We start from the raw sequence: 549003 nt of genomic DNA on the forward strand, positions 1-549003 counted from the left end.
GTCACGGGCCGTGCTGACGCCTATCCCAGCTGTCAGGACGTGTAGTACACCCTGAAATGGTTGCCAGCCAATCGCACGGCACATGGAGGCAGACAACAGTCACACTCACAATCACACATAGGGATAATTTAGAGTGTCCAATTAATGTTGCATGTTTTTGGGATGTGGGAAGAAACTGGAGTCCCCGGAGAAAACCCACGCAGGCACGGTTAGAACATGATAACTCCACACAAGTGGGGCTGGGATTGAACCCGTACCCTCAGAACTGTGAGGTCAAAGCTTTCCAGCTGCTCCACCGTGCCGCCAAGCAACACTGTATTATTTTAAAGGTGAAGTGTCATCCCTATAAACATTATAAAATAGATAGTGAAATGAAAAATACATATAACATTATTCACTTCAATGTCTACAGAAAAAAATAAATATGAGCGAAGAACACGTCATCCATGCGCAAAGTTGCGGAACTCTCATTCGACATCCAACTGGTCGACATATTGGCTGCATTTTCTGTCCGTGACGTCGACCCGTAGATTCGCTATTGAAAACACGATGTGGCGCCTACTGTGGGAGACAAACACCCCCTTTTGACACGGAAGCTCTATTCGAAGAAGAACGTCAAATGTCAAAATGGCAATATTATCCTATTGTTTCGAGCCACATTTAGATTATATGCAGATCACTTCTAACTAACAACAGACTCTCCAACAATGTGACAGTATGTAGCGTACTCAGCTGCGAGCGATCACAACGCTGCGGCCCGCGTGCGACGAGCCGATCACGGCGTGGGCCGGGGTGGCACCAACGTGGCTCATTGCGACGCCAAACAGGGGTGGTTCATCGCGGCGCTGAGCCGGGTTGTTGTCGCTTGCGGCTGAGTGCGCCATAAACAATTGTTTATCGCAACCGCCATCGGCAGTGTTGTTGATCTCGGACGACAGCGGCAGCTATGAACTACCATGCTGGTGATGGCGCACTCAGCCGCGTGGGATAACAACACCATAAAGCGGTCTGGCTCGGCACCGTGATAAGCCACCTCGGTGCCGAAGATGAGCCACGCCAGCCGAACCCGTGACCAGCAGACGCGGCGCTCATGCATACTGCCGCAGCGGCAACAGACTCCCAGAGAGTATGTATGAGCCAGCCTGGCTGAAGCCGTGCTTGTCCACGAGCCTTTGCTGGCGAGACGTCATGGGAACCTTCGCGGGTGAGCCCAACGTGGAAGCCATCCGACGCGCACATCGACACATTTAGCACCCATCATACGTACGTGGATCTTTTGCTACATTATGAGAGATGGATTACGTGGTCCGATCCAAACTATTATTTTTTTTTTTTTTAGTAGCTGTATACGGACCTACCTGTCATTTGGAACCCACGAAGCTCTCGTCCTTTGGACCCGTGCAATCAATTTTTCACGACGAACCGGGTTATGAAGGGTAAATCCATCCTCTCGAGTGTTCAAGCAATGTCCAGCAATGCAACGAGCCGGCATTTTGGCTAACACGAAGGAACAACGAGCTACCTTCCCGGAGTTAAAACTAATGGAAACAATCAAGTCCACTTGAGGGTCGCCCCGCCCTGTACGTCACTTCCTGCTTCTTCTCGAAAAAAATCCCTCGAGAGGATTTTCATGGCGGAAGTTACAAAAAGCTGTATACGTCAAAATCATGTGTTGTGGTGAAAAAAAAAACTGCATGGGTCCATGTCAGCTGCCGTTTTTTTCCATTAATAACATACTAAAAATCATACATTTCATGACAGTGGCACTTTAAATAAACCACCCATTTTGATTTCACTTATTTAATCAAAGTAAAAGCTCTCATTGCATGTGTTTTATCTGCTTCTTTGTTTTGATGTGCAACACAAAAAAGTAAACGGTGTGAACCGAATTCCTTCTTGAGGGATTCAAATGTGTACAACAGAAAATACAAAATAGAAGTACACACTTGCTTGTGTGTTGCATGGTCCCCTTTTTGTTGAAGAAACTTTGGGATACATGCAGCTGTTTGAGGGATGCTAAAACGCGAATACCGTGAATTCAGGGTGGGCTACTTTCCATAATTTTGTTAAACAAACATGGCAAAGACACAGAAATAGGGTAGCGTGTTTATTAGAATTTGGAATTTAGTCATGTAAGATTAATTTACACATGTCAACATGAGTCATAAATGATCATATGTAAATGTGTGCACCTTTCGTGGGCAAGTTGACGATATTCAAAGTTTAACTACACAACATGTCGAGTTTTAACGGATCAATATGGAACATGGTAGCCTGTCACTCTAGTGACATTAAATGAAAGTAGAAAAAAACACTTCCTCTCAAATGTTTGATACAAATTAAAAGAGATTACAAAATAGTGTTTTCAGAGGATGAAACAAAGAACAAGAAACAAAGAAAATGCATTGGACCTGAATTGTTTTTCCTCTTTCACTCAGCTACAGTTGTCAAAAAAAAAAAAATAAAAAATAAAAATAACAGTGCATGGCTTATCTATTCAAATCAATTAATTCGACAATGTACGAACAATGAAAAGAATAAATGAAAACAGAGGAATGAAATGCAGAAACCCCGTGTTATTGATGGTGTGGTCATTTGTAGTGTTTCATGCTCCAGTGGTGAAGTCCTTTCAAAGATGGCTCTGGCTGTGTCCCACTTTGAATATTTCAGTGGCTGGCTGAAGCGTGGTAAAGTGGAACGGGGGACAGGAGAAGTTCAGCAAAAGGCAATCGGCATCGTGGAGGCGAATACAATGATGTTGATGCTTGTTGGATCCACGGCTGAGAATAGTGAACGAGGAGAAGGCTCATGCTGCTTGGGCCACCGGGAAAAGGAGAAGTACCTCCTCCCCTCCCCCAACGGATCACGGCCCCAAGCTGGTACATCACTTTAGGTAGGACACAAGACTGGAGCAAGAAACCAGTGGAGAGCTGATTTAGTCACCAAAGAATGAGATTACAGTAGTACAGTGGTGCCTTGGTTCTCAAACACAATCCGTTCCAGAAGGCTGGTCGAAAACCAAAATGTTCGAAAACCAAAGCACGTTTTCCCATTACGATGAATGGAAAATGAAATAATGCGTTCCAAGCCTAAAAAACTGTTTTTTATGCGATTTTTTGTGCTTTTCCTGATAATAAACTGCATAGTAGAAATACGTGTATAGTTAAAATACTTTTTTAAAACATATTTATTTGATTTTTCATATATAATTTTACAAAAACACAATAACAGTAAAACAAAAAAAAAAACAGTATGCACAGGCATAATAGTCTAAAAAAAAAAAAAAGAAAGCACACAAATCACAAATAATTCCATTTTTTTTCAATAACTCTTCTAAGGATCTCCATATGTCCTCAAATTTCTGAGCTCTTCCTCTCGTAATATACGTGAGTCTTTCCAGTGCAACACAGGATGCCATTTCCAACATCCATACTTTTATTGAAGGAACGTCCACATTTGTCCAAAATATTGCAATTGTTCTCCTGGCTTGCAGGAGACCAAAATCTATAAGCGTGGCTTTCTTTTTATGAACAGCAAAATTCTTGGGATGTATACCTAAGATACACAGTGTTGCGCAATGAGGAACCGGAATTCCAACTATTATAGAAATTGTCTGAACAATAGATTTCCAATAATCTTTGACTTTCAAACAATCCCATAAACAATGATATAAAGTACCATTGTCATTAGAGCACTTACTACACGTGTCTGGAACGTCAGGGGTCCACTGATGAAGTTTAACAGGAGTCACATAAGTCCTCATCAGCCATTTATACTGTAATAGCCTCATTCGAGTATTTATTGCTTGTTTTTGTGCTTTAAGGCATGCATGTTCCCAATCAATTACTTCAATATTTTCTTTAATATCTAGTTTCCATGCCTCCAATCTATTTTTACTTGATTCTGTATCATGTGACCCAAGAGATTTATAGAGCATAGATATCTGCTTACATCCATGCAAACCTGACTGGACAATATCTTCTAAACTGGACAAAGGGGGTTCATACATTATGTTTTTGATTTGTGCTGACATAAAGTGTTTTAACTGCAGATATTTAAAAAAATGCTTATTGGGAATAGGACATTTTTGACATATTTGAATGAATGCAAGCATTTCACCATTTACATAAAGTTCACCTATTGATTTTATACCATTATTTGCCCATAATTTAAAACCCCCATCTGCTCCTCTAGCTTTAAAAGTCGCATTACCCCATATGGGAGAAAAGCGTGAAAGTAAAGGAGTGTCGCCCATATGTTTGTGTGATTTAAACCAGATATCTATAGTGTTTTTCAAAAATGTATTCTTGGTCTGTCGTTTTAATACTCTATTCTCAGCAGAATATAAATAATACTTTAATAGAAGGTGTGGTGTAGTTGCTTGCTCTATTTTTACCCAAGAGGGTGATGGTGATGTTGAAAAATAATACATAGCTGAGCGTAGTTGAGCAGACCAGTAAAACCATTTAAAGTTTGGAAATTGCAACGCTCCAGTTTCATAAGGCATACAAAGCAACCGTTGTGTTAATCTGGCTTTCTTATTATTGTAGTGAAAAATATATGGTGAAAAAGATGTCAGGTAATGGAAGAGTTATGGTTTGAAAAAAATGTAAAAATTTCGGCAAAACGCCCATTTTAATGATGTTTATAGGTCCCAACATTGAAATTGGCATAATCATCCACCTGTTTAGTAACTGTTGCACCGCCAAGATTAAAGGGTCATAATTAACCTGAACGATATTGTTAACGTCAGGGGAAATTTTGACCCCCAAATAAGTAAATCCATCTCTCGCGTTCAAAAAAAGGAGTGTTAACCACAGGATGAACTCTCTCTTCAGTCTTAAAAATAAAATGGATGACTTTGTATCATTAATCACATAACCTGAGAAACTGTGAAACTTTTTAATTTGCTCCAATACATTTGGAAGGCTCGTGGATAACTTAGTCAAAAAGAGAATGACGTCATCAGCATAAAGAGAGATTCTGTGATCTTGATCACCAATTTGGATGCCCGTCAAGCCTCTATCCATACGAATCGACATGGCCAGGGGTTCTCAGGCTAAAATGAACAACATTGGGGAAAGAGGAGAGCCCTGGTGTGTGGATCTTTCCAAAACAATTGGTTTAGAAGAAATACTGTTAGTGATAATACTAGCAGTAGGTTTCGTATATAAAACCATTTAAGAAAATTATTGCCAAATCCAAACCGCGGTAGAACATGGGATAAAAATTACCATTCAATTCTGTCAAAGGCGTGACGTGCATCCAACAACGGCATTGCTGTTTCTTTACACTCTGCCTTTTCATGTAATATATTCAAAACTCTTCGAAAATTATGAAATCCTTGACGTTTTTTTAACAAAACCGTTTTGATCATTACGTATTAAACTAGGTATATACTGATCCAATCGTATTCCCAGGGCTTTGCAAAGTATTTTTGTATCGCATTCCATCAAGCTTATTGGTCTATACGAGGAACATTCTGAGGAAGGCTTATTAGGTTTGAGGATCAGGGTAATCAATGCAGGTCTCGATGTAGGAGGAAGAGTCTCCTTATTATATGATTCTATATAAATGTCCATCAATGGAATCAATAATTGTTTTTGAAATGCTTTATAAAATTCTATAGTCAGTCCATCGGGCCCAGGAGCACGATCAGTGTTAATACTTTGAATGGCAGCAGAAATTTCTTCTTCTGTGAGATGGTTATCTAAGTTTTGCTTTGCCTCCTCTGATAGCACTGGAAATACAAGTGAATCATCCCCCTCAAACGAAGACTGTTGTATCTCGGATTTATACAATTGCTCACAGACATCCCTGAAAGTACTCTGAATTTCTTGAGGGTCAACAGTCAAATCTCCATTGGATGTCCTTCTGCTATTAATTGCCCGTTCTGTTTGTAATTTCCTAATCCCCCAAGCCAAAAGTTTACCCGCTTTTTCACCTTGATCGTAATAACGCTGCTTAAGCCATAATGAACTTTTTGCCGCTTTATCTGTAGATAATTTCTTATATTTACTTCTTAAAAATAGCAATTATTTATGTTTAAGTGGATCATCTACCTGATCTAAATCATTTTTTAACTCCTCCTCATTTGCTTCTCTAAATCACACATCTCTGCTTTTTGTTGTTTAGATTTAGAACTTGTATCGCTAATAATTTCTCCTCGAATGTAAGCTTTGAATGCTTCCCATCTTGTACAAGCTCCCGTTTGATCTGTATTAATTTAAAAAAAATTAATCAATTTTACTTTTTATGAAGGAACCAAAGTTCTCATTCTGCAGCCATATAGATTTAAATCGCCAATTGCAGGGGCAGTGACAAAGTTTGTCTATTTGAATATTCATAGATATTGGTGCATGGTCGCTAATCATTATACTATCATACCAGCAGTTTTTAACCTTTGACAGAAGCGCAATCGAGATTTCTGGGAGCCTGAATGACATGAAAATTCCATTTTAGAAGGATTAAAATATCTCCAAATTTCAACAAAATTTAAATAAACACTATATTGTTTTAAAATTTTCATTGTTTTTGCTTTACTTGGATCTAAACCTGTATTACGATCCAATACAGGATTTAATGTGCAATTAAAGTCACCACCAATTAGAACTGACCCATGTAAAGCAGAACTTGTGAGAAAAAGGTCTTCAAAAAATTTAGGATTGTCCTCATTTGGACCATATACACATACCAAATTTAATACGAGAGAGAAAATAGTACCCTGGATTATCACATATCGCCCTGTTAGATCCTGAATTGTATTAGTGATTTGTAATGGTATAGTTTTGTGAACAAGAATGAAAACACCCCGTGCATAATTATTGTATAATGCATATAGTACATTTCCAGGCCACCTATGTCTAACCTTTTTGATTTCAAATGACTCTCCCGAAGGAGTGCTATTTTAGCATTCAATAATTTAATTCTATTAATAACCTGTTTCAATTCATTAAGATTTTTAAGACCCCTGACATTCCAACTTGTAATCTTTAAATCAACAATTTTATGACTTGTACTTTTCATAAGTATACAAAATACAATATTATCAAAACAATGACTTGGATTAACACAATGTCTGTGCAACTTAAACTAAACACAACATGAACCTTAATAAACAAAAATCTATAATGCATCCCCATCCCTTACTCTAAATAAAACAGACACGGGGACTAACACCAATCCACCTTAAGGAGGAGTGGTAAAACTATTCAAGCAAATGAAAAACGGCAAGAAACATAAATGGTGGCATCCGCCCAACCCGCCCCAAAAATAAATTAATACAATAGCAAATCCAGCATACCCGAAACTTACTACTCTTTTTTCCCCCCTTCAAAAGAATTCTTCTTCTTCTTTTCCTTTCAGCTTAGGGGTCGCCACAGCGTGTCATCGTTTTCCATCTTAGCCTATCTTCTGCATCTTCCTCTCTAACCCCAACTGCCCTCATGTCTTCCCTCACCACATCCATAAACCTTCTCTTTGGTCTTCCTCTCGCCCTTTTGCCTGGGAGCTCCATCCTCAGCACCCTCTCACCAATATAGTCACTCTCTCACCTCTAAACATGTCCAAACCATCGAAGTCTGCTATCTCGAACCTTGTCAGCAAAACATCCAACTTTGGCTGTCCCTCTAATGAGCTCATTTCTAATCCTATCCAACCTGCTCACTCCAAACGAGAACCTCAACATCTTCATTTCTGCCACCTCCAGTTCTGCTTCCTGTTGTTTCTTCAGTGCCACCGTCTCTAATCCGTACATCATGGCCGGCCTCACCACTGTTTTGTAAACTTTGCCCTTCATCCGAGCAGAGACTCTTCTGTCACATAACACACCAGACACCTTTCGCCAGCTGTTCCAACCTGCTTGGACCCGTTTCTTCACTTCCTGACCACACTCTCCATTGCTCTGTATTGTTGACCCTAAATATTTGAAGTCCTCCACCGTCGCTATCTCTTCCCCCTCCACCTTTCTCATTCACACACATATATTGTGTTTTACATCGGCTAATCTTCGTTCCTCTCCTTTCCACTGCATGTCTCCATCTTTCTAATTGTTCCTCTGCATGCTCCCTGCTTTCACTGCATATCACAATATCATCTGCGAACATCATGGTCCAAGGGGATTCCAGTCTAAACTCATCTGTCAGCCTATCCATTACCACTGCAAACAGGAAGGGGCTCAGAGCTGATCCCTGATGCAGTCCCACCTCCACCTTAAATTCTTCTGTCACACCTAAGGCACACCTCCCCATTGTTCTGCTGCCATCATACATGTCCTGTACTATTTTAACATACTTCTCTGCCACACCAGACTTACGCATGCAGTACCACAGTTCCTCTCTTGGTACTCTGTCATAGGCTTTCTCTAGATCCACAAAGACACAATGTAGCTCCTTCTTATTTTCTCTGTACTTTTCCACTAGCATCCTCAAGGCAAATAATGCATCAGTGGTACTCTTTCTAGGCATGAAACCATACTGTTGCTCGCAGATACTTACTTCTATCTTGAGTCTAGCCTCCACTACTCTTTCCCATAACTTCATTGTTTGGCTCATCAACTTTATTCCCACAGCTCTGAACATCCCCTTTGTTCTTAAAAATGGGAACGAGAACACTTTTCCTCCATTCTTCAGGCATCTTTTCACCCGCTAGTATTCTGTTGAATAAGTTGGTCAAAAACTCCACAGCCATCTCTCCAAACTGCTTCCATACCTCTACCGGTATGTCATCAGGACCAACTGCCTTTCCATTTTTCATCCTTTGTAGTGCCTTTCTGACTTCCCCCTTAGTAATCATTTCCACTTCCTGGTCCTTCACACTTGCCTCTTCAACTCTTCCTTCTCTCTCATTTTCTTCATTCATCAACTTCTCAAAGTATTCTTTCCATCTATTTAGCACACTACCGGCACCAGTCAACACATTTCCAACTCTATCTTTAATCACCCTTACCTGCTGCACATCCTTCCCATCTCTATCCCTCTGTCTGGCCAACCTGTAGAGATCCTTTTCTCCTTCATTCGTGTCCAACCTGATGTAGATGTCTTCATATGCATCTTGTTTAGCCTTTGCCACCTCTACCTTTGCCCTACGTCGCATCTCGATGTACTCCTTTCGCCTCTACTCAGTCCTCTCAGTGTCCCACTTCTTCTTCGCTTATCTCTTTCCTTGTATGATTCCCTGTATTTTGGGCTTCCACCACCAAGTCTCCTTCTCCCCTTTCCTACAAAAAGACACACCAAGTACTCTCCTGCCTGTCTCTCTGATTACCTTGTCCAGTCTTCCGGGAGCTTCTGCTGTCCATCGAGAGCCTGTCTCACCTCTTTCCGAAAGGCCGCACAACATTCTTCCTTTCTCAGCTTCCACCACATGGTTCTCTGCTCTACCTTTGTCTTCTTAATCTTCCTACACACCACCATCCTATGCTGTCGAGCTACACTCTCCCCTACCACTACTTTACAGTCAGTAACCTCCTTCAGATTACATCGTCTGCACAAAATATAATCCACCTGCGTGCTTCTACCTCCGCTCTTGTAGGTCACTATATGTTCCTCCCTCTTCTGGAAATAAGTGTTCACTACACCCATCTCCATCCTTTTTGCAAAGTCCACCACCATCTGTCCCTCAAAGTTCCTTTCCTGGATGCCGTACTTACCCATCACTTCTTCATCGCCCCTGTTTCCTTTACCAATATGTCCATTACAATCTGCACCAATCACAACTCTCTCCCTGTCTGGGATGCTCAGAACTACTTCATCTAGTTCCTTCCAGAATATCTCTTTCAACTCTAGGTCACATCCTAGCTGTGGGGCATAGCCGCTAACCACATTATACATAACACCCTCAATTTCAAATTTTAGTCTCATCCCTCGATCTGATACTCTTTTCACCTCCAAGACATTCTTAGCCAGCTCTTCCTTTAAAGTAACCCTTACTCCATTTCTCTTCCAATCTACTCCGTGGTCGAATAATTTAAACCCTGCTCCTAAACTTCTAGCCTTACTACCTTTCCACCTGCTCTCTTGGATGCACAGATAACATATCAACCTTTCTCCTAATCATCATGTCAACCAACTCCTGAGCTTTTCCTGTCATAGTCCCAACATTCAAAGTCTCTTCGACCCACAGTAGCTGAATTTCCACCGACGCCCTGCAGGTTAGCAGTGCCGGGGGCGGGCGTTGTTAACCCGGGCCACAACCGATCCGGTACGGGATTCTTTAGATGAACACTCATATTTGTTTGGCACACTTTTTACGCCGGATGCCCTTCCTGACGCAACCCTCTGCATTTATCCGGGCTTGGGACCGGCCTACAGATTGCACTGGTTTGTGCCCCCATAGGGCTGCATTCTCCTCCCGAAGAATAAATAAATGAATAAAATCAAAAGAAAAAGTAATAGGTAAAACTAACTAAAAATGACCAATGTTGACCAGGCACACACTGAGCAGTAACTATATAAGCTAAACCAAAAACCAGTAGAGGGGCACAACTTATAAAGGTCTGACATAAGAGTGTATCATGAATCTCACCATAACGTTCAAGTGATTGTCTGATAAAAGTTCTCAGCTTCTCTAGGCGAGGCAAACAGCTGTATTCTTCCTTCATGTAGGATTCTCAACTTGCAGGGGTAAATCTGGAATCCACGGAAAAGCCCTTTCTCCACAAACTTCTTTCTCACCACGTTGAACTCGTTGCGTTGGCGCATGGTTTCGACCGACAAATCTGGTGCAAATGTGAGCTTCTTTTCTTCATGGGTAATGTTGAGCTGCCTAGCGGTGCGTAGAACAAATTCTCTGTCTTGAAACTTCAGAAATCGAATGATCACAGCTCTACTTTGCCCTGGTTTTGGCCGGGCCAGTGTACTCGCTCAAGAATGAATCTCCTGTCACTGCCTAGTTTCAACCATGTTGGTAACTCGTGTGCCACAAACTCCAATAAGGACTGATTCATTTCAGCATTTTCACGTAGGCCAAACAGATGAAGATTTTTGCAGCGCTCCAGATTCTCTAAATCATCCGCCTTGATTTCCAAAAGAGCAATGCGTTTGGCAGCAGTAGCTAGTTCCGCTTTACCCACCTCCAAATCATCTTCCAGACATGATATACGCTCCTCGCCTTCAGTTATACGCTTTGTGTTGGAGGCTGGGTTCTTCCTGACCTCAACCATGCTTTGCTCCAAAACGCTGATAGAGTTGTTCATGTCTTTCAAATGGCAGTTTATGGTGTCGAACCTGGAAGCAAAATCCGAGCGGAGCCACCATGTCTGCCAGGCTTTCGCAGGCCTCCTCGTGGTCTTCTTCGTGCTGCTGGTTAGATTTTGGCTTTTGCGTGCCACGGGTGCGGCTATAGCTTTTACCGCTGGTTGTTGATGTGGTCTCAGACATTTTTCAAAGTCACTCTTACACTTGCATTCGGGTAGTTAAATGTAATGCAATCCAAAACAAAAGTTTCTTCGGTGGGAGTGACTCGTCCCTTTCTCACAAAGAAGTAATCTAATGTTCGTTTCTGCCATCTTTTAAGCACTTTTCTGAAGTGGCTCCTAAGATTGTTAAAATTTTGCAGTGCTCTGCAACATTCAGCTTTATTCAGGTAATGAAGTTGTAAAAAATTATGGATGTCGTTCCATTTAGCGCAGATAGTTTAATATCGGCACTTGAGACATCCTTCCTGCCTTCAGCCTCATCAGACGACATCTCCTCCCTTCCTCACCAACACTATCCCCAGCTAACTGCTGCTCGTTCACGAAAATAAGAACTTTTCGACTTCCTCTGACATTTGTGGCCTCTGCTTGGTCAACACGGTTGCTCCTTGAGCAACATCACTTGCTTTGAGGGCATCCTTGTTTTCAGGATGGTGCTGATCGTTGATTTCACCATGCCATACTTCTTCGATAACTCAGAAACACGCACACCAGATTCCCGCTCGGCTATCAAATGCTTCTTGAAGTCGGCAGTTTTACGCACCACTTTCCTTTTTTCAGCACCAACAGTTCCACTTGCCTTCTTTGGAGCCATGATCAGGAGTTAATGTTGCTCAATTTGAAGAAAAAAAGTTACTACAGTATTGGGAAACGTCCGCGAGCAAAGGAGTGTGTGACTCAACTGGTTGCACCGCTAATGCGCGGGGTCGCGCACGTTACGTCTTTTCCGTTTTTTTCGGGGGTGTGTTCGAATTCACAATAACAAATCATCATGGGTCAGCTGGTCGGGGCGTTCGAATACCAATTTTCGGTCAAAAACCAACGCAAAGCTCACATATCCTAATCCATAGGGTTTGAATGTGGCGTTGGTCAAAAATTTGCTGCTACAACAGCTTCAACTCATGTGGCAAGGCTGTTCACGATATTTCGAAGTGCGTTTATGGCAAGTTTGAACCTTCCTTTCAAAAGTGCATTTGGGAGGTCAGACACTGATGTCGGATGAGAAGGTCTCTGCTCTAACTCATGCCAAAGATATTATGTCAAGTTGAGGTCAGGCCTTGGTGTAGACCAGTCAAATTCATCTACACCAGACTCTGTCATCCATGTAATTATGGACTTTGCTTTGTGCGCTGGTGAACGGTCATGTTGGAAGAGGAAGGGGCTAGTTCTAAAGTGGGCCGACAAAGTTGGGAGCATGGATTTGTTTAGAATCTCTTGGTATGCATTCAGAGTTCCTTTCACTAATACTAAGGGACCAAGGCCAGGTCTTGAAAAAAAATTACTCCACACCATAATCCGCCCTCCATTAAACTTTGTACGTCCTGAAAGTATCATCCGACAAATAGCTGTCTGTTGTCGTACAAGAGTGGCTCCAACTACAGCAGAAATTCTCTGTCTGATGCACATCCTGATCTAGTCGGACAAGTCCTGTTCAGAATCAGCTTTAATGGCCAAGGAATTTTTCTCCAGCAGTCGCTGTGGTCCTGGTACGACATTCAGAACAAAGGAAGAAGGAACAAGGAACAACAAACTGTCAACCAACAAACCCAGACTCCTCCATCAGCTTGGAAGATGGAGAAGTGGGATTTGTCACTCCAGAGTTGGGTTTCCACCGCACAAGAGTCCAGTGGGCCGTGCATTACAGTTACGCAACTGCATCTGACACTTTGCGTTGCACTTGGTGATGTACAGTGAAGAAAATAAGTATTTGAACACCCTGCTATATTGCAAGTTCTCCCACTTAAAAATCATGGAGGGGTCTGAAATTTTCATCATAGGTACATGTCCACTGTGAGAGAGATAATCTAAAAAGAAAAATCCAGAAATCACAATGTATGTTTTTTTTAAATGATTTTTTTTTTTTGTGATACAGCTGCAAATAAGTATTGGGGTGATTCTTCACCTCTCTAAGGATCATTGAGACCCCATGAGGTGATATCTTGCATGGGGCTCCATGGGGTGCATCTGATTTAGATAACACATAGAGTGGAGGTGGACTTTTAATGGCGGACTCACAGGTCTTTGAGGGTCAGAATTCTAGGAGTTCAAATACTTATTTGCAGCTGTATCACACAAATAAATCGTTTTAAAAAAAATCATATATTGTGATTTCTGGATTTTTCTTTTTAGAACTTCAAGTTGACTCTGGAAGAGAAAACAGACCTGTGCCAATTGGGCACTTGCGGGCTGCCCCCACCCCTTATTGTTTGTGTGCCGTTACAAAAATCATACATTGTGATTCCAGGATTTTTCTTTTTAGATTATCTCTCTCACAATGTACATATATCTATAATGAAAAGTTCAGACCCCTCCGTGATTTCTAAGTGGGAGAACTTGCAGTATCGCAGGGTGTTCAAATACTTATTTTCTTCACTGTATGGCTTGGATGCAGCGGCTCGTCAATGAAAACTCATTCTATGACACTGTTGAGCTAATCTGAAGGCCACATGAAGTCTGGATATCTGGCACGATTGACTCGGCGGAATGTTGGAGTACTTTTCACACTACGTATCGGCATCCGCTGACCCAGCTCCGTCAGGTTATGAGGCCGACCACTTCATGGCTGCGTTGGGGCTGTTCCCCAACGCTTTCATATTCTTATAACAGTTTACATTGGAGCAAGGAAATTTCACAACTAGAATTATTGCACAGGTGCCATCTTATGACAGTTACACCCTGGAATTCACTGAACCCCTGAGAGAGATCCATTCTTTCCCAAATGTTTGTAAAAATGATCTGCATGCCTAGGTACTTGATTTTATAAACCTGTGCCCAGGTAAGTGATTGGAAAATCTGATTCCGAATATTCGGATGACTGAGCAAATACTTTTGGCAATTTATTGTTTTTTTATGTATTTTAAAGCTGTACGAACCTCCCCAACCTCGTATGAATGTCACGAATTTTGCATGTTGCTTTAGGAACAGTACTGTATTTGTGGAACCTCACAAAAGCAAAACCGGAAAACAGGTTAGCAGACTCCCTGTGTACAGTATGCTGCGGTAACTAGCAATACTACAAGTTGATGATGTGATACTTTGAACCCGAACTTGCTATAATTTTACTCAAAGAATCATGTCGTCAAGCTGTCGTTATGCGAGAGTCCAAGTGAATTTGTGATGTTAATTTTGCCCAAAATAGTGACCCACCGGCATTGGTAAAGATGGATTCTGTTAAATTCAATTTTCACCTACGTAATATAACTCAGAATAGCATATACTGACTAGTGTTGACAGATATTTTTGACTCAAAAGTCTTGGTTTAGTTGAACAAATCTGCAAACAGTAAAAGGACCACACTAAGTCCACATACACAGTCAGGACTTATATGAACAAAATGTCACAAGGAAACAACGCTTATTTTAACCACTATTAATGTGATACGATAATCCATTTTCGATGCCGCTTATCCATTTTAGGATTGCAGGTTATGCTGGAGCCTCTCCTAGCTGACTTTGGTCCATCGGTGCATGATCTCTCTGACTAAATTGCCTGTTCAGGCGCTCTTAACGATTTTGCCCAGCGTTTGCAGCACCCTACGTAACACTGAGTTCAAAACTTGTGGCAGTACACTTGAAAAACTGGTCTGGGAGAACCCAGTGATACGGCATGACTCCTCCTTGTGACCATCGATCATTCAGAGGCTCCAAAATAACATTAAAGTCTGCATACTGTAGTTTGGTTATGTTATTACAGTATTGTTTAATTTTGCTTACTTATGACATGAGCATTAACCTATTTCTAAATGCATAGTATTTCATACAGCTCTTGGTTTGCAGTTCTTTTCTGGACTGTCCAGAGATAAACGGTTGTGGTCAGTAAAGGCACAGCAGGAAAACAACCTTAGATCACTTTAGCATGGTTTTATCAAGTTGGCCATCTTTACCTTTTAATATGTAGTCAGTTAGCAGTGCAGGGACTTTCTCACTGTCCTCTTTCATGGCAAAAAGAACTACGTGGAGAAAAAAAAAGTTTGTAAGCATTCGGAATAAGTACAAATATTGCGATTTAGAATGTAGACAGGTTCTGTCACATTATCGCTTGACTTCAAACGTACTTTTTGTGAGCAACTGGAGGTCATCAACAGATGGAGGGCTGCCTTTCTTCTCATAAGGGATAACTGTATTCAAATACTAGAAACAGTTTGAAAATGAAGTAGAATTGAAACAACTGTATGGTGAAGGCAGTCACAAGAAGATTAGGGACAAATATGCAGATGAAAAAAACATTTACCACCTCTGATCTACAGTAGTGATTTGGTGAAAGGGGTGTGTTTAAAAAAAATTGCAGTCTCCCGTTGACTTTACAAACTCAAAACTACTTTGTACAAACATTTTTTTGCTTCCGCGATTTACCAATCCTTTGAATCATCCAGCCACCCATCCATTTTCTGTGCCGCTTACCCTCACAAGGCTCGCGGTGAGTCGTTGACCCAACCCAGCTGCCAACGGGCAGGATGCGGGGTACATCCTGAACTGGTTGCCAGCCAATCGCTAGCGCACATGGAGACAGACAACAGTCGCGCTCACAATCACACCGAGGGACAATTTAGAGTGTCCAATTAATGTTGCATGTTTTTGGGGATGTGGGAGGAAACCGGAGTGCCGGGAGAAAACCCACGCAGGCACGGGGGTAACATGCAAACTCCAGATAGGTGGTCCCAGGATTGAACCCGGGACCTCAGAACTGTGAGGCCAACGCTTTACCAGCTGACCTACCGTGCTGCCAATGCAAATAATTTTGTATAAATAAATACATACATACATAAATAAATAAATATAAACTCTCATCAGTCCACAATACGTACGTCCATTTCTGTTTAGGCCAGTTGATGTCTTCTTTGCCAAACTGTAGCCTCTTCTGCACATGCCTGCTTTTTTTTTTTTTTTTTTTTTTTAAATAACAGAGGGTCTTTATGGGGGATTTTGTAAATAGATTAGCTTCACACAGGCGCCTTCTCACTGTCACACTACTCACAGGTAACACCAAACTTTTTTTGGCTTTGTATTTTTTCCGCGATCCATTTTGATGGTTGTCTTCCATTTTCCGCCACGTGTTTCTGGATTTGCTCTCCATTATAAGGCATGAGAGATCATTTTAGCTGAGCAGCCAGGAACTTTTTGCACCCCTTTATCAAGATTCCCCTCTCCAATGAAATTTTTAATCAGAGTAGATGTGTTGAACGACCCATTTTTATCATAACTTTCAATCAGAAATGCATGTTCAACAGGTGCTACCTTCATCCTTAATTGGGGCGCACCTGATTCACACCAGTTTTAAATGACCTCACTGACTGAATGCCACACTGCTTTTTTTTTTTTTTTTTTTTAACACACCCCTTTGAACAAATTGCCCAATTGCACAGCCTCAAAAGTGTGTATATCATAAATGCTGGGTCTTGTTGGTTTTCTGAGACTCTACTGTGCCTACTGGTAACTTGTTTAACATGTGTCAATAAAAAAATATACTGAAAACATGGATAAATCGGGTTAGTCACATTGGATTGCTATTATTTTAAACACTACTGTATGGCTAAAAGAGTTAATTTGACAAAACAACAGAAGAGTAACTTTCAAATGTATTTTCTTTTTAATGTTCTTGTCTTAAATTGTCAAATACTCCACATTAACTGGCAGGAAATGGCAACCTTTTGTATTGATTGTCATTGGAAGAACTTTGTTTGTGGGGAATGACATCAGACAGTGAGCACTGAGAATTGACCACAGTTTTTACTTGTTTACGAAGGAAAGTACACTGGGGACATTAACAGATAACAAGTGTTATTAAAACGAGAATTAAGACCAATCTTTTTGGTAACGCTTTCAGATGGGATATCATTCAGCCAATACAGTAGTTTGACATGCATCTGGGTATGCGAAGTTTAGTTTCGTTATATCAAGGCTGTGATTTTCAAAGACATTTAATAATTGAGCAATAAAGGACACACTACCTGTTTCTCATTCCCTGTGCTTCCAAATGTCTGTCTGATGCCCGTCTGCAGGATGTTGGAAAGTCCCTCCATACTGAAACGCTTTAGTTCAAAACCAAGGCATACAAATTACAGATTGCAATATCACTGAAATCTCTAGAAAATATTGTCATGATTTATTTTCATGAAGAATCTGGGGGATAATCAACTATACAATCAGATGCATGTGAAATCACCTTCAGGTATAGAGCATTTTTGTTTTGTGCAATACTAAGGCATCAGTATTTTAAATAATTCAGTCATGGTTGTCATATACAACGCCCAGTCAATGTAGTCATGTTTTGCTTTGCACTGCAGGAAAATCCATTAAGTTGTTTTCCTCTTAGTGTACAAGCATACACTGGACTGACTCGTTCATGTCTCTAGAAATGTCTCTGACAATTTAGGATCATTCCAGGAAGTTCCTATAGGAAGCTAATGGACTTGAGATCCAATATCAGTCAGGAGAGTCAAGAGAATTCAGAGGCACTCTGGTTTGACCTTTCAAGCTCACATCACCACACTCGCAGCTGAAGGAAATGCCATATATTATATTATCGCAAAATTTAGACTAATGACAGTAATAAGTGGGCAACGGTTTTAAAAATACTGAAGTTGTGGCATACATATGCATGTAACACATTCAAGCTGACTCATCCATATTACCTTGACAGGCATACTTCCTGTCTTCTCTGCACGACCGGTGGTGCCAGTGTTTCCTGCGGTTACCGACACCACGCCCATTCCTCCCTGCAGGCTCAAAGCCTTTTCCCGGCGTCGGCGTTTACTACTGTCTCGCTGCTCCTTCTGCCTGTTCTGCACTTCTATCAGAGCAGTGATGAACGTGTTCTTCACTTCTTTTTCAAATTCCAGCTCTTCACGCCGTGCCAGCTGACTGACCAGTTCTTCTGAGTACTCTCGGATTGCAGCCTCCACGTGGTGCAGCAGTTCAACCAGTGCGGAACTGGGCATCAGACTCAGGCCTATATAGTTGAACAGGTGATGTGAGAGGAAAGCAGGATTTTTTTGTTCTACATACAATTTCTCAACAGAAAGAGTCTAGGGCAGGTTCTCAAGGAATGGTATGTTGTCTCCGCTAGTGGACAGGTGTCAAACTCAAGGCCCAGGGGCCAGATTTGGCCTGCCACATGACTTTATGTGGCACGGGAACGCAAATCATGTGTTAACTTCCAAGATTTTTGTTAAAATATGTACCCAAATTTCAAATTGTCACATCATAAATAATGATGAGATACTCCAAGCATTTTTGTGTGACCAAACATTAAAAATAGTTGAAAAACCCATTTCTGAATCCAAAACTAGTCCATAAATTTCACATGTGAATACAGTGAAGAAAATGAGTATTAGAACACCCTACTATATTGCAAGTTCTCCCACTTAGAAATCATGGAAGCATCTGAAATTTTCATCATAGGTGCATGTCCACTGTGAGTGTTTATGATTTTTTTAACGATTTATTTGTGTGATACAGCTGCAAATAAGTATTTCAACACCTGTCTATCAGCTAGAATTCTGACTCTCAAAGAACCGAAGAAAGAAGTGACTTTTACCAGGATGTTTTGTTTTTTTTTTTAACCGGCCCTGTTAGCGCTGCACTAGTGTTAGCGCTGTGCAGCATGTTGCTGCTGTGTTACTGCCGTGTCTCGGTGATTTTTTACCAGTACATTTTTTTTTCAGTGAGCACTGTGCTAGCGTGTTGCTGCTGTGTTACTGCCGCGTCGCAGTGATTTACGTATGTTTTTTTTTTAATAATAATCATCTAAAAGGAAAAATCCAGAAATCACAATGTATGATTTATTTAACGATTAATTTGTGTGATACAGCTCCAAATTCCCCTGCTTAAACCAGCACATGTCAAGGCCCGTCTTAAGACCATTTGGATGGTACAGAGGAGTCATGGGAGAAGGATTTGTGGTCAGATGAGACCAAAATTGATTTTTTTGGTCATAATTCCACTAACCGTGTTTGGAAGAAGATGAATGATGAGTTCCATCCCAAGAACACCATCCCTACTGTGAAGCATGGGGGTGGCAGCATCATGCTTTGGGGGTGTTTTTCTGCATATGGAACAGGACGACTGCACTGTATTAAGGAGAGGATGACCGCGGTCATGTATTGTGAGATTTTGGGGAACAACCTCTTTCCCTCAGTTAGAGCATTGAAGATGAGTCGTGGCTGGGTCTTTCAACATGACAATGACCCGAAGCACACAGCCAGGAAAACCAAGAAGTGGCTCCATAAGAAGCATGTCATGGTTTTGGCGTGGCCTAGCCGGTCTCCAGACCTAAACTCAATAGAAAATCTTTGGAGGGAGCTGAAACTCCGCGTTTTTCAGCAGCAGCCCAGAAACCTGTCTGATCGAGAGAAAATCTGTGTGGAGGAGTGGGCCAAAATCCCTCCTGCAGTGTGTGCAAACCTGGTGAACAACTACAGGAATATTTTTATATTATTAATATTTTGATATTATACCTGTTACCTTTATTTGCCTTTTTTGTAATGTAAACCCACTCCTACCTTGTGTTGCATGTTTCTCTGTGCTTTTGTCCACTTGCCTGTTGCTTCCACTCCCACCTTAAAAAAAGCCCATATGTGCTACTGTACGTGTACTGGTGAGGAGCTTATGTTCAAGGGAGAAAGTCTCCAGAATACAGAGGCAATTTGAAGGTTGACTAGTAGTCTTCCAGTAATACAAAAGTGATAAAAGCTACACATGAAACAAACAAGCTTGTGGAAAAGGAGGCGAATATTTGCTTTTCTCTTACTTTATAGTGTCAGAGAATGTAAGTACAAGTAAGATTACTACTGGAACTAAAGTACCTTCATAAGAAGAGTTGTTGTTGGAGGCCTGGGACAATTGTCGGATCTCCTCCAGCAGTGAAGGGTGAGTCCTGGAGGAGCAATGGCTGCTCTCCTCTTCGTCCTCTTCCTCAGTTTCACCGGGGTCTGGGGAGTTCTCCATCATCTCTGCTATCTCCTCAATGACCTTGGAGGAAAAAAAGAAGAAAGGAAAGGCTGGATGCAAAGAGGGCCGAGGAGCTATTTATCTGTGGTGCAAAGCTACTCAGAGGCCAACAAATAAACACAGAACCGGGGTCATGAATCATACACTTTCGTCTAGACCGTTGGCTTCCAAACTTTTTTTTGCAGTGCCCCGCTTTTGGAAATGAAATTATTTTCAGCCTCCCTCTCTGCACACATTTTTTTCTATCCACACAGCCTTAGCTTGCAATAATCACTGCAGTGGTCACTTTTACATTTCAAACCATGGACAAAAAATACATATCTAAAAACAAAATTCTGATTAAATTTAACACCTTTTATTCCTGCAGCTATTTCATTGGCTGCTGTGAGCTTGTGTGCTCAGTAGTACAACTCGCGCCATCTGATGAGTGTAACTTAATAATGAAAAGTGGTCATGGTAGCCCTGCCACTCCCATATAAATCGACCCCCCTGTTTTGTTTCAGGTTTTCCTTTGTTGCATATTTTTCTTGTGTCCTCTGTTGATTGTGTCTCTTCCTGAATCACTTATTTTTTCTCCTCTTTCCACACCTTGTTGCATGCCTAATTCATGTCCATCCAAACCAGCCCCTGACTTACTTCTTTCCGCACCATTTTTGTCACCTCGTTCCAAACCTCTTGTTTTCTCTGGCCCTCTCATACCCACTACTCCCAAACCTGAATGTCGCCAGGCTCAGGAAGTGACTAGAGGCTTCCCTTCTGAACCCTGGCAGCAGCAGCAGGGTCTCGTTCCTGCTCCTCGGCAGCTGTGGCAGGCTCCCATCCCATCTTCCCAGCAGCTGTGCCTTGTTCCAGCAGTGACCGACCAGTGGACAAAATCCATCCCTTTCTGCCAGCACTTGACCAGCAGCTGGCACCCATCTCTATTCTACGGTGCTCAATCAGCAGCCGCCCCCTGTCCTTGCTCCAGTGGTGCTTGACCAGTGGCCGCCCCGTCTTTGCTCCGGGGCACTCGATAAGTGGCCGCCACCTGTGCTCTCTCCAGCAGTGCTCGTCCAGCAAATTCGACCCACCTTGGTCCGGCGGTTGGTCAGACTAATTACAACAGACTGCTTTTAATATGTTGTGGGACTTTAACTCGTCGCGTGAGTATCAATGCACCTCGTCACTTTCGTAGCCTAGCCATCATATCTTCTTGACTCCCTTGAGACATTTTCTCAGGCTCACTCTGACTTCCTTTGTCTTCAGTTTGACATCTGCTCTGGATCCCTGCAAACCTGTGCTCATCTCCTCAGGCCCACTGACAACCTGCCCTCCCACTCCGCCAGCCTGCTGCAGGCTGGAATACGGAATCCCAAGTTTTGCAGTCCAAGTTCCTTGATTCGGTTTGTCAAAATAAAAATCCATTCAGAACCTCATTTCCCTGTCCTTGCCGCATCTGGGTCCTACCTCTTGCCTGAACCCTGAAAGCTTTACAATGAAATACAATTCAATTAATTTTTCCACAGTTAATTTTGACATCTCTTTGATTCAGTTGTGCACTGAAATCCATTAATATTTTTTAAATGCTTTTGGGCATGAATATTAAAATGTGATTAATTTATTACAACACCTGAAATCCATAAGATTTTTTTTTTCAACTGTGTCCCACCACATTTTTCACCTTTTTTGTTGATGAACAGAATAGAACAAAAGTATACACACTTGATCTGCTGTGATGAGAGGCTCTTCATTAAGACAGTTGGCATTCTCATTCTTTTCATTCATTTCCTCCTCCTCCTTTTCGTGGATCTGCAGAATATGAGAGGAAATAGAAGAGAATGCTGTAAGAAGACTGAAACTGGAATTGGTTTGACATTGGCATTAGCCTGCTTTCCCATGGTGCAACTTTGGCCTGGTACACACATCCATAGATTCATTCATTTTCTTAGCCGCTTATCCTTACGAGGGTCACGAGAGTGCTGGAGCCTATCCCAGCTGTCAACGGGCAGGAGGCGGGGTACATCCTGAACTGGTTGCCGACCAATCACATTGCACATGGAGACAGACAACAGTCGCATTTAATGTTGCATATTTTTGGGATGTGGGAGGTAACCGGAGTGCCCGGAGAAAACCCACGCAGGCACGGGGAGACCATGGAAACTCTACACAGGCAGGTCTGGGATCAAACCCGGGACCTCAGGCCAATGCTTTCCAGCTGCTCCACCGTGCCGACCTGGTACACACAATGATTAATTTTTATTTTTTTTTTAATGCTTATATAAATATTTTTGTCTGTTACAGACCCAGTCACTGATTGTATATTGGTACATTTGCCTGTCTAACTCTTAGTTAAATAATACTGTGTGGCGCTATGGAGGTCAATTTGGAGTTAATTTTTCGCCACTTACGTTATATTTTCCTACAGTTTAATTGAGAGGTCTTTACCATGCCTGTGCCCCTCCACTGTGTTCTAGGTCAGCTCAAGTCAGCATTCATGACATTTTAAATTTTGTAGGTGAAACTATACAAAAGTTACATTGTATTAAATGATATTGTCAACATGAATATTAAAGTCTCCCGTTATGACAAGATAGTTGTAGTCAGTACAAACAATGACAGCTCTGGAAAATCATTTATACATTTTCGATTGCATCTTGGAGATCTAAAAATTTATAAAACAATAACCTTTGGTTTACCGTGAATTAAAAAAAACACACAAACATTAAACAATAAATAAAATCAGCCAATGTAATTTCTTTGTATTAAATAGTAACATATAACACTTAAAAATAACAGCACTAACACTGCCTTTTTTCCCTATTTGACACTCATTACTAAATTAATAAATGGCATCACAGATACATTCTGTCAACCAAGTTTTGTTTAGTCGCAAAAAGACTCAATAATAGGTTGTAATTATTGTGATTGTGATAATAATTCATCAACATTGATTAAATAGCCAGTTACCTGATCTTCAATACTAGTCTTGCAGAGGTAACCGTACACAATGGTTTGATAGTTTCACATTCTATCCTCACTAAATGTGTAGTTCTACGTTTTTTTGTGGCATATTTCTTGGACCAACTTTCTGTCCCTTTTATTTACAGGTTTTGAAAAATGCATGTTCTCCAAACTTAACTTGAAGTTATGTTGGAAAAGACCCTGCAGATATCAGTCAGATTCGCAGGGGAGGGGCTCTTTGCAACTTGATGGACATTTGTGTCAGGTGAGGAGGGGAGGGAGGAAGATCTTGAGACAGTGTGCGGTGGATTCCAATATTGAAATAGTCTTCATCCTGTCTATAAACCATAAACAGTTAAGTTACTATAGAGCAGGTTTTGCACCAATGGGGCAGGGAGGGTGTGGGAGATTTCAAATGCTGCTTCATCTCATTCCTCCGGTTGTTTTGGTGTCGCAGTCCTCATGTCACTTTATCTCTTGCTCCTCTGATTGTTTGGGAACAACTACATACATCTTCTGCGCTTTTTGTCCTTCAGCCATTTCAACAAGGCCAAAGTTTCCCTTTTGGCCCGCTGAATGACGTACACAGTAAAAAATGTTGCAGGCAAATAACTTAACCTCTTGTGTACTTAGACAGAAACCATCTGCCTTGTAAATGTGTCTGCGTGCTCAAAAAACACAGAAATTGTCAATGAAACTCTTTTTTTCTTGTATGATTTATTTTTAGGCGGCACAATGGCGGAGCTGCAAAGCATGGCTTCACAGTTGTGAGGACTGGGGTTCAATCACGGCCCTGCCTGTGTGGAGTTTGCAGGTTTTCCTCGTGCCTGTGAGGCTTTTCTCTCGGGACTCCGGTTACCTCCCACATCCCAAAAACAAGCATTTATTGGACACTCTAAATTGCCCCGAGCTGAGATTGTGACTGTTGTTTGTCTTCATGTCAGAATCAGAATCTGAATTAGTTTTAATGGCCAAGTATGTAATAACACACAAGGAATTTGTCTCCAGCAGTCGGTGTAGCCCTGGTACGACATTCATGTTGAGTATGGAGAAGAACAACAAGCGAACTAGCAAGAACGAAGAACAATAGATATTCAATTAATAAGGAATTATTCCTGAAAAGAGTTACATTTGTGCAAAGTTGCAGAGTCTTGTTGCATTTAGAGCAGGTCAACGCCCCACATGTGCCTTGCGATTGGCTGGCAACCAGTTCAGGCTGTACCCCACCTCTTGACCAAAGACCGCTGGGATTTGTTTCAGCACTCCCGTGAGCCTTGTGAATATGAATGAATGGATTTAGTTTTATACCTTTCACTAGAGTTTGAGGATTAGCATTCTTGGCCAAGGTCATGTTGAAGTGCCTCAAATGTATTTGTCAGGCTGGTGTAGCGAACATAGCATTGCTGAGGTGACACAGACTTCACATGACACTAATAACTGCATTCTTTGACACTGCCCCAAGGTAAAACTAATTAACAGCTACTCTCAAAGTCTGGACTTCCCAAATATGCCACCAGTCCTGACCAAGCAAAAGGCTGAGGAGACATGGACCTTAAAGGGCCACTGTCATGAAATGCATTATTTTTAGTATGTTGTTAATGGACAAACGGCAGCTGACATGGACCCATGCGTTTTTGGACCACAAAACATGATTTTGACGTATACAGCTTTTTGTAACTCCAGCCGTGAAAATCCTCTTGAGGGTTAGGCTGTTTTCAAGAAGAAGCACGAAGTGACGTAAATGGCAGGACCGCTCTCAAGTGGACTCGTTTGTTTCTATTAGTTTTACCTCCGGGAAGGTACCTCCTTGTTCCTTTGTGTTAGCCAAAATGCCAGCTCGTTGCATTACTGGACATTGCTTGAACACTCGGGAGGATGGATTTACCCTTCATGGTTTGCAAGAGACCTGGTTTGTCGTGAAAAATGGATTGCACGGGTGCAGAATACAAGAGCTTCATGGGTTCCAAATGACATGTAGGTGTGGATACAGCTACTTAAAAAAAACAATAGTTTGGGGTGGACCAGGTAATCAGTCTCTCATAACGTAACAAAAGATCCGTGTATGTATGACAGGGGTGATAATGTGTCGATGTGGGCGTCGGACGGCGTCAGGCTTGCCGGCGAAGGCTGCTGCGTCGCTTTGCCAGCGAAGGCTGCGCGTCGGGCTCGCGGACGGCGGCGGCTCTGAGGAACGCTGCCGACAATGCCGCACTCAGCTGCGTGCGACGACAACACTGTAAAGCGCCTCGGCTCGAAGGTGTTGTTCACCGCGGACGGCGCCGGCTATGAATAATGCCTTAAAGCAGCCCAGCTCAGCTCCGTGATAATCTACCTCGGCGCCGAAAATGAGGCACACAGGCCGGCTGCGATGAGTCATACCGGCTGAGGCGCCGCGTCCACCGGTCACGGCTGAGGTGAAGGCTGCGCGTCAGGCTTGCAGACGGCGGCGGCTCTGAAGAACGTTGGCGACAATGCCTCACTCAGCCGCGTGCGACGACAACACAGTAAAGCGCCCCGGCTCGACGGTGTTGTTCATTGCGTACTGCGGCGGCCATGAACAACACCCTAAAACAGCCCGGCTTGGCTCCGTGATAATCCATATCGGCGCTGAAAATGAGCCACACCGGCCAGCTGCGATGAGTCGCGATGGTTCATCTCCGCCGTGGAAGTGGATCGGACGGGGAGGCGGTTTGGCCATGATCGCATATCATCTGAATATGGCTCGAAAAAATAGGGTAATATTGCCCTGGTAACTTCCCTCGGTTGTGTGATGTTCTCTTCTTTGAAAAGAGCTTAGTGTCAGAAGGGGCGTGTTCGTCTCCTATAGTCAGGGCCACAGTGTGTTTTCAATGGCGAATGTCCCAGTGTGACATCACGGACAGGATCCAGCCAATGTGGCAACCACTTGGATGTCATAGAATGACACTTCTGCAACTTTGCGCATGGATGACGCGCTCTCTGCTCATATTTATTTTTACGTATAGACATTGAAGTGAATAATGTTATATGTATTTTTCATTACAATATCTATTTTAGAATGTTTATAGGGATGACACTTGGGCTTTAAGATAATTAGCAGCTTCTCGTCAAATATTGATTCCTGGATGCAAGGTGCCACCCACGAGCATTGAGCATATTACAGATATATAGAATATATATATTATAGAATTACAGTTCCACAAGTTGAAAAATATCCAGGGGTCACTTCTTCTAATTTCTTTGAAAGAAGAAAAACAAGCTTATCAGCAAGAAAAATGTAAAGGGAGGCGAAGCAAGGAGAGCAAGCAGCAAGTCGTCTAAGACTATGAGTTGAAACTCTCAACAAACCAATAAATTGCACCACAAAGTGGTTATGGTTGAGACAATAGCAAAACGCCACATGATGAGAGACAGCCAATCACAAGGCTTGGCTTTAGAAGGAGGAACTGATATCAAAGAAAAAAACTTTTGCGGCTATTTTTCAAAGTGAAATTCTAGTAATGGAAATTTTGTCAACAACTGCATTCTGATTAGATAGTTTTTTGCTGTAATGTAATCACAATTACGTACATCAGTGTAGGAAGTTAATCAGTGACATATACTGTACCTCTTTATCAGAAAGATTTCCGTTGAATCCTTCAGCGTCCAGGCCGTCCCACGAAGCTCTGTAGTTGTCGGTTAGGGCATCCCACACACTGCAATATAATAAATACTGGACTTGAAAATGATCCTTTCAGGGATTAGAAAACCATTAGACCAATCTCAAAAATATTTTACTCAACAGCAGATATTCAAGATGCTTTGTCAGCACATACAAGACCGTCACATAACAGGATTAGACAAGGTGTATTTTACTTGGTTAAAGTTAATCTATGAATTTTTTTTCTTTGGTACGGCACCCACTCAATTTTCAAAATAACATTTATGTTTCCTATGTGACACGCAAAAGAACAAAGACAAAGATGAAGAGATTGCAAAATTGCTTGACCTTAAACATTGAGGAGGAATGGACCAAATGTCGTTCTCATAAACAGTGCCAGTCGTTTGTGCAGCCCAGTGGAAGCGTCAGTTTGACGAGCAAAGACATAAACTGGGAGAGAAATGGCCTTTGTTTTGTTTCAGAGCCGTCCGTTTTCTCCCCTCTCCACTGAGAGGCTGTCTCAGGACCCGCTTGGCACTGCCCACACTCAGCCACAAAGTGCACATTATCCAACTCACAGAGGAGTGCATACATGGTGGCATGCAGCATTTCATATAAAGCATCAGAATTTTAGTACATGTTGCTATGTATAAGGCGAAGAACCATTTGATGATCACTTAAACCTGTTTTTGATGTGGATGCCATAAAGCCAGGTACAATAATTTCATAAACGAAAATGTTCCTGGTAATGTTTTGGTTTTGTTTTGTTTTAAAGCATTTCAAGGACTGCTGAAATAGAGTGTACACATTTTTATGTTTATAGTCATCAGTTTGAGTGCCAGCACCTTGTACTTTTCAGTCATGTTTGTGTAAAATGAGTCATTTTGTACTGTGCAAAAATGAAGAAGCAATAATTGGCAATGCCCGGTTGCAGCAACTAAAGTGTCAGATCCTTGCGTTTAATTCCCCATCATCCCATTTACACCCCAAATCTGATCAAAAGTGATCTGGAGCACTAAATAAATAAAAGAAGTGGGGCAGTGCTCACTGGTGTTAATCCCCTCTAATGATGCCTCAAATCAGCCAGCATGATTGTAAACTGACAATTCAGCATTCGCTTAACGTGAAAGGGATGGACGTGATACAACCCTCAACAGAATACAGTTCAAGCGATTATCAGAGTTTTTAATGTCAAATAAAAGGATAAAAACAAACTCCGTCGAAATTGCGTCGGCCACGTCGCTGACCAATCAGAGGCCAGAGATGTGCCTAAACCACGCCCTTTGTTGTCGTCCGCCATAACCTCAGACAAAGTCGCATGGTTCAGGAGAGCTTTTGTTTGCGTTTTATCACGTCTTAGGGATCCTTAACAATCGATATGGTTAAGAGGTGTAGTCACGGCCTTTGTAAAAGTGACGACAGGTATCCTGATAGGCTAGTTGGTGGAGTTCAATTTGTACCCTTTCCAAAACCGAAGACCGAGTACGAAAAATATCTTCGATCGATCAAACTTTGTGGAAGACCGCATGATCAACTGAATCCATCTAAAATCAACCGGAACAGATATGTTTGCACGAAGGTAAGCCCTATTTTTGATTTTCAATACATGTCTCATATAAATGAATTAGCAGTTCTTCGCTTGCATAACATAGCTACGTGTGAATGATTGACACACTTGATCTGTGTTGAGAGATACTTTGCGAGGAGCTGACAGCACAAACGTGTCTCTTTGTTGGCGGCTAGCGAGCTAAGCTAAACTGGACCAGCGAGTCCTAAAGGCCTTCGACGTGCACCAAGATACCAAGACTGAAGGAAGGATGTTTGAGGATACTAAAGTAGTGATTGTCGTACTCGGTCGGGACTTACGTAGGTTCGGCACTAATTCAAGAATAATTATTGAGGGGAGCTCGTGACGTTACACAAAGAAAACGAGAGAAACAACTTGTAAATCAAGCCTCGCCTTCTTCTTTTCCTTCATACGGCGGTTCACAAACGGCTATACAGATACACATACAGATTCTGCACACAAGTGTGATAGGTAACACGAAAATAGGAAACTGTCAATGACGAATTCGTCTTTGTGTTATAATATATTATATTATGTGGCTTCTCGGTCTTCCTCTGACTCCGGAAAGATCTCGCGCTATCAATGGTTTCTCCGTCGATATGCATGGAAATACCATTGAAATACCCCTCGCTGAAATACTTGAAGCCCTGCTGTCTGCTCTTCAACGATATTTCGCTATTCGGTAAGAATGCGAGTGAAAAATCAGATGGTAAATCGGACAATTTCGCTCTCAACTTTTCTTCCTGCGACGCCATTTTGTCTAATGTTTGTCTGAGGTTAGCTACAGTGGGGTGACGTGACTTCAGGAGGCGTGGTTAAGTGCCCTGTACGGAGGGGTCAATTGGCTGGCAACCAGTTCAGGGTGTGCCTCGCCTCCTGCTTGATGACGGCTGGGATTGGCTCCAGCACTCCCATCGCCCTCATGAGGATAACCAGCTCAGAAAATTGATGGATGGATGGATGTATATGAGTCATGTACAGTTGTTTTGTATGTTTTGACTATAACTTGAATGAGACTGCTCAGCTCTCACATGAATCATTCTTGATGATCAAATAAGTCATTTTGATTGAAAAATATCACCAGATTTCTTTTTTCCATTTGCCCACAACAGGACTATTTCTAACCTGAACTGTCCACAGGGAGTGGCGACACATTTTTGAGAGAGAGGAAGGATGTGAACAGAACGGGGCAAAAGACAGGGAACGCTTATAATACTTCGCAGTTCATAATTCAGCATGTAATCTTACAGTGAAGAGGAGGGAGTTGGGGGTTAATACTTTTGCCTGCCTTACTAACAGAGTAACTGAACGGAATTTTAGGAAATGTGCATCGGAAGCTTGTGATGACAGTAATGAATCATAACATCATATATTATCTGTTTCTAACAATTATTTACAATACTTTTCATTGTTACTGCCAATAAGATAAAAACTAAAGGGAGTAACTAAGAGGTGCATTTCAAGATCAAAAGTCCAAAGATTTTGCACTGTACCAGAAAATCAAATGATCCATTCCATTCCATTTGCATGTTTATGGGGTTCTGTGCTTTGGTGTATAGGATGTATATTTACAGTAGGGATATGTGGTCAGGGGAAGCAGATGTCTCCCCTGGGTCATGATAAAATATAAACAAATAATAATTAAAGATCTCATTACTCTCTACCATGGAATTAGAATGAACGTGTCAATTTCATCTTGAAAAAGGCTGTGGTTTTGTCTTAAGAGTGTCCAGAAAAGGCACCTTTGCCAAAAAGTTCTCTTGGAGTGAGTTTTGTCTCCGCTTTGTCCAAATTTGGCTAAGACGGTCCCCTTTCCTCTGATTGGTTGTTGTAGACGACCCAATTGTGAGACCACAAGTGTCATGTTGACAGTTCTGACTCGGTGGCAGGGAGGTAGGCGGACATCTTCGCTAGTGATGTAAAATAGCTTGAAAAATTCGAGTGACCTTAGTGCAAGCATCTCGGCTGAAAAAAATGTCTGGAACTCTGAAACGCATGGACAATTATAATTCGTTTTTCATGTTTATTGAGGCACCATTGAGACAATATTACATCCCGAATAATATAAAAAGTCTGTTTGGTAAAATGTGGGGCCATCGCTCAATGTCCATAATGATATGTGTCCAGATGTATATTACGCAGATTGAGGGCTGATGTCAACACATCCTGCCATTTTAATGAATTCATTTCATGCAAATGCTGCAAACAGCATTTTGGTTTTAAACATGTTGCATAGCACCTTGGAAGCTTGTCTAGAAGCCTCACAACAACTAGTCATTTTCATGGCGCGATCGTGTGTTAGATATGATGTATGGTCCAAGTGACAGCCAAACGTGTTCACTCATTAGAAGAGATTAGAGAAAATCCAAACATATGGCCTTGTTAGACCGATTAGATGAGCTGTGCTTGCATCTCACAGGCGACCCATTCACTTCCATTTCCTCTACGAGGGTTAATTCCACATTGACAGTGAAATATAATCCTCGAGTGGACGTTGAAGGCTTATCACAATCCGCATTTCTCAAGTTCCACCTAGCCGCAGACTTCAATGAGTCATACCTCTCATACCGTTACACACGAGGCATGTCATATATCATCATGGAAGAATCGGCGTAACATGAAAACGAAAACAGAATTAGCACAGAGCAAAAGGCTGTTCATTCAATGACTGCACTACAAAAAAAGAGGCTGTTAAGAATTTTGTATTTCTCTTCACATCTCCAATGCTTTCTGGCACCTTTCCATAGATAGTCTCATTCATCTCATATTTTTATTACATATTCAGTTTAGCTGATTGCATAAAATGGCAAAAACACAAGGTGAGGCTGACAGAATTCTATCTCTCACACACACGATCATTAGGAAAACAGGTAGAAGGGCTGCAGGATTTCCAGGGATACTCAAAAGTCTCATAAAAACAGAATAGTAGTGTTTGTTTCGATTTAAAGCCATTATTGTAGTTTTACTCTTAATTCACATGCTTCCAAACACATCAAAAATGCTTCATCTATCATGAGCATTTCAACAACACCCCGCCCTTACACCTCAATGGAGAAATCCATTCTCTTATTACCCATGAACACACTTGATATAGGAATATAAAACAAACTTAGCTATATCTAATCTATTGAAGATATTTCTAACCTTTAAATAGTTTTCAAAACTGGACTACCAATTGAAATAAAGGAATAAAGAAAGAAATACCCTGGAAATTAATCTGAGCTAGCTTGGATGGGAGGCAAAACATTTGCCAAGATCTTGGACAAGTGAATGTTTCACTCTAAGAATGTAATGACTGACTACAATGAATGTGATTATTCGCAGGTGAGTGATCTGCTTGGAACATCAGTTTAGAAAAACAGCAGATTATTGATTTTGGTCAGTTCCTCACCTGCAATGAAATTTGAAATGTGAAATGTGTTAAAAAAAAAAAAATAGCAGTGTGGCATTTAATCAGTTAGGTCATCATTTTTTTGAAAAGCAGGTGTGAATCAGGTGGCCCGTATTTAAGGATTGAGCCAGGACATGTTGAACATGCATTTCTCCTTGGAAGCCTGAGGAAAATGGGTCTTTCAACACATTGTTCAGAAATATGACATACTTGAATTAAAAGTTTAATTGGAAAGTAGAAAACTTATAAAGATGTACAAAAAATTTGAGGCTGTTTGACTAAAATAATATCTAATGCCTTAAAATGGAGAGCAAAACCGGAGACACGTGGCAGAAAATGGAAGACAACCATCAAAATGGATAGCAGAGTAACCAGAATGGCAAAGGCTCAGCCAATGATCAGCTCCAGGATGATCAAAGACAGTCTGGAGTCACCTGTAAGTACTGTGACTGTGAGAAGAGGTTTGTGTGAAGCTAATATATTTACATGAATCTCTTGCAAAGTCCCTTTGTTTAAAAAAAAAAAAGGCATGTGCAGGAGTGGCTACAATTTGCCAAAGAACACAACAACTGGGCTAAAGAGAAATGGAGGAGGATTTTTTTGGACTGATGTGAGTAACATTTTTCTTTTTGGGTCCTGGGGCCGCAGGCAGTTTGTGAGACGACCCCCAAACTCGGAACATAAGGCATAGTACACAGTGAAGACAGTGAAGCCTGGTGGTGCAAGGATCATGACATGGGCATGTTTCTCCTACTATGGTTTTTGGGCTATTTATCGCATACCAGGGATCATGGATGGGTTTGCCTATTTCAGAATACTGGAAGAGGTCTTGTGGCCTTAAGGTCAAGAGAACATCCCCTTGAAACAAACACACTAGTAAACATGCAAAGTCTTGGTTCCAAACCAACAAAGTTAATGTCATGGAGTGGCCACCCCTAATTCCCTGACCTGAATCCAATCAGGAACTCGTGGAGTGACATCAAAATGCAGTTTCTGAAGGAAAACCAAGAAATGTTAATACATTGTGGAATGTCATAAAGCAATCTTGGAGTGGAATAACAGCTGAAAAGTGCCCCAAGTTGGTTGACTGCATGCCAGAGATATGAACTGGTTATAAAAAAAAAAAAAAACTGTGATCATACAACTCAATATTAGTTTGGTGATTCAAAGGATTGGTAAATCCTAGAAACAAAATAGTGCGTACAAATTAGTTTTAAATTTGTATAGTCAACAGCAGACAATTTTTTTAACACACCCCTTTCTACAAAATGGCCCAATTGCACAGCCTTAAGTGTGTGTAGACCATGAATAGTGTTGGTTTTCTGAGAATCAATAAGCAATAAGCAATAAAAAATGGATTGAAAACATGGATTAATCTGATTAGTCACATTGGACTGCAAATAGTTTGAACACAACTATATAACAACATACAATACATATCGGATTTTCAAACTTGTAGGATAAGCAAATATGTACAAATTTGTTGACTCGTACTTATTGTACTGTATGCAGTGAAGTTGCTGTATAACAACAAATTCAATAATCCATTTTTTTTTTTTTAATCGTTCATCTTATTATGATGAGCATGTTGGTGTAACGGTGAGTAGATCCACTTCACAGTCAAGCGGTCCTAGTATTGAATTTTGGCTTACATGTTCTCTCCCACATTCTAAAGTTTCAATTTACGACAATTTCCTAATCATCTGGGATCGTCTCCAGCACTTCCGTGACCCTTGTGGCTCTGGTTATTTTATTTCTTTTATTTTTTTTAACTGAAAGATGAACGTTCCCTGTTTATAGACCAACCTTCAACTTTGCAAATTCACCGTACATTTTGCCAACATACTGTGTGCATTTTAGAAATTTGAACGGTTGTCAATACACTGGGACAGAAACTCAGAACTCTGAAAAATGCTGGTCAAAGCTCTTGAAATACCCCAAACTCGACATAATTTGACATCTTTTGTGAAAATCAACCACATTATACACAGCAATCACTCACTCTTCATCTTGCAGCTGCTCCTCATCCTCCTGGTTTTGTGACGGGTTGCGTATCGGTGCCAGGCCCTCGGTCTTAGTATTGTAATTGTGGAAGCACACGTTGAGTTTCTCATCAAACTCGTTGACCAGGTCCTCCATCGACTTGAAACTCATCATCTCGGAAAAGTTCTCCAACTCAGAGAAGTCCTCTCGGGTGATGGAGACCAGCGGAATGGTGGTGGAGGTGTAAGAGGAGTGGGTGAGTGCGGGGTGGTCAAACTCATCTATACGGCAAGGCCGGAGGTCGTCAAATTCCTCATCCAAACACACAAGAGGGGCTTCCATGGTATCCCCGAGTGGGTCAGTCTCTGAGCCCTGTAAAAGAAAAGCTGTTGAGATACAGTCCTTTTCAGATGGCTTGGACTATGACTAGCTTTGTGTTTTTTGTTACCCTTTTGTATTGTAAAATAGTAACTAGCAGGACTGAGGGTCTGTGACTGGCTGGTGACTAGACCAGGGTGTACGCCACCTCTCACTCAAAGTCAGCTGGGATAGGCACTAGCTCACTGCGACCCAAATACTGATCAGGGGTATAGAAAATTAATAGATGGAAGGACTGAAAGGTTGCACTGTGGCCAAAGAGTTGCGAGATACTTGACAGACTGATAGTGTTAAAAGAACTTGTACCTTTTAATATACAGTGAAGAAAATAAGTATTTGAACACCCTGCTATATTGCAAGTTCTCCTACTTAGAAATCATGGAAGGGTCTGAAATCGTTTCATCGTAGGTGCATGTCCACTGTGAAAGAGATAATCTAAAAAGAAAAATCCTGAAATCACAATGTATGATTTTTTTGCGGCACACAAACAATAAGGGGTGGGGGCAGCCCGCAAGTGCCCAATTGGCACAGGTCTGTTATCTCTTCCAGAGTCAACTTCAAGTCATCTTGCTTGAGTTATGCTTGTATTTTGAGGCAAACTTCAACCTCCCGGAGTCAAACAATCCAGTTTCTTCTTCTGCCATATTAAAGGGTGTCTCTGCATGCCTAAAGAGCTGCATTTAAAGAGAATGAGTTGAGACGCTTTGATTGGACAGGATTGAAGTCAGCTGATTTCATGCCTACGATGGTGCTGGATTCCTTGTACCTGATGCAACCGGGTGCTCAGGTCCTTTAAATTTCCAACTCCAGATCTAACGATTTATGCCACACGGTATGCCAGATTTACACAGTTTACGAAAATACAGCTCGTAGTAAGATTACTCTAGCATTGTCATTATTGTCAAGAAATATAAAATAGCACTCACTGTACTGCATGTTTAGAGCGACCATTCAATGTTCTCTATTTCAACTAACCGTCTAAATTTGCATACAGAATCAAAATTGATTGAGCAGAATTTCAAATGCAAAACAACATTTAGCTGTTTACATTTTTGTTTTTACGTTCATGTGTCACAACAACAACAAAAAACAATATTGTGTCAGCTGTCCCCATCTGCTCAATTTACCAATATGTTTCACGGACGAGACTCGGGGGTGGACCCAAATGCACGACTCAGGTGAGAGGTAAGCAGTGCGGAATAAGCCTTTATTCGTTCCAATGTCGGTTACCAGGGAGCCAGTCCAAACAAGCAGCAAGATCAGTAACGGCAGGCTTACGGGGTAGGTCGGGAGACAGGCGTTGGTCGGTACACGGGAGGTAGACGTCAGGAGTACGGTAGTGCGGGAACGAGGCATGAGAGGCAACGATCTAGCAGAGTAATAGTCGTCCCCCGGGTCCTATATGTACTGGGTCTTAATCAAAGGTCATGAGGCGCAGGTGTGACCCTTCCGATTAGACGGCCACGCCCAGCCCTGGCTGGAATCCAGGATCATGACAGTACCCCCCCCCCCAACGGCCGGCTCTGGACGGCCCAGGCGCATCAGGGTGAGCCGCGTGAAAGTCCCTGATGAGGGAGCGGTCCACGACGAAGCGGGAGGGGATCCAAGAGCGCTCCTCCGGGCCATATCCCTCCCAGTCCACCAGGTACTGGACCCCCCTCCCTCCGCGGCGGGAAGACAGCAACCGGCGCACGGTGTACACCAACCCACCGTCGACCATGTGGGGGGGGGCGGGGGGGACTTGAGCAGAGGAGCCAGCGACGACGTGCGATTCGGGCGAAGTCTCCTGACGTGGAATGTAGGGTGCACCCTCATCGACCTGGGCAGTTTCAACGAGACGGCGACCGGGTTAATAACCTTGGAAACAGGGAACGGGCCAACGAACCTGGGAGCAAGTTTGCGGGATTCCGTCCGCAGCGGGAGATCTTTGGTGGAGAGCCACACTCGCTGTCCCACTCTGAGCTCTGGTGCGGCCCTCCTCTTGCGGTCTGCTGCGGCCTTGTAGGCGCTGCTCATGCGCAGCAGTGTCCTCCGAGCTGCTTCCCAGGTCCGTTTGCAGCGTCGCACCACGTCCAGGGCCGACGGAACTGTGGATTCTGTGACCAGCGGAGGAAACAGGGACGGAGGATACCCATGCACGACATGGAGTGGAGCCATACCTGTTGAAGCGGAGGGTAGGGAATTGTGGGCATACTCCACCCACTTGATGTGCTGGCTCCACATGCTCTGGTCCCTGGATACCAGACATCGAAGATCGGTCTCTAATTCCTGGTTAATCCTCTCAGTCTGGCCATTAGACTCTGGGTGATGACCCGATGTCCGACTTGCTAAAGCGCCGATGAGGTTGCAGAACTCCTTCCAGAAACGGGCGCTGAATTGCGGACCCCTGTCCGAAACGATGTCCTGGGGTAGACCGTGGTAACGGACGACCTCGTCTAATACCAACTGGGCTGTCTGCTTGGCCGACGGGATCTTCGGGAGCGGCACCAAGTGGACCATCTTGGAGAAACGGTCCACTATGGACAGGACCACTGTGTTCCCTTGTGAAGGCGGCAGGCCGGTAACGAAGTCCATCGCGATGTGTGACCACAGACGAAAGGGGATGGACAGGGGTTGCAACTCACCAACGGGCCGTAGGCGGGAAGTTTTATTGGCAGCACACACCGGGCAGGCGTTGACGAACTCCCTTACATCCTTGCTGAGGTTAGGCCACCAGAACCTTTGTTCGACCACTGACCGTGTCTTCGCCATACCCGGGTGGCAGACCGTCTTGTTGGTATGGGCCCAGTTGATGACGTCTCCCCGCAGAGATGGAATGACGAAAAGACGGCCCGACGGACAATCCGCAGGTGGCGGTGTCTCTTCCAGAGCCTCCTTCACCCGCGACTCGATCGACCAGGTGAACCCGGACACGAAGCACCCCGCTGGCAGGATAGTAGCGGCGTCTGAATCAGTGCGCCCTCCCTCGTGGAGCCGCGAGAGTGCATCCGGCTTGCCGTTTTTGGAGCCTGGGCGGTAAAACACCTTAAAGTGGAAGCGGGTGAAAAATAGAGCCCACCTGGCCTGACGGGCGTTCAACCTCTTCGCGGACTTCAGGTATTCAAGGTTCTTATGGTCCGTGAAGACAACGAACGGTACTTGCGAGCCCTCCAGCCAGTGCCGCCACTCCTCCAACGCACACTTGACCGCCAGCAGTTCCTTATCTCCCACGTCGTAGTTCCTCTCTGCCGGGGTCAACTTTCTAGACAGGAACGCGCACGGGTGAGTCCTTCCATCCCTGGTACTCCTCTGCGACAAGACTGCTCCGATTCCTGAATTCGATGCATCCACCTCCACCACAAACTGGTTATCGGGATCCGGAATAATGAGAACGAGCGCAGTAGTGAAACTTGCCTTGAGCCTGCCGAAGGCCTCCTGGCAGGTCCCGGACCAGTCGAAGGTGGTATTTGGCGAAGTGAGCGAATGCAGAGGAGCGGCCACGGAACTGAAGTTCCTTATGAATTTCCTATAGAAATTGGCAAATCCCAAGAACCTCTGCACGTCCCTCCTGTTGGTGGGGGTAGGCCACCGCAGCACCGCGTCGACCTTCCCGGGATCCATACGTATCTCTCCCTCAGCCAGGACGAAGCCCAGGAAGGACACGGATGCCTGATGGAACTCACACTTATCCATATTCACGTATAATTGGTGCTGCTGCAGACGCCGGAGCACCTCTCGGACTTGTTGAATGTGAGAGGCTAGGTCTGCTGAAAAGATGAGAATGTCATCCAGGTAAACAAAGACAGATCTGTTCAGGAACTCCCGGAGCACGTCGTTAATGAAGTTCTGAAAGACGGCCGGAGCGTTTGTCAGTCCAAAGGGCATCACAAGATACTCATAGTGCCCTGTGGGGGTGTTGAACGCCGTCTTCCACTCATCCCCTTCCCGAATTCGCACCAGATGGTAAGCACTGCGCAAGTCGAGCTTGGTGAAGATCCGGGCTCCCTGGAGGAGTTCGAATGCTGTAGAGATAAGCGGCAAAGGGTACCTGTTCTTGACTGTGATGTCGTTCAGTCCTCGGTAGTCGATGCAGGGTCGCAGCGTGGAGTCCTTCTTCTTGACAAAAAAAAACCCCGCACCGGCTGGTGAAGATGAGGGGCGAATGAGTCCGGCTGCCAGCGAGTCCTCGATGTAGTCCCTCATGACTTGATGCTCTGGTCCCGTTAAAGAGTACAGTTTCCCTCTGGTAGGAAAGGTGCCTGGCAGGAGTTCAATCGCGCAGTCGTATGACCGATGTGGCGGTAGAGACTTTGCCTTAGATTCAGAGAAGACCTCCCGTAGGTCATGATAGCAGGAGGGAACTGCGGTCAGGTCCAGGACGGTACCAGGTTCTGTTAGCCGAACCGGCGCGACTTGAATACCCCTGTCTCTCCGGACAGCGAAACAACGACTGAGACAGTCCTCACCCCAAGTCTTGATCTGACCCGTGGTCCAATCTATGTGCGGATTATGTTCTTTGAGCCACGGACTGCCCAAGATGATGTCGCTACTACGTGCGTCGAAGACATGAAAGCTAATTCGCTCCGAGTGAGCGTCCAGAAAGCTCATACGTAGCGTCTGAGTACGATGTGTAACCCGACAAAGGAACTTGCCGTTGGCGGCATAGGCGTGACGAAACCGTTGCGTGGGGAAGGTTGCCGCCCCCAGCTCCTCGACCACGCGGAAATTTATCAGGTTTGCTTCCGACCCAGAATCTATGAAAGCCGTCACAGAGCATGAACGGGAGTCCGTTCCCAAGGTGAGGTGAAGAAGGGACCTCCCTGACCCTGTCGCGGTGTACCGCACACTCACCGGAGTAGCGATCCTGATGTCAGAATGCCCTGGTCGAGTCGGGCAATGGGCGATCAAGTGTCCCAAACGCCCGCAGTAAAAACAGCGTCCCTCTCGTCGCCGACGTAAGCGCTCCTCCGCTGAGCTGCCAAGCCCCTCCACTTGCATGGCTTCCGGTGAAGCTGACAACACGGGTGGCCGGAAAGCGGAAACAACCGGAATGCGACTCTCCCTCTCCTCCTCCCTCAGGCCCTCCATCTGTCTCTGCACGGTGAGGCGCTGGTCCACCTTGAGGGCCAATGCGATGAGGGAGTTAAGCGAAGGCGGAAGATCCATGGCCACGAGGTGACCACGGATCTGTGGGGACAGTCCCTCGTAAAATGCGTCATGGAGGGCTTCCTCATTCCAGCGGCTCTCGGCAGCCCGAATCCGGAACTCAATGGCGTAGTCGGACACGCGGCGACGCCCCTGGCGAATTGTCATGAGTGACGACGCCGCCTGGCGTTCCGGAGCCGCATACTGGAACACCTGGGTGAGCGCGCAGACGAAGCTCGCCCATGAGCGGCAGGTCTCCGAGTTACGGCTCCACTCAGCGGTGGCCCATGCCTCCGCCCTCCCTGTCATGTGGGAAATGACGAAGGCGATCCGGGAGCGGTCCGTGGGAAAAGCGGAAGCTTGCAGCTCAAAGTGGAGATCGCACTGCGCCAGGAAGGGCTTGACGTTACTGGAGTCGCCTGAGAACCGCTCTGGTTGAGAGAGCGGAGTGATGGTGGCACGGGGAGGCACAGGAGCGGCCGCGCTAGCTTGGGAGGCTAGCCACGGTTGCAGCTGGGTGCAGAGCTCCTGGATCTGGTGAGTCATCCCCTGGAGAGCAGCCTCTTGCTCACCCAGGCGTTTGCCCTGCACTTGCAGCGCACGGCGAATGGCTTCAGAGTCGGCTGGGTCCATGTTCTTGGCTAGATCGTTCTGTCACGGACGAGACTCGGGGGTGGACCCAAATGCACGAATCAGGTGAGAGGTAAGCAGTGCGGAATAAGCCTTTATTCGTTCCAATGTCGGTTACCAGGGAGTCAGTCCAAACAAGCAGCAAGATCAGTAACGGCAGGCTTACGGGGAAGGTCGGGAGACAGGCGTTGGTCGGTACACGGGAGGTAGACGTCAGGAGTACGGTAGTGCGGGAACGAGGCATGAGAGGCACGATCTAGCAGAGTCTCTGTCGTCCCCCGGGTCCTATATGTACTGGGTCTAATCGGAGGTCATGAGGCGCAGGTGTGACCCTTCCGATTAGACGGCCACGCCCAGCCCTGGCTGGAATCCAGGATCATGACAATATGCTACAAAGATTTAAGTTATGTCTCCTAAATCATGTCTTTTCAAATCTAATGAGGAATGGCACAGTGTTGTCTAGACAAAGAGGTAATGGAAGTGGATGTACCAGAAAGTGACCATGTCCCAAAGGGAGTCCAATTAATTGGCTTTACTGCTAAACCACAGACGATGAAGTACATTGACTTGGCTTTAAATAGATGAGCTTCTGGAACATGAATGTATTATTTGTCAAAATAGATATGCGATAAAAGGATCAACTTTATCACATACCGTAATATCCGCCCCATAAGTCGTGACTTTTTTCACACGGTTACAACCCTGCGGTTCATGCGGTGATGTGGCTAATTTGTGCATTTTTCTAACGGCCGCAAGGGGGCACTCGTGCGGAAAAGGTAAGGGTGAGACCGGTGGAATATACGAGTATGTGCCGAGGAAATGACTTTTACCGGTCCGGCCCTGTTAGCGCTGCGCTAGCGTGTTACTGACGTGTCTCATTGAGTTTTACCAATATGTTTTGTTTTAACCAGCCCTGTTAGCGTGGTGCTAGCGTTAGCGTTAGCACACAGGCACGAGCGTTAGCACACAGGCGCTAGCGTTAGCATGGCGGTGCTAGCATTAAACTCTGTGTACCATCTTTCTTTGTAAATATTTCGTATTTCAATGTGGGTTTCAATGTGGGCACTTACGGCTTTTACACAGCTGCGGCCTATGTATGTACCAAATGGTATTTCCTTTATAAATGTACTAGGTGAAGCTTATAACCAGGTCCGCTCTGTAGGCCGGGAATTACGGTTTCTTGATCTAGAACCGTAAATGGCACACTGCTATTGTACATGTAAAAATTAATATCCATTTCTTAAATCCTCATCACAGTTATATTTCCAGGACAAATCAAACTATAACTTAAATGCTAAACTTCCCACATTTTAAATTCATAACTTTGTTGGCCCCGCCATGTATAGATTCATTCCTGTGCCCCAAGCCTCTGACGGCTGGTGCAGCCCAGTAGATGACTCGTTCTTACAGTGCGGGAGACACCTCGCCTGTATACAGTATAATCACCAACCACCCAAGGGCCGTAAATGCCTCCCAACCAAATTAAACCTATTAATGGCCAAATGTCAACATATTATGTCATATTAATTGATGAAGACAAATTCAGTGTCAGCAGACATTTTCTCTTCAAACAAGCTGCAAGCCTGCTTGGAGTATGTCTGAAAGCGCCATTTGCACCAACTGCAATCATGTTAATGGCACAAGACTGAATAATTTGTTCCTCCTGTGGGGCGGCACAGTAGCGTGACTTAGAGCATTAGCTTCACAGTTCTGAGGACCGGGTTTCAAAACCCCGCCCCACCTGTGTGGAGTTTTCATGTTCTTTCCGTCCCTGCATTGGTTTTCTCCAGGCACTCCGGTTTTCTCCCGCATCCTATAAACATGCATTAATTAGTGACCCTTAATTGCCCCTAGGTGTGATTGTAAATGCAGATAAGATCCAGCACTCCTGTCACCCTTGTGAAGAATAGCAGCTCACAAAATTGATCAACGGATGTTCCATTTTTCTTCTTTCATCTTTCCCCACATCTTCACCTGGCGCTGTCCAACTGTCTTATGTCAACTGTCGAGAACGTCAACTTCCTGGGAATTACAGTCTCTAGGAGTCTGAAGTGGGAGACCAACATCACCCTCATGATCAAAGAATCCCAGCAGAGGATGTACTTCCTCCAGCTTCTAAGGAAGCACAGACTGCCACGAAAGCTGCTGGACAGTTCATCGAATTACTCCTTTGTACCTCCATCACATCTGGTTTGGCGCTGCCACAAAAAGGACAAAACCCCAACTGCAGCGGAAAATCGAAACTGCTGAATGGATTGTTGGTTAACCCTCCCCACCCACCCATGAGGACTTGCACGCTACCTGAACTAATTCAAGAGCTGACAAAATTCTCTCAAACCCTCTACATCCTGGTCGCCAGCTCTTCCAACTCCTTCCCCTGGGTAGGCGCTAACAAACAATGCAAACTAAAACGGACAGATATAGAAACAGCTTCTTTCCTTTTGCAATTAACTTCTAAAACACCAAACTTTTGCCATTTTTTTCATCTAGAGTTTATCAGATTTCTGATGGCCCAATTATTATATTATACATTACTCGTGCACTCACTGCAGCAGTCTCACCATCCTGCACCTGAGGAGTATCTGCAACATTTGCACAATCGACATCCGAGATTATCGCACTATAATGCTCTCTTTATCAAATGCGGTGTCATTTTTACACCAGATGTAACAGGCTGCACACCTTCCAAAAAGTTCAATTTTTGACTCATCAGTCCACAGAATGTTTCTCAAAAAATCTTGAGGATCATCAAGATTTTTTTGGGCAAATGTGAGATGAGTCTTTGTATTCTTTGCTGAGAGCTGTTTTTTTCGCCTGGGACTTCTCCCATGGATAGCATTTTTCTCCAGTGGCTTTCTAATGGTAGACTCATAAACACTGAACTTAACTGAGGCCAGCGAGGCCTGCAGGTCTCTAGATGTTGTTTGAGGTACTATTGTGACCACCTGGCTGAGTCGTCGTCGCACTCGGAATAATCACTCCCCCCTCCCCAATTTCCTATTGAATTTCTTTGGATCATGGCAAGATGCATTGGTTCTTAAAATCTTATAATCTATTTAAAGTTCTCTGACATATTATATTTAAGCGATTTCTTGATTCAATAATGTCATGACCCATCGGAACGGAGGGTGGACCCAAATGCAGGAGTACACGGGAGACGCAGATGTAATTCGGGAAAAACGTTTATTAATCCTAGGTCGGGGATCGGGCAGGCAGTCAGGTATAGCAGCGGTAATCAGCGGGCAGGCACGAGTCGGTACACATGAGATCGATCAAGGAAGGCAGAAGTGTCAAAGGAGTCAGGCTTATGGGGTCAGTCGGAGAACAGGCGGAGGTCGGTACACACAGGAATACGATCAGAGATACGGGGGAACTGGAACGGGACATGAACCTCAATGATCTGGCGGAGCACCAGTCGTCATCGGGGTCCTATATATATATATATATATACACGGGATAATCAGCCCGCATGAGGCGCAGGTGTGTGCCTCCCAATTAGCGCGACCGCGCGGGCACCCGCACAGCCCGGGCTGGAGCGGGAGGATCATGACAAATAAGTATGGTGGCAATCAGGTTTGGGTGCGGCTTGTGAAATTTAAATCACCTTTCCCAAATTTGTGGTTAGTAAAAGGTGTGTGTGTGTGTGTGTGGTGTGTGTGTGTGTGTGTGTCAGTGTGGGGAGGGGCAATTACTTTTTTACAGAGGGTTGAAAAGGTTTGGATTTTTTTGTGCCTTAATAAATTGAATTGTCATTTGAAAACTGCATTTTGTATTTCCTTGGGTCATCTCTCATATTAAAATAGGTTTAATGATTTGAAACATTGGTGTGTGATTGATGTGCCCAAAAAAAAAAAAAAATAACAGAAATCAGGATGGAGCAAATACATTTTCACGGCACTGTAGCTCCTTCTTTACCATAACGAACAAATACAAAGCCTGGGTCACTGCAAATGCTGCAACGATCTTCCTGATGATGTCCCACATCATTTTTCCCTCATTCGTGAACAAGATAATTAAACTCCTCCACTTTGGGAAACATCTCATTTGCAACCTGGTGAGGCCACGCCACCCTTTTCCAATCTCGGAACTTGGTTTCAGATTTGGAGGTGCTGATTCTCATCCCAGCCGCTTCACACTCAGCTGCAAATCGCTCCAGTGAGAGTTGAAGATCACGACCCGATGAAGTCAACAGAACCACATCATCTGCAGAAAGCATTGATGCAATACTGAGGCCACCAAACTGGAGCCCCTGTACGCTTTGGCTGCGCCAAGAGATTCTGTCCATAAAATTTCTGAACAGAATCGGTGACAAACGCCAGCCTTGGCTGAGTCCAACTCTCACAGGAAATGAGTTTGACTGTTGACAATGTGGACCAAACTACCGACAATGGGGACCAAACTGACATCGGTCGTACAGGGACCAAGCAGCCTATATCAAAGATTCAGTACACCATACTCCTGAAGGACAACCCCCAGGACTCCCTGAGGGAAACGATCAAACATCTTCTCCAAGTCCACAAAACACATGCAGACTGGTTGGGCTAAATCCCATGACCAGCCAAAGTACAATTCTAAAAACCCCTATGGGAAATAAAATTATTGGATCTGGGTTTCTTTTGCCCGGATTTGGGTCACCGAGGCCCCCCTCTGGAGCGAGCCTGGAGGTGGGGCTTGAAGCTGAGCGCCTAGAGAGCGGGACTGCACCTATTGGGCTTCGGCAGGAACAGCCCAAAAGGGTTACATAGGTCCCCCTTCCAATGGTTCACCACCTATTGGAGGGGGCACAGTGGTCGTGTGCAGTGTGAGCTGGCCAGTGGCCAAAAGGCAGACATTTGTTTTAGGATTTTAAAAATTGAAGTGGAGAAACTTCCCCCCAAAAAAGGAATTTGAGAAGTGTGTCGATACTTTTTCATGTACATTTCTGTACGTGTGTGGAAATTTATGAGAATTCATAGGTTTACTTCATAGATGAGGATGACTGAGTTTCATTCAATGAATGAAGACAAACTTGTTGCATATGTTGTATTATTGTGGTTCTTAATTCTTTGTATAATAGATCAAATAAAGTGGATGTAGTTCCTGAAATCTAATTGTGTGACATGAATGCTATTTATTGCTGTCGCAGATTAGTAAGAAATTATCTGTGATGGAGGAATGCACAGTGCATCCAGGAGGTGTAGCCTTAATAGCACTACAGTAGCACAGTATATTAGCTGTAAGTGTTTGTGTGAAACTGAGAGATCCAAAGTCCAACGTAGAAAATCAAAAGAGGTTGAATAAGTTAGGGTTGTTTTAACCAAGATGATGATGCATTTTTTCCCCCCGAAAAATTCAATTCTCAATGGGACTAACAGAAAATAAAATCAATCCTCAGGTAATTTAAGATACTATAAAACTAAAAGGAGTCCAAATAATTGCAGTTTCCATATTTACAGTCATATTGTTGTCATTCTGTCCCCTACCAGGTCAATTTTATAATGCTAAGACAAACCCACAACCAATGTGTTCATAAAAGAGGATATGATCCACGTGTGTCTGAAATTCATACCTTCGGCGTTTGCCAAGAATGTGTGTCAGCAGATTTTTATCACGCTTTTCCAAAGAGAGCCTCTGATTTGATCCACAGTGATGGAAGTCACCAATCATGGTTCAGGTTACATTGAGAGGGATCTAGACACCACTTTTACAGATTGTGGTTCAACTGAAATGACAACTCCAGTTTTGCTTTACTCATCACTACATATACATTTAATGATTAGCTGTTCTAACTCAAAACACATATTAAGGACCTTTTTAAATATATTGAAAATACCGGTCAAGTGATTCAGATGTATTTTCACACAATATACATACCTACTTATTATACAAAAATGCTTTGAATTGGATTCCACTTTGAATCAGTGTTCAGATGGGGGTGTAACTTAGAGCTAGTAATGGCTAGCAAGCGAGAGTATGTCATTAGCTCATCGGCGAGAGAAACCATGGATTGTGGCGAGGGTGAAAAGAGAAGCTACAATAGAGGAATGAAAGATGGAGGGAACCTTCCATACAAAGCCCAGATAGATGGATGGATGGTGAAGCAGAATGGGAACCACAATCAGGGCACGGGCACGGTGAAATGAGTAACGGACTGAGGATTACCTGCAGTGGATGTGATCCTTCTGTTTGTTGGCAGTACCTTCTCAGGCAGGAATAGGCGGTGTCTCAGGCTCACTGGATTGCAAATCTCACCGATGAAAGGATGCTACATTCAATCCAGTGACTAGAGGCTAAATAGTAAAAAGTGAGAGGACTCTAGATGTGGCTTTAAGCTCAGATGTGGCTTTAAGCTCTGTCCGTCACCCTTCCCTCACCCGTTTGCTCACAGACACCCTTGTTTTGCCATCAATAGGCAGCCAGCCCAGCTCACACAGCGCCTACGCAACAAGCATCCTGTGACGACATCAGCTCAGCCCCTCCCTCCGCTCTTTCCTTACCGCCATCCCTCTCTCCCTTTGTCATCTTCTCAATGCAAGCTTTCATGCCCAAATATTCATGGAGTGGGAGGCTTGGGGGAAGGGGATGTTTCTGCATGTGAAGGTAACACTCCGTCCAGCTGCCAATCTTAGATACAAAGATACTGGATGGATAGTATCACTCCATCTGTTCTCTTCTGTTACTTAACCATTTTCATTCTGAAAAATATTCAGCTCCAAGAAATAAAAAAAATGGTCCAAAATATGGCTGAAAAGGCACGGTGAGGGATCATTGTTGAGGATTGATATTATATTAAATATTTTAAGAGTGAACATGATCATTTCAAAGAGGTTAAGATAAAGATGTAAAATGTGAATAAGCAAATAATTTTTAACTTGAAAGTTCAAAACCAAATGAATAAGAAATTAACATGTTGGAAAAGTACACAATTTCCTTGTGGCAATATGTTCAGACTCAATTTGAAATCTGCTTCATCTGTTTTCAATCTGTGGTTGGGGTTAAATCCTCTGTTGACGAATCCTCTGCTAAATGGCAATATGCATATACACACACACACACAATTAGCACTAAAAAGGATATCCAGCACTCCGATAGGAGCAGATTTTATGGATTACACCAGTGATTTCCAACCTTTATAGATCCAAGGCACATATTTTAAAATTGAAAAATCCCACGGCACACCAACAAAAGTAAATGTCACCAAAAATGGATTGATTAATTACTGTATGTACTTCCTGCCATCTAATAGAAGAGGATTTTTTGTTCTGTCATTGTGCCTCACTGGCATCAATAAATGAATAAAGATACATTATTTCTTGGAATAAATGTTTCTTTTAGCAATTCCATAAAATTGGATAACTTCCCACAGCACACCTGAAGAGCGCTCACGGCACACTAATGTACCCCGGCACACTGTTTGGGAATCACTGGATTACGCTTTTGACAGCCAAATAATTTTGAAAATATCATAATGTGCTTGCAATGTCGGACTTCATATCCATCCATTCATTTTCCATACCGCTTATTCTCATAGGTGTGCTGGCACCCATACCAGCTGACTCTGACTAAGAGGCAGGGCACTCCCTCAACTGGTCGCCAGCCAATTGAAGGGCATATTTGGAGAATTACTGAGGCTCGCACCTATGAAAAATTCAGGTCTTCAATTACCCCAGCATGCATCTATTTGAAATATAGGAGAAAACCGCATTTTAACCAGAGTCCTCAGAATTGTGAGGCAGATCTGCTGACCAGTCGGCCACCCAATGTCAGACTACTGCTATAAAATCATGCCGTGTCTTATTCAGAACACTGGCAACTGGTGATATCAACCTATCCTGCCTTCTAATATAATTGGGCTAATCGTCTTAAATCAAGCTGCTGGAAAGGGGGGGGGCGGGAAAATGTGTCAATGCTAGTGGATATTAAAGATCAAGTCTGATCCCTATAAACATTCTAAAATAGATATTGTGATGAAAAATACATATAACATTATTCACTTCAATGTCTATACGAAAAAATAAATATGAGCGGAGAGCGCGTCATCCATGCGCAAAGTTGCCGAAGTGTCATTCTATGACATCCAAGTGGTCGCCATATTGTCTGCATCCCCTGCCCGTGCCGTCACCCCGGACATTCGTCAATGAAAACACGCGGTGGACCCTACTACGGCAGACGAACACGCCCCTTGTGACACGGAAGCTCTTTTCGAAGAAGAGAACATCACAAAACCGAGTGAAGTCACTGGGGCAATATTGCCCCATTGTTTCGAGCCATAATCAGATGATATGGGATCACGGCCAAACCGCCTGCCCATTCGATCCACTTCTGCGGTGGAGATGAGCCATCATTTTGGGAGCTGAGTTGGCTGATCACGGAGCCGAGCCAGGCTGCTTTAGGGCGTTGTTTATAGCCGCCGCCGTCCGCGATGAACAATACGATCGAGCTGGGGCGCTTTACGGCATTGTCGTCGCACGCGGCTGAGTGTGGCATTGTCGGCAGCCTTCATCCTGCGCTGAGGAGGCGACGCAGCAGCCTTCGCCCGTGAGCCCGACGGGGTCCAACGTGCACATCGACACATTTAGCACGCCTGTCATACGTACGCGGATGTTTTGTTACGTTATGAGAGACAGATTACGTGGTCCACCCCAAACTATTATTTTTTTTTAGTAGCTGTATACACACCTGTCATTTGGAACCCACGAAGCTCTCGTCCTCTGCACCCGTGCAATCCATTTTTCACGACGAACCGGCTCTCTTGCAAATTTATGAAGGGCAAATCTATCCTCCTGTTGCAGGAAGTGACGTACAGGACAGAGGCGCCCCCTAGTGGACTCATTTGTTTCCATTAGTTTTACCTCCTGGAAGGTAGCGTGTTAGCCAAAATGCCGGCTCATTGCATTGCTGAACATTGCTTGAACACTCGGGAGGATGGATTTGCCCTTCATAATTTTGCAAGCAACCCAGTTCGTCGCGAAAAATGGATTGCACGGGTGCAAAGGACGAGAGCTTCGTGGGTTCCAAATGACAGGTAGGCGTGTATACAGCCACTAAAAAAAAATAGTTTGGGGCGTACCACGTAATCGGTTTCTCTCATAACGTAGCAAAAGATCCGCATATGAAATGCGTTGATGTGCGCATACAGCTACTAAAAAAAATAATAGTTTGGGGCGGACCATGTAATCGGTCTCTTTCATAACGTAACAAAAGATCCGCGTATGAAATCTGTCGATGTGCGCGTCGCCCAACCAACAATGTCTCGATAGTGTTCATCGCGTACTGCGGCGACTTTGAACATACCCCTAAAAGCAACATAGCTAGGCTCAACCTCCTCCTTATATGCCACCACGCCCCGAAACCCAGCCACACCGGCTGAGGCGCCGCGTTCGGCGGTCAGAGCTTCTGCGAAAGCTGCGCGTCGGGCTTTGCGACGGGGGCGGCTCTGAAGAACCCAGCCGAGAATGCGCTACTCAGTCGCGTGCGCGCATAAAGCGCCCGGGCTCGACTGTGACTAAAGCAGCACCGCTCGGCTCTGTCATAAGCCACACCGGCCAGCTGCGATGAGCCGCGATGGCTCATCTCCGCCGCGGGAGTGGATCGGACGGGATGCGGTTTGGCCGTGATCGGATATCATCTGAATATGGCTCGAAACAATAGTGTAATATTGCCCTGAGGGCTCGAAACAATAGTGTAATATTGCCCCGGTATCTTCACTCGGTTGTGTGGTGTTGTCCTTTTTGAAAAGAGCTTCGGTGTCAGAAGGAGCGTCGGAAAAATCCGAATATCTCTGTTGTTTGGCTTCCATAATAGCAGGCACTGATCGTTTTCAACGGCGGAAGTGACGATGACGTCAAGGACAGAGGACGCCACTAATATGGCGACCACTTGGATGTCGAGGGACACTCAATTGCGCAACTTTGTGCATGGATGACGCGCTCTCCGCTCACTTTTTTTACTGGTATAGACATTGAAGTGAATACTGTTATGTGTATTTTTCACAACAATATCTATTTTAGAATGTTTATAGGGATGACATCCAGGCTTTAAAGGAGAGCTTTAGGGAATGTTCACATACTTTCAATTCTGCTAGAAAGCAGGCAACGTAGCACTATGTACTGTAGCTAGCCAGTATTAGCAATAATGTTTGCATGTAGACATTATGCCAGTGTTGCTTTGCATCCACTCGCTCTTCGCCATGCTGCCTGAATAAATGTTAACAACGGCAACTAAAGGAAGTGAGGCACCATTGCAAGATAAAATCCTATTGGTTGATGCCAAGGTGCTGTTTCGCAGGGTTTTCAATTATATGCTAGACTACACAGAAGCTAACTAAAATATCAAACATGCTCGACTTCATTTTGCCATTGTGGGGCTTTCGCAACGCCATATGGAAGTTACGAGATGTTTCACCTTCAATTCAAAAGACTTTTTCAGTTATTTTGCGTTATGTTGAGTATACCAGGTGAACTTTTGTAAAGATTGGTCGTTCCCGTTTTCCGACATGGGGACTAACCATGTGTAAAAGTTACCAACATTATCTTCCCTGCGTTTGTCTCCTAAACTAACAAAACTTACAAAAGGCTCACAAAAAGACATGAAAAGACTGAATGTGTACTTTTAATCAAATATTAGCACATAATAACACAAATCCTTAGAATTTTGTAAAATTGCATGTTTGAATACACACACATAAACGTGAAGTCATTCATGCTAAAAATAGAATACAATCAAATTTAAAATAGTCTTATGACAATGTGTTAAAGATTATCTTCAACTGTATCTACGACATATTTGTCAACCATAATCGGGATACATAATTTGTCCTTGGATTTTCACACATTCAAGGGCTTAAGTTTCAAGATTGTGTTTGAAGGCATTTGAGGATAGTGTCGTGTGGACTTCCTGAGGCAAATTTGATTAACGATAGTCACCTCCATTAAAAAATGACCCTGTGTTTTGAAATATGTTCATATGTCATCTGAAAAGTTCATCCAACTTGAAGCCTCCGCCAGCAAAATGTGGCTTACTGATGAGTTGAGGCAGCACCAACTGTTCCCCCTTGGTTTTGGACTTGTCACTGAGATGAGACAGAGCAAATATATTACATTGCAGGTAACTTCAGTTATCCATGTGGAAAAAGCTTATTTGGATGACAGAATCCTTTCATTTTATGAGCTGCTTATCCTCACCAGGGTCCCAGGAATGCTGGAGCCAATGCCATCCGCATTCGCAATCACACTTGAGGGCGATTTAGAGTCTCCAATAAATGCATGTTCTTTTTTAGATTCTAGTTCTTTCTTCTTTTTCTTCTTAGGTAATTAAGGGGGGACTGCCAATGATTCCCAGAATAAGAAACCAAACAGATGAACATTTGTTGTTTTGTTTAGAGATGGTAATGTGAGTTCGTTGAACTGTTCCATCGTGCAGAAATAATTTATCATTTTTTATATCTAAATCCCAAGTGATGATATCTGGTCCAATATAAGTTTGCATTCAATCAAACAACTGTCGTGACTACTAATCATCGGGACTGCACACAGATACAAAAGTATAAATACAGTACCCGTAAAAATTGCATTTGAATTACTGCAGGGTTTTCTACGTGGGCGTCCGCGGTTCACGACAGAGGTCTGGTATTAAAGCCCCAACATACATCCAGCTCGTATGGAAGTCAGAATTTACCGTAGTCCATCACAAACTTACACTAAAGGTCATAATCGTCAGTACATTTTTACCTAAAACACCTCCCGGCAGTAACTCAGCGTGCTTTCTTGTGCCTTGTGACGACGTCGTTTAATACCGCTGTGCAGTCATTCTGTTTTTAACCTCGAACTGATGTCTGTTGGGACCGTAAGCCGAGGACCCATAGCGCTGGCACGCGAGCCACTTTTGTTTTTCTTCCCATGAGATCAAACGGAATGCAGGATACTTAATGGATCTTACCTTTGTAACTTTTTCTGATTGAAGTACTTCTTTTTAAGGTCTGCAAGCTCATTGATCAACTTTTGATTCTCGCTTTTGTACTCATTCATCTTTAAGTCGAGCACTCTCACCTCTGCAGTCAGTGCCTGTGGAATGGAAAGAGTGATTTGTAAAACCTACTGCTGCATTTTATCTGAAAAGAATTGAAGGAATCGTGGCATCAGTGATAAACTACATTGCCAAATGTATTTGCTCACCTGCTTTCGACTCAGGTTTGAATTTGAAAGACATGTCTTAATCCAAGGGATTTAATAAAACATGGTCCCTCTTCTACAGTCATCGTGTAAACTCTTTTCGTGAGATTTTACACGAGGTTTAAGAATGTATCTATGGGAATTCGTGACCATTTCTCCAGAAGTGCATTTGTGAGGTAACACACACGAAAAGACTTGGTTCTTAGTCTCCACTCTAATTCATCAAATGTTCTATAGGATTGAGGTCAAGATCATGCTAGCTAGTCGTGTTCATTTAACATAAAACTTTCTCATCTGTTTCGAAGGGGCCATCTCCAAACGACAAAGTTAGAACAGTCCAAAACATTAGCCCCTGAGTGCCAATGAAAGGAACTTTGAATACTTCATTACACCACAAGATTTTGAACAGTAGAACATTTTGGTGATTGCCCCTTCCTCTTCCAAAATGTCTGTGCACCAATGCCAAAAGCAAGGTCTATAAAGACATGAATTAGAGAATTTGGTATGGATGAAATTGACTGTCCTCAACATCGTTCTGCCTTCAACCCCCGAGTTGAGTGGACCCAGATGTTCTCGTCCGATATCAGTGTTTGACCTCACAAAGAATGGGCACCAATTCCGATAAAGTCAGTTGTCAATCTTATTGGATGCCTTCCCACAAGAGTTGAAGCTTTTACAGCTGCAAAAGGGAGACCAAAATTGTATTAAATCATATAGATTCATAACAGTGAGTGAAAATAAATGCATATAGGAATATAGTGTACACAGCAATGCTAGTAATGAGTTACTTAAAGCCCAGGTGTCATCCCCATAAACATTCGAAAATAGATATTGTAATGAAAAATACATATAACAGTATTCACTTCAATGTCTATACGAAAAAAAATAAAGTGAGCGGAGAGCGCGTCATCCATGCACAAAGTTGCGCAAATGAGTGTCCCTCAACATCCAAGTGGTCGCCATATTACTGGCGTCCTCTGTTGAAAATGCGCAGTGCCTGCTACTATGGAAGCCGAACAACAGAGATAATCGCATTTTTCCTACACCCCTTCTGACACCGAAGCTCTTTTCGGAAAGGACAACACCACACAACCGAGTGAAGTTACCAGAGCAATATTACACTATTGTTTCGAGCCCTCAGGCAATATTACACGATTGTTTCGAGCCATATTCAGATGATATCCGATCACAGCCAAACCGCATCCCACCCGACGCGCAGCCTTCGCAGAAGCTCTGACCGCCGAACGCGGCGCCTCAGCCGGTGTGGCTGAGTTTCGGAGCCCATGGTGGAATATAAGGAGGAGGTGGAGCCTAGCTATGTTGCTTTTAGGGGTATGTTCAAAGTCGCTGCAGTACGCGATGAACACTATCGAGACATTGTTGGCTGGGCGATGCGCACATCGACACATTTCATACGTGGATCTTTTGTTACCTTATGAGAGAGACCGATTACGTGGTCCGCCCCAAACTATTTTTTTGAAGCCACATTAAATGAGCTATTTAGTGCAGACGAGACATGCTACATCCATCCATTTCGCATACTGCTTATCCTCACTAGGGTCACGAGGATGTTGGCACCCTTCCCAGGTGACTCTGGGCGCGAGGTAGAGTAGCTATAAACTGATCCCCAGCCAATCAGAGGCCACATATAAACATTCACAGTCCCATCCACACCTCCGGGCAATTTAGAGTCTTCTATTAATGCAAACATGTTTTGAGGATTTGGGAGGCATATTCTCTTCCAAGCATTCCAAGCCTCTTCTATCCAAGTATTCTCTTCAGGTTCTTCTATCCAAGTATTCTCTTCTTCAAGCACTTCAAAACATTCATTGCTGTTCAAGTCCAAGTCGAGTTTCAAGTCTTTTACATTATTGTCAAATTGAGTACAAAGTCATCAAATTTATGAGTCGAATCCAAGTCATGGACTTCTGTCCACACCTCTGTGATCTCAGTGAAGTCTAACAACAATCAAATACACTTTTTAGGAAGGAAAATAACAAATAGTGTGGCAACAGCGAAGCCATGGAGTCCTTTGTTTGATAAACTGTTTGAAGAAAGCACTCTGTGTAATTGTCAAAATGCCATTGGACAAATGGGCTGCTGCTTGTTGAAGTCATCAAACTAATAACTATTAGAATCACTGGTAACTAGTAATGCTTTACTATCTCAAGGAAAGTAATCAGATTAAGTCACAGTGCATTACTGTTGTGTCCATGAGTCACACAACGCTAACAAAGCTCTTTTGGCTATTTTTTTACAGCAATTTTTACAGATGACAAGCCCCAAAGTAACTTGCCCTGTGGAAAAAGTAACTGAGAAGGTATTGTAGATAAAACAACACAAGGTTATGGTTTCATGAAATAAAAATGCATGGAAGTGCATAGCTTCACAGTCACAACATTGTTTTTTGTAATTTTCCTTTGTAAAAGGTGTTTGAAAGGTTATACCTGTGCACAGTGAATGATTTTTGTTGCTTGTTTATTTCCACAACAAGATGTTATTAACTTGCTATGTGAAGCTCTTTTGGTTTTTACTCGAGTAAGATTACTTTGATTAAGATACATTACAGCTGTTGAATGTAACTAATAAAAGAGCTTGTAATCAACTACAACTTCGTTTGAATTAAATAATCAATAAAGTAGCAGTTATTTTTTTTTTCAAGGTAACTGGCAAAACTGATGATACATGTCATTGATGACAGGGAAGTACTGTACAAGAAAAACGCATTGGTACCATGAGCTTTTTGGTCCTTTCTCTTAATGTCCATTGGCAATGCTGAAGCTGCTCAAGTGCCTCTGGACCTGGCTGCCGAGCCAAAATTTGTTGCAGCTCTACATAGAGCTTCTCCTTTTCCTGTTTTGACAGAGAGGATGAAATTTTATGTGAATAAAACATTTAGCAAAAATAATGATCATTAAAAAAAAAAAAAAAACACAAAAACAGGCTGAGCTACAGTTCGTCATAATCATCACCCGAAGATCCAGTCAGTGATCTGAAATCCGAATCGCTCCAATTGCTATTCTTAAAGTGATGAGCAGTAGGACCTCTGAAGTCCTTGCATCCCAACCTAAATGATCTTATTACCTGTGGAGTGAGCCCAATAACACTTTGCATGTTTATAAAGAAAGGCAGAGGCCAATGTGTCAATTTTAGAGATGAATGTATGCAGTAATCCAGACTGATTTTGTCAAGACAGACATGAGAATAAACTGGTGTGTACAAAAGACAAGATAATTCAACCACTTCAGGGAGACAAACCAATAATGTCACCTGTAATAAGAATTCCTGTTCTTCGAAGTCTTCAGTCTTGTTGATGAGTCGTCGCTGTAACGTGTGTACCTTCTGGATCAGTTCATACTTGCAGGGGTCACTGCCCTGAAATTTAAAAATAATAATTAAAACAAACGAATGGTTTATACAAACTTTTGGGGATCAAACATTGAAATCCACTACATTTCATACCGCAAATGTACAATGTACTGTGTACATTGTCATAAAGAAAATAAAGGGAAACCTCTGAAGTTCAAAACAATTTGAAAGAAAGGCTACAATTTTGAGGAAAATGTCTCCGTAAAGTCACAACAAAATTCAAATTGCCGTCATGCTTGATATCAAGATATTCTGTGAAAGATCAGCAGACATCACAAGAACCAAACATCAATGGAATGATTGTCTTTTCTTTCAGGAGTGTCGATATATCATCACAATCCAATGAAAATCCATTTTATAGTTGTGTATATATAGTGGCCCTTCTTTGCTGCCAGCCTTGGGCTCCAAAATACCTACTTCCATACATAAACCAACACCCTCCTCACCTTGTTGGAGACAAGTGATGACACAAAATGCTGAAAATGAAAGTCAATTGCAGTCCTTTTGTTTTATCAAAGGAAATATCAATAACCATGATTACGAACATAATTCCTTCAAAATAGCCAATAGAGGTATTACTGCTCTTACCTCTAGTCGCCTCCATCGATGAATATTTATGGGGTTTAACTGTTCCTCGAGGACACCATTCCTTGTCCTTTCTCTTGCCAGTTCTCTTTGCAGGGAAAATAGCTCTCGTCTACAACATGTCAATATCAGATAGTCTTTATTAGTCCCACAATGGTCAACAGTAACTTTCTTTAATCTAATCTAATCCAATCTAATCTAATATTTCCTTCCTCTAATATGTACAGCGAAGAAAATAAGTATTTGAACCCCCTGCTATATTGCAAGTTCTCCCACTTAGAAATCATGTAAGGGTCTGAAATTTTCATTGTAGCTGCATCTCCACTGTGAGAGAGATCTAAAAAGAAAAAATCAAAAATCACAATGTATGATTTTTTTAACGATTTATTTGGGTGATACAGCTGCCAATAAGTATTTGAACACCCGTCTATCAGGTAGAATTCTGCCCCTTAAAGACCTGTTAGTCCACCTTTAAAAGTCCACCTCTGCTCCATGTATTATCCGGAATCAGATGCCCCTATGTGAGGTAGACAGCTGCATAAAGAAACCTGTCCACCCCATACAATCAGTAAGACTCTGACTTGTAACATGGCCAAGACCAAAGAGCTGTCCAAAGACACCAGAGACAAAATTGTACAACTCCACACGGCTGGAAAGGGCTACAGATAAATTGCCAAGGAGCTTGGTGAAAAACGGTCCACTGTTGGAAAAATAATTAGACAATGGAAGAAGCTAAACATGATGGTCAAACTCAATCGGAGCGGAGCCCCATGCAAGATATCACCTTGTGGGGTTGCAATGATCCTTAGAAAGGTAAGGAATCAGTCCAGGACTACATGACAGGACTTGTCAATGACCTGAAAAGAGCTGGGACCACCGTTTCCAAGGTGACTGTTGGTAATACACTAAGACGTCATGATTTGAAATCATGCATGGCACGGAAGGTTCCCCTGCTTGAACCAGCACATGTCAAGCCACGTCTTAAGTTTGCCAATGACCATTTGGATGATACAGAGGATTCATGGGAGAAAGTTTAGTGGAAATGGAACTTTTTGGTCATAATTCCATTAACCGTGTTTGGAGGAAGACGAATGATGAGTTCCATCCCAAGAACACCACCTCGACCGTGAAGCATGGCGGCGGTAGCATAATGCTTTGGGAGTGTTTTTCTGCACATGGGACAGAACGACTGCACTGTATTAAGGAGAGGATGACCACGGGTATGAATTGTGAGATTTTAGGGAACAACCTCGTTCCTTAAGTCAGAGCATTGAAGATGGGTCGTGGCTGGGTGTTTCAACATGACAATGATCCGAAGCACACTGCCAGGAAAACCAAGGAGTGGCTCCGTAAGAAGCATATCAAGGTTCTGGTGTGGCCTAGCAAGTCTCCAGACCTAAACCCAATAGAAAATCTTTGGAGGGAGCTGAAACTCTGTGTTTCTCAGCAACAGCCCAAAAACCTGTCTGATCTAGAGAAGATCTGTGTGGAGGAGTGGGCAAAAATCCCTCCTGCACTGTGTGCAAACCTGGTGAACAACTACAGAAATTTTGACCTCTGTAATTGCAAACAAAGGCTACTGTACCAAGAGGTGTTCAAATACTTATTTGCAGCTGTATCACACAAATAAATCGTTAAAAGATCATACATTGTGATTTCTGGATTTTTCTTTTTAGATTATCTCTCTCACAGTGGACATACACCTACGATGAAAATTTCTAACCCTTCCATGATTTCTAAGTGGGAGAACTTGCAATATAGCAGGGTGTTCAAATACTTATTTTCTTCACTGTAGTTTGCATGTCATATAGAGCAGTAATGATCGTGCGAAAAAATGAGTCCATGGTTTGAAATGATCTGCTGGGCATATCTGCGATAAATTGTATGATTAAGGTTTGAGGGCTGATGGAGCTGTTGCCCCGGGTATCCAAATAAGGTGGGCATCTCAATTAGATGGAGGCCATTCAATCATAGTGTGAATGAAGACAGTGATTGTTTAATTTCAACAACTCCAACTGTCAGTACCTCCGTACACTGTCGGCGAATGGTTTACAATCATGAAGCGTCATCAGAAACACCCACCCTCCTAGCCCCTGTTGACAAATGGTTTACGATTGGGAAACGCAACCCACCAATCCCCCCCAACCATTGTTTTCCGATTGTGAAATTCCGTTATAACCCCCTGTTGACAAATAGTTTCCAAAAGGGAAACATTGGCCATGGGGGCACCACCACACCTTTGCACGGCACTGCCTATGGAAGTTTTGCAGCTACGTCACAAAACCACGTGATTTTTTGTTTATGACGCCATATTAGTAGCCAAGCTTTGGGAGGCAGATACTTGTTGTTTTATCACAGTGAAGAATTTTTTAACTCCTGTTTTTTCCGTATATTACAGAATGTAATATAATCATGCTTGCGTGTCCTAATAGACAGGATAAAACAACCAAAAAGTGGCAGCCTTCCAGTACCAGCCGTGTTTGCAGTGATCTCTTTATAGAAAGTAAGTACATCTAGGCAAGAGCTAGTAGAGTTGACATTTTATGATATGATGATTTTATATTACAGTACATGTTGGCGACTTTCAAAAATAAAAATTGTATTACATGTGGCTCTATCCTTAATCTGGAATCAAGACAGCGTATACAGAAATGTGTAAAACAATTGACAGTGGCAGTGACAAAGGATCCAGTGTCTTGTATAAAGGTGACCATTATGTAGAAAAAAAGAAAGGAACATGTACAAAAACAACCAAAACCTACGCTATCGCATCAGGATTCTTCTGCAGCTTGCCTACCAATATGGTTGCATAAACAAAGTCACGTGGTCCCATGACATCACATGCATATCCTCCATAGGAGAGTTCTGCTTCTGCTTGATGAATTTCTCATAGTACCAAGCAGCTGAACAACTATTTGAAGAAACTACAAAGAATTATTTAAAGATAATTGTCGTTGGATTTTTCTGCATCAGTCATTCGTTCAATTTTCTACTGCTGGAGCTGATTCCTGCTGACGTAGGGTGAGAATGCCAGTCTAACAGAGATTGCTGAGTGACAGCACAAAAAAGGACATCAAGAGAGACTGCTGTAGACCATTAAAAAACATGTATAATTATAAACAGTGTGTTATTTTGGGATTGTAGGCATTAAAGACAATCAGCGTGGCTAAAACATTCACTATTGCTCTTTCACAGATTCTCTCAACAATTACTTTTTTTCTTACTTTAGCTCATCTGTGTTGGGTACAGTCTTGTCCAAGATATTCTTTTCGCGCATGAGCCTCTTGATTTCCAACTTGAGGAGGCGGATGTCTTCCATCCGCTGATTGTGATGAAAGTCCCTCTTGCTGATGATTGATTGCTGGATCTTAACCTTCTCATACAACAGAGCTCGTTCTTCATTGCGTTGTAGCAGTTGCTTACCCAAGTTGTCCCGCTCTCTGATCACCTAGAAATTTCAGAAACAAAATTTAGTGGAGGAGGGGTTTGTGTGTCCCGATCCTAGGAGCTAAGTTGTCTGGGGCTTCACACCATTGGTAGGGACACTCATGGCAAAGAGGTTCTCGGTGAGGAACCAGACAAAGCATGGCCAAAAGAACCCCCTGATAGTATACAGAAATGGATTCCGGTTTCCCTCACCCAGACACGGGTCAATGGGGCTCCACTCTGGAGGCCTGGAGGTGGGGTTCGTTGGGGAGATTCTGGAGGCGCGGCCTGCACCCATGTGGCTTGGCTGGGCAAAGCCTAAAAGCGTAATATGGGTCCCTCTTCCCATGGGCTCACCACTTGTGAGAGGGGCCATAGAGGTCAGGTGCAATGTGATCTGGGCAGGAGCCGAAGGCGGGGACCTTGGCGCTCTGATCATCGGCTACGGAAAATGGCTTTAGGGACATCGAATGTCACTTCTCGGGCAGGGAAGGAGTCTGAGCCAGTGTGTGAGGTGAAGAAGTTCTGACTAGATATAGTTGGACTCGCATCTACCCACTGCTTGGGCTCTGGTACCGGTCCTCTTGAGAGGAGTTTGATTCTGTTCACTCCGGAGTTGCCCACGTTGAGAGGGGCGGAGCAGGTGTGGGTATATTTATTGTCCCCTGGCTCGGCGCCTGTATGCTGGGGTTCACCCCGGTGGATGAGAAAGTAGCTTCCCGCCGCCTTCAGGTTGGGGGATGGGTCCTGACTGTTGTTTGTGCCGATGCACTAAACAACATTACAGAGTCTCCACCCTTTTTGGAGTCCTTATAGTGAGTGTGGGAGAGCGCTCCCTCTGGGGACTCCATCATTCTGCTGGGGGACTTAAGTGCCCAAATCGCAAAAGCGGTGGAAGATGGTAGATGGATAAAAAATTTAGTAGACGTTAAGTTGTCTTTCTGCATCTTAATTTATGTTTGATGTTTTATGGAATCACAGTTCCAGAAAACTCTTGCAATAGATTAAATCTGCAAAGCAATGGCTAATTATGAGTTTTATTATTTATCTACTGGACATTTAAAAGTTTCAAAGATCCCGCTGGGTACCATAATTCTTTGCAGTGTTCTTTTTAAATACAGGTTTTAGAAAATTGAGCTAACCATTGCTCTTTACTTCCATTTATTACTATACAATGTCCATATTGTTATTTATGTGTATTGCAAAAGGGCTAAGATACAGTCCATGTGAAGTTCTGGGTTGTGACTGGGTTGTGTGTCATTGCAACAGTGATATTCAAGTCATGTTCTTTGTATCCTAAAGCAATTAGGTGACTCACCCCACAACATAATGCTGCCACCTGCATGCTTCCCAGCTGGTATGGTCTTCTCAGGTCTACAAGCTAACCCCCGTTTCATCCAGATGTAATGTTGGTCATTATGGCCAAACCCCTCCACTTTAGTTTAATCAGACCTCAGGACACGTCTCCAGAAGTTATCATCTTTGTCTTGGTGTCTTTTTGGAAACTGTAATCTGGGTTTTCATGTTTCTTTTGCAGCAATGGCTTCATTCTTGGTGAGTGGCCTTTCAGCCCATTTCGGTGCAGGACACGTTTCACTGTGGTTAATGGCACTTTCTTACCAGCTTCATTCAGCATCTTTACAAGGTAAAGGCAAATTTCAGACCAAAAAACGTTCATCTCTGGAATACAGATCCCGTCTACTTCTTGAGTGGTGTGATGGCTAGACATTCCCGTGATCTTTTTACTTGTGTATAAGGCACCTGGAAATTGCACCCAGGGAGTAGCAAGACTTTTGGAGCTCCACGCTTCTCTCTGATTTCCTGGGGATTTATTTTGATTTTTCCATCATTTCAAACAAGGAAGCAGAGTGTGGGCTTAAATACATCCCCAGGTGTGCCTACTAACTCGCAGTTAGCCTATCAGGAACTTCCAAAGCCATGACCTTATCATCTGGGCTTCCCCATGTTTTTGTAAAGATGTAGTACTTTTTTGTGTATGTCAACTTTTGACCTCAAAGAAAAGAATATAAACCTCTCAAAGAAAAATTTCCATCTCATTATTGTGGGATTTAACAATATTAAGTAATTTTGGTGATCTGACTGACCTGACACGGGAGACATTTAGTATGATTCGATTTCAGACAGAGTGACAAAAATGAAATATGTGTATTTACAGTGTATGTAAACTTGTGGCTTCAACTGTATATTATGCAGACACAGTGTGCAACCCCATGAAAACTCCCCAGAAAATGTTCACTCTTGGCTATTTTGCAGTAATTTTTTAAAATCATTCAAAATATAATTTTCCCTCTCATTTATGTACACACAACACCCCATATTGACAGGAAAAAAAACTGAATTGTTGAAATTTTTGCACATTCATTAAAAAGGAGTGAATTGAGAACAACTGTGACTGTTCTTGAATGGCCATGCCAAAGCCCTTACTTCAACCCAACTTAACATCTCCGGAGGGACCAGAAAATGGCTGGTCACCAATGTTCACCATCAAACCTGAGAGAACTGGAGAGGATCTGGAAATAGGAATAGCAGAGAATCCCCAAATCCAGGTGTGAAAAACTCATGGCTGTATTAGCTCAAAAGGGTGCTTCTAATAAATACTGAGCAAAGGGTCAGAATACTTATGGCTGTGAAATTTTAGTTTTTCCTGTTTTAATAAATGTGGAAAAAAAAATAATCAACAATTCCTTTCTTTTTCGATCAATATGGAGTGCTGTTTGCACATTAATGAGGGACAATAAAAGTGAACCATTTGCTCAAACCATTTAAATCATTTTTTTTCTTCAATAATACTGTATTTACCTAGAACCCCATATTGACAGTAAAAAAAAAATCTGAATTGTTGAATTTTTTGCTGATTAATTTAAAAAGAACAAAAAGAAAATAAAGAAACGAAAGAAAAAAATTAAAAAATGTCCAAAAAGAGTAGGTATTCAAGACCCGTTTCTCAGGATTTAGTAGAAACACCATTTTGAGGTTTGAGCTTCTTTTTGGGAATGATGCAACAAGTTTTTCACACCTGGATTCGGGGATCCTCTGCCATTCCTCCTTGCAGAACCTCTCCAGTTCCGTCAGGTTGGACAGTGAACATGAGTGGGCAGCCATTTTAAGGGTTTCTCCAGAAATGTTCAGTTTAAGTTAGGGCTCTGTCTCGCCATTCAAGAACAGTCACAAAGATGTCCTGAAGCCACTAATTAATTATTTTTGCTGTGTGCTTGAGGTCACTGTCTTGTTGGTAAGTGAAACCTCCTGAGCACTCAGGAGAAGGTTTTCATCCAGGATTTCCCTGCAATTAGCCGCACTCATCTTTCCTTTGATTGCAACCAGTCTTCCTGTCCCTGCGCCTGAAAAAAAAAAGCCCCACATGCTGCCACCAGCATACTTCAGTATTGGGACTGTATTGGACTGGTGATGAGCAGTGCTTGGGTTTCTCTTTTTATCTTGGGCTCAAACTGACGAGAGAATCTTTTCTCCATCATCTTAAAGTCTTTCAGGTGTTTTTTTTTTAACCTTGGCCAGCTCTGTGCCTTGCCACAATTCTGTCTCTGAGCTATTCAGTCAGTTCCTTTGACCTCATGATTTTCCTTTGCTTTGACATCCACTGTGAGCTGTAAGGTGTTATACAGACACGTGTGTGGATTTCCTAATCAAGTGAAATCAGTATAATCAAACACAACTGGACTCCAGTGAAGGTGAGGAACCATCTCAAGGATGATAAGTAGAAAAGGACAGCACCCAAGTAAAGAGCGTGAATACTGGCTGTGTGGTATTTCATTTTTTTTTTTCAATAAATCTGCCAAAAATTAAACAATTACATTTTTCTGTCAATTTGAGATGCTTTGTATACATTGAGGGAAAAAAGTGAAAAAGGATTCAGCAAATGGCTACAATATAACAAAGACTGACAATGTTCAGGGGGTCTGAATACTTTCTGTGCCCACGGTATGTTTATTTCTCGTCTCTCATTAATCATTACAATTAACATCCATCCATCCATCCATCCATTTTCTGAGTCTCTTATCCTCACTAGGGTCGCTGGAGTGGTGGAGCCAATCCCAGCTGTCGACGGGCAGGAGGCACGGTACACCCTGAACTGGTTTCCAGTCAATTCCAGGGCACAGACAGATAACAGCCCCACTCACAATCACACCTATGGGCAATTTAGAGTCTCCAAGTAATGCATGTTTTTGGGATGTGGGAGGAAACTCGAGTGCCCAGAGAAAACCCGCACAGTCACGGGGAGAACATGCAAACTCCACACAGATGGGGCTGGGATTTGAACCCTCGTCCTTAGGACTGTGAAGCCAACGCTCTAACTAGTTGCCCCACCGTGCCAGCAAAGATGAACATGAATTGATAATTGCTTTGTTAGTTTTGTGACTGAAAATCAGAATCCAAAATTTGAATATCACAATTGTGAAATTAATGTAAGCATAGTGTCATGTGAATCCAGCTGGAATGTATTTTTTTTTTTTCAGATTTGCCAATTGTCATGCGACGCCCTGTCGTACTAGGGTTGGAGCCTGTGTGGCATTTTGCACCCTCTCTCACCCCTCCTGTCTCTCTTTCCAGCACCTTCCTTGGCTACACAACTTTCAGAAAGCAGCCCTCACATCCCCCTGCATTTTGAGCCTGCCTGATGCCAGAAATCCTCTCCAGAGTACTGATGTTTCCCCAGTGGTGCAATGGCTACCTAGTCTGCACGTAAGCTACACAAATCACTGTCATCGTTCTGACCTCCGTGTTTATCCTTGTCGTCAGTGTTTCCTCCGTGTCAGTCACCAAGCTGATTTCTGCCACCCCGCCGGCAGGCCACCCGACTTTCCTCGTCACTGCCTGGGGCGCATTTTCAGCCTCAATAACCCGCCATTTTTTTCTCAAGGACTATATCCACTTCCCTTTTCATTAAACGGTTCATCACAAGCTCTCGGCCTGCGCCTGCTCTTGGGTCCAGTATCCATCCTTTCGTGACACCAATGGTGTTTTCATTATCTTTTGTTTAACTGTTAACTATTCTGAATCAAATAAATTCTTTGTATTTGCATTATTTAAGTATCTGATTGACATAATCAATGTATTGGGAACGAAGCAACAAGCTTTTCGCACCTGGATTTGGGGATCCTCTGCCATTCAGGCATGTGATTTGACTGAATGAAAAAAGACTGAAAAATAGCCAGGCTTCTGCGGGCTGCAAGCATGATCAAAGGATGATCACCAACTTTAACGTGCAAGTTTTATAAATCGTCTAAGTACAACTATAAATAAATGCTATTCTGTTTTCAAAATATACACAATATGATCGTTTATTATTTAGGTGCATACCTTTACACCCCAAAATTACAAATTCAAATACAAATTCAACTAAGTAAACTACTAGAAAATTGAATTCAGATTTGCATTATAGCATGCAAGCGTGGTTTCATAACGTGTATATCGTATCCATTCAAAAACGTTTTCATTTCTTGTTTTTGTAAATGATTGAAATGTATGAATTTGACAACAATTATTAATGTCATGTTTTGTAAATAAATATTAATACAGACATTTTATAAGTAATTGTTTCTGAAATGTCACCTCGTTATTGATGACCCTGTCTGCAACTGGGGTTGGTTGTTTCGGTAGATCTTGCCTCTCAGTACCAGGAGTAATGGAAGTAAGCATGGGATGAAGTCCATAAGGTTTGTTGGCCTTGGGTTGACATCCGAATGTACCAGCAATGGAAAAGTTTGTCTTCCTTACTTCCAATTGTTTGACGTGTTTTTGTCGTTTCGCGCGAACTTCCAATGCCTTGAAACCTCTTGATCCATAGTCAATAGGATTGTGACACCACATGCACAATGCTTTACCAGGTCGATCGATTTTGCGAATGAAGTCTCTTAACAGAGTGGTAACTTCCTTCTTTCCAACGGTATCGCTGATTTCTCATTCCATCCAATCCCATCAAAACTTATTTTGGACATTTCTATCAATTCCTTTCACTCGCAAAGTGTCTTTCCTCTCTAGCACCGCCATTGCGTTCACTTGCAAATGGGCACATTACCTGCCTGTTCCACATTAGACCAAACAACAGACGCGTATCACATTTTCCGCCTTGCTTGCAAAAATCAGATCGGAAAATGAACGAGTGTGGATTTTTGCACGGGTTACGGTCGGAATATTGCAGAAAAATGGAAACTTTTTTTTTTACCTATGGAATTTAAAAAGACAGAATTCCGTCTATAAACGGAAAAATCTCATCTGGCCATTCCTCCTTATAGAACCTCTCCAGTTCTGCATATTATTTGTTTCTTTCCAAAGCATGGCAGGGCAGTATTTGTTGACATTATCCTAAAGAAAATGATTCCTTTTCCAAAATACTTGCATATCTCAATGTGGTAAATGATCTTTTAACATTTTCACATTCAAGTTACTGTTGTTTATTTTTGCAGTATATTTTTTTAATGTGGATTTAGAATCCTCGTTATGTTTTGTGTTACTTACTTGATCCAATTGTTTTTTCTGTTGCGTATTTTCAATTTCTTTGTCAGCAATAATTTTCTGAAGTTTTTCTTGTTCTGTTTTCTGTAACTCAACACGTCGCAATTCTTCATCCAGTTGCTGAGTTTTCGCCTTCAGTTCTGTCTGGAATTCAACATAATGGGAGCACAGCACAGCATGAACAAACGCTAATACAAGCAGTAATAAAATTCAGCTGAAAAAAATGGTCTAATGCAAAGAAATGAGCTTCCAAAATTGGCATTGTTGAAACTCCAATTTATAAAAAAAAAAAAAAAAAAACTGCGAACAGGTGGCGTGACGGTACCTTGAGATTATCGTTATCGCGCACTAAGCGCTTGTGGTGCTGCTGATCTTTGTGAATGGTCAACTCCTTTGCTTCGATCTCATCCTTCAACTGAGTATTCTGGTTGTTCAATGCCCTCATCTTTATCTTCAACTGTGCGATGGTGTCCTGGGGTAGAGACACATATGAAACAATTGCAGAAACAAGTACATGTAAAGAAAGAAAGGCAGTAATGGACAGCTGAGCAAATAGAGCAACGTGAACTACATTCATACCATATCCATCCATTTTCCTAGCCGCTTATCCCCACAAGGGTCGTGGGAGTGCTGGAGCCTATCCCAGCCGTCAACAGGCAGGGGGCAGGGTACACCCTGAACTGGTTGCCAGCCAATCGCAGGGCACATAAAAACGAACAACTATCCACATGGAGACAGACAACAGTCGCACTCACAATCACACCTCAGGGCAATTTAGAGTGTCCAATTAATGTTGCATGTTTTTGGAATGTGGGAGGAAACCGGAGTGCCCAGAGAAAACCCGCGCAGGCACGGGGAGAACATGCAAACTCCACACAGGCCGGGATTGAACCCTGGACCTGAGAACTGTGAGGGCAACGCATTACAGCTGCGCCACCATGCCGCCTAAGTAAATACAATAGAATAAAAAGTTGAGAAAAATGCTGGAGAAACATATTTATTAGAGTGTACATTATTCCAACTGTTTAAGGAATTAATTAACTTTCATGAAGCTAGATTTTAAAAAACTTCTCTGGCTTCTGAGTAAACCGTGCCGCCACACCACACCAACACCTTTGAACTCAAACTTACACCACTGTTCATACCTGAGCATCAACAATGCATTTGCTGTATTTGTTCCTTTCGGTTATCATAGAATCCAGTAGGTCCTCCTTCCTTTTGAGCTTGCACTCTTCTTCTGTGACTCTCTTCTTCCAGTTATGGATCGCCATCTCGCTTGTTTCAATCTCATTTATTTTTTGTTGCACCTTTTAAAACAAGAAAATGATTCAGAACATTACAGATCTTATAATATGTATACAGAAGAGTGTTGTTGGAAACCGTGTGGTCCCGACCATGGAATTACGTGGCAGCACTGTGTGTATGTATCAATGTAAATAACAGACTCTTAGGTATGTTTTGGTCCAAGAAAAGGATTTGTATAAAATGCTGAAAGACATCATTGTTGTCGTGTTCACGGTATCGTATCACTGTTTGTCGTGCCTCCCCACGTCACGTGACAGTAGCGTCCTATGAAGTAGTGTCAAGTGTGGATGTGCAGTCAGTCCGGAATAAAGCAGCTCAACTGAGTGGTTGTGTCCAAGGATAAAAGAGAGGCATTTCTTAAATATTATGCATGTAATCAATGTTGTTAATTTAATATTCAAGACTCTACAAATATACCACTCTACTATTATTCATGATTACCATCCATCAATCTGTCAATCATTCATCAGTTACCGGCTATTTAAATAAATAGCCTCTCAGCTAGCGTCAAGCTTCACCTTGAGAAGAGACATGGATTATGACCTCATAGCTGGAGACTCCACCCCTAGACTCAAGGTATTACCCAAACTGAAGAGATTTTCAAAAGGAGAATGCTGTCCTGGGGGAGACACGTGAGGCACTACAGGCCATCTTAAAAGAGGTGAACATATCTTGCATTGACCTCAAAGAGCTAACAGATGTGACTCACTCCAGTCACTCACTTTTGAAAAATGTACAGGTGTGGTCAGTCATGCTCGCAGATATAAAGTTACAGGTGTGGTCCACCAGTCATGGCCGCAGATATAAAATTGTGTGTGTTCTGTTTGTAATTATGAGTGTACCCCTTTAAGAGCGGAGGGCGGCGGTGTCATGTAAACTAAGAAGTAGAAGTAAGCTGAGCAGCAGCTGTTGTTAAAGACCGTGTGCTTCCGTGTTAAAAAAAAAAAAATTGAAAAAAAAAAAAAGATGTCGGGCTCTGGTTCACTTAGAGGGCTCATCTTAGAGGGAACATTGGTCAAGACTACACGAAATAACCAATGTCTTTCACTATCTATGTATTTCTAACACGTAACAAATTTCCTGGTCCAGGTTCCCATTCATATCCTACTGGGGTCGCGAACCAAACGAGCAGCTCTTGTGTCACTGAACCTGAGGAAGAGAAAATTTGGCCCAATCCACCACCATGGCCTAAACCTGAGGAAGACCTACCTACAAAACTGAGTGAGACCTAAAGCCTCAGTCCGCCACTTTTGTCCCCCATCATGATCTCCTTTTACTCTCTCTCTAGCTCTCTCTGTCTGTGAGCCCCACACCTGACCACAAGGTGGCTGAGGCTGAGAGCCACCAAAACCTCCCCGCCATACTGCCAAGCATGGACCGCACGAAGCACCTGCCATCTCCCAGAAGCTACCCTATTGCAGTTTACAAACAAGTCTCTGTTGAGAAGGAATTGCGTCAGGGGGTTTCCCCTGACACCATGGCGAACAATTCCACTGCACTTGAAGTGCACCTTTTTCTGTTCTATTCCCTTTTTTTCCCCACCATCCCTTGCGAGCACGTTTGTCAACCACCCAGAAGGTCGAACCGCCTGCCTGTGTTGGTCTACACAATGAGTCCAACAAGTCCAACATGACCAACATGCTCAAAATAAATATGAAGGATGGCACACTTGGATCAAAGAAATCGTCACAGAGATTCACAACTCTCACACTGTCACGGCACATGCTCATTCCACCCTAACATCACAAGTTCAGCACCCCTTACCAAAGACTGGCTGTCCTTTGTTTTGCTTTTTTTTGCATTGTTCTCCTGTAGATTCCCCAGTTAGATTTCATTTAATTAAGAATCCCACCCCATCACCCGTCAGTAATACTGCCGAGCTCATTTCCCCACATCCTATCTTGCCTTTTTTCTGTCTTTGTTTAGTTATTGGCTGTTCTAACCCAGAGTGTCTCCCCTTCCCAATAAATGACTGTAATAATGTTATTTATGTTCAACTATCTAAACTGTGTCATTATTGCTCTCCTGTGTTTTTCACTCCTAGTCCCCTTCTCCAGTCTATCCCTCTGTCTCTCCGACCCAAACCCTTTTCTGTCTGGCTGCATTTTCAGTAAACATCATTATAATAATAAATATAAACATAGGCAGAGGGTGTGTAACTCTCAGAGCCACCATTCTACAAGGCGATGCATCTGAATAAGTCAGGTTTAAAAAAAAAAACAAAAAAAGAAATGCTTGGAAATGTTTCCCTTAACAAATACAATCATAGCTTAGAAACTACATTTAATGTTTATTTGGGTGCGTTTGTGAGATATTAAAATAGGTGTAATAATCTCAAACATTAAAGTGTGATAAATATACTCAAAACAAAATCAGAAATAAGGAAGAGGCAAATGTATTTTTTACAGCATTGACCAAATATATTTTTGGGAAGCTGAGCTCGAGTGTCAAACAGTCAAGAGTCACACATGACCTGCCTTTTGCAAAAGGTTGTTGTTTTCGTTGATGTAGCGGTCACGATCCTTTTCAAGTTCCTGGATGATCTTACGCTGCTTTTGGGCCTCCAGACAGTAACAAGTAATCTCGTGCTGTAAAACACTTTTGTCGTTCTCAAGTTCCATCACAAGGCACTCCTGTATCTCAGTTTCCTCAGTAGCTTTGGCCACACTCTTTGAACGGGATCACCGAAACATGTAAAAGGGCATGATTAAATGTAGACATGGTGTAAAAGGTTGAGAAGTAAGACGTACGTGTAATTAAAAAATGAGGTCGATACCTTAGTCAACATGTCTCGTTCTCTGGTGAGGTCAGAAATTGCTTTCTTGTCAGCTTCAATTTGTTTTTTTGCACCATCAAACTCTGCAGAAGGATCAGTTGGATAAGCAGAGTTCAGTTACAGCTGTAGTTTGTCAATTTGAACACACATCTTATGCAGTGAATTAACTTACCACCGATTTGCAAACAAAAAAAAAAAAAAAAAAAAAAAAAAGAGGGGGAAAACATGAACAGCTCTTTTATTGGGTTGAAAACAATTTCTGATTGTCCCGAAACTCATACATCAAGTTCCATAAGGGACTTCACCGGAAACACTTTATGATGGAAAGCCTGCACCACAGTGATTTATCCGCTATGAGACTTTAAGAGCTAAAGGTCTCATGTGCCGTGCCCCATTTGGAGGAATCAAAAGATGTTTGTGATTTCAGGAAACCTTTGACAGTCGTAACATATGAGACCAATTTGTCAGTGTCGAAATGTTCAGGTAACCATTTTGACATGAAGTATGTCTTATGCCCATATTTAGTCATGACCCCATAATTTCCTCACGTCCTCAGTGGAGCTTTGTTCTGTAGCCAGATGTGTCCTTGATCGCTTCTCTGCACGTATGCTAACATTGATGAACTGCATACTGGACACTTTGTAATAATCCATTGCCAGCTAGAACCAGTTGAGACATAAACCCTTTGTCTAAGTGGAAAGCCCCGATCGCACGCCACAGGTTTGATACCACTCATATTTCACCCTTCTGATAAGCTAAAGGATGTGTAGTTTCTCTGTATCTTCGCACTTCTGATCTGCTCTCTACAGCTATTGTCTGTAACTCGTAAGTGCCCGGAATATTCTGTAAGTAAATTCTTCAAAGAAACTCTTCATCGTCTCCAGCCTTTATTTGTATAACCAACATTCTCACTACCCGAAATTAAATGAACACGCGGAGGAAAAAAAGCGTCCTCCAACAATTGGGGACCCCGACGTGATTTCGGACTGAGGTGTTGGTTCACAGACAGAACATCGGCTGGCCAACAAATGATAAGGTAAGAGGACATTTATCCTTCAAAAATGATCTTCTGTCTGTTAACTGGGGTTGAGGCCCGTGTCACGTTTGAATTTGTCAAAAGCATTACTTTTTTTCCAGATTCGAGTTACTTATTTATGCCAAATATTACTTTTTATCTATGATATCCTAACCTTACTATGCTTTTGATTTGATTTTTGGGTTTTGATTCAAGTTGATTTTTGGTTAGATTTTTTTAGTCAGTTTATGAGATCAGAGCTCAATAGGTTTTTCATTCTAAAAACACTTTTACCTCCTACACAAATACAGATAATCATCATGAACAAACTAATTCTTAGGAACATGAGGCAAGTTGATAACCAAGACACGTGATACAGTCATGTGCATGTCATGTCGATAAATTTTCAGCCGCTGTTTTAGTAATAACTAAGAATACAAATGCACCATGTTGCTAACTATCCCTTACTCAAATGCACACGTCTAACTAGCCATCCATTTTCAGAGCCATTTATCCTCACAAGGGTCACAGGAGTGCCGGAGGCTATCCCAGCTATCTTCGGGCAGGAAGCAGGGTACACCCTGAACTGGTTGCCAGCCAATCGGAAGTTACATAGAAAGGACAACCATTCACACTCACACCTATGGGGCAATTTGGAGTCTCCAATGAATGCATGTTTTTGGGATGTGGGAAACCGGAAAGCCCGGAGAAAACCCACACAGGCACGGGTAGAACATGCAAACTCTACGCAGGCAAGCCCAGATTTGAACCTAAAAACTGTGATGCCAACGCTCCAACCAGTTGCTCCACCATGCCGCAAAGGGAAAATATATCATTGTATAAAAAAACATGCTGCCAGGGGAAAATGTATGATCCATCGATCCACCCATTCATTTTCTTAGCCGCGTATCCTCACAAGGGTCGCGGGAAAATATAGCATTTTAAAAAAAATCCATCAGGCACCCTGGAACACGATTTATTGAAAGGGAACAAGATCAATCGATAACCAAAATTTTGTTCAAATTATACAACAAAAAAACCTGCCTTAAAGCTTATCTTCCGATGTACCACCATCGTTCAAGACTCGTGTTATTGTTCATCTTGTGATTTTATGTTGCACCAGGAGTTCCTGTTTGGAAGGAAGGCTTTATCTTGATTGTGTTCAATATAGAGCAGCTTCGTGCTCACGTCATATGAATTGAATAGCTGAAGAATCACTTTTGTCAGATGGTTTTTGAAACTGTGTTACACACATCGTTCGGGTAAATACCAATGAGCATCAAGGAGATTTGAATACAATGCCTGTGGCTGGGAGGGAACACATGCTATGTCCACCAGCCTATCAGTCTGTGATTGGGTTTAGATGGACAAAGTCAGCTTGCATACCTTTCTCTAGACCGGTGATCCGAGTTTTTAGAATCCCTCTCTGCACTTCCACATCAGCTTTCTGATCCTCCATTAAACGGAACTTCTTTTGGGTGGCCTCTTTCATCTTTCTTTCCTTGGAAATCTCATGGCGCATCTGATTCACCATGTCTTCTTTCAACTGGCAGTAAGGAAAAACATTTCCGGGCTACTGTATGACCAAAATCATCAAACCCTATTGTTTTGTGTCATTTGTGAGATAATTAGTTAAAGTCTTGTTGTTAGACATCAGGCTAGTTCTATTTTATTCTGTCTTTGTATTACTTGTTTTGTTCAATTTAAGTAGTTGTCATTATAATTCACAGAGTCATAGACATCAGGTACTGTAAAGAGCATAATTATTTGTGTGATTCATGTATAGCTGTGTTCTATTCACCTTAATCTCATTTAAATTCTTCTGATTCTCCAGAAAGAGGCGTTCTTTGAGGGATACCAGTTGATCTCGTTCACGTTGCAGCTTGTTGGTTTTAATCTGCAACTGTTCCAGATCCTTGGCAATTTTCTCCATGGTAATCTGTTCGAAAACAAAACTGGATTCATTTATGCAAGCCACTTGAACTGTGGATTTTCTTTCAGCCATTGGGAAATTCCATGTCATGCCAGTCATGTCTTTTTTAATAAGTGTTTTAATTATATGAATGGGATGTTGATAACCACATTCCACCAGTACATGGCCTTTTTATTTTTAACCAATGAAAAAGACACAACCATACATGTGCAAACCGGCAACATGAAAAAAACTACAATTCAGCCCCAAACGTATTGTGAGGGTCTACTTGGAACATCAGGCAAAATCCCTTGTCAGAAAGAGTGTCAACTCCACCTCCCCCTCCAGAACATCGCCTACATTTCACAGGAGGCGCGGGATATTGAGTGTGAGTTGACCATGTTCTGGACCTTCACTGATGAGGCAGACGACCGGAACTATGGCTGTAAAGTGGTCGGTGGCTGTCATTGCAGCAACCACCAATCCTGTTGCTGGACTCCAGCGATGTGGGAGGGCGTCAAGCTAAAGAAGGATTTCGCCAATTTCGTCTTTATGACCTATGGGACTCCTGAGGGAGCTAATGGAAACTGACTGGCCAAGCAGCTGGTCACTGGGGCAAGAACTGGTATTTTTGAAAAATACATTCTCTTGATTGTTCTCATTGGATATTAAAGTGGGTTGTGAATTAAACTCCGGGTCTCGGTGTGACAACAGCTGAGAACAAATGCTCCGGAGGGATCTCTGAGATAAAGTCCCAGGACAAGACAGCCATTTTGCATTCACAGAAAAGCAGACAGCAAAATTAATTAGTTAATTAATTAATTACTGCCGTTTTTTTCCGAGCTATGAAAGAACATGCATGAAATTGTGAAAGTGTCCGAATTATTGCATGCCTTGATTATTAGGAGGCACAGTGGATAAGCTGGAAAGTGTTGGCCTTACAGTTCTGAGGTCCCGGGTTCAATCCCAGACCCGCCTGTGTAGAGTTTGCAATGTTCTCCCCGTGTCTGCGTGGGTTTTCTCCTGGCAGTCCGGTTTCCTCCCACATCCCCAAAACACGCAACATTAATGGCACACTTTAAATTGCCCCAAGGTGTGATTGTGAGTGTGACTGTTCTCTGTCTCCATGTGCCCTGCGATTGGCTGGCAACTAGTTTACCGTGTCCAGTACTGAGTGAGGCTTATAATCAGGTGCGCTCTGTCGGCCAGAAATTACGTTAGTTAGTTAGTTAGTTAGTTAGTTAACTAGAAACCCAGAAAAAAAAAAAACATGGATGAGAATGTCAACATTCTGTACTGAAAGGACACCAAACTCAAGTGAGTCTAAGTGGGATATTTGTTTTGAGAGAAGTCCGCCATACTGCCAGTCCACTGGTGGCTTTTGCGGTGACTGAAGTGGAAAGCATACAACAACCCAGGTGGGGGGAAAGAGTCTCCTGTCTGTAAGGTGTAAAGTGGTGATGGACACCTGAAAACCAGACCTCGGAAATGGAAGGCATACTTTGGTCAAACCAATGATCTCAGTCCCACTCACCTTTGTAGTGTAAGAGCAGAGTTAGGGAACACAAACGGGGACAAAGCATGTCACCTCTAGGTGAGAGGGAGACAAGACCATTTCTCAGTGTCAGTGTAGCAGGTCTCTCAAGGCTCTCAATGTTTTCAACGTCATGGTTTGCATTGCACTTCAAAACTTTAAATGGAGGTAAGGGACAGTACCTCAGCATTGGTTGACTTCAAGAACGGGGACAACGGGGAAACTATGGAACACTTGACTCCAACCACGCACTGGACGGTCCAGTGAAAGTCATACGTTTAATTGGGAATCTGTGATAATTACCTTCATCGATTTCAGTTGTTGCGCTAATCTTTGCTGCTCATCTTTGGAGTTTTGTAAATCCTTTTTTTGAGTTTGGATTTCTCGAACCTTAGTTTCCATGTCAATGCTCAGCTCATTCAACTCCTTCTCCATTTTTTCTTTTAACCTCTGCTCACGGGAAATTGCATTTTGTTGAAGCTGAATCTCATGCTGGAGCTGGAAAGAGGATTTAATTCAGCCCATATACAATGTCGGATGATAAAGATGCATGGTTTAGTACATTTCATGAAATTTCACACCCACATACCTGAGAAATATTGTTCAAGGCATCCTCCCTTTGAGTTTCTGCCTTATGCTTGCTCGCACTGGCGATGCTCAACTGTTCTCGGAGACTCTCCACCGTTGTCAGCAGGCGGTCACGCTCATTTGTCAAATCTTCAATCATTTTCAGTAAATCACTGAAAATACATTTGTTGCACTCAGCCACATTCCTATCTTACACAGTAAAATCACAATGCTCCGGCACACCATCGAATTTTTATTTTTAAACATACTAGCATTTACAACCATAAGAGTTTGTTGGCTGGTCTCACCTCTGATCTTGGTTAGCGGAGGCCATACTTTGTTGTTCTGCTAACTGCGTTAAATTGGCAACCTCTTCTTGTAAATTTTTGATAATCTCCATATTGGCTTGCTCTTTACTGTATGCAGCATCCACCATTTTCCAAGCTTTTTCTAATTCCTGAGTATATTAATGAACGTTTTAGGTGAGTGGATTGATTAAATCCACGTATGTAGATATACTGAACCCCTGTATAATCTGTACCGTTTTTAATGAAGCCATTGTTGCCTCATCATCTTGAGACACCTTGCGAGCAGCTTCAAATTTGGTGGAGGCTGAGGCCATCTCTGCACTGAGTTCCTTACACTTGGACATGAGTCTTTTCTCGTTGTTGTAGGACTTGGTCAGTGCATTGAGAAGTTTTTCATATTCTTCACGGATCTTGCTCATGTTTGGTTCCTCTTGGTCTTCAGTGAGCTCACTGAGGACCAGCTGGAACTCCTCCAATGACTCAGCCATTTCTTACAGAGTTGGACCTGAATTTACATCAGACAACACACAGATATTCAGAAATATAGTTTATAAGCCCCTGTGAATAATGGTAAATGACAACTATGTAATCAAATCCTTCAACTCAATAATACTCACCACAATATTTGATTCAAATTGAGAAAATAAAGTAAGTGTACGGAACGGGGTCGTTCACTGCGGTTGATGTTAGTTGCCGTGCAACGAGTAATCTCGCGAGAACAATTTGACAGGCGGACTCCCAGGGCTTGATTCTGATGTCACGTCGGAACAAGGAAGTTACGTTCCTCCGTTGCGTGCCGGCAAAGTTGCGGCGTTGTTGTTTTGCTGGATCGTGACATCAAACGAGCCGTGAATATGATGCATATAAAAAAGACGAGAACTGATGGACGCGGAGTGGAGTGGAATATTCCCAACTGGCAGCCTTGTTGGTTGATGCGAAAATGGAAGTATTGAAGACAACTGAGGTCGTCAACATGAAATGGGTGTCTGTATGATCTGATCCGTGCGCTCCACACTTGTCATCATGGATAAGAGTCATGACGTGATGTGAGACATTTTTTGGCCTTGCTGCTAAAGGTAAAGAGCGTTTTGTTTAGTCCTCCCCCAGTAGTTTTATTTTTTTATAAGCTTCTCTCTTTCTTCTCCGCGTTGAACTCGTGACTTTTTAATGAAAGTGTCTTCACCACATTTTTTCCAGGCCAAAATCTAGCAATTGTAAATATTTCTGCCTCCAGTTGATTTTGATGCAGGAGCCTTTAATTCCTATCTTTATTTTTGTTTGAACAAATTTCGGGTTGATTTAGAACAATTTTTGCTGGTGTTATTTTTCTCACTGACATCAAAATAGAGGATACTCTGAGATTTCGACATGCTTGCTTTACTTGGGAGTGGAAAGAATGGGAAGATGAACTCAATAAATTGGAACATGTTATTTCATTATTTATGCATTACATAAGTGGGTATGCGATGTTTTCAGAGCACTTTAAAATTTCCTCTCCTTGTTATATTGCAACTATTTGTAAGTGTATTTGTCCTAATCTACACACAGAACCCCATATTGACAGAAAATTTGCAGTTGAAAATTTTTCTGATTTATTAAAAATCAAAAGCTAAAACATCACACAGGCATAACTATTCAGAACCCTTCCAGGAGTGGCTTCAGAACAATTCAGTGACTGTTTTTGATTGGCCCAGCCATATTTATTGAGAAAAATGATATTTCAGCTGCTTTATTTATAAAGTCTGAAATATTTCACATCTCTATAATGAGCTTCACTTTTTTAATTGAACTACTTCACCAAATTAACCTTTTGAGACTTTTCTTTCTTCATTTAGATGTACCTGGATGTCAGGTTTCAAGTTACTTAGACCAAAGTCATTAAAGACCCATTTGTTTAATAACAAAGACATATTGTCTTGGAAAATTGAAACTTTTTTAATGAATAAAAACTGATGTAATATACACCATTTATGAATTTCCTACTACAAGACTTTTGGGAATGCAAATAAAAACTGTTAAGTTGCTTTTGAAATCAATACATTTTTCAGTGATTGTGGTGAGCAGGAATTATAATAATCCTAACTGTGTGTGTCGAAAAAAATAGACATTAAATAAAAATTGTCACAGAAAGCAGCCAGACCCAAATAGATACATTTCTATCTGGAAAAAAAAATGCATGGAGAGACAGTTTGAGGTACTGAGTTGTGTAATGTACTGTTAGCATACTCAAAACATTTGACTGACAAAATTCAAACAGGAAGAATATAATAATATTGCATTTGTTTTATGGAATAAATAAATTAGCTTTAGGAAACAAGAACAAAAAAATCAGGGCCCAGTTGTTCAAAAGATGATAATTGATGGACTCATCCATGAATGATAAAATGTGATTTAAATTCAATTTCCACAGATCAAATGAATTTACCATGCGGTAGATATCCCTTTTCATTGACTTTTTAAATCATAATCATGAATTATATATATATGATCTCATATTCATTTGGCTTCATTTGTTCAGGTGCATCAATATGAGCTCATCACATTCTGCTGTGGCAAAATATTGTGGAGGACATTACAAGATATGCAAATGTCACGCGGCACACTCCTTTTTTTTTTTTTTTTTTTAATGTTCCAGCTTTGAATTGCAAGCACTCGGACTCGACTGCACAAGCTATTATTGAAAACCAGTTACTGTATTTGTTTTTTTCTGTGCTTTTTGTGTCTTCAAATAAATACAATACAGTGATACGGTGCTGGCTATTCTAGCAGTTGTTTTTTTTTAATTTTTACTATTTACACACCAAGAAGCCTCTAGTAGGTAGGACTCATCTGGATTTGCTCATCTTGAAACTTTGGATATGGATCCCATTGAGCCAATTGTTTTGAGTAATTTTGTAAGATTATGTAATCCTGGATACCAAAAAAAAAGGCATTTTGAAACAGGGGCTCCACAATTGTTGGTCTAAATTTTCAAATCTAATTTTTTTTTCCAGTTTTACGGTGACTTTTCAACCTTTCGCCACATTTCAGGCTTCAAACATAAAAATATAAAATTATTATTTTTTTGACAAGAATCAACAAGTGGCACACAATCGTGAAGTGGAATTAAATGTATTTGATATTTTAAACTTTTTTAACAAATGAAAACCTGAAAAGTGGGGCTTGCAATATTATTCGGCCCCTTGCATTAATACTTTGTAGCGCTACCTTTTGCTGTAATTACAGCTGGAAGTCGCTTGGGGTATGTCTTTTATCAGTTTTGGACAGAGAGAGACTGAAATTCTTGCCCATTCTTCCTTGCAAAACAGATCGCGCTTAGTGAGGTTGCATGGAAAGCGTTTGTGAACAGGAGTCTTCAGCTCTGCCCCCCCCCCCCCCAGATTCTCGATTGGATTCAGGTCTGGAGTTTGACTTGGCCAGTCCATCACCTGGATACGTTTATTTGAAACATTCCATTGTAGATCTGGCTTTATGTTTTGAATCATTGTCCTGTTAGAAAATAAATCTCCGTCCCAGTCTCAGGTTTTTTGCAGACTCACTCAGGTTTTCTTCCAGAATGGTCCTGTATTTGACTCCATTCATCTTGCCATCAATTTGAACCATCTCAGGCCCAAACCATGACGCTTCCACCACCATGTTTAACAGTGTGGATGGTGTGTTCAGGGTGATGATGTGTGTTGCTTCTACGCCAAACATATCGTTTTGCATTGTGGGCAAAAAGTTCGATTTTGCTTTCATCTGACCAGAGCACCTTCTTCCACATGTTTGGTGTGTCTCCCAGGTGGCCTGTGGCAAACTTTAAACGAGACTTTTTATGGATATCTTTGAGAAATAGCTTTCTCCTTGCCAGTCTTCAATAAAGGACAGATTTGTGCAGTGTACGACTAATTGTTGTCCTATGGACAGACTCTCCCACCTCAGCTGTCGAGCTCTCCAGTTCATCCAGAGTGATCATGGGCATTCGGCCGGGTTTTGGTAGATTTGCAGTTGTCTGATACTTCTTCCATTTCAACATGATTGCTTGCACAGTACTCCTTTTTTTTTTATCCTACTTTTTTCTTATCCAAATCCAGCTTTAAACTTCACAACAGTATCTCGGACCTCCATGGTGTGTTGCTTGGTTTTTGTGATGCTCTCTACACTTTAAACTGAACACTGAGACTATAACAAAGCAGGTGGATTCTATTTATCATCATCAGTCCACATTGGATCATTCAGAGATCCTCACTGACCTTCTGGAGTGAGTTTGCAGTACTGAAAGTAAAGGGGCCGAATAATATTGCATGCCCCACTCTTCAGTTTTTTCTTTGTTAAAAAAGTAAATAAATTGCATTCCACTTCATGACTGCGTCCCACTTGTTGATTCTTGACAATTTTTTTCATTTTTTATCTTTATGTTTGACACCTGAAATGTGGCGAAAGGTTGAAAAGTTCAAGGGGGCCGAAAACTTTTACAAGGCATTGTAACCGACAAAAAGTAAAAGTTGAATTATCCAACAAGTGTTTACAGCAGATGCCTTTATGTAAGCTTCATACTTCTATACAATATCAAATTGTATTGTTACAATCACAGTAGTAGAGATGGACTGAAAAGAAAACCATGACTTTTCACTCAAAAATAAGTCTGAACTGAATGAAGTTTTACATTTTTTTACTGTAATTTACTGTAAAGTGTTTTTTTAAATTTGAACTATTTCATGAACAATTGTGTTTTCCCTTGTAACTGTGGCTTTAACACTGTAATTTTAATAATTTATCATATTTTCACGGGATTAAGCAACGTACAGGCATTGCAGAATATGTCAGTAGTGAAAAGACAATTCATTTCAGTGTATCAATTGACAAAATGCCATTGAAACTGACTTGACACTACAAAATATTTGATTTAATTCATTTTTTTACATCTAATTTTGATCATCACCACCCAGTATTTGCCATCGCACGAAATTAGAATACAAAAGAAATGATCTAAACTAAAACGGAAAGTATGTGGAAATTGGTCTCCTGTAAACTGCTCTCCTGTTTTTAACGAGTCTTGCCTATCATGCAGAAAGAAGTTTTCACTTTTGGAATCGAACTACCGCAATAAAGTAATTAATGGAGGCAAGAGATAGATTCACCCCCGCCCACCAGGGATGGGTCTCCATCTAGTGGTAAATTTTGCAGCCACAACGCTTCCAATTTCCAAAGTCTTTCATTGAGCATTTCAAACCGCAGGTGATTCAAATTAGTGTCATCAACATACCGAAAGGTTATTTGGCGGACACATCGGAATTGTTTTGCGTTTAAAGGGCGGTGTTGAGAAAAAAAAATGAACACAAATATAAATTCCAACGGCAAATGGTCCCGTGGAATGCATACAAATTCAAATCTTCCTGTAGTTTTTGCCAGTTTGTAACTCTGCCACGTCCCTGAAACAACAGCAAGGACCACACAGGGCAAAGTCCTACAGCACAACACACAAGTGTGGAGCTACATTTTGTCTGGAGCAAGGAAATACAATGAATTTTGGAGAAAAAAATAATAAAAAAAGCACCACAGCTGTTTGGAAATAGCACCAGTTTTCAGAAATGTACATTTATATGATTTGTTTTTTTTTTTCTTCTTTTTTTTGGCAATGTAGAGCACTGATTTGAACGATCTCAAGTGTGTTGGGTTAAGAAGCTGCTGAAACACTTGACCAACCAAGTTAAAAAAAAAAAATGAAAATAAAATCACATGACCGCAACACAAGCACGTGCTTCAACGCAATGCAGAATAAAACATTTGGAAGTCCTCAAGTCAGTCGAAATAAGCATAATGAATCACTCTCTTACATATCGTGAGTACATGCATGTCAAAACATTCCAGCAGTGCAGATAGTGAATTCAACAAATCAACGGAGCACCATAGTATGGGAAAGAGTGCCATTTTTTTCTCGTCAGCCCCAAAAGTGGATATCATTAACTAATACCTGTCAAAAAAAAAAAAAAAAAAGAACTATCGCCACACCATTACATGAAGACGATGGCCCACAATCAAACTGATATTTACTATTCATAGCAAGCAGACATCGCTATAAAAATATTTTGCTGTGTTTGTATATAGTATAGTGAAATTCATTGGAGTGCACCGTTCTCCTTTGTCACATTTTTCTACTGCATCGCTACCATAGAAAGCACAGATGGATATAAAAATAAACATAGACTCCTACATTCTTTTCAAACATGAACTGTCATCAAATATATGTATATAGACTGTAGCGCCGTTGGGGGCCCACACATACATTATATTTATATACGTATTATAGCAAACTAATTTCTATATTTGGAGGATGTCATAACTCACATTTTGACATTGGCCTGTTACCATAATCGTAATATGTCACTGAACTCAATCTAGTCTCCAACATGTGCATTATATACACTCTACCCTCTTCTACAAAAAAAAAAAAAAAATAGGACAAGTTATCCTTCTTTAAGACAATATATATACAAATTGTAAAGAACGTATGTATTTTCTTCTCTGGACACAGAAACCAAAATTGATACCTATTCTGTCAATACTTTTCATCTGTTGCTTTGATCAAAGCACGGATGTAAAGTGAGTCACTATTTTGTCTGCAAGTGGAAGATTATGACAACTGTGCCAATTTAAGTATGGTGCACATTGTGACATATCTGCTATTCATTTTTGACATTGGGTAGCCATAATGTTTTCACCCTTTGGCTAAAAAAAAGCTTGATACACGACCAGTGAGATAGTGATGAGGGACAATCAAAAAGTAATGAGTCCAATTTAATGTAACCCATTGGTCATACTTCATAGTTTCCAAAATGACTGACAGGAAACGGACTGACTAAATCAAAACCTTTAAACTACAAAACATAAACATTGCTGAAAAGTATTAGGTTAAATTGGGCTCATTACTTTTTGACTGCTCTCATATTTTTTAGGTAGTGTACTTCGATTAAAGAGAAAATGCATTTTCCAACAATCATAAATTGGCATTTTATATGTAAGAGACATTTGTTTTACTTGTGCAGCACGGATTAGCACCAGGTTGTCAACTTGTTGTGCACATGGCTGAAATCTGTCAAACATACATATGACACATACAGTATAACAAGTGGGCCTAAATGCATGTGAAAAGCCCCACAGTAGGATTGAACTGAACGCTCTTTACGTCTCCTCAGGTACAGTACTGAGATGTATTTTTAAGTCCTGCGGTTGAATGTCCATAGATAGAAGTAGAACAGACAGACATAGAAATCACAACTTTTCAACAATACGGCCGACTACGATGCTTTTTCAAGCTATTTTTGTTTTCCACTTGTCTTGACATTTATGTGATTTCTACGCAAAGCAGCTCTCATTATGGTATTGAAATCAGTAATATGTTCACAGCAATTCAACTATTCCCTAGGCTTAATAACACAAGCTAAATAGCAGTAGACAGCACTGTATTAACTTGTACTGGACTATTTTTCAAGGGAATATCTATCTATGTCTACAGTATGTCTATATGTGCTCCGCGATTGGCGAACGGTTCATGGTGTGGTCCGCCTTTGCCCAAAGTCACCTGGGACAGGCTATAGCGCTCCGTGACCCTGAGCAGGTCAAGCGGGATTGAAAATGTGTGGATGGATGTTCGTCATGATTTTATAAATCACCCCCCCCCTCCCCTGCAAAATATAAGGGTTAGTAAATATAGGGGTGAGTAAATATGAAATTTTTGGGGGGGAACAAATAGGATACATTTCAGTTAACTCCTGTGGTCTATTCCTTTTTGTTTTGTGATGTAAATATTGCTAAAAATATAGTATACACAAATTGCATTTCCAGTTACTGTTCTGTTGGGAACTAGATTCATCATCAGGTCTTAGATCTCAATGATCCGGATACAAATAAATCATTGAGTTAATTACCAAAGTGAAATTCCAAAAATATGTATTTTAGTTGATATTGTCTTTTACATAGTAAGCTATGATAACGTGGGCTACGGTTTGTTGTGCAGTTCAAACTAACTTAGAGAACCGCAACACAACCTATTCAAGAATCTTGCAATATAATTATTTCATTCCAAATCATATAAAATGGGGTTTTCTCCCCCTCTTGTATGTCAAGCAGTATTTGCTTATTTTCATATCAATTGACATGCAGTATGCATGTCAATTATGTCGTTAACTTGTTCGTTTATTGTGTTTGTCCTGCCTATTTATCCAGGATTATCCTGTCATCTGCAGACCACAATAAGGCCGCTAACACAATCTTTCACTCAAATCTCTTTCATCCCTTAAAGGACATATTGGAACTTTTCTTGAATTAAATCCACTGCTATGTCCCAGTGACATACCGTAATGTCCGGCCTATAAGACGTGACTTTTTTTTCCACACGCTTTCAACTCTGCGGCTATGTTTTTTTTTTTTTTTTTTAACCAGCCCTGTTCGTGTTACTGTGTTGTTGCTATGTTAAGATAAACTAGGGTATTAAAACTTTGAAAACTATTTCTGTATACAGTCTTTCTTGGTAAATATCTTGTTTCAATGTGGGCACTTGCGGCTTTTACACAGGTGCGGCTTATGTATACCAAATGGTTTTTCCTTTGACAATGTACTGTGAGAGGCATATAATCAGGGGCGCTCTGTAGGCCGGAAATTACGGTATTTAACTTGTTCAGTAAGCAGCACAAGAGTTAAATTTAGTTTTGCTAACGTGATTGCAAAGGAAGAGACCCTTCTTTAGTGTGATTCAAAAATCAAGCAACAACACCAACAAAGGACTTCGAAACTGGCATTTGGATGAGCACAATCTTGCTCAAGGACTGTTGAGAGGCACTGATGCTAAAATACATACGGTCGCGTTAGTCCAAATTCTGGTATTTTGAGATGTTCAATTGAGGGTTCATGTTTCCATTTTCCTCCAATAGTATTTTTGGCAATTCACTAATAAATTCTGTTTGGCATAATGGACAAACGTATACTGTCGGATCAAACGATGAGGAAATATTAATCTCAAATAGAGGCACTCAACTTTTGAAATCGGAAAATAATTAACTTCAAATGTATATTTTAGTTTTGCCTTTGACTCTTTGAATATTACTTGTTTTGTGAGTAAAGGGACAATATCGATGATATAGTCATTTGCAAACCATTTCAACAGTAACGAAGCAAAAAGCTTGAAAGAACCCTCCCAAAATATAATTAATGTACGTAGTTGTGTATTTCAGAAGACTTTCTTGGCCTTGAAGCTGGGATAAAATCTTCCCACAAAATGATTTACAAAACAAAAAGGAAGTCAATGAATGATAAAATAGAACTTAAAAGCGCAGCATTTTATTTACACACACACACACACACACACACACACACACACAATTATCTATATAAAATATAGACCTTTCCAAAAAAAATTTAACTTGGAATTTCATGGGAAAGTTCATTTCTTTACAGAATTTAATTCAAAGAGTTAAACGTTCTTATATTATAGATTCAGGGCCTACAATTAGAACAAATTCAAGTATTATTAATGGGTTTTTTTTTCTTTAAAGAATTAGGACTTCCATCTGATAAAATGCACAATTATGAATTCAGAAAAAGAGAATTCATTAAATCAATCAAAATATGGTATTTTCAAAACAACACGTTAATTTTCAATACTTTGTTGGTAATCCCTTTGCTTTAATCATTGCCTCGGTGTGGCAATGAGTCCATCAGCCTGTAGCATTGCCTGGGCGTTATGGAAGCCCAGATTTCCTCGATGCTCGCTGTCAGTTCGGAGTTTTTGGGTCTGGTGGCCCCTCATTTTCCTCTTGATAATACCCTATTGATTCTCAATGGGGTTTAGGTCCAGTGAGTTGGCTGGCCAGTCAAGCACTGTAATGTCGTGGGCCTCAAACAAGGTTCTGCTGCTTCTGGCAGTACGGACAAGGGCCAGGTCCTACTGCAAAATTCAATGTGTATCTCTATACAGAAGTCCTCTAAAACATTTTGTTAGATAGTTGCAGTGATATTGGATTTAAGAAAGCAGAGTTTACCTAAACCTGCAAAGGACATTGCACCTCAAATCATAAACTGTGGAAATTTTGCACTGGACCTCAACAAACTTGGGTTTTGTTCTTCACCTTTTTGTTCTCCAAACCCTTGGATTTTGATTCCCGAATGAAACACTTTAATTGGAAAAAAAAAGACCTTCAACCACTGGGCAACAGTCTAGTTCTTCCTCTCCTTGGTCCAGTTGAGACACTACCAACTTTGGCTCAGGCTCAGAAGTGGCTTGACCCCAAGGACCCCGACAGTTGAAGCGCGTCACCCGGGTGTGTAAATGTGGTGGTTTTTGAAGCTGTGACTCCCACCACAGTTTACTCTTTCTAGAGTCTTGAACTATTTAATTTTCTCAGTTTGATACTACCCTGAAGCCTACGGTCATCTCTTTTGCAGGTCCATCTTCTCCTGTCACTCTTTGTCCTTCCATTCGACTTTCTATTGATATGATTGGACACAGCACTCTGTGAAAATCCAGCCTCTTTAGCTATCAACTTTTGTGGCTTATGCATCCTATGGAGAGTATCAATGATGGTCTTCTGGCCAGTTGTCAAGTCTGTAGTCTTCCCCATACAGTATAGAACCAAACTAAAGCGATTTAATGACACCTGAGGAAACCTGTGCAGGTGCTTTGAGTTTAGTCGTTGACTCGTGTCTAGCACTCTGTTTAAAACATTGATGGACACAGAATTTTTTTTTAAATATAGAAATTTATCCTTTAAATAGTCAACATAGTGGCTGCTGAAACTATAATCTCTGAAAGTTTATCTTTTTGAATGGAATTATCAAAATAAATGGGTTTTTTTCAAGATATTCTATTTTTTTGGAAAGGGTCTGTATATATGTATAAACACACTTACACACACACACACACACACACACACACACACACACACACACACCACACACACACATTTTATTGCCAAATGTATTCACTCACCTGCCTTGACTCACACATGAACTGACATTCCATTCTTAACAAATAGGGTTCAATATGACGTCAGCCCACCCTTTGCAGCTTTGACATCTTAAACTCTTCTGAAAATCTTGTCCACAAGAATTAGACATGTTTATGGGAAATTGTTGCCCATTTTTCTCAAAGTGCATTTATCAGGTCAAACTCTGATGTTGGATAAAAAGGCTTAGCTCTCAAGTATGCGCTCTAATTCCTCCACAAAATTGTGTTCTCATCTTGAGATCAGGACTCTGTGCAGGCCAAACAAGTTCATCCACACCAGACTCTGTCATCCATGTCTTTATGGATGTTGCTTTGTGCATTTATGCAGCCATGTTGCAAGAGGAAGGGGGCAGCTCCAAACAGTTCCCACTAAATTGGGACCATGAAAATGATCCAAAACCTCTTGGTATCCTAAACCATTCAGAGTTACTTTCACTGGAACTAAAGAGCTGAGCCCAGCTCCTGAAAAACAACCCTGCACCATAATCTCCCTCCACCAAACTCTACATTTGGCAAAATGCAGTTAGAAAAGTACACTCCTGGTGCCAACCCATAAACCCAGACTAGTCCATTTGATTCTCAGATTGAGAGGCGTGATTCGTTACTACAGAGAACTACTACTCTACTAGTCCAGTGATGGTCTGTTAAACACCAATGCATCTCATGATCATTTAGTGATGTGTAACTTGAATGACACTGCTCAGTCATGGAAACCCATTCCGTGAAGCTCGCTGCACACTGTTGTTGAGCAATATAATCTGAAAGTCACTTGAAATCTAGAGGTCTATAGCGACTGACTTGGCAGAAAGTTGGTAACCTCTTCACACGATACGCCTAAGCATCGCTGATCCGGCCTTCCCCTTTGTGGCTGAATTTCTGTCATACCGAAACGCTTTAATTTTGTTATAATACAGCTGACAGTCGACTGTAGAATATTTAGGAGCGAGTACATTTTAAAACTAGGCTTGTTACACAGGTGACATGCTGGAACTCTTGAGGGAGATCAATTTTTTCCCAAGTCAATTTCCTTCAACTAAACCACAACAAAATTGAGATACAGTGGTACCTATGCTTATGAAATTAAATCCGTTCCGGAAGTCGTTTCGTCATGTGATTTTTTTTTGGGGGTTTTTTTTTGTAAATAGAAGCGCATTTTACATGTAAATAGTGTAATCCATTGATGTCCCTCCTAGCCAATGGGATGCCAGGAAATGCTGCGGCGATAGCCAATGGGAGACGAGCTCTATCGCGTCACACAAAACAAGATACAGGAAGTGCATCATGTGTAAAAAATGACATCCCTCCGAGCCAATGGGATGCCAGGAAGATGCTACACGACAACCATTGGGAGAGCAGCTCTATCGCGCCACACAAACCAAGATATAGGAAGTGTATCATGGGTAAATATTAATGTCCTCCTAGCAATTGGGATGGGATGCCAGGAAGATGCTATACAATAGCCAATGCGAGAACAGCTCTCTCGCGGCACACACACAAGTTGTTTAGGTCCAGCGAAATTTGGAGAAATTCAGCATCTAATTTTTTCCTTTTGTATCCTGAATTTTCTTCGTAACTAGAGACAACATTTTTCATTACTGGAGACGTTCGAAAGAAGAGGTACCACTGTAATTGTTTTTGGCAATAAAGATAAAAGGATTAATGTTCGTAAATACATAGACTCACTATCTTTAAAAAGCAAAGTCCGAAACCTTGGTCTTCTGATAGATTCAAATCAATTACTAAAACTTCCTTTTACAATCGGAAGAACATACCAAGACTGAAGGCTTGCATGTGTCAAGCAGACCAGGAGAAGCTCATCCATGATTTTACCTCAAGTAGACTTGACTATTGTAATGGTCTTCTAACTGGGCTCCCCAAAAAGAGCATTAAACAGCTCCAGCTCATTCAGATACTGCAGCTCAGGTTAGGACCAGAACAAAGCAGTCAGCGCATATAACTCAAATTCTAAATTGTATGTTCCTGTGGCCATGAAACATCTGATTCAGATTGTTTGGATATTTAAGCAAATAATTTAGCACTAAACTGTAAGTGTGTAAACAATATATAGTATTAGGTGTGGAACAGTTCATAAAATCCACAGTTCAGTTTGTTACAATTTTGTTGGCATGGTTTTTGGTTTAGTACACGGTGACTGAGAAAAATCAATTGGCTCGTATAGTTAAGTTAAAAGTGAAAGTATTTTCACATTATTATTATTAGTATTATGTAAAATATTGTTTATTAATGAGAAATGCATATTTGTTGTTCTGGCTCTGGTAGCAGCATAAAGTGACAGGCATAAAAATTAAATGCTCTTTGATTGGATCGCAAATGGTACAAGAAACCTGTGACTCCACCTGTTGCCATTCATACAACAGAACAAGTCGTGGCTTCTTGCAAATATATCAACTTTGTGCTCAACTAAATATTTCACTCTGAGTAAATACATTTGTGACTAAATTGAGACAAGATATTTATTTCAGCACTCATTTTTGTTTGGTGGTTTACCGTGAGTTTTTGTGAATGTAAAATAGGTGCTTTGGTTCAACAAAGGTTTACTGATGATAATCTTAAGCCAAGGAGTTCAGCTCATGCATAAAGTTCACTCTATAAAGTGCAGCTTTATGTTTCTAGCATCATTGTTATTTGCTTTCAGTCAGCTCCATAAATATTGAGACATAGACACACCTGTTTGGCTTTAAAAGTCATCATGGTGGATTTGAAAGGAAACAAACAAAATGTCCTTTTAACTGCAGACTTCTCTAGCTTTAACCTGAGGGTTTACACTGTATTACCAAATGAGGTCAACGCTGTACGAATTATAACTGTTTGGGTGTATGCCTCCCACTTTATAGGGGCTAGCATGCTATCCTCGGGTGAAGCAAAATTCTGAGTGATGGGCAGTACTGTCACTCACATGTTATGCTCTTCACACAATCAGCTTTCTGGTACTTTTTAGAGAAACTTATTGCTGGACGGATAGCACGCCACGGAAATTTCGAATACTGTAACAGAGTTCCCTCAGTCGCCAAGCCACAGTCAGGGCACAGACAGGGCACCGACGAGGTGTGGTCGGTGGGCTCCATGGTAGCATGACTGAGTCGGCCCGGGTTATAGAAAGGCTAAGCCTAGGAACCATAGATCTTACTTTGCAGAGCTAAAATTAAGTACTGGAAGCATGTGCTTCTACATAGCCTGTATTACTTTTTTCCAATTTAAATTATCTGCTGGCATGCCCTGCTGCAATATGATTGACTGCTGCATCACTGGAGGGCATGACACATACGTCGGTCGGGGCATCTTGGCTAACTAGCTACTTTGCTTTGGAGTGTACACACTGTTTCGCCTCATTGATGAGGTGGAGTCGCACATTATGAACTCAACAGAACACATGCGGACCGAACTGCAACAGTCGAACTGAACTTTTTAGTTTTCAAAAACAGTTCCACACACCCGGCTATGGTTTAAAAAAAAAAAAAAATATATATATATATATATATATATATATAAACACAGTGGATATAGAAAGGACCCAGACCTCCTTAATTTTTTTTTGTTGCACCAATTTGCTAGAATCATGTAAGTTGATTATTTCCACATATTAATGTACACCCAGCATTGTATATTGACAGAAAAAAATGGAATAGTTAAACATTTTGCAGCTTTATTTATTTTTTTTTTAAATGCGCATTATCTTAAGTTGGAGCTTAAAATATTTGGACCCTTTGCTCAGTATTTAGTTGAAGCACCTTAACCTTGAGCTAATACACTTCCGAGTTGTTTTTGGGAATGAGGCAACAAATTAGTCACACCTGGATTTGGGGATCCTCTGCCATTCCTTCTTGAAGATTGACACCAATACTGTCAGGTTGGGCGTTGAACGTCGGTGGAAAGCCATTTTCAGGTCTCTCCATAGATGCTCATTGGGTTTAAGTCGTGGCTCTTGCTGGGCCATTTCATGAACCGCCACAGTTTTTCTGAAGCCTCTCCATTATTTTACCCGTGCTTAGCATTGTCTTGTTGCAAGGTGAACCTTTGGCCCTGTCTGAGGTTCTGAGCACCCTGGAGAAGGTTTACGTCCAGGATATACCTGTACTTGGCTGCATTCATCTTTCATTCGATTGCAACCAGTCTCCCTGTCCCTGCATCTGAATATAATAAAAAAAAAAAAAACATGGCATGATGCTGCCACCACCATGCGTCATTTTTGGAAATGTATTTGGTATACGCCACACATACTGATTTTTCTTTGACACGGCCAAAAAGTTCCATTTTGGTCTCATTAGACCAGCGAATCTCATTTCTAATCATCTTGGAGTCGTTCAGGTGTTTTTAGCAAACTCCTTGGGGGCTTCCATGTGTCTTGAACTTGAGAGAGGCTTTCATCGTGACACTCTGCCATAAAGCCCCAACTGGTAGAGTGCTGCAGTGATGGTTGACTTTCTAGAAGTTTCTTACATCTCCTGACTGGATCTCTGGACTCAGCCATGGTGATCTTTGTGTTCTTCTTTAACTCTATCACCAAGGCTCTTCTCCGCCGATTGCTCAGTTTGGCCGGATGGTAGCTCGAAGGAAGGGTTCTGGTTGTACCAAACGTCTTTCATTTAAGGATTATGGAGGCCACTGTGGTTTTAGGAACCTTAAGTGCAGCAGGGATTATTTGTGACCTTGGCCAGACCTGCGCCTTGCCACAGTTCTTTCTCTGAGCTCTTCAGACAGTTCCTATGACCACATGATTCTTGTTTCCTGTGACATGCACTGTGAGCTGGAAGGTCTTATACAGGTAGGTGTGTGGCTTTCCTAATCAAGTCCAGTCAGTTTTATCAAACACACCCGGGGTCCAACATAGGTGCAGAATCCTCTCGACGATGATCAGAAGAAATGGACAGCACCTGAGTTAAATGAGTGCCATAGCCTGAGTACTTATGGCTATGTGATGTTTCAGTTTTTAGTTTTTTAAAAATCTGTAAAAATGTCGATGATTCCATTTTTTTGCATCAATATGTGGTGCTGTGTATACATTAATGAGGAAGAAATGATCTTAAATGATTGTAGCAAATGGCTGCAACAATACAACAGTGAAAAATTTAAGGGCGACTTAATACTTTCCATACCCACTCCATACTGTATATTATAGACGTACACACAGACTATCTATATCCACAAATATCGATATAGATAAACTAAAAATGTATCTATCAACTGTGCGTGTATACATTTTCTTAAATGGGAAGCTTTTGAATAATAATAAAAACGATATGCTGGAGCTGTCTTTCTGACTGTAACTCAAGAACAAGAAACATAAAAATCTAAACCTGATATTTTGACACAAAATAGTATAATTCTCTCCATTTTATCCATATAGTGTCCACTCTTTTGTCTGTCAAACAAGTCGATTTGAAGGTGTTAAAGGCTTCCAAAATGAATATGTAAACAAAAGATAGAAAACAAAAACTCTTGTTGTAAAAATGTAGCTGCCTCTAATTCGCATCATGTTTCCAAATAGGTGTCTGTTCTTTGTCTCATTTACAGCATGAGACGGCATACAAAGACTAACAAATGTAAAATTACATTCATACTGTGTGATGCAAAATGGCTCAGTAGTAAATACATTAGAATTTGAAGTGAAGCAGGCAGCACAGTTCAGTGATGGTTTCGTGCAGGGAGTCGGTTAGGGTTCCCACACAGTGACGGTGTGAATGCAAGTGTTTAGGGCTGCCTGTCTCTTTATGTGTCCTGTGATTGAATGACATCCAGTTCGAGCTATTGCTTGCCTTTCACCCAAAGCTCAATTCAGCTGGGATAGGCTCCAACTCTCCATGACCTCAACCAGGTTAAGCGGTACTGTAATTGGATGGATGGATGACGTAGGCAACCAAACACAAACATTTATCTCAGTTATATCTGCCATGTTAGCAAATCCAGTCCTAAGGCACGAAATGCTGTATAGTTTTACAAATTTGTTTTTTGGCTTGATAATTTATTCTGATTAGTATTTTGCGCCCTGTTTACTCCCTACAGAAGTGTTCAAAATAATAGCAGTTCAATGTGACTGGATTAATCCACCAATTCAATCTGTTTTATTGTTACTTGTCAGTTTGCCAACACGTGCAATAGATTGTCAGAAAACTAAGACCCAGCATTCATGATATACACACTCTTATGCTGTGCAATTGAGCAATTTGTTGAAAGGGGTGTCTTTCCCAAAAATAGGTGTGGTATTCAATCAGTGAGGTTATCAATTATGTGAAATATAGGTGAATCAGGTGGGACAATTTAAATTTAAAGATGAAGCCAGCACTTGTTGAATATGCATTTCTCCTTGAAAGCCTGAGGAAAATGGGCCATTGAGCACGGTGTTCAGAAGTACAGCGTACTTTGATTAAAAGTTTGATTGGATAAGGCGACACCTGATAAAGAGATGCAAAACACTGTAGGCTGTTCAGCTAAAATGATCTCTAATGCCTTAAAATGGAGAGCACAACCAGAGATGTGGCAGATAATCGAAGACATCCATCAAAATGGATCGCAGAACAACCAGAATGCCAGACGCTGAGCCAATGATGAGCTCCAGGACGATCAAAGACAGTTTGCTGTTATGTATAAGGATTGTGACAGTGAGAAGAAGTCTGTGTGAAGCTAAACTATTCACAAGAACACCCCGTAGAGTCCCTCTGTTTAAAAAAAAAAAAAAAAAAAGCATGTACAGAAGAGGCTCCAAACTTGCCAAAGAACGCATCAATTGAGAAGAGAAGAGAAATGGAGGAACATTTTGTGGACTGATGAGAGTAAAATTGTTCTTTTTGGGTCCCGGGGCAGTTTGTGAGACGACCCCCAAACTCTGAATACAAGCCACAGTACACAGTGAAGACAGTGAAGCATGATGGTGCAAGGATCATGATTGGAGCATGTTTCTTCTACGATGATGTTGGGCCCATTTATTGCATACCAGGGATCATGGATGGGTTTGCAAATGTCAAACTATTTGAAGAGATCATGTTGCCTTATGCTGAAGAGGACATGGCCTTGAAATGGGTGTTTAAACAAGACAATGACCGCAAACACACAAGTAAATACGCAAAGTCTTGGTTCCAAACCACCAAAGTTAATGTTGTGGAGGTGACCAGCTCAATACCCTGGACCTTAATCCAATCGAGAACTTGTGGGGTGACATCAAAAATTACGTTTTCGAAGCAAAACCAAGAAATGTAAATGAATTTGCGAATGTTGTCAAGGAATCTCGGAGTGGAATAACAGCTGAAAGGTGCCACAAGTTGGTTGACTCCATGCCACAGAGATGTGAAGCAGTTATTTAAAAAAGAAAAACTGATCATACAACTAAATATTAGTCTAGTGATTCAAAGGGATGTAAATTACTAGAAACAACAAAGTTTGTACAAAATAGTTTTGATCTTGTAAAGTCAACGACAGACGTTTTTTTTTTTTTTTTTTAACACACCCCTTTCAACAAATTTCCCAATTGCACAGCGTTAAGAGCGTGTAGACCATACATTTTGTTAGTTTTCTGAGAATCTAGTGCACCTACTGGTAACTTGTTTGACATGTATCAATAAAAAATGGATTGAAAACGTGGATTAATCTTGTCACATTGGACCGCTATTATTTTGAACACTACTGTACAGCAGAAGAACTGGAAATGTGGTGAGAAAACACAAATGGACCGACACGGAACTGTTTTGCTCCAGTGCAAATTCTTCTCAGATGTGAGAATTGAAAGATGTTTGGAGCTTGATTGAATAAGGTACTGTCATTACTTCCTCTTGTCCTTGTCGCACCAAGGCCACAGCCTGATTGTTTCTGATAAGTATAGCATGGCTAAATAAAACATGGTGAGGAAAGCCATTGGTCAAGTCATTTCTGTAAAGAGTTGACTTGTACTCTATGTTTGTCTTGTGTGGTCACGTGTCCTGTGCTCTGAGGTATACATTAAAAGTAAAAAGACCCCCCCCCCCTTTTTTTTTTCAATCAGTTTCAGCTGAATTAAAGAGGTCCTTAGCAGGGAGGATCTGGTGCAAGGTGTAGCTGTAAACGGAGACCTGTAGTACTTTCTAGGGTGCTATACTCAGCACAGGAAACATGACACAAGCCTGAAGTGTCTTTGACTTGGGTAAATGTATACTTTGGAGGAAAATTGCGATTTCAAAGAAAATGTTGATCAAGTATTGCCTATTTGAAATAAATTTTTGCACTGGAGAAAAAACTTGAAAACTCTGGCAATTATTATTATTCTGATTTGATTGGCAAGAAATATAAAGATGTTGAGAATACTAAATGTGACCATAGAGAGAACATGCAGAATGGCACATTGATTCCAGTGGCCAGCATTTAGACCTACATAATAACCCAACTTTTCAGATTTTGGAGGGACTGTCGTCTGGTTTAAACTAATCTTGAGCTAATTGAAGTATCTAAACTTCATTCATTGTCATAGTTCATGTATAAAACATAAATGTCTGAATTGACCGGTGGTTGAAAAACAAGGTGCACCAACTCTAAATGCCAAAATGCGGGGCTCCTCCCCTTAGCAGTTAATACATTACAAAGGGGAAGTGGTTATTTTAAAATGTGTCAGCATACATTTGACCTTATTTTGTGTGGGTTTTCAGAGGAAGGTGGCATGGTCAAGTTCTGCATTATCCATACAAGCTAAAATAGCCTTCTGGTCTTCTTGAAGGGGGCGGCGGTACAGCAGAGCGGAGAAGCGATTGTATGGGTCATGAAGGAGGAGCTGTTTCTTCTTCCTGTGGAGGTAGAGCGCTTCTTCGGGCTGAAGTACCTGAGTGATGTAGGCCTGCTGGGTCTGAGAGGTGGAGACACCTGGATGAAGAAATAGAAAGGATTGCTTAGAGTCACAGGGGCGGTTGCGAAAAAAAGAAAAAAAAAAGAAAGTTCGATACTTTATGTTGTGATATTATATTCTGTCATTCATTCATTAAGGTGGAAAGGTTAAGTCTCACAGTTCTGAGGACCGGGGTTAGAATCCTGCACCTGCCTGTGTGGAGTTTGCATGTTTTCCCCGTGCCTACGTGGGTTTCCTCCCACATCCTAAAAACATGCATTCACTGGAGACTCTAAATTGCCCTGAGGTGTGATTGTGTTGTATGTCTCTATGTGCCCTGCGATTGGCTGGCAATCAGTTCAGGGTGTATTTTCAGTCCTGCCTGATGACAGGTGGGATTGGCTCCAGCACTCCTGCGACCCTTGTGAGGATAAGCAACTCAGAAAATGGATGGATGGATTCATTCATTTTCCATACTGCTTATCCTATGGATGGGTCCGTGAGAATGATTGACAGCTCCCTTTTGACCAATTAGTGAGCGTCATTTTCTGAACTCCGCCCACGCTATCCACATATTGTACCCAGAAACAAAGAGAGCACGTGCTTACTTTTAGCTTCTGAATTGAGAGTGTATAGTCCTGCTTATATCCGATTCGGAAATATCGTACTTCGATGTGGCTGGGGAACATGTAATGGAGATGAGGGCTCTCCTGAGAGATTACTGGGAGGATATCTGGTGTGCTTTCCCACCCCAAAGCGTAATTTAGATAAATGCAAACGGTGGATTAAGGCTTGTGGCAGACCTCACGACCAGTTGAATGTATCGAAGATAAATCAGCACAAAGCCGTCTGTTCCAAGGTAAGTTACTCAATTAGTCGGTGTAACAGCTATAAAGTACAATGATGATGAATATTTCCTGGAATGTGACAAGGGGCTTTCACTACAAATTGACAAAGACCATCCAATTATTTTCACCATTATTCATTTCATTATTTTAACCTGGAGTTCATATCTGTCTGACAAAGAATCGGTTGTCTTCTCCCCCTTTCTTTTGGTCAAGCTACAACTACTTCACTCATCTGGACTGGTTTGATTTTGGACCCTCTGGGTTTATTCCACTGCTGTGGCAGAGACATGCAGCTTTGCTCACACAGCACGGGAGAAAAGTTATGTAGTTTGAGCCCTTATAGAGTTTTAATCAAACCAATAATATGGGAGCACACCAACCGGCCAACACGTTGCAGAAACTTTAACAGACGTTCCCGTTTGGGAAACCTTGACATTATGAATATATCCCTGTTGAAAGTAATTCAGGCCTTTCTGTACACTCTTTGTCGATATTTCTGATACCATGGGCACAAACAGGAAACAGAAATACTATCGTGAATTTGCTCTAATGAATTGCTCATAGCATGCTCTGGCCGCACTGCGTCTGCCATTTTGATCGGTAGCTTGGGGTGCCTAACAACAGTATCTAAGTAGGCGTGGCTTGGGCGCCGTGCGTGGATCCATCCATTACTAGGTTAGCGGGTGTGCTGGAGCCCATCACAGCATCTACAGGCGAGAGGCGTGGTACAACGTGAACTGGTCACCAGCCCATACTGTTTTTAAACATATAACCATTCACCCTCACAATAGTAACAATTTATTTATTGTGATATCACAAAAGCTATTTAAGGAAACGTTTACAGGGAGACGGGCAGCTGATGTTAGTCTATGTTTTCAGTACCCCCCAAAATGTGTTTACATTATTAACTGTGTAAGGTTGATACAAGTGCTGTATGTGAACAAGTTCATTACCAACTTTCAAGTAAATACAGGTGTTGTTATTCACTGTTATTTTCGATAACTTCTCCTGGCAGGCTTTGACTAGGGTTTGTATCAAGATGACCGAAAACCTCATAGCAGGGAAGAAACCATTCATAGCATTGTAGTACTTTCCTGCTGCTCTAGTCATGATAATATTGCTTCCTATTTATATTCAAGACTTTATCACATCCTATTCATGGAAAGTCGAAGAATGGAGTCTGAGAAGGATTTTAGAAACTGACTTGACTGGAGGCTACAGGAGAAGCTCTTAATTTATGGGTTGAGCAATTACCATTGATTGTGCACTGTGGGTCATGACCCAAAGCTTGAGGAAAGTAAAAGATTAATAGTCGTACAGATGATCAACATTAAAGAAAGATTCAGGTTATTGTTATTTTTCAAATTAATATTTTACTCTTGATGTTGAAGGGTATCAATCAAAGTTCAAAATGTTACCAACATACCTGCTTTCCTCCTAGTCTTGGAATTATTATTATTCATTGTCATCTTCTTTGCCTTTCTAATCCGTTGGTACCTCAGAGCATCAATCCTCTCCGACCCCAAAAGGACACTCGGCATGCCTCGACATTTTCTAAATAAGAACAAAGAGGGAAAAAGGGGTAACTCCATGCCAAATATCGACAGTGGATTTTTTTTTTTCCTAGGACATAATACCAAGGTATTAATAATGCTATGTCGGTCCTGCTTGACCCACAGAAGAGGTGCAACACATTGTTAAAGGATAAACACGAGATATATGCGCTGTCTTCCCAAAATTTGTATGATTTCATGATCTACATTATGTGATAAAGTTTTAATGGTTTGACAGCCTTAAACGTTGTTAAGAATACATACTGGATCATTTGGGAATAAGACATTCTGAAGAGGTTGTCCAGTGAATCTCCATTTAAGAGATAACAATTAATATGAAATTTAAAGGTCCCGTGTTTTGCGTAACCAACTTTTTCTAGTATTTAGGATGTAATATCGGCTCTATGGTTCCTCAGTAAACACGAAATATAAATCCACGCATTCCTCATTTCCCGATATTTTTCTGCAGAGAACCCTGAAATCAGGTCATTCAAATTTCTCAAACTTATCTACATCACTGGTGTAAATCTTAGCCTACCTCTCTTTTCCTGAGTCAGCACTGTCAAAATCACAAACGTGCGCTCTTACAAGTGGGTCTTCTACACCAAGGCAACCGATCAGAGGAAGGGGTCGGTCTTAACCAAATATGGACAAAGTGGTTACAAAAGTGGGTCAAACTGTCATAGGGGGATTTTCTGGACATCTGTACTGCAAAACCAAGGTGAAATGAAATTGACACTTTTATACAAAGTCCATGTTATAGTCACTTTATAGAGGTCTAAATTGTACATATATGGGACCTTTAAGATGAAATTTTGATGAGAGGTTAAATCACAAACTTGATATTTATATCTTTTAAATCAGTCTTTCCTTTTCTGAAAATAACATACAAATTGCTTTCTTTGTGTGGCTTGGCAGTGGCTGCAGGTTTCATCAAAAATTTCTCTATTTCTTTGTGAAGGCACTTATGACTTAGTAGCCCATAGGTCTGCCACTCCTACACCAACATACTTTTTATATTTCTTGAAGCACATAAAACAATTTGCATTATAGTGTGGCAATCTTTCCACAGTCACTGCAGAGAAACCAATGATCATTAGAACAGGAAGAAAAAAAAAATCACAGCTGAGCAACAAAGCATTGTCAATATGTATTCATAGACATGGAAACTGTCTACAATGGGCTTCACCATGCTGACAGGGGGAGAGATGGCTGGAGGGGAAATGACTACGCAGGAACAGTCACATAATGAAAAATAAGCCAAAGAAAAGCGAAGCAGTAGGACAAGAAATGTAACAAGAATTAATCAATAGAATTGTTTGTTTTTTGAAACGGAGGAGGATTTAGCAATGGCATGCATGGCAGTTTGCACATGGAACAGAACTTTAAAGGGGAATACTTTCAAAAGCTTTTCATCGAGCAGGTCATTTGAACTCAAGAGTAAGCAATCCTGCGTTCCTAAATCTTTGCTTTTTCAGAAGAAGTTAAAAGGTGGTATAGGATGAGACCTGCTTGAAAGGACTGAGAGGAAAGTCCTGCAACATCTAACTGAAACAAATGTATTATTTGTATGAAATTATTTTTATCATTCGCCATACAAACATGATTTCAAAACACAAAAATAAACAGGTTCAATGTTGTTACTGCATCTGTTCTGTGTTGTCAATCTTTTTACATTTCAATTAAGGAGAGCCGTTCTAAAAACTGTCACTTTTAACTAGACACTTGTTTTAAGATCACAAAACTACAGTGTGGCTCCCAGTGGAGACAGAGCTAAGTTTTAATTACAAAATAAGGAATGGGTTAAAAGCCTTTCTTAAAATAAATAAATAAATAAATAAATAATGATAAAAGTAAACCCTATTGCTGCAAAAGCTCACCTTTATTTAGCAATTAGCAGGAAGCACACACACTAGCATCTTCTGCCTCACATAAGTCATTAGGTCTCTTGGCAATGGAGTGAATGTGACCAGAAGGTCATTCTTCATTACACAACACACAGTCAGACACAGTTTCATGAAATGATAACGCCCACGTACCAGCTTGCCCAACATATCACTAAGACACACACTTATAAGAATGAGGGCAGAAAGAAAGGCAAGTAAAGAGCAATATTTAGCTTGCATAATTACCATTATTTAATAAAGGTATTCTGCGAAGTATCACAATCGCACATTTTAAACATCTTCCTTTGAAGCCGACACTTGTTATTGGCCCTCTCTGGTCATGTACCAGCTATGCGACATGCCGACGTTTCAGCCATATTAGTGAGAGCAGGCATCATTGTGATTTTGGTTTTGACAACAAAAAAGTCAATATTGAACATGATTGAACTTGATCTCACATTTACAGATATGAATCTTTCTGTTGCCCAGTTTCATTTTTGAATCATAGACTACAGACAAAGTACTTTTTAGTCCTGCTTGACTGTTAAAGTTTACATATTTAAGAACATAAAAACTTTACAATAAATGTACTGTATACAGCTGATCTAACTTTTTCCCCCCTTTAAGTTACTAAAGTTCAATTTTTTTTTTTTTTGAGTCTTATTATATTGTTCTTGTGGAGTCCTATAGCTGAAAGGTTATAACTATCAGGTCTTAAAATGTTAAATGTGATGCTTGCACAGTTGTGAACATTGATTCAAAGTGAAAAAAATGTCATCAAATATAAATATTGATACTTCATACTTTGAGAAAGTAATTTGCAATTACACTACTATTAAATTTTCAACAAGGTCACTTTTAATTCTAACCAACTACATTTTGACAGTAACCAACACTGAGGGCAACGCAACATGTTCAATACAGAAGCTTTTTTTTTTTTTTAAAAAAAACAGAACAAATTGTTAAATAAATGTAACTGATATTGTATGAAATGGAGATACAGCACTTGACTATCTTGCCAAAGTTATTGAGAAATAATGCCAAGTGAATACTGTATTTGTTTATCCAGCAAGCGATTTAAGTACGAGGAGTCAGTCAGTCATGGTGTCCTGGAGCATAAATGTGTCTCAAAATGCAAATCCAATGTCAGTCAAGAGTAAATGATGCATTCTAAGTATTTCCGAATTCTGTTTAATTATTCATGTGTATCCCTTCATTTATTATTTAATTTGTTTCTCTGAGACTTAACTTCCACACAATAATGAAGTCAGTCAGCCAAACCATCTAACCATTTAATATGGATGCATTTATCACTTAATAATCGAACCTTTTCAACTGCAGAACTGAGTATGAACAAATACTTGTTTTGGAAAAAAAAAAAAGAACAAATTAAATACGTGAAATTACCCATTTTGTCTAAGGGAAGCAAAAATTGAGCAAAGACTCAACATCTTGTATTCCCCTTTAAAGGACGAGGTGATCAAAAAGCCCCACCTGCTAAGCCCCCCCCCCCCTTTCAGACATGGATCCAACCCTTACCTATTGTGGTGTAGATGACCTGGTCACAACAACGCTGCCCAGATAGCTGAGATCAATCAAAAACAAAGCACGTAAGACTCCAAGAGCTATTAAAACCAACTTACCATACTGCCCCTAGTTCATAATGATGAAAACATTGCAGAATATGAGAAGCGGACAGGCCCTGTGACACACTTTCCCCAACAACCTTCCCTTGAGAGTCAGACATGAGGTTGTCATGAGGCAATTAAAAAGATTGTTGAGAAAAAGGTTGTAGAAACAGAAGGTAAAGTAGATTCGGATAGGATCTGAAAAGGTGGGGGACAAGAATTGGTAATGAAGTCAGGTTACTCAGGCCGAGGATGAGCCGCAGGGCCTGCCAAGATGTACTCTTCTTAAAGCATCCTTCTGCATGAAACAGGCATCCTCAAACAATTGGATCTAGACGTAACAATGGATATTTATCTTGGGATTCAATTACAAGAATTTTTCCTGTTAGGTGGGAGCAAGGTTATTGCTAAATAAAAAAAAATAAATAAAAAATCCTGAGCAGTTGTCTGCAAATCCAGTGGTTCCCAACATTTTTTCCATCATGGCCTGGTTCGAATTTGCCCATGTTTCTTGAACTGGCAACCATTTGTCGACGAGGGGTGTGCACCATTGTGCTAATCAATAGATTAAAGGGACTGTGCTGAATAAATAATGCATACCACTGACAATAATATCTTTTGTTCGTAATCATAGTTGGAAGTTCATTACAGTTTGGAACAAACTGTGGAGCAAATGCATAGTAGTTATTTGTTAAATTGAGTAAACCTTTGGCTATTCCTTAATACTGCTTTGAAAAAATATTTTGATATAATTCAAAAACTTTACTTGTGCCCCACAAAATAGTTAGAGGAGACTATTTACTTCCGGGAATGCTGTGCCTCGTGTTTGTGCATATGTGCATCATGAAGTTCAGTTTTGTGTGCATACGAATGACATCACAGACTCGTTACGTCCACATTAGTTGAGTTACACGTTTTGAACTGAACAGGACACACATAGACGGAACCGAAACAGTTGAACGGAACCATTAGGATGGTTTTCTAAAACTGTTCCACCCCCATCATGTATGCATGTGATGTTCTAAGATGTTTGTTTTAATTGATGGACGTTACACACTATATTTGTCAGCAAAGTATTAAAGTGAAGTCACATTAAAGCATTAGGGGTAGGGCGGATGACTCAGTCCCTATGTACATGGCTGATGCACCTACCCTGAAGCTGACAACTGTGATGGAGATGGTTCAGATGGAAGGATCTCCTCCTCAGTTCTCCTGTGAGACGGCATCTCCCCGAACATGTTGCTGCTTTCCATGGATGGTGACAGTGACTGGGAAGCTGGATAGCTGGTTGCAGATGCAGCAAAGGCCATGTGGGAATGATAGCTAGGACTGGCTCTTCTGCTACCCTGGCCTAGTGCAGGTGAGGAAGAAGGGGAAGATCTCCTTGAGAATGTGGCTGTGGAAGGAGGTAGCAGGGTAATCTCAGAAATCTCTTGGGGTATGGGAGTTTGAATGTTCGGACGTGGCCGGGGACGTACAACACTCTCGGGAGATCCTTCATGAGAACTAAAGGGGCTTTGGGTGAGAGGGGAAAGTCGAGAGGGCTGAAGAACCACCTGATGCGCACCAGAATCCATCCTATGAGCCTGTCTTGGACTAAAATGGGGACTAGATTCAAACCATCTTGTATCCAGACTACTGAGGGTCCTAGGGCCAATATGGGCCATTGGATTGATGTAAGGCAAAACTGGAACACCTATATTGTGGCTTGTACGTCTTAGCTGCCCTAAATGAGCCTCTTGCATAGCTAGATGCCTGGCTGGAGAGCCATGAGGCCTGGCCTTGCTGGGTGATTTGCTTGAGTAGCTCTGTGGCGCTTCTAGTGGCAACACAGATGGATACGTAGGCATTGGGAGGGAGGTGGTCTGAAAAGCACTAAGGGGAACAACGGGGGGTGGGGGTGGATAGGGAGAATCATGGCAGAGATGCAAGGATTGGTGTGGTGGAAAAATGAATTGGGGTCCCTCTACAGTTGAAAATGTAAAATCCATTCCCCGCCAAAATTCTGGTGAATGGGAAGAAGAAGCCAGTGTCAGAGGATAAGGGAAGCCAGAGACCGCATATTGTGTGAAATCACCCTCTCCCATTTCTTCTGGAATCATAGGGTAACCAAAGGGACCTTCAGTCAGGTATGGAGGGGAGGACATGACAGAGCTAAGCGGACTGGTATCTGTCATGTAAAAAGGAGGAGGAGGATCATGATCCCCATGGGAGCCCAGGTAGCCATAGAAAGCTCTGTGATGGAGAGAACCTCGAATCTGCCCTGTGGCCTGGAGTCGACTGCTCTCCATAATAGTCATACCTTCAAAGGGCTTCTGGAAACGAGGACTGTAGGCTGGTGGCTGGAGGAAGGATTCATGACCGGACATTGGTGAAGTCTGGTGAGGCCGAAGGGGGGCCATAACTGGTGGAAGAGGCCTAAGATCGTCGTTCTCTTCATCTGACTGCCGAAATTCAGGATAGAGGTCAGATTCTTCCACAAAGGGAAAACCCTCTATTCGTCGGGACTTGACAGAAAACTCTGTATCGGTGGGATCAATGACAAACCGTCCATCCGGCCCACGGCTGATGAGTTCAATAGGTGTTGTTGCTTCAGCGTCATGCTTAGAGATGGTGTATCTCTTGCTCGTTATTGCTCTTTTGGTCTTCTTGTACAGCGACATCTCCTCCTTCTTCCCTGGACTTGGGGGTAGTTTCTTCCCATGTTGGTCATGACTATCCTCAGATGATTCTGATAGGGATGTCTTTGAGTGAATGCTTTCTGGGCTTGCCTTTCCTGAAGACTCCCTATGGGGAAGAGTGTGAAAAATGTAATGCATTCATCTGTCCAATCAGAGTGGGAAATTCATAATCCGACAAAAATATACCAATTTCAAAAATGGGGTCACTGGTACAGTAAAGAAAAATAAATACAAACAATGAATAGGAATTTTATAATTATCAGCCAGAGAAATTTTACATCTGATAATCAGTTTATTGCCTGAAAACCGCTGCATATTGTGCAGCTATAGCACAAGTGTCTTTTTTTTCTGTGATGAAATCCTGAAGGGGTACACAAAGAAGGGAACTGCTCACGCATGTTCAATCATGCATCAAAATGACAAGAACTAACTTGTTTGTTAGTAGTCATGGAGTTTTTTTTTTTTTTTTTATTAAGAGATTACCGCAGACCGAAATTCCATTAGAAATGAACTAACATGATTCCAGTTATGGAAAAAATGTTTACTGACCAAAAGATATTTTAACATATCATTGCTGTCTTGATATTTTGTATCTCCAGTTTATGAGGACTGCCTTTTTTTTTTTTTTTTTTTTTTTACATAACTAGAATATCTGTGCAACCCTACATGTTCTGAAATTAATATGAAGCTAAATAAACATTTTTCCTTTGTTTATAATGCAGTGTTTGTAACATGTTTCTGCAAAACCTATATGTACCTCTCAGCATTAACGATGCCTTCACAGAGGTGTAAATTACCCATGCCATTGGCACTGACACAGCCCCATTCCGTCACAGATGTTGGCTTTTGAATTTTGCATCCACAACAGACCGGATGGTTCATTTGCTCTTTGGTTCGGAAGTCACGACTTCCACAATTTGAAAAAGCAATTTGAAATGTGAACATGTCACATCAGATCATTTTAGATGGGCTTGGGCCAATAGAAGCCAGCGGCGTTTCTGGGTGTTGATGATAAATGACTTTTGCTTTGCATGGTAGAGCTTTAAGTTGCACTTATGGATGTTGCGCCAAACTGTATTTATTAACATTGATTTTCTGAAATGTTCCTGAGGCCATGTGGCGATATCCTTTACACATTGATGTCAGTTTTTGATGGACTGCCACCTGAGAGATCGAAGGTCATGGGCACTCAATACTGGTTTTCAGCTTTGCCGCTTACATGCTTTAATAATTTCTCCTGATTCTCTGAACCTTTTGATGATATTATGGACCACATATTATGAAAACCCTAAATTCTTTGCAATTGTATGTCGAGAAACATTGTCCTTTATCTACTCGACTATTTTCTCACGCACTTGTTCACAAAGACGGAAACTCACCCCATCTTTGCATGTGAATGTCTGAGCAATTCAGGCAACTGCCTTTTATACCCACTCATCACACCCACCAGTTCCCAATTAGCCTCTTCACCTGTGGGGTGTTCCAAACAGGTTTTTGATAAGGATTCCTTTTTTGACACTTATAAAAGATTTTTGGGAACATGTTGCAGCCATAAAATTCAAAGTTAATGATTTTTCTTGCTAAAAACAATAAAGTTTATCAGTTTCAACATTAAATAGATTGTCTTTGTGGTGTACAGTATTCAATTAAATATAGGCTGAAAATGATTGTATTCTATTTTTATTTATGTACAACGTACCAACTGGACTGGAATTGGTTTTGTAATAATTGAATAACAACACCTGATTCCCATCTACACCCAATATCTATAGTAACGGTATGGCCTGGTACACACAAGATCTGTGACATAACCCATGCATAAAGACAATCTGCCATTTAACAGTTTTGGTCATATTGTGTGTGATGTGTGTGTGACAATCTCAACACAACATCATACATTATTCTTCATCTGGCACTTCCGGAATGATCCCGAGGTGTTCCCAGGCCAGTTGAGAGACATAGTCTCTCAACCGTGTCCTGGGTCATCCACGGGGTCTCTTTCCGATAGGACGTGATCAGATGCCCCAGCCACCTCATCTGGCTCCTCTCAATGCGAAGCAGCAGCGGCTAAACACTGAGCCCTTCTCGGCTGACCGAGCTTCTCACCCTATCTCTAAGGGAGAGCCCGGACACCCTGGGGAGGAAACTCAATTCGGCCTCTTGTATCCAGGATCTTTTTCTTTCGGTCACGACCCACAGCATGTGACCATAGGTGAGGGTAGGAACGTAGATCAACTGGTAAATTGAGAACTTCGCCTCTTGACTTAGCTCCCTTTTTACCACAACAGACTGATACAAAGTCTGCATCACTGTTGGTGTCCACCAATGTGTTCGGGGTTTGCCGCCATGACAGCCAGCGACCATCTTACAGCCTCAGCTCGTGTTGGCCGCCTCAGCAATGGAGGCACAGAACATCATCCACTCGGTCCTCACAAGGGATGGGCAGGAGTGCCAGAGCCAATCCCAAGTATGAACTTGCCTGAGGCAGAGTACACACTGAACTAGTTTCCAGGCACATAAAATCAAACGACCAATTGGACTCACAATCACACCTGGGGGCAATTTAAAGTCTCCAATTAATGCATGTTTCTGGGATGTGGAAGGAAACCCAAGTGGCCGGAAAAAACCCATGCAGGCAAGGGGAGGACTTGCAAACTCCACACAAGGGCTGGCAACAAGTTTAGGGTGTACCCCGCTTCCTGCCCGATGATAGGTGGCATAGGCTCCAGCCCTCCGGTGACCCTTGTGTGGATAAGTGCTTCAGAAAATGTATGAATGGTTGTATATACCTGTATATACAGTATGTTGGATTTGTGAAAATACCAAAATAACATTTTTCGGGGAACACATACAAAAAATACTATTCTATTGTGTTTTGGTAGTTACAATCAGGGGCTGGCCTAAAGCAAAAATACCAGGGCAAGTTTATATTGTCCCAGTTCAACCTAAGGTACGATCTTCTAGGTTGCATGTCCAAACTAGATGTCAATAGAAGATCTCAAACCCAAATTTAAATTTTCAGTAAAAAAAAAATAAATAAATGAGAGAAACTGACTTCATGTTCTGATAGTAGTGGAGGGGAGTGCATATGATCAAATTCAGAGCAACATAGTAGTTACTTGATGCCACTTTAGTTCATGTTAATTATTAAAGATTAAGAAAATGTTTTATCTTCCCTACCTGTTTGTATTCCTCTTCATTTTAACTATCCAGACTTCCGTTTTAAGAATGGTAAGACTAAAAATAGGATTAGTTTAATTCCCATTGGATGGTGAAGCAACTGCTTGGAGTGTTGGCCTCAGATTTCTGAGGACCAGGGTTCAAATCCCGGCCCCACCTGTGTGGCGTTTACATTCCTCCCAGTGCCTGAGTGGGTTCTCTCTGGGCACCCCAGTTTCTTCCCACATCCCAAAAAACATGCATTAATTGGAGACTCCAAATTGCCATTAAGTGTGATTGTGCCTGACAGTTGCTGTTTTTCAGAAAAATGTAAATTGTGCATGTACAAGGGAGTCTTTGGGTCTCGACCGAAACTGTTTTGACTTTACGACGATCGTGTCTTGTGCGCCATTTTGTCCCCAGCACCATAGTGTTTCAGCCTAATGGTCATTAAGGGAAAAGGAATGGCGTATTTTCCTAACTTTGAAAGAGCAGAAAGGCAAGGAAGCTGAGGAGGAATTTACCCCTCACAAGGTCTACTTGCACATGCGCAATAGCTAAGCACAGCCTCCCTTCATTCTTCGCCATCCACCTCTTGCAGTAATGGTAAGTTAAGCATCTTATTTCCTTTTTGAATGTATTTATTTAATTTTTTTAGATGAAGTACCAACAACCATCCATTTTCTGAGCCGCTTATCTCCACGAGGGTCACAGGAATTCTTAAGTCAATCCAGGGAGTCATCGCAAATTTGGACTTTAAAGGTGAAGTCCGATTTATGCCGAAATTAGAGTTATGTTGCCAGTCTAGGAACGGATCTTTGTCATAGACTCAGGAAACCCCTGGACAATATGTGTTTTCTACACCCCCCCAAAAAATAAAAAAGTTCAACAGTTATCGTATGATTAGGGTATTGACGATATTTTTCAACTCAGTTGTCTGTACTTACGGTGTTGCCACACTTTTTCTCAAGTGGGTAATGGAAAGAGGGGGATCTGGAACAGAAAAGAAAATCTCAGTGGTTCATATGTCACTTTTTCTCAATAGCATATCAAATACAGTAGAAAAAAAATTATGGAAAGAAAATACATTCTCTACACTACACAAGTTACTTTCAGGTAGATACTTTGTATACTGCTCTGTCCTTTTAGATGATGCAAAAATCACTCAAATCTTTTTTTTGGCACTCATTTATTCATCAGATATCCTGTGAAATTAAGTGGTCGGAGAGACGTACTGCCTCTCTAACTTTCGATCGGTTCATCTTCAATTTCAGTTTTTATTGGATTTCTTTCTTTTTGGCTTGTCATCATTGGTACCTTTCTGTGGTGGTATGTAAAATAAGTAAGAGAGGCCAAAGTAAATGCAAAGTTAGTTGAATTCACCCTACCCTTGAGATGACCACTGAAATTAATTCTCAATATGCTGAAGTCTAGTGTAAAGGGATGCAAAATGGATGCTGGCGTTCAGGATTTTTGTGCAACTTTATGGATTTTTTTTTTCTTAATATGTTGGTTACAATCAAGCTGTTTGTTCTGCAAATGTTTAGACCAAAAAGCAGAGATCACTAGCATAGTTTAGCCCCAATGATAACATTAGCCTGTGGGTCTGTACTAAAAAGCTTACAAGTGACGGGACATGGTGATTTCCAAGGAATGATCATTTGAAAATGTAAGCATAAATGTAGATTTATAGGAAAAAAAAGTTTACCAATTTAATATTTGTTTCCTACAAGAACCTCTCTGTGAGACATAAAGGTTCCACAATATTAGGTATAGTATATTCAATATTTCGCTCACCTTTTTTCTTTTTTAGCTTCCGCCTCCGCTGCTTATTCACAAAGCAGGCTGCCATTGTACTGAAAAGGATGGCTGCAGCCAAGAAGCAGATGGTGGCCACGATGCCAGCCACAAGTGGCTTCGCCAACCCTGATTCTTCAACGATCTCAGGAGGTGGAAAGAAGTCTGCAGAATAAGGAGAAAAGTCATGTCATGATATATAAGGAAATCGAGCAACGGCAAAAACAATTATTTCGTCATTGTTGCCTACAACGATTCTGCTTGTCATTATGTGAAGGAAGAATTTGCACAAGACATTGACAACAATGTGGGATGAGCTGTCGAGTTTAGTGGGGTTATGTCCTTGAACAGGGGAATTTTGAAGCAGAAGAAAAAACAGACATCTGTCAGGTACCAGCGGTACAGAGGCAGACCCACATGCAGGACTTCCAGACAACGGCGTAGTGTTCCGAGTGGTTTTATTCCAGAAACAGGGTCATACACGGTGTAGCACAAGGCTTAGGCACAAAATCACTAAATATAGGCAGGATCCAAAAACGTAAAACGAGGTCCGATGACTATGACAAAACTAAGACTTGACAAGACGTGGATAAACAAAAGGGCACAGACTCGCTGTGACAAGGAAAGCTCAACACTAAACTTGCAACTTACAGTATGCACAGTAGCGGAGAATCCAACATGCAATAAATGCAACGCAGCAAACTGGCAAATGCCAGTGACAAAACTCCACCTTAAAGGTCAAGTGTCGTCAAACGGATGATTTTTGGTATATTATTAATGAAAAACCCACAGCCAATATGGTCCCATGGGTTTTTTCCACCACAAAACATGATTTTGACGTATACAGCTTTTTGTAACTCCCGCCATGAAAATCCTCTCAGGGATTTGTTTTCGAGAAGAAGCAGGAAGTGACGTAAAGGACAGCGGCACCCCCTCGTGGACTCATTTGTTTCCATTAGTTTTACCTCCGGGAAGGTAGCTCGTTGTTCCTTCGTGTTAGCCAAAATGCTGGGTCGGGAGAATGGAATTACCCTTCATAAGTTTTAAAGAGACCTCATTCGTTGTGAAAAATGGATTGCACGGGTGCAGAGGACGAGGGTTTTGTGGGTTCCAAATAACAGGCAGGTGTGTATACAGCTACTAAAAAAAATGATAGTTTGGGGTGGACCACGTAATCAGTCTCTCTCATAATGTAACAAAAGATCCGCGTATGAAACGCCGACTTTTATTACTACTCTTTCCCATACCTACATCTGCCGTACGTGTCGCCCAGCCAACAATGTCTCCCTCAGCCTCGTCTCGATAGTGTTCATCGTGTACTACTGTTGAACATACACCTAAAAGCAGCAGAGCTCGGCTCCACCTCCTCATACATCACAGCGCCAAAACTCAGCCACACTGGCTGAGGCGCCGTGTTTGGCGGTCACAGCTTCTGCGAAGGCTGCACGTCGGGCTTTGCGACGGGGGTGGCTCTGTAAAACCCAGCCAAGAATGCGTTACTCAGTCGCGTGCGCGCATAAAGCGCCCCGGCTCGACTGTGAGCACCCCCCTAAAGCAGCACTGCTCGGCTCTGTCATAAGTCACACCGACGGCTGCGAAGAGCCGCGATGGCTCATCTCTGCCGCAGAAGTGGATCGGACGGAATGCGATTTGGCCGTGATCATCTGAATATGGCTCGAAACAATAGTGTAATATTGCCCTGGTAACTTCACTCGGTTGTGTGGTGTTGTCCTTTTGGAAAAGAGCTTCGGTGTCAGAAGGGGCGTCGGAAAAATGCGAATATCTCTGTTGTTCAGCTTTCATAGTAGCAGGCACTGCGCGTTTTCAACGGCGGAAGTGACGATGACGTTAAGGTCAGAGGACGCGACTAATATGGCGACCACTTGGATGTCGAGGGACACTCAATTGCGCAACTTTGTGCATGGATGACGCGCTCTCCGCTCACTTTTTTTTTTTTCGTATAGACATTTAAGTGAATACTGTTATATGTATTTTTTATTACAATATCTATTTTAGAATGTTTATAGGGATGACAGTCCCACTTTAAATACTACACTGTCTAATCACAGTGCCTCATGTGACAGCTGTGACCGGCGACAGGTATCAGAGATGAAACCGCTCGGACAATATTGCCAGGCCACGCCCCTATTGGCCGTGGTCCAGCCTTGCTCATGACAACAACTCCGCATCACCACGTTTTTCGCAAAGATAAAACCCTCAGTTACACCATAAGGACCTCCAGCAGAAGATTCTCAGAGTGAGGAATGTTAATTATGTATGTACTGCAATAAAAATGTTACAGTGCAGCACAATGTTTTAGAAATAAAGATTTAAGTAGACACTTTTACTGTAGTAAATTTTTGTCTCAATATGCAAAGTACGTACTCAACTGTTGACATATCTTAAACATTTCGGTACCGACATACACACACACAAACTCCTCATCTCAAAGGTAAAAAAAAAAAAAAAAAACTCAGCTACAACTACAAAAAACTCTTCTCGAACATCGCCAGTGCCTCCAGCATAAGATTCTCCGACTGATGAATGTTAATTACCTACTGCAATAAAAATGTTATTATGCAGCATAAGGTTTTCTAATTAGAGATTTAACTAGACACCTGTTCTGCTGTAATTTTTGACACAAGTATGCAACGTTTAAATACTGTACTGTTGATATTTTAAACATTCTGCTACCCACACAAACACACAACTTCTTTTTAAATATGCAAAGTACAAACACTTTTTACATATTTTAAATGTTCTGGTACCCAGATAACCATACATGTCCCCCTGCTTCGTAGCTTTTCACTTTTCGCACGTGGTTCTGGTTCCAATTAACCACGAAAAATAAGGGTTTACTGTATTTTATTATTTTGCTGATTTGTGCTGATATTTAACCTGACAAATTGTATTTTTTCACAAAAAAAACCCTGCAAATTCAATACATTTAATAGGTGTTGGGAGTTCTGATAGAGGTGGGTTATGCGCTTGTCAACCACAGCAAACAGAGTGCACGTATGTATTGATGAAGTTTCTTACTGAGGATTTCATAAAGGTAATTCTGTCTAGCCCTAACAAACTCTCGGTTTAAACTACAAAGACTTTGTCTGTGGAGATCAGAGTCAAATTGGAGTTTAGTTTTTCCCCACTTATGTTCTGCTTTCAATGCACTTTAACTTAAAGCTCTTTATGATCATTGTGCTCCTCCACAGAACTGTAGATCACTTCAAGATTGTCTTATTTTTAATAGGAACAACAGCAATCATGACATTTGCACTTTTCCACGTAAAATTGTCTAAATGTTCAACAACTGTATCAGCATTAACAGTCTGTTTGCACAAGCGATAACCTCAGCATCTTCATTTCTGCCACCTCCAGTTCTGCTTCCTGTTGTTTCTTCAGTGCCACCGTCTCTAATCCGTACATCATGGCCGGCCTCACCACTGTTTTGTAAACTTTGCCCTTCATCCTAGCGGAGAATCTTCTGTCACATAGAACACCAGACACCTTTCGCCAGCTGTTCCAACCTGCTTGGACCCGTTTCTTCACTTCTTTACCACACTCACCATTGCTCTGGATTGTTGACCCTAAATATTTGAAGTCGTCCACCCTCGCTACCTCTTCTGCCAGTAGCCTCGCACTTCCCCCTCCGGCCCTCTCATCCACGCACATGTATTCCGTTTTACTTCGGCTAAACTTCATCCCTCTTCTTTCCAGTGCATGTCTCCATCTTTCTAATTGTTCCTCCGCCTGCTCCCTGCTTTCACTGCACATCACAATATCGTCTGCGAACATCACGGTCCAAGGGGATTCCAGTCTAACCTCATCTGTCAGCCTATCTATTACCACTGCAAACAGGAAGGGGCTCAGAGCTGATCCCTGGTGCAGTCCCACCTCCACCTTAAATTCCACTGGTACACCTCGCGACACACCTCGCCATTGTTCTGCTGCCATCATACGTGTCCTGTACTATTTTAACATACTTCTCTGCCACACCAGACTTACGCATGCAGTACCACAGTTCCTCTCTTGGTACTCTGTCATAGGCTTTCTCTCCGTCTACAAAGACACAATGTAGCTCCTTCTGTCCTTCTCAGCACTTTTCCATGAGCATCCTCAAGGCAAATATTGCATCTGTGGTACTCTTTCTCGGCATGAAACCATACTGTTGCTCGCAGATTCTTATTTCTGTCCTGAGTCTAGCCTCCACTACTCTTTCCCATAACTTCATCTGCCAATGACGTTGCAGGCAATATGGCTGCCACTAGGATGTCAAGTGAGACTTCAGGAACTTTGCGCAATAATGACATGCTCTCCGCTAATTTTTTTTTCTTGTATAGACATTGAAGTGAATAATATTACATGTAGTTTTCAAAACAATACCTGATCCACACTGATCTTGTGCTAGTTGGAGAGAGAACAATTTTAACTCCCTTCTTCTTTGAATTACCAATTTCTACTGTGTACATTTTTTTCCATAATGCCATTCAAAAAGTTCAACTTACATAGATTATAGATTCAGGGCCCACAATTTAAACAATTTCAAATATTTGTTTATTTTTACAAAATTGGGGCTTCAAGCTCATAAAACCCACAAAAGTGAAAAAAACTTGGAAATTTTATGAAGAAACCACCATTTACTTGTCAGTTTTTCTGGAAAAAAAAAGAAAGAAATTAGGGCCACATTAAATATATTTTAATCAATATTTGGTTGTGAATCTGTTTCCTTGAATGACACCTGGATTTCAGAATCGGTTCATTGGCCAAGTACACAAGGAATTTGTCTCCGGTGGTTGGAACCACCCAAGTACGACATACATGTTGAATACAACAGACAGACAAGCAATTGACAGAGAACATTTTATTTTTCTGTAACACGGTTGTCCAGAGAATGCAGAATCTTCTCGAATTTAGAGCAGTTACAATGCCCATTAAAGCGATAGTCCGTCAAGTGCAATGACCATTGTGCAAAGGATGTCAAAAGTTCAAGGAATATCTGCTGTTTTTAAAATGACTAGTCATGCGGTGGTCTGGGACTATGTCGACTGTTCACATCTTGCAGATACTCCTCAGTTGATTGTGCAAGTGGTGCAGATGCTACTCAGATACCAGAGGTTAGTATTGGTCAACAACCGATGTGCAGATGGCACAGAGTGGTCAGACTACCTCAGTGAGTGGAGGCAGAATCTATAGTATATACTACGAATTGGCCCAGAAAAATGTGACAACGAACTCAAGGCAGAAAATTAGCAGCATGTTCCAGTGGAATTTTTAGTTAGCTGTTTATTAATTTAATTGCAAGAGGGAGGAAGCTGTTGGAATGTCTGCAGGTTTTGGTTTGCATTGTTTGGTAGCTCCTCCCTGAGGAAAGAACCTGGACGAGCCGGTGGCCAAGATGTGGAGGGTCCAATTGGATCCTGCCTACTTTTGCCCTAGTTTGGGTAGCGTTTAAGTTCTCAAGGGTGTGTAGGCTGGTGCCAACAATCAGTTTCGCAGTTTCCGTTGTCCGTTGCAGTCAGATGTTTTTCCTTTTTTGTGGCAACCCTAAACCAGACTCTGGAGGTACACAGTACTGATTCGATGACCGCTATGTAGAACTGTCTCAGCAGCTCTCATGGCAGGCCATGCTTTCTCAGAAACTGTAGGAAGTGCATCCTTTGCTGGGATTTTTGATGATGGACTTCTTGTTTGTCTCCAACTTCAGGTCCTCAAAGACTGTAATTCCTAGGAACTTGAAGGTCTCAACGGTTGACACAAGACAGTTAGACAGCGTCAGGGGCAGCTGTGGTGATTAATGCCTCCTGAAGTCCACAATCATAACTACATCATTTTGTGCGTTCAGCTCCAGGTTGAGTCAGCCAAATCAAAGCTCCTGCCTCTCCACTTCCTGTTGATACGCAGCAGCGAGAGGACACAACTTTGAGGTGCCTCAGAGCTGATTGTGCATGTGGATGAGGTGTTGTCCCCCAGCCTCACCTGCTGTGTCCTGGCCATCAGGAAGTTTTAGATGTACTGGCAGATGAGCTTGAGAAACTTGGATTAAAGAAGTTCGGGGATGATGGTGTTGAACGCAGAGCTGAAGTACATGAACAGGATCTTCATGTAGGTCCCCACGTTGTCGAGATGTTCAAGGATGAAGTGCTGACCCATTTTGACTACATCATGCGCAGACCTGTTTGTATGGTGGGCAAACTGCAGAGGGTCTACCCGGTTACCACAGACGCTCATGAGGTGGGACAGTACAAGGCGTTCAAAGACCTGCTGGAGATCTTTTTGAAGACTGAGACAGGATCTCAATGGAGAGATGGAGCTCCCAGAAGACAGGATTACTACAGGCAGGGTGATCCGAGATACAGGCAGGAGAGTATTTGGTGTGTCTTCTGGAAAGGGGAGAAGGAGACTTGGTGGTGGAACCCCAAAATAGAAGCAGTCATACAAAGAAAGAAGCTAGCGAAGAAGTGGGCCACTGAGAGGACTGAGAAAAGGCGAAATACATACCTGTGTAGGTATGGAAGCAATTTGGAGAGGTGGCTGTGGAATTTTTTACCAACTTATTCAGCAGAATACTAGCAGGTGAGAAGATGCCTGACGAATGGAGGAAAAGTGTGCTAGTTCCAATTTTTAACTACAAAGACGATTTGCAGAGCTTGGGGGCCATAGAGGAATAAAGTTGATGAGCCACACATTGCAGTTATGGAAAAGAGTAGCGGAGGCTAGACTTAGGACAGAAATAAGGATCTGCGAGTAATAGTATGATTTCATGTGTGGAAAGACCACCACAGATACATCATTTTCCTTGGGGATGTGAGTGGAAAAGTACAGAGAAGGTCAGAAGGAGCGACATTGTGTCTTTGTGGAACTACAGAAAGCCAATGACAGCGTACCAAGAGAGGAACTGCATGCGTAGGTCCAGCGTGGTGGAGAAATATGTTAAAATAGTTCAGGACATGTATGAGGGCAGCAGAACAGTGGTGAGGTGTGATGTTCCCGTTTGTTGTGGTAATGGATTAGGCTGACAGATGAGGTGAGACTGGAATCCCCTTGGACCACTATGTTTGCAGATGATATTGTGATATGCAGTGAAAGCAGGGAGCAGGTGGAGGTGTGCATGAATGTGAGGGGGGGAGGAGGAGGAGGAGGAGTGAAGCTCCAGGGAGAAGAGATAGCGATGGTGGATGACTTCAAATACTTGGGGTCAACAATCCAGAGCAATGCTGAGTCTGGTGAGGAAGTCAAGAAACAGATCCAAGCAGCTTGGAACAGCTGGCGGAATGTGTCTGGTGTGCTCTGGAGTTGGTTTTCATCCAGGATGTCTCTGTACATTGCTGCATTCATATTTCCCTCAATCTGATTAGTTTCTCAGTTCTTGCCACTGAAAAATATTCCATCAGCATGATGCCACCAACACTGTAGGGGTAGAGTTGGCTAGGTTTTTGAATGGTACTAGATTTTCCCCAAATATAAATACTGGCAGGGAGTACGATAGTTCAGCTGGTAAAGGAAATAATATAGCAGAACTGAATTTATCCCGGCCGGCGCAGTGGAGCAGCCGGAAAGCGTTGGCCTCACAGTTCCGAGGTCCTGGGTTCAATCCTGGCCCTGCCTGTGTGGAGTTTGCATGTTCTCCCTGTGCCTGTGTGGGTTTTCTCCTTGCACTCCGGTTTCCTCCCAGATCCCCAAAAACATTAATTAATTGGAGACTCTAAGTTGCCCTTAGGTGTGATTGTGAGTGCGGCTGTTTGTCTCCATGTACCCTGCGATTGCCTGGCAACCAGTTCAGGGTGTACTCTTCCTCATGCCCGATGACAGCTGGGATAGGCTCCAGCACTCCCCGTGACCCTCGTGAGGATAAGCGGCAAAAGAAAATGAATGGATGGATATAACATCTGGCATCCAGCTCAATCTTTGCCTCATCAGATCAGAGATGTCTTGGTCTGACAGTTCTTCAGGTGCCTTTTAGCAAATTATGGGCATGCTGCCGCGTACCCTGCCGTTTTCCCATCTGGCCACTCACGTTTCTGACTTTCCAAATCACGTACAATCAACTGAATTTGCAATTTAATTTAAGATGTAGAAATATTTCAAGGATGATCACTGGAAACTGAAACTGAAAAAACACTGAGCAAATCTTGATTTTAATGGCAAATAGTATGAATATTATCTGCATGGTTTCTTTTCTTTCTAACCCCAACCCCCAATTTTCATACAAAAACATTAAGGGGTAAGGTAAGGTGTACAATTTTGAGCAAATAAATCAATTTGATTTTCAGTCAAGACTGTTTTGTCTTTTCTTTATTTTTCGGAACCAGCATTACATTGCAAAATGGCTTACCTGTACTGGACACACCGACTATGTTGCTAGGCTCACTGATTGTGTCATCCATGACGGCCATTACACGGAACTCATACCAGGCTTCCTAAGAGAAGGATAGGAATGTCAAGGTTAAAAGATCCTTAGGATTGAACTCGACAATTTAAACAAAAATGTGGAAAATATTGAAAACATTCCTCATGTCTTGGACATATCTTGATTCAGGCCTCCATTGTGAGAACTTCTATGATTATTTGTTGGCAATGGACAGGAAAAGTAAGTAAAAACAAAGCCATCTCTTCAAGCCTTCTTCAATCTCATAAAAAAACATTTTCACAATCATCAGATTGCTCTATCAAATGAACAAAATTGATAATACTCCAAAAAACAGCTAATTTGTGGAATTCTTAGATCCCCATTCCAAGATGAAAAATTAAGTATTGAGTTATTAATATTTCAGCAAAACTCACAGAGCTAACCAGTCTTAATTTGATAATAATTGCAGAAAAAGAAATCTCGTCTGACTTAAAACGCTGGAATAATTTACTTTCATCAGTCCTGCGAAGAATAGCTACAATAAAAATGAAAACCTAACCTCAAACTATTTATTCTCAATGATTGTATTTAAACCAACACTAAAATGGTTCCAAACTATTTATTCTCAATGATTCCTTTTAAACCCAAATTAAAATGATTCCAAACCTTAGATACAGCCATCGTGAATTTTTACTCAAAAAGTAAGAAAAATAGAATTTATCTACTCTTCAGAAAAGTACACAGGAGGGACGCCTAAAAGCCCTCAACTTTAAAGTGCCACTGATACCTAAAACTTATATTTTTTTATGTTTTTAACCAAAAATAATCATCCAGAATGGACCCATCCGTTTTTTCAGAATTTTGCCTGGCAGGGAAAGTCTCTCTCAGATTGTTGTGGAAGAACCAGGATGTAACATTTTTTACAGTAGCAGGGACAAGTGTTTATATAGGTTTATATCTATTGTACTGGCGAAAAATTATCTGGAGTTTGCTCAAACACTCAGGAGAATGGATTTACTCTTCACACGTTTCCAAAACACCCGGTTCGTCATGAAAAATGAATTGCACAGGTACAAAGGACATGAGCTTTGTGGGTTCTAAATGACAGGTAGGTGTGTATAGAGCTATTAAATCATAATAGTTTGGGGCGACTAATTTGTGTCACAGTTTATAGCATATGTTATGTGATAATTTTGAATAAAGCCCCTTGGTCAAACCAGCAAAATATAACAAAGCACTTGTATTGCCTTTTAAGACAATTTAATCACACACAATACAGCAAAAACAATGACAAAATAGAAGTACAAAGACAGTTAAGTAGTGTGTAACACGAGCTAACGAGCCCCACGACGTATAGTCACCACTCGAACTCGAACTACATGTCCAAAATATACCAATAAAAAAACCTCCGTCCGCGTTCGACGACGTAATCCTTCTCTCAGAACGTAACAAAAGATGCGCGTCGTATCGCCGTTAGCTGCTGTTAGCCCCGACGCGGAGGCTAGGCTGGGTGGCATCCGGTTCAGATTCCCAAGCCACCTCATCTGGCTCCTCTCAATGCGGAGGAGCAGTGGCTTAGCACTGAGCCCCTACCAGATGACCGAGATTTTCACTCTCTCTCTAAGGGACAAGGGAGGTGGAAGCAGTGCACCATCAACACTGTGTATAGGGAGGAAGAGGCGCTGCTGACCTTGACTCAGGATGTTGTTAGTCTATGGGGGGACTACTCAAAGACCTCCTCAATTCAACTAAGGTGGTTAATAAGATCCTTGGTGGCAAGGCCCTCAGGGGTGAATGAGATTCACCTGGAGTTCCTAAAGGCTCTTGATGTTGTGGCGCTGTTCTGGTGAACACGTCTGCGACATCGCATGGACATCTGTGAAAGTAACTCTGGAATGGCAGACTGGGGTTGTGGTCCCACTTTTTAAGAGGGGCAACCGGAGGGTATTTTCTAATTTCAATCAAACTTCTCGGTAAGGTCTATTCAGGTTTGCTGGGAGGAGGGTCCATCGGGAAGTTGAATCCCATATTCAGTAGGCGTTGCATTGTTTTTGTCCTGGCCATGGAACAGTGCATAGGTTCCATACCCTCGGCGGGTTCCTCAAGGGTGCATGGGTGTTCACCGAACCAGTCTACATGTGTTTTGTGGTCTTGGAGAAGCGTTTGACCTTGTCCCTTAGGGATTCCTGTGACGGATGTTTCGAGAGTATGGAGTGCTAAACTCCGATACTAGCTGTCCAGCTTCTACCCCAACCACCCTTGCTCTACCACGTGGTTGCTTCTCCATTAAACTTCCAAGGCCGGGAGGTGATGGTACCGCTTTTCAGAGCCTTCTCCGACCTGGTTCTAAAACGCAGGCCGAGGAGGGCCACAACGCAACTGTCATCGGATTGGCCAACAGAAGCGTAGAAGCGCAGTGAGTTGTCACTTTTACAGTAATGGCGTTTAAAGCTTGCCACACACCAAGCAACTCCACCGAACCTGACTGAACTGTCATGCTGTGTGTGTGCCAAGGCAACTGTTTTCATGAGTGGCCAATCAGTCTGCCACTGGTTTTGTCTCCATGTACCCTGCGATTGCCTGGCAACCAGTTCAGGGTGTACCCACAAATCAAACTTTGAATCATTGTCTTAACGTCATCTCAAATAAGCTTTCCCTCACAGGAAAAACACATTTCTGGGTTTGGCGAGCCGCGGGGGATCAAACCATGTAAGTCAACAGCATCAAATATTGTGATTTACATCAATACACTCTTCCCTCGTTATGCGCAGGAGTTACATTACTCGCCCCCTCCAAGGAATGATGAAAATCAGTGAATAATGGATGCAGTATTACAATACCTATGTATGATATGTACCATATTTTCGCAACCATGAGGCGCACTTAAAAGTCTTGGGTTTTTGTTTTTTTTTTTTTTAAGATAGAGAGCACACCTTAAGATCACAGCAACTTCACAAATCTTGTTGTGTGACGAGACCAATGAAATACACCGGCTTAGTACTAAGTACTGAACATGTTCATACTCATAGTGCCATGTCGAAACTAAAATTATCACACCATAGCATGGTCCCAGCATGCTGGGAGGATGTAAATAGTATTTAAAGTGCATGCCTTTTGTCAATTATTTCTTCAGTCAATGTTTTATTTATTTTATTATTTGCTAGTTATACTATTCTGTTTGCTGTGGTGTGGTAATTTTAGACGTAACACAGAGAATTTTGAGTAATAACTTGCCAACACTGTTAGTGGGTGAGATAAAGTAAGCTTCTTCTGGTTGCAAATTTAACGTTCCAATTATTCCTCACTGCCTTGTGAGAGCCATCATATGATAGGTTACATACACTGAAACACATGCATGTTGTACAGTGAAGAAACTAAGTATTTGAACACCCTACTATATTGTAAGTTCTCCCACTTAAAAATAATGGAGGAGTCTGAAATTTTTATTATAGGTGCATGTCCACTGTGAGAGAGATAATCTAAAAAGAAAAATCAAGAAATCCCAATGTATGATTTTTTTTTTTTTAATGATTTGTGCGATGCAGCTGCAAAAAAGTATTTGAACACCTGTCTATCAGGTCGAATTCTGACCCTCAAAGACCCGTTAGTCCACCTCCACTCCATGTATTATCCTGAAGCATAAAGACACCTGTCCACCCCATACAATCAGTAAGACTCAAACTTGTAACAAGACCAAAGAGCTGTCCAAAGTCACCAGAGACATAATTGTACAACTCCACACGGCTGGAAAGGGCTACAGAGAGATTGCCAAGCAGCTTGGTGAAAAAAGTCCACTGTTGGAGCAATCATTGGAAAATGGAAGAAGCGAAACATGACGGTCAATCTCAATCGGAGTGGATCCCCATGCAAGATATTGCCTCGTGGGGTCTCAATGATCCTTAGAATGGTGAGGAATCAGCCCAGGACTAAATGACACGACTTGGTTAATGAATTGAAAAGAACTGGGACCACCGTTTCCAAGGTAACTGTTGGTAATACACAAAAACGTCATGGTTTGAAATCATGCATGGCATGGAAGGTTCCCCTGTTTAAAACAGCACATGTCAAGGCCCATCTTAAGTTTGCCAATGACCATTTTTGTGATACAGGAGTCATGGGAGAAAGTTTTGTGGTCAGATGAGACCAAAGTGGAACTTTTTGGTCATAATTCCACTAAGTGTTTGGAGGAAGATGAATGACGAGTTCCATCCCAAGAACACAATCCCTACTGTGAAGCATGGGGGTGGTAGCATCATGCTTTTGGGGTGTTTGTCTGCACATGGGACAGGACAACTGTATTGTACTAAGCAGAGGATGACCGCGGCCATGTATTGTGAGATTTTGGGGAACAACCTCTTTCCCTCAGTCAAAGCAGTGAAGATGGGTCGTGGCTGGGTCTTTCAACAGGACAATGACCCAAAGCACACAGCCAGGAAAACCAAGGCTCTATAAGAAGTATATCAAGGTTCTGGCATTGCCTAGCCAGTCTCCAGACCTAAACCTAATAGAAAATCTTTGGAGGGAGCCGAAACTCCGTGTTTCTCAGCAACAGCGTAGAAACCTGTCTGATCTAGAGAAGATCTGTGTGGAGGAGTGGGCCAAAATCCCTCCTGCAGTGTGTGCAAACCAGGTGAACAACTACAGGAAACGTTTGACCTCTGTAATTGAAAATAAAGGCTCCTGTATCAAATATTAACATTGGTTTTCTCAGGTGTTCAAATACTTATTTGCTGCTGCATCACATGAATAAATTGTTAAGAAATCATACATTGTGATTTTTCTTTTTAGATTCTCTCTCACACTGGACTTGCACCTACGATGAAAATTTCAGACCCCTCCATGACTTATAGCAGTTTTTGTTCTTTGCTCGATTGAGGTGGTGTGGGAATTTTTGTCTAAACTGCCAGGATATGAAATACAGTGAGATGGAAAGCACAACAACAAACAAGTGTGTCACCTTGTTCATGATCCCGCTACAATCCCTCACACTTTTGACTCGTTGCCTGTTCTAAACGAAAATCAACAAAGACCGGACCAAGGGAGAGCAAGGCAGATCGACACCAGGCATTACTGGAACTTGTAATGCAAAAGCGGCATATGGGAAGAAATAGGAGCACTTGCACAAAACCCATACAAGCACAGCGAGAACATTCAACCTCCACCAAGTGTCATGACCAGAACACGTGTTTGAAACCAAAATGCACGACTCACGAGACCAGGTACAGTTCGGTAAGCATCTTTATTCAGTCCAAGGTCGAAACACAGGCAGGCAGTCCAAAGAAGCAGCAGTACCAAAATCGGCAGGCTTGAAGGCAGGGTCGTTAACGAGGCAGGGTTCGGTACACAGAGTAGCAAGGACATAGGCAAAGGATTGCGGGAACGTGACATTGGAGTACAACGACCTGGCAAGGACCAGACCACACGCGTGACAATATATACATGGACCGTAATCACCAAAACAAGACGCAGGTGACCGCATCTGCTCACCGGAGCAGGTGCGCGCCGCGTTGGGAACAGACACACCCATGACACTCAAAAAGTACCAACCCAAGATTCAAACCCAGGATCTTGTTGATGGGAGGACGCTCGCATACTAAACAATGTATTAGTTTCATGTAGTCTCACAGCTAAAATGCTCCAATGTAGACTGAATTTACATAACATTGAAAAAGCCTAACAAAACGGGTTGAAAATTTTTCATTGTCGTGTATATGATGTTTCAAGATTAAAACCATCCAGGTGGTCCTAATTGTTGAACCAGAGAGAGAGAGAGCCAAGTGAAAATAAGCTGTTCTGAATCTGATCTATCCTCAGTCCCCTGTCCTTACCTGGATGAGGTCGCGAGCAAGCATCTCTGTCTCGCCTGAGGGGATGCTGTTGTCCAGGACCTCCCATGGTTCCCCCAAGCGAAACTCCATGACATAATGCTGGATCGGTGCTGTGTGATTAGCGGGCGGGATCCAAGTAAGCAGGACTCCCTGCTGCGTGCGATTGGCTGTGAGGCACCGTGGTGGGGTAAGCAGCACCAGTGGTTCAGGGGTACTTATAGGAAATACTGGGAGAGCAGATTTGGATTGAAATACTTTGGCTAAGACATGACATCATTCTGTGTAGGACATTGTAGAATCATGACAACAGTGAATCACTACTGAGCTATTCTTTAGTTCTAACAGATAACTTTGAGAGTGATAAAATAAAAGTTTTGAATCATCGCCATTATCTGACTTCAGGCATGTAGTACTTAAATATAATACATACACTCCCTTCTCGACTATTGTTCCATAAGTTTTCTCCAAGGGTTTCGAGAAGCGTGTCTTACGTTTTTTTTTTTTTTTATTGGCTGTCTGACAATTGGAAGATAGCTGTTCTGAGTCCCAGGTCTTCCACACACAATTTTACCGTATCTCATAATTGTGTAAATATCTGTCAAAGAATTAGTTGTATGATAGCTACATTTTGTTTGTGTGGGATGGAATAAGATGGTGAATGAATATACAGATATGAAATCAAAATAAAAAAGGAAATTGAGTCTTTTCTACTCCAGGGTGAACCCTTAATTTGCATACTAAGGTTTGCACTCAGTTTAGCAGTTTTTATTAGCTGATAAAACCCAAAGAATATTACTGCCAAACAAAAAGAGGCTCTGGGCTAAAAAGCTTTGTCTTCTTTGTGACTAAGTCTTTTCTGCAATAAAGGGATATATTGTTAGTAATTGTCAATGTACAATTGAAACATGACACATATTCTCAAGAAATAAATGACAACCAATAGCATCACAAGCAATCCTGATCACTGAGCTAACTAAATCATCCAAAGGCAAATGTCATTGCCAAAGTTGCTTGATGTATTTTAATTAGATTTCTTTTCATCTAATTTCACCGATGCAAGTTTTAATGGTACACCAGATTTTCAAAGATATGTAACTTTGACAACTTCCAAAAAGTTATCGTACAGTGTTATATCCTAAGATAACAAACCTTGAATCTCACTATTACAGCTTTGATAATAAGTAATAAAAACGTTTTGGGCATTTGAAAGTCACATCAAGTGTTTAATTCTGAAGGTTCATTTGACTTCCGTTTTACTTCTTGGGATTTCATGCACTTTTTGATCTGAGAATTTAATACATAGTTTCCAATTAGTAGATAAAATTCTTGAAACAATGACGTAGTCATACCTCTGAGGTGTTTGATTAAAAAAGTTCTATATAATTTATGAATTTACATACAATGTAGATTCTTGGATTTATTCAAATTTATTGTGGTTATTATAATTCTCAAGGAAATGTTAACTCAAATTATACAGTGTATCTTGTGTTGCACACCGCATGGAAAACCAGATAACACACATGTGTCACAGTTATGCAAGGGGGGATGTAAGTGTGAAAAGCTGCCCAAACTTTGAGCACTAAGTACTATGTGCTCACCTAATGTGTTCACAGTGACAACCTCGCTAAAGGGTCCTGTGCCAAGCTTGTTTTGGGCGAGGATGCTGAACTGGTATGTCGTCTCAGGCTCCAAGCCAGGCACCACCATCCACTCCTGGCCTCCTGGCACAGGTATCGAGAGCCAGTCATGGGGACCTAAATGCTCCCTTTTTACCCTGCACATAAGTCAGGGTGAGAGGAGAGTGTAACAGGCAGAGACACTTATGAATATGAGTCTCGTTCATCTGACTTAGTGGGATGTAATGCAATATATTATTTATTGTGTTGTATGCCGTACACTTGTCAATACTACACTCAGTCAGCAATCATCCAAAATGACTCCATTTCCCTTCACACTATTCACGTCACACAGTGATGACATTATAAAATTGAACTTTCACTTGATGGTGAGCCCATGCTGCAGTTCGCTTTGCATTTTGACATTTGTCCATGCTAGACATCCAGGAGTTGGTATGATTGATGCACATGCAGCAACAGTCTTGAAAAAAATAGTGCTGTAGTTACAAACCTGTGTTCAATGTATTGAAATATAATGAAAAAGGTTCAGTATATCTTTGAGTTAATCCATTCATCCATCATTTTCTACACCGCTTATCTTCGTTAGGGTCCCAGGTATGCTGGAACTTGTCCCAGCTAACTCTGGACAGGAGGCGGGGCACACGCCCAGAACTGGTCGCCAGACGATTGCAGGGCACATAGAAACAAAAGACCATCTGCATTCACATTCACACCTACGGGTATTTGGCGTCTTCAATTGACCTACCATGAATGTTCTTGGAATGTGGGAGGAAACCAAAGACCCAGAGAAACCCACACAGGCTCGGGGAGAATATGCAAACGGCATACAGGCGGGGCCAGGATTTGAACCCCAGTCCTCGGAACTGTGAAGCCAATGCTCTACAGCTGCACCACTGTTCCACCCATATATATTGATGTTGAAATTTGTTGTTACTATCATCATCCATCCATCATTTTCTGAGCCACCTATCCTCAACTGGGATCGCTGGAGTGCTGGAGCCTATTCCACCTATCTTTGGGCACCCTGAGCTGGTTGCCAGCCAATCACACGGCACATAGAAACAAGCAACCATTCACAGTCACAATCACACCAATTAATGCATGTTTTTGGTGATGTGGGAGGAAACCAGTGTGCCTGGAGAAAACACAGGGATGCACGGGGAGAACATACGAACGCCACACAGGCAGGGCTGGGATTTGAACTCCCATTCTTAGAAGTGTGAAGGAGATGCTTTAACCAGTCGCTGCACCATATTCAAAATACTGTACATGAGTCCTGGAAATAATATGTCAGCACAGTAAAATAATGGCATGAGAAATAGATGTTCCTGTTGCTGTTCTAAAGAAGCTCCTGTACGATGTGCAGATGTTGCATAAGTGCATATTGTTGCATAAGTTGTGTGGACTAACACAGTTTAATGCTGAAGTTTAGTGTTGAAATATTTTGTGTGTGCAAATGTGTGTGTGTCGGGGGGTGGGGGACAATACAGTACGACAGAGGTTATAATGGACTAAATTGTGCATATTGTCAAAATACATGGCGGAGAAAATATGATCTACAGTCAAGCAGAGCAAAGCACCAGCAACAGCAGCCGCAGCAGCAGGAGAAGCAAGAGCAGTAAGACAAAGGGAAAAGTACATTCATGGAGCAAGTTAAAGAAATTACAGACAGAGCAGCTCTTAATCTGTATTTCAAGTCTATCTGAAAAAAAAAAAAAAAAAGATCTGAAGTCTTCAGAACGCGATCCCGAAGAACAAATTTCTAGACATAAATACAACCAGGTGAAAAAGCAAGAAGCGAAGCAGGCTGGGATGACTCACACATGGCCGTACCAGACTGATAATGTCTGCTGGAAACCCCCGTCGTAGCCCACCTCCCACGACGCATTGGCCCAGGTGGAGGATGCTACCACATGGACGCTGGTAGGGGCATGGGGGCTTGTGCCTGTGGGAAGGGCAAAGCAGTGGGGCATATGTTGTTAAAAGGACATGTGAGTCACTGAAACAGTTTTTAAGTTTAGGACATTGATTTGGAACAAGTATGTTTCATATATATTTCAAGTTTTAGTTTTATATAACCTTAACATGGGTTATTGTTCCATAGCTCTTAGATACGATACTGTTTGTGTGTCCTTGATTGTTTTGACTACTCACTCGATTTCTCTTCCGTTCTCATCCTCTGCACGCAACCATTCGCATAGAGATAAATTTGAGTGCAGCTGGGCAAAGCTAATTTGTGACAAGGTTGTGGGAATTTTTTTTCCTTTTTCTCTCTCTCACGTCTATATTATGTCGGTACGGTGGTGCAGCTGGAATGCCTTGGACTCACAGTTCTGAGGTCCCAGGTTCAATTCAAGAGCAGCCTGTGTGGAGTTGTGTGTTCTCCCCAGTTTTCTCCAGGCACTCCGGTTTCCTCCCACATCACAAAAACTTGCTACATTAATTGGACACTCTAAACTGCCCCTAGGTGTGGGATAGGCTCCAGCACTCCCGCGACCCTCGTGAGGATGAGCGGCGAAGAAAATGGATGGATGGGTGGATGGATGGATGGATGGATGGATGGATGGATGGACTTCTATATTACAAGGTAAAGTTTTGCTAGGACCTTAGTAAAGGTTAACAAGTTGTGACGATTTTTACCTTATCCTCACTTTGCAAAGATTTCTTTCGCTCTTGTAATAAAACTCATAAAGACGAGATTGCTTCATTGCTTATTTCGTCAGAAAAAGACTTGCCAAACAGTTGGTGTCAGAAGTGGGATTCTAGGATGATCGCCGATCCATGGGACCCCGGGAGTGATTGATCATCCAGGACCAACACACGAGTCCTCACTCCACCCAAAGAATTAGGACAGGGGCCTGTCAGGGCTCTGGATGTCGGCTATCACCTGAAGATCCAAACTGATCTGTTGTCCTCCAAACAAAGAATGACGGTAGAGAAAATGTTGATTCCTTGAAACTAGGACCATATCATATGTTGTACTGTATTTGAAACAATCTTGTCTCTGTATTATGTGGTATTGGTAATTGGTCTCCCCACATTCCATTGATAAGGTTCTAGCCCTTAAAATCCTGGATAAAATCCTGGTTTTAAGTTCCCCATTGCAAGTCAAACAGTCAGTGGGTTTGGGTTTTGGACCTCCAGGATCAAGTCTGACAATTGGGGGTTTGTGCCCCCAGGTTGGAGTCAAACAATCAGGGGTTTGGGTCCCAGTTGATTTTGAAAGTGTTTGAATATTGTTAAAAATAAAAAAAAGAGAAGTGCTTCTTATGAGTACAAGAAATGGGAAGTGGGAAGAGATTTAAATTAAAAAAAAAAATATATATATATAAACTCAAACTCAAGATCAGCAGGAAAATGATCAGAAACACACCATGAAGTCCACCTATGAATGGCCAAATAAATCAATAAAAACATAAATAAATAATGTTTTGGGGTGGTCAAGTCAAAGTCTGTATTTAAATCCTATTGGCATACGTTGTTGTGACCTTAAACAGGTAGTTCATGCAAGAAAACCTTCCAATGTGGTGGAGTTGAAAAACATTTCTGCAATGAAGAATGGGGGAAAATGGAGTGATGTGAAAGACTCGTCACCAGTTACTGCAAACGCTTGATTTCAGTTGTTGCTGCCAAGGGTGGCACAACCCGTTATTAGGTTCAGGGGGCAATTACCTTTACAGAGAGGTTCAGAAAGCTTTGGAAATTTTTTTTTTTGCGCCTTAATCAATTGAATTGTAATTAGAAAAGAGCATTTTTGTATTTCTTTGAGTTGTCTCTGAGTGATATTAAAATTTAAAAAAAAATTTTCTTTAATGATTTGAAACCTTTGTGTGTGATGGCTTTGCCTCCCCCCCCAAAAAAAAAAAAAAAAACTGACATCAGGAGGGAAGCAAATACTTTTTTATGGCACTGTATAATTTGGATCAAAGACAAAGGGAAAAAAAGGACTTTTGCACTCATGATGGCCATCGATGGTGGTGGACCGAGTTCCTTCCACCATTGGCTGACTCCTGGGAGTCCCAAAGGCAGACTGACATTTAAGTGGTGATATAAAACACACACTGTCGCAGTTTCTTTTTTTTATCCTTATGTTTTTGTAGTAAAGACACACTGGGGGCGGCACGGTGGCGCAGTTGTTGAGTGTCAGCCTCACAGTTCTGAGTACTGGGGTGCAAATCCCGGTATCCACCTTTGTGGAGTTTGCATGTTCTCCCCATGCCTGCGTGGGTTTTCTCCGGGCAATCCGATTTTCTCTCACATCCCAAAAACATGCATTCATTGGAGACTCCAAATTGCCCCAAGGTGTGATTGTGAGTGCGACTGTTGTCGGTCTCCATGTGCCCTGCGATTGGCTGGAAACCGGTCCGGGGTGTACCCTGCCTCCTGCCCGATGACAGCTGGGAGAGGCTCCAGCACTCCTGTGATCCTTGTGAGGATACGCAGCTCAGAAAATGGATGGATGGATACACTTGGCACTGAAAACACTTCTTTGGTTAAACTAATTTACAGTCATCACCAGAAATTCATTTACACACTTATGGAGTTAATGTATTCAATTTTGAAGTATAATTGATGGTAGATGTCCTTCAGATGGTAGAAGGCAATTTTAGCTATTAATTTGATATGACTGTTGAAAGTCAAGTCAGAATCTATCAGTAGACCAAAGCAAAATGTTAACTCCTGACTGCGAAGGTTGAGAATATTATTATTATTAATTATCGATCGATTTTAACCAAAGCTGAGCTGATTATGTCATTTTAAAATTTTAACAACAAAGTCAAGGTTTGGGATTGGCAGGCTATTAATTACACTTTTGTTTTGAGGCAGGTTCCATTCCATTATTGACCACTTTTTCCTGATTGAGAGTTTTTGTTTTATGCTGAATTGAACATGGGTGGCGTGTGCCCTTTGAAACTCTTGTTTCGTTGGTCTTGTTTTCAATCTTGTTTTGTATTGTACAAAGCTGGTTTTATTTATGTGCTCAGCAGCATCAGTCACATCACACCTTGCATTATTTTTATGTTTAACACATCATTAATTGGCTGTCACGAAATCTGAATTCATAGATTCACTAAGAGCCATTTCGACAGGCTGCAAACACGGCACCAATATGAGCATTATCATAATAATAATGTATATAGTGTGTATGATGTTTGTTCCACAAACAATGTATTTAATTTTGATGGAACAACTTTTTCTGAACATTCACATGTTTGGGTTAACATTTTATTCTCTTATTTTACCATTTAATTGCCAACACCGCTTAACCTGGTTAGGGTCGCGGGGACACTGGAGCCTATTTCAGCTGACTTCAGGCGAAAGGCGGGCTACCATTTTTAGGCAAATGACGAGATCAACAAATTTAGCCATAGTCAGGCTCTCACATTAGGGGATTTGGAGACAAAATTTAGAGTGGACACTTGGATGGTTTGGACACAAATGGAGGAGTGGAAATGAGTATATCGGTAGAAGAACAATGAGAAGGGAGCTGCCGGGCAATAAAAGTAGGTTTGAAAGATGTGGTGAGGGAAGACAGGGAAGACTTCAGCTTCTGATCAAGACCTGCAAAGACTTTGGACGTTCTGCCACCCTGTGCTTCAAGGATAGCTGGCTGTGTGGACACATCCTCCACGTTGCCGTTACGCGACACGGCGTTCATCTTTATTGGGCAGACTGCATCGCAGAGCTAGCATGGAAATCGAAAGCCAGTGGACTATGGACATTACACAGCTCAGCACATACTGCTGCAGCCCGCTTTTGGAGTTGTTGTTCTTAAACTGTAAATCATTTTAGTCACTGCGTGAATATGCCTCTTTCATTTTCGTAGGTGTTTACATTCCACCCCAAGCTAGCATGAATGCAGCACTGCTAACGCTCGCCGAGTAGACAAACAATATTGACAAAAAACTTTGAGATTCACCACTCATTAGCCGAAGAGACTTAACACAGCTAAACTTAAAATATTAGCATTGCTGTGCATTGCTGTGCTAAACTCCCTAAATACAGTGAAGAAACTATGTATTTGAACACCCTGCTATATTGCAAATTCTCCCACTTGGAAATCATGGAGGGGTCTGAAATTTTCATCGTAGGTGCATGCCCACTGTGAGAGAAATAATCTAAAAAGAAAAATCCAGAAATCACAATGTATGATTTTTTTTAACGATTTATTCATGTGATACAGCTACAAATAACGATTTGAACACCTGAGAAAACCAACATTTGGTACAGTGGCCTTTTTTTGCAATTACAAAGGTCAAACGTTTCCTGTAGTTCTTCACCAGGTTTGCCCACACTGCAGGACGGATTTTGGTCCACTCCTCTACACAGATGTTCTCTAGATCAGACAGGTTTCTGGGCTGTCGCTGACAAACACGGAGTTTCAGCTTCCTCCATAGATTTTCTGTTGGGTTTAGGTCTGGAGACTGGCTCATCTATGCCAGAACCTTGATATGCTTCTTACGGAGCAACTCCTTGGTTTTCCTGGCTGTGTGCTTTGGGTGATTGTCATGTTGAAAGACCCAGCCACGACCTATCTTCAATGCTCTGACTGAGGGAAAGAGGTTGTTCCCCAAAATCTCACAATACATGGCCGCATTCATCCTCTCCTTAATACAGTGCAGTCGTCCTGTTCCGTGTGCAGAAAAACACCCCCAAAGCATGATTCTACCACCCCCATGCTTCACAGTAGGGATTGTGTTCTTGTGATGGAACTCATCATTCGTCTTCCTCCAAACACGGTTAGTGGAATTATGACCAAAAAGTTCCACTTTGGTCTCATCTGACCACAAAACTTTCTCCCATGACTCCTCTATATCATCTAAATGGTCATTGGCAAACTTAAGATGGGCCTTGACATGTGCTGGTTTAAGCAGGGGAACCTTCCGTGCCGTGCATGATTTTAAACCATGACGTTTTTGTGTATTATCAACAGTCACCTTGGAAACGGTGGTCCCAGCTCTTTTCAGGTCATTGACCAAGTCATGTCGTGTAGTCCTGGGCTGATTCCTCACCTTTCTAAAGATCATTGAGACCCCACGAGGCAATATCTTGCATGGGGATCCACTCCGATTGAGATTGACCGTCATGTTTCGCTTCTTGCATTTTCCAATGATTGCTCCAACAGTGGACCTTTTTTCACCAAGCTGCTTGGCAATCTCTCTGTAGCCCTTTCCAGCCGTGTGGAGTTGTACAATTATGTCTCTGGTGACTTTGGACAGCTCTTTGGTCTTGGCCATGTTTCAAGTTTGAGTCTGACTGAGTGTGTGGGGTGGACAGGTGTTTTTATACAGCTCACGACCTCACACAGGGTCAGAATTCTAGCTGATAGACAGGTGTTCAAATATTTATTTGCAGCTGTACCACACAAATAAATCGTACAAAAAAATCATACATTGTGATTTCTGGATTTTTCTTTTTAGATTATCTCTCTCACAGAGGACATGCACCTCTGATGAAAATTTCAGACCCCTGCATGATTTCTAAAAGGGAGAACTTGCAATATCGCAGTTTATTCGATTACTTATTTTCTTCACTGTATAAGCAGCACATAAATGTTCGACGAGGGAAAATAACACTCTCGACCACTGCTATACTTCCATTAAACACGCATATCACGGAATTCCCCGCACATCCTTAGGCTCCTCTGATCACTGCTTACTCTACTTAATACCTACATGCAGGCAAGCATTTAAGTGCACGAAGCCTTTGGTAAAATCAGTTACAAAGTGGATCAACGAGGCAAAATTAGAACTTCAAAGCTGCTTTGACTGGAGCGTCTTTAGAAAAATTTATCAAGCAGCCTCGATGATTTCCTGGATATTGTCACCGCGTATGTCAATTTCTGTGAGGAGGTCTGTGTACCAACAAAAACTTTTCGCACATTCAATAACAACGAACTGTGGTTTACAGCCAGACTTGGGCAACTCCGCCAGGCTAAAGAGGTTGCATATCGTAGTGTAGCCCTCTACAATCGCACTAGAAACCACCTGACCAATGAAATGAACATTGCAAAGAGGGATTATGCTGCAAAACTGGGAAAACATCTTGGGGCTAATGACTCCAAATCAGTCTGGCGCAGATTACAAACGGTCAGTAATTACAAGTGACATGTCCCCCCCCCTCCCACAGGAGACAACAATAGTTTCTGACGACCTCAATAGCTTTGATTGCAGATTTGGAAAGTACACTTTCACTCCAAACACCCACAAAGTCGCACCACCGTCCGCTTCAACAACTTCAACAACTTCTCCAACTGCACCGTTTTAACAGGCATGAAAGGGATGTGAGGCAGCACTTCAAACAACAAAAGATCACCAAAGCGCCATTCCCAGATCTTGTGTCCCCATCCTGCCTCAAAGTCTGTGCAGACCAACTTGCTACTGTCTTCACAAAAATCTTCAACAGGTCTCTAGAACTGTGTGAAGTACCAACCTGCTCCGAAAGCTCCACCACCATACTGGTTCCAAAAAAAGCAGCAGTCTCAGGTCTTCAAGATGACAGGCCTGTTGCCTTGACATCTGTGGTCATGAAGTAGTTTGAATGCCTTGTGCTAGACCACCTCAAGAGCGTCACAGGTCCCCAGATGGACCCTCTGCAGTCTGACTATTGAGCTAACAGGTCTGCGGACATCCTGGAACATCTTGACAGCGAGAGAACCGATGTGTGGATCCTGTCCGTGGACTTCAGCTCTGTGTTAAACACCATCATCCCTGAACTCCTCTCCTCCAAGCTCCTCCAGCTTAGTGTCTCGCCTGCCATCTCCCAGTGGATCTACAACTTCCTGACGGGCAGGACACAGCATGTCAAGCTGGGGGATACCACCTCATCCACGTGCACTATCAGCACCGAGTACCCCATGGTTGTCTCCTCTCCCCTCTGCTCTTCTCACTCTACACAAACGACTGCACCTCAAGCAGACAAGCAAACAAGCAGAGGGGGTGTTTCAAAACTCTGTGCACAGAGGCATTCCACGAGTCTGCAAGACCATGCAGCTGAACAGGTTACAAAAATGAATAAAATGAAATCTTATCCATCCATCCATTTTCTGAGCTGGTTATCCTCGCAAGGGTCATGGGAGTGCTGGAGCCTATCCTTGCTATTTTCGGGCAGGAGGCTGAGTACACACTGAACTGGTTGGCCAGCCAATCACAGAGCACATAGAAAAAAACATTCACACCTATGGGCAATTTAGAGTCTCCAATTAATGCATGTTTTTGGAATGATGGAGGAAACCGGGGTGGCCTGTGAGGTTCACGCTCTAATCAGTCGCACCGCTGTGCCGTAATCTTCTTCTTATTATTATTATTATTATTGTTATTATTATCTATCCATCAAATCATCCATCCAATTTCTATACTGCTTGTTCTAACACAGGTCACAAAGTGCTGGCGCCTATCCCAGCTAACTTCAGGCAAGACGCAGGGTACACCCTGAACTGGTCACCAGCCAATCACAGGGCACTTAAATATACAAACAACCATTCACACTCACATTCACACCTGTGGCCAATTCTTCAATTAACCTACCAACTCTATCCTCAAGAAAGCCTAGCAAAGGATGTACTTATTGCTTATGAGGAAGCGTGTCCTGTCACAAGAGCTGCTGAGACAGTTTTACACAGCAGTCATTGAATCAGTACTGTGTGCCTCCGTCATATGGTTTGGGGCTGCCACAAAAAAGGACAAACTCCAACTGCAACGGACAATCAAAACCACTGAACGGATTGTCGGCACCATTCTACCCACTATTGAAGACTTGGACGTCACTCGCACTCGGTCCAGAGCAGGCAGGATACTCTTGGACACTCCACATCCTGGCAACCAGCTCTTCCAGCTCCTTCCATCGGGTAGGAGCTACCGATCAATGAAAGTCAAAACTCGCAGGCATTCAAATGGTTTTTCCCCTTTGGCAATTAAGTCATTAAATTATTTATCAGCGAACTACGACACACCCTCATATCCTGCTGGTGAATCAGTATTTGTATTATATTTTGTAGACTATTGTACGACTCATCACTTTAAACTGCTCCCTTTGGACAATTGTCATTGCACTGGTCTATAACAGGAACTGCAAATGGGTAAGGACACTCTGTGTAAGCTAAACATAATGTGGGGCGTTGACGCACTCTTAACTGTTCCAAATGGAGAAGACTGCATTTTACACATCTGTGACTCTTATAAGGAATAGTTCCTATTAACTGAATGTCTCTTGTCTTTGTTCTTGTTAGTTTGTTTGCTCTTTGTTCTGAATGTCGTACCAGGGCACCACCGACTCCCGGAGACAAATTCCTTTTGTGTTGTTACACACTTGGCCAATAAAGCTGATTCTGATTCTGATGCATGTTTTTTGGGATGTGGGAGGAAACGGGGAGTATCCAGACAAAACCCACGCAGGCACAAGGACACCATGCAAACTCCACACAGACAGGGCTGTTTTTGAACCCCGATCCTTAGGATGTGAAAGATCGCTTCACCTCGCGTGCTTTGCTTGAGTTTGACCACATGACACATTTGGACACATTGAAAGTGCATGCGCTTCATCAGCGCTGTAAACTTCGCAAGCAGCGGGGCTTCCCCTTTGCGGAAAAAGGCAGTGAATTTGCGTCATTCGCAGTGCTCTGCACGGATTTGCATCTATCTGTGTGAAGCCCATTGACTTTCTATGTAATCACACCGCATGAAACGCCCAAAACACAGCCATTGGGTACGTAGCGTTAAAACTGTGAGGCAGATGTGCTAAACGGTCATCCATTGTGCCGCCCATTCATATTCTCTTATTATTACTGAGAAATTCTATTAATGTAAAAATGGGAATGCTGTTAGAGGTTAGGCTCAGATGAATTAAAACATGATATTTGCATTATGTAATTAATTATTATAAATGTGAGAGAAATTGTAGTCTTTGATGTACTCTATCCTCAGAGAGCACAATGAAATTGAGCAATCATTTTTTGAATTGTTATGTCATTCAAAGCACAAACAGTATGAGAAAAAAAATAAACTGCATATGTGTACCGGTATAAAAACAAACCATCCATTGACTGGAAAATCATTCTGTGTATGACCAAAGGCAGACATAGACATATGGTAAATTGATAGTTTGAGAATTTTTATTATGTGATTTTTTTTCTAGTCTAGTGATTCTGTGTTGCTATAAAACCTGAATTTCCTTATTATTGGACTAAGTAGTCCCCCCCCTTTCATCCATCCATCTATTTTCAGGTACACTTGTCATCTTTATCATCTACAACCGGGGTGCCCAGACTTTTTTCCCCTCAAGATCTACTTTTCAAGCAACCAGCCTCTTGCGATCTACCAACGGGTGTGGGGGGTAATGATGATGCTCTCAAAACGTTTTAAGGTTAATGTTATATTGCCTCCTATATTTAAAATACAGAATTAGCTTTTTGTGCACTGTATTGTCTGCTTTAGTCCTGGATCAGGCTGTGCCAATGTGGAATTTTAAAATTACACACCATCTCATCCTGCACTTTGTACTTTGGCTTCAGACCAGACCTTTCTCACTTGGAAAAGAGAAAATCTAGTCCAGTTTAACCACTTTTTCTTTGATTATTCACATACTCCGACAGTCATTGCATCTTAAAACAACAGCATTTCTTTTTTAACTTTCTCCATTATTATCGAAAGTAAACATAAGCAGCATGTCTAGCTCGTCTTTGCTCTACATTGCCCAGACTGTGTTGCTAACTAAAGCAGCAGTGGTGGACCCTGTCATTATAGAACACATTAATGGGCTGCGTAAGTACTGTAACATTTGTAATTATGAGTATAAGTCTTTAAGAGGGGTGGGGGTTTACTAGGAAAAGAGAGTGTGGCAGAGCAGCGGTCGGTGTGAGAGAAAGTTCCGTGTGCTGCCTAAAGATACCAGTGGCTTCCTCTTTTCATTTTTGACAGTACGTATGTGAATTGTGCCATTGGATGTAACAACCAGTCATCCCTCACTCATTGAATCACATTGCAAAATGCCACAAACTGATTAGCTGTATATTATACTTTCAATTTGCAATTGATTATTATTTTTTTTGCGCGCAATGCAGAATATCTGCGAAGAGACTGCATCAGCGGTGCACAATTGCGCACGTGCGCTGTTTAGAGGGAACATTGGCTGTCGACTTTTTTTTTTTTTTTTTTTTTTTTATTGGTACGCCGTCCCGTGATCAACCAAGACTGCCTCGATCGCAATCGACGCATTGAGCACCCCTGATCTACAACATCTCCTAATTGAGTAATCACAAGCAAATCTATTCTCTTCTTATTCCCTCAATCCCTTTACTGTTACTAGACATGGCACACATCTTCCTTTGTTGATGTCCATCAGGGTGGAATCTGTGTGATACTGTATATAAGTTTTCGATTGGTCTTTGTCCTCCTGTAGCCTAGTTTGTACCACAGATATACAGTATCAGGAAAAAGCAGAATGTGTGTTGAACTGCATGTTAAATGTATTTAACTGTATCATTCCCGAGTTAATGCCCAATTTTCTGTTTACATTTGTGCATTGTATATGTATTACCTATGACTTGGACATGAGTGCTGGCAGTGATGCTTGTAGCAACGTTGGTAGCAACACACTCCCATTCCCCATGGTCCTCCTTTGTAAGTGACTTAAACTGTAAGCTGCCTCGAGGCAGAACGTTGTGCTTGCTTTTACTGGGCTTTCCCACCTGCAGATCACACAAATATAAGACAAATGAAGTCCATTAAAAAGAAAGACAATGCAAACGTCTGTTATCTCGCTCACGGTTGTAAGCTACAAGCAAAAATAGTGAAGACTTCATTGTGTTGCCTTGCAACCTTTATAGCTTTATCCATAGACAAACATTAACATTCAGTTCTCGCCTACAGATAGCATAAGTCTTCAATTAACCAAGAATTATAACAAAAAAATATTGTTTTTATAGATGGCATTCATCCACATCATATCTTCCTTTATCATAAACACTATAAGCCATTTGGCATCGATTCAGAGTGGCCGCTGCTGCCGTTTACATTGAAGCTGGTGACTGTGAGTGGATGAGGTGTGTTCAGAGACATTACGTAAATAGGAATTAATATGTTCCTTGTAATACAGTATATAATTGTAAAAATTTATACAAAATCAAGATTGAAAGTGTCATTTTCTGTTTTTAATCAATGAACTTAATAGATAATGGAAAACCGTTGAATCTTGCTTGTCCAATGTGTCATCCATCCATTTTCAGAGCGGCTTATCCTCACAAGGGTCGCGGGAGTGCTGGACCCTATCCCAGTTGTCATCGGGTAGAAGGCAGGGTACACCCTGAACTGGTTGCCAGCTGATCGCAGGGCACATAAAGACAAACAGCCGCACTCACAATTTGGTCTCCAATTAATGTATGTTTTGGGGATGTGGGAGGAAACCGAAGTGGCTGGAGAAAAACCCACGCAGGCACGCGGGGTACATGCAAACTCCTCACAGGCGGCCTGGGATTTGAACCCTGGACTTCAGAACTGTGAGGCCACTGGTCTAACCAGTTGCTTCACAGTCCCGCCCCAATGTGCCATATTTTTTAGTATTAAAAGCCCCAGTATTGGTTTATTGTATTTATATTGTGTGCAGCTTGACAGAACGGCATTTTTACAGGGGGGGCAACGTGCACTGCCCCCAGCTCCGACCCCCAAAAATGCTGGATGAAACCTAACTGTCACGAACCATCGGAACGGAGGTAGGACCCAAATGTAGGACTCAGGAGACGCAGGTGTAAATCGAGAAAAACGTTTATTATTCCAAGGTTGAGGATCGGGCAGGCAATCAGGTGCAGCAGCGGTAGTTGCGACATCGGGCGTAGAGAGCAGGTCAGCGGGCAGGCAGGAGTCGCTACACGGGAGAATGATCAAAGCAGGCAGGAGAATCAAGGGAGTCAGGCTTACGGGTTCGGTCGGAGAACGGGCAGTGGTCGGTACACATGGGTTGTCGATCAGAGTTACGGGAGTGCAGGCACGCGGCATGAGTTGCGACAATCTGGCGCCGGACCAATCGTCCCCATGATCCTATATACACCTGGGCCAATCAGCCAGCATGAGGCGCAGGTGTGCGCCTCCCAATCAGCGCGAACGCACGGGCACCCACACAGCCAGGGCTGGACCGGCAGGACCAAGACACTAACTGCATCACTGATAACTACAAACACAAACAGAATGTCAAATCCTCTTCAAACAAACAAAAAAAGTGACAGGCCCAAACAGTGTGTCCCCCCCCTGCTTGAAAGTACCTTTGGACCATTTAGCTCCAGTTTTCACACAGATTTTCAACAGATCTTTGGATCTGTGTGAATCCCACTCCAAACACTCCAAAATCATCCCAGCGCCCAAGAAACCTCCAATTTGTAAGAGTGTATGATGGCGTCGACCCATGTGGACAATTCAGTTACATTATATGTGTTTGCTTTTCCTTCATCTTTGGAGACACTACGTGACTCACTTATATGAAGGAAGATTCACGAACCATCAGGGAGCCTACCCCAGACTATCTTTCACAAAGTTTCACAAATCAGCCCAGTGTCCTCCCGAGCTACTGACCAGAGCAGCGACTGCAGTCTTAGCCACATGAAAAGCAGAGGTGACCCCACAGAGGCAAGTGAGCCGGTATCCAAGTGAAGTTCTATAAGAGGGAATCTAGACTGAGGTTCCATTCGATGCACCTCGCAAATCTATGCTCCTTACCCAACAAAATGGACAAGATTCATCTTCTGATAAAGACCCAGTGCTTTAAGGAGACTTGGCTTTGGGAACTTGTCCTGAAGGGCGCCATAATACTTTTAGCTCTTGACATTCTTTCTTCCTGCCGCCTCCGCAGGATATTTTGATGCAAACATAGTTTCGTGCATGGCGTTTTAGATTTGAATATTTCATCGTTGCAATTTTGTCATGAGAATTTAGACACAGCAGAACTTTCTCTCTCCACCAAGGCAAATTCCTCTCTCCATTCTTGCTGAAAACTGCGGTACTCATCTTTTTTCCGTGAGCAATCCATGTCAAAAATGTTTCCACAATTAGTTCTTCCAACACGATTTGCAGCTTTATATCATAAATAAATGATAATTAAAAAAAATCATACATTGTGATTTCTGGATTTTTCTTTTTACATTATCTCTCTCACAGTGGACATGTACCTACGATGTAATTTTCAGACCCCTCCATGATTTTTAAGTGGGAGAACTTGCAATATAGCAGGGTGTTCAAATACTTATTTTTTTCACTGTAGATAATTGTTTTGTTTTTCTCTGTCTCTCTCACTTTAATATAACAAAGGGACTTTTAGTCTGAACTTCAGTAAGGGGTGACAACTTGAAAGACTTGTACCTTTTTCTCTCTTTGCAAAGACCTTTGTTTCATTTTGTGGTAAAAATCCACAAAGATAAGATTGATTCCTTACTTGTGGTGTCAGAAAAAGATTTTCCAAAACAGTTGGAGTCAAGTGGAATTCTAGGATTTATACCCGTTCCAGAGGACCCCAAGTGTGATGGATCATCCAAGACCAATGCACGTGTCTTGCCTCCACCCAAAGAATTAAGAATCGGGGTGGGGCTGCAGGGACTCTAGCTGTTAGTGGCCACCTCAGGATCCAACTGGACCTGTTGTCCTCCAAACAAAGAGTTATGGTAAAGAAAATCTTAATTCCTTTAAAATCAGAACATTTCATATGGTGTATTGTATTTGAAACATTGCATGAAGTGGTCTTGGTATTGTTGCTCCCCCCACATTCCAATGGTAAGCTTCAAGTCCTTACTATAAAGTACCCGGTTCGAGTCTGGCAATCAGAGGTTTGAGTCCCCAAGTTCAAGTTCGACAGTTAGAGGTTCGGGTCCCCGATAACCGACAAGTAAGGGGCTAGGTCCTAGGTTAGAGGTTTGAATCCCCAATCACCGACAATTAGGGGTTCAATTGCCCAATGACGCCCCATACTGTTTTTTCCTGTCCTAAATGTATATTTTGTCATAGTATCTGTTTGCCATCATACTTGTGTTGGTCCAACTGCCTGATAGAAATTCCTCGTGTCTTATGTCATCAATGATGACACATGATGGTGATGTGACTCATGGGAGTCTATGATCTTCTTTGATCTCTATTCCCAGGATTAATGACTGACAATAGTCTGCATTTTCTTTGCTTCCAGTGGACGTCAATGAAAACAGGCTTTTGATCTTATTTTTTTTTCCCTGTACAACCACTTTTTGACTTTGGACATTTGCTTCCCTTTGAAAATTTTTAGTGGTGATTCCCCTTCGTGAACAAAATAAGAAATCACAGCTCTCTGCTTCAGTGCAGCAAACTCACTCCAGAAGTTCAGTGAGGATCTCTGAATGATCCAATGTTGACTGATGACCAGGCAGGTCCGATGTACTGTTGTGGAGAAGTTTAAAGCCGGATTTGGATACAAAAGGATTTCATAAGCTTTAAACATTTCAAGGAGAACTGTGCTAGCAATCATATTGAAATGGAAGGAGTATCAGACCACTGCAAATCTACTAAGACTGACCCATCCCTCTAAACTTTCACCTCGAACAAGGAGAAGATCAGAGATGCAGCCATGAGGCCCATCACTCTGGATGAACTGGAGAGCTCGACAGCTGAGGTGGGAGAGTCTGGCCATAGGACAACAATCAGTCATACACTGCACAAATATGGCCTTTATGGAAGAGTGGCAAGAAAAAAGCCATTTCTCAAAGATATCGATAAAAATTCTCGTTTAAAGTTTACCACAACCCACCTGGGAGACACACCAAACATGTGGAAGAAGGTGCTCTGGTCAGATGAACATTTTGGCCACAATGAAAAACAACATGTTTGTCATAAAAGCAACACAGCTCATCACTCTGAACACGCCATCGCCACTGTCAAACATGGTGGTGGCAGCCTCTTGGTTTGGGACTGCTTTTCTTTAGCAGGGAAGATGGTGAAAATTGATGGGGAGGGGAGGGGGGTGAATGGAGCCAAATACGGGACCATTCTGGAAGAAACCTGTTGGAGTCTGCAAAAGACCTGAGACTGGGACGGACATTTATCTTCCAACAGGTCAATGATCCAAAACATAAAGCCAAATCTACAATGGAATGGTTCACAAATAAACATATCCTGGTGTTAGAATGGCCAAGTCAAAGGCCAGACCTGAATCTAAATTGAGAATCTGTGGGCAGAGCTGAAGACTGCGGTTCACAAACGCTCTCCATCCAACCTCACTGAGCTCAAGCTGTTTTGCAAGGAAGAATGGGCAAGAATTTCAATCTCTCGATGTGCAAAACTGATAGAAACATAGCCCAAGCGACTTGCAGCGGTAATTGCAGCAAAAGGTGGCGCGACAAAGTATTAATACAAGGGGACCGAATAACATCGCACGCCCCACTTTTCAGGTTTTCATTTGTTAAAAAAGTTTAAAATATCTAATAAATGTCGTTCCACTTCACGATTGTGTCCCACTTGTTGTTTATCCTTGACAAAAAAAATAATTTTATAACTTTGTGCTTGAAGCCTGAAATGTGGCGAAAGGTTGTAAAGTTCATGGGGGGCAAATACTTTCACAAGGCACTGATTATTGACATTACTGAATAAACTTTTTTTAAGAAACTGTTAAACGAGTATTTGAACTAAAAACTATTAACAATCCAGGAAAAAAAGTTCAATATTTTAAACAAAATGAGAAAACATTGACTTTGCTAAGTATTTGTATGTCAGTCATCCGATTTCACATAACTGCATTGTGACACACTGTATAAGGAAAACAAAATAAAGAATTATTATCATGAATGACTGAATGAAAGTCGGTCAATATATGATCACCACATATGATAGTGAGGGTATGATAGGTAGTTTTGACATGATATGAAGATAGGAGATTTTTACCTTCCTCCATGTTATATTGGGAAAAGGGTCACCGTCTGCCTCGCATGGGATAACAAGCTCTCTCCCAGCCTCCTGTCTGTACTCGCCTCCAGGTACCACTGAGAATTTGGGAGGGTCCTGCCCAGGTTGGAAGTCAGAATAGGTGACCGGAGCAATGATGCAATGTTGTTTTGATACCCTTTCACATTGCAGAGACTCAAGAAAAAAAAAAAAAAACCTCGAAGCTTGGCACTTGAATGAAGCAAATAGAAATTAAAATGTCATCTCACGACAGTGCTTACCATGTTCATGAGATTTTATTCAAAGAAATGTGATCTTTTACAAACATTTGTGTCCAGAGTAAAGAACGTAATTGCTGATCTACACACATCACAACTGTTAATAGAATTTTTCAGAACTGTCATATAGCTTAACCATAAACTACTGAATAATATGTAACACACTGGGTACATTTAATCAATTTATTATCTATACCAGTGATTCCCAACCAGTATGCAGTGTGCCTTGAGAGCTCTTCTGGTGTGCCGCGGAAAAGTATGAATTTTCACTTCATTGGTCATAGTATTATTTTCAACAAATAATGTATCTTTGTTCATCTATCTATGGAAGCAGCGTATAAAATGAGACAGAACAAATAAATGCTCTTCTATTAAGACAGCAGAAAGTGTATAGTTGACTTGTATATTCACTTTTCTTTGTTTGTTGGTGTTCCGTGAGACTTTTCAAATTTAAAATGTGTGCCTTGGCTCAATAAAGGTTGAGAATCACTGATCTATACGACTTATTCTCTATTGAACAGCATTCCAGCTCACAATGGCAGTGCCGGACCCATGCGTTTTTTCACCGCAAAACATGATTTTGATGTATTCAGCTTTTTGTAACTCTAGCCATGAAAATCCTCTCGAGGGATTTGTTTTCGAGAAGAAGCAGGACATGACGTACATGGCAGGACCGCCCTCAAGTGGACTCGTTTATTTCTATTAGTTTTACCTCCGGGAAGGTAGCTCGTTGTCCCTTCATGTTAGCCAAATTGCTGGCTCGTTGCATTGCTGGACATTGCTTGAACACTCGGGAGGATGGATTAACCCTTCATAAGTCTGCAAGAGACCCGGTTCGTCGTGAAAAATTGATTGCACGGGTCCAAAGGACGAGAGCTTCGTGGGTTCCAAATGACAGGTAGGTGTGTATACAGCTACTAAAAAAAAAATAGTTTGGGGCGGACCACGTAAGCCATCTCTCATAATAAAAGATCTGCGTACGTATGAGAGGGGTGCTAAATGTGTCGTGTGCGTCAGATGGCTTCCGTGTCGGTTCGCCCGCGAAGGCCGCCTTGTCGGCTCGCCCGCGAAGGCCGCCTTGTCGGCTCGCCCGCGAAGGCCTCCTTGTCGGCTCGCCCGCGAAGGCCTCCTTGTCGGCTCGCCTGCGAAGGCCTCCTTGTCGGCTCGCCCACAAAGACTGCCGCATCGTGCCTAGCGGACGAGCACGGCTTCGGCCAGTCTGGCTCATACGTACTCTCTGGGCTGCTGCAGCAATATGAATGAGCCGGCCTGGCCGAAGCCATGCTGATCCGCAAGACACGACGCGGCAGCCTTCGTCGGCTTCGGCACCGCGTACGGCAGTCACGGCTTCGGTGCTGTGTCTGCCGGTCACGGCTTCAGCGCCGCGTCTGCAGGTCACAGCTTCGGCTGGGGTGGCTCATCTTTGGCCCCGAGTTGGCTTATCACGGTGCCGAGCCGGGCCGCTTTACAGTGTTGTCATTGCTTGTGGCTGAGTACACAACATACTATCATACTGTCGGGGAGTCTGTTGTTAGTTAGAAGTGATCTGCATATAATCTAAATATGGCTCGAAACGACAGGATAATATTTCCCCGGACACTTGATTACGAGAAGTTCTCTTCTTCGAAAAGAGCTTCTGTGTCTGAAGGGGCGTGTCCCACACTAGGGGCCACAGCGTGTTTTCAATGGTGAATGTCCGGGGTGATGTCAGAGACAGTAAATGCAGCCAATATGGCGACCACTTGGATGTCGAATGAGACTGCCGCTACTTTGCGCATGGATGACGTGCTCACCGCTCATTAGTATTTTTTCATGCAGACAATGTTTATAAGGATCACACTTGACCTTTAAATATAACGATGCTAAATAGGCATAATCTGACCATTTTTTAAACTTTGAATTCAGATTATTTTAAATGTGACATTATTAAGAATCAGCAACGGTAGCAAATGTACCTTTAGCACCAGGGGAGCGGGAGGGGACCATCCCATGGAACCCAAGACATTGTAAGGCATGCAGGTGTAGGTGCCGAGAGAGTCCTCAGTCACCTCTGCCACACGGATGCTCCCATCGTCCATTTGGCTCCAACCAGGGTACTGAAGATGTAATTATTTCTTGGTCAAAATGAATACAAACACATACTTTACCAGAGTGTAAATGAAGAAAACTAAAAGACCAATGCTTCATGGGTGTTTCCGCTTACCTTTTCTATTCGGAGAGGGAGACCATCTTTCTTCCACTTAACCAAAGTTACAGGCGGGTTGGCATCAACAGGACATCGGATAAAGCCCGGTAGACCAATGGCCACGAAGAGTATAGATGGCATGTTTACAACACGGGCAGGATCTAACTCAAACAAATCAGAAGACAGGAAGAAAACAGACAAGGGTGAGAGGATTCCTGGACCTCATTATTGAGTAACAAGTGCCATTTTAAGTTATTTTTGTTGGGATGAATTCATCAATCCATCCATTTTCTTAGCCGTTTCTCCTCACAAGGATCGCGGGAAGTGCTGGAGCCTATCCCAGCTGTCAACGGACAGGAAGCAGGGTACACCCTGAACTGGTTGCCAGCCAATCACAGGGCACATCGGGACAAACAGCCGCACTCACAATCACACCTCAGGTCAATTTAGAGTCTACAATTAATGAATGTTTTTGGGGATCTGGGAGGAAACCGGAGTGCAAGGAGAAAACCCACGCAGGCACAGGGAGAACATGCAAACTCCACACAGGCAGGGCCAGGATTGAACCCAGGACCTCAGAACTGTGAGGCCAACGCTTTTCGGCTGCTCCACTGCGCCGGCCAGGATAAATTCAGTTCTGCTATATTATTTCCTCAATGCATAAATGCATGATGTCTGTCAGTGTTTTAGTCAATTATAATACAGTACACTCCATTTAGACAGTCTATTAATGGAAAATCAAACTATTTTGAAGGTAACAGATGATGGAAAATAATACAGAGCTATGTCAAAATGATTGGCCATCCTCAGTACATCTACACCTGACGAAGAAAGAAAAAAACAGGTGGCTCAAGTAACAGATGTTGTTGGCCAGGTACAATACAACAATTTAAGAGCTGTAATGAAAGATCCTGACACAACTTAATGTGATCGGCAGCAACCTCCAGAGCAATGGTGAGAAGGTGTCAGGAAGGAGAGTCCATGAACAAAAGTACAGTAAGTTACGCCATAAAGCGCAAACAACTCATTAGCTAGAGTAGGAGAGCAAGGCAAGCATTTGCCAACAAGTACAGAAATAACTCTCAGTGATGAAAAATCCAATGTTTCAAAAAAAATGATCTGCTCACAATTCCAAAGATAAATATTATCTGTGAAACACAGTACTCAATGATAATATATTGATTTTATGGAGCCCTTTTTACAGGTACTCAAACATGCTTAACTGATCTGTGACTGCTTGGGTTTGCATCGCCTTTTTTTATGACTGGCTAATCTTTTATTTGATTATGTAACACATGATGGCAGCAGCAAAATTAGGTCTCGAGAAATATTTTGTGTGCCAGTTTAAAGAAAGATGCAACCAAAGAGGGTGGGAGCGCTTTCATCACATTGGAAAACCAACAAAGGAGATTATCAGGGACAATAAGTGGAAGGGTTTATTTTGGCTATGTCAATCTCTCGACTCAAACCCTACACAGCATGCATTTTTACTTGCTGAAGGCGTAAACCCCATTAAAAACAAAAGAATCAGAATCAGCTCTCTTTGTTAAGAAACCCACAAGGAATGTCTCGTTCTTGAATGTGACAACAAACAGGCGCTATAACAAAATCTAAATTTAAGAAATAAAAAACAAGTGTGGAGAGTCATTCAGCAATCAAAGTGTACCATTATATGATGATGCAAATGATGCAGTCTTTCTACATTACAATCATAATCAACAACAGTTTGCAAATCGTAGTGCACTCTGATTAAACAGCGCATGCAAGAATAATCTAGAACTAGAGATCTGCAAAATTGGCAGTGTTAAGATATTGATGCCGAGAAGGAAGAAGTTGTTGCAATGTCTGCTGGTTTTAGTTTGTATTGTTCGCCTACTTAATGGTGGTGACTAGGATCTGATGGGTCCAAGAGGATCTTGTATACCATTGTCTTAGTTCTGGCAGCATGCAAGTCCTCAAGAGTGGATAGGTTGGGACTGCCAAGATATTTTGGGCTGTCTCAATGATCTGTTATAATCTGATTTTGTCCTTTGTGGCAGCAGCAAAACAGACTTTGATGGATGAACACAGAACTGATCAATCACTGTTGTGTAGAACTGCCCCAACATCTTATGTGGCAAGCTGTGCTTCTTCAGAAGCTGCAGAAAGTACAACCTCTACTGTTTTGTTTTTTTTTTTTTGTCAAACTTTGCAAAAAGGACGACACTGTTCCCAACCTTGATGTGACGGTTCCCTATGAAGTAGGCGAGGATACTCTGAGTCGAACTGCATTGGAGAAAGTGGCCCATTACCAACCAGTTGCAGCTGAGATTGCAGAGAAGGTCGGAGGGAGTTACACTAAGGTCATGGGTTTCCCTGTGGGGGGATGGGGGAAGTAGCCTATCTCCAACAACATGGTCTTGGTTGCTTTATGGTTGCCAGCCAGTAGACAGAGGACTTTTGCTTGACTGGTGAACCGGAGAACTCTGCTTTATTCTCTGGACATATTGCGGGACTTTCTCTGTGATCCACGAGAGTGAGCTTGCGCACATTCCCTTGTGTAGGCAGTGGTGGCTGATAATGATTTTACAATATCATATGTAGCATTGGTGATGGCACCTGACACGGTAAACCGGAAAGTGGATTGTGTCTGCCAAAAATAGCCAAATAATTCATCATCTAGTGATGTGCATGAATGGATGAATGAAATTCCCACTGTCCCTACCCAACGTCTCGCAAAACCACTGTCAATGGAACAGGTTTGGCGGAATCAGTGGGGAAAGAAGACACTGTTGAGCTTGACTTTAGTCTGGTACTGTGCAGAGACAAGAGGGGTGTAGGATAAGCGGGAGGCCGGGCTCACGCCCGTGGGATGCTGGTGAAATACCACTACTCCTTATTGTTTCCTGACTTACTCGGTGAGGTGGGAGGCCAAGCAAAATTTGGGATCGGTTCTGGCGCAAAGCGTTCGCGGGCCTCCCCGACCTGACCACCCCCCCAGACACTTGAATCTAATGTGTCATTGTACTAGGCATATAATGATTTACTGTCTTCATCTTTGTCTTTTGTTGTCGTCTCTTCCTATGTTGTTTATTTAATTTTGTTTTCACTGTCGCTGTCCTTTGTTTTGTTTTTTTGTCACTCCCCTTTTAAACTTGATGTCTGAAAATATTCAATAATAATTCAATAATCCACCAGAAAATGAACAACCACAGTGGTATTTAAAAACTCCACTGTGCAGGAGTAAAGTGCATAAAATTGGAACAGATCCTTCTTACTCTTTGACCTAACAGCCAAACAGGACAACAGGGAGGAAAAAAGGACACAAAAAATAAGAGGCTGCAGTGAAAGATGTAGTAAAAGCATCACAAAAGAAAAATGCAGTTTGGTGGGTCTTGTCAATGGGTCACAAGTATGATGTTGTGAATTTCCCACTCAATATTATTTTTATTCACTTTAAAGTAGTCTGTTTGAATAGTGACGCAAACATTTGTTGAAACATGGTACTGTATATCAGACCCATATGTAAATACCTGGAAATAAAGATTGGCCGACGGGATCTTCGGAAGCGGCACGAAGTGGACCATCTTGGAGAAACGGTCCACTACAGACAGCACAACTGTGTTCCCTTGGGAGGGCGGCAGGCCGGTAACGAAGTCTAGAACAATGTGTGACCACGGGCGGAAAGGGATGGGCAGCAGACCCAACTCGCCGACAGGTCGTAAGCGAGACGACTTATTGGCCGCACATTCCGGGCAGGCATTGACGAAGTCCTTCACGTCCTTGCTCAGGTTGGGCCACCAGAACCTCTCTTCGACCACTGAACGAGTCTTTGCCATACCCAGATGGCAGACCGTCTTGTTGGTATGAGCCCAGTTGACGACGTCTCCCCGCAGAGACTGAACGACGAAAAGGCGGTCCGACGGACAATCCGCGGGCGGCGGAGCCTCTCCCAGGGCCTCCTTCACCCGCGACTCGACCGCCCAAGTGAAGCCGGACACGAAGCACGCTTCTGGCAGGATAGTAGCGGCCTCTGAGTCCGTGCGCCCTCCCTCTTGGATCCGTGAGAGTGCGTCCGGCTTGCCGTTCTTGGAGCCCGGGCGGAAAGACAGAGTAAAGCGGAAGCGGGTGAAGAACAGGGCCCACCTGGCCTGGCGGGCGTTCAACCGCTTCGCGGACTTCAGGTATTCTAGGTTCTTATGATCTGTGAAGACCAGGATTGGTTCTTGCGAGCCCTCCAGCCAGTGCCGCCACTCCTCCAACGCGGTCTTGACCGCCAGCAGTTCCCGATTTCCCACGTCGTAGTTCCTCTCTGCTGGGGTCAGCTTCCTAGACAGGAACGCGCACGGGTGGATCCGTCCATCCCTGGGACTCCTCTGAGACAAGGCGGCTCCGATTCCCGAATTAGATGCGTCAACCTCCACCATAAACTGGTTATCTGGGTTTGGAACAATGAGAACGGGCGCGGCAGTGAAACTTGCCTTAAGCCTGCTGAAGGCCTCCTGGCAGGTCCCGGACCACGCGAAGGCGGTGTGTGGTGAGGTGAGCGCATGCAGAGGAGTGGCCACGGAGCTGAAGTTCCTTATGAACTTCCTATAGAAATTGGCGAATCCTAAGAACCTCTGTACGTCCTTCCTGCTGGCAGGGGTAGGCCACCGCAGCACCACGTCGACCTTCCCGGGGTCCATGGGTATCTCTCCCTCCGCCAGAACGAAGCCCAGGAAGGACACGGATGCTCGGTGGAACTCACACTTGTCCATATTTACGAACAATTGGTGCTGCAAAAGACGCCGGAGCACTTCTCTGACCTGTTGAATCTGAGAGGTTAGGTCTGCCGAAAAGATAAGAATGTCATCCAGGTATACAAAGACAGATTTATTCAGGAAGTCCCTAAGCACGTCGTTAATGAAGTTCTGAAAGACGGCCGGGGCGTTGGTCAGTCCGAAGGGCATCACGAGATACTCGTAATGCCCCGTGGGAGTGTTGAAAGCCGTCTTCCATTCGTCGCACTCCCGGATCCACACCAGATGATACGCGCTGCGCAAGTCCAGTTTTGTGAAGATCCGGGCTCCTTAGAGGAGTTCAAAGGCTGTAGCTATCAGGGGCAAGAGGTACCTGTTCTTGACCGTGATGTCATTCAATCCTCTGTAGTCGATGCAGGGTCGCAAGGTGGAATCCTTCTTCTTAATGAAAAAAAACCCTGCACCGGCTGGTGAAGATGACGGGCAAATGACTCCGGTTGCCAGGGACTTCTCGATGTATTCCCTCATTGCCTGGTGCTCCGGTCCTGTCAAAGAGAACAGTTTCCCTTTGGGGGGTGAGGTACCCGGGAGGAGTTCGATAGCACAGTCATAAGGCCGATGCGGCGGCACAGATCTTGCTTTTGACTCCGAAAAAACCTCATTTAAATCATGGTAGCAAGAGGGTACCGTGGCTAATTCGGGGGCGGTGCTCAGCTCATCAACTTGGATCCCTCCGTCCTCCCCGGCGGCGCAACACTGCTTGCGACAGCCCTCACTCCATGCCATAATCCGACCCGTGACCCAGTCAATGTGGGGGTTGTGTCTCTTGAGCCACGGGCCAGGATTATATCACTGCTGCTAGAATTGAAAACGTGGAAACTGATGCGCTCCGTGTGCGAGTCCGGAAAGTCCATACGTATAGTTTGCGGAACTTGCCATTGGTGGCGTAAGCAATACGAGGACGCTGTGTGGGGAAGGTTGCCGCCCGCAACGCTTCGACCACCCGAGGATGTATGAGGTCCGCCTCCGAACCGCAGTCAATGAACGCGGTCACTAAGCACAAGTGAGAGTCTGTCCCGACTGTGAGGTGCAAAAGCGATCGCCCCAACTTAGCGCCAGTATACCGCACACTCACCGGCGTCGAGATCCCAAGGTCGGGGCGCTTCGGCCGAGCCGGACAGCGGGCGATTAGGTGTCCCAGACGACCACAATAGAAACAGCGCCCTTCGCCGACGTAAGCGCTCCTTCGCTGGGCTGCCGAGACCCCCCACTTGCATGGGTTCCGACGTAGAAGGCAACGTGGGTGGCCGGGAAGCGACCGGGGTGGGCCTCTCCGTCTCCTCCTCCCTCAGGCCGTCTATCTGCCCCCGCACGGTCAGGCGCTGATCCACCTTGAGGGCCAGTGCGATGAGGGCGTCCAGCGAAGACGGAAGATCCATGGCAACGAAGTGCCCACGGATCTGTGGGGAAAGTCCCTGGTAGAATGCGTCATGGAGGGCCTCCTCGTTCCACCGGCTCTCGGCACCCCGGATCCGTAATTCAATGGCGCGGCGACGGCCTTGACCAATTGTCATGAGAGAGGACGCCGCCTTGCGTTCCGGAGCCGCGTACTGGAATACCTGGGTAAGCGCGCAGACGAACCTCGTCCATGAACGGCAGATCTCCGAGTTGCGACTCCACTCTGCAGTGGCCCACGCCTCCGCCCTTCCTGTCATGTGGGAAATGACGAAGGCGATACGGGAGCGATCTGTGGGAAAATCGGACGCTTGCAGTTCAAAATGGAGGTCGCACAGCGCCAGGAAGGGCTTGACGTTGCCGGAGTCGCCTGAGAACCGTTCTGGTCGGGAGAGCGGAGTATTGCCGGCACAGGAGGGCTCCGTAACAGGCGGAACGGCCATCGGCGGCATAACCGCCACGCTAGCTTGAGAAGCTAGCCACGGTTCCAGCCGGGCACAGAGCTCATGGATACGTTGATTAGTAACCTGGAGAGCAGCCTCTTGCTCGACCAGGCGTTTGCCCTGGACTTGCAGCGAATGGCGGATGGCTTCAGAGTCGGCTGGGTCCATGTTTTGGCCAGATCGTTCTGTCACGGACGGGGCTCGAAGGTGGACCCAAATGCACGACTCCAGAGACAGGCAGACAGTATAGAGGAAACCTTTATTCGGTCCAAGGTCAGGGATCAGGCAGGCAGTCAAAGCAAGGCAGACGGATCCGCTGCCAAGCCAAGCGCACGTTGCAGTTTCGACGGACTCGTTAATGACTAATGCCCACACCGCGGTTTCAACGGACTTGTTTCTGACTCATGCTCACGCGGCAGTTGGACCTGCTCCCGAGACACGCTCACGTGTCAGTTTCGACTGACTCTCTGCCTACTCTCATTCACGTAGCCGTGGAAACGGACCCGCCACCGCGCCATGCCCAGATTGCTGTATCAACGAATGCACTGCAAGCACACGTGACAGTGGGAACGGATCCGCCTCCTCGCCATTCCCACATCGAAGTTTTGGCTGTTCCGAGCAGAGCTCAAGTGGCAGTGGAGACCAATCCGCTGCCGCCTCACGTTGCTGTCGAGGAGGTGGCGACGTCTCTGCAGCCGCTTCTCGTCCGTGCCCAGGAGTACCAGTGGCGACCGGCCCGGGACCGCTCCACGCTCCTGCTTTGTTGGCGACCGGTCTGCAGTCGCCCCCAGTTCCTGCTCTAACGGCGACGGGCACGCCTATACGTTCCCGTCCAGCAGGTGGCGATGGTGCCGCCGCCTTCTCATGTTGCTGTCCAGGAGGAGGTGGCAATGGTGGCGCTGCTGCCGCCTTCTCACGTTGCTGTCCAGGAGGAGGTGGCGCTGACGCCGCCACCTTCTCACGTTCCCGTCCTGGAGGAGGTGGAGATGGTGCCGCTGCCTTCTCACGTTCCCGTCCAGGAGGAGGTGGTGAGGACGCTGCCGCCTTCTCACGTTGCTGTCCAGGAGGAGGTGGCGAGGACGCTTCCGCCTTCTCAAGTTGCTGTCCAGGAGGAGGTGGCGATGCCGCTGCCGCCGCCTTCTCACGTTCCCCTCCAGGAGGACCGGCCTCATTGGTGACCAATCCACGGCTGCCTCCTGACCAAGCCTCGGTGGCGACCAATCCCTCGTCGTCTCGCAACCACAGCGTGGGAGGTCCTCATCAGGGCCAGTTGCCTCCCTCGGTCTGGTTCCTGCTTTGCCGTTTGGTTCCTCACTGCGGTCATCCACCCGAATCACCCCGTAGAGATCCTGGTGCTTGGCGTCCGGGTCGTCCTCCTGGGCTGTCAGGGTTTAGGTGGGGGGGGGGGCATCCTGATCTGATCTACAACCTTATCAAAACATTATTGTTTCCCAATACTGAATAATTTCTGAGTTTTTGAGAAACTACCATAACTAAAAAAAAGATGTATATCTGAAGAACAAGAGGGACTAGAACAGAATAATCACATGGCGGTAAAATGATGAAAACCAAATTTAATCCAGTACAAGTATGGGGGGTAAAAATGTAACCTAAATCAGGTCAAATTTTGTAATAAGAAAGTGGTGGGAGAGAGAGGAGAGTGACGAGAATGAGAATACAATTGGCGTGACGGAGAAAGGACAAGCGAGGTGTGAGAGAGAGAGATGTTACAGATGACGTAAGGTAGAGGAAGATGCCAGCAGAAGAGGTAGGAGTGGAGGAGGCGGTGTGAGTTTAATCCTGATAACGACATCTGGTATTGCGAAGGAGTTGAGATGGTGAAATTATTTTATAAGTGACGTCAGGGTGAAACAGAGAGAACGAAAGCGTTATTGTGATTTGCCAGGTTCATTTTGTAACATTCAGACTCCAGACCGCATGTTTGGCAGCACTCTGGCAGAAAGAGCCCAGAGGAGTGCTGTTAACAGTGCCAAAGACAAGAATATCAACCATGTTTCTAAAAATAGCTTGCAGTCACAGCTATTGCTCGCAGACACCGACTGCTATTGCTCACAGCACAACACACCCACTGGTTACCGCTGCAAGATGTGGTTATTCACTGGAAAGGACCTTCAGGAGAGATGCGGCCAGATCAGTGGTGTGAAAATTTGAAAGATTTCAACACAGTATGTATTTTGAAAAAAAATATTTCAGAGTTAATGTGAAATTAAGGAATAGTATTAGAGTACAGGTGAACCAACTGGTTACAGCATTGGCCTTACAGTTCTGAGGGCTAGGGTTCGAATCCCGGCCCCACCTGTGTGGAGTGTGCATGTTCTCACCGTCCGAAAATGGATGGATGGATATTAGAGTACAGGCCACAAAATAGATGAAATGGGCAACATAACTCTGTTTGTGGAGAGTGAGAGCCCTCTGCAGTCTAAGAGAAACATATACCTGCTCTAACAGCAATGATGTAATCCCATCTCTCCCTCCCTCTTCCCCAAGACTGGTGTTGCCTGCCTCTGTTTGTCAAACACAGCACACGCTAATGTATAACAATCTGAAGAGGCAGGCGGGTGATAGAATGCAAAACATTTGTTGCCTTGACTACAGCCGGTGTTGGTACTGTACTGATATTGGCATTCTACTCCACAGAGGAGCCACTTTCCTTCTGTCAAAACCCTGTGAATGTTCTCTGTAGTTACTTGCAATGAGTGATGGCTGACTAAAGGAGTGTTTTAAATAAGGAGAACACGAGGAGGCATATTGTTAGGCATAGACGTTTTCAAATCGAGAATGTTGTTGTTTACATGTACATACAGTATTTTAAATAATGGCATAGTTATTCTTTGTAGTTTCCTTCAATTAGCCATTTCCATTTACTACACCACAAAAATGCCTAAAGAAATGGGTTGTTAAGCAATAAATTGCAGTGATAGTCATATGGCGCAGCTGTAGCGCGCTGGCCCCACAGTTCTGAGGACCGGGGTTCAAATCCTGGCCCTGCCTGTTTGCATTTTCTCCCCGTGCCTGCGTGGGTCTTCTCCGGGCACTCCGGTTTCCTCCCACGTCCCAAAAACATGCATTAATTGGAGACTCTAAATTGCCTCGAGGTGTGATTGTGAGTGCGACTGTTATCTGTCTTCATGTGCCCTGCAATTGGCTGGCAACCAGTTCAGGGTGCACCCGGCCTCCAACCCGTTCATAGCTGGGATAGGCTCCAGCACTCCCGCAAACCTCGTGAGGATAAGCAGCTCAGAAAATGGATGGATGTATGGATATTAAAAGCCCCTCCAGTCACGTTTTCTTATTTTAAATACTGTATTACAATGCAAATGTACAAAACAGCAACTCTGCAATCTTTACAATGGTTGCCAAAGTTACTGAGATTCAATGTGGCAGCAAACCCCTATACTATTGTCCTGTTGGTCTCAAACTTTTGGCACCAAGCACCACCCAAAAATTCATAACTCTGTACCATCACAACCAACATCAAACTAAAGTGATGTAGTATGCTTTGTCAAAAACAGAGCAGAAACTTTAGAAAAATACATATTTTTTCTAGCCTTAGTACCATTATGCAAAGTTTTAGAATAAATAGCTCTTGATGATTCATTGTAAATATATTGTACTAAAAAGTTAAATATAACTAAAATGTATTTAGCCAGCAATTCTTTTGGGTATCAATAGAGAGAGCCCATATACACTCGAGGTACTCAAACCTCCACTTTGAGAATTATTTTCATAGTGTAAGTGCTTTAATATACACTGCGCAACAGGTTATTGAACGCCTCTCAATCCCTGATTTCAATGGAATAATGTATATTTATGCCACCTAGCATCATGTATTGGAAGTTAGATTGTAGAATTAGAATTCTATGTGTGAATGTTGAGTCAATTGTTGTTTGACTATATGTGCCATGTGATGAACTCGTGACCAGTTTAGGATGTGCCCCCCACATCTTGAATTGGCTCCAGCTCACCTGTGAGGACAAAGACTATAGAAAGTATAGCAAGCAGGTCACTCACATTGCACAGTCAGGTAGGCAGAGGCATTCGGTGGTAGGCCAAGGCTGTTGCTAGGAACACAAGTATATTTCCCAGCATCCTCTGGCTTGACTTGGGCAATGATGAGGGAGCCGTCGATCAGAACACTGACCCTGCGCTTTAGATCGCTGTGAAAAGGGGGGAAAAAAAAGGTCAAATGTGGAACCTCTCAATCAAGTCTATCTATCAAGTGTGCTCTTTTCCTGCTAACGCACAAAGGAATAATTGTAAAATTTGCTCTGAAGTGCTATGAATGTTTTTTTTTTCCCCCTTTCGGGGTTGCGGATATTGGTAGTTATTGATTAACCTCTTTTTAACGAGTTCATCATTCACTGAAAGCCGTGTCCTGTCACTTAAATGATTAGGGAACTTAACTATGACACATTAATTTGTGCTAGTCATTCAGTTTCCCTGAATGTTGAAGTTGTTCAATTCAAGATATCAAGGGAGAACAGATGGCAATTTTGAATGTCAGGTCTTGCCGCTGCTTGACTGGAACAAACAAAAGCGTTCATATCCAAAAGTACAAATTACCAGTCATCTGCTGCCTATAAGAAAACATGCTGGACTTTGGATTTTAAATTTTACTGACTACCTCTGTTGGAACGGAAAGAGTGATTAACAGAATACAGTAACCTATGTAGCCCACAGGTAAATTTTGTCTTGTTCATTTTGAAATTTAGTGGAAGGAATATTATTTGAAATGTTTGCACTTTCTTTTAAACAGAAAACCATTTTTATCTGGAGAAAAAAAAATATCTGTATGTAGACTACGCAATGATTAAGAGTTAACCAAAATATAAAATGCAACAAAACCTGAGTATGTTCTGAAGATGACTGATAACGATATTTTACTTCCTGACTTAATTCACTTTTTCCTTATTTGATGAATGCTGCTTTGTTTTCTTTTGTATTTTGTTTATTTTTCATTCAGTCTTTGACTATTTCCTCTATGTTTCTGGGGTAATGTAAGTGCGCTTGTTGTGCAAGACTTTGCCAAGAACCTGGTTACGATAATCACATCCATAAAACCCTTCGTATGCTGGGAAAGGCTCCAGCACTCCCACCACCCTTGTGAGGATAAGCGGCTTGGAGAATGGAAAGGAATAGAATATTTTCTGGAGTGACTTGCAATGGGTAATGGCTCACTGAAGGAGTGTTTTAAATGAGGAGAACACACTCTTGTGTCACGTTGCAGTGTTTTGGTCATAGTATTTAAATGATTGGAAAATATCGCTGCCATTCGCAATTTTTATACAATGACACAACCGCGAGGAGCTTCGACCCAACGTGGAGCCAGCCAATGATCATTTCGGCAAAGAATGTATCCCAGAGGAGCTCTGGACAGGGGTAAGAGTCAGCACTAAAATGCAGTTATGAGAAGCAAGAGGGAGAAGGGCTAAATGCAACAGAAGAAAAATGACCATTTCTTCTTTATGTGTGTTACTCAACAACGATCATCATTCAAATGATTGTCTTTACTAGTTTATGTACAGTGAAGCCACGCTACAATGGGCTTAGTTATCATGGTCCCATTGTTTAACGGATTTTTTTAAAATGTTATTACCGGTAGATTTGTTACTAGTAGCGCAACCATTCATTCATCACATCAATTTGTGTATTTATTTCCCTATGACAGGGTTGTAATCCCTTTAACATTGCTTTATTTTTCAGTTAGCACACAAAGTTCGCAAACAACTACCTTTTGCTTTGTACATTTTATTCCTCATATCCCATCTATGAAGCCCATCAAGCCACTGATTTCTGGAATGCCCCTAGTGGCTGGTACAAGACATCACAATAAGGGTATGTGTGCGTGTGTGTGCGTGTGTGTGTTGAGCATTATTATTGATCAAGATGTTGGCCACTGACACCGAAGATATAAAATTTAGTATGTTGTTAACCCAAAAAAATCCGCCGGAATGGACTCATCTGATTGTTCACAGCACATCAGAATGTTGCCGTATATTGATTTTTTTCATCTCCCGCCATGAAAATTCTGTCGACTGGTTTGAGTTGATGAAGAACCAGGAAGTAACGTTTTTTGCAGTAGCAGGTTGAGTGTTTATATTGGTTTATACCTATTGTACCCATGAGAAATTACCTGTTTTTTCTGCGTGTTAGCCAAAATGCCGTCTCGTTGTATTGCTGGATTTGACTTGAACACTCGGGAGGATGGATTCACTCTTCGCACATTTCCAAAAGACCTGGTTTATCATGAAAAATGGATTGCACGGGTGGAAAAGACAAGAGTTTTTTGGGTTCTAAATGACAGGTATGTGTGTATGGAGCTATTAAAAAAATAATAGTTGGGGGGGACTAATTTGTCTCACAGTTTATGGCGTATGTTATGTGATAATTTCGAATAAATCCCCTTGGTCAAACCAGCAAAAATACACAAAGCACTTGTATTGCGTTTAAGACAATTTAATAACACACAATACAATACAAGACAAAACAATAACAAAACAGAAGTACAGACAGTTTAGTAGCATGTAACAAGAGCGAACTAGCCAAATGACGTACAGTCACCAAACTCAAACAAATGTTATTTCCAGCGAATGTTCCAGGAAGGCCGTGTGGTGTCAGCGTACTAAAGCAGCAGTATTAATAAAAAACTCCGTCCATGTCCGACGACCTAATCCTTCTCTCAGAACGTAACAAAGGATCCATGTCATATCGCCGGTGGCCACCGTTTGCCCCGTCGCGGAGGTGGGCGGCTGCGTGCGGGGAGGGGAAAGAAGCTACCCCCCACCCCCCTACCCCACCGCCCAACGGTGTCTGGGCACCCCTGAAGTAGTTACTTCGCCCTGTATGGGTCTTCCTGAGTATGCTACATAGGGTTATTTTGAATATAGGTATATATTTTGAATATTTGATCGGGTTCTTCGTCCTCCTCGTCCGTCTGTCAGGGGTGGGGGTCTGCTGTCAATTAGAAGTGACCCGCCTATTGTCTGATGCGGTTCAAAACGATAAAGTACAATGGCCCGTCACTTCACTTGCTTCTGAGATGTTCTTCTTCAAAAAGAGCTTCAGTATCAGAAAGGGCATCAGAAAAATCTGAAAATCCCTCTTGTTCATCTGCCATAGCAGGTGGCACAGCATGTTTTCTATGGCGACTGTCCCACTGTGACATCTGCAAATGACGTTGAAGGCAATATGGCAGCCACTGGGATGTCGGGTGAGACTTCCGCAACTTTGCGCATTAATAAAACGCTCTCTGCTCACTTTTTTCAAACTCGTATTAAAATCAAAGTGAATAATATTATATGTAGTTTTCAAAACATTATCTATTTAAAAATTTATATTTTGGTTTTAGTTATGCTTTAATGTGTGCAGTCAATGAAGAAATATTTGTAGGTTTTGAAAGCAGGATAGCAGTATGTGAGGAGGAACTGTCAGATAAAAGAGAAATAGCAAGAAAGTCAACTACAGGATGCTTTTTCCAAGCTTTCACGTTGTGTCAGAAAGTAGGTACAGCGTGCCCTTGTCCATTTGCGGTTCACTGTTCACAACCGCCCATATTTGCGAATTTGCTTTTTTTTTTCACATAATGTACCGTATTTTCACAACCTCAAGGTGTGCTTAGAAGTCTCAAATTCTCTCCTAAATTGGGATTCTCAAACTTTGTGTCCAGTCAGGGACTTACAATGGAGACATTTTTCCAAGGACACTTTCATAATTCTAATAACAATTAAACATCTCTTTTCAAAGAAAAAAAAATGAATGAAACATTAAAATCGTAGTTGAAATAATAATAAAAAGCTATTATCATCAGGCAAATCTTTATATTTACTGACCTTGAGTCAGTTTACCAGATTCCCTTACAAGAAACAACAGAAATCTCGGAAATTTCAACTGCACTGTCCATCCATCCAGCCATCCATCCCTTTTCTGAGCCGTTTATCCTAACAAGGGTCACTGGAGTGCTGGAGCCTATCCCAGCTATCAGCAGGCAGGAAAGAATCGGAATTGGTTGCCAGCCAATTGCAGGGCACATCGAGACAAACAGCCACACTCACAATCACACCAGGGGGCAATTGAGAGTCTCCAATTAATGCATGTTTTTGGGATGTGGGAGGAAACCAGAGTGCCCGGAGAAAACCCACGCACGCACAGGGAGAACATGCAAACTTCACACAGGGTGCATCCATCCATCCATCCATCTATCTATCTATCTATCCATCCATCCATCCATCGTACTCTTTTAATGCAACTGATGACTGAACAACAACCATCATTAATTTCTTAATGGTTATGCTTCATTTCAAGATAATGCTTTTCTGAAATGAAATGAAATTGAGTACCATTGAAATACAATAAATGGGTTTCATCTGGTCATTCAAGTTTTCTTGAGAGAATTGCACACGCTACAAATTCTGCCTAGATAATCAAACATATGTGCACAACTGCACGTTTTTTCATTTTATATATAAATGTAGGGCTAAGAATTTCAAATTAAGAGCAATTCATTAAAAAGAAATTATTCCATGTTCAAATAAAGTGCTTAACTTCAGAATAATTATTTATATATTATTTATTATAATTATAGTTATTTCTTCATGTTTTGACCATGTGAGTAGAACTAAAATCATGCATTTTAAAAATGCATTATACATAAGTAGAAGCCTTTCTCAGAATATCGAGCTCAACTTTTGGGGACGTATTACACAAATCCAATTCTAATGAAGTTGGGATGTTGTGTGAAACATAAATAAAAACAAAATACAATGATTTGCAAATCATGTTCAGCCTATAGTTAACTGAATACATTACAAAAGACATGATATTTAATGTTTAACCAGATAAACTGTTTTTAGAAAATAATCATTGACTTTTATGGCTGCAACACATTCCATAAAGCTTGTACAGGGGTCCAAAAAACTCATCAAACACCTGTTTAGAACATCCCACGGGTGTACAGGCTAATTGGGAACAGGCGGGTGCTATGAGTGGGGGAAAAGAAAGGAGAGTTTTGACAAAATCTTTTTCTGACACCCGAAGTAGGGAGACAATCTTGTCTTTGTGGATTTTTATTAAAAAAAGAAAGGAAAGTCTTTGCAAAGAGAGGAAACGGTATATCTTGTGAGTTGTCACCCATTACTAGAGATCAGATTAATAGGCCTTGCATTATTTAAAAGTGACACAGGCAGAGACAGACAAAACAACACAGTTATCTATGTTCAGCTGTATACACATTGGGCGGGAGGAACATCACATGAGGAACACCCTGACTGGGAACTAGAAGCCACAACAGTTAATATAACAGAAAAATCTGCCAACGCGGGAGCTTCCCAAAATGATTTGTCATTTGCAAGCAAAGATGGGGAGAGGTTCACAGATTTGTGAACAAGTACGTGAGAAAATAGTTGAATAATGTAAGTACGTTTCTCAATGTACATTTGCAAGATTCTTTGTGATTTCATCATTTGTGGTCCATACAATCATCAATTGGTTCAGAGCATCTGGAAAAATCACAACATGTAAGCCACATGGCCGGAAACCAACAGTGAGTGGACCTTCAATCTCTCAGGCATCAAGGCATCAAACATTGATATTATTGTGTAAAGGATATCGCCACTTAGGCTCAGGAACACCTCAGAAAACAAATGTCAGTTCAAATAAGACAAATACAGTTCAATGCAACATTTGTAAGTGTAACGTAAAACTATGCAAAGCAAAAGCCGTTTTTCATAAACACGCAGAAATCCTGCCGACTTCTCTGGGCCTGAGCTCATCTAAAATGCACTGCAAAGCAGAACAGTGTTCTGTGAGCCAATGAGTCCATACTTCAAATTGTTTTGGGACATTTTGGATGTTGTGTCCTCTGAGCTAAAGAGGGAACCACCCATTCCTTCTGTTATAGACATAAAATTCAAAAGCCAGCCTCTGTGATAATGTGGGGCTATGTTAGTGTCAATGGCATGGGTAACTTACACATCTGTGATAGAGCATTAATGTTGAAAAGCACGTTCTTGTTTTGGAGCAATGTGCTGCCATCCAAGCAATGTCTTTTTCGTGAATGCCGCTACCTATTTCAGCAAAACAATGCCAAACCAGATTCTGCATGTGTTACAACAATGTGGCTTCTAGACTGACCTGCCTCCAGCCCAGATCTGTCCCCTATTGAAATATTTTGGTGCATTATGAAGCATAAAATATGAAAACCTGCCAAGGACTGTTGAACAGCTCAAACTATAGATCAAGCAAGAATGGGAAGGAATTCCACCAAAAAAAAAAGCTCCAGGAATTAGTGTCCTAATTCCCAAACGTTGATTGAATCTTGTAAAAAAATAAATAAATAAATGGGAGATTTAACACAGTGGTAAATATGACCCTGTCGCAGGTTTTTTGGAACATGTTGCAGCAATGAAATTCTAAGTTCATGATTATTTGCAAAAAAAACAAAACAAAACAATGGTTTATGAGTTTGAACATTAAATATCTTGTCTCCGAAGTGTATTCAATTAAATATAGGTTGAACATGATTTTCAAATCATTGTATTCTGTTTTTACTCATGTTAAACACATCATAGCTTCATTGGAATTGAGTTTGTACATGGGTGCGCATTCCACATAAGAAATTGTGGTCAATAGGGTATTACTGTATCACAGATTTTCACTGACCACAAGGGGGGCAGGAACCTAACCCTTGCTATTGAGGGGGGAATTACTGTACGACACTTTGTCACACTGGTGATGGTTTTTAAAATGCCAAAGAAATGAAGATGAGTTGAGTAATAGGTGCTTTCAAGGGAGTCAGCAGCAACAAAAACAAGATGCAGTTTTGGCAAGGTGAAACTGTTGCCAAAACAATCACAGTTCTGGAAAGATGTGCTTCACGTTGAAACGTTTCCTTTCATAAGCAACCATAAACCAGACAAAAGGATGTGAATTACATTTTAGGTGGACATAAAAATTAAGAATCCGATTAGATCTGAAGTGATTTGGTCAGACTTACAGTAAGATGAACTGAATCACCCTCTGTACTGTACTGTAAGTTTTTCTTGCAAGTTTGTTGTCTTCAACTTCTGAGGCCAAGAAAAAGTCTGTTTACGCTCCTCACTGCAGTATATATTATCTGACAGAAACAGTCTTTCCCGAGAATGTTTTTCATGCTCAGCAAATCAATTTACAGCCGCGAGATTATGTATTCGTCTTTGTACTCCGCTCAAATAACCCTTGATGTGGAAGGAGGGCTGCTTTGATTTGTACTGAGGTTGTACTAAAGGTCTTTCGTGAAAATGAATACTCTCAAAAGTAATTCTACAGATGGATAAACATTAAGGGGAACCTCCACAAGCACTATAATATTGACACCCATGTTAGCTTTTAAACAAGGAATGGCTTGAATACAGAAAAGGCACATATGAGTGTGTGATTAACAATAATGATTCCATCATAACTTTACTTCTTGAAAAAGACATTGTCTTCCTCCCAGAACCAGGTGTAGGTCAAGTTCCGGGGGTAGGCTTCCGCCTGGCAAGTGAAGAAGGCGTCCTGTGAATTGTTCACTGTAATGTTGTCTGGTGGTGAGACAATGAACGGAGGGCCTGGTGGAGAACACACATGAGAAACAATAAAGGAATATACAGTGATGTATCACTCAAACTAAATTGTCCAGTCTCACTCTACACCTAATATTTGATTGAAATTTGTCACAGCGTTTGGTAAAACATTCAGCAATCATCAATGATACAGCAGCTGCATAGAGAATGGTATTCATGGAGACAAAAGAGATGAAAACACCAGCATGTGCACTGTTTTTCCTTCAGTGTCATCACAATTATTGTGCCTTCCGAAAAGGATTAGAACAATTTGTCGAGTGATCCTTGCTATGCCAGACGGACGATCCTCCTTTCACACCTTTTACGTACTATGGAAAACATATGTTGATGTTTTGATTTTAACAATACGTTTTACCTTTATACCATATCAGATCACAGAATTCATCTCTGGTATATAATATACAATTAATATTCCTGTACAAGAATAGGCACACACGCAGGCAGATTGCTAGTCCCATATGTTAGTTTTGATCTGTGGTCCACATCCTGATCTGATAACAGGCAGAGTATTTCCATCTGCCACCTCTTAGCCAGACAACCAGTATGTGTGTGTGTGTGGGGGGGGGGGGGGTGCGTGTGTGTTTGACTGTGAGCATATTTGTGTACCAACCTGCCCTATTTGGAACCGGCTGAGGACTGGAGATTTGCTGGCTCTGTAGTCTCTTAGTTGATCTCTAAGGTCAGTGGCTTTCCAGGAGGACCTCTATTAATGCATCTTTACTGTAAACTATACACAGCCGGATCAACTGACCATAGTGGCTTATCTTTGGGTTTGTATTAATAGTCTCTCTCGCTCTCTCTCACATAAAGTGAAGAAAATAAGTATTTGAACACCCTACTATATTGCAAGTTCTCCCACTTGGAAATCATGGAGTGGTCTGAAATTTTCATCATAGGTGCATGTCCACTGTGAGAGAGATAATCTAAAAAGAAAAATCCAGAAATCACAATGTATAATTGTTTAACGATTTATTTGTGTGATTCAGCTGGAAATAAGTATTCGAACACCTGTCAATCAGCTAGAATTCTGACCCTCAAAGACCTGTTAGTCCTCCTTTAAAAGTCCACCTCCACTCCATGTATTATCCTGAATCATGTGCCCCTGTGTGGACCGGTTATCTCCATAAAGACACCTCTCCACCCCATACAATCAGTAAGACTTAAACTTGTAACATGGCCAAGACCAAAGAGCTGTCCAAAGACACCAGAGACAAAATTGTACAACTCCACACAGCTATAAAGAGCTACGAGAAATTACCAAGCAGTTTGGTGAAAAAAGGTCCACTGTTGGAGCAATCATTTGAAAATGGAAGAAGCTAAACATGATTGTCAATCTCAATCGGAGTGGAGTTCCATGCAAGATATCACCTCGTCATTGGTTTTCTCAGGTGTTCAAATCCTTATTTGCAGATGTATCACACAAATAAATCATTAAAAAAAATCATACATTGTGATTTCTGGATCTTTTTAGATTATCTCTCTCACAGTGGACATGTACCTATGATGAAAATTTCAGAGCCCCTCCATGATTTCTAAGTGGGAGAACTTGATATATAGCAGAAAGTTCAAATACTCATTATTCGTCTCATTATTGTGTATATATATATATATATATATATATATATATATATATATATATATATATATATGTGTGTGTGTGTGTACTCTGAACGGGTCCTCTAAACTGTGAGGCCAACATTTTCCAGCGGCAACACCGTGCCGCCAGATATATATCCATCCATCCATTTTCTTAGCCACTTATTTTCACATGGGTCGTGGGGAAGGCTGGAGCCTTTCCCAGCTGTCAACGGGCAGGAGGCAGGGTACGCCTCTCACCCTGGTTGCCAGCCAATCGCAGGGCACATAGAGACAAACAGCCGCACTCACAATCACACCTAGGAGGAAACTGGCTTGCCTGGAGAAAACCCACGCAGGCAGAGGGAGAACATCCGAACTCCACACAGCCGGGTCCGGGATAGAACCTGGGACCTCAGAACTGTGAAGCACCATGCCGCCTATACTCCAGCTTGTTGGCACATTCCAAAAACATGTAGGATGTTTGGTGATGTGACAAATCGACATTCCCCACAGGTGTGCCTATGTGTTTAACTACCAGTATATGTGTGCTGCGAGAGCAACCTAGTAAAGTCTTGGTTTTGAGTATATAAATATAATAAATATACTCTGTTTTTTTTGTGTTTTTTTTGGGGGGGACTATACCTGCTATTATTCAAAACCCCTTCCTTTTAGTGTTTTTTTTAACCCAATCCAACACCTATTCACTGAAGCCCCCTCTAATTTAAGTCTTTTTTTAACCTGATGCCAAACCTCTTCGCATTTTTACATTTTTTTTCCCCTGGGTGTTATAGAAGGAGCTTAAATTTTGCATGGATTTTTGCTCTTCATAGTTGGGTTCCAACCTTAAGCCCTGGGAATAGCGGAGGAGGTCATTTATTAGAACTTTTACGGGTAAATTTGTAGATACATTTTAATGTTACCTCAATCAATTTGTGATTGTTATTGTTTTTAAATATTTGTATTACTTGCATTTGTTGCATTCCTTGAAAACTGGTGGAACTACCAGATATTTTCAGTGGTGTTCATTTGGCCACTGGATAGTTCTGTCTTGTTTTAGTTTATTCATCCATCTATTTTCTGAGCTGCTTATCCTCACAAGGGTCGCACAGCCTATCCCAACTATCTTCAGGCAAAAGGAAGGGTACACCCTGAACTGGTTGCCATCCAATCGGAGTGTTTGAGTTTATCTTTTATTTATTTATGTGCCTGTGTGCGTGTTATTTCTTTCCTATGTAAGTTGTTTTTTTTAAATAAAAAGAAATGGAGAAAGCTAATAGAAAATTGCCACTCTTTTAATGTAATTTTAAGGAAAAATACTACAGGGTTCCCTCGCCACGTTGCACTTCACGTTATGCGGCTTCAGTGCTTCGTGGGTTTTGATTGCCCCCCCCAAAAAAAAATCATCAAAAAATAAAAGAAAAATTACAGCCATATCGGCAACCATGATACAAAGCATACAAAGCATATGATTGGGTCTCAGTGTGACATTGACCAATGAGAGCACGAGTGGGTTTATCCCGTGAGCTGATTGCCTGGGCATTTTCGAAGTTTCACCCAGCAACTTCCCTTGTTCCCTTGTCCCACCCTTCCTTCGTCTCGCAAGTTTCATTCACACTGTTGACCGTCTTGCATACGTACTGTATCCTAGTGTTGTGTTCGCTTTCACTTTTTTTGTTGAAACGATAACCTTTTTAGGTATAATTATTTTTTAATTACATAGTTACAATACCACCTAAGCGTTGTGCCCCTGCGAAAGCTTTCTCCGCGGGGCCCAAGAGGAAGAAGATGATGACGATCAGCGAAAAAGTGGGTATGATCAAAGATGGCAGAAGTTATACATCTGTGGCATACCATTATGGTGTGAATGAATCCAACGCATCAAGAAAGACTGCTGGAATAACCTTCAAGAGAGAAGTGAAAGGTGGTAACTCCATTAAAAAGTGGATCGCGAAAATGGAGGGTCCATTTAGGATTGCTGTTTGCAGGGAAAAGAATGAGCTTGGACACTCACGATCAGGAGAAAAGCTAAAGCGCTCTATGACCAAATCTTGGTCTTATTCTGAAGATTGTGCTGATAAACCCCAAGGCAGTACATGTGCAGCCAGAGAGTGATTCGCCCTGTCGAGGACGAGGCTTTTCGGCCAGAAAAGGCTGGTTCGAAAAAAAAAAAAAAAGCCGGAGGAACCAGCGACGAAGTGTGATTCGGGCGAAGTCTGCTGACGTGGAACGTAGGGTGCACCCTCATCGACCTGGGCAGTTTCAGCGAGACGGCGACCGGGTTAATGATCTTGGAAATCGGGAACGGGCCAACGAACCTGGGAGCAAGTTTGCGGGATTCCGTCCGCAACGGGAGATCTTTGGTGGAGAGCCACACTCACTGTCCCACCCTGAGCTCTGGTGCGGCCCTTCTCTTGCGATCCGCTGTGGACTTTTAGGCGCTGCTCATGCGCAGCAGTGTCCTCCGAGCTGCTTCCCAGGTCCGTTTGCAGCGTCGCACCATGGCCAGGCCCGACGGGACCACGGAGTCTGTGACCAGTGAAGGAAACAGGGACGGAGGATAGCCATGCACAACATGGAGTGGAGCCATACCTGTTGAGGCGGAGGGTAGAGAATTGTGGGCATACTCCACCCACTTGATGTGCTGGCTCCACGTGCTCTGGTCCGTGGATGCCAGACATCGAAGACCGGTCTCCAACTCCTGATTTATCCTCTCCGTCTGGCCATTAGACTCCGGGTGATGACCCGATGTCAGACTAGCTGAAGCGCCGATGAGGTTGCAGAATTCCTTCCAGAAGCCGGCGTTGAATTGCGGACCCCTGTCTGACACGATGTCCTGGGGTAGCCCGTGGTAACGAAGACCTCGTCCAACACCATCTGGGCTGTCTGCTTGGCCGACGGGATCTTCGGAAGCGGCACGAAGTGGACCATCTTGGGGAAACTGTCCACTACAGACAGCACAACTGTGTTCCCTTGGGAGGGCGGCAGCCCGGTAACGAAGTCCAGCGCAATGTGTGACCACGGGCGGAAAGGGATGGGCAGCGGACGCAACTCGCCGACAGGTCGTAACCGAGACGACTTATTGGCCGCACATACCGGGCAGGCATTGACGAAGTCCTTCACGTCCTTGCTCAGGTTGGGCCACCAGAACCTCTGTTCGACCACTGAACGAGTCTTTGCCATACCCGGATGGCAGACCGTCTTGTTGGTATGGGCCCAGTTGACGACGTCTCCTCGCAGAGACTGAACGACGAAAAGGCGGTCCGACGGACAATCCGCAGGCAGCGGAGCATCTCCCAGGGCCTCCTTCACCCGCGACTCGACCACCCAAGTGAAGCCGGACACGAAGCACGCCTCTGGCAGGATAGTAGCGGCCTCTGAGTCCGTGCGCCCTCCCTCGTGGATCCGTGAGAGTGCGTCCGGCTTGCCGTTCTTGGAGCCGGGCGGAAGGACAGAGTAAAGCGGAAGCGGGTGAAGAACAGGGCCCACCTGGCCTGGCGGGCGTTCAACCGCTTCGCGGACTTCAGGTATTCTAGGTTCTTATGATCTGTGAAGACCAGGATTGGTTCTTGCGAGCCCTCCAGCCAGTGCCGCCACTCCTCCAACGCGGTCTTGACCGCCAGCAGTTCCCGATTTCCCACGTCGTAGTTCCTCTCTGCTGGGGTCAGCTTCCTAGACAGGAACGCGCACGGGTGGATCCGTCCATCCCTGGGACTCCTCTGAGACAAGGCGGCTCCGATTCCCGAATTAGATGCGTCAACCTCCACCATAAACTGGTTGTCTGGGTTTGGAACAATGAGAACGGGCGCGGCAGTGAAACTTGCCTTAAGCCTGCTGAAGGCCTCCTGGCAGGTCCCGGACCACGCGAAGGCGGTGTGTGGTGAGGTGAGCGCATGCAGAGGAGTGGCCACGGAGATGAAGTTCCTTATGAACTTCCTATAGAAATTGGCGAATCCTAAGAACCTCTGTACGTCCTTCCTGCTGGCAGGGGTAGGCCACCGCAGCACCACGTCGACCTTCCCGGGGTCCATGGGTATCTCTCCCTCCGCCAGAACGAAGCCCAGGAAGGACACGGATGCTCGGTGGAACTCACACTTGTCCATATTTACGAACAATTGGTGCTGCAAAAGACGCCGGAGCACTTCTCTGACCTGTTGAATCTGAGAGGTTAGGTCTGCCGAAAAGATAAGAATGTCATCCAGGTATACAAAGACAGATTTATTCAGGAAGTCCCTAAGCACGTCGTTAATGAAGTTCTGAAAGACGGCCGGGGCGTTGGTCAGTCCGAAGGGCATCACGAGATACTCGTAATGCCCCGTGGGAGTGTTGAAAGCCGTCTTCCATTCGTCGCCCTCCCGGATCCGCACCAGATGATACGCGCTGCGCAAGTCCAGTTTGGTGAAGATCCAGGCTCCTTGGAGGAGTTCAAAGGCTGTAGCTATCAGGGGCAAGGGTTACCTGTTCTTGACCGTGATGTCATTCAATCCTCTGTAGTCGATGCAGGGTCGCAAGGTGGAATCCTTCTTCTTAATGAAAAAAAACCCTGCACTGGCTGGTGAAGATGACGGGCGAATGACTCCGGTTGCCAGGGACTTCTCGATGTATTCCCTCATTGCCTGGTGCTCCGGTCCTGTCCCTTTGGGGGGTGAGGTACCCGGGAGGAGTTCGATAGCACAGTCATAAGGCCGATGCGGCGGCAGAGATCTTGCTTTTGACTCCGAAAAAACCTCCTTTAAATCATGGTAGCAAGAGGGTACCGTGGCTAATTCGGGGGCGTTGCTAAGCTCAGCAACTTGGATCCCTCCATCCTCCCCGGCGGCGCAACACTGCTTGCGACAGCCCTCACTCCATGCCATAATCCGACCCGTGACCCAGTCAATGTGGGGGTTGTATCTCTTGAGCCACGGGCCAGGATTATATCACTGCTGCTAGAATTGAAAACGTGGAAACTGATGCGCTCCGTGTGCGAGTCCAGAAAGTCCATACATATGGTTTGCGTGCGGTGCGTAACGCGGCAGAGGAACTTGCCGTTGGCGGAGTAAGCAATACAAGGACGCTGTGTGGGGAAGGTTGCTGCCCGCAATGCTTCGACCACCCGAGGATGTATGAGGTCCGCCTCCGAACCGGAGTCAATGAAGTCAGAGTCTGTCCCGACTATGAGGTGCAAAAGCGATCGCCCCGACTTAGCGCCAGTATACCGCACTCACCGGCGTGGAGATCCCAAGGTCGGGGCGCTTCGGCCGAGCCGGACAGCGGGCGATTAGGTGTCCCAGACGACCACAATAGAAACAGCGTCCTTCTTGTCGCCGATGTAAGCGCTCCTCCGCTGGGCTGCCGAGCCCCCCCACTTGCATGGGTTCCGACGTAGAAGGCAACTTGGGTGGCCGGGAAGCGACCGGGCTGACCCTCTCCGTCTCCTCCTCCCTCAGGCCGTCTATTTGCCCCTGCACGGTCAGGCACTGATCCACCTTGAGGGCCAGTGCGATGAGGGCGTCCAGCGAAGACGGAAGGTCCATGGCAACGAAGTGGCCACGGATCTGTGGGGAAAGTCCCTGGTAGAATGCGTCATGGAGGGCCTCCACTCTGCAGTGGCCCACGCCTCCGCCCTCCCCGTCATGTGGGAAATGACAAAGGCGATACGGGAGCGATCTGTGGGAAAAGTGGATGCTTGCAGTTCAAAATGGAGGTCGCACTGCGCCAGCAAGGGCTTGACAATGCCGGAGTCACCTGAGAACCGTTCTGGTCGGGAGAGCGGAGTTATGCCGGCACGGGAGGGCTCCGTAACAGGCGGAACGGCCTTCGGCGGCGTAGCAGCCGCGCTAGCTTGAGAAGCTAGCCACGGTTCCAGCCGGGCACAGAGCTCATGGATACGTTGATTAGTAACCTGGAGAGCAGCCTCTTGCTCGACCAGGCGTTTGCCCTGGACTTGCAGCGAATGGCGGATGGCTTCAGAGTCGGCTGGGTCCATGTTATGGCAAGATCGTTCTGTCACGGACGGGGCTCGAAGGTGGACCCAAATGCACGACTCCAGAGACAGGCAGACAGTATAGAGGAAACCTTTATTCGGTCCAAGGTCAGGGATCAGGCAGGCAGTCCAAACAAGGCAGAAGTAATCGTGCGGCAGGCTCAAGACTGGGGTCAAGGGACAGTCGTAGGTCGGTACACGGAGAGCAGAAGTCAGGCGACCGAGAGTGCGGGAACGAAGCATCAAGGATGTCGATCTGGCGAAGGACAAGTCTTCCCCCAAGTCCTATATATGCTGGGAGGCATCAGCTGGAACAAGGTGCAGGTGTGCTCTGACTAATTGGCAGGCCACGCCCAGCCTGGGCAGGAAGCCAGGAGCATGACACAAAGGCAAGGACGGCATTTGAACCCTGGTCATCAGAACTGTGAGGCCAACGCTCTAACCAGTTGTTCCACCGTACCGCCGCATTTAAAATGACAAATATTTACATATACAGTGAAGAAAAAAAGGATTTGAACACCCTGCTATATTGCAAGTTTTCCAATTTAGAAATCACGGCGGGGTCTGAAATTTCATCATCGGTGCAAGTCCACTGTGAGAGAGATAATCTAAAAACAAAAATCCAGAAATCATAATGTATGATATTTTCACGATTTATTTGTGTGAAACAGCTGCAAATAAGTATTTGAACACCTGTCTATCAGCTACAATTCTGACCCTCAAAAACCTGTTAGTCCGCCTTTAAAACTCCACCTCCACTCCATGTATTCTCCTGTATCTCACAAATAAATTGTTGAAAAAAAAATCATACAGTGTGATTTCTGGATTTTTCTTTTTAGATTATCTCTTTCACAATGGACATGCACCTACGTTGAAAATTTCAGACCCCTCCATGATTTCTAAGTGGGAGAACTTGTAAGATAGCAGGGTGTTCAAATACTTATTTTCTTCACTTTACATACTTTCTGTCTATAATCAGACTTAAAATGACGTAGATATTGACATACTTTTTCTCTTACAATTGGTACTGTTTAGCATTCTTACTGTAATACTGAGTTGCAACTAAATTAAACTTTTATATCAAAACTTGAGTGTCATTTTCTTGTCGTTTGCAGTTTAGTCCAACAAAACTCATTTAACAACTTGGCATTTATACACAGTATTTGTTGATTTGACATAATGTACTAGTGTGTTCGAGTCGGATCAGGCCTGCAATGGAAAATACATCATATTATATTAATTAAATATAATTGTACATCCATATACAATATATAAACAGGAAAGTGATTCACAACTATGGGATTTTTCTTTTCCAGTTGAGCTCTGATGCACCAAAAGAGAACTGCAGCATTACTATGACTCGTTCTGAATTCACAGCAAATGACCAATGAGCAACCAGCTTTAGGCAGCTCCGCGCAGGCAGGCGAGGGACTGAAGTGTACTCAATGTACTGATGAACAGAAAGTGATTTGAATGTACTGTTTTCCACGAATGATTGGTTTGTTGAAAGTCTTCATTTGCAATCTGTCTAGAAGAGACGTACTGTACTAATACGTGTGGTCTGAACTGTCTTGCCAAGAGTGACTCATGTGGAAGTTCAGTGCACATACACCTACTCCACATATTTGCAGTAGATGTACTCATGAGCAATATTCCCTCCAAACTGCACGCGTGCACAATTGTGCACTGCTGATGTGGTCTCTGCACATAGACAATCTGAGTTGCACACCAAAAAAAAAAAAAAAAAAAAAAAAAAAAAAAAAAATCAAACCCAAATTTTAATTATAACATAACTACCCACTTTGTACCATTTTGCAATGTGATTCAATGACAGTTGGAGTATGTAGAAATACAAGATTTTCTCTTTTTTGAGCGAGAAAGGGTCTGGTCTGAAAAACGTGTTGCGAAGCCTAAGCTGGAATCAAGTTTTTGGAGGGAAATGTGTGGATAGAGTGGAAGCTGGACTACTTCAACAGTTATATTAGGCGCAAGTCATTTGAACGCATATCGAACAGTACGCAGATTTAAGACAAAAATCCAGAAATCTAGAAATCACAATGCATGATTTTTTACAATTTATTTGTGTGATACAGTTTCAAATAAGTATTTGAAGACCTGAGAAAACCAATGTTAATATTTGGTACAGTAGCCTTTGTTTGCAATCACAGAGGTCAAACGTTGCCTGTACTTGTTCACCAGTTTTGTACACACTGCAGGAGTGATTTTGGCCCATTCCTCCTCCTTAATACATGGAGTGGAGGTGGACTTCTAAAGGCGGACTGACAGGTCTTTGAGGGTCAGAATTCTAGCTGATTGACAGGTGTTCACATACTTATTTGCAGTTGAATCACACAAATAAATCGTTATACATTATGATTTCTGGATTTTTCTTTTTAGATTATCTCTCTCACATTGGACATGCACCTACGAAGAAAATTTCAGACCCCTCCATGATTTCTAAGTGGGAGAACCTGCAATATAGCAGGGTGTTCAAATACTTATTTTCTTCACTGTAAATATCTCACCATAGAAGTTCAATATTCACAGAAATTTTAAAAAAATGAGTAAAAAAGTAATAGTCATATCAACAAGTGCAGTGTTCATTTGAAATATGACATAGTACCGTAATTTCCAGCCAACAGAGGGCACCGGATTATAAACCTCACCCAGTACATTTGTGAAGGAAATACCCTTTGGTACATACATAAGCCGCACCTGTGTAAAAGCCGCAAGTGCCCACATTGAAACCCACATTGAAACACGAGATATTTACAAAGAAAGACGGTACACAGAAAGAGTTTTCAAAGTTTTAATACCTTATCTTATCTTAACATAGCACCAACACGGTAGCACAAACAGGGCTGGTAACAAAAAAAAAAAAAAAACAGCCACGGCAGCTACACAATATTAACGGTTGCACAGGACAAACAGAGCCGGTTTAAAAGAATCATTGATGCGGCAGTAACAGCAGCAACACGCGCTAACAGGGCCGGTTAAAAAAAAAAAAAAATCACTGTAACACGGCAGTAACACAGCAGCAACATGCTAGCACAGTGCTAACAGGGCCAGTAACACAGCAGCAACATGCTAGCACAGTGCTAACAGGGCCGGTTAAAAAAAAAAAACATACCAGTAAAAGTTACTTCCTTTGCACATATATTCCACTGCTTACCTTTTCCGCTAGAGTGCCCCCTTGCGGCCGTTAGGAAAAAAAATGTACAAATTAGCCGCATCATCACATAAGCCGCAGGGTTGAAAGCGTGTGGAAAAAGTCGTGGTTTATAGGCCGGAAATTACGGTAACTATGAATGTTGATTTGATTTTTAAAAGTTTATTCTGGAGTGAAAACTAATAACTTGTCTGAATCCGACTGATTTTGATCTGAAAAAAAAAAAGTTATTCAGAGACTTTTTGTAAATGACAAATGACTTGTCTGCATTAATGTGGTGGGTGATACTGAGATCTGGACTGCAGCACATAGGCCAAGTCAGACTCACAGGCAGTGGTAGTGATGCGGAAGATGTCTCGTAAGTGAGAGTCCGTTAGCTGTGTCCTCACACACCTCTTACTTAAGTTTATAACCGAAAATGTCTTCTCACAGAAATACGTTGACCCAAACAACCTTAACATTTTGATACCAAGAGCTTGAATCTTTCAAAACCTGTCCTTTTGCAGCTGTCGGTAAAAGTTGGTGAGAGAAAGCTGCTGGTGCCGACCGCGGCTCTCTGCGTCACACTGCAACTCATTGAGGTCCAGGTGCAAATGGTCTGGAACATCATCTGGGTCGACGGACACAGGTCAGGAAAAAAAGAGCGACCTCGTTCTCGATAGCTGCAAAATCCCGAAAGGGTTGTTTAAATTCCCCAGCCAGAGATGAAATATCTGATCCGTACCACCTCGTTTGTGCACTGACATTCCTCTGTGGGAATATGGTCATGATTTCTTGCAGTGCTAAAAAGTTTGTAGTGTTGGGATGGGTTGACGACGGGTGTCAGAAGAGAGAAGAAGAGAATAAGTCTGTTCCTCTCGTTTGGTTTTTCATGCTCTTAAGGTCAAGTAGTTCATTTGGTCGTCCACTCCTCTCGAAAAAATAAGTAACTGAGCAGTGTCAGAGGCATCTGTGCTTTCGTCGTAAGATAGCGAAAAAAAATGTCAAACTCGTTTCCTCTCACTCCCAATTGTCTTTTGATGTCTGACACTTGAAACCTGCGTGCCACAGTGTTACGTGCCAGGTCGACTTTGTCAAACTCTTGGTGCTTCCCAGGACAGATTTTATACACCATAGTCATCACACAGTCTTTGATAAATTCACCCTCAGTGAAAGGTTTGCAATGCTTTGCGATCAGCCCGGCTACCTCATAACTAGCCTTTGTAGTGTTCTCATTTGACTCTATAAAATATTGCTGCTGTGAGATTAAACTGGCTTCAAGTTGCTTCAGTTTCTCGCTGCGTTCCTTCCCTGTGATCTTGTCGTACATGTCACCATGTCTCGTTTGGTTTTGTCGGTTGACATTGAACTATTTAAAAACAGCCGTCGTCTCTTTGCAAATGAGGCAAATACAGTTGTTGCGTATTTCAATGACGAAATAGTCCAATTTCCATCCATTCTTGAAGCATTGGCTCTCGCAGTAAACTTTGCTTTTGTTGTTGATTGTTGCCATTTTAGAAAATTGTAGGCAAAAAGTCACACGGGCTGAGGAACAGCATTTAGTGTGTAAGCTACACCATACGTAGCTAACAGTACTGCTGCCTAATGTATTAAGTCGACGTGCAGACCAGACGTTATTGATTTTATGACAGACACTGCGGGCAGGATGAAATTTGACCACGGGCCACATTTGTTCCCCAAGCCGGATTTTGGACATGACTGCTCTAAACTAACAGCTAATATTGAGTCAGTCAAGCAAATGAAAACAAATATTTAAAATGAATGTAAATTAAAAATAAATGAATATGTACAGTGTGGCAAGGGCTCACAGTTCTGAGGACCGGGGTTCAAATCCGGGCCCCACCTGTGTGGAGCTCACGTGTTCTCCCTATGACTGCGTGGGTTTTCTCCAGGCACTCCGGTTTCTTCCCACATCCTAAAAACATGCATTAATTGGACACTCTAAATTGATGACTATATACACATAGTTACGTAGTGGTTCTCAAGATACTCAAAAGATGCTTTACACCAATCAGATGAAAATGACAGGAAGGTGGGTGAGCGGGAAGCATGGGTCCTGGTCTCAAGAACTGTCCAATGCGGTGGAATGCAGACGAGTCTCACTGGCTGTCTATGAGTCACAACCAAAGCCCGGTGCTCGAAAGCTGAGAGATTTTTTTTTTTAAGTCTACTTGCCTTTCTAGTTTACAACCTGTGAAAACAACAATGAATAGTTCTTCGGTGAATGTGTACCATTAAGGTGAATGTTATGAACTGAATAGGGAAGCACTGGAATGGTTCTGTAAAACAGAACAGCAATTGACCCCTCCGTAGAAATTGCGTCATCCGCGTCGCTGATCAATCAGAGGCCAGAGATCTGATAAACCACGCCCCTTTTTGGACCCGCAGTTTCCTCAGACAACGTTGTATGGTCCAGTATAGCCTTTGTTAGCGTTTTATCTCTTATTTGGGTTCTTTAACAATAGATATGGTTAAGAGGTGTAGTCACGGACTTTATAATAGTGACGACAGGTATCCTGAAAGGCTAGTTGGTGGAGTTCAATTCATACCCTTTCCAAAACCGAAGACCCAGTACGAAAAATGTCTTTGATGGATCAAACTTTGTGGAAGACCGCATGATCAACTGAATCCATCAACCGGAACAGATATGTTTGCACGAAGGTAAGCCCTATATTTGATTTTCAATACATGTCTCATATAAATGAATTAGCAGTTCTTCGCTTGCATAACATAGCTAAGTGTGAATGATTGACACACATGATCTGTGTTGAGCGATATTTTGCGATGATCTGACTGCACAAACGTGTTCCTTTGTTCGCGGTAATGGGCTAAGCTAAACCGGACTGTGTTTGCACGAAGGTATGCCCAATATTTGATTATCAATACATGTCTCATATAAATGAATTAGCAGTTCTTCGCTTGCATAACATAGCTAAGTGTGAATGATTGACACACTTGATCTGTGTTGAGCGATATTTTGCGATGATCTGACTGCACAAACGTGTCCCTTTGTTCGCGGCTAATGGGCTAAGCTAAACCGGACTAGCAGTCTTAAAAGCCTTCGACGTGCACTGAGACACCAAGACTGAAGGAAGGATGTTTGAGGACACTAAAGTAGTGATTGTCGTACTCGGTCGGGACTTACGTAGGTTCGGCACTAATTCAAGAATAATTATTGAGGGGAGCGCGTGACGTTACATAAAGAAAACGAGAGAAACAACTCATAAATCAAGCCTCGCCTTATTTTCCTTCATACAGCGGTTCACAAACGGCGATACAGATACATACAGATTCTGCACACAAGTGTGATAGGTAACACAAAAATAGGAAACTGTCAATGACGAATTCGTCTTTGGGTTATAATATATTATATTATGTGGCTTCTCGGTTTTCCTCTGACTCTGGAAAGATCTTGCGCTAATATCAATGGTTTCTCCGTCGATATGCATGTAAATACCATTGAAATACCCCTCGCTGAAATACTTGAAGCCCTGCTGTCTGCTTTTCAACGATATTTCACTGTTAGCTAAGAATGCGAGTGAGAAATCAGCCGGTAAATCGGACAGTTTCGCTCTATTCTTTTCTTGCTGTGCCGCCCTTTTTGCTAATTGTTTGTCTGACGTAGGCGCACGTGGCGTGACGTCACTTCAGGAGGCGTGGTTAAGTGCCCTGTACGGAGGGGTCAATTTGGTGAAAAGATCTTTTTAAGAAAACATCTCTGTCATTTACACTATCTTTGTGGAACAAAAAAACAGATAAATCAGAACTCAGTAAAAACTCATCAGAAAAGTCTCTTCAATTTAGGGGCTATGTCACTCACGTGGAGAAGAGTTGGTGACCTGATAAGAACTAGAGTCTCTGCTGCTTGCAAAGATGTCTTTGTGACAACTCCTGGAGACAAACTTTGTCAACAGAGAGTTGCGCTGAATTTACACGTTCGATTTTATCTGAAATCTTTTGGAGAGCGCTCTCCGTACTCCCATCAGAGAGAAAAGCATAATGTATCTTAATGTCAGAAAACTGAGATTAGTTGTCAACAATATTTATCCGGACATCTTTATTCATGTCAATTTAACCTCTGAGAATATAAGAAAACTTGACGCGAAATTTGGGATTTTACGGACAATAAAGCATTTTCCTCATTATAAAGGACTGTTTCGGCTGAGTGTGGGATGCCTCCACCGAAACTTCAGGATACGTTGCCCATTTGAGACTTTGGCCGCAAAAGAAATGTTCTTATTAGTGATGTAAATATTCTTTTCATTTGCACTTTTAAGTGGGCAATGGACAGCAAGCTTCACGTTGGTGGACACTAACAGTGAGGGATTCTGTCAAGCTGAAGAGTCATATCAGGCATTTTTGGCCTGTGAGACTCCCGAGGCAGCTGATAGGTACAGAGCTAGCTAAGCAGAATGCAGCTTGGGTAGTCACAGAGGCAAAAAGGAGTTTGTTGAGGCTATGGAGAACGATTTCAAGACGGCTTTGAGGAAATTCTGGTCCACCATCCGGTGTCTCAGGAGGGGGAAGCAGTGCGCCGTCAACATTGTGTATAGTGGGGATGGGGTACTGCTGTCCTCAACTCAGAATCTTGTGAGTCGGGGAGAATACTTCGAAGACCTCCTCAATTCCACCAACACGTCTTCCCGTGAGGAAGCTGAGTTTGGGTGCTCTGAGGCAACTACTCTTTCCCATAACTTCATTATATGGTGCCTCAACTTGATTCTTCTATAGTTCCCACAGCTCTGAAAAACAGCTGTGTTCTTAACAATGGGAATGGACACACTTTTCCTCCATTTTTCAGCCATCCTCTGATCCGCTAGCTTTTGAGCAAGTTGGCCAAAAACTGCACAACCCCCTCTCCAAATTGCTTCCATACCGCCACAGGTATGTCATCAGGACCAACTGCCTTTCCATTGTTCATTGTCTTTTTTACCTTTCTAACTTCCCCCTTATTAATGATTGCAACTTCCTGGTCCACCACACTTGCCTCTTTTAGTCCTCTTTCTCTCTCATTTTCTTTATTGATCAATATATCAAAGTATTCTATTTAGCACACTGCTGGTACCATCCATCCATCCATTTTCTGAGCCGCTTATCCTCAGGTGAACCTCAAGGGTCGCAGCAGTGCTGGAGCCTATCCCAGCTATTATCATGCAGGAAGCGGGTTACACCCTGCACTTGTTACCAGCCAATCGCAGGGCATACAGAGACCGACAACAATCGCACTCACAATCACACATAAGGGCAATTTAGAGTCTCATATTAATAGGATAATAGGAATCCAGAGTGCCCAGAGAAAACCCACCACAGGCATGGAGAGAACATACAAACTCCACATGGGCGGACCAGGATTTGAACCCCTGTCCTCAGAACTGTGAGCCCAATGCTCTACAGCTGTGCCACCGTGTCACCTCAGTCAACACATTTTTATCTCGATCCTTAATCACCCTAACCTGCTGCACATCCTTCCCATTTCTATCCCTGTCTGGGCAACAAGTACAGATCTTTTTTTCCTTCTTTAGTGTCCAACCCGGTGCACATGTTGTCATACGCCTCTGGTTTAGCCTTCGCCAACCTCTACCTTTGCCCTACATCACATCTTAATGTATTCCTTTCTCCTCTCCTCGGTCCTCTCAGAGTCACACTTTTTCGCAAGCTTCTTTCTCTGGATGACTTCCTGCAATTTGGGGTTCCACCATCCAGTCTCATAATCCCCTTTCGTACCAGACGATACACCCAAGTACTCTTCTCCCAGTCTCTCTGGGTGTAGTAGTCCAGTCTTCCGGGAGCTCCTCCTGTCCAATGAGAGGCAGAATCACCTCTTTCTGAAAGGCCACACAAGACTCTTCCGTTTACTTTTTTCACCACATGGTTTTCTGTTCTTCCTCTGTCATCTCAATTTTTCTTCCCAACACCAAAGTCATCCTAAAAACCACCATCCTATGCTGTCTAGCATACACTCTTCTCCACCACTACCTTACAGTCTGTAACCTTCAGATTACATCATCTGAACAAAATGTAATCCACCTGAATGCTTCTACCTCTGGTCTTGCCGGTCACCCTATGTTCCTGCTTCTTTTGGGGGTGAGTTCACTACTGCCATTTCCATCCTATTTGCAAAGTCTACCACCATGTGTTCCTCAATGTTCCTTTCTTACCCCTCATTTCTTAATTGCCCTGTCTGGGATGCTCAGAACTATTTCATCTAGTTCCTTCCAGAATTCCTCTTTCACCTAGAGGTCACATCCTAGCTGTGGGCCATAGACGCTCATCACATTATGGATAACACCCTCAATTTCAAGTTTGAGCCTAATCACTTTCCAATACTCTTTTCCCATCCAAGACATCCTTACCCAACTCTTCCTTTAAAATAACCCCTACTCCATTTCTCTTCCCATTAACGCCATGGTAAAATAATTCAAACCCTTTTCCTAAACTTCTAGTCTTACTGCCGTTCCAACTGCTCTCTTGGATGCACAATATCTCAACTGTTCTCCTAAACATCATGTTAACCAACTCCTGATCGTTTCCTGACATAGTCCCACCAATCAAAGTATATCAGAAGGTTTGCAGCCCTATGTGGGCAATGTCAGGGAACAACCCAGTGCAATCTGTAGGCCAGTCCCAAACCAGATAAATGCAGAGGGTTGCATCAAGAAGGACATCCATCTTAAAACATTTGCAATATTAATGGTGTCACATCTAAACTCCCATCATGCTTGGAGCATGTAAATAGTGTTTAAAGTGAATGTTTTGTGTCGGTTATTTCTTTAGCCCGATTATTATTTGTTGTATTATTTGCTAGTTATGCCATTCTATTTGCTGTGGTGTGATACATTTAGTATTGCTATGACACCGTGAGCGTGAACAACATCTTGAGTAATGGCCAGCTTACACTGTCCGTGTGTGGGACAATGTAAGCGTCTTCTGCTTACAAATGTAAAATTCTAATCGTTTCTCTTTGCCTCATGGGCACCATCATATGGTAGCTTACATATGTCCTGATACATATGCTCACAGGAATGCTAACAATGTAACTGGTGTGTTCAAGTGTACTTCATTGGTTTAGTCACATAACAATTACTTATTACGCAACTCATTGTGTGCTTGAAGTACACTCTCCAAGTGCACTTTATGGTTGCAAAAATATGGTACATATCGTATATATAGGTATTTTAATACTGCATCCATTATTTGCAGATTTTTGTTGTTCGCATGGCGTAACAAATATAACCCCTGCAAATAACGAGGGAATACTGTAAAGCTCATTCAAAATCACAGGTCTGTTAGAGCCAGAAACCTTGCTTTTGTAGGTGACGAAAATACTCATTTTTCACCGTAATGTGCAAACAAATTCTTTAAAAATCAGAATGCATTCAGATTCATACCCAGACAATTTTGAGTCCTCAATTCACCTACCATGCATGTTTTGGGGGTGTGGGAGGAAACCAGAGTACCCTGAGAAAAGCAGTCACAGGTAGAACATGCAATTTATACATAGGCAATCTGTTTAAAGCTTGGTTAAAATGAAATCCTGAGAGATTGGATTGTAGCTTGCAGGGTCCACTTGCAGTTGTGACAAGTCTCTGCATTTGGTGCAGCAATCTAAAAATTCAAATGAAATATTTGCTGCACCACTTGTTCTGGTAATGCTGAGAAAATTAAAGGTTCAGTCAAACAATGTGAAAATAACATACATTAAGATGCAGTTTTCTGGAAAATAAAAGAACAGAGGCGTGTTTGTTATTCTATTTTGTGCAAAATGAATTATTCATGTACAAAGAGTATGGGTTTATGTTGCAAATGGCACCTCAATATAGATTGCTTTCATTACAGAAACTGACATTTCATTTACAGTTGAAGGCAAAACATTCTCCCATTCATGATTTTTCATTTCTTTACTTTTTTTTGTCCCCAAGGCTAAAAAATATTCACAGCTCAAAAGCATTAAAGAAAGGTTTTTAATGGCTGTTCATGGTTTTCCCTGAATTGCATTCATTGTGGTCTTGTCCTCTCTCCCAAACACATGGTTGCATATTAGAGTACATTAATATACAATTAGCCTTTTTGATGACATAGATGTTTTGACAAGCTTGATGTAGAGTATGTATAGTTTTGTGCTTGTTGAAGAGTTCAGATCACGATAAATTGATTAAAGTTTAAGGAGGAATGCACTCAAGGGCCCATCTCCACAAGAGGGTTTTCAATCTCTGAACTGCTGAAGGCTCTCTATGCCACAATCCACAGTTTTCAGGCATTTATGATGTTTTCACTGGTCATTTTTACAAACACTCATGTCACTTACTAGTTCCCTGGCACAATGATGTAGTGATTGATCAAATTTGATGCAGTAGCATCTCTATATACATTATAAAATCCATCCATCCATTCATGCATCCATCCATCCATGTTTTTAGCTGCTTATCTTCACAAGGGTCGCGGGAGTGCTGGAGCCTATCCCAGCTGTCAACGGGCAAGAGGTGGTGTCTCGCTCTCTCCAAGCTATCTCCCACTTAAGAACATAAACAGTAACCTTTGATTAAATGAAGCAAAAATAACAACTGGTAACAACTACAGTGTGCTGGAAGCTAAGAAATGTGCCGCATCTTTAAAGCCCATATTTTATACCATATCACTAAAAGGCAGCGTATATCTGTGTAGTCAGGAGAGGTGGAAGTGCTTGTGTCTGACAAAACGTTTTTGAGACAATAAGTCAGCGATGTATTTTGTTGTCAAAACATGATGTTACAAGCAAATACTCCATAGTGACACATTTTTCTCATTTGTTTAAAAGTCACATACTGTTAGAAAGATTTTTTTTTTTCCCCTCTAAATTTCAGGACTGGTGGGATTCGTTTTCCAACACAGATGTGCTTTCTAAGCACCTCCATTAACAAGCTAGAAACACTTATGGGAAGATGATGAACATGAAGTCACTGAAGCCAATGAAAAGCGTATGTCCATATGGGCAACAACCGGCTACGACAAGACTATCAAATCCTGCAACTTTACTCATTTTGGTCATTCACAAACATCAAGGAAAGGGCTAATTTTATGTACGTATGGAACATTCAAGAACAAGTGACATACCTCTTAAACATGTCAGTGACTAGATGTTGAAATCAAAGAAGCTACTCACCTTGAACTAGCAGCCGTGTTGTGTGAATGGCCTCTCCTTGGGGGCTAAAGGCTCGACATGTATAGGCACCACGATCCTCACGGGTGATGGATTGCACTGTCAAGCTCCCATCAAATACCTGCACATACAAATGACCAGTCAATCAAACAACCAGTCATGAAGTTAATATTGTCCAATTTGGTTCTCTTAGTTATCATGTGATTTTATGCTCTGTCACATTAGCGATCGATTACTTTCAAGCCTTGTCCTTTGTCTTCTTCCATTCAGTTGATTTAATTTGTTTGTGTCTATCTGTGCCGGATAAATCATTTGTTCCTCTGTGAATTCTCTTTTGCAATCATGCAAGCTTTTTTTTTTAAATAATTTCTGATCAAATTTGAACCGTTAATCCACATATTACAAATTATTTTTTTTAGTATGATTTTAACTTAATATAGTACTGACCTTGGCTAAGTCTTTTCTGATAAACTGAATACAATGGACTCTTTCTATTCTCAGTGGATAAGGACATCCATTGTAGAAAATCCATGGATAATTTATGCCCATTATAATTCAATGACAAAAAATGTTGTCAACCTAAAAATAATAAAATAAAATAAGTGAGAATAAATCAGCAATAAGTGTTTTGGGGGTTGGTTCCCCCCCTTCCCACAAAAAAGGTTTAAAAAATAATTTAAAAAATATTACATTTTTTTTGTTGGAATAGTGAATAGGTTAATCCAATGGGGGGGTTAACTGTGACAAAGGGAGGGAAGGGGGTCCACAATATATACGTATAAAAAGCCTAAACATTTTTGTTCAAATACTAGATTTTTAGTAATCCATCCATCCATCAATTTACTGAGCCCCTTATCCTCACAAGAGTGGCAGGAGTGGTTAAGCCTATCCCAGCTGTCATTGGGCAGGAGGCGGAGTACACCCTGAACTGGTTGCCAGCCAATAGCAGGGCACATGGAGACAGACAACAGTCGCACTCACAATCACACCTAAGGGAACACCTAGTGGCAACTTGGTCTCTGATTAATGCATGTTTGTGGGATATGGGAGGAAACTGGAGTGCTTGGAGAAAACCCACGCACCTTTCTACCTGAATTGTACTCAAAGTGCTTTAATACTGTCCCCTCATACTCCTACTGATGGAGCAACTAAGGGTTCAGTATCTTGCTCTCGACACCTCAACATAGTCACATGGGCTGAGTGTTGAATTTGCAACCTTCAGGTATGGTGACAACCACTCCACTTCCGGTAGGGAGTTACTCACGTGGTCCCAGCTGCCATCTCCAAACATGGACAGCTTTTATTTCCGTTATTTGCCAGACAAAGTCGACGTCTGGGATAACTCTTATGGGCCCATAATGCACAAACGTAATACATTAACCATGTCCTAATTTCCCAATTATGGAAACATTTGTTACCATTGAGATTTAAGATTTACTTCTTTGGATTGCCATTATCATCATTTGCCTCATGCCTGACATTAGCAAAGATGTATGGGCAAATTCTAGCAAAACAAACAGACAAAAGTCTGTTCAAATCTCCAAAAATTAGTAATTCAAACTTTGTAAGCGGGCTCGGTTCTCCATTTAGATTAAATGTTTGTTGTATAATTTCATGCAGCAGTTGATGTCCATCCATCCATCCATGCTTATCATCACAAGGGTCGCGGGGAGTGCTGGAGCCCATCCCAGCTGTCAACGAGCAGGAGGCGAGTAAACTCTGAACTGGTTGCCAGCCAATCGCAAGGCATGTGGAGAGTCGCACTTACAATCACACCTAGGGGCAATTTAGAGTGTCCAATTAATGTTGCATGTTTTGGGGATGTGGGAGGAAACTGGAGTGCCCGGAGAAAACGCACGCAGGCACGGGGAGAACATGCAAACTCCACACAGGGAGGACCAGAATTTGAACCCCGGTCCTCAGAACTGTGAGGACAACGCTTTACAGCTGCACCAACCCGCCGCCAGTTGATTTCATTTAAGACCATTTCAATGGTCTTGTCATAGTTCCTGTTTCAACCAGAATGCCAGACTGTGAAAATTATCGAAGGTGCAATGAATATGTGCATTCTTTCCACACACAAGTGATATTGTATTTCATCCAATATCTCATCTATATTCAGTATTTATACCTTATACTTTGCATTGGAGATGAGAAGGTTGCCATCCCGCAACCAGCTGACTGAGGGTTTCGGGTTGCCAAATGCAATGCAGGTCAAAATGATGCTTCCTCCCTCCTTGGCCTCAACGTACTGAGGAGGTGTTTCTGTGAATGTGGGAGGGGCTGAAGAGTTGGGAAAAAGCAACGGTAAAAATGTTAATAAAGTCTTCTGATCAAAATTAAGTATAAATGCAGTGCAGTAATCATCTACTTTACTCATGACCTAATTTTACAACGTAAACTGAGAGCAACATAAATTTCTGTTTTTCACACAACTGTGTGCACAAGCTTAAAGAGTGGAAACTCTAAATGTTTCCCTGAATTTGTTGAATTCAGAGTTACACTACAATTTACAGGAAAATGTCAGTGGATTGAAAAAGATCCCAACACAGCAAATAAGACCTCAATTGATTCAGCCTTCAATTTTCTGCACACATAGGGTCATGGGTGAGCAGGAATCTATCCCACATTACTTAGGGCGAGAGATGGGGAACACCCTGAATTCAAAAGTAAATCCTGTTGTTATGAGTGGTGGGAGACAATAGACATGGAATAATTAATCTAGCTCACAAAATGAGATCGTACAGAAAAGGGCTGAACAAGATGCAGGAAAAGAGGAAGGCAGTGCTACTGACGAGTGGAGCATTGGGATTCTTTTTTTAGTGTTTTTTGAGGGGTGCTCAATGTGTCGATCACTCACAAATGTTACAGTACTTACGTCGCCCATCAATGTGTTTTATAATGACAGCGTCCACCACAGCAACACAGTCTGGGCAACGTAGAGCAAAGCTTATGCACGTAGAGAAAAGTTTATGTTTACTTTCGATAATAATGGAGAAAGTTAAAAAAGAAATGCTGTTGTTTTAAGATGCAATGACTTGTCGGAGTATGAATAATCGAAGAAAAAGTGGTTAAACTGGACGAGATTTTTTTTCTTTTCTGAGTCGGAAAGGTCTGGTCTGAAGCCAAAATAGAAAGTGCAGGATGAGATGGCGTTTAATTTTAAAATTCCACCTTGGCACAGCCTAATCCAGGATGAAAGCACAGACAATACAGTCCATACAAAGCTAATTCTGGATTTTAAATAAAGGAGGCAATATAACATTAACCTTGAAACGGTTTGGGAGCATCATCATCAACCCTCCTCCCACCTCCCACTCCTCCCCACTCCCCGCACCTCGGTAGCTTGCAAGAGGCTGGCTGCTTGAAAAGTAGATCTTGGGGTAAAAAAAGTCTGGGAACCCCAGTCTAAACAGTTTTTCAAATGCATTTCATGATATTGGACCTTTAAGCGCCGCCCAACACCGGTGTTGAGTCAGCAAAGCAGTCTGGGCATAGTAGAGCGAAGACGAGCGAGAAACGCGACTTATGTTTACCCCAATTGGTAAAAGTAAAAAAAGAAATGCTCTTATTTTAAGATGCAATGACTGTTGGAGTATGTGCAAATAGAAGAAAATGCGGTGAGACTGGGTGAGATTCTCTCTTTTTCAAGCGAGAAAGGTCCTGGTCTGAAAAATGTGTTACGGAGCCAAAGTAGAAAGTGAGTCTACAGAAAAAAACGTGTGGCTAGAATGGAAGCTGGACTACTTCAAGAGTCACATTGTGCAGAAGTCATTTGAAAGCAATCAGAATTGTACGTAGACGTAAGTCGGGAATGGGGATCGGTACTTTTTTGGGGGAGCGCGCCAAAGAAAAAGAGAAAAAGAACAAGCTGACGCTATTAAACAAATCGAACCCAGAGCAAGTTAACATTCTCATCAACAACGTTCTGCTAGCCATCAACGGGAATGCATCTCTGGTGTCAGTTAAACAAATTCACAATCAACCAAAGTACCCCAATATACCAGAAAGCTGACTTGGGAAAAGTTATGACTGATTTTTTTAAATTCAGTCAGTCAATGTAATGGATCAATTAATACATGAAATAATAATTTTAAAGTTCCGCCTTGGGACACCATCATGGATGAAATCACAGAATATAGTGCACAAAATTCTGTATTTTAAATACAGGGAGTAAGATAGCATTCCCCATCAAACTGTTTGGGAGCATCATTCAGCTGTCAGCATGTTCTGCAAAAGAATATCGTACAAGCAATAATTGAGTTCTACAGCAAGAAAAACAGACGGAGATATGATTGTGAAATTTAAAAAAATGAAATAAATTTTGAATCGAGCTTTCAAATTCATATTTTATCGTTGTCTTGGTTTGGTTAGCAATGTATTTTTTGTGTAGTTAAAAGAACAGAAGTTTGTTGACATTTTCATTGTAAATTTTTCAAAAACTGATATAAAATTGTTCTTAATAAAAGTGATGTGATGGGAATGTAAATGTTGTAATCTGATTCTTTTAATAAGCCATGTACCTTCAATGAATGACACGTCTGATGTTGCTCATAGAGGTCAAAAGGACTACTGCAAGGCTTAGTGTGTTTCCTCAGACACATACAAAACTAGAGAAAACATTAGTCCTTACTCTCACATATGGTCACGAGCTGTGGGTCATGACCGAGAGAACTAAATTCCGAAAACAAGCGCCCGAAATGAATTGCCTCAGTCATCCAGGAGGGCCTCAATGTCAAGCTGCTGCTCCTCCTTGTCCATAGCAAAACAGCAGAATTCCACTCCAGGACAAATGCAAATGGGCCCAAGCAAAAACACCCTACCTGAATCATTAGTGACTTAAAGACTGTTAAAATTTTGGCAGCAAAGACAATTAAAAATGTGTTGATGCATTACGATGCGGAGAAGGTGCAGGATGTGGGTTTGCAGCTTCTTGTGGTTTTTCATATGGGCACGGTGTGAAAGAACAAACATAGCAGTTAAAATGATGGTCTGAATGTGCTACATGATGGCAATATAGATACCAAAAATTAATGCGGTAGCAGGTGCAATTAACAAAAGTAGCGGTGAATGTATGTAATCAGAAAAAGCTTGTCATCATTGTCATGTCTCATCTAGTCCAGAATCATCCCAAGTCTTAAAGTGGGAGCATCTAGTTAAAATAATGTAAATGAATGGCAAACCACCAAGGAAACCCCCATTAGATGTCAATGTTGTCTTTTCTTCTGTCGATACCCATGTGTGTTTGCATGCATACAGACACACACACACACACTAATGTTCCCACCATAATAATTTTAATGCAAAGAGAGAGAAAAGGTGACGAGATTACCAAACTACCTTGCACAGCTGTGGGTGATTGACGGATTGAAAAGCACTTACGTCATACCAGCTGTGCAGCGCAACAAACCATCCACAGTCCAGACTACAGTGAAGTTGAAAATCTCACTTCTCATTGTAAATTGTCAAGATCCAGGCTCTGCATCCTGTCTCCTACCTCTCACCCGAGGTTTGAGTTTTGTTATATCCTTTCCATTGATTTTGGATACTCGCAAGTGAATGCGGGTGGGACAACCCAGCGCAGTGGATTTTTTTTTAAAAGGTGGTAAAAGAACAACTTAAGGATTAGCTTGCGGCCTCGTGAACCTGATTGGGTTAGCTACTAAACTTGTCAACCACCTCAGAGAGAAAGCGCATAAACAGGGCATTAAAATGCATAGTTTCGCTGCATCCACCGTGACCACGCCCCCAACGACACTGTACCCCTTGTCGCCTCTTCCACACACCCCCACTCATGCAACTAGGCAGGACTTGGTTAGAACACCAGGAATGACACCGCTGTTTCACTCGGCGACTATACGTCTATTGTAGACAGCCTGGCCACTTAATTTCCACCTACTATTTCAAACCAAAAGAATAGGCTAACACCACCTGAAAGTGTTGTGGTGAGGCAAAGCAACACCTCCCAAAGCTCTCATTCCTGCTTGACTGTTCCCGTATGTATTTTTGGCTCTGTCCGCAACACATCAGTCTCTCCACTCATTGACTCCGGCGCCGATGACAATTCATCCATGAGGAGTTGCCGTGTCAGCTCCATCTTACCGTCGGTCCCCTCCGGTGCCCTAAGAAGGTCACGGCCCTGTACGGCCAACTCATCTCCCATGTAACCCTCTAACCCTAACTCTAACCCACTAAAATTCAACTTACTCATTTTTGGCAATTACCACAAAACACTCTGCTTATTATTCATCCGTTCCCCAGAGATGCCACGAGTGCTCGGCATCCCTAGGCTCAGAAGACAACACCCTCTAATAGATTTAACCCACCTGTCTCTCACTGGTTGGAGACACGTCTGTCATTCTGTCTGCTTTCAGCCATCCCATCCTCCAGAACACCTCTGCCACCTGTTACAAATACTGATCTCTCAGAGTCCCAGAAGATTATGACAATCTATCCCACATGTTCACCAAGGACCTCACCACCTCACTCCCACCCAACACCCCCATGATTGCATCATTGATCTTTTGCCAGGAGCCCCTCTTCCCTTAAGCCGCCTCTTTAATCTTTCCCATCCTAAAAAAAGAGTTGATGGAAAATTATATCCATGGAATTCCGGGCTTCTAGACTCATTCAGCCCTTTGACCCCTCTGTGACACCTAGATATTCACAAAATTTGATTGAACAACACATACTATCTCATTCGCATCAGAGGAGGTGACGAATGGAAAATGGCTTTCAATACCCTGCTTGACACATCGAGTACCTGGTCATGCAGCTTGGATCAAGCAACGCCCCTGGTGTTTTTCAAACCCTTATCAATCAAGTCCACCGTGACAAGGTGAACCTCTTATTTTTTGTCTATATTGATGACATACTCATCTTCTCCCACGCCCCCAAAGATTGCCAGCATGTTCGTCAAGTCCTCCAACACCTTCTTGAGAACTGTCTTTTCATGAAACTGGAAAATTGGGTATTTCACCTCTTCTCCGTTCATTTTTTTGGAGTCCATCTTTTCCAAAAGACAGTTTCAGCCAAACCCAGCAAAGATTGAAGCACTCTTAAGCAGGGTCACTCCCTTCTCCTGCAAGGAGTTTCAATGTTTCCTGGGTTTTGCCGAATTTTATGGAAGTTTCATCCGTAACTACAGCAAGATTACCATACCTCTCACTAGGCTCACCTCCACCAGCTCACCTTTCCATTGGACCCCTCCCGTATCGCAAGCATTCAAACGTCTCAAAGAACTGTTCACCAGTGCTCCTATCCTGTGACACCATGATCTCTCCCTCCAGTTAGTGGTGGAGGAGGATGCTTCTGACACACGAGCGGGAGCTGTCACTCCCAGCGGGACCCAGTTTCCCAAAAACTCAATTCCTGTGTTTTTTTCTCCCGTTTGTCTACATCCAAGTGTAACTATGACATCAGCCGACAGTTCAGAGTGACTTGTTCTCCCTATAGTCTTTCTCTACAAAAAAGAAAAAAACAGCATTATGTAATAGTAATCATATATATTTAGACAACAAAACAGGTTTATGTCAAAGTTGAGCTTCCGAACGACCGGATAAACCACAACTTCAGACACATTCAAGCTTGGTGGTAGGATTAAAAATAAAGAATCCTTAAAAATAAAGGATGACATCATAGCCAAGGACATAACCTTGACTTTAAACACACACACACACACACGAAATCCAAGTAGTAGACCTAATCACAGTTGTGGAGTCATTTTTGATGACAAATATCATGTCACAGACACTGAAGAAAAAAAAAACTCGGGCTAAATGTGTTAGCACTATTCTACAGTCTTGAGCAACCTCTATCTAATCTAATCACCTAGAAAAAAATTACCTACCGGCCCCTTAGTGTGGGTGCTGTGCCGTCCACCAACCTGCTCTTGGGTGGGCCCAGTAGCCTGAGTATGCTTCTTGGGTGGGTGAGGTGCGATTCTCAATTAAAGGACTCACTTAATGGTAAATTGTCAATGCGATCACTGTATCAATTGATTCGCAGGTCTGTGCAGAAACATACTGCTGAGAATTATTTGCCTGGTGTGGGGCCACACAGTCATTGGTATAAATACCAATGATAACAATGTGAATGACCTGGGTATTTCCTCACTTGCACTCCCTTTTTATATAAGTGTAGAATTTATATAGCCATTCCCGCCACACGTTATTTGTACAGCCAGGGTCATTTCCTCTTTCCTGCTTGCTTACCCCCAACTGTCATTGTCCATTGTCATACAATTGAAATGTAATGTGCCATTGTACTATGCATACAATTATGTGTTTTCCTTATCTTTTTACAGCCAGTCCTGTCTTTTGTCGTATTGTATGTTGCAAAATAAAGCTATTCTGATAGAAAAGGGATTCAGATTTTCCATTCAGCTTCACCTAAGACCTGAACAAGAAAATAAGGTCGCTGCCCCCATGACCTGACCCTTGATAAGTGGAAGAAAAGGGTTAGTATAGTGAAGAAATTAAGTATTTGAACACCCTGCTATATTGCAAGTTCTCCCACTTAGAAATCATGGAGGAGTCTGAAATTTTCATCGTAGGTGCATGTCCACTGTGAGAGAGATAATCGAAAAAGAAGAATCCAGAAATCACAATGTATGATTTTTTTTTACAATTTATTTGTGTGATACAGCTGCAAATAAGTACTTGAGAAAACCAATGTTAATATTTGATACAGAAGCCTTTTTTTTTTTTTTTGCAGAGGTCCAACGTTTCTTGTGGTTGTTCACCACGTTTGCACACACTGCAAGAGGGATTTTGGCCCACTCCTCCACATAGATTTTCTCTAGATCAGACAGGTTTCCGGGCTGTCGCTGAGAAACACGGAGTTTCAGCTCCTTCCAAAGATTTTCTATTGGGTTTAGATCTGGAGACTGGCAAGGCCACGCCAGAACCTTGATATGCTTCTTACAGAGCCACTCCTTGGTTTTCCTGGCTGTGTGCTTCGGATCATTGTCATGTTGAAATACCCAGCCACGACCCATCTTCAATGCTCTGACTGAGGGAAAGAGGTTGTTCCCCAAAATCTCACAATACATGGCCGCGGACATCCTCTCTTTAATACAATGCAGTCGTCCTGTCCCATGTTCAGTAATACACCCCCTAAACATGATGCTACAACCCACCATGCTTCACAGAAGAGATGGTGGTCTCAGGATGGAACTCATCATTTGTCTTCCTCCAAACACAGTTAGTGGAATTATGACCAAAAAGTTCAATTTCGGTCTCACCTGACCAAAAAACTTTCTTCCATGAGTCCTCTGTATCATCCAAATGGTCATTGGCAAACTTAAGATGGGCCTTGACATGTGCTGGTTTATGCAGGGGAACCTTCCGTGCCGTGCACTATTTCAAACCATGTCGTCTTAGTGTATTACCAACAGTCACCTTGGAAATGGTGGTCCCATCTCTTTTCAGGTCATTGACAAGTCCTGTCGTGTAGTCCTGGGCTGATTTGACCTTTCTAAGGGTCATTGAGATCCTACGAGGCAATATCTTGCATGGGGATCCACTCCGATTGAGATTGACCCCCATGTTTAGCTTCTTCTATTTTCTAATGATTGCGCCAACAGTGGACCTTTTTTCACCAAGCTGCTTGGCAATTTCTCCGTAGCCCTTTCTAGCTGTGTGGAGTTGTACAATTTTGTCTGGTGTCTTTGGAGAGCTCCTTGGTCTTGGTCATTTTACAAGATTGAGTCTTACTGATTGTATGTGGTGGACAGGTGTCTTTATGCAGCTAACGACCTCACACAGGTGCATCTGATTCAGGATAATACATGGAGTGGAGGTGGACTTTTAAAGGTGGACTAACAGGTCTTTGAGGGTCAGAATTCTAGCTGATAGACAGGTGTTAAAAAAAAAATCATCCATTGTGATTTCTGGATTTTTCTTTTTCCATTATCTCTCTCACAGTGGACATGCACCTACGATGAAAATTTCAGACCCCTCCATGATTTCTAAGTAGGAGAACTTGCAATATAGCAGGGTGGTCAAATACTTATTTTCTTCACTGTATGTGAGGCAAACACTACAGGAGGTTTGAAGCAACAACAGTCAAGTGCCCAAAAATATCATTAATTTAATTTCTTTACTTAGAGAATATCTTTAAGCAATTTCATTCAGCAAGCCGCTCACAAGAAATATCTTGGAATGAACCACTCACATGAGCACCCATGAGGTGCCACTCACGCTAGAATGTAAAATTTGGGTGAAAGGTGAGTATGCATTTCGGATAGAAAGAAGGGATTAGAGATGAAAGGAGGGATTCTGTTGCTTTCTATTTGACCTATGTGAATCACCATGACCTAGATCACTGACAATCAACAGACTATACAAAGTTTGGTTCTATAAATTTTTGATAGAAGACGCAGCCCACGCCTTTCTTGAATCTATGCACAGAACATTTCAGTCTTCGTTACATTAATTTGTATTTTTCTTTCTCAAATTCATCAATGCATGTTGGTTCATTGATTTATCTTCTTTTTTCATGTTAGGGGTCAGCATTGCGCACTTACTTTTTCCAATGGAAGCTTGTTCTCCTGCATCTTCCTCTAGCACACCACCAGCCCTCATGCCTTCCTTCACAAGAACCATTAACCTTCTTTTTAGTCTTCCTTTCGCTCTTTTGCCTGGCCGCTCCATCCTCAGCACCCTTCTACCAATATACTCACTCTCGCCTCAGGACGTGTCCAAACCATTGAAGTCTGCTCTCCTGAACCTTGTCAGCAAAACATCCAACTTTGGCTGTCCCTCTAATGAGCTCATTTCTAATCCTATCTAACCTGCTCACTCCTAGAGAGAACCTCAACATCTTCATTTCTGCCACTTCCAGCTATGCTCCTGTTGTGTCTTCAGTGTCACCGTCTCTAATCCGTACATTATGGTTGGCCTCACCACTGTTTTTATCCGAGGAGAGACTCTTCTGTCACATCACCCTTTTCTTGACTTCCTTACAATACTCAGCACAGCTCTGGATTGTATTTGAAGTTGTCCACAACTATCGCTATCTCATCTCCTTTTACCCTCAGCATTCTGCCTCCGCCCTCTCATTTATGAACATATATTCTGTTTTGATCTAATCTTCACTCACTTCTGAGTCTAGCCTCGTGTCTTCAGGATCAACTGCCTTTTCCATTTTTCATCCTCAGCTTTCGAACTTACCCCTTACTAATCATTGCCACTTCCTGGTCCACAACCCTTGCCTCTTCTACTCTTCCTTCTCTCGTTTTCTTCATTCATCGATGCCTCAAAAGAATTTTTCCAACTATCTGACACACTACTGCTTCCAGTGAACACATTTTGATTTCCTTCCTGCAGATGCTTCACATCTCTATGTGTCTGTCTTGGCAACCCATATAGACCCTTTTCTGCTTCTTTAGTGTCCGACCTAACGTACATGTCCTCATATACCTCTTGTTTAGTCTTCGCTACCTCTACCTTTGTCCTAAATCACATCTCAATGTATTCCTTTTGCCTCTCCCCTGTCCTCTCAGTGTATCACTTCTTCTTCGCTAACATCTTAACCTCCAATGACTTCCTGTATTTTGAGGTTCCACCAGCAAGTCTCTTTCTCCTCTTCCCTATCAGAAGATACACAAAGTACTCTCCTGCCTGTCTGACAACCTTGGCTGTAGTAGTCCGGTCATCTGGTAGCTCCTACTGTCTACCAAGAGTCTGTCTTACCTCTTTCTGAAAAGCTGCAAAAAACTCTTCTTTTCCCAGCTTCCACCACATGGTTCTCTGCCTTGCCAGTCTTTTTAATCTTCATCCCAACCACCAGTCATCCTACATATCGCCATCCTATACTGTCTAGCTAGACTCTACCCTACCACTACCTTCAGATTATATAATCTTCTTCAAATTACAAGGTTAATTAATGTATATATTTTGTTCAAACTTTGTCAATTTCATATTTTGTCACAAACTGATGCTCTTGGTCAGTCTCCATATGGGTATATTTTTACATTTGTTTACCAATATAAATTGTTGAAAATTACTCTCTGATGATGTAATGTTAATGGCTTTTCATACATGCCGTTTCCTGAAAAGGGATGGTATTGGGAATACCAGTATTCTAACATAGGCCAGCAAAATGGATTTAACATATTTGTCTGTATTTCATTACATACCCTGTTAATTATCCATCCATCCATGTTCTTAGCCGCTTATCCTCACAAGGGTTGCGGGAGTGCGGGAGCCTATCCCATCTGTCAATGGGTAGGAGGCAGGGTACACCCTGAACTGGTTGCCAGCCAATTGCAGGGCACATGAAGACTGACAAATCGCACTCACAATCACACCTTTTGGGATGTGGGAGGCAACCGGAGTGCCCAGAGAAAAACCACGCAGGCACAGGGAGAACATGCAAACTCCACACAGGTAGGGCCGGGATTGAAGACGGGTCCTCAGAACTGTGAGGCCAACGCTTTACAGCCGCGCCACCATGCCGCCTTATCATAAATTATACATTCAAAATGAGAACGTAACATTTTATAACAAACTATTTTACACATCTTCAAATGACCTTGCTCATCTGGGCATTTTTTTTTAAATTAATGACACAAAAATCAGCCCAACCCTGGCAAATATCATAACTAGTCTTCTACCCAAACCCACAAAGTTGGAAGTATAATTAAGGCGAACGTAGGTGAACTCAAGGGGCTGTTGGATTTTTGTTTATATTGACAACATTGTTTTTATTGCTCTTACCATTGACAGTTAGATGCACCCAACTACCATTGTAGAACGTATCATACTGCTGCTCCAGCATCAGCACCTTACACTCGTACCAGCCCTGGTCATCTGAACGAACATTTTCTATCCGCAGGGAGGACTTGCCATATAGAGTGGCCCGGCCTAAAGGGAAGGAAAGACAAAAGTGATAAGAAGGATGGCAGATGGGTGGCTTGGCTATATAGGGAAGACAAGGGTGAGAAGTGTACCTACCAAGTCGAGAGATGAAAAATGGTAAGTAAACATTAAAGAGACTCAATCTTCTAATAGCTCAGATAGAAATGGGGAAGGATTTGAGCTTATGCACAGTAGTGGTAATACTGTTTTGTGTAACGTCAGTGTGCGTGCGTGTGTGAGTGTGTGTGTGTGTCATCTTTTTCCAAACAGAACTGCAACAGCAGCAACAACAACATCCAAGTACAAACTGGACAGATATATACAAATACGATATCAGAATTAGAATCAGAATTAATGGCTAAGTATATAGCAACACACAAGGAATTTGTCTCCGGCAGTCGGTACTGCCCTGGTACGACATTCATGTTGAGCACTGACAAGAAGAACAAATTAACAAGAATGAAGAACAGATATTCCATTCATGGGAAGAAAGTGAAACCAGTCAGTCTAATTGGGGCTGAGATGTTCTCTTCATTAGCTCGAAAATTTCTTTTTGCTCACTATGTTGCTGGAAATTCCATTTAAGCAAATATAAATATTTGACTGGATGTGAACAGGGTCAGTGGAAAATACATTTTTCTCCACGCCAGCTGGTAACTGGATCATAGCAGATGGTCTTTTGGCAATAAGGGTGAAACAAAGGATTTCTGGGAGTGTATGCCAGCTCAAAAACATCAGCATTATCAAAACCAAGCAATCCCTTAGTAATCCCCTTGCCCTCGTCTATCCTTTCTACTTAGCGACTGTTTCGGACTAATTTTGTACGGTTTTCTACATCCCCACTGAAGGGGCCACAATAAACATTATTATTAAAGCAACATTTTAGTAAGGTAAAAAAATACTTTAGATTCATAAAAGTAGAGTATGTTGACATTAAAATTGTGAGTGGATTCAACTTCAATATGTTTGTAGGATGTTGTACAGATAGAGATGGGTAACAAAATTTGATTTTTCTTGGGGGGGGGGGCGCGACTGGTCAGTACTAACAAAGAATATATATATATTACCAAACAATTTGACGACAATATAGTATGAGTTGTTGAGTTTAGCAAGTGTGTTGACAGGGTTATGTCCTTGTACAGCAGAATTTTGAAGCAGAAGAAGAACAAAAGAACTACATTATGTTTTTCTCAAAGATAAAAGCTAAGTTACACCGCCAGCACCTCCAGCAGAAGATTCTTCAAGTGAGGAATGTTAATTACATACGTACTGCAATAAAAATGTTGTTTTTCACCACAAGGTTTTAATAAATGAAGATTTAAATGGACAGTTGAACTGTTGAAAATGTTTGTCTCAATATGCAAAGTATAAATACGTACTGTACTGTTGAAATATTTTAAACATTGTAGTACCCACAAACACAAAAAAAGAACTCCTCATCTCAAAGGAAAAAAAAATTCATCTATGCACACTGCCCGATCCTCCATCAGAAGATTTTCATAGTGAGGAATGTTAATTACGTACTGCAATAAAAATTTTAGTTTTATTGTTATTGTTTAACTAAACACTTGTACTGTTGTAATTTTTGTCTCAAGTTTGCAAAGTATAAATACTGTGCTGGTGGCATATTTTAAACATTCCGGTACCCACATGCCCACACACACATGCACACACACACACACACACACACACACACACACAAAAAAAAAACCTCCCCTTCTCAGAGGTAAAAAAGCTGGCTACATCACCAGTGCCTCCAGCGGAAGAGTCTCGGACTGATGAATGGTAACGATATTGTAATATAATACAGTAAGTAAGAGGACTTGGAAGTTACTGAGCAAAGGAATTGAACTACAAACTCACAAACAGCTGTACAATCTTGATGGCTTAATAGACAAGAAAGGAATGCTAAGATAGGCGATATCACTCCTCTGTTCCTCAGTCATGCAAACAATCAATAATAATCCCATAGGATCGCCACCTAACCAAATTGATAATTGCAGATTGTCACGAGAGGGTTAAGCATTTAAAATCACAATCCAAAAAGAAATTTGAAGGTAAGTGACATTATTTTGAAAAAAATGGCGATGAGAAACCCAGGAATGAATGGCAGTTAGGTTGAGTAATAGAGGCAGCTGTTGAAAACGGTGGGCTTGTTAGAAAGGTCCGACACCCGATGTCTAATCGAAGTCTGAGCAACCAGTGTCGGCGCAGCGACAAGGCTGTTGTAATAGAACGCCCAGTTCAAAAGGTTGTGCTACTATCAGAGCTTCTAAAATCTTTGCCTTCGCTCATCTTCTACTTCTCGAAATGGTGCAATGTAATAGTGCAGTCAGAGTTTGTGCACATTCTTTATGCCGGGTTAGCCCTAAATATGAAAAACCACTGGTGAAGAACTGAGCTTTTATTCATTCACTCATGATTGGTGGGCGTGAAAAGGACAAATTATGTGAGTGAGGCTGTATCAATGTGCCCTGTGATTGGGTGGCAACCAGTTCAGGGTGTACCGCCACACTGACGATTGTGCCTGCTGTCTGCATTTCACCACACCTTGGTGACCTTCGTGTAATTTGGCAAGGACATTATTTCTCATCACTGAGGTAATGAATATACTCCGTCACTTCAGCAAGACACCATTCTGGACTGAGAAATGCCTGCTCTGCCCAATACAGCTTGAGTCCTGGCTCTTTGGGCCTGCTGACAGACCAGCCTTCCGCGTACAGCTGGGTCAAACGTGCACACACACTGTCCCTCCTCTGCTGTTCCCTCAGCTCTTCCAGGTAGTCGACGCTTGCCACGTAGATGTCGGTATCTTCAAACAGCTCCTTCTCTGCAGGCATCTCGTCCCTCTGCACAGGAGGTCATGACAGTGTGTCAGCTGTCCACAGGCACTTCCCTGGTGAGTGATGGAGTAGGAATAGCGCTTGAGTCGCATCCTGAAGCGTTGGATCCGAGGAGGTAGAGCATCCAATGGCTGTGTACACATGAGACTCAGGAGGGGTTTGTGGTTTGTCTCCATCTGGAAATGTTTCCCTATGAGGAAGTTGGGGAACCTTTCGCAAGCCCACGTAAGTCCCAGAGCTTCCTTTTCCACTTGCGCCTATCTCTGCTCAATAGGTGTGAGAGCCTGAGACATGTATGCTACTGGCCTCTAACCCTCATCCCATTTTTGGAGCAGCACTACTCCCAGTCCGTATGATGACACCTGTTGAGACCTTGGACTCTCTGTTGGGATCATAAATGGCCAGCACCAGTGTAGACGTCAGTGCCTCCTTCAAGTCTTCAAAGGCGCGGACCTGGTCGATGCCCCACTCCCAGCAGTTCTTTTTTGACTCTGCAGAGCCTTATCCCTTCTCAGCCAGTCATGGCACGAACCTCCCAAGTTGGTTCAGCATTCCGAGAAAACTCTTCAGCACAGTTACAGTCGTCAGCATTTTCAAGATAGATTCATTCTTGCATGGATCAGGACTTATGCCACCGGCGGAGACCACATGGCCCACAAAAGTCACCTCCATCCTCGACAGGTCACACTTGTCGACGAATCAAAGTGATGGCAGCCCGCTGAATCTTCTCCAGTGTTGCATGGAGGCAGGAGGCATGCTCTTCCTGCGTCCGGCCCCACACCAGAACATCACCCATGTGGCAGACAACGCCCTCCAGCCCGTCAGTGACCTCTGTCACCATGCAGTTCTGAAAGTGTTCTGGGGTTGAAGCAATCCTAAAAGGCAGCCTCTTGAAGTAATAGCGCCCAAAGGGCATAATGCATGTTGTAACTTTCGCTGAGTCTGGCGTCAGGGGAATTTGCCAAAATCCCATGTTTGCATCCAGTTTAGTGAAAATCCTGGCTCCTGCCAGCGTTTCTTCCACTGAAGGCAGGATATAGTTCTCTCTGCACATGACGCCATATAGGTTGGTGAGATCTACACATGTGCGCACACAACCATTCGTTTTAGGTACCATCACGATGCCCACGCACCATTCCGTAGGCTCCGCAATTCTGCAAATAACTCTGAGTCGTTCCACGCGGGACAGTTCTTGCTTGACTTTGTCCGTCAGCGGCAATAGAATCATCCTTGGCGTTTTTAAAGAGAATAGTACAGCTCCCGGTTTCAGCTTGATAGCATAAGGCTGATGCACTTCTCCAAGCCTGGTGCATAATTTTGGGTAATTCTCATTTAATTCTCCACAGTGGCATTGTCTAAGCGTGCCACCAGCCCCAGCCAAAAGCTCACAGACCTCCCCAGCAAGGTTAGTAGGTTAGCAATGTAAACGTTCTCCATCTCTTTACGCTTACCTTTCCTCAGCAGCAGCCTGGCAACGCCCACCACCTCAAGCGGACTCCTTCCTGGTCCAAGGAGTGAATTTGTTGCCTTCTTGAGTGTGTATGAGTTTTCACTATATATGCTTTGGAACACAGTGTGCGGCAAGACTGTGACATCAGCACCCATGTCAATTTTGAACTTGTCACTACATTTATTAATGTCAATTTTGACCATCCAAGGTCTCCATCTGTCAGGAAGCTCCCGAGGAAGACTTCCTCCGCAACCTGCTCCTCTTCAACCTCATGCACAGATTTGGATTTGCATACATGTCTGTAATGTTTCTTCCTTCCACATGCATGAGACTTCACATTATTAGCATGACAGTTACGAATGGGATGAGAAGGAGAGCTGCCACATTTTTGACACCGTGTCTGTGCGCCTCTTTCGTTGTTTTGTTGTTTGAGCACTGTGTGGCTTGGTTGTTTGGCTGTTTGCATAGTGAGGTTTGTGTTTACCTGACCTGGAGGTGCTGTTGAACACTCTGTCAACAGATCTTGTATCACTTGCCTCGGAACTGGTTTCCCTAAGCAGACAAGACTGCCGTTTCTTCACCTCCTCACTCTGCCGTGCCATTTGTATGGCTTTATCCAAAGTTAGACCCGCATCCAACTGCATGTGTTCAGACAACCCCTTGTCCAGCATGCCGAACACAAATCTGTCTCTGATCAGTTCCGGGCTCAACACCCCATAGTTACAATGCTCTACCAAAGCCTTCTCAATTCCACCAACACGTCTTCCCATGAAGAAGCAGAGCCTGACTTCTCTGAGGTGGACTCTCTTGTCTCAATCAATCAATCAAATCACACAAAAGCCTTTGACCATATCCGAGTGTCCATACAACGAAATAACGAGCGCTTCTCCACAAGGTGCTTGCGCAAATAAAATAGAATAAAAATAAAAGAACATCTTAGGTATGAGGTAAAATAACAGATAAAATACATACAATTAAGGCACAGTTTTTGCAAAAACAAGTTAAAATATAAATATCTAAATAATAAATAAATAAATAAATGCATAAGGTGCATTTTATCTTATACTCACTGTCCAGGCCTTGGTAAGATTATTAAAACCAAGAAAAACAAACAAAAGTGCAGTTCCATAATTTTACATTACAGTACTGTTTAGTGGTTTTAAGTTCAAGGAGTTGATGGCCCTAAGAAAAAAAAAGCTGTCTGAGTCTGCTTGTCTTTGTTTTGTGGGACCTGTAATGCTTGCCAGAGGGCAGCAGGTTAAACAGGTGGTGACCAGGATGGTAAGTGTCCTTTATAATGTTCGTAGCTCTCACATGATGGCGGGAGTTGGCAATGTTCTATATGGAGGGCAGAGAGCATTCAGTGATCTTCTGGGCGCTGTTGATCACTCTTTGCAGAGCTTTCCTTGCCACTCCTGTACGTATGTATGTATGATGGACAGTGGGACCAGGTCCATGCCGCACTTCTGGAAGTCCAGGATAATTTCGTTTGTCTTCGTGGTGTTCAGTGTGAGGCTGTTTGCAGAACACCACTTTAACAGATTTACAATCTCATCTGTGTACGCAGACTCATCTCCTTTTGAGATGAGCCTGATCATGGGGCTATCGTCAGCAAACTTAATAATGGAGTTGCTGGGATGAGCTTGTATGCAGTCATATGTGTACAGATTGTATAGCAAAGGGTTCAGTACACAACCTTGGGGGGACCCGGTGCTGAGGGTGATTGAGAAAGAGAGGTATGGCCCAAGTATGACAGACTGTGGACGGTTTGTGAGGAAGTCTTTAATCTTGCAGCAGATGGACGGCGATAGTCCAAGGAGGGAGTGTATGTCAACCAAAATACCTGGGATGATGATATTAAAGGCTGAGCTAAAGTCTATGAAAGGCATGCTGACGTAGTTCCCTTGATGTTCCAGATGGCTTAGTGCAGTGTGGAGAGCTATTGCAGTAGCATCCTCGGTGGACCGGTTTCCTCTGTAGGCAAACCGGTAGGGGTCAAAAGAGGGAGGGAGTGAGCCCCTTATGTGATGTGCAATAAGCCTCTCAAAGCACTTCATGATCACAGGTCTGAGTGCAACAGGTTTGGACTGTCAATGGCTGATTTTTGGGGGACAGGAAGATTGTTGCAGATTTCAGGCAGGAGGGAATGGTTGACTGTTGTAGGGAGCTGTTGAAGATTTTTGTACAAAAACACTGGTCAGCTGATCAGCAAAGGCTTTCAGTACCTTCCCCAGTACTCCATCTGGGCCAACAGCCTTCCTGGTGTTTACAGCACATGTCTCACTTCATGTTCCTGAAGTGTCAGTGTGCGACTGATGGGAGGTGGTAGTGATGAGATTGAATTGGCTGAATCTAAATGAGCAAAGAAATGGTTTAGTTCCTCTGCCGGTGAGACGTCTGCGTTTCTGGCACACATTTCGTTATTTCTGTTGTAGTTTGTGAGTTTGTGTCATAATCTCTCACACATCTTTTTTGAGTTATTTTCCGTGAAGCACTCCTTAATATTCTTTTTGTAGGCCGCATGGGCCACTTTGATGCCTCTCTTTAAGTCAGCTCTGGCAGTGCTGTACTGTGCCTTGTCTGCTGACTTGAATGCGGTGTTGTGGTGTCTCGGGAGTGCCTTTGTCTCTCGGGTCATCCAGGGTATTTGGTTGGGGAAAACCTGGATCCTTCTATTGACAGTGACAGTGTTTATGCAGTTTTTTATATAAGACAGAAGAGCATCTGTGTGTTCCTGGAGGTTCTGGTGTTCAAATAATTCCCAAACAGTCTATGAAAAACAGTCCTGCAGCTGAGAGAGTGCATTCTTCGCACATACAATGAAGAAAATGAGTATTTGAACACCCTGCTATATTGCAAGTTCTCCCACTTGGAAATTAAGGAGGAGTCTGAAATTTTCATCGTCGGTGCATGTCCACTGTGAGAGAGATAATCTAAAAAGAAAAATTCAGAAATCACAATATATTATTTTTTTTATGATTTATTTGTGTGATAAAGCTGCAAATAAGTATTTGAACACCTGTCTATCAGCTAGAATTCTGACCCTCAAAGACCTGTTAGTCCGCCTTTAAAAGTCCACCTCCACTCCATGTATTATCCTGACTCAGATGCACCTGTGTGAGGTCGATGACGATGTCCTCACTTACGCAGCTGGACTAGTGTACCGGATTGCGAGGCTTTGAAGAGCACGCCGACTAGCAACTCTGGAAAAAGCTTCATTGAATTGGCGAGAGTTGTCACATAAAGTCAGAAGAAAAGTTAGAAGAAGGCTCTCTGATGGTTAGCAAGTCCTCTCTTGTGTACTTGAGTCCCGAGACACCCGTGAAACACAAAAACACAAACAGTAACTGAGAATATTCCGTAGAGTTCTACACTGGGTACACGATAAGTAGGGAGATTAAATGGTGGCGTGCAGTGGTGTATGCCCAATTCAGCAAAAAATGTGACATCAGTGAAAACTCCCATAGGAAACATGAAATATTTTGAGCTATGCTGACAGAGCTAACCAGTCTAAATTAGGCACCACTTCTGGAAAAAAATCTTATCTTACGTAAAACGCTGGAAAAACTTGCCTGTATCATCACTGGGAAGAATAGCTACGATAAAAATTAAAATCATACCTCAAATAAATGGTGGCACGACTGGTTAGAGCGGTAGCCTCACAGTTCTGACTGGGGTTCAAATCCTGGCCCCACCTGTGTGGAGTTTGCATGTTCTCCTCGTGCATGTTTTTTCTGGGGACTCCAGTTTCTTCCCACGTCCCAAAGACATACATGAATAGGAGACTCTAAATTGTGATTGTGAATGGTTGTTTGTTTCGAAGTGCCCTGCGATTGGCTGGCAACCAGTTCAGCGTGTACCTTGGGCCCTGGCAGAAGATACCTGGGATAGGCTCCAGGACTGCCACGACCATTGTTAGCATATGCGGCTCAGAAAATTGATGGATGGATGGATTGTACTTGCAACAGTAAATATGTTGAAATATCAGGTGTAAATCTTGCATCTATGCCTTTGTTATTTCTATGTCAATTTAAACTTTGAATGATTTAGTGTTTTTGCTGTATGCCTTCATATTTACAGTGGTATATATTCTTGAACAATGAATATATTCTTCAACTTCAGAGGTCATTAAAGAAACACATCTTACCAGCATACTCTGGGTCGACGTGAGGAGGATAAAACCGAAAGTTGATGAAGAAAGGGATTGGCATTCCATATTTGAACCACTCCACCACGTATGGCCGGCCATTCAAAGGGTGGGACACATCGCATCCCAGTATGATGTTCTCCCCAGCACGTGCTGTCACAAACTGTGGCTCCTCTCGCACTCCGTGGGCACCTGCAGCAACAGCAAGAAGAGGTCACAATCTAATTGCAAACAAACGGTAAGATAAAAGTAACACTTTTAGTTACCACATATTTTGTGATAATTACGAGACAATGTACGAGTACAAAGTACAAATAAGAAAAGCAACCTGCATTTACTGTCAGAGATCAATTACTTTCCATGACAATATGCTATTCAATTTTTTCATTGATGCCAATGATTAACAAGCATATCATATGTCTAGCTACAGTATAACAATTTAAGTCAGCATTTGAGGTTGTATTCCTGGCCTGCTGTTGGACAAGCTATTTGTTGAGTCTCAAAATCTGACAAAAGGTCTGACAAAATAATTACAAAGGTTATCATGGAAGCTGCACCTGAATACGAGGTCAGCGCAACCGGGTTATAGTACTATGTTTATTAAGAGTTCTGCTCTTTCAGTAATTATTTGTATCTGATGAACACACACACATATATATATACAGTGAAGAAAATAAGTATTTGAACACCCTGCTATATTGCAAGTTCTCCCACTAAGAAATTATGGAGGGGTCTGAAATGTTCATCATAGGTGCATGACCACTGTGAAAGAGATGATCTAAAAAAATAAAAAAATAAAAAATAAAAAAAAAAACAGAAATCACAGTGTATGATTTTTTTAACGATTTATTTGTGTGATACAGTTGCAAATAAGTCTTTGAAAACCTGAGAAAACCAACAATGCTAATATTTGGTATGTTTCCAATTACAGGGGTCATACGTTTCCTGTAGTTGTTCACCAGGTTTGCAAACACTGCAGAAGGGATTTTGGCCCACTCTTCCACACAGATCTTCTCTAGCTTGGCTAACCTTTTGCTTAACCAAGTTTGGCTAACCCTCATCTCAGCATTTTGGTACTTTGTGCGTACTTTTAAAATGTTGAGCAAATGAAGTTGTATTGGATCTCAGTCCTCCTTGAGCTGTCGCTTTATCGTTGTGGAGGGGTTTATGTATCCCAATCATCCAGGAGCTAAGATGTCTGTGCTTTTATGCCCCTGGATGGGTCACCCATGGCAAACATGTCTTAGGTGAGGGACCAGAAAAAGCATGGCTATGATGAGTAAAATGATTGTATTGTTTACCCTTGCCTTGACAGGGGTTACTGGAGAAACCTTCTGGAGCTCAGCCCGGAGGTGGGGCTCAATGGCAAGCACCTGGTGGCCAGCCCTACACCCATGGGGCCCAGCCGGGTACAGGCCGAAAGGGTAGTGTGGGTCCCCCTACCCATGGGCTCACCACCTTTGTGAGTGGCTATAAGGGTTGGGAGCAGTGTGAGCAAGGTCGTGGATGAAGGCGAGGATTTTGGTGATCTGAGCCTCAGCTATAGAAGCTGGCTCTAGGGATGTGAAATGTCACGTCTCTGGCAGGGAATGAGACCAAGCTGCGTGTGTTGGATTCTGTTTCACTCCGGAGTTGCCCACGGTGAGAGAAGCCAAGCAGGTGTGGGAAGTCATATGGCACCCCCGGCTTGGCATCATGGCATTAGGGTTCACCCCGGCGGATGAGAGGATAACCTACTTCTCAGGGACGGCTCCTGAGTGTTGTTTGTGCATGTGCAGCAAACACCAGTTCAGACGACCCACACTTTTTGGAGTCCTTGGAGGTGATGGTGGAGAAGGCTCCCACTTGTGAATCAATCATTCTGCTGGGGGGACTTCAATGCTCACGTGGGCAATGACAGTGAGACCTAGAAGGCGTGATTGGATATACAGAAACTCCCATTTATTTTTAACTACAGGATTCCACTTTCCCCAAGATTGCACCTATTGTCGACTTTAAGCATAATTGACCTCCTAAATAACTATTCACAATCAATACACATTGCGTTAGCTACTGCTGAGAAAACTATTTTATTAAACTGGGGGAAAAAAGCTATTAACATCACTCAGTCGCTAAATCTCACGATAGAATATATTGCATTTGAAAAAATATCAGAAGGACAAAAAAGTCAATTGTCCTAGCCTCTTATGCTCACAACAGTCGCGGCAGAGCAGGTGCCTATCCCAGCTAAGATTGGGAGAAAGGCAGACTACACCCTGAACTGACACCATCACTGAGTGGGAATTGATCCCAAGCAGCCCGCACCAAAGTCAGGCGTGTGTACCAAGGATGAAAAGGTCAATTACATACTAACACAGATACCTGGTGATCCTTCTTTAACATGCTGAATCGAGATCTTTGATTTCTCTGCTTGGGTAAAGTGTCATCTGACATTTTGTAAATGACAAACTTTGACATTTCCATTTTTTGTTACAAAAGCTGCTGCTGTTAGTTTCTTTTTTTTTTTTTACACTTTTTCTCTTATTCAATTCCCCGGATATAATGTTTTGAACATTCTTCAAATAAAAATAAAGGTTTTATTGAATGATTTTTAGAGTGTGTTTTTTTTTTCAAGTCAATAATGGTGATATCGAGGCACCTTTCCTTAGCATTTTTTAGAATTCCAATGATATATCCTCCAAGTATCCAAGGTCATCTTGGTGAAATCGGATAGAAAAGGAAAGTTCTTAAGATAAAACAACAATCCGAAGAGGCCTGCATTCTGTCAAGGCAATAAGTAAGAATGTGACAAGTGGCTACCATCTTTGTGGAATTTAGAAAAAAAACATGTAGCTGAACCACCTAAAGCACATCACAGGACCACTGCTTTCCCCCCTGCAGTTTGCCTACTGAGCAAAGAGGTTTGTGGATGATGCAATCAACATGGGACTGCGCTGCATCCTGCACTGTACAGCTCCCTAACAGGCAGAGGCTGAAGCTGGGCGACACCACCTCACCCATTTCCACCATCACCCTCTCCCCCACCCCCTTAAGGATTTGTCCTCTCTCCACTGCTCTTCTCTCGCTTGACGAACAAAAGCACTTCAAACACCCCTGTCTGTCAAACTCATGAAGTTTGCAGATGACACCAGTCATTGGCCTCATCAAAATCAGTGACAAGTCCGCGTATCGCTAAGAAGTGGAGTGGCAGGAGCTGAACACGTCCAAGACTGTAGAGTTGATTGTGGCTTCCAGGAAGCATGCTTTGCCGCAGCAGCTCCTCGTACCGTCCAACTGCCCTGTGTCAACCGTCAAGCTCTTCAAGTTCCTGGGAATGACAGTCTCTCATGACCTGAAGTGGGAAACCAACATTAACTCAATCCTCAAAAAGCCCACCAGTGGATGTATGTCCTGCACCTTCTGAGGAATCGCAGCCTGCCACAGAAGCTGTTGAAGCAGTTCTACACAGCAGTCATTGAATCAGTCCTTTGTTCATGTATCACAGTCTGGATTGGTGGTTTTGCAAAAAAGGACAAACCTTTTGTCTGCAATGAACAGTCAGGACTGCCAAGGAAAAAAAAGTTAGAGTACAAAAGTATCTCTTAACTCGGTGATCCTTCTTATCAAATAAAACAACAGTGATCCATCCAATTTCTGAGCCGCTTCTCCTCACAAGGGTCACCGGAGTGCTGGAGCCTATCCCAGCTATCTACAGGCAAGATGCGAATTAGATAAATTTGCATTATTTTGATTTTGTCCTCATACAACAACCAGACAACTGATTGCAGATTTATCTTTGGTTTTGATGCTTTATTTCCTGTCTGTGAAACTCCCCTCCACTTTGGGACTAAATAGACTTCCTCACCAACAACTCACACAGACTAGTGGTCATTAACAAAACTTTTTCTGACACAACTGTAAAACTCCATTCTCTCCCTCCAGTCTATCTATTATACCAATGACCGCATGTCCAATCAGCCAAACTGCCATCCATCCATTCTCTGGGGTTAGTGCTATGCTGTAGCTTATCTCAAATATCTTCAGGGAGGAGGCGGGGTACACCCTGACCTGATGGCCAGCGAATCACAGGGCACATATAAACATACAAACAACCATTCACACTAACATTCACACCTACGGGCAATTTAGAGTATTTCATTATACGACCACGCATGTTTTTGGAATCCGGGAGAAAACTCGAGTGCTCAAAGAAAACCCATGTAGGCATGGGGAGAACATGCAATCTCTGTTTAGGCGGGGTTGCAATTTGAACCCCGGTCCGCAGAACTGTGAAGCCGAAGCTCTAAATCAGGGGTGTCAAACTCATTTCATATTGTGGGGGACACATACGGCCTCGGTAGATGTCAAGTGGGCCGGACCATTAAGGGCTTGTACTTTTTCTCTGAACTTTGTCGCAATACTGGCTTTCTTTCCAACCATGGATGGTGCGCAGTCTGTAGCCAGGCTGATAGCACGGGACCAGTCCACTCCAACTCTGTCCAGTGCAGCAACAACATCCGAAAATGTCTTCCAACTCAAGAAACTATTCCATAACAGTGTCTCATCAACTCCACGAATAAATAAGGCCAGTTGTGCCGCGTCTGTGATGTCAGTGATCTCGTCAATTGCAACGGAAAATACAATAAATGACTTGACTGGCTGTCTAAATCTGCTGATAGGTCCGAAATCCTCTCTGCTACAGTATTACTCCTCAGGCTAATATTGGCAAAAGCTTGTCGGTTCTCTGGACATACAAGTTCAGCCGCCTTCATCATGCATCGTTTAACATAGTCACCGTCGGAAACCAGCTTTGATGCTAATGCTATTTTGCTAGCAATTAGGTTAGGTTTTACCGCTGCTTCACTGACTTTTCGACTCTGGTTGAAAGTTGACCACTGTCAGACCCACCTGCAATTCATTGATCTTATCTCTTCTCAGTTGTCCTTGCAAGCAGTCACATATTTGCTTTGAAGAGTCTCGTTAGTGGCGAACGAATATTATATTTCTTCAATACTAAAACCTGTTGCGAACACACCAACCACAAAAGTTTTCCGTGCGTTTTTATAACTAAATAGGACGTGGTCTATTTTTCATTGAAAATTCAACACTGCATCTATTTTCCTCCGTTTAGATAATGACATTTTGGCTAATGAGGGTGTCGACAAGGGGTAGAGACCAGGATAAAAACAAACAAGCAGCAGATGGCACATTGATACAGTCTGCTGTGTTGGGTCTGTCTCAGTGAGAGACTGAGCCTGCTGTTATCGTATTCTCTGATTAAAACAGCGGATAATCCATGAATTGCATTTTATTAAAAATATTTATTCCGTGTCTTTTATGCATTTTTTCCACTTTTAAATTATCCTGCGGGCCTGATCAAACCTCCTTGCAGGTCGGTTCCGGCCCATGGGCCGTATGTTTCACACCTCTGCTCTAAATAATCAGTGCAGTGCCGTCTCACCCAAACTGCCATCTTGTTAAATCTGCTGATGACATAGTCATCCCTGTGGACAGATTTTAAACTGCATAATTGCTCTGCTTTTCTAGATTATGTGCTGAGGTGTGAAGACTCCTATGTTGAAGTCAATCTAAGCAGGCCAAAAAAAGATGACAGTGACAACAAACAAGATGCCAGTGTCAACGAAGGCAATACATATGGCCCCAAGTGTGATGACATGACCACAAAAGTCAATCATTGAACTTCAGCCTAGGGAATCATTGTACCAAGTGTATATATGGACACCCTTACTGCATGCACATAGTGTTTTGTACAGATTATCCATGACAAACACAGAAATCCTGTCATGATCCTGCCGCTCCAGCCCGGGCTGTGCGGGTGTCCGCGGGGTTGCGCTGATTGGGAGGTGCACACCTGCGCCTCATGCACCCTGATTATGCTGTGTATTTATATCACCCCGATGATGACTGGACCCCGGGCCAGTTCGTTGAGCTTCATGTCCTGTTCGAGTCCCTGATCGACAACCCGTGTGTACCGACCTTCGCCTGTTCGCCGACCACCCTTGTAAGCCTGACTCCTTTGATACTTCTGCCTGCCTTGATCATTCTCCTGTGTACCGACTCCTGCCTGCCCGCTCACCTGCTCTCTTCGCCCGACGTCCCAACTACTGCTGCTGCACCAGACTGCCTGCTCGATCCCCGACCTCGGCATATAATAAACGTTTCTCCTTGAACTACCTTGCATCGTCCTAGTCCTGCATTTGGGTCCTACCCTTCGTTCCGATGGGACTTGATAAATCCAACAACAAAGCACCACACAGGTTCAGATTCACCCAATCACACCCTTGCAGGTCTCCCCGTCATTCTCCAGGTGAGTTTTGAAGTCCACCATGAGAATAAGTGAGACTTCAGAGGCAGCAATTTCAGGTACCACTTCCAAAAACTAAAAAAAACATGCGTACTCTGAGCTGCATTTAGTTAGCTAGAACTTTAGAGACCCATAAAGGATATCTCATATGCCAAACCATCTTTTTTCTAGCATTTTGGGTGTTATATTGGCTTTAAGGTGCTTCAGTAAATGTGAAATACAGTATGGAGGCTCACACATTGCTGAGATCCAGACAGTTGTCTTTTTTTGTGTGTGTGCAGAGAGATATGAAATCAGGTTAATTTAATCTCTCAAGCTTATCTACGTCACGAACTAAGACCTCTGCCTACCTCTCGGCTCCCGAGCTATTGCTTTCAACATAGCATGTTCTCGTAAGTGAGTCTTCTCCACGAAGGCAACCAATCAGAGGGAGGGCAGGGATTGGGAGTGTCTGAGCCAAATATCGACAAAGCGGATGCAAGGGGGGGCTTTTGTGGAGACTGGTATGACAAAACCAAGGTTTTTTCTCTTTTTTATAATTAAATTGACAATTTTATACTGGGGCGGCATGGTGGATACGCTGGTAAAGCATTGGCCTCACAGTTCTTAGGTCTCGGGTTCAATCCCGGACTCACCTGTGTGGAGTTTGCATGTTCTCCCCGTGCCTGCGTGCGTTTCCTCCGGGCCCTCCGGATTCCTCCCACATTCCAAAAACATGCAACATTAATTGGAGACTATAAATTGCCCTTAGGTGCGATTGAGAGTGCGGCTGTTTGTCTCAATGTTCCCTGCGATTGGCTGGCAACCAGTTCAAGCTGTACGCAGCCTGCGGCCCGTTGACAAGTGGGATAGGCTCCAGCACTCCCCGTGACCCTTGTGAGGATAAGCGGTGAAGAAGATGGATGGATGGATGGACTTTTATACTAAGTATATGTCAGAGCATACCGAATGGATATATAAATTGCCATAATATTGGACCTTTTAAAATATTCCATTTGGAAAAGAAAAGTAATCTTTTATATTAAAAAAAGTCATAACAACAAGAACTAAAAAGATGTGATTTAGGCTTTTTAACTTTCTGAATTCATCCTATTTAAACGCCCAACCATTTCCTGTTTCAAAAAATGCCACTGTATTTCTATATATCACAGGAAATCATTAAATTGACGAAAAGGAAAGGTTTCATGATAGCCAGTAGAACCAGATAACAGTATACATGTGTTCCCAGGGGTTTACAACACACACACACACTATTTCAAGCTTCACTATGTGTTGATTGGCTGCTGGTGACATCATCTGCGATTGCACAGCAGCAGGGCCCTTGGTGCTATGACTTCATTGCAGATGATGAAAGACGGAGTGAGAGAGCAGAATATCGAGATGGGAACCACATCAGATTTTCATTTGGCATCCCCTCAGCATCCCAGTTCGGATTTAGATTATTTACAATCGAAGACCCATGGGAATATGAAGTTGTAAGGTTGGCCACTAAGGTAGAGTCTACTGTAACCTCATAAAACTAAATACCACCATCATGTTAATATGGAACGACTCTGTATTGCGTAGCATTATAAAATGCAGTTTGCCCATAAAGGCAATGATCCAAATAAAATAAAACCTCCAGATAGCATTGAATTTTACTACAAAAATGCATTATTAAAATGTTAATAGCCAACTTGGCCCACAAAAAATCTTTTCAGTATTGTCAAACATCTGCTCAAAATACTTGACAGTCAAAATCAACAAGAAGCAGGTACACTGCTGTTCAATGCTCCTCTCACATGAGAAATGTTTTTATAATTCAATTCACTGATTCAATGTTCTAGTCTAGAACAATGCTCTCTCACATTAAGAATTAAATTTAACTAGAATCTAGATTTAAAGTACTCCATATGCAAATTGGCTTGAACATCTTTTATGAGTTAGCGCTATTAAAAAAAGACAATTTAAATACCATCTATTATGTTACAGTGTGCTTCATTTTTTTACATTCGGCTAATTTGTATGTATGTCTCTGGACGCTAAAATGTGAAGTTATAAAAATACCTGAACCTGTAATAAATGTCAGTTTTTTTACAAGGCTGGAATATACTGTTGCATTTCCTATGGACTTTTTTTTTTCCCTAAATCTGAACAAATTAGGGGTCAACAGTCTACACTGTAGTTATGGCAGACTATAGAAAAAGTCTGCCATAACTACATGGGTATTTTATTTGGCTTATATTCTCTTTCCCAAGAAGGAGGCTTCTTTGCCTTGAACTTTGAAAACGACAATAAATCAACTGCCAAGTGAAATAATAAACTCAGTATTCATCTATCCATCCATTTTCTGAGCCACTTATCTTCACCAGGGTCACAGGAGTGCTTGAGCCAATCCCAGCTGTCATCGGGCAAGAGGTAGGTTACACCCCGGACTGGTTGCTAGTCAATCGCAAGGCACGTAAGGACAGACAACAGTAGCGGTCACAATCACACCTAGGGGCAATTTAGAGTGTCCAATTAATGCATGTTTTTGGGATGTGGGAGGAAACCCGAGTGCCGGGGGAATACCCATGCAAGGAAGGGGAGAACATCCAAAGTCTACACAAGCGGGGCCGGCATTTGAACCCTGGTCCTCGGAACTGTGAGGTCAACACTCTACAGGTGCTCACCATGCCAATCAGTAGTCAATTGTATTTAAAAAAAAAAAAAGGAGCATTGTGAAGTTTTTGTAAGGTTTTTGTGACAACGCCAATTCAGTAGTTTCTGTTGGTCAGTCTCTGGCATCACATTTCATTTGTTGATGATGCTTAAATAATTAGCTTTATCCATGTCCAATTTCTCATTTGGTTTATTTCCACTTTAACCTCCACATAAAGTGTTGATTCGATGAGGTCACCGAGGTGGTTAAAAAGCTCCTTGGTGGCAGGGCCCCGGGGGTGGATGAGATTCGCCTGGAGTTCCGAAAGCTTCTGGATGTTGTGGGGCTGTCCTGGTTGACACACCTCTGCAACATCGCATGGACTTCGGGGACAGTCCCTCTGGATTGGCAGACTGGGGTGGTGGTCCCCCTTTTCAAAAACGGTGGCCGGAGGGTGTGTTACAACTATAGAGGGATCACACTCCTCAGTCTCCCTGGTAAGGTCTATTCAGGGGTAGTGGAGAGGAGGGTCTGTCGGAAGTCGAATCTCGGATTCAGGAGAATCAACGTGGTTTTTGTCCTGGCCGTGGAATAGTGGACCCGCTCTACACCCTCGACAGGATCCTTGAGAGTGCATGGGAGTTCGCCCAACAGTCTGCATGTGGTTTGTGGACTTGGAGAAGGCCTTCGACTGTGTCCCTCGGGGAGTCCTGTGGGAGGTTCTACGGGAGTATCGGGTACCAAACCCCCTAATACTTTGGTCTCTGTTTGGTCCACAATGCCAGCAATAAGTCAGACTCTTTTCCGGTGACAGTTGGAATCCGCCAAGGTTGCCCTTTGTCACCAATTTGGTTAATAACTTTTATGGACAGAATCTCTAGGCGCAGCCGAGGCATTGAGAGTGTCCGGTTTGGTGGCCTCAGCATTGCATCTTTGCTCTTTGCAGATGATGTGGTTCTATTGGCTTCATCAAGGCATGATCTCCAGCTCTCACTGGAGTGGTTTGCAGCAGAGTGTGAAGCGGCTGGGATGAGAATCAGCACCTCGAAATCGTAGACCATGGTCTTCAGTTGGAAAAGGGTGGTGTGCCCTCTCCAGGTCAGGGATCTGATTCTGCCCCAAGTGGAGGAGCTCAAGTATCTTGGAATCTTGTTCATGATTGAGGGAAGAATGGAGCGGGAGATCGACAGACGGATCGGTGCAGCGTCTGCAGTGATGGAGACTTTGTATCAGTCTGGTGTGGTAAAGAGGGAGCTAAGTCGAAAGTTGAAGCTCTCAATTTACCAGTCGATCTACATTCCTACCCTCACCTATGGGCATGAGCTGTGGGTCATGTCCGAAAGAACAAGATCCCGGATACAAGCGGCCGAAATGAGTTTCCTCCGCAGGGTGTCCGCGCTCTCCCTTAGAGATAGGTTGAGAAGCTTGGTCATCCGGGAGGGGCTTAGTGTCGAGCCGCTGCTCCTCCACATTGAGGAGAGCCAGATGAGGTGGCTGGGCCATCTGATTCGGACTCCTCCCGGACGCCTCCCTGGTGAGGTGTTCCGGGCATGTCCCACCGGAAAGAGACCCCAGGGAAGACCCAGGACACGCTGGAGAGACTATTTTTCTCAGCTGGCTTAAGAATGTCTCGGGATCCCACATGAAGAGCTGGAAGAAGTGGGTGGGGAAAGGGAAGTCTGTGTATCCCTGCTTAAGCAACTTACCCCGCGACCTGACCCGGAAAAGCGGTAGAAAATGGATGGATGGATGGATGGATGGATGGATGGATGGATGGATTCCAAGTATTCAGCAGTTTTGTTTTTGATAATGCTAAAGTGAATCAGGTGAAATTCTTTTAAACCAGCAACTGGCTCCTGTTTCTTAACTTCCACAATGTGCTGCCTCCTATGGAAACACTGATGACTACATATATAATAAATCAAAGTATATAATAGAAGCACGAACAACAATGATTTTCTGCAACGGTGCTGCATTGTTATCTGTATTTCTGCACAACAGATTTTTATCATCATTCGCTTTGTTGGATTATTGTTTTCTTGTATATGTCTTTTATTATTTAATATTGTTTTGTTATTTACACAGAAATGCCGAAACACTGGTGAGCCCTGGACATTACAATAGTGGGAAATATGGACAAATATTACAAAACAAGACATTGCAGTAAATTCTCCTTAGGCCTACAAAAATGTTGTGGTTCTGATTTTCTTCATTTCAGAACTGGCATCAGTAGTTTTTTTTTTTTTTTTAAAACAAAATATTTTACTCCATCTCCAGCACATGGTGCCCCCATTTTCTTTTCAGTTCTCATTAATTCATGCTCTCTCGTGCATAAAGAGATCAAATTCATGATCTCCCGCATTGGGAGACACCAGAATATTAGCAGAGATGATAAATAAACTAGAGAGTGCAGCCTTCGATGGTTTGGACGTCGTTTTAAAGTTAACTTAATTAGAAATGAGCTCATTAGAGGGACAGCCAAAGTTGGATGTTTTGCTAACAAGGTTCGAGAGAGCAGACTTCGATGGTTTGGACATGTTCAGAGGCGAGAGAGTGAGTATGTTGGTAGAAGGGTGCTGAGGATGGACCTGCCGGGCAAAAGAGCGAGAGGAAGACCAAAGAAAAGGTTGATGGATGTTGTGAGGGAGGACATGAGGACAGTGGGTGTTAGAGAGGAGGATACACGAGATAGGCTTAGATGGAAAAAGATGACACACTGTGGGGACCCCTAACGGGACAAGCTGAAAGAAAAAGAAGAAGAAGATGATGATTGATAAACAATTTTGTCATGAACAAGGCAGAAGATAGGAGCTAGATGCAGGAAGCCGAGACGTAAGCGTGGATTTTACTAAGGTTTATTGCCAGGCTGACGTCATACAAGGTCGAACAAAGCACGTACAAAAATCACTAGGCAAAACATGAAAACCTAACTTGACTTGATATGGCTCAGTAACGCTATATGCCATGGGACAAGGCAATTACACTAGCTGAAGCTCGTGAACACACATGCATATACACACAACGATCGGGCAACAAGTTGGGTGAAAAACAAAGCGCACAAGGAAGTGCATGGGACTGGGGAATGGGGACCCGCCACAGCTGCTGTCAAACACCAGACTTAACTCTGTGCTTCCGTACTGGCGCGCAAAGCGCGCCACGAATGCGCACATGGCTGTGGAGAACCATGCCCCTGGCCTATGTATCACGTGGTGTAAAATGGTTCGGGTCAGCAGGAATTTTTAGGGTCAGTCGGGAAATCAGAACCATAAGGTTTTTTTGGTTTTTTTTTTTTTTTTTACGCCTTATTTAGATACCATGTAGCAAAACACTCCAAAGTGATTATACAGTACACTCTAACTAAATTTAGTTTCCACTAGAACATGGGATGTGCAACAGTCATCAGATACGTCAATGAGGCTTGATACCTAGTGCTGCACCAAAAGAGTGTTAGGCTTGACCTACATCCGCGCCTTGCTCCAAAAAAAGTATTTATCGGCATCTGGATTTATAAGGACCTTTCCACAAGAGAGGAATTTTGTACAGATACTGTGCAGTATGTTTGTTTCTAACCACAATAGTGAATGAAATATTTATTTTATTGAATATCTTAGGGGGGGTACGGTGGTTCAGCTGGTAAAGTGTTGGCCTCACAGTTCCCATTCCCGGGTTCAATCCCGGACCCGCCTGTGTAGTGTTTGCATGTTCTCCCCATGCCTGTGTGGGTTTTCTCCGGGCACTCCAGTTTCCTCCAACATCCCCAAAACATGCAACATTAATTGGACACTCTAAAATTGCCCCCATGTGTGATTGTGAGTGTGGCTGTTTGTCTCAATGTGCCCTGCGATGGGCTGGATACCAGTTTAGTGTATACCCCGCCTCCTGCCCGTTGACAGCTGGCATAGGCTCCAGCACTCCCCGTGACCCTTATGAGGATAAGCGGTGAAGAAAATGGATGAATATCTCCTGCTTTTTAGAGTATTTCCATCAATCCATTTTCTGAGCCGCATATCGCATGTCGCGGGACTGCTGGAATCCAATCCAGCTATCATCGGAAAGGAGGCGCGGATTGGCTCCAGCACCCCTGCGACCCTCGTGAGGCTAAGGAGGTCAGAAAATGGACGGAGGGATGTTAACAGGGTAGGTAGCATCACAACTGTAAAACAGTGTTTACAATTCAAGGTATCTTTGTTATCTTTAAGAAGGCACTTTATTTCGTATCTTGTACCTCCAAAAATACTTGGGATTTCAAACTAGCGTTATATTTTTCTACATTCGCTGCACTGTCGACTGACAAGTTTTCCAATATTTTTCTGTATGAATTTTATTTGTTTACTAAGTATGGTTGATGTAATGTTGCCGTTATTGTTTTAATTATTGACGAGAAGAAGAGTGTTGTTAACAAAAGCCCTTTAATGGTGAACTAATCTTGAACTGCTCTCTAGCTTCTGTACCCAGGGATCGGACCGCGAGGCAAGGGAAAACTTGATTCAATCATGTTGCTCTTTATGGAAGTCTTGGAGGTTTGCTTTGTCTGGTCTCTTGCCTAGAACTGTTTGCCACAGGAGACTATTAGCTCCTAGGATTATTGGGACACACAAACCCCTCCACCATGATAAGATGACAAAGAAAAATGTTGCAACAATCTCTCGTCTTCTTTATTCAGTATGTTTGAGCAACTGGTGGAGTGGCAAGACAGCGTCCTTATTTTACCAATTTAAAAAAAACAATCATAATAATCCATGCCTGACTACTTTTGTCTAAATCACACTTGCACTCTACCAGATATATGCAGAAAATCATCAAATGTAACTTTCATTTTATAAGTCAAGGTATTTTTGGCATATTTGATGCCAACACATTACTACACCATACTTACAGTCATGGGTGTTTCAAACCCAATTTAAAGGGTGCTAAATCCCCCCCTAAAATTAAATTGAATAAATAAAATTAGAACAATTAAAACAAAATGTTTAAGTGAACTGTTTTCAAGTTAACTTAATTAGAAATGAGCTCATTAGAGGGACAGCCAAAGTTGGATATTTTGCTGACAAGGTTCGAGAGAGCAGACTTCGATGGTTTGGACATGTTCAGAGGCGAGAGAGTGAGTATATTGGTAGAAGGGTGCTGAGGATGGAGCTGCCAGGCAAAAGACCGAGAGGAAGACCAAAGAAAAGATTGATGGATGTTGTGAGGGAGGACATGAGGACAGTGGGTGTTAGAGAGGAGGATGCACGAGATGGGCTTAAATGGAAGAAGATGACATGCTGTGGCGACCCCTAACGGGACAAGCTGAAAGAAAAAGAAGAGGAAGAAACTTACAAAAGACCGTCATTCATTTTTTGTGTGTCCTGTTCAGCTGTTAGAATAAATAGAATGGAGAATCTGCACCCCCTTTTGCCGAATCAGTTTTAGTCTGTCACAGTGCCATTTTTGAGCTTCCTCTGTGATTTCTTCATATTTTAATCAAAATTTTATTAAGGATCAGAGTCGATCAGTCAAACAGATCAGAATTTCATTTGGGGTCAGAGGGAAAAAAGACAAAGGCCCTCAAATTCAAGCGCTCTTGGATCATGCAGCAGGAAAATGATCCAAAACACACCAGCAAGTCCACTTCTAAAAGGCTTTAAAAAAAACAAAAAAAAGCAAAATTAAAGTGTTGCAGAGGCCAAACCAAAATAAGATTTAATTCCAATTGAGATGCAGTGGTGTGACCTCAAACGGGCAATTCATGCTAGAAAATCCTCCAATATGGCGGAGTTGAAACAATTCTGCAAAGAGTGGGACAAAATTCCTTCAGAGCAATGTTAAAGACTCATCCCCAATCATCACAAATCCTTGATTTCAATTATTGCTGCCAAACAGTTACAAGGCGCATTTTGTATTTCTTAGGGTTGCCTCTGAGTGATATCAAAATTTAGTTAGAGCGTTGGCCTCACAGTTCAGAGGACCGAGGTTCAATCCTGGCCCGGCCTGTGTGGAGTTTGCATGTTCTCCCCGTGGCTGCGTGGTTTTTCTCCGGGCACTCCGGTTTCCTCCCACATCCCAAAAACATGCAACATTGATTGGACACTCTAAATTGCCCCAGGTGTGATTGTGAGTGGGCCAGAGTGCCCTGCGATTGGCTGTCAACCAGTTCAAGTTGTACCCCGCCTCCTGCTTCCATGCTTGGTATTTTTACAGGATGGGCTCGGAGCAAAAAAAGAGGAAGGAGAAGAAGATGGCTAGTGACATATATAGTGAAGAAAATAAGTATTTGAACACCCTGCTATATTGCAAGTTCTCCCACTTGGAAAACATGGAGGGGTCTGAAATTTTCATCATAGGTGCACGTCCACTGTGAGAGAGATCATCTATAAAGAAAAATCCAGAAATCACAATATATGATTTATTTGTGTGATATAGCTGTAAATAAGTATTTGAACACCTGAGAAAAACAACCCTAACCCTTGATTGTTTGCAATTACTGAGGTCAAACGTTTCCTGTAGTTGTTCAACAGTTTTGCAGACACTGCAGAGGGATTTTGGGCCACTCCTCCACACAGATCTTCTCTAGATCAGACAGCTTCCTAGGTTGTCCCTTAGAAACACAGAGTTTCAGCTACCTCCAAAGATTTTCTATTGGGTTTAGGTCTGGAGACTGGCTAGGCCACGCCAGAACCTTGACATGCTTCTTACGGAGCCACTCCTTGGTTTTCCTGGCTGTGTGCTTCGGGTCATTGTCATGTTGAAAGATCCAGTCACGACCCATCTTCAATGCTCTGACCGAGGGAAAGAGGGTGTTCCCCAAAATCTCACAATAGATGGCCGTGGTCATCCTCTCCTTATTATAGTGCAGTCGTCCTGTCCCATGTGCACCCCCAAAGCATGATGCTACCACCCCCATGCTTCACTGTTGGGATGATGTTCTTGGGATGGAACTCAACATTCGTCTTCCTCCAAACACGGTTAGTGGAATTATGACCGGAAAGTTCAATTTTGGTCCCATTTGACCACAAAACATTCTCCCATGACTCCTCTGTATCATCCAAATGGTCATTGGCAAACTTAAGACGGGCTTTGACATGTGATAGTTTAAGCAGGGGAGCCTTCCATGCCATGCATGATTTCAAACCATGACTTTTTTGTGTATTATCAACAGTCACCTTGGAAACGGTGGTCCCAGGTCTTTTCAGGTCATTGACCAAGTCCTGTTGCGTATTCCTGATTTCTTAGGATCATTGAGACCCCACGAAGTTATATCTTTCATGGGGCTCCACTCCGATTGAGATTCACCATCATGTTTAGCTTCTTCCATTTTCTAATGATTGCTCCAAAAGTGGACCTTTTTTCACCAAGCTGGTTGCCAATTTCTCCGTACCCCTTTCCAGTCGTGTGGAGTTGTACAATTTTGTCACGGGTGTCTTTGGACAGCTCTTTGGTCTAGGCCATGTTACAAGTTTGAGTTCTGTCTGTTTGAGTCTTTATGCAGCTAAAGACCTCACACAGGTGCATCTGATTCAAGGTAATACATGGAGTGGAGGTGGAGTTCTAAAGGCAGACTAACAGGTCTTTGACGGTCCGAATTCTAGCTAATAGACAGGTGTTCAAATACTTATTTGCAGCTGTATCACACAAATAAATCATTTAAAAAAAATTATGCATTGCGATTTCTGGATTTTTCTTTTTAGATTCTCTTTCTCACAGTGGATATGCACCTATGATGAAAAATTCAGACCCGTCCTTGATTTCTAAATGGGAGAACGTGCAATATAGCAGGTTGCTCAAATACTTATTTTCCTCACTGTATAGGCTCAAACAATTTGAATGGCCTGATTTCAGGACTCTCGCCATAAAAACGCCTAGTCAGTTTTCATTCATACTTCAGATTTACTGTAGCAACTATAGAGACAATATTACATCCCATATTCTAGAAAAGTTAGTATGGAAAATATTGACCCCTTAAAGGATTTTGAATTTTCTAGCAGCTCCAAACTTGCCTGAGTCATGCGTTCACACCTAAAGAAACAAACCACAACCAGGCAGAAAAATAGCACACTTTCCATTAAAAACTGTACAAAGGGTACGAGGCTCACAATACCCTAAATTGTAATGTTGAGCCATTTTGTGTGCTTTTCACTTTACTCTTAATTACTCTTTTTTGGGGTCAGGCAATCTTTAACGGAGCATACCACCAAGATCCTTTTATCATATACAGTGCTATGCTTCCCAAGGGAATTGTTGTGTTGAACATGCCAAGCCTCAAAAACATCATCCAGCATATTATTTGGTGACTATTAACCTGGGAGTTAGTAAATTCCCCCAAGTCTGCAGTATTGAAGGGGAGTGTGATGAGGAACTGAGTTGTACCTGACAGTGGAAGTGGAGCAGTCTGGCTCCAACCCATGATTATCACAGGCAAATTTGGTAGTACTTGCCAAATGCCAGCCAGGGACAGCAGAATGCTGCAGGCCTGGCTGGCTGGTTTCCTATGATTTATTTCCACACTCACAGTTGCTGGCTCACCCAGAGGGCACCATTGATAGTTTATGTTCAGGCCCACGACAAACTCTATAAGTAGTTACAAAACCTCAAGGCACTATCTCTGTAAAACAAACAGTTGCATGCACAGATTATTGGTTCTTTCTGGTTCCCCACCCATGGAAGATATGAGGGAAGCCGCTTATAAATGACTCCTTAAGTCATCTTTTGGCAAACGATGCTCATGTCTATCCTCTTTGGGGAAGACGTTACGCAACATTTGCCCTGTAGCTGGTTAAGATCAGGAGAATCCTACAGATTGCTAAAATAATTTGGTGTCAAACGTTGAACAATCCATAGTAGATATATTATTTTTAACTCAGCAAACACCGCCCAAGTGCTCATCTAATCAGACAATCCGAAGCACGCACCCTATCCTGATTACCGTCCATCATCTCCACTCTCGACACTTGAGACTGTATAGTAGGAGACAAATGGAAGGAAAAATAATGTGATGATGCTACTCCAACTTCCCTCACAGCAGGTTTTCACAACACATCTACACACTTTTTGTATGACAAATATACAAACATTTGTTCCCCTGTTGCTAGTCAAAATCTTATCACAATTGAGTCAACTCAACAAGCTTTAAGAGTCACATTCAGATTCAGAATGCGGAATCAGACTTAATGGCCAAGTATGTAACAACACGCATGAACTTTGTCTCCTGGCGGTCGATGCCACCCTGTTACGACATTTATGTTGAGCGCTGAGAAGTAGAACAAAAACTAACAAAAACCAACAACAGTAGACATTCAATTCATGGGAAACTATTCCGGATGAAAGTCATACTTGTGCAAAGATGCAAAGTATTTAGACCTCTCCTGAGCATTTAGAGTCCATCAACGCCCCACATTAAGGTAAGCTCATACAGAGTGGTCTTACCCATCCGCGGTTCACCCTTATAGACCAGTGCAATGACAATTGCATGAAGGGAGCAGTTTAAAGTGACGAATTGTGTAATAGTCTACAGTTTATAATAATAATACTACCACTGATTGGATCAGCAGGCACAAGGCAGAAAATAGTAGGTACGCTGATCAAGAATTTAATGACTTAATTGCAAGAGTGAAGAGTTTGAATGCCTCGTAGTTGTGATTTGCATTGATCAGTAGCTCCTACCCAACAAAGGAGCTGGAAGAGCTGGTGGTCGGGATGTGCAGAGTCTGAAAGGATCCTGTCCCCCGTGGTCCTAGTTTAAGTGGCGTGCAAGTTTTCAAAGGTGAGTAAGGTGGAGGCAACAATTCAATGAGTGGTTCTGATTGTCCATTGCAGTTCAAGTTTGTCCTTTTTTTTGTGATAGCCCCAAAGGATACTGTGATGGAGGTACAGAGTACACATTTGATGACCGCTGTGTAGAACTGACGTGCAAAATGTTTTTGTTTGTACACACACTTCCTCACAGAAACTGACAGACACAGTAACAATATCTGTGAATTTGCAGTGCCTCGTGAAAGTATTCAGCCCCCTTGAACTTTTCAACCTTTCACCATATTTCAGGCTTCAAACATAAAGATATAAAATAGATTTTTTTTTTCAGGAATCAACAAGTGGGCCAAAATTGTGAAGAACAAAATTTATTGGATATCTTGTACTTTTTTAACAAATAAAAAACTGACAAGTGGGGCGTGCAATATTATTCGGCCCCTTTACGTTTAGTGCAGAAAAATCATTCCAGAAGTTCAGTGAGGATCTCTGAATGATCCAATGTTGACTGAAGAAGATAAACAGACTCCACCTGTGTGTAATCGAGTCAAAGTAAAAATGCACCCGCTCTGTGATAGTCTCAGGGTTGTGTTTAAAGTCCAGAGGGCATCATGAAGACCAAGGAACACACCAGGCAGGTCCGACATACTGTTGTGGAGAAGTTTAAAGCCGGATTTGGATACAAAAAGATTTCCCAAGCTTTAAACATCTCAAGGAGCGCTGTGCAAGCAATCATATTGAAATGGAAGGAGTATCAGACCACTGCAAATCTACTAAGACTGACCCATCCCTCTAAACTTTCACCTCGAACAAGGAGAAGATCAGAGATGCAGCCATGAGGCCCATCACTCTGGATGAACTGGAGATCTACAGCTAAGGTGGGAGAATCTGTCCATAGGACAACAATCAGTCGTACACTACACAAATCTGGCCTTTATGAAAGTGTGGCAAGAAGAAAGCCATTTCTCAAAGATATCCATAAAAAGTCCCGTTTAAAGTTTGCCACAAGCTACACCAAAAATGTGGAAAAAGGTGCTCTGGTCAGATGAAACCAAAAATCTACAAATCAACATAGCTCATCACACTGTAGACACCATCCCCACTGTCAAACATGTTGGTGGCAGCCTCATGGTTTGGGCCTGCTTTTCTTCAGCAGGGACAGGGAAGATGGTTGAAATTGATGAGAAGATGAAGGGAGTCAAATACACGACCATTCTGGAAGAAAACCTCTTGGAGTCTGCAAAAGACCTGAGATTTATCTTCCAACAGGACAATGATGCAAAACATAAAGCCAAATCTACAATGGAATGGTTCACAAATAAATGTATCCAGGTGTTGGAATGGCCAAGTCAAGTTCCAGACCTGAATCCAATCGAGAATCTGTGTGCAGAGCTGAAGACTGCTGTTCACAAACGCTCTACATCCAACCTCACTGAGCTCCAGCTGTTTTGAAAAGAAGAATGGGCAAGAATTTAAGTCTCTCGATGTGAAAAACTAATAGAGACGTACCCCAAGCGACTTGCAGCTGTAATTGCAGTAAAAGGTGGTGCTACAAAGTATTAAAGCAAGCAGTTGAATAATATTGCACACCCCACTTTTCAGGTTTTTATTTGTTAAAAAAGCTTAAAATATCCAATATATGTCATTCCACTTCACGATTGTGTCCCACTTGTTGTTGATTATTGACAAAAAAATAATAATTTTATATCCTTATGTTTGAAGCCTGAAATGTGGCAAAAGGTTGAAAAGTTCATGGGGGCCGAATACTTTCACAAGGCACTGTATCTAGGCTGCTCGCTGAATTTTCAAAGACACTCCAATCTGTGCAGTAAAAGCAGCTTTGATTTGAAGTTCTAATTTTGCCTCGTTGGTCCACTTTTTAAGTGATTTTTCCAAAGGCCTTGGGCACTTAAGTACTTGCCTATATGTAGCTATTAAGCAGATTAACCAGTGATCAGAGGAGCCTTGGGGGGCACGGGGAACTGCGCGATATGCGTGTTAAATTGTAGTTAGCAGTGGTCTAACATGTTATTTTCCCTCATGGAAGCGCCAGACTGTGTCCCTTCCTGCGGAGTTGGAGTTCCTACTGGATCACAAGCCTCTGCAGCGTCTTCAATGCAACGCTCTGTAGAGAGCGCCGACGCATAACTCCAAGAAAATATTCAGTGAATTGGAGAGAGTTGTCAAAAAAAAATAAGTCCGGAGAAGACTCTCTGATGGTTAGCAAGTCCTTTCTTGTGTACCCGAAAAAGAGAAACGTAAACAATACCAGGGAGCACATACCAAAGGCAGCTACACTGGTAGAATTGAAAGAGATTTCAATCTTTCCGAATTATTTTTATTCTAAAGCTATTTTTGTTCATCCCAAGATTAAATTGTTACCTATGTCCCAGTGGTGGTAGCAACTTGTTAAATGCTTGTAAAAACACATTCCACAGTGTATATCATTTAGAAGAGAACATAATTTCTTAATATAAAACTAGTAGGGTCTAGGTGCTATGTCACTTTTTATTCCTTTAACTGCTTAGGGAATTTTGAAAATGGATAAGGGCTATTTAAGATTTGGATTGTCTTCCAACACCAATTGTAGGAAACTCTTTATCTAAAACACATTGCTTTTCCTCTAAGATGAAATTGCGACTTGTTTAAATCTTCATAAAATTAGTTGTTGAAATCTGATTTTATTTTACAAGCAGCTTCTCTATCATTGCTATTGAGCTTGCTTTAACCACGTAACCAGTTTAGTTGGCCTTTCTCCAAATTTGCATTCCGGTTGTTCGTCTCTAAGATACGTAACTCTTTCCAAGCAAGTTTTTCACCACATTTTCCTTGTAACTAAACGCGTTACATCACGTGAGGATTAGTACTGGAGTTTGAGAATGTACTAGATCTAGAGGTGCCATCTTAGAGTCACGTCCCCCCCCCCCCCCACATTCACATCTATGTTACTAATTGTGACACGATACGAAATTATAGAAAAGCTTTTAGTGTCTCACAAGTGTTTTACTGATAAAGAGTGTCTGATTAGTCTTGGATAAAATATCTGTGCAGAGCTAAAGACAACAAAGCTTTCATGGTTATCTGGACAACTTATCATAAAAGGTGAGTGTCAAACACACAGAACTTGGGCCAAAAATAACTTTTCCAGTGTAACCGCAGAACCCAAGCAAGGTTAGCAACCTTTTACCTAGAGTTTAATGATAAAATCATTCCTAGAATAGGCTGGGTGGACACATGAAACCATGAAGTATTATATCTACCATGCCATAGACTGAGACAAAGTAGTTGATGCATCCCACACCAATTTGGGGCTCATGTCATTATCCAAGCGGCTTATCCTCACAAGGATTGCCGGAAAGCTGGAGCCTATCCCTGCTAGCTTCGGGCGAAAGGCAGACTACACACTGAATTAGTCGCCAGTCAGTCGCAGGGCAGATATCGACACCATCACTGAGTGGGAATCGATCCCACTCTGACTGCACCAAAGGCAGGCATGTGTACCACTACACCGTCAATTACTTCAATTTGGAGGTGCAACAATTAAATGATTCATCAACAAATCATCAATGATCAAATTCAAAACTGTCCACGTCCTTGGAGTTTTAGCTTATCAATCATAATTGAATGGATGATAAAACAGATGGTGCGTCCTCAAATTCAAATATTACAAATAACTTTTTCGTTGGAAAAACAATTGATACTTTTGCCAACTTTCTGGCTTGTTCCGGATCAAATTGGTAATTGAGTGATCCTCAATTTATGTTTGTGCATTTTCTGCTTTATCAATTTGAAACTATGCCATGTCTATGAATCAAGGGATGGCATTTTTCTAATCCAATTAATTGATAATCTAACTATAATTGACAAATTCATAATGTATGAAAATAATCGTTACTTAACTCCAGACATCGTTTACTAACTTCGATCTGTCCGGGGCTGATCGGAGTATGGAACTGAACTCACCACCTGGGACTAGATGATTGTTATCATCATAATGTGTGCCCTGTAGTTTCTCAGTGGAGCCTGGGTGACGTTTTGTTCCTTGGTTCAATAAGTATTAATCACAGCCTGCACTTAAGCCTGTCCCTTCCCATATTCCAGTGCCAGAGTATTCTCGAACCTCCACAGTACACTGGCCCAACTCACTGCTCCTACTTGTGAGAGATTCCCATGTTACATGTGCCTTTACTCACATGTTTTTCCTCCTCCTCCAGTGCCTACCTGTGCCTCCTGCCATGACGTTCAACTCAAACATAGTGCCTACCTCACTCCCCCACTCAGGATCCTGCACGCTCCGATGGACAAAGCTAAACCCAAGTAATTCTCGACCCTCCACTACCCTCAAAACATCTGTCTGCTCTGGGATCCAGTCTAATACCATTTTGTTCCAAATCATTACAGAATACTCTGGCCAACATGGACCCACCAAATCCAGAAGCATTGAGAGAAACATTTGTTCACTAAGGCCCCCACATCAGAAGACAGGGTAAAATTCTCAAGGAGATCATGGACTCAGTCAGTCTCACCATCCTCACACAGCAAGTATCCCTCATCTCTGCTCAATTTAACACTGGCAACCCATGAACACTCTTCTTGAGACCACTTCTCCCAACCACCTTCCCTTACCTTACAGACAACCTCACATTCCCTCTCCTGAGCCTTATTTTGGGGATCTAGGTACTTGTAGTCAGTTTTTGTTAAATTGTTCACGAGTTTTCATCTGTAGTCACTTAGTTATCCTACGAACAAAGCAAATTTTGTGTTCATAATTAACCACCTATTGTTCGCGCTGCTCTGTGGGCTACTGCTTTGTGGCATAATTCCTCCCCTTGTTAATCTTGTTTGACTTGTTTTTTGCCAAGTTCACGAGGGTTTTTGACCAACCTGTTTTAAGGGCAAGGAAACCTCAAGCTTGCAATACCTCTAATATTTATTAAATATTGCAGTTTTAATTCGTGGTATAAAATTTTGCAAGAATCATGGAAGTTGATGCACGTCATTTGCTTTCGTGGGCCCCATAAAATGAAGTGGTTGGCCAGATCTTGACCCCTGGCCTTGAGTTTGACACCTACAAGTCATCTAAGAGAGAGAGAGAGCGAGAGAGAGACAAAATGACTACTCAATACTCATATTGACAGGTAAAATGCTGGTGCACCAGGTTAACACCCAAAAAGCCAATCTACCAAGAATTTAACACAGGATCTTCACCCACCCAGGCCTAAAAATTGGCTCCTTCATTTATCACTGACAGGCTTTGCAATCCCGGCTGATCGAACTCAAAGCTTAACATATATACCGTTAATACATCTTACAGTCGAACACCCTCCAGCAACCTCGTTGCACATGGAAACCCCTGCTGCCTTCTCATCACCCAGCATGCTTTGCGGCACTAAGGGCCTCCGTAGTGCCACAAAGCATGCTGGGAGCATGTAAATAGCTTTTAACGTGTATGCTTTGTGTGAATTATTTCGTAAATCATTGTCCACCCATCCATTTTCTTTGTTGCTTATTCTCACGAGGGTCGCGGGGAGTGCTGGAGCTTATCCCAGCTGTCAACGGGCAGGAGCCAGGGTACACCCTGAACTGGTTTCCAGCCAATCACAGGGCACATAGAGACAAACAGCCACACTCACAATCACACCTGGGGGCAATTTTAGAGTGTCCAATTAATGTTGCATGTTTTGAAAATGTTGGAGGAAACAGGAGTGCCCGGAGAAAACCCACACAGGCACAGGGAGAACATGCTAACTACACACAATTCGAGGCCGGGATCGAACCCAGGTCCTCCGAACTGTGAGGCCAACGCACTACCAGCTGATCCACCGTGCCGCCATAAATCATTGTTTTATTATTTGCAAGTTATGCTATTCTTTTTGCTGTGGTGTGATAGTTTTAGTTTCGATGTGACACTGTGAGTGCCGACACAGGCAGTGTGGAGGGCAACGTAAGCTTCTTTTGCTTACAGATGTGGAATGCGATGGGTTAGGGTTAGGCTTTCCGACCTGTCAGTCACTCGTACAATACAAGCCAATCAGATAGCCGCATTGTCTTAACCCCTGGCTTGACACGCCCCTCTCACCATATTGTCCCACAAGTAATGCTGGTTGTCAGTAGCGTGCGCTTGAAAAAGTTAATGTTACGAAGAAAAAGGTCCTCAGATGCACTTGGGGAATGTGCAGTTCTGATGAAAGATATCCTGCTCGGTTACAAGCGGCCCGATTGATTCATTTTCCAAAGCCTAAAACACAGTTAACGAACTGTCTACGATGGATTAAGGCTCGCAGAAGACCGCACGTACAACTAAATGTGGAAAATATGAACAAACACAAGGCTGTATGTTCGAGGGTAAGTGAGGGTGAAGTATCTTCTCTGAGTTTGATTTCATCATTATCAGTGCTTTATCCATTGCAGGAGAACAACTTTCACTTTGTTAGTGTATCACTGACCTGCTGAATGAAGTGTGTAATGTTTTATGCCGAAGAGTCGGGTTAGGGATACGTAAATGCCCGATGTCATGCAAGAGAAATGTCTATTTGCCTATTTGTATCACATCATGCTTAAGACAGAGCACTGGGTTCGATTACGAGCCAAGTCAAATGAATACACCCACTCACTTATAAAGACTACAATGATATTGCTCGTGATCTTTCCAAGTCAAAAGTACTCACCCTGCTTTACATGCGCAGTACGATTCCACTATTTTATCCTGTTGGATTTCAATATGAAGTTTGAGAGGCGTCGAACTTTTTTTGCATCGATTGCCAATATTTCGCTGTAACTCTGACATTGCGTCCTGCTCCATCCAAAATCTTAATTCCATGTACATATCCTTGCGTGAAATAGTTGAAAGCTCTCTGTATAACTCTCTTGGACAAATCTGACACATTTGGCAAAAAACATACCCCAATATAATCTGTAATATGCGGTAGAGAATCAACTTTAAACATGTTGTCTTCAATTGCCATTTTGTAAGCTTGTGGGACATGGCTAAGGGAGCGGAGCTTAAGATCGCCATCGGAAAGGTTCATTGTTCTTCACTGCCTCCTGATCATATGGTAGCTTACACACAACCCAAGACATTTGCGAGAATAATTGCTAACAGTATAACCAGTGTGTTGAAGTGTACTTTGTTAGACAAGTCAGACAATATTTGGAAATGTTGGAACTCAGTGATGCACATAACATGCACCACATTGTAAGGCACAATGTCAAATGTGGCGCCTTAACTCTTTATAAGAGATTTTAAGACATACATGAAAATCCAGTAAATTTTAAAAAATACATGGAGACCAAAATCTGCGAATATTTGGGGCGACGAATGGTGAACTGCAAGTGAACAAGGGCACATTATACTGGCATTTGTTTGGATGTTTTTTTTCTTTAACTAGACGGACCACAAGAGCCTTGTCTATCTCCACTCTTCTTAGCATTTGAACCCCCGGCAAGATGATTGGCCCCTGTTCTTCTATCCCAGCCACTTCAATTTAAGGCTCTCTTTCCACCTGTGTCTCAGCAAGCCCAGCGCCGTCTCCCACCTCTGTTCACTCCATCCATCTCTGTTGAACTGTACCTGATCACTGCCTCCTCTTTCTTTGTTGAGGTTGGGACATTGATCCCAAGACCAGATTTCCGGGCTGTCTCTTCGTGCCCGATTCCACACACTTGGATGTATTTCAGTGGGTATACAACTCCAAACTCACCTGTATTCCCAGAATTACCCGAATTCTTCCAATATCACTTCTGGTGCACCAGCCTGACGAAAGACACACAAGGAGTTCATCCTAGCCTGCTTCATCTGTGCACGGAGAAAAAAAATTGCATCATCTCCAGCTGGTCTGCTGCGCCTCTTACCCGTCCCGAACAGACTCTGCTCCCACATTGCGTCGGACTTCATTTCCGGCCTCCCCACTTGTGAAGGTAACGGCATCATTTTTATTGTCAAATTATTACTCTATGTCCACCATGTCCCCTTTCCCAAGATACCTTCTGCTCTTGAGACTGCTAATCACCTAGTCCTCAATGTCTGTTTTTCTACCTTTTTTGAGCAAAGGCACACTTTTTTCATTTAATAATTCCAACAGCCCACGATCATCAGAAAATCTAAAAATGAATCTGTCAGCTAAAAGATCAATATACAGTCGTTTTCACCAAAGCATAGTGAATAAAAATCAAATAAACAAAAAACATTTAATAATTACATTTAACTTACGCAATGTAACAGCTGGGCATGTTTGGATGAACATCGAGCTGATATTCTGGCAGGAAACGATGAAAGACAAACATAAAGCTCTTTCACAACAGCTTTCAGTATCTCTCTGGTTTTACTTTTTATAATAGTCAGCCTTGAAAAACTCACCTCACAGAGATATCTTGTGGAAAATGGGAGCAATGTCAAAATAGCTTTGTTTGACAGAATGTGGTACTCTTTGGCAGAAGTCATCCAAAAACTGTCTAAAGATATATGAGCAAAGTTTAGCTTTAAACTACAATCTTGTCAGTTCCTCCTATTCCTGTAATGTCTCATCCTGTCCCCCAACTGATTCTGAAATGTATGGGTTGTTCACCCAGTCAAGGAATTGAATCGAGGCTGAAGAATAATAAAATTACATCTTCTCCTCGTGTTTTTAAATGTTTCACGATTATCTAATACAATGTTACTGTTGAGAATTTGCCATTGCTTAGTGAGTATGAACATTTTAAGAATTCCATTTTCCACGTTGTTGAGAGTTGCAGTTTTGACTGGAATCCATTTATTTTTTATGTGCTTATGAGAAAGTTCAGTTCATTCAAATGATGAAAAATATCAGCCAGATATGCCAGGTTTGCACACCACTCATCAGTTGCAAGGAGTTTCGTGTAATCCGACTTCTCACCTGTCAGAAACATTCATTCAGCAATTCATAAACTGGCCAGTACTTTGCCACGGGACAACTACCAGACCTCCGTTGAAACAATAAGGCATTAAGTTCAACACCCATTTCCTCACATAAAGATTGACTTTTCATGTGTTGTGATTTTGCAAAGTTCACCACATCCACAGCATCTGCAGCCCTATGGGGGCACAAGCCAGTGCAATTTGTAGGCTGGTCACAAGCCAAGATAAATGTAGAGGGTTGCGTCAAGAAGGGGATCCGGCGTAAAATTGTGCCAAACAAATATCATCTCAAGAACACCGGATCGGTTGTGGCCCGGGTTAACAATTCCCGCCCCCGGCACCGTTAACTTGCAGGGCATCAGTGGAAATTCAGCAACTGTGGTTCGAAGACAAGGAAGAGAAGGAAACCAGATTCATTGGCAGAAAAAGAAGAGGAATGCACAGAGCCTACAACTAAGTGTAGGGACTTTGAATGTTGTTTAGTATGACAGGAAACGCTCAGGAGTTGGTTGACATGATTAAGAGAAAAGTTGATATATTGAGCATACAAGAGAGCAGGTGGAAAGGTAGTAAGGCTAAAAGTTTAGTAGCAGAGTTTAAATTATTTTACCATGGAGTACTTGGGAAGAGAAATGGAGTAGGAATTATTTTAAAGGAAGAGCTGGCTCAGAATTTCTTGGAGGTGAAAGGAGTATCAGATAAAGTGATGAGGCTGAAATTTGAAATTGAGGGTGTTATGTATGATGTGATTAGTGGCCATGCCCCCACAGGTACCGTGTGACCTAGAGTTGAAAGACAAATTATGGAAGGAACTAAATCTGGCATGAGGATTTCGGCAAGTATGGTAACCAATCTTTCGGTTCCGTTGATTTTTGTCCTGGGAAATGGTGGGAAACGATTTTTCGGTTCCCATTGATATTGCTCATGGGAACCGGTTTTTACATGTACTTCAGAATAAAGCCTTAGCCATATAACAAAGTTTCCTGTTGTATTTGAAGAGCCGGGTATAGTTTTTCTCGTTGCCTTGCCTGATAAAACCTTCTAAGGTTGGATTTGTTGAACTTGCTGTTGCAGCATTTAACACACCACTCGTACTTTGACCACTTTGACTGCATTCCCTTTCAGTTTCATTCGTTTCTCCACAAAACTTTTTTTTTTGCCCGGTCGTGGAGTGAGTCGCTCTTTACGTGTTTATCCGCATTACCTCGGTGTACGTAAGACACCCCGTCAATATAGTTGAGAATTGACTGAAGCGGCGGTCCCGATATGCCTCGCCACTTCGCTTCGTTCCGTATTGCTGCATGGTGTTCCGAACATATTCTGCACCTCAGCTTTATCACCTCACCTTCTTCATTGGTTTCGGCAATAAATTCTTCAGATATAGTCCACTTTTGGAACGTCTTTAGGGACACAGTCTCTTGTCTTTTACGCTTAGCAACCGACATGTTTGACTACCGTTTGAGTGACCCGGATATGAATAACTCGACCTTGCGCATGCGTAGCGCAGAAGCGGAAACCGGTTCCTTTTTTTAAACCACACTGACAAAGCTGGGCGGTTTAACCATTAAAAATAAAGGGGTTCATGTAGGTTCGTTTTATACAGATTGTTGTATTTTGTCGAGAACTTGTTTTACATTCCACACATGGGCGAATTTTATTAAAAGTAAGCCCTGAGATCTGGGAAACGTACTTTCGGTTACGTGTTTTTTCAGGATGGGTAACGACACGGTAACGGAACAATTGTTTCCGTGAAATGCTCATGCCTGTAAATGAAGTAGTTCGGAGCATCCCAGACAGAGAGAGAGTTGTGATTGGTGCAGATTGTAATGGAGATGTTGGTGAAAGAAACATGGGTGGTGAAAAAGTGATGGATAAGTACAGCATCCAGGAAAGGAACTTTGAAGGACAGATGGTGGTGGACTTCGCAAAAAGGATGGGGATGGTGGTAGCAAACTTTTTTTTTTTTTTTTTTTTTTTTTTTTTTTTTTTTTTTTTACAAAGAGGCAGGAACACAGAGTGACCTACAAGAGCAGAGGTAGAAGCATGCAGGTGGATTCCATTTTGTGTAGACCAGGGGTGTCCAAACTTTTTGCAAAGAGGGCCAGATTTGGTAAGGTGAAAATGTGTGGGGGCCGACTATTTAGCCTGACATTCTTTGAACCATTAACATTAAATACAAATTAACTTTTGGGGATTTTTTTTAATTTAATTACAAATCGCATACTTTTACTTTTACATTTTTTTTTACATTTAGGTTTTTACCGAAATCACAAACCACAAAAAATTAAGAAAACTATAAAGGATATCTAAGTTCATGTGAAACATTACATATTATTCACTATTATATGCTCACTGTAGGAAAAGTGCTGAAAACAAAACAATGATCACTGCATATTCAAACTGTGATTTTGACCATCACAAAAAAATTAATTAACTGAGATTTAAGAATTTATTCAACTCAGAGGACTTAACAAAGGTCTTGCCTGCACTAATGTGAAGGGTGATACTGGGATCTTGACTGCAGTATGTAATGTAGTCCATGTCTGGCTCAAGAGCAGTGGTTTTGATGCGCAAGACGTCACGCAGGTGAGAGTCACTCAGTCTCGTCCTCATGCGGCTCTTGTTAATGTTCATAACGGAGAATGTCTTCTCGCACATGTATGTGGGTGGAGCCAAACAAGCTCAGCATTTTCTTAGCAAATGTCCGAATTGCTTGGAACCTGCCTTCATCCAGCTGGCGGTAGAAGTTGACAAGAGGGAGCTGTTGGTGCCGACTGCGATGCTCGGCGTCACACTGCAGCTCAATGAGCTCCAGTTGCAGGTGGTCTGGAGCTCAACTATTTTCATTACACAGTCTTTAATAAATTCACCCTCAGTGAAAGGTTTGCAGTGCTTTGCAATCAGCGTTGCCACTTCGTAGCTTGCCTTCGTGGCATTTTCATTTGACTCACGGACTCTTGTGAAAAAGCTTTGCTGTGCCGTTAAAACAGCTTCCAGTTGCTTCACTTTTTCACCGCGTTTGTTCCCAGTTAGCTTGTCGTAGCTAGCATGTTTCGTCTGGTAGTGCCTCTTGATGTTGAATTCCTTGAAAACAGCCACAGTCTCTTGGCAAATTAGGCAGACAGTTGTTCAGTGAAAAAATACTAAAATTTCCACTTGTCCTGGAAGCGGCGGCCCTCGCGGTCAACTTTCCTTTTTTGTTTACAGACGCCATGTTAGAAATGGGCTGGGCTGAAACAATCACGCAAGGTCAAGGGTCACGGCGGCCAGAGTGCGGCCACAGGGCTACTGCCATCTTCTGGTGAAATGAAAAATAGCTTTTTGTACACATGTATTTTGTATTTTGTATTTCTGGTGAAATGAAAAATAGCTTTTTGTACACATGTATTTTATACTGTGGTCAACAGTGCTGGCGGGCCGCATATTATTGATTTCATGATAGAGGCCGCAGGCCGGTAAAAATTTGTCCACGGGCCGCAATTGGCCCGGGGGCCGGACTTTGGACATGTCTGGTGTAGACCATGTAATCGTCAGGAGGTTACTGACTGGGGAAAGTATAGCTCAACAGTGTAGGATGGTGATGTATAGGATTACTCTGGTGGTGTGGAAGAAGACTAAGAAGACAAAGGTAGAGCAGAGAACTATGTGGTGGAAGATGAGAAACGAAGAATGTTGCGGGGCCTTTTGGAAAGAGGTGAGTCAGGCTCTCGATGGACACAGTAGGTTAATAATTTCTTGAAAAAAAGTAAAAAAAATTCAATTGAAAAAAAAGGAATACCTGTCATGCAGGGATCGGTGAAAGGTATTATAGAAGATGGATGGATGAATGAAAAAAAAAAATGACCTATTAAGACTATGACCATGCTGACATCGTTGCCTCTAACTTCAACAAATTACATTTACATTCTCACGACACTTTTAAACTATGTTGATCCCGCAGGGAAAGTCTCTGTTGGGCTATGGTACAATAAACAATTCTTTGTCAAATGCAGAATGGATGGATCATACATTAAAAGGGAGACAGCTGGTGTCTGTCTTCGCCAGATTTTCAAATTCATTAGGCTCCCATAATTGTGCTGTTTAAATCCCGGGGTTACTCACACTTGTGTGACTTCCAATTAAAAAGCTCATCGTGAGCAGACTGTCTTTTGTCAATCACTGTAATCATGCAAGGTCAGAGGTCAGGGTCAACTGCTTGATTGAAAGGCCTTTCAAACCATCCCACCAACACACAGCTGACCTGAATCAAGATGTTTGTCCTGCAGTTTTAACATTAAGAGATACATATTCAACTAAATAATCGTCCTTTTAAAAAAAAAAAAGTTCTGGTTTCCCTGACTTAATGGGAAGCAGCAGGGTGACGATTACATCAAGCTCACATGCACACACGCACACACATTCACAGAGGTAGTGGCGCTCTCTTGCGGAGAGAAATGGCAGGAATTGGGGGAAACGCACCATGCAATCCTATTCCAGCACATTACCACGAACGTAGTCTGGTCAGCCAGGTGCATCTGCTGCAAACCCCGGCTCACCTTGCACTTTGCAGCGCTAACTCTCAAAGCACCCAAAATGAATTCCACTGAGTTACTGCCTCTATAATCCAGTCTAACGGTGTATCACAATGGTGTATTTCCGTAAGAAAACGCATTTATGTATCACACTCTTTCTTTGAAGATGCCCTGATATAATGCGCTAGACGGCTGTACTCCACACAGGTGCAGCGATGAAGCAACTTGTAAAGTGCGACATTTTAAATACAGAGACCACTCCAATAAATACGCGTCCTCAATAAAAAAAATAAATAAAAGTCATTCTAGGGTTCAACTTTGAGCAGAAGTCGCCGGTGTGCTTCGACTCACCTTGAGCGGCTGTTCCTCGGGTGCTGAGTACACTTGCTATCAAAGTGGCCACATACCAAATCATAGTACTATTCCCGAGCGGAAAGAAACCTCATCATATCTCAAAGTGCTCCTTTCGGTGAAGCTCTCATCGTCGAGTGTTCCAGAGGAGGTTGGAGGTGGCCAGTGGTATCCTTTATGAAATTAAACCTAAGCCGTGCCTGGACACTTCTCCATCCGAGCTTCACCCTCGGCTCGGCTCGCCGCCGCTTGCCTCTCTCATCCCGACAAGGACCACCTGCGCCAATGGGACGACAGCAAAGGACTCTTGGAGACCGCGCAACAATCGTTAGGTGACCGCGGGCCCTCCTTTGCTCGTCCCTCATTGGCGGTTATGGGGGTAGTCCAATCGTTGATTGGTTATCTCGAGTGTCAGTTTCGGGGCCGGTTTGAGGCGTTCAATTGTCCTATATCGACTCGGAGTTTCTGCTTTCCCAAGCGAAGAAATGAACTTAATGACGCCAAGGCATTTTTAATGTCTAATTACTGTCATTAACTGTGGGTAAAGTTATTTTAAAAAAAAAATCTTATGACGGAATAAAGGTTGCACCTGAAGGAACACTTTGCTCTCGAGAGATTGACACATGTTGCACGATTTCCATAAGAACCTTAACGCAACACCAGAGGAAGCGGTTTCAAGGTGGGTTGGCTTGTGAAGCCTTTGCAGCATCATCCTGCGCAATAGTATGAGCCGAAACCTACTGTTAATCATTGCTCTGTGAAATCAATTTATCGACATTTAGTCAAACGTTCACTTAGCATTCATAAAATTTTTCGTTTCGTTTTTCAGATACACTAACACGGGGTTTGCAGCAAGGGAATCTGGCAATTCTCTCGTATTTGTGCTGTTTGATGCATTTCAAAAACTGCGTCAGCTGTGCAACCTAGAAATGTCTAAATATGGACAGCTTGAATTCATCTGACTCAGTCGTCGTTCACATCAGCCTATTCATGCATCATAACCTGCTGCCTCTACTCTGCAGGTCTCCTGGAGGGGCTGTGCTCTTGGGGCAGTGACCGGGAAGTGCACAAAAAAAATGTATCAATGATCATTTATGTGGACAAGCCCAGTACAAACACATTTGAGATTGATTTTGTATTTAGGAGTGACTGTTTTGGTTGAGTCTTGATGTTTTTTTTTTTGTTTTTTTTTTTTTTTGTGGCAGCCCTGCCATCAGAAATGGAATTTGTATCATCATGTATACAAATCCAACCTACTGTGACCTTCCCCCCTTTTTCTTTTCACAGTTTATCCTGCTCTGGGTTTGTGAGGTGGAACCTACCCCAGCATGTGAAACTTTGGGTGACGGATTATGTAAACCCTGGATGGTCACCAGTCAACCAAAAATCAGTGGTGGGAAGTCATGAAGTACTGGACACTGAAAAACAATTTATGGCAATGTTTGGTTGCACATGATTCAAATGAGGTAAAACTGATGTAATTTCTCCTCTTCTCGAAATAATAGAAATATGTTCACCATATTTAACCCTAAATTTCAAATTGAGTTCATTTGAAGGACTTTTTTTTAAATCAGAATACATGTGAGATTTTTCTGAATGTACCTGTACTTAACATGGATACTTTTTTTCTATTGACTTCATTTTTACTTCATAAATTTATAAACAGGGCAGCTCGGTGGAGCATCTGGTTAGAGGGTTGGGCTCACAGTTCTGAGCTCAAATCTTGGCCCACCCTTGTGGAGTCTGCACATTCTCTCCATGCCTGTGTTGGGTTTTCTCCGGGCACTCCAGTTTCCTCCTACATCTCAAAAACATGCATTAATTGGAGACTCAAAATTGCCCCTCGATGCCATTGTGAATGGGACTGTTGTCTGTCTCTACTGTATGTGCCCTGTGATTGGCTGCCAAACAGTTCAAGGTGTACTCCGCCCCCTGCCCCCTGGTGATTATTTGACACGAGGTAGGGCTGATGAGAAAAGATGGAGACAAAATCCAAAAAGGCAGACAAGATATGAATCTGACACAGGAAAACCAAAGTGACATAAAGAAATACAATCAAACCCATCCATCCATCAATTTTCTGTACTGCTTATCCTCATTTGGGTCCAAGGCGTGCAGGAGCCTATCCCAACTATCTCCGGGCGAGAGACGGGGTACACCCTGAATTTATCCCCAGCCAATCTCAGATCACATAAAAACAAACGAAATCACTTTCTCGAGATGTCTGTTTGTGCTCATATTCCACAGGGTCTCGTTACTTTGATATAGTTTTTCGGTTTGAGTTGGAAGCGATGAATGTGATGGCATTCTGTGCACACTAAAAAAGAATCATCCACCCTTCCATCCATTTTCCTTACCACTTATCCTTGCTAGGGTGGCGGGCGTGCTGGCGCCCATCTCAGCCGACCATGCAAGGGTTAGGGATGTGGGAGGAAACTGCAGTACCCGGAGAAAACCCGCTCAGGCACCGGGAGAGCATGCAAACGTCACGCAGGCAAGACGGGATTTGAACCCAGGTCCTTAGAACTGTGAGACAGATGTTCTAACCGGTTGTACACCCCCCTCTACCCAAAAAATCAGTATACTGAACCTAACACAACCTAGCATGACATCTAAAGATCTGGAGGCCTGCCTTGCCTCAGTTAAAGCTCTACCGACACATATGGCATGATTTTTAGCATGTTTTTAATATATATTTTTTAAAAAAAAGGCAGCCGGAATGTACCCATCTGTTTTTTCAGCACACGTCATGATGTTGTCGTATATGATTTTTGTATCTCCCATCATGAAAATCCTCTTGAGCCATTCGTTTTGGAGAAAAAGCAGGAAGTGATGTTTTTTCCAGAAGCCCACACTGGTAGTTTCGTGTGTTTTACCGGCGTGAAAGTAGCTGTTTTTTTCCTGCGTCTTAGCCAAAATGCCGTCTCGTTGTATTGCTAACCCTATCAGCAATGCAACAAGCCAGCATTTTGGTTAACATGAAGGAACAACGAGCTATATACGTCAAAATCATGTTTTGTGGTGAAAAAACGGATGGGTCCATACCAGCTGCCATTTTTACATTAATAACATACTAAAAATCATCCATTTCATGACACTTGACCTTTAAGGTCAGTGTTGATGACTCCACAATAGCGAAGAGATTGTGCAAAAATGGCATTCATGGCCAAGTACCAAGGTGAAAACCATTGCTGCCATCAAGGTGCATTTCACCTTTGCAAGGGAAAAAAACAATTGAATGATTACAATACTTTTAGGAGACTTTCCCATGGACTGAGGAGACAAAAGTTGGGGTTTTTTGGGAAAGTGTATGTCTTCCCACATCTGATGTAAATGTAACACAATAAAAGAACAAACCAACAGTCAAACTTGGTGATGTTCATGTCTGGGACTACATTCTTACTTTAGGACCTGGATGACATGAATTTTGCTCTTAACCAGACAATCCTGAACAAGAATGTGCGGCTTGTACAGCGTGCGTGTGATTTGAACCCCGGTCCTCAGAAGTGTGAGGCCAACGCTCTACAGCTTCACGACTGTGCCTTGCGGGGAGTGCTGGAGTCTATCCCAGCTGTCAAAAGGTAGGAGGCGGGGTACACCCTGAACTGGTTGCCAGCCACACGCAGGCCACATAGAGACAAACAGCCACATTCACAATCACACTTAGGGGCAATTTAGAGTGTACAATTAATGTTACAGGTTTTTTGTAATGTGGGAGGAAACCGGAGTACCTGGAGAAAATCCACGCAGCCACGGGGAGAACATGCTAGCTCCATACAGGCGGGGCCGGGATCGAACCCGCATCCTCAGAACTGTGAAGTCAACGCTTTACCAGCTGATCACCGTGCTGCCGTAATTTCAAACCATTTACGTGAATTTACAACTTAACTTAAGAGCTCTCATGTCACACTAATGTGGTACCGCGCATTGGTTGAGAATCACTCCCACTTGTGTTGTGATATTTGATATGACACTACTAGTCCCATCTTTCTTTTAAAGAAAAAAAAGAACACTCAAGGCTTATCTTTTATTGTCGATCAAGTTTAAAGCTGAGTCTTTCCTCACAGTTGTGAGCATCATTAAAAAAAAAAAAAAGTTTGATAGCTTTCTGGAAGTCCCTTCCTCAGTGTTATTTGTATTTGTGGCATGACTGTATATTGTAACTGTATCCAAACTTCAAGTGCAAGATGATGTTTAACCTTCCCAGGGCACTGGACTTATTACAGCCTCTTATCTGCGCAGGACTTCACTTTAACACCCACTAACACGCCAAATGCGTGTCAATTTGATTAGTGGAACCCACTTTGGCAGGTTGTGTTTAATATATGAAGACACATCCACAGCCAAAAAGAAGGTTATGATTCAAGACATACAGGTGGGATCGATTTTAAGTGCTGTAGCATTACAGGCTTTGTGGTAGTAAACATACAGACCAATTACTGGTATATGCTATATATATAGCAGCTGAAATAAGTATTTAACACGTCACCCTTTTTCTCACTAAATATATTTCCATAAGCTGCTGTTGAGATGGAATTTTGACCAGATGCTGGGAATAATCCTCGTAATTCATACAGACAAAGAAAGTAGAACAAATATTATCAGAAATTAACCTATGGATATTAATGTGAAATGACACTATGAAAAAGTACGAAGCACAAAGAAAGGAAGGTGCAAAAATAAAAAAATGAAAAGCCAAGACTACACCTAAAATCTACTAATAATCAAGCATCAATCCGGCATCTTGTCAATGCAAATAAATATCAGCTGGTTCAATCCTAATTGGTGCCGTACAAAAAAGTTTTATTGCCAAGGTTTGAGTCAATGATGAGTAAGAGCAGACAGTTGTTTCAAGACCATCACAAACCAATTATTGCAAAACATAATAATGGTTACAGGTGCATAGCTAAACTTCATAATTTTCCGGTCAACACGGTTGGAACTGTAATACGTAAGTGGAAAACCAATCATACCACCTTAAATTGACAGTCTTATGACAGAAGACTGCAAAGAATAATCAAAACAGTTGTCCACGAGCCAAGGACCACCTGAGGTGAGCTTCAAAAAGACTTGGAATTAACAGGTACACTTGTCACGTGCAAAAGCAAAGCAAAGGTAAGCAAATGTACAATTTTGGAATTTCATACACAAAGTAATCCACTGTGCTTTTCATGATTAAAAAAAAGCATTTTTAAAAAGAAAAAACATCATATAAATATCTAAATAAAGACAAAAACTAAAATCACAATTAAAACAGAAAAAAGTGCAAGAAATGTCATTTAAAAGTGGAAATGCTCAACAAAGCATGAGAAAGACTAAGTCTTTCACCTGGACAAAAAAACCTTTACACTTGGGGCGGACATCACTTCTCTTGACAACTTATTCCCGGTACAGCCTTTGTGTGCAGCATAACTCAATTCTTCACAATGTTTACTTTGAACTTGGCAATCCACTATTTGAGTCTGTTGAGAGCAAAACCCTACTGGGTTTATATTCCATTTGCATTTCTTTCATGTAGTTAGACTCTAAAGCATTTAGTGACTTGTATACCAGTAGCAGAAATTTAAAATCAATTCTAAAGCTGCCTGGGTGTCAGTGCAAAGACTTTAAAATTGGAATTTGTTCTGGTCAAAACCCTAGCTGCAGCATTTTGAATGTGCGGCAGCTGTTGAATGCTCTTTTGTTGGAGTCCAGTTAGAAAGTTAAAAGCATTGAGTTAAAAGATTCTCTTGGTTTTATTGGCACATGCAAGCCTTCATGGTAGATATGTTCTTCAGACAGTAAAAGGCAGTTTTAGTAATTGATTTGATATGACTGTTGAAAGTCAGGTCAACAGTGAGTAATGCACTCCGTCGCCATGGTCTGTATGTATGCTAATTGCGCAAGAGTCCATTGGTGATAAGTAACTTTTGGACAAGTCAGTTTAATACGAGGAGCACATAGTCTGGTTTGATGATAATAAAATGGGACTCTGTGGACCCACAAACTTTCTTCTTATTTTGCTTTCAGCTTGTCCCGTTAGGGGTCACCACAGCGTGTCATCTTTTTCCATCTAAGCCTATCTCGTGCATCTTCCTCTCTAATACCTACTGTCCTCATGTCTTTCCTCACAACATCCATCAATCTTTTCTTTAGTCTTCCTCCCACTCGTGTGCCTGGCAGCTCCATCCTCAGCACCCTTCTACCAATATACTCACTCTCTCGCCTCCGGACATCACCAAACCATCGAAGTCTGCACTCTCGAACCTTGTCGCCAAAACATCCAATTTTTGTTGTCCCTCTAAGGAGTTTATTTCTAATCCCATCCAACTTGCTCACTCCAAGCAAGAACCTCAGAATCTTCATTTCTGGTACCTCCGGTTCTGCTTCCTGTTGTCGCTTCAGTGCCACCGTCTCTAATCCGTACATCATGGCCGGCCTCATCACTGTTTTATAAACTTTGCCCTTCGTCCTAGCAGAGACTCTTCTGTCACATAACACACAAGAGACCTTCCGCCAGCTGTTCCAACCTGCTTGGACCCATTTTTTCACTTCCTTACTACACTCACCATTTCTCTGTATTATTGACCCTAAATATTTAAAGTCGTGCATCCTTGCTATTTCTTCTACCTGTAGCCTCACTCTTCCCCCTCCACCCGTCTCATTCACGCACATATATTCTATTTCACTTTGGCTAATCTTCATTCCTCTTCTTTCCAGTGCATGTCTCCATCTTTCTAATTGTTCCTCCGCCTGCTCCCTGCTTTCACTGCACATCACAATATCGTCTGCGAACATCATGGTCCAAGGCGATTCCAGTCTAACCTCATCTGTCAGCCTATCCATTACCACAGCAAACAGGAAGGGGCTCAGAGCAGTGCAGTCCCACCTCCACCTTAAATTCCTCTGTCACACCTACGGCACAACTCACCACTGTTCTGCTACCCTCGAACATGTCCTGTACTATTCTAACATATTTCTCTGCCACACCAGGCATCCGCATGCAGTACCAAAGTTCCTCTCTTGGTACTCTGTCATAGGCTTTCTCAAGATCCACAAAGACCCAATGTAGCTCCTTCTGACCTTCTCTGTACTTTTCCATGAGAATCCTCAAGGCAAATAGTGCATCTGTGGTCCTCTTTCTAGGGATGAAACCATATTGTTGCTTGCAGATACTTACTTCTGTCCTGAGTCTAGCCTCCACTATTCTTTCCCATAACTTCATTGTGTGGCTCATCAAATGTATTCCTCTATAGTTCCCACAGCTCTGAACATCGCCTTTGTTCTTAAAAATGGGAACGAGAACACTTATCCTCCATTCTTCAGGCATTTCTCGCCCACTACTATTCTGTTAAATAAGTTGGTCAAAAACACCCCAGCCACTTCTCCAAATTGCTTCCATACCACCAACGGTATGTCATCAGGACCAACGGGCTTTTCATTTTTCATCCTTTGTAGTGCCTTTTGAACTTCCCCCTTGCTTCTCCTTTGTGGATGCCACAATACACACCACCTTTGGAGAAGAATCATCACCCTAATATCACCACACCAAAACATTTTCTTCATTTTTCTTCAATCGTGTCTTTTGAAATATATTTATTGAGAATAATGGTGACATCGTAAAAATATATTTCAGCCGCTGAATAAATGAGTTAACCCATTCCAAGTGACGTTACTCAGCCAATCAAGTCTGCAACTCAGCACCTAGATCAGAGAGACAGACGAGAGACGCAGCAGGGAAGTGAGAAAAAATTCTGTGTGGAAGTTGAATAAAAGATGCAGAAAGGGAGAGAGAGTGAAGAAAATATATAGATATAAATATATATTATTCATAAAATATATAAATAATAAAGGAAGAGTATGCTTGGAAAAAAAAATGACGCTTTCCCCAAAAATTCAAATGGAACAGCCAGAGTAATTTCATTTTATATTCTAATTTCCCCTAAATTCACACTTACGGTATTAAAAGAACATATGTGAAAGATTTATTATGAAACAAAATAAGGTTTTAAGAAAACATGGCCTCAAAAACTCTTCTATTGTTAAAAATGGTTCAATTAAAATATAGAGTTCATTGCTGTGTCCAGTAGGGCACAGGATGATGGTGATCAAACTTTATCTTCCTGGGGGTGAGATTTACGGCCTCGGATAGCCACATCTACCCCTTGCAAACCATATCGCACTGCCGCTGGTTGTGTAGAGATGCTAAAGACAAAAGGGTAAACACAAACTCATTTGTTTTTCTCAAGTTAAGTAATTTATTTTAACGTTTACTTTTGAGTTTTTATTTATTTGGTCTTATTTTGTAATGCAGCCCGACTTTTACTTATCTTTTATTTCTCATTGTTATCCCGAAAGGTGAAATTCAACTCACACTTTGTATTTGTGCACACCAGACAGAAAACAGAACCACACAGATGGAGGCGTGGAAGGAAAGATGTCAACTGTACAAAAACAACATACAACAGAAAAGAAAATTAATACATTGTCACTGTCACAGGAATAATGAATATAAGTCATTCTTGCCCATGCTACACTTTTGGGGTGAGGAGCTGGGATCAGTGTACAAGGGTATCTCAACTCTAGCCATAAAACAGACTGGCATCCCTCCAACCACTAGTTGGCTTTTAGTCCAGAGCCAAACTTGAACAGTTAGAGTTGGGGCCACAGTAGAAACAGACTAATATACTGTTTTTCTCCATTGGTTCCTTTTGTGATTTTTGGTTACACTTTCTGAACTTTACCTCCATCTCAAAATGTCTACAGGTCAATGTTACTAGACCCCTGTACTTCTTTTCCTTTCGGCTTGTCCCGTGAGGGGTCGCCACAGCGTGCCATCTTTTTCCATCTAAGCCTATCTCGTGCATCTTCCTCTCGAACACCCACTGTCCTCATGTCCTCTCTCACAACCTCAATCAACTTTTTCTTTGGTCTTCCTCTCATTCTTTTGCCTGGCAGGTCTATCCTCAGCACCCTTCTACCAATATACTCACTCTCTCGCCTCTGAACATGTCAAAACCATCTAAGTCTGCTCTCTCGAACCTTGTCTCCAAAACTTCCAACTTTGGCTGTCCCTCTAATGAGCTCATTTCTAATCCTATCCAACCTCGAGAACCTCAACATCTTCATTTCTGCCACCTCCAGTTCTGCTTCCTTTTGTTTCTTCAGTGCCACCGTCTCTAATCCGTACATCATGGCCGGCCTCACCATTGTTTTGTAAACTTTGCCCTTCACCCTAGCGGAGACTCTTCTGTCACATAGAATACCAGACACCTTCCACCCACTGTTCCACCCCGCTTGGACCCATTTCTTCACTTCCTTACCACACTCACTGTTGCTCTGTATTGTTGACCCCAAGTATTTGAAGTCGTCCACCCTCACCATCTCTTCTCCCTGTAGCTTCACTCTTCCCCCTCCACCTTTCTCATTCACGCACATATATTCTGTTTTACTTCAGCTAATCTTCATTCCTCTTCTGTCCAGTGCATGTCTCCATCTTTCTAATTGTTCCTCTGCATGCTCCCTGCTTTTACTTCATATCACAATATCATCTGGGAACTTCATAGTCCAGGGGATTCCAGACTAACCTCATCTGTCAATCTATCCATTACTACCGCAAACAGGAAGGGGCTCAGTGCGGATCCCTGATGCAGTCCCACCTCCACCTTAAATTCTTCTGTCACACTAACGGCACACCTTACCATTGTTCTGCTGCCCTCATACATGTCCTGTACTATTCTAACATATTTCCGAGTCCCGGGTAGATGGCCAAGCGGGTACCAACAAACGGGTTGGTGTACTCAGACCTACCGGGCGAAGACGCTCGGGTGCTGGAAATGCGGGGAGGTGAAACAAACTGGCCGGGATTGAAGATCGGGCGAAAAGATTCGTACTCAGGCAGCCGGTCATACAAATTAAGGTCCTCCTCGTGTCCGAAAAGTCAGAGTCCAGAAGAATATGCGGTGCCGGACAGGTCATGGTCGGGACGTATTCATAGCTCACCGGCGGAGCATATGACACGGAAGCGGAGGACGTCATGGGGCCTACCCGGATGGGACAGGCTTGGACTTCCGGCAGTCGGTCTACCTTGCATCGGTCCCGGCGATGCCGAGTCTTTCCTGCTGGGTCCTGTTTTGGCCAGATCGTTCTGTCACGATCCATCGGAACGGAGGTAGGATCCAAATGCAGGAGGACACGGAAGAGCAAGGTAGTTCGGAGAAAAACATTTATTATTAGAAGGTCGGGGATCGGGCAGGCAGTCAGGTGCAGCAGCGGTAGTTGGGACGTCGGGCGAAGAGCCGGTGAGAGGGCCGGCAGGAGTCGGTACACGGAAGATCGATCAAGGCAGGCAGAAGTGTCAAAGGAGTCAGGCTTACGGGGTCAGTCGGAGAACAGGCGAAGGTCGGTACACACGGGTTGACGATCAGGGATACGAGAGTGCTGGAACGGGACATGAACCTCAACGATCTGGCGGATCACCAGTCGTCATCGGGGTCCTATATATACACGGGATAATCAGCCCGCATGAGGCGCAGGTGTGTGCCTCCCAATTAGCGCGAGCACGCGGGCGGGCACCCGCACAGCCCGGGCTGGAGCAGCAGGATCGTGACGCCATCCAATGTTGTCGAGCTACACTCTCCCCCACCACGACCTTACGATCAGTAACATCCTTCAGTTTACATTGTCTCCACAAAATATAATCCACCTGCGTGTTTCTACCTCCGCTCTTGTAGGTCACTATATGTTCCTGTCTCTTCTGGAAATAAGTGTTCAGCACTGCCAATTCCATCTTTTTTGTGAAGCTCACCACCATCCGACCCTGAAAGTTCCTTTGCTGAATGCCATACTTACCCATCACTTCTTCATCGCCCCTGTTTCCTTCCTGAGACTCCATGCCACAGGCACAGCAATTGTTGGACATTCCTGTCATTGTTTTTGGATTCACAATGGTGTGAATTAACTTGCTTGCGTCCACAGGTACACACCCCTGGGTTTCTTTCACTGGGTGTGGGACCATTCACTTGTTGCAAAAAAAGACAACCAAAACTAATGTATAGGAGAATTGTATGTTTATTCCCCCATTTATATTCTGGTTCTACAGACTTCTATAGATCACTTAGTCATTCCCACCACATTGCAGTTGTATTGCCAGGTTCACAATGCTTATCTTGCATGCTTCTTCTCCTATCCTTGTCCTGTCCTATCTTGTTCCATCCTTCCCACACAGGGTGTAGCACTACAGTCTCATGCGACATCCATATTTTTTTCCTTAATTTAGATATGTAATGATTTAATTTTGTCATTCTGTTTACAGTTAGCACTTTGTCTCTCTCCCCCCTGTAGAAATTCTGTTCTGATCGACTGATTGACTCTGATCCTTAATAAATTTCAATACTGAGAAATCACAGAGGAAGATTAAAACTAAACTGTGACACAATAAAACTGTTCCCGCATTAAAGGGATGCAGATTACCCATTTCGCTTGATCTAACAGCCGAATAGGACAATAAAAAAAAAAAAAAAAAGAAGAGCGATAGTTGGCTAACATCAAAATAGGTCCGTAATATGCCTCGGAGCACTCAGTCTGGGACAAGGGGATCAATGCCGCTTTAGCATTAGCTTGTCAATATGTTTTATGTTTACTCCCTGGAACAAAAATAAATAAACAAATGAATACATTTACCACTAGTCCAACACTAAAACATTGAAAATTACATTAGATTATAATGTATTCATTTGGTATGTACAATTTCTTGGACATCAGTTGCTTATTTCCACATGCAGCAATTACACAGTGGTTTGTATATATATATATTTTTTTTTTTTGTCATTTGTCATTCCTTTGTACAGTTTTAGATCTGCATCTGACAGAAACCTAAATACAAATCTGAATTTACTTTTATAGGAATAAAAGTTTTGGAACAGGTAAACTTAGAGTCCATTTAGTTGGAAATCATTTGTAAATAAAAATTGCACCAAGCCTGTAATGTTATGATCTGTGCCCTGCAGTTCCTCCTTTGGAGCTATAGTGGTACTTTGTGCCTTGCCTCTCTCTTCCTCCTTCTCTCTCCCCAGCAATCAGCATCAGATTGGCTGTGAACTTGTCTTCAATCAGTACTCATCGATCAGAATCTGAATCAGCTGTAATGGCCAAGTGTGTAAAACACACAAGGAATTTTTTCTCCGGCAGTCGATGCTGCCCTGGTACAACATTCAGAACGAAGAACAACAAAGTAACAACAACAAAGAACAAGAGACATTTCAGTTTATAGGAACTATTGCTGATAAGAGTCAGAGATGCATGAGATGTAAAGTCTTCTTCATTTAGAACAGGTAAGAGATCAACAATGCCTGCATATAAGCCTGCAAGACCCAGGATTGCACCACCAGAATATTATCACTCAGTTGTGGTAGACAGGCTGACTCTCGCACTCTTGTTGCAAGTTACTCAACTTCGTCCAATGGCACTAACCGCCTTGAGTTCAAACTCTGTGTTCTCTTGGGTTAAACTCTGGAGATTAGAAGAAATCCTTCAATTTATTTACTCTATTAAACTTTGTTGTTTGGTGGTGTGTTGACTTCCACATTGATGACGCATCTCATAATCAGTGTGTTTGTATCTTTTTCCAAGTTTCTAAGGATAAAATGCTGCTGTAGACTTTTGAGGTTTTTTTCGTTTTGCTGCTTCAATCATGTGCTTCATCAATCAAAGATGAATGACCACATGCCAGAAGAAATCATGCCAACCCAATCCATTATATTATCTCAATGAGTTTCATGACTGAGCTTATACAGTGAAGAAAATAAGTATTTGAACACCCTGCTATATTGCAAGTTATCCCTCTTAGAAATCAACGAGTGTCTGAAATGTTCATCGTCGGTGCGTGTTCACTGTGAGAGAGATCATCTAAAAAGAAAAATCCAGAAATCACAATGCAGTCACTCACATTTAAAAAATGTAGGGTGGGGTCAGTCATGCTCACAGATAAAGTTGCGGGTGTGATTAGGGATGGAATCTCAAGACCTTAAAATAACTTAATGGATTAATAGAACATAACTGTAAATTAAAAATAAAATAAACAAATACATAATTAAAATAGAAAACTAAAATTTCAAACTCAGAAATGGTGATTTCCAATTTCAACTGATAATTAGTAGAACATGATATAAAACGGTATTTACAATTTTTCATCAATAAAAATTCTTGATCTGACAAACTTTATCTAAAGATAAGTGAAATGCACTGGACTGTCAAGGAATGAACACGAACGGCCTATACCCGCTATGTTTTGAAAATATTGAAAGTTTTGTTCAACTTAATTGGCGTTAGTGGCAACAAGCTAGCAATACATTGTAAAAAACATTCCTGTCGACAATCGTGATGTATTGTTATAATCTAGCATAATTTATGGCGGTTTCTATTGTCAATCTGTTAATGAAAGCTAGCAGTAGATGAGCGATATCTTCCTAAAGCATGTAGAGGGCAAAAGTTTTCAACTTCAAGATAACGTGTATCACAGGAAAATGACCATTAGAACTTAGATCAAGTCAAAGCAAATCACAATCTCATATGTATTAAAGTTAGCGGGGTAGATGGGGCGGGGCATGGCTCACGCGCGCTACGTCGCAACTGCTGTAAATAGGAGGCTGGCTTGCTTGAACACACCTTTATGTGCGTACGCTGGACGTTTTGGCCACACCTGAATCAAGCGACAACATGGATGATAGTCGAACGTCTTTTTAAAAAAAAATTTGGGGCATGCCGTCACACAATCAACCAAAACTGCCTCGCAATCGACACATTGAGCACCCCTGGTGGAACTGAATTTCCTTTGACATGGCTCAATGTGTTGAAGACTTTCAACGTAAATGCGCTCGCAGTACATGAAGAAGCTCTGAACATCTGCTTTTGGCATCACTTCTGGACATACTCAGTACAGTTCACTGTAAAACTGAATTACTGCTTGCATAATATCTTTAGCAATGCATGTTAAACGCTAAATGATGCTCCCAAACAGTTTTAAATAAGGTTAATGTTATATTGCATACACCCACTCACTTATAAAGATTACAATGATATTGCCCGTGATCTATCCAAGTAAAAAGTACTCACCCTGCTTTACATGCGCAGGTGCCTGCACTCCGGTTCCCTCCCACATCCCAAAAACATGCATTAATTGGAGACTCTAAATTGCCCCTCGGTGTGATTGTGCACGCAACTGTTGTCTGTCTCCTGCGATTGGCTGGCAACCAGTTCAGGGTGTACCCCACCACCTGCCCGATGACAGTTGTGATTGTCTCCAGCATTCCTGCGATACTCATAAGGATAAGTGGCTCACAAATCTTCGGGAGTAAACTTTATGATAACTCGACAGTCATCATGAAAAAATAAAAATCAGAGACACTAAGGAGATTTTAGTTTTTTCCTTTAGTTTTTTTTTCCTACCACATTCCAGAAACATGCAACATTGATTGGACACTCTAAATTGCCCCAAGGTGTAATTGTGAGTGTGACTGTTGTCTGTCTCAATGATCCCTGCGATTGGCTGGCAACCAGCTCAAGGTGTATGCCGCCTCCTGCCCGTTGACAGCTGGAATAAGCTCCAGCACTCCCCGCGACCCTCTTGAGGATAAGCTGCAAAGAAAATGGATGGATGGATAGTCAAATAATACTCGTGAATAATTCCCAGCAGAAATCTTCTACCTGGACCTTGACTCTTTACTTCTGCACTACGATGAGGAAAACAAAATCTCGACTTTACACTTCTACCAATGCATCTGACAAGGAAGGGAATAGAACCATTTTCCTGTCTTAAAATGATCTTCCTTGTGAGAATGTGCACTGCATATGTGTATATAAGTACTTGCGTAATTTATTATTGTTTTATATTTTCACAGCAGTGCAACTACCAGATAGTATTTGAAGGCTAATCATTATTAGACTTTAACTTTTGCTTCATCTCCACTTACACAAATCAGATTATATACACAAAACAGATTCGAGCCATATTTAGTAGCTTTCAATTATAACATCCTATTCATTGCCTTGTATGTTATGTGCAGAGCTGAATATCACATCTACTGCAATGAACTAGGTCATTTTGGCTTGTCTGATTGCCATCCCCGATCTCCTGCTCACAAACACACGTATTCCGTTTCCTCCCGGTGCAACTTTTTCCATAGACCCCAGGAGAGCTACAGTCCAGCTGGCATTCTGCCCAGAAATGCATTCACCCACTTAGACCACCGCCCCAGGGAGTGGACAAAAATTAATCACAAATATATCCAGGTCAGCATGAAACACTGGGAGTGATGGAGGCACAATACTGATTCACACAGAAAGTGGATATTGAATACACTGGATCCCTCAATTATGGGACAGCGGTTTAGCCCTAATATGGTCAGAGTTCAACAGATGAAAAAATGGCACCTACCTGAGTGGTTGCTCACCACCGGAGCGGCTGCAGTCAATTAAGCATGAAGTAGGGGAAGACGAGGGAAACGTGCCAGCCAGCCTGCAAGTTAAATTCTGACAACAAGGATTATAAATAATGCTCTTGTCAATTCACCTTGCAAATTTACTCTCTCTGCCCAGGAAAGTGGTCCTGGTTCATCTTCTCCTAAAGTCCAGTCAAGACTTTGAACGTTCCACCATCCTGTGCTTCAAAGAAACATTGTGAACACAGGAACGGATGGAACTGATGGCATGATAATGCTTCCCAACTTCCAACTTCACAAAGGGTACAGTGACAGGGAGCTATTGGGGAGGACGAAATGTGGCTTCATATGCTTCTATCCATCCATCCATTTTCTTCGCCGCTTATCCACACGAGGGTCGCGGGTAGTGTTGGAGCCTATCCCAGCTGTCAACGGGCAGGAGCTGGGGCACACCCTGAACTGGTTGCCAGCCATCGCAGGGCACATTGAGACAAACAGCCGCACTCATAATCACACCTAGGGGCAATTTAGAGTGTCCAATTAATGTTGCATGTTTTTGGGATGTGGGAGGAAACCAGAGTGCCCGGAGGAAACCCACGCAGGCACAGGGAGAACATGCAAACTCCAAACAGATGAACCCGGGACCTCAGAACTGTGATGGCAACGCTTTACCAGCTGATCCACCATGTCGCCCAAAGGCTTCTATTTCAATGAAAAATTGTGTAATGATTTTCTGTTTTTCTACTGTAAGTCATTCTACCGTGCAAATTTGCGTCATTCATACTCACCCCCTAGGCCAGGGGTCTCAAAGTCAATTTACCCCGGGCCCACTGGAGGCAGAGACCGTCTGAGGCTGGGCCGCAGCCTCGCCACACATGCACTCACGGCCAATTTCAATTAGAAATTTAAAAGAAAATTCAATATTATCAAAGTCTTTAAAAAAGGTAAAACACATCAAGATAAACTAGGAGGCAGCATGGTAGCGCAACTGGTTGGACCGTTGGCCTCACACTTCTGTGTGGATTTTGCATGTTCTCCCCGTTCCTGCGTGGGTTTTCTCTGGGCACTCCTGTTCCCTCCCACATCCCCAAAAACATTCATTAATTAGGGACTCTATATTGGCCTAACATGTGATTGTAAGTGCGACTGTTGTCTGTCTCTATGTGCCCTGCGACCAGTTGAGATTCTTGCCCAATGACACTCGGGATTGGCCCAAGCATTACTGCGACCCTGGTGAGGATAAGCGGCTCGGAAAAGTAATGACTGAAAAAAGATAAAGATGCTTGAGTCAACAAGTTGTGTACAAAAGTACTAGTAACACGCTACATGGCAACGCTGCTGTAATCACTTAGAAAAATATTTCTCTGCTTGCACGTGCCCGAAAGCCATATACCCCACCATGATTGGGTGGCTTTGCACACAACACTGTAAAAGTGCCATTCATGTAAAACTCGAGGGCCACACTAACAATGAATTTTCATGTTAAGGTGGGGGCCGCAAAATATGATCTCGCAGGCTCCAAATGGCCCGCGGGCTGCCAGTTTGAGAACTCTGCCCGAGGCTATGCATGAAACGCAGTACTGCAAATGCTGCCTGACAAAGTGAACAAACTTGAACAAAAACACCAATATTCACACTTCATTATTTTCGAGGACTTTAACTCAGCAAAACGCACCCACAAACTCCCTAAATACCAGCAGCACATTGACTGCCCCACAGAGAAAACAATGTTCTCTGATGTACCAACCTAAAGGATTTATACCGTGCTACTCCCAGTATCACTTTGATCACTGCTTAATTGACCCCTCCGTACAGGGCACTTAACCACGCCTCCTGAAGTGACGTCACGCCACGTGCGCTGACGTAAGACAAACAATTAGTAAAAATGGCAAATACAATACAATACAATACATTCTGAACTGAGACAGACTCCATGCTTCTGATTTCATTCAAATCAACGATATATTATAGATTCTAAATACAATACATTCTTAACTGAGAGAGACGCCATGCTTCTGATTTCATTCAATCATTCACACGTAGCAATGTTATGCTAGCGAAGAACGTCTCATTCATTTATACGAGACGTGTATTAAAAATCAAATATAGGGCATATCTTCGTGCAAACACAGTCTGGTTAAGCTTCTGGCCGCGAGCCGGCAACAAAGCGACACGTTTGTGCAGTCCGATCATCGCTAAATATCACTCAACAAAGAATAAGTGTGTCAATCGTTCACACGTAGCAATGTTATGCTAGCGAAGAACATCTCATTCATTCATACGAGACGTGTATTAAAAATCAAATATAGGGCATATCTTCGTGCAGACACAGTCTGGTTGAGCTTCGGCCGCGAGCCGGCAAGAAAGCGACACGTTTGTGCAGTCGGATCATCACTAAATATCGCTCAACAAAGAATAAGTGTGTCAATCGTTCACACGTAGCAATGTTATGCTAGCGAAGAACATCTCATTCATTCATACGAGACGTGTATTAAAAATCAAATATAGGGCATATCTTCGTGCAGACACAGTCTGGTTCAGCTTCGGCCGCGAGCCGGCAAGGAAGCGACACGTTTGTGCAGTCCGATCATCGCTAAATATCGCTCAACAAAGAATAAGCGTGTCAATCGTTCACACGCAGCAGTGTTATGCTAGCGAAGAACGTCTCATTCATTTATACGAGACGTGTATTGAAAATCAAATATAGGGCATACCTTCGTGCAAACACAGTCCGGTTTACTGTAGCCGTGTAGCCGCGAACAAAGGAACACGTTTGTGCAGTCGGATCATCACTAAATATCTCTCAACAAAGAATAAGTGTGTCAATCGTTCACACGTAGCAATGTTATGCTGGCGAAGAACTTCAAATTCATTCATACGAGACATGTATTGAAAATCAAATATAAGGCATACCTTCGTGCAAACATATCTGTTCCGGTTGATATTAGATGGATTTAGTTGATGATGCGGTCTTCCACAAAGTTTGATCCATCGAAGGCATTTTTCGGACTGGGTCTTCGGTTTTGGAAAGGGTACGAATCGAACTCCACCAACTAGCCTTTCAGGATACCTGTCGTCACTATTACAAAGTCCGTGACTACACCTCTTAACCATATTTTTTGTTAAATAACCCAAATACGCGATAAAATGCTAACAAAACCTATACTGAACCATGCAATGTTGTCTGAGAAAATGGCGGGAGCAAAAGGGGGCGTGGTTTATGCAGATCTCTGCCCTCTGATTGGTCAGTGACGCGGATTGTGCAATATCCACGGAGGGGTCAATTCACTAAATACCAACATACAGGCACAAACTTAAACATGCAAAGTGCTTAAAACAGTCAAGAAGTGGCCCAATAAATCAAAGATGAACGACAACACTGCTTAGACTGTACAGATTGGCGTGTCTTCAAAACTTCAACTGGTGGGTCAAGATGAATAAAGCAAAGACATTTCACATGTTCAACAACAAAAAGCCGTGGTTCACTGCCAAACTTTACAAGGCTAATTAAGATGCCTATTGGGTGGGGCCAGAGACCTTTCCAATCGGGCCCAAAGGAAATTAACATTACAAAGAGAAATTATGGAGAAAAGATGTAAAACCTGTTTACTACTGATTATTCTGCGTCACTCTGGTATGGATTAAAGTTGCTAACCAACTACAAGTGGCCATTGCCCTGCGTGGAGAACAATAAAAGACTGGCTGATGATTTGGGGTCAAATTGAAAGGATACTTTCAAACCACTAAAGCACCCAGCCAAACACACACACAGACACACACACATGATGACAAACATTATATATATGACTCCCCCTTCTGCGTTGGCCATCCCCAAACAGGATGTGAGACATATCTTCGAACAGCAAAAGATAAACAAAGCAGCGGGCCCATCGTCTGTTACCTAGAAATATGCGTGGATCAGCTCACTCCAGTTTTCAGAAAGATTTTCAAATGATCTCTGCAACTGTGTGAAGTACCAACCTGTTTAGAACACGGCACCATCATCTCGATCCCAAAGAAACTTGCAATCTCGGTCTGAATGACTATAGGCCTGTCGTCCTGACATATGTGGTCAGGAAATCATTTTGAACGGGTCATGCTTGACCACCTCAAGAACATCACAAGATCCCTGCTGGATCCCCTGCAGTTTGGCTGTTGAGCAAACAGTTATGTGGATAACACAGTCAACAAGGGGCTGGACTTCCCAGAACAGACATGGGCAAACTACGGCCATAAATGGCTCGTGGGGCTTTTCAAGACAGCCCCTGAACTTGTCCAAAAAAAAAAAAAAATCTAAATCTAAACCGTTCTATAATTTAATCTCGTCTCGGCAATGCCCAACATGTCGCAGTGCAGCATACTGAAGTAGTTTTTCTACACAAAAGAAATTGGGTCTTGTCAACCCACACTCAACTTGGCTCTGCCAAGTTTATAATGAACCCATCCATCCATCCATCCATCCATCCATCCATCCATTTTCTTCGCCGCTTATCCACACGAGGGTCGCGGGTAGTGTTGGAGCCTATCCCAGCTGTCAACGGGCAGGAGGCAGGGTACACCCTGAACTGGTTGCCAGCTGATCGCAGGGCACATTGAGACAAACAGCTGCACTCACCATCACACCTAGGGGCAATTTAGAGTGTCCAATTAATGTTGCATCTTTTTGGAATGTGGGAGGAAACAGGAGTGCCTGAAGGAAACCCACACAGGCACAGGGAGAACATGCAAACTCCACACAGGCATTTTCGGAATTGAACCTGGGACCTCAGAACTGTGAGGCCAACGTTTTACCAGCTGAGTTATAACAAACCACCCAATCAAATTCCTTTATTTGCTGTGCCGTATCCTTTGTGGATGACATCTCTCTTCGGCGGCGAACAGGCTCAATCTCTGGTACTGCTTTAACGTCCACTCTGACCCTTGCTTCTTTCAGGTCTATTTTCCCTTGTATAAAAATCATCTTCTTCTTCTTCTAGTGCATCCTCCTCTCACCCACTGTCCTCATGTCCTCCCTCACAACATCCATCAACCTTTTCTTTGGTCTTCCTCTCGCTCGCGTGCCTGGCAGCTACATCCTCAGCACCCTTCTACCAATATACTCACTCTCTCGTCTCTGAACATGTCCAAACCATCGAAGTCTGCTCTCTTTAACTTTGTCTCCAAAACATCCAACTTTGGCTGTCCCTCTAATGAGCTCATTTCTAATTCCATCCATCCTGTTCACTCCCAGAGAGAACCTTAACATCTTCATTTCTGCCACCTCCAGCTCTGCTTCCTGTTGTATCATCAGTGCCAACGTCTCTATTTCTTACATCACTTTGGGCCTCAACTCTGTTTTATAAACTTTGCCCTTCATCCTAGGAGAGACTCTTCTGTCACATAAGACACCAGACAGACCAGACACCTCTATAGTTTCCACAGCTCTGAACATCACCTTTGTTTTCAAAAATGGGGACTAGCACACTTCTCCTCCATTCTTCTGGCATCTTCAATCCTGCTCGTATTCTATTGAATAAGTTGGTCAAAAGATCCTCCTGTCTATCGAGAGCCCGTCTCACCACTTTCCAGAAGGCCGCACACTATTCTTCCTTTCTCAGCTTCCACCACGTCGTTCTCTGCTCTACGTTTGTCTTCTTATTTTCCTCCCCACCACCAGAGTCATTCTCCACATCACCATCCTATGCTGTCAAGCTACACTCTCCCCTACCACTACGTTACAGTCAGTAACCTCCTTCAGATTAGATTGTCTCCACAAAATATAATCCACCTGCGTGCTTCTACCTCCGCTCTTGTAGGTCACTATATGTTCCTCCCTCTTCTGGAAATAAGTGTTCACTACAGCCATCTCCATCCTTTTTGCAAAGTCCACCACCATCTGCCCTTCAAAGTTCCTTTCCTGGATGCCGTACTTACCCATCACTTCTTCATCGCCCCTGTTTCCTTTACCAATATGTCCATTACAATCTGCACCAATCACAACTCTCTCGCTGTCTGGGATGCTCAGAACTACTTCATCTCGTTCAGTGTTTTTTAACCGCTTTGCCGTGGCACACTGGTGAGCCGCAAAATATAGTCAGGTGTGGTGTGGGAAATTATCAACGTGTGTGCCTGTGCAGTCTAGCGCCTGGCAGAGTAATCATGTAGTTGCCTACTCTTCCATACCAGTAGGTGGCAGCACCAGGTAGCTAATTGCCTTGTCCTTGGAGACAAGCGAATTAGTGACTCGTGGATGCAACGGCAGGTGGCGTTGACGGTGGTATTGTGGGTAGTGGGACGACGGTGTAAGTGATGGATAAGTTTTTGAAGAGGAAAACTGACTCTGAACTGGACCCTGGATAAAATCCAGACCCAGATGAAGGCCTTAGTTTTACCGGAGATGCAACGGCACCGACTTCGTTGTGCTTGGTATGTCGTGAAAAGCTCTCCAACAGTGCTAAGGTCCCAAGTAAGCTTAAACACCATCTCCAAACGAAACACCTGTGAAAAGTCACATATTTGCATCTTTGGGTGAGGAAATGGGAGCGGAGCATAAAGCCTTGCTGTTTCATACGGAGGTCCGGTGGTTGTCGCGCAGCAAGGTGCTGGCCTGTGTATATGAGCTGTGAGAGGAACTTAAAGCCCAAGTGTCATCCCTATAAACATTCTAAAATAGATATTATAATGAAAAATACATATTCTTCACTTCAATGTCCATACGAAAAAATTTATGTGAGCAGAGAGCGCATCATCCAGGCGCAAAGTTGCAGAAGTGTCATTCTACGACATCCAAGTGGTCGCCATATTGGCTGCATCCTCCGTCCGTGACGTCACCCGGACATTCGCCAATGAAAACACGCGGTGCACCCTAACTATGGGAGACAAACGCGCCCCTTCTGACACGGAAGCTCTTTTTGAAAGGAGAACACCACACAACCGAGTGAAGTTACCGGGGCAATATTACACTATTGTTTCCAGTCCTCGGGGCAATATTACACTATTGATTCGAGCCATATTCAGATGATATGCGACCACGGCCAAACCCCATCCCCGTCTGATCCACTTTCGCGGTGCTGCTTTTAGGGGGTTGTTCATAGCCGCCGCAGTATGCAATGAATGCCGTCGAGCCGGGGTGCTGTACTGCGTGCATGGGGCTGCGTGAGGCATTCTTGGCTGGGTTTTTCTGATTTGCCGGCGTCCGCGCAGCAGCCCGACGCCGTCCGACGCGCACATCTACATATTTCGTATGTGGATCTTTTATTACGGTATGAGAGACGGATTACGTGGTCTGCCCCAAACTATTATTTTTTTTTTAGTAGCTGTATACACACCTTCCTGTCATTTGGAGCCCACGAAGCTCTCGTCATCTGCACTTGTGCAATCCATTTTTCACAACAAACCGGGTCTCTTGCAAACTTGTGAAGGGTAAATCTATCCTCCCGAGTGTTCAAGCAATGTCCAGCAATGCAATGAGCCAGCATTTTGGCTAACACGAAGGAACAACGAGCTACCTTCCCGGAGGTAAAACTAATGGAAACAAACACTGGAAACAAATGCTTCTTCTCGAAAACAAATCCCTCGAGAGGATTTTCATGGCGGGAATTACAAAAAGCTCTATATGTCATGTTTTATGGTGAAAAAACGCATGGGCCCATATTGGCTGACGTTTTTTCATTAATAACATACGAAAAATCATCCATTTCATGACGGTAGCCCTTTAAAGTGTTTCTGACAATTGAGGGGTCTGATTACGCAAAGCTGCTTGCAAATGGTTGGTGGTGTGCAAGGCTGGCATACCTGGCAGATATTTTCATCACCTGAATGAACTGAACACACGAATGCAAGGCCGAAATGAAAACCTGCTTACAAGTACAGATCAAATAAATGGATTCAAAAGTGCAACTCTGGCAGCAACATGTGGAATGTGGCAATCTTAGAATGTTCCCACTCAGCAAGAAATGGCAACATGTTAATACTGCTGCACTGTGTGAGATAATAGTTCAACATTTGAAAACTCTTGAGGAGAAGATGTCATTTTATTTCTCTTCAGCCTCCACAGAGTGCCTTGCCTGGGTTAGGGACCCATTCAGATTGGCATCAGCTGTTGGAAGGGACATGACTTTACAGGAACAGGAGGAACTAACTGAACTGAGACGAGATCGTGGTCTCAAGCTAAGTTTTGCAAACCTCACTTTGGACAGTTTTTGGTTGGCAGCTCCCAATGAGTTCCCCATGCTGGCTAACAAAGCTGTTTTGACGTTGCACCCATTTTCCACAACTTACCTGTGTGAGGTGAAATTTTCAAGTCTGACTGCTGTAAAAACTAAAAGCAGAGAAAGACTGTGAACTGTGGAGGATGAGTCTTGCATCGATTCCTGCCAGGATATCATCTCTGTGTTCATCCAAACAGACCCAGGTTTTACACTGAGTGAGCATCGATATGAAAGATGACAAAATACTTTTTTCTTTGTGTTTATTAGATTCCTATTTTTAATTCAAGACATTATAATATAGCATCATTCTTCAAATGTTAAACAAAAAGCTTATATTAATAATATCACACTTATCTTGTTACAATAAGCTGTCTTCCGCATTTTCAGCTGGTTTCAATGAAAGAAACGTGCCTTGGCTCAAAAAAGGTTGAAAAACACTGATCGAGTTCCTTCCAGAATTTCACTTTCACCTCTAGGTCACATCCTACCTGTGGGGCATAACCACTAATCACATTATACATAACACCCTCAATTTCAAGTTTCAGGCTCATCACTCAATCTGATCCTCTTTTCACGTCCAAGACATTCTTAGCCAGCTCTTTTAAAATAACCCTTACTCCATTTCTCTTCCCATCTACTCCATGGTAAAATAATTAAACCCTGCTCCTAAACGTCTAGCCTTACTACCTTTCCACCTGCTCTCTTGGATGCACAATATACCAACCTTTCTGCTAATCATCATGTCAACCAACTCCTGAGCTTTTCCGTTCCCATCAACATTCAAAGTCCCTACACTCAGTTGTAGGCTCTGTGCATTCCTCTTCTTCTTCTGCCAACGCATCTGTTTTCCCTTTCTTCTTTCCCTTTGACCCACATAAGATGAATTTCCACCAACGCCCTGTAGGTCAGCGGTGCCGGAGCCAGTTAACCTGTATAGTTTACCTGGGTTACGACCGATCCGGTATGGGATTCTTGAGATTTCCCACATATAAAAATAATGATCTTTAATTCACTTTCATTTACATATTCCCATTTGAGCTCTACTGTGAAATTGAGCAGACTAAAGAGAAGGAAATATGGAATATATGGAAGGAATATTTTTTCATAGAAGTCAGATCAAAAGCTACATATAATACCTTCTGATAGCATATGTCTGATATGTCAAGAACCTGTTGAGTTTTTCAAAGAATGCAGAATCAACTGTCACTTGCTGTCAAGATCCAGCAACACGGGGACGGACCCAAATGCAGGACTTCCAGGCAATGACATAATAATCAGAGTAGCTTTATTCCAGAAATAAGTCAACACCTAGTGTAGCAGTCCGACAATGCAGAGACACAAAAACGCTAGACTAAAGGCCTTATCCAAAAACACGAAACAAAAACGCTAGACTAAAGGCCTTATCCAAAAACACGAAACAAGGTCCGATGAATGGAACAAACCAAGAAACTTGACAAGACTTGGACAAACTAAAAGGGCACAGACTCGCTGTGACAAAGATAGCTCTACACCAAACTTGCGCTCAATAGCGGAGAATCCAACATGCAGTAAATGCACCGCAACAAACTGGCAAATGCCAGAAACAAATTTTAAACCTAAATGCCTCGTCGATTAGAGTGCCAAATGTGAAACAGCTGTGTGACAGCTGTCAGTGGTCATCCCGCCCAGAGCAGTGGCCTGGGCACGGCCCTCATGGGCGTAACAAATTCGAAACCTAAATGCCTGGTCGCCATCCCCAAGGCACAGATCCCAGATGCAACAGAACAAGAAAACAAAAATATGACCAGGGATGAGGGCTGGGGGGAGGGCACAACCAGCCCCACAGATTGACAAGATGTGGTCATTATGCAGCCAAAGATTGGTCGCCATCAAGGCATGGTCGTCAGGTGACCGGGAATTGGTCGCCACCGAAACAGGAGCGGAAGGCAGCCGGGGATCGGTCGCCACCGAAATAGGAACGTGAGGCAGCAAAGGACAGGTCGACGCCGGAACAGAAATTTGAGACGGCAAAAGACGGGTCGCCACCGGAACTGGAACGTGAGGTGGCCGTGGACGGATCGCCGCTGGCATCAAATTGAGGCGGTCGTGGAGGGGTCATCGCGGCCAAGACGGGCAGCCTCTCGGCGGCCGTAATGATCAAGGAGGAGTCGGCGCTGCCGAGTTGGGGTCCCGTGGAGGAGTTGTCGACCAGGTGTGAACGTGGTCATCGGGCGGCCGGAGGTCGGTTGCTGACGAAACGTGAACGTGGTCATCAGGCGGCCGAGGATTGGTCGCCGCTGAAGCATTGTCGTCAGGCGGCCGAGGATCAGTCGCTGACGAGGCGTGAACGGGGTCATCGGACGGTCGAGGATTGGCCGCTGCTGAAGCGTAGTCGTCAGGCGGCCGAGGATCAGTCGCCGACGAAGCATGAACTTGGTCATCGGGTGGCCAAGGATCGGTTGCCACTGAACCGTGGTCGTCACACGGCTGGGGATCAGTGGCTGCTGAAACGTGGTCATCAGGCGGCCGAGGATTGATCAACACCAAGGCATGGGTGTGGCTTGGCGGCGGCTCGGTCTCCACCGTGACGCGAACGTGGCGTGGCAGCGAGTCTGTCACCACCACAACGTAAGCATGGCTTGGCAGCGGGTCGTTCATCACCGATGCATGGGCTTGAATCAGCTTTGGCCATCCCGTGACGAGATTCTTTAATTTCCGCTGAATCCCGTCCATGAGATCTACAATTTCATAGATCAGCTTAGAGTCATCAGCAGAAGTCGGTTGAGGCTCAGCTGGCGGCGAGATGTAGATGGACGTTGGCTGTGGGTTGGTCGCTGCTGGGGCGGAAGCGATAGTCCACTGTGCCTTGGCCGCCGCCGAATCATGGGCGGATGTCGGCTGTGGCTTGGTCGCAAAGCTGTGGGAGGCACAAGGCGGCCCCTTACTTGGGCGTTTCCTCTGGCCCCCACGTGGAGGGCCCGGGTAGATGCCCAAACGGATTCCCCAGAAAGGATTAGAGGAAGAGGACTTGGACGCACAGGGCGAAGGCACTCGGGGGCTTGGAGTGTTGGACTGCGAAACAAACTTACTGAGACTCATCACCGGGAGAGAAAATTCAAAGTCATCATCCGAGTCGGAATCTGGCAGCCGGTTATATAAATTCAGATCTTCCTCGTAATCCGAAAAATCCGAGTCCAACAAGATATGTGGTGGTGAGTGGGACGTGTTTGGGAAGAAATCATGACACATGTGCTGTGCAGGTGACAAGGTAGGAGAGGATGACATAACAGAGCCCACCCGGATAGGAGATGCTTGGTCCTCAAGCAGGCGGCATGCTCGGTGGGGTGGTCGGCAACGGTGCGTCTTCACTGCTGGGTCCTGTACTTTCCAGTTTGTTCTGTCAAGATCCGGCGATATGGGGACGGACCCAAATGCAGGACTTTCAGGCAACTATATAATGATCAGAGTGTATTCCAGAAATTAGTCAATACCTGGTGTAGCAGTCCGACAAGGCAGAGGCACAAAAACAAACATGAAGCGAGGTCCGATGACTATGGAACAAACTAAGAAACTTGACAAGATTTGGACAAACTTCAACGGCACAGACTCGCTGTGACAAGGATAGCTCTACACTAGACTTACGCTGAATAGTGGATAATCCAAAATGCAGTAAATGCAACGCAACGAACTGGCAAATGCCAGTAACAAATTCTAAACCTAAATGCCTTGTCGATTAGAGTGGCAAATGCGAAACAGGTGTCTGGCAGAGCAGTGGCCTGGCAATGGCCCTCATGGCCAGGGAGCCAAAGCATCCATCCATCCATCCATTTTCTTAGTTGCTTATCGTCACGAGGGTCGCAGGAATGCTGGAGCCTATCTTAGCTGTCAACAGGTACGAGGCAGGGTACACCCTGAACTGGTTGCCAGCCAATCACTGGGCACATAGAGACTCACAATCACAACTAGAGGCAATTTAGAGTGTCCAATTAATGCATGTTTTTGGGATGTGGGGGCAAACTGGAGTGCCCAAAGAAAAACCCACGCAGCCACGGGAGAACATGCAAACTCGACACAGGCAGGGCAATGATTGAACCCTGGTCCTCAGAACTGTGAGGCCAACGCTTAACAGCTGTGACACCATGCCGCCAGAGCGAAAGCGAACCCATCCATCCATTCTCCGAGCTGCTTATCCTCGTAAGGGTTGCAGGAGTGCTGGAGCCAATCCCGGGCAGGAGGCAGGGTACATGAACTGCCAGCCAATCGCCGGGCACACAGAGACAGACAATCACACCTTCAGGTAATTTTGAGTTTAAAATTAATGTTGCATGTTTTTGAGATGTGGGAAACCGGAGTGCCCGGAGAAAACCCAAGCAGGCACGGCGAGAACATGCAAAAACTCCACACAGGCGGGGCTGGGATTGAACCCAGGTCCTCAAAACTGTGAGGCCAACGCTTTACAGCTGCCTCACCGTGCCGGAGAAAAAGCAAATTTGAAAAAAAATAGTTTATCATAGAGGACAGTGACTTGGAACTGATTGCTGAAGTCAGTTAAACAAAAGACCTTCAAGTTATATTCACAACCACTGAATTAAAGTAATGACATAAAAGACACTGCTCAGGTGATTTTCATCAAAGGAATTTGAGATAACTGAGGAGCTTTTGAGCATAGAGTCACTGGAGGGGAAAACATGAGAACTTGGATGAACATCTGTGCACTGTCGCTGAGAAAATGACGCTCCCTTGGTGTTAACATGTCGGTGTCCTCACGGATGGATTGTCAAATTTCACTGGAAAAAATATCCAATAGCTGACAAGAGTGCAAGATGAAGTGAAAGAACAAAATTTTGATCACGATGTAATTTTCCTTCACTGCATCAGTCATCAGGAGTCTCTGTATGAGTCTATATTGCAGCTAAATCATGAATGAATGTAATTTCTCTCTGATTATACTATATTATATATTATATATATTAATATAATGTTATACTATTAAACTGTACAATGAAATAGGAGAACTCCTTATCAGAGCATACATAAAAGCAAGGTAAAAAAATTGAAAAAATAAATGAACATTTGGATCAAAAAAATCGTAAAAATTAAAAAAAAAAATTGATGTGTCAAATGGAATGCTTAAAATGTATTGCACACAATGTTGAAATCAGCTGGGCTTCCCATTAATAGCGCGGCGAGAGGAAAAATTAGAGTTCAGGGTGGTGATGGCTCTCTCGAAAAAAATTGTTGGTCCTTGTCTTTGTGCAACTGAGCGGGAGCTCAATGAGTTGAAAACTGCGGTGTGGAGTGTCCTGAATAATGTTCTGAGCTTTGCTGAAGCACTGAGAATAGTAAATTACTTTCATGGAGGGGAGAAGGCAGCCAATGATCTTTGTGTTGCTTTGATCGTCCTCTGCCTCCGTGCTGCTCCCGGACCAGATCGAGACACAGTACGTCAGCAGGCTGGTGGATGAGTGGGTGGAAAGCCAGCTGGAACTTTGTGTCCAGGATGTTTTTTCCTGATGACTCTCAGGAAGTGGAGGTGATGTTTCTTGATGACCGCTGAGGTGTTGTGTGTCCAGCAGAAGGCCTCAGAGATCAGGACTCCCAGGACCCTAAATGTGTGGGCTTTCTCCACACAGTCGCCGTTAATGGAGAGTGAAACAAGTTCAGTTCGGTTCTTTCTGAATTCCACAATGATCTCCTTTGTTTTTTTAGTGTTCAGTGTTTACGTATTCAGGACAAAAGTAAAATGTCATATTCAGGAGGACTTGTTTGGTTTTCATCCTGGTGACGAAACAGTTGAGCAGCTCTATACTCAGCAGCGTCTTCAAGAGTACATGGGAGTTTACAAAACCAGCCAATGGTCACAAGTTATGTGTTGTGACCGAAAGAACGAAATCATGGATACAAGCTGCCGAATTTCCTCTGAAGGGTGTTTGAGCTTGTTGCTAGCGATAGGGTGAGAAGCTTGGTAGTGTGTGTGGGGCTCGAATAGCCATCAAGAAGAGCCTGATGAGGTGGCTTGGGCCTCTCAGGTGAGATATTCTGGGGCCATTCCAACCAGGAAACGCTGGAGAGACTATGTTTCTTAGCTGGTCTGGGAATGCCTCAAGGTCCCCCCGGAGGACCTGAACAAAGTGGCTGGGGAGAGAGAAGCCGAGACCTCCCTACTCATGTTGCTGCCCTGCGACTTAACCTCAGATGAGAGAAGGAAAATGGATTGCTGAGGAATCAAAAGTGGCCCTGCGATTCACAGTTCCTCCAATTTGGATTGTTTGAAGTGGTTGATGGGAAATAATATTACTCAGCTTTAAAAAAAAAAAAAAAAAAAAAAAAAGGCATAACATGGATGTAACAGTTGGGAATGGAACTTCAGCTTGCTTTATTGTTGTTTAAATTAATATTTTGTTTAATTTTAAAATCATATCTCATAAATTAAACAACAAATAAAGGAATCCAGATGACAGCATTCGCTTTTCTTCTACAGAAGATGATATCCATACATACATACATACATACATACATTTTCTGAGCTGCTTATCCTCACAAGGGTCACGGTAATGCTGGAGCCTATCCCAGCTGTCATCGGCCAGGAGGCAGGGTACTCCCTGAACTGGTTGCCATCAATCACAGGGCACATGGAGACAGAAAACAGTCACACAATCAGACCTAGGGGCAATTTAAAGTTTCCAGTTAATGCATGTCTTTGGGATGTGGGAGGAAACTGGAGTGCCCGGAGAAAACCCACACAGGCACGGGGAGAACATGCAAACTCCACACAGGCGGGGCGAGATTTGAACTCCGGTCCTTAGAACTGTGAGGCCAATGCGCTACACCTGTTCCACCGTGCCGCCCAAAACCTTATATAAGATGCTATACAGTCATTTTAGCACACTTTTACTTAAACCCAGCCTAACATAGATCATTTATTCAGACCAGATCGTGCAATTAGCTGAATGAATGGAGTCAACCAATGGTAATGAACATTTCACAAAGTACATATTGAAAAACGATGTTGAATTCTATTCTGTGCCACTTTCCTACTTGGACCGTCCAGTGTATATACGGTTTAACAAAGTCTTAGCACTGACCAATCGCCATCAAGAAACTTAACTTGTTTTTTATGTGTGGGCTCCAACTATGAGTAATCATGACTAATGTTATTGACCTTTCTGGTGTAGCCTACTTCACCCCGTATGAGCTGATACTGTACCCTGAGTCCTCTGACATCACTTGATCGGAAGCCACCCACGAGCATCTGATCCAAACAAGTGGCCGATCACTGCAAGTGGCCTATCACTGCTGTCATCACCAAATGACCCCTGGGCTGTTGCTCAGCTTGCATGACTTCACTCGAGAAAAAAAAAATCAATGAGTCACTCACTATTCTCTCGTCCTACCGTGTTTCAGTGGGTGAAGCAGATAATTTTTTATCCAACACTCATTCTTGCATACCTTCAAAATTAGGTGACTTAAAAGGTAACACAATTCCACGCAGCTATATTTTATCTGTGCGACAAACTAAAATGCTACCACATATTTACAAGACTTACAGATAAGTGAGTAATTGTAGTGTGGTTCAATCAACAATTGTGTCTTTTAGCAAAGACCAAGCTCTGCTGGACAAGCCTCAAATTTATACACATAGATATTACAATTTATTCATTCATTATTTGCTATCTACGGAGCGTCACATCGAAGATGGCACAGACGCTCACGATCCAGTACATAAGTTCAACTTGGCAGGAGGGGACACCGACTGGCGGTTCCGTCGATTCATCTTATGAATCTACGCTCCTTCTGCAACAAAATGGATGAACTTCAATTTCTGATCAAGACCTTCAAAAACCTTAGAGTTTTTCCGCCCTGTGCTTCAAGGAGACTTGGCTTTGTGAACGCGACTCATCTTTTTCGGACGGACCACATCGCAGAGCTCGTCTCAATATCGAAAGTTGGTGGAATATGCTTCTATATCAATGAGAAATGGTGCACAGATGTTACACACCTCAACACACACCCCAGGATGCTTTTGGAGTCATTCTTGAACTGAAAGCCGTTTTACTCGGTGCGTCCATTTCATTCTCGTACATTCCGCCCAAAGATAGAATGAACGCAGCACTGCTAACACTCGCCGAGCAGGTCAACGAGATTGAGGAAAAAGCACCCAGAATCACCCCTCATTATCACAAGAGATTTTAACACAGCTAAACTTAACCATGGACTCCCTAAATATAAGAAGCATGTAATTCCCACCCTCCCCTAGGGTCCTCTGATCACTGCTTAATCTACTCAATACCTAGATACAGGCAAGTATTTAAGTGCGCGAGGCCTTTGGTAAAATCAGTTAAAAAGTGGACCAACAAGGCAAAACTTCAAACCTGCTTTGACTGCACAGACTGGAGTGTCTTTGAAAATTTTGCAACCAGTCAAGATGAATTCAAAGATATTGTTACCGCGTTGTCAATTCTGTGAGGAGGTGTGTGTACCGACAAAAACTTTTCTCACATTCAAAAACAACTAACTGGTTTACAGCCAGACTTGGGCAACTCCGCCAGGCCAAAGAGGTCGCCTGTCGTAGTGGAGATAGGGTCCTCTACAATCGCACAAGAAACCTGCTGATGAAAAAAATTAACACTACCACGAGGGATTATGCAGCAAAACTGGGAAAACATCTTTCTGCTAACAACTCCAAATCAGTCTGGCACAAATCGCTCACTAAGCGTTGAACCCCCCAGTAGATAACAATTGTGAGCTCGACAACGACTTAAACAGCCGTTACTGCAGATTTGAAAAGCACACTTTCACTCCACACACCCAGAATTTCACATCACTGTCAATTTCAACAACTCCAACATCTCCAACTCCCCCGCTTGACATCCATGAACGAGATGTGAGGCAGATTTTCAAACAAAAGAGAGACAAAGCGCTGGGCCTGACCTTGTTTCCCCTCCTGTCTCAAAGTCTGCACAGATCAACTTGCTCCTGTCTTCACAAAAATCTTCAACGGGTCCCCAGAACTGTATGAATTTCAACATGCTTCAAACACTTCAGTATTGTGCCGGTCCAAAATAAAAGCGGCAGTCTCAGGTCTTATTGACTACAGGCCTGTTGTCTCAACATCTGTGGTCATGAAGTTCTTTGAATGTCTTGTACTGGACCACCTCACAAGTGTCACAGGTCCCCAGCTGGACCCCCAGCTGTTTGCCGATCAAGCTAACAGGTCTGCGGATGATGCTGTCAACATGGGTCTGCACTTCTTCCTTGAACATCTGGACAGTGAGGGAACCTAGGCAAGTATCCTGTTTGTGGACTTCAGCTCTGCTTTTAACACCATTATCCCTGAACCCCTCTCCTCTAAGCTTCTCCAGCTCACTGCCAGTGAATCTACAAATTCCTGATATGTGGGAAACAGGAGGTGAGGCTGGGGGACACCACCTCACCAACACGCACTATCAGCACCGGGGCACCCCAACGTTTTCTCCTCTCCCCTCTGCTCTCCTCGCTCTAAACAAACGACTGCACCTCAAGACACCCGGCTGTAAAACTCCTGAAGTTTGCAGCTGACGCCACAGTAATCAGCCTCATCAAAGACTGCAACGAGTCTGCCTATTGACACGAAGTGGCAAGACTGAAGTGTTGGTGTTACCAACACAACCTGGCGTTGAACACTCTCTTCTTCTTTTCCTTTCGGCTTGTCCCGTTACGGGTCGCCACAGCGTGTCATCTTTTGCCATCTTAGCCTATCTTCTGCATCTTCCTCTCTAACCCCAACTGCCCTCATGTCTTCCCTCACCACATCCATAAACCTTCTCTTTGGTCTTCCTCTCGCTCCTTTGCCTGGCAGCTCCATCCTCAGCACCCTACCACCAATATACTCACTCTCTCGCCTCTGAACATGTCCAAACCATCGAAGTCTGCTCTCTCGAATCTTGTCAGCAAAACATCCAACTTTGGCTGTCCCTCTAATGAGCTCATTTCTAATCCTATCCAACCTGCTCACTCCGAGCGAGAACCTCAACATCTTCATTTCTGCCACCTCCAGTTCTGCTTCCTGTTGTTTCTTCAGTGCCACCGTCTCTAATCTGTACATCATGGCCGGCCTCACCACTGTTTTGTAAACTTTGCCCTTCATCCGAGCAGAGACTCTTCTGTCACATAACACAGCAGACACCTTTCGCCAGCTGTTCCAACCTGCTCGGACCCGTTTCTTCACTTCCTTACCACACTAACCATTGTTCTGGATTGTTGACCCTAAATATTTGAAGTCCTCCACCGTCGCTATCTCTTCCCCCTACACCTTTCTCATTCACGCACGTATATTGTGTTTTACTTCGGCTAATCTTCATTCCTCTCCTTTCCAGTGCATGTCTCCATCTTTCTAATTGTTCCTCCGCCTGCTCCCTGCTTTCACTGCATATCACAATATCATCTGCGAACATCATGGTCCAAGGGGATTCCAGTCTAAACTCATCTGTCAGCCTATCCATTACCACTGCAAACAGGAAGGGGCGCAGAGCTGATCCCTGATGCAGTCCCACCTCCACCTTAAATTCTTCTGTCACACCTAAGGCACACCTCACCATTGTTCTGCTGCCATCATACGTGTCCTGTACCATTTTAACATACTTCTCTGCCACACCAGACTTACGCATGCAGTACCACAGTTCCTCTCTTGGTACTCTGTCATAGGCTTTCTCTAGATCCACAAAGACACAATGTAGCTCCTTCTTATTTTCTCTGTACTTTTCCACTAGCATCCTCAAGGCAAATAATGCATCAGTGGTACTCTTTCTAGGCATGAAACCATATTGTTGCTCGCAGATACTTACTTCTATCTTGAGTGTAGCCTCCACTACTCTTTCCCATAACTTCATTGTTTGGCTCATCAACTTTATTCCCACAGCTCTGAACATCCCCTTCGTTCTTAAAAATGGGAACGAGAACACTTTTCCTCCATTCTTCAGGCATCTTTTCACCCGCTAGTATTCTGTTGAATAAGTTGGTCAAAACTCCACAGCCATCTCTTCAAATTGCTTCCATACCTCTACCGGTATGTCATCAGGACCAACTGCCTTTCCATTTTTCATCCTTTGGAGTGCCTTTCTGACTTCCCCCTTACTAATCATTGCCACTTCCTGGTCCTTCACACTTGCCTCTTCAACTCTTCCTTCTCTCTCATTTTCTTCATTCATCAACTTCTCAAAGTATTCTTTCCATCTATTTAGCACACTACCGGCACCAGTCAACACATTTCCAACTCTATCTTTAATCACCCTTACCTGCTGCACACCCTTCCCATCTCTATCCCTCTGTCTGGCCAACCTGTAGAGATCCTTTTCTCCTTCTTTCGTGTCCAACCTGGTGTATATGTCTTCATATGCCTCTTGTTTAGCCTTTGCCACCTCTACTTTTGCCCTACGTCGCATCTCGATGTACTCCTTTCGCCTCTCCTCAGTCCTTTCAGTGTCCCACTTCTTCGCTTATCTCTTTCCTTGTATGATTCCCTGTATTTTGGGCTTCCACCACCAAGTCTCCTTCTCCCCTTTCCTACCAAAAGACACACCAAGTACTCTCCTGCCTGTCTCTCTGATTACCTTGGCTGTCCTTGTCCAGTCTTCCGGGAGCTTCTGCTGTCCATCGAGAGCCTGTCTCACCTCTTTCCGAAAGGCCGCACAGCATTCTTCCTTTCTCAGCTTCCACCACATGGTTCTCTGCTCAACCTTTGTCTTCTTAATCTTCCTACACACCACCATCCTCTGCTGTCGAGCTACACTCTCCCCTACCACTACTTTACAGTCAGTAATCTCCTTCAGATTACATCGTCTGCACAAAATATAATCCACCTGCGTGCTTCTACCTCCACTCTTGTAGGTCACTATATGTTCCTCCCTCTTCTGGAAATAAGTGTTCACTACAGCCATCTCCATCCTTTTTGCAAAGTCCACCACCATCTGTCCCTCAAAGTTCCTTTCCTGGATGCCGTACTTACCCATCACTTCTTCATCGCCCCTGTTTCCTTTACCAATATGTCCATTACAATCTTCACTAATCACAACTCTCTCGCTGTCTGGGATGCTCAGAACTACTTCATCTAGTTCCTTCAAGAATTTCTCTTTCAACTCTAGCTCACATCCTACCTGTGGGGCATAGCCGCTAACCACATTATACAAAACACCCTCGATTTCAAATTTTAGTCTCATCATTCGATCTGATACTCTTTTCACCTCCAAGACATTCTTAGCCAGCTCTTCCTTTAAAATAACCCCTACTCCATTTCTCTTCCCATCTACTCCGTGGTAGAATAATTTAAACCAAGCTCCTAAACTCCTAGCCTTACTACCTTTCCACCTGCTCTCTTGGGTGCACAGAATATCAACCTTTCTCCTAATCATCATGTCAACCAATTCCTGAGCTTTTCCTGTCATAGTCCCAACATTCAAAGTCCCTACACTCAGTTGCAGGCTCTGTGCATTCCTCTTTTTCTTCTGACGATGGATCAGGTTTCCTCCTCTTCTTTGTCTTCGACCCACAATAGCTGAATTTCCACCGACGCCCTGCAGGTTAGCAGTGCCGGGGGCGGGCGTTGTTAACCCGGGCCACGACCGATCCGGTATGGGATTCTTTAGATGACCGCTCATATTTGTTTGGCACAGTTTTTACGCCGGATGCCCTTCCTGACGCAACCCTCTGCATTTATCCGGGCTTGGGACCGCCCTACAGATTGCACTGGCTTGTGCTCCCATTGGGCTGGCGTTGAATACTCTAAAGACTGTATAAATAATTGTGGACTTCAGGAGGCATCCTTCACCACTGCTGCCCCTCACACTGTCCAACTGTCTTCTGTCAACCATTGAGACCTTCAAGTTCTGAGGAAAAACAGTTTCACTCAGGACCTGAAGTGGGAAATGAACATTAACTCCATCTTCAAAAAAGCCCAGTCAGAAGTAATGCAGGAGCGACTCACTTAAATTTAGACAATGATTAACAATGAATGAGCCCCTCAACCACAAAATCTCTGATAAAATCAAAATTTGATTAAAATCAAATATGTAATACTTAAGGTCTAATTCAGTCTCACACCACAGGAGCAGACAGAAAGAAAGCTGCAGTGTGTGTATTATGTGTGTATCAGAAATGGCATGAACTTTGAAAAGAACTTGAGACACTTCATGCCTGATAAAGTTCATGAGAACTAAAACATTGACATTATGGTAACCTCTCATATAACTGCTGAAAAATACATCCACTACCAGCAAAGATGTATTACAAATCAGAAAACAATATGTGTCAAAACCACAAATAAAATTCTGATCCCTTTTTATACTACAACAACAAGCCAAGATAACTATTTGACACGGTACACTGACCAAAAGTGGTGAAAATTAGTTTTTAAAATAAGTTCTGGACGAGACATTTAAACGGAAATCGTACTTTCACTTCTCGTACAGTGCAGGCGTTTTAGTCCTTGCTCTGCTTGCTTTGCCCCTGTTGGCATTTTTTAATTGCTGATTTTTCTTGCTCTCTACTTAATTATTTTTGAAGCAGCGATTCCTGGATACTTTTAAAACTGTGGAACACTATTTTTCTTTTTTGTGGTGAATCAGTTGTTTCATCATTACGTGAGTGTAGCCTGCTGATTAACACAAGTCTGGTGTTAGCAACACCAAGATGGCTCCCTTCTCTTCTGAGGAATATCACAAGGTACTGCAGAGGATATCAAATCTGGAATAAAAAAATCCACCGTATTGAAGTGTATTACTGGTGATGGAGCCGGCAGGAGTGTGAAACACTTTTGCAGTGAGAAGAACACCAAAGTACAGTGTTTTACTAATAACATGGTGTCCGATATCTCTCAAAAAAAATCCTAGAGCTAACTGATCAACACCCAACTGTGAAATCTGTGACTGTACTCACAAGGGCCCTGGATGTTCTCAAGCAGCAATCAGAGGTACTGAAGCGAGATTTCATTAATCTAACAAAAGTTCAATGTTTGGATGATGAGGTTTTTATCAGCGGATGTCTCCCACTTGTCCGATTTGGAGATTAATGTTTCTCGAAAGCTCCGTCAGTTGAGTAAGTGGTTAAGCAAAGCAACCTCTAGTCATTTAGTTATTTCTTTTTTTTTTTTTTACATTACATACTTTCTGTGTAAATTAAAAACAATTTGGTTTATTCCCCCCCCTCATTATTGCTTGTTTAAAGTTATTCTCCACTTTTGTTCATAAAAACAAGGTTTCCAAGGCTGGGGGCCGAGTCGCTACAGATACGGCAATGCACTCCCAGCCTAGTATACTCTACTAGGCTAAAGCATGCATTTTAAGCAAAAAACAAATGTATTTCTCAAATTATTTAATTATATAAAGTATTTAAACTACACATATATTTCTCCTATGCAGTTTATTTTTAGGAAAAACTAAAAAAATTTGCTTGAAAAAAACAATCTTTTAAGCTTGGAACGCATTATTTCATTTTTCATTCATTGTAATGGGAAAACGTGCTTTGGTTTTCAAACGTTTTGGTTTTCAACCAGCCTTCTGGAATGGAATGTGTTCGAGAACCAAGGCACCACTGTAGCTGTAATAGCATTTTAAAGGAGGCAACACCAGAAAATTTTAGTGGTATTGCTGTTATTTTTATTTCGGTGGAAAGAAATCATACTGGGTGATTTTGATTCATTTTTATTGATTTTTTTTTACCCTGTTTTAAATATTTTATTTCTTTGTATTCATCCATCCATCCATGACAACTATATATATCCATTTTCTTTGCTGCTTCTCCTCACGAGGGTCACGGGGAGTGCTGGTGCCTATCCCAGCTGTCGACGGGCAGGACGCGGAGTACACCCTGAACTGGTTGCCAGCCAATCACAGGGCACATGGAGACAAACAGCCGCACTCACAATAACACCTAGGGGCAATTTAGAGGGTCCAATTAATGTTGCATGTTTTTGGGATGTGGGAGAAAACCAGCACAGGTACGGGGAGAACATGCAAACTCCACAAAGGCGGGCCGTGGATCGAACCTGGGACCTCAGAACTGTGAGGCCAACGCTTTCCAGCTGAGCCACCGTGCCACCCAAGTGTGATATAATAATAATAATTAAAAAAGACACTTCAATCTTTTTAATGTACTTACACAAGTTAAAATGCTTTTAATGTCTTGACGGGCGCTTGTTTTTTTTGCCCCACACAATCACCGATGAGATGACAAGTCCCAGTGGCCCAAGGAAAAATAGACAACTAAACGCCAGGTAAAACACTCACAACATAAGAGGTTTACATACGACGACAAGATCTCACCCTCTATTTCACATACGCTTTCTCGCATTATGACAACTCTGTGAAGTTCTCTCCAGTCGTAAAGCTGTGTCCAAGGTTTTAGAAATAATATCCACTGGGGCGATATCTTTTAATCTGGCCTTTCATTCCTTACACAGCTCTGGAATGGCTTGGTTCCGGGTCTCTAACAATTTGCTACTTCCTCCATTTTAATTCTACTCAATCTCAGCTCAGCATTGACACATCCATACATCCATTTTCTTAACCGCTTATCCTAACTGGGTTGCGGGACAGTTGACCAATAAAGTCTTACTCAGCTGTCTGAAAAAATAATTTTGGTAACACTGTCGTGGCATTGGACTGGTTTCATTCTTATATACTGTAGCTAAGAGAACGTTTTCCGTCATGCTCGGAGATGCCTCCTCTTCCTATGGCGCTCTTGTTTGTGGGGTCACCCAAGGCTCAATTTTTGGTCTCCTTCTATTCACGATATACTGTAATTTCAAATAAATTTCTCACTCTTGAGTTAAAGTCATTCATGGATACATTCACTATCTAGTACCCTGTTCCTTGCGCAAACACATTTGGCATTGTGCTTGTTGGCACTGACCTTCTGCATGAATCAGGCATGGCAGAACAGCTCCCTGCATATGTAGTAGTACGTCGCTCCTTTGGGGAATCACTAATGAAAAAGTTCAACAGATGAATCACTTGTGGGGAAAAGTATACATTCCATTCACTTTCAATTCATCAGATGCCTTCAGTACTTTCAATTCAATAGTAAATTCAGTTTAATGGTATATTCAGTTTAATAGTACATTCAGCACGTCCCTCGACCCTGCGGTGCTGCCTGAAACCGGGTGCTTATTAGTCATTCGCGGAAGTGAGTGACAATGCTGACGAATCGCAAATCACATGACAGTACATTTAGTGATGTCGCATCCCTGCCTGTACATAGGGTGCTCATCCATCCATCCATCCATCCATCCATCCATCCATTTTCTTATCCTCAAAAGATTTGCGGCAGTGCTGGACCCTATCCCAACTGTCGTCAGGCAGGAGGTGGGGGACACCCTGAACTGGTTGTCACCCAATCACAGCTGCTCATTGGTTATTCGCCAAAGATTCAGACGCGATGACAAAATGCTACAGCCGTTCCACTTCTGTTCCCAGCCAACTCACTCATTGTGACAGCAGAGCTGAAAGAACAAATCATTTCATAAACTGATTCAGTTCAGTTCATTCACTGGAAAGCTTTGTTCATTTATACGGAGTGTTTGGGAAAGAAACAACACTCAGTAGTTTTTATTAGTGAGTACGTTTTTATTAGGAAGACGACATCTAAAGTACATGGGTCAGATTGAAAGCTAGAGTAAATATCCAGCAGTATTTGGCCAACCAGTATAGTAGAACAGGTGAAAAAATCCCTCAATTACTCTTAATTGATATCTTAACAGCGGCACGGTGGATTAGCTGGTAAAGCGTTTGCCTCAAAGTTATGAGGTCCCGGGTTCAATCCCGGACCCACCTGTGTGGAGATTTAATGTTCTCCCCATGCCTGCGTGGGTTTCCTCTGGGCACTCCGGATTCCTCCCACATTCCAAAAACATGCAAAATTAATTGGACACTCTAAATTGCCCGTAGGTGTGATTGTGAGTGCGACTGTTGTCTTGTCTCCATGTACCCTGTGATTGGCTGGCAACCAGTTTAGGGTGTAGCCCACCTCCTGCCCGTTGATAGCCGGGATAGGCTCCAGCACTCCCCTCGACCCTCGTGAGGATAAACATTGAAGAAAATGGATGAATGGATGGATGGATGGATGATATCTTTACACATTGTCAGCGATATCCTTAATTCACCCTGAAAGTAACTCCTACCAGATTTAATAGTCCTCAAAATTTGTCTTTTTTTACCCTCACGTATAAAAACAAGGATTGAGTTGCAAAATAAGCTTTTGTCTGAAAATACTACTTGAAGTTGTGCATGCTCTCAAGAGACGTTTACTGTCAAATTCAACATAGAACAAAAAAAAAAAAAAAAGAATTACATGTTGAGCTTTTAAGAGAACCACACAGTGTTGTCTTGGGAATGTCAGTGAGGTTGATGCTGAGAACAAAGCAAAAGACCAATGAAATGACTGAGGAGTTTGGTGCCATCTTGTGGGATTTCAGAAAGTACAATAAGTATGTTTCAACCACACTTGAAAAGAGCCATGTACTGTAAATAAAGATGTTACTATTGGGATAGGCGCTTCTGAAAACTAAAGACTCCCACATTCCTCCAAGATGGGTGGATAAATGATACCTCCAACCCCATGCCAAATATTAGAATATGTATCTAATGAATTGAAAAGAAAACATCTTTGGGCATAAAAAGTACAATAATCTGGTTACATACAGTGAAGAAAATAAGGATTTGAACACCCTGCTATATTGCAATTTCTCCCACTTAGAAATCATGGAGGAGTCTGAAGTTTTCATCGTAGGTGCATGTCCACTGTGAGAGAGATAATCTAAAAAGAAAAATCCAGAAATCAGACTGTATGATTTTTTTAACCATTTATTTGTATGATACAGCTGCAAATAAGTATTTGGACACCTGTCCATTAGGTAGAATTCTGACCCTCAAAGACCTGTTAGTCCGCCTTTAAAAGTCCTCGTCCACTCCATGTATTATCCTGAATCAGATGCACCTGTGTGAGGTCGTTAGCTGCATAAAGACACCTGTCCACCCCATACAATCAGTCAGACTCAAATTTGTAACATGGCCAAGACCAAAGAGCTGTCCAAAGACACCAGAGACAAAATTGTACAACTCCACACGGCTAGAAAGGGCTACGGGGAAATTGCCAAGCAGCTTGGTGAAAAAAGGTCCACTGTTGGAGCAATCATTGGAAAATGGAAGAAGCGAAACATGACGGTCAATCTCAATTGGAGTGGAGCCCCATGCAAGATATCACCTCGTGGGGTCTCGATGATCCTTAGAATGGTGAGGAATCAGTCCAGGACTACATGACAGGACTTGTCAATGACCTGAAAAGAGATGGGACCACCGTTTCCAAGGTGATTGTTGGTAATACACTAAGACGACATGGTTTGAAATCATGCATGGAAGGTTCCCCTGTTCAAACCAGCACATGTCAAGGCCCATCTTAAGTTTGCCAATGACCATTTGGATGATACAGAGGAGTCATGGGAGGTTTTGTGGTCGGATGAGATGAATTCCTCTAACTGTTTTGACTTTCAGAGGTCACAGTCATGGCGAAAAGTTGAAAAACAATTTCTTATTTTCATAAATCACAACCACCTGGCACTTGAACAGGGGTGTGTTCACTTTTGATCTGTGCCCACGCTGCTTGACCCCCTGTTTAAATAATACGGGAGATAAAACTGTTGGGCACTGATCGGAAAATGGATGTTATTCCACTTTTATGACACAATTCCGGGAAAGCAAGATTTTGTGCGCGCGTGTTCATCCGAAACATTTATGTCAGATGTACAAATATGGGTCTGACTGGATCTGGGTTCGAGCTCACCCCAAAAATATTGTTGGGACTCCCCCAAGTCCGCCTCCAAAAAGGAACATTGCCTGAATCGCTTTAATAATCAAAAGAGTACACAGTAGGAATAGAACATAACGTAACTTTATTAATGGTGAGAAACACGTCATTAAGACTTACATTTTGTTTGAGCCCGCAGACTCAAAATAGTCTAGTTTGGTCTACTAAAAGCAAAAGCAAAAGAAAAAGCAATTTTTTCCAGTCAGTGACTGAATTACAATACTGGAGATAATAAGCACAACACAACACAACACGCTTGCGTTCACGTTTCTGTCGTTACACTGCAGACGCCGCCGCGGTTCCACTCGCGCGCCCCCTTCCGGAAAAAGTTCCCAATACGACGTCGATCGTGCGATCCTCAACGTTTGCGGGGTTTCGCCCGAGTCGTACGGTGTAAATATGTAAGTTAATATGAGTGGGGCACGCCTCCAATGCTGACGTTCCGCAAACCGAGTCTGTCCATCGCCGAGCGCGCCGGCATCGAGTGTCGAAAGGTACACGATTAGTGTGGGTGTGTTTTGGAACCACGGATCACAAATTAAATTACATTATGTGGGGAAAAAAATGCAATAAAATAATACAAAAAAAAAAAAAATTTTGGTCTGCGTCTTCTTCGCCATCGACATGCGATTCGACACAAATCTTCAAAATAGCACAAATCCAATTTCCATAGGGTGACAATGGAAAATGAGATAAATTGTCCACAGGTTGCAACAAAAAAAGATTTCCACGACTTCAATATTATATTTCAGCGGTCGAAGGAATAACACGTCGTTTGACCGCCTGCCGAACATTCCGACAAATTCCAGTTTGAAGAGGAAAAATAGATCTTAAAACACGTCGAACATCAATACACAAATGATTCAAAACTGGCACGGTGTTATCATTTCATAGTGCGTCGTAAAAGTGTCCCGTGAAGTAGTTTAGTGTGTAACAATCTGGTGAACACATTTTATTTATTTATTTTTTGTCATTGTTATTTTTTTGCACACCAAAAAACATTCCAAAAGTTTGACACGAGGCAAAAAATATTCACAATTTGAGGGGAAAATAAGCACAGGTTACAACATCCACGTGAACTCACCGAAGTGGCGTTTTCCATGTACACGTGAAAATCCAAATTATGTACAGTTGAGGGGGCGACGCTCGCCTCGCCCAGTAAGAGAAAGTACATACCGTCGGGCTACTCCCGGTGACACATGGTGTCACGCACGTTAGGCATTTTTTTTCCCCTTTATTGAAATAAAATCTGTTTCATAATATACATTTTGATATTTAGTTTACATTCAAGGTACAGATACAATTTGTATCAACAAGCAAAAGTCAATTCTAGACATTTGAGGCTTGGTTGTTTGCGGCACTTACAAAAGAGGGAGGGGGGGGGTAATCGGGACAAACTCATTTCCAATAAGTCGCTCGAAAATGACCTGTGACAAAATCGGCACGTGGGAAGATTTCGCTTCCTTTTCGCTCGTACGGATTTGAACCTGTGGCTGTCTCGCGAGCTCCGGTCCCTGGACCCTGTCATTATAAAACACATTAATGGGCTGCGTGAGTGCTGTAACATTTGTAATTATGAGTGGAAAAAGAGTGTGGCGTGGCGCAACAGCGGTCGTTGTTAGAGAAAGTAGTTCCGTGTGCTGCCTAAAAGAAACCAGTGGCTCCTCCCTTTCATTTTTGACAGCACGTATGTGAATCGCGCCGTTGGACGTCGCTCATCTCCATCCCGCGATCGACGCATTGCGCACCATTGACCCATCTGATACTTTATTTTTATTTTCAATGACTGGACTTCCCTTTGAAGAATTGTTTGCCACTGATTTCGGGACGTTGTCACTTTTCAGGTCAACTTGTGCGGATATTTTTATTGTTGGCTTATTCCGAAGTCGCGCCGGCGTGAAACGACTCCACCTGGTGTTAATATACGGACGCTGGGGCAAAGAAATTTTCCCCAAACCTCCGTTGGACAACAAAGTACAGGTTGCCCCCCCACCGATGAATTGCTTTGCCGGGTGCGTTTGAACAAATACATGCCACGCCTCTTTCTTCTACTTCCAAAAAGAAAGGTACGATTGCGCCTGACTCCGTCTCAAAAGTCGCCGTGCTCGGCCCAATAATCCGCTGCCCCTTCTGGACGTGTTCAATCCTGAAACTGCGCCTTTTTAATACGCTCGTCTGAAGGTCATCGGTGCGGCGTTCGTTCTTACACTCCCTGACAACACTGATAGTTCTTTTTTTAAAAAATTTTGGGGTTTTTTTCCCACTCTTCAACCGCGACATTAGGGAGGGGGGTGGCGGGGGGTGGGGGTGGCGCGCAAACCTTGAGCCAAATGCCAGAAACAACCGTGACAGCAGCCTTGCAATCTGATTGTTTCATATCAAGAAACATTTAGGCAGTTTTGTTTTCACCTTCTCATGAAGAGACGGCCGGCCTCAAAGTGGCCTCGTCGTTTTTCATGAAAAAAAAAAAGGCGGCAAAGCCCCCCCGAAAAAAATCATTTGGGCTATACAACACACATTTTTGCCTACACTCGTTTTGGCTAACGGAGAGAAAAATGTAAATCTTGAAAGAATCACCACGAAGAAGAAGAAGAAAGAATCAAGCGCCCCTAAATTCGCTATAAAGGTGTAATAGCACTTGACTTGGGCCGTCTTGTACTCGAGTTTGAGCTTTCGCTGCGCTGTCAGGTGACAGGTACAGATTGCGTTCAAGCGCTATTTCCCTTTCAGCGAGCGTCACCTCGCCATCGGGCCGGCGTCTTGTATCGTTTGACTCCAAATTCTCAAGGTCAGCGGCCCGCCTCGATCCGCGCTCGCCCGATTCGCCTCCTCGGACGCCATCGTCGGGGTCGCGTAAAGCCGACGTTAAACAATTCGAGGTGAGTCATAAAATACAAAGCCTTACGCTGCAGTTTGTATTTACACGTTTTCACCAAAAAAATAAATATATATATATATATATATATATATATATATATATATATCGCTATTTAGAAGAGAACCAATGAAGTGAAAAAGTCAAAGCATCCTGAGAGAAATGTGCCGCGAGGTGGAGCCAAACTCCATTTGAGTCATCCGCTTTCACAATAAAAGCCAAAGAGCCGAAACGTGCTTCACCTCTTTTTCTTTCCCTTTTGCTTTACAGTGATTCAACCTCTTGTTTTGATCAAGCTTGCAGGCCCAATACGCATCGATTGGCTGGCTTTTTAATCAAATCGTTGAAATATAACAAAGCTGTGTGCAAACTGACGGGATTTTTTATTTTTATTTTTCCCATGTCTCGACATTCAACCAGTAGGGAAATTGTTCCGTTTCCAATGATCAATTGACTGTAACTGAACCGCAATCATCATCCAAATTGCAGTTTTCAACATTTACCGTACGCGCGTTAATAGCAACCCTCTTTGGCGCTTTTCGCCAATCGTAAGCAGGCTTGGAAACCGTCTTGTCCCGCCGTCTCGGTGTGCGACGTCGGTCCGTTTAAGTGTATGTAAAAGTTATCTTTGATGCAAAAATAAGCAACAAACGGCTCCACTAACGACCTACGAGTTAAGAGGAGCCTTTTTTTTTTTTTTAAATTTACTGTAATTCCCGGCCTACACAGCGCACCTGGTTACAACCCTCAGTGAGTATTTTTGGAAAGGAAATACCATTTGGTGCATACATAATGCCGCACGTGTGTAAAAGCCGCGAGCGCCCGGCCCGCATTTAAACACGAGATATTTACAAAAGATGGACAGCGCACAGAAAGGGTTTCACTCTAACGCTAACAGGGCGGGTTAAAGTAAAAATTACCGGTAAATGTCACTGAGACACGCCAGTAATGCAGCAGCAACACGCAGCGCTAACAGGGCCGGTAAAAATCACTTCCTCGGCGCATATATTCCACCGCTCTCAGCTCGAGTGCCCCCTTGCGGCCGTTGGAAAAAATGCAGAAATTAGCCGCATCACCGCATGTCAAAAAAGTTGCAACTTGTAGGCCGGAAATTACGCTAATCATGTATTGTATGTAGCCTGGGAATAAATAAATCAAGATGGATATAGTACAAGTGGTATTGAATACCCAAATTTAGGCATCCGTTCTTCCACACAAGGGTGGCGGGAGCACCGGAGCCTATCCCGGCCGACTTCGGACGACACCCCGAACTGGTCGCCGGTCAGTCATAGGGCACATATATCGACGCCGTACTCCCTAAGTTATACTAGAAGAAGTATAGCTAATTAAAAAAAAAAAAAAAAAACAACAACTTGGCGCGCCGTGTCTAAAAGCCGAAGAGACGTAGGAAGCGCTACATATCGTGTGCATTATTTTCACAACAAATGTGACAGAAGTATAGACGATGAAATGAGAAATAATTCCAATTAGACGGAGTAAAAGGTGATGTGACGTGGGAATGGTGACCGTTTTTGGCATTATTTAGCAGCTTATAAATGACTCGAATCATGGCTTCTGTGTGATTTTTATATATATAACGAGATATAGACGTGCACGTCTGTACAAGACGATTCTCTTTTTGGCTCCATTGTCAAATTCTACCAAAATAGTCGAGACTGCGAAAATAGATCTCGTTCAAGACTGAGAGTGCGTTTACGTCTCATCCAAGAAGACTAAAAGCGTGAGGTCATCCAGATATAAGGCCATTAAATATCATAGTTCATGCTCGGAGGTATGTGTGCACCTCCCTCTTATTCATCTTGGAAAGAAATGCACAAGGAGAAAAAAAGTCACCGCCGAGCTCAAGCGAGTTCTGGATCGTTGGCGTTCCGCATCCGCACGAACCCGACGGCAACGTCTGTAAGAAGGACCCGAGCGGGGATGTCGCCGGCTGGTGTCGAAAGCGGGGCTGCTTTGGGTCAAAATGAAATCGGGGGACGGTTAATGGAGTGGGCAAAACACAAATTTTGCCCTGGATCCGCGCTTTCAAACGATGAAAGGAAGCTCGGCTCCCGGTTCCGAAAGATGTCGGTGGGGAAAGCCGTCACACCACAAATGCGAAACGTCTTCCGAGTCCACCTAAGACTCGATGTCATCTCGTCGATGTGAGCGGGGACATTGGGGGTGGGGGGGGGGGCGCGCAAAAAACTCCTGAGGGCAAAGGTTGCACATTGGGCAACATTCATCAATCAAAAGCACTCAAATGTGGCGCCTGAATGGCCCTCAGTGACAAGACCTCAAATTTGTAACGATGACGGCCGCCAGTTGCTGGGGGTCCGTCAAATGCGGGTTCTTCTCCATCACCGAATGGACCACGTAGGCGGGAAAAATGTTGCAAAGGTTCCGATAAGTCTGATATTGGTGCTCGGGGATGACGTACCGTTGCTGGTGCTCGGCGGCGGGCGGGCTCTCCCACGGCGAGTTCCAGATCTGCTCCATCTTGTCGGGCATGCTGCGAACCATCACCCGCTCGCAGCACGGCATGAGGCTGCCACTCAGCGGGTACGAGTGGTAGCCGTAAGATTCGTTGGCGCACGGCAGGGGGTCCCAGCTGGCGTGCTGCTCGCGGCACAGCGGCGGCCGCCTCTGCCTCATCGGGTTGCTGTCGTACAGCCGGGAATCGGACACGCTGTCCATGCGGGTCATGCCCAGCGAGCGCGTCGGCTGCGAGGACAACGGCGGCAGGCCGCTCTGCGCCACGGGGTAGTCGCCAGGGCAGCTGGACCGGGCCCCGACCGTCGCGTGCTGGACGTGCGGCGTGAGCTGCTTGCACGGACCCTGCTTGGGCTCCTCCGGCCCGTAAGTCTGCACCCTCGTGAGCCCCTCGCGGCGGAAGCCGCGGGAGTAAGTCTGCATTCTGCCCGTCGAGGCGGACGGCGGCTGCTGCTGGCCCTTCAGGCTCTCCTCCAGGCTCCCGTCCGCGGAGCCCGGGTACGGATCGCCGTAGGAGGAGAACGAGTCGCTGTTGGAGTGGCCGAGGCAGGACTCGGCGCAGCGGCTGCGGCTTCTCTGGCACGCGACGTGCTCGTGCTCCATGCTACAGAAACTGTCCACGTTGTGCACGCTGCTCATGCTCATGGTGGAAAAGTCGCTGCGCAGCGAATAGTAGCCGTGGTCGCTGACCGAGTCGTACTTTGGGAACTGCTCGCCGTAGGTGACGGAAGCGCCGTGACTGTTGGTGACCAAAATGGGAGGGTACTGCACGCTGGACATGTGCTCCAGCGAACTGTGCGAGAACTGCAAGGAGCCGGGAACCGGGCTGCTGGCGGATCGCGTGTTCAACGCGCCGGCCGCGTGGCTTTTGGCCGGCTGCATGGTGGGCACGCTGAGAGCGGTCACGAGGGAAGGCACGGAATTGGTCTCAGATTTCCTCCCGACGGACAGGCTCTCTGGAGACTCGCAGGCCACTGAGCGGATGCTGGGATCGGACTGGCGTTTGGGCGCCACGCGTTTAGCCGCCTCCGAGTTGCCGTCCTGGTTGGCAACGGCCGAAGCGGTGCCGCATTTGGCTAAGGCCCCCTCGCTCATGGTCTTGACCGCCGACAGTTTGGCGAAGGCCCGCAGTTCGTCGGCCACCGACCGCAGCGGTTGGTTGACGCGCTCCGGGTGGTAATATTTGCACTTGTGTCCGTATGTGCACTTTTTGCCTTGCGAAAGAAAAGAAAAGAACTCGAGTCAAGCGCGTTCCCGTCAAGCGCGACAGGCGAAGAATGTGCTGGACTCACCGTAGGGGCAAGGTTGCTTTTTATGCTCCGGGACGACGGGACGCTTGCGAAGGAAATTTTCCAAGCTCGGACCGTGCCTTCCCAGCGGGTCGTCGGGTGGCATAAATCTGAGGACACCAACGCGAGCGCCGCCACGTCACACATTTGCCAATTGCAACACGCGCAGCAAATGGCCGCCGTCGGAGCGCCTGATTGATTATCGTGATTGCCGACTGCGTTTCCAAGTCCTTACTTGTCGTTGACGAACGAATACATGAGGAGGCGTTCCTCGATGAACTTCTTCCACTCCGGTTTTTCGTTTTGCAAGTCTCTGTAGTTGTCATTTGACACAATAATTCCGTCAGAATCATAAGCCAGCTTCACTATGAAGCGATCGTCGTAGCACACCACCCTTCTGCCTTGGACCCTCCGAGACGGGGTGAAAACCAGGATCTTCTCCTTTTCCAGCTTGCGTAATATTTCTTGATCTGTGAAGAAAACAGTTTTTTTTAGCCAGCTGCGCGTACGTCGAAGCGATCTTCGGGCAAGCGAGGGTCTGACAGATATGGATTTTATTTTTTTTCTGCTTTTTGGAAGAATAACTGAGGCCGAACCAGGCACAACATTTGATGATTCTAAAATAGGGTTTTCCTTTGACTTTGCAAAAAGCGGCAGATTCTGTTTGTCTTGAGACACGCCCCAAAAAATCTAAATAAAAAAAGATGATTTGCCATTTTGCAAAGGCTAACGTCGGCTGATGAATGAGTTGGGCCTGAATAAAATGAACAGAACATTCTTGTTTGACTGTTGCAGTCCAACTGTCCCACGATAGATATTAATACTAATAATACTGACACGTCCTGTTACCCTGCTTATTAATGCAGTATCCGTGCAAAAAAAAAAAAAATTGCTTTGCTACCTGTAATGAGGGCATCAGGCCTGGACTGCTCCTTCCTCCACGCCGGGACAAAGACGGTAATGTCTTTGTGGCCTTTTTCCTGGAACCATTCGACGGCGAGTTGGATTCCAAGGCAAGAGAAAACCTCTTTGTTTCCGTGGCTGATAGGACGACAAATCAACGAGATTTTATTAACGATTAAGATTTCATCACTTTATTGCCAGACAGCACAACAATCTGCGGCTGACTATTGTGGTCCAACTCGCTAGCGAGCGTCTCACCTCATTGCCACATTCGAACCGTCGATGACGATCGGCCGCAGGTTCTCGAAGGGGTCCGCGGGTTCTTCTTCCACGGGCACCTCGGGACTAACGGTCTCTTGAGCGCAGGGGCTAAGCGGTAGCGACGCAGAAGGTTGACTCTCTGATTCCGCTTTGTTTCCCAGCCTCACCAGCTCGGCGAGAACGTCATTAATGAGCGCGGCGGCCCCCAGTTTGTTGAGCACCATCTCCACCTGCTCCCCGGAGTAGCCCAGCTTCAAGGCAAAGTCCATTTTGCTCTGGTACGCCCTCTCGCTGGCCGGCCCCGCGCCTGTCTCGTCCTCGTGGGACTCGCGCACCGTGCTGCTCTGGGAAAAACTGGGCTGGTCCAGGCACGGCGAACGACACAGTTGGCGGTGGGGCTTGGTCGGCGCCAGGGGCTCCCACTTATTGCAGCCGCCGCCGTCGTTCAGCCGGGCCTTCAGGCGCCGCCGCTCCTCGGCGTCGCTTTCCGAGCCGCTGCCGTCCTCGGGCTCGTCGGCGGCGTGCCGGTCCCCATACGAGTTAATGTTCTTCTCCCTGCATGGGTGCTTTTCCATTTTGAGCCACTCCGATGCAAAACATGCTGTCACGTGTGCCTCGACGCGTGGGATTTACACCCCATGCTTCGTCCTCAGCCCGCCTGCCACCGGGGACTCTCATTCGTCGATGGACTTTCAAAACTCCTTGAGCGGGACTGAGGCGCAGGACTGAGGGCTTGCACTAGTTAAACCTGGAAGAGATCAAACAAAATGGAATGCTGGTTAAAAAAAAAAAAAAAAAAGCACAGGACCTCAAAATGGGAACACGCCAAATCCACGCGGCGACAAATGGGCCTCAAAAAGTTGCAGGAGATCTTTTCTAGCTCAAAGTCAAACTGCGTGGAATCAAACGTATCATCCGGTCATTTAGGTCCATTTGTTCAAGCAGACGCTCTTCCGCAGTTGTCGTTGTTCTTGCTTTCTTTCCTGTTCCGGAAAAGAAAGTAAAGACCCAAAAACGGTGAGGCAACTCCACGCTAGCGGTGTCCGGGCCTTTAATAGCCGTTGAGCGACACCTCTGACTTAGAGAAGAACCGCAGCGCATTTCCAAAACGACGCACGTGACCTGCGCTCGAGTATAAAAGCAAAAGTACGCGTGGGAGCTGCGCACGCGAGTTTAAAGGGGCCTTTAGCTGAGGCTCATTCACAGTGTGGATTTCGTACGCATCCACAACATTGATCAACTTATTTTTCCTTCGTTACGCGACGAGCATATTAGCGACGGACAAAATCATGAACATTCAGAAGGTGACAACGCCATTCTGAATCTGATCCCTCTGAAAGCCGCGCGCACCTTTTATGATGCCGTGTCGACAATTCCTTTCACCGCGCGACTGCGTCGTTGCGAACGTGACGTAACGCTCTTTAAGATTTGTACGTATGCAGTGCATCGACAAAATCAGCCGACCGCTGTCACGATTCTCCCGCGTGTCGAGGAGAAGGTAGTCAAAGAGAAATGTAACGACGCGCGCACACAACATCTCTGTGACGTTCCTCTTCCTGCAGTCTGTTAGTTTTGAAATAATACCATGGAATCAAGCGCACGGTCTGTTCATGTACTGCGGAGCAGCCTCGCATTGAAGCGCAAAAGCAACAGCCAAGGAAGACACGCATGAGTGCATAGAACCTGAGACCGTGTGGGCTGATCATCAGTGAAGCCGCCGGTCCCCACCCCCCCCAAAAAAAAAACAGTGAACGTTGCTCGGCAGCTCATCTGTTAAGTGCACGTCTTACACTTTTAGAACGGCTTTTGTTCCACGTGAAAATCCAAAGCGCCTCAGTTAAGGAGCCCGTTTGGGTGGAGAGCAGACACAATACTGCCCGATCGCAGGCGCAGCCCATGATGTGTGTTGCTTAGCAACACAGCCATGTCATCAGCTAACTCCTTTTTACAAGTCACGACTAAAGCAAACACGGCTCGTCAGCTCTCGTCTTCGGGCAGCTAGTAAACGGCGCAACACGCGCGGCTAGCTTCGACGCTCCAGCCGGCACCGTTGCTTTATAGAAAAAAAAAAAAAAGGACATCATTGAAAGTCAATTCGATGTTTCAGAACAGGAAACGTTGCATTTCCTTGAAGGTGGCATCAAAAGAACATATTTCGGCTTCTCTGCTCAACTTAAATGTCATTTTTAGATCCGCATTTCGGTGTACTGCAGCCTAAGAAAAGGCAGGAAGAGGCCCAATTTACTTGTATCTTTTTTTTTTTATGTTGACCAAATCATAAATTAATGATTTGCTATGTGTACACGGTGCAACTAATTCAAAAATGCACATTTCCTTGCAGTTAGCGTTGCGGATCCATTTACCGAGGTCTCTACCTGTGTAAACTTTGTCCATTTTGAAGTTGACACGAATGCACGTTAAGCCAATCGGTGACGTTTCCGATTGGCAGGTTTACGTTTGATTAGCCATTAGCGCATCTGCTATTGTAAATGCGGTCGTTTCACAGCAGCGGGTCCTTTAAGGAGGTCCTTGAGGCCATCCTGTACATTGTGACTGACTGTGGCTGCATTCTGAATCCATGATATAGTAGAACTATTTCATAGTGCTGTTTGAATAAGTAGCGGGTACAGGTTATACCTCATGTATAAACGGCCGTGCCCTCTAAATGCATCTTGAAAAGTAGGAAACAACTGACGGTCATACAAACGTGCATGAAGTCCTTTGTATTATTTCGTCAGACGCACTCATCTTAAAACTACATTGTCGGAATGTAAATAGTTTTTAATATTTATCGAGGTTATGTCAGCTGACATGTTGTAACTGTCACTTTGTATTCGAGTAACAATATTCTCATGGACTGTGTATGTATCCCAACATTATTTAGTAATTGGAATGTGTAAATAAGGACGTAGCTCTTGTGTATTGCCAATTGGGTGATTTATTGATCAGTGTAGGTGCTCGTTTGACATGAAATAGAGGTGGAAATGTGTAAGACGAACTATTTTGCGGTGAGTTTGACGTTTGGTAGCAATTCAACAATGTTAACCTCGCGTTTGTAATGTTTTGACATGCAAGATTGAAAACAGCAACCACAACAACGAGCATCTGTGACAGTGTCAGTCGAAACTTACCATGTTAGCAGCCAATCAATCACGCTAGGCTCTCTTTAACTTTCCCGAATAATTGCGGTCGGTCACTGATTTGGGAGAAAATGTGCGGCGAATCAATCACGTTTCGAGACAGAATGGTGGACGTGTGTGTCGGTTTGGGAAGTTGGGAGCTCAAAGCGGAAATGGAAAGATAAACTCATCATTTGGCCATTTGTAGCGAGTCACTGTTTGTACTTTCGAGTCAGAACTTGGGCGACTTTGATAGCGCTCATTTGCAAACGTGTTGGGATGAAATGCACGTCAACGTCAACGTTGGCTCATGTCATCCCTCTTGCCTCGGGCACATAAATGTTACTCGCGGGATTGTGCCGGCGCTGTCTAATATTGGACGCGACCTTTGGCGTCCGAGTCATCGCCTCGACATCATCGAGGCCCGCTTAGCGCAGGCTAGCGGAGTAGCCCGCCGGTCGGAGTCGACGCGTTAGCCGGGCTAGCTAACCCTTAGCCCCGTTCGTGGCTGCCAAGTCACGCGGTCACCAGCAGGACCTCGGACTTGGCGTTGTACCCGAGAGCGCCCACTCGGGTCCGGGTCAGGGTGGGCATCGAAACGTGCCAACTTTGACGCGAACGTACGAACGTGTTAGCTTCTAGCCGACTTGCGCGTGCTAACCTTTTCCAGCCAACTTGCGATGAAGTTCCATGAAAAGGGCGAAGTGGCGACCACACGGCGGGGGCTCGGGCTCGTCCTCGCGGAATGGCGCACGTCGAGCGTCGCCATGCGGCGGTGGCCGTCTCACCGCGTCGCGGTCGTCCTCGGCTCGCCCCGCGCGAGCGAGCGGGAAGGATGTTCGGCCGCCATCGGCGCTGCTGCGCTGTCGCAGTTTGCTCAAGGTTGCCAGATCACGAGGGGGACGACGCTCGCCGAGGGCTGCTCGGCACACGCCTTCCGCGCCGAACACGCAACTGGACCTTTCCCAGAGCGGCACAAACAACTTTTGCAACTCTTCGTCGCGATGGGGAAGCAAGTCGAGCATTTGAGTCGCTGCTGTTGTCGTGCGCCGCACACCCGTCGGCCACCAAATTGGGTGTTACGCTGAGGTCCGAGCGATGTGCGGTTTCCAGAAAACTTGCACTTTACATGAGAAAAATGTCACCAAATGGACAAAGCGAACCCCCACGTATTTGGCAAAATGTGCTCAGGCCGAGGAGCGAGGAGCGACACAAATGCTGTGCCACCATTTTAGATGACTAAACTCGAGAGCAGCTCACTGAACTGTAATGACACGGAATACAGTAAACACACCAGCTACTGTACTGCTTTCCTTTCAAAGGGTGATCGGTAACAACTAAAAACAAACCAAAAACGACTAGCTGAATGGTTTCACATAAAAAAGTGACATAAACTGTAAAGACTTAGGGAGCTGTTTACTATAATTACCGGACTCTGACCTCCATTTACTCACAAAGGCGATCTACTGAAAGGAAGCCGTGATTTAATTTATGGTTTTATCGAAACAACTTCATTCATCATCATCGAGCAGACGCATTTTCTTGCCGCGGGGCTTTCAAATGTTTTGTCGTCGGATATTCCAATCTTTTTGGAGCACTTCCTGTTATGTTCCAGTTGAGTTCATATGTAAAGCATAATTACTATCATAAAACCTACATTAGGAGATAAATGTGGAAGTTTTCATTCTCTAGGGACAGTTATGTCAAATTTCCCTCCTTTAGTCCGTGAAGCGTGGACGAAAAAAAAAAATTGTGGCCCAACAGACGGGATGGGAAACAAACAATAAGGCTGTCATTTTTTTTTTTTTTTTTTTACTTTAAGGCAGCGTTCACATTGACAAAACAGATTCCCCCAAATGAGAGCTAAAATGAATAAATATTAAGTTGTGACTGCATTTTTCCACTACAGTCCTACAAGTACAAACAGCTGACAATATAAATACAAAACATTCCATAACATTTGCTTATGACAAAAAAAACCTAATTCATCCATTCAATAAAATATCATTGGCATGAATATGAGGCATGGATTTCTATTCACACCACATTCCTTCTCCCTCAATGAAAAGCATAAATGTTGTCCGTTTCCTGCTTTTGCACTCGTGCTACAGAATCTCTCTATATATATATATATATATATATTTTTTTTTTTTCATCCGCAGTAATTGCAGCAACAACTTTCGACTGTTGTCGGTACAGTTTCAATACCACAATCAAAAACTATAGAGACGTTTTCCGGGTACTGCAAACCTGGTGTTATAATTCAAAACCTCTTCAACTTGAAATGAGGTGAACTAAGAAAAAAAAAAAAAACTGCATTGTGGTACTGAAAGAAATATGTATCAAGTAAGATATTAAAGAGGCAACTGGTGGTATCTGCAAACCAGGCTGAAGAGGAGAGTTCCCGTAATAAAGCGCAGAAAGGTATGATACCGCCGTCTAAGGAAAAACGAGTTTCAGTACAACAAATACTTGATGTTGACGAGATATGAAATGAAACCATTACGTGTGCGCGTAGCGTTTGGCGCCCTCTACGACTGTGTAATAGTCCAATTTCGCTTTCATTCGGAATGAATTGCTTGTTGGCATAAACCGTAATAACCACAAACACCAAACAATCTACGGCAGATTTATTCGTCGTCCTGCCCTTTCATTTTCACGTCCGTGGTCATTTTGGGGAGTCATCCATATGCACGCCGGCTCTTAAAGGACTTCCGGAATGGGAGCTTCTTTCCCGGGTCGCCGTCTTTCTGCTCTGACTAAACCGGATGTACGACTGCAAGTCTGCCGCCGCTTTGCTAAACGCGTCCTCGTCGGCGTCGTAGGATGCGTCTATTCCTGAATATGCAAATGCGCTCTGAGGTAAACAAGAATCGGATTTCAAGGGAAGGTGGCGGGGCCTGTCGTAACACTCCGCATTCCGTGACGTGACCTCGCAAGACGGCGGCACGGCGGCGCAAAGGTGGTCTTCGCTGTCCGCTAGCCGCCTCCTGAATGAATCAGAAAATGTGTGTTTCTGGACCGGCTCAGTTCTCTCCTTGTCGCTCGGGGGAAGGCTTAAATTAATTTCTGAGCGAGTTTGGCACGGCAAGGCCGTGGCGCTAGCGCCATCTCTAACTTGTGATGCGGACATGAGGACATTCTTTTTATAATATGCTAAGGGTTCCCTCTCAGGGTCTCTTTCAGCTGCAAGACAGGAAGGGGTAGCAGCTCTCCTCTCTCTGTACGCAACAGGCATCTTCAACTGAAGGCTTTCCGTGTCCAGAGACCTACTCCTCCTCTCGAGGGACAACGGACTGGACACGGACTGGCTAAGTCTTGTAAGGCCGAGGTGCCGCGGGAGACTCGCGATGGCCCACGTGTTACTGATCAGATTCTGCTCATACAGGTCCAACATTTGATAGTCACATTCAGCGAAGGCATCTTTTTGGAGGTAGCTGTCTTCAAATTCCTGAAATGGTGACGAAATCTCCTCCTCCAGTTCCATGTGAATCTGCTCATCATACTGCCCCTCGTTATGCATGTCCACAACGTCAAACGCGACAATGGCGGGTAAGGCCTCCATGCTCGGAGTGAAGGCGGCGTTTGTCTCCAAGGCATCCGCGTCTACGTTGCGCAAGTTGCTCATCATCTGAGAGCGTTTCTCGTAGTTGACGAGCGCTTGAGAGAAGCACACGGTTTGACCTTCATCCGCGCTACTCTTACCGTCCGGAGACTGGGGATTGACGTGTCGGGACAGCATCGTGCCGGTCTTGTTTTCCTCCGGAGTTTGCTCTTTGGGATCACGTAATGTTTCAAAATCTGGCTCAGATGTGCTCACTAATGACAAGTTGCTGTGCTTGTCATCGCCGTCAACACTGAGAGTAATTGAGGAAGCGAGCGCGTTTCCTTTTTCATCGAATTCCTCCGCCTCAAAATTCTCGCTCGCTGCCATCTTTGGTTTTGAATTCAAATTACAGTCATTCCAGTCAATTTCTTGCGGAGCTACTGTATTTCGTCTCACCTTGAAGGTCTTGCATGTGCTCTGCACCTCAATAAAGTCCTGCACTTTATACGGGTCAGCACTTTGGACTCGATCGGCCTCCGAGAAGGCAGAATCAGTTGCATCACTCTGCTTACAACTTGACAGTCTGAGTTTGCTTTCATTAGGTGGACTGACAAGACTCTCATCAGTGGCAAACAGTTCATAGAGGGCGTCCCCGCTGTAACTGTCCCTCGGTAATCCGTTTGCCTGTCTTAGTCGGTCTGTTTTGTCCTGTCCTTCATCTGGACCTGGGGTAATTGAATCATAGTAGCCCTCATCACTATTAGGAACTGACTCTTGATGCTCGCTTTGAGGAGTCAACGCATCAGCTGAAGTGTTCATGGTGCCGGCTTGATGTGCGGCGTTACTGTCCACAAAGTCCATATTGTGATTGTGTGAAGTCGTCATGCCGGCAGTTGGATTTATGTGGTCTTGGTTGCAAGGACAGTGAAGTTCTCCAGATGCCTTACTTTCCCAGAAATCATGAAGACACTGCTCATCCAAGTCTTCGGGGGAAGCCATGTCTTCACCACCGCCCTGGTAAGTTAGAAAGCAGGAGGCCCGCTTCCCTCCATTTCTACTCCTTTCTCCAGAAACTGCAGTCTCTGAGATGCTGTCAACCTCTTGATCCGCAATGATGTCCCCACAACCAGTGAGCGAATCAAAGCTCTTCAGCGAGGCGACCTCGCTGTAAATTAGGTTCAGTTGATCAGATGAGCCAGCAGGCGTTCCAGACTTCAGTGCTGGATCGGGTATCAGCTCAAGTGACAGACGAGGCTCGCTAAGAAGTCCTCCGCCGCTCTGCTCGCATTCACCGGAAACCCCGGCCATCAAATTAACCTCGTCCGTGTGATCGACACGTAACTCATCATCGGCCTCAGTCCTTGGACTTTGTTTTTCCAAACTCTTCTCTGAAGTTAGCACTTCAGCATCATTACATTCAGGTGCTAGCGAACTATCACACACAGGATTTGCAAAATCAGGCACGTCTGGGTCGGATTCCAGGCACTCCGTGACGTATTGGTCAGGGTTGTCGGGGACGGGAGGCACCTCGTTATGGCAGTGAGGAGAGCACATTGCAATCATTTCTGTTTTATCTGAACCATCATTGCGATGGTTTTTATGATGTTTCAAACTATTTAAAAAACTCTTCAAACCCCGTTTCTGTCTCGTGAGAGACTGTGATTTCCGTTCACTGCATTCAATATCGTGAAGATTTTCGGTGGAGTCGCCCTGGTTGGTGTACTCAAAATCCCCAGCGGAGGCGGATCCACCTCTCGGGCTGTCATTATGACTTACTTGGCTCAGCCCATCATGAGTTTTGCTTTTGTGGATTCCCTTCTTAGAAGACCACTTGCTCTGGTTTTTACTCCTCCCTCCAAAAAAGCTGGGCAAGAGACACATGCTCTTGCGAACTCCAAAGAATGTAAGCGCAGTCCTAAATTTCCCAGATTTCTGCGTTTTCACAACGGAAGTCGTTTTATCTGGAGGATGCTCCTCTGTTATGTCGGGGGAGCCGCATCCAGAAGGGGATCCCGAACCCATCCCCAAGTCCCCGGTTTCGCCCGGGAGCTTGCCAAGGTCACGAGCAGCCATTGCGCTCTCGCTTATAAAAGCATGACTTTGTCAAGTGTTGTTTCGCTGAACGTCCACAGCCAGCAGTGCGCTTGTCTGCCGCTTCTTCATTCATCCATCAGGAGCCCTGAATTGAAATGATGGGAAAATGTCAAGATGATAAGCAAAGATTCGTTCGACTGGAAAAACACTGCAGTGGTTTTACGATTACGCTCAAGTGAGATTTTGCTAATGATGGCTATTAGCAAGGTTTTTGTTTACTATTCTCTACCCAAAAAAATGACAAGATATGGACGGAATCTACGTTGTCCTGCCACTGAATCTTGGCTTATTTTGGATAATATATTGAAAAATTGGCCAGGATTCGAGTTTTTTTGATGATCTATTGAATATTGATTTATACGCTTTCTTGCCGCTTCAGTGAAAGGTCCCTTCCATCAGAAGCCCTCTTTGGCTACCGTTTTATGCATAACATGGGTTAGGTTCGAAACTGGTAGTGTAGCGGTCTGGTTGCCCGACTTTGGTGCGGGTTCAGTTCCAGTCTAAATGTGTACCAGCGGTCGTCTGGCTAGACGTGCCCTGCGACCGACTGCCGAATGGTTCAGGGTGTAGTCCGCCTTTTGCCTAAAGTCAGGGGACTGGGAGTGGCTCCAGCGCCCGCGCAATCCGAACCGGGATAAGTGGTGATGGATCCGTGCGGTTTGTCGATTGGACACAAAAGGCAATCAACGGGATTAGGCTTGTCAAATCTGCAGATTTCAAAATTGCTGACATAATTACGTCGTTTGTGTCAATTACCTGTCCGTTTCCTGTTTGCTACCCAAAACACAACATTTACGGGCTTGAAGTAATTGAGTCTCAGACCCTGCCAAGTATCTTTGATAACAGTTAACAGTTCTGAGGTCCCCGGTTCAATCCCGGACCCACCTGTGTGAAGTTTGCATGTTCTCCCCCGTGTCAGCGTGGGTTTCCCACATTCCAAAAAACGTGCAACATTAATTGGACACTCTAAATTGCCCTAAATTGTGTGATTGCGAGTGCAGCTGTTTGTCTCAATGTGCCCTGCGATTGGCCGGCAACCAGTTCAGGGTGTACCCCGTCCGCCTCCTGCCCGTTGACAGCTGGGATAGGCTCCAGCACTCGCCGCGACCCTCGTGAGAATAAGTGGGGAAGAAAATGGATGGATGTACTGTACAACAATATTTAAACTATTTTCACAATTTATCGTGTAACAGGGCGGCACGGTGGCGCAGGTGAAAAGCCTCACAGTTCTGAGGACCAGGGTTCAAATCCCGGCCCAGCCTGTGTGGAGTTTGCACGCTCGCCGCGTGCCTGCATGGGTTTTTGTTTCCCAAAAAAAAAACGCACATTCATTGGAGACTCTAAATTGTGAGTGCGACTGTTGTCTGTGCTTGGCTGGCAACCAGTCCAGGGTGAACCCTGGCTCCTGCCCGTATTACCTCCAGCTCTCCTGTGACACTTGTGAGGACAAGCGGCTGAGAAAAATGGATGGGTGGATGAAAAAAAAAACCGCAATAAACTCTTAATGACGTAGTTGAAGTGGCGGGCAGGCGTGGCTAAAATCTGAAGAACTCTATTTATGAAGTCACATGCAAAAAATGGGCTGATTTAAGTAAAAATTATCGCCTCGGCTCTGAATTGACGTTTCGAGAAAGTAGCGTTCATTCAATATGGAACGTGAGAAGACGGACAAGAACCAGAACGTATACACTCGTAAACAAACTTACCTGCTGCAGCCAAGACCCACGCGCAAGGTCCGCGGCATTACTAACTTTATTTGGAATTCCTCGCTCCGAGCGTTTTCGCTGCAGATCGGAGACTTCGGCCAGAAACCAGACGGATTTGTTTGGCGCTAACCTGCCACAAGTTAGCAGCTGGCGCTTGCTAACAGGCTAATGTCCGTCACCGGCTGCGTGTAAAATTCACAGTCGGCGGCCGGCCACGACCTCGCGTCGGTGACCGCCGTGCACGCTATTGCCACGTTGCTGTGGAAATTTGAAGGGGTCGCTCCGCGTTGCTCTGATTTAATCAGGCGACCGCGTCCAGACTTCACTTGAGGTTCCAGTCCTCAGTAGAACCTGTCGGCGCATGTTAGTGACGCAACACGTGTACAAAAAAAAGAAAGAAAAAAAAACTCCAACGCTTGAGTGCAGGGCAGTGTGAGAATAACCATCCATCCATCCATCAATTTTCAGAGCCGCTTATCCTCAAGAGGGTCGCGGGTTGTATTGTAATCAATAATAATAATAATAAACAAAGAGGCCGAGCAGTGTTTTTCTCATTTTATTTTATTTTTTAGTCATGGCAAGGATTCGTCGGCGGAAGAAGAAGAGGAATGCACAGAGCCTACAACTGATTGTGAGGATTTTGAATGTTGAGACCGTGACAGGAAAACCTCGGGCGATTCGGGGAAAGGTTGACGTATTCCGCGTCCAAGAGAGCAGCTTGAAAGGATTTCAATTCTTTTACCATGGAGGAGGGCTGATTTTAAAGGAAGAGCAGGCTAAGGTTGTCTCGGAGGTGTAAAGAGTATCAGATCGAGTGACGAGGCTGATATTTGGAATGGAGGGCGATTGGCGGCTATGGCCCATAGGTGGGATGTGAGCGAAAGTTGAAAGAGAAATTCCGGAAGAAACGAGTAGATGAAGTGGTTCTGAGCATCCCAGATAGCGAGAAAGTTGTGATTGGTGTGGATTTCAACGGACATGTGGGCAAAGGAAACAGGGACGGTCAGCAGATCTGTCTCAGAGTTGTCTCAAGCTTTCCTTCGTGGAGTTTGCGGGTTCTGCTCAAGTTCGCAGGAGTTTTCTCTGGGCTCTCCACCTTCAGGCACACCGACTTGTTTCTTCTTATCCATTCAGTACATGCAAACGTGAGCGACTGGCAGCCAATCCGGGTCTCAACCCGCCCCTCGCGGCTCACCTGTGACTCAAATTCTGACGAATGTTATCGAAGATGGATGGAAAATTTTGACTGAAATACTGTGAATCGGGCCATTCTGAAAAATACATAATTCATACAGTATAGTCATGTTTTATTGTTGAAATGTCTTTCTTCTTGATGAGGATTTCTTCCCAAATGTACATAAAGACATAATTCTACGTTTCAGCTCAATGAGAACTGATCCAACAGATTTTCCTGTTATTTATCCAGTGCAAGTTGCAGATGTTGCGGCGTTCACGTCGATATTGTTTTTCGATGATATCAAACCAAAACGCGTCACTTTCTACTTGAATTATGTTTTGGACTGCCGCACGTCCGTCCACTCCATCTTAGTGTTTTGTAGCGCCTGAGTCTTCCTCTCGTCCACCTGCACGTAATCCACGCGGCGTTCGTCGCAAAGCAGAGGCTTCTGCGGAAACAAACGGGGTCAAGCGCACGTCATCGGCCACGTCGAATATCTCCGCTGTGTTGCCGTCGTCTGTTCTACCTTCTGTACGGGGGAAGGAGAAGCGGAGTTGAAATCCAGCGACAAGTAGTCGAGGTTGGATCTTCGTGCCCGGGGTGGAACGACTCCGTCCAGGCTGAGGGGGAATTGTGCTCTCGACTCCTGCGGTCACACAAACGACAAATGATCGGACCACTTTATGGGATGTCAAGAAGCGTTTGAAAAAACACAATCAGAATCATCTTGAAGGGCCAAGTGTGGAGATCACACAGGGAACCTGAACCCGAAACATTTTTGATTGAGATTACAAATACGCTCATTTCCTCTTTCTGGAACCGGCGCACAATTCAGGCGGACTTGAAAAACCGAAAACTGTTGTTCTCTTTTTGTAAAGAAGAAGTGGGCTATCGAAATGTTGATGGAGAGGAGGGGCACACTCTGAGGGCCGGGGGTTCAAATCCCGGCATGTTCTCCCCATGCCTGCGTGGTTTTCTCCGGGTTCTCCGGTTTCCTCCCACATCCCCAAAAACATGCGACATTAACTGGACACTCTAAATTGCCCCCCAGGCGTGATTGAGAGTGATTGTCTGTCTCGGTGTGCCCTGCGATTGGCTGGCGACCGGTTCAGGGTGTACCCCGCCTCCTGCCCGATGACAGCTGGGATCGGCTCCAGCACTCCCCCCGATCCTCGTGAGGATGAGCAGCTCAGAAAAGGCATGGATAGAATAGTTTTTAATAACAATGAGAAATTATTCAAACTAAATGATGACATATTTTAGTCAAATGCTAAAATATGTGCCACCAACACATATTTGTAAATGTGATTCGAGGCATATTTTACCGTTGCGGCAGTTTGCGTGTCTTCATCGCTCGGACTGTCGCCATTCTCAAGACTTCCTTCGTGAGCCAAACACATTCCAGAAAAGCTAAAACGACAGCAAAAAAATAAAATAAAAAATAAAAGAATGTTATTAAAGATGTTGCGACCGTGTTTGTTTCACATCTTAATTGTTGAAATGTTGCTGGATAACTGTTCCATTAGTTTGAAAAAAACAAATATAGATGTAAGTTATGTATCCCAATCAAAAGCATGTGTTGCGAACTTCAATAGCTACTGCGTGTTTGAAATGAAATATGACGTAACGTGCAGAATGAGTCTCACCGAGATTCAGCCTTTGTTCTGCTTAAAAGGTGAGGAGCGGGATTTTCCGTGATGGTGGAGAGGCCTCTCAAGTCGAGAGGCGGGGGTCGAGCTGTGAACCCAGAGAGGATGACGAGATCTTTAATCCATCCATCCTTTATCAACTGCTTTTCTGGGTCGGGTCGCGGGGGAAGTAGCTTCAGCGGGGATACCCAGACTTCCCTTTCCCCAGCCACTTCTTCCAGCTCTTCCAAACCAGCCGAGAGAGACTACGTCTCTCCGGCGTGTCCCGAGTCGTCCCCGGGGTCTCTTTCCGGTGGGACGTGCCCGGAACACCTCACCGGGGAGGCGTCCGAATCAGATGCCCCAGCCACCTCGTTTGGCTCCTCTCAACTTGGAGGAGCAGCGGCTCGACACTGAGCCCCTCCCTGATGACCGAGCTTCTCACCCTATCCCTAAGGGAGAGCCCGGACACCCTGCGGAGGAAACTCATTTCGACCGCTTGTATCCTTGTATGAGGTCTTTAATACGGCCGGAAACCCGAACAAAGGCCCAAAACGCAGTCGCCGATGTGCACGGTTCAAAAGATTCACTCTGCTGTCGCGCTCACCTCTCCTCAAGCAAGGTTTGAGATGGCGATGTATCGGAGGAGGCGTCGCTTCCCCGGGTTGGCACGCGAGAGAGCTGAGAGTCTTGGCGGCCTCGACTTTGCCTTGCGTCTCCGGGATCCTCACGGCGGGGCTCATGGGAATGTAACCCTCGCCGTCGACACAGGAAGACGCAGAAACCATGGGGATGTACGACTCATCTCGCTGGCGTTGAAACCAACCGGACTGCTGCAAGACACGCGCAAAGGTCGCAAGTACAGCAGGGAAACGTTCAAGCGCAGTTTCCCATTTGGCGACCCGGAGAGTCTGCTGTCTGCTGCGTGCTCCGTTACAGCGGAGGCCGCTTTTTCAATTCGTTCGAACGGGATCGTCGGAATCTCTCAACCCAGCTACAGTTCACAGGAAGAATTTTTGGGATAGCGGTCATTTTTTTTGCGCTTCAAAGGCCAAATGAAGTCGGCGGCAAACTGCGACACGGGGCCAAGAGTTACGCGGTTTGCACATCGGACGACGGGAATAGAAAATCAATAATTCGCCAGACGTAATAACGATAAGTTTGCAGCACTCTGCGTTCGTCAAGTCAGCGTAAACGCCGTGGAATTGGGCTCCAGACGTCTTTTGTGAAGATTTCATCTCCTCCCCACGCTATTGTGAATTTTCTCTGAATGGCTTCCTCCCACATTCCAAAAGTGTTTTAGGACTATAAATGATCTGTAGGTGGGAAGAGTTTGCATTTGCTCTCGCTCAAAGTCGGCTACGTCGGTCAGAGCGAGGACAAGCGCTGCAGACAGTAGATCATGAAGTAACAAACCTGTTTGTGATCATTAGTGTTTGTCGTCACGACCTACGTGCCAAAGGTCAATAAATCGAAAAAAGCAGGTGGCGACCTAAGGGTCTCTTTACACTCCCCCGCGGAGTTTGCTTTTACGCAACGCAACCCACCCGTGCAGTTTTGAAAATGCACTGGAGTTCTCCTCCGAGTCGGCGGCGTCTCTAACAGCTGGTGTTGGCTAGGACGCCGCAGGGTGGCCGTTTCCTGAGTGCGGCATCGGAGCACGTGACTAAAAGGGACCAATCACGTAGGTGACATCGAAAGAGGCCTTTAGAGTTTTGCATAGCACCCTGCTTTAGCAATTTATGTTTATCTTGGAGTGCTAGCATGCACTTGGGCATCTCTTTGTTGGTTGATTGCAAATGGCTACATTGACCAATGATTTGTCACCCTCTGAAAAATTGTCTCGATATCTGGAAGAGATGGAACACTGAGTAGGGGTTTGATGCCTTGTTCAAGTGCGTGCGGATCACCCCGGCCTATCTCTTAAGACTCAATATGCAGTAGAACCTGAATCGAAATCGTCTTCATTCACCGACTATGTCAGCGGCCTTCTGATTTGAGCATGATCGTCTTACCAAATGAAGAGTCTGCCTTCTGTTGCCTGTTGCTCTGCTGTCAGCATTTCCTAAAAAAAACAAAAACAAAATACAAATCATTTTCTCATTTTCCCACCAAAATGACGTTCGGTGAGATCCCGGCACCGATTGTAAACTGGTCCAGGCATGACAAAGAAGTCCTCCGGGAAAGCAGCGCAACGTGTTTCGGGAAATGCCGCGCGCTCATCGCCCTCGGCCTGCGAAAGCCTTCGTCGGGCTTAGGTGGCAGCGGAGGAGGTGTTTGCCCGTCGCCGGCGGCCTCAAATGACGCACAGGGGTCGGGTTTGTCAAACCGGAAGACGCTCATGGCGCAGAGACGGAGCGGCGACGAAGAGGAAGGTGGCGCCGAGGCCGCGCACGGGGCGCTGAGTGGAGGGTTGGCCGAGCTCCCGGGTTTCGAAGGAGACGGACTCAGGCGAAACTGAGAAATCCAGTGAAATGACGACGACGAGGAGTCGCCGCAGGGAGGCGAGGGCGCGTCTTCCGCTGACTTCTGCTCCAAAGACGTCTCTGAGTTTGAGAAGCTGCCGTGTCTGCAGAGGCGAGGAAGTCAAAATCGATGAGAATGGAAAATGTTCTTATTTTGTGATTTCCTGAAAGGGATTTTACATGCCGACAAGCGCTTTGACTCCCCGTCCTGCATTGTGAAAGGACGAGATAATCTGCGGGGGGACTGCGATCCCGTTGACTTGACGGAGACGCTCGGTCCGAGCCGTCGCTTGGCGGCTGAAGTGACGGCGGAGTGTGAGGAAAGCCGCCTTCTGCACTCCCTGTTGACAAAGAACAAACAGACGAGTGTCCCTAAGAACGTGTCCTTCCTGAAATAGTACTTGCACAATGGCGAAAAGAGAGTGGCACCAAAAAAGCAAAATGCACAAGTCTCGGATTGGAGCGTGGTCCTGGGCGGCTGCTCATATCGCCCGTATCAGAAAGCGCCCGATCAGATTGCTGAGGTGTGGCCCCCACGAGTCTGCAAAGCAAACTTGTGTGTAGTCCACACCTGCGATCTGGTGGTCATTTACTCTTGTTACGATTGGTTGACGAGGAAAGGTTGCGCAATCATGATTCCACGCTAGCCGTCACGCCGTCCTTCGGGCTCCTTCCGAAGTTGACCGACATCTCGGGAAGTCGGAGCAAGAAGGGAAAGAACTACCAAGTACTTTACCTGCTTCCTGTTGTTCGCCAAAGTGGCAAATGCGGCTGATGCTGCTGATCCAGCCGTTCATCTCCTCTTCGGTCTTGGCCACCAGGTAGAACATTCGAGCCGAGGTCTTGACCACAAAGAGGTGCTTCTCCCGGAAGTCACGCTTGATCCCCAGCTGCCCGTTCAGCATTTCCACCTTGCACTCTTTCAGGTCGATGGTGCGGATCGGCTTTTTGGAACTCTTGCTCTGGTAGTACTCCAGCACGTCGGGGTTGCCGCTCATGCGACCTCGTCGCAGGACAAACCAGCGTTTTCTCCACGCCTGCGGGACGGAGGGTCAATCGGTCCTTTGGGCTGCTTGTCAAAATACAGTTTTTGGTGTCATACGGGTTTAAGTCGGTACAGGAAGGCAACGCCGTCGGCACTTTTTATAGTCATAGGAACTAGATGAGAGTTTACTCTGCAACTCCAAGTTCAATTTGCTTTTAATACGGTCGCTAAGGGGAACCTTTTGCTGAAATTCCCCGCAAAGAAGAGGAAGTTCTGTATTTAGCAGAAAATGTTGAACATAACAAAAGAGAGGCTCTCACATGGAGCTGATGACTGCTTTCTAATTGGGAAACAATACTGAAGAGTTCCACGTGACTTGTGCAGTCTTGCTGCGTTTTGGGGGTCACGCGTTCGGTTTTTGTAAATGCTGCACTTTACATTGGCAGCAACGTTAACGCGCACCGACCGCTACGAAGTATTTTCACACTTGCTTCTGTGGCTCTTTTTTTGTTTGGGGGGGAGATGGTTATCTCCTCCTGCACGTCAGTTAGTATCAGGAAGTGGTAAGGCAAACCGCAATTGCTGCCAACACCGCCCAATTTATGGGAAACCAATGACAATCGTGAATTAATAATCATTTCACGTTTCAGAAATGTCAATACTTAACAGAGCAGATGTTCCCGTCATCTGCGCCGCAGCCTTCAAAGAAGCAAGCTAACGTTTATACCGGCGGACTGCGACGTGACAGAAAATCGACAGAAGCTTTAAATGTTAGCGCGCAGATGATCGGACTAAAAGCGTCAATTACCGAGTTTATTCCAGATTAATTTGATGGGAGAATTGAAAGAAGGTGTAGGTGTACTTTGCAAAGGTGGCTCTCAAACCACACGCCACCTCGCTCGTTGTCATGACACAATGTATTCACAGCAGCTATTTTGACAAAACAGGAGCACAATTAGGCACAAAAACAAAACCGCGACAATATTCAATATTTTTGGAACGGCGGCCGTTGCGGTTCGGTCAGGATATGGATACGTTCTATTTATTCTCATCACTATCACGAGAAAACGACCGCACGCCAGAATATAAATGGGACCAATGGCCCATCTGTTCATCCATCCAAAATCTGAGCCGCTTATCCTCACAAGGATTGCATTACCATATAAAAAAAAAAAAAACCTTGAACTGGTTCTCACTGACGGCCAAAAACAAACAATCTGCCGTCCGGAGCAGGAAAATGTATTCTTCTTCTTCTTCTTTGTCTTTGGGCTTGTCCCATTAGGGGTCGCCACTGCGTGTTATCTTTTTCCATTTAAGCCCATGTCGTGCATCTTCCGCTCTTAACACTGTCCACTGTCCTCACGTCTTCCCTCACAACATCCATCAACCTCTTCCTCTCGCTCTCTTTTCCTTGGTAGCTCCATCCTCGTCACCCTTCTACCAATATACTGACTCTCTCGCCTCCCGGACGTGTGCCAAACCATCCAAGTCCGGACTCTCTCACCTTGTCTCCAAAAGATCCCACTTTGGCTGTCCCTCCCTCTAATCAGCTCATTTCTAATCCTATCCAACCTGTTCACACCAAGCGAGAACCTCAGTATCTTCATTTCTGCTGCCACCGTCTGTAATCCGTCCATCATGGCCGGCCTCACCACCGTTTTATAGACTTTGCCCTTCATCCTGGCGGAGACTCTTCCGTCACATAGAACACCAGACACCTCCCGCCAGCTGTTCCACCCCGCTTGGACCCGTTTCTTCACTTCCCTGCCACACTCTCCACGGCTCTGTATTGTTGAGCCCAAGTATTTGAAGTCGTCCACCTTCGGCATCTCTTCTCCGCGGAGCTTCACTCTTGCTCCTCCGCCCCTCTCATTCCCGCGAATATATTTTGTTGTACTTCATTCCTCTCCTTTCCAGTGCGTACCTCCATCTTTCCAACTGTTCTTCTGGCTGTTGTCTACTTTCACCGCAGATGACAATAATATCATCTGCAAACATCTTGGTCCAAGGGGATTCCAGTCTCACCTCGTCTGTCAGCCTATCCGTTACTACCGCAAACAGGAAGGGGCTCAGCGCGGAACCCTGATGCAGTCCCACCTCTACCTTAAATTCTACTGACGCAGCCCCTGCGAGATAAGTGATATTTTCATGCTTGTGCGAGTATTTGAATAATAAATTCACGCAGTTGCCCTCGACAAGGACGGCACCAGCAGGATTGCTCCGGCGTCCCTCAGTAACTTTCTTCTTTTTCAGACCTGCAGCCGCACTTGTTTTGACGCCTCGCCCTCGTGAGGAAGCGCGAGCAGGCCGCCGCGAAGCGGGCCAATTTCTGCTTGCCGCTCATGACCGACGTCTGGCCGGGGTGACTTGACTTCCCATGTTTCACAATACACGCGCTCCTCGCAGCAAAAACACGCAGCGAGTGGCTCAGCCCCCGCATCACATGACCCCCCCCCCCCCCCACCACCAACGACGCCGCCGCGATCAAGGTTGATGCGCCGCTTATGATTTTCCCCGTTGCCCAAGTTGTTTTCCAGCATTCGGGATCCGTCGCTCCGTCATAATTTTGTATGGTCGTAAGAAAAATAAGTGTGTGAAACAAGAGGAAGGGGGGCTGAATGGCGGTGATGCTGAGCAAAAGACTTTTCTGATCCTTATTAATACACATGCTGTGTATAATATACACACACACAGATGCTCTATAGCACAAGACTCAATCGCCTTTCTACTGTCAGGCTGCTGCAACGGTACGAGACAAAGATTAAAAAAAATAATAATAATAAAATAGCGTCTGGTGTGTGCTTCTACTCACAAATCTCTTGAGTTTCTTCTCCGGGGGAGACTTAATGAGCCAGCCGGCGCAGACCACATCGCCGGCACTCATCTCGACTGCAGAGCGCGCGCGCCGTCCCCTTCGCCGCCGCCGCTGCCGTGAAACTGAGAGCAGTGCAAAGCATATCCTGTGTTCTGGTATTCAGCCAGGCAGTCCAAAAGGAGGAAGTCGAGAAATTGATTACTGCGACTGAGAGACGGGAGCGAGAGAAGCGTCTACGTTCGCAAGAAGGGGATGAAGCTTTTGAAGTCAAAACAGGAAAATGGAAAAACAAAAAAAAAAGACTCGAAGAGAAGGGGGTGAAGGTCAACTTGGAGCAGGGGACACACTTTGGTATGCTCCCGTCAAAAAGTCTGGATCTCGAATGCATTCTTTAGTTTCTTGTACATCACATTTCTGGATACTCTTCGGGAAAGTACGACATGAAATGTTTTTTTTTTTTTTTGTCAAAGCTCAACTTATGTTGCAGGTTAAAGAAAAGGCAAGATGAAGACAAGTTTAAGAAATTCAGAGAAAAAGCTTTGACGGAGTGGAGATGTCGACGAGCGTCTGCGTTTGTAACCTTCTTCATATGTCGTCTGTCTTTGCACAACGGCCCAGTCGCTGTATTTAGGACACGAGTGGATGGACAGGATGAGGGCCTCTTGGAGTTCTTAAGAGGTACAGCAAAAACTGTAAAGTCTCTTATAAGGCCACAGTCATGAAATGCACAATTTTTAGGATGTTATTCATGAAAAAAACCTCAGCTGACATGGACCCGTGCGTTTTTTTTCCACCACAAAACATGATTTTGACAGCTTTTTGTAACTCCCGACGTGAAAATCCTCTTGAGGGATTTGTTTTCCAGAAGAAGCAGGAAGTGACGTACGTGGCGGGACCGCCCTCAAGTGGACTCGTTTGTTTCTATTAGCCGCGTGCAACAACAACGCCGTGAAGCGGCCCGGTTTGGCGCCATGATAAGCCGCCTCGGCGCCGTAAATGAGCCATCCTGGTGCCGCGACGGCTTACCTCCGCTGCGGAAATGGTTCGGACAGGGAGGCGGTTTGGCCGTGATCCGCATGTCATTTAGTAGTAGAGTAGTGGCCACAGCGTGTTTTCAATGGCGAATGTCCGGGGTGACGTCACGGACAGTAAATGCGGCCAATATGGCGACCACTCGGATGTCGAATGAGACTTCCGCAACTTTGCGCATGGATGACGCGCTCTCTGCTCATATTTATTTTTTCGTGTAGACATTGAACTGAATAATCTTATATGTATTTTTCATTTCAAGATCTATTTTAGGATGTTTACAGAGATGACACTTGACCTTTAAGTATAAGAAAATCATTTAAGATGACAGAGTAATGTTGAGTTCACATGAAAATCCATCCATCCATTTCCTCGGCAGCTTATCCTCACAAGGGTCGCGAGAAGCGCCGGATCCTGTCCCGGCTGCAGTCGGGCAGGAGGCGGGGTACATCCTGAACTGGTTGCCGGCCAATTGCAGGGAACACGGAGACAGACGCTCACAATCTCACACACACACACACACACACACACACACACCACACACACACACACACACACACACACACACACACACACACAGACACACACACACACACACACAGAAACACCTATGGGCAATTTAGAGTCTCCAACGAATGCGTGCTTTTGGGATGTGGGAGGCAAACCGGAATGCCGTGTGAAAACCAACGCAGGCGCAGGCGGAACATGCAAACGCCGGGATTTGAACCCACTCTAAATTGCCTCTAGGTGTGATTGTGATTGTGAACGTGACTGTTGTCTGTCTCTGTGTGCCCTGCGATTGGCTGGCGACCAGTTCAGGGTGTATCCTGCCTCCTGCCCTTTGTCAACTGTGATAGGCTCCACCACTCCTGTGACCCTTGTGAGGATAAGCGGGTAAGATGATGGATGGATAGATGGATGGATGGATAGATGGATGGATGAATACCCCAGTGGGTAAGGTTCCACACCACCATCGCAGACTTGTACCGCTCAAATATGGCTTCCGTTACATGTATGCGTGGTGACACGTGTTTCGCATAGCACACATTTGGTACGCCCCCTTTTAGTTGCGTGTTTACTTGCTCAGCTAGTAGGGGCAAAGTCGTCAGTGCGTTCCACGTGTGTCGGCGGCAGGGGAAATATACACTGACGTAACGCTTGTACAACCGCAAGGGAAGGGACCTTTCTGGAGTGAAAACCGTTTAGGAGCCTTCCATTAAAATGTTCTTTTGAAATATTATATAAAAAAAAAAGTGGTTGAGGAATGAGCACGTTATGACTTCATTTCAATGTCCACGCATTACCTTTGATAGGGATGTTGCCCCTGGCAACATGGCCGTCACGCACGCACGTCGTTAGCCAAATCGTTGGAGACTTTAGTATAGCTATCTGCGCCCAATACGGAAACTACTCGTTCATTGGTTGCAGGTTTTAGTTGTGCTGGTTTCGACCAATCAAGCGTTTGTGAATATTAATGGAGTAAAATCCAAAGATCATCTAGAGAGAGGAAACATGATTTGTATGTAATTTAAAGTTAACCTGACGCCATATTTACGTTTTGGGGCGTTTATTGACCGTTGCATTTATCATCGCAAACAACTGAGCGGTGAATAAATGAGAGTGGGCGGGCATTTCCGGTCATTCTTTTAGTCTCGTCACATTTCCGAGTATACAGTCGCGTCTTTTTCTAAGGTAGAAGCGCTTTGCGATTACCCATAATCCCTCGGAACCTATGACCTCACGACCTGTCTCCGGCCTTGTGTTGCAGCGCGACGTCGGCGTAGACGTCGTGTGGGATTTAGCTCGAGCGGGTTCCAGTCGTGCAGCTCCCCGACGGCCGGACGGGCTTGGCGAGTCGCGTGCAGTCGCCGCAATCATGCTGAAATGTCGAAGCGCGTGGGGGAAACTCGCTCCCTTTGCCAGAGGCGCGGCGACGTTGCAGCGGCAAAATGTCACACGAACAGGTATGGAAGAAGTTCACGCAGACGCGTGTTCACGGTTCCTTCGTTTAGCGACCTTATCAGATCGTGCCATTAACGGGACGTGCTTAGCGGTTTGCATATGAAGAGTTGCATGTACAGTATTTTCGGGAAATCATTTGAGGTTTTTTTTGTGTGTGTGTGTGTGTGTGTGTGTGTGTGTAAAAGTGTGACCTTCAATTTGAAAGGGCTCAAAAGTAGCGGTCGAGGATTTTGCCTGAAGTTATTGGCAATATAATAGTTTGGGTCCCTGCGTATTGCCCGCCCTCAACTCTTATAAAAATTGTTTTGGGTTAATTATAGCTGAGGATTTAATACTCCAACGTAACGGTATGATCGTTTTGCATTGGGAACTACTTTTAATATTTTGGTGATTTCGGGAATTAATCATGAAATGTGATGGAATGCACTTGTGTAAGCGCATTGTTTATGACATGAGGCAATTTTGTCATTTCCATGCTCAAGCTCAGACTTTTTATTACAGTTGATCAGCACGTTCATCAGCATTTAATAGTTTCTCGTTTTGACCACTTTTTAATATTCACGTCTTTGTGAAGAAAAGTGTCACTTCACGTCATCCCCGTGGCGACTTCCCCGAGTGACACTGACAGCAGCACTACTGCAACCGGAAAGCGCTCCGTCATGGAAAAATGTTGAAACTGTTCAAAGTTTTCATTTGAAATAAAACCCTTTTCCTCTCGTCAGAGGTTCAGAGAATGGATGGATGGATTCATTTTTAAACGTGAACCACTTTGGAATGTAATCCTTTAGCCTAAAGTGGTTTATTACCGTAATTTCCTGCCTACAGAGCACACCTGATTATTAGCTTCTCCCAGTACATTTGCAAAGGAAATACCATTTGGTACGTACATAAGACGCAAGTTCCCACATTGAAACACGAGATATTTACAAAGAAAGACGGTACACGGAATCCGTTTTCAAAGTTTTAACGGCTTAGCTTAATATAGCAACAGCACGGTAGCACAAACAGGGATGGTAAAAAATTAATAAAAAGCCGCGGCAGCTACACAGTAGCAATAGGCTAGCACAGCACTAACAGGGCCGGTTAAAAAAACAACAACAACATACCGGTAAAAGTCACTTCCTCGGCACGTATATTCCACCGGTCTCACTCTTACCTTTTCTGCTTGCGACCTGTAGGGAAAAAAAGGCACAAACTTGCCGCGGGGTTGGAAGCGTGGGGGGGGGGGGGTGAGTCGCGTAGAAACACAAATATAAATTCACCAAAGTCTCCAAAAAGGTTAGGTTTAAAAAGGCCTTGCTGGATTTTGTAAGAAGTGACCGTGAATTGTTTTTTCCAGGTTTGACCAACGGCCGAACGACCGCACGCGTACCTGCGGCTCACATGGCGACGTGGCCCGCGGGCGGCGGGCAAAACCACTTGTACGTCCTTCTGGTTGGCGCCACCTGCGTCGGTGGAGCAATATACGTGAGTGAACTCGTGCGTGCGGCGGACAGAAAATGTTTACACACCCCTGATCAGATGTCAGGTTATGTCATAGTTCCTCCCACCTCCCCCGTGACCCCCCCCCCAAAAAAAAACAACTTTATTCACCGTGAATATGACCTGTAACCTCATGTTTTAGATACGAGGATATCTCAGTGTCAAAGGCTCAATTTAGAAAATGAAATGAAAATCAAACATCTTCGGAAACTAGACTGTTACGTAACAAGAAACAAAAGCTTTTATGTAGAAATTAGATATGTATTTGGGCTCTGAAAAATATTTTCATTTATGAGTACTGAAATAAATGGAACTTGTATTTGTGTTTACCGAAGTTCCCGTACAACAGAAAGCAGACACCAGACCGGGTTTGGGTGGACTTTTTTGTCCGGTGCGAAATGGGTTTCGAACCGGCATCCTTGACAGTCGGCGCAAATGTTTCTTCCAGGCGTACAGAACTGTTAAAGGAGACCAGCGGAGATATCAGGAACGGATTGCGGAGATTTCGTCTCGACCGCATCGGCGCGCCAAAGAAGCCACAGCGGGCCTCCACGCGGAACCTCCTGGTCAGAGTTCTGCTGATGTTGCGACCCGCGTTTGTTTGTTTTGTTTTTTGGGACTAATCGAGCGTTTGTACCGTCTTGATTTTGTAGCCCAAGAGGTCGTCGCGACAGGTGAGTGAGTCTATTAAGGTAGCGACTTCTTCATGTTGGGGGGGGCACGCGTCCAGGTCAAAGTTGTTGTCGTTGAGTCGTAACGTCCGCCGTGCTTGTTTGTCGCTCAGCTGTTGCCGAGTCGGAAGCTCCGGTCGACCCTCCGTCAGAGGAGCCGGATGCCCGGTCGGCAGCCCCGAGTGAGACGACGCAACCTCCACAAGGTTATTTGCAGAATTTATTATTATTTTTTTATTTTTTCCCCTCTCAAAGTTGCAATTCGTTTCAAGTTCACGTTCTGAGTGGACTTTGCATCACGTCATAATTTTGTATTTTAACTCGTGGAACCTCAACTGGGCCGTTTGGTTTCGGCAGTTGAACAAATCACTTGATAAATTCAGCATTCAACCAAAATTCTTTCAAAGAGCACTTCGAACAAATTGGCCTGGTCCACTCCCACCAAGACCCCAATTTTTTCTCCCTGACTTAAGTCAACCAGTCGAAATTTGACAGCTATGCAATCGGTCTGAGCGCAAAAGGCTTGCAAATTGTGCGTTTGTGATGTCAAACGGCGAATTATTCGAGGCTCCGCCCACCTCGTGGTGGGCGGCTTTGCACATGACGGCCGGCAATGCAACCCACACTCACTTCTGAGTCGCCATTTTAGTAAAGACCCCCACATCAAACGATCCAAATCCGAGGTCGCTATCAATCCTTAACTGCCGTCATCTCAATCAGAGGGAGGCTCTTTTCGACATTTAAATATCTCAATTTTTATAACTGAGGCATCTTTACATCTTATATTAATGTAGAAATCCGGATGTCTCACCTGCTAGGCAGAAAAGACAAAGTAGAATAGCTTGGAAAAAAGGACATTCTGGGCATTTTCTACCCAAAATAGCTTTGGAAGCCCGATAAAACAACTTCATCGAAGGAATAGAATAATAATAATATTAGGACGACAATCACAATTTGACGGGGGTGAACCTTTGATTCATGTCCTGGGAGGATGACAATCTGACTGCTAAAATTGTTTTGAAATGTGAACAGTGACTAATCTGGTTGCACGATTTATTTTGATTCCTTCCCCTCCCCCTTAGGCTTAAATTTCTGGTTGTTTATCATATTAATTGCGTGCTGTTGTGGCCTCCTGATATCAAATACAACTTTTCCCTCATTGTGTCAAATTTTCACTTTTTTTTTTTTTGTACTTGTTACTGGGGTAGAGCAACCCGTTCATCTTTTGAGCATAGCTGCTAGTTGCGCTTCCAAGTGTACGAGCATCGCCGCATTTGGATTCAAAAGCAGCGCTTCAAAACTCAACCTTTAATCTGTGCCAATGTGCTGTTGTTCCAAATATGAATGAAGTTTGGTTGAAGTGTGCAACATCGAGCTATGACTCAGCGGATGACGCGGGCTCCGCCCGCATCACCCGATTCCTTTGCGATCTGTCCTGTGAAATAATAATCTCGAGTTTGAAGTCTAAACTGGTGCGGCCGATCGTCCCGACAGCAGACGAACCTGCGGCGGAAGAAGCGCCCGCGGAGACGCTCGCTGAGGAGGGTAAGCTGTTTCCAAAGCCTCTTTAAGGGGGACACTGTGTGTGTGTGTGTGTGGGGGGGGGCATTACTCCCATCTAGCGGTGGAATTGTTTGGTGCAGCCAAACAAATCGTGGACCCTTAGTCGTTCAAATAAAATACATTACGAACGGTAGCTGTCGCATGTAAAAAAAAAAAAAAAAAAAAAAAACCTCAAAGCTTGCTTATGATTATGTATCAGGACGTTAGCAGAGCTTGGAATACATCAGTAACAACCCATTCCCACTAACGAAGACGGACATCAATTGTGGCTCGTTAAAAAAAAACTTCAAATCATAAACATAAAATAGTTGCTGTATTCTTAAAAAAAAAAAAAATGACATCCGCATTTGGGTACTTATGTAGGCAGACTTTTGTTTTTTTTTTTTTTTTAAGCCCAAGAAAAATGATATAGTGATGGAAGAGGACATTTTTTTTTTTTTTTGGTTCAGGTTAATGAGGGCGTGCCAACAATGTAGCTGACTATATTGACAAAGGCAAAAATACGTTCCGAATAGTTGATCAGTTCAGGACTGATTTCGCCACTGCGGTTCCACCGATCGAACCTGTCGCGTCCTGAAGCCCCCCGCATTGGCTTTGGCATAGACGCGGCGGGGCGTGCTAAGACTTGGTTCCGCCGATGTTTGGAACTGAAAAGCGGGCGGCTTTTTTTGTTCCATTGATTGTAACTTTTTTTTTTGGGGGGGGGGGGGGGAGTTGCAAGCTTGATTTTGTGCAGTTTTGAGGTCCGTTGGGCTCATCAAGTGTTGTGTGTTCGCCGGGGGAAGCCGCAGGACGGGACTCTGCACAGCCGTCGCCCGCCCTCCCGTGGCACGCCCCCTACCTCCTCATCGGCGGAGGGACCGCCTCCTTCGCCGCCGCCCGGTCCATCCGAGCCAGGGACCCCGGCGCCCGCGTAAGATTTCCTTCCGCTTCGGAGCACTTTGGCGGCGTTTGTCTGCGAGCTTGACCCGTGACCTCCGCGAGCAGGTCCTGATCGTGACGGACGAGGCCGACCTCCCGTACATGAGACCGCCTCTGTCCAAAGAGCTGTGGTTCTCCGACGACCCCGCCGTGACGGATACGCTGCGTTTCAAACAGTGGAACGGGAAAGAACGAAGGCGCGTTGCGGGATTCGAACCGCCGACCGGACTGCTTTTTGTCATTTAGTCACACGTTGCACAATGTTGGAAATATAAAGTATACTTTTTTTTTTTTTTTTTTTTAAATCCTGCAGTATTTACTTCCAGCCGTCGTCGTTCTACATCACTCCGGAAGAACTGAGTAATGCAGAAAATGGAGGCGTCGCTGTTCTCACAAGCAAAAAGGTCCATTTTGAAAAATATGTCCACATGCAGATAAATATGGCTGAATTATTTCTATACTATTTTAGTTGATGTAAATTCTGGAGATTTTTGGAAAAAAAAAGTTTAATTTCAGGTTGTCCACATGGACGTGAGAGGAAATAAAGTGAAACTGGACGATGACGCGGAGATTTCCTACGACAAGTGCTTGATAGCAACAGGTGCGTCGCGGCACTGCGTTTGTCCTCCGAGCGACCGCTCGAGGGCTCATTTCAAGTTCCCTTTAGGTGGCGTTCCGAGAAACCTGCAGGTCCTGGACCGAGCCGGAGACGAGGTGAAGAGCAGGACGACGTTGTTCCGTAAGGTCAGCCATCTTCAGCAAAGCCAAACAAGTATTGCTGTAGACGCAATTTAGACGGCAATTCCTCCCTAAAACCCCCCCAAAAAAAAAAAGTATTGATCATTTTAGAGACGGTTAACGTTCTGCTTTTCACTCACTCCAGATCGACGACTTCAGATCCTTAGATAAAGTCTCCAGAAACATCAAGTCCATCACCGTCATCGGCGGCGGCTTCCTGGGCAGCGAGCTGGCCTGCGCCCTCGGCAGGCGATGTAAGCCCCAAAAAAAAAAAAAAAAAAACGTGGCCGAGGGGACGGGGAGACTCCGTGCGGCGTTTCACGACTTGTCCCGTTTCAGCTCAGGATTCCGGTCTGGAGGTCATCCAGATGTTCCCCGAGAAGGGCAACATGGGCAAAGTTTTGCCCGAATATCTCAGCAACTGGACGACGGAAAAAGTCAAAACAGGTTTGCCTCGCTTTTAGCCTTCCTCAAGCTAATCGTTTTTTTTTTTTTTTTTTTTTTTTTTAAATATATATTTCTTATTTCCTAGAGGGTGTCAAAGTCATCTCAGAAGCTTTGGTCAAGTCTGTCACCTGCAAAGATGATCAATTAGAAATCAAACTAAAGGACGGGCGATTGGTAAGTCCAGTGTAGCTCAGAAAATAAAAGTTAATAGCCCAAAAAAAAACATATATATATATATATATATATATATATAATGTATATTTGTGCCGCAGGTAAAAACGGATCACATCGTCGCGGCTGTCGGCCTGGAGCCAAACGTGGACCTCGCCAAGTCGGCGGGTCTGGAGGTGGACTCGGACTTTGGCGGCTATCGAGTCAACGCGGAGCTGCAGGCTCGCTCCAACATTTGGGTGGTCGGTTAATGATCTGCTACTCGTTAATAACGATTTAGAAATGACACCGCGGTCTCACCCGGGCTCTCGCGTGGCGGGTTCAGGCGGGAGACGCGGCGTGTTTCTACGACATCCGGCTGGGCCGCCGACGGGTGGAGCATCACGACCACGCCGTCGTGAGCGGCAGACTGGCGGGGGAGAACATGACGGGAGCCAACAAACCTTACTGGCATCAGTCGATGTTCTGGTGCGTGTTAGCGGGTCAACTACTCCGTTTTCCGCCTTTCAGATTGGACGTGTGTAGCAAATGACTCCAGTCAAGTTCAGGACAAATATTGGGCTGATTTGGAAACTATTTTAAATATGCAATGGAAAAATGTACCGTAATTCCCGGCCTACGGAGCGCACCTGGTCATAAGCCTCACCCGGTACGTTTGTAACGGAAATACCATTTGGTACATACATGCGCCGCAGCTGTGGAAAAGCCGCAAGTGCCCACGTTGAAACACGAGATATTTACAAAGAAAGACGGTACACACAAAGAGTTTTCAAGGTTTTAATACCGTGGCTTAGCTTAACATAGCAACAACACGGTAGCACGAACGGGGCTGGTTAAAAAAACAAAAACAAACATACCTAAATCACTGAGACATGGCAGGAGCACAGCAGCAACACGCTAGCGCGGTGCTACCAGAGCCGGTTTAAAAAAACAAAACAAAACATAGCAGTAAAAATCACAGAGACATGGCAGTAACACTGCAGCAACATGCTAGCGCAGTGCTAACGCTAGCATGGCGCTAACAGAGCCGGTTTAAAAAAAAAACATACCAGTAAAAATCACAGAGACATGGCAGTAACACTGCAGCAACATGCTAGCGCAGTGCTAACGCTAGCATGGCGCTAACAGAGCCGGTTTAAAAAAAAACAACATACCAGTAAAAATCACGGAGACATGGCAGTAATACTGCAGCAACATGCTAGCGCAGTGCTAACGCTAGCATGGCGCTAACAGAGCCGGTTTAAAAAAAAAACATACCAGTAAAAATCACGGAGACATGGCAGTAATACTGCAGCAACATGCTAGCACAGCACTAACAGGGCCGGTTTAAAAAAAAAAAAAAACCATACCGGTAAAAGTCACTTCCCCGGCACGTATATTCCACCAGTCTCCCTCTTACCTTTCTCGGCTCGTGTGCCCCCTTGTGGCCGTTAGGAAAAATGCACAAGTCAACCACATAAACCCGCCGGGTTGAAAGTCACGGATTGTAGGCCGGAAATTACGGTACGTCAATTCTTCTTCTAGTTTCAAACTGTCAAAACCTTTCTGTGAGGTCACTTTAACATTCTGAAATGATAAAAGTTTTAAAATAAGTAATTAATCGCACCTCTGTAAGGTTTTGAACGCGGTTCATGTTGAATGTGATTGCCGCGTCATGTGTTGGCGCAACTTTCAGCGAGTTTTCGAAAGCAACTCACCTCCGCAATTTTGTCCGACAGGAGCGACCTCGGTCCTGACGTGGGTTACGAGGCCATCGGGATCGTGGACAGCAGCCTGCCCACTGTGGGGGTCTTTGCGAAGGCCACAGCCAAGGACACCCCGAAAGCTGCCACTGAGAAGTCCGGTACGAGCGGTCGTGCAAGACCGGGTAGCGCGTCGGCTACTTTGCGTCTCGTTGACGACTAATATTTTTTGTTTTACAAAATGCTAACTGCGTGGGTTTCCTCTGGGTGGGCACTCGGCTTTCCTCCCACATCCCAAAAACGCGCAACATTCATTGAACGCTCTAAATTGCCCCAAGGTGTGATTGTGAGTGCGACTGTTTGTCTGTCTCGATGTGCCGTGCGATTGGCCGGCGACCAGTTCAGGGTGCGCCCCGCCTCCTGCTTGTTGACAGCTGGGATAGGCTCCAGCACTCCTCGTGAACCTCGTGAGGATAAGCGGTGAAGAAAACGGATGGACGGACTGTAGCATAACACCACATGCATTTTCAGCTGAATACCGAGAGAACACTCACAGGGGCCGCAGCTGCTGTCGGCCGCAGCTTACAACCCGACGCTCACGTGGGGACGTGCCAACCTTTTCTCCGTCTTCTTTTAAGACTTTCACGTTCTGCGATTTTGCTGACGATGGGTCCAAATGATGAGCTTTGCCGTGTTTTGCGAAGGCACCGGCATCCGCTCCGAGAGCGAAACCGAGGACGTGGCGTCGAGCGCGGCGGCCCCCCCGACGCCCGCGCCCGCCGTGGCGGCGCCCAAAGACGACTACGGCAAGGGCGTCGTCTTCTACCTGCGCGACAAAGTGGTGGTGGGCATCATCCTGTGGAACGTTTTCAACCGGATGCCCATCGCGAGAAAGGTTGAACGATCTCATTCAATATCGCAATCGAAGATTTTTTTTTTTTTTTTTTTTGGATCATTTTTCCTAACCGTCTTTTGTCATCTGTAGATCATCAAGGACGGGGAGGAACACGCAGACCTGAATGAAGTCGCCAAGCTGTTTAACATCCACGAGGATTAGGATTTTGGACATTTTGTCAATTTCGAGCCACGAGTGGCGTCGACGTGAATTATTTTCATAGCACACTTGAAATTGCAACAATTCGTCCTCCTGGCCCAGCCTTGATGCAAACACAAACAATTTTGTGTCACAAAATCCCGGGAACAGTTTTGAGTCTTGACAGCAGCTCGCTCGGAGAAAGAATCCATTAAAAAGTATTTTTCAATTGGGTTTTAACCGTGTCCGCTTGTGGGATGCGGTCTTTTGTTTGCGCCCGAGTCCCAGACGGCGCGGACGCGGTTTTCGGCGGGCTCTCGCGCCGCGCCGCAAACGTTGGCGGAATCGAGCGTTGCTTCTGTGCTGCCGGAGAAGACCGAAAGCGTGGCCTACTTCTGCTGTCTGGACGTTGAAAAGCTCGAGCAAGCGGAAGCTCCCCCGCAGTTTCCCCGTTATTAGCAAAACATGTCCGTTTACGCATCAGCCGCATTTCTTATTCTATTAGACCCCAAAGTCTCTCCAGAGCCAAGTGAGGCAGATGTGCGGCAATAACCGGCCGTCTCTTCGCGTCGCGTTCATTTTTACGTGACGGAGCGGAACGAATCGCCACCGAGATGAGTGGTCCGCGTTTGGGTTTTATTCGTATTATTTTTCAGCATTGAGAGACGCCCCCGTTGAGCCGGGAAATAGGGGACACCTCCGCTTGAGGTGTCCGCCGACACGAGTCGAAATATGAAATATGGAGCAGGCGCTTTTCCGGGTGGGATGATGTGGTGAACTTGACAAACGGTTCCCAGTGAATCTTTTTAAAATGCGGACCCGCAGCCCACGGAAGCTTTTAGCTCATACGTTTTCCGTTTCTTCAATGATTTTAGTTGCGTTGAAATCATTTGGAAATTGCCAATTTCTTGGTTTTCCCACAAAAAGGGTTACTGCGTCTTTAAATGTTCCTGCCGCGGTTCCTTGAGGATGCATCTGGCCGTAAAACGAGATCAAGCTTGAAGTCATTCCGACAGATACGCGAGCGGCAGTGGGGGGGAGGGGGTTTCCCGGGGATTCTGAATTATGCATCGGCGGCGTCGGCGTCGTGTACTTTGCACCTGCTGAGGCGAAGGGGACGGGGAGCCGCCGAGTTTCACACGGCAGCCCAACGAGCAACTTGGCGGCGTCTGGAATTTTTCTCTTCTCGCTCGTGGGCTTTCCTGGTTTCCGGGATGCGAGTGCGAACCTTTTGTCTGCTGTGGGCTCCTTGGGTGTTTTTTCTCCGAGGCAGGTACAGGAAAAAGTCTTTCTTTGCATTTTCATCCTCAACTTTTTCCGTTACGTCTCAAAGTATTGTGCATTTATTAATGGCGAACCGTCTGTGTGACTTGCGGACTGACGACGGTTGAGTGTGTTAAAATGACACTTGTGAGGATATGGTTGTAGACCGATGGAGATGAGAAATTCTGATTGGAGTCGGAACGAGCGCAGTTCTTTTCTGGAGATTCATGTCAGAGAAAGTGAACAAGTTTTAAACGCACTTGGCCACGAAAGCCGATTCTGATTCTGATGCTTTGGACAAACTGCCGAAAGGTGGAAGTTGTTCCTTGGAAGGATTTCGTAATTACATGCGGGTCCAGGTGGGAAAGTCGTTTCAAGTTCACATTTCTCCTCGTGAAGTATGCGGTTGACATAGACGGCGGCGTAGTTTGAATAAAATTGTGAAAAATCAAATGTTTCCTTGAACGAGAATGTGGCGTTTAGATGTTTCTGGGGCGGCACGGTGGCTGGCGAAGCTGGAAAGCCATGGCCGCACAGTTCTGAGGACCCGGGTTCAACCCCAGCGCTCCCTGTGTGGAGTTTGCATGTTCCTCCCCGTGCCCGCGTGGCTTTTCTCCGGGTGGGTGGGCACTCCGCTTTTCTCCCGCAACCCAAAAACACGCCACATTAATCGGAGACTCGAAATTGCCTCGTCAGTGCGACTGTCGTTGGTCTCCGTGTGCCGTGCGATTGGCCGGCGACCAGTTCAGGGTGCACAATGACAGCTGGGATAGGCTCCGGTACTCCTGCTACCCTTGTGAGGATAAGCAGCTAGGAAAATGGAAATTGCTGTTTCTTGCTCATTTTGGGGGTGGAGGGGTTGCCGATACTTCGCCACATTTTCATTCCCATTCCACAATAGTTTTGTCATTTGTAAAATAAATTCCATTTCTTAATATTTCAGCGGTAATACTAAAGCACACCCCTGTTGGCTGAGGAATGGTTTGCTCTAGCCCATTGCAGAGCAGAGCCATACGCAGCCTTCCGGTCGTGTGCGCCAAATACCGCCTCTTGACCCTTAACCCCTAGCAGGACACGACACACGCCGCTGACAGCAGTTGTCGTGTGGCCGCACGCATCCGCAAGTTTTTGACAAAATTGGATTCCATTTTGAAACTCGTTGACATTATCGCTGCGCCTCTTTTAGCACAGAAAGAAAATGGAAGTGCTTCCGTATTAGTAGCAGTGACAAAAGGGGGCCGATTCTGTTCACGTTATTTTGTTGTGTGTCCGAGTTCGGTCCATTCTTTGTTCCTCACAGTTGGGTCAGGTTTAATCTTGATTTACTCCACGCTCGTCTTTTGCTTTGGCTTTAAAAAACTTCAGCTCCAGACGCGGCTCGAAAGTGTGGCGCTTCTCTTTCTCCGCTCGTGTGAACTGAATTGCAATCAAATGTAAAGCCGATCTGGTTTGGCCGGGAAAGCTCGCGTTCAAGAATTGTCGTTTAAATCTCGGACGCGACAATTGCGACGTTCCCAAGACCGCCCCGACGCGTACGCGCTTGAAAAACGCCTCTCCGTTGTGCGTTGACGCTGCGGTCGGCAGGTGGGTGCTGTGCAAGGAGATGAAGTCGCCCGGCGGCGCCTCCCGACCGCCCTCGCCCTCCGATTTCCTGGACAAGCTGATGGGTCGCACGTCCGGCTACGACGCCCGCATCCGACCCAACTTCAAAGGTGAGGCCTCCGCACGCGCCGGGCGTCAAACGACGGGCGGAGCCTCCCGGGCTGCTCTCCCCGCCCGATTGGCCCGGCATTGCGGGCGTCGGGCAATCCGCACGCGTTTCGGGATATTTTTACACTTCCTTCAGATCCTTTTTGTTTGAAATGCGCAGCGGCGCCTGCGTCGCTCGCCCACAGGCCCATTTAAGTCCAATCCGGATCTCCAGCTCAAAATGAGGCCAGAAGATGCTCTGTGACATACTTAACCCCCCCACAAGTCTCCAGGCTTGAATTTCATCCATATTTCATGGCGCTCTCCGCTCTTGTCGACGGCGCATGTCGGGGAAATCCCGGCTGATTATCTGCGAATTCGCTAATGCAACTCAAGTCGAATCAAGAAACGCTCGCCTCCGGGGAAACCAGGCGCTTCAATATTTCATCTTTCGTGGTCATCCGGTTGTCGCCAAGGTAATCTCGAATGCTGCAGTACCCCCCCCCCCTTAGCGACCTCTGGGACCGGGCTGGACCGCGAATAGTGAAATTCAGCCGTGAATTGACTGCCTTGCTTAAAATAAACGTTCCCTGCGATTGGCTGGCGACCAGTTCAGGGTATGGTATTTCCTGAGCCTGCCCGACCCTTTGTGAGGATAAGCAGCTCAGAAAATGGATGGCTCCATTAAAACAAATGGATAAATCTCCCCAAATTCTTGAACATATATAAAGCATCACTCCGCGTTTTGGCTTGGGCCTTCCCCTGGGGGGGGGGGGTTAAAATATTGAAAAAGCAAATTTTTTTTGCAAATGTTTTTGAAAAGCGTCTATCAACGGGGGTTATAAACGTGAGGAGATGAATCTGCGGGCGCGCGTGACCTGCGAGTTGTGTCGCCGTCAGGACCCCCCGTGAACGTCACCTGCAACATCTTCATCAACAGCTTCGGCTCCATCACCGAAACCACCATGGTGAGTTTTGCCTCGTCGTCCTGCCGAACGTTTGAACAACGTTTTCATATTTCAAGCACAAATGCTCCGTTTTGATTTTGAAAGCAGATGGCAATATTCATTTTTTTGTTGAGTGTTTATTGTAGTGTATAACCGCGCTGCATTGTTTGGACCTTGGTTTTTACTTCCCAACACGGATTTATGAATTTGCAGATTTTTGTGCGAACTAATACTTTGTTTCCTTACAAATTCACCAAATTGCTGTTATGGACTCGATTTGTGTAATTGTCATATAATAACAATATTTTGGTTTGGTGGCATCTTGCTTGGCAGCAAGCAATTTTAAGTAAGTAACAGTAAGCAGTTTTGTTAAAGTGAGTTGAGGAGCTTTTTTTTTTTTTTTGTAATCGTCATTTTGGTGTCGAGCCTGACCTACTTTACATTTGTGAATTACCTTGTTAAAAGCAGAGCTGGCCAAAACTGGCAGACATCAAAATCACAGCAGTTCCATGCGAGTGCGATCAATCAGTTGCAAAATTGTCAAATGGGATTTCCTCATAAACATTTAACGGGGCTCCCAAAATGAACGCTCCCTTGTTTATGAGCTCTGAGCACTTTCTGAGGGCTTTTACTTATTCACATTTTGGAGATAGTGAGCCTTGTGTATTTTCTAAAATACGTAAAAGGGGCCTCGTTAAATATTGATGGCCATAATTGAAAGCCGAGTTTGCCGCCGTGTTAGGTGACGGGCGCGCCGGCCTGCGAGTCCCGTTTTGGTTTCGCAGTACCCGTCAGACTGACTTGTTTCTGCGGCCCGGCGGGAGTCGTCGCACGTGGTCGGCGCCTGAGCGGGCTTGCAAATGTGTGAGCTGGTTTCTTGTCTGGATGTTGAACAGGACTCGGAGTGAATGCGATGCATGAAAAATCTTAAATGTTTCAAAAAGGTGCATTCCAATGGCCATTGACCACGTGACTACATCCGGGCCACGCGGCCATGTTGAATGGGTTCGCTCTACTGGCGCGCCGTTCACTCTATGGCTTTTGCATACATGTTCGTACGACTGTTAGAAGTGACGCATGATGGCTAAAAGTTATCGGGGCTCATTAGATGTTTTTTCAAGAAACCGTTACGACAAGAAGCGCGCTTTGATCGACAATATCGACCCATTTGCCTCGGAGAAACGCAAATGGAGTGAGAATTTCGGAACGGTGGGCGTCGGTAACCTATCCAGACGTCGTCAATTGTCTCCTCTTCTCGACAAACGCTTCTACCGTGGACCAACTAAGGAATGACAAAGGTCTGGAGGCCGACAACCTGGGTTCGCCATGTGTTAGTGTATCCCACGATGCAATTTCAATACGGACCGCGTGATTACAGTCAGCGTTGTGTTTAAATTATGTTGATGACATAATGACAATGAAAGAGGTGTAGATTATTATTTTTGGCTTTGTGAGAGAGAGAGAGAGAAGAGAGAGAGAGAGGAGAGAGAGAGAGAGAGAGAGAAAGAGAGAGAGAGTAGAGAGAGAGAGAGAGAAAGAGAGAGGACAGAGAGAGAGTGGAGAGAGAGAGAGGACAGAGAAAGAGGAGAGGGGGAGAGAGAGAGAGGACAGAGAGAGGGAGAGTGGAGAGAGAGAGAGAGAGAGAGAAAGAGAGAGAGGTTAGGTTAGGTTCAACCGGGATGAGTCCCAAATGGAGCCCTTACCTCCTTCTCCACTCGCACAACTACATTTTTAACTCAACTCACGTGACAGCTCGCGGTGCAGCAACTCCTTTTTGCAAACGTATCATAATAAAACAGAAAATATGGATTTTGGAGCCATGCATTGCATTCACACACGAGTGTGATGTCGGCCCTCGCCCCAAAAGAACACTTCTCCTTCACAGAACTTCGTTATTGCTAAGTAGCTGTGAAATTCTAAAAGGGATCCAATACTTAGCAAGAACAAAATGCTCCGAGCAAACGCCGACATAAGGGAACGACTCGGCCGCTAGATGGGCTCTGCTGTTAACGAGACAGCCACGGTTGCCGCCGTTTGGTTGCTAACTGCTCCGTTTTCTCGCACTGGTTCTTGATCGCGGTTGGCGGTCGAAAGAAAGACGCTTTACACAACGCCTGCTTTCGTTTGCGCAACCGTTCAGACGCCTTTGTGAAATGATTCCTGCTTAGCTACGGTTTTGTTTACTGGAATTCACCCAACCTGAACGGCGACCGCGTTCTAAACCTGAAGGTGTGTGACGTCAGTCAAAAAACAGTTGACAGGTGGATTCCAATCCCGAGTTCCGGCAATTTTTCCAGGACTACCGTCTGAACGTCTTTCTGCGGCAGCAGTGGAACGACCCTCGGCTGGCTTACAAAGAGTACCCGGACGACTCGCTGGACCTGGACCCGTCCATGCTGGACTCCATCTGGAAACCCGACTTGTTCTTCGCCAACGAAAAGGGAGCAAACTTCCACGACGTCACCACCGACAACACGCTGCTCAGAATATTCCAGAACGGAAACGTCCTCTACAGCATCAGGTGATGATGCGCACGCACGACTCTCGTTGCTGTTGTTTTGTTTGTTGATTACAGTTTATTAGACCCCACGTACGTAGTGTGTAAATCCACGTCCACGACTATAAAGTACGAACTTGCTCAACAGTATCCTGCCGCTTTCTCTCGCTTCAGTTCAGCTGAGTTGTAATCGGTGTCCGGCTAACACTGTCAACATGTTTGTGCTCTACAAGAACTGCGGGCAAAATAAATTCAAGCCGCTAAAGTGACACCGAAGCAGCGAGCCGTAATAATTGGCAAATATACTTCGGTAGAAGGACATGCTTAGAAACATGAAGCCTTGATTAACACTTAGACGAACATTTATCATGTGGCAGCGAGATCCTGTGCCATTTTTACATAGAAATGAAAAAATATATACATATTTTGCGCTCCCACCACATCAGTGACATTGTGGGTAAACTATACTTTGACGTTGCTACCACTTCACACCTTCATGTATTAGCTTATTCATGCGTTTTGAAACCATTTCTTGTCATGATCCCGCAGGTCCAGCCCTGGCTGGACCTGCGCCTCATGCTGGCTGATTGGCCCCGATGTATATAGGACGATGGGGACGACTGGTCTGGGGTCAGATCGTCGCGGTTCATGCCCCGTTCCAGCACTTCCGTATCTCTGATCGTATTCCCGTGTGTACCGACCCCGTAAGCCTGACTCCTTTAATGCTGCTGCCTGCTCCGATCGATCTCCCGTGTACCGACTCCTGCCCCCCGCTGACCTGGTCTCCGCGCCCGACGTCCTGACTACCGCTGCTGCACCTGACTGCCTGCCCCATCCCCGACCGTGGAACAATAAACGTTTTTCCCGAATTACCTCTGCGCCTCCCGTGCACTCCTGCATTTGGGTCCTACCTCCGTCTCTATGGGTCGTGACATTTTCTCTATTTTGCTCATATTAAAGTGGTGCCTACCGCCCCCGCCCCCTTACAACTTCTTCCAACAGATGCACATTACCGAACCTCCAAATAAAGAAAGGATTCTGATTTTTTTTTTTATTATTATTATCATTAAAAGTTTCGAATTTGGAGCAGCGCTAATTGAGTAACGTGGCATTCGGCGATCCAATTATGCGCTCACGCGAGTAGCCACTGGGGTAAGGCTCAATCGTAACTGGCCCCCCAGCAGCAGATCCAAATTTTGATGCTCACTCTCTGCACTTTCAGTTGAATCTTTTCGCCGGCGAATGATGACTCGGATAAATCTGAAATACAGAAAGGCGAAAACAAACAAACAAAAAAAAAAAGTAGCATCTTGGGTCAGTGTTAGGCTCTGAAAACCCCAAGAGGGATGTGATTGAAATATACTGCCCCCCCCCCCCCCCCCTTCCAGGCTGACATTAACCCTCTCGTGCCCCATGGATCTGAAGAACTTCCCCATGGACAGCCAGATGTGCATCATGCAGCTGGAGAGCTGTGAGTTTTCTTCACCTCAACTGGTTCTGTTGTTGGAGGTCTGCAAAGCAGCTCGCTCTCTTGTTGCCCCCATCGCCCCCCACCACCCCTTCTCTCGCAGTTGGCTACACCATGAACGACCTCATCTTCGAATGGCTGGACGTGGGCGCCGTGCAGGTGGCGGACGACCTGGTTCTCCCTCAGTTTGTTCTGAAAGAGGAGCACGGGCTGGGATATTGCACCAAGCATTACAACACAGGTGAACGTCCGGCCCGCGGGGGAGGGCCCGGCTCCAAATCCCCCTCTGATGTCCCCTTCCTGTGAGCAGGTAAATTCACCTGCATTGAGGTCAAATTCCACCTGGAGCGCCAGATGGGCTACTACCTGATTCAGATGTACATTCCCAGCCTGCTGACGGTCATCCTGTCCTGGGTGTCCTTCTGGATCAACATGGACGCGGCTCCGGCCAGGGTGGGCCTGGGCATCACCACCGTGCTCACCATGACCACGCAGAGTTCGGGCTCCAGGGCCTCGCTGCCCAAGGTCGGCCGCCCCGGCTGCGTCAAATACAATTCATTAGTGTTAAAAAGAAAAGAAAAAAACTAATCCAAACAGGCGAAAGTTTATTTCAATTCAGTGCAGCAAATGAACCTCGTGGCTGCTTTTTTTTTTTTTTTCATCCGGTCTCGAGCTAAATTTCGCAACGCCTCTCCGGGTTAGTGAGGTGTGCAATATCCGGCGTTTTTCCTCAGGCTAAATGACGGAACACGCTTGGTTACTTAGGAAAGCTCCCCCCTGAGTGAAATGGCCGGCGGGGATGAGCAAGCGCGGCGGCGGCGTCCGCTCGGGTCGCACTCCCGCTCCGGGGTGCCGCTGATCGTGTGCGCAGCAAAAGCCGGTTCCAGTCCATTTTTGTTGACTTCAAACCGAGAACTTGTGGGAGTGCTATTAATGCAGATATACAATGACATGATGTGGAAAAACATTCACCAGACTTTTTCCCGAGATCGCGCGCAACGCCACTCTCACCCTTAACTGGTCGCCAGTTAGTCACACGGGCAACATAGACGTTAGTTTCTTTGTTTTTCGCAGGTGTCCTACGTGAAAGCCATCGACATCTGGATGGCGGTGTGCCTCCTTTTCGTGTTTGCCGCACTCTTGGAGTACGCGGCGGTGAATTTCGTCTCCCGGCAGCACAAGGAGTTCTTCCGGCTGAGGAAGAAGCTCCGAGAGCGAGCGCGCCGACGGAGCGTGAGTGTCTGTCGCTCGGCTATAGGACCGCATTATCCCGCTTGGCCGTGTTCTCTACAGACACTTTAACCTCCGAGCAAATGTTACAAAATGATAATACAAAAAGAAATTCTGGCATTATTGTGGCGTTAAACAAAATGAAATCAATTTGGTGGTAATGACTGACCTGAAACGGGACAGGTTTAGTCTGATGTGACTTCAGACCGAGTGTGAGTTTTAAACCCAACCGCTGGACTAAATATGCAAATGAAGGGACAGAAAGAGGTTTTCAATTTGGCCCGTACGGGGACAAAAACGGGTTTGGCTGACCAGCTGCAACTCCAACCCGCGTTCTGAGGCAGCCTTACCGGTGTACCTCTTTTTTTATCAGTTTCTCGGAACAAAAGGTTACAAATTCAAATGGAGGAAAAGATGGAAGTACCAATACAAAAACGAATGCTCAAGTAAACAATTATAACAACGGCGTTGAGGAGTATCTGCTTTGAAGTTGGCAAGGCGGTGCATCGCTGGGTCACACTAAGGGTCACACAGATAGAAACAAATGCATTATAAAACAAAAATTCAAACATGGAGTCAAAGAACGAAATGTGTGTGCAAACTTTTGTCTCCAAGTGTGTATGACATCCTCGATGCGCACGCCTCTGCCCTGGCGTCGTACTCGCCCGTCGTGCAGGAGTTTAACGTGGCGCTCGCCGTGTCTTTTGTGCAGCACGAGCAGGCCGGCGGTGAGGCCAAGACGAAAGCCGACGGGAGGGCCGAGCAGCAGTGCGGCGCCTGCGCCCGCGTACGTGTGGCCGCCCGCCGGACTTTCAGACGACGGACCGCGAAGAAATGGCGGGCCGACGGAAGAGCGTTCACGTGCTTGGTGTGTTTTCAGGAGGAGGAGCTGGCGCGCCAGGGTTTACTCTTCCAGGCTTTGGGCCTGGGACTGGGCTGCAGCGCTCCGGAAATGGACGCCACGCCGGTGTTTGCCGACTTGCCTCCTGGCTTGGGCTACTACGACATACGGCGGCGCTTCGTGGACCGGGCCAAGAAGATCGACACGGTGTCTCGAGCCGTCTTCCCGCTGACGTTCCTCATGTTCAACGTCCTCTACTGGCTCACCTACAAGGTCCTTCGGCACGAAGACGTCCCACTTCAAGTGTGAGCCCGCCAGGAGGGTCTTCCGCCGCTATTCGGAACTTACGCCGCTACGACGCTCTTGTTGTTGTTTTCCGTTTTCCGTGCTGTGGTTTTTGTCATGGGGTCACTTTTAAGAGACGTGCTCTTTCAATTTGATGTTTGACTTTTGCCATTTGGACCGCCGCATGCTCCAGGCTGATTCAAGTTGTGCACTCATTTTCACATCAATGCAATTAGTTGTCATGCGTACTGTTTGTTTTCATACATTTGAATCTGAATATTCTTTTAAAAACAGCGTCGATGTGTGTGCACATTTTTTTTAGTATTTTATTTGTAGAAATACTTTGGTGTGACATAAACTGATCAGTTAAGTTTGCTCCACAGTCCAAATTCATCTCCGTAGTAAAGTGGATTTGTAGACTATCCATCGGTTTTCTTTGCCGCTTATCCTCACAAAGGTCGCGGGGAGCGAAGAAGCCGATCCCCTGCTATCTTCGGGCAGGAGGTGGGGTACACCCTGAACTGGTCGCCAGCCAATCGCAGGGCACACGGAGACAGACAACAGTCGCACTCACAATCACACCGACGGGGGAATTTAGAGTGTACCGATCCAGCAAAATTAGAGAGAGCAGACGTGGATGCTTTGGACATCTCCAGAGGAGAGAGAGAGAGTGAGGAATATCAACAGGAAGTTTCTCAGATAATGGCTGTTATTTTTGAAAATAAACACAATTCTTGAATGGGTTTAATTAAAATGGATAAAGAGAAAGTGCTACAATCTTGGTGATTAGAATAGAATCGCAAATAACCCGGAATTTAGTATAGATTTTTTTTCTTCCCAAAATCAACATTATACTGTTAAACAAAACAAAACAAAGAATCCTCTGGTTTTATAATGCTTCGTCACCCCTAAATATTACACGTGATTCTCTCTGAAATTCCATATAAATCAATGGATTGATGATCATGTACTAAAATTGAGATTTTAGTATGCTGTAATCTTAATGCTTGAGAAAAATCAGCAAGATTTTTGTTGCAAAATTATCTCCGGAACCATTGTCGTTTATTGCTGGGGGGCGGAAGGAAGAGAAATGGTGTTACACGGCCAGAAGGAAGTAGAACGTTGTCCACACGACGGACGGATGCTCCCAAATGTCGACACCTGCACTCTTTCACGTGCCGCGTTATTATTAATTTTATATTTGAGATGGATGCGGGCACTTTTAACCGAAGTGTGAGAATGGTATGTTATATATTTTTTTGGAAGTCGTTTGTCTGGACTGCCGCGTGCGTGCTAGCATGCTAACCGGCAGATGCAGTAGAATAATGCCGCCTTCATTTTAATATTTGACAAAGTGTAATTTGTTCTTATCATCGATAAGCAAGCGAGTATTGGTTCGGTACGCATTTTTTTGTGTATTTTAAAGACGTCCTGGTGAGACTTGTCTTACGTTAGCTGTGAAGAAAAGCCAATCCTAAATGTAGTCATTAAAGTTAATGTCGTTCTTTAGCGTATTTGATGGCACTAAAGGGATAAAACGTCATTTGATTTATGTCCAATTAATTCTCAACACTGCCATGTAGGGCTGTGCAATTTGGCCATAAAACAACAGAGAGAGAGAGAGAGAGAGTGTGTGTTATTTTATAGTCTCTCAATCAGTTGCACAGCAATGTTAATTTAAATCTTTTACAAATCTAAATTTTTCAGGGTATGTCTTATGTGGGAGATTTTTTTTCTCGATTAAAGTGCCCCTTTTTTAACTTTGAGGACTCCATTCAAATGATCCAATCAAGTAACACCCCTCCCTGATGGTGCGTTAGCCGGAAATTAAATTCATTTGAGTCTAATAATAATACTCCCCTCCCCTCCAGATTCATATGAATATCAGACCACGGCAAATGGAGAACAAGTCCATAAGTAACGTTTTTCGTGACGAGAATCTCTTTCCAAATTTTTTTTCAAATGAATCAAAAACCTTTACAGTATTGTCATCATATAGGACTGTGCATACGACGAGATAACAAGCACTCCTCCACATTAATTCCATATTTGCTGGCAAAATTGCTGATCTTTAATTGGTTTCCATGATCCATTGTTATTGGATCCAAGGAGATCCAAATCTCTGCCTTTCTGTGGGAAATTCCACCCGAAAACCTGCTACCCTAAACTATTTTTCCCGAGTAGTCGCGTCTCCTTCATGTGGTGAATGTGTTCCCCCCCCCTTTTTTTTTTTATTTTTAGTTACCTTGGAGGTGAGCTAGGTTGTCATGGTGATATTGCTGGGATGGCAGCAGGCGGCGGCGGACCTCAGGAGGAGTGGCACACGAGCGATGCCTGGTGAAGATGCCGGTTCAGGGGCTCAGGCCTCCCCACCGGTGGGGTATTTGGGAAAAGTCAGTGCGAGCCCGTCGTGGCGCTCCCCTCAACTCTTTTTTTTTTGTCACCTGCGCAAAGCTGAATTGGGTTGGACTGCTTCAAATTATGTTCAAAGAGACAATGGAAATCTTTGGTAAAAGGCGAAAGGTTTGCGTGCGTTTATTTTGAAGAAGAAAGCAAGCTTTGTGAAAACTGTTGTTGCTGTACTGTGTTTTGGGCAAAATGCATCATTTAAAAAAAAAAAAAAAAGTCAATCATCTGAGAATTATTTGTGAGGTAAATTGTATGGAGGAGATTTGGAGTTCATGTTACACTATTGGCTTGTGTTTTTTAAGAAAAGAACCTGGGTGGGAAAATGTAACTTTGCTGGCAAAAATGCGACTATTATAAAATACATTGTTACCTTGTGAATGACATATGCTACAAAATTTGTCTTCTTCGAGAATTTCCCAAAAAAGGGCTTTAATGGTGCTTTAAAAGAAATAATTTTTAAAAAATCGAGACATTTTGTTTGATAAATGTGGTTTTAAAATACTTTTGATTTTATTCAACAAAGTTGGGAATCACCATTTGAAGTGTCACTAACTTTTTATTTGAAATCCTCTCGTCCAAGGTCCAAGAGAGGGCAGCGTCTCTCGACCGCTGTCCGTGGTGCGCGTCCAAAGGTCTGAGCTCGGCCCTCCGTTCGTACCGTCTCAACGTGCACGAATCCATCACGCTGTGCAGCGAACCTCAGGTCGGCCTCTGGTCATTACACACTTTGTTACTGTAAAAAAAAAAAAAAAAGAGACCAGGCAACTCATAAGATGAATTACGAGCTCCTTTCACATTGCCCATCAAAGTGGGCTTTTTCCCAGCTCACTGAACTTGTTCATGTAGGGGGAGGAGTCACGGTAGGGTTGGTTGTTGTCTGCCCGGCAACAAAAGTCTAAATAGAAATTTCATGAGATATTTCCAAGTGTTAGAACGGAGATCATGAGGCGGAGGTTGCCCAAGATGGATCTCTGAGGTACTCCGGTGAAAATGAGGTACAGATGGGATTTGTGCTGGACAGAGAGAATAAATATGAAGGAAGAGGAAAAACAGTGTTGAATGCTCAGTGCTTATTAAAAAAAAATACTTAGATAATTACAATGTTTTTTATTCGGTGGCCTTAAAATTTTCAATTACATTTTCAATGCTACATGATAATTGCATTCTAACGATATGTCCGGCCCCTCCCCTTCCTCACCAGTGCCTCTTCCCACTGGTCAGTCGCCCCCTGGAGGATGTTCTGGCCAGTTTGGTCCCCGCGGAGACGGCGGCCGGCGGCGGCAAGAGGAAGACTTTGCCGCAGTCGGACGAAGATGACCGCAACGCCGTCAAAGTCAAGCGTCTGCGCTCTGACCAACACGATGCGGATGCAGGAACGGCCGTCGTCAACAGCCACTGTGACGCCACGATGACGCGGGCCCAGCGATCCGGTGGGAAGTCTTGCCCGCCCCAGGATGGCGTTTCAAATCAGTCGGGCTGTCCGGCGTCTTCGGTTGCGCCGCAGATCGATGACGGTGTCGTCTATTCGGATCTACTCGGAAATGCTCCCGACGAACTCGTCAGCAGCCCCAACCGACCCGCGAGCGAATCTGAAAAACCCGTCGACGCTCCTGAGGAAACCTTTGCTAGTCCTGTGGCCGCTCCCGGCAAACCAATCGACGTTCCCGTCGCCGCTCTGGAGGAACCAGCGCGTCTCTTCTGGAAGAATGCTCACAACCTGTGCTGGTTGGACGTCCTGCTGGTGTTTCTGGTCAACTGCAGGAGTTTAAGGAAAGTCAAACCCCGGCGTGAGCCTCAGCGCGGCGCCATCTGGCGCCTCCTGAGCGGCTACGACGACGCCCGCGAGGCCCTTCGAGTGGGAAGCGGTGAGTGCCAGCTCGTTTTTTCCAGTCGGGGGGGGGTCATCGCTCGGTCTTTTGCGCGGCAACATTTTGGGAACCGACTTTCACTTCATCTCAAAAGAGAACATTGATTGGATTTATGAGTAATTTTGCATTTGACGTTTGCACTCGACGCCGTCCACTCCGACGATCTGCGCGCAGGCGACAAGAAGAGAGCACAGCGCGAGGCCGACGAGCGTCTGCAGGAGCTCCGGACGGCCGCCTTTGAGCTGCTTCGGCCGCAGCTCCGCTGCAAACTGGGTGAGCGGCGCCGCCTTTTGAAGATTCCGCGCAGAATTTGCCTTAACTTGGACTGCATCGTACCTTCTTTTCTGCGTATGACGCGTATAAATCTGGGAGTCAGGCCTCTGAATTTTGGTAGTCAGGTCACGCCAACCGTCAAAGTGACGTCTGCAGTTTTTGAAGCCGCAACTCGAGCAGACGCGGACGGCGTCATTTCCGGGCCCGAGCGTTCTCACCGCTTCTTCGTCCCGCGCAGGTCAGAAGGAGAGTCCGGTGTTCGCCATGCCGCTCCTGCTGGCGGCCGACTCCTGGGCGGAGCCCCTCTTCCGGACCGCCTTCCGCTGGGAGTTGACGTGCGCCAAGTGCGAGACGGTCGCCACGGAGAGGTCGAACATGAATTGATTTCATCTGTTGGTTCACGTTTGTCAGGAAGATGGTTTTAATCATATTCTACTTGGCACCTTCAAGCTGACATGCACAATTTAGACTAACAACATTGCAAGTACAGTGAGCGTTAACGTATATGTCGCCACTTTTCTGACCTTTGGCGACATTAAATACATTTTATGAGTCAGATCATTGGAGGAAATTAAATCAAGGTACCACTTTAATTATCATTACCGTAATTTCCGGCCTATAAGTCGCAACTTTTTTTACATCCTTTCAACCGTGCGGTTTATGCGGCTAATTCGTGCATTTTTTTCTAAGGGATGCTAGCGGGGCGGAAAAGGTAAAGAGTGAGACCGGTGGGATATATGTGCCGAGGAAGCGACTTTTACCGGTCCGGTGTGACGGCCAGAGTTCTCCCTTTGCTGAAAAGTCTCTTTGTGAGTAATACGCATGCGCGTATATTTTGTCAACTTCCGGCCATTTCGAAACATCCCCACAGATGCTTCCAAGTGCCATTTGACAACTTGTCGGCGAGTGTTCGTGTTTATCTCAGAAAGACGAACACAGCGAAGGTACATATTTGTGTATATCTTTTTTTTTTTTTTTTAATCAACCTTTGTTTTAAGGTTGGGGTTAGGTTATAACATATGTTAGCTCCCTATGTGTAGACGTAGCGCAACTATGAGACCGGGAGCATTCATCAGAAGGCGACTTCTCAGCACGGGGGAGCGCTCAGACCGTCACACCGGCCCTGTTAGCGCTGCGCTAGCATTGGCGCTAGCGTTAACACAACACTAGTGTTAGCGCTGAACGCTAGTGTTAGCACGACGCTATTGTCAGCGTGGCGTTGGCGTTAAACTCTGTACCGTCCGTCGTCGTAAATATCTCGTGTTTCAATGTGAGCACTTGCGGCTTATACACGGGTGCAGCGTTTGTATGTACCAAATGGTATTTCCGTTCCAAACTTACTGGCTGAGGCTTAGAACCAGCTGCGCTCTGAAGGCCGGGAATTATGGTATATTTCATTTTATTTGTGTCAAAGTTGAAGCATTTCAATGTTTATTTGGGATCATGACAAATGTTTTTCTTGCTCTGTAAGCTGAAAGGAAAAACAAAATCTCATTTCAAAGATGTATGCATCTGCCCTCACACCCACCAAATGTTTAAAAGTATTTTAACCGTTGCAGGGTCACCAAAACGCTCCCCACTTTCACCAACGTGTTGCCGGACTGGCACCCGACGCGCGCCGTCCACTTGGCGCCGTGCAACGCGTGCGGTGCCCAGCGCCAGCACAGGACGATGACACTGGAGAGGTTCGGATTCGTGTGTTTTTTTTTTTTTTGTTTTTTGTTTTTTTTTTTCATGCAGTTTGTTGACCCCCGTGCGGCCGTCGCGGTGCTCCAGGGTGGCTCCGGTGTTGGTGCTGCACTTCGTGGAGGGTCTGGCGCACGGCGACGTGGACGCGCTGGCCTTCACCTGGGAGGGTCGCAGGCACGCGGTCACGGCGCTCGTCCAGTACCAGCGGCGCGACGAGCACTTCGTGGCTTGGACGCGCACGCCTGACGGTGAGCGCACCGCCGTGCGCTTGAACACGACGGGTTATTTCAGTTTGAGCTTTCTCATTTCTCTTTTTCTCACTCTCATTTGATCCTTTTTCTTTTCTGTCAGGCTCCTGGCTGGAGTTTAACGACTTGAAGCACCCCGAGAGCGGGCTCCACCGGACGCTGCCCGTTCCCGCCGGGGAAATCCACCTCCTTTTCTGGGAAGCGGAAAAGGATTCGCCCGGGTCCGGAGCGCATTCGCCGTCGAGCGCGTCTCCGGATTCCTCGTCCTTCCACCGCGTGGCCTCCGAGGCCTCGGAGGACTCGTTGCTCTTCCTCGCGCTCGGTGAGGAGAACGCCGTGACGACGGAGGCGCCCGAAGACGTGTCCATCGGGTCCACCACGCTGCTGGAGACCTTCCACGGGCTGTCCCACGACGACATCATCACGCTCACCTTGATGGAGGTAAGTCGTGGCATAAAATAATGTCAGATAAGTATGTTAACGCAGTTTATTTGTGAAGAGGTTCGAGGCCCAATATTGTGACAACTGCCGCCCCAAAAGGCCTTGTAATTACCGCTAGCTGCCGCCAGATGGCAGCAAAGCACCTCAACAGACACTGGAGAGATTTGATTTGGTCTTGTCTAATATAAGAGAGGAAAAGATTCAACAAAATGTTTACACTCTTAGGGACATATTACAGAAAGGACTGAATTTGTTCATCACTTCCACTTTAAGTAACCGGTTACTAAAGTCACCTTTTAAGATTTGTATCTGCAATCATTTTGGTGACGTGAACTGGATTGCGAGAGGAGCAAAATTGGACTTTGTGTCACTTTGACTGTGATGAAGTACGTTGCGAGACCCCCAGCAAAACAGGATGAGCCGACGCCGGCAAATTCAACCCGACGACGAGCACCAACCACACCGATATTCCGTCAGATGGCGTCCAAGTAATACTTTTATTTCTTTGGTTCTTAGCACATCCTAACCAAACTTTTGACTGAACCCGAGCGTTAGGATTCCCCCGTGAAGGTCATTGAACGCAACCGGGAAACGTTCCGCAATGAAAGACGAGCAATTTTCCATTACAGGTCCAATCCGACGTGCCGACGGGTCACAAGGAGCTTCCGGATTGCGTCGCCGCGCCGGACAGCTCTTCTCTGACCCCCGGCGACCCCGAGGAGCCGCCACCGTCCTCGGCCGGATCGGACGTCAACGACGCCGACGACGATCCCAATTTGGAACAAGGTCCGAAGAGAAGCAAAAGTGTCTCGGCGGTCGGAGAGACTGCCGGGACGAAAGCGCCGCCGCAGGAAGTGGGTGCTCAAGATATTCGTCCGCCGCCTCAAAGGGTTCAGTGGGCATCGCCCGTGGCCTCTGCGGGGCCATCGCCGTCGCCTTTGGACCCGAAGTCCCGCTGGTCCTACATGTTCAGTCAGCTTCCTGTCAGTCAAAGGCCCCCCGGGCCCGTCAGTCAGATCAACACCCCCCCGAGTTATTCCACACCCGTTCCCGCAAAGAGGCCGCCAGCCCCAGCACCGCTCTTACCCGAACCTGAGCCTCTGCGCACGGACGACGGCGACGGCCTCCCGCTGAAGTCCGCCGAGAGGTTCTGCGCGTTTGGCACTGCCGTCCAAATTCCGACACCGCTTCCCAGGAGCGATCGCGGCGACGTCAGTGCGGGGTCGTCGGCGCCGCCCGCTTTCCTGAGCGACACGGACGCGCTGCGCCGCAAGCTGCTGAAGAAGCTGAAGGCCAAGAAGAAGAAGCTGGCCAAGCTCAACCAGCTGCTGGCCGGCAACACGCCCGTCTCGCCCGTCAGCGTCTCCTCGTCTTCCACCTGCGACAGCTTCTTGCCGCGCGACCCGCCGCTGCCCTCGCCCGACAGCTCGGGTTTCCTCGACGCGCTCGCCGGCCTCCGAGACGGGACGTGCGCCGCGCAGCAGCAGCAGCAGCAGCCGCCGCAAATGGAAAACTTCCTGGACGAGTTTCTCTCGACGGCGGCGCCGACGGAGGCTCAGCGAGTGATGGAGAAGGAGGCGCTCCAGGAACTGGAACTTTTTCTTTTATAGCTGCTAGACGTGGGATTGCCGTGCAGGTGGGTCCATCTCAATAAATCGCAACGCGACGGAAAAGCGGGTTGAATTTGTTCCGCAAAACTCGTGCATCTCAAATTGAAACGAAAGAAAATGCCAAAAAGCAGAAACTTTTTTTTGAATGTTTTTAATAATAAAACGGCATTGTACGCTATTAAAGTATGCAACGCTTTGCACTAAAGAATGAAAGCGTTTTGATGCAAAACGATGGCCACTGTACTGCCTGCGGGGGGGGGGGGACTCGCGGGTATCCGCGGCGATTTCACGGTTCCTCAATACGACGCACTTAATTTTTTCTTTACGCAGGGGATTAAGAATACATGTATGCGTGAACTTATTTGAATTTGTGGTGCCACCCCCCCCCTTTTTTTTTTCCGATGCAGTTTCCAGAAAGTTGTTAGCATTAAGCTATCAGAAGGCAACGCCATGTCGTCGTCTCGTAAATGGAGCCTCTTTGATCACGCTCGACTTCGAGTTTGCGAGTTCGCTTCTGCTTGTCTAATCCGCAAAACGTCAACGCGCATTTTGTTAACGTTTTTGTGCTCATCGTGGTTAAGAGATCAAATATGTTCAGTTAATTTTTTTTTTTTTCCCCGTAACGGTGAGGAACATCTTGAAACTTTGCGTTTTGTACTTGTAAATGTTGAATCTGCGCTTCGATGCCACGTTGTGAACTGTCCGCACAACAAAATTGGTTTCCTGATTAAAGAGCACAACTGTTTTGATGGATCTTGTTTTGTGATATTAATTTAACAAGCCTCATAATCATACGGAGTGGTTGCAAAAACACTTCACTGTGAGGGTGTGTTTGATATTTTGCAGCAAACGTGTGTGTGTGTAAAGTTTGCATGTCCTCCCCGTACCTTGTGTGGCTTTTCTCCGGGTGGCCACTGCACTTTCCTCCCACGTCCCCAAAACATGCAGCATTCATTGGATAGGGACAGGCTCCAGCACTCCCACTCGTGAGAATGAGCGGCTAAGAAAATGAATGGATGGATCAGTATAATAATATTGGTTGATTCATTTATTTATTTTACAATTAAAACAACTTTTATTGAGGTAGTCCGTCAAGGTGCAGTGCGCCACGCGGTCAGTAGATGGCGGTGTACTCGTTTTGAACGGGCCCGTTTGTTTTTCTCGTCATCACCACGTTGAGAGAGTTTTTGGCTAATCAATGAATATTTCAGATTTGGAATATTTCACGGTAAAATCAGTTACGGGAGGTTCATCTCCACACCTTATTTCGTAAACAGACTTGGAACATTTAATATTTCAAGTGGTGACAATGTAGAATTATTGTTTTGTTTTTAAAATAGCAATTGTATCTTGTGACGTCATTTTACCCTAAACAATACAACCTTATTAAAAAATTGAAGTCATTTAGGGAAAAAAATGTAGTTCATAGTGGTTGGTTTAAAACAAAATAGACGCACTTAGTTTTTGCTTATTGCTTTTAGGATTTTTTTTGTTACAAATGTTCTAATATTATGCTTTAAACTTATATTCCTTGTTGTTGGTGTTTTTTTTTTTTTTTACACACTTGGCCAATAAAGCTGATTGTGATGTGATATTGTGGCCACTCTCTGGAATTCTTTTGAGTCCACAATCACGAGGTGGAGGTGCTGAGCTCACTGTCCTCGCCAAATTCATTTTTCGGAACCATTACCGTTGTATTATTATTATTATTAACTATTGTACATTTCTTACATCCCACATACCAGCATGCATCATATTGATTTTCGAGCGTGTTCTTTGTTCATGTGTTTTTTTTTTTTTTTTGTATGGGGGGGGTTATTCTGGGCGTGTGTGTTTTTCTTCCTGGCTTTTCTCCGCGAGCCCCGCCCACATCGACGACGATTGGCCGGACCAGTTGAGGAACGCCCCGCGCTGCCCCTTCTCAAACCGGGAAAGTCGCTCGCGCTTTAAACTGACCCAAGACAAGCACGAGCCGGAGGGACGGGAGGGGAAACGCTCCCAAAACAAAGACCGCGTTCTTCATTTATTGTTATTATTTTTTTTAATAGCGCCAAATAAATCCTTGGCGGTTTTATTTAGACACGTGTGTTAATGTGCTCGTAGGACCCCTTTGGATGGAACAGGTGGCGTTCACTTGTAATTAGAGGGCGTCAAATTCCCGGAGGAAGACGGCGGAGGAGCGGACGACGGTCATGCCGGTGGCCCAGTGCGACCTGTTGCCGGAAGGCGAGGCCGAAGAGGGCGACCTGACGGCGGCCACGCTGTGCGGCAGCCCCGCCGCGGACGTGCTCAAGAAGTTCTACCACACCAAGCGGGTCGGCAACTACCTGATCGGGAGGAAGCTGGGCGAGGGCTCCTTCGCCAAAGTCAGGGAGGGGCTGCACGCCCTCACCGGGGAAAAGGTCAGGCGAGACAAGCCCCCGCACTGCACTGCACGGCACTGACACCTGTTTCTCAAAAATGGAACTCCTTACATCACATGCACGCGTGCGACTTTAGCAATATAAAAAAAAAAAAAAAACTCACTTTTTCATTCCAGATGCAACCATTCATCCATTTTCTCAGCCGCTTATCCTCAAAAGGAGCCTATCCGAGCTATCATCGGGCAGTAGGCGGGGTACGCCCTTAACCGGTCGCTGGCCAATCGCGGGGCACGTTGAGACAGACAGTACGTACTGGCAAACCGGAAAGCGGAGCGCTCACGCGCCCGGAGAAAAGCCACATGCAGACGTCACACAGGTGAGGCCGGGTATTTGAACCCCGGTCCTCAGAACTGTGAGGCCAACGCTCTACAGCTGGCAGTATCACCCCCCTAAAACACTGCAACCTTTTATTTTGAAACATGTTATGAAAATAATAATAATGTCAACCCTAACAACAAAAACTGTTTTTATATTCCTTAATTATTATATGTTTATCCCCCTAAAAGTTTTGTTCTAGGAACATTTTAACCACTAATTATACAACTGACAAAAAACTTTATATTGTAATCTTATGCTTTAGAAAAGTGTAAATAAATACATCTACGTCATTCTGGTCATTGACTTTATTGCAGTTTTTCTTAAAAAAAAAAAAAAAAAAAAACACATTTTGATGAGGAGTCACTGGTGTAGCGGTACACACGCCTGCCTTTGGCGCAGGCAGCGCGGGATCGATTCCCGCTCAGCGACGGTGTCGATATCTGCCCTGCGACTTGACTGACGACCAGTTCGGGGTTTAGGCTGCCTTTCGCCCGAATCTCGCCCGGCTTTCCCGCGACCCTTGTGAGGATAAGCGGTTTGGACAATGACATGACGTCACATTTTGATGCAACTGATGTCATTCCGCCGTCCGGCGAACGTTCGCCGTGTTCGACTTCCATCGAATCCGAAGGGCGACGTCGCCGGGGACTCTTTTGTCTGCCGTCCTCGCCCGGTGACCTCCCGCACGTGGCTGACCTTTGTTGTTTTCCCGACGTTTCCTCTCTCGCTCCTTTGTGTGCGCCGCCGAGGAGGGGGGGGGTGTGATGCGGGTGGCCAATCGGGGAGCGCCGCCCACGCTTGCGTGCGTGATGATTAATGGTCTTCATCGGGATTCTGCTGAAGGCCCCTTCGAGTTTTCTTTGTCTCGACCGTGAGGAGACGCGACTCGGACTCTTTCACGAAATACATTGAAAGATGTTTTTTTAACATATAAAATAAATTTAATACAGTATAAAACAGTCCATGTCCAAGCCGCTGATCATCACAAGGGTCACAGGAGCGCCGGAGCCTCGCCCGGCTAACTTCGGGCGAAAGACAGACTGCACCCTGAACCGGTCGCCAGCCGTGCGGGAATCGATCTCGCGTTGCCTGCGCCAAAGTCAGCCGCGTACGAGAGGCTGAACTGCTATCAGTGCGCGTGTAGACAGGCTGACTTTGCAAAACCGGCAATAGTACGAGAATTTAACTCAAAAAAAAAAATAATGTTTTGAAGTTTATATTTTTGAGGAAAAAGTTGTGAAAATTTTATTTTTCTTTATTTTTAAAAATGCTTCAACCTTAAATTTTTTTTTTTTGGTAATGGGAATAAAGACATTTTAGCCCCATATGGATAAAAAAGATGACATTTTATGAATATAATTTGCATTTATTTATTTTATTTTGATAAAAAGGCAGTAAAATGGATTTATGTATTACAGGTGTTTTATTTGATCAAATGTAACACTACTGGAATAAAATGTCATTGTTTTCAAGAAGAAGATATTTGCAAATGAATTAGCCTCACATAACTCCTATATTCCAAAAAATGAAAATATTTATCTTATGAGAATCCCGTCATCATTTTTCAATTTTAGCATCTTTGGCGCGGCGACGCCACGCGAGCGCGTCGTGGTCGCGTTGTTGGTGCCCTCGTGGAAGGTTGCTGCTCTCTTTGTCTGGAGATGATGCAAACCAAAGCAATCGCTGCTGCTGCTGCCAGACGGCCAGGGAGGGGGCGAGCGTGGGGGGTGCGGGTGGGGGGGGGGCTGAGCATCCCTGGAAAGTGCCCATTTCACACAGTCTGTCTGTGTGTGTGAAAGCGAGGCGAGGTGGGGTCACATGTTTTGGATGTTTGTACTGTAACCCACTCCCCCCCCCTTTTCTGTCTGAGGGGAGCCTGGTAAACAACTGAACCCCACCCCCAAAATCCCCCCTGGCTGGGGAGCCCCCGCTCCCTTCGACCCCCCTCCACCCCTGTCACAAATTCTGTCAGAGACAATGAGCTTTTAGCGCTTTTTTTTTTTATTCATATGGATTATGAATAAAGGGCGGAACAGTGGGGCAGCTATTGGACCGGGGTTCAAATCCCGGCCCCTGCCTGTGTGGGGTTTTCATGTTCTCCCCCCGCTCTCGCGTGGCTTTTCTCCAGGCCTTCCGGTTTCTGTGCCCGCATTCATTGGAGACTGGAAATTTCCCCTTAAATGTGGCCCGCGATTCTTTGGCGACCAGTTCAGTGTGTACCCCAACTCTTGCCTAATGACAGCTGGGATTTGGCTCCCGCGACCCTTGTGAGGATAAGGGGCTCAGAAAGTGGATGATTTTAACGTGACATCTCCTCTGGCCAGCTTAAACGTTACAAATCAAATAGAAATAATCCAAAAAGTCGGGAAAGTTGCAGGTCGGCGTGACACCCCCCTTCAAAGGAAAAACTGCAGACGGGCGACTGAAGGACGGGACGACCTCGCTGTTAACGAGGCAGCGATTCGTCCGCAGCCGTCTCCTTGAGATGATTTGCTCGCGGATCGCCGTCGGAATGTAATGAGGGTCCGGGCGGCGAGCGGCGTTCTGGAACCCTCCTAGCGGCCCACGTTCCCTTGGGCGCCAGCTGCAAACCAAATTCAGGAAAAGGTCTCTTGGGCCATCCCCCCCCCCCCGACACTGGCGGCAGCTGCTAGCCCGCTGTGGCGTTACGCGCGCTGCGTCTCCCATGATGCATCTGGCGGATTCCACATTTCCACAAATACCACGTCGGAAAAATACACACGAAAACTCAAAGAACCAAACACCAAAGTTAAGATTCGATTGATATTTAGATTTTTTTTTTCCCCCCGAATTATATGATTTGATCAGATGATGTGTTTTTAAGTTGTGAAAATGAATCAGTTTTTCTTTTTTGCAAATCCCCTGAAAACGCCGATTCCGGCAGTTTTCGGACACGCAACCAGAAACTGAATCGTGATCACTTTGCGTCTGCATTTCTGCTGTCAATTTGAAGCCACGTCCAGCTATTCCATATTTTTGGAATCGATTATTGTACCGATACCTGTAATTCGTCAGATAAACAATGATTTTGCATTACTAAACAATATTTGCGCACGACGTGCATGTCTTATTGTTGCCCACTCGCGGACGCCATTCTCCTGTCCTATACTGTAGTATCTGTGATTTTGAGCGCGTGGGCCAATGAAGCGCGTTGAACGGACAATCAACGGTTTTTGATCTTTGGCTAAAAAACAAAATAAAACGGGAGGGAACGGTCGGAACGTGGGATGGCGGGATTGGGGCTCGACCGCCGTCGGGCGCCTGCTAACGGTCGGGCGTCTCCGGGCAGGTGGCGGTGAAGGTGATCGACAAGCGCAAGGCCAAGAAGGACTCGTACGTGACCAAGAACCTGCGGCGCGAGGGCCACATCCAGCAGATGATCCGCCACCCCAACATCACGCAGCTGCTGGACATCCTGGAGACGGAGAACAGCTACTACCTGGTGATGGAGTTGTGCCCCGGCGGCAACCTCATGAACCGCATCTACGACAGGAAGCGGCTGGACGAGCGCCAGACGCAGAAGTTCATCCGCCAGCTGGTGCTCGCCGTCGAGCACCTGCACAGGGCCGGCGTCGTGCACAGGTACGCTCGCCGCCATCGCTTTTAGGATTATTATTATTATTATTACCACCCCAACTTGAAGCCTTCGCTTGGCTTGAAACCCTCCTTCAAAATCTGAGCCTTGCTTAAGATGCCACCCAGAAACCTTAAACCCGGTCTGGAAACCCAAACCAAGGATTTCAAAGTCCTCTAACCATCGCTCAAAATCCAAACTTGGAACCTTGACCTTGGCTTGTAGGCGACGTTTTGCGCTTCATTTAACACAAAATGCGTCTTTTCTGTCTCTCTGCCGCAGAGACCTCAAGATCGAAAACCTTCTGTTAGATGAGCAGGACAACATCAAGCTCATCGGTATAAAGAAAATCAATTTTCGTCCAAAGTATGAGAATAAACCCAGAAATAACAGCCCCCCCCCCCCCCAAAATCCAGATTTTGGCCTGAGCAACTGCGCCGGCATCCTGGGTTACTCGGACCCCTTCAGCACCCAGTGCGGGAGTCCGGCCTACGCTGCCCCGGAACTGCTCTCCAGGAAGAAGTACGGACCCAAAGTGGACGTCTGGTCCATGTGAGTTCTCCGTAGACTTTCTCATTTAGGAACTTGAACGCTTGCAAATGCCAATTCTGGGTTTTCGGGTGACGTAAGACAAGGTTGTAGGTTGAATTCCGCAGCGTATACGCTCACAGAAAATCTCAACGCTGAATTTGATGTGAAATGTCCATCCGAGATTCAAAACAAAAGTCCAGAACGGCTTTGAAAATGACGAAGGGCGCAGGGTCTTTGTACTTTTATTATTTTTTTTATGGGTGAATTTGATCTGGGTTTGAAACGCGTTTGGCCCAAAGGCGCTTCAAAGGCTGGACCTTCACACCGTCGATCAAATGACAAAGCAGACAAGCACAGACTGGAACGGTCCGTCCAAAAACCAATGGAATCGTGTATTGAATTCGATTTCTAATATTTGCTATTGTCTAAATATTAAATTGAAAGTCGGAAGGGCCTCCCCAAACCAATCCCGTTGGGCTTGTGTGAGCTGCAATAAAAAGGGTCACTCTCCTAATGATATTCTTAAATACTTAATATATGTTACATTAGGTGTAATATTATTTTAAAAATAGTATTATTGTCATATTAATTAATATTAATATTTTGTATAATGTAGATTAATTAATTTCTATGAATATTAAATAATGAAGCAAAGTCCACCCGAATTCTGCTCCGATTTCGAACAGTTTGAACTGGACGACGCTCGACCGGTTCGCCTGACAGGACAACTTCCACTAATAATTATCAGCCCAGAAATAAAATGTATTGAAAAATTGGAACGAGAGGAAGGAAACCAGTTCTGTTTGACCTCTTCATGGATGGAAGTCCGGCCACTCACAACTGAACCTAAAACCCTAACCCCAAAAATTCAGTTTTTGCTTGGCAATCTGGAGCGAATTTGAATTTGTGTTGGTGTCTGGCAGCGGCGTCAACATGTACGCCATGCTGACGGGCACGCTGCCCTTCACCGTGGAGCCCTTCAGCCTGCGGGCGCTGCACCAGAAGATGGTGGACAAGGAGATGAACCCGCTGCCGCCCTCGCTGTCCACAGGTAGCGCCGCCGTGCGACATTGAAAAACGCAAATACCGAAAAATGAAGACCATTTGAACGGCGGGAAGTCCCGAGTGTCCGAGGATTCCGCTCGTGTTTCTTATCCTATCGTGTGTTCAATTCATAAGCGAGAACCGCTGACCCGGCCGGCCCTGCCCGTCATATGTACGGTGGCCTAAAAGGTTTTCCGATCCGGCTTTTCGATGGATCACCTTTAATTTTCCTCCGTCAGGAGCGCCATGTTGTAGTGCAAAGAAAAGGTCAAACATTGGACCCACGTCGGTTTCAAAACTTTGACAATTGACAAGATTCAGTTTGATCAAAGTACTCGTTAAGAAGTCTTAACTTCACTGGAACAAGTTATCTTTTTCTTGTTTTTCGTTTTTCAGCCGCCATCTGCCTTCTGAAGAAGCTCCTGGAGCCCGACCCCAACAAGCGGCCCAACATCCACCAGGTGATGGCCGACTCGTGGCTGCAGCTGGCCAACAGGAACACGGGGGCGCCCTACCTCAACAGGTACACGGACGGCCCCCGCTGCCTCCCGCTTCGCTCGGTCGGCGTCTTCTTTCTCAGACTTTTGCTCCTTGAAGGATCCACATCGAGGAGATCAACCACACAGTCCTGCTGCACATGACCGAGAAGATGGCCTACAAGCACAGTGAAGTCCTCAGCGCCGTACTCACCAACCACGCCTGCCACACGCTGGCCGTCTACTTCCTGCTCAACAAGAAAATGAAGAGGCTCTCCAAAGAGTACCGGGTAACCGGCGACCGCCATGAAACGGAAACTCTTAACCGGAGCGTGACTTTCGAGTGCATTTGAAAGTTCTGCCATTTGTCTTCCAATCTTTCAAACATTTGCCTTCAAAAAGTTCTTCAATTGGCTTCACGTGGTCACAAATTTTCTCCTATTTGAGATTTCATGAAAGGTCTAAAATTTGATCAACTCTGATCAAGGTTGTCGTCTAAAGTCTTACATTTAATCAAACAACTGTCAAAAAGTCTCGACTCCAACGAAAGACCTTGGAGTGACCGTCAAAACCTCTGCGCGTCCTCAGGAGATGCAGTTCCAGGAGAAGACCAAGAAGGGCGACAAGCCCAAGAACGAGTACTTCCAGACGCAGTGGCGCAAGCACGTGGACAAGCTGACCATCCCGCCCAAACAGGCGCCCGTCTACCTGGCCGTGAGCAAAGGGCCCAGCAAGGACAAGAAGCACCGCACCGGTGAGCGTGCCGACGGCACCCGTTGTTTGCGTTGAGCCGCCGGCCGTCTTGGACAACGTGACTCCCTGTGTCGCCCTCAGACTCTTTGTCGTCGTCGATTCAAACACGGGGATGTCCGCCGCTTAGAACTTTAATAGTTGGCGAGAAAGTAACCAACTAATTTTCATACATTGGGTTACTTTTCAGGCCACGTCATCCGCTAGCAATAGTTCTATTTAGTCAACCAGAGGTCGGAAACTTGACCCAAGTTCTGGTAAGTTCCAGTCTCAACTTCGAGCAGCCTGGCCTCAAGATCATTATATTTTTTAAAAACATTCGGTGGGTCTGTTCCCCTCGGCAACTCAAAGACTTTGCCCTTCGAAAAGTCTCCATGAACGTTTTCCGCCATGTTGGCGGAGGCTAACAGTCGTTTGCATCTTCCTGTTTCCTGTGTTAGGACTGCTCCGTGCTATAACCGGGGGCCATCGCAACTCCCCGCTGGCGCCGCCGGGCACGGTGGCGTCGTCGTCCATGGAGTACCTGGAGATCCAGCCTCTCTTCTCGTCCCACACGCCCCAGCAGCGCCGCCGCTTGGCCACCATGCCGCCGGTCAACAACAGCGGCAGCCCCGAGCACGGCGTGCCCGCCCCGCCCGCGCCCTCCCCCATCGGCATGCACTCGTTCGGCTCGCTCTCCAAGGCCGAGCGGCTGGACGACACGCCCGCCTCGCCTTGGTACAAGCTGACTAACGGGACGCTGTCGCCGCCCCGCCACGTCTCCGCCTTCCAGCCCGACTCTTCCTACCTGAAGAAGGCCACCGTCCCGAGTCCCCCCGTGCTCATCGTTCACCCGCAGCCCAAGAAGAGCGTCTCCGTCGACTGGGGCGGCGGTTTCTCCTCGGACACCGGCAGCGGCCCGCCCAGCGCGGCGGGGAGCCCGCCCGGCGGCTCGGCCTTCAGCCCGCCCAAGTCGGCTTTCAGCCCGCTCAATCCGCTGTCCGCCTTCAGCCCCCCGTCCAATCCCGGCGGCGGCGGTAGCGGCGGCGGCAGCAGCGATCCCGACAGCCCCACGCAGCGCGCCAAGTTCCCCTGCGTGGGCGTCGGCCTGGCGTTCAAGAAGAAAGTCCAGTTGCAGCCCTTCAGCTTCCGACCCGAGCAAGTGGTGGAGGAGGTGGTGTCCCCGCCCCCCTACCCCATGCAGACTCTGCTGTGTGCGTCGGGGGCGCTCAAGACCCTCTGCTGAGGGGCCTGGACCAGACCACCGCCTGAAAACCAGAAAACTGTGAACTGTCTGACTTGAAAATATGTCTGAAAGCAACATTTGGATCCCCGGATATGTGTTTCCCAACCTACATTGCGCCGAAGCACAAATTTCGTAATGTCACAAGAAGTGCATTCAATGAACCTCTGGATTTTTTTTTTTTTTTGCAGTCTGCCCCACAAAATGAGCTGTTTTGGCGCTCAGACCGAAGTAATTTGGAAAAAAATACTTGGAGGATCTTGGGTTGAAGTACTTCATTTCAAACAAAGGCACTGGAACTTTGTTTTGGACAAAAGTAGTGCTCTGCTGCCTTCTTGTGGCGTCTTAGTTCCAAGGAGCTTCGTTTAGACTCCAAATTCAGACCTGCCTGTAACAAACGGACTCCAGTATAGGGACGTACTCGCTCCCGTCAGAATTCTAAAAATTTCCGGACCAATGGCGGCTGAATGTGGTTGGGAATCACGTTGCTTTGAGGACACCACGTAAACACGCGCACTGTATTATACACAGAGTTTTTTTCCACGCTAATACTGTGGTCGCTGACTGAGCCGCCGACCGATTCGCACCAGCCCGCCTCTTCCCCCGTCCCGACTACACTTTTGTCTTTGCTACGTGTTTTCTGTGACGTCTTCCGACCGCCGTTTTGAAGGAAAGCCAAAATGGCATAGCTTAACCGCAGCGTTTAACGCCGCTTACCTCACGTTTTTTTTTTTTTTTTTTTTCGATAACGACTACGTGGGTGCCAAGTGTTGTTTGTTTTGTACAGCGATGGCTTCCGTGCCGGCTTTTTATACGCGTTTTTATTTCTCCGGGTTGAAAAGAAAATTGCAAAGTGTCGAGTATATGCCAAAGCAACTTTCACCGTCAGAGTACGAATTGGAAGCGCCGATAAAGTCACACCAGGAAAAGGGACAAGTTGATCTTAGCAGGATTAGCATTTCGATGGGGGCTCATTGGGATCAATTCCCGTTTCGTTTGCGGTGCGGGTTCTCGAGACGTCTTCGTGCGTCCAAGTACGGAAGTAAATAATGTCCCGCCAGGATCTGGATTTAAAAAGCTGCAGAAAACAGGATTTGAATTTGAAATGTAAATTGTTCACATTTTCAATAGTTGCTGCAATTCGCCATCTGCGCCATCAGGCGGGGTTACTTCAGGTCGGAAGCCGAACAGCCAGCCAATCCAGTTACGCTGTCTTAGTACGTGGCGTCACGCGACTGAGAAAGCGTAACTGCCATTGGCTGGCTGTTCGCTTCTGACATGAAGTAACCCTGCCTGGTGGTGGAGACGGTGAATTTTAGACGGCGAATTGTTAACATTGAAAAGTTACACTGATGTACATTTATTGAATATACTTTGAAAACTTTACTTTTGAAATTCAAATTCCGGTGGCATATATACACGTCCACCCAATTTGGTGATAAACTGCTGTCAAGGTGCAGATTTTGCTTTGTTTAACTTTCGGGGAGGTGCCAGATGAAAATTCATTGAAAATAAAATTTAAGCAGGAAGTAAGTTTCTTTCACCGTGACATCTGAGACATTTTTAGAGGCCCCCACGGGATACGAACTCGCAACCCCTGGTTTACCAAATCATCGCTCTAACCACGGAGCTACCAGGCCTCTCACTGAAAGTGACATTTAAAAGCAAAAATCAGGATTGTGCGTGACATTTTCAACGTTTCCCAAGCTAAAACGCTCTAAGCATGTATAAAAAAAATACCATAACGAATTGGAAAAATGCAAATTAAAAAAAAAAAAATCTTCCTGCAGACGTGATGTATTTCTTTCCATATTTCCAGTCACGTTTCAAGAAAAACAACAAAAGCCTTATTTTGAAAGTTGATGTTTCTGAAAAGCAAACAAACCAACCACTTGGTTTGGTTTCATGCTGTAGTTTGTGCAATAGTTTGAAAGGTTTACTGCAATGATTAGCGTAATTCCTGGCCTACGGAGCGCAACTGCTCATAAGCCTTACCCGGTATATTTGTAAAGGAAATACCATTTGGTACATACATACGTCGCAGCTCTGTAAAAACCGCACGTGCCCACATTGAAACCCACACAGAGTTTAACACTAGCGCCACGCTAAGGCTAGCGCCGTGCTAATGCTAACGCTAGCGCTGCTGTAACGATAACACCGCACTAACAGGGCCGGTTAAAAAAACATACCGGTAAAATCATTGAGACACGGTGGCCTTTAGGAAAAAAAATGCACTAATTAGCCGCAGGGTTGAAAGCGTGTGAAAATAGTCGCGGTTTATAGGCCGGAAATTACCCTAATTTGTTTTTTGCCAAGATGCAAAAAAAAAAAAAAAAATAAGAAAAGGAATTTGGACCTCCTCAGTCTTGTCGAAGCCAATTGTGAATTTTTTTTTCCTTTCTGGCTTCGCACTGCTTATCATTCAAAAGGAAAAGTTGCATGTGTTGTTGTACCTGTCAGCAGTCTTTGTACCTTTTTTTTAAAAAATTGTTTTTCCAATTGTGTCAATGCCGAGCTTGATGCCGACTCGGAGGAAGACTTTTGTAAGGTTTTGTAAGGACGTCGCTTTGTCGAGAGATTTCTATGCTGTTTAAACTTATTTAAAATATTTATATTCAAGTTCAACACAGTCTTTTGATTTGTTGTGTGTGTGTGTGTGTGTGTGTGTGTGTGTGTGAAAGGTACGCTAAAATTAACACCAAATTGAGGCTCTGAGGCCACCTGTGAATTTCCCATGTTTTCTCCCCCACAACACAAAAACATTTTTCAGTGAGTTGAGTAAAATGCTTTTTTTTAAATAAAGGATTTTACAGGTAAAAAAAGGGGTTTTAAAATTCAACCCAGTGGGACCGCTTTTCTCACACGGTTAGGAATACAAATCAACTAATAATCTGCGTGCGACCCAAGAGGTAAGCGTTTTCTGATAACAATTGAAAAAGTCTTTCAAAGCAATCTTTGAAAAGAGGAATCATGTGACTGGTTTTAGCTGGCTGTCAATGCTGCAGGTATCGGGAGGTTGTGGCTCGTTTTTAGCCGGGTTCAGCGTGAAAGCCAAATGGCAAATAAATGCAGGCTTGTGTCACTCCTGACAACCCCCACGAAGGTATTTTGAGCTTTTACTCAAATTACCAATTTTGATCCGTTTTGGAAATAAAATCACCCCGCTTTCACGCTGCCGTCAACGTTTGTCGATCGTGTCAACGGTAGAGACAGAATTGCGGGCTGAAATGAGCGAGAAAGTTCCTGATTTCTTAGACTGCATCTAATGAAAAGCCGATTCCAAAAAGTTACCAAACGAGTTTTGCACTTGAAGCTAAATGTAACGTTCGTCCCTTGGTTACCCGCAGGACACCTGCGGCTGCCAAACAAAACCACGGATCCTTATGACGGCTCAAAGACCCTTCGGAGGGTTTTACACACATAGCAGGGAGCCCCTCCGAGTCGTAAACACAAACTAGACCTTAATCCACTCAGCTGTGGCACCACTTAAACGTCTTTGGCTCAACATTGGCCTGAGCAGACAAACAGGGGGGGCCTGGGGGGGGGGGGCGTTCACCCAACAGTCAACATGTTGAGAGGATGACGCGCTTGGTGTGGTTGTAAGCGGATTTAAACAAAAAAAAAAAAACATTTCGGGTTCCAGATCCTTTTGTTTATGGCCGCGCTTGTTTGTCCAAACAAGTTGCCAAAATCAAAATTAATCGTGTTCCTGCTCTGATATGAACAAACGATATTCTTCAGTAAAGAAGGAAAACATACTGAAACAAAATGCCATACCTTGCAACAATACCCTTTAAAATCAAAAACTGCTCACATGTGAAGCATTTTTCTTGAAGAAAATAACTTTTTGAGACGTGTAACTGTTCATCACAATAAAGCAAATTAAAAAAACTCCAAATTGAAAGCCAATCGTGTTCTTGCACTCGGACAAACAAATAATTCCAGGGTGCTGGCGACCAGTTCAAGTCTGGTCCGCCAACTGGGATCGGCTCTGGCACTCCCGCGGGCGACTCTTGTGAGGATAAGCGGCTCAGAAAATGAATGATTTTTTTTTTCCCCCCCAAGTCATTGGTTTTCATCACCAAATCAAATATATATTTTATTTTTATTATTATTATTATTTTTTTGGGTGGGGGAGGAGGGTAAACATTTCCATACTTTCCTCCCACTTCATTGTTTTCTGGAAGATGCCCATATCAACCGGTGCACTTATTATTATGATTATTCTTGGTCTAGGGTGTGGCCGTTTTTGTTTTTGGGGATTTTTTTGTGTCACTATTTTTTACATGCTGCACAATGTTTGACTGGATTAAAGCAGTCCAAATATTACGACAAGTGTTTTACATTTCTATTTTGTGCTACTAATCTGGTCCAAAAATATTTATATTGTTTTTTTATTATTTTTTTTTAAACATGCCAAACAGGTGGAACTCGAGATGTTTTTCCGCTTTCTCCTGTCATTAAAAAAAGGAAAAAAAATGGAAACGTTATCAAAAAGATGCCGTCAGCCAATCGGGCGTCGGTGTCGGCGGCGACAGCTCGAGCCGTCATTGGTTGGAGACAGTAGGCAGGCGACATGATTGGCTGATGGAAGTTTCATTGCCTCCATGGCAACATGGCTTCCTCATAGGTGAAAGGTGGGAGGGTTGGGGGGGCGCCTTTGCATAATTCAATGGGGTGCGTTACGGCCAAGCTGATTGGCCCACGGGACAAGTGGTGCAATAAAGGCGGCAAGCTGTGCAACGTGCGCAAAACGTCGTCAACACACAACAACACGGCAGAAGCGCACACACGTGGGATGACAGACAAAACATACGTTAAACCGTGTGTATCACGGTAAAAGCTCGCCTCACACACATATTTATATATCAAAAATGTTCCGGATAAAAGGCACAAACTGGCACCTGCCAAAGGGGTGAGTTTAAGCGCAAAAACATTACGGCATGCTTTGTGTGTTTTGTTGTTTACGGGATGGGTGGGGCAGATTAGCCACCAGCCCGGCCGGCGGAGCACGTGGTGCCTGTTGCCGTGGCGACCGCTCCGCCTGATACCCACGCCGGGTGACGAAAGCTCGCCGGTCGGGTGGGGGGGGGACGCCTCGCCGGGAAGTGTTGCTAAGCACACTGCGCGGGGTCGGCGGGTGAGCCCGCGTCGAAAAAGGGAAAAGGAAAAGTCAATCCGCTTGCCTGCGGATGCGCCGAGCGGATAAGAAGAAAACCCTCGCAGATTATCCAGATCACGACAAACACTGGACAACATTTGCTAAACTGACACAGCAACGACTGAATGTTGTTTTGCTAACCAAAACAGCAGCACCTTACTTCCAGCTAGTTTGGAAAGAACCCAAAAGAGGAGCAACCTGGTCGGTCAGCCTCACTCGGGGTTCGCCCGGCAAACCTTCGCAAAACGTTTTGACGTCAGACGCCAAACCACCGCGTCAAAAGACGCCAACGTGCATTGCCGTCGAGCTGATTTGGATTTCGAATTCTTTTGTTTCCAAATATGTCCGCCGGGCAGACAAAGGTTGGGGAGCGCCGATGTGAAAAAACATTTTATTCTCTTAACTGTGAACCCAACAGAACAATGAAAAAACGTGAAGACAAACACAAACTCACGCACGCACGGCGAACAAAAGGCGTCGCGATCTATGGCCGAACTGTTGACGGCGCCAATTTGGGGGGGTGGGGCCTCAGGCCTCATCTTGAACGAGGTTCTCCAGCTCCTCCACGCGGCGCGCCATCGACACCACCAGCAGCTTCATCTGAGGGGCGGGGCCGCAGGAAAACACAAAGGGGGGGGGGCAATCAATTCGCTTTGGCCGTAAATTCTTTACACTTTGTGTTCTGAAGGCATTTGGATTTTTTTTTTTCCACATGAATGTTTTTCACAAATATGTATTCCTATTTTCTCAATTGCAAGTCTTTGATCACAAAATCTTCACTTTCAAATGTTTATTTTACAGTCATTGAACGTTATCACTGAAAGTAATGAACATTTCTTTTTTCAGCTATTAAATTTAGTTATGACATTGAATTTCCATATTCAGTTTTTAATTAAAATAGCCTTTTTCAGTCAATTACTGAGCTTTGTACATTCAATGTAATTACTGCTGGCAGCACGACCGGTTTGATCGTCTGCTTGCTGAGAACCGGGGTTCGAATTGCCCCCCCTGTGTGGCTTTCCTCCCGCATCCTCAAAACGTGCCTGCATTCATTGGCGACTCCAAATTTTGTTTTTCTCCTGGAACAAAAGATTCCTGCACATGCGCTGATGTTTTTTTTTTTTTTTTTTGTCCCTGCACTTGCGGAAGAAGGCTGGGCTGCAGCGCCTCCTGCAGGCCAATTTGAGAACCGTTTACCCCGGACCAAACAAGGAAGGAAGGTAAAGGCCTTGAGCCCCCACCCTAACCCAAAAAGTGACACACCAAGGCGCCGTTCGTCGGGTTACCTCGGCGAGCCACTGCTGGACTTGGCGTCGGTACTCCAGCGTCACCGGTTCCTCTCCGGCGTCGGTGCCCGTCAACTTCACGTTGGCCGAGCCCAGCACGTAACTGCAAACGTGGAAACAAAAAAGGCAAAAGTCAAAACGCGCGTTTCCAAATCGACGGTGTGCACATCGCTGACATGTTTTTACTTCATGAATTTGAAGCAAGCTACGCGGGTCGGATTGAAGTCGTTATTATGGGACGACAAAAATGGGCTTATGCGCTAAAAACGTCTGCTGGGTGGACAAAGTCAAATTAAAGGCTTTTATGAATATTACATTATTTTAGCTCAATTTCTCATCTCTGTCTGGATTCTATTTGCTGTGTATTTCTTTAAAGAAATATTTTTGTTGTTTTTCTTCTATGTATCTTTTCCTATTATTACTGCATTTTAATTTTTGTCAGCATCCTTTATGTTACTGGTATTTATTCATTATTGTAGCTAAATTTTTCTGCTCACTCATGCTGCTTTTCTGGATTTTCTTTTCATTTTTCCAATTTCATGTATTTATTTTCAGATTTTTTCCCCCCAGTTTATCAGTCCAATTACATTTTCTGCTCAGCCAGACTGCTAATTATTGAGGACATAAAACAAAACTACATCATATTAATATATATATACTTTGTTTTTTACTCAACTCTTGTGAATTTTCCATTTTATTTCTGTGCATTATTTTATTACTATAATTCTGCTCACTCAGGGTTGTGATTTAGTGTAGACATTTAAAAAAAAAAAAAATATATATATATATATATATATATATATATATATATATATATTTTTTTTTTTTTCCTGTACTAGTTGCAGTCAACGGCCGCACACATCCATAAAATCCAAACGTGCCTTGTTGTACAAATCCTCGTAATCCCGGATCCAAAACGTGAACGCTACCTGTCGATGTGGGCCACGTCAAAGCAGAACTTGTATCTCTTGTGGTCCAGGTTCCTGGGCGTGGACTTGTAGATCATCCCGAGGACCGAACGGCACCCGACACACACCAAATCCACGATCAGACTGGCCCAAAAAAAAAAAAAAAAAAAAAAAAAATTGGAAAGTTTCACACATTATTCACTCATTGAGCTCATTTTTCAACAAAGTCCTTCTAAATAATTTATTCAAGCGACTTGCAAAACTTCTGAAAAGGTTTTTCATTGAGAGGAACGCTGAAGACGTGGCGGCAGGGTGAACTCCCCCCAAAAAAAATTTTTAAAGAAGTGCTCAACTTCACTGCACACGCTCATATTTTCTCTCCCCCAACCCTACTACGGTAAAGAAGAAAATCACAATCCCGAAGCTTTGAAATGTGAGGCCGATCTGGAAAGAACGAATATCCGCACATGACTTCAAGACGCGATTAATCCGGGGAGACTTTCTTACCACAGAGAACCTCTGCTGGCTTCGTGAAGACGAGCGTCCTTACCAATCAGCACGTTGTTGGAGACCCCTGAGGAGCAGAACAAGCACGTCAGAAGGCCGTCTCGCACCAACGGACCGCCATCACCCGAGCAACGGAAAGGTCCAAGCTTCGGCGTCCGGAGGCCGTTCGGACGGGGAAGCGGTTTGGCCGTGATCGAAACAATAGAGTAACACAGTCCCGGTCGGTAACTTCACTTGGTTGCGTGATGTTCTCTTCTTCAAAAACACCTTCCGTGTCAGAAGGGGGCTCGTTCGTCTCCCAAAGTAGGGTCTATCGCGTGTTTTCAATGGCGAATGTCCGGGGTGACGTCGCGGACAGTAAATAGGGCCAATGTGGCGACCGCTTGGATGTCGTCGAACGACACGAGCGATGGATGACGCGCTCTCCGCTCATGTTTATTTTTTCTCATAGACATTGATGTGAATGAATGGAATGTTTCTAGGGATGACACTTGACCTTTAACGTTGAAAAGTTACACTGAAACTATTGAAAAGGTGATTTGAAGAACGCTCCAAATGAGTCTACCAGTTTATTGGTTACCCCAAAGCTAGCTTACACGAAGCAATTAGTCGGGGAGCGAAAACTTTTGAAGCAAGTGGAGTTGAGTCCAAACGGGGTGGTGTGTGTGTGTGTGTGTGGGGGGGGGGGACACAACTACTTACGCTTGAGTTCAATTTGATTTTGTGCGTCTTCGCGGGCGTCCCACGACAAGGAATCACCGACGGGCAACTTGCACTTCCCGCAGATGAACACCATCGGACCTTCGTCGTCGTCGCCGCCGTTGTCGTCGTCAATTTGAAGCTGCAGCAACTTCTCCTCGACGACGGACGAGTCCGCTTTATACTTCTCGAACGTCGTGTTCACAGCTTTCACGTAGGGGGTTCGACACTTGCCCCTCGTCGCCATTTTTGTTTTGGACCAAACGTTCGAAAGTTCGCGCCGCCACGATGAAAGTTGGCGAGAGGAGGAAGCGAGATAGTTCACCCCCTCCCCGCGCCTCCCTGCTCGTTTCGTTATGGCCGCCTAACGAACAACTCGATAGTTTACCACCATCCCGAAGAAAAGCCACGCAGAGTCAGGAAGAACATGGAAACTCCACACAGACCGTCACACCCTGATTTGAACCCGCAACCTCACAATTGGGAGGGACGTGTGCTGTTGGACATCAAGATTTTGTTATTTATTTTAATATTTCGTCTTAAACAATAGTAGTGTTTGTATGTATGTATGTATATATATAAATATAATCTACTCATCACAATTTTGAATACAGCTTTATTTTTTAAAATGAAAAAGCCCAAACAAATTATTTGGTAGCAAATCGCATAAATACTTTAAAATTAAAACAAAATTTTACACGACAAATAATGTAAGTTCTTTTCTTTCATATCCGCACGGAATATACTCCACGCAACATTACGCATTAATTTCATCTTTAAAATGGCATAATATCACACTTTTCATTTATTTTCTGGGGAGCTTTTTTTTAAAAAAAATATATTATTAGTGATTCTGGGGCCTCAACTCCCTGAGAAGGGTTGCGTCAGGAAGGGCATCCGGCGTAAAAATTGTGCCAAACATATATCTGCTGTGGCGACCCCGAAAGGGACAAGCCGAAAGAAACTTACTTATTAGTGATTCATCTTTGTCCGTTTTTCATCTTTGTATTTCAATAACGTTAAGCGAAAAGCAGATTTTAAAGCCATTATTATTGTTATTTATTCATTCAGTATCGATGCATGTTCATGCTTTTAAAGAGACAATTTTATTTTTGCAACAACAAAAAAAAAATGTTTTTGCCTTACAAAAGGCCAAGGTCCACTGATTTCTTGTGATAGGCCAATAACCCGGAAGTTCGGTGGAAAAAAATCCGGAAGTGATTCAGCCACAGCGGCGCGAAAATGAAAATGCATGTCACGTGAAGCAATTTGGAGTTTGTCGACCGCTGGAGTATAAAGTGACCGGAAGACGTCGCCATGCAGCGATCGTCGGACTGCCTGACCTTAACCAGCTCTCCTTCCTCGGCCATGGGCGAAAAGCTCGAAAAGGTATCGTGAAAAAAAGTAAGTTGCGTCGTTTTGCAATCTGTTGCTGCGCTCACGACGCGGGGACTCGGTCCAGATCCACCGGTGGCTGGCGGCGGCGTTCGGCGACGAGCCGATTCCTCCGTTCGAGGTGAACGCGCGGACGGTGAGCATTCTGGAGCAGCTCGCCAGCTCGGGAGAGGCGACCTGCCGCCGGGCCGAGCTGCTCGCCCAAGACTGGAACCACAAAGCATCGGAGTACCAGGCTGACGGTGAGGTAAAAACGTGTGCGAAGGCGCTCCAAGATGGCGGTGCGCGTAGACGCAGGGGTTGAGTGCTCCTTGTTTTGGTGCTTTGTTTGGATGCTTCGTATTCACTTTATCCTCACAAGTCTGACCTCGGAGCTTTCTTCATGATCCTGGCATAGACCCCACTTCGTAAAACTGCTCCCATCACTGCAAAAATGGGTAGAACGTGGTTTGAGGGAGACTATCAGCACAGACGGGGCTGTTTTCAGAAGGACTGACTGGGGTATTTTTGAACATCCAGACCCGGAGATGGTCAGCGGCACCGTACTAAGTTGCATCAGCTACTGCACGGACTGGCTGTTGAAAAGCAGGTCAGAATTGACCCCGGTTTGACACCAGCGATCCTCACTGTGGTCCTGCAGGCGCTCACCTGCAGGAGGTTCTGCTCCAAAGTTTGGGCGTGTCCTACGCCAGCCTGCCCGAGTCCTGCGTGGACTACTTGGCCTCTCTGGTGGACAGCGCCATGGTTCTGGCCACCAGGGACACGTCGCTCTCCAGGTACACGCGGGTCCGCCGGACACGTCGCTCGTACCAGAAAGCGTTGCAGCCGAGTCACGTGATGGGCCGCCTTTCGCAGTTTGATGCCGGCGCTGAACCGTCTCACTAACGAGTTCTTGGAAGCGGAGAAGTCCGAAAGGAAGCTGGACCGGGAGCTGCTGGCCCTCTGGAAGATGCTGAGCGCGACGCTAGTGCTCAGAGGACAACTGCAAGCGTACGTATACACGTAGTATGTCTCGTTTTCTCCTGAGTGACTTTCGATCGCTCGCAAATGATTTTTGTCAATGTGCGCTCGGGTCCTCGGCAGGGACGTGAGCAAAGTGTGTCAGGCCCAAGCCGTGGAGCGCGCCAAGGTGGAGGAGCGCATACTCAACATGGACTTCCTGGAGGCCAAAGCCAAAGAGATCTGCACCAGACACGAGGGCCAAGAGGTGCGCAAGTCACGCCTGTCGCACAAATTACATTTTTGACCCGAGGTATGTGCTATTTTGCTGAGGTCACAGAGGCTAATGACCCCTTTTGGGCTCACTTGTCCGTTCAGGCAAAGCTGGCCACCAGGAAGATGGAGGACCAGCTCAGCCATCAAGCTTTAGTCCAACTCTCGGAGGTGAGCTCAGGCTACAGAAACAAAGTCTGCAGACCTCCAACTTTCTGTTTTGTTCCTCTGAACAGGAAGTGACTGCCCTGAAGAAAGAAATGATTCCCCTGAAGAAGAAACTGGAGCCTTTCTTGGACCTCAGCGCGGTTGGTTACACGCCACTGGAAATGTTTGAATGGACCACGTGCCCGTTTTGTTGACTGTGAAATGTCCCCCCCCCCCCCCCCCCCCCGGCGCAGAGCCCGTCGCTGGCCTGCATCAAAATCGAAGAGGCCAAAAGAGAACTGGCAAGTCCGGGAGTCGCTGACGTGTAAATGGAAAAACGCTTCCGTGATTCAATCTTTTCTCGTGTCTCCAGGCGGCGCTCGACTCCCGGCTGGAGACGTACGTGGACTTCAAGTGAACTCTCACCCCCGGGATGTGACAAACTTCAAATGAGACGGCGCGCACGTTCGTCCGTTCATTTTGAAGTAGCTTAAGCTACGTCTCAAAATGATTCATTGTCCCGTTCAAATTCAATTATTTCATAATTGACTGTCAATTCTGTAAAGTCCAATACTCTATTTACACTTAAGAATAAACTTTTGCAAAACCCAACTCGAAATGGGAGTCAAACTTTCCTCCAGCGACACGGACCAAAAACAGGAAAGGCGGAATGACACCCACGTGGAGCAAAATATTAGCAGTTTATTAAACGTGAGGCGTATGGGCCGATGTCGTCCGTGCCGAAAGAATGCGGCTTCGTCGAGGAGACGCCGCGCCGGTCGTTACCTGGGTCCCCATTTGATGTTGCTCAGGCCTTGAAATTGTCTTTTGAGGGCCTGCCGGTCCGACCATTCCGAGTCCATGTAGCTGTCGTCGTCGGCCTCGTCTAATTTCTGGAAAATCAGTTTTGACACTTGTCAATGTGGGATTTTTATTTTTTTTCCCTTGTAACTATATCTGAAAGCAGCAGCAGCGCATTCAAGAGGCTTTTGGCTCACCTTGAGCTCCTCCTGCCTCCTGTAGTAATGCATCATCATCTGCTTGTGCTGCTCATTGGTGACCAGAGGCTCCCTCGCCGGCGCCCCCTGTCCTTTCTGCGGGGCAACGGCGCCACGAAATCTCAGTCAAAATAGTCACAGCGGCAACAATGTCAGCGGACATATCGTGGAAACTTTGGTGGCCTCCGATGAGCCACTGCTCGGTCTCAATTTTGTGTATATGACTAAAAGACGTACTAGCAGGGCAGGCGACTATCTCTTTTAATTTGGGTTGTGAGGGGACCTACAACGGCGATCTGCGGAACACCAACCTCTCCCAAGGTCCTCTACGGCAATGACACAGTTGGGACCTTGGTGTACATTTTTGGTGACGGTGGCTTTCCGTGGCGACGTGAGGGGGTGTCACGGTCCACGAAGTTCTTGGCTCACCTTCTGGATCTTGACCACCAGCTTGGTCTTTTCGTTCTTGCCGATATAGTCCTGCAACTTCTTGCCCCTCTGCAACTCCTTGGCCGCCCACCACAGTTGGCACTCTGACTCCTCCAGCACTTGAAGTGACGCCTACAGGGCGGGGGTAGGGGTTCATGAGAACCCATAACTTGTAGGGATGATCAATTTGGCCTTAAGATAAAATTGCAAATCACAAAATCGGCTTTTCAATTGGATTTTAATTTTTTTTTTTTATTCGTGAAAAGGTAGGTTTTTGTGTTTGAGCATCTTTTCTTTGAATTTTTTTTTTTTCCCCGACAATTTCTGCACGACTTGAACCGTTTGCCGATTTGTCCGTTCGCAAGCATAAAAGCTGCAAAAAATAAAAACAGAAGACTAGAAAATATTTTCAGGGCACTTAGTTCGAAAATAATTTCGTGGTGAATGTCCTTTTCTCGCAAAAAAAAAAAATCCAAATATTTTTTTCTTTCGTGCATCAATTTGAAAAGAATATTGGAAATAATAGACAAGTATTGTTTTTCCCAGCAGGAGGCGGGCTCCGCCCTCAACTGGTCACTAGCCAATCGCAGGGCACATGGAAACAAACGAGCATTCGTGCTCATAATCACAAATCACCCCTGTGGGCAATTTTGGGGGATGCGGGAGGAAAGCCACACAGGGGGCGCCAGGATTTGAACCCCGGTTCCCACAACTGCGAGACGGAAGCTCTAACCAATTTCTGCACATGCTGGGGTCAGTTAATCATGCAAAATAAATTTGCATCGGATTAATCGATGGCATAATCGGTAGAACAATTTCATCCATTTTCTTAGCTGCTTATCCTCATGAGGGTCCCAGAGAGTGCCGGAGACTATCCCAGCTGTCAAAGGGCAGGAGGCGGGGTACACCCCGAACTGGTCGCCAGCCAATCGCAGGGCACGTGGAGACAAACAGCGGCACTCACAATCACACCTCGGGGCAATTTAGAGCGTCCAAATAATGTTGCACGTTTTTGCGATGTGGGCGGAAACCCGAGTGCCCCCCCCCACCCTGGAGAAAAGCCACGCAGGCACGGGGAGAACATGCAAAGTCCACACGGGCGGGTCCGGGATTCGAACCCGGCGCCTCGGAACTGCGAGGCCAACGCTTTACCAGCTGAACTGACCTGCATCCCCGACAGGTCCTCGCGGTCTTCCAGCTCCATGCGGACGGGGTCGTGAGGCGGCAGCCCCATGGGGTACACGATCATGACGGCCCCCCGCAGCTGGGCGAGGGCCTCGTTCACCATCGCCATGGTGACGCACACGCCGGCCTCCGCTTGTTTCTTCAAAAGGGGAAAACCAAAAGTTGTGACGCCGCGGATTCCTGCAAAAAAAAAAAAAAAAATCGCGCGGCGACTCACTTTGGAGATGAGGGCCTTCGCCTCGTCCGCCGTTTTCAGCAGGATGGCTTTCATTTTCTCATCGGGAGCTGACGGAGGAAGACGCACGACAACACACGTCACTCGTACAGTCGGGTCGAAACGACGCCAAAAATCCAAACCGATTCATTCCGACTGACAGCCGAGGACCGGGGTTCGAATCCCGATTCCATTTCCTTTTTGCAAGGCCGGATGTCTAATTTTGAGGCGTACTTTTGACACGAGGTGTTCCAAGGCAATTTATTTTGAAAAGTCGACCGACACGTCCCCCCCTCACCGTGTCCGTTGCGCCGGCCCACATCGTCCTTCTTGAAGACGGCCCCCCCGCTGGGCACGCATTTGTCCTCCCACTCGTCCTTCAGCTTCAGGTCCACCAGCTGCTCGTCCGTCAAGCCTTGCATGTTGGGCGGCAGTGTGACGCCGTGCTCGGCCAGCTCGGCCATCTCTGGGCAGATCAAAAATGATTTTTTTCGAGACAGTGTACAAAAAATTTGATTCTTCTTCTTTTCCTTTCGGCTTGCCCCGTTAGGGGTCGCCACAGTGTTCATGTTAGATATTTTAAAAATCTTTTAAAAAAAAAAAAATAACAACAAGCATGAATCTAAATGCAGTTGGAGGGGGGGCATGATAAAGATTTTTTTTTTTTTTTTAATTTCACACTTTGATGGGTCACACATCTCTGGGCAGATCAAAAATGATTTTTTTTTAAGACAAAGATCGACCCAGAAAGACCCCCCCCCCAAAAAAAAAAAAAATATATATACATATATATGTAACAGTACAGCGGCACTCACAATCAGGGTTAGGGTTAACCCTAACCCTGATTAACCCTAACCCTAATGTACATGTAATATATATATATATATATATATATATATATATATATATATATTACTCGAGTTGATTGAAAAACTGTCATGTGCCTATATTTTTTTTTTTATATTTAAACATCGTGCTAACATTTCAACTCCCTAATGTGACAGTGAACTACAAAAAGAGTGCACATATTTTTTTAGGAATGAAATCTCTAGATAACATCTAATAAAATGTTTTCAATAGTGTATAACAATTAAATTGTTAGATATATTAAAATCAATAAAAAAAAAAACAACCAGTATGAATCCGAACGCAGTTGGAGGGGGCACATAATTAAAGATTTTTTTTTTTTTTTAATTTCACATTTTGATGGGCGGGCTCGCATTACTGTTGGGTTACTTTGTATACAAATATTAAAAAGTCCATAATATTTCTCCCATAATATGACAATGAATTTTCACGATTGTAATATACTAACCTTATGCTTATCAATACTGCAAAAAAATATATATATAAAATGAAAATAAAAAGGTCTTACCTGCACATAGTCGGTCGACTTTCAGCCTCCCGTTGTAAATGTTCGTGATGTCGCGCACGAGCACGTCGACGGGCTCGTGGACGCCGGTGCTAAACAGGAAGTGGCTCTCGTCCCCGCGTTTGACGTGCAGAATAACCATCACCAAATCGAGCTTTTTCCTTCCTAAGAGGAAGGAGAGAAACAATGTCGGACACACGACCACGATGTGAGTGACGGGGGGGGAAGAGAGAGAGAGAGAGAGAGAGAGAAGAGAGAGAGAGGAGAGAGAGAGAGAGAGAGAGAGAGAGAGAGGAGAGAGAGAGAGAGAGAGAGAGAGAGAGAGAGAGAGATAGAGAGAGAGAGAGAGAGAGAGAGAGAGAGGAGAGAGATAGAGAGAGAGAGAGAGAGAGAGAGAGGAGAGAGAGAGAGAGAGAGAGAGAGATCTAGAGAGAGAGAGAGAGAGAGATCTCTCTGAGAGAGAGAAGAGAGAGAGAGAGAGAGCTACTCCACTGGGACAACAACGCGAAACCATGGCAAACTCCCGTTGGGGAAGATTCGAGAAGGAGCTAAAGGAGGCTACAACCGTTCACAATCGTCCAAACAATAATAGAAATCTACACGAACACTGTAATGGATACGATAAGAAAAAAAATACAGGATCATGATCAATAGAAATTAATCTGCGACATGCTTAACTACAAATTAACAAAAGGGTAAGTAATGGAATATGGTAAGAGTAACGGCCATGTTGCCAACTTCTTTTCGATATCAGAACAGCTTTAAAAATACTCCCAAGTGGCACATTTTGGTAATATGGTGGCAATAACACTTACTTGTTGCCGTGCAAATGACGAACAAATAGTTTACATTTGTTTACGTCTAGTGACTTAGCAACTCGCGTTCACCCAACAATTCTTCTTCGCCGTCAAGACGGAGACACGCAGCACTACTGCTATCCGAAGGCCAAAGGCAGAACTGCAGATTCACGTCAAGACAAAGGGGACCCAAAAAAAAAAAAAATCATACCTTCGGTTTCATTTTTATTTTTGCATACATACAACATAAACTGCCTTTATACATATATGTGCAATCGGCTATGCACGTTAAATATGGAATATTCACGGACATAAACATGGATTTCCACGTTGCTTCTTTAAAATCTCCAATACAGTTTATGTTTACTGGTACACACTCGTATTTTACTACAGATAAATATATACTGATTATTATTACGGACATTAATTAAAAAGGAGGAGCCACGCATACCTCGCAACAGAAGCCATTTTGTGATCCCTGTAAATTTAAAATGCGACAAAGAAAAGCTGCTGGCTTGTGGATACGAGGATATATTTCTGGATGTAATTATCTACGTCACACACAATTGAAGACTTTCAGAGCGTTCGGTATTAGGTCATAGTTGCGATGACCCAAACCAGCCACGTGATTCATAACTGAGGCCTGAAAGTGAATGAGAATGGGAGGAAAAGTCACTTCCTGTTTGTGGGTCCAAACACTCGCACAACATTGATTTGCAAAAGACGTACACACACATAAAAATAATAATAATAAAGCAGCCTGAAGACAACTTTCACATCACGCTACAGTTCTCAGTATGTATTCAAAAGTGGCCTGAATTTTTTTGGACCAAAATGCAGTGTGTGCCCCTTTTTTTTGTGCACCGCTTGTCACGTCCCACGATCACTACATTATTATTATGATTCACGCACGTACGCATTATCTATGTGCATGTACACAGCGACAGTGGCAAGACTCAGTGCAACACGGCGTACATTCATGAGCAAAGCCAGCGCAGCGTTGACCCCTGACCCCCAGTCCATATTGCAAGGGAGACAGAAGTGCGTCCACAGTTTATTTCAAAATACTTTGAACCTCTGCTATATCGCAGATTTTTTTTTTTCCTCAACTTGTAAACAGTGGAACTTCGCTATTCATGGAAACGGGGACTGGGCCTGACCACGACTGCCGCGATCAGAATCGGACATTCTAAGTGCTCTAAATGACAGAGGAGGGCTTTCCATCCATTGCACAATTAAAAAAATACTAATAATAATTGCCAGATTACTAGCAAACCTTATTGCTCCATGACTGTTACTGCAATGTGCTGACATCTCAAAAGTATTTTCATAATTGACGTCTGTGTCTTTACTCCTGCAGCTCCGACTACCGGAGACAAATTCAAAATGTGTTGTTGTTGTTGACATACTTGGCCAATAGAAATGATTCTTATTCTTTATAATTGCATTGATTCCAACACCCGCAAAAATTCTTGAATAAAGTGGGAAGGGCTTGGTTCCTGAGGGGGTCAAACAAAAATCTCCACACTGCAACGCACGCACAGATCTTTCTGAACTTCGAGTGAGTGAAGCTGTGCAGTTTTCAGTGTAGTACCAGATTGTGCCACAACATGCCAGGTGGCGCTGCAAGACATGCGTGTAATCTAGAAAGAGAAGAAGTAGCACAGACTACTTGGTTTGTATGAGTCGCTGCTCCATAATTTAAAGCGGCAAATGTTTAGAGTTATGTAATGCAACTTTCAACTGTATCTCAAGGCACCACCGAATAAACCTTTTGGGAATTTTTTGGGTGACATTTTGTAAAATATGCGTCTGGCTTCAATAAATCTTGGGAAGCGCTGAAACCAATGGTATTGCATAGGTGGCTTATACTAAATATACATCTGATATATATTAGAGCTGATTACACAGAGATATGTATCCATCCACTCCACCATTTTCTGAGAACTTATCCTCACAAGGGTCAGAACCAATCCCAGCTGTCAGCGGGCAGGGTACACCCTGGTCGCCGGCCAATTGGAGGGCACAGGGAGACAGACAACAGTCACACTCACAATCACACCCAGGGACAATTTAGAGTGTCCAGTTTTTGCATGTTTTTGGTTAATATTGGGGGGAGTTGCCGGAGAAAACATGCAAACTCCACACAGGCGTCGCTGGGATTTGAACCCCGGTCCTCAGAACTGTGAGGCCAACGCTCTACAGCTGTGCCACTTTGCTGTGTTTTTTTTTTTTTTTTTTTTTTTTTTTTTTTTTTAAATCGAGGGAGTACACACACACGTTCCAGCTCAATGTGGACTCGGTCTTAAATACTCTCACACAAACACATATATACTGTATACCCATATATGTCTATCATAGATCTATACATTGATCACACAGATCAGTGTTTAGTCCGCTCTCTGGGGTAGAAGAGGCCGCTCCCTCCGGACCCATCGGGGAGTTTTGAGATACTGGCAGCGGTCTGTGACGGGACCAGAGGAGGAGGCGGGAGGGTCGTCAACACCGAGGTGGCAGCCAACCAGTCTGGTTCTGGGAACAGGGTGGTGTTGGGGGGCAAAGTTTTAGCCGGGTGTGTGGGGAACGCCGGAGTAGGGGTTAACCAGTCTGGTTCGAGGACTGGGGCGGATCCAGGGACGGGGGGCGTCGGGAAAACTGCATGAGGTAACCAGTCTGTCTCGGTGGGGGCGGTGGAGCTGGGGGTCGGGGTGGCGGTTTTAGCCGGGAGCGGAAAGTCATCGTTGAAGGTGACCCATTTGGGGGGTTGGCGACGGGGCGGCAGGACAGGCGGGACGACTGACGAGGGTGCGAACAGGGACGCGCTCCGAGAGAGGTGCTGCGGGGCAACGGCGGGGACGCGAGGGGGCCATTCTGGGCGGCCGGTGAACGGGTTGGTGCTGCTGGGCCGGGGGGGCGGCGTCTCGGCAGCGAAGGGGTTTGGGGAGGCGCGCAGGGTCTCTTGTGAGCGACTGCGGGGCATGACGGACGGCGGGGGAGGGAGAAGGGCGGCGGCCAGTGAGGACGACGACGACGCGGTGGCGGCGGAGGGGATGGAGGGCGGCGTCCTCAGGAAGTTCCCCCGGGTCAGTGATTGTGTGCTTTGCCGGGAGGACGATGACGAGGACAGGAAGTCAAAGGCGTCCAGGGGATCGGGCTCCCGTTGGACGGCGCTCAGTCCGTTTATCTGACAAAGAGAGAACATCAATCACAATCTCCATAATTAACGACTACCACTTGTGCCCCTCCCTTTGCGGGACCACGTTCCCGTCGGAAGGGTCCGGTCCAGGTCCACACTTTGGGAGGGTGCGTGAGTAAGAGGAAAGCCACAAAAGCCATTTTGGCTCCTGGCCATCAGCACTGTGCGCCATTTGAGGTAGTTGACCAATGCGCCTGGTAAGGGTGACAAACTAAACGGCATTGTGCTGTCTCCAGGAAACCAGACTTAATCTAAAAGGTACCCAAAAAGATGGTGGGAAAAAAAAAATGTCGGTACTTCTGGACTTAACTGTGCGTCAAATTTCAGGACCTGCCCATGTCAAAACTGCGACTCACTACGGGGGGCCCGCAAGCCAGAACCAGATGGAACACCACCACAAAATGGATGAAATCATACAAAATGATGATCTTAGCACGTATGAAAGCACACCTTTCTGTCCTTGTGTGACGGAAAGGAGCGCAAAAAAAAAGGGGGGGGGGGTGTTTTGAAGTGGGGTGCGGTTGCACTACGGAGGAAGCACATGAAGTACCTGTCACTCCGACGGCTTCTCCGGCTTGTGAGAGAAAGGACAAACGAAAAGCCAGAAGGAGACATTGCGCTTGTGAGAAACGAGAGAAGAGAGAAGCCGGAAGGAAGAAGGAAATCAAAATGGCAACGGGCACCGACCTGCGGGGCCGAGGTGGCCTTGGCGGCCTCTGGCGGCAGAGCTTGATGAGAGCGGGAACGGGGTGGGGGCTTCGGGGAGGCCAGGGTTTGCGCCGGAGGGGCGGCGGGCGTGGGCTGCAGCGGGGGAGGCAACTGGGACTGCACCGGAGCGGCGGGCTGGGATTGTATGGGCGCCGGTGCCGACGGTCTCACAACCGGCAGAGCCGTCGGGGCGGCTCCTGAGGGAGGGCGGCGCCACGTACGTCAGCTTTAACTTCATATATTGATACGCTAACAAACATGCGTCCTCACCTAGAGGAAGATCAGACGGTTTGGCCGGGACGCCTGATCCGGGCCGAGGGGCGCCGGGGTGGGTGTCGGCAATGGGTCGAGGGGCCCCGGGGTGCACGTCCGGGACGGGCCGGGGAGCGCCGGGGTGGGACAGAGGAGAGGGACGAGACTGCGGGGCCATGCTGATCACGCCGGCTCGGGGGGGGAGATTCTTCAGCAAACCACAAACGCAGCATCATCAGTATCAACATCAGCAGCAACCGTGGCATCAGTACGACCGATATCACCAGTATCGACATTATCACGGCTATCATTTTCACCGGTATTATCCTTATCATCAATCATATCATGACCAACAGTACAATCAGGAGCATCATCATCATCATCAGTAGTGTCACCATTTTTGTGACCGGTATCATCTGTATCGCATTTATCATGACCAGTATGATCCTTATGGCTTGTATCATAATTATCACCGGTATGAGCGTCATCATCATCACGTGTGACTTTTGAGGGGGTGAGCCAAAAACCTACCGGCCTCGCAGCACCTCCGGGTCCAGGAGGACCTGTGGCTACCTGGGCTCGGCCTGAAATGGGTCAGATAAAAAAAATAAATATATAAAATAAATGTTGGCCCCTGGGGCTCACAAAAAACTGGAACTGCACAAGTGAATGGGAAAAGTAGGTGGCCGGGAAATCAAGTTCTGGTCCAAAACAGAACACAAAACAGTCATCGAATGCGACATAAATGTTCCTTGATCTTCCCCGTGTTGCTCGGTTTGCAGCGGGTCCAAGGGGTTCTCAAACTTACACAGGGAGACGAACACTTTCACTTTCATCCAAAGACTAATTCAACAAAACTACGCAGGGATTGAAAGATAGCAACCCTTCTGAGGTGACACACAGCAATTAAGTAAAACTGCAAACCTGTATTCGGTTTTAAGGCTCCATATGCGGTATTTTATTGTGTTATTTTTTTTACTGAAGGACAGAAATGTCAAGGGTGAAGTAGATGGGCACCAAGGTATAAAATGGGCAACAATACAAGAGAATGCGGGGATCTATAGAAGCTCTTTTAAAGTCAATGTTTAAGGAGAGGAAATATCATTTTACTCCAAATATTTCTGCCCCTGTCGAACAGAAATCTCCGTTTGCATCTGTGTCAGAGTGGACTTCACTTCGCGCGTGTGAGTTCACTGCTGTAATCCTAAATTGGACTCATGTGATTGTATTGTTGCGTTTGCCAACATTTTGTACAAAAGAAGAGATCATTCCAGTCAATACGACAAACTGAATTAGTTGATGATGTGATTCGTTCTTTGAGCTCTGCAGCAGTTATCCGGCCCGCAAGGATCGGAAACGGAAGCGTTCTGTGCAGTCTTGACGTGTCAATTGAGACACGCAGCTGCTACAGAGGAGAAGATCCGGCCAATTTTCAAAATAAAGGACTTGGATACAATAAAAATGATTTTTAAAAATGTTTTTTCTTTCTCTGTCCCGCTAACAAATGCCTCACGACCCCGTCCGCGGATTTGTGGTTCGGGACCGCTGCTTTCCGGCACTCACCTGTGGTGGCGGGCCGAGGAAGAGCCGGGCTTTTTGGTCCTTTGCAGCACAACGGAAACCAAAATACACAATTGTCACGCAAAACGTGATTTGACACTTGAACCACGAGAAGCGCTAAAAGCCGGAACGGGAGCCGAAGGGAGCGGATGGAATGTAGCAGATCATGTGCACGTCACTGCCACCCGGAGGCCGACATACGGAAAGCACTACGAGCTTGAAAATCGGAGTCCGGTGTCTAAAATTCTCTCTCCGCGTGCTGGAATGGCCACGGGGCGTAAAGCAAATGGGGTGCGGCAGACGTGTTACCTCCAGAGTCCCGTCTAACAGGAAGGGGGCTCAGGCCTCCTTCACAAGGGGAGTGCCATCGAACACCAGAATCAGAGTTGTTAAAAAGCCCTTAGCACCTCTCTGCTTGATATCAGCTGGATTAGCTTTGCTGTCGTACACTACCTGAGGGGGGCGGCGGGCGCTGTGGGGGCGCGGGTCTCGCCGGGGGTGCGTTGGGCCGAGGGGGCGGCACGCGTTTCGGTTCCAGGCTGTGGGATGTCGGCGCGCCGGGCTGGAAGTCTACAGGAGGACAAATGAGAGCGTATTTTGCTATAAATGAGCCGGTCTGCACGTCGATTCGCTGTGCAGGTCACGTAGCGTAGCTACCTTGCGCCGGTCGCACCGGTTGAGTGCCGCGTCCGGGCCTGCCGGGGGGCGCCGCCTCACCGTGAGTGGGGGAAGCGCAGGGGCTGGCCTGCGGCGAGGGCAGCGGGGAGGATCCGGTTCCCGAGCCCAAGGAAGGTTGCAGGTGCTGGGGAAGGACGGCTTCCACTTCCTCGTCCACGTCGCCCTCCATGTCGTAGTCGTCGTCCGCCATGTCGGCGTCCTCGGCCAGCAGGGTGGAGCTGGCCGAGGCGGGGATGCTCCCGCAGATGCGCTCCGCGCTCATCTCCTCCTCCAGGCTCTTGATCCAGCCGGGACTCTTCAGGCGGATGTCGATCACCTTGCCCAGAACCTGCGAGGAGACAAAAACTCTGAATTGTATTCAACTTCTTCAAACTGCCATGTGCTTTCTGTTGCACTTTTTTGAATTTTATTATGATTATTATTTACCATGGCAGCAAAATGTTACAATTAAACAAAAACATGACACTCTTCCACGTTTATATTTTCAACCTCTTGACATTTGGATCAGACCATCCCGAAAGCTTCCCAAGCATCCTTTTCTTTCACACCCAGGGACATTCCAAGCATGGAAACATTAAGAAATCGTCATGAATATCCATTTGTCCATACTTGAAATAGATGTTACTACAAAATAAAAGATGAAATGGATTATGTGGCTTGGACGCCTCTTTTATTATTTTTTTTTTAACCTTGTCTTCAACAAAAACACATAAGTGGCTCTTTCATTTGTGGAACGGTCTATCGTTTTCAAAGCAGGTTTTCAACCTTCAACTTAAAACTATTTTAAAAAACGTAATACTATAATCAAACATGACCACACTAAACCATTATTAGACATATATATTATCAGGATTGAATAGGAAAAAGGTTTGGTTTCAAAATGTTTGTGAATATAAAGAACTTCTCGAAAAACTAAATTTCTATCCTGTTCCATAACATGAACTAGCATAGAAATTGTATTTTTCTTATATATTTTGATTTGAATGTATGTCATAAGTACTACTGAATAAAGATGACACTGATTTTTGTGTCTAAACATTGAGTCAAACATTTCCTATTTTTTTTCCATGCAGTATGAATATGTATAGCTAAGCTGCTAACAATGTAACTGCATTACTTTTGCATATCACAGTTATGAGGGTTTAATTTAAAAAAAAAAACAAAAACAAAAAAAAAAGCTTTACCAAGTGACCCAACAATGCCAGATGGCAAATATGGAGTACTTATTATTTGTAAGTGACTTACAGTGGACGCACTGAGAGACAAAGCAGCCAGAGCGGAGTAACCCTCCAGGAAAGTCACCCACATCTTCTCCTCAACAAATCTAAAAAAATAAAAAATACGGCAAACCCATGTAACTGATTTTGAAAAGCATTTTTTTCATATAAATAAAGCCCAAGTCAAATGACCGAATGCACTTAAAAAAATAATAAAAAATAAACGTAAGGGGCATGTTTTAGAAACAATTGTGAAGTGAAAAATTTGAATGAAAAAAATATATTATTTTGTATTAAATTGCAATGTTTTTCTCTCTCTCACCTGATGAGGATGACCTCGCCAAAGTTGGCAAACTTGTCGAGCAGCTCGTCGATGAGCGCATCGTCAAAGTAGTCGTCCGGTCCGGAGGAGCACAAGGACACCAGGACCGTGCCATCCGGCGGTCCCTGCAGGGCGATGACGTCCTTGTAGACCTGGTGCCGGGCCTCCGGGTCCACCTCCAGGATGTCCACGTCCATCACGGCCACCACCGGCCTACAAACGCATTGTCGCTTGGGTCAGTTCCTCCAAGGATTCTGATTGCGGCAAATTCAACTCATCCCTGTGAATCACGCGCAAGCATCGCCACTTTTCAGCAAATTCTACCAATCAGACCGGCCGCCGTATACCACACAATGGCGATGGTTCCTTTTTGCAAGAACGCGTCCGATCCCGGGGGAACCGATCGGATCGCACCCACCTGTGGTCTGAGGTCTTGAGCTCGGCCCTGCCGTAGTACTTGAGGGTCCCGGGGCTCCACGGGTACTCCGGGTCGTCTTCGTTCTCGGCTGACGTCGACGCTGCGCCCACTACGTTCATCTCCTCAGCTAAACGCAAAAAGATAAATTGTTGAAAACGTGTCAACGGTCGCAATAAATTACGGTGGCGTAACTGTAAAGCGTTAACTGAATGCATGGATGTCTCATATTGCGAGGAAAAAAAATATGTTCAAAGTCAAAACTTACAACAACAAATGTCATAATATAAAAATACTTTCTCAAGAATAAAGCCAGAGCACATTTAAGTTTTAAAAAAAAAAAAAGTACATTTACAAAAAGTTTGTCAAGAAAGTTATGAGAATTAAAAAAATAATCATTTAACAACTTTGGTACAAATATGATTTTAGGTTTAGCAATGGATTAGTAGTATATACTTCAATTGTGGTGAAGTAAAATAATAAAATGAGGTTAGAAGAACAAATATAAAATTTCATTATCCAACCACAAAAAAAAGTGGTCAATTTATGACAGTTAAGTAATACAATATGGGATTATATTTTGGGGGACAGGGTTAGGGATAGGTATTACTACTGTTATTATATCAAAAGAATAAAATAAATCAAAATATTAAAGGAACAAAGGTGATAATTTACATCATTTTACATGAATTCAGTTACAGTACATCATAATCAAAAGGAATAATAAGATTAGTGTAAAATTACAATTTCTACTTTAGTTATTTTACAAGATTTTGTTCTCATTTTTGTGACAGTATAGTTGCAAAAAAAAAGTATTTGAAATGTTTCAAAACTTCTTTTGAAGCAATAACACATACCTGGAGAGTAAAATATATACATATATATTTTTTTCGAGTAACATTATGATGCTATTGTTGAAAAGTCAACTTTTTTTTTAATACTTTAAGAATAAAGGCCCTTACCATTCAACTACAAAATCTTCTCTATGATATCTTTTAAGCGTACCCTCGCAAAATGTGTTTGTGGGGCACCTGTTTTGTCAAAGTTCCACTTCCTCCGCTTCCAGAGGATGCGATCGGTCCAGGCGGGCGTGCGGCACTTCTCACTCGTGTCGTAGTCCTCGGAGAAGAGGTCGTACTTGTACGTGGGCGCAAAATCCAGCTTGCCCTCGATGAATCCCCGGAACACCTGAAAGGAGGAGGACAACTGTCAAACAGCAAGACAACCTACAGAATGCAAAGTTTCTGTGGAATGAACCAACAGCTGAAATGAAGAATGTGAGAAGTTGGAAGGAATGGTTTGAATCAATCTAGAAATGTGACGGGAGTGGGGAGGGGGGTCAAAGTAAGAGGTCTCGTAGATCTGGGGAATTTAATGTGAAAACCTTTGACAACTCTGTACCGTTCCGGCATTCTTTTGGTCAAAGAGCTGGTCGCCGGCAGTCAGCGCGTCCCAGTTCTGCTGGCGGATCAGCTCCTTCACCTCCTCGTTGGGCAGGTTGATGCGGTAGTTGAAGTCGCCGCACCAGAAGACGTAATCGTGAGAGTAGAGCAGTCGGCCCTGGAAGACGAGACGCGGCAAGGAGATGATCATCAGATGATGTCATAAAACCACAGAGGGACCGGATGAAACTCCTCAACTCGAGATAGTTCCCGTCTCCCAGGGTTACAGATGGCCAAGTGTCCTGATATTGCAATCTAAGACCAAAACAGTTACAGTGGAGGAAATCGTGTCAAACGGCAGACAATGCCGGAAAGAAATTCGAGTAGAGCAGGACCACGATCTTGAGACTGGCGCAGTCAACCTTTATTGAGCTTACATTTAAAAACTCTTACGGCAAGCCGTCAAACTAAAGTGTCACAAAAAGTGGACACACGAGACAATTATCCGCGTTTTGTCATCGAATAGAAGCGCGTGTATTTCCTTTGTCTATCTTTATATCGCGGAGCCATAGAAAGATGAACATACAGATACAGCGGTACCTCTACTCACCAAATTAATCCGTTCCAGAAGTCGTTTCGTAACCAATGTAATTCCCCCCCCCACACTGAGAAATGTCAAGGTGAGTGCTCACCCGAATAAGTGCGAGACTGCACTGGTGACCGACCAATCAACTTAGAGCCAATCAATTCTCCCTATTGAAATGAAATTTTGGCTCGTGACACACAAAACATATACTGCCTATATGGTATAAAATAATAATTGATCCACCGTCAGCGTCACTCATTACACTGTAGTTGTTTTTGTGTCGTTCTCACCATGGGGAAGCTGAGCCTGCGCGTGATCTCGTTGTAGTCGTCGTTCCTCTCCTTCACCTGCGACTGTCCCGCCGCAAAGTGCGAGCACACAAAGCAGATGCTGGTGGTGTGGAAGAGCAAGCGGATGGCCACGCCCCCTTTGTTGCCCGTGGCGCCGCCCATGCCCGTTTTCACCGTGTCTACCGCCACGTCCCTGCATGACGAGAAAACGGAAATGACTCAAAATAGCTTGAAGCTGCTGCTAAACGTGAAAATAACCACTTCACGTTTTCATTTTTCCATTGCAAAGTGAAAACAGAAACAAGGAATCATCGGTTTCAAAGGCGTACCTGATGTACGGCGCGTGCTGCGGGCGGATGAAGACGAACAAGCACACGCCCACCAGCTGCTCCGACGCCAGCAACACGTACTTGTGGTCGCGCGAGATGTTCTTCTGCAGCTCGGCGGCCCACAGCTTCTGGTTGGTGGTGCTGCCGGGACGACAGCGGCACGCGGGAGTGTAAGACCTGCGGTTGCATCCGAATGTGTGGCGTGGTTCCCGACTTCGTCAGCTTAACATTTTACAGGAAGACTTTCTACAGGTGGGAGCGAGGTGGTAGGTGTGCGAGACATCTGTACATGCGTGCAAAGGGAGCTCATGTTAATCGGTGAGGATAAATGGACAGAAAGATTGGGCCAGCTCATTTATTGGCACGTGGGAAAAAAAAAAAATCATAAATCCTTCATCCTCCTCGGAAAGTTTCTCTTCTTATCGAGTGTGCCGACTTTAGCAGCGCTGCATCTTATCGACACTGTCGTTTGTTATAATCCATCTATTACTTACGTTTTGTATATTAGTTACTAATTTTGTCCTCTGTAAAAAAAAAAAGCACATTACATGTTTTGTGTGTGTGGCAATCATGTGGCCTCTGCACAAGCGGTAACGACAGTAACTCCATTTGATGGAGTAAATTAAGAAACTTGGTGGTGCTCAATGTTTCATTTAAAATAGCAAGTTGATATTTGTATTGTTTGTTTATTTGGTCAAAAGTGCTGTCGACTTAATTTATGGTACAAAGCCTATTACACGATAATAATAAAAACTGACATTAAATATGATGAGGATCCTGGTAGTAAATTAAGCGTCCATAAAAAAAAAAACGAAAAAAAAAACAACAAAGAAATCCGATAGGGTTCCTGAGCATGTAAATGCTTGTCCTCCCACATGTGGCTGCACCCATTCCGTTCTCTCATCAAACAAGTTGGAAGCATCTAACATTTTTTGGGGTAAAAGGCTGCTATCATAATTACATTACTTATTTTTTTCCCAAACAGCAAAAATGGGCACGTGGTTGGGATCCACTGCATTTTGATAAAGGCGTTTCAATACTTTCGTCTCCGCCTATGTACATGTTCAAGCACGCACATACCTGGCGCTGACGATGTTTCCAGCATTCAGCTCGACCATTTCCTCGAAGCCGATGGCGAAGATATCGACCGGGTTGGCCTCGCTACCTGCAAAGAGGAGTTATATAAACGCAATAAGATCTTTTTATTGCAGGACATGCATTCCAGACCAATGTGGATCGTATACAACAACAAAAAAATTGAATCGTTTACATTTAAGCGATTATGATCTAAAAATGTCCATACAGCGATTGGGGGGTAGGGAACGAGTCAATGATTGCAAAAGAAAGGGCGTTGAACCATTCCCTCTTCCCTCATGACTATAAAAGGATTGTTGGTAGACTTTCTCGTCAACTCCAGTGGAGACAGCACCAAATACAAATCACAATATCGTGACGAGCGGCTCCTGGTCGACCCACCTACGAAGTCGGGGTGCCCGGCGATCTTGGGAGCGTCCAGCAGCCAGTCGTTGAGCGTCTGGTTGCGGAAGGCGATGCTGCGGAACTGCTTGCCGCCGTTGACGTTCCAGGTGCCCACGCACACCCGGATCTGCTTGGGCCGCGTGTACTTGCGGTGGTTCTGGCACATACCCAGCAGCACCCGGGGGGAGGCTGCGGGAAAAGACGGTTTGAGCACTCGGAAGCCGCTATTGGTCAAACAGTTCTTGGATTGCACCTTCACTTGTACAAATACAACTGAAGAAATCCACGTGAAATCACACAACTGATGGGAATGCATCCAATTAAAACGCAAAACAATGACTTCAACACAAAAGGGCTTGTGAGAAAAACAGTAAGTGACATTGAAGAGGACTTTATGCAAGTAAGTGTTTTATTTCCCCACACTTTGTGGGCTCTCCTAAACATTCAGCACGCATGAGGTGACATGGTCCACTTGAGCTTTGGTCAGTTACTGTACCTGACTGCAGGACGGGCTCAGTGACTAACAGAGCGCGGCGTGGAGACAAACAAGAAAAAGTCACGTTAGATCGCGCCTCGCGCCAGCCGGGACAGACGAGCTCATCACAGATTCGGAACGTGAGACGTTGGTTTACCATAGAGGCTGGACGTGGTGAGCAAGGCCCGCGCTTTGTCTGCGAGGTCGCTGTTGAGCGTGGAGCCCAGCCGCAGAACGTCGATGGCCTCCTGCTTGGAGCTGTCGAAGAAGTTGTTCTGGATGGTCCTGGTGACCGAGCGAGCGCCGTCTTTCAGCTTTCCCCCCTGGACGGTGACAAAGATCGAGCTTGTTATGTGGCGGGGTTGAAAACGGATGGAGCTTCCAACATCGCTGCAGGGATCGAGGATACGCTCATGTTGTGGATTTGCTTTCATTTGGGAAAAAGTGACACCGTTTTCTGTTTTGATTCCACATTGATCATCAAAAACAACTGTGATTCCCAATCAAAGAACATAAAATGAAGACCAGACAAAAAGATCCCAAAAAGTAGTTGCGGTGGTTGCTTAAGATAAGAGTTCAGTTCGTTCTGTGACCGTCAAAACGGTTGAAATATCGGCAGATGGGTTGAAGTAACGCAATATTGCGAGTTCTACCTAAAATGTGGGTTTCTTGCAACAGTTACCGCTCCTGCTCTGATACAGAAACAGGCGTAAAAGTTTGCTGGACACGGGAAGACATAGTTTTATGGAGTCTACTCTCATTGAGGAGCTATGGAACCGCAGTCTGGTCTGGCTGTCTACAACAACTCGGACGTCCCACTCCTGCATTGCGCCCACAGTGGACGCGCCACGAGCAACGAAGGAAGGGAGAAGCAGAATGCACTGGAATAAAACTGCCACTGCCAAACCATTAAACAAAGATATATTCATCAAAATCATTTCCAGCAAGTGAGAGAGATGGAAGGTCAAATTGGATAATTTAACAGTGGTGGTTGGGAAAAACTTTGATTTAAAAAAAAAAAGCCACTCCAACAAAACCTCTTTACAAGAAAATAAAGGATTCCTCAAAAAGACAGAAGAAGGAAAGGTGTTCATCTCGTCCCGCCAGGAAAACTGAAACCATGAATTCGGGGAAAAAGGATGCGGAAGCTCAAACGGGAACTTACCGTAAATGCACAGCATTCCGGAGGGCGGCAGAAAGAGATAACACACCACACACACAAGTTAAGAGACCAAACAGTAATGTACACAACACACAGCAAGGTGGCGCTCTTGCAAGCCATCTGCCTATGGGCATGCGCTTAGAAGCGGAACGTGGGTGCACCACCTTGGCCTTCCCGTCCAGGGCGCCGGTGCCCGCGTAGATCTTGCTGATCGAGTCGCCGTTGGCGGACCACATGGTCCTGAAGACCTCCTGGAAGCGGGCCACCAACTGAGGTTTCTCAGTCAAGCCCATTTCCTCCAGCTGCTTGGCCAGCATCTGCGAGGTGTGGTGAAGACATGATTATTAGTTCAAAGGAGAAATATCATGAAAATGTGAGTTGGGTCACACTCATTGACAGCAAAATGAAACAACTCAGTAAAATGTTTTGTCAGTTGTCTACGTCTGAAAAAAATGTGACCACGACAGGTTTGGAATTTCCACTCGTGAAGATGTAACTGTGGGGATCATAAACAAAACACTGCCCTATCCAGAGTATCGTGGCCCGTCATTTGGAAGCTAGGCCGGGTGAACATACGTCAAGCGTTACTTCACGCACAGACACGACAAAGTGTAATTCTGTGGCGTACTCATGAAGCGCTGCCCCCGTCTGGGAAAATACAATTGAGGATATTGACAGAGCAAGGTCAGAGGCCTTCCATGAAGACGCCTGGGAACTAAAGTGAATGCATTCAAATGTTCTCGTTTGGGACAACGCTGCAGTACCTCCAGGGCAAAGAAGGCTTGGACGCTGTTGGTTCTGTCCAAACAATCCAGGCAATTTGTCCTGATGGTTCCACCCTGGCTCCTAAAAAAAAAAAAAAAGAAAAAGACAAGTTTTAAGAATGGAATTCAAAAAGACACCAAATTAAAAATAAACACACACACACGCGTCAGAGGTGGGAGTAAGTCAGACAGTTGTAAGTTTTAAGAAAATCTTAACCTTCAAGTTTCAAGCAAGGCCCAATATACCGTGGCAAAAATCAAGCAAGTTTTATCAAACCCTTCTTTGGGTTATTAAGCAAGTCTTGTTCGCCATTTACCCAAAAATATAATACAGTCGTGTCTTCCGATACATATTTATTCGTTCTGTAACCACACACACAACTCAAAACACACGTCGCAAATAATTTTTCCCCACTGAAACAAATTAAATTCCATTAATCAGGTCCAGCTGGCACAAAAAAAAACCTACCACTCTGTAATATTTACCTTATAAAATCAGTAATATCATAACTAAATGAAATGTAAAGAATTCAACGCTTTGTGCATCTTAATAAATTCATTGTGACGCCTTTTGAGGCGTGCAACTTGCCCACCAGGGGGCAATATTACACACAGTCATAAAGACACGAAGACTTTCATAACTACTATGAGTGAGTCACTCAGTAAACAACAACAAAAAATTCACATGAACAGCAGCTTGTATCCTGAAAAATTCACAAGCGGGGTTCCTCATATCGACAGTCCTCATTGTCTAATATATATATCTATAAAGTATATGTCACCTGGTGATGCCCATCTCTCCTGAGTAATAGAAGAAGCCGCACTCTTCCACGAACTTGTCCAACTGAGGCTTGAGCACACTGTGCAGTTTGTCCGCTTTGCCGCTGCGAACGTTCTGGTGGTAGTCGAAGTTGACCATCTTGACGGTCGCCGCGTGCTCAGATGCCTTCAAGTGACTCTGGAAATGAAAGAAAACACATCAACGGATGCACTGCGAGTACGCCTTCTAGTGGAGTAGTTGTAGAAGTTGAGATTTTACACAAAATGCTGACTTAAAAGTCCCATAATGACCATAACGTTTGGTAAAACTGAACTGTACTTAAAAATGCGTATTAATGGATAACAGAAATAGATGAACCCACATTAACATGCTACACACTTTTCGCTTTTCGTACCACTAGCGGGAGCCTGCCTACTGCAGTATTACTTTGAGATGCTCCAAACTCGTCACCTGAAAGGCTTTGCTGAGCATGTGTTCTCCTTCCTTACTGCCAAGCAGATTGATGATCACCTGTTTGCCATACAACCTCTTCAAGGCAGTGAAGTGTCTGAAAAAACATACCCACACCAAACATTTTTAGGTTAAAAAAAAAAAAAAAAAAAAATCCAACATGAAGTTAGTGTACACGACCTACAAAATAAGTTGTCTTAGGCTCAGTCATTTCTTGGAATCCTTCACAAATCGACCTTTTCAAGAAATTTGCGTCCGACTGGTAGCACATTTGAACGTCTTGCTAGATGGTTGATGCTAAGTTGTCAAAGATTTCTGTTTTCGTCAATGCTTGGTGGTAGAGCGTAGCGGCACAGTTCGATTTCTTGAACGCTTCGAAAATTCGGCTTGCAAAGCGTGTTTGACTGTGCGACATAACATTTCGGTAGGCATGTCTTGTCTAGTATGGGTTGACCCACTACAAGTCATAAAGGAAGTCTGTCGTTGTGATGACAAGCGGTTGTTTTACGCTCATTTTACACACTTCCCTTTCCTGTGCACCGTGGAGGTGCGAGGGCCCGATCATACTATCAAGTAATATATTCATATAATTTGTTACAGCTCTCAGTTTGTGCATTTATTCCAAATTCCAACAAGGCTGCGAAACAAAAGTGTCCTTCAGGGATGAACAAAATACTGTTAACGTCAAAGTAAGTCGGATTCCTGGCTTCCCTTTTTTAGGGTTGAGTTTCATCCAGGACAGCAAGATGTGTGTGATTGGTCGTAGTTGTCCTGCAATGCGGTCACGAGTCTGAAGCTGATACAGCAGCCGGAATAAGTTGAGAAGTGCACAAGGTGCGGGACAGAGATTAGGGTGGCCATCCAAGAAGAGGGTGAACGCCCACCTAAACACAAAATATCCACTAGCAGTTGACAGAGCCACGACTACATTTGATGAACTGAATTACTCCCAGATTGAGGCCAATGCACATGAGAGTCCGTTGATGATGACTTTTAGCCTGTTAACTCTGGCAGCTCTCTCGTGTCCTTCCTGACGTTGACAAGAAATCGAGTATACCGTAATTTCCCGCCTATAAGGCGCGACTTTTTTCACAAGCTTTCAACCCTGCGGTTTATGCGGTGATGCGGCTAATTTGTGCATTTTTTTCTAGCGGAAAAGGTAAGCGTGAGACCGATGGAATAAATGTGCCGAGTAAGTGACTTTTACCGGTCCAGATCTGTTAGCGCTGTGCTAGCATGTTACTACCATGTCTCTGTGATTTTTACCGGTATGCTTTTTTTTTTAACCGGCCCTATTAGCGCGGCTCTAGCTACAGCATGGCGGCACTACCATTAGCATTAGCGTGGCGGCGCGAGCGTTAAACTCCCTGTGTATCGTATTTCTTTGTAAACATCTCGTGTTTCAATGTTGGCACTTGCTGCGGAAAATGGTATTCCCTTTACAAATGTACCGGGTGAGGCTTATAACCAGGCGCGCTCTGTAAACTTGAAAAGTACCTTTCAAAGGCCGGGGCGTTTGCTTCAAATCCTCGCGAGAGCTTGACACGGTGAGAGCCGACCTGCGGGCAGGCACAGTAAGTGAAGCATAAACAAATATGTACACGCGGATGTTGCGGGTGAGTAAAAAACAAAACAAAAAAAACAGCGTGAAAAGATTGGCGCTTGGACAAAGAACTTGAGAGTGGCAAAGGGCGTAGGACATAAAGGCATAGATGCGCACAACAGTTGTCTACAGTAGCTCCACTTTCATCACCTCCACTAAGGATGTTTGTTGTTTTTTATTGGCGGGGAATGAATTTATCAGGACTAAACAAAAATGACAAGTCGCTGATTGCAGAGCGGGTACAGGTCGAAGATTTATCTGGGGTGGGACAAACGTTCCATTTTTAAAACAGACAATAGGTCCAGTCAGTCTCAGAAGTGGGAAAAAAAAAACAATGTAGTGAAACCTTCATAAAATGGATCTTGATATAACGAATATCAGACAAAACAGACTGTCAGGACTTAAAAATGTATCCAAAATTAGCTTCCATTTATTTGTCACTTAAAATCTGTAAGTGCCAGAATTGGCCACTGCTGCTGACTGGCACTGTGGCACCACGCAGCCAGAAAATGGGACTGACATATTTCCAGGTCACAGATATACAATATGACTGGCTTCAATTGGCTGCTTGGCGGCCATGTTGAATGCAGGGCATGGATGAGGCAGCCATGTGACACCGGCTCTATCTATTAATAAAGCAATACAGAGTTGCATGGCTATGAGCTGTATAAAACCAAAGTCTTTGGAGTCTGGAACCAGCTATTTTATTGCACGGTAACATTTTTTGGGTCAAGCCCTTCACCTTCGGAACTAGGAAACGCACCAACTCCTCACGGGTCGTGAAAGCTTCTCACCTGAGATGAGCACTGCCCGTCAACAATGTCGCCGTGACCGAGCATAGTGGCATGAAAGGTTTGAGTAAAATGTGAAACTTTTGAGGTTTTTTTTGAATATTTAATTACAATAACTTTGTACAGTACTGGGCGTTTTAGCCTTATCCCCGCAAAAAAAATTACAAAACAATTTTGTACTGTACAGTAATACACATCCCCAAAAAAATGCTTCGGAGGTCCACCATCCTTATTACTCCGTTCTATTGAGGTTCCACTGCACTTGTTGATTTAAAAAAAAACGGTAAATAGGCTTTTAAAAGGGAAGAGGCTCTCCGTCAATGATTGTTCAGTGTGAAGGTTGGTCAATTTTTAGTCAAATAACTTCCTTACCACGTATCACACGTCTGTGACTTTGAGGGCTGGTGGCTTAAAAAGGCGGAACCTGGCCTGGTGGGTGACGTGGAACTCGGTGAAAGAGACCGCTGACTTGGATGCCGTGAGCTTCGTTTTTTTTTTTTTTTTTAAACTAACTTTTTTTATTTTTATTTCTTTTACTCCAGTAAGACTTGCATCTAGAGGGTAACTACAAACAGTCTGGTTTGTTTTTTTTTTTTCTCTTCTGCAGGGTTGCAAGCGCAGACATTGGTGGAGGGAATAGGTGGCGCAGAACCTCAGAAGAATATGGAAGTAAATATGTGCCACCAGGATTTGAATTTGAAATGTAAAGTGATCACATTTTCAATCGTTGCTCCAATTCCCTTTCTGAAATTCACCGTCTGTGCCACCAGGCAGGGTTACTTCAGGTCAGAACTGAACAGCCAGCCAATCGCAGTCACGCTTTCTTAGTATATGATGTCACAAAGTAACTCGGGATTAGAAAGACTACGTTTAGAAAAAAGCGTGACTGCGATTGGCTGGCTGTTCGGTTCTGACCTGAAGCAACCCTGCCTGGTGGCACAGACGGTGAATTTCAGACAGGGAATTGGAGCAACTATTGAAAATGTGATCACTTTACATTTCAAATTCAAATCCCGTTTTCTGTGGCATTTCAAACTCAAATCCCGGTGGCACATATTTACTCCCATAGAAGAAGGAAGCAAATTCTAAAAGCGTCTGAAAACAAGCCCGTCTTTCGGTCTCGACTCGGCAGCATGTGGCCAGCTGCAGACTGACATGAGGAGAAGCGCTTTAAGGGGGGATGTTTTCAGACCAGGCGCTCACCTGACCGAAGATGTCGGGGAGCTGAGGAAAACAGAGAAATGCCCTTTACTGACTGCTACCAATATTTAACCCGTCCTTGAAAAACGCCATCTGTGCAATGTCAAATTCACACCCAAAAACATCTCAGCACAACGCATCGAAACCAGATTGAAAGCAAAAACAAAATCCATTTTCCCAATTCTTGGTCAAAGAATCTGCTGTGGCCACTGATGATTTAAAGGGACAGATCAGTCTCGGGTCAAAATGTTACAGGATGTAAACGTTTTAAAAAAAGAGGTTTTATAATGTGTAACTGTGCTATTTGCTTGGTGTAACTTTCAAAATAAACTTCAGTTGGCATCTCAAATCTTTGTGTTGAACCATCTGAAGCACTTTTTTCATCACTATTTTTGCATTTAAACTCCTCATTTGAGCGCATGATCAGAGACACGATCACCATGAATAATCTTTTTTTTAAGAAAATAAACTTTAAAATACATTACATTTGGAACTAAGAGTAGGACAAATATGCGAAACAACAAAAATAACATTTTTAAAAGATTTAAATTATGATACCTTGTGGTGAAATCTAATTAAATGCCTTTTTTCCCAGTGCACAACTTAGTTAAAATTAATCTTTTAAATTATACATCTTACACGTGCGAGCAGATCAATGTGTAGGAGACTTTGATACTGAAGTTAATTTGTTTACATTTTATTATTTATTATATTGTGATGCCAATAGCTCCAATTAAGTGCAATGTACTGTCGTATGCATGTTTTGTTTTTGTTTTTTTTTTTACCTTTAAGAGGCACGTCCACTTGAATGACATCATTAACCGGATTCAGGTTGCTCTGCACATGAGCATCTGGACGCGAGCTGTGGCCAACAGCAGCTCCTTGAGATTGTTGTCATTTTGTATTTGCCAGTCTTTGACTGTTTGTCCCGCCGCATCACGGTGCCCAAATTTCCCTCCCGGCCCCCACTTCACTCGAGCTGCAGCATATTTGAAGCTCGCTCAGAGCGGAAATTTTGAGGCACAGGTACCGCTACTGTAGTGACTTGACACTGCACAGATTTTCCTAAAAGAAGACTGAGCCCAAAACCAAAGATAGTGGAACAGCAAAAAAAAAAAAAAAAAAAAAGGGGGCCATATACCGAGTGAGGGTTGTCATGGTGTCGATTGGGTTGCCGATTGTCATTCAGGTGCAACAAAACCCCCTTGAGGGTCTTTTTCTGAACACAGTACGGACACGCATCAAACAGCTGGCGACGGTCGGCCGCCGTGGGCACATCCCCACGCGCCCAAAAAAAAAATAATAAAAATGTTTGCCCAGCCCAGACCGGCGTGGGCCTCAATCACCATTCTTGCGCGGTCAGCCAATTACGTGTACGAGTGGATTTGCGTTTGCCTTACCTGGATCCCCGGCTGCTCCCAAAACAGCGGGATGGAGCCACGGATCTGGATGAACGACGACACTCTGTCGTCCAGGAAGATGGCCTGTTCCGCGCAAGGACACAGTCAATCGAAACACGTTTAGAAAAAGGACAACTAAAGTAACTCGGGATTAGAAAGACTACATTTAGAAATGTGGGACTAAAGCTGTTTAGTACAGACACGTGAAAAAATTGAAGTATAAGACATCTGGTTACTATATTGATCCATGGCGAGACTAAAACTATTTGCCAGATAATACATCAAAAAGGAACGGCTCATCACGGAGACACAAATACCATACGTATCCGTTTAAACAAAACAAAAAAAAAGGTCTCTCTGCGGAAGAGTAAATAGATAACCAGAGTGCAAACAAGCTATTTACTTAGAGCACGTTTGCAGAGTGACGGACACGAAAGAGCATCCATGCGAGATGACTTTTGCGCAATGGACCGCTGCAAATAATCCGGCGTGACGCGGTTTTGTCCCCCCACCTGCTCGGTCTCCACAAAGTTGGCCACCTGGCCGTCGTCGTTGGTGCCGCGCACGTTGAAGCGCGTGCCGGCCCGTTCCGAGCTGAGGCGCGAGAAGACGCACGCCTTGGCCTGCTTGTGTCCGGCGTAAATGGTGCGGATCTCCACGCCGCCGCACATCAGCCTCAGCAGCCAGTCGTCGCAGTTGACGCCGTAATGCTTCAGGTGCAGATGCAGGGACTGGTTCCTAGGAGGAGGACACGGCTGGGTCACGTATTCTCGACCGAAACCGAAATGGACTACTTTTCGATTACATGGGTCGAGGGGGGCTTTGATTGGTCTACGCGAAGCCAAGGAACTATGTTGAAGTAAGGAGAGGATTGCTCAAGGGTTGACTGTCAGAGCTCGTACCAGAAGAAGCGGTTGTCCGTGGTGTCCTCTAGGATGCGGCGCCGCGCGTTGAGGCTCAGGTCCATGCTGATGCCCGTGGCGGACCAGGCAAAGTAGAAGTGCCCCGAGTTGAGCACCTTGCGCACCTCAGCGATGCGCTCCTCATCGCTGGACTCGTTCTTCAGCGACACGAAGTCCGTCTGCGTCACCCGGAAGACCTCCGAGTCCTGCACCTTGCCCACCGAGCTGCAGCCCGTCACCACCACCAGGCTGTGGAGCATCAAGTCGCCTGCCGTGCGGAAAGAAGGGGAAGATTTTGGAAGTTTGCTCGGACCTTGGTGCCTCTCGATACCCCGAACCATTCATTGGATATCAGGGTTCATCGTTCCGGCAATGAAAATACATATTCTGCTCCAGTCTTGCGCTGCTTCATTTGTGTTAAATTGGCCTTTGTTTAAGGGGTTTAAAATTACCGTATAATCTGTGCTAATTTGCATTAGTCAGTCTATGCTGGTTCCTATTTGATGTTAGCATGAAGCTAGCAGGCTATGGTTAAAAAATGTTTTTTGTTTTTTACCATTTTGATGTTGAAATAAATGTGGTGCAATTGTCTTTTGCTTTATGCGAGTTAGAAAGAAAGATTCTGCTCTTTTTTGGAGAACTGTACTAAATTTTCTTTTTGTTTCTTTAAAGCAATGTTGTACATGTTCCATTTGTTGACAGCAAGAAATTGAAATTATACTATAAAAATGTGTTTTGTTAAGGCAATGTGTGTCTTGAGTTTGTATACTTTAAAAACGTGTGTGTGTGTGGGGGGGGGGCGCTATGGTTCCCTCCTGTCATGAATAAGTCCAGCTTTCAAGGTCAAACAGAGGACAAGAGAAAGCAAATTACAAAAAAAGTCTTCAAAAAATAAAAAAAGAAGGGGAAACGGTACCACAAATTGTCTTGACAAATTATCTTGATTCGATCAATAAAAGTAGTGCCCAACCCAATTGTGGTAACCTGAACTTAACACCAAGCTCAAATGTCAAATCGATTCCCCCCATTGAAATTAATTCAAATGCCATTAATCCGTTCTACAATTTTTTTGCTACGTTTGTGAAAAATAAATATGGATGGATGGATGAAAATCAACCAAACAACAGCTCATAACTGTAAAAAGACACACTGGCCATATGTTCAAGTGACACCATCTTGTGAGTGCAGCTCACCCAGGTTGAGGCGGAGCACGCCCAAGATCCCATACGCGTCCACAATCTTGGAATATGTGTTTTTAATAGCTTCCTTCTCAGCCGCGGCTAAACACAAATTGAAGCAAAATATGAGACGGGCGGTGCGCTACGATGACAACGTAAATAGAGGAGCGATTCCTTACAGAGGACAGCGACGGCCCCGGACTCAAACATGAGGCACTCTTCCCTGGTGCGCGTCTCCACGATGACACTGTAGGGGGGCGGGTCCAGCTTGTGGTAAATACGGTAACCTTTGCTGAAGGCCATTGTTGATGTCGGATGCAATGACCTACAACTGGGACGGGGGAGGGGGGACAGAATGAATTTTGAATTTCAAATGAACTTTAAATGTGTGATTTAAAAGCGGGCGCCTGGCACAGTGTATGACGTAACGATGTTTATATTGGCATACATGACGTGCTCTTGTGTAAAAGCAGTAGACACGGCGCGCTTTACTGTTTTTGTCCTAGTTTATACTGTACGGTACGTGCCTACGGATGCCACCAGATGACAGCAAAGGACAACTTTTGTATAAATGATAACACCACTATCGGCCTTGGCACAAAAAAAAGGCAGATAAGTGAGTTTTTACGTGGATAAGTTCCCCCCAAATTCCACAGATAGGAGACCATAATGGGCTGACTAGACAGCAAAGTAATACTGCAGGTATGACATCGCAGTCCTAAGGCCCAGCTTGGAATCTGGGTGATGCCATCCTTTAGTTTCTACAATAAAGACTGAGTTATTCTCTGGCCTGGTGACCAGACAATCACCGAAAACACAAATAAACATCCTTTCACACCAATTCGAGTTTACAATGAAGATGATAAGCCTATTTTGTGGGGGATGTGGGAGCACCCAGAGGACATCCAAACGCCATACAGGAAGGCAATGGCTAAGATTCGCACATCAAGACTGTGAGGCAGACGTGTTAACCACTAGTGTACCGTGCTGTCATGAAAAGAACCCACTGCTAGCATCCGATTGATTTCCTCACTGCGGGTAGAGGTGGATTTCGAAATCACAATTCGGCACACCCCTCGCCTTATATGTCAATACACAATAAGAAATGGCATTAAATCAGTAAAATATGGCAGTAAATCGCGATTCAAGGGTGAAGTTCGATTGTGAATCGTAGCTGTGTACAGATTAAAAGCCATTTGGGGGGGGGGGGCATAAAAGGCCGGTGAGCTAAAAACGTACAGTCACGACTTGTATTAACATCAATAAATGACCATACGCGCACTGCTTATTCATAGCCTTTTTTTAAAAAAATAATTATTAATATAATCTTGAACCAACGGAATCGCAAATCATTTTAGCCGCGTTAACTTTAGCTCGCTAACCCTCATCATTGATTCGCTAGCTTGAGGCGGTTTATGTACACGGCCGCGACAATCCGACATTACCTCAACAAACAATCCGTCTGGACGCGTTTTGGACATGAGGGGATGGGGGACGCCTAAAATAGTCCCACCGGCGCCACTTCCATTGGAGTCGGTGTAAAAAATGAGCCACAACAGGTAAAGCGGAAGGACGATTTTTTGTTTTTTTCTCGATGGCCTTCCCGAAGCTCACAAACGCCGCTGTCACAACTCAAAATCCGTCCCGTTGCGTTGTCACAATGGTACATTCCAACGTGAGACGACGCGAACTCCGAGCTTGACGGAGGCCTCGCTAAACTGTAACAAAAGCGCTCAAATGTGTAGCTCTTACATAAATACAGCGCAATATACATTACAGCTAGGCATACTGTAAAATAATATACAGGGGAAAGTAAAAATGTATTTGTCCAACTCGTTTTTGTGATTGACAGTCCACTATAGCCAATGGCAGAGGACCTTTGGGGCAGACCGTCCAATCGAATTTTGAGTTTTGAAGGATTTTTTTCACAGAACAACTTAACAAATGTGGGACACGCCAACAAATGTTAACGAATATAGCAATGTAACTTGAAACAAATTTTAATACAATAAATACGGGATTGTAAAAAATGTGCACGTCCGATTTGTTTGACAAACCACAGCAGTCAGCCAGCGGAAGTGGGTTTTGGGAACAGGCCGTCCAATAGGATTTGGAGATAGGCGGGGTTAACAACACAGCTCGAAATGTGATACGCGCTCTTAAATTTGGAATTAAATAATGGCGCATTGATACATATTTTAATATGATAAACTCGCGGGCGCGAAAAAAAATGTCGTTTGACTCGTTTTTTTTTTAAATAATCGACAGTCTACATAGACAAAGGCAGTGGAGGCAGCTTGTCCAATCGGATTTGGAAGAGGGCGGAGTTTATCTGTTTCACAACAAGAGGCGACTTTGACAACGATAGGAGACACGACCGGTTTTCGTATGCTGGTTACGACAGAGCGGAAAAAAATGATCGGACGCCAACTTAAAAGGGTAAGAGGCGATTCTTCTATGCAGCGCACAAAATATGTCTTTTTAAAAGTGCGTGTCTTGAGAGGTACGTGGACCTTTTTGCTGATGCGCGCAACCGGGGAGGTTCGTCGCCACAGTCGCTCTCCGAGAAGTCCAAACAACATTCGTTCGTTCGTTGTCACGTCATTTGGCTTGGAGGAACCGGCACTCACTGCTAATTTTATTCTATTATTATTATTATTATATTATATTATTCTTGTTTCAGTATTAAAATTGCAAGCACAGGGCATGTTGCGTAGTCATTATTGGGTTGTTATCTGATCTAAAAAAAACAAAACACTGATACATCCAGTATCAAATAACATTAACATGAACCATTTTAACATAGTTTAGCATCTGACAAATAATAAAAAAAAGAGCCCAGTGCAATAGAAAATATTTTGCGTTGTGGCATCAAGAAACACACTGTGTGCACCGGCCGAGCCATCCGCTTTAACAATGCATTTTATTTGAAATCGTTGAACTGTTTTGACTATTTTCAAGATTTTTGGTTATTTTGTTTTAATAACATGGAATTGAAGACATAGGAAAACACAAAATTTGAATGGAAGAAAAAAATACATCTCATATTTTTTTTTTACATGAAATCTAGTGGACCCTCTCGTTTTCTTGGTTTGGCATTTAGCAAATTTACCTGTTCACATTTTTTTTGTTTTTTTATTTGCAGAAACCTGTATTTTTACTCAATCTCCTACTTTTGTGGGTGCGTGTTTGTCACGGCAGTTAGAATCACTAATTATCGTCAATTGTTCGCTTTTTTTGCGTCTCTATTTCAACAAATTTGCCACAATCTTCAAATTGATGATTACTTTTTTCCATGTTCCATAAACCATGCACATGCATAGAGGCATACGATTTGACAAAAGGAGAGAAAGAGGAAGCGCGCTTTATCACATTATCCACAGAGAATTAAAAAAAAAAAAATTCTATTATTTCCGTGTAGGTTGATGCATTTTTTTGGGTTAGGGTTTGTGCTCAGCAGAAACAAAGCAAATCTCAGAAGGGGGGAAAAATGTAACTAGCTTAAATAATGTCATTTTGTATGCCTAATAGCATAATTGCCCAAGTCATTATTAACCGTCATATACCCAAAAAATATATAAAATATTTATTAATATTATCTATATATCAAGGTGCACTATAATAATGTCCCGAGCAAAATTCATAAATGAAGCGTCCCCATTCAGCATCAACCACAAATGAAAGAGAATGCTGTCGTCAGTTTTTACATAACTCTAGAAAGTTCTGCTTGCTCATTTCTGAATCCTGTTATGATGATGACGATGATGATGATTCTGTTTACGGCAGCTGTAAAGCGTCCGCCTCACAGTTCTGAGGACCAGGGTTCAAATCCTGGCCCCCCTGACACTCTAAATTGCCCCGTCAGTGTGATTGTGAATGCGACTGGTTGTTTCTCTCCACGTGCCCTGCGACCGGTCCAGGGTGTACCCCGCCTCCTGCCCGATGATAGCCGGGATTGGCTCCTCACTCCCGTGACACCCGTGAGGTTGAGCAGCTCAGAAAATGGACGGATGCCACATTCTTGCTTTTTATTTGCAGGACTACGACTACTGAAAGTGCCTGAAGATGAAGGGTCTTTACCTGGTGGAGCCAGTGGTGGCGCTGTACGCGTTCTCCACGTACCTCACGTACCCGTTGGTGCAGCAGTACGTGTACCGGCGGCTGTGGCAGCAGCTGACCAACAGCACGTACCCCGTCTCCGACAACACGTCCACATGTGCCCGCGCCAACGCCAGCGACCACGACAACCGCACCTTCTACTTGCAGGCCAGTCCATCACATATAAATATGAATCGGACACTCTAAATTGCTTTTTAACTTGTATGTTTTAGCTGGGTTCGTACACCTTTAAAAAGGGTATTAAGTATTCTTGCCATTCCCAGTATGTTTACACTAAAATTAAATGTGTATTTGTAATCTGACAGTACGACTTTACCCGACGCACACAATGCAAAACGCCAGAGACGAGCTAACGAATAGCGTCGATATTTTGCGGTGTTGCAACCCCTTAACAAATACTTGGACACAAGTGGTCCATCAAGACATGTAGATGGACAATATAACGATACTCACAGGCATTCTTTGTCCTCTGCAAAGAATAACCAATATTTTTGCTATTTACTGAGGACTGCCCATCTTCCTGTATATCCAATAATGTGCACTATTCTGCCCCCTAGTGGCCGAGGTGCGCACACATCGAAAGAGGAGCTGTGAGTGTTGTATCTGTGTCTGGGGGAGAAAAAAATGTAAAAACGATTAGGCCTTGGCACGATTGCTGGATATCTGAAGTTGATTGGCGTATTGATCACGCCTGTCGATTGAGCCCTTTAACGATAATGCTCTCAATGGACACGCCATCTTTTTTATTTTCCACGGTTGCTGCACCTTTTGCGGCGATACAAAGGAATTCGTTTGCCAAAACTGCACCTGAATTGCTGTTTTTGTAAGTCTGCGCCACAATGCTAAAGTTAGTCGCTGCGTCAGGTGGCCGGAAGTTTATTTTTCACGACGCAAATTTGTCACTTCTGCTTTTCGTTGATATTGACGGACACGCAGGGGAAGATCATAAAGTCGGAAGTCAAAGTGTGACTAGCGCATGTCAGAATCTCACAGTCGCGCGAAACTTGGTACAAAATGCGTAATGGGCAGGCTTTGACGTTCTGGCGTGTTCTTGCGTCTCCAGGAGGTCCAGGAGCAGGTGTCCCTGTTCTCGCTGTACTCTCAGGTCCTGTCGGCGGTGCCCTCCTTGCTGGTCACCCTCCTGTTGGTGGCGTACAGCGACCGGGCGGGGCGCAAGGTGGCCATCGTCCTGCCACTTGTGGGCACGCTGCTGTACACGCTGTCCCTGCTGGCCGTCTCCTACTTCCATCTGAACGTCTACCTACTGGTCGGGGCCACGTTCCTGTCCGCCCTCTTCGGGGGCCTGGGCACCTTCCTGGGCAGCTGCTTCGCGTACGTAGCCGACCTCAGCGGCGCCGGCGGCCAGCGGATGACGCTGCGCATCGCCGGGCTGGACATGATGATCGGGCTGCTGTCGGGCGCGGCCTCGCTGTGCACGGGCTACTTCCTGAGGGCGGCCGGCTTCGACGGGCCCTTCCTGACCTCGGCCGTGTGCCAGGTCCTGGTCCTGCTATACGCTGTCTTCATCCTGGAAGAGACGGTGACACGGCCGGACGCCGACCCAGACGAGGGTTCGGCCGTGCGGCAAATGTTCTCCACCGTCTACTGGATGTTCACCCGGGCCGGACCCAAGCAGCGAATGCTGCTGGTCCTCCTGGTCTTCATCTTCACAAGCTTCTCCTTCACCTACGTGGGCAGCTTCTCCTTGTTGGTGCTCTACGAGCTGAACGAGCCGCTGTGCTGGACCGAAATTCTCATCGGCTACGGTGCGGCGCTGTCCACCACCATCTTCCTCTTCAGCTTCGCCGGCGTGGCCGCTTTCACGTACTGCGGCGCCCCGCAGCTGCTCGTGGTGTTGATCGGCATCCTGTCTTTGGCCACCGGCATGACTATGGTGGCCTTTTCCAAAACCACTTTGATGATATTTCTAGGTGAGATATTAGCACGTCTTTTGGTTTCCTCCCACATGCCCTAAAACATGCTAGCTTCATCGAGGTGATTTGGCACGACTCCCCTCTTGTGACTGGCTCCAAGTCAGCTCATAATTCAGATAATTCAGAATCTCCAAAATTGGAGATAAGAGAGATTCTAAACACACCATACGCGCTCAAAGATGAAGGCTGAAAATGTGCAAAGACCGGGAACTTTGCCATCCTCAAAAGTGGAGATGTAGCATGAACGTGTTTTTTCACATTTCATTTTTCCAGAATCTTTTGGCGTGTCAAAAATGGTACCAAGCAATGCAGGCCCGCTTAGGCATGAGTCACCCCTGACCCGAGAACTTGAGTGCCTTCATTTGCATCCATTTTTTTTCTGGGGTAATATTGACGTGATGTTAGCTAGCTAGCTAGCTAGCTAGCTCCTGTAGGCCTCTTCCCTTTAGATGTTCCGCTAGCGAGGGTGTTTTGGAGCGCCACGCTGTTGGCCATGAGTGCACGCACATCACCGAACCAGGTGTCGCCAGATGAAGGGTTGTTGATGCCGTCTTGTTTTTTTTCTGTGTTCCTAGCGCGGCTTCCCATGCTCCTGTCCATCATGCCCTTCTCGGTGCTGCGATCCATGATGTCCAAAATCATCCGCAAGTCCGAGCAGGGTGAGCGTTTGCGAGGCTCCCTCACTTGTTCACCTCGAAACGTTTGCGAGCGTTTCCTCTTTCTGCGCAGGTGCTTTGTTCGCCTTGCTCTCCTTCGCGGAGGTTCTGACAGCCAACGTGTCGGCGGCCGTCTTCAACACCTTGTATGCCGCCACGGTGGCCTGGTACCCCGGTTTTGTCTTCCTGGTATCTGCCGGACTTTGTGTGATACCGACCATGCTTCTGGGGTAAGTGAGTAAGACGGTAAACTTTTACGCAGTTGATGCAAAAGTGGTGCATGGGGTGGTTTGAGCTCCGACCAAAACAGGAGATTATCATTCGTGTAAAACCGCTTTCCACACAACTAAAGTCAAGTGAGTCTTAAGTTCTGGCTTTCCGCCGGCACCTTTCACGCAGCCGCCCCGTCGCCTCCGGATCGAAGCGTCAGGGCTCGACTTTAATCAGTTCTTCCTTTCCCAATACCTTTTACAGAAGCTTCGGCAGGGGGTGGGAAAAGGTCAACTTCACACCTCAATTCAGTATCGGCGCCTTTCGCACAGGACAGTGAAAGGTGCTTCCATGACGGTTTTCATTCTACCGCGGAAGGAGAAAAAAATCACCGCTTGACTTTATCTACCATTCCACATTGGTACCTTTAACACAGAACAGCGACCCGAGAAAAAGTTGAGTTTGAGGGACTGTGTGAACGGAAGGGGTTTGTTGCGCTTCTTAACTCATTGCCAGCCGTGGAGGTTTCTGTTCGGCAGCTGGAATCCAACCATTTACTGCCATCGGCGGAGTCTTGGGGTCTGGCCCAGCCTGTCTTGAAAAATCAGTCAAAGTCCAAATGCTCTAAAAAGGCTGGCAGCGAACGGGCAAAGACCCCGAGTCCCGCTGGCTACACAGACTACTTGCCGACCTGATGGCCGATCCAGATGGCCGACTGGTCGCCATGTCGTCCGGAGAAGTCTCCCAGACGTCATCCCGTAACATAATACATCCCGAGCAAGCAATTGTTCTGTGGAAATGCGCACTTTAGTAACCCTTGTTAACACACAAGGTGCGTCGGTCCACGGTGTGCTCCTTTTGTGTGCTTTGTTGCGTTGAGTCCACACAGAAGCAGTACTCAAGTGGTACTGCAGTAGTGGTGTGATGACTTAAGTGGAGTCACGCACACTTGAGTGTTTGACGCATTCTCTGGGGATCAAATCAAGGATGGGACCTGAAACCAGACTTGAATACCAAACCCTATCTTGAAACTCTAATTTAAAATCCCAACCCAGACTTGAAACTCTACTTGGTAACCAAAACTCCGACTTGAACCCGTGATTTGGAACCAAAAGTCTAAACTGCAACCCTGTCGTTAAGCTGAAATTCTCATTCGAAACCAAAACTCAGACGTGCTTTTGCGTAAGTTGAAACCTCACCCAAATGTGAAAGCTGAACACAGACTCAAAACAGTCACTTGAAACCCAAACTCACGCAAACTTTGGGACACGTCCAATCTTTGCTGTCGCGACGTGTTCGTATCAGTCGCCGGCGTTCTCGCAGTTTTGTCAGAAAAGCCAACTTCGGCCTTAAAATGTTTCATCTTTCTAGCGTGGTGTGCGCGTTGGGAGCCGACGTGGCCGCCGAGGACGAGGCTGCGGTGCTGGTCGGGGAGTCCGAGGAACGTCCTTGAGCCGACAAGGATGCGCCTGAAGACTGCGACGACCGCAACCTGCTCCTAAACTGAAAAACAAACAAACCGACAAATCTCCTCTTTGTTGGTTCTTTGAACCTCTCGTCTGGAATTGTCACTTGAGCAAAACCCAAACCCAAAGTAGGTGACGGATCCCCGTTTTACAAAAAAAGACCCAACAGGTTGTCATCCTCCAGCGCTTGTGCCGTTGGAACCCCCGTCGAAAGGCAATAAATGCTACACCGTTCGCTCCCTCTGGGAAACTCGAACGAGAATTGACAAATACGAATCATTTTCAATGAAAATGTAATCGTATGTCAAAACAAATAATAATAATAATACTGTGTCAAGTTCCATGCAGTGTGTTTGTTGGATTGGTGCTTGATTGTTTTTAAAATCAAAAATCAAATGTGTGTAGGTGTCATTTCTCCAAGCCACCGCTAGAGGACTCTCTCGAGTCGACAAAGGCGGGGGATGCGCTCCAGTACACTGATCGGAACACACAAAATTGAACAATACTGTAAATACTTCAAAATCTTTGCATAAAATTGAATCTGTTAGTCAAAAACCTCCCCCAGGTTTGAAATACTGTAAACTTAATTGGAAAGCCCCCTGTCAAATCTATCCATTTTCTGAGCCCCTTATCCTCAGAAGGGCAGCGGAAGCAACCGAGCCAATCCCAGCTCTCATCGGGCAGGGGGCGATTTGGTCGCCAGCCAATCGCAGGGCACATGGAGGCACCGCGGGGCAATTTAGTGTCCAATCAATGCAAGAACATGCAAGCACCACAGAGGCGGGGTTGGGATTTGAACCCCGGTCCTCAGAACTGTAAGGCCAATACTGTCCAGCTGCGTCACCATCCTCCCGACCATTATCCTATTTTTTTTTTTGGAAGTATTTCGTGACAATACGGTTTACCCACCGTAGCACAAGAGCCCATCGATGAGGTTTTCTTTATTACAGCCGTATATATAAATATATGTATATTTTTAAAGTAAAAAAAACAAAACATACCAATGGAAAATTTCTGTTCCAAACAATAAGAACCAAGTCCAGATTCAGCCCAAAACAGTCAAGTCCCATGTCAAGAGCCAGAAAAGAATCAGCGGGCTACAAACTCTCAAGAACCACTTAAAACAAAGTCTGGAACGAAAAGAACCAAATCAGGAGCCACATCTGAATCTGACAAAATCCAAGTCAAGAAACCAGTAGTAGGAACCAAGTCCATCTGTGGTTTTTACTCTTGCGGATGCTCTTAAGTATTTGCAAAGCGTCCAGATGGAAAAGCAGAAGCCCAGTTCCTTTGGCACCGAGGACTTCCAGACACCTGGAAAAGTCGTCCCGGTGCCAGGATGTTTCCTGGACTGGGCTTCAGCGCCAACACACACATAGTTCAACGCTACGGCGCCACAGTTGATGACGACAATCGTCTCAGCGATCATCTTCAAACGTTTCAATATTTATCAGGATGGATCTCACGTGACGGTTTTGAAGTACAGCATCAGGACTTGTACATTTTCCACATTGTTTGCTGTTATACGAAAGTATCGGCACTTCCGCTTTGGTATCGAGCGTGAGTACTTTCGCCTTCTGTGGGCTTCAGAGCAGCACCTGCCCGATCCGGATTTTTGTAGGGCTGCGCTGATTCCGATATTTGCCAGAAGAAATTCCGATAACTGTTTTATTGAAAAAAAAAATTATAACAACAAAAATCATGACATTGCCCAATTAACTCGGCCGTTAAGAACTAACACAGCCGGTATGTAGCATCAGTAGCTAGCGAGTGCCGTATCGAACAATTTTGGGTCTGGACCCAGAACATCTGATTGATCTTCACGTTCGCGTTCCAGTCTTCTCCACAGCGACCGCTCGCCACCGCTGCTGCGGCGGCGACATCTTGAAGCGACCCGGCTAGCTTTCGCGCAGACGTGACCTCGCTTTTCCATGCACGTGGGCGGCGGGGCTGATGGGAAACGCAGATGATGTCAAAGACGGCGGCAGACCAAAACCCAGTCTCAACAGCCGCGTCGTCGATCCGCACCAGTTCAGATTCCGGGCTGAGGGGTTTGGGGCGCTGGGATTCATTTTACGGGTGTTTGATCGGCGAACTCCCAAATTTCCGGCCCGTAAGCTGTTCAGCAGCACTTCGGCTTTCATCTTCCGGGACATAACAACGTTTTTCTGTCAAGACGGCACCGGCGCTGTCCGAGCACCGGAATGTTTCCCTGTCGCTATAAAAACAAAAATGCGACACACCTGCTCTGCAGAATGTGCGCGTGAAGGTCGCCTCGACCGCCTCTCGGCAAGGCAGCAGTTGTGGGAAGTTCCGCGCTCGGCGGAGGCAAAACCGTCACGCGGCCCACCGGAGCGGAATTGAATTCATATGAACGCTCGCAGGGGTTCAGAGTTCAAACGAAGACACGCAAACATCCGAACATGTGGCTGAAAATGCAACACCAGTGAAATTACCATAGATTTCATCATACCAGATGCAATCGCATAATCAATTTACCGGTGGATCTACGTTCCTCCCTTCGGCTCTGATCACGAGATCTGGGACGTGACCGAAAAAAAACAAAATCCCTGATACAAGCGGCCGAACGGGTGAGAACCTCGCTCGGAGTCGAGCCGTTGCTCCTCCGCATCGAGAGGAGCCAGATGAGCTTCGGTGAGGGTCTCATCGCGGACTTAACCTCGCCATCACATGCTCGTGGGTCGGCTCTTGTCGCCGTACCCCAGAGGTGGTGACCTCTGCCAGGACATGAGAACCAGTTTTTTGGGTTTTTTCACTATTCAAGCATTTTATCTTATGATCAGAAACAGTTTGTTCCGTAGTTATTTATCAGAAAAAAAGTGCCCCCAAAAAAAGTCTCTTTCACAAAGTTGAGAACCTACTTAAAGGGGACACCTACAGGTCCGGAGTACAACAAGAGTAAAGTGGAACTAAAATTTTCATTTAGCATATTTGATCCACGTCAAATAAAAGAATGAATCCCTGCTCAGTATTAGCGAATAAAATGGAAATGGGAAGGACTGAACATCAAAGAAAGCACAAAACTCTGGTGCAGATTTGGATCAAAGTGGCCAATTAACTGACTCGGTATATACAAAGTTATGAAGTACATTACTGCCCCCTAGAGAACTGGAGGTCAACTACAGCAGCATCAGAAAGGGATACAGATTCATTCACTTGGTTCAGAACCGCTTTGTAATGCACATTACCGCCCTCTTCAGGACTGCTAGAGCAAGATGTGATTTTTCTTTTTGCTCTGCATTAATATAAAACACATTAGAAAGAAATGGGCGGCACGGTGTAGCAACTGGAAAGTGTTGGCCTCACAGTTCTGAGGACCCGGGTTCAATCCCAATCCCGCCTTGTCCCCGTGCCCGTCTGGGCTTTCCGTGTGCCCTGCAATTGGCCGGCAACCAGTTCACGGTGTACCCCGCTTCCTGCCCGTTGACAGCTGGGTTACGGTCAAGCACTTCCGCGACCCTTGTGAGGCTAAGCGGCTAAAAAAATGGATGGGTGGATGGATGGAGGGATGGATGGAAAGAAAGGATGGAAGAAAAAGTCTGTGTCTCAGTTGTAAAATACTTGTAATGAACATAAGCGCCCATGACAAAACCAGATTTCTAGTCCAGCAACAAGCTCCAAATTTCAAGAATTTTAGTACTGTATGAAATATAAATGTGCTGTATTAAAATATAAAATATAAAATGCAAAGAAATGTAATCAAGCCCTGCTGGGTTTAGAATCACTTTCTGATACACATCACCGCCCCCTGCTGGAGCGGAGTTCAACCCCACAGTGTGCCTTTCCCTTTTTTTGAACTGCAGTCCGTACATATTTGTGACTTTTCGTGCTATTTGTGACGCTCTATTGCCCTCGACGGCGGCGATTCCCAACCGATGCGCCGTGAGAAGTAAGATACGTGACTCGGCTCAATAATCACTGCTCTACAGGACCAGAGTTCAATAAAGGTCTCAGTGTCTTTGGGCTTCCGATTGGCGATCCGACAGCGGTTCAGAGTTACGGCGCCACCTGCTGCTCCGGTATGTGCTTGACAAGCCATACGCACGCGCGGTAAACCTCTGAAAACAATCTTGTCATCCGATTTAAAAGCGAGAATGTGGAGGGCTTCGGTTCGCGTGTGGTTGTCTGAAGAATTCTCCTCCCGAACAAAAAAAAGCAAAAGTGGACAATCCCGCCACGTCCGTCCGGCAGCCATTCAAACATTCCGCAGCTTCTGCCTTGGCTGCGGCGGCGAGACATCTGCGCCGTAAAAGAGGACCATTCGCAGAAGAAAAAGGATTTTATGTGATTTATGCTCAAGTCGCACGCTGTGGCCATAAACAACGAAAAAGCCCGAGACCGGCGGCAGTCCTCGCAGACTAAATGAGCTCGTTTGTGTCATTGAGAAACTCTCGGCGCTACATCATAATTTTGTCATATCAGACGTAGATGAAAACAATCAACTGAAAGATTGCGCATGACGTGGGATTGCCGTACAACCTGAAACCTGTGAGCGCATTTCCTGCTACTTAACACAAAACAATTTTTAGAGGGACGCTAATCGGGAAAAGATACACGCGACGTGACCGCCGCCCACCCCGTCCTGCCCTCGATCCCCCCCCGAAGACCCCCAACAGCTTAAAATGTCGGATCCAGGATCCAGGAAGTCGACGCCCAGAAACGACGAGCTGAAGAAAGTTGAAAACCAACAAGCGAAGTTCAGACCCCCAAAAAAGAAAAAAACCCAGAAGCAGGAAGTCCAGACCAGGAAACAGGAAGTTTGGTGCGCGTCTATACTATGCACGACTGCGTATGGATATCATATAAGTAAAGTAATATTTTTACACACACACGCAGGCCTGTCATTAATCTGCCGTCGGTTGGAAATGCGGCCTGGCGGCGCCGTTTCGAGCGCGTGCGCCGCAAAGTCACGTCTGGCTTCTAAATGCGGGGACGTGAGGCGAGGTGCCACTTTCCCACGATGCCTTGCTTGCGGGGGCCAGGAAGCAGGCGGGAGGGCGGACGCGCACGCAGGCACGCTGGTACGCAGGCACGCAGCGAGGAAGCTCCCGTGGCGGAGATCGTGCGAGGTGGCCGTCGGATGGGCCTATACAGGAAGTTCTCCGCCGGGGGCCCGCTTCCCGTCGGCTCGGACTCGCCAGCACGTACGTTGAATCCTTTTGCTTTTTTTTAATCTGTGTGTCAAAATATGTCGCTGCGGGTCCAAATAACGACATCTTTGATTTCGACCGGCTTCCATAACTTTATAGGTGACACCAAAATATTGTTAATTTTTCAGCACCTATTGTGTGTGTCCATATTTCAAAAGACACACGCACACACTGGCTCACGTGTGGGTATCCTGGACTGCCGACCCTTCACCCTTCAGGACCAAAAACTCCTGACAACAAGACGGACGGCGACGACGATCTCGCCGACGTTTACGTGACGACCCCGAGCAGCTTTTTGACCCGGAGGCGGTCCAGAAGAATTCCTCCGCCTCCCGCTCGGACGGACGATGGTTGCGTTTCCTGTTTTCTTGCAAAATCCTTCCTTGATAAGACACCTGCAGAAACCTCGTCGGCCACTTTCATTGTATTGTGTTATTCTGCTCTGTTATGCTTTTATTGACCTCACATATTAATGTGAGCAACATTCTGTTTGTTTTGATCCGCATCTCAAACAGCTCGGGAGAAATCATCTTAAAGGGGAAATCCAGCGCTCTGCATGAACAGCGTATCCAATAGATCATGTAATATGTGCCCGATTTCGACAATCTGATGCTAAATCCTTTCTCATTTAATAGAGTTTTGAGAAGATTTTTATCGACAATGACGACTTTTCAGGGGCGCTCCCATTTTCGCGAGTCACATGACTTACGTGGGCGGATGTGACGTGTACCGTGGTGTTCCAAACGCTGGATTACGTGGGACACCGTTATGCCCGGCGCTGATGTCTCGGATTTATCCTCATCTGATGAAGAAATAGCAGTATCGGTTGATCGGGAAGACGGAGGAATACTTCTGTACAGATTCGAACCCGTAGCTGGAATTCATGTTGAATATTCGGATGGTTCTTCAGGCGGAATGACGCCGAGTCTGACTACTACTATAAGTGTGCAAACAAAGGACGAGAATGATGCGGAGTCTGACGAGCAGGCCGCGAGCCGAGCTTACAGGCGGCGGAGGCCTTTAGCCGAGTTTCGGTGGTGGTGGAGGCCTCTAGCCGAGCTTCGGCGTCCGGGGCTAACGGCCTCCGCCGCCTGGAACCTCGGCTCGCGGCCGCCACCGGAGTTCGCTCGTCCGAAGAACCATCTGCGGCTGCGGGCCTGGAGCTCCCGGGGGCCTTTGTTTACGCACTTGTGCCGCGCGTAGGCCTTCGAGTAGTCAGACTCCGCGTCATTACGCCTGAAGAACCATCCGAATATTTGACATTAATTTCTGCCACAGGTTAGAATCTGTAACCGACGTGCTATTTCTTCATCAGATGAGGATAAATCCGAGAAATCAGCGCCGGGCCACGTAATCCAGCGTTTGGAACGACACGGTACACGTCACATACGCCCGCGTACATCATGTGACTCGCGAAAATGGCAGCGCACCTGAAAATTCGTCATTGTTGCCGAAAATCTTCTCAAAACACGATTAAATGAGAGAGGATTTAGTATCACATTGTCGAAATAGGGTACATATTACATGACCTATTGGATACGCTGTTCATGCACAGCAGTGAATTTCTCCTTTCCAGGATATCAAGGATGAAATCAAGAGCAACAACCCGGCGTTTTCCTGCTCCCGTGGACTTTCCACAAAGCCTGCGTGCCGTCCCACGATGAAAAGTGCCGCCAGCCTGCAGGAAACCGCCCGCAGGAAGCGCAACGTTGCCAGCGGCCCGGCAAAGTCAGACTTTTCACCGCCGCTGCCTCAACCAATGTGTTCATTAATCGTCTGCGCTCCCTCGCCCCCGGCAACCCTGATTTTTTTCTTTTTTTTAAGCGACCGTCGCAGCTTAGCAACTGAGCACCACCCGCGCTCAAAGTAGCACCGAATCAAAGTTGTGATTTCCAGAACCAGCACACCAAAGACTCCTCACGAAAAACTGCCCCAAAGTGGAAACGGCAACTTTCAAACGCTCTTTGTAACTTTCAGTGTTTCACGTGGATTCCTTCTTTTGATTTTCAAAATCATGTCGTACTTGGAACATGAAGACGACCTTTTTTTTTCCTCACTCAAAATATCCCCGACAAATGCCGATGGGCCAAGACTGACAGCCATTTGACGGCCAGTAGACTAAACAGTTCTGTTTGTCAGTGGTTGACCCCTCCCTTAAAGAGGACCAGTGGACCGGCTGGTCGCCGCGCCGTCAGTCATGGAATCACAGCTGCGAAGGAAGCCTCAGCACGCACGATATTGCTCTTTACTCCCTGGGAAAGGAAGCGTTGAATGAGCGACCATTCCTGCCTGTCCGGCCAAACAGGAACAGTGCGGCTCTGCCAGCATATCATCTGGGCTGGTCCAGGAGGAGGAAGCAGTACGGGGGGGGACCCTCAAGGCGCTCGCTTATTTGGGCGGCCGGAGTTTCACCACAGGAACGACACATTTCACTTGATGAGGGGACATTTAACACAGGGCGAGGCACGCAAATGCAAAACAGCAGAAAAGATGGAAAGGACTTTAATAATCCATCTTAGATCAAGTGGGAGCCAGGCCGTAGGCTCAACTTCACGCTCCACAGTCACCTGGGTCAGGCTTTGGAGATCGGCCGGAGTGATGCAAGACTACGTAATCCGCAGACTTCACGGTTGTCTTAATCCACGATTTGCAGAGAGCAGAACGGCTAAAACGAGAAACAGACTAACGGGGCTCGAGGTCGTGATTGAAAGCCGCTCCGACAGCTGCAAGAACAGCCAACCTTGAGCCGGGAGACTTCCCGCATGTGGGCAGGAAAAACAGCTACCAGGAAGAGACGAACTCGAGAAGTCCCCATCGTGGATTCGCGGAGTAGGATTCTGACAATCCGGGACATCCTGACTGGCTACCTGTTTTCATCCCCAAAGCCAGCAATCGAGTTAGCAACTCGAAATTTGGAACACGTGCCCATAAGTAGACACACACTAAAAAGTTTCAGGAAGCCATGAACAAATCAAAACAAAGACTCAAGGCTCCTTTTACAGAGGTCCTCCAAAATATTTTTGGTAAACTTAAGTCAATTCCACTTCAGAACATGAAAATGGTCACAGATATGATGAAACCCAGCCCAAAAAAGTCTCAAAGATCATTCCCGAAGATGTCAAATATTTTAACCTGTTTTTTGAAAATAGCGTCATGAAATCGAGAGAGACGCACAAAAAAAGCTTTTCAGGAAGTCACGCCCAACAAGACCCAAGATGAAGCAAAACCATTTCTGGTGGTCTCCAGGTGAGTCCACGGCAAAGTTGCCTCCTCCTCCTTATTTTTGATTGCGACCAAATTTGATCTTGCATGGAAGACGGATGCGGAACAGTACATTGAAAACCACCCACCCCGGCGTGGCACCCAAAAAACTGAAATCAGAGCTTCAGCCCACATCGCCTTCCGTCCTTTTTACCTATCGACCGATTTTAAGGTTCGATTCCGCTGACCGGAACGTTTCGATCTTCGCATTCTGGGCTTCCTCTTTTATTACAATCTGTCGGTTTTAAAAAATTGCAGCAGTCAGCGTCGTGCGTGTGACCAGACAATCAAGGACAGATCCAAGAAAGTCTGCGCTCCAGCGGCGGATCTCCCTCCGCACACATTCCTGCAGTTCTCAGCTCCCAAATTCTTGCTCTAATCAGTTTTCCTCTGACTTCGGGAAAAGAAGCGTCCGGGAATCGGCTGGGACGCCAAAGGAGCACCCCCCGCCCCCGGAGACGACATGTCGGCGCGTCGTGATTATTATTATTATTTTTTTTTTACGACGGTACATATTTGAGTGCGACATTGCGGGGGACCCGCCGCCGCCGACAAACATGTCAGGCCATCGCCATCGCCATCTGCTTCTGCTTAGCGTCGTGTCTAATAATTGCGAGGTCGTGGCAAGTGTCCACACAAACACATGCGACGCATTTGCGCACATGCACTCACACTGCGCGGGGGGGTGGGAGATTTATTTGTCCGCCCGTTTGTTTATCGTCCATTCTTGTAGCTGCCCGAGCGGTGCTAAAAAAAAAAACGATTGCGGGTTCGCCTCGTAAAAGTCGGCGTGTGCAATTCTTCCGGTAAACGTATCGCCCCACCGATTGCAGATCCAGACCCAAATGGACCAGATAGAAAACCAGTTTTTGAATTGTCACCACAGCCTTTCTTATAGGACCCAGCGGATGGTCTGGCTTTGCCAGATCGTTGCCATCCATGCCTCGTTCCAGCACTTCCTTGTTCCTGATCCTAAATCCCGGTGTATCGACCTCTACCTGTCCTCCGACCAACCCCGTAAGCTTAACGTGCTTGACACTGCTGCTCTCTCTGACGGATCTCCCGTGTACCGATCCCTGCTTGCCCGCTGGACCAGCCTTCTGGTTACCGCTGCCCCCAGTTGACTGTCTGCCTGATTCCCGACCTTGGAAGGAATAAACACTTTTCCCGAACTGCCTCTGCGTCTCCGGAGTCCTGCATTTGGGTCCTCCCCCGCACCGATGGGTTTGACAACACTGTAGTATCTGTGACTGTGGAAAAGGCGCAACCTGGCCAGGCGAGCGACGTTGGATTCATCCAATGCGACAGCAGAGTTGGCCGTTGTCGGCTCAGCTTCGCGTTTGGCTAACTGTTGACTGGCTAACTATTAACCAGTCTTAGGCGCTGGGCCGTGCGGCGATTGTGCGAAGATGCGATCGTTACAATCTGATTTGGTTACCGTTTGCTCAATAGAGCAACTGAAAAGCTCCGGCCACTACTAACTAGGTGTGGGACCGCAGTTGGTTCTGACGGGCAGCGCTAAGTTACATTCAGTTACCTCGTGTGATTTGTAAAGCCACGCTGCTGCTTTGTAGTAAATCTTTTTTTTCAAGTGCAACATGATTCCCAAACTTTGGACGCTGGGCTTTTCCCTCGTGTTACAGCCCACGTGGAAACAAAAAAATCATCACCCCAAAACCTCGCAATCTCGCCAAATAATCAGGGATATCAAATTTGATCGCTACGATTGGAAAATCTGTGATACGGTGATGGATGCCTGTCTACTAAAAAATGGTGGGTGAATGAAGCTCAAAATGGCTTCTTTGTGATCTTGAATGTGGAAAATGGAAAGTATTTAATATTTATTTTGATGAATGTGAGCATGTTTTTGGGGGTGTGCACACCCGGACAAATTCCGGCAGGCACCGGGTAGGACATGCAAACGAGACAAAGGCGGGGCCGGGATTTGAGCCCGGGTCCCCAGAACTGTTAGGCAAACGCTCGACAGCTGCTCCTCCACCGTGGTGAAAAATATAAAATTTAAATGAAAATGTCAGACAAATAAATTAAAGTGACATTTTGCAATCAGCGGGGATTATTAATTTCTATCATGAATTAGGAAAACCCCAAAATATTAGACGGAAGAGTACCAAAATCTGAGATGAGAAATGAAAAAGTGGGGGAAAAACAGACAGACGAGGTAGTCAGTAGTCAAATTGAACTGCATGCAGGGAGGGGGGCATGGGGGGGGCTATGAGATGATGATGTTATGATATTGCACGAAAGAAGACTGCTAATGAGGAGGCTCTTTTGTCTCGCACGTGGACTTCCACGGGGGGCGCCGAAGTCGAGAGGGGGGGGTCTGTCTGCAGCGCGGAGGGAGGAGGCCCGAGTCCCTCCAGGTTTCCTTGCGCCCTCCCCCCACTTTGTGCCGGCAACCCACGTGCACGAATAGAAAGGGGGGGGGGCGTGGGGGAGGGAGGGGCGTGGGCGTGAGCCTGCTGCCGCCGCTGCTGGAGTGGGCCGAGCGGGCTCCGGCAGCTTGTCAGTCGGCGGACCGACCTCATTCGGCTGGAGGAGCAAGAAGGAATCCAATCCATATTTAAAATAATAATAATAATAATAAAATAAAAACAAGACACGCGCACAGGATTGGACGAGAAAAGACGGGGCGCGCACGCACGATTCTGACGGAATTGGCCCATTTTTTCCCCTCCTGTGGATCGTGCGAGTCGTTTTTTGTTTTGTTTTTTTTGGGGCATAGGAATCAGCTTCATATCGGGGACACCCGGCGCGTGCATGCTTCCACCAATGAATGTAAGTGTCGCACACACACACACACACACACACACACATATATGCAATTCATGCACGCACACACGTGCTATTTGTTTGGCACGATGCGCAGCTTTCATCTGCCAACCGCGCTGCTCCAAACGTTAAAAAAAAAGAAAAAATGAACACAAAAAAATGAAATATGCGAAGCTGCACCGAGCTAACGGTTTTGTGTGTGTGTGTGTGTGTGTGTGTGTGTGTGTGTGTGTGTGTGTGTGTGTGTTGTTTTTGTTTTGTTTTTCTCGGGGTGCACTGCCTCCTCGGTAACGGGGCGCGAGCGTCAAAGGGGTTCCGTTCTGGTTCCCTTGCTGGGCTTTGACCCGCAAAGCGGTCCCGAGTCCCACAAAAGGCACGAAGCAATCAATGGCTTAGCGGTTGGCATTGGACCTTAATCGATTCCTCCCCTCCAGCAACCTTCTTCTTCACTGCAGCTGACCGAGGACAAAAGTATTGGGACAACAAAAAAGAAGAAGTGAGGAGGAAAAAAAAACGGACAAATGTTTTGGGACACCTCCAAGAAATAGATGGAGCCGATGGGCAAAAGCTTAAATGAGATGGCAATGTGAGGGGAAAAAAAAAACCAAAAACATTTGGACCAAAGTATGAAGAAACCAACAAGGAGACGAAAAAAAACAAAAAACAAAAGGATGCCTGGAAGGCCAAAGGTATTGGGACGCGTACAGGAAGTGGAAACCTACACAAAGAGGTCAAAGAATGTGACAATATTGGGATGCGCAAATATACTGGGACACCTTCCCATTGTCCAATGCTATCAGAAAACTGACAGGAAGTGCGTCAAGCGGAAAGTGCACAGCCACCTCCGTGACACTTGGGGTGCGGCCCCGGAGCCGGAGTCTGATTGGCCGCTTCGTCAGCCTGCACGCGAGTGTCCGGCTGTGAGCCGTGGCCTACGGCAGCTACTCGCAAGCGCTCTCATTTTGTGCGTTTCCAAAGCTTGCTCATGTCGCCCCCCCCCGTGGAGGTGCGCAGCCGAAGCTTTTATCCTACCATTTATTTGTCGGCCGCCGCTGAGTGCTCGACGAGCTCATCGTCAGCATCGGCGGCGTTTAAGAATGTGCGCGACCGAGCTTGTGTGTGTCTGTGTGGCGCTTATCGAAAAACGCGTCGGGCTCAAGTCATCGGACCTCTCGGTTTCATTTGCGGCGAGATGGGTTTGATTTTGTGTGTTTTTGCTAGCAACCGAGGCCAAAAAGTGGTGACTTTTGGCATTTTCGGTGATAAACACAAACACTTTGCAACATAAGACAACGAGAACGACACGGGAAGCCGTCAGAAAAGCGACTCCCAACGTAAGCGGCGGCACGCGCTCGCCCATTTGGGAATTGGACTCGGCGCCGCTTAGAATTCCGCTCGCCGGCGTGTTCCGTGAGCGGCACCCCCATTCCGGACGCGGCCGCCCCCTTGTCGCCGACGGACCGTGCCGAGTCTCCTTTGTCAGGATGTCGGCAAAGAAAAAAATATGTCCTTAGGACATTTGGTGTCATTTTAGATTTCAAAAATATTCATTATTAGATTAGCCTAAAGTGGCAAAGCTACGCAAAGGCTCCATTTTCTATTTAAGCTTTTAAGGTTTCTTTTGTTTGTCACTGCAAAAAGAAATCGCAAAAGCTATTTTTTGAGGGGAAATTATTTTAATTGTTTGATAATTAAATAGTTAAAGAGAAAAAAAAATGTAACCTGACCTTTTCACCCCTTTTTTCCCCCTAATACTTAACTTCTGTGGAGCCTGTAAAAGATTAAAATATCTTTTTTAAATGTTTTTTTTTTTTTTGAAGGAGAAGAAGAAAAGACTCCAAAGCAGCTCGGGAACAAAACGCAAAGTGGCCAGTCCGTCCGGCGGGAGCTCGAATGTCCGCTCATGCGTTTTTCATGACGGCTCGGCTCGCCTTCTCCGTCTCCGTGTTCAAAGCGCCGGAGCGACCTTTTGTCTAATCTCCCACAAAGGGCGCGATGTCGAAGTCGCCGGCGATGAGAGCGCCAGCCGAAAGCCGGATGAGGTGGGAGGCCGGCGCTGGTGTCCTTCTTGCGAGAATCCGATGGATTTTGAACGCGTGACACGCAAACCCGCCCGCCGCCATTTTGCAGGTCAGCCAATGACCTCTCGCCCCACGTCCGAGCATCTATGTAAGCGAGCGCGACTGTTTGTCTGTCTCCGTGTGCCCTGCGATTGGGTGGCGACCAGTTCAGGGTGTAACCCCGCCCGATGATGGCCGGGATTGGCTCCGCGGACTTTCAATCCCGCAACCCTTGTGAGGATAAGCAACTCAGAAAATGAATGGATGGATGTTATGTCTGATTATTATTATTTTTTACTTTTTTGAACTCGGACATATGAATCTTTTTTTTTTTTTTTTCAGCTCAAACCTTTAAACTAGAATACTTTAAACTTGTCTTGAACTCTTCGTACTCTTTGAACCCCATAAGTAGTTTTTGTGAACTAGCTTACTTTCCTTCAACTCGTACTTTTGAGCACTTTTAAATGTGTTGTTCTTTTTAACCCTACTTTGAACTCCCTTAACCATTGCAACTCGTTTTCTTTTGACTTGTGTGTTTTTAGCTGGGTACGTAATTGTTAAACGCCTTTAAAGGGTATGAAGTGCTACAGAAGAGCTTGAGTGGCCTCAAGGTTTTGTTTGTGTACATGCGTGTGTGATGACTTCATCATTGTGCGACCGGGTCGGCCGTTTTTTGTTCACGTCGCGTGCGACAAGGGGAGCTTTTTGCGCCGGAAGGCTTCCGTACCCAAACGGGCTTCTGTCCGTCCTTCTCCTCCGTCTGTCCGTGTCCTCCAACGGATTCCGCGGAAGCGTCCCGGCTCCTCTCGGCCGAGCCGAACGGGCGACAAACGCGCAAAAGAAACCGCGAGGCCGCTTCTCCGCTCCGCAAACGAGAACAATAAAGCCACTTGGAGAGTTCCGGCCCGGCTCATCCACGCTGGTGAAGCAGCATGTCGCGCGTTACCCAACGTTGTTGTTAAAGCTCGACAGATTAAAAAGTCAATATTAGCCCCCTCTTTTTTTGCACAGTTTAATACGCAACCTTTTCCAACGACTCGTTCGTGCACAACGTTATATCATCTTTTTCCAGTGCCTTGCCACTAGAGGGCGCGTGCGTGGAGAGAGGTCACCGACAAACACGCAAGGCCGTTAGCGCGGCCTTCGCCACGGTACCGACAGCGCGTTACTCTCGCCGCTGCGCCCCAGGAATGCGAGGCGCTACCCGAAGACGCCGCGGGCGTCGTGTCCGACCGATTCACTCCCGCCGCCACGTCTTAACGCCTTCCATCTGCTCCCTCCTCGGTCGAAAAACAAAAACCGCAGTAGCGTCCTTCCAGATGTGGAGGTCGGCGAGCGTGACGGGGTCGGGGGAGGGGGGCTCCTTCCCCCCCTCCATTCTCGGAGGACCCATAGATGGGTTATTAATGGAGCCTCCTCGGGGGCCTGTAAAACTGCCGCGTGCGGTCACGGTTGACGCAAAGTCCAGCGATGGCCAAGGAATTGATTGCATATTAAATCCCGCTTAATATTTTCTCCCAATACAGAATATTTCACGGGGCATGTGAAATAAAGAGTCACAAAAGAAAGATCGTCCCGCTAATGCAGAGTTTTGTTGTCGTTGTTTTGCCAAAGTGCTAGCTTACATAAATCCTGCTAGCAGGCACTATAAGTCATCTGTTTGCTTCTTTTATGGAAACAAACGACAGCTCAAAACATCCCCAAAAATTGAATTATCGTTCTAAAGTTGCATTTGTAACCGAGAGGGGGGCAGATTGGGGGGGGGTGTTCATTTTTTTTAAAAAATCAGGATGCTAGCAAAACACGTCGCCGTGAGCCCTCGCAGATGTGCAGAACATGCCTGGCATTTTGATGTCCACACCACAGGAGCCGCGGTCTGGGCGAGCGGCGCTCGGCCGGACCGCGGGCTCGCTCGCTTCCCGTCACGGTGGGATGTTTCCATTGGAAGGATTTCACGCGGATCGGCACCGACCCGTAATGGCCTGCAGCATTATGACGTGTCCGTGGAGGCTTTCTATTTGTGTGGCGCTGTAGCATGAGGACGGCGGCTCTTTCCAGAGATTTTGCCGCCGCCGTACTGCCTTGATCGGTACCCAAATGTTCCGACTCCCTAAATCATTTGATGGTTACGGTTCAGATTCCGTGTTTCAGTTCCACGATTTGTCGAGTCAGGTCCGGTTCGAGTGGACTAAGGGCACTGACAGAGCACCAAAATAGTACCGATCGCCAGTCAGTGTCGTTTGGTTTATTTGATTATCTTTCAGTGAGTTGGAGAAGAATTTGCGAAGACTCAAGAAAGGACGGATCCAACCGAAAAGGCGTCGGGTGCAGTCATAGCTTATTACGCAGATGCTGAGCTCAGCAAACAAAACCTCTCAAAGCACCAACAGAAATTTGAACATCCTGGAGTGAAATTTAATCGAGTCTTGGTCCAGTTTGATGTATTTCCTGTGCCACCTTTGCCAAAGTTTCAAAGTGAATTTTATGGCTGCGGCTCGTTCCAAAAAAGCTGGAGAGGGTCATTCATGTTTGCCACTGCTTTACTTCCCCTTTTCTTTTCCACAACATTCAATAAACACTTTGGAAGTGAGAACACTAATTGTTGACGGAGTTGTAGGTGGAGTTCTTTCCCATTCTTGCTTGATGTACAGTTTCATAATGTGCCACACATTTTCAATGGGAGACAGGTCTGGACTGCAGGCAGGGCAGTCGAATCTCTTACGACAAAGCCACTCTGTTGTAACATGTTCAGAATATGGCTGAAATAAGCAGGGGCATCCATGAAAAAGACGTTGCTTGGATGGCAGCACATGTTTCTCCAAAACCTGTATGTACCATTCAGCACTAATGTGTTTTCACAGATGTGTAAGTTAGCCATGCCATTGTCACGAACACAGCACCATAGCATTACGGATGCTTTTTAAAAATTTGTATCCATAATATTTCATTTCCTCTTTGGCTCATACGTCCACAATTTCCCAAACAATTTGAAATGGCGACTCGTTGGTTCACAGAACCCTCTTGCACTTTACACCGGTCCATGTTAGATGAGCTCAGGCCCAGAGACGCCGATGGCATTTCTGGGTGTTGTTGATTAAATGGCTTTTGCTTTGCATAGTAGAGTTTTAAGTTGCACTCACAGATGTAGGGCCCTACATGTATTTACTGACATTGGTTTTCTGAAGTGTCCCGGAACCTGAATGTGGTGATATTTAACGCAGCATCCCGACTTCATGAGAATTGGGTTTGGACGAGTGCTCCTTTTTGTGCGTTCAGGTGTAGCTGAGCCATGTCTCTGAGAAGCGAGGAGTTGCGACGGCGACCCAGTGCTCCGTCTTTCTGCTCTCTTCTTTGGCGACCGCTCATCTACTTGCCCACAGTCCTGGTCCTGCTCTGGTCGCCCGCCGCCGTCCTCGGGGCACTGGAGCTGCAGCTGGATGAGGAGCAGCCAGCGGGGACCATCGTCGGCGACATCAGCGCCGGGTTGCCACCTGGCGAGTCCGCTAGCCTCTACTTCATCTCAGATCATGAGGGGACGGGCGTCGGAGGCGACCTAAACATTGACGAGACTACCGGGATCATCACAACGGCGCGCCGCTTGGACCGCGAGCGCAGGGATCGCTACAGCTTCATTGCCGTCACCATGACAGGCGTCACCATCCAGGTGACCGTCATCGTCAATGACATCAACGACCACGCACCCGAGTTCCCCAAAAGCAAAGGGCTTCTCAGGATCCCCGAGCACACGGCGGCTGGGACCCGGTTTTCCTTGGATCCGGCCAGCGATTCCGACAAGGACCAGTTTACCACTCAAGGGTATGCCATCCGCGAGGGGAACGTGGGCCAGGTGTTCCGTCTGGAGACCAAGAGGGCGGCCAATAAGGCACTGTATCTGGACCTGGTTGTCAACGGACTCCTGGACCGAGAGAAACGCTCGAGTTACACGCTGATCCTGGAAGCCTTCGATGGGGGCTCGCCCAGGAGGGTGGGCTCCATGACTCTGGAGGTGGCTGTGACTGACGTCAACGACCACGCGCCGGTTTTCAACCAGAGCCGATACCACGCCATAATTTCAGAGAGTCTCCCTCAAGGAAGCAGCATACTACAGGTCAGTTGACTTGTGTCCCAAGTCCTAAAATTGAGTCGAGTCACCGCTGGCTCAGGGATTTTCATCAGCTGCGAGCTTCGGTAGTTTACACTCAAAAGTATTTTTGCAGGTCTTTGCTGCAGACCAGGACGAGGGTGACAACGGACTTGTCCTCTATGAAATCAACCGACGTCAAAGCGACCCTGAGCGCTACTTCGTCATGGACCTCAAGTCCGGAGTCATCACGTTGAACAGACCGCTGGACTATGAGCTCAAGAGAGTGCACGAGCTGGTGGTCCAGGCCAGGGACAACGCAAGCCATCCGGAGGTAAAAGGAAGGTTATGGTCGACGGTACCTTTAGACAAACAACTCAAAACAATGACAAACGAGAAATTGAACCCAGAAAGTTGGACCGTAAGGCAGACCCTGAACATATGTTGACAAATGTTGTTGATCTTCCTTTCCCAGGTGACCAACGCTTTTGTGACCATTCACGTGCGCGACTACAACGACAACCAGCCTACCATGACCATCATCTTCCTGAGCGAGGACGGCTCCCCGAAGATCTCGGAGGGGGCCCAACCGGGCCAGTATGTGGCCCGCATCTCCGTTACCGACCCGGACTACGGCGAGTACGCTAATGTCAATGTCTCGCTGGAGGGCGGCGACGGAAAGTTTGCGCTGACCACCAAGGACAGCATCATCTACCTGATCTACGTGGACCAGGTTCTGGACCGAGAAGAACGCGACTCCTACGACCTCCGAGTGATGGCCACCGACTCGGGTACGCCCCCCCTGAGGGCGGAGTCTTCGTTCACCATCCGGGTGACGGACGTCAACGACAACCCGCCTCTGTTTGACCAGCAGGCCTACAGACAGACCATCCCTGAGGTGGTCTACCCGGGATCTTTCGTTCTTCAAGTCACCGCCCGGGACAAGGACCAGGGTCTCAACGGGGAAATCCGCTACAGTCTCCTGAAGGACGAGAACTCCCGCATGGACTGGTTCTCTGTGGACCCGGTGACGGGGATCATCACCACAGCCGCCGCCCTGGATTTTGAGTCAGAGCCGTCGCCCAGCGTGACAGTGGTGGCGACGGACAGCGGGCGGCCGGCGCTATCGTCCACCGCTCGGGTGGATGTGGTGCTGCAGGACGCCAACGACAACGCGCCCGTCTTCTCCAGGAGCTTCTACAACGCCACCATCGAGGAGAATGCCCCCGCCGGGACCTGTTTCCTCCAGGTAGGACTTCCGCTCTCTGCGTCACGTTCAAAGCTGCCGGCTCACGATTGCGCCGTTCCTGATTCCGGTGACATTGAATCAGTTCCGTTCGGTTTGGCTAGACCACGTTCCCAAAGTGACTCGAGAATTTAGGGCGTGATTTTTTTCGAGCTGGTTGACGACTTCAGTCTCAAGGTTGGTAGTTTGGACCGGTAGAAAGATTCTTCGGGATGATTCAAGTCTTGGATTTGAGTGAAATCGGAACTTTCGTGTGTCGAAAGAAACCCGATGATGTGGGCAGTCTTGGACAGGACATGGAGAAAGGTTGTCCTTCTTTTCTTTTTTTTTTTCCGTGGCGTTTCCTCTTCCACCTCCTTCGGCTTCCTTCAAGTGGTTCCCAGGCATGACTTGTGTGTGCGCGCGCGCTGATATTTGTGTGCCAGCATCTCATCTGGGGTCACATCCTGATAAGGGGCAGAGGTCATGAGAATGGGGAACAAAGGAGCACTTTTCATTCTTTGTCGAGTAACGCTGCCGGTCTTGTCCGACTTTGCTGGATTCGGGAAAATCCGCCATTGTCGGGTCCGGGTTCACAATCCTTGCCGACCGCTGCGAGGGGACTTTCAGTCACGCGCTGAAGTTACTATTTTGGGCCACTTTGCAAAAAAATAATAACAATAACAATTAGGGAGTGGAGAGAAGTGATTAGGGCGTTGAATTTGGGAGTTTTTATTATTTTTATGAGAGAATGTATAAAACACCCCCAAAACCATTAAAATCCTGAATTTGTTTTTCTTTCAATGACTTTTTTTTTTAAAGAAAAACCCACTTTCATAAAATGACCTCATAATTTCTGGAAAAAAAAATACATTTTTAGGAGGAAAAAAAATCCCTGGGGAAGGGAAAAAAATATTTCTTTTTGAGATTTCAAAACAGATTTTCTTCTCTGAAAAGAAAAAACAGAATATTTCTTTCAAAATTTAGATGATTCAAAAAACTTTGCCGGATATGCAACACTGGCAACTTTTAAAAAAATAAAATCTCAATACTTTAGAGTGTGAATTTCCTTGAAAAAAATACATATATATTTTTTAGAAACAAACCTACATATTGTCATTAAAAAAAAAAAAGTTTCCTTCCTAGAAAAAAAAGGAAATTTTAAGTGTAATATCCTTCTTTTCAAAATAAAATTGCCTTTGTCATGAAAAAAAAGCAATTTTTCTCATATTCTCTCTTTTTGTCTAACTTCTTTTGTTCCCTTGAATGTCAACTTTTTCTTTTCATTTTTTTTTGCGACGCCCTTCAGTACAGCACGTTTCCACTCTGTCGTCTCGCTGAAATCAGCCCATTCGCGGGGGGGGCCCATCGGTGGCGGGTGAGGCGTTTGTTGCCATGACAACCATTGGCGTAGCTCATGCGTTGCGTTTTTGAACTGCCCCCCCCCGCGCCGCCATGTTCCAAGTGCAACAGCTGCCCTCGGTTGCCAGGTTGGATTTCAATTCGCAGTCGCTGCCAACTTTCAAGCTCTCCCACTTCAAATCTGTCTGGCTGAACTATTAATAACTAATACGCGAGACTTTTACGATTTATTTCAGGACCTAAAAGAAAATGAGTATGAAAACGCGACATTTGAACAAAAAGCAGCGGAGAGAATCTTATAGTTGGGAACATCTTTTTACATTTCGCATTTATTACCATACAAGACGGTGATGATATCATCCTAAATTTCTCTAGGGCAGGGGTGTCAAATTCATTTTTCTCTCGGGGCATTTTGTTGTTCCAGTTTACCTCAGAGGTCCATTATGACCGTGGAAAAAAACATTTTTTTGTCATTTTTTTTTTAATCAGAAATCAATCCTAGCATGTTTTTCAACTGTTCACGTTTGGTAACACAAAAAATGCTTGTAATATCTCATTTATGATATATGAACATTAGAAATTTTGGTACAGATTTTTACTAGAATCTTTCAACTGCGTGGACGATTTGTGACGATCGGGTGATTTTGATTGCGCTTTTGGTCATTTTGCATACATTTTATGACTCCCTGGTGAGACGTCAGCCGCCGTTTTGTGACCGAGGAGCGTTAAAAGTCAACGGAAAACCCGCACCCGAGGCAGGATTTGGACTCAAAGTCTGTCGGTGCCGTCGTTAGCGCGATGCACAAGTGGAAATGGGCCCAGGGGGGGTGAAAACTTTTCCAGGCCATTTGTTGTCCTTGAACATGACGTGATTTGATTAAAATATGAAGTCATCACTTGGAGCTCTAATCCCTGTTTGAGTCCCGACTTTCAAGCCCCGCTCAGAGGTTGCAACGTTTCAGTCGCGACTGATGCCAACCTTATCCCGGAAAATCTGAATTATTGCCGGCATCTCGCACACAACGCGCTGGAATTTTCTCAATCACGAAACAAAGCGACGGGGATGCCGGTCACCATGGCGATGACAGATGAGCGAAGAGAGGCGGGGGGGGGGGGGCGCTTCACCGCCACATCACACTCCCACTCGTGTGCGCGGAGGGGGTTCGAACATTTATCATGCTGACGTTCACGCGCGATGATGTCATCACGTGACTCTCGGGCCATAATGTCTTTCAATAGCCTTTGACTGTAACCATGGCAACAGGTCCCAGAGGACCACAGGGAGGGAAGAAGGGCTGGGGGGGTTCCGTTGGATTGGCCCAGTGAGCATTTAATATCTCAGGATGGGGAGCGCAACATATTGGACGGCCGAAATTGGTTTTGGTGTGGGGAATCGAACACGCGGCGCTTGAGTTGCAGGCCAGATAGTAACCGCTTTCTGTGGGACTCCCGCCGATATCGTATATATTATTATATTCATATAATATATTATTTGACACAGATAATAACAGATGAAAAAAAATACACGGAATACAACGCTGCATAAAAACCTGGAAAAGTTCACACTAATATTATAGATTTACATTTTTCCCACACGTGAGTTCATTTTTTTTTTTTTTTTACTTTGCTTCAATGATGACTTATTTTATGAGTTTGACTTGATTGTGGGTGATAGAATCCAAACAACGCTTTTGAATTCATTTGACTTGACTCTTCTTCCCTTCTTCCCAATGACTGCCCCCCGCAGGACCGGAGTAGAACAACATCTTCCAGAAAGTGCTGGTCCACACGCCGCCGACTATCATTTTGGCTCACTGATTGCACGTTAATTGCGCATTCCGTTTTTAATTCATCATGCCATAAATATTTATTTTTCCCAAAACAGATGACTCAAATGTTCGCACTTTTTGCCTGCACGACGGCGGCGGCGCCTTTAAACGGAACCTTTTGTTTCCGAATGTATCCAATTAAACGCGGCGTGAATAAGACACACACACACACACACACACACACACACACACACACACACCAGCTGCTATATCAAGAGCTGAAAGGGGGGTGGGGGGTGGGGACCGGGGGTGCGTTCGGCACGAGTCACTCGCCACCCCCACTGAAACATCCTCGGCAAACGTTCCCGAATCTTTTGTGTGGACAAAAAGTTGGATGGGTGGGCGGCCGAGGGTCCGCCCCTCCCCCACGTCATCTGCTAACAAGCGCTGATGCCTCGTACAAAAACCATATGTGGAATTTGTACTCCTTTGTCTAAAAAGGCTCGTTATATCATATTTTTTTTGTGGGGGGGGGGGATACGTCTGCAGAGGAATGTGAAACAGAACAAAATATTCCCCATCCTCGACTTCACTTGTGAAAATCTTTGCACGTTTTTCAAATGGGGAAGACGATCTCAGCTCGTCTGTTCGGTAAACCAATGAAGAAATGAAGAACAGATCCCTCTAGATGGCGGCGTTGCACCGCTTTTGCGGAGAAGACAACGATTTCCGCTTCTCCCGTCGACCGCGCCGTCTTTTGCTGGGTTCAGCGTGAAAAGTCAAGGCAAAATGGCAACATTTTGCAGGCCTTCTCTGTGAACCGGCAGCGCCGCACATCCTCACAGAAATGAGCCAGACTGCTCGTGGCTCTCTGTAATCCTCAGCCCCAAACTCAGCGCAACTAAACGCGTACGCCAGATGGAGATTTTCCCTGTCACGATCTTCAGGCCGGCGCCGATCATTCGCCGCTGGCCGCTTCCTCTTGTGCCCGCCAACGGCGACCCATGGCCTAATGCGCTGCGCGTTTATTACGCTGCGGCTAACGTTTCGTTTCATTTCAACTTGCACCTGCTGCGCGATCAGACGAGAGGGAGTAACTGGCAATAACTGGATTATTTTATGCTCATGAAGCCAAATGATTCTTTGATATTTGAAGCGAGGCAGCGGCCTCCCAAATAAAGAAGAACCGCAAAGCCGTCCGTCCGGCGGGGGTAACAAACAAACGTTCACATCTACTACAAAGGTACTAACGCACGCTTCTTAAAGGTCTAGTGTCATCCCTATAAACATTCTAAAAAAGATATTGGACAGAAAAAATACATCTAAGATTATTCACTTCAATGTCTGCACGGAAAAATAAATGAGCAGAGAGCGCGTCGTCCATGCGCAAAGTCGCGGAAGTCTCGACATCCGAGTGGTCGCCATATTGGCTGCATTTACTGTCCGTGACGTCACGCCGGACGATCGCCAATCAAAACACGCCGTGGCCCCTCTGTAGGACACGCCCCTTCAGACACGGAAGCTCTTTTCCAAGAAGAGAACATCACACAACCGAGTGAAGTTGCCGGGGCAATATTACTCTATTGTTTCAAGCCATATTTAGATGATATGCGGATCACGGCCAAACCACCTCCCCGCCCTATCCACCTCCGATAAACGCCCACTTCCGTGGCGTGACATGAGCCACCGCGGCAACATCTGGTTCTGTCTGCCGGTTCTAGCTGGTCATCTGTGGTGACATCAAGTCAAACCCGGTTGGAGCTGTTTGGGTCGGATCTGGTCACGGCCTTTTTTTTCCCAAACGGACCAATCCTCCGTGCCGAGGAGGCTTTGTTGGAATTAGCCTCGCCGCTGGTGACTTCGTAGTCTGTCTCGTTTATGAGCCCGTGAAATTCGCCGTGCGTAGCGTGTGAAACACGAGCTGGCATTAGCTTGTTGCGGCGGCGGCGCGCGTTTGTGGAAAGCGGTTGTAAAATGTGTCGCTAACGCCAGCGGCTTCTTTATCTGCCCTCAGAATGTTTCTTCCGTTTGTTCTGACTTTCCGCCGTGATTTGGGCCTCAGACGTCGACTTCCCCTCGCCGTGTATCGTCTCCGGCAGAACGTCCGCTTTCTCCGTCTTCACAATAGCGGCGAAGCCGACGGCTTCCTGTGCTCCGCCCGCCGCTTCCCGTCTCGGCCTCCAATAATGTCTGACAGCTCAACGTCAGAGCCGTCAGATTGGAAGTCCGGCGAACGGGCTGGGAAAATTCTCGCCGAGAAGCGAGTACCGCGCGAGGCCAATCGCCGATTCTTCATGTGCGCAGCAGGAGGGTGGAAAAAAAAAAAGTCAACAAAGCCGAGCCATGCGACACGGCCGCAAAATCCTCCGCAGGAGGAAATGAGGGGTGTCGAAAGGAGCTCGAAGAAGAATGCGGGTTGAAAGGGGAATTACCCCAAAAGTTGAGTGGAACAAGGCGAGCATTGTGGGTGCGAGGCAGGCGGCGGAGTGCCGTGCTTTGGCGAGGCCTTCGGGGGAGAGAGGGAGGCCCCCGCTTGGCGCGTTTACGACCACCTGTCCGGACCGCCGCTGCTCACGTTTCATTCGCGCGCACGATTTGAGTTGGGAGCAAGTTCCAGACGTGAACTGAAAGAAAAGTGGAAAGAGTTGTTGAAGCCGTAGAAACGCCCCGACAATCTTTTCTGTGCTGCGTGAAAGTTCTAAGTCCTAGCTACAGGCCCAGTCAGAGTGGTACACGCAAAACCTGGTTTTGGTGCCAGCAGCGTGGCTTCAGTTCCCACTCAGCGACGGCGCGAACGCGAGCGCCAATGGTCAGTTGTGTGCCCCGCGACGGACTGGCGACCGTTTCAGGCAGGAGTCCGCCTTTTGCCCTAAGACAGCCGGGATAGACTCCAGCGCTCCGCGACCCGACCCGGGATTAGCGGTAATTGAAAATGGATGAATTACGGGGACTTTGGGCCAAAACGTCATCCTGCTCCGTCCGCCTCGGTGCGCCCGAAGGCAGCTTTGATCAGGCACGTAATCTTCGTTGCGACTCTCAGGCGGCTTTGCCGTGACCCGCCTCCCCCCGACCTCCCAGCCCAACATGTGATACGGGCGACCTCGTCACGTCCCCCGCCGGCTGCCGCGTGCAAACCGAGTCCACGCCAGACGACGCCGGAGGTCCGCTCGGACCCGTGACTCCCCCCCCGCCCGCCTCTAATCCCACCGCCGAGTCTAGTCTGACCTTCATTAACAAAAATACAAATACTTTGTTGCTGTACTTTTCAGGTCAGGTGGTTTTCCAGGTATCTGTACTTTTTCAAAAGCAATTTTATTTATTTATTTTTTTAATGATGGCTGTGAACTTGACTCACTTGACAACAGATATGAGTTTGGCAGGTAAAATTAGGTCATAATTATACACAAAAACTGTCTTCAAGCTTATGGCCACTCCGAAGTTTACTTGGTGGAAAACTAAACATAAAACGTAGAGTGAAATACACAAACCAACAAACAACAACAACCACATGCTTTAAATATTTTTAAACGCCACAATGCACATCGGTATGTTTGAACACAAACGGTGGAGCAACGCATGTAGACTGATAATTAAAACAACACTGCAATCAGGATTGCAGTTTCAAAGTGGGATTTGAAGACAGCGTTACATTTTCTAAATGGGGTTTGGGTTCCAAATGAGGTTTCTGAGTCTGGATAAGGATTTAAAACGAAGGTTTAAAAACCATGTTCGGCCACTTTGTACTTGCAGTTTTTTTTACCAGCTCGGTCCGTTCTTTTGTTTTTGCTGCCAGCTGTTTCCAAAAAAAAAGTTTTCATGACACCGTATAACTTATTGAGGAAATTTATACTTTTGCATTTTTTCTTCTTCTTCTTTTCCTTTCAGCTTTTCCCGTTAGGGGTCGCCACAGCGTAATGTTTTATTTTCAGATCTCATTAAACCGGTAATGTTTTATGGTATCACATGATATCCTCATGACTACATTTTTCATTGGCGTGACATCACAATCATGTTGCGAGGCATCCATTTTGTGAAAAATGGGATTAAATTGCCTGATGGAAAAAAAAAAAAAAACATCAAATTTCCTTGACAAAACTGGAGCGAACTAATCAAATAAAATGCGACATCGTCATCACAATTTCCCTGATGAGGACGAATCAGTGATGCTAACACACAAGCTGCCGTCATTTGCTCCCTGCTACTCACAAAAAAGAGTCCAAGTTGATTGTGCGGCGAGGAGGCTAACTGGATTATACGCCGCCCCTTTGACCCCGCCGCTGACCTGGTTCTGAACCCGCAGCCCGCAAGTCTAACGCCAGTCGGGGAAAAGTAGCCGGCAGTTTGTCCCACGCGAGTTAGCCCAAAAGAAAAGTCAGCTAAAAATGGAACCAGATTGTTACGTTCGTCTGACTTTAGCGGCAACAAGCTAACGAATTTTATTGATTAGCTGACAGTACTGCACACGTGCTATGTATGACGCTGTTATGAAGTTCCAAAACAATAAAATGCTTTTTTTTTTCCAAGTACAAAAGCGTTCATGTAAATTCTCATCGCTCAGCGAAAAAAAACACGCATCGCTGTGCACTTGGTCCAAAAATGCTGACCTCCAATCTTTCTAGAAGATAAACAGTGGCTGTGTTATTAGTTAGCAAAGCTCGCACATGACCTACATTTGGCTTTGCACATTAAATGTAAATATTTATACGGAAAAATAAGAATGGAAGATTACAGAGTCCAGTTTCATGTCCAAAGAGATCTTGAATTTATACACTTTGTGGTCTAGTTTGAGTCAAGTTGTGCCGTTTTTCTCGTCACGCACGCGAACCGCAACCGCGGTGATGTAAGAATCGAGCAACGGCCGCCGGTTTTCATCCGTGTTTTTGTTTGAGGTTGCTTGGGAAAGTGTATATTTTTTTCCCTTTCACGAAAGAAAGATCTAAATGTGAAGCCGCGAGAGCCAAACGCAACGCAGCCGCTTTGATATTAGCTGACGTCTTTCAAAAGACCAAAATAAAGCACATTTTCATAGCATGTTTTCTTTTCGTCGCAAGGATGAAAACGATGCTAACTTCGATGAAAGCAGCCAAAGCAAACAAAGTAAAAGAAGCTGTAGCAAAAGAACGGCTAGCTTAAAATAGCGACGCTGCTTTTAAGAAACAGTTGACATGCTTTGCTTAATTCACAAACGCAACTTAAGTAAAGCAAGTAAAATTGCGATGCGAAAGAGCAAGAAGCTAAAATTGAAACATCGGATGCTAGCTAGAGAGATTTTTGGGGCCCCCAAAGTCCCTCAACGTAACTTTAGACTTTTAAGTGAGGGTTAAAAAGGAATGAATGGTTTAGCACAAACTAAAACAATTACCAGTTGACAGGCGAACAGCGAGAAAGAATAAGTAGCCGCCGCTGAGAACGCGAGATGCTAGCTAGCTTCACGTAGCTCCATCGCTTCCTTCCAGAAAATGTTTCATTTTATAAACATGGACTCAAGTAAAGTTCTTCTCAGAGAGAATCAAATGCGACATTTACAAGGTGCCACTAAACATTTTTTTAGTTAGTTTGTTTGTTTAATTTGCGAAGGCAGAAACGGAACATGAGGGAAAGTTACGAGAACAAATCAGAATGCCGGACGCTAGCTATCTAGCGCATTGCAGGCTAAAGTCTTTCCCTTGAAAAAGTGACTTTTGTGTGTGGAAAATTGAAAACCCTTAACTGATATTTGCTTGAAATGATAACAAAGGGTCTTGCCATCCGCAAGACAAACATTTTTGTCGTTAGCATGCTAACTTGCGCACGAAATTAAAACCCGGCATTTGTTGCCTGTGTTGCCAAACTCCCCCAGACTCTTTTGTCCTCGAGTCCTCGCCATTTTTAAATTCCCAACGCTAACGTTACGCTAACTCTTTTGTAATTCCGAGCTGCTGGCGCCTATTCCAGCTGACTTGGAGCGAGAGGCAGGGGACACCCTGAACCGGTCGCCCGCCGATGGCGCCCGCGTTCACACCTCGGGGCAAATTAGCGTCTTCAGTCGACCTCGTTACGCGTGTGATCGGAATGCGGGAGGAAACGCTAGTACCCGGAGAAAAGCCACGCAAGTACGGTGGGGGGACAGGAAAACTCCACACGGGCCAGGCCGGGATCGGAACCCTGGGTCTCAGAACCGCGAGGCAGACGCTGTAACCGTGCTCCACTATTATGATGTAATAAACGAAAAATGTGTAATTTGCTGAGAAATCACCCAAACAGATACTTGATTGAACCCAGACTTGTTCACGTCTGTACTTCTCACGCACACAATTCAGAACCGAAACTCTTACGAGCCATGTGTTCCGGTTTGAAATCCAATGTCGCCATAATTTGTGGAGAGGTATGAAACTTATTTCATTTTATTTTATTTTTATGCTGACCGGCTTTGGCCTCGAGGAGACTTAAGGCCTCAGGTCCTTAAGTTGATTGGCGACCAAAACTAAATCAGACCTCGTATTACGAAAAGGGCTTTCCGTGTCACTGTGTCCGTCCATCCATCCATTTTCTTTGCGGCTTATCCTCACGAGGAGTGCCGGAACCTATCCCGGCTGCCGACGGGCAGGAGGTACACCCTGAACTGGTCGCCAGACAATCGCAGGGCACGTCAACAGTCGCACTCACAATCACACCTTGGGGCAATTTAGAGTGTCCAGTTAATGTTAATTATGTTTTTAGGATGTGGGAGGAAAGCGGACGCAGGCAGGGGGGAGGACATTCGAACTCCACACGGGCGGGGCCAGGATGTCACTTCATATTTTGTGAATATGTTCTATTATGATAACTTAACGGCTCCAAAACGCAATTTGGCGGTCGGCTGAGTTTGACCCAAGACTTTTGTTGTCACGCACCCCGACCGCCAAAGCGAGGGTTAAATTCTTTGCTCATCTCACACACATAAGTGTTGCTATTTTTCTGGCACCGGACGGTCCAAGAATTTCAAGACCGGCTGTCCGTCACCCGCTCCTGCGAGGGTTTAAACCCGCGCTCGCGTGCGGAGGAGGAGCTCTTTCCGGACGACGACAGGATCGGGTTCGGCGGCTTATCGCGCCGCTCATCGCTCATTGTGCTGCTTCCTGTGGGGCCCGCGGGCCCGTTTCGCGTGGCTTTTCTTCTCCGACCTGAGTCCTGCCTGATTGCATTCAATGGAAAGGAACAATGGCCGCAACCGGAGAAGTGGGCCGCATTGTCGCCGCTCGCATTGTTCTGGCGCAACTCATCGGCTGGGCCTATTTCGGGTGCAGGAAGTCTGTCGTTTCGGTTCCAAGCCGACATTTTAGGCCCGGTTGGATGAGTTGCACCGAACGGAATTTAAAAAAATAATAATAATTCAGTCCCGGGCCGGCACTGGAAAGCGTTGGCCTCGCAGTTCTGAAGTCCCGGGTTCAATCCCGGACCCGCCTGTGTGGAGTTTGCATGTTCTCCCCGTGCCTGCGTGGGTTTTCCCTGGGGTGGGCACTCCGGTTTCCTCCCACATCCCAAAAACATGCGTGCATACGAGACTCTAAATTGCCCGTAGGTGTGATTGTGAGTGCGGCTGTTTGTCTCCACGTGCCCTGCGATTGGCTGGCAACCAGTTCAAGGTGTACCCCGACCGCCTCCTGCCCGTCGACAGCTGGGATAGGCTCCGGCACTCTTGCTACCCTTGTGAGGATTAGCGGCTAAGAAAATTGAAGGATGGATGGATCATTCAGTCCTAACTGAGGACTCTTAACACTTGGCTGGCAACCAGTTCAGGGTGTGCCCTGCCCACCTCCTGTCAATCGACAGCCGGGATAGGCTCCAGCACTCCCGCGACCCTTGTGAGGATAAGCAGCTAAGAAAATTGAAGGATGGTTGGATAATTCAGTCCTAACTGAGGGCTCTTAACACTTGGCTGGCAACCAGTTCAGGGTGTACCGCGTCCGCCTCCTGCCCGATGACAGCCGGGCTCCGTCACACTCTTGTGACCCTCGTGAGGATAAGCGGCTCTGAAAATGGACGCACGGATAATTCAGCCCCTGCTTCACTTTGTTACATGAATGTTAGTAGACATAATGATCAAAAGTGGACACCCAACAAAATGTCAAAAACGTCAGCCACGCTGGGCCCAATTTGCTCAGAGGTGCCCACCTGATTTTGAAAATATGGAATATAATATGCTTTACTTTGCAGTCTGCAAAGTAAAGCATAATTGGCCACGAGCACGAACGCGGTCATTTTTATACGAGCGCTTTATTTCTCCGCTTTTTGCTCGTAAAGCGGCAGTCCGAGTTCCACTGCTGAGAACCGAAGACCCGAAACAGGAAAAAAAAAAAGAAAATGGGAGAAATTAGAGAGTCAATTTTTTGCTTTCGATGTTTATATTGGGACAATTGCGTCTTCTGCGGCGCTTGAAATATCGTTCAAAATGTTCGAAGACGGCCGGCGGTCGATTAGCGAAGAACGTTACGAGTTTCAACAGCGCAGTCGCAAAAAATGGAGACTGATTATTTCCATGATTTCATCAAATTGGGAGCGCGGTGAAAGCCTCGTTTCTCCTCCTACCTTTTTCCCCTCGTTCCCTTCACCGGTGACGTGAGCGTCCATGTTGTTTTTTTCCCCCCCAAATATAGAAGTAAATCTCTTTGCTCCGTCCCCCCCCCCCCCCCCCACGACCCGTCTCACCTCTCATCCCTCTCGAAATTCCGATAATAATTTCCAGCTGTGAACGCCGCATGAAAGTCGCGGCTGTTAATCGGGTGCTGAAAGGAGCGGCGAGGGGCGGGGGGGGGGTAATGATCTGGAGGAAAAATAAGGGGGGGGGGCTTCGCTTCCAAAGTCTCGTGTTATTGACGGCCCTGCCCATTTTTTGTCTCTTTGCCAAAATAAATGAAAATCCTTCTGTACATCTTTAATTGTGCTGAACTCGTCAGCAGGGGGGGGGGGGGGACAAATTGATTGGGAGGGTTCGGGAATGTCGGACGTCAGGAATGTGTGGAGAGAGGAACAAACCCCCCCCCCCCAAAAAAAAAAATGGCAGTAAAAAGAGCAAAACCGTGTTTTTGCAGTCAGGTCTTACTAGGCCAGGTGTTTGTCTTTTTCAGGGTTGGCGCACCAGCGATGGAAAGGACCACTTGGAATAATCCGGACGGAGAGTCCAAAAAAAAAAAAAAAATACTTCACATAAAGTGTACGTGATAGTGTTTTCTACTCCAGTGATTCCTGATACCTTACATAATAGAAAGGGGGGGGGATACAAGAACCAGAAATAATCCACAAAGTCAAACAACCCCCCCCCCCAAAAAAAGACCATGACTCATTGTTATGACTTGAAATAATTCATCAAGTTTAATTAAGGGGAAATCCAGTTCTTTCATTAACAGTGTATCCAATAGGTCATGTAATATGTACCATATTTTAACAATATGATGTTAAATCCGATCTCATTTAATCGTGTTTTGAGAAGATTTTTGTCGACAAGGCTGGGCGAGTTGCACCAAACAGCAAAGGCTCGGCCTTGTCGACGGAGGCCGGCCTTCAGCGACTGATGCACGGAAGCATCGACACATTTAGCAACCATGATTTATGGATTAAGACCCCCCCCCTCCACAACTATTTATTTATTTTTTTTTAGTAGCTGTATACACACCTAGCTATCATTTGGAACCCACAAATCTCTCATCCTTTGAACCCGTACAATCCATTTTTCACCCCGAAGCGGGTCTCTTGCAAACTTTTGAAGGGTAAATCCGTCCTCCCGAGTGTTCGAGCAACGTCCGGCAACACGACAAGCCAGCATTTTGACTAACAGGAAGGAACGACGAGCTAGCTTCCCAGAGGTAAAACTCATAGAAACAAACGAGTCCACTTGAGGGTGGTCCCGCTGTGTTCGTCACTTCCTGCTTCTTCTGGAAAACAAATCCCTCGAGAGGATTTCACGGCGGGAGTTACAAAAAGCCATATGTCAAAATCATGTTTTGTGGTGAAAAAAACGCACGGGTCCATATCGGCTGCTGTTTTTTCCATTTTATAACATACTAAAAATCATGCATTTCACTACAGCGGCCCTTTAAGATGCAATGACTGTCTGAGTATGCGAGTAATCGAAGAAAAAGTGGACGAGATTTTCTCTTTTCCGAGGGGGAAAGGTTTGGTCTCAAGCCAAAGCAGAAAGCGCAGGATGAGATGGCGTGTCATTGGAAAATTCCTGATCCAGGAGTAAAGCGCAGACAATACGGCGCACAAAAAGCTAGTTCTGTATTTTAAATAGCATTCATCTTAAAACGCTTTGGGACCGACCATCGCCGGTAGCTCGCGAGAAGCTGGCTGCTTGAAAAGTAGATCTTGGGGTAAAAAAAATCTAGGCACATAACAACCGCCACTGTCCACAAAAGAAATCAGGAAAAAAATCAAAATTCTGGAAATCAAATGAATCAGCAGGAACCTCGGTCATGCTCTCGAGTTCTTTACGCCGGCTGTCACTTTCCAAACTATGACCAATGACGATTGTTCCTCTCGCCAAATATTCGCAATAACAGTCGAAATAAACAACAATCAAAGTAATAGAAATAAAATAAATCTAAAGTCAAGCTAGGCAGAATCGACTTCTGCGGTACTAGCGCTCCTCCTCGTCTTCTTATTGTTATAGTTCACATTCCACCTGTTGTTGTTGTCGGTCTCGTATTTATTGCGCCGAGCATTTTTTGCGCACATAAAACGTGGCGCGCAAATAAATCTCCGCTCACTTAAAAGGTTAAACCCCGAGCATGTCGGCTAAATTTATGCGAGCGCCTTCACGTGGCACGCAGATGTTCCGTCGACTCGCTTCACGTCGGCCGGGTTTCTTCCGCCAATAAAGTCGTCGCGAGGCCGCCGTGACCATATTTTGGACAAAAATGACATATGGTTCATAGCGATCCTCGCAATTAGCCTCGTTTGCCACTGACTCCTTTCAGGGCATTCTGGGAAACCCACCACATTGCACAATAGAAATCCGCAGACTAGGAAAAAAAAGTTCTACACTACATTCAGGCACATAAAAATAAAAAAAATAGCTTTTCTGACATAGCTCCTTTCGCCGGGTCTTTATGATAATATTCAGCTCTCACAATTGAAATCAGATTGACTAAAAGTATTCCATAAATCCATTTGATATTCTTGTTGAACATCCATCCATTTTCTTAGCCCTGTAACGAAGCAACAGTGCGGGGGCGGACCGAAATGCAGGAGTTCCAGGCAGAGGCATAATGGTCAATGCGGTTTTAGTCAGGAAACAGGTCGATACCCAAAAAGCAGTCCGAGACGAGGCAGAGGCGCAAAAACGCTAGGCTAGGCAGGATCCAAAAAAGACATTCGGCAAGGTCCGATGACTATGGGGCAAACTAACATGCTTAACAGAACTTGATCAAACCAAAGGGCACAGAATCTCTAAGACTTGGGGCTAGGGGTCCACACAGGCACCAGGGAGAACATTCAAACTCCACACAGGCGGGTCCGGGAGTGAACCCGGACTTCAGAACTGCGAGGTCAACACTGTCCATCATCATTTGTGTTCCGATATCTCTGCCTTTAAAGGGACGTAACAGCGCAACTCCTGGTTGTATTTGTTAGCCCATCTATGGCGTTTAGTTTATCAGCACAAAGGTAGCGGAAGGCAAGGTTGTGTAATCCGTTTTTTGCCACCCTAATCATTAGTCTTGCTGGACTACACGGAAGGTTTTTTTCCCCCCACCTTTCATCTTCCTTCCTGGTCTCATCTAGCGTCTCTTTTGTCATTTGTCTCAGGTGTCCGCCACGGACGGCGACCGCGGTTCCTTCGGCGCCGTGTCGTACGCGCTGGGTCCCGCCTCCGGCGCCGCGGCCGCCGCTTTCTTCACCGTCAGCGAGGAGAGCGGGCAGCTGTGCACCAGCGCGGTCGTGGACCGCGACCAAGGGCCGGACGTGTTCGAGCTGACCGTTACCGCAACGGACGGGGTAAGGAGCACCGTTTCGGACCGTGCCTACAAGAAACGGGCAAAAAGCAAATGCCCGGCATGTAAACAAAGCTCCCTTGTGGATGGGCCGGACGACTAACTCGCTGACAAACTGACCGACAGCCAGACAAACTAACTCATGTCCTGTCTTGACTAACTGAATGACAAACAAACGGACCGACGGGTGGACCAGCTGACTCGTTGACATAGGAACGGAGTGACTGACAAACTGTTGAAGAACTGATAAACTAATCAACAAACTGACTGGAAACCTTGACTGACTAATTGACTGATTGATTCCTTAAAAAACAAACAAATAAACAACAACAAAGAACCGACTGACTAGCTGAAGAACTACCTAACTTATTGTCAATAAAAGTTCCAGAAGTTAACTCCATCCCATCCGTAACGGCGCAATTTCAGGGGGGGCCTAAATGATACTGTTCAAGCTAATATTTGAATTCATGTTTTTTTTTTATTAATCCTTTACTGCAAGGATTTCTGTTCTTGTTTTTAATTTAGAATCAAAGACAAAATCCAAAGGTGGGGATTTGTTTCAAAGAAAAAAATCCCCGCACTCAAGCATGCAGCTGAGTGTTCTGGGATTTGGGATTTGTTCCTTGCTTGGAACAAATCCCCACATAAGAAAACTGGTCTTCATAAGTAGGATTTGAGAAGACATTTGTTCAGAGGTGCGGCTGAACCAAGCCCAGCACTGTCAACGTTATCGCTGTTGTAAAAGTACACAAGGAAAACTCCTAATGTAGCGCAAACTGGTTTCGGTCATCCTTTCGCGGATTGTCTTTCCGACTGTCACTTGGCTGTGATTTGCGCCTGCGAAGCGGAGAGAAAATAAGTTGATTGCAGTCTGTGGGCCTGAAATGAGGCATGAAAAAGAGGATGTTAATCCTCCCTGCAGCGAGATGAGGTTTTTCATATCATTTCCGCCGGCTCATCTAAAAACCACCAGGTTATGGTTTCAGGGCGGCCTGATCTCGGCGGCCCGGGTGAGAGTGTCGGTGGCTGACGTCAACGACAACAGGCCTGCCTTTTACCCAGTTCTCTACACGGTCAGCTTGAGTGCCCACAGCGCCCCCGGAACCTCTGTCGTCAGGGTGACGGCCAGCGATCCGGATGCCGGGGAAAACGGCCGGGTGACGTACCGGGCAACGCCTGGCAGAGGTTCTGCCTTCTTCACCCTCAACAAGGATACAGGTAAGGTCAAGACCCCAACAGTTAGGTGCGTTCACACTGCCAAAAGTTGCAGGGTGAACCACTTCCTTTCGGCACCTGTTGCAGGGGTAGGTTATCCAAGACCCAAATTTAGCTTGGTTGCAGAAATTCAGTGGTCTTAAAACACATCAGACTTGACCATAATCCAGCGAATCCAAACCACCCAGTTTTACTTAATTTGTCTGAAAATTGTTATCAATTCACAACGAATAAATGGATTTGCAAAGGGTTGTAAAATGTTTCTGGTACATTTCCAGAGGAATTTACTGTACGTGGTGCAGTTTTGAAAATATTCTCCATTGTACACGTTCACCGGTATGATTACTCAACTAGTCTCCTTTCTGGCTCCCTTAGGTGTGATTTCGCTTTCGCGCTCGCTCCACGGCAAAGCCAACTCGGTCATCTCCATGGTAATATCAGCCCGGGACGGCGGTGGCCTGACGGCCCCGGTGGACGCCAGGGTGAATGTGAGCGTGGTGGGGGGTTCCGTATCGTCGCCCGTGTTTGAGCAGCCGCAGTACTTCTTCACCGTGTCCGAGGATGTTCTCCGAGGCACGGCAGTGGGCGTGGTCCACGCTGAGACTAAGACTGGTCAGGAAATTGTATCTCATCACGTTAAGTTTTCCGACCGACATACATTTGTAATGCCCCCTTTGTCTTACGTTCAGCTCTTTCCAAAGACATCTTCTATTCCATCTCTTCCGGAGATCCCGATGGTTATTTCACCGTGGATGGTGCAACTGGAACCATCCGCACCGCCCTCCCCCTGGACCATGAAACCTGCCCGAGACTGGACCTTGAGATCCAGGCACGATTCGGCTCTCCTCCCGCTTTTGGGACCAGTCGAGTGCGCATCTCAGTATCGGACATCAATGACAACGCACCTGCTTTCCTGCCCTCCTCGTCTGAGTCCCTGCTCCTGCCTGAGGTCACCAAGATGGGAACGATCGTGTACCGCATTCAGGCCTCGGACAAGGACTCTGGTCATAACGGTCAGCTGAGCTTCGATTTGGTGTCAGCCGGGGTTGCGGGCAGCAGCGGCCAGAGGACGTTCGGCGTGGATCGAGGCAGCGGGGAGGTGCGACTGATCGGCGGACTGTCCTACGAGACCATCCCCCGTTATGACCTCCAGGTGGTGGCCAAAGATGGCGGAGCACCTCAGCTGAGCTCCACCTTCACCCTGGTGGTTCACATCCAGGCGCAGGACGCTCAAGGGCCCCACTTTGACACTCTGACATACCGTGTGGAGCTTCGAGAGAATGTGGCTCTTGACACACGCTTCCTTCAGGTTCGAGCTCTTAACAAAGACACCTCGGGAAATGGCGGCCGTGGTTCCTCATCGTCCGACATTTTGTACCGTCTCCGGCCTGATGGCGATGCAGCCGGCTTTGGAATCATGCCTGATAGCGGTTGGCTGTTTGTGCGGAGTTCTCTAGACCGGGAAGTCAAGGACATGTACTTGCTGACTGTTGTGGCCACCTCGGGCCAGGTTGGGATAGGACGGACCGGCAGCGCCACCGTCAGGGTCACCGTGACTGACGAGAACGACAACTCCCCAAAGCTCAGCCAGGACAGGGTTTTCCTGGCGGTGCGAGAGAACCTGTTGGCGGGGACAGGCTTCGGTAGGGTATCGGCGATGGACCGAGACGCAGGACTGAATGCCCGACTTAGCTACAGGCTGCTCCACGCTGACAGACACTTTCAGATTAACTCGCAGACAGGTGAAGATGGACACAATAGCTGTTTGTGTCGCTGTTGTGAGTTATTCATCTGTTTTTGGCTATTTTTCATTCTTCCCTTCAAGGGGAAATCAGCACTCGCCAGCCGCTGGACAGGGAGCAGCAGTCCAGCTTCCAGTTGGCGGTGGTGGTGCAAGACGGCGGCACACCTCCCCGGACCGCCACTGGGACGGCTTACGTCAGCGTGCTGGACGAAAACGACCACGCTCCCAGTTTCACCCATGCCCGTCCGGACCGAGATCTGGTCTTTCAGGTTAGAATTGTCCTGAATCAGTGAGGAGATGTTTAGTCTTATCCCTCGAATGAATACAGAACAAATGTTGAATCATGTTTGCCCATTATAGGTGAACGAGGGGCTTCCCTCTGGTACTGTCCTCGGTACGGTATCCGCCAAGGACCCAGATGAGGGCGAAAACAGCACCATCTACTACTCTTTAGCAGGCAAGATTAACTGTACAGAAACATTTCAAATTTCTGCCTACGGTTCATTTATTGGAGTGGCGGGGAACCCGAGTCACCCATTTTTAGGATTTGGAGCATACTTGACTAAAACTGAAGTGTAATGACTCGGACTTGAACTGTTGCCTGTTTACTTTGATAATCGTTTACAAGACAGTTTTCTGAAAAAAGTATATATTTTTTGTGTAGCGTACGCAAACCTTTGCCACCTTGTGAAGCGAGTAAACACGACAGGAGATCCAAAGACGATTACGATTTGATTCAAAGATTGTTAGATACAAATCAGGAAAAAGAAAATAGCAGCACGGCCGAGAATGTACAAAGGTTATTATTAGCTAAAACAGTTTTAGCTCACCTTGAGCCAGTCAAAATCGTCATGCCGGCGAAGTGTCTCATTGAGAAAACAAAGTTACAGACAATACAGATCAGGATCATTCAAAAACTATCAGTGCTGATCGAGAGCTACCGAACACAAGTAGAGATACTGGGAAGAAATTGGCTAATGTTGTGACTGAGCAAGATTGTATGTTCTTGACTAGTGACTTGCTAAACCCAAGTGCTAATGACTTGCTTGATTTTGTTCCATTTGGGACTCGAGGTGCTTCTGACCTCCTCCCACCTCTGGGTTCTCGCCTCACGCTGTGACTTCCTCCTAAAGGCTCCAGAGCGGAGCGCTTCTCCCTGAACGCTGCCACCGGCGAGCTCCGAACCGCCGCCCCGCTGAGGTGGGCGGAACGCGCCGAGTACGAGCTGACCGTGACCGCCGCCGACCACGGAACGCCGAGCCTCAGCTCTGCCTGCCTGCTGCGGATACAAGTAATCGCACTCCCTCAGCATATGCGGATTTAGTTGGTGACCAGAGCTAAAAAAAATAAAATAAAATAAAAAAGTGGGGCGGAATATGTACCGTTGCAGTCATTTTATAGTTATTTCCTCAGTGCGGCCTGTTAAGAAAATTGGAGAAAGGGGGTGAATATAAGACCGGGGTTCTATTCCTATGGAAACAAATCAATCCCTGCAATATGTTTGTGGTTCCTGACGTAAAGGTTAGTGGAATCACCAGAATCTGCTCTGAGCAAACTCTTCAGGACTGACTTGTGATTCATGAACTTGGGCTAATCCCTGCAGATCAGCGCTGCCATCGTAGGGGGTGACAATAAAGTTTTCGTGAGTTGCTCATCTGAGGAGGCAGCGAGGGCCTCATCTTGGATTTCTCCTCACCGCGTTGAGTTTAGACGGGAAACGGTCACCTCGGAATAAACATTCCCGGGTGACGTGATGAGATCCGGCTGCGTACAGTCGCAGGAAGTGGAAGGTGCCACAAGCGCCTCACGCAACAGAAATGACGAACTGGCTTGGTCACACTTTATACGTCATCTCTCCTCTGACAAGTTATTCATGAGAACTGTCACGTTTGCATGTGTAGTTCCGATGTAAGGAATTCATTTAGTGAAGGAATTGCACTCAGCGTCTTCATCCAGAGGGTTGTAATTATCTTCATCACATAAAGAAACAGATTTTAGCTCAAGGTTGCATCCGGGGAGGTTCTGGCTTGAGTTCTTCTCTCTGCAATGCCTTGACAATCCCTCGAGGCTTAGTAATGGACCAGATGCGGACTCTTTACCTTCATAGTCAAATCAAATGATTGGAGCGGGCAGGTCCTGCGTGACAAACGTTGACCTAGCTTTTCCCTCTCCTTGTCTGCAGGTTCTGAGCTCCGCCAAGTCATCCCCAAAGCCCAACGTGCTGTCCATGACGCTGAATGTGGTAGAAGGAGCTCTTCCGGGTTCCGTGGTGGGCTCGGTACACCAGCCAGAGTCCGCTGGCTCAGAAGGCCAGATCACCTACCTGGTGGTGGGCGGGACGGACCGAGACGGGACCTTCATGGTGGACCGCTTGAAGGGCGACGTGTACCTTCTGCAGGAACTGGACTACGAGAAGGGTTCTGAGTACACGCTGCACGTGGAGGTGTCCGACTTCTTCCGGGCTTTTCCTCGGAGCCACCTCGTGAAACTGAACATCCAGGTGCAGGACAGGAATGACCATTCGCCGCAGTTCACAGAAGATCCCGTGACCATCGTCGTGTCTGAGAACCTCAAAGCGGCAGCCTCCATATACACTTTTCAGGCTGTAGACAAGGTACCACCACAGAGATTCTTCTTCTGAAGTCATTTTAGCGTGCTCGTGTCATGGCGGTCAGCTAGCCCTCCGCGACCAGTACATTAGTGCACCTCACTTTTCCAATGTGTGGGTTCAAGCTGTGGGATGACTGGACTGCACAGGCAAACTACCGTTACACTCACACTATTTACTCGCGCATTTGAACACGGTAACCCCCCACCTTGGACAGTAGAAATAAACACACCAAATTCAAATAAGTGGCAAAGTCATTGCAGAATTATTCAATGGCTAGAAATGTGTGGCTGTGTCTATGCACAGGACGCCGGCGGTCCCAACAGTGAGCTGCGCTACTCCATGGAGTACCGCTGGCCAGAGAAGGCCGATGACCTCCTCCTATTGGACTCCGTCAGCGGTGTCCTCACTCTGGGCAGGACGTTGGACCGCGAAACCACTCCGTCTCTTCACCTGGTGGTCCGGGCCACTGACCAAGCGGTGGACCCCTCGCAGAGGCGCTGGGGTTCGGTCACGGTGCGACTCTTTGTCACCGACCAAAACGACAACGCGCCGGTCTTCAACTCGCCGGTGGCTATCAGCGTGATGGAGGATCAGCCCGTCGGGTATTTTAGCCTTTAGCGTAGTGTCACATCTGGAAATTGTTCCTGGAATTTTAATCGGTTTCCACTTTATTCCCCAAATAGCTTTGTGATTTTGTACGTGATGGCTCGGGATGAGGATGAAGGGGAAAACGGACGAGTGTCGTACAGAATCCGGACGGGAAACAGTGCTGGTCACTTCAGTCTGAATCCAAACACTGGTGAGCATACCGCTTCCACCAAGTGTGGGATGAATACAGTCTTCCATGGTGCAGGGCTTTATGAAACTGTGCACTAGATGATTTTGCTTGGAGTAATATTTCACTTTGGAGGTGTGTGAGGTTGAGGTCAGACAGGCACTTGATGGAACTTCCAGACAGACCAATGGTGTTGTGGGTGCGAGTTGTATTAGCTTGCCGTTTGTTTTCTCATACGGTATTCAGATTTAACAGTAGATAAGTGCGGCAAAAATGTACACCAATGACTCATAACAGTAACCGTGCACAATAGAAATCAACAAAATGGGACCAAAAATAAACCACACACGGGACGTAGGACGGTGAATGAGTTCATCTGCACAATTGAAATCTGAAGGACTACAAATAACTTCCAAGTTCCCTCGCAGGCGCTCTGTCCATCCTGAAAGCTCTCGACCGAGAGGACCAGGAGGTGTTCAATCTGACGGTGGTGGCGGAAGATGGAGGCACGCCTTCGCTCTCCACCTCCCAGTTTCTCCGGGTCCAGGTGATGGACATCAATGATGAAGCGCCAGTGTTCCAGAAGGCTGATTTTGAGACCCAGGTTCTGGAGAACCAGCGGCCCGGCACGACGGTGCTGACAATGGTGGCCACCGACAGAGATCAAGGTTCGTTTCTTGCGGCGCAAAGCCGAGGGTAGTCGGACGGTCCTTCCTTCACGTGTGTCTACTCAGGTTCCAATGGGCACGTGACATTCGGGGGCGTGACGGAAGAAGGCTTTGTCATCAACCCGACGACCGGCGTCGTCACCACCACCAAAGAACTGGACAAGGAGCTTCAAGATCACTACATTCTTACTGGTATTGATTCTGAAACTTGAGTTCAAAAACTGCAAAGGCAATATGAAGTTTTCAGTGAACAACATTTGGAACATAACAGTGAAAATGTCGCCTGTTACGCTAATGTACCTGTTTTAAACGCGAAAAACTATTTAGTGTCCAATGATTCACGTGTAAGTGATTATATAAACATCAAAGACGATTTCCAGTCTTCGGTGAACCGAAAGAGTTTTTGTGACGATCAACCTGTGGTTTCGTTAATGTAAAAGACAATCCGGAGTATTCCACGAACCACAAGTTGCTTTCATGACTGTTTTTTTTCTGTAAATATCAAAGAGCACGGTGAGTTTTTAACGACTCAGAGTCACATTTTAGTTTTGTGATGTGATTTTATATATTTCAAAGGCAATCGAGAGTTATCTGAGTACCAAACATTTTCAAGCACATCAATTATGATTATTATACTTTTATCAAGATATTTTTCAAGGTTTCAACGTACGTGTTTTATTCTTTACTGACTAAGGAGCGTGCATACACGTCAAATACAATGATAACTCTTTCATATGCGTTCTCGTGAAAAAAACATTATGCATCTTTAATCATTGGAGCAATAAAGGTTACAGAAAATTTTGCACCGTTCCAATTGGTCCCTGATTAACTCTCTCTGCCCCGCCACACGTTCCAGTCTACGCATGGGACAGCGGTCTGCCCCCCAACTTCGCCAAGGCGACAGTGCGGGTGGAGGTTCAGGACGTGAACGACAACGCTCCGGTCTTTGCCCGGCCGTGGTACGGCCTGGAAGCCCCCGAGAACCAGGACCCTGTGGAGCTCTGTGTCCTCAAGGCCATGGACCCGGACTCGGGCGCTGGCGGGGAGCTGGAGTACAGGATTACCGGTCAGAGCCATTTCGCCAGTCCTTCTCGCCAACTATTTCATTAGTTGGCTGGCTACTACAAGCTTGTTTCTTGCTTTTGGCATGGCCTGTACATGTATAAAAACAGATCTAGCGGTTTGACACAAGTCTGGCTGTTGATGTCTAACTTTAAAAATAGTACTTTACCCTCTGCCACTTAATGGATGGAGCTTCTTTCCCCTGATTTTTTCTTCTCCAACCGCTCCCTCCAGCGGGAGATCTGGATGAGGATTTCCTTCTCCACGCCAGCACGGGTGCCTTGTCCACCCGACGGGGCCTGGACAGGGAGACCAAGGCCGAGTACACGCTGGAGGTGACGGCCGCGGACCGAGGCACCCCGGCTCTGAGCGCCGTGGTCACGGTGAAGATCCGAGTGCTGGACGTCAACGACAACAATCCCGTTTTCGGCACGGCCAGCTACAATGCAGATATTTCCGAGGATGCTGCTGAGGGATCACAAGTCCTGATGGTAGACAGACATTATGTTCTTGGCCCTGGCCCTGGCAATTATTATTATTATTTTTTTTTAATTGAATTAGATTCTTTTGATGTGTTCTCAGGTGTCTGCAGAGGATCCAGACGATGACGTCAACGGCAAAGTCGCGTACTTCCTCAGCCACGAGGCCGACGGTGCGTTCGCGGTGGAGGAGCAGACCGGCCGCGTCATCACGTCTGCGCGTCTGGACCGCGAAAAGCAAGCGTCGTACAGCTTCCAGGTCTTTGCCACAGACCAATCCCCGGCATCGCCCAGAAACTCATCTACTCAGGTGAAGTGACGTTTTCACCCCAAATATATCCCAAAGATCAAAGCTTACTGTCTGGACTAAATCATGTTTCAACGTGAATCTCGTCTTCCAGGTGACCATCACTATCACGGATGTCAACGACAACATGCCCGTCTTTATCCAGGACCCGTTGGTTATGGAGGTGTCCAGCAGGCGATCACAACGGGTTCTGGCCACCATGAAGGCAGAGGACAAGGACTTTGGCGCTAACGGCTCAGTGTTTTATCGCTTTGCCGCCCCGGTGAAGGGCTTCAGCATCAACTCTCTGACTGGGCAGATCCAGGCTACGGAGCCTCTGGATACCCTGTCCCAGGGCCAGAGGACCCTCATCGTGGAGGCCATGGACCAGGGCACCCCGGCCCAGTCCGCGCAGGGGGTTGTGGTGATCTACGTGAAGGAGGTGGAGTATGACGGCATTCGCTTCTCCAGGAACACCAGAGACGTCCCCATACAGGAGAACGTGGCTAAAGGTCCGACATAGTACGAGGATCATATTTAATGATCGTATTTATCGCCACGGACTCTTCTGTAATTGTGATCCCTTCAAATTAGGCACAGCTGTGGCTCAGGCCCAGGCCCAGTTTCCAAATGGAAACCGCAAGGGAATCAGCTACAGCATCTTCAGCGGGAACAGACGGCAGGCCTTCACCATCAGCTCATCCACAGGTGAACACCTTTGGAACTCTTCATTTTGAGCAAGAGTCTTTTGTCCGGTAAATAGATTACACTTGTGTCGGACTTTAAGTAAAACAAAGTTTTAGGATCAAGTGATTTTTTTCGGGGAGAAGATTAAGATTGTGCGGGAATACGCAATCGCCAAACATAACGGGAGAGGTGGGAATTTCCACCAAATGTGAATTTGTCCATGTTTCGTGGAGGTGAAATCTGGGTGCAGAGTGCCGAGGGTCTGGACTTTGAGGACACGCCCAGGTTGCGTCTGGTGGTCAAGGCCGAAACGGTGTCCTCGACCTCGTTCACCAGTATCAACTTGATGCTACAGGATGTCAATGACAACCTGCCTCGCTTCCAGCTACAAAACTACGTGGCATACGTGAAGGAGGCACAGGGATATGAAGCGCCGATCATACAGGTAGTACTCAACCCCACTGCTGGCCTCGGGGTCTTCTGGCGTTTTTAACCATAGCGTAAATGTTCCCAGGTTGTGGCCAAGGACGTGGACCAGGGCCAGAACGGTCAGGTGACCTATTCCATTCAGTCGTCGGGTATGAGCGGCTTGTTCAAGATTGATCCGATGACAGGAAGCGTCACCACCACGGCTATCATGGACCGCGAGATCTTTACCCAGACCAAGTAAAAGGACAAAGAGAACACAATGGTACTGTTTTCAAACACAACTGGATATGATATGTAATTTTGTTTTTCCAGGCTGGTAATCACAGCAACCGACAGGGGAAGCCCAAGGCTCGCAGGTTCAGCGACTCTGACCGTAATCATCGTGGACCAGAATGACAACAGTCCTACTATTCCCTTGCCACAAGAAATCCGCATCTCAGAGAGTATTTATCAGAAATATCATACGATACAAATGTGGGACCTTGACTTGAGTTTTTTGTTTTGTTACAAGCAGTTGATTGGTAGATGTTGTGCTTTGTGTTGCAACCCAAAATTTGACTCAAGACGCCAACCCTTTTGAGGCGAAATAAAATGGAATGGCACAAATTAAAAACCAAAATCAAAATCAAGGTGCCACTGTCCCGGTCCCGTCTGCGCAAGCAACTGATCTGGCTTTGTGCCCATTAGACACATTGATCGGCACCGAGATCACCCTGGTGACAGGCAACGACGTAGACTCCGGCCCCGCCCTGGCCTACTCCTTGCACCTGGACTCGAGCGCCGTGGGCAAGTTTGGGATCCACCGCTACACCGGAAGCGTTTCCCTCACCGCGCCGCTGGATTTTGAGGAGAAGACTTGGTACACCCTGACTGTCAGAGCGACCGACAGCCAGCACCACACCGAGGCCAACGTCACCATCCTGGTCGAGGATGTCAACGACAATGTGCCGGTTTTCACCAAGGACCTCTATCAGGTACGATGACCAAATAAGGTACAGTATTGCTCTTGCATGTGTGCAAGGAAAACCACAATCACTAATGCACTATCAACTCAAGGTCCCATTATACCTTAACGGCTGTTATCGGTATGACCCACCCATCCAGGTGAGCCTACCCGAGCACACGCCAGCTGGCAGTGTGGTTATCACGGTGACGGCAACCGACAAGGACTCTAGAGAGAACGGAAGGATCACCTACAGTGTGATGTCGTCTACTCAGGAGAGATTCTACATTGATCCCAACAACGGTAGACCAGCAAAATTTAAACATCAGACTCCACGGTTCTCTGACCCTGTTTTGGGGTTTCCAGGAACTTTATTCATCAGCCACCGAGCGGAGTTTGACCCCGAACGGCCTTCTATCAATGTGGTCATTGAAGCCCGCGATGGGGGTTCGCCGCCGCATTCTGCTCTCGCCACCATCCAGGTTCAAATCACCGACATCAATGATAATGCGCCCGTGTTCCACCAATCAGAGTACAGGTCAGTTTGAGTCCAAGTCTTGATTTTAACCCACAATTTAAAACAAATCCCAAGTGTCTTAATAATACATCTGTGAGATGGTTTTACAGATTTTGGAAAGATCTGTCCTGTCTCATGCAATTGAAAAACTTTTTGTCCCACCCATACAAAACTGGGCCAATGGCAGATCTGGAATCTGTTACGATGATGGCCAGGATAGTAGAGCTAGGACGCTGCAAATTGCCAAGCAACCCCAAAAAACAATTTTCATGTTGCAGCACTTCATATCTGGATTACACAGATTTCGTAGCGTTGGAAACTGGGCTAGATCTACGGTCTACGGTGTTGTGGTTGAACAAGCGACTCATACTTTGGAAAGTGTGTTCCGGAAAGTGTTTTTTTTTTTTTTTTTTTTTTACACATGGTATTGTTTCAGCGGGTTACCTTATTTGAGGGTGGTTGTGGTTCTTGGGACTGTCATGGGCAGAGAAACTTGGTGTGTGGGTCAGGAAATTGTAAAACAACTCGCTCACAAACATATTTTCAGAAATCGACAGATGACGAAATATTCATTTGGTTGTTTACTTTCACACCTGATGTGCGGTGACGGGCCCGCTAAAGATAACATTTGGATCCAAGCCATTAAAAAGTGACGTTTCTATAATATGGTCCCTTTTCGGTCTTCAAGGGCGATGGTTTCAGAGGACACCATCCCCGGGGTGACAGTCTTGACATTCGAGGCCTTCGACAGCGACCTCTCCCGGGAAAACTGCGGCTTCGACTTTGCTATCACCAACGGCAATGAGGGCAACGCCTTCCAGATCGAAAGCAGCGTGCGTTTCCTGGAGGGTCGGGGCTTCCAAACCGTTGGGACACTTCTCTTGGCCGAGGGGCTCGATTTTGAAGCCAAGCCGCTGTATAACCTCACTGTGGTGGTGTCAGACCGTGGCGTCCCCCAGAGGAGCTCCAGCGTGGCGGCTGTGATTGTGATCAGCGACATAAATGACAACCCGCCGGTTTTCAGCAGGGCGGAATATGCGGTGGCATTGAGCGAGGGCGCCGCTGCCGGGAGCGAGATCATACGACTAACTGCAACAGGTACGTGAAAGTTGTCTCGGTTGGACCACTTCATCTCACGTAGTCTGAGTTATTGGAGATCTATTGTTTCCTTTTTTTTCCCAGATCCAGACTCGACGCCAAATGCGGAGGTCCATTATGCAATCAGCTCCGGGGATGAGATTAACCTATTCACCGTGGACCAATGGACCGGAGCCTTGCGACTTCAGCAGGCGTTGGACCGCGAGCACCGGTCTACTCATGCCGTCGTCATCCAGGCCACAGACGGCCAAGGACATTTCGCCCTGGTTCCCGTTGTTGTCGAGGTGAAAGACATGAACGACAATCATCCTTTCTTCCCAGTGGAAGTCCTGACAGCAAGCATCAGGGAAAACCAACCAGTAAATTCCCCTGTAAGCGTTCTCCACGCCATAGACTATGACACAGGAGTCTTCGGCCAGTTAAGGTACTTCATGGAAGAGCGGTCGCCCGCGGAAAAGGACTTCTTCGTGGATTCTTCCACTGGCGAGATCAGGAGCAAGAACCCCTTTGACTTTGAGAAGATCAATTCATTCAACTTTGTTGCAATTGCAGTCGATGCAGGAAACCACTCCGCCACCGTGACGGTGCAGGTGTTTGTCACAGGCGAGGATGAGTACGACCCGCTTTTCACCTCTTCCGAGTTCTCCTTTAAGGTCCCGGAGGACTCCAGGAAAGGCCAGAGCATTGGCCAAGTCCAGGCCCACGACGAGGACAAGGGCGTAGACGGGATCGTCCTCTACTCCTTCCCCACGAGCTCTCCTTACTTTGAAATCAACAAAACCACCGGTGTGGTTTTCCTCAAGCTGGACAGCGGTCAAAGCAGCAACAGCGGATCAGGTCGAGCCAAAAGGGAAACTAGGCTGATCACGCTGGACGTGAGAGCTCACAGTCCTCTCGATGCATCTCGGCATGCCACGGCGCACATCTCCATTGATGTAACCAACACGGGTTTTGGCTTGTCCCCCAATGTTAACATCCTGCTGATTATCATTATTGCCGTATCGCTCGGCGTGATCGTTCTGCTCGTTGTCATGGCGGCAGTGGTGTTTTTGGTGAAGTCCCACAAGAAGAAGAAAGCCCAGAACGCTACAAACAGAGACGTGCCCTCGGGAACTGCCCTGAAGAATATGGACAACTGCAGCTCTGGACAGGGAGAGGAAAGAATATACCACCAGGCCTTGCCAGGCTATGTTGGAGACCAGACGGCTGGAGGTGGGGGTCCGTACACAAGAGGTGGCTCTCTGGATCCGTCTCACTCTAGCGGGAGAGGATCTGCAGAGGCAGCGGAGGATGATGAAATCAGGATGATTAACGAGTACCCTCGTGTGGCGTCCATCAGCTCATCCATGCAGGAACACATCTCTGCCAGAGGACCAGACTCTGGGATACAGCAGGACGCCGACCAGCTCTCCGACGTCTCTTGTGAACCGGCAGCTTTGGAAGGGAGCACTTGGTTCAAAGGCAAAAAATTGGGTGGGAGTCTTAGTGGGACTTTGCTCTCTGGGCAGCTCCCGGTCTGCAGGGATGAGGGAGGTGGGTACCTTCTTGGAGTTGGGAGGGGCCTCAATATTTCCCTCCCCAAGGATTACGCCTTCCCTGAGGATGGGAAACCATCCGTGGATGGTTCTCTCACAGCCATAGTGGCTAGTGACGAGGAGCTCCGGGGAAGCTACAACTGGGACTACCTGCTCAACTGGTGTCCACAGTTCCAACCCCTGGCCAATGTCTTCACAGAGATTGCCAGATTGAAAGACGAGACGGCCCAGCAGAACCCCAATCCGCGCCAGCCTTTCCAGCCCAAGCCCAAAATGGACCCCAAACCCAGAATTGACCCGCCACCACTCATCACGTCTGTCGCCCACCCAGGGGCCATGTCAGTACCCCCCAAGATCCCTGTGATCGGACGGACGTTCCCCCACCTGGCATCGCTCAGACGCTCCCCCATTAGTCACGAGGGTTCCATTTCCTCAGCAGCCATGTCGCCAAGTTTTTCACCCTCGCTTTCCCCGCTGGCAGCGCGCTCGCCTGCCGTCTCCCCTTTTGGTGTCAACCAGGGGCCCTCGGCGTCCATGATTAGCACCCGGGAGCCCTCGCTGGACCAGAGCCCTGATCACGAGATGAGAATTTGAGGACAATTTCTCGAACTATCACATATTTCTCCGTCCTTGGCGCCAATTCCGTGGACTGGCACTCAGCGTGGTGACTGGACCGCCCTTTGTGGTTCTCAGACTTTTTAGGTCCAGGGACCACTTACAGCAAAGAAAGGACAAACCTAAATATGTTTTGCCAGGGTCAGATGAATGTGTTGATACATCAGAGTCACATCAGAACATTTAATTGGCCCAAAGCTAAAGTTGTTTTACTGATGTGCCCATACGTAGGTATACACTTTTTTTTAAATTATACAATATATTAATTTATTGTACCCGGATCCCAGTGTGTGAATGACTGGTCTGCAGGACAACTCACTGCGGTTTTGACAGTGACTTGCGGCGTTGTGGTGGGTTTTCATGTTCCCTCGCTGGCTGGCCAGAGAGAACCTTGTTCATGCGGGTTAGGGTCAGTGTTCAAAGCATCGGGAAAAAAAAAATGAACACCAGCGGATTGTTTTTGACGTGCCAATGTGGGACGGACGTAGAGATCATTGCCCGTTTCTGCGATTTTAAAATACATTTTTGCCATCAAATATTGATTTGACATTGTGTTTGTGCATTATGTGTATTAGGATGTTTGAAAACTAGGGTATGTGCCTTTGTGATTGTTAGCCAGTTAGCGCCTCCAGTCGGGACGGATACGCACGTGTTTGCTAGCGTTATTTATATGAACAAAGGAGGAGGAGGAGGAGGAGGTCTTACACTTTGTTGTTTACTTTGTCAAATTTCAGATCGAAGCAGTTTTAGAGGGGTCATCTCCGTGTCTTTACGATGAAACCGCTTCCTGCATCGACGATAACGGTATTCGTCTTAGCGCGGAGGGAAATATGCAAACGTAACTGGACTGCAGCCAACGCTACGGAAACATTTTAGGTTTGGAGTTTTCCCTGAGAGGGCTGTTATGACCGAAGCCCCCCCTTCTTCTTTAATTGCCTCACCATATTTACGCATCAAATTCGTGAACTCATTTTGGAATCAGAAATCAAAGGGTAATGGGTTATTCCACTATCGTTGATGTTTGGTAACACAAAAATGCTTGCAACATTTCAACGTCTTCATTTATGATACGACAATTTGAAATTTTTGTCCAGATTTGGAGAAGAATCACGGAAGTTGTGGACGCGGGTGATTTCCCTTTGCGGGCTGCATAAAATCGCGCGGTGGGCCGGACCTGGCCCGCCGGCCTTGAGTTTGACACCTGTAGCTTTGGGTGAGGACACGGATTAGGGTCAGGGGTTGCGCATGAGAGTTAAAACGTACACAAACTCATCAAGCGGTGCAGTATCCCCCCCCACACATCCGTCTCATTTGCATACAGTTATGTTTTGTCAAATCTGTACTGTACTCGTGTTTCAAGCAACAAAATAAATCCCCCACTGATCCCTTTTTGACACAAACTGGAGTCTGCGTTTTCTCTTTCGAGAGTCGCGTCGTGTTCGCGGGATGACGAAGAGCCGAGTTTAAATCCAGAATTTTGAAGAGTTTTTGGTGGGGGCGAAACGTTTCTCGCGAGCTCTTTCCGAGAGGATGCGTACGTCTGTGTAATTATTACATATCAGACAGCGTAGGGGCCTTTATTCAAGTGTCCAGGAAGCAGAGAAACAAACGAAAAAAAATCAACAAATGTCAAAGCCTTGGGGGAAGACCGGACCACCGCTCATCTTTTAACGTTACACCAAAAAAAAAGCAAAGATCTTTTATTAAAGTGCTTTGCAGGGGACGTCCCCTGCTGTATGCAGCTTGTTGCCGTTTTCCCAAAAACAAAAACAGACCAGACGGCACGGTGGTCTTCTGAGGACCCGGGTTTGATCCCGGTGGCCCCGCCGGTGTGGAGTTTGCACGTTATCCTCGTGCCTGCGTGGCTTTTCTCCGGGTGGCCACTCCGGTTTCCTCCCAAATCCCCAAAAAATGCAACATTCATTTGACACTCTAAATCGCCCCGTCGGTGTGATTGTGAGCACGATTGTTTGTCTCCGTGTGCCCTGCGATTGGCCGGCGACCAGTCCGGGATGTCGACAGCTGAGATGGGCTCCAGTACTCCCCCGCGACCCTCGTTAGGATAAGCGGCAAAAAAATGGATGGCTGGATGGATGGATGGAAACCAGACCAACGGTATTGAAGCCATCATGCCTGTTAAAATTGTTATTAAAGTTAAAAAAAAAGTTTTTCAACCGATCATTATCCTAACCCTAGCTAGCATCTTTTTCAGATTTACAAACACAAGTAAAAAAAATAAGGCACAATCTCACATGGCGTTGGCGCTTGACACCATTAGCACGGATGCTAAGAGTTGTGCACGCTAAACGTTTTATTTTGTAACCCGAACGGGTTCCGTTTCGTCCCGATCTTAGTTTAGCATCTTTAGCATGAGTACGTGTTGTTCTTCCATCCTTTAAACCAGGTTAAGGTTCAGCCGTAGAGGTTTTTTCAAGTCCCCCCACCAAAAAAAAAAAAATTGTGTCGGCCTTCAATTTGTAAGAGCGCATCATATTTCTTGAGCAGCAAATCCGACTAAATTGTCAAGACAAGCTCGGCATCCGTTTGTCTGTCTGCACGCTCCAAAGCCTTTAAGTGCGGGAACACGGAAAAGGAGCAAAGTTCCAGAGCGGCTCAGCGTGAGTGACACGAACGGCTGGAACCGAACGACGCGGACGGCTCGACGCCGCGGTCTGCTCGGATAAGTACGGAAAATCCGGGCCGGGAGGATTCTTGATTTTTGTTAGCAGGGACCGTTGGCGTCGTAGCGATCCGGGCGCCGCTCATTTTGAATCGCTTGGGCGTTTTTTTTTAAATCTGTTTTGCGCTCGGGGAATGAAGAACAGCAAACTGCGACGCGGGAAAAAGAAAAGACTGAAAGAGAGTAAAAAAAATAATTGCAAATGGAGGCCTGCGACAAAATCATTTGACCAGATGAGGCAGCTGGGGCATCTGATCCGGATGCCTCCCAGACACCTCCCTTCCTGGTGAGGTGTTCCAGGTATGTCCCACCAGAAAGAGATCCCGGGGACGACCCAGGACACCCATGTCTCTCGGCTGGCTTGGGAACGCCTCGGGACCCCTCCGGAAGAGCTGCAAGAAGTGGCTGGGGAAAGGGAAGTCTGGGTATCCCTGCTGAAACTACTTCCCCCGCAAGCCGACCCGGAAAAGCAGTAGATGATGGATGGATGGATGGAGTAAGCTCGTTCCACTATTTGAACGATTTTCACTTTCTGGTCCACGATGACACCAATCTGTCATGGTTCTGCCGGTCCAGCCCGGGCTGTGCGGGTTCCCGTACAGTCGGACTGATTAGGAGGCGCACACCTGCGCCTCATGCTGCTGATTGACTCCGGTAGACATAGGACCCAGGGGAAGACTGGTCTTCGCCAGATCGTTGCAACTCATGTCTCTTTCCTGCACTCCCATATCTCTGATCGTGAACCCGTGTGTACCAACCTCTGCCTGTTCTCCGACCGACCCCATAAGCCTGACTCCTTTGACACTCCTGCCTTCTTTGATCGATCTCCCGTGTACTGACTCCTGCCTGCCCGCGGACCTGCTCTCTACGCCCGACGTCCTGACTACCGCTGCCGCACCTGACTGTCTGCCTGATCCACGACCTTGGAACGATAAACGTTTTTCCTGAATTACCTCTGCGTCTCCCGAGTCCTGCATCCGTATCGATGGGTCGCGACACAAACAAATTTTGAACTTTTTTTTTCCCCACCACTTCTATTAACTTCCACAGAAACAATCCAAATATGTATGAGAAAATGGGTCTCTTAATCTCTGAATTTTTCTTTGGCAACGCAAGCGTGAGCAACCGTCGTCGATAGTTGTCTTGGCAACCCTGTACAACGCTCAATTTCAAGTTGCGTTAGCGCGAGCACGAATGTTAGCATATCTAGCAAATGTCGCACACGACATTCCATACCGACTTCAGGGCGATAAGTTATTTCCACGGTAAAGTCAATCAAGGATTTACAGAAGATTTCTATTTCTGGGAGGAAAAAAATGTCCGTCAATCAAATGTGAACATTATGACCCTCGCAAAGGCAGATTTGGTGACTAATGAGTTTCCCTCGACGAGGACATTTTCTCTGTTTTCTCTGTTTTGTTTTCCATCAAAATGATTTACAGGCTGACATTTATGAGATGCTTCGATCTCTCTTTCTCTCCCTCCCTCGTTCCCGACATTGAAATTTATCGGGCGGCCTTCTTCTGTCAGCCCGAAACCCAGAGAAAGCGCAGGAGTCAGGAGTCTTTTCTCTTTTTTACGACTTGGATCGCAGCACGAGCATTCCGCTCGTGCGGCAGTGAAATGTTCTCTTATTTTTAAACCAAAAATGCAGAGTTCAAGACTTTTTCTTTATTTTTTTTTTTTTCGAACAGGAGTAAAATCTCGTCGGTGCGGTGGATGCAATTGGTTAGAGCGTTTGGCTCGCAGTTCTGAGGATGGGGGGTTCGATCCTGACCTGTTCTCCCCCGTACCTGGGTGTGTTTTGTTCGGATGACTCCCGGTGCCTTCCCAAAAAACGTGCATGTTAGGTTCATCGAAGACTCTAAATTGCCGATTACCGTGAATGGTTTTTTGTCTCCATGTGCCCTGTGATTGGCTGGCAACCAGTTGAGGGTGTACCCCGCCCGCCTCCTCCCCAACGACAGCTCCGGCACTCCCGTCACCCTTGTGAGGATAAGCGGCCTAGATAACGGACAAATGGATGGAGTTAAATCTTTAGGACGAAAACATTGGCAAGACTCCAGGAGTCCACTTGAGGGAAAATGGCAGCTTGAAAGCAAAATGGCTGACTTTTTTTCGGCTCTTTTCGGGCATTGGTATTAAGGATGTTTTTTTTTTTTCGGGGTCAACCGATGATAGAGACGAATACGCAGTTAAAGTAGCCCGAAATAAAGCTAAAATGGGGCTTTCAAACCAAAGCACTGGCAGATGAGCCGTGTTTCTTCCGTTATTTACGTTATTGTGAGTATTTGTGATCAACATATCTGACAAACTTCATGTTACAAAGTACGAGTGGACGTCAGCGATCGTGTAGTGGTGCGCTCGCCTGACTTTGGTTCAGTTCCTCCACTGTGATGGTTCATATCCATATTTCAAGCTATGGAAATGACAAAAAGATAACCCTCCAATGTTGTGACCAAAGCAAAATGGCAGACTTCCTGTTCCTTCTCACGTGTGTTCTTGAGACTTTTTTGTCGTTGGAGTCCACTTATGACAAACATTGGTTTGACGACATTTCTTGAAGTTATGACGATCGACTGTGAAAGTTGGCGTGATGATCAGAGAACTTTGCGAAAGACCTCCGACTTTTTAGAGATAATACGCTTTCAATCCGGCATTAGCTAACGCGCTCTCCGGCAAATCCTCGCCTCGCTAATAAGGAAGGCGGCGACCTCAACGTTATCGCGAGCGAGCGACAATGACTCAAATCCAAAGCTGCTCATCTTCGACGTCTCGGTTCTTTTGTCACTTGGTGACCCTTCTTCCGAGGAAGCCAAGCGAGCAAAGTCGCATTCTTCATCCCGGGATGTGCAAAGTAGATTTTATGAACCTCGAGCCGCTCTCAGAGAGGTTCTTTGGCTTCTTCGGGGAAAAGGATCGGGTGCGGGTGGCGGGAAGCTGACTTCCTGTGTGTGACCGACACGATCGAGAAACTGGCTAGCCTGGAAACAACTCGGGATCCCCCCCAGAAGACCTGGTTGAAGTGGCTTGGGAAAGGGGAAGAAAATGGATGGATGGATGGATGGATGGATGGATGGAAGATTACTACCTTATCCTTTCCTGAACACACACTGGAGAAAAATGCTAGCAATTCTTATTGCTATCTATGTTCAATGTCTTTAAACCCAACTTGAAACCTGAACCAGGTCTTGAAACCAGGTCAGAATATAATTAGTAATCGGCCACATCCTCCTCCAACAAACAAGGAAGAACACACAAAAAGTATCGCAGTTATCTTTGCTACACCGGAGAAGGTTTTGAGAGGAGAAACTGGCACAATAGTAAGACCTGTCACCTCAGCACCTCATGACTTATTCATGGGCCGCCAGTGCCGACTGACAGCCCCGCGGGATGTCATGCAACACCACCTCCTTTGCCTTGGCCATACATTTACCCTAAAAGTCTCTGTGGGGTCACGAGGTTGAACATAAAGTTATGTATAAATGGTCTATGTAACATTACTACGGGGTTTATATGCGGCCAGGACGGCGGGGCAACTGGTTTTGAGGGTCGGCCACACAATCTCGGCCCCGCCTGTGTAGAGTTTGCTAGTTCTCCCCGTACCTGCGTGGCATTTCTCCGGGCACTCTGCTTTCCTCCAATATCCCTAAAACATGCATTCATTGGAGACTCTAAATTGCCCCTAGGTGCGACTGCTGTCCATGCGCCCTGCGATTGGCTGGCAACCAGATCATGGCCTACCTCCTGCCCGAAGGTAAGCTGGGATAGGCTCCAGCACTCGCGCCACCCTTGTGAGGGTAAGCAGCTCAGAAAATAGATGGATGGTTCGACATCCATTCAGATTTAAGACCTCATTGACAGTAAACTGCTTTTGGACACGAGCAGTACAATATTTAGTATCATTTTTTTGTTAGTTTCTTCAATCGATTTAAGTCCGGTTACACATGGTGCAAGAACAAGAAGTTCTGCTTCAGCTGGCTCCAAAATAATCGTGGCTCTGGTGAGTAAAGTTACTGGTACTAGGCTCTGCTACGTCCTGTTCCACTTCAGTGCCATAGCCCGTATAAAGCAGCGGCAAAGTACAATACTTGGCGAACTCACGAAATGTGTCTCCTCTTATGTTTAACAGACAAGGAACTGAGTGAGCCCAGTCAGTGACTTTTTAGCTTCTATCCCGACCGTACCGTGACCGAGAGACGCGGGAACAACATTACCAGATGGATGTAATTCTCACCGGCCGACGCGCTGACGCATGGATTCAGCACAGCGTCCTGGGCTGACTCCAGAGCCTGAGCGTTTAATGGGAGCTGGGGATTGCGGTGTCGACTCGCCCGGTTTCTGCGGCGGCGAGTGTTGGTTATTGTTGGGCCCGCAGTAATGGGATCGCACAACTGCGAGGACACGAAGACGACTTTGAACGTTGTCGCCTTCACCGCAGCACCCGACGCTAATCACGAAACGCCATCAATCAGGCGGGCAGCGACATCCTGAAGGAGAAGAAGAAGAAGAAGGGGATGTTTGTCATCACAGGAATGTTCGAGTCAGACAAAAAACAAGCCTGACGTGTCTCTGGCATCACTTGTTGAGTTCCACAGTGGACAAGCAACAATCCAATTCTTGTCAATCCCAAACAAAGGGATGAATCTGGCCAGGAAAGTCTTTTTGTTTTAGATAATAGTTCAGTAACTGCTGAGCACGGGAGAAACCCTCACCAAGCACAATAACGGAGGACGTCTTCCTCGCCATTGAGTGCGAGATGGAAATTTCTGGGAGCAATCAGAAGTTGTTAACGTGAGGGCTTGTTGGATTTAGTACCAGTTGTTTTGACGTTCTGCAAATCTGCTGAGGTTGTGCCAGACTCCGTGGGGGGGGGGGGGGGTGTTAGGATTGGGTGGGTTTCCCTTTATTCCGCTCCGTTACAAGTTTAAAGTTACTGCTTTAGGTACACTCATAGCGATTAAAGTCAAGGGTTGAGATTCGTAGTAGGAGTTACCGTTCAGAGAGGTTAAGAGATAAGGGAAGGAATTCTTTGACTGCGAGTATTACGGTTTAGGCTTAGGGATTGATTTTCGCTGTCGTGTTTTAGGTTTAAATATAAGGTTTCAGGTTGAGGCTGAGATAATACTGTTCGGTAGTTTAGCAACTAGTGCCAAAGATGAGCAGGTTGTGGTCCTGGCTCACAATGGACACCACAAAAATCAAGGTGAAGACTGAAAAGGGTCTTGCGTTTGATGAGATTGTCCGACGGTTCTTCTTGTTCTAGAGCTCAGTACTGCCCGGCATGTTACGTCACGTTACACTGAAAATGCATCTCTAAATTAGAACTTGACTGTATATTGTAAAACTCCCCAAAAAGGTTTGAAACAATTAGAAGTCCTCCATATAGCTGGGGTGGGAACAATATACCGAGAGTACTGTATATGGATCAGTTCTTCGAGTACCCCAAACATTTTGATGAGAGATACTGAAGCCGAGACGTCTTTGTGGATGCAAGTCATCAGTAGCATCATTTTCGCTCCTAATAGTACAGGACAGTTTTATGCCCCTGTCGTCATTCCGGAGGGGAGTTCATGCAGACAGGTGGGTCGCATTGGCGTAAACTCCCCAAGTGCGCGGAGAGAGACGATAAAAAGACGCTGAGCGCCGCTCGTGCGGTGACAGGACTAAAAGAGCGGGTCAAAAGCCAAGAAGAATGGATAGAAAGAAAGCGACAATAAAATGGTTCGTGGAGCGCTCTTTATTTCGTTTAGGACTCCAGCGTCTCAAGTGAAAGCAGATGGCCCTTCCATCTGGAATAGTTTCCACTTGAAGTCTTTGACTTGCTGTTTTTCTGGACCGTGTCCAGCTTGTAGCAACCTGCAAGTGCAGGTCTGCACCGCAGCACCTCCACGGATGAAAGATTGACCACTCAGCATTTGGCTATCAAGGTGGAACGCAGCCCTTATGGATCAGGGTTATGGTTTCTGATTGGGTTTGGGGACTATGGTTAGGGGTTCGTATGTTCGCTTTAAGGGTTAGACTTTAGGTTTTGGGTCTGACCTTGGACAATTGAAGGCATTCAGATACTTTTTGGGAGAACCAAACACATAACACTTGACCACAAAATATTTCTTGGGTCTCATCCTAACCCTCGAAACGAAGAATTGTTCCTTCGTTGTGACCACAAACAAAGCAATGGCACTACAAACGCATTTACGTCATCACCATTAAGTTGTTTTTCTACCCCACCAAAGTATTATGCTAATTTGGAAAACTCTAACCAGCAACTATTGATTTTTTAATTTTAATAAACAGTGAACGCAGCTCACGGCCTAATAAGTCAATACATAACTTGTCAGGTATAATTGTTGGCATTCAGCACGCTATCGAGCGACACCGGCATTCATTCGGAGTCGCATTACCGACCACTTATCCGGCGAGTATTTAATATTTGCTCCAGTCCTGTCCACTAAGCCTCCCGAGGGAAGTATCGGGTTTCTCATCTGCAGCTGCTAAATGCTCGGCTGGATTGTCGTGCGCCTGCTTTGTTGTTCTTGCGGCTTTAGGCGGAGAAATTCCGCCTGGGAGGAAGATTAGCCAAAGCGACGTGACGAAAGACACGCCGAGGCGACCAGAACTGTCTCGGGTGTACTGTAAATGGACTGAAAGGCGGCACATAAATCCAGAACTAATGAACTAGTTAACTTCACTCAGCTTTTTCTGCTTTGCTCTTACCAAGTGAGCTAGCAGATGGGTTACGTAAAATTACAAACCATGTAAAGCGAAGGGATAAGTCTAAGGTTTGGTTTCATTTTCAGTTTGGATTAGCGTTAGCTTTACTGTTGAGGGTTTTGCCTTCGGGTTTAGATATAGGGTAGAAAGTTTAGTGGAAGACTGGGGAGTTGACGTTAAACGTATGGTTTCATGGTTAGCTTTAGGCTAGGGGCTTTACAAGGTTTAGGGTGGGGTTTGTGGGTTATGGTTAGGACTGTACTTTGCACGGGTCCACCATTTACTGTACTTTGCTTTGAAATGCTAAATCGCTTTTTTGTTTACGTTAGGATTAGGTTGCTGTATTGACGATATTCTTGGTAATCAATCTAGCCACTCCTAGTCCAGGACATACACTTGGTGAATTTCCAGGTTTTAGACGCTGGAATAGAATTTTCTGGATGAAACCATCAGTAGTGTTTGTGTGTGTGTGTGTCAGCAAACAGAAAAATGAACTTAACATTTCACTTTTGTCCCAGGGTATCAAACACTTTTTTCATCCATCTTGTTCCTGCTCTGCCAGGAATTTGGGTTATCCGAGCTATTCGGGACCACGAGCCAGATATTTTACCAGTCATCACACGGGGGGGGGGGGGGGGGGGGGGGGTCATTCAGGCAGATTAGGGTCCACCTTCCAAGACAGGAAGACCGCGAATGTTTTCCAGAAGTCCTGTAGCTCCACTTGTTATGTTCAGGTCAGAGGTAAACATTCCAGAGCGCCTGTTTACCGTGGAGACCCATGCACGCAAAAATTTGTGATGGACACACCACGTCAAAACGTTTTTTTTTTATAGTTTTGGGTGGTCCGTCACTTCGAGTTGACGTTTAGCGTAAAAGTGATACGTTAACGTGATACCGTTAGGATTAAGGGTTACTGGAAGCAATCAGGGTTAGTTTTAGAATTCAGTGAAGGGTTAGGGTCAAGAGTTGAGATTGTTGTAGCTGGTTTGGAGTTTGGAATTTAGATTTGTGAGGATTTAAGGTTCAGGATGGAATAAAGTGTCTCGCGACGAGTTTACTGGAGAGGACCTCGCATGTTCTGATGGGGTGTGAGTGTCAGCAATCGGACCAGAACAACCTTGGGGTAGGACTTCTCGGTTAACAGGACCACCGTCCATTAATCTGTCACTCTGGTCACCGGTTTCTCCATCCCTCACAATGGAGAAGTGTGACACAAGTCCTAATCAACGCCAGGAGGGTTCTTCCGCCCTGCTCGCGTTCTTTAATCGCTCCCTAGAGGAAAACACTCAGACGTGATTTCTTAACACCAACGTGACGTTCTGGTTTCACGCTGGCTCCCTGAAACCTGCTGCCAGGTTGCTTTTGCTTTTCCTTTCACCTTCTCTTCATCTCCGCTCCACTGGACATGCCGACAAATTCGCTTGTCAGATTATTATTTTTTCTTTTATCTTCCTGAATAAAGTCTTAAATCTGTAAATTAGATAAAACTCATATGGGACCCCTGCTGGACCCCCTGCAGTTTTCTGGATGACCCAGTCAACGGGGGACTTCACTTCATCCGAGAACACCTCCTGATGGGCAGGGCACAGTAGATGTGACGGAAGATGACTCGCTGTGGCGACCCCGAACGGGATAAGCCGAAGGGAAAAGAAGACGTAATAAAAGCGACGGTCGTGTTTGCGGTGGTTCGACCGAGCGAGCTCCGAGCGCCCCCTCCTGTCCAAAATAGGGACTCTCTGGTACGCGTCACTTCCGCCCCCGCTTCTTCTTCTTCTTCTTCTTCTTCGCTGGCTAAGTCAGTTTCGTGTTTACGTCGGCTCCAGTACAGCAACGACGACGACGACGACACTTTTTGTGTTGTGTCATCGAAAAACATAAATCTATTTTCCTTTCCATCCTGGAGGGAGGCTCGCTTTTCTGTGCTTGTTTGGCCCGAGATGCTCGTTTTTTTGCCTTTAGCAGTCAGTTAGCCTGCCCACTAGCATTCGGGCGACGGGACCACACACACTGCGGTAATTCATTTCCCTTGTCCTCAATTAGTTTTTCATTTATTTTGTATTATATTTTATAAAAAGCTTTATTCTGACATGGTTTGCGAAGGCTGCATTTTTTTTCCGTGCCTGTCAGGCGGGTGAAGTTATTTCCCCCTCCTGTGTTTGCGTGGACTGGAACAAGGCCTTTTCGGACTAAATTAACCGATTTTAAAAATCATTTTTCAGTCTGACAAGTTTATATTGTGTTTCAGTAACGCCACTAAACCTTAATAATAATGTAAATGACAACATTAAGAGTTTCCTTATGCACACTTGACCGGCTGCACCTGCCATATGGCACGTGAACGCGGAGGGTCGTTCAGATTCTCTTTATTTTTTTTTAAGACTCGAGCTTTTTACATTTTTTTTTTTGCCATATTTCAACTTTCTTACTTTGAGTTACTAAAAGCTTCAATATGAATGAACTGATGTTTACATTAGAGCTCACCAGGTAAGGCGCAATTCAGTCTCCCCCATAGGGCATAAAAAAAATGAAAGTATGCGATAAATCGCGACGAATGTGTGCCGGATAATAAACCAGAGATGCCGAAAACTGTTGATAAATGATGATACTCCCTGAAAAATGGAAAAAAGAGTGGTTTAGGTTTTATTTCTGAGGCTTCAGAAGTCTACAAAGTGGTGTCTTTGAAGACATCAAAACATTGAAAATATCTCCATCAATCATTTCTCGTTATGGTTGTCAAAATACTCATTTTTATTTCACAATTTTTCAGTTTCCAGCCTGTTTGTGCAACGTGCAGTTTGGAGAAAAACCAGGAATATTTTGTACATTTGTAGATATTTTTTTTCATGTGCATAATCTAAATATTTGCAATTTTCAGACGCAGGAAACAAAATGTATTTCTTTGATCGAAGGCAATTGTCTTGTCGAATAGAAAGTGCTTTGTTGCCACCTTTCGGGGATTCGCAGAGGCCGTGGCCACTTGTTAAACTCCAAATGGTGTCACTCGGATAGCTCCGTTGGTGTACAGTAAGCCATTAAAAAGCTCTTTTGGAAAATGTATTTTATTGAAATTGTGACCTTCCCCAAAAATTCCTTAATGGTTTCTGTCTAATCTCGTACAAAAACAAAACACACCATTTCACGTCAACGTTATATTATCATTGTCAAGTGTCATTTTTGCCTGTCCCAAATTCCTACTTTTTTAGGAAAAAAAAAATGTCTTTCAGTGTGTTCCCAAACGTTTGCATTGTTGTTGTTTTTTTTTTTCTTCCATATTTGCAGTCATGTATCACTGTGCACCGACATCAGTATAACCGCTACCCCAAAGTCATGCTCAATTAAAAAGAAATTCCTGACAAAAATGTACGTAACTTAACTATCCATCCATTTTCTGAGCCGCTTATCCAGACAAGGGTTGCGGAAGTACCGGATCAAAACATAACAGACGTTCAATCAGGAGGTGACATAATTCTGCAAAGTAAGAAAGAAAGAGGCGGGGTCTTATGACACTTCTCAGACAATTGAGCATGAATAACTTTGTCGTAAACATATTTGGAACACTTTCAATTGGTTAATAATGCGTGAAGATAACAAATGTGGAGGGAGACCAATAATATCCGTTTGTGAAAGAAACATTTTACAATGTACCACATGTGGACATCCGTTTCTGTCAGTGACAATTGTTGGTCCTGTCCCTTTTTTTTGTCTCTCTGACCCAGGGCGCCATGGCGGACGGCATCATGAGCAAAGCGGCCACCATGGAGATCCCCATCAACAGTAACGGCGACACGGGCGCGCTCGCGGAGGACGACGGCCTGGAGCAGGTGGGCGCACGTTGCTTGACGTTGGAAAGGCAGTTTAGGGCGGTCTCAGGCCGGTGAAGTGTGCAATAAATCGGACCGTCCGATGGCGATAAAGCTCGTTGATGACATCACTGTGAAAATGGCTTTGAACGCGTCCGCTCACAGAAAAGAGCCGTACGTCGCTGGTCTGAGGTTTAGCTGGATTTAAATTAGTTTTAAGGTGCGTCAATTGTATTAAAATGGTTTGGGCGGAGTCGTGATGGTTCGGATCCGTTGAGCTCTTCCGGGTGAGGTGACACGAGTGCCGGCGGTCTCAAGGTTTAATCCCGTCGCGACAGTTCAGGTGTTGCCATTGCCGAGGCGATTTTAGGCGGGTCGGGTCGGTCAACCCCGGTCGAGATTAAGAAGTTGGCTCAATGTGGTCTACGTTGGTCCACTCCTTGAACAAACACGCCAGTTCCTGGACCAAACGCTGACGGTGGCGCGTTGGGTAACCCGACTCTGTGTGCGCTGCAGTGTTTACATTGAGATAGCGACCGGTCACCATAGCAACTGCAATTCGGTGCAACGTGGCTCAGCGCCCGGGTTACAGATTGTCTGCAACATGACCACCAGTGCACAAACTCAAAATTTCACCAACATTTGTCTTATTTCCTGTTAAAATCTCAAAACGAATCTGATAATGCTTCCAATTAGACTCATTTCTTGAAAGAAAAAGCACATTTTTAATCTGTTTTCACTTTTACATGAAATGAAAAAAATATTGCAAGTGAAAAATTAGGTTTTTTTTCCTCACTCACTCCATTGTGAATTTGTTTACAACTTATTTCAATTATAAATTAGCATGAAACAAGTGTAAATTATTGAAAACGTTACTTTTACGTGATGTTATTTTAGTTGGTATTTTCAAGAAATAAGGCAAAACATTCTCAAAGATTTTGAGTTTTTGCATTGCATCATGAGATGGGGAGAAAGTGCCTGTGTGCGCCCACGCCCATATTTTAGTAATTTCTATCAAAGCATGTTTTCCGTCAATGTAAACAATCTTAACGCCGAAAGTCATCGCTGCTCGTCACGCTTTGATTTTCTTTTGGCATGATCCTGATTTCACGTTTTTCTTTTGTCTGCTTTTTGGTTCTTGTGTTTTTTGTGTGTCGTTTGCGGCGGTCCTGATGCGTGTGTGTCCGTGTGCAGGCTGCAAATCCGCGGTGGCGTTTAGCCGAGAAGGTAGGACGCGCCAGGGTCGTTTGTTTGTTTTTGTTTGTCTGTGCGCAATTCCCGCATCCGCTCGTTGGGTCAGTGTGCGGAAATTTGCAATCGAGCCATCAAAGTACTAAAACCCCACGAGGGCTGCACAATATGTAGTTTGAGCGTCGTCATCGCAATTTGTCACATCACAGGCTGCCGCGCACTGTCTGCATCGTTCAATCTCTCAACTTTAATATTAATAAGTGACCAGCAGCAGAACCCGATTGGACACCCTAATGAGTTTGAGTAGTACCGATGTTACAATAAATTATAACGCCATTAAATACCACACACGGAGCATCCCAAAGTGTGATATTTATTTTTTGTATGATAACGCTTAATGAGGACTTTTTTTGCCTGCATTTATTGCATCTCTCCAGAATGTGACAAACAACTTCGTGTCGCGCTTGGGGGAGGACGGAGAACTGCGGCGTCATCGGAGGGACAAACTTCAAGTGTGCAGAGTAGCATGGCTTGCGTAAACTGATTCACTCAAATATGGAAATATTAATGCATATAGTCAGACAGGTGTAAGAAAAGTGTGTTAGGGATGTGCTAATGACTATAACTGGTAGAGCACATTTGAATACGCCATATGTGTTTGTGCTCTACTGAGTCCAGATTTTTAGAGGGGAAAAAATATTTTTATAAATTTGTCGGTTTTCACACGCACGTGCATTGTTGACTCGCGGAGCACGTCGCGATTTCAAGAATATTGCAGCGTCGACCCCCGCCAAACTCAATATCGTGCAGCCCTATAACCTACTGACTAACTGACTTCCTACTAGTGTTAGTGTGTTTCCCTGTTGTGTAGAAATAGTTTTTGGTCTCACCCGAGTGACTATTATTTTATTTTTTGGTCATACTACTACTACTACTACTACTACTACTACTTGTCATCATACTAATGCTCTAACATGCAGCAAAGTGATGGAACATTTACAGAAACTTTCCATTGGAATTAGTTAAGGGAATTGAGGGAATGCAGAAAGTTTATCTTCTCCATCACAATTCATAAAATCTGCTTGTTTTAGACAAGATTATTGTATTCAAATATGTTTTCATCCCTCAAATGTATACTGTATATTCATTGACTCAGATATTTTCAAAAGCAGTCGTAGAATTTGTTTTGGTTTGACCAAAAATATCTTTTTTTTTTTTGCTTTTGTGAGGTGTCAAGCTATAAAACAACAAAACCCAGACTGACAAAGAGATTCTGATGGCAAAAATAATCGTTAATTTTTTTTGGGACGGAAATACAAGTTAGAAATGCGCCGTGAGTGCCGCTGACTCGGCATGCGGCCCGAGTTCAAAAGCCGACAGTTCCTCATTGGTGCCATCAATCCTCTTGTTTGTCCACACCGCGGACTGTGAGGTATTATCCGACTTCCAGTGTGTCGTCATTTCTCTCCCTCTCAATTAATGTGGAAAAAAAAAACAAGAGTCACACCCTAATCTTTATCTTCTACTCTAAAACTGTGCTCATCTTCATTCCATAGCAATGCGATGTTGTTGCCATCGACATGCATCTGTCAGTCACAGTCATAAAAATTCCATTTACAAACCTGAATTTCACTGACAAGCCGGTTGTGACTTGCTTTCGCTCTTCCCCCGTTGAAAATCATACCTGACAAACGTATTCCAGATGATGGATATTAACGTCTACAGCTGTCATTGAGTTAAGAGCAACCTTCAACTTGAGCCATTTCTGCGTTATTCCCATTAATTGCCATGGAAAGTTTCAGACTTTTGAAATTTCTTTCCTATAAAGCTTTATATTATTATTAAAAAATGTCATGTAACAAGAAGTGTGTTATTCAAGATTATAATGACACTACTATACAATCATGCAATGGATGAAATGGAAAATCATTGTTTTAAAATGTTTTGGTAAACCAGAACTTGTCTCTAATTTAAGTTTCAGACCTTGTAAACGAGTTTATGATGCCATCATATCATATACTTCTTTATCTTGGGAAATTCTCTTCCTCCTTTTTAGCTTTCCTCTCCCCTTTCCTGATCAAAAACTCTCCAGAGGGTAAAGCGAGTTAGTCCAACTTGTTTCATCCATGAGCTTTATTTCACCTTCTTAGCGTTGAAAAACGGACCATCTGATCTGATCTGTCCTGATCAGGACCTGCAGCAGGTGATGGTGTCGGGCCCAAACCTCAACGAGACCAACATCGTGTCGGGCGGTTACGGCGGCACGGCGGAGGGAATCATCCCCACTGGATCCATCAAAGGTAGCGACCGCGCGTGGGCCTCACGTGGCGGACCGACGGGCACCCGTCGCGTCGAATGGGATTGACATTGTTTTGATCAGGGGGCTGCGGCCTCGGCGCACGTGCATGCAATTTTAATTTGAAATTCAAAAGAAAACAAGCTTCTTTTATTGATAAGATAAACACGGGTGCTGGTGTAAAGATTTTTGCAAAAAGTACTAATAAGGGCCACAAAATATCACCTCATGGGCCGCAAATGGCCCGCGAGCCACCCGTTTGATACCACAGCTTGCCCAGGGTTGACGTGGAGTCAGTGTCAACAAATTAGCTGCGTAAACGGACCGGACCGTTTTTGTAAACAGGAAGCCCCGGAAGCAAAAAATAAATAAAGAAGTTCCTAGCGTACACAACACCTTAAAATTGAACGCAGAACCATTGAAATCAAACAACAACGAAACAAGATTGATTATAAGTACATCCGCAGTGTATCGAGTGCAATCGCGGAAACCCTGGCGCCTAAAAAGATCTGCCAAAATGAAAAAAATGCTCATCAGCAGGCCGAAGGTCGCCCTGAGGGGATGAACGCTTGGCTAACGTTTGTCCGTCTCCATTGTGTCCCTCAGGCCCGGCTGTGCGCTACAACGCCGACTTTAACAAACGGATCCCAGTCCCAGGATTAGGTTCTGTACTTTTTTTTCCTGTTTTTTTTTTTTTTTTGTCGTCTTTCTTCGCTCCAATTCACATTTAGACAACTCTCACTTCAATGTTCCAAAGGCTGGTGTGATCCTTTTTTTTTGGGGCGGGGCTTCTTCTGTCCTGAAAACGACGCTTCCTCTTGCTCATTCTTGACTTTTTTTTTTTTCTCTCTCTCTCTCTCTCTCGGCGACTCCCGCAGGTCCCGGCATGCATCACAGCAGCAGCAGCTCGTCCGTGGCGGCGGAGGAGCCCACCCGGGGCGTGGCGGTGGAGAAACTGGAGACCGTCAAGAAGTGGGGTCTCAACACTTACAAGGTTCAAAGCTGTCGTGACTTGCTTTAGATTTGCGGGAGTTGCCTAAACCGACTGCTCCAGATTTCAGATCATAAAGTAAAGTTGGCTGCGGGAACAAGGTCCTCACAGTTCTGAGGTCCCGGGTTCAATCCCGGACCCGCCTGTGTGTAGTTTGCATGTTCTCCTCCGTGCCTGCGTGGCTTTTTTCCGGGCGGGCACTCCGGTTTCCTCCCATGTCCCAAAAACACGCAACATTAATTGGACGCTGTCTCAGTGTGCCCTGCGATTGGCTGGCGACCAGTTCCGGGTGTACCCTGCCTCCAGCTGGGATGGGCTCCAGCACTCCCTGCGACCCTCATGAGGATAAGCGGCAAAGAAAATGGATGGTTGGATGAGGAAATATGTCAAAATCAAAGGTGGCTTCATTCCAGACGTCTAAGTGAAGTTAGCAGGTAGCGTCAGTTGCAGGACCTTTTAAAGAATCATCAAAGTCTTGAAATTCCTTGTAAATATGAATATGAGAGTGCATATCGTTACAGCACAGTGTCCCGCCTAAAAGGGCTCCCCTAATTTTTTTTTTTAGCTGAAAACGGGATGATTAAAAACCATCAACAAAGGCGCCAGCGCCAATATATGAAAACAACAAAGAGGCCCAATTTGCACTTTATTATATTCACCTCAGATACATTTTATATGAAAATACATCTCAAAAGTTTTTCCTTTTCTTCCTCAGTGCACCAAGCAGATGCTCTCGGAGCGCTTCGGGCGTGGTTCGCGGACCGTGGACCTGGAGCTGGAGGCCCAGATTGAGCTGCTGCGGGACACCAAGCGCAAATATGAAAGCGTGCTGCGACTGGCGCGAGCGCTCACCAATCACTTCTACAACATGGTGCAGACGCAGCACGCGCTGGGCGACACCTTCGCGGACCTCAGCCAGAAGTCGCCGGAGCTTCGGGTGAAAACAACACAAAAAAACAACAACACAATTTGTCGAGAGTGTAAATATACCACAGAGGCCGAGTAATTTGTTGCCGTTTCATCAATCGGTCCCGCCCGAATGCCGGTTTCCTCCCGCATCCCAAAGACACGCATGCTAGGTTCATTGAAGACTCCAAATTGACCGTTAGTGTAATTGTTAGCGCCGACGCTGTGCCCTGCGATCGGCTGGCGACCAGTTCAGGATGTACCCCCGCCGCTCGCCTGAAGATAGCTGGACTCCAGCGGAACGGAAGGTGAACGAATGAATAAATGAAGAAGTGCCGTAATTCCCGGCCGACGAGCTTCAGCAAGTACATTTGGTACATACATAACGCCGCAGCCGTGTAAAGAAAGAACAGAAAGAGTTTAACGCTAGCACGGCGGTAGTGCTAGCGCTGTGCTAACGATAACAGGGCCAGTTAAAATAAAACTTACCGGTAAATATCACTGAGACACGCCAGTAACACAGCGGCAACACGCTAGCACAGCGCTAACAGGGCCGGTAAAAGTCAGATCCTCGGCACATATATTCCACCGGTCTCATTCTTACCTTTTCCGTTAGAAAAAATGCACAAATTAGCCACATCTCCGCATAAACCGTGGGGTTGAAAGCCTGCGAAAAAAGTCGGAGATCGTAGGCCGGAAATGACGCTAATAAGGTTGCTCATGAATCCGGTCTCCGTCGTCCCCCGTAGGAGGAGTTTGGCTACAACGCGGAGACGCAGAAGCTGCTGTGCAAGAACGGCGAGACCCTGCTGGGCGCCATCAACTTCTTTGTGTCCAGCATCAACACGCTGGTCAACAAAACCATGGAGGACACGCTCATGACCATCAAGATGTACGAAAACGCCAGGTAAAAAAAAAAACACTCGCTCTTCAGGCCCCTCACAAAAGCCCCACGCATCCCGTGAGACCAAACGCTGCAAAACGGCCACTCAGGTTGGAATTCGACGCGTACCGGTCGGACTTGGAGGAGCTGAGCTTGGGGCCCCGGGACGCGGCGGCTGTGGCCCGCATTGACGCCGCGCAGCAGCAGTACCAAGTCCAGAAGGACAAGTACGAGCGACTGCGCTCCGACGTCACCGTCAAACTCAAGTTCCTGGAGGAGAACAAGGTCAGTACGTCGATGTATCCGGATAGAATTTATGGATTTATTGATTTCTAAATCAAAGAGTGGGAGGAGCGACCGTCAACGACCCGACTCGTTGGCTCCGGATTGGACGCCAACAGGCATACATAAATATGGAACCTGTTTTTTTTTTTTTTTTTTTTTTCTGCCTTAATGGGCTGCTCTACAGTTCCAATCATAACGTAAACTGATAAATGAATAAAATAACTCCCGTTAAGTCCCTAAAATGTATCCAGGCAAAGAGCAAACTTATTTTTCTGCCAATATTTTGTAAATATGATGTGGACCTGCAGCGTTGAAAATGAACAAAGGGGCTTTGTAATAATTCCTAGAATAACCAAAAGGCCCAACTCGTCGTCCGACCTAAACGGGTTGCCCTGGTCATTTGAGCGATGACGTCAACTGACAACGTTTGCGCGTGGGGGAGCGATAAAGACTCATAAATACGTCCGGGACATATTTTGTAGTTTGCGGCCTGAACATTCTCAATCGTGAGGTAAACGGAAAACAAGAGCGAGCGCAGAAGCGAGTAACAAGACCGTACATGGGTCCAACTAGTTTGCCGGCTAAAGGGGTTGCGGCACTGGGGGGGACCCCCCCCTCCTCCCCCCCTTCGTTTGTCGTCCGCAGGTAAAGGTGATGCACAAGCAGCTGTTGCTCTTCCACAACGCCATCTCGGCCTACTTTGCCGGCAACCAGCAGCAGCTGGAGCAAACGCTCACGCAGTTCAACATCAAGCTGAAGCCGCCCGGCGCCGACAAGCCGTCTTGGCTGGAGGAGCAGTGAGGACGCCTACCTTAACATCCCCGCCCCGCTCAAATGCGACGACGCGAGAAGGCCAGTTTCCCGAAACTTTCGGGCTGATTGCTATCAAAACACTACCCAATCAAAAGGGGACATTTTCAATCAGTGTACATAGCAAATGTGTCTTTTTTTTTTTTTTTTTTAGTTGAAAATGCAACATTTTTAAAAATAATTTCTAGTCAGGCATGACTTAGCCAACATGCTATTTTGTGGCCCAAACCGTTTTTGTCTTGTAATATTATTACAATGTTTTTTTTTTTGGTGTGGGGGGGTATTAAGATTCAAAGGATCCGCGGCAAACATTTGCTATCCAGCGCGGCGTTTCCCAATCCTTTGTAAGCCCAGATAATACATATTTTGCACAGAAATATCTCACTCCGCCAAACAAACAAAAAAAAAAGTCGCCGCGTGTAAAGCGAACCCGTCGATTGCAGGGCGAGGCTGAACTCCGGAGCTACTTTGAAGTTTACGTTCAGACTAAGGACAACAAAAGACAATTCGAAATTTTAAACTTTGAACCAAACTATAATTTCTCAAACAAAAGCGTGCTGGCTAAATGCTAACATATGACACAAAACGCGAGAGAAAGGCTTGTGGAAGTTAAGATAGATGTGAGGGTACTGCTAGTAAACCCCCCCCAGATTTCCATAGGGAAAAAAAATCCTAAAAAATAACAAGCAGAAAATCAGCGAAAAGACAATTTAAATAAGCGGGGTGGGGGGGGTAAACGCAGATATGGTTTAAAAAAAAAAAAAAAAAGGTGGGGGAGGCTGGCAGTGAATATTGTTCTGTAATGTCACATAGGTGCCACAAGGTGGCACCAAAGCAACAATTTTTGCTTTTGCCGCTGCACGAAAAATGAATAAGAGGATTTCGGAAGAAAAGAGGAAAGCTTGGCGAAAATATTGGATGGACAAATCAGCAAATCCTGCTACTTGACACACACGGAGCAGTGACTCATACAAAGAAAATCGCTTCTGCCATCTAGTGGTAGTGCGTGGAAGTGTTGTACCTCTCACAATTTGTCACCGGCAAGGAGATATATATATATGTATATATATATATATATATATATATGACCTGAAAGGTATTTTTAATAAGCAAATCAGTGACATTGGGGGAGGGGGGAAGTGGATTTCTGCAGCAGAATGGTTGCGAATCATTGAATTATCCTAACGCCAGCTCAACGGATGATTTTAAAATGAGGAGCGCTCGGCGCAATCGGTCGCCAGTTGCTTGATTCTGTGCAAGAGGGGACGCGTCCCCCAAAATCCTTGAATAGACTGAAAGATGTCAGAAAATTGCTGTTTGACGGCAAGATATTGTTGATGAACGCACCTAAAAATAGCTCATATTTAATGAATATGAAAAAAAAAAACGAGATCTTTGGTTTTTGTACACTGGAACCTGAAGTGATGTTGTCATGTTGTGGATGATGAAGGATCAGGCCGACTGCCAAAAATAAATCATCTTCAAATCTTTGAGTTGTGTGGTTTCTTTTTTTGTATATTCAAGATAATAATCATAAGCATCTTAAAGTGCTGATAACGTACCAAATAAAATTAGCTTTCCTTTTCATGTGGGCAAACTTGTATTTAAGGGTCATGTTAAATCTCTTTTTTTTTAATAGATGAGGTTAAAAAAAAAGGTAGAAATAGTAATTTGAGTTGTATTTATTCAACTTATTTTTTTTTTGTAACTAGAGAATGATTTAAGGACAAATTGTCAATCAACAATTATGTAATGATTAAAAATAATAGTCAATGATCCTTTCAATAATGAACCACATGTTGAATATTATTTCCAATTACAATTAGCCAAGGATTCAATAAATTCATCACATTTTACAGTTGTGTATTATGTAAAATGAATATTTTATAATTCATGCTCAACCAAGTGCTTCAAATAATAGACATTTTACTTTATCGTTTTCAATAAACTAATGAAAATATATTTTTTAAAAATGGCTTAAGGTATGCAATTAATTATTACAGGGCTCTCGAACATGTGAGCATTTACATGTTTCTTACATGCGCGGCATACTACACTCAAAATTGATATATTTTTTTTCCCATCCATCCAGCCATTTTCTTTGCCGCGTATCCCCACGAGGGTCACGGGAGTGCTTGGAGCCGATCCCAGCTGTCATCGGGCAGGAGGCGGGTGGGGTACACCCGGAACTGGTCGCCAGCCGATCGCAGGGCACACGGAGACAGACAAACAGTCACACCTACGGAGCAAATATGGATTGTTGATTGATTGTTGATCATGTTTTTTTAACAACGTCAAATTGTGATTGTACATGCTTTTGTGAGAGACCATGAAGCCAACGGGATAGGCTTCTCGGTCACGTGGGCACCATCTCGGAATCCGCTTCGTGGAAACATTTTTCGGACCTCGCGCACTTCCGCATTTTGTAATTCTGATTAGCGCTAGCAAATGGGGCCGGTCGTTCAGAATGTCCGACTAATGATTGGCTCTCTGCAACCACGTGCTACCCATTTTGGAATCTGATTAGTGGAGACGCCTAATGGTCGACTTGCCCACATGTACGTCGACTCTGGACCTGGTTAGGTCTTTCCCGTACTTCCTTGTGAATCTGTGCGTTTTATTAAACTGAATTTTTACTTCCTAACTTGACAAAAAAGCTCACCGCGGCGCGGTTTGGACTTTTCGGACGGCTGCATCGGTGAGTAGCGTTTGTTTCCGATAAAGTAGATGATACGAACCGTCATTTGGTGATCAATAAAAAAAACCTGAAACGAATGTCTTCAAGGATAGGCACGTATTAATCGCAAAATGGCGTTTGGTGTTTTCTATATACTAAGGCTAAAATAATTTTAATATAATAATAAAAATAATTTTATATAGTCTGCATTTTTCTGCTCCATCCAATTCGAGTTGAATCGAGGCGCCCGCTGGCCCGCGGTCGCGCCGGGAAAGGAACCGGCGCCTGTGGGCAGAAAAAGCAGTCGCCAGCTCGTCGTTTGAAGGATGACGACGACGCCGAACGCACCCGCGGACCTTCCGGCGTAAGTGGAGGTCACCCGGTAACCGGGCAACCCGCGGAGAGTTCGTTTTTTTTGGGTGGCGGTGCAAAAAGAAAGGGCAATCTCAATGGAGTCTGGTCTATTTTGGTGGCCCGTCATTTGCAGAGGGAAAAAAGATATTCAGGGAGGTTTTATTTTAAAAAAAAAAATTATAATATAATAATAATACAAACTATTAATTGTCTAAGTTTGTGTTTAATTTGTGACTTCTTTATTTGTTGATAAACCATTGGCTGCACCTCGAGTGAAATGTGGATTTAAAAAATCTTATGCTGGTGCAAAATGTGGATTTGTAGATCAGAATTGACGGAAAGTGCGACATCGTCGTCTTTGGGCGGGATTGAGGCGCCACTGATCTCCTCTCCAGAGCCTCTGCCTCGCCCTCCTCCGCCGCCGCCTCCGCCACCCCCTCCTCTCCCCCGTCTCCCCCCCCAGCCGTCGTCGTTCCAGCGCCGCTCCATGAAAAAGTTCTACTGGGATGCCATCCCCAGCCAGCGCGTCCTGGGCCGGGTTAACGTGTGGACCTCGGAGTTGCCCCCCCGCGAACTGGTGCTGGACACGCTCAGCATGGACGAGCTCTTCGGCCGTGTGGACCACCGTCCGGCCGGCGTCGGGAGGCGGAGGGCCCGTGGCACGTGCGAGGTCGGCCCGCACGAGCCTCAGGTAGGAAGTTGCCCGGCCGGGGAAGTGTTTTGTTCCCCTCCTGAAAGTTCCTCAAATATGTCACGTGATGCCGTCTTTGTGTGTCTACCTGTCTCTGGAGGTGGGCGTCCTGGACTCCAGAAAGAGCATGAACATCGGCATCCTTCTCAAATGTTTTAAAAGGTAAGAAGGAAAGTACACGTTTCATTAACACTTAAAAAAGAGTCACATTTTTACCAAACATTCTCAAGTTGTTTAGAAAATCGTAAACAATAAAGCTGCAGTCTTAAAAAGTTCGATTTGAAAACTATATTCAGTTGAAGCCCGAGGTTTCCATCCACTCTGCAAAAACACAATTTTTTTTTTTTGGTCTCAGTGTCTGACGTCAAATCAGACTAAACCTCGTTCGTTTCCGGTCAGTCAGCCAGGACCGCCAGAATGATTTCATTTTGTTCATCGTCACAGTAATGCAGGAGAGAACTATAGTGATGCCTCTGTTCTCCACCGCAATCCGTTCCAGAAAACGGTTCGAGAAGTGATTTTGTTCGAAAACCAAAGCGATCTTTCCCATTACGATGAATGGAAAAATAAATAATGCGTTCCCACCCTACAAAAAATTTGGCTTTTTAAAGCATTTTTTTTATCTTATCCTGATAATACACTGCATAGTAGAAATACATGTATAGTTAAAATACTTTATATAATAAAATAATTTAAGAAATATATTTACCTTTTGCTTAAAATGTATGCTTTAGTAGTAGATTACGATAGGCTGGGATCGCATCTGTAACGACTCGGCCCCCGGCCTTGTAAACTTTTTTTTTTTTTTTTTTTTTTTTTTAATTCACAAAAGTGCAGAATAACTTTAAACAAGCAAGTTGCCTTCTTTGGAGCCATGATTGGGGGTTAATGCCCTCGTCCTCCATAAGAAGAAAAACAACAGTCACTACCGGGACACGTACTTATTCTTTGAGGGCAAAAGTTGACTTGCACAAAACGTACTGTCTTTGAAGAATGATGTCATGTATTTGGAAGCCCCTCATAGGTCAACTGACACCCGGGGGTGGATTTAAGGCCACACCCTCAAACACTTGTTTGAAAATCGGAGAAACAATCGTGGAGCGCCACAATTCTAGCTCATCCTTGGGTGCAATTTCAAGATGCTTGAACGTGCCGTGTTCATCTGTTTGAATAAAAAATATAAAATCACGCAAGTCTACAAATGTTAGAAAAATAGTTTCAAGTAGTTCTAAAAAAAGTATCAAATAACACCAAATATCAGACAAAAGTCCTCACACATTAGTACAACACAAATAGAGAATGAAAATTTTAGCCTGCAAATACCAATTATTAGACTATGAACACAAATTAATTGTGCGTTGCGATGAAGAAGTCGGCGGCTCAGTTTTAACAATCGATCACGGAATGTCTAAAAAGGAAAAAATGCACACGTAAGGATTATCCGAATGCGATCATCGCTTCATCCCTCCGTTCCGTTTTGAGCTCCTCTCGCAAGCGCGACGAATAACGGCAAAGTCCGCCAGGCACGTTACGGCGGATCTGTGTCGCCGACCGATTTGGTTGCGGCGCCTTGACGAGTGCGCGGCTCCCTCCGCAGGCCGGCGGCGGAAATGGTGGACGACATTGTCCGGGGCGACTGGCGCGGCTTCGGCGACGGGAAACTGTCGGAGCTCTGCAAGCTGCTGCCCGACCAAAGCGAGGTAACGCGGTGGCGATGGCTGCGGTAACCCGTAGCGGTGGCGGTGTCCGACCTCTCTCACGGGGGGGGGGGGGCTTGTGAAACTGGTCGCAGGTGGAGCGGCTGCTGTCGTACGACGGAAACCCGTTGCTCTTGCCGGAAGCCGATCGCTTCATGGTGCAGCTGGTCAAAGTGCCGCAGTGAGTGAACGGTTTGGAGCCGCCGTCCATTTTCCCCATCATAGCTAGGTTTCTTGATGTTGTTGTTGTTGTTGTTGTTTTAATTTTGGGAAAATCAAGTTGTGGGTTCTTGAGGGAATTAAAAAAAGTCCATCAACTGTTATTTAGACAGGCCCCCCCAGACTAGCAGTCTAGTAGTAGCTTTCGCTAAACGGGTAAACTGTGCTAACGTCACTAGCGTGCGTGCGCTAACCATCTTAGCTACGAGGAGCTGCTGAAGGTGATGGTCCTGCGCCAGGAGTTCTCGCCGCTCCTGGACGACGTCAACAGGTCGCTGAACATCATGATCAAGGCGGCGAACGGTAAAAGCGCTGACGTGAGGCTAATCTAGCCGCTTCGTGTTAGCGCATGCTAATCCGCCGCGTCCTTTTTTTCCTTCCTCAGAGCTGCTGGACTGCGACGACCTTCACTCCGTCATCCGCCTGGTGTTGAAAGCCGGGAATTACATGAACGCTGTCGGTATTTTTTTTGTTGTTGTTGTTTTTTTAAATTAATTTGCGTCAATTTGTCGTACTGCTCGTGTGATTTGGACGTGGTCCAAATGATTTACCCCCCCCCCCCCCAGCAGGGCGGCCACAGCGCCGACGCCATCGGCTTCAGGATGGCCTCGCTGCTCAAGATGGCCGACACCAAGGCCAACAAGCCTGGCATGAACCTCATGCACTACGTCGCCAAGGTCAACGGCAAAACTCAAACAAAAAGGGGGAAAAAAATATTCCAACCTTATTGTATACTTGCTTCTTTTAAAAAAAAAAGATTCCCTTTTTGATAATAATTAATTTTCCCATGAAATATATTTTTTATTCTGGAATTTTTAAAAAACATTTTTGTGAAAACCTAAATTTCTTTTTCAGGGGAAAAAAAGTCAATTTTGAGTTAAATGCATATTTTTAAAAAATTAAAACCGTACCTATTTTGTATGTGACTGAAGTATTTTTTTCCCCCTTTTTGAGAAGATGTTTTTAGTCTAAGTAAAAAAAAAAAAGATTCCCTTTTTGAGGGTGAATAATTAATTTTCCCATGAAATATATTTTTTATTCTGGAAATTTTCATTTTTTTTAAATGTAAAACATGGTGGGGAAAAAAGTCCATTTTGATGTAAATTCATATTTAAAAAAAAAAATTCTTGTATGTGACTGAAGTATTTTTTTCCCCCTTTTGAGATGATTTTGTTTTTTAGTCTAAGTTAAAAAAAAAAAAGTTTTGAAATAGTACATGATGTAGCAAATCAACTTAGGAGACGATTAATCAAGATGATTAAAAAAAAGTGGCACTTTTTCCTTGATGTTAAAAATGAAAGTGAAGTTCCATTTTCTTTTCCTGTTTTGTGGCGGCGGCAGCAGCAAGCGGATGACATCGACGCCGACCTGCTGACTTTTCCCGGCTACCTGGAGCACATCGGAGCGGCTGCCAGGTGCGTGTCGACGGTACTCTGCGTTCGAGACGTTTTCCGATTTTTGTTTTTTTAAATCTCGTTCCGTCAATGTTGCGGAGGAAGAATCTGCAAAGAGGATGTGGTGGCTGACTTGGAGCGACAGGTGGAGAAGCTCAACCAGGTCAAATTGCACGCCGCCGCACATTCTGACCTCCGCCAGCAGATGGAGCCCTTTCTTGAGGTAACGCAAACAATAACTATAGAATTTGCTCAGTCTGCTTAACGCTAATGCTAGTGCCGCTTAAAAAAACATACTGGTAAAAATCACTGAGACATGGCAGTAACGCGCTAACAGGGCCGGACCGGTAAAAGTCACTTCCTCGGCACATGTATTCCACCGCTCTCCCTCTTACCTTTTCCGCTCGATTGCCCTCTAGCGGCCGTTAGAAGAAAAAAAAATGCACAAATTAGCCGCATAAGCCGCAGGGTTGAAAGCGTGCGAAAAACGTGGCGGCTTATAGGCCGGAAATTACGGTCGTCGTACTGGCTCCTGTTTTCGTTGTTGTTTTTTCTCCGCGTCAGGCATGCGAAGCTCAGCTCTGCGACGCCAACTCGTTGCTGCGTGAGCTGGAGGTGCTGAGCTGCGCCGTGGCGGAATTTTTCTGCGAGGACCCGAGAAACTTCGAGCTGGCCGGCTGCTGCTCCATCTTCCACTCCTTCTGCCGACGCTTTGAGACCGCCGTCCAGGTGACGCCTGCGACAGGAAACGGGGGGGGGGGCGAGTCCGTTGGTCTGTTCCTTCATTCTGGAGGAGGAAAAATAGCACGCTAGTTTTGTACTTTAAAAGAAAACGATCGCATTTCGACGGACTGCTATACGAGTCGTTTTACCTTCAGTAAAATTCTGGCTAGTGTCATTAGCCCTTCTATGGCGTTTCCCGTTATCTGGTGAACAAGTGAACTTGGGGCAGGCAAATTTAGGTTCAAGGTAATTTCAAATAAAATCTTTTTTTTTTTTTTGTATGCGCTTTGTCCATATTTGGCTAAGACCGCCCCTTTCCTCTGATTGCTTGGATCCATCTTGTGAGAGCAAGATGTGCGACGTACGACGGCTCAGGAGTAGCCGGAAATTTTGGCGAGCGATGCCGATAAGCGGGAAAGTTTCAGGCCGCTCGATCGCCCGCGACTCAGGAATGCACCAGGCACCAAAGAGACAATATTACAGTAGTCCCTCGTTTCCCACGGTTAATTGGTACCAGACCCACCCGTGAAAAATGAAAAACAGTGAAGTAGGGGAAAATGTTTTTGTTGTTGTTTGTTTTTTGCTTCATTGGTCCTTGGCGTCTTGCTGGGGATGGCGCATTAGTACGTAGCGAGAAGTCTTTTTTTTTGGGGGGGGGGGGCGGAAATCCGCAATGCAGTGAATCCGCGAAGTAGAGAAGGATTACTTTACTTCCCAAATCTTACGAAAAAGGTTTGCTGAAATATGTACATAAATACTTTAATTAATTTAGTTTTTGCGCTTATTGGTACGTATTAAAGTTTGTGGGGCAAACTTGATAGCCGGAAAATCTGCAATTTAAAGCAAGTTAGATCTGGTCTAAAATTTCCCGATAGTGATCTGCAAAATGGCAAGCGTGTTTCTTGCCGACGTTCATCCCAAACAACTCGACACTTTCTTCCCCACCGAAGGAGAATCGTAAGCGCGAGGCGGCCGAGCAGCGTCTGAAGCGCAAGGAGAGCTTCCGGCAGACCGCGAAACGCGGACCCGCGACTCCTGTCCCAGAATCGGGCCTGGAGTCCGCTTTGCACAGGCTCCTGTCCGCCGCCCCCGAGGGACCCTCCGCCGGCAGATCCCGGAAGAACACGCAACCGCTGACCCCGGGGCCTCCGGTGGAGAGTCCCGAAAAGAAGCAAGCCAAACGCGAGGAGGTCCGGGAAGGCCCGTCCACGCCGTGCACCCCCCGGCCCAGAACCCGAGACGTTTTCTCCGACTACAACGGCGACGGGGGCTCGCCGTGGACCGTCCTGAGCCCGCTGACGTGCTCCCGGCGGCGGCGCCCTCAGCGAGGCGGCGCGTCCGACGCCAACGACCCAGACGACGGCGTGTGGGAAAGCGCGTTCCGAGGTCCTCGGGGGCGCTCGGCGTCCGTGGACTCCACGCGCCAGACGCCGCTGCCCGCCACGGCCGCCGCCTCCCGGCTGAGGACTTTGTTCCAGAGGGCGGCCCCCCAGCGCTCGTACTCCTCCGGCTCCGGGACGGACACTGTCAGGAATCCGGCCGCCTCCTTCCACTTCATTTCCTTCTTCCGACGCTTCGGAGGCAAAAAGGAGGCGCGGCAGCCCGACGTGAGACCGACGGACCTCGAACAAGATTGAATCCTGACATTTTGTTTGTTCATTTTTTTTTTTTTTTTGCCCCCCCCCCACCCCCCCCATTTAAAAGAGGGGAAAAAAAAAAAACAAGACAACTGGGAACTTGTCTTGGATCATTTTGAATTTTGGGAGTCAGTGAGCACTTAAAAATCCTGACATTTTTTTTTTTTACATTTTATTGAGTTGATGTTTTTTGTCTTTCTACAAGTGCAATAAATATTTTGCTACCTTTTTCCTTGTGTACGCTTTAAAACATCCAACTTTCTTTTAAGCGGTAATTAAATAGTATTTACAGCGTATAAAGTATATACCTCGTTGTTGTTGTGCCAACATGGTTGTTCTTTAAAAAGTTGGTGTGAAAAGAAGTTGGAAAAAATACATAAGTAGTACTTTAAAGATTGAATTAGTTCAGTACATAAGCATTTCGATTTAGTTATGGTTAGTACATTACATTAGTGTAGTATTTGCATTGGTGCATGAAATTGTTGGGGTTAGGTTGACAGGAAAGGATTTGTTTGGTTTTTTATGGTCAAATGTGACGCTCGGACTTTTGCGGCAACACTACCAATTTTGACATTTACTGCGGGATTTGTCGGATGCATCGATTTATTTTTAAAAAAGTGACTTGGGAAGGGCATGACCAAAAGTTCATGACCCCGACGTGATTTGAACACGCAACCTTCTGATCTGGAGTCAGACGCGCTACCGTTGCGCCACGAGGTCTCGCGTTGCCATACGTGACATATTTGTATATATCACCGAGCGTGCCGTGAAATCGGATCATCCACCATTTCATCCGGCATTTCATGAGGCCGCGCAACATTTTTGTCGTGTCCAGAAGACTAGCCGGCAGTTATCACGTGCCTCAACTCAGCCAATAGAAACAGACATGAGCAAACGGCACGTGTGTCACGTGACTTCCGCTATCCCATCGTGGGATCCGCTAAACCGTTGCAAGATGGCCGTCCTTCCGTTGATCACGGAAGTGAAAATACGATTAAATGTTGTGCTTCGTGTCGCGAATTTGAAGACATTTCATAGAAAAATCCACACGTTTGTTGTTTTCTACGGGATGAAATCGAGGAACGCGAGGATTCATTGATTGTGTCCCGTCTGACGAGAGTCCGCTTGACAATAATCGAGTTTTCACAAATAGCCACTAGATGACACTATATCATCGATACATCCACGTATCCGAGATTGGTAAATTAGCTGCTTGCTTATATGTTAATTATGACTATGCCTTGAGTGCAAAATGACTCGTAAAGACACATCCACAGAGCCTGATAAGAATACTTTTGAATATTAATATGTATCTGTTCAAGTACTTGTGTTGGGAATCCTTCAGGGACATTTTTGTAGTCCACTTCAACTGTGCTTAGTCACTAAAAAAATGCATAATTGGAGACTCTAAATTACTCCGAGCTGTGATTGCGAGTGCGACAGTTGTTGTCGTGTGTAATTGTGGCCGCTAGATGACGCCGTTGCTCTTCGGCTTGAACAGACACTGGTGGGCGCGGTCACGCGTTTACCTGCACAGGCTGAGCGGCCCAATGCGCGTGCGTAGTTTTTTTTTGGGGGGGGGGGCGACAGGATGCAGGTGCGCAACGCCTCGTGCGGAGTCGGTGAGTGTATATGTTCAAAATAATTATTCGATATTATCATCATGTCGCATTCACAATCGTGCTGATGATCATAAGTTTGCTCGAGGATTGCTTTTGTTGCTAAAACAAGCGTGTGCCTGATTTAAAAGCCCCGAAGAAGACGTCGTAGTTTTGTTCAGAGCAAAGTTAGCGATAAAAGGTTTGCTTTGGGTCCTTTTTTGGACGTTCTTTTCCAAACTGTAAGTGATGTGGTTGTGTTTGTTTGCCAAAGTTGACGAAGCGGGGTGGGCGTTTACGTCAAACTCTCCGTCTAAAGCCAATCGGCCGTGTCAAAGGTCACGTTGTGTGTATTGTTATGGGATGGCATTATCATCATCATCATCGTGGTGTCTTATGACATCGTGAGGTGAACAAAGTTTATGTCACATGACACCAACGACGACGATGTCATCATCACAGCTGAACGTTGCGTCGTCGTCATCGTGTCACGTGAGCGTGGGGTCATGTGACACCAGAAACGAAACTTCGTCAACTTTGTCGTGTTTTACAACATCTAGAAAGTCCCAGCGTGGGCGTCTCCGGCCACTGGGCGGGGCTCACCCTGGCCCTGCTGTCCGCCATCTTGATTGGCGGCGGCGTCATTCTCAAGAAGAAAGTGCTTCTCCGGTTGGCCAGCAGGGGGCAAACCAGAGCAGGTGGACGTCAGACACGGTTTGAACGCAGGCAAATGCAAGAAATTCAAGCTAACGTGCGTTTGGGCCCAATAGGTGATGGCGGTCACGGCTACCTGAAGGACCGCTTGTGGTGGACTGGCCTGCTCACAAGTAAGTTGTTTGCACGTCGCGCTAGCTTAGCATCGACCAGCCACAAGTAGCTTGACTGAGCCTCGACTAGGAACTGAACAGTTTTAGCTTAGCTATCAATTCCTAGCCTAACTAGCACGTGTGGTCCTCCAGTGGGCGCTGGAGAGGCCTGTAACTTTGCGGCCTACATGTTTGCGTCAGCCACGCTGGTGACGCCGCTGGGAGCGCTCAGCGTTCTTTTCAGGTAGCGCACTTACGCACACGCCTAACACAACACAATTAACATGATGCGCGCACACACTCTCACACGCAAGCACACAAATCCAGAACTTAGAAACACACACGCAAGTATACTCACATGTACACACACGGAATCCACACACATGCATACACACACACACACACACACACACACACACAAGATACATTAACATACTCACTCACACGATACACTCACAAACACACACTGAAACTTACACTCAACACACATGGACACACACAAGTACACACTCGCCACATACGTGCACTCACACAATTTGTTGTGTGTGGTGCCCGCACACCATAGTGCACTTTTGTCCTCCTACCTACTGGGGGAGCTGTTGAATGTTGTGGGCAAGCTGGGCTGCGTGCTGTGCATGCTGGGAAGCGTCCTGCTGGTGATCCACGCCCCGCAGGAACAGGAAGTGACGTCACTCCAGGAATTGCGCCGCATGCTGCTGCAGCCAGGTCAGCGTCCGTCGTGAAGCGTCACGCCGCGTTTTTTGTAATGTTTACAATCGTGAGGTTTGGAATAAGCGTCATTGGCTGAGCCCTCCTGGTTACCGTGGAGACGTCATTGCCTTGACTTTGGAACTTTTTCAGCAACATTTTGACATTTTTGAACTCTTGTGTCAGCGAGCAGACGCCGAACTAGAAATCGTCATCTTCTCGTAATCAGCATCGTCACGCAAGTCTTATATTTTGTAATTATTTTAATTGGGGTTCAACGAGCAAGTGAGAGGAGTGATTATATGTGATTAAAATTAATTAGCTTGCAAATAACAGGGCGGGCTCAGAAGAAAGAAGAATAGTTGAAGCAACGGCGGCGACGTTCCGGTGCGGTACGTCCGGCTCACGTGAGGTCGGAGGACAGGCCCAAGCTGGCGGCTTTGCTCACGCAGGCCAAGCCGGGCGCGCTCGCCCGAGCCAGCTCCTGCGCCGCCACCGCCCCGCCGTTCTGGCCCGCCAGCGCCAGGGCCCCGCCCCCCGCCAGCGTCACGCCGCCCAGGCCGCTGCTCAGCACGGCGGCGTCGATCAGTTCCTGCGGAGAAGCGCCAACTTACACGGTACTCAAGATAAAATTCACTCGCCACGCGCGTTCGGCACAAATGCGCTCATCTGCGCTATGGAAAATTACATTTTTGTCGCGTATGAGAATGAATGAACTCCCAGACGGCCTCTCGTGCGCGCCCGCGACCACTAATGATGCGTTTGCGTCGTTGCTGGCCGTCAAAGAAATTGGAGCAAATAAATCCCACCTCGCTTCGTTTGCTCCACTTCCTGTTTGCCGCTTCCTTCCCCTCCTCACCTTCATCCTGCGCGACTCGAGCCGCGACTTGTAGCAGAAATCGAGCAGCGCCACCATCATGGCCACGCCCAGCCCGCCGATCAGGATGTAGAAGATTCCCGCCACGTTGCTCAGGCTCAGAGCGCTCGTCTTGTCCTGTTTGAGCACAAAAATGGGGGCGGGGGTGTCAAAAAAATGATAATAATTTCCAACTTAATCTATTTTCCTTCTCTACCCGTTGAAACGGAACAGGATGAACGCGGACTATGAAAAGCTACAATTCACATCGCGACATCCGATGTCCCAGAAGAGAAGGTGGGTGTCAGTTTTCTTTAAAAAATAAAAAAAGAAGAATTTACAATCTCAATTTTTGCAATTTAGTTTTAAAAATCCTTTAATGGATAAGTCATTGATTAAAAAAAAAAATTAAAAAGCTAAATTTTAGCAATTTAGTTTTAAAAACCTTTTAATGGATAAGTGATTGATCTAAAAATCTCAATTTTAGCAATTTAGTTTTAAAAATCCTTTAATGGATAAGTCATTGATTAAAAAAAAAAATAAAATCTCAATTTTAGCAATTTAGTTTTAAAAACTTTCTAATGGATAAGTCAATGATTTAAAAAAAAAAATATCAATTTTAGCAATTTAGTTTTAAAAATCCTTTAATGGATAAGTCATTGATTTAAAAAAAAAAAAAAAAAATCTCAATTTTAGCAATTTAGTTTTAAAAACTTTCTAATGGATAAGTCAATGATTTAAAAAAAAAAATATCAATTTTAGCAATTTAGTTTTAAAAATCCTTTAATGGATAAGTCATTGATTTAAAACAAAATCAATAAAAATGAAAGCTTTGGATAAAAAGTCAGTCTCTTAAAAATACGTTGCTTAAAAACTAGCAATAGATTCAAGATGTTTTTATTCAATAAATCCTAAAAGTTAAAAAAAAATGTTTCTTCAAAATGTTTCGAACAAGGTGTACAAAATATTTATAGCAAAAATGGAAATGCTTTAAAAAAAATGCCAAGTTTCTTGAACAATCCATCTTCTAACCACTTATCCGAGGTCGGGTCACGGGAGGGCATGCAACGGTCAAAGTGGGCGGGGCCTGTTGCCCCTAATGCTTTTCTCTCCAAAGTGTCCTTTTGATTGACGTGTCTTCCAAGTCATGTGATCAGCAGGTTAAAAATTTTACCTTAACTTTTGTGACACGCGTTTGTTGGGCAAGCACAAAAACAGGCACGTTTGGGTGGGAACTGGACAGTGACAGGAAGTGCCAACGAGTTCACAGGAAGTCAGGACGGCATTCACGAGAAAGTGACGGCAAGTTCTCGAAAAGTTAACAGTGAGATGACGTGAACTGGAAGGCCATCAGGTTTTAAGATGAAGTAACAGGAAGTTCAAATCACAGAAAATGGAGTTGGAAAGAATTACAATACGGTTGACAGGAAGTTAAGAACAAATTAAATCGACGTTCAAGACTCTGTGACAGATTGGAGACAAAAGCATTTTTTGCTTGTCATGAAAACATGACCTTTGACATCAGAAAGGGAGTGGTTCCGATATGGCTGGGGCAACAAGGGGGATGTCAAAGGTCACATTTTGTCGTTGGTGTAGTTCCACAGGTTGCTGGACTCATGCCAATTTCGGAGACGTTCATGCGGTGCTTGGAAAAATGGGGGAAAAAATAATAAACTTTGATATAAAACAAAATGGACAAGAAACTACAAAAACAAAATTAAAAAAAAAAAAGTCAAAAACAAAAATGGAAAATAAGAATAGATCACAGAAAGAAATCAGGAGGATAAAAATTGAAAAATTTGTTACGCAACAACAAAAAAGGGGGAAAAAAGACTGAAAACAGATTTTTAAAAAAAAAAAACTTAAAAAAATCCTAAAATAAGCGACCCAACATGAAAAAATTGCCACTCAAAAAGACCAAAATCTTCCCGAAAAAAAGATAAATCTGAAAAAATACAATACAAATATTATTACAAACAAAAGACAAAAAAAGGTTCCAGATAAAAAAGATAAGAAAAAATAATGACCACAAAAAAAAAAATGTGATGAATCAAAATGGGGGGAAAAATACGCAACAAAATACGTAAACCTAAATCAAATGGATGGGGCAAAAAAAAAAAATCAAAACAACAGAAAGGTAAGAAAATGAGAAGGTGAGAGTGTGACGTGGAAGCTCAGGTGGGGGGGGGTCAGGGGTGCGTCCAAGCGACCTCTAACTGACCTTCCTGCCGGCGTCCTTGTGTCCACATTGACCTTTGTCGTACCACCACTTGTTCTTCAACTTGTCTAACACGGCCTGCTCATTGAGCTTGAGCACGGCCAGGTTGACGGGATTTCTGACGGCACATAGCAGCGGCACGTTAGCCGCGCCGCTACACCGGTCTGCACTAGCGCCCGACATCGCGTAGCAGCTACAACAATCGATACCGCCCGGCCGTCGATACGCCGACTCGCGTTGAGATGAAAAATGCATTATTTTCATTCCTGCGCAAGCCCGCAATGCAGCCACCAAATGTGATGTTACCCAATGAATCCAAACAAAAACGTTAGCAAGTTAGCATTTTTCCCCGTGCGTTTACCAGCGTACTCAAACGCTCACACAGAAATAAATACAAGCACAAAACATACGTCCACACAAAAAACACGCGTATAAGAAAACTGCAAAAACATACACAATGTACACAAAATCCACACAAAATCTTGCGCGTATGACACGTGCACACTGAAGATACACAAAAAAACATACAAAGCACAAGATGGACACGAATACAATACATGCACACAAAAAAGATAAACGCACACACGCTCACAAAACATGCATGTACACGCGAACCAAACATCCATTCATTTTCTGATCCGCTTATCCTCACAAGGAGTACTAGAGCCTATCTCAACGAGCTGTTACACCCTGAACTGGTCGACAAACCAAACAGATAAAAACAATTCTAGAGATACACAAAATATACGCGCACCAAAAAAAAAACATACACACAAAAATCACACAAACAGAAAAACAAAAGTACGCACACACAAATACAAAAATCCATTCACACAAAAACTTAATGGCATACATGCTTACAAAACGCACACACACACACAATATGAACACTAAATAGCAATTAAGCATGCACGTGTGTGTATTAGTGTGTGCAGGGATGTGTTGCTAGGCAACTGCGGCCCAAGTTGTCTCCTCCGTTATTGTAGTAAAAGTGCTGAGTCGTGCGTCGGTGTGAACAAAAGCCCAAAACAGCGAAGTGAACAATCGCATGCAGGCCGGAGAAGGAGAAGTGGAAGACTGATGGAGCGCCGACAAAATCCATCCCAAAATAAAAGCGTCTCTTTAAAACGGCACCGTGAGGGACGGTCGCTAGGCAACGTGCGATGGTGGACGGCATGCGTTGCCCTATTAGCATGTTGCTAAGATAGCATCTCGCTCAACTATGTGACGTCACTGACCGTCAAGCGGTCGGCAGCTGTAATTGGCCGACGCGCCGGCGTGGGGGCGGAGTCGCGGACATCAGACAGACGGACGGACGTGAGACAAAGACACGCCTGCATGCACGCATGCGACGAGACATAAGGACGTCCGCCATAATCCCGTAACTATCATAACAATGCGTAATAACAGTAATATGCAATAAGATGTCCTGTTGTAATAACATGTACATAACATGATAATACATCTTGCATTAAAAAAAAGTTGCATTCCTGTACAATAATACTTTAAATAGTAAGTAAAAATGCACTCCACTAAAATGTCACAAATGTGATAAAACACTACAATGATATTTAACAAAGACACTACAGAACATGTAATTATTGTTGTTCACAGTAACAACGTGTAATTACACATACGAACATGTCCTCTCACATGCAACGGCTAACGTGCTAACCTCCGCTCACGACGACAACAAGCCCTCCCCCGCGCTGAACAATGCTAATGATGCTAGGAGGCCAAACTAGGCTAGCGCGGCTAAAACCGCTCACGAGGTTAACGCCCCGAACGCGGCGAATGACGCTACGCTAGTACCTGAGCGGCGATCCTTTGGGAGTGGCCACGCCGTAGCCTTTGGAGTCCAGGTTGCCGCCCACCTTGATGGTGTCGCAGGGCGCCCGCTGCTCAATGTACTCGTTCATGGACGACTCCAGCAAGTAGGCGTACTTGCCCTTGGACTTGCGCACGCGGCTCACGCCTTCGTCTGTGTTCTTGACGAAGACGGACGGATCGGCGCCGCGCATGTACGACCACATCTTCTCGAACACGGCGATCTTGGACCGCTGGGGGGGGGGCATCAAAAACAACCCAGACAGTCAAAAGTCACTTTTGTGCGTTTACGCGCATAAACAAAATACACACCCATAAATACACACACACACAAAACCAAAAACACACAACTCATGTGCTCAAATATGCACAAACAACACACAAACAAAACAGACAAACATACACATACATAAACATACACAATGAATTACACAAACAGTCACACATAAAATCCATCCATTTCCTGAGCCGCTTATCCTCACGAGGGTCACGGTTAGCCTATCCCAGCTGTCAGCGGGCGGGGTACACCCTGAACTGGTCGCCAGGCAATCGCAGGGAACACGGAGACAGACAACACTCATACTCGCGATCACACCTTGGGGCAATTTAGAGTCTCCACCCGATGCGTGTTTTTGCGATGCGAGAGGAAACCGCCGTTGCCCGAGAAAGAACACGCAAACCCCGCACAGGCGGGATTTGAACCCCTGTGAGGCAAACGCTCTACAGCTGCCCCGCCCAAATAACACACTGACAAACACACACACACACACACTTAATGTTGCCCTGTGTATATTGATTCGTATCATTTATAAATGAATCGTAATCTGGGTTTTTTTTAAAACCGTTGCACAATATTGTGAATGGTTCAATTTTAAAATATATATTGTATTATTATAAATATTAATATTATATATTAAGTTACAAGGTGAAAACACTATTTGGGAGGTCATTTTAGCTGCTTTTGGGGTTTTTTTGTACAGAAAAAAGTTTACCTTGCAATTTAAAAAGACTGTCAATCTTCTTTTTCCTGGATTGTCATTGGCTAATGTCAAACTCAGCCAATGATTGAGCGGCTTTGAAATCAAAGGGGCGGGGCTTGGTTCATGCGACGCTCCCTTGCCGACCTAACCTGAGAATCTTCGAGCACGCGCTTACGGGGAAGTTTCACCAAACGTTTTGAGCTTTTAAAACACGTTTTCAGGATAAGCTGCCTGTTTTCGCTGGATATTTTTGAACACGCAGACCGTATGAGAGGTAAATATAGCCGTCTGGTTAGGTTTGATGGCGATTACAGCTTGTTTGGTTTAAATTAGCATTGTAGCTAATCGCGATTAGCTTAACCGCTAGGGAAATGTTAGCCTTCTGCTGCTGCTTCAGATCATTTGAGTTGAGAGGCGATTTTGCTGCTGGTTCCGAACGAAAAGTATGCGTGGGCTGGTTGTAGTCTGCCGGGAGCTGTCAGGAAAGCACCGGAGAGCCCGTTTTCCTGCTGCTTCGGACTCGATTAAAGCCGATTCTAAGCGCTGTCTGGTGTTCTCCGTCAACCCCCCCCCCACCTCTTTTCTAAATGACTCTTTTCTCAATCCTCCTCCGTTTTCCCCTTTACCCAGCTCGCTTTGTGTGAGCCCAGATTTTGGTACGTTACTTACTATTTTCAAAGCCGTACACTTTATTAATGAATTGAGTAGTTTGCGTCTATATTTGTTTGCTCTAATTTTACAAAGGGTCCGGGGCTCTTCGCCCATAATCTGCATTGTTTTGACATATTTCCTCCATGTTTGTGCATATTTCTTACATGCTAATACTGTTTTATATTTAAATGTTAATACTATTCTATATTTAAATGTAATGCACATGTTGTAGATATGAAAGAACACCAAAAATACAAAAATAGGGGTTTTAAATATATTTGTAAAGGTCTAAAAGGAAGCTATACCAAATACTTCCAAAATTAAGGGAGGTACTGCCAACAGTAATTAAAAAGTAACTGTTTGTTTATTGATTTGGGGAACTGTGACACCCAGTTAAGGCAGAACCCCCCCCCCCAAACTGTAAGGAAAATAAAACAAATAGACATAGTCCACTAAACCTGCAAAACATATAGACAAACACAAAACATATTTCCACACAGACAAACACACACAAAAGAAACACATTAACAGTACTTACTGTCGTTGCGTGAACAGACACAGAATTTACGCACACACACTCAACACACGGAGAAGACGACAAGCAATAGCGTGGCGGCCCGCGCTAACCCTGAAGAACTCTTTGGTGGAGCCGCCGTCCAAGGTCCCGTAGGCGATCTCGCTCTGCTTGGCCAGGTCCTCGGCGCTTTCGATGGGCGAGACCATGCGCTCCACCGTCAGGAACGCCGCCAGGTTGGCCGTGTACGACGAGATGATGATCAGCGTGAAGAACCACCACACGCCGCCCACGATGCGGCCCGACAAGGACCTGAGAAGGGCAGCGGTTGGCGGGACGCGTCGTAAGCCGTGCGACGAGGCGCGATGTCAGACCTGGGCGAGATGTCGCATCCTTGCTGCATGAAGGCTCCCAAGGAGAACCACAGAGAGTTGAAGATGCCAAAGTCGTTGGTGTGCTCCGGACTCTCTTTGTCTTGGACAGCCTGCTGGTTCTGGAAGGCAGGTAGTGGAAATCCTGGCAGAAAGACATCACGTCTCGTGAAGACAGCATGACGACGAGTCGATGAAGATGGTCGCGATGACAACGATGTCGTACTGGCTACATGTTTGGAAGAACTGCGTGCTGCTTTATCTTCCTCCACCTCTTCTTCCTCCTCGCTCTTCTTCCACTCGTAGGGACTAAAGCGACTCACCTGACACGATTTTGAGAACAATCACGTCAGCGCTTCCTTCCTACGCGGCCGTAGCAGGAGCGGCGCCTCACCAGGAAGAGCACGACGCTGACGCCGATATAGGCGAAGACGATACACATCCAGATCTCGTAGGCCAGCGGATCCAGGAAGGAGAAGACGCCCGGTTTGGACTTGGTGGGCTTCTTGATCATGATGGAGATGCCGAGCGACATGAAGGGTTTGGTGAAGTCGATCACCTGCTCGCGCACCAGCGTGATCGTCAGCGGCGCCACCGCAACGTCTGCCTTCTGCGCCGACACGTTGACAGTGATTAGCTCGCAGCTAACGGGGCGCTATCGCGTTTAGCACGTGAAGCTAACATGCTGTCACAGTTAGCATGCGACGCTATCGTGTCACCATCGTGTTGAGCACTGTGACGCTAATCGTGTTCAGTATCTAAACCAAATAGATGTTATCGTGTTTAGAATATGAAGCGAACGGACGCCACCTCATATAGCACCAGAAGCTAACAGATGAAGTCATGTTTAGTGCCACTTCCAGGCCTGGCGCCAGAGGGGGTCCCCGTTGACCTGCGTACGGGTAAGAGAAACCTGAATCTATTTGTGTATAGATATGATCATAGGGGTCTTTTAGCTGTCCTTCACCTGGAACCTCTTTGCCATGGGTGACGCTACCAGGGGCGTAAAACCCAGGAGCAATTGAGGTCTTAGGGTCACTGGGACGCACAAACGCCTCCCCCGTGAGAAGGTTGATGGCTTCCAGGAGGGGCAGACGGCAAACCATTTTCAAATCTGTTCCCAGGCACGCAAACTCACCCCATACACAAGCTCCCCCACCATGCCGTTCCACATCTTGGTGCTGGGGTCCCGGGCGCCGTACTTGCCGTCGCCCACCAGCTCCAGGCGGTAGGCGAAGCCCACGTGCTTGGCGATCTCGGCGGCCAGTTCGGCACAGTAACCTTCGTATTTATCGTTTCCCTCCAGCTGCTCGTGGTTGTTCTTCAGCATCATGTAGGGTGCTTCCTGTAAGGACGAGCCACGCCCCCTTTTTACTCTCGCGCGACCTCATCTCGTGACCAAGCGGTCCGGTCGGCCAGTCCGGCCTCGCCTCCTGCGTCTCCTGTCACTGCGCTTCCGTGCTCCGTTAGGAACCGCACTACGACCTAAGGAGCCCGACGCTGTGCACAAGAGGCTGAGACTGGACCGTTTGGGGTAGGCGTTGGTCTGCGGGGGGGTGGGGGGGTGTCTCACCAAGATGGTCGTCACGACGTAGGTGCGGTTCTGCAGCCCGTAGAACTCCTCCTGGGCTGGCTTGTACCGGGCCGTGTTCACGTAGCCCCTCTGCTCGCTCCACACACCCACCTGGATACCACACAGACGCACGCAAATGTATGCACACACAATAAACGACGCGCACACCCACCCACACACACACCTTCCGGGGTCCGGTCCGGCTCAGTTCCACGACTGTGAGTGTAAAGTTTGTCCGACGTCCCTGCTCATCAAACTGAACACGGCCCGTCAGACCCTGGAGACGCACCTACACGCCGACGGTTAGTTTGTGTAAACGTCTCCTTTTTGTGTACATCTTTGTGATGTTGTAGGCGTGCGAGTGCCCATGTTGGCATGCGTCAACCTGCTGCAGTGCCCTCTGTATGTCGATGCCTTGCCCCCAGGGCGCGGGGGGGTTCCCGAGGCACTCCCCGGCGTTCCCGCGGCGAGAGACGTCAATGCGCTGGCGTCTCAGGTTCTGAAAAGCCGCCGCCACCACGCTCACGCCGTCATAGGTCAGCGCGCCTGCGTACTGACCAATGACAGCAGAGGACCGGCATCAAGGGGGGGGGGGGGTCAGCGTCCCAAACGAGAAGACTGCGCCGGCACGTACCCGCAGAGTGCGCCGCGTCCCTTTGCCGTCTTTGGAATCAAATTTCATCCAGTCCCGGTGAACCTTCTGCACGGACTCGTCGGACCAGTTGACCAGCTGGAAACCCGTCACGTTCGGGGACAGCGCGTGGAACTCGGTCAGGTTCAGCTCCACGAAGCCCTCACGTGTGCACACAAGACACAAAGCACGCAGTTTACGCCATGAATATCTAGAATATGGAATGTCCAACACCAGTATTCATTCTGTATGTATGGCATGTACAAATATTTCCAGAATTCACAACTACGGAAAGTAGAATATAGACGCTAACAGCTAAAAAGGTACAGAAAATTTAAACATACAGAATCTAAAAGATACAAACCTAGAAATACAACACATGGAACCTTGAAGTGTAGAATCTAGAAATGTACCAGTGTAACACAAAGTATAAAGTAGAATACCGACAAGTATGGTTTCTACAAGTTAGCATTTGAAATCCAAGAAGCATATGGAATTCTAGAACCTTCGCCTCTAGAATGGAGAAGTCCAAAACGGAGAGGTTCCGAGTGTAGTTTCATTACCATGTTGAGGAGGATGTACTGATAGTTCTTCAGGTTTCTTCTCTGCGCTGCAATCTGTCAGAAAAAAAGACAGTGGACACTGAGTCTTAAGGAGGCGGTGAACCGGCAGAAAGCCCAAGCGGCCACGGCGACCCACCAGGGCCAGGATGGCGTTGAGCCGGTCCGACTCGCAGTCCAGAACCACCTGGAATTCCTTCTTGAAGTCCAGGTCAGCCAGCAGCTGGATGAAGCCGGACTCGTTCAACGAGTCCAGGTTGACCGACGTCACCTGCCAGCCTCGCTCGACTGCCCGCTCCAGAACTTTCTTCAGGACCGACACGCCTGAACGCATCGCAGGCTCGTCGTCACGCCACTGTCAGGTGACCGTTTACCCTCACGTGACCATCGTGTGGTCACCGCGCAACATGTGACCGGCATTTAACCATCATGTGACCACCACGCATCGTATGACATCGTGTGATGTTAACCAGCAAAGTTGTGGGGGCGTTTAGCTCAATTGTCTTTGTCGCCACTGGATGGAACGTTCGTACGTGTGTGCGTCTCCCCGTGTGTTAGCATTAGCATGAGTAGAATGAAGCCGTGAGATGTTTGAGGACCGCTCACATGACCAACCCAGGACTACGGCCGGGGCCGCGTAGGTCCTCACGGAAACCTCATCAAACATTCGACTCGCGCCAAAGTTCCACGAAGAGGAGCGTCAGGACGTCACCTTCGTGCACGCTGTACATGTAGACGAAGCGCCGCCAGCCGAAGTGGTCCAGCAGCGACAGGAGCGCCTCCCGCAGGCCGGGCCTCAACTGCAGCACGAAGGGGCTGTCGGCCATCGCGGGAAACGACGGCGTGACGAAGCTGATGTGAAGCGAGCCGCAGAAGGAAGACACCATGTTGACGGTCCGCTGGTCGTACACGCCCATCACCGCATGGACGCCCTTGGCGAACTGGGAGCAGACTGAAACCGTGCGCTGTTAGCGTCAACGTGAATTAACTTTCCTAAAATGTTTTGCTTCACGTACTTGTGGGCAAAAACGAATACGGCTGCGGTCAGGCCGAGGCTATCATGCTAACTAAAGCGGTCTGGCTCGAGGCTATCGCGGTAATGAGCTCGCTTTCGCTTCGCGTTAAAGCCGAGTGACGGGAAAGCAACGCCGCCGTTGCCGGAAGGACGGCAGAAGTAAGGTGCTTGGGGGGCGCCACAAAAACCGACTATTAAGGAAACAGATGACAGGAAGTGAAGGGAGAACAGGAAGTACAAGACGAACAAGAAATAGAAATACCGGGGGGAAAAAAAATAGAAGCAAAATCCAGAAGTAGAGACAGAGAACAGGAAGTAAAAAATCGGATAGCGAGAACAGGAAGTGAAGGGAGAGCGTGCATGGTTTTTTTTTTTATCTTTGGGCTTTTGTGGACGGCTCGGCCAAAGGAGGTCAGCACATTGTTGACTGCAGCGACATCTTGGTGGCCTCGGGGCCTCGCCCGCCCGCCACTCCTTTTAGTGCGTCGCCACCTCCATTTAGGACGCTGCCCCTCCCCCACACCAGGATGATGAATTTACCGAAAATGACGAGTTGGGTGACGACGGCGAAAAGAAAAGCGTTCATGGCGACGATGACGGAGAATACTCACAAGCGTACGTCATGGCGAAGCTGTTGCTGGCGTCCACGGCGTCCATCTGCGGCAGAAGTTTCGGAACTTCGCTGCCGCGTTGTGTCACAGCGAAGCGGAACACTTCCTGTTCGTGCGAGCCAGCCGGGAAAAGTCCTCCTGCAGGGGGCGCCACGCAGATCGATCAACACAAACCAGCTGTCGGTAACAACCGCACACGTGGGGCCTTTGCGGAAATGATGAAAAAAAAAAAAGCACCTCTCAGCACACTATTAATTTTTTAAATCTTTTTTTAATTCACACTCACATAGGCTCTGAAATTGTTCGCACTCTCACATTCACGACTTACACAAGAATGAAACGCTCTTGCGCGCAAAGATTAATTACTACATTACTACATGATTACAACAACAAATTGATGTACGTTTACACAGGTTGCGGACAAACATTGAAAGGGTTTATTTTCAGAAACAAAAAAGAAAACAAAGCACATATGGAATATCGAATAAAGAATATTTAGCGTCATCCCCCCAACGGACGTCGAACAGACTCACCACTAGAGGAGGAAAGCGGACATGACAAAAGGAAACATCACCAGCGCCAACGAGGGAAAAAAAACAACGCAGAAAACTGAAAACAAAAACAGCGACGGGGACAACGAGGCACACCTGGACAAGACCCGAGCAGCCGGAGGGAGCCGATTGGCTGACTCGCCGAACAGAGCTGACGAGGACGGGTGGAAACGAAAACCTGATGAGCAGACGAGACATCAGCGAGGAGCAGAAAAATGAAACAAAATTCAATCTCAACAAAGTCCACAAAAACACACCATGACAGTGAGTACACACACAAACACGCGCACAAAATGTGTTTTTTTTTTTTTCGCTGAGGTCGGCAGCTCGTGAGCGTGCACGTGGACAGGTGTAGAACTTTAAACTTTATTTTCACCCGACTGGAAGCCATCGTAAAGACTTTGGAATTGGAGTTACACGCTCTGACCTCTTTGCCGCAGCATTCTGAATGAGCTGCAGCCGTTTATTGCTCTTTTTTTGGAGAGTCCAGTCAGAAGACCATTACAATAGTCAAGTCCACTTGTGATGAAAGCAAGGATGAGTTTTTCCTGACACGTAACAAGCTTTCACTCTAGATTTGTCCTTCAGGTGGTAAAAGGCAGTTTTAGTAATTAATTTTGATATGACTGTTGAAGGTTAATTGGACCCTTTAAATTGCCCCGTCGGTGTGATTGTGAGTGCCACTGTGTGTCTCCTTGCGCCCAGCGATTGGCTGGCAAACAGTTCAGGGCGTACCCCGCTTCCTGCCCGTCGAGAGCCGGGATAGGCTCTGGCACTTCTCCGCAACCCTTGTGAGGATAAGCGGCTAAGAAAGTGGATGAATGGAAGACTGTTGAAGGTCAGGTCGGAATCTATCAGAACACCAAAGTTTCGGACTTGAGTCCAGCAATTTACCAACAGCAATTCTCGTTTCTTTATTGCCCATAAACAATTATCGGTTTTGCTGCGCATTAATCGAAGAAAAATTGAGTTATTTATCTGCGTTACACAATGACAACACCTCAATTGATGTGTCGTCGTCTGGAGATACTGCTAAATATAACCGCGTGTCATCTGCACAGCTACGAATGTCAAAATTAAAGTTTGGAAGAATTTGACCCAAGGGTAGCAGAAACAGGCTCAAAACACAAATCCACACATATACACACAAATCCACAAACAAGCATACACATTGCACACAATTGCACAAACATACACAGGTACACGTTACAGAACATCCATGCAAAAACACCCACACGTGAAAATGCGCAAACGTGCGGACGCTCGTGTGCACGAATGCACAAACACAAAAATCAACAAACATACACGTGTGCAAACACGTAAAAACACAAATCCAAGTATATGTGTACACGTACAGAGATGCACACAAAAATGCAAACACACTAACACACGCAAACTTGAGTTGTAATGAATGTGTAATGAATGTGTAATGACTGTGTGCACATGGATGAACTTCAAACACTTTGGAATGTTGGACACACCCACACATTCTTATGAGATTTACATGAAGATGCCAGCTATGAAAACTATAAATGTAGAATGTATCACATGTATATGTACATCGCGATTGATATGATGACGGCTATTAATGTTTTGAAGGAGGCGCGTATGCGTGAGGTGAGCTCACCTATGTTGACGCTGGCGGGGAAAGCGGCGGCGGCGGCGAGCGCCAAGCCGAGCATCAGAGGATGCGGAGCCCTCGCGGTTCTCGCGCTCATCTCGTCCTTCTCGTCGTCCGTCCGCAGCCTCGAGAGCTCTGCGGCCGTCTCGCGCTCGTCCGGCGTGCGCGAGTGCAGGCGTGGGATTTCCCCGAGAATCAGGCCCCGCCCCTTAAATCCTCCTCTGGTCCTATCAAATTTGCCGCGTCAGCACGCGCACAGGAGCGCACTCAAAACTTACGAGCGCAATCATACGAGTAATAAAAAGGAGTCGGGTACTTTGTAGCCACTTTGGAATGATTACCCCTGGCTTAAATGCTAATATTCATCATTCGTCTTCACACCCATGTCTCAACTTCCTGTTTGCCAGTCTTCACTTCCTCTGTCATTTTCCGTCCTCATCCCGGCTTCGCTTTGTCTTCTTCACGTCTTTGTTTATCATCACTTCCTTTCCTCGCGTCTCCAGGCCCGCGTCTCAACTGCCCGTCCCGGGGGGTGGGGGGAGTCCCGTTTCGGCTGCGGGTCGACCGACGGCGACGGGGCGGAGTCGGCAACCCGCGGAAGCGGAAGGAACATTGCGGGATGGCGACATCCAATTAGCCGGTCCGCTTCCTGTCTGCGCTTCCACATGTCGGCCTGCTCAGCGCGGCATGAACAAGCGCGGGCACACGTGTGAAGCGGCGGCGGCACAATACGTCGTTATTAATTCATCCTCATAACGCGTGCAATCGGGACGAGGACGTTGACCTGAAGTTTTCGACCAATTATGTTGACTCGACAGGAAACGGCGAAGGCGCGGGGCTGGCGTGCTGTTTTATTCATGTGGGAGGCCATTAACGATGGCAGACGGCATTCAGCTCGCTCAGCGAGTCCGCTTCTCGCGGGTGGCGAGTAACAAAGTACATATTCGGTACTTGGGAAGTGGATTTCGCAGGTAACTCCACTTTACTTGACTAGCGACTTTTGTTTTTACTTCATACATTTGAAAACATCTGCACTTTGAGGTTCAGGAGACAGTCTGCACTTCCTGTGTCCTCACGTCCAGCTCCGCCCACCACCTGGCGGACTTCCTACGAGGGGGCTGAAGTGCAAAACGATTGACAGGTGAGTCACGTGACCTCGTTAAGAAGCGGGGACCAATGAGATCTCCGTCGAAAAGCGTGTTTAAAGGTCAAGGGTCATCCCTATAAACATCCTAAAGAGGATCTTGAAATGAAAAATACACAAGATTATTCACTTCAGTGTTAACACGAAAAAATGAATATGAGCGGAGAGCGCGTCGTCCATGCGCAAAGTCGCGGAAGTCTCATTCGACATCCGAGTGGTCGCCATATTGGCTGCGTTTACTGTCCGTGACGTCACCCCGGACAATCGCCAATCGAAACACGCGGTGACCACTACTGTAGGACACGCCCCTTCAGACAAGGAACCTCTTTTCCAAGAAGAGAACATCTCGCAACTGAGTGAAGTGTCCGGGGCAGTATTACCCTATTGTTTCGAGCCATATTTAGATGACATGCGGATCACGGGCCAAACCACCGCCGCGCCCACATGAGCCACCGCGGCGACGAGCCACCCCGGCCGACAAGGCCGATAGTGATCTACAAGGCCTGCGGAGTCTTCCAATGCGCACATTGACACATTTAGCAACCCTGATTTATGGATTACACCTCCTCCAACTATTGTTTTTGTTTTTAGTAGCTGTTCACACACCTCCCTGTCATTTGGAACCCACGAAGCTCTCGTCCTCTGCACCCGTGCAATCTATTTTTCACGACGAAGCGGGTCTCTTGCAAATTTACGAAGGGTAAATCCGTCCTCCCGGGTGTCCATCAATGCGACGAGCCGGCATTTTGGCTAACACGGAGGAACGACGAGCTAGCTTCCCGGAGGTAAAACTCATAGAAACAAACGAGTCCACTTGAGGGCGGTCCCGCCACATTCGTCACTTCCTGCTTCTTCTCCAAAACGAATCCCTCGAAAGGATTTTCACGGCGGGAGTTACAAAAAGCCGTATACGTGACGTAATCATGTTTTGTGGTGAAAAAAAACTCACGGGTCCACGTCGGCTGCCATTTTTTTCCCCATTAATAACATACTAAAAATCACGCATTTCATGACGGTGGCAATTTAAGCCATTTTGCTTTTATCGCCATGACGACAGAAACGTTAAATAATAGAGCGGAGACGCTATTAATGTAAAGACGTCGCGTGCATTAACTGTCCCATAATAGCATCAATTATTTGTCAGCGCTGTGCATCTTTCCCGGGCCTTTCACACCTGATGATGGCGTCATCAAATCTTTTGTGCGCAAAATCAACCAATGCGCCTTTCTAAAAATAGACACGTTTATTTTTGGGACTTATGGACGCGCTAAGGACATTGAAACCGTCGTTGAGATTGCACAAAGGCACACATTTTTGCGTACATATGCACACACACTTGCCCCCCCACACATATTGCACACGTTTGCCATGTTGGACAGCTGATGTTGTTATTGTTGTTCTGGGATGTCGGTGTCGACTTTTCAGGCCACTGATCAATCACGCAACATCTTCAAACCATCTCTGTGTGCGTGTTAGCAGTGGTGATTACCCACAATGCAACGGTGCCGTCAAGAGCTCGTCAACGGCGCCTTGATGAGCCGTTTAAAGTTCTTGTGAGCCTCGGGGAAGACGGAGATCGAGAGGATGAGGATGTGTTGTTGTGTTCGGGGGCCAAGCTGGGGGTGGGGGGTGGGTGGGGGTTGATGAATCGGGGCAACACAGCTGGGGGACACTTATGCACACCCCTGGGCGATACATTCCAGAACATTTCCCTCATCATCATCATCCTAATCTTCGTCTTCGCACTCGCTGTCATTAGCATGGCAGGTTAGCAAAGATGGCGTCCAAGAGCAGTGAGCACACGATCAACAATGTCCAATCAACTATTGTTGCAGCACCACTCATCGTGAACATTTTTCAATATACTGTACGTGTTGAGAACATCGGCCTCACAGTTCCGAGGACCAGGGTTCGAATCCCAACTCCACCAATGTGGACCACCGTCGACGGCCGGGATAGGCTCCGGCACTCCGGCGACCCACGTGAGGATAAGCGGCTAAGGAAATGGATGGGTAGGTAACCGCCCGCGCTCGTGTAACACATCAGTTCTTCGTGTTTTCCCTCCTCAGCATCTTTCGGAGCGGCGTTCAAACATCAAGATGGCGTCATCAGGTCAGCCAGCGCGTGCGCGCGCATTGTTGTTAAACTGGAGCAGCTTTGCGCCGAGGCGCGACGTTTGTGCTGACTTCAGCAGCGTCCGCGTTCAGCACAAGCAAATTGTTCAATTCCTGCGTGGGCGGCGTCTTTTCCTGACGCGCGCACCCTTTGCGGGCCCCCCCCGTCGCCCCGCAGCAGATCGACGTGTCGGCTTTGCGGGGACAACGAGCCAACGAGCCCGACGCCGCTCGGCCGGTTTAGCGGAATGTAGCGCCTCCGCGGGCGACAGGAAGCGCCTGTCAAATGTCCGCGAAACGCACAAATACACGCTACAGTGATGCTTAGATTAATTATCGTAATAATGCGGCCTCTTCGGATGAAGACGGACAACTCCGTCCTGCTCTTCGGCTTCTCGACGTCACGCGGCTTGTGAGCTCGGCTCCCAGAACGGGAAACGGCGCAGATGTTTCAATGGCGCAGATCATCCGCCTCTTCGTCGTCACGTCTTCAATACGCCACAGCTGTCTTTCCGAGGTGGTGCCAAGTAGCTATGGCGTACCCCAGAGCACTCTTCTGGGACCATTCCTTCTTCACGCACTTCACGAAAATGAGAAGATGCCAAGCCAAGTGCTCCGTTCGATAGGGGGAAGACGCCGTTCCCAAGGCGGAAATGCCCACAAACAGACTCAACGATATATATATATATATATATATATATATATATATATATATATATATATATATATTTATTTATTTATTTATTTATTTATTTATTTATTTATTTATTTATTTATTTATTTATTTATTTATATATTTTTTTTAACAGTAAGCTGTTCACTATAGGGGGCGGTTTCCTCCGGGCACTCCGGTTTCCTCCCACATTCCAAAAACATGCAACATTCCTTGGACACTCTAAATTGCCCGTAGGTGTGATTGTGAGCGCGATTGTTTGTCTCAATGCGCCCTGCGATTGGCTGGCGACCAGTTCAGGGTGTGTCCCGCTTCTTGCCTGTTGACAGCTGGGATAGGCTCCGGCACTCCCTGTGACCCTGGTGAGGATAAGCGGCGAAGAAACTGGACGGATGGATGAATGTTCACCATAGTATCAGACTCTTTAGCCATTTGATCGGCAGAGGTCTTGCAGGACTCAATTCGTATCGCGGTGGTCCACAGAGCACCTGGAGTTCAGGTCCGATCTACAACAAACCAAAGCTGATTGTTCTCCTATTGGGGTATTAAAAAAAAGTCACATGAATTGAGAATCGTGTGTCATTATCCAAGTCACTTATCCTCACAAGGGTCGCGGGAAAGCCGGAGCCTACCCCAGCTAGCTTCGGTCGAAAGACGGACCACACACTGAACTGGTCGCCAGTCGGTTGCAGGCCAGATATCGACGCCATCACCGAGCGGGAATGAATCCCGCGCTGACCGCACCGAAGTCAGGCGCGTGTAACACGACATCATCAGTAACTATGGAATAGAGAATCATTTCGGGAAATATGTACGCATGTCCACATAGTGACGCCAAAACGCTGCAGTGTACATGCCAAGACTGAAGTGGCGCTGTAAAGTCGGCACAGGAACTCGCCCAAAAAAACAAAAACAAATGAGAGGCCCGTGCGACCCAAAAGTGCGACACTGATGGGGGATGCGAAGACCGCAAGGACGAGCTCGAGCTCACAGCCCAGATGACCGTTAAGATACGTCGGGCCGCCATCGCTCTTGTCAGCGTCTGCGTCCGGTCACGGCAGAACTGGGACGGCCACGTCATGCCCATACGCTGAGAATCTGCTTTCAAAAGGGCTTGTTTGGAGGCTTCATGGGCATGAAATGTCAAAAAAACACCATCATCATCTTCGTCCTCCTCATCATCATCATCATCATCCTGGCTGACCCCCCCCCCCCCCACCGCTTTCCCTCCCCGGGGCCACTCGGGTGATCACGGTCTCTCGGTCTTGTTTACGAGAGTTCCTTATGCTCAACATCTTCATCATCATCAACTTCATTCTCTCCTTCATCATCGTCATCCTCATCCTCATCATTATCCCGGCTTGCTCCCCCCCCCCCCCCCCGGGGGCCAGCCGGTCTTGTTACGACGGTTACGTGCACTTCCCGTTTGAAGAGGATTCTCGTCTTCGTCGTCTGGCGTCAGCTTCTTCTTCGTTTTCATCATCGTCTTCATGTTGCCCGCGGCTGCGCAGCTGTGCGCGAGTTGACCTCTGACCCGCGGTGGCTGATCCTCGCTACATGTTGTAAACATCAGTGTGTGTGTGCGTGTGTGTGTGTGTGTGTGTGTGTGTGTGTGGTGTGTGTGTGTGTGTGTGTGAGATGTGGAGGCGACAGCTGTGCCATTCAATAACTGTGCGCCCCTCATGAGATGTTTTATTCCCAAGAGATGGAGTGAGAGAAAGAGGGCAAGCGAGCTTCGAAATGTGCAAACACGACATTGTCAACAACCTCCGACAATCATTAATAAGCCACTTATTTTCGATCACTGATTGTCGACACTTATGGATTGTTGTCATTTGAATGAAGAAGTCGGCCGTCGTCAAACGTAAGGTCACGTGACCCTGTGAGCTCGAGTATCATTTAAGATTTGATGTATGCAATACAGTTAATATGCCACTTCAGGGTCCCAAGTGATGACTGGTGCGTTGGCGCCCCCCTGTGGTTGTTTTTATGTCACTGCAACAGTCGCGAGAGTATGGAAGCGTATGACTCCCGCACCAAAAAAAAAAAAAAGGTCGCGTTTTACATAAATATGTGATATGTTACACATAACTATGTGATATGTTACACATTCAGGACTTGTCAAAGATTTTATTACTTTGCGGGGTCAAAGGAGAGCCGAAAAGCAAACATGTGACAGTGTCGTCGTCACCGTGGCGACGAAACTGACAAAGCTGAAAGGTCAAAGGTGACGTGTCAGCAGGTCACACAGGCAACAGCAACATAGAAGGGTGGAGCACGCTGACAACAACGATCTCAAAGCTCCGCCGCCGCCGCCGATGTGGCCCGCGCCCTCGCTCTGGTCCACCACGTACACTGGAACACAAACATCATCATTTTAGCTGCTTTAAAATTGACATTATTTCTATTTTCCGAACGCCGGAATAAAGACAGAAGGCTTTTTTTTTTTTTTAAACTCCATTTCTTTGTGATTTTCTTTCAAGTGACCCACCCACCCGTCTGTTTGGGCGGCCCCCCGTAGGCCTTGTGGGCATCCCAGCCCTGGGGCGCGGCGTAGAAGGGCGCGCCGTGACCCGGGGGGGTCACGTACCGCTGCGGGTCCTGATAGTAGGAGGAGGGTCCCGCCTGTGAGTGGACAGACGGACGGCGATGTCACGAGGCGTCGCCACATCTAAGCCACCCGACTGGGTCACTCGCGTTTTCTTACCTGGTAAGGCGTGGCGCCCCCCAAGCCTACGAAGCCTACACTCATGCGCACACACACACAATCACAAGCTTTGAACATCTTCGAAAAACAAATTCCAGACTTAAAATGACAGTGGGCTCACTATTTTGTCATTTACGACGTGAAGTCCGGAAAGTAAGATTTAGTTCAATTCGCACGTACGAGGGCGGTCCCGATTCGTCTGTGCAACACTGGGCAAAAAAAAACATCCCAGAAGTGTACGTCTAGATTCAAATTGTGACAAAAATCGTGCTCAGTCAACCACGAGAATCGGTTGATGGAAAGATTTCTGCCTTGTGGCAATAAAACCGTTAATAAAAGCCATATTTCCGCCACCCGGAAGCGATTAGCCATTAGCCATGATTTGCGCACGGACGTCTGTCGCCGCCTGGCGCACCGTTTGGGCCCGTGGAAAGCACACATTGCCATAAATGAAGGATGAGGCCCTGTAAGTGATTTCTTAGAAACTATTAAAAGTGTAATTTACATACATGAGTGACGACTGAGCTAAAATGTTAGCTTTTATTAACCTAAAATAGTCGTCACTAGCGCGCTAATGCTTATAGCGACTACCAACTGTTTATCAAAGGCTGATTTATTTTATTTTTTCCTCAAATTTTGTCCAGTTTATTTACAGCGCGTACCAGCATGTGCGGTTTAAGACCGGCGGTCCAGTCACTTCTGAAATAAGGAAGTTAAACCAAAAAACTCCCCCAAAATTTTGTTCTTATTGCTTTAACAAAAACACCCAAACATTGTACAGGAACGACGGCTTACTACACGATACACGATTTGACTTATTCTTGCATTGCAAAACTAATTCTGACAATTGTGGCAGTTTTATTGAATTAACTCTTGATTGAAAATGAACTTTGCTTTCTCAGTTATGTTACAAAATATGAACGAGTTCACCACGACGACATCGGACCAATCAGCACCCACCTTGGGCCGGCGGAGGCGGGGCATACGGGGGAGGATGGACGTCACTCATCTGGAAGGACAAAGACGAGATGAGCGACGGCGTCATGGCGACTCGTGCGCTCAATATGGGAACGGCGGCGGGAGAACAACGTAGCGCTGTCGGACGCGCATAGCGGGGCTAATCCAATTGAGGTGCGTTTCCATGGCAACCGCCTGCCCTCGCATTGTTGATTGTTGGGAGAAAAACGCTCGGGGAAAAAAAATGACACGAATACAAATATGGATTGTGTAGCATATAAATACCAATCAAAGTTTTGGAACTTCAAATTAACTTTAGATTGTGACGCCGTGCCACTTGCTCGTGCTAATTTTGTGCATTCCCAAAGCAAAACATTTCATTCGATATTTGCCATTTAGAATGTAAAAGTCAACATTTTAATGGTGGTGGCAAGTAAGCGCAATAAGAAGACGATGGCGAGGACAACAAAAAAATGAAGACGTTACCTTCTTGACGCTCAAGCCCACGATGTACGTCGGCGCTCTCTCGGGCCGGCTAACGTGGCCTTGGGGGAGGTCACAGCTTCCTTCCTCTCCTTGTGTCCTTCCCACCTGACTAACGCGAAGGCGTGTTGCAGCCGGGGCCCGCCCGTCCAAAACCACTCATCGACGGAGGGGTGGGGGTACATTTTCTTGCTTGGGAAAAAGTACTTTGACGAGTTGGATGCCCACCAAATCCGGTTTGATTTCTGTTTCTGTACCCCCATTGGCGCCAAACTCTCCCATCCATTTAGCCGTCTTCTACGTCTTCAACAACGGGGACAGTATCTTTAACAGCGCCACGCAGACTTCCCTCTCCCCAGCCACTTCAACCAGCTCTTCCAGAGAGATCCCGGGTCCCCAGGTCAGCTCAGAGACAGTGGTTACTTCTAGGTCATCCCTGGGGTCTCCCTCCAGCGGGACGAGGCATCCACAGGAAGGCGTCCGGGAAGGATCCAGATCAGATGCCCCAGCCACCTCAATTTAGAGGAGCAGCGGCTCAACGCTGAGCTCTTCCCAGATGACCGAGATTCTCACTCGTTCTCTAAGGGAGAGCCCGGACACCGTATGGAGGAAGCTCATTTCGGCCGCCGGTATCCGAGATCTTGTTCTTTCGGTCACGACCCACAGAACTGTGATCGTAGCAAAGGGTAGGAACATAGATCGAAAGATAGAATATTTCGGCTTAGCTCCTTCTTTACAACGGACTGATACTTTGTCCGCATCACGCGGCACCGATCTGTCGTTCCATTCTTCCCTCACTCATGAACAAGACCACAAGCTACAGTACCTGAAGTCCTCCACTTGGGGCAGGATTTCTTCCCTAACCTGGAGAGGGTACACCACCCTTTTCCGACCGAGGACCACGTTCTCAGATTTGGAGGTGCCGATTCTCATATGAATGTGTGTGTTTGTGTACGTATCATAACTCTCAAATAAATCTTGCGCGCATCCACTCAGATCACCAAATTCATTTATTTCATCGGCGGGCATCCGTGGCATAAGGTCACATCACCACGCGTCGTCCGTCTTTAGGGAGTCCAACCCGAGCTCCTCCATTTTGTACGTTCACCGTTACGAGGTGGCAGGCTGCTTGTTCCGGAAGGTATCGAAGAACGCCATCATTCCCCTGCGGACGCCCCTGCCGTGGCCGCCATTTACCTTCCGTGGCAACACGCCGCCGTTGCCGTTGAAAGCGGCGCCGTCCACGGAGTTGGCGCGTTTGACCTTGGGCGCGGCGCCGTGCTGGAGCCGGCTCCTGGGCGGCGGCGTCTGGGCCACCAGACACTTCTGATACTGAACCTGAAAGGAAACGTAAGTGATCGGCGAAGAAAGTAATTAAGTACAAATAGTTACTGTACTTCAGTCACTTTCTTTTCGGTTATCGTAACTTACTATAGCATTTTTTTGTTAGCCGCTTCCCAACATTAGCAAAGCTACGGGTGCGTGTTGTTTTTATAGCATTAGCATAAATAAAGGAACCTAATTTTTATGTAATGTTGTATATTGTTACTTTTGTACTTGAGAACATTTCTCAGTCTACCTTTTACTTTTACTTTAGTAAAGTAATTGATTCGATACTTCTACTTCGATACTTTAAGTATTTATTTTTTTAAGGTAGGGTTAGCGTTAATCACAATGTGTACAAGTATCTTGTAGTATTTGTTGTTTATCGCGTGTGTTCCATTCCAGTACCTTGCAGTATCGATGAAAATTCTCTAAGTGAGGACCATACATTTATTTATTGATATATATTTTAAAGTGTTACGCATAATACCAATACATAATACACCAGCGAGGTGCGTTATTATTTTTAAGCACTTGGGCTCGTCTTCCTCACACGATAAATGATGATTAAAAGACGTGGCTCGGCCTGGTGAGTAACGTGTGTGTGACGTGTTTTGCTTTTGTCAATGCGAGAAAGCCGTCATGGAAAATTACAGGTCTGACGACTTAACTACATAACATCATTTGCGATCAGATATGATGCTAGGCTAAGCTAATGCGGCTCACCATGCACGCCGCCTGGACGGCTTCCGACAGGAGGCCGGCGTTCGGCTCGCACCAGAAGACGTGACATTCGAAACGCTGCCGGCCGCCGTCCACGATGACGGCGAAGGTGCGGCTGTCGTGCCCCACGCCCAGGAAACTGAGGAAACGCACCTGACACGCCCACACCGGCTCCTCGCCTTCCTGCTGCTGCGCTTACAAAATAAGACGAATAAATCCACCTTGGAAAAATACATACAGTAGGATGTTGATGCAAACAAAGAAGTTGGAGGAAGGTAGAAAAATAAATCCAGATAGATTTAAGTCCTGACAAAACAATTCCTTAACATACACCTGGGAAGTATTGGACGCTCTATTAAAATCAAGCAAGTGTACCTTGAAGACCGACAGGAAGTTGTCAGTCACGTGGATGACGGTTGCCTCCCACTCGTGGCGCTGGGTGGAGTTCATGATGCTCTCGATGGCCAAGTTTAACACCTCCATGCCTGCAATGCACGCAATTGGATGAGTCAAGGGGGCGTGGCCCAGGTGGTCACGTGATGTCTACGCCGGGGTACCCATGGCGCGGGACACTGGTAGATTCCCCACGTAGTAGACGTCAAACTTGTAGATGCGCTGGAGCCCCGCCTTCAGGAATTCCACTGGAAGACACAGCGAGGAGGAGGAGTCAACGGGCGGCCAATCAGAGCAGAGCAGCGGCGCGTCAGACCGTCACCTTGTCGCGGCAAGTCTTCGGGCGAGATGCTGTCCATGGAGAGAGAGCGGGACGTCTGCTGGGACATCATCTGAGGACGCCAACAGGGGGGAACATCATCACGGGGATGTCGTCGCGGGGTGTGTCGCCATCATGGGTCATGTGACATTATCATTGCGGGACATATTCATCATGGCGTGTGACATCGTAGGGCGCGTCATGATCCCCGTGGGCGTGTGGCGTGCGCAAAGGTGCGACTGACCTGCGAGCACATGCGATGCAGCGCGGTGGCGATGGCCTTGGCGGGCGCGTCGCAGCGGAACACGTGACACTTGAGCACGCAGCTGTCCTTATCGGCCGCCACGAAGGCGAAGTCCCTGAGGACGAGAAGAAGCGCGGCGGCGCCCGCACCTGTTTACACCTGCGCTACCTGCAATGGCTGCGCATGCCGATTGCTGTGCGTGTGTGCACGCATTACCTGTCCCTGCCAGGTGGGGGCGTGGCGGCAGTCAGAGAGACACATGTGATCAGTGACATGTTAGCTTAGAACAGTGATCTTAGCTTAGCGTCAGGATCAAGACCCAAGCAGGTGGCGGAAGAGGAGTGCGGGTGAGACGGTAACGGCGGCTCCCTGCCGATTGGCTCACCTCCCGTTGTTGCTGCCCACCCCCCAAACACGGATGTTGATGATTGGCTGGCAGTACAAGGGGGTGTGGTCTACCGGGTCCACGAGGGTTAGCGTGTCCTGCTTCAGAAGCAACTTCATCTCGCGCCCCTGCAGACAGACAGACAGGCAGATGTCTTTCAAGAACAGAAGACACAGACAGATAGATGGGCGGGGCCTGTCTCACCTCCGTCAAGAGCCCCGGCCCGTTTCGCTGTTCGGGAGGGCCTCCGCCGCCGTCGCCGCCGCCGTCGCCGGAGCGAGACAGCTGCTGGATGACGTTTCCCACCACCAGGCTGCTGCGACCCGGCGACAAGTCTTCTTCCTCCACCTGGAGCCAGCCCAGCGAGCGCACCGTGAAACACTGACGGACCGACGGGCGAGAGGACGGACAGACGGACAGATGGGCGGGCGGGCGTCACGATGGACAGATGTGCAGAGAAAGGAGGACACGGATGAGATTAAGCCGGGATTAAACGGGCGGATTTGTGTGTTTGTGTGATGTCATACCTGTGAGTTGTCATCACGGCGACAGGAGTCGGCAGCCGTCCAAGACCTTCAACCGCAACATACACGCAATGGTTGCACGCTGCGTGCGAGTCTACGTCTGCGTGTGTTTCGTTACCTGGTGTCAGTTGGGACTTCAAAGACGCTCGGCGGTTTTTGATCATCCTTCGAAGAAAAAAAAACACCATAGAAGAAGAGTTTCTATGTGACAGGACGTTGTTTCGAAACAAGAACAAAGCCCCACTTTGGCCGCACAGATATTTGTAAAATGGAATAAAACATGTCCTCCACCCCGGACACAAACAGGAAGTTGCATCGAAATCAAACGGCGCTACCTGTGACAGGAGATCGTACCTGAGCATCAGGGTGCGGCTGCGTGGGTGTCCCGTTCAGTCGGGGGTGCTGCCACTGGGTGGCGCCAGTGGGCACGTGCCAGTAGTAGGTTCCGGTGGAGTCCTGGATGGTTCTCCATCCCGAGGGAAGGTCCGGGTCCAGCAGAAGGTTCTGGTCGGTCCAGATGTTGTCTCACATGCACAGGCACACAAAACATTTGACATTTGAGTCTGCCTCAGCTACTCGGCAACTCGTCGGCGGCAGCAGACTTCACGACATCCGATAACTGTCCAGCGTTCTGCGTTTGTTTTTTTGTTTTTTCTGCGCGCATATTTTGACAAACATCTTTTTTCCCCACCGTGAGTGCTGCAAAGAAGAAGCAGATGTTGTCCGTCATATTTTGGAGCGATTAAATTCTAGGCACTGGCACGATGCCACCCTTCTTCCGCTCTCTGCTCACTATGCATACCACCACCCACCACCTGCGCCGTGTATCCAGCGCCATTAGTATCCTTTTTTTTTTTTTTTCAAAGTCCAGAGGGACAACAATTAATTGATTAATCGACAACTAATCGATTATTAACCCATGCCCTCATGGGCAGGGTGGCAATTTTTTGCCTTATTGAGATAAAAGTCTCCTAACAGCCCACAATCAAGGATATACTTCTTTTTTGTTTATCGCTCAGTTATATGATAACTTTATTAATTTAGAATCTCGTCCCAAAAATGGGACGCCGCCCGTGGGAGGGTACTTGGTTTTTCTTAGTAGATCGTCCCAAAAACCAGAATCAGAATCATATTAAAACACTTCAATATTTTGTTATACTGAAGGATATAATGCGTGAAAATCATGATGTCCCAAAAATGGGAAACTGCCCACGAATGGCTTAACTAATCTACTATTTTTATAATGATTTAGTAAATGTGTTTGAATTAGTATTGTCCAAATATTTTATTATTATTATTCTTTACTTTAATTTCAGCCTCTCAACACTGTATGACGTAATACATTTCCAAATATCTGTTTTTACTTTGGACAAGAACGATCAACATTTGGGCAGAGTTTCTGTTACCGACCAAACTTGAACCGAACTGATCAGTTTATGTTTGTGCATTTTTCTGCTCTGTCAATATGAAATAATGTCATACTTTTTTGCACACAAAGAATAATAATAATAATAATTGTTGGTTGCAGCATAAAGAGGCTTAAATAACTAATGAGGCAACGCAGACAGGAAGTGCTGCGGCGGACGCTTGTTTGCTAACTCATCTTCTTCTTCTTCTCTTCCTCCCTAAACTTCAGTTTTACTTTGACAAGGATTTCCTGCTGGCCGCGACAAAGTTGGTTGAACGAAAAAGGGGTCTCACCATCACAGTTGACAATGATGATCGCCAACATGTAGTCCTTGCCCATCATGGCTCCAATCAGGCGCTTGCCCTCCAGAGCGCGCACACGCTGCAAACACACTCATAGGCCCGCACGCGCACGCATTCATAGGTCTGTGCACACACTCAAAAACCGACACGCACGCACGTAGTCATGGACCGGTACGAAGGGCCTTCGAGCTCTCTGCGTGTCTTTGTTTCCACGGCAACAGCATCAGTCTCGTGTCCTTGTGTGACGGCGTCTTCTTCTCGTCTCACTGATGGAGGAGGCGGTGGGTGGGGCGAACCGCTCCCTCCTGTTCCCCTCCCCCTTCCTTAATACGTCATCGGTACCCTCCCTCGCTCCGCCTTCCAATGACGTCACGGCGCCGCAAGCGTCAACTCCACTCGAGTTTTTGCTTTAAATTCTGATCATAACGCATCAGGTTTAAAAAAATTAACGAAACAATGAGAAAGAAAATATGTAAAGAGGCAGTTTGTTACATTAACATTTAAAATCCGAATAATAGCGCCCGCCCAAAGTGACGTCGGTATTTTGCGACAGATACCGCGCGCTTTATGGCAAACGATACACTCGGCTCATCCGGTTACACGATCATTAGTTTTTTGAAAATACAATTTTCAAAATTTAGCGTTAAAAATAACTACGGCAAAGTCTCCATGACACTGGGTATTTTGTACAACACGAACAGTCGTTACACATGAGGACAATCCTCGTACTCAAAGCTAATGCACTTTATCTCGCTGCCCCTTAACCAGGAAGTCTTTTTTTATTATTATTATCATCTGTAGTCTGTTATCTTATCTTAGCTTTGGTTTACACTTGTCAACATTAACACACAATGGAGGACATGTACGTCAAACCAGGTAAGGGGGTTGAAATGGAACGTTTATTAGAAAATACTATGTGCTGTGGAGCCAACCGGACACGTCACAGTATTATTATGTCCACGTATGGCCTCTAACACTGAAAACCTAGTTGTATATCTTGCCGTAAGCAGTATTAGACTGTTTTTTTTTTCCTCTTTTGCGGTGCTTGGAGGGTTGACAAGGTAACGCATGAATACGAAGACGAGGCGCAGGGGTGGGGGGTGTAGGACCCTGGCTAGCCGACGTGCTTATGTGGCAGCCATTTTGGGGAGGTCGACGTTCCCAGCAAAGCCAATGTATGGACATTGACATTAAGTCCCAACTTGTTCATTTCTCAAACAATTATACTTTTTGTCAATACGAAATCTTATATCATTAATACAGAGTACGTCCCCCCCCTTTTTTTTAAATATATTTTTCCTATGAAAGGTTATTCTTGCAGCACGGAGGGGCAGCTGTAGAGCGTTGCCCTCACAGTTCTTTGGACCGGGTTTCAAATCCAAGTGGTGTTGGCATGTTCTCCCCCTGCCTGCGTGGGTTTTCTCCGGGCACTCCGGTTTGCTACCAAATCATCCACAAAAACATGCATTGATTGGACTTGCCCGTAGGTATGATTGTGAGTGAGTCTGTTGTCTGTCTCTCATTACTCTTTCTGTGGTCCCTTGTTGTAATTGTACAACAACTCCTATGTGCGCCATCTTTGGATTTTCGGTTTTCTTGCCATCCACACATATGGAATATAGTGAGGAGGAATGTCGTACCGGCTGTTCATATCTACGAGGTAACATGTTGATTGTCATGAAATCATCAAATGTGAATGTGTTGCCCAGGTAACCAGGAACGAGGATGGAACGACCCCCCTCAGTTCTCCTACGGCCTCCAGACAGCCCACACGCCCCAGAGGAACCTCCTCAACAAGAGGCCTGCGATGCCTGGTCTCACAACCTTCTTGTACTTGTGTAGCATTACTAATTGTGTACTCGTGTAGTAGTGTTGGCCACAGTTTTTGTGCTTTCAGTGTGTGGTGTTAGTGCACGTGTGTTGTATTTATGTAGTATCACACTTGTGTCTTGTAAAAGTGTTGTTTTTTTTGTTGTACATCCTAATGTTCTAGTATCCAATCAGCGTGAATGTCTTTTTCGTGAGTGGTCAGTAGACGCAGCGGCGCCGTTCAAGACTCCTCATCCCTGTGCCTCCGGTCCATTGCCGTGTGGCGTGGCCCCGCCTCCCGCAGGTCAGACGCCGCAATTTTGTAGCAGTCAAATCACGTTGCGCGTGCGCTGATATATGTTTCGTCCGCTTGATGCCTCCTACAGGGCGTGCGCCCGAATGGAAGGTCACACCTCCCGCGGCCGGCGCGGGGGAAAAGAGGATTGAGGGTGACGAGGACTGCGGCCAGTTGGAGGCGGAGCCCGACGTGGAGGGAGTGGAGGAGATTCTGGAGGGAGCGCTAGCCGCATGCAGGCGGGACGTCGCGGTACGTCGTGCGACGGGACGACGGTGACGTCCACTATTGGTTGATCCGGGACGTGATGGTTGTCCTTTGCGCAGCCCCAAGTGTGCAACGATGTGGAAAAGAGACTCCGCCTCTTTAAGGACAGCTGGACATCTGGACGACTGAGTCTCGCCGTGCGGAAACGCATGAGCGCCTTGTCGCGAGGTTTGTCTCTCTGCTGTCGTGTTGTCTGAATGTGATCGTTGCTGTGCGTACTCCGGTCGTGCGAGGCCAGGATGATTAATCAACCAACATTACCTTTGTGCTAATTAGTAAAAATGAGCAGATTTTCTTCTTCTTTTTCCTTTTAATAGCTGATTTTTTTTTTTTTTTTTTTTAAGCTTTCTTCCATCCATTTTTTATATCGCTTATCGCCACGTGGGTCGCAGGCGTGTTGGAGCAGGGTGACACCCTGAACTGGTCACTAGCTAATCACATGTGTTTACACGTTAAGACATGAAAACACAAGACAAAGACTTGGACATTCAAATTTGCATTGAGAAAAAAAATTGCGCAAAGAAATGCTAGCGGAATACGAGGTCGAGTCCAAACAAACACGGTGAAGCGGCGTTTAGCTATTATGCTGCAAAAAAAAAAAAAGGGGGGGATAAGTTGCCAACAGAGGTGATGTCAGCCTCAAGTGTCAATGTTTTTAAATCCGGGTTGAAAACGTTTATTTTTTTCCCCCCTCATGAGTTCTAGAAGTGATTTCTAACCTTTATAGAGCCAAGGCATATATTTCGAAATTGAAAAATCCCACATCACACCAACAAAAAGTAAATGTCACCAAAAATGGATCCATTAATTAAGGTATGTACTTCCTGCCTTCTAATAGAAGAGGATTTTTTTGTTTTGTCTGTCATTGTGCCTCACTGGCATAAATAGGTGAATAAAGATACATTATTTCTTGGAAATAAATGTTTTTTTTAGCAATTACATAAAATTGGGTAACTTAAATTACTAACACTAATGTACCCCGGCACACTGTTTGGGAATCACTGTTCTAGAGTACTTCTACTTTTTTCTGTAATATTTCTTTCACTAAAACCTCTTTTAATTTCTTATCTATTATTGTCTGAAAATCAGCATAAATTATTTTTTTTAGAGATTTTTGACTTCTTTTATCTTTATATACAAACATATTAGAATATAAGGCGGAGATTCATGCTAAAGTTAAAAAAAAAATAAAAATACAACTTTTTAATCCATGTTTTCTCTTAGTTGTAATGTTTAAAAATACTTAAGGACAAACTCTCTTATGCAACAGTCTAATGTTGTGCATTTAATTCATATCTTTCTTGCTTTCAGCATCAAGGATCTAAAAATGCAGTCGTTTTATTCCTGATCCATTTTTTTTTAATGAATCGATTTGTAGGTTATCGGCCTTTTATTCTGCCAAATATCGGAATCGGCCTCAATAAAATCCATAGCGGCGACTCTGGTGTGTTTCCAGAAATGCAAGCGGGACGCTGGGACCAGGCCGACGAGATTCACCGCTCCCTGATGGTGGATCACGTGACCGAGGTCAGCCAATGGATGGTCGGCGTCAAGCGACTGATTGCCGAGACCCGCAAGCTCTGCCCCGAAACGTTGGACAGCGGTGACGCCTGTCAGTCGTGACCTTTGAATGTTTTCACTCAGGCGGCCGCTCGCAAAGTCAAGGTAGACAAAGTTAAAAGTAAAGAATGGGAGGGAGGGGTTGTTGCCATAGCAACCACCCAGCAACCACCATTCTCCTGTACTGGCTCACCAATCAGACTGCTTCAACACCAGCAAAGATATGTTTTTTCTTTTCTGGATGTTTGACCTGAAGATAATAAAAAATTTACACGATGACGTAATGCGTATCGCATCATTTTATGCTCTCAAACCGCCTTATTAGGACGCAGGGACCTCACAGGACCAGCAGGGGGCGGCAAATTTTAATTTTTGTGTGGTGGGGTGGGGGGGGGGGGGTCTGGAAGCTGCCAGGAGAGCTTCGCTGACCACTCGCGTGACCTGACTAGCGGCTCCACGCCAAACACGCAGGTGAGCTCAAAGTGTGCCGGAGAGGAAAAATATCAATGAATATGTATTACAATATTGACTTGATTTTTTTCATGTGGCGCAATCTATATTGATCATTTGTGTTTTTGCATTTGCAACGGCAGCAGCGGCAGTCAAAAGTGAGAGGATGCAGTTACCATGGCGACCCTGCCTGAGCGATCCCCGGCCCGTGATTGGCTGATTGGGTGGGGGTGGGGGGGCGGTGAGTAGGCGGGGAGCTGAACCTGGAGAGGAGCCGCTCTTCATCATCCCTGTCTTCTTCATCATCTTCTGGCTTGTGCAGAAACGGACAAGTTCTGCTTCTTCTCCTCCTCCATCCAGCTGCTGACCTTCATCATCATCATCATCTTCCTCCCCTCCCTGACCCTCGCCCTGCCGGGTCACCATGGCAACGGTCATTTGCACGCGTTTCACGGAGGAGTATCAGCTGTACGAGGAGCTGGGAAAGTAAGTTGATTTGAGTTCTCACGGCAATCGTTTGTGCGGCGACGTCCGGACTCGTGCATATTTTCAAATCCATATTCACGTGATGAACGGACGTGCGGCCGAGTAGCATCCGCAACGAGATGGACGGATGAGTGCGGGACCTCTGACCTCGTCCCACTCGCCACCCTTCACTCTCTTACATAAGTCGTGTGGGTGTTCTTCTGTAGACGCCGCGGACAGACTTCCGTCGTTGCTTTGATTTTGATGAAACGTGCAGAAGAAGCCTCATCAATCAGAGTATTGATCACCTGTGATTGCCCGAGTCCTTTCCTGCTAAGTTTCCTCCCCCCTCACTCATTTAGGAATCAGTTTCTTTGTTCTCCCCACGTTTCCTGTCGTCTTGACTTTTATTCTCTTTCCCTGCTCACTCGTTCCTCTGCACTCCACTTTCATTGTCCCATTTTTGTTTCCTTTCCTCCCCGTGTCTTTCCGCCCTGCTCCCTCCCTCGCTGTCGTCCTCGTTTCCTCGCTCCCCGTTTCTCTCCGCCCTTGTCTTCTTTTCCTCCTCCTCGCATTTCCGCATTGTCTTGTTTCCCTTCGTCCCTCGTGTCCTTTCTCCCCTCAGCTGACGAAGCGCTTGTGTGCATTTGTGCGTCGGCAGGGGCGCGTTCTCAGTGGTGCGCCGCTGCGTGAAGGTTTTGTCGGGTCAGGAGTTCGCCGCCAAGATCATCAACACCAAGAAGCTGTCGGCCCGAGGTGAGATGATAAGTGCTGACGCTTCGGGGCGTTGGGCAAGCGTCGACCGCCGACGTCATCGTCGCACTTGAAACTTTGTCTTTCCGTTGCCGTCAGATCATCAAAAGTTGGACCGCGAAGCTCGAATTTGCCGCCTGCTCAAGCACCCCAACATCGGTGAGTGGAAAAAAAAACGCCCGAGGACGTAGATGATGAATTATGAGGGTGACTATGATGAATTATGGACACGCGCTCTATGCCGTGCCATCGATAATTCATGTGGCGTCATCATCATGTGACCGAGATAGCGTTCTAGAACGGGAAGAGGGGATGCCAGGCAAAATGTATGTATTCCTTTTTTTTTTTTTTTTTTTTTAATGCACATGAAGTGATTTTGTTTTTCAGTTTTCTGAATTATTTTTTTGTACATTTTACAAATTCACTTATAATGAAGTTTGGGCAATGTTATAAACATGCATGAAAACAGAATACAAGGATGATCACGTTCAAGCTATATTTAGTTGAATACGCTACAAAGACGAAAGATTTAATGTTCGAAATAATCACAGAGTTTGAATTTGATGGCTGCAAAACGTTCCAAAAAGCTGGGAGAGGTGGCGGAAAATTTTTGGAACGTCCCATCGGTGCACAGGCGGGGGGCCATGATCGGGGACAAAAGGAAGATGGGGCGAGGTTCACCTCTTTGTCAACAAGCGTGTGACAAAAATAGTCAAGCGGTTGAATGTTCGTCAATGTACAGTTGCAAGGAATTTCAGGATCAAGCATCATGAAGCATAAAATTGACAACGGAGACCCCGGACTGTTGAACAGCTGAAACTGGCCAAGTAAGAATGGGAAAGAGGTCCACCAAGGAAGCTTCAAGAATTTGTCGTCCTCACTTCCCAAACATTTTTTGAATGTTGTTCAAAGAAAAGGTGATGTCACAGAGTGGTACGACCCTGATCCTGTCCAGGTTTTTGGGAACGTGGTGCAGCAATAAAATGCTAAGTTCGTTATTAATTGCAATCAATTTGAACATTAAATGCCTTTTGAAATATATTCAATTAAATAATGGTTGGATATTATTTGCAAATCATTGCATTCTGTTTTTATTTAACATGTCCCAACTTCATTGGAATTGGGGTTGTATAAAAAAAATCAAAAAATATTACTAAGACTGTACAGATTTTTTTTTCATTTCTAAATATATAATAATTATCATAGTTAATCATGAAAATAAAATGTTTTGAAAAAACTTTTATTTACAAAAATACAATTAAATTAATTCAAAATAATACAAGTAAAAATAGTACTAAGACTGTAGAGATATTTTTTTACATTTCTAAATATATAATAATTATCATAGTTAATCATGAAAAGAAAATGTATAAAAAAATCTGTTTTATTTTTAAAAAATCAATTAAATTAATTCAAAATAATAAAAGAAATAGCAAAATCTCCAACTTTACATATACACTCTGCATTTTAGATTAATTAATTGGTTAGGTAATTTAAAGAAAACTAAGGAATACAAAGAAATGAATATTTGTAAATGAATCGTAATGTAATAGCTATATAACTAGTTCTAAAACAGCATAGCATGTCCATTTTCTGAGCCCCTTATCCTCACGAGGGTGGCGGGAGTGTCAGAGCCAATCATAGCTGTCACAGGGCAGGAGGCGGAGTACACACCAACCAATCGCAGGGCACAGAGAGACAGACAAGAGCTGTACTCACAATCACACCTAGGGGCAATTTAAAGTCAGCAACTAGTTTCATATATATATATATATATATATATATATATATATATATATATATCCATCCATTTTCTTTGCCACTTATCCTCACGAGGTTCGCAGGAATGCTGCAGCCTATCCCAGCTGTCTTTGAGCAGCAGACGGGCTACACCCCGAACTGGTCGCCAGCCAATCGCCAGAGCACAACCGTTCACATTCATACCTACAATTTAGAGTCCTCGTGCCTGTATGTACATACATGCATAAATGCCTAATATTTTTTGTTTTCTTTCAGCCAATCGCAGCGCAGCTCATGTCACTCGAACATTTCATATCAAAATCATGACACAGGCGAAATGCAAGCGGCGGCAATTATTTTGGATGAGCGTGTGGAAGCGCGCCTGCTTCTGCTGCCCACACACACATGCACACGCACACCTGTGTTAAAAAAGCTCTTCGAGAGAAACAATTACATTTTTCTCTCCAAACACTCCTACACATTGCACCAGTGTGTGCATGTGTGTGTGTGTTGTCAGGAGGCTTTTGACGTTTTCACCTAAAGACACTGTTGCCTGGCAACACACACACACCGAGTTACGTTACGTAAGCCTCCTCGGTATCTGCGGAGCATCACCCACCCACACAGAGCCGCCATTGGACGGCGGGCCGCGGCCAGCGTTCCGATTGGCCGCTCCGGTGCACCTGAGGTCATTCCGCTTCCGAGCGCACCTGGTGGCCACCGAGTGCCCATAATACACGCGACATGATGGAAACGGTCCTTGTTATTGTCAGACGCGCAGAGAATTGTTGTTAAAAGTTTCTCTTTCCTTCCCTACTTTCCCTCTCGCTCACTTCTCTTTTCTTTCTTTGCGCTTTTGTTTTAACCCCCGAACTTCTCGTCTTTTTCCTCCGGTGCTTCCTCGCGCCCTCGCTTTTGTGCGCGGTTGTTTCCTTTTTCCTTTGTGTCGCTACTTTTCTTACCCCGTGTTCCCCTTTCTTCCTTGTTCCTTTGTCCCCCGGTTTTGGCGTCCCTCGTCCCCTCGCAGTGCGGCTTCATGACAGCATTTCGGAGGAGGCTCATCATTACCTCATCTTTGACTTGTGAGTCCTTTTTTGGACGGCCTGTATGATTTTTGCGCCCGGTGCTATTGGAAAAGCGAATGTCACGTTGACTTCTTCATGCGCGCGTCTTTGTACGTCAGGGTGACAGGCGGCGAGTTGTTCGAAGACATCGTCGCCAGAGAATATTACAGCGAAGCCGACGCCAGGTGAGCGACTGGCAATTAGCGAAAGCCGCGCCCGGCGTGTTAACGCGCTACGTTTTCTCATGTCCGACCTTCTGAACTTTGTCAACAGCCACTGCATCCAGCAAATTCTGGAGGCGGTGCTTCACTGTCACCAGATGGGCGTCGTCCACCGAGACCTGAAGGTTTGCACCCACCCTTCGTAGTGATAATGATGGGCGGTGAAAGCGGGGAGCAGGCGGAGGAACAATTAGAAAGATGCACTGGAAAGGATAAGAATGAAGATTAGCCAAAGTAAATTAAAACGTATGTGCATGAATGAGAGGGGCAGACGGAGAAGCGATGGCGAGGGTGGATGACTTCAAATACTTGGGGTCGACAATCCAGAGCAATGGTGAGCGTGGTGAGGAAGTGAAGAAACGGGTCCAAGCGGGGTGGAACACTTGGCGGAAGGTGTCTGGTTTTTTATGTGACAGCAGAGTCTCCGCTAGGATGAAGGGCAAAGTCTATAAAACAGTGGTGAGGCCAGCAGATTAGAGATGGTGGCACTGAAGAGACGACAGGAAGCAGAAATGGAGATGTTGAGGTTCTCGCTCAGAGTGAGCAGGTTGGATAGGATTAGAAATGAGCTCATTAGAGGGACAGTCAGAGTTGGATCTTTTGGAGACAAGGTTCGAGAGAGCAGACTTGGATGGTTTGGACATGTCCAGAGGCGAGAGAGTGAGGAAATTGGTAGGAGGGTGGGAAGGATGGAGCTCCCAGGGAAGAGACCGAGAGAGAGGAAGACCAAAGAAAAGGTTGATGGAGGTTGTGAGGGAAGACATGAGGACAGTGGACAGTGTTAGAGAGCAGGATGCAGGAGATGGTCTTAGATGAGTCCTCGGCCATACCAGAATAACGGGGAGATGAATGGGATTGGACTGGTTTTGCTTGATAAAACTGACACGTCATTAGTACGGTTAACACACCTGTCGTCGTGCAGCCCGAGAATTTGCTGCTGGCCTCCAAGTCCAAGGGGGCGGCGGTCAAGCTGGCCGACTTCGGGCTCGCCATCGAAGTGGAGGGCGAGCAGCAGGCCTGGTTTGGTGAGAGTCCTTTCACCTGTACCTGCACGAGGTTGGCCCGGTTGGCCGCCGTGTCGCTAAGGAAGCTGCTTTGCGTCCTCAGGCTTCGCAGGGACTCCCGGATACCTCTCCCCTGAAGTTCTTCGGAAGGATCCATACGGGAAAGCCGTCGACCTTTGGGCCTGTGGTCAGATTCCATCCGTCACTACCTTGTCTCACACTCCACCACTCCTCTCCTCGTCTCCTGATCTCCTTTACTTCTTCACTCCTCTCTTACTTTTGAACTTTATCCCCCAGCCCAAGTCCTTCCTCCTTCTCTTGATCTGTTCTCCTATTCTCCGTGTTGTGTGTTCTTCTCTCTGTTCATCTCCTCCTTTCTTCCACTTGTCTTCTTGTTTCCTCTCCTCAGGTGTGTCCTGTCTCCTGGGGTGTGTCTTTTGTGTCCTCAGGTGTGTATTGTCCTCTCAAGGCACGTATGTCTTTGGTGTGTCCCTACGTGTTCCCATGGTTGTGTCCTCGGTTGTCTGTTTTGCACCTTCAGACGTACGTTCTCAGATATTCGTCTTGTTTTGCGTGTTTGAGGCTGAGGCCAGGGCGAGGTGTGGCCTCAGATGCATCGTCACTCGTTGTATTTTGCCTCCTCAGATGTGTGCTGTGCTGCGTCCTCCAAAGTTTTGTGTTTTTTTGTCCCTCCCTGCACCCTAACCCCCACCCTCAGGTGTGATCCTGTACATCCTTCTGGTGGGCTATCCTCCCTTCTGGGATGAAGACCAGCACCGTCTGTATCAGCAGATCAAAGCGGGGGCGTACGACGTACGAGTTCGCACGGTCACGTAGCGCCTACGTAGTCGTCGGTGCTGCGACTTGTCTGTTCCCGTGACACTGAGCGGCCTTCCTTGCGCTCCACAGTTCCCGTCCCCCGAGTGGGACACGGTGACCCCCGAGGCCAAAGACCTCATCAACAAGATGTTGACCATCAATCCGGCCAAGCGCATCTCGGCTGCCGAGGCCCTCAAACACCCTTGGATCTCTGTGAGCGACCTTTCGCTTCTCTCGTGATCGGTCGCGGGTGGAGCGCGCGTTAAGGTGTGCTTGTGTGCGTACACAGCATCGCTCCACGGTGGCGTCCTGCATGCATCGACAGGAGACGGTGGAATGTCTGAAGAAGTTTAACGCCCGCCGCAAGCTGAAGGTAGGAAAGCGTCATCTTTGTCTGTCATTTTGTTCTTCCTTCCTTCCCCCCCGTCTGTATTTCTCTTCCTTCACTATTTTTTCTTTGCTTTTTCACTCCCTTCTCACCTTTGCTATTATAACTCCCCTTCCATCCCTCCTTTGTTCCTTCTTTTGTCTTCCTTTCTTTCTCACCTCTTCTTCCTCGCAGGGCGCCATCTTGACGACCATGTTGGCCACCCGCAACTTCTCAGGTAGTGTGTACGTGGTTTGTATGTGATGTCGCCGCGCTGCCGTTGGTGGAGGTGATGCTGAGCTTCTGTTCCCATCTTTAACTAGAATGCTAACCATAGACCGGCTAGCTAGCTGACTCACAATAATCACATTTCCAGGTGTGATCACACGTCAATCACAAATTTATTGTTGTTGCCCAGCATTAACAAGGTCCCAAAGTCCTGGTCTTAATGCTAAACCTTGTCCAACCTTCCAACTGATTCTAATCTCGTTCCTGATCCTGTTATATGACCTGGTAGTGGTCCTAGACCACTTTCCCTTCCTGGGTCTGGTGCTAGTCTAGTCCAAGAACCTGAACCTGATTTTAGCCCTAGTCCTGGACTCATTACCATATTTAGTCTGAAACCTGTTCATAGTACTCGTATTAATTCTAGTCCTTGCTCTGCTGGTTTCAGTTCTGTACCTTCTCCTGGTCCAAGATGTACTGGTACTTTTTCCTCATCTTCTCATCTCTCCCTAGACCTAATCCCAGAGACTCGACCTGGTCTGGGACCTGATCATATCACTAATCCTGACCCATGATCAGTTGGTCCTAGTACTGCACCTGTTCCTGGTTCTTGTCCTGGTCCTAAACCTGCTGTCCTTAGTAGTTCCTGTCCTGGTCCTTAACTTAGGCTTGGTCTTGGGTCTAGCAGATCAAAGATCTAGTCCTAGTCTAGTTCTGATCCTCAACTAGCCTTGGTGCTAGATTTGGCCAGAGCCCTCACCCTAGTTCTAGTCCTTGTCCTAAACCCGAGTCTCCCTGTCCTAACCCTAGTCCTAATCTCAACACTAGATTTGGCCTGAGACCTGGTCATAGTACTACTCCTGGTTCTGGACCTACTGGTCCTGCATCCAGTCCTAGCCCCAGGCCTGCTCCCTACCCAACTTTCTCTGCTAGGGTGTGTGCGCCCGCCGGTGGCAGTGGACGACAACAAGATGTTGTGTATCTCGTGTCACGTTTGAGGAATGTTTGGTGTCAAGTGTTTTCTAAATGTGGACTCTGAGTCGTACTCGACTCCGAGCTGCTCAGTCGCTTACCCGCCTGCCCACTCTTGTCTTGGTGGGCCGCACGCATGCTGCTGGATGTATTTTTTAAAATTAGTTTTTCTTTTTGAAAACTTTGATCTGGATCTTTTTTAACCTCCTGAGACCTTTGATCGCCTGGACCACCTAGAGCTACAGATCTAGACGTACACCTGTATGGAGCTATGGCAATGTAGCAGTTGTCAGTACAGAGTAGCAACTCGACCAGTAGTCCGTATCGAGCTAGTGTAGGCAGGACAGGACATTTAGAGCTCGGGTATTAATTGTGGAGCTAGTTTGAATGTAGCAGTAGTAGCGCTACTGCACAGTAGTAAGGATAGAGCTTGTGTAGATAATTACAGTATGTCAATTTATAGAGCTACTGTACATAGAGTAATAGCTAGGAGAGACAATATAGGGCTAGTAGTATCCAGGGAAGTCCATATTTACTAATTGCACGTACTGTAGAGATATTTTTTATAGATCAGTACATCTTGAGGTAGGATAGAGACAGATCTGCAACAGTATAGATAGAGCAGTAAATTGAGACATACCTGGAAAATTATAGAGCTAGCTGAGGTAGTATCTCTGGAGATAGCGGGAGTAGAGTAGATCTAATGTTAGTAGAGCGGTAGATTGACAAGTAGTGTGTGGCAGTGTAGTTCTAGTATATCTAAAAAAATATTTTTGTATAGAGTTCGTGTATTTAAAGTATCAAATGTGGAGTTTTGATAATAGTCAGTATAGATCTAGTCTGCCAAACAATAAATCTGGAGGACGCAGCGAGTGGATGCAGAGACGTAGATCTGATAGTAGTATAGCTGTAGTGCACGTAGAATATGATAGTGTAGAGCTTGTGTCGGGAGAACAGTAAGATCCAGCTTGTAGTAGTAATAGATAGGGATAGATCTAACGTATATAGTATAGAACATAAGTTCCAGTGGGTAGGGCGGTGGCGATGTGGCCGTTGATCCAGGCGGTGGCGCTGTTTGGTGTGTCGCTCACGCTGTTGTTGCTGTTGTGCGCGTTTGTTGTCCTCCCAACCGCAGGAGGAAAGAGCGGGAACAAGAAGACGGACGGCGTCAAGGTGAGGTACCGCCGTTGAACAAATTCTTAACAACTTCCTGTTGGGTAACTCGCACTTCCTGCCGCCGCAGGAGTCGTCGGAGAGCACGAACACCACTATTGAGGATGAGGACACTAGAGGTACACACGCGCAAGGACACACATCAGAACCGATCCACACGCATATCATTCACGATTGTGTGTGCGCGCCAGTGAGGAAGCAGGACATCATCAAAGTGACGGAGATGCTGATCGAGGCCATCAGTAACGGCGACTTTGAGAGCTACACGTGAGTATGCGCTTTTATTGTGAAAGTGGAGGGAGAGGAAGTGGAAAGTTGGTAAGTGCCCGAGCCGCTTTGCGCGTGTCGTCCGCAGCAAGATGTGCGACCCCGCCGTGACGGCATTCGAGCCAGAGGCGCTGGGGAACCTGGTGGAGGGCCTGGACTTCCATCGCTTTTACTTTGAAAACTGTGAGCACGTTTACGTTTCCTGGCTACGCCGGGCAACTTGCTCTCCCCTTGATTGCGCCTTCTTGTGTTCATGTGTGCATGCGTACGTTTGTGTATGTAGTGTGGTCCAAAAATAGCAAGCCGGTGCACACCACCATCTTGAACCCTCACATCCACCTGGTGGGCGAGGAGGCGGCGTGCATCGCGTACATCCGCGTCACGCAGTACATCGACGCCAACGGGACGCCACGCACCGTCCAATCGGAGGAGACCAGGGTGTGGCACCGCCGCGACGGCAAGTGGCAAATCGTCCACTTCCACCGCTCAGGCTCGCCCTCCACGCTCAGCAAGTACGACGCCGCTTGGCCGCTAGCGGGTTGGCGTGTCGGGAGTTGCTTGGTTAGCAAAATCAGTTAGCGCACTAGCATTTTTTGAGCGTGAGCTCGCTGGAACTATAAAAGTAAAACTACCAGTAAAATGACTTACACTTTAGCAGTTAGCTGGCTATCATTGGGTCACATTTTATTTTACTTTTTTTTTTTAAATCAATATAGCTAATGCTAGCTTGCACTTTAGAAATTTTCTACACTTTGAAAGTTTCCTGGCAAGTAAATTAGCAGGCAGCTGACTCGCACTTTAACAGCTTAGCTTGATAGCGATTAGCTGGGTGGAATTTAAGAAGCTTGTTTGCTCACGACGACTAGCTACTACTTTTGCAGCTAGCTTTCTATAACTTTAGTGGTTCGTTAGATGGAAATGTAGCAGGTAGCTATCAAACATGCGCTAACACTTAAGATGGCTGTCACTTGAGCAGATAACTGAGTAGCTAATAGCTTAGCGGTTAATGGTTGAGAAATGTAGCAGTTGGCTGACTAGTACCGGTTAGCACTTAGCGGGCTGCCTCTTTAGCTGGCCGGCATTTGTTTTCACTTTCTCAGCTACTGGTTTAGTCGTTAGGAGTTAGTTGGTTAGAAATGTACCAGTTAACCGGCTCTCGCTAATGCTTTTAACTATCCACTTAAATAAAATGTTAATCATTTCATCATCATCGTAATTTTGATTTTTTTGTCCCGTGTTCATATTTACCCAGCTAACGTCCTGCGTGGCCAATCCTCGGAAAGGTCACCATCACCATGACAACCGATTGATGGACAGCAGCAGTTCGGTCACGGCGACAAGGCGGAAGAGGAGGAGCCGAGGGCGGGGCCAAAGTGCGACCACCCGTCATTGTTCATCCGTCCCCTGACCAATCAGACCGCCCCTTTTTTTTCTTCCAGCACGCTCGCCTGTTGTGAACTCTTTGATCTGTTGTCACGTGACCGACAATTGACAGGACGCTTCCCTCACTGCATGCGTCACAGCGCCCCCCCTGTGGCTGGAGGGCTTTATATCTTAGCATAGCGGGTGAAAAGTGGATTGTATTTTTATTGAATGTAAACAGACCGGGAGTGACTGGCCCGTGTGCTTGTGTGTTTTTTGATATGTAACCAGCAGGGGGCGCTATGACAGAGCCCAGTGGTGGTGGTGGCTGTTGTTGTGGCAATTGGTTCCATCCAGACGCTTCCGCCATCTCTGACCTCGCGAGCTTCCATACACGTCTGCACTTAGACTCCTCCCATTGGATGGGTGAGGGGGGGGTTCTGCCTCCGGGCCTCGCCCCCTCCGCTACATTTGGGCGGAGTCTAAAATAACTAGGATGTAGTCATAATTTAATTTTTTTGCCAGGGGTTTCTAGCTTATTAGTTCAATTAAAGAGCTTTAATGATAAATTAGCTTCTTCTGTGTGCATGTGTTAGTGCAAGTTTGTATGTGTGTGTGTGTGTGTGTGTGTGTGTGTAGATGGGTGGGTGGGGGGGGTAATTGTGTGCGTGCGTCTGCGTGTTTATGCACGTGTGTCTGTGAGCGCGGGTCGTGGTATATTTGTTTTTGTGTCCACGCGTGCGCGCATTTCCTGCTTTCTATTGCATGCGTTTGAATTTGACAAGCAACTTCCTGTTTGAAGCTCTGTAGTCATGTAACTTTTGGCTCGTTTACATTCAAGTAGACAAATGTTTATATTCTTTTATTTTTCATGGATTATCTATAAGATGGTCATTCCTGGTTGGATGTTCACGGCTAGTCGGCAGTGTTTGAATTTTCTTCGTTAGCTCGAACTCCTTCGAAAGTGAAACCTGGCGTGTTGCGTGGAAATCTTCCCACCGTTTTGATTGGCCGCCGTTGATTTCGGTAACGGGCAGGAAATGGCTTTTATTTTGTAATTTAATTGCACTTTTTAGCTTTGCCTGAAGTGAAGGCAAATTTGACTGCGTTTTATTTTTTTTTTGTTCGGCTAGCGGCATTCGAAGTGAAATTTTCTCGTACCCCCCCCACCCCCCGGTGGAAACTTTCCCGCGGTTTTGATAGTGCGCCGACGTCATCGCGCGTCTCGTTGATGAGCAAGCAAAAGTTTTTCTTTCTTTTTCGGCTTTTAGCAGCTGTCGCTTGGGCTCTGAGCCAAGACGCTAACTCGACCGGGGTCGCTAAACATGCTAACGGTCACGTCTCTCAGGTGAAGCGACGGAACAGAAAATGTTATATATATATATATATATATATATAATAAATTAAAAGTCAGTGTTGTGACGTGTCAGCGGCTGCATGCTCGCTGTGTAAAAGGAAGTGAATATGATATGCGTGTGTGTGTGTGCGCACGCAGGAGAGAACATGCATGTTTCTCCTGCGTTTTGCCCTACTGTTGTCAAATTTTAAAAATCTATTAAAAAAAATAATCACAGCAACTGACTTGGTGATTTTTTTTTTTTTTTTTACGGTTCTAACTTACCCTACAGGTTTATGGTTTGTAATTTGCTGTATTGCTGGATTTGGAGTATTCTATCTTTGATGTGTGTTCATAATTTTCATTAATTTTATGGGCAGTTTTGTTGTTGCTTGACTTCAATGTACATTGTGTTGCTCCTTGTAAGGTGCACATAGTAGAAACCAGACACGGTCACGGCTTCGGTAAATGGATCGTTCGTCGCAGAGGATAAAGAATGTATTCCCATGTTGCTGCACCGTTTGCGTTGAAAAACCGGTTTGGTTTTTGCAGAGGCGTCAAAACTCAAGGACTGGACTGGGTCGAGACACAACTGACCAGATCAATTCATGCGGCCCGTGAAAGAAAAAAATAGATGGATTCTGATTCAGTTGTTATCCACATCACAATGTGAGGCGTCAAGCTAGACCGTCTGAGGGAAGCCATAACAACGATGGGTAAAAATGAGTTCGATACACCCCGGCTAAAAGGACACCTATGCCATTTGTTAGCCCGTCTATGGCGTTTTCTACCGTTTGTTCCAATCGATATTTGGAAGAATGGGTTAGTCGTATCTCAAGGTGCCCTCGTCTAAAAAGAAAACATGGGAAATCTTGGGGTGGCCTCTCGCTGTCCCTCTTCCGCCAGAAAGTCCCTGCTGGCTGAACCCTTCAGCCGATCCAGTTCTCCGTCAGAACTTCAGTCCCTCTCCTCCCATCCTACTTGAAAAACTCCGCTGTCATCGCGGTCCACCGAGAAAAGCGGCAATATCGCCCGGACGTTAGCTGTCGGCCTCGTGGTCGACCGCCTGAAGAGCGTCACAGGACCCTTCCTGGTTCAGGCCACCGGAAGATCATGTCTCGCTGCAGCCATGTCTTACGCCCACAGTCAAGCTTTAAAAAAAAAAACGTGAAGAAAAACGTGTAGAAAATGAAGTAAAAAAAAAGTATGAATAAATACATAAATATAGTGATGCAAATGACATAATAATGTATGTCGATCTGTAGCTCTTCATTTTTAGCTATGAACCAAAACCAATAGAGGGGAAGGTACAACATTTACAGCAATTCAGTATATTAACAACATTAGACAGACACATTATTACATTGTCTTTCAACCATTAAAGATGATTCTGATGAAATAATGTCTAAAATATCTGGAACGCAATAGAGTTCCGTACTGCAGTTGCGGTTGACGCTGAGCTAATTCTCCCCGCCTGTAGAAGGCAGCAGCGGCCATAGACACGCTCCCGCGTCAAACGCGTCGCTTTAACCCCGGAAGGACTTCCGTCTTTCCTTTCTATTTGGATCTCCAGCAGCCAACAACTGAGGTGAGAGCTGATCCATTTCCATCGTTTTCAATCTCCTTTCTAGAATTTCATTGGCGCTTATTCTTGAGTCCGTGTCGACTTTGTGCCCCTTGGTCTTTCTTGTAGGCGTTAAATTGTCACCGTTGGCCCGCTCGCTTGTTAGCAGTTTGCGGCTTTCCCGACCGCCCGTCGCTCGCTTCCAACATCTTCAGGTGTTCGTCTTTTTTAACGCTAGCGTGTCGCATCGCCCTCCAAGAAACGTGTTTGCGTTCAAATGGACAAATTCGAACGCTCTCGGGGATTGAAAGCAGTCTTTGAAATTGGTTTTTTGTGACGTCACGCAACATGGCGGCGACCAGAAAAAAACATTCCCACAGTTCGGCTTCGTTTCGACTGATGGGATCACTCGCGACGTTGAGATGAGCACATTTGTAACATTTTTAGAACAGGATGAAGGCCCAATGAAGCGAAACGCATTTGCAAGGAAAAGTAATGCTTGAAACTTTTCACTTGAAATTGCAAAAATTGTGTGGATTCTAGCTCCGCTGTCATGCTTATAAACATTCTAAAATAGATATTGTAATGAAAAATACATTATGTTATTCACTTCAATGTCTATCGTAAAAAGGAAATTGAGCGGAGAGTGCGTCATCCGTGCGCAAAACAGCGGTTGTCTCATTCGACAATCCAAGTGGTCGCCATATTGCCTGCAATGTCTGACATCACACCGGGAAATTTGCCATTGAAAACAAGTAGTGGCAACTTGCTATGGAAGCTCTTCAAAGAAGAAGAGAACATCTCACAATCGCGTCGAATGACCGGAGCAATATTAACCTATTGTTTCGAGCCATGTTTAGATATGCGGATCACTTCTAACTAACAACAGAGTCCCAGACAGTATGTCGAATACTCAGGAAGACCCGTGCCGGGCGGCATTTTTCCTCCCACACTTGGCCACAAACATCGCCTTCGCGTTGAGCAGTCACCGATTCACCTCGACGTCAGGGCTAGCGCCGCGCCGGGCCTGGATCCGCAAGGCCGTGCGGAGGCCGTCCGACGCGCACGTTGACACATTTAGCACCCGTAACTTCCACGTATGTGGATCTTGTGTGACGTTAATAGAGGATTATGTCCATCCGTCACCCGAGCTATTTATTACCTACGTGTCATTTGGAACCGGTCCTTTGCACCCGTGCAATCAATTTTTCACGACGAAGCGGGTCTTGTGCAAAGGGTAAGTCCATCTTCGCGAGTGTTCGAACATTATCCGGTAATACAACGAGCCGGCATTTTGGATAACAGGAAGGAACAACGAGCTACCTTCCATCAAATAAAACCAATCGAAACAAACGACTCCACGTGAGGGCAGTCCTACCACGTACGTCACTTCCTGCTTCCTGTCGAAAACAAATCCCTCCAGAGGACTTTCATGGCGGGAGTGACAAAAAGCCGTAGATGTCAAAATCATATTTTGTGGTTGGGGGGGGGGACACACAGGTCCATGTCGCCTGCTGTTTTTTTTTTTTTTTTTTTTTTCCATTAATATTAAAAATCCTGCATTTCATGACAGCGGCACTTTAAAAGTCTTCAATTTTCTTCAAAATGGTTTTTGGGTGGTTTTTGTCCAATGAAGCTCACTTTGAACACAATTGTTACACTGCTAGCATGGACGCCAGCGCGTATTTAAGCGTGGATGTAAGCTAGCATACGACGGCGCTGACAAGGCAGGGAGGAAAAATGAATGGCAGTTTAAATTCATTTCATTGGGGAAGATGATTTTCCGATATGACTTTAGAGTTGACTTATTGTCTATCCTGAGGCACGACTGCATGTATTTTTTGGGGGGGGGGGTGGAGTGAAGTAAAATCCTTGTCTTGGGGGGGGGCACTTATTTAGGGGGGTAACTGTTGATTTTTCTTTATTGGTGGTATTTTGAAAGAAATTTATTGGGAAATACGTCAAACTTTTTTTTTTTTTTTTTTTTTTTATTTGGAGAGTGGCACATTTTCAAGGACAAAAGTCATACTTCTCAAGCGACAGGTGCAGACGCGTAACGTTTATTTCCGCTCCGTTGTTGTGTGCACCAGACAAGATGGCGCCGCGCAAGGGCAAAGAAAAGAAGGAGGAGCAAGTGATCAGCTTGGGGCCGCAGGTTGCCGAGGGCGAGAACGTCTTCGGCGTGTGCCACATCTTCGCCTCCTTCAACGACACCTTCGTGCACGTCACCGACCTCTCCGGGAAGTCAGTCCAGGCCGGCGGCGGGAACGATTCGGGCCGCGGGTGCGCTCGTTGCGCGTTAGTAACTGCGGCTGGGGTCTCCTCAGGGAGACCATCTGCCGGGTGACGGGCGGCATGAAGGTGAAGGCGGACCGAGACGAGTCTTCCCCCTACGCCGCCATGTTGGCGGCGCAGGACGTGGCGCAGCGCTGCAAGGAGCTCGGCATCACCGCGCTGCACATCAAGCTCCGGGCCACCGGGGGGAACCGGTGAGACGTCACACAACACTTGTGTCACACTCGCAGAAAAAGCAATTGACGTACTGTAATTCCCGGCCTGCAGAGCGCGCCTGGCTACAAGCTTCACCTAGTACATTTGGAAAGGAAATACCGTTTGGTACATGCATAACGCCGCACCTGTGTGAAAGCCGCAAGTGCCCACATTGAGTTTAATGCTAGCGTTAGCTGGGCTAGCGCTAACAGGGCTGGTTAAAATAAAACTTACCTGTAAATATCACTGAGACACATTATTAGCACAGCAGCAATACGCTAGTGCAGAGCGAACAGGGCCAGTGTGACGGTCTGAGCGCGCCCCCGTACTGAAAAGTCCCCTTGTAACTCATGCACATGCGTTACTAACAGGGGAACTCTGGGTACAGAATAGATGCTTATTGGAAAATCCGCCGCTTGCATAGTTCCTTCTTCTACATAGAAGTGAGCTAACGTACGTTTATATCCTCGCCGTAACCCTAAAACAAAAGTATACGCCCATCTGTACATTCGCTGCGTTTCTTTCTGGGTCGTCCAAAGCGAACGTGAACACTTGGCGACAAGTTAAAGCATAGATGTGGATGTTTACAAAATATGTGTGCATTAATATACGTGCGCGTTCATCACAAGAAGGCTTTTCAGCACCGGGAGCGCTCAGACCATCACACTGGTCAAAGTCAGGTCCTCGGCACATATATTCCACTGCTAACGCTAGCGTGGTGCTGACAGGGCTGATTAAAAAAAAAAAAAAAACTTACTGGTAAAATTCACTGACACGCGAGCACAGTCCTAACGCTAGCACTAACATGGCTGGTAAAAGTCACTCCCCTTGGCACATATAACGCTTCCCTTTTCCGCTCGAGTGCCCCCTTGCGGCTGTTTAGAGAAAATGCACAAATTGGCCGTATCACCGCATAAACCGTGGAGAAAAAAGGCCGTAAATTGCGGTTGGGCTTTTTGTCGTTGGCTGCTGCGTTGTTCATGTCAGCGGTGCACATCGACACGGATGCAATTTGAATTAATTCTGAAAACTGGAATTTTAAGTTTGTCGCAGCGAATGCTCAAAGTCGACTCGTGTGCCTGCCGCGGCCTTTTCAGGACCAAGACACCTGGACCGGGAGCCCAGTCGGCGCTGAGGGCGCTCGCTCGATCGGGAATGAAGATCGGGCGCATTGGTGAGCGCGGCGCAAGTCGCACGCGCGCAGTCCGGTAAGCGCACGCATGACTTTTCTGTTTTGCGCTTTCAGAGGACGTGACCCCCATCCCGTCAGACTCCACGCGCAGAAAGGGAGGACGTCGCGGACGCAGATTGTAAAGAAAACGCAAAACTTTGATAATAAACGAGTTGACGTGTTCAAGTACATCGGGCCGTCGGCTGTGACTTTCTTGCTCGTGAGTTTGATTCTGTAGCAAGCTGAACCAGTTTGTTTAGCAGATGCTTTTATTAATTTTAGTTCACATAAATAGAAAATTATATATTTTTTCCCTGCAACAATGCATTACAGGGGTCAAGTAAATACTCTACATGTTGTATTTGGGGTCACCCTTGGGCAACTTCCTCGCCCGTCGCGGGGGCGACGCCGCCAAGCCCCAAGACTTCGTCGTCTGCGTCGTACAGGATGTCTTCGGGGTTGGGCCCGGCGGGGCAGAAGTCCTGGTCGGGGGCGATCTTGCGGAAGATGGACTCGGCCTGCCGACAAATGGGCTGGTTCAGCAATAACTTCAAAAGACATTTTATTATATAGAATTTTGAAAAGTCAAATGGGAGGGAATCGTCTTAACTGTAACAACAAAAGTAAAGACTAGAATAGCAGATATTAGTGAGGAAAATTTTTTAAACACATTTGATAGCGCAAATGAAATTTTAAAAAGGGACAATAAATTATATTATAATTAATAATTGTGACAAATATAACACTATTATACAGCACCTGTTTGATGGCACGCTCGTGACCCAGCTCGCCGTCCGGTCCCGAGCACACGTACACGTTCGACGGCAAGCTGCTGACGTCCACCTTGGCGCAGTCGTCCATGTTGAAGTAAAAACTCCACAGCACGCGCGGACGCCAACCTTAGTGCGCAAGGAACAAACCATGTTGTAGTTGGGGGCGGGGGGATACAAATACCCTCAGGAAGATAAATGACTGATGGAACAAATGCAAGTAAAGAGCAACGTTTAGCTTGATTTTCAACAGGTACAATAGGGTCAATTGAAAAAAAAAAAAAAAAGTGACAAAGGCTTAAATTCAGTTCACCTTGGTCATGTGACTGCATGGTGTCAAACATCCTGGTCACCACAGGCGAAAGGTCGTCGTAGGCGGAGCCCAGTTGCGATTGACAGGTGAGGTGGACCAAATCTGAGGAAGGCACGACGGACGTTTGTTTTGCGCTTTTGCCGCCGTTACCGAAAAGACGTCAAAATGGGACGCTCACACGTTCCCGGGGCGCACGTCATTGTGGACGGCGACAGCTCGACCATCCTCACGGCGGGGAGTCCCGCCTCTGTCGGGGGGATGGTTACCAAGGAGACCTTGGCACACGAACAAGAATGAATGTGCGCATGAATGTTGATTCATGCGCACATTACGCACTATAGATGAGGATGATATGATTCAAATCCAAAATCGTGAGGACTCGCCCACTGTCAAGACAATTACAACTACACCCCCCCTAAAAAAAAAAAAAAAATTGAAGTGATCATAACAGTTGTCGGTGCATGTGGCAAGTGTAGTCATATGACCTGATCCTGGTCGCTGGGCAGAATAGAGCGGTCTGTGATGAGAACGCCTCTGGAGACGGACCTGCACGGGGAGACGCCATTAGGCCCTTCAAATTAAATCGTAATTCCCGGCCTACAGAGCGAACCCGGTTAAGAGCCTCACCCGGTACATTTGGAAAGGAAATACCGTTTGGTACGTACATACGCTGCATACATACATACATACTAACGCTAGCAGCGCTAAAGCGAGCACTAACGCTAACAGGGTTGGTTAAAATAAAACTTAGTGGGAAATATCTCTTGAGACACGCCAGTACAGTAAAACAGCAGCAACATGGTAGCGCAGTGCTAGCGTTACCATGCGCTAACACTAGCGCAGCACTAACACTAGCGCAGCACTAACACTAGCGCAGCACTAACAGGGCCAGTTAAAATAAAGCTTACCGGTAAAAATCACAGACACGCCAGTAACACAGCAGCAACACGCTAGCACAGCGCTAACAGGGCCGGTAAAAGTCACTTCCTCGGCACATATATTCCACCGGTCTCACTCTTACCTTTTCCGCTTGCGTGCCCCCTTGCGGACGTGAGAAAAAAAACATTTCACAAATTAGCCGCATAAACCGCTTGAAAGCGTGTGAAAAAAAGTCGCAGCTTGTAGGCCGGAAATCACGGTCCATTTTTTTCCTCCACAATACTAACAATAATTCTGGACTTCATAGAAACTGTAAATGGCGTTATCAGTCTACATCACGCAAAAGCCGGCAAAAATTGATTGGTCGCCCCCCGTGCAATGCGAATAAGAGAAAGCGATTTGAACCGGAGGTGGGGGGGGGTCCAAACCTGGTGGGCGTGGCCTGGTTCTTCAGGTGGGCGGGCAGAAAGTCATCTTCCAGTACAAAATGGCCGCACGCGATCCGCTGCCCGCGGCCGTCGATCAGGGTGGTGCATCTGAGGACGTGCGCGACATTTACTGGGCGGCTCTGCCACATCCAAGATGGCAGACGCACCGCGACAACAGGCCGAGGAGGAGGCGTGGCTACCTGTTGGCGGTTTTGTCGAGCAGAAGGCACCTGATTGGATGCCTCAGGCAGTAAACGCCCCCAAACACGGCGCACATCCTGAAAGGTCAATCGCACGGTTAACGCCCCCGCCCAAACATGGCCGTCGCCGCCCGGCTCACCGGCAGAAGCACTGCGGGATCTCGCCCAGGCCGTAGACGGGGAACAGGAAGGGCGTGTTGCCGTAGTGACCCAGGCAACGCAGGAAGTGACGCGTGGAGGCCAGGCCGGCGCGGGTGGTCGTCTCCTCCGTCGCCATGGCGATGGAGTGCAGCAGGAAGTGCTGCAGGTTGTCGCCCAGCTGCCGCCCGCGCAGGAACTCCGAATACGGTCGCCCGCTGTCGCCTGTGAGCGCGATTACCCACAATGTCTGGTGACGCCGCAAGCCGCCCGCGCATAATCGTAAAGACGCTTTTTACCCTCGAGCTCCTCCTCCTCCTTTTCCTCCAGACAGGAAGACAAGAATCGCATCAGCTTCCTCTTTTCCACCATCGACAGCTGGCGGCTGGCGAACACGTCGGCCCGACTGCACGGCACCTGACCGTGAACAACGACAACAACAACGATCAACTTTATTCGCACGGCGCGCAAACAAATTTCAGCGTCGTCGTCGTTGCGCACACGTACACACCTGCTCCACGTTGCCGTGGCGATAGGTGAGGATCCTGGTGATGTTCTTGAATTCGGCGTAGCGACTGACGTTGGATTTGATGAGCAGCTCCACCAATGAGCCGCGAGCGTACATCAACTGAAGAGGCAAAATGGCGAGTTATGACAGACGACACCATAGATTAGAATAGATACACACGTGAATTCCCGTAGACTACAGAGCATTTTATGACCGATAAACAGATTACGAGGGTTAAGATAAAAGTATAGAATAAGCGGTTTTCGAGGGAATAGATAAACAGATGATATATGATAGACTATGATAAAAAGTGTCTACTGGATTATGACGAATTTGAGTATAGATAGATTTGAATAGTAAAAAAGGGAAGAGTTGATTACAAATATGATTAGTACAGTGTAGATGGATGATTATGATAATACGGCGATGTGTCGAATATGATTGATGATGACGATAATAATAGATGGCAGTTACCTTGGAGACGAGGTCTATGTTGAACCTTCGTCCTTCCTTGAGCAGGTGCGAATAGGTCAGCTTCTTCCTGCCGGGAACCGATTGGTTGGCCGTCTCGCGGGGGCGTGGCGGCTCCGGCTCCTCCTTTTCTGCGTGCGCACACTGCGATTGGACAGAAGTGTCACGTGACCCGGGCAAGCGTGGATGAGCTGTCACGCGCTGCTCACCTCTTCTACTTCTTCTCCTTCCTTTTCGTCGTGCCATGCGTCAACTCGTTGGTCTGTTGACACTGTGGCGTCGAGAAAATAGAAAAAAAAAACACTTTTATTCAAATTATTGTGATATCTAATTCTAAATGTTCAGTTTCTATAGCAATTAACCTGAACATGATTGTTCTTCTTCTTCTTCTTCCGTTTGCTGCTTGTCAGCTGTCTGCTCTGTGGACTCTGACACAAACAACAGATACTGTATTACATTTGTTTATCCATGCATCCATTTTCTTCGCCGCTTATCCTCACGAGGGAGTGCCGGAGCCTATCCCGGCTGTCGACGGGCAGGAGGCGGGGCAGACCCTGAACCGGTCCCCGGCCAATCGCAGAGCGCATGGAAACAAACAAAAAAAAACCCGCACTCACAATCACACCTATGGGCAATTTTTTTGTGTCCTATTAATTTTGCATGTTTTTGGGGGATGTGGGAGGAAACCGGAGTGCCCGGCGGAGGAAACCCACGCAGGCACGAGGAGAACATGCAAACTCCACAAAGGCGGGTCCGGGATCAGAACCGTGTGGCCGACGCTTTACCAGCTGATCCGCCGTGCCGCCCACATTTGTTTATTTTCATTTTTTAATATCACAGCTGTGAACCCAAAGTAACCGCCGCGCGATACCTTGTTTTTTTTCTTCTTCATCTTCTACGCAGCAGCGAACTCCCTCCTCATCCTCCTCCTCCTCCTCTTCCTCCTCACTGGCAACAAAAAAATGAAATATGTCATCTTCCTTTCAACAACAAAAATCGAAAGAAAAACTTACCTGGTGAAACAGAACACCTGCAAGTTCCTGATGGAGGCGGAATCCGCATTTGACAGACAGATTGGCTCCTCCCCTTCCCGCAATAGGCTGGACCAATCGTGGGCGTCGCCGCTCTCCGTCGGCTCCTGCGAGAACAAACGGACGCGGGCGGCGGCGTGAAACTTTCCGCCTTTCGCGGCAAAAAACGACCGACGAGGGTGCGGCGGGGGAGTCGACCTGACGCTCCTTGATCCACGTCAGCAAAGCGTTAAAAGTGAAGCTGGCCCACTTGGACGCGTAGTAACTCCTCCTGAAATTGCAAACGCACAAATTATTATAAATAATTTCGATGCGTGTGTGTGTAAAAGACGTGCGTGGAGAACGTCGCCGGACTCACGTGTCCAGGTGAAGAACTTTTTGTCCCGCTCGAGAACACGCTGCCGCCACCACTGACTCCGTAAGACCTTCCGGAATCAACGCGGGTCATTTTGTCAATGAGAATCCAAGCAATTAGCGTAATTCACCTGGTTATATATCATATTATATAAATATATACATTTGTAAAGGAAATACCATGTGGTGCATACGTAAGCCGCATCTGTGTAAAAGCCCACATTGAAACACGAGATAAGCCCTTACAAAGAAAGACGGTGCACAGAAAGAGTTTAAAACTAGCGCCACGCTAATACTAACGCTGGTGCAGCGCTAACGCTAGCATGGTGTTGAAGGGGCCAGTTAAAAAAAAAAAAAAAAACTTACCGGTAAAAATCATTGAGACACGCTAGTAACACAGCAGCAACGCGCTAGCACAGTGCTAACACTAGTGCCGCACTAAAATGGCTGGTAAAAGTCACTTCCTCGGCACATGTATTCCACCGGTCTCATTCTTACCTTTTTGCACGAATTAGCCGCATCGCCGCATAAACCGCAGGGATGAAAGCGTGTGGAAAAAAAGTCGCGGCTTGTAGGCCGGAAACCACGGTACAACCCTCCCCCCTCCATGATACTCTTAATTTTGGACTTAGCAGTCCACGTCAGCGGACACGCAAAAGCCGCCAAATATTGATTACAATGCGAATAAGAGGAAGTGATTTGAGCTGGAGGTGGGGGGGGGTCAAACCTGGTGTTACCTTTTCCGCCCCCTTGCGGCCGTTAGAAAAAATGCACAAATTAGCCGCATCACCACATAAAACCGCGGGATTGAACGCGTGCTTGTAGCCCGGAAATTACGGTACTCCGACCAATATGCTCGTCAAATATGTTTTTGAACAGTCAGGCGTGAGAGAGGGTCCCACCCTGCTCGTCTGTGAAATTCAGGCTTCTACAAAACCGCATTGACAAACATACGCCAGTGGGCGGCAGCGTTGCATCGCTTTGGTCTTAAGATCAGCACCGCTTTTGAGTAGAAGAGAAGAATTTGGTGCCGAATCTCGTCGTCGCTTCGATGATGAGGGAGGGAAATCCGCAGTCGTGTTTTTGTTGTTTAAAATAATGTGAATCATATTATATGATTTCAAAGGAAAACAAAATCAAGACAATTGTGTGGGGGGGGGCATACACCTGCAAAGAAGTCAGCTCCACCCCGCATATCATTTTATGCAGCTCGTTAAAGCAAATGTGTCGAGTTCCTTTATTCTAGCCAAAATCTGGAACAAAATTTCATGTGTAATAACGTTGCAATATTGCAAGCATTTTTTTTTAGGTGACAAACCCGAATTACAGTTGAGCAGACTACTCAACTTGACTTCTGATTCCAAATCTAGTTCTTCTGCAGTTTGTTGCGGGTTTATATAATATTAGATTATGATGAGGCATCCATACAATGTCATAACTCCCCTCTGACAGAAATCATAACTCCAATGTTGCCCGCGACAAAAAAAAAAGTTCAACGCCGCCGTGACGTCACGATGAAAAGGTTGCCTCACTGCTAGCTAGCAGACATCAATTAGCTTGGCAGCGCGGAGTTGACGTTACAAAACGCGAACAAAAAAAATTGTTGGGATAAAAAAAAAATTCGCAAATGCTCAACTGCATGTTTATTGTCACGCTAAACAAGCTCGCTGTTAGCTAGCCACGGCCATTGAAAATGAGCCGGCTGTAAGCCACGAGCTAACCGAGGTGTTGATCGATTAACTAGAAGTGATTGGATATTCAAAACAAAATTTATATAACGTTCCTTTGTAGGGGCCGCGGCCTAAGTCAAAACATTATACGTGACATCAAGTACAAAGGGCTTTGCCAAAGTTTACCTGTGCCCACAATGAGGACGTCAAACTCGGACGGAAGATCCTCGGCGGCCATTTCGCCATAGACGTGTTGACATCCGGGTGCTCGTACCCGAAACGGCGTGAATAACGTCGGATAAAAACGTGTCTGCGCACTCTGCATCCAACGTTGGTTCCGCCATGGTCAACAGGCTCAGACTTCCGGTCAGGGCAAAAAGCATTGTTATGGAAAACGAAGCGACAAATCTGTATACTTGAATATAATTTACACATTTGCAGCATGCCCAGGAAGGTTTCAAAACTACATTGACAGATACATATGTAATAGGTACAGACCTTCATAATAGTGTAATGATATTTTACACATTCATAATTATAAAGGTTAAATTGCACACTTATCGGTGAAAAGTTACTTCTTTGCGACCGCCTGTTTTGACAGCTAACAGCTCAACAAGAATTTTGACACCAAAAAAAAAGCTAAAGCTAACGTACTCCAATATTATGTTTCACGATGTACAATTGTAAAGATATTAAAGGATGTCAACTTTTACGTGAACTAGTACCCAAAGCAATGGTATGCCCTGACCGGAAGTTGAAGCCGAATTACCACATGCACAGCCTAGTTTTGACAATACTAATGACGTAAAATAACATCACCGCGCCATGTCGGAGAGGTCGCCGTTCCCGTACAAGGCAACGCATGGCCGTTGAAATTAATTGCTAATTTCTGAACCGATATCCCGGGAGCCAAAACAAATCCTATCAATTCTGAACATTAAAATATTTATTTTCTACCTGAAAAAGATTGCTGTCACGTCTGTTGTTTGTGACTGTACAGCGCGGTATGCACGTGTACGCAGCGCCATGTTGCGGCATCCTTTTGGTGATTCGGTTGTCTTGCCGTCCACACGCGGAATGCTGACGACTTTGACCTTTATGAAATAATCTCGCTGTAGCTTTAGGAACGCAGCTCAAAAGGGGCATGTCCTCCCTATACATATCTGTGACAGTTAATTATGACGTGGGAAAAACACACAAAACCTTTTTTTAATTTTTGACGATTTTTAATTCTTATTGGCTTGGATCTACAATCAAATTCAAATGACAAAACCAGGTCATGTGATCCACAAGAACCAATCACAAGACAGACACTGAAAACCAAAAAGTGAAGTTTTTCTGTTTTAATCAGCTGAAAGTGAAACACGAGATCACAACGATCGATCAGATACGACAAAGGACAACGTTCAGTATTTGGGCCGCTTGACATCCACCCTGTGAGACGGGGAAATAAAAAAAAAAAAAAAAAAAAAAAAAAAAACAGAAGTCAGCATTTGGGGGTTCATATATATATATATATATATATATATATAGGATTGAAAAATGTCCACCCAAAAATAAAATCAATGTGTAGGTAGACCACTATGGACGACGGAGAAAGAAATCCCAACACGGCTAAATACTCACCCGTCGGCCTCCATCTTCTTCCTCTTCTCGATGATCTGAAACAAGACAGGCGCACGTTGATGACATCACGACGGCAAAGGAGGACGGGGAACGCTCCGGCTTCTCACCGCGCTGATCTTCTTCCACTGGCGGTCCAGCTCGGCCTTCTCGTTGGTCTCCTTGAAGCGGCGGGTCTTGCGGCCTTCCGACATCTTGATGCCGTACTGGAACGCGGCCCTGCGGGGAGGGAGCGTACGCACGCGTGCGGCGTCACGTCGCGATTTGGCGCGACGGGTCGGTCGGTACGTACTTGGGCAGCGCCTCCTTGTTGTTCATGTAGTCGGAATATTCCTCCTGGGTGTCGAAGTCCCACCGACCGAGAGGACCTTTCTTGTTGCCCTGCGGGGCCACACGCGGTCACGTGACATCACGCTCACTGGCGCCCTCGTCAGGGCGAACGTAAGACATACAACGTGTGACTCACTTGGTCCATCTTACTGTAGTCCACTTCCTCGTCGCTGTCCACTGCCAGGTCATCCATCCTGCGTGTTTTTGTTTACATTCATTCATTCATTCGGTGGAGGCAGATACTGTTCAATACGTGGGCATGTACTGTAATTTCCAGCCTATAAAACGGGACTTTTTTCCCATGCGTTCAGCCCTGCGTTTTTTGCGGCGATGGATGCGGCTAATTCGTGCATTAGGGGGCACTCGAGCGGAAAAGGTACGAGTGAGACCGGTGGAATATATGTACTGAGGAAGTGACTTTTACTAGTTTACTAGTGTTTTTTTTTTTAACCGGCCCAGTTAGCACTGTGCTAGCATGTTGCTGCCGTGTCTCACTGATTTTTACCGGTATGTTTGTTTTTAAATCGGCCCTGTTAGCGCTGTGCTAACATGTTGCTGCTGTGTTACTGCCGCGTCGCAGTGATTTTTACCGGTATTTTTTTTTTTTTTTACCGGGCCTGGTAGCGCCGCACTAGCGATAGCGTGTTTCTGCCGCCTCCCAGTGATTTAGCTGTTTTTTTTTTTAAACCAGCCCAGTTAGTGCTGTGCTAGCGTGTTGCTGCTGTGTTTCAGTGATTTTTACTGTTTTGTTTTTTTTAAACCGGCCCTGTTCTTGCTAGTTGTTGCTATGTTAAGATATTAAAACTTTCTGTGTACCGTCTTTCTTTGTAACTATCTTGTGTTTCAATGTGGGCACTTGCGGCTTATACACAGGTGCGGCTTATGTATGTACCAAATGGTATTTGGTATTTTTCCTTTACAAATGTACTGAGTCTTATAATTTGGTGTGCTCTGTAGGCCGGAAATTACGGTATTTATGTTTGCATGTCACGTGTGTGTTTGTGTGCCGTGTCTGAGTGATTTTTACCAGTATATTTTTTGTTTTTGTGTGTGTGCGCACGCTTCTTCACAGTTGTGCGTCTGTGTCTTACGTAGCAGGATAACACTCGGCGTAAGAGTTTGATCCTCCAAAGAAATCTCCCAGATGTTCTTTCGTGTCTCTCCTCTGAGTCGGCGTGACGCACGTTAAGGACGCACACACAAACACACACACAGGGCGACACGCGTGTTGGGGGCGTCGACCGCATTTTTGCGACTCAACAAGGATATGTGTCCTGGCCCTGCCACTGGTTGGCCGCTGCGCCCGCAAACTTCTCGTTGATCAACTTAAGCTGATCTCGCACCGATCCTGGACCTGTCACACACACAAAGTACAACATTAACACGCACACTACATTAACACACAAGGTAACAAGGGCGTTTCCTGGATCACATACCTGTATCTGCCTCCTCTGCCACCTAAACAAACAAAGACACACCATCAGAACATTTTTTTTTGTACACAGTGCATGTAAAATTGTGTTATTCTTGTGTCATAACGTAGTGTATCAATGTTGATTGTGTGTGTGTGTGTGTGTGAATATTAGTTTGGTGTTACGGCGAGTAACATCTTGATCAAAGTTGCCGCGTGAACCTGCTGCTCCTTGTCAAAGTAGGCGTGTCTTCGCTTTTTCTCGTCGTCCCTGTCACGGTCTCGTCGCCTCTCTTTGTCTTTGGAAGGTTTGGACGAGGACGCGGCCGATGGCACGTAGTCGCCGATGTCGTCAAAGATGCTGCGCACGAGACACACGCCGGAAAAATGCAACGTGACGACGACGAGGCGACGACAAATGTTTTGTTACTGACCCGATGTCGGCTTCCGGAGCTCTTTTTTCATCCGCTTTGCCTGAAACACAAACACGTTCGTGTTACGTGAAAATATAGACAGCGGTGGCCTGGGATGGACGACAAGTCAAATCAAAACAGTCATATCGGAAAATCATCTTTCCCCAGTGAAATGAATTAAAAACTGCCATTCATTTTTCCTCTCTGCCTCGTCAGCGCCATTGTATGCTAGCTTAAATCCACGCTAAAATACGCGCCGGCGTGCATGCTAGCGGTGAAAATTGAAGACTTTTAAAGTGCCACTGTCATGAAATGCATGATTTTTAGTATGTTATTAATGAAAAAACAGCAGCCGACATGGACTTGTGCGGTTTTTTTTCCCCACCACAAAACATGATTTTGACGTCTACGGCTTTTTGGAACTCCCGCTATGAAAATCCTCTCGAGGGATTCGTTTTCGAGAAGAAGCAGGAAACGACGTACGTGGCGGGACCGCCCTCAAGTGGACTCCTTTGTTTCTATTTAAGTGCATCTTATGATTGCAAAAATATGGTACACAGGTGTATTTACGCTGCGTCCGTTATTTAGTATTTTTGCTATTTCCGGGGGGTGGAAGAAACGGGGAGAACACTTTAATCACCTTTGTCCTTCTTCTTGATCTTCTTGTGTCGAGTTCCTTGTCGAAGGTACGACAGAATTTGCGTCAGCTTGGATATGACAATGTCGTTGGTGCTCAGCGTCGTCTGAGCCTGTTACACACACACACACACAGGATTAACACACTCATACACATAATTTCTTGCGTCCGCGTTCGCGCATACCTCCATACTGGGGCAGTCGGCTTTGCTGCGTATGAGCGTGGTGGGGATGTCGGTGTCTGTGAACTCGTCGTCGAGGTCCACCACGTACGCCATGCGGCCCGGCAGGAAGAGCTCGTTCCGGTCCAGCGTGCCCGAGCGGAACACCATGCGGTAGATGTTGCGACCTGGGGGCCGCCACGCCGGCAACGACATTACTTCTCATTACACGGGCGTTCATGCGTACATCCAATATCAGCGCTTCTTATTTTACTGTATGTGCCTGCGTGTGCGTATTACCGTAATTTCCGGCCTACAAGCTGCCACTTTTTTCACACGCTTCCAACCCTAATTCTTGCATTTTTAACGGCCGCAAGGGGGCACTCAAGCGGAAAAGGTTAAGAGTGAGACTGGTGGAAGATATGTGCCGAGGAAGTGATGTTTTTTTTTTTAAACCAGCCCTGTCAGTGCCCCGTTAGCGCCGCGCTAGCATGTTGCTACTGTGTTACCGCCGTGTGTCAGTGATTTAGGTATGGGTTTTTTTTTAACCGGCCGTGTTAGTGCCGTGCTACCGTGGCTGTTTTCTTTTTTTTTTTTTTTACTGGTATGTTTTTTTTTCTTTTCTTTACAGCCCTGTTCGTGCTACCGTGTTGTTGCTATGTTAAGCTAAGCTAAGCTAAGGTATGAAAAGTCTTTCTGTGTACCACCTTTCTTTCTAAATATCTCGTGTTTCAATGTGGGCACTTGCGGCTTATGTGTACACCAAATGGTATTTCCTTTCCAAATGTACTGGGTGAGGCTTCTTAGCAGGTGCGCTCTGTAGGTAAAATGTCAGTCCACACGTTGCTTCAGCGGTTTTGTTCAAATATCATATATAATATAAGTATTGCTAAGAAGTGCAGCTTCTTCGCTATCATGGAGGCGACAATCAGTGCCTAATGCGTTGACACTGGACGCAAAGACAACTTTCGCCTCCGCCTCTTGACAGTCGGCGGCCGGAATAAAATTGTGTGCACTGTTCAATGCGGAGTAGTTAATGTCAGATGCGGGATTTTATTTTTCCTTTCTACCCGGAACATTCAGTTATGGTTGTAACAGGTCAACGTTCAATGACGTTTTTTTCTGAAAAAACTACGAGAATTCTGTAACACAAGTCAGAAGGGGTACGTGATCATGCTGTGTATGCGTTTGCGTGCGAGTTAATATGCGTACACCTTTGTTGACATTTTTGTGTGCGCGTGTGTATTTTCTCAACACCACCACATCACGACTCAGCAACTCGCGATCACGCTCAACTCACCGAGACGGGTCTTGAATTCAATCTTCTCCTCTGGTTCCACATCTTTCCTGTATCGCACACACACGAGTAGAATGTGATGTGAATGTCACAGAGGACGACGAAGGGCCTAAAGACTGAGGTCCTACTTGGCTTCCTTCTGGACTTTCTCCATCATGTCTTCTTCCTCTTTCTCCTTGCTGTTGATCTCCGCTCTCACCTGGCGCACGGAAAAACAACGCAATTAGTTTTGTTGTGCTTTTTGAGGTGTGTCGTGGTCTAAATGCTGCCCACAGTTTTGGGGGATTATGTGGTTTTGGGTGGTGTCATCGCTTTGACTTTTAATTGTATTATTGCACGCTAGTGCTCATCCCTCATTCCTGACTCCCCAAGCATGAGACAGGCAGACAATGAAGTCCGCTGTAGAAAAACCCCGTGTGCGACGGTGAACGCGCGTTACCTTCTGGAGCAGAGCAAAGTCGAGGCCTTTCACCAAGTGAGTGTGCTCCATGTCACCACCCAAGAACTTGGACTCCTGGATCAGCTGACGTCGCTTCTCCGCCGCCGACTTGTCCCTGCGTCACGTTAGCACGTTAGCACAAGCGGCGTCGCGGTCAGTCAGCTGTTAGCCGCACTCACGCCTCAGCCGACGGTCCGACCGCTCGGTAGTTGGCGGTGGTGCTGATGAGTTCCGTCTCCTCGTAGTCTTTGTTGACACCGTCCCGCCGCTCTCGAGCCCGGTCGCGGTATTTCTCGGCCAGCTCGCGCTCGCGCTCAATCTCCTGCTGGCGTAGCTTAGCGTAGTAGCTACGTCCACCACAAATATCGCTCAGTCATCAATTCAAAACAATCACTTATCTCAATCGACCCAACCTTTTTTTCTTCCTCCTTCTGGCCGCAGGATCTTCATCCTCGTTGTAGTCTCTCGGCATTCTGGGTTTAAAAAAAAAAAAAAAACACATTGTGAAGTTACTGTTACTTTGTTATGTCAGAGTATTGTTTTATTGTCGTGCTGTATTACTGTAGATAGTTGTCAGATGTGTTGTAGTTGTCAGATGGTTGTCGTCGTGACGCTTTAACAGAGTTGCAGTCTTAGCCTGATGTTGCAGTCATGTTGTTTAATGGATGTCCCGTTGTGATGTTAAGTTGCAATGTTGCATTCTTACAATATTGTTGCATTTGGCATGCTGTCATGTTACATTATTGTTGCCGCAACTGTTACATTGCGATCATACCGTCATCATCATATTGTCACAAAATGTTGTTTGGTGTTATTTTACGTGGCTGTCGTCATAGTGTTAACAAGTTATTCAGTTGTATTATACTGTTACGTTGTTGTCAGATAGTCTACAAGTTATGTCGTTGTTGTCATGTCGTAATGTGCCTTTGTCGTCATGCCATTGTAATGCGGTTTTTGTAGCGGTGTTCTCTGCAGTCACATTTAGCCATGTTATAATCGTCACATTGTTGCTGTCGTAATCTTGTAGCCATGTTGTGTTACGTTTGCAGACATTATGTTACGATAACGCCACAACGGCTGCATATTGTCATTGTCAATCGTCGCCACGGCGGACTAACTCATGATGTCTGGACTTGGAGGGCGGCGCCGAAGAAGGCGTAGCTCGCGGCGTCATCAGCAACTTCCTGAAGTCGTCATTGGTCAACTTTGACCTGCGGAGGACGACTCTTTTTGATGAGAGCACGTACGTGCACAGATGAGGGTGCGCGAGTGAGGCCACGAATACTCACTGAGCAGCCGATCTGCCGTCGTCCACATCGTGACCCTCGGGAGCCAGTGGGTTGGAATAACTCTCGGCTGTGGAAAGACATTCGACACATACATTTAGGACGACTTTTTTATAAATGAAGTAAACCAGGTGGACATCTCAATGCACTTCTAATAATCTTCCAGTGTTCCATCTTTCGTTTGCATGTTTTCCCCGTGCCTTTATCCAGGCACTCCAGTTTCCTCCCCCATCCCAAAAACATGCAACATTAACTGGACACTCTAAATTGCCCCAATTCAGGGGTGCATCCCGCCTCCTCCTGCCCGTTGACAGCTGGGATAGGCTCCAGCATTCCCGTGACCCTTGTGAGGATAAGCGGCTAACAAAAATGGATGGATGATTACAATGCTGTCGTGCCAATAAAGACTCCATTAGTCTTTCGTGCACATGAAACTGAAAACCTCAAATACAACGCGCTGTTTTACACTTACACAGAGTATACAGGACTTTTCATCACAGAGAAGGTGTTTTTTATTAACGTTCTCAGCGAAAAAAAATACATATTGCCGATCACAAACGGAGTACTGTATACGGAGCACAAGTATAAACAAATGGTGCGCGGGCTAGCACGGTTAGCTCCTGCTCGCGTTCGGTTTGCAGTCGTGCCGCAGCTAGCACGAAAAACGGACCAACTTACTCTCGGGCATGTTGTCGGCCTCGCGTTGTCACGTTCCAGGTGGGAAATTTCGGAGGATTGTTCGATATGTTTGCGTTTCACCGAGATGGAAGCGGATTTGTTTCGCTATCAACACAGCGAAGACGATTGCTTCTACTTCTTCGTGTTGAACTAAAAGGAACTGGGTCGCGCGCCCCCTACATGTACGGAGTGATTACGACTTTGCCTGACAGACAAATGTAAGTTTAATTCACAAGAATTTGCAAGAAAATAATATGGAAAATCAATCTTCTTCTTCTTTTCCTTTCGGCTTGTCCCGTTAGGGGTCGCCACAGCGTGTCATCTTTTGCCATCTTAGCCTATCTCCTGCATCTTCCTCTCTAACCCCAACTGCCCTCATGTCTTCCCTCACCACATCCATAAAACTTCTCTTTGGTCTTCCTCTCGCCCTTTTGCCTGGGAGCTCCATCCTCAGCACCCTCTCACCAATATAGTCACTCTCTCACCTCTAAACATGTCCAAACCATCGAAGTCTGCTATCTCGAACCTTGTCAGCAAAACATCCAACTTTGGCTGTCCCTCTAATGAGCTCATTTCTAATCCTATCCAACCTGCTCACTCCAAACGAGAACCTCAACATCTTCATTTCTGCCACCTCCAGTTCTGCTTCCTGTTGTTTCTTCAGTGCCACCGTCTCTAATCCGTACATCATGGCCGGCCTCACCACTGTTTTGTAAACTTTGCCCTTCATCCGAGCAGAGACTCTTCTGTCACATAACCCACCAGACACCTTTCGCCAGCTGTTCCAACCTGCTTGGACCCGTTTCTTCACTTCCTGACCACACTCTCCATTGCTCTGTATTGTTGACCCCAAGTATTTGAAGTCGTCCACCCTCGCTATCTCTTCTCCCTGTAGCCTCACTCTTCCCCCTCCACTTTTCTCATTCACGCACATATATTCTGTTTTACCTCGGCTAATCTTCATTCCTCTCCTTTCCAGTGCATGTCTCCATCTTTCCAATTGTTCCTCTGCGTGCTCCCTGCTTTCACTGCATATGACAATATCATCTGCGAACATCATGGTCCAAGGGGATTCCAGTCTAACCTCATCTGTCAGCCTATCCATTACCACTGCAAACAGGAAGGGGCTCAGAGCTGATCCCTGATGCAGTCCCACCTCCACCTTAAATTCCTCTGTCACACCTAAGGCACACCTCACCATTGTTCTGCTGCCATCATACATGTCCTGTACTATTTTAACATACTTCTCTGCCACACCAGACTTACGCATGCAGTACCACAGTTCCTCTCTTGGTACTCTGTCATAGGCTTTCTCTAGATCCACAAAGACACAATGTAGCTCCTTCTGACCTTCTCTGTACTTTTCCACGAGCATCCTCAAGGCAAATAATGCATCTGTGGTACTCTTTCTAGGCATGGAACCATACTGTTGCTCGCAGATACTTACTTCTGTCCTGAGTCTAGCCTCCACTACTCTTTCCCATAACTTCATTGTGTGGCTCATCAACTTTATTCCTCTATAGTTCCCACAGCTCTGAACATCCCCTTTGTTCTTAAAAATGGGAACTAGAACACTTTTCCTCCATTCTTCAGGCATCTTTTCGCCCGCTAGTATTCTGTTGAATAAGTTGGTCAAAAACTCCACAGCCATCTCTCCAAATTGCTTCCATACCTCTACCGGTATGTCATCAGGACCAACTGCCTTCCCATTTTTCATCCTTTGTAATGCCTTTCTGACTTCCCACTTAGTAATCATTTCCACTTCCTGGTCCTTCACTCTTGCCTCTTCAACTCTTCCTTCTCTGTCATTTTCTTCATTCATCAACTTCTCAAAGTATTCTTTCCATCTATTTAGCACACTACCGGCACCAGTCAACACATTTCCATCTCTATCCTTAATCACCCTAACCTTCTGCACATCCTTCCCATCTCTATCCCTCTGTCTGGCCAACCTGTAGAGATCCTTTTCTCCTTCTTTCGTGTCCAACCTGGTGTACATGTCTTCATATGCCTCTTGTTTAGCCTTTGCCACCTCTACCTTTGCCCTACGTCGCATCTCGATGTACTCCTTTCGCCTCTCCTCAGTCCTCTCAGTATCCCACTTCTTCTTCGCTAATCTCTTTCCTTGTATGACTCCCTGTATTTTGGGGTTCCACCACCAAGTCTCCTTCTCCCCTTTCCTACCAGATGACACACCAAGTACTCTCCTGCCTGTCTCTCTGATCACCTTGGCTGTCGTCGTCCAGTCTTCCGGGAGCTTCGGTTGTCCATCGAGAGCCTGTCTCACCTCTTTCCGGAAGGCCGCACAACATTCTTCCTTTCTCAGCTTCCACCACATGGTTCTCTGCTCTAACTTTGTCTTCTTAATCTTCCTACCCACCACCAGAATTATCCTACATACTACCATCCTATGCTGTCGAGCTACACTCTCCCCTACCACTACTTTACAGTCAGTAACCTCCTTCAGATTACATCGTCTGCACAAAATATAATCTACCTGCGTGGTTCTACCTCCGCTCTTGTAGGTCACTATATGCTCCTCCCTCTTCTGGAAATAAGTGTTCACTACAGCCATCTCCATCCTTTTTGCAAAGTCCACCACCATCTGTCCCTCAAAGTTCCTTTCCTGGATGCCGTACTTACCCATCACTTCTTCATCGCCCCTGTTTCCTTTACCAATATGTCCATTACAATCTGCACCAATCACAACTCTCTCGCTGTCTGGGATGCTCAGAACTACTTCATCTAGTTCCTTCCAGAATTTCTCTTTCAACTCTAGGTCACATCCTACCTGTGGTGCATAGCCGCTAACCACATTATACATGTGTGTGTTTCTTTCGGCTTGTCCCTTTCGGGGTCGCCACAGCGTGTCATCTCAGATGAACGCATATATTTGTTTGGCACAATTTTTACGCCGGATGCCCTTCCTGACGCAACCCTTCTCAGGGAGTGGAGGCCCCAGTGGGATACGAACCCACAACCTCTGGTTTACCAAACCAGTGCTCTAACCACTGAGCTACGGGGCCTCCAACCACATTATACATAACACCCTCAATTTCAAATTTTAGTCTCATCATTCGATCTGATACTCTTTTCACCTCCACGACATTCTTAGCCAGCTCTTCCTTTAACATAACCCCTACTCCATTTCTCTTCCCATCTACTCCGTGGTAGAATAATTTAAACCCTGCTCCCAATAAATCAATAAAAAGAGATAAAAAATTGTCAAATACGAATCTAATTCGTAATTTAATCTGTATTTACAGTTTTCTAATTTTCTTTCAACTATCTACAAAATAATGATACAATCAAATTGTCGTAATCGAGCATTAATCATGAAATCAACACAATAATATCAATCCGTCAATAGAAATGTTTCTGACATTTTTTTCTTTGTACAGAGCTTTAGATTAAAATACAATCACATTACACTGACTAAATTCGTTACACATTTGAATACAAATAATGTATTGTTGTGTATTGTTTTATTAGAAATAAAAAAACAGAAACATATTGAGTGGCAATTAATCAGCGAAAAATTGCAAATAAGTCCTTCATATCAATGTATAGATTCCACCACTCATACACGTGCATATCATTATATTGCCTACGAATGAAAGCGGTCGGGTGTTTAGTGGCGGTGGTGGCGGGAATGGCTGCGGGCACAGAATGGCAGCCGTGCTTCCACCAGACTGCCACCTGCAGGGCGGCTGCGGATACACAGTTAGTTGTTGTAGCTGTTGGAGTGAACAAAAAAATATCTGAAATTGTAAGTGTCTTGTGAATTTAGTCATTCATAATCTGAATGGGGGGGGGCTGATCGACGGTTTGTGCACGTCGCGTTGTTCGCATATCGAGTCACATCGAAAAGATGAAATTGCCAAACAACATCAACAAACTCCTATGTCAATTGATAAAAGTTTATTTTCCAGGTCAAATACTTGTGGTGGCAGAAAACAACACCGCTGCTCTCCTCACCTCGCCGCCAGGCTACGCTAGGCTATGCTAGGCTAGGCTAGGTGCTGAGCTGCAGTAGCGCTGCAGGTCAAGGAGGTCGCAGGCCTTGTGGCAGCACTCCTCCAGGATGCCTCGCTTGACCAGCACCTCCACGTGGTCCCGGAGGTCCTGGAAGTGCAGCCTGCCGTTGCCGCCCGCTGCCACGCCCGCCTGGGCCGGGAGGAAGCCTGGCGCACGCCCAAACAAACGTCATGTCGTCACGCCGGCAACGCCGCTTTCTTTGCGTGTCGGTCGTGGAAGGTTTTGTATGGCGGCGGCTCACCCAGTAGGGGGTACACGTCCCTCTTGGGGTTGTAGAGGAATCCGCGGTCCCCGCAAACCAGGTAAAGCGCGTCCACCAGTTCCGAGCCGCACAGCTGCATCGGGTCGGCGGCGGCGGGACGGCACGCCGCCATCAGAACCAGCACGGTCAACGACGCCTTGAGCCACGACGGTGCCATCGCGAGGCAGCTGAACGCAACGCACGTCAGGACCGGAACGCCTGTCGAGCGCGGCGCTGGGAGGCGGGGCTTACCTGCGACGGTCCAATGAGGGTGAAGATGGCGAAGAGGAGCCGAGAGGTGTGAGGTTGAGCACGCCGCCCGTGAGGCCTTTATAGCGCCAGGCCACGCCCGCCGCCGGGGCACACGCGTGTTGTTGGCTTTTAGTCGAGCAAACACGACAAATGAGGCGACTTGATGCGATGAACGGACGCAAATATTGACTCGCCCGCACGTCTTCTTCTTGAGGTCCCGGTTCTGCAGCGGGTCAAGGTCTTTCGGCTGTTCCTGGTTTATGCAGCAGGTCCTCGCACCCTGTCCAGCAACAGATCTTTGCCAGGTCCTCGTCCTCCGGCAGCCCCTCCAAAAATCAGGGGCAGGTTCTTCATTTGGCACTCGTTGGTTCTAGCAGGTTTACGTCCCGTATCGGTTCCTGGTCTCGGAGGGCACGGGTGTCAAACTCGGCGAGTCCCTGTTGCCCACTCCTCATCTGGTATGCGTTAGCGCGCCGTGATCAACAATTAACGCTGAGCACACACGGCCGCACTCACCTGCTCAAAGTGAACAGATGCCTTGTTAAAAAGTGACAAGAAAACAAACACAATCGACTCCCCGCTTACATGCCTGTGCGACCTTTGTGAGGATAGACGGCTCGGAAAAAAATGGATACATATGAATACGTGATGCGCTCACTGATGGTGTAGTGGTACGATTCCCGCTCGGTGAGGGTGTTGATATTTTTCCCTGACTGGCAGTCCGCCTTTCGCCTGAAGCTACCTGGGTTAGTTCCCCGGCTCTCCCGGGACCCTCGTGAGGATGAGCGGCTTGGATAACGGATGGATGTATACATGGTGGCGCAGCTGTGAGAGTGTTGGCCTCTCAATTCAAACCCAGGCCTTGCCTGTGTGGATTTTGCATGTGCTCCCGGTGCCTGTGAGGTTTTTCTCTGGGTGTAATTAGGAATGAAAGATTTTAAGAAAATAAGACAACAGAAGGTTTGATGATGTCACTGGAAAATCAAGTCCAGACCGAAAGGGGGAAAAACAGCATCGTCGCCTCGGCAACATCCTTACAGGGTGTATCTTGAACGCCAAAGTCAACAGTCGCCATGACGACAAGGTGCCACAACGACATCTCTCCACGATGACGCGGTCGCGACACTTCGACCGTCAAGAATTTCTCTGAAATGGAGTCACGAGATTCGATGGAGGAAGCAGCTTATTGGAAGACCAAAAGCGTAGCCCGTCGCCGAAGGGGAAACGTGACTCAATCAATCAATCAATCAATGGATGATGGTTTAGGCCTGCTGGGTGACGTGCCAGATGGCGGATGAGGAGGGCGCGAGACTTGCAGATCCAAAAGTGGCCACGCGAGGGCGCAAACATACAACGAAAGCCTAAAAATCTTTTGTCACGCTAAGAACGCGTCGCCCTAAAACTCACGCGAACCAAAAACTGGAAACAGATTCCAACCAAAACGTCGCCACAATGTGTCTAGAAACTGGGAAACAGAGCCTCAAGAGGACAAGACTGTAACCTGGTCATCAGCAAGAACAACAACCAAACCAAAACCAGACCTGATGCCAAGCAGAATCTGGGCGAGAGCTGACAAGAACCTGACTAGAATCAGAAACTAGTGAGAAGGAAATGTGAACTTGACTACAACCCGATTAGTCCGACTACTACCAGACGAGAACCAAACCAAAACCAGACCTGATGCCAAGCAGAATCTGTGCGAGAGCTGACAAGAACCTGACTAGAATCAGAAACTAGTGAGAACGAAATGTGAACTTCACGACAACCTCATTAGTCCAACTGCTACCAGACGAGAACCAAACCAGAAGCCAGATCCTAACCAATATCTAACCAGAGGGTAATTTGTCAGGAAAACATCTCGACTCGGACTAAAACCTGACTGAATCTTGATCACAACCTGCCCAATCAGAACCTGATTTAGAAACAGACTTGAACCGAACTAAAAACTGACGACAACTTCATTAAAATCCAAACACAACCTGACCACAACTAGAACCTGACTCAAATCTGACAACAACACGATGACACTCTGACTAGAACCAGACCCGAACCAAAGCAGAACCAAATCTACTAACAAGAATCTGTAGAAGATCCTCAACTGAACTTTAGTAGAACCAGACTTGAACCTGATTACAATCCAACTAAAACCCGGGCAGAACCAGAATGCACATATGAATAATTAACATTATAAAAACGCCTGACTCAAGATGTTCTGCCAACGTTTTTGAAATGACGCCGTCAACCGCCGTCCCTCTTTGGATTGGCTCGCTCATCTGTTCACGCTTTTCAAGCCTTCAACTTGAGGGTCAATTTTATGTCTGACCGCAAGAGGGCAGCGTCGCATTACGTCACTGATGCAATTTCCCAAAGATGAACCAAAAGTGTGTCAAGGACCTATTAAAAAAAAAAGGTCATAAAAGATATGATGTCCATGGCCGCCATGTTAACCTGGTTAATGTTTGGTTAGGACAGGTGACGACCAGCACAACACGCCTCAATCCGCAAATACAAGACATACAGTTTTTACACTTTTTAGTGATACTTTTTCACAATTTCATCACCAGAATGTTGAGAATAAATGCTGTAATAAAAGATCGTTTTGAATAGTGTTTCATTTTTTTCATCCAAACTTTTTTTTTTCCAAAATTCTAAAATTCACAGCCAAAATAAATAAAATCGTTATTGTTGTGATTTTTTTTAACGATGGTGTCGAAGCTTATTTGCGACATTTTTACAATGAGCGTTTCTTTGGGGCAGCACGGTGGGGGGAAATGGGTTTGACCGTTGGACTCACAGTCCTGAGGTCTGGGGTTCAAATCCCGGCCCCGGCTGTGTGGAGGTTGCGAGTTCTCCCCGTGCCTGGGTGGCTTTTCTCCGGGTGGGCACTTCGGTCCCCCCCCCCCCACACACACACACACATCTCCAAAACATGCTTGTAGTCATTGGGGCCTCTAAATTGACCGTAGGTGTGATTGCGAGTGCGGCTGTTGTTTGTCTCTATGTGCCCTACGATTGGTCGGCGACCAGTTCAGGGCGTACCCCGCCTCCTGCCCGTTGAGAGCTGGAACAGGCTCCAGCACTCCCCGCGACCCTTATGAGGATAAGTGGCCAAGAAAATGGATGGATGTTTCTTTGGTGTGTTATTATTTTTATACTGCTCTGTAATTCGTTTTCGCATCTGAACTCATATTTTAAATTGTTTTTGTTCACACCAAATAATATTCATAATTTTATTGACATCTAAAAAGATTAAATTCGTCCTTTTGGACATCTTTGAGCAGCCAAAACTAATTATTCCACCACAGCGACCATTTATGGTTCTTCTTTTATTGTTGATTTGCTTGTTTCGCTTTAAAATCAACAATACTTAATTTTACGACTTGTCTATGAAGTACGAAAAAAAATGAGATTAATGAGGTGAGGCCAAGAGCGGGTGTACCTAATGAAGTGTCCTTTAGGTAAAAGTCATGAGTGTAAAACAATAAAGGCAAACTCGTAAATCCATAAATCGACGACGGCGGCGGCAGCTGGGCAAAATTTCCCACGCTCCAAAAAAAAAACCATGACAAAAAATCTGATTTTTTTTAAACTTCATTTTCACGAAATTCTTAAATCAAGCCTGATCTTCAAAATGGGCTTCTATTTATTTTTATTTTTTGCACAATATTTCATAAACTCGAGTATGTGCCGATTTCAACTGAATACAATAAATCAGGAGAACACTGGGAATATTTTGTAAAATGGAGCATTTGCGATGACTGAGAAAGAAAAACATTTTATTGGAAAAATTGCGTGGGGTTAATGTTTTAATATCGATGACAGAAATAAATGATTTATATTAACAATAATAAATAATGACAATTGTCATTATTTCATGAATAAACTCGTTTTTTGAAA

At 45.2% G+C, this 549003-nt stretch overlaps 27 protein-coding genes, 6 long non-coding RNA genes and 2 other non-coding genes across 73 annotated transcripts; 19 read left to right on the plus strand and 16 right to left on the minus strand.

Annotated features, from left to right (window-relative positions):
- Positions 1-2101: 2101 nt before the first annotated feature.
- On the minus strand, positions 2102-46426 carry fez1 (fasciculation and elongation protein zeta 1 (zygin I)). Of its 2 annotated transcripts, none has more exons than XM_061803345.1 (10): positions 46135-46426; positions 33881-34233; positions 26888-26975; positions 22063-22149; positions 20217-20382; positions 18045-18361; positions 17361-17441; positions 15468-15543; positions 15297-15362; positions 2102-2906 (listed from the first exon to the last, which is right to left on the minus strand). In XM_061803345.1, the coding sequence occupies exons 2-10, from the start codon at positions 34201-34203 to the stop codon at positions 2890-2892; spliced, it is 1221 nt and encodes a 406-aa protein (XP_061659329.1). In that variant the 5' UTR covers positions 34204-34233; positions 46135-46426; the 3' UTR covers positions 2102-2889. The 2 variants fall into 2 exon arrangements, with proteins under 2 accessions (XP_061659329.1, XP_061659330.1); XM_061803346.1 differs by lacking the exon at positions 46135-46426 and adding an exon at positions 40160-40222.
- A 4234-nt stretch (positions 46427-50660) lies between these two features.
- On the minus strand, positions 50661-76196 carry cfap58 (cilia and flagella associated protein 58). Its single transcript, XM_061803790.1, has 18 exons — positions 76052-76196; positions 75668-75939; positions 75435-75583; positions 75149-75299; positions 74863-75057; positions 72915-73052; positions 72500-72659; positions 70099-70181; positions 69800-69991; positions 67163-67324; positions 66343-66489; positions 66021-66161; positions 59321-59544; positions 56100-56208; positions 55413-55517; positions 54876-54995; positions 51910-52034; positions 50661-51043 (listed from the first exon to the last, which is right to left on the minus strand). The coding sequence occupies exons 2-18, from the start codon at positions 75920-75922 to the stop codon at positions 50941-50943; spliced, it is 2559 nt and encodes an 852-aa protein (XP_061659774.1). The 5' UTR covers positions 75923-75939; positions 76052-76196; the 3' UTR covers positions 50661-50940.
- Positions 76197-94454: 18258 nt separating this feature from the next.
- Positions 94455-236976, minus strand: igsf9bb (immunoglobulin superfamily, member 9Bb). Of its 2 annotated transcripts, none has more exons than XM_061803778.1 (20): positions 236691-236976; positions 204307-204498; positions 195726-195872; positions 185135-185286; positions 183007-183124; positions 163002-163143; positions 155573-155718; positions 144940-145082; positions 144692-144832; positions 142459-142575; positions 137114-137264; positions 126413-126524; positions 124541-124716; positions 122943-123169; positions 117100-117184; positions 108768-108932; positions 107918-107963; positions 102283-103917; positions 97490-97617; positions 94455-95253 (listed from the first exon to the last, which is right to left on the minus strand). In XM_061803778.1, the coding sequence occupies exons 1-20, from the start codon at positions 236752-236754 to the stop codon at positions 95039-95041; spliced, it is 4302 nt and encodes a 1433-aa protein (XP_061659762.1). In that variant the 5' UTR covers positions 236755-236976; the 3' UTR covers positions 94455-95038. The 2 variants fall into 2 exon arrangements, with proteins under 2 accessions (XP_061659762.1, XP_061659761.1); XM_061803777.1 differs by having other exon boundaries at positions 126401-126524.
- LOC133491988 (uncharacterized) lies at positions 126638-136706 on the plus strand. The gene is made up of 3 exons (XR_009792534.1): positions 126638-127166; positions 127303-127511; positions 135802-136706. It is a non-coding gene; the product is annotated as an uncharacterized LOC133491988 (long non-coding RNA).
- zc3h12b (zinc finger CCCH-type containing 12B) lies at positions 235083-297779 on the minus strand. Of its 10 annotated transcripts, XR_009792533.1 has the most exons (9): positions 290707-292715; positions 286924-287674; positions 286664-286803; positions 285998-286232; positions 285766-285872; positions 284421-285687; positions 276157-276228; positions 252103-252197; positions 241486-248869 (listed from the first exon to the last, which is right to left on the minus strand). XR_009792533.1 is itself a non-coding variant. In XM_061803784.1 (8 exons), exons 2-8 carry the CDS (start codon positions 287499-287501, stop codon positions 235114-235116), a joined length of 2412 nt encoding a protein of 803 aa, XP_061659768.1. In that variant the 5' UTR covers positions 287502-287674; positions 290707-292715; the 3' UTR covers positions 235083-235113. The 10 variants fall into 10 exon arrangements, 8 of the variants coding, with proteins under 8 accessions (XP_061659768.1, XP_061659771.1, XP_061659766.1 ...); XM_061803784.1 differs by lacking the exons at positions 241486-248869; positions 252103-252197 and adding an exon at positions 235083-235126; XM_061803787.1 differs by lacking the exon at positions 252103-252197 and having other exon boundaries at positions 244352-244373.
- Positions 237919-240704, plus strand: LOC133492233 (uncharacterized). The gene is made up of 3 exons (XR_009792597.1): positions 237919-238156; positions 240132-240271; positions 240390-240704. It is a non-coding gene; the product is annotated as an uncharacterized LOC133492233 (long non-coding RNA).
- Positions 297780-297946: 167 nt separating the features above from the next.
- Positions 297947-306805, minus strand: gab3 (GRB2 associated binding protein 3). Of its 2 annotated transcripts, none has more exons than XM_061802478.1 (10): positions 306460-306805; positions 303399-303699; positions 302847-303003; positions 302339-302766; positions 302213-302262; positions 300805-301027; positions 300216-300306; positions 299895-299979; positions 299096-299215; positions 297947-299017 (listed from the first exon to the last, which is right to left on the minus strand). In XM_061802478.1, the coding sequence occupies exons 1-10, from the start codon at positions 306529-306531 to the stop codon at positions 298901-298903; spliced, it is 1644 nt and encodes a 547-aa protein (XP_061658462.1). In that variant the 5' UTR covers positions 306532-306805; the 3' UTR covers positions 297947-298900. The 2 variants fall into 2 exon arrangements, with proteins under 2 accessions (XP_061658462.1, XP_061658461.1); XM_061802477.1 differs by having other exon boundaries at positions 300805-301030; positions 306460-306803.
- Positions 306806-309046: 2241 nt separating this feature from the next.
- On the plus strand, positions 309047-318390 carry aifm1 (apoptosis inducing factor mitochondrion associated 1). 3 transcript variants are annotated; one of them, XM_061802476.1, is made up of 20 exons: positions 309047-309183; positions 309260-309455; positions 310793-310920; positions 311384-311501; positions 311589-311609; positions 311720-311812; positions 313101-313151; positions 313955-314082; positions 314157-314287; positions 314404-314494; positions 314607-314691; positions 314758-314834; positions 314974-315082; positions 315168-315275; positions 315361-315449; positions 315548-315688; positions 315772-315914; positions 317165-317289; positions 317833-318023; positions 318114-318390. In XM_061802476.1, the coding sequence occupies exons 2-20, from the start codon at positions 309368-309370 to the stop codon at positions 318183-318185; spliced, it is 1989 nt and encodes a 662-aa protein (XP_061658460.1). In that variant the 5' UTR covers positions 309047-309183; positions 309260-309367; the 3' UTR covers positions 318186-318390. The 3 variants fall into 3 exon arrangements, with proteins under 3 accessions (XP_061658460.1, XP_061658458.1, XP_061658459.1); XM_061802474.1 differs by lacking the exon at positions 309047-309183 and having other exon boundaries at positions 309198-309455; XM_061802475.1 differs by lacking the exon at positions 309047-309183 and having other exon boundaries at positions 309198-309455; positions 313104-313151.
- Positions 318391-318524: 134 nt separating this feature from the next.
- LOC133491414 (glycine receptor subunit alpha-4-like) lies at positions 318525-329062 on the plus strand. 4 transcript variants are annotated; one of them, XM_061802483.1, is made up of 10 exons: positions 318525-319434; positions 321009-321136; positions 322014-322081; positions 324358-324581; positions 325946-326028; positions 326129-326266; positions 326336-326550; positions 327100-327258; positions 327968-328042; positions 328136-329062. In XM_061802483.1, exons 1-10 carry the CDS (start codon positions 319106-319108, stop codon positions 328403-328405), a joined length of 1689 nt encoding a protein of 562 aa, XP_061658467.1. In that variant the 5' UTR covers positions 318525-319105; the 3' UTR covers positions 328406-329062. The 4 variants fall into 4 exon arrangements, with proteins under 4 accessions (XP_061658467.1, XP_061658464.1, XP_061658463.1 ...); XM_061802480.1 differs by having other exon boundaries at positions 318525-321136; positions 326336-326478; positions 328136-329043; XM_061802479.1 differs by having other exon boundaries at positions 318525-321136; positions 328136-329030.
- A 413-nt stretch (positions 329063-329475) lies between these two features.
- Positions 329476-337668, plus strand: uspl1 (ubiquitin specific peptidase like 1). The gene is made up of 10 exons (XM_061802394.1): positions 329476-329623; positions 330623-330774; positions 331371-331493; positions 331992-332655; positions 332833-332931; positions 333170-333299; positions 334491-334616; positions 334708-334868; positions 334972-335309; positions 335939-337668. Exons 2-10 carry the CDS (start codon positions 330649-330651, stop codon positions 336917-336919), a joined length of 2748 nt encoding a protein of 915 aa, XP_061658378.1. The 5' UTR covers positions 329476-329623; positions 330623-330648; the 3' UTR covers positions 336920-337668.
- hunk (hormonally up-regulated Neu-associated kinase) lies at positions 336811-347281 on the plus strand. Of its 2 annotated transcripts, none has more exons than XM_061802395.1 (10): positions 336811-336945; positions 339023-339321; positions 342971-343263; positions 343538-343593; positions 343672-343807; positions 344710-344837; positions 345227-345353; positions 345428-345596; positions 345895-346060; positions 346497-347281. In XM_061802395.1, exons 2-10 carry the CDS (start codon positions 339112-339114, stop codon positions 347279-347281), a joined length of 2070 nt encoding a protein of 689 aa, XP_061658379.1. In that variant the 5' UTR covers positions 336811-336945; positions 339023-339111. The 2 variants fall into 2 exon arrangements, with proteins under 2 accessions (XP_061658379.1, XP_061658380.1); XM_061802396.1 differs by lacking the exon at positions 336811-336945 and adding an exon at positions 338882-338947.
- Positions 347186-356364, minus strand: mis18a (MIS18 kinetochore protein A). Of its 2 annotated transcripts, XR_009792395.1 has the most exons (6): positions 355843-356364; positions 355141-355207; positions 354655-354777; positions 353726-353828; positions 352894-353039; positions 347186-347303 (listed from the first exon to the last, which is right to left on the minus strand). XR_009792395.1 is itself a non-coding variant. In XM_061802400.1 (5 exons), the coding sequence occupies exons 1-5, from the start codon at positions 356084-356086 to the stop codon at positions 352968-352970; spliced, it is 609 nt and encodes a 202-aa protein (XP_061658384.1). In that variant the 5' UTR covers positions 356087-356363; the 3' UTR covers positions 352817-352967. The 2 variants fall into 2 exon arrangements, 1 of the variants encoding a protein (XP_061658384.1); XM_061802400.1 differs by lacking the exon at positions 347186-347303 and having other exon boundaries at positions 352817-353039; positions 355843-356363.
- Positions 356365-357046: 682 nt separating this feature from the next.
- Positions 357047-359205, plus strand: haus1 (HAUS augmin-like complex, subunit 1). The gene is made up of 9 exons (XM_061802397.1): positions 357047-357228; positions 357302-357476; positions 357875-358010; positions 358090-358224; positions 358318-358441; positions 358552-358617; positions 358683-358754; positions 358848-358895; positions 358967-359205. The coding sequence occupies exons 1-9, from the start codon at positions 357157-357159 to the stop codon at positions 359009-359011; spliced, it is 873 nt and encodes a 290-aa protein (XP_061658381.1). The 5' UTR covers positions 357047-357156; the 3' UTR covers positions 359012-359205.
- A 70-nt stretch (positions 359206-359275) lies between these two features.
- Positions 359276-363742, minus strand: cfap298 (cilia and flagella associated protein 298). The gene is made up of 8 exons (XM_061802398.1): positions 363607-363742; positions 362795-362956; positions 361718-361885; positions 361423-361490; positions 361186-361344; positions 360021-360152; positions 359592-359687; positions 359276-359486 (listed from the first exon to the last, which is right to left on the minus strand). Exons 2-8 carry the CDS (start codon positions 362931-362933, stop codon positions 359376-359378), a joined length of 873 nt encoding a protein of 290 aa, XP_061658382.1. The 5' UTR covers positions 362934-362956; positions 363607-363742; the 3' UTR covers positions 359276-359375.
- Positions 363743-364629: 887 nt separating this feature from the next.
- Positions 364630-388529, minus strand: synj1 (synaptojanin 1). The gene is made up of 27 exons (XM_061803122.1): positions 388154-388529; positions 386888-387039; positions 386724-386810; positions 385531-385798; positions 385141-385366; positions 384629-384712; positions 381132-381193; positions 379635-379731; positions 379186-379361; positions 378404-378485; positions 377804-377956; positions 376635-376800; positions 376000-376191; positions 375604-375688; positions 374524-374664; positions 374195-374387; positions 373338-373496; positions 372968-373124; positions 371940-372066; positions 371522-371734; positions 371228-371306; positions 369962-370310; positions 369758-369874; positions 368276-368328; positions 367763-367952; positions 367472-367689; positions 364630-366772 (listed from the first exon to the last, which is right to left on the minus strand). Exons 2-27 carry the CDS (start codon positions 387009-387011, stop codon positions 365972-365974), a joined length of 4599 nt encoding a protein of 1532 aa, XP_061659106.1. The 5' UTR covers positions 387012-387039; positions 388154-388529; the 3' UTR covers positions 364630-365971.
- On the plus strand, positions 380513-384606 carry LOC133491678 (uncharacterized). The gene is made up of 3 exons (XR_009792462.1): positions 380513-380793; positions 382428-382506; positions 382636-384606. It is a non-coding gene; the product is annotated as an uncharacterized LOC133491678 (long non-coding RNA).
- A 393-nt stretch (positions 388530-388922) lies between the features above and the next one.
- On the plus strand, positions 388923-395476 carry si:dkey-5g14.1 (lysosomal proton-coupled steroid conjugate and bile acid symporter SLC46A3). The gene is made up of 6 exons (XM_061803317.1): positions 388923-389147; positions 390747-390974; positions 391891-392758; positions 393337-393420; positions 393491-393647; positions 394999-395476. The coding sequence occupies exons 2-6, from the start codon at positions 390774-390776 to the stop codon at positions 395078-395080; spliced, it is 1392 nt and encodes a 463-aa protein (XP_061659301.1). The 5' UTR covers positions 388923-389147; positions 390747-390773; the 3' UTR covers positions 395081-395476.
- Positions 395477-399458: 3982 nt separating this feature from the next.
- LOC133492098 (uncharacterized) lies at positions 399459-400820 on the plus strand. The gene is made up of 3 exons (XR_009792554.1): positions 399459-399876; positions 399951-400258; positions 400393-400820. It is a non-coding gene; the product is annotated as an uncharacterized LOC133492098 (long non-coding RNA).
- A 5201-nt stretch (positions 400821-406021) lies between these two features.
- Positions 406022-444818, plus strand: LOC133491830 (protocadherin-16-like). Of its 2 annotated transcripts, none has more exons than XM_061803473.1 (29): positions 406022-406321; positions 411652-412483; positions 412593-412790; positions 412932-413705; positions 428579-428767; positions 429750-429981; positions 430354-430590; positions 430668-431720; positions 431804-431991; positions 432083-432179; positions 432856-433013; positions 433905-434336; positions 434637-434935; positions 435017-435132; positions 435537-435776; positions 435843-435968; positions 436633-436842; positions 437073-437329; positions 437400-437627; positions 437719-438115; positions 438198-438311; positions 438524-438735; positions 438805-438956; positions 439032-439162; positions 439407-439693; positions 439824-439965; positions 440029-440200; positions 440868-441277; positions 441362-444818. In XM_061803473.1, exons 2-29 carry the CDS (start codon positions 411665-411667, stop codon positions 443404-443406), a joined length of 9915 nt encoding a protein of 3304 aa, XP_061659457.1. In that variant the 5' UTR covers positions 406022-406321; positions 411652-411664; the 3' UTR covers positions 443407-444818. The 2 variants fall into 2 exon arrangements, with proteins under 2 accessions (XP_061659457.1, XP_061659458.1); XM_061803474.1 differs by having other exon boundaries at positions 437421-437627.
- Positions 444819-454589: 9771 nt separating this feature from the next.
- On the plus strand, positions 454590-465473 carry arfip2b (ADP-ribosylation factor interacting protein 2b). Of its 4 annotated transcripts, XM_061803826.1 has the most exons (10): positions 454590-454833; positions 456538-456642; positions 457816-457848; positions 460004-460112; positions 460715-460771; positions 460987-461102; positions 461815-462036; positions 462755-462912; positions 462999-463173; positions 463819-465473. In XM_061803826.1, the coding sequence occupies exons 2-10, from the start codon at positions 456544-456546 to the stop codon at positions 463972-463974; spliced, it is 1125 nt and encodes a 374-aa protein (XP_061659810.1). In that variant the 5' UTR covers positions 454590-454833; positions 456538-456543; the 3' UTR covers positions 463975-465473. The 4 variants fall into 4 exon arrangements, with proteins under 4 accessions (XP_061659810.1, XP_061659812.1, XP_061659811.1 ...); XM_061803828.1 differs by lacking the exon at positions 460715-460771; XM_061803827.1 differs by lacking the exon at positions 457816-457848.
- Positions 465474-466439: 966 nt separating this feature from the next.
- LOC133492283 (FH2 domain-containing protein 1-like) lies at positions 466440-473524 on the plus strand. Of its 7 annotated transcripts, none has more exons than XM_061804387.1 (14): positions 466441-466541; positions 466641-466681; positions 466894-467024; positions 467339-467705; positions 467806-467867; positions 469303-469405; positions 469498-469583; positions 469824-469924; positions 470007-470077; positions 470188-470298; positions 470963-471036; positions 471121-471238; positions 471580-471744; positions 472689-473524. In XM_061804387.1, the coding sequence occupies exons 3-14, from the start codon at positions 466987-466989 to the stop codon at positions 473373-473375; spliced, it is 1983 nt and encodes a 660-aa protein (XP_061660371.1). In that variant the 5' UTR covers positions 466441-466541; positions 466641-466681; positions 466894-466986; the 3' UTR covers positions 473376-473524. The 7 variants fall into 7 exon arrangements, with proteins under 7 accessions (XP_061660369.1, XP_061660371.1, XP_061660370.1 ...); XM_061804386.1 differs by having other exon boundaries at positions 466448-466541; positions 466864-467024; XM_061804385.1 differs by having other exon boundaries at positions 466440-466681; positions 466864-467024.
- A 499-nt stretch (positions 473525-474023) lies between these two features.
- Positions 474024-474095, minus strand: trnaw-cca (transfer RNA tryptophan (anticodon CCA)). The gene has a single exon. It is a non-coding gene; the product is annotated as a tRNA-Trp (tRNA).
- Positions 474096-474428: 333 nt separating this feature from the next.
- Positions 474429-485945, plus strand: LOC133491858 (magnesium transporter NIPA3-like). Of its 3 annotated transcripts, XM_061803522.1 has the most exons (8): positions 474429-474575; positions 475534-475671; positions 475744-475800; positions 475933-476023; positions 476345-476505; positions 477578-477640; positions 485029-485132; positions 485211-485241. In XM_061803522.1, exons 1-6 carry the CDS (start codon positions 474536-474538, stop codon positions 477580-477582), a joined length of 492 nt encoding a protein of 163 aa, XP_061659506.1. In that variant the 5' UTR covers positions 474429-474535; the 3' UTR covers positions 477583-477640; positions 485029-485132; positions 485211-485241. The 3 variants fall into 3 exon arrangements, 2 of the variants coding, with proteins under 2 accessions (XP_061659506.1, XP_061659505.1); XM_061803521.1 differs by lacking the exons at positions 477578-477640; positions 485029-485132; positions 485211-485241 and adding an exon at positions 476824-476902; XR_009792494.1 differs by lacking the exons at positions 474429-474575; positions 475534-475671; positions 475744-475800; ... (1 more) ...; positions 476345-476505; positions 477578-477640 and adding exons at positions 482499-482642; positions 484692-484806; positions 485831-485945 and having other exon boundaries at positions 485211-485438.
- Positions 476891-490527, minus strand: LOC133491853 (glutamate receptor 1-like). 2 transcript variants are annotated; one of them, XM_061803509.1, is made up of 18 exons: positions 490473-490527; positions 488295-488432; positions 487381-487620; positions 486808-486992; positions 486672-486725; positions 486112-486270; positions 485863-486030; positions 485662-485766; positions 485478-485588; positions 485043-485249; positions 484299-484514; positions 484131-484227; positions 483908-484049; positions 483647-483845; positions 481374-481621; positions 479565-479679; positions 477347-477481; positions 476891-477079 (listed from the first exon to the last, which is right to left on the minus strand). In XM_061803509.1, exons 1-18 carry the CDS (start codon positions 490525-490527, stop codon positions 476891-476893), a joined length of 2763 nt encoding a protein of 920 aa, XP_061659493.1. The 2 variants fall into 2 exon arrangements, with proteins under 2 accessions (XP_061659493.1, XP_061659492.1); XM_061803508.1 differs by lacking the exons at positions 476891-477079; positions 479565-479679; positions 490473-490527 and having other exon boundaries at positions 477214-477481; positions 483908-484227; positions 488295-488409.
- LOC133491862 (uncharacterized) lies at positions 488976-494378 on the plus strand. Its single transcript, XR_009792496.1, has 4 exons — positions 488976-489109; positions 491285-491437; positions 491508-491607; positions 493446-494378. It is a non-coding gene; the product is annotated as an uncharacterized LOC133491862 (long non-coding RNA).
- A 1373-nt stretch (positions 494379-495751) lies between these two features.
- Positions 495752-498610, minus strand: LOC133491860 (cysteine-rich and transmembrane domain-containing protein 1-like). Of its 2 annotated transcripts, XM_061803525.1 has the most exons (5): positions 498548-498610; positions 498065-498113; positions 497105-497139; positions 496893-497022; positions 495752-496752 (listed from the first exon to the last, which is right to left on the minus strand). In XM_061803525.1, exons 2-5 carry the CDS (start codon positions 498111-498113, stop codon positions 496619-496621), a joined length of 348 nt encoding a protein of 115 aa, XP_061659509.1. In that variant the 5' UTR covers positions 498548-498610; the 3' UTR covers positions 495752-496618. The 2 variants fall into 2 exon arrangements, with proteins under 2 accessions (XP_061659509.1, XP_061659508.1); XM_061803524.1 differs by lacking the exon at positions 498548-498610 and having other exon boundaries at positions 498065-498159.
- On the plus strand, positions 496972-498590 carry LOC133491861 (uncharacterized). The gene is made up of 3 exons (XR_009792495.1): positions 496972-497107; positions 498007-498235; positions 498461-498590. It is a non-coding gene; the product is annotated as an uncharacterized LOC133491861 (long non-coding RNA).
- Positions 498611-499486: 876 nt separating the features above from the next.
- Positions 499487-504465, minus strand: apbb3 (amyloid beta (A4) precursor protein-binding, family B, member 3). Of its 3 annotated transcripts, none has more exons than XM_061803515.1 (13): positions 504157-504465; positions 502810-502979; positions 502574-502620; positions 502459-502504; positions 502136-502312; positions 501932-502059; positions 501547-501661; positions 501306-501375; positions 501148-501231; positions 500966-501075; positions 500594-500811; positions 499742-499882; positions 499487-499669 (listed from the first exon to the last, which is right to left on the minus strand). In XM_061803515.1, the coding sequence occupies exons 1-13, from the start codon at positions 504203-504205 to the stop codon at positions 499612-499614; spliced, it is 1413 nt and encodes a 470-aa protein (XP_061659499.1). In that variant the 5' UTR covers positions 504206-504465; the 3' UTR covers positions 499487-499611. The 3 variants fall into 3 exon arrangements, with proteins under 3 accessions (XP_061659499.1, XP_061659500.1, XP_061659501.1); XM_061803517.1 differs by having other exon boundaries at positions 499643-499669; positions 500594-500779; XM_061803516.1 differs by having other exon boundaries at positions 499551-499882; positions 500594-500779.
- Positions 504466-504719: 254 nt separating this feature from the next.
- On the plus strand, positions 504720-508375 carry sra1 (steroid receptor RNA activator 1). Of its 2 annotated transcripts, none has more exons than XM_061803519.1 (6): positions 504720-505041; positions 505875-505979; positions 506201-506278; positions 506361-506521; positions 506596-506704; positions 507993-508375. In XM_061803519.1, exons 1-6 carry the CDS (start codon positions 505017-505019, stop codon positions 508157-508159), a joined length of 645 nt encoding a protein of 214 aa, XP_061659503.1. In that variant the 5' UTR covers positions 504720-505016; the 3' UTR covers positions 508160-508375. The 2 variants fall into 2 exon arrangements, with proteins under 2 accessions (XP_061659503.1, XP_061659502.1); XM_061803518.1 differs by having other exon boundaries at positions 504721-505041; positions 506198-506278.
- A 125-nt stretch (positions 508376-508500) lies between these two features.
- On the plus strand, positions 508501-520559 carry camk2a (calcium/calmodulin-dependent protein kinase II alpha). 3 transcript variants are annotated; one of them, XM_061803512.1, is made up of 18 exons: positions 508501-509032; positions 509673-509767; positions 509864-509923; positions 512532-512586; positions 512688-512753; positions 512842-512914; positions 513712-513814; positions 513897-513980; positions 514512-514606; positions 514703-514825; positions 514902-514985; positions 515175-515217; positions 517312-517349; positions 517420-517468; positions 517541-517616; positions 517705-517799; positions 517900-518177; positions 518869-520559. In XM_061803512.1, exons 1-18 carry the CDS (start codon positions 508971-508973, stop codon positions 519022-519024), a joined length of 1635 nt encoding a protein of 544 aa, XP_061659496.1. In that variant the 5' UTR covers positions 508501-508970; the 3' UTR covers positions 519025-520559. The 3 variants fall into 3 exon arrangements, with proteins under 3 accessions (XP_061659496.1, XP_061659497.1, XP_061659498.1); XM_061803514.1 differs by lacking the exons at positions 508501-509032; positions 509673-509767; positions 509864-509923 and adding an exon at positions 510074-510090 and having other exon boundaries at positions 518869-520556; XM_061803513.1 differs by lacking the exons at positions 512532-512586; positions 512688-512753; positions 512842-512914; positions 513712-513814; positions 513897-513980 and having other exon boundaries at positions 508685-509032; positions 518869-520558.
- Positions 520560-521759: 1200 nt separating this feature from the next.
- rps14 (ribosomal protein S14) lies at positions 521760-525728 on the plus strand. The gene is made up of 5 exons (XM_061803523.1): positions 521760-521902; positions 523969-524122; positions 524206-524367; positions 525466-525542; positions 525615-525728. The coding sequence occupies exons 2-5, from the start codon at positions 523974-523976 to the stop codon at positions 525680-525682; spliced, it is 456 nt and encodes a 151-aa protein (XP_061659507.1). The 5' UTR covers positions 521760-521902; positions 523969-523973; the 3' UTR covers positions 525683-525728.
- Positions 525729-525788: 60 nt separating this feature from the next.
- On the minus strand, positions 525789-532620 carry chm (CHM Rab escort protein). The gene is made up of 18 exons (XM_061803510.1): positions 532488-532620; positions 530636-530702; positions 530476-530548; positions 530260-530384; positions 530118-530194; positions 529609-529674; positions 529456-529517; positions 529250-529390; positions 528779-528895; positions 528567-528684; positions 528270-528492; positions 528130-528207; positions 527930-528037; positions 527108-527168; positions 526801-526897; positions 526623-526724; positions 526299-526438; positions 525789-526057 (listed from the first exon to the last, which is right to left on the minus strand). The coding sequence occupies exons 1-18, from the start codon at positions 532537-532539 to the stop codon at positions 525908-525910; spliced, it is 1857 nt and encodes a 618-aa protein (XP_061659494.1). The 5' UTR covers positions 532540-532620; the 3' UTR covers positions 525789-525907.
- A 1009-nt stretch (positions 532621-533629) lies between these two features.
- ik (IK cytokine) lies at positions 533630-540736 on the minus strand. Its single transcript, XM_061804034.1, has 20 exons — positions 540576-540736; positions 539901-539967; positions 539730-539822; positions 539025-539084; positions 538791-538958; positions 538612-538726; positions 538301-538371; positions 538176-538222; positions 536900-537063; positions 536719-536827; positions 536100-536139; positions 535888-536026; positions 535691-535712; positions 535524-535608; positions 535346-535429; positions 534391-534448; positions 534217-534305; positions 534035-534143; positions 533928-533962; positions 533630-533735 (listed from the first exon to the last, which is right to left on the minus strand). Exons 1-20 carry the CDS (start codon positions 540583-540585, stop codon positions 533708-533710), a joined length of 1593 nt encoding a protein of 530 aa, XP_061660018.1. The 5' UTR covers positions 540586-540736; the 3' UTR covers positions 533630-533707.
- A 2792-nt stretch (positions 540737-543528) lies between these two features.
- trnat-ggu (transfer RNA threonine (anticodon GGU)) lies at positions 543529-543601 on the minus strand. The gene has a single exon. It is a non-coding gene; the product is annotated as a tRNA-Thr (tRNA).
- An 880-nt stretch (positions 543602-544481) lies between these two features.
- On the minus strand, positions 544482-545260 carry LOC133491944 (insulin-like). The gene is made up of 3 exons (XM_061803706.1): positions 545107-545260; positions 544855-545042; positions 544482-544759 (listed from the first exon to the last, which is right to left on the minus strand). Exons 2-3 carry the CDS (start codon positions 545030-545032, stop codon positions 544581-544583), a joined length of 357 nt encoding a protein of 118 aa, XP_061659690.1. The 5' UTR covers positions 545033-545042; positions 545107-545260; the 3' UTR covers positions 544482-544580.
- Positions 545261-549003: the final 3743 nt, after the last annotated feature.

This window comes from Syngnathoides biaculeatus, chromosome 18 (genome assembly GCF_019802595.1).
Source record: "Syngnathoides biaculeatus isolate LvHL_M chromosome 18, ASM1980259v1, whole genome shotgun sequence".
Classification (NCBI taxonomy): domain Eukaryota; kingdom Metazoa; phylum Chordata; class Actinopteri; order Syngnathiformes; family Syngnathidae; genus Syngnathoides; species Syngnathoides biaculeatus.

What these genes read in the sequence shown, in the direction of transcription:
- LOC133491860 (XM_061803524.1), bottom strand. Translation starts at nt 498,149, where the DNA reads ATGACGCCGTCGCTCATCTCGTCTTTGTCCTTCCAGATGAGTGACGTC. An exon ending in CCCGCCTCCGCCGGCCCAAG is followed by an intron (nt 497,140 to 498,064) that starts GTGGGTGCTGAT and finishes GCATGAGTGTAG; the next exon opens with GCTTCGTAGGCTTGGGGGGC. An exon ending in GGGGCGCCACGCCTTACCAG is followed by an intron (nt 497,023 to 497,104) that starts GTAAGAAAACGC and finishes GTCCACTCACAG; the next exon opens with GCGGGACCCTCCTCCTACTA.
- arfip2b (XM_061803826.1), top strand. Translation starts at nt 456,544, where the DNA reads ATGGCGGACGGCATCATGAGCAAAGCGGCCACCATGGAGATCCCCATC. An exon ending in AGGACGACGGCCTGGAGCAG is followed by an intron (nt 456,643 to 457,815) that starts GTGGGCGCACGT and finishes GTCCGTGTGCAG; the next exon opens with GCTGCAAATCCGCGGTGGCG. An exon ending in AGAAGTCGCCGGAGCTTCGG is followed by an intron (nt 462,037 to 462,754) that starts GTGAAAACAACA and finishes CGTCCCCCGTAG; the next exon opens with GAGGAGTTTGGCTACAACGC.
- sra1 (XM_061803518.1), top strand. Translation starts at nt 505,017, where the DNA reads ATGGAGGACATGTACGTCAAACCAG. An exon ending in CAAGAGGCCTGCGATGCCTG is followed by an intron (nt 505,980 to 506,197) that starts GTCTCACAACCT and finishes GTGAGTGGTCAG; the next exon opens with TAGACGCAGCGGCGCCGTTC. An exon ending in CATGAGCGCCTTGTCGCGAG is followed by an intron (nt 506,705 to 507,992) that starts GTTTGTCTCTCT and finishes GTGTGTTTCCAG; the next exon opens with AAATGCAAGCGGGACGCTGG.
- aifm1 (XM_061802474.1), top strand. Translation starts at nt 309,224, where the DNA reads ATGACCTCACGACCTGTCTCCGGCCTTGTGTTGCAGCGCGACGTCGGC. An exon ending in GGACGACGTTGTTCCGTAAG is followed by an intron (nt 314,835 to 314,973) that starts GTCAGCCATCTT and finishes CACTCACTCCAG; the next exon opens with ATCGACGACTTCAGATCCTT. An exon ending in GACGGAAAAAGTCAAAACAG is followed by an intron (nt 315,276 to 315,360) that starts GTTTGCCTCGCT and finishes CTTATTTCCTAG; the next exon opens with AGGGTGTCAAAGTCATCTCA.
- LOC133491858 (XM_061803521.1), top strand. Translation starts at nt 474,536, where the DNA reads ATGACACTATATCATCGATACATCCACGTATCCGAGATTG. An exon ending in GCGCTCAGCGTTCTTTTCAG is followed by an intron (nt 476,024 to 476,344) that starts GTAGCGCACTTA and finishes CGCACACCATAG; the next exon opens with TGCACTTTTGTCCTCCTACC. An exon ending in CCGCATGCTGCTGCAGCCAG is followed by an intron (nt 476,506 to 476,823) that starts GTCAGCGTCCGT and finishes TGCAAATAACAG; the next exon opens with GGCGGGCTCAGAAGAAAGAA.
- synj1 (XM_061803122.1), bottom strand. Translation starts at nt 387,011, where the DNA reads ATGGCCTTCAGCAAAGGTTACCGTATTTACCACAAGCTGGACCCGCCC. An exon ending in CAGCACGCGCCGTACATCAG is followed by an intron (nt 374,388 to 374,523) that starts GTACGCCTTTGA and finishes CTCGTCATGCAG; the next exon opens with GGACGTGGCGGTAGACACGG. An exon ending in GTGGAACTTTGACAAAACAG is followed by an intron (nt 372,067 to 372,967) that starts GTGCCCCACAAA and finishes TTTTGCGTTTAG; the next exon opens with CTGAGGAGATGAACGTAGTG.
- LOC133491853 (XM_061803509.1), bottom strand. Translation starts at nt 490,527, where the DNA reads ATGCTCGGCTTGGCGCTCGCCGCCGCCGCCGCTTTCCCCGCCAGCGTC. An exon ending in CCCCGCCAGCGTCAACATAG is followed by an intron (nt 488,433 to 490,472) that starts GTGAGCTCACCT and finishes CGCCCCCTGCAG; the next exon opens with GAGGACTTTTCCCGGCTGGC. An exon ending in GCCGGACCGGACCCCGGAAG is followed by an intron (nt 485,589 to 485,661) that starts GTGTGTGTGTGG and finishes TGTGGTATCCAG; the next exon opens with GTGGGTGTGTGGAGCGAGCA.
- si:dkey-5g14.1 (XM_061803317.1), top strand. Translation starts at nt 390,774, where the DNA reads ATGAAGGGTCTTTACCTGGTGGAGCCAGTGGTGGCGCTGTACGCGTTC. An exon ending in ACCGCACCTTCTACTTGCAG is followed by an intron (nt 390,975 to 391,890) that starts GCCAGTCCATCA and finishes TTGCGTCTCCAG; the next exon opens with GAGGTCCAGGAGCAGGTGTC. An exon ending in CACTTTGATGATATTTCTAG is followed by an intron (nt 392,759 to 393,336) that starts GTGAGATATTAG and finishes CTGTGTTCCTAG; the next exon opens with CGCGGCTTCCCATGCTCCTG.
- LOC133491944 (XM_061803706.1), bottom strand. Translation starts at nt 545,032, where the DNA reads ATGGCACCGTCGTGGCTCAAGGCGTCGTTGACCGTGCTGGTTCTGATG. An exon ending in GGACGTGTACCCCCTACTGG is followed by an intron (nt 544,760 to 544,854) that starts GTGAGCCGCCGC and finishes GGCGTGCGCCAG; the next exon opens with GCTTCCTCCCGGCCCAGGCG.
- cfap58 (XM_061803790.1), bottom strand. Translation starts at nt 75,922, where the DNA reads ATGGCTGAGTCATTGGAGGAGTTCCAGCTGGTCCTCAGTGAGCTCACT. An exon ending in GATCACCGGTCTAGAGAAAG is followed by an intron (nt 70,182 to 72,499) that starts GTATGCAAGCTG and finishes ATCCTTCTGCAG; the next exon opens with AGTTTGATGGTGCAAAAAAA. An exon ending in AACAGGAATTCTTATTACAG is followed by an intron (nt 54,996 to 55,412) that starts GTGACATTATTG and finishes CTGTCAAAACAG; the next exon opens with GAAAAGGAGAAGCTCTATGT.
- hunk (XM_061802395.1), top strand. Translation starts at nt 339,112, where the DNA reads ATGCCGGTGGCCCAGTGCGACCTGTTGCCGGAAGGCGAGGCCGAAGAG. An exon ending in ACGCCCTCACCGGGGAAAAG is followed by an intron (nt 339,322 to 342,970) that starts GTCAGGCGAGAC and finishes GTCTCCGGGCAG; the next exon opens with GTGGCGGTGAAGGTGATCGA. An exon ending in GGCTCTCCAAAGAGTACCGG is followed by an intron (nt 345,597 to 345,894) that starts GTAACCGGCGAC and finishes GCGCGTCCTCAG; the next exon opens with GAGATGCAGTTCCAGGAGAA.
- apbb3 (XM_061803515.1), bottom strand. Translation starts at nt 504,205, where the DNA reads ATGATGGGCAAGGACTACATGTTGGCGATCATCATTGTCAACTGTGAT. An exon ending in TGCATCGCATGTGCTCGCAG is followed by an intron (nt 501,376 to 501,546) that starts GTCAGTCGCACC and finishes TGGCGTCCTCAG; the next exon opens with ATGATGTCCCAGCAGACGTC. An exon ending in CCGTCCAGGCGGCGTGCATG is followed by an intron (nt 499,883 to 500,593) that starts GTGAGCCGCATT and finishes GTTTCCTTTCAG; the next exon opens with GTTCAGTATCAGAAGTGTCT.
- igsf9bb (XM_061803777.1), bottom strand. Translation starts at nt 236,754, where the DNA reads ATGATTTGGTATGTGGCCACTTTGATAGCAAGTGTACTCAGCACCCGA. An exon ending in CGTCGACCCAGAGTATGCTG is followed by an intron (nt 195,873 to 204,306) that starts GTAAGATGTGTT and finishes CCTTCCCTTTAG; the next exon opens with GCCGGGCCACTCTATATGGC. An exon ending in CAAGACTAGGAGGAAAGCAG is followed by an intron (nt 95,254 to 97,489) that starts GTATGTTGGTAA and finishes TTCTTCATCCAG; the next exon opens with GTGTCTCCACCTCTCAGACC.
- zc3h12b (XM_061803782.1), bottom strand. Translation starts at nt 287,501, where the DNA reads ATGGAAAAGCACCCATGCAGGGAGAAGAACATTAACTCGTATGGGGAC. An exon ending in GCCTGATGCCCTCATTACAG is followed by an intron (nt 286,233 to 286,663) that starts GTAGCAAAGCAA and finishes TTTTCTTCACAG; the next exon opens with ATCAAGAAATATTACGCAAG. An exon ending in ATGCCTGATTCATGCAGAAG is followed by an intron (nt 248,865 to 276,156) that starts GTCAGTGCCAAC and finishes GTACCAGGGCAG; the next exon opens with CATCGACTGCCGGAGAAAAA.
- cfap298 (XM_061802398.1), bottom strand. Translation starts at nt 362,933, where the DNA reads ATGGTTATTCTGCACGTCAAACGCGGGGACGAGAGCCACTTCCTGTTT. An exon ending in GGGCCGGCGCAACGGACACG is followed by an intron (nt 361,491 to 361,717) that starts GTGAGGGGGGGA and finishes TTCCTCCGTCAG; the next exon opens with CTCCCGATGAGAAAATGAAA. An exon ending in CGAAGGCCCTCATCTCCAAA is followed by an intron (nt 361,345 to 361,422) that starts GTGAGTCGCCGC and finishes CCCCTTTTGAAG; the next exon opens with AAACAAGCGGAGGCCGGCGT.
- uspl1 (XM_061802394.1), top strand. Translation starts at nt 330,649, where the DNA reads ATGGTGATATTGCTGGGATGGCAGCAGGCGGCGGCGGACCTCAGGAGG. An exon ending in GAGACGGTCGCCACGGAGAG is followed by an intron (nt 333,300 to 334,490) that starts GTCGAACATGAA and finishes TAACCGTTGCAG; the next exon opens with GGTCACCAAAACGCTCCCCA. An exon ending in TCACGCTCACCTTGATGGAG is followed by an intron (nt 335,310 to 335,938) that starts GTAAGTCGTGGC and finishes TTTCCATTACAG; the next exon opens with GTCCAATCCGACGTGCCGAC.
- fez1 (XM_061803345.1), bottom strand. Translation starts at nt 34,203, where the DNA reads ATGGAAGCCCCTCTTGTGTGTTTGGATGAGGAATTTGACGACCTCCGG. An exon ending in CAACAACTCTTCTTATGAAG is followed by an intron (nt 18,362 to 20,216) that starts GTACTTTAGTTC and finishes TCAACTATATAG; the next exon opens with GCCTGAGTCTGATGCCCAGT. An exon ending in CCTCCAGTTGCTCACAAAAA is followed by an intron (nt 15,363 to 15,467) that starts GTACGTTTGAAG and finishes TTCTCCACGTAG; the next exon opens with TTCTTTTTGCCATGAAAGAG.
- LOC133491414 (XM_061802483.1), top strand. Translation starts at nt 319,106, where the DNA reads ATGTTCCTGCCGCGGTTCCTTGAGGATGCATCTGGCCGTAAAACGAGA. An exon ending in AACGTCCTCTACAGCATCAG is followed by an intron (nt 324,582 to 325,945) that starts GTGATGATGCGC and finishes CCCCCCTTCCAG; the next exon opens with GCTGACATTAACCCTCTCGT. An exon ending in CCAGGGCCTCGCTGCCCAAG is followed by an intron (nt 326,551 to 327,099) that starts GTCGGCCGCCCC and finishes TGTTTTTCGCAG; the next exon opens with GTGTCCTACGTGAAAGCCAT.
- camk2a (XM_061803512.1), top strand. Translation starts at nt 508,971, where the DNA reads ATGGCAACGGTCATTTGCACGCGTTTCACGGAGGAGTATCAGCTGTAC. An exon ending in CAAGAAGCTGTCGGCCCGAG is followed by an intron (nt 509,768 to 509,863) that starts GTGAGATGATAA and finishes CGTTGCCGTCAG; the next exon opens with ATCATCAAAAGTTGGACCGC. An exon ending in TGAGGATGAGGACACTAGAG is followed by an intron (nt 517,469 to 517,540) that starts GTACACACGCGC and finishes TGTGCGCGCCAG; the next exon opens with TGAGGAAGCAGGACATCATC.
- gab3 (XM_061802477.1), bottom strand. Translation starts at nt 306,531, where the DNA reads ATGAGTGCCGGCGATGTGGTCTGCGCCGGCTGGCTCATTAAGTCTCCC. An exon ending in CCTGGACCAGTTTACAATCG is followed by an intron (nt 302,263 to 302,338) that starts GTGCCGGGATCT and finishes TGTTTTTTTTAG; the next exon opens with GAAATGCTGACAGCAGAGCA. An exon ending in CAAACCTTGCTTGAGGAGAG is followed by an intron (nt 300,307 to 300,804) that starts GTGAGCGCGACA and finishes CTGGGTTCACAG; the next exon opens with CTCGACCCCCGCCTCTCGAC.
- ik (XM_061804034.1), bottom strand. An exon ending in GTCGGACCGTCGGCTGAGGC is followed by an intron (nt 538,727 to 538,790) that starts GTGAGTGCGGCT and finishes AACGTGACGCAG; the next exon opens with GGACAAGTCGGCGGCGGAGA. An exon ending in TGAATTCAAGACCCGTCTCG is followed by an intron (nt 537,064 to 538,175) that starts GTGAGTTGAGCG and finishes GGCGGCCCCCAG; the next exon opens with GTCGCAACATCTACCGCATG.
- mis18a (XM_061802400.1), bottom strand. Translation starts at nt 356,086, where the DNA reads ATGGCGACGAGGGGCAAGTGTCGAACCCCCTACGTGAAAGCTGTGAAC. An exon ending in GACGTGGCCCACATCGACAG is followed by an intron (nt 353,829 to 354,654) that starts GTAGCGTTCACG and finishes CCACGTTTGCAG; the next exon opens with TTACGTGCTGGGCTCGGCCA. An exon ending in TCCAGCAGTGGCTCGCCGAG is followed by an intron (nt 353,040 to 353,725) that starts GTAACCCGACGA and finishes CCCGCCCCTCAG; the next exon opens with ATGAAGCTGCTGGTGGTGTC.
- rps14 (XM_061803523.1), top strand. Translation starts at nt 523,974, where the DNA reads ATGGCGCCGCGCAAGGGCAAAGAAAAGAAGGAGGAGCAAGTGATCAGC. An exon ending in GTCACCGACCTCTCCGGGAA is followed by an intron (nt 524,123 to 524,205) that starts GTCAGTCCAGGC and finishes GGGTCTCCTCAG; the next exon opens with GGAGACCATCTGCCGGGTGA. An exon ending in CGGGCCACCGGGGGGAACCG is followed by an intron (nt 524,368 to 525,465) that starts GTGAGACGTCAC and finishes CGGCCTTTTCAG; the next exon opens with GACCAAGACACCTGGACCGG.
- LOC133491830 (XM_061803473.1), top strand. Translation starts at nt 411,665, where the DNA reads ATGTCTCTGAGAAGCGAGGAGTTGCGACGGCGACCCAGTGCTCCGTCT. An exon ending in ACAACGCAAGCCATCCGGAG is followed by an intron (nt 412,791 to 412,931) that starts GTAAAAGGAAGG and finishes TTCCTTTCCCAG; the next exon opens with GTGACCAACGCTTTTGTGAC. An exon ending in CATCTACTACTCTTTAGCAG is followed by an intron (nt 432,180 to 432,855) that starts GCAAGATTAACT and finishes TTCCTCCTAAAG; the next exon opens with GCTCCAGAGCGGAGCGCTTC.
- LOC133492283 (XM_061804380.1), top strand. Translation starts at nt 466,523, where the DNA reads ATGGTCGACTTGCCCACATGTACGTCGACTCTGGACCTG. An exon ending in CATGATCAAGGCGGCGAACG is followed by an intron (nt 469,925 to 470,006) that starts GTAAAAGCGCTG and finishes TTCCTTCCTCAG; the next exon opens with AGCTGCTGGACTGCGACGAC. An exon ending in CACATCGGAGCGGCTGCCAG is followed by an intron (nt 471,037 to 471,120) that starts GTGCGTGTCGAC and finishes TTGCGGAGGAAG; the next exon opens with AATCTGCAAAGAGGATGTGG.
- chm (XM_061803510.1), bottom strand. Translation starts at nt 532,539, where the DNA reads ATGGCCGCCGAGGATCTTCCGTCCGAGTTTGACGTCCTCATTGTGGGC. An exon ending in ACATAGACCTCGTCTCCAAG is followed by an intron (nt 528,896 to 529,249) that starts GTAACTGCCATC and finishes TTGCCTCTTCAG; the next exon opens with TTGATGTACGCTCGCGGCTC. An exon ending in GACGTGCGCCCCGGGAACGT is followed by an intron (nt 526,725 to 526,800) that starts GTGAGCGTCCCA and finishes TGCCTTCCTCAG; the next exon opens with ATTTGGTCCACCTCACCTGT.
- haus1 (XM_061802397.1), top strand. Translation starts at nt 357,157, where the DNA reads ATGCAGCGATCGTCGGACTGCCTGACCTTAACCAGCTCTCCTTCCTCG. An exon ending in ATCGGAGTACCAGGCTGACG is followed by an intron (nt 357,477 to 357,874) that starts GTGAGGTAAAAA and finishes GTGGTCCTGCAG; the next exon opens with GCGCTCACCTGCAGGAGGTT. An exon ending in CTTTCTTGGACCTCAGCGCG is followed by an intron (nt 358,755 to 358,847) that starts GTTGGTTACACG and finishes CCCCCGGCGCAG; the next exon opens with AGCCCGTCGCTGGCCTGCAT.